The sequence below is a fragment of the Passer domesticus genome, chromosome 14 (assembly GCF_036417665.1).
Source record: "Passer domesticus isolate bPasDom1 chromosome 14, bPasDom1.hap1, whole genome shotgun sequence".
NCBI classification, from domain to species: Eukaryota; Metazoa; Chordata; class Aves; order Passeriformes; family Passeridae; genus Passer; species Passer domesticus.
The window spans coordinates 6,895,469-7,440,582 of record NC_087487.1 but is presented as its reverse complement, the minus strand read 5'-3'; the positions used below and the strand labels follow the sequence as shown (position 1 = coordinate 7,440,582).

The window sequence follows — 545,114 nt, the reverse complement described above, 5'->3', positions numbered from 1 at the left end:
GAAAATGGTCTGTGTTCAAACCGGGCAGTGAAAAGGGGGCTACTTTAACTACAATGAAAGCATGCTTGACCAGAAATTTTCTAAGCTTTGCTGGGTCTTGCAGCATCGGTTTGGAGTGGGAGTGAGCATTGTCTGGTGCACAGTATGGCCACTTGGCAAATAACAGGAAATGTTAAAAACGTGCTGGGGAAGTCTGAGGTAGACCCCATGATCATGAGTCCTTCTTGCAAAGGAAGAGCATTAACCACCCCTCTGCCTAGTGATGGAAACAGGCTTCAGACCTCTGCATGGCACCTTTGGGTGCTAATGAACAGGATTCCTCTGTGTGAATGTGGACAGTCCTGAGGTGCAAGATAGCAAGGCCCAGGCTCCAGCCTGGCTATGGCTCACCAGGGCTGGTCAGAGGAGGATGTGACATTCTGTATCTTGGGTAAGACACAGATCACTTGCACTCCCTAAATAATGATGACCAGATTAAATTCCCAAGGTCTATCCATGTTCTTTGATGATACAGATAGTTTGAAACTTCATTTCTATAGACTGTCTTCTCTGTACAGTACAATAAATCTTTGGCTCAGTGTAATGTCAAATGGGCTCAGGTGCTGAGCTGTTAAAAATGGAATGTGGTGTTCCTAGATACGGCAGTCTTGACTTCAAGTTGGAAGTCAGTAAGGTAGAAAAAGGCAGCAACTACTGCAGCCTAAGAAAACGACACAGAAGAGGACAGTGGATCATGAAAGTGGTGATTCAGACTGTCCTGTACAAGACTGATAAGTAGGAAGGAAGGGCTCTCACTGAAAGAAAGTTAGTACTTGGCTGAATGAAGTTTTAAACCATTCCTTTCCCCATTTTTGGGGTTGTTGAATGTTGATGCTCTGCAGGTAGAAGCTCGGGGAAAAATATTTTTGGTTTGACCCCTATGCAGATGCCTGATCTTGTCAGTTGTCTCTTATACTGACCCAGAGACTCAGAGATTCTGAGCAAATAATGGCCAAGGAGGGAGAAATATATGCAAGTGACATGTAACAACACAATCAACACTTCAGCCTTCCTGGGATTTCTTTCCTCTTGGGATTCAGTAGTGAAGTGGAAAGGCACAAGCATTCAAAATCCAACATTGCCTACCTGCAGATTGGCTGGAGTGCAAGGAAGGGATTGGCTGCAGTTCACAGGGGCCTTGCCACCTGCACAAAATCATCACCCAAATTAGCCTGACACACAAATGCAGTGGTTCCAGGTGTGTGATAGCAGGGAATGGGAGAGCACCAAATCCCCAAACACAGAGCCATATGGCATGGGGACTGTGAATTTTAGCTACATTGGTTCAAGATCCGAATCCCCAGATAAACTATGGATGTCCTTAATCTTACTGATGCCTGAAGGATTTCTGGAAGATTTCCAAGTCATACAGCCTCCTGAGAAATTTGTTTGCATTTTCTCCTGTACGCAAATTGCCAAGGCAGCAATCCAGCAATACTCAAGTGCTTGTGATTATGGCATTGCCCTTTGATTCCCCATCTTGAGAGCAGGCAGCATCCTGAAAGATCAAACCCAGCCTGAGGACATATTAAGCATACTTGTTCTGAGAGAAGTTGCCCCCCCCAGAAATGGGGGAAAGGAGAAGATGCTCCCTGCACACGGTGACTGTAGAGCAGGCAGGTAAACCCACACCACAGTAAAGCCTTCCATTTGGACCTTCTTCTTTCAAGTCTCTTCTTGACAAGGCAGAGGAGTGTCTGTCAAAGATCAAAGCAATCACATCTCCTCAGATGGGTTTATGCCCATCTGGTTTTAACACTTCAGTTCCTCTTAGTCAACACTCCAGCTCTTCCCCTGCTCATCTTCTGTGTGACAGCTCCACCACTTCTGAGCACCATTTCAAGACCCTCTTTTCCACAAAGTCTTTTGCCCCAGGGGCTGCTTCATGGACTCTTCCCAACCTTCATGTCAGCAGTGCCTGCTCTCCAGCCTGGGTGGCTGCTGAAGGCATCAGAGCCTGGCCTGGGAGCGCTGCTATCAGTGCCTCGTCAGGACGCAGCAGGAAACGTCTGGCCTCCGCTCCACCACCATCTGCTGAAACCAGGCCTCCTCTGGCGGGAGTCCAACACAAAGTAAACAGAGTTTCACAGCCAGATTTCCAACAGCAAAATAACTGAGAAATATGGCTCACTGCTTCTGGTTTTTGAATTCAGAACACTGAAGTTCCTAGAAGCAAAAATCCTTTATGGATCTTAAGACTTCTTGGTTGCCAAATGGATCCATTGCAACTAACACTATGGAGAACGTGCAGTGATGTAGCAATTTTAGTTAGTTACACCTAATTAGTTCAATGTATGCATTTGGTAATTTTTAAGATGATTTATTTTTCAAGATCAGTGATGCAGAAAAATAAATTTGTTAAACTGCAGATTTCAGCTTGCAATATTTGTTTGTATGGGTAACAGTAGAGACAAATTCTGAATCTTGCTACTGTACAACATTTTTCATGGTATAGGAGACAGAGAAGGACTCAATGAAGTGTGAAAGATTTTTTAAAAGAACAGATTGCGATGTCTTTTAAAATAGGTCAAGTTTTTGGCCTACTTTCCTTTAAAGTATCCCTTAAAGCAATGGGGTTGGAATATACATGACAGTGCCATTGCTTTTTTGTTTTTAGCCACGTCTGTGTGTGGCCCTAGTTGTAAGGCAGAAATGTTCCAGTGTAAAACTACAATGGCAGACAAAGACCACGTGTCTCCAGGAGCATTTGTGAACAAGTTACACTGAACAATAACATTTCAGCAGTGGCTGAATTTAATCCTTATTTGTAATATTATTCTGAAACATGCGACTGAGAAAAAGCAAACTATTAAATAAGGTGATGGCCAGTGAAGACAAAATCTGCAGACACAAACCTGTCAAACCTAATTTATTAACTCTCCAAATTTCAGAAGGGTTTGCACTGTTGTTTGCTTTCCATCTTTAAATTAATGAAATCAATTGATTAAGTTGATTTAAGTAGAAAGGAGAACTATAATAATGACAGATAGACTGAAGATACACAAGATAGCACTTATAAGAACAAACCAAGGCCACCTATGTTGAATGGAGAAAAAATACAACAGTCAGCTGTCAAAACAAAAATAATCTGTATGTGTACATTTAAATTTTGAAAACGGATGTTCAAGATATTTAAAGAGGGAGGAAATTCTGCATGCAATATTAATTAATAGGGAATAAATACCATCTGTCTTCTTTGTACAGAACAGTCTGGTGCGTATTTTTATGGCTGCATCTTTGCTCTAAGAACATAACAGGTATAATATACATGTATTTATTATGTTACATAGATGTAATTAGTCTGCATAATACACATACCAGTAACTGCAGTTGGCCTTATTGCAGCTATATGGAATGAGGCAGAACATGAGGAGGATTTCCTCTACCACAGAGGCCTGGAAAAAGGCCAGCTACAAATCAAGAGTGGTTGTGTTTGGAGACTACAAGGACAGGACTTGCCACTTTAACTGCTCTCCCCTGAGGCTGAGGTGGTGCTCAGCACATCCCTACTAAGATGCAGGTTCTTCTCTCCATTAAGCTGATCCATAAAGGATAGTGCCCTTCATGCACAGCCTGTACCAGAATGTACCTTGTTGTGGTGAAACTCTGCACTGACCTATTGCACAGCCAGTAATAAACATCATTGGCTTACAGTGTTGTACAGTAATAAACACACTGAAGAGCTTGTCAGTGCACACTTTGGGAAAGAAGTACAGTCTGGAACAACAGGGCCTGTGCACACACTTGGAATACAAATTTTTTGCAGGCTGTATACTTCATTATGAAAACTGTTTGTGATTCCAGTTAAGCTGTGAGCGAAGGCAATGCAAAGCCCTGTCTGGTATTCATCTTATTATAGAGTAGAAAGATAAATAAGCCTTTAACAACAGAGACAGTTTTAAGAATACCTTTCTTTTAATAATTATCATTATTTTGCACTGAGATTTGTAGTTGTAACCACCATCATGAGTGGAACCTTTGTTTTGTACCTGATCCTACTCTACATCCTTTGCTGAGCAATCAGTGTGAGGTGTTACACACATGCCTTTATGTGCACAGTTTGTGACATAAAAAGGCTCAAGAAGGGGAAAGAGGAACTTTCTTTTAGCAGAATATCACAAAATGCAGGAAGAGTCATCTAGAGAGCTCCTAAGGATTCTGACTTGTGAACAACTCTTTTTGCACATATTACTCCCACCACTTCCTGCGAGACAAGAATATTACACACACAGGTCTGGTGTGAGTTTTCAAACTGGCAGTTCCTCCCAATGCTGCTCATAGATCAAAATAACTTTCACTTCATAAGAGACTATAAATTCTTCCAATAATAATTTGAAGAATATTATTTTTGTGTGCTACACTCTAAATGATTGACAAAGATGCTGGGCAGATTTGTGATGCATTTGATATGGAGCAGGAAAATGTTAGTGGCTCTGCAATGATCACACTTCCAATAGCTGGCAAAGAACTTATCTTGAAAAAAATATCACTGAAAAGTTTTCCTCTGCATGAATATGTGACTGCAGAATTACTCATAAGGAGTGGTGGACTAAATCTCATTGATTTATAATCTGAATCAAGGTGGGAACAAGTCATATTATCTATTTGCATGAATTTATAAGCTTCACACAGAGTTTTACTCATCAGCATAGAGCTCAGTGGAGCACAGACATTATATTCTCTTATCATGGTGAAACATAAGAAATGAAAGATGGTTTATTTACCATACTGTACAAAGGTCCAGATCCTTAATGCCTTCATCTGCCTTTACAAGGCACTGTGGTGTCCTGATGTCAGCAGCACATCCAGGTGCAAAACAGAAGCAGTGAGTGGAATGCCTTCTGTGGAACATGCACAACAACTACACTGCGTGCTAAAGTAGGCAACTGCCTCAGCTGTCTGAAGGACAGGACTTTATTCTGTTGGGCTAAAGCAACCTTCTGTGGGGTCAGAGCCAGAACATTGAAAAGAAAATGTTGTTCATAATCCACCTGGCTGAAATCTTATCCTATCTAGGCACTAGCTGTAGCTCAGAGCCAAAATTAGGCTATTGAGAGAGGTAGCAGTGCGATGGGGATGAAGGCAGAGAGCTGGTGAGAGATGCTGGTCCCTGGCAGACACCAGCCTGGGAATGGGGTGGGAGCAGCTCCCGTGTCAGCGAGCACAGCACTGCATGAGGCAGCAGGGCTGCTGATGCTCTCAGTACCCCTGGTCTTAGCTGTGCTCAGCAAGAAACCCAGTATCAAATCAGTTTAGATAAGAGAAGAATGGCATCCTTTATCAAGATACTTTATCAATGCCTTAATTAGCTGAACACTTCTGTATCGGTGCTCTTACAAATCAATACCAAGTAGAGCCAAGAAACAGTTACCACACTATGAGGTTTCTAACATTGCTCCAACAGTTCAAAAGAAAAAAAGAAAAAAAGTATAAATTTTTATACAAGAGAGCACTTTATGTCCTCTGCTGTTTTTAAGTGAATGTAAGAGATGACTCACGTATTTAAATACCTTTTAAATAAATATTATGTGTGAAATTATGGAAATTTACCTAAAAGCTGTCACTTTATGACTTATATGATTTGGGGATAGGAGGAAAGCATGGAGCTTATAATTAATAAAATACTGGACTTTACCATTTGGGATGGTGCTCAGGGTTTTTCAGCATTTTTCACCTGAACAATTTGTAGTGGAGTGGCTCAGTTTACAAACCAGTACACTTTGCAGCTGGATCTTTTCTACCACCATGTAAAAAGTAAAATAAATAAATTGGTAGGTCACCTTCCTAACTCGATTTCCTGACACAAATAATTTTCGTTCCTTCATGAAGCAAGGAACAGATCTCTTTCAGCATTAAGAAGAAAGGAAGTAGGGGCAGCTTCCCTCTGCTCATTTGCTTTAACTTTGAGAATGAATTAATCACGTTTTGTTCATAAAAATTTCCTACTTTGGGGCATTTCTCTGTTTGCTTTTTTTCTTTGTTTTTTCCCTTTCTGTTTTTCAAAAGTCCTCTCCTCAAATGCTAGCAGAACCCAAACTCAAAAATTCTAACTGTAGTTTTAGAATATTGCTATTTACACAATGCTGTAAGGGCCAATTAGCCCAGGAGTAAGGCTTGTCTCAGATACAGGCTGTGTTCTGTCCACACACAGGAGGTAGGGGAAATAATGTTTGGTCCTTTTATTAACTTAGCAGGCACCCAACTTAGAGCTGTGCCTGCTCAGGCATCTAAAAACAGCTAGCACTGACCTCTGGCTTCCTGGCAGGGCTACTCCCATAGCAGTAACTTGATATATTCACTCATGGTCACCATAACACCAGCCAAGCACATGGAAAGAAGAGCATCTTTAGAAAATACTTCAATGGGTTAAAAAAACCAGCAGATCTCAGCTACCAAAGCCATGTCTGGGATTCTTCCCTGTGCAACACAGAGAGGGGGCTCAGTACCTTCTGGCTGTTTGCTGCTCGAAGAGGAAAAGGATGATTGTGCAGATGGCAAGTTTGTGCACAGAAAAGCTGTTTTCAGAATTGCAGCAATTGACTAGTTTGAGTTGCTTTACTCCTCCAGCACCAAGGTAGGGGAGAGGTAGAAAGGTATCAGCTCTGCTACTGGAACACAGTTTGATTACAGAAATGCAATCAAACAGAAATGTTACAGGCCCAGGTTCTGCCCTCACTGTGCTGGGGCAGCTTAGAGCAGGTGAAGCAGTTGCAAAGCCATGCCAGAGGATAAACACTGTCAGGGCACAGTTATAGAGCTTTATTACCAGTAATTTAACTGTCAGAAAGGAAACAATATACTGCATAAATGCCTGGTAGGTGGTTAGAAAAGATTACCTTTTTAACCTTATCCACAGTGTATTTAATCTCAAATTACAGACACAGACATAGAACACACTGGGGTTACTTTTAAACATGCAGACCTGCCTCTCTGTAAGAGTGGGGTTTTTTCTTACTTTTCTTTCATTTTGAGGGATTTCTTGAATAGAAATTTTAACAATCTGAGCACACAGTTATCTGTTGCAAAAAATACTATTCTGCTTTTGAGCAATTTCCTCTCTTTCTGAAAGCATAGACAAATTAATGAAGGATAATCATAGCTTACTCATAACAACAATCTGTCAATATTTACATGGTGCTCTTTCATTTCTTGGTCTTTCTTTGCTGGTCTGATACTTCAGCTAAGCCCAGTACACATCACCAAGCTCTGGATGTAATAACTTTGGAAGATGGTATTTTGAGATGCATTTGCATCTCAAATTTAGAGGAAACCCAAAGGGGGACAGAAAAAGTGTCCTCAGCATGATTAAAAATAATTGCTGAAGGAGAGGTCAGGCTATAATAGGACGGGGAAAAAAATACAAAGGAAAATAAAGCAGGTGGCCAGAAGCCAAGTGGTGAGTCTGGTGAGTCGAGCTGCTATGTGCAGCAATGAGGAGGCCTGTGGGTGCACTGGCAGCTTCCTCAGACACTTACTGTAAAACCTGAAATGGATTTATACTTCTTTTCAAATAAGATGCAGCAAATACATAGTTATGTCAGGTCCACTTTAAACTCTTCTGCTCATCTGGGGTTTTGATATCACTCTTTAGGGCCCAAAGAAATCTTCTGAGAAAGAAAAGAACTGGGCCTTGAAAACTCCCAGCTCCAGCAGCTGGTGCCAGAGGCACCGTCTGGAAGAAGAGCAGTGTAAGAGCTATCAGATGGCTTTTCCATCTCACTGGCATTACAGCTTCATAGTTCTGACTTATTAGGGATCAAACACAGATATTGATAGCTATTTGGGCATACATACAACTTCTCAGAGCAGCTTTTAGTGCGACAGGAGCAGCCCCACTGCTTTAGCAGGGCACTGAAGCGGGGAGGGTGAACTCTCAGGCTCCTTTTCATGGCAGGAACGTGAGCGCTGCTGCTGCTGCTGAAACCCAGCTGCTGTAGGACTGCAAAGAGTAACTCAGAGCAGGCATGGCACCAAAAATACTGCCACACAGACACAGCATATTGCTTTCAGAAGTTTTTTACCCAGAATTATGGTTGCTAGCTATAAAAGCCTTTCTCATAATGCTTTTTCATGTTGGCTTGGTTTGGTATTTTTTCATCATTCTTGCAAACCTGCTGCTTCGGGACTAAGCAAGTAAATTTTATAGTGGAATAGTTTTATCACAACTGATTAAATGAACATTCCCTTTCTTTCTTCACATTGAAGATACCTCTCAAGATTTTTACAGTTACTGGGGCTGGCAGTAATGCAAAGTCACAGAAGGCACTCGGAATACAGCATGACGGGGATGCTTTAAGGGGCAGCATACCTGAACTCCCTGACTGAGCTGGTGTCTGAATCCTCCAGTTTAGGGAACAAAAATATGACACACAGCTCCTAAATCCCATAAATGGTTCCAAATAGTTTGTTTTCCAAATATTTTTAAGTGGCTTGCTTATTTTGAATTTCTGGGACACTTCTGGATGACACAATCTTAGCATCAAATTATTGCCAAGTGTGCACAAGCCTCTTCCCAGAAGATCTGGCCCGGGGGTGAATAATGTACTTGGTGCATTTGCAACACAATTACAAGGCAGAGCACAGAGCATGCATTGCCCTGCTCCCTGTTTGCCTCAATTCAGACACTCTCACTCCAGCTACTCTAGTAGAAGAAGCAGCTTTACAATTTTTCCCACAGTACACTTCCCTCCTAAAAATCTCCCACACAAGCATTCTTACTCCTGCAGCCTCACCAATGCTAGAGTGTGTGGGAGGGCTGGCATTTTTGGTACAAGAACATTTGGACCCTCTTTACAGTGTCTGCTCTGCTCCCTTGAATACATTTGCACTTAATCAGAGCAACATATGACAAAGGGTGGTCTGCTGTGAAAGGTACCCAGTGCACTTGGGTTTAATATCCCCTCATTTCATGTGGATAATGATGCTCTTTCTTCCCCCCAGATTCCCTCTTTTCCTCAAAAGTGCTGAGTGAGAAAGACTGGAAGTTCCGTCTGAGGAAACTGAAAACAATAAAAGCTCTGGTCTACTTAGGAAAAGTGCTGTAAGAGAGCCAGGCTCTGTATTATTATACTGTTGAATATATTGTAATAAAACATGATTAAAATTGAAGCAGTTGAGTTCATTTTCAAAGAGATGATGTGTGGAGATAAACACTCTTCAGATAATTCTTACTAGTATTTTCACATATGTTATCCTGGTTTTCATATAAAAATTGTATGATCTTATGTGGTGTGCATCAAATAGCTGGAATCCATTAAAAGCATGCTCCAGCTGTGCAATCACTGTCCTCACAAAGATACATTTTATATGTGGTTAATGCCAGAAAGAATCTGCAGCTTCAATTATGAGAACAGCAAAATATGTTGTTTATTGCAGAAAAAAAAAAAAGCATTTGCAGCAATTTAAAATATCCAGTCAACACCACATTGCTAAATCTAGATAATAGAAATCCCAGAGAAATTTGAGCTAAATCTGTCTGGATTATAGCCGTGGGATTATCTGAATGCTAAATTACTGTATATGTTTAACTCACAAACATGAGCACAGACAGTACAGGAATATGGATGACTATGCAGATTGCAATAAAACCCATCCCCAAGGGACTATTTCATACACTAGGTAAACAATCCCTCTCAATTTATTAAGCATTCTGGATTGAATTGATGCTGTCATTTACTTTGCTGTTGCTGTGTAGAGGAATATGGTTTAACATGAACAGATTTAGCACTAGAAAAATAACAAAGGTTTTCCCTGTGCATCCTTCACAACATAGAGAGTGCAGGAATATTAATTGGCTGCTGTGTTTGTATAACTGAATTAAAGAAAATACAACTGTTGTTTAGTGTATAATCAGAAAACCAAATTACATGCAATATTGAGAGAAAAGATTAACCCTGATTGTCTTATTAAACCTTCCTTTCCCCTCCCCCCTTGTTTACACACCAGTGTTTCTGGCTTTCTGAGGATAAACAGTGAATGAACCTGGGCTGACCTGACACACAGTGTCTCTCAAACTTTCCCCTTGGATGATTCACACATATGTGAGCTGGGACCAAACAAAGCAAAGAAGAAAAATGCAGGATACTGTACAGGCTGAGCAAATTTGGAAGAGCTGAGACTGTCCAAGTGTGCCATGCCAAGCCCCTGCTCCACTGCAAATGCACAGCTATTGATTACAAACACACATTCCTTCCCTTGCCAGCTTAGCTCGGTTTGACAACTGCAACTGAAATTAGCTTCAGTCCTGCTCATGTGGGAATTATTGTCATTCTTATTAATCTACCCCCCCAAAGTAGTTTTTATTGCTCTCTGGTGCTTTATTTGCTATTTTGTCTGGCCATGCACGCGCAGCTCCATGGCACAGGAAGCAGTCAGGAGGGCTTTCCCAGGGAAGAAAGCTAGACTGTAATTGCTGCTTCCTGTGAACAGCTACCAGCTGAAGCAGATATGGGCACTTTCATTTCCCTCTTTCTCATTCAAATAATATATGTAGCTCTGTTAACAGATTAAATACAATTTTGGATCCTGGGAAACCATCAATGTAATCCTTTGGTCAAAGTACAAACAAGCAAAGAGATCGGTCTTAGCCAGGGAGTTCAGCTGAATCCACATTTTAAGATACATAGTTTTCGGCAGGAAACAAATTCTGAAAAGTCACCAAAACCTCACTTTTTTACTGCGAAAGAGGGATTATTATGAATAAATGCAATGGAAATTGGGCATGCTAGCTGTTACTGTCAGATGGTGCGCATGTGCCAACACATTGCAGCGTCAGCACTCTCTGGTGTTTGAGATAATGAAACGCCCATTCCATTCTTCAGTTTTTCTCCCTCTACCAAAGGAGCAGTTTCTCACTATTTCTGCCACTATTTTTGTGGTCTGCTTTAGTGATGAATGTCTGAACACCAGCTGACCTACAACACAAAAGTTTGGTCGTTACATGAACTGTCTGTGGACTAAAGCTCTCATGAAGCTGAACCAGTGGTGGCAACAATGAGATATTTTAAGAGTAAAAGCTCAAAGTCAGACGCAAATACCACAGCATAAGTGCAAAGCTGAGTTTATGTGCTCAGGTCTACCCTGCATCAATGACTGCAATATGCATTGCAGCATGCATTGCAACTCCAGACCACACAGCACCAGTCCCAAAGTGGGTCTCTGTATCTTAGTCTCTGCCAGAAAAATTATATAGAGTTTGAGAAAGAGATAAGGCAAGTGAAGGAGTGCAAGCAGAAAACAGTTAACATGAACACTTTTAAAAATGGAGCTAAACTCGTTCAAAAAATAAATTCTAAAAGAACTTGGAAAGAGACAGTAAATACCATGTTACCAACTCAAGGAATTTTCCCAACTGAAACATTAGGAACAGATTTAAACCAAAAGGAGAAATATTTTTTCATTTCAAACAGTACAGCATAGCCATAGTTAAAATAATAAAACAGGGTGCCTCATATTACTTGCTGAACTAGGTATGCCTCTCAAATCTCTTACATATCCATTACAAAATTTGTTCTACTGTAGTCCAGACACAATTTAAACTATCCCCTCTGCCAGGAGAAACCAAACTTTAAAGGCAAGCACTAACTCAACTAGCATGACTTTCTGGAAGAATAAATAAATACATTTTTATGAGCACGAGCAGTATTGCAGAAGATGGATCAATTTCCAGTCAAAAAGAGTTGAAACAAATCTGATCAGCAACCTAGTTAGCTCACATGCTTATTACTATATATGAGCTTAACCACTTTTCTGAAACAGAGTTCCAACATTAGAATGAAGCTCCAACAAAACTCAAATCTTTGTTAGATGAGATCTACAAAAATATTACACAAATTGGGAAAAATATGTTTTCAGATTTACACGAATATTGCTTTCTTCAGCATGGCCCCTTCAGGTGGACAACTGCCCTTGTCAGTTGAGTAGCTTTGTAAAACTCCTCTGACACAAACCTGGGTGCTGCTCTGTCAAACACTGAATGCTCAGAAACACAAGTGCCTGGCACTTATCAAAAAGTTGTTCAACACAGCCCAGAAAAGAGAAAACTAATTTTAATTTCCTATTGGACAGCTGACTACATAAGGAAAACCACAATTATACATAGCATGAAATAACATTACGTGCAGCTTCATGGTTAATGTCATCACAGTTGGAAAGTCTGGAAAATAAACCAAAGCTTTAGTGGAGGGGGTTTCTCTGCTACAGGCCAGCACTTGGTCATGGTGCCAGAGGAGCACAGGAAAAGGATGCATGATTGCTGTTCAGGCTGCACTACTTCAAATCAAAAAAGGAAAAATGAACTTTTTACACTGACATTACCTGCTTTGTTCCTCTTTCACAAGCAATGCATTACAAAGATTTTTGCAGTCCCTAATTTTCCACTGTGTGCTGGTGAAGTGATTTCTTCTCTTCATGTGCTTGATTTGAAAGAGTCATCAGGCAAACCTCCACTAACTCTGCTCATTGCTCCTCACAATTTGTGCGCTCAACTCTTAACAGCTCTCTTTGCTATCCCAGCCTGGCTTTTGGAGACCCTTTATTTAGATCACTCACCAAGGCTAAATGAGCTCTGACAACCCTTGCTGGGGATCTGTCTTCCTTTTGCTCAGTTCTAGTGATCTCTAGCATCATCTCCCAAATCAGCCAAAGCTCCTTCTCTGATTTCCTCTGCACACGGGACAGACAGCATTGTACTGTGCCCCAGGCCAGTGCATGGAGCACAACACAGGAGTTACTCAGGCCTACTGCAGAATTGTTAGCAGGAAAACAGAAACCAGGGATGCTGTGAGCAAAGCCCTGAGAGAACTGTCTGAGATACTGTCTCAGCAACTCCTCTGCTAAGTTGGGTTGTTACAAAATATTAAGGTGATTTTATTATATTCAGTATTCCTTAACCTGATTTTAGTTTAAAACTATTCCATTTCTACTTGAACTAATCTTCTAATATTTAAAAAGAAAGATTTATAAACAACTTTATCGACTTTCCATGACCAGCATCACACATAAATTTTAACTAGCTAGTTCTAGGGAAAGTCTCGATGTTTGTTGTCACTGAACTCATTAAAATTCAGGTCAGAGATAATGACTCCTGCAAACAGTGCCTTTACAGTGAGTACAGTAGCTTTTCATGTATCAGCCGTGTGAGGTTTTAGTGCACTTTTGGACTAATTTTGCACTAAGGCTAGCTTCTGCAATACAGCTGTTAGTTCAGCCTGGTTAAGAAATGATAGGCACTTGATCTTCACAGAAGTGAAGTCACTGTTCTGGAGGTATCATTTTATGACAGTCTCAGTCCAGAATTTATTATTTTAAGTTTTAATTCTACTTATGTATCTCTTAAGACTCAATTTACAATGAAAAGAAGTACTACAGAATTATGCTTATAACTAGAGCTGTTTAACATGCATTAAAAAATTATTAAATGCAAGTTAACACTAAATGTTAAAGGTCAATTTTCAGTTTATTGATATGATCAATCATTTTACAATTAATATTTTCACTCTTCAAGTTATCTCTTTACAGTAAGAATTCAACTTTTCTTTGATATTAAACAGTTGCTTTTATCTCTACATCCCACTTGCTGCTTTTTATGCAGTGGCATGATCTTGCAAAATCTGAGCTGCCAACACTGAAGAAGAATGTCCAAATCTAAGTAAACATAATAGCTGTTCTAATGGATCTTTTCCTTTTGATCAGGTTTTACAGAAAAGAACCCACAACCTAGTCTCTGAATTTCAACACTGGAGTGCTTCTTTTACTCAGGAGAGCAAAAGGTGTAAGAACTGAATTCATTCAAAATTCTGCCAGTTTTTGATTCCCTCCTACCTTCTTAACTAAAGGTTCAGAACATTTGAACACAGACATTCACTTAATAATGCTAATAAACAAACTGACAATAAATTTTAAAGGATTGAAGAATCCTTTATCTGTCACTGCATGCTTGTGTATCTGTCCTAAAACACTCAATGAATATACAACACCGAAATTAAGTAGGGATTAATCTCTGCTTGAGAAAGGAAATAGCAAGGTGTGATGGGATGGAAGTAAGGTTGCATTTTATTTGCAAATGCAATTAATATACTTTGTATTATGTACTTGTTTTTGTTAGGGATTTGAACTCCTAAATCCTTTGAGTTGTGGTTGGTTTTTTTCAGTGGTTTTTTGTTTGTTTGTTGTTGGTTTTTGGTTTTGGGTTTTTTTTAACAGAAGACTTTCTCTATTAACTATTACCTCATGAGGCACAAATCCTGGGCAAACCTTAGCTGCAATATGGGAAAAAGATCCCCCACTTTGAGCACACAACAGAAATCTTTAAAGTCAGAAGGGCCTAGCCTGGGAATGGAGCTCAGTGTTCAGTCTGGGGCTATTTTTGCCTTAGATAGTTTTTTCATAGGACAGATGTTTCCCTGTGCCTGAATGTCCCACAATAGTTATGCTGCAATCCCACCTCTGCATTCCATCTCACAAAGCAATTCCATTAGAGGAATCCTTTACTAAGTCTGACTGATGAAATGGTAACTTCACAAGTTTATGAACACATCCTTGAATATGAGGTATGAATACATGTACCTTCCAAAAGACCCAGTCCAATTTGTGTTCACGTATAGAAAACAAAGCCTCTGTGCTGTTCCTGGTGACTGTGCTCACATCAGAGATGTTCCCTAATGCTGTACTTGGATCTTGAATCTGAGGGACTCCTCAGAGTGCTCTGGGGCATCTGCAGCAAGAGCTGACTTCAATAGAAATTATGGGGCTCAGCATGCCTAAAAACTAGGCCTTGTATTTTTAAAAGCTATCAAACATTCTGTTGTTAAAATAACATCTCTTTTTAGTGTGGCAGTACAACAAAAAGAAACCCCCTATGAATTTCTGCTGGCTCTGCAAAAACAACAATTGCTGTCGGCATTTGTTTATGAAAACAGGCAAAAGATAACAAACCAGCGTTCTCCCCCAGCTGACAGGGAGCTACACGTCTTTTCCTCCAGCTAGCGAAAAAGCTCCTACCTCCCCTAAGCCAAAATAACTTTTCAGTGCAGTTTAATACACAAACAAGTCATGTGTGCTCATATTGGAGATCTACACAGGGCCACTGAGCTTGACTTTTAATTTCTTTTCTTACACTGGCACAAGTTTCTCACAGAGGGCAGGCATTATCAGGGAAGCCAAGGGCTGAACTGGCACTACAGACTCAATGAGCATTTCTTTTATCAAGCAACACAGTATACACAAAAACATGTGTTATTCTAGTTTAAGGCAACATTGAATGCTAACATTAGCACATTGAAAATGTTAGAACTTGTTTACACTCGATACGTCATATTAATTTACTTGGCCATAGCCCACTACAGTCACTGAATATTTCAGAATATTTCACTGAATGAAAAATTAATCAAAATATCCAATTTGATAGTAAAGGCCAGATCTGTTGTAGTGCTGTCAACACAGCAAAGTAAATTTGAAAGCCCTCACCTGCATTCACCCTTGATATATGCACTGCAATATACAAAGTGACAAATCCCATGAAAGCAACAGTATAAAACGTTTTTTTCCAAATGAATTTTAGGCTGTGTAGCAGAACATAATCTTCCAAGCAAAGAGGAACTGGATACAAGTGATGACACAGCTATGCAGATAAAATATTCATGATGAGCACAAGAGTATTTGGCTCTTTCAGGCTCTGGGGTTTTGGTTCTAAATACCCAGTTGGATTTCTTACAGACAACAGCAGGGATAGGAACAATAAACACAGCCCAGCAATGAAGGCTGGAATGAACAGGAATGGAGAGATTTGAACTTGCTCCTGTTATAACTGCAGGGCCCTCCATCTAGGTGACAAGATAGTTTCTTTTTCCAAATCTGCCCCATTAATTGAAAGCCTCTCTGTTGAAAATGAGTGAGTTTTTCAAAAGCACCTTGGTAGCTGTCTTTAAGCCAGGTGGGGTTGTTTTCCTTAGACAGAGATCGAACACATAAAGTAACAGCCTTTTGGAAAACCAGTGATCAAATACAGTCGGAAATATTAAGTTTAATTTTATTGCTAGTTTGCAACAAGTAAAATGAAATTTGTGGTGGAGGAGTCACTGATTTGTTTCAACTTATGTAGCCTTTATTTAAAACAGGACAAGAAAATTATCTCATTTGGGGAAAAACTGTGTACTTCCAGAGCAGACCAATGAACATCTAACAAAACTATCTGGCAGGAGGGTCTAAGTAGATTTTGGTCCATAAGTGACCGGAAGAATTCTTTACTTTTTTCTATGTATTTCACACATGACAGTACTTCAGGCAGGAAATGGCATAAGATTTCCATTTGCAGTGAAATGAAAGGTCACTCTGCAGCTTTGGTAACAGGCTTGGAAAAGCCTTTGTGTGTGCTGCAGCAGCTCTCTGAGGGTACCAGAGAGGGTACCAACCTCCATTTGAAAGGTTGCCTCTTACACAGTAGGAGGAATTTCCATCATCAGTGAAAGATATTTCTCCTTTACTTTGACATTGCCATGTTCTCAAATCCTCTGAACCTCTATACTGGAGGACCACATACTTTTTTAAAATTTTCAGTGTGGCAGACCATTGCATTGATAAACTAACTTTGTTTTTTCCAAAAATGCCAACTACCACTACAACAAAAAAATATACAATTGTCATAACAACCTGGTAATATCACAGTGGCCACTTTGAAGAGTGGTCTAAAGAGTATTTGCCAAACCTTTTGATCCCTAGTAATCAGAACAGAAGTGCCCAAAATCCAGAGATTAAAGGATTAGACCTCAAGAAAGACTTGTGGTATTTCAAGAAAATGTGACTGATGCTCACCACTTATTTTTTACAGTGCTGATGAGATTTAGTGTTTAAGGTCCTTTCCTATTCAGACATAAAAGCTGCTGTAATCAGAGTATTACTAGGGAAAACTACTCTGGTTGGGGATTCAATATGTTTAAATTGTTGAGCCAAGGTTATTGTTTGGATTAGGTTAGGAAGGATGACACTGAAATAAGTAAGCCCCAATACTGTAGTGAAGCAGAGAAGAACAAAGAAAAATGCTTATATTTATAAACAGGAATCTGGATAGCACAGGTATGCTGGTTGTAGCTATATAAAAAATAACATAGGCCAGCCTAGAAACTAGGTATTGTAAATGTCTACACAACTACTACAAACAGGAAAAAGATATTTCCATGGCACTGAAATCTATATGAAAACAAAACTGGAGACACTGGAGATGGAAGAGACTTAATAGAACAACCTGCCCACCTCCCAGCTCTGTTGTCCCTCAAAATCTGTGTACCTGGTTCTCACACACCTCTCTGACTTCTGCCACACAAAGCTTGGCACTCGCCACTGACATCCATCAGGGTTATCCTGCCAGGAAACAAAAGACACCAGGGTATAGTGGTGCTAAACCAGCTTAGGATGTCTGTCAGAAAGGGCTAAAGGACTTGCACACACTTCATTTATTCAAGCAGCAGCTTTTTCACAGGATATCCATGGCTATGAATAATACTTGGTCCTCTTCATATTTTAGGAAGCCATTAGAGATGCATGAGAAAACATCAGCATGAAAATACCTTCCAATATACAATCATGCCATTTCAAACACCATTGGATTAATATCACTGATTAGAGGAAAATATCCAACAGCTGTCTGGGGAATTCCCTCAGTGTCTGGATTATTGATTTAATAGCTACATATTGTCTAGATCCTATCATTCCACTAATGTCTGAAAATGCTGTACACGAGTTTGGTTTTGCTTTTTTCCCCTATGATTGCACAATAATAATGTATTTTAGTCTAATTTTTAAGTGAATTCAAGATTAGCTATAATACACTCCACACAACAGAAATATGAAATAGCATTTTTTACCTTTTAAAGTAAAAAACAAGATGAGTATTTAAAGCTAACAAAAATCAACCAAACAAACAACATCCCCCAAAAAACCCAACCAAAACAAAACCACCAACACATCCAGGTTTACAGAAATCTGCTAAATATTAAAATTCATTCCAAAATTTTGCTCTTTCCTCCCTCCCCTCCAGGAAACTGAACTAGAAAAAGGAAGGACAAATTTAAGATAGGGAAACTATTCAAGCGTGAAGTGGCCGTAATGGTTACAGTTGCTTAGGTTACAGTGCTATGCCTTGGATTTAAGTCTGACATGCTCTCTGGCACATTCAGAATAAATAAGTAAACAAACAGCTGCCTGCTAGCCCGGCATTATTTGCCTTCGCGAGTGAGGCTGCAGTGAGCCTGTCTCTGGTTCCCTGGCTGAGCCCGCCCGGGGTTTGTGCGGCGGGCGCTGCCCGTGCATGCCCCGCTCCAGGAGGTGCCGTGAGGAGCCGCTCCCGCTGAGCACAGACCCGGCAGCGCTGCCATGGAGCAGGGATTCCATGGAGCAGCGGTGCCATGGAGCAGGGATTCCATGGAGAAGCAGTGCCATGGAGCAGGGATGCCATGGAGCAGCGGTGCCATGGAGCAGGGATATCATGGGGCAGCGGTGCCATGGGGCAGCGATGCCATGGGGCAGGATGCCATGGAGCTGCGGTGCCATGGAGCAGCGGTGCCATGGAGCAGGGATGCCATGGAGCAGCAATGCCATGGAGCAGCGGTGCCATGGAGCTGCGGTGCCATGGAGCTGCGGTGCCATGGAGCAGCAATGCCGTGGAGCTGCGGTGCCATGGAGCAGGGATGCCATGGAACAGCGGTGCCATGGAGCAGGGATGCCATGGAGCAGGGATGCCATGGAGCAGCAATGCCATGGAGCAGCCCCCACGGCAGCACACACAGCACACAGCCCCACGGCAGCACACACTGCACACAGCCCCACGGCAGCACACACAGCACACAGCCCTGCCAGGCTCCGCTCTGCGGCCCCGTGCCGGCACCCAGGGCTGCTCTGAAGGCAGCGCCATGGCCGGGCCTGAGGGAGCAAACGTGCTTTGGGAAACTGCCCCGCTGCGGCTGCCGGGCCCGCGGCACGGCCATGGAAGCAGTGGCAATGGTCCTGGGCAGACAAACTTCTGACATGACAGCATAAACACTTTTGAGTCATACTGCCTTGGTGAAGCATCCCTCTTTCCCAGGATGGAGGCCCAGCACTCAGCTGCAAGTCCTATGGAAGACCTTTTCTTCCAGAGGTGGAATCAACAGACGTGTAAATGGGAGAGGCCTGTAGTGACAGCAGGTTAATCAACTTTAGCTCTACCACATACCAAAGACAATATACAGCCCTTAACATGACTCTTGGTCTAAAAACTGTAAGCATTTGTGGCATCTATATGTGCTATTTATTTGTTTACAATGGGCCCTACAATAAAAAAATCCGAAACAACCAAAAAGTTTGAGCCAGCATATCAGCTGTTATCTCTCTGGCCTGATACATTTGCAAAACTTTTTATGGAAGAAAAACACTGTGCCAAACCACTACTGTTCCTCTGTTTCTGACAAGTAATGTGATATACAATGAAATCCTGTCCCTGTTAGCATTCTAGGTCTCTACTAAACATCACAGCTTTTATGAAGAGAGAGGAAAATTCTGTATAATGAATCTTTAAGCAAATAAGAAGATATTATGAACAAATATTGCGTCTAAAATCATGAAGATATTAAGCCATGCAGCCTCACTCGCGAAGGCAAATAAAGCATGTAAAAATCTCATGCTTTTATATTTTTCTTGAAGGAGGAAAGAGAGATAACAAAACTTGTGCCTGTAGAGGGAAAAGGGCCACGAGGAAGAAGGCCATGGGTAACAATTAAACAGTGCATGTGTTTTGGTTTAATCAAAAGTAAACACTGCCTATTGATCCTCAGCAGTCTTCTGCAGTAAACTATTCTAACATCCCAGCAGCTACACACACCCTTCTGTCCCAAGCCACTCCTAACAGCTGTATTGATGGAGCTCTTCTGTTCTCTGAGCCATCTCCTCCTTTGTTGGAAGAAAACCAAAGGCAACATAGAGAACAACTTCATTTTGAATTTAACATTTCTGTTGGAGTAATTTAATTTTATGATCTTATAATCCTCAAAAAACAAAAGTTGAAACACTTGAAAAAAATAGAATGATGATGTACTACTCTAATCACAGAGGTCCCAAGTACAGATCGTTATGATCACAAATATCACTCTGGTTAAAACCTCTCTCTAACCTGCTGTACACTTCACCTCAAAATGACAAAAACATTTTCATTTTACAGACACTATGTTTGGGTCAACCCTTAAAAAGGATTAAATGGAAAATGGGAATTTGCTAACAAATATTGTTGGCTAAATCTTATACCATATACCAATGTTATGCTTTCAAATGCCTTTTTTTCCCCCAGATAAATACTGAGATAAATTTTCCTATCTCCTTATGTATCTCGCTATTGGTTGGGGTCTCTAATATAAGCCTATTCTCTACCCAGTTACCAACTATGTATTAGAGAATTAACCACAACTGTTAAGGTCACATCAGGTCAACTTTAAAGTGATAAAACCTTAATGGAGTAAGGGATCAAGAATGTAAGAAAATCTCTTATTCTTTCTAATTTTGTTTTCGACATCTCTGGAGAAATACCTTAAAGTTCACTGAGAAATACTTTTCCAAATATACTGATATTTTCATATATACTTCAAATATAGGTAGCTGAAGTCTAAAACCAATTTATATAATATTTCAAAAATAAATCATATTAAATAAATCATGCTGTGGATCTTTGAAATATTGTGCAAATTTGCAATCCTAGCATGTATGTATGTTATTAATCTCAGGGGATTTTAAACAAAAAGAAATTTGTTGCTGTGTTTGTTAACATATTTAATAATTTATGATATAATAAATTACCCCTCTTTTGTTTATTAAGTCTTAGCAAAAAGCTGGCTAGAAAACCAGTTGCTCTAATCTCTCTAATCTCAACCAGTGATTTTGTTGCCTCAGTATCTAACTAGCAGAGATCTTTTAGCTAATACTTTTGTCATTTTAAGGTGTTATGCTCTAATAGCAGTTTTGTACAAGAACTTTAAAACAAGTAAAAGTATCAATAAGATGATATTTTAGTTCTGCAAAAAGAAATAGTACTTTTGGGGAAAAAAGTTCCTGTTTGGAAAGAGCACATTTCTCCTCTTAGCCTTCATTCCACCAACCTTTGTTTCCTTCTCTAGTTCCCCCGTTTCTCTTCAAATCCCCCAGGATTTCACTAGAGATATTTCTAAAACATTACTTTGGTTATGATGGTGTTAATGTCTCATACAATCTCTAATTTCTTTCTTAACAAAACCAGTCTTTTTCCCATAGAGGTTAGATCTCTGCTATTGACCCTACCCTTTTAGTTTTTCCAAACCAAAAGCACAAATGATGGAGTTAAATTCTGGTTGGGTTTTTTTTGTTTGTTTTTGTTTGTTTGTTTTAATGCCACCATTAACCCCATGCTATTCTCATTAGTAAAAACATAAAAAGTATGGAAATGGATTGACTTCTTGATGGATTTTTTTTTCAAAGTCCCCATAACATTTTTCATAGGCTCACTCTCTTCCCTCTGTGTGCCAATACTTTTGAATCAACATTAGTGCTAAACACTTTCATTTTCTATATTGATATTTCTGGTTTTTGCCTTTCACTAATCACATTTGTCCTGTCTTTCACTTCACCTTATTTATCCCATTACATTGCCTGTCTCAATGCTCAAAACCTTCAAGTATTTCTTCTGCATCACAAGTTCTGCAGAAATCCTTCAGCACAGACCTTCTACTTGCAGCCAGCAAAGCTCTTCTGATTTCCCTTGTGCAAATCTCTTAATTGAAATCACATGCAGCCCACATCGCTCAGTATAGACCCACGTTATTCTTGCTGTGTAGATACCTGGTGCAGGACAGTTGGGCTGTTGTCACATGCAGGGGCACAATCCACTAGGAAGTCGGGAGAGGAGATGGGAGTGAATGAGCAGGTGAGTGGGCAAGTAATCCACAACCTACTCTGTGGTGCTGAGCAACGGGACTCGAGGCAACGGGCAGAAACTGAGGCACAGAAAATTCCCAGTGATCTGAGGAAGAACTTCTTTACTGCACAGTGAGTGAGCACTGGAACCACTGTGAGCACTGGAACCTGCTGTGAGCACTGGAACCCACTGGGAGCACTGGAACCCAGTGTGAGCACTGGAACCCACTGGGAGCACTGGAACCTGCTGTGAGCACTGGAACCCACTGGGAGAACTGGAACCCACTGGGAGCACTGGAACCCACTGGGAGCACTGGAACCGGCTGTGAGCACTGGAACCCACTGGGAGCACTGGAACCCGCTGTGAGCACTGGAACCCACTGTGAGCATTGGAACAGGCTGTGAGCTCTGGAACCCACTGGGAGCACTGGAACAGGCTGTGAGCTCTGGAACCCACTGGGAGCACCGGAACCTACTGGGAGCATTGGAACAGGCTGTGAGCACTGGAACCCACTGGGAGCACTGGAACAGGCTGTGAGCTCTGGAACCCACTGGGAGCACCGGAACCTACTGGGAGCATTGGAACAGGCTGTGAGCACTGGAACCCACTGGGAGCACTGGAACCCGCTGTGAGCACTGGAACCCACTGGGAGCACTGGAACCCACTGGGAGCACTGGAACCCGCTGTGAGCACTGGAACCCACTGGGAGCACTGGAACCCACTGGGAGCACTGGAACCCACTGGGAGCACTGGAACCAGCTGCCCAGAGAGGGCATGGAGTCTCCCTCCCTGGAGATACTCCAGAAGCATCTGGATGCAATCCTGTGCCATGTGCTCAGGGATGACCCTCACTCAGCTGGGAGGGTGGACCAGAAGACCCTGCTGTGTTCCCTTCCAACCTGACCCGTTCTGTGTTTCTCAGACTTTGTGACAGATGAAAGTGGCAACAGGCTCATGGGCGACCGGAAAGAGAAATGCAGCAAAATCAAACTGTGGGCGGGTGAGGGACAAAAATAGTGGAGGGATTCAAACAGGGACTCAAACTGCCGGAGGACACGGCTAAAACCAGGCGACAATCACAGAAATGTGTGTATAGGAAGTACAGAGGGATGGCAGCACCAAAGAGCTGTACAGAGGGTGGCACAGCTGCCGTCATGCCACAAACAGGGGATTAACGCACTGAAATGAGGGGACGCTGGCAGGACAAACTGTAGCAAGGTCAGAAGGGCCGTAATAAATATTTATTGCACTAACAACGGTAATGGCCCCCTCAGCCCTTTCACCTGCCCCTCACCTGCACCCGTGGCACCCCAGCGCCCTGCCGGGTGCCAGCCGCTCCCCGCGCACGGGCCCGTCCCCGCGGCTGTCGCTGGGGCCCTGCCATGGACGGAGGGGAGGAGAAAAGGAAGCAGGGGGGTGGGAGCGAGGGCGGGCGGCCGCCGGTTGCCCGGGCGAAGGCGACGCCACAGCGGCCTCAGCGCGGACAAAATGTCGGCGGTCGGCGCGGCCCGGCGGGGCGGGGATCTGCCCGGGGTAAGGCGGCGGCTCGGGCCGGGCTCGGACTCGGGGCAGTGGGGCCGTGCCGAGCCCGCCCCGCTCACTATCGCATCCTCCCCGCAGGTGCAGAGAGCGGGCGGCAGCCCGCAGGCGCTGAGCGGAGCATGGCTGGCCAAGGAAGAGCAGTACAAGTAAGGAGGCCCTGCCCCTGTCCCCGGTACCCGGGTGCCGCGGCCCCGTCCCCGCAGAGGGCGGATGGCACTGCCCGGGGCCGCGGGACAGCGCCCACGCCCCTGGACACCGCCGCCTTAGGCAGGCTCCAGGCCCGGACGGGAGGTTCTTCTGCACTTCGAACATTGACTTTAGTTCTAAATTATGACTGTATAAAAGCTTAAGCCTGTTAAAAACAGCTTGAAAGCTGTAAAGGTTTTAAATGGATGCCCTGTGTGTTACCTGTTAGTGCCCAGCCCCGGTGAGTGGTGAGGGCGCACAGAGAGCCACGTCTCAAACTCTGGCAGTCGCAGCACCAGGAGCTGTATGAGAACACAGGAACACCTCAGTACTGTAATTGTACATCCTTACAGCAACACGTCCTGAAATACATGATAAGCAATGCAGTCCTACATGAATCCTTCCCCAACCCCTGCCCCTGATATATATGGTACACTGAAAGGAAGGACTGTGTTAAACATGGAAAACCTTCAGGAAATAAAGACATACAATGTGTATTAAGAAATGGCACGTCCAAAACCAAAGACATCCTTCACCTCTCACAGTTATAGTCTAAACTGTGATGTTTAATGGATACGTGTGTTTTATTACTATTCATTTGGCTGAAACACAGGAAATTGTTGAAACACAACTTTTTTAATACCTTGAAGTGTATTTCAGCATTCCTTTGTAGGAATCATTAAAATGTCACTTTGTTGAGGCAAAAATACTGTCACGCTGACATTTATTCCTTTTAAATTTTTCAAAAACTCATTGATAAAAAATTCTTACTCTTTTAGGCGACTGAATGCAGAATTAGAAGCCAAAACAGAAAAACTGGTGCGTCAGGCTGAAGAACTGATGGTGAGTAGCAGACTGTTAGGTAATTTAGTCTGGATTCACATGCACACAGGGTTCAGCTTCAAAAGAAATTTAGACCTTGACTACTAAAAGCATGTTGCTTTCAAATGCAAGGTAAGCTATAATTTATTTCTTTTCGAAGTTGTAAACTTGTATTAAAAGACATTAAAAATTGTTTTTGTGTAATTTCATCAGGTTCATTCACACACCTGCCTACAGCATTTATGCAGATACATACTTAAAACCACATTAAAAACTTGTTTAGTTTTTTAAGAAAAGTATCTGTAGGTGGTTTTATGCCTTAAATACTAAAAATTAGTATTTGAAAACCAGATACTGTTACAGTAACCTCCTAGTGAAATAGGATCTACATTGTTCAAGCTGAAAGAGATACAAAGAATAAGCAACATCAATAGAAAACATGAACTTAGTAAGAAGGAAGCTTTCTCAAAACAGAAAAAGTTGCTGTTTATTATCAATGTTATTGTTTAACCAGATAGAGCCAACACTTCATATGAAAGTTGGACAAATGAATAAAAAGGGAATGGGGCAGGTATGGTTTATACCCAAAACAATTTGGAGAAGGAATATATATTTCTACATATTAGAAATATTTATTATAAGTACAGTCATTCAAATAAACAAGGCTTAAAAAGCAAATTACTAAGTATTCTGGAAAGCTGTACTTGTATGCACTTTTCCTACTGCTGAAACTTCAGTTTTATGGACTGTGAAAACATATTCTTCTCTTGAGCAGTGACAAGCTGAGGCTAAATGCTTGGCATTTGAACAGGAGCAGATGAAACAGCCAAAATAGCATCTAGTCTCTTTCCTTTAGAAAACAGCAACAACAAAACCACTGTTCTTTTCTTCTCTAAACATAGCAGAAAATGAAATATTTTTAGGGTACTTAATATACCACAGGGCACTGCCAGATTGCACAGATATACATTTAACAACAAAACAGCAGTGGCATTTTCATTTTTAGGCATCTCTTCCTGTGTTTCAAAAGTTATTTTCCACAGAAGACTGTAGTTTCCATTCTTTTCCATAGTAGACTGTAGTTACTGTGATTTGTGATTTACGGATAGGTAATTCATCTTTAATGGATTATAGTGTCCCAAAATCAGCTTTTTTTTTTCTTTTTTTTTTTAATGAAGAAAGGCCAACAGAAGATACTATCTCAGCCAGTTTCAGCACAGAGTAAGTCACCTGAAGATGACAGACAGAGGTATGTGCTTTACAACTGCTGTGTGTAACTGGTGGAGAACCTCACACTGATCCTGCATGCCTTGTGTCCTAACCATGCTCCTGTTTTATCTATCTTTGCTGCATACTGCATTGGTGGAGTCTAATTTTTTTCCTATTATTAAAAAAAAAAGTGATCCTAAGCAAGCGTTATTCTTTGTTATTACAAGGAAGGCTTAATTTTGCTGGAATGTTCTATCTAAGATATTAAGAAGTGCTGACCTTTGTAAAAGAGCAAAGTAAGGTCACAGGTTTCTTTGCAATACCAAACCGTAGGCACTTGGCAGTGGATGGTTTTTAACAGTTGAGCTGACAAAGTGAAGGAGTAGGTACTGGTTCACATTTGACTTGGCCTAAATGTTCCTGGGACAGGAAATGCCTGCTGAAAAGAAACACAAAGCCGTAGGACAGGCAAACACTGAGCTGCCACCCTCTGGAATGTGGATACCATTACAGTGCTGGGCCTGCATGCCTTTGGCCTGGATATCACAGCCCGAGTGTCCAAACCCCACAGCTCCTGAGCGGGGACAGGGTGTATTCTATTATTCATGCAAGGGCATTGTTATTTCCTTAGTTGTCCTAGGGTTTGTGTATTGGTAGTGGGGGAAATCGGTGAATTTAAGATAGACTATTACACAGTTTATCAAGGATCTGGTCTGTAAATTCATAAATTTATGATGCCACTAATCTGGATAAGAAGGATACTGGAACAGGCAGCAAAATGCTTCAAATGTTAAGCTGCAGTTGGGAATCTTTTCAAATAGGGTATATGAAGGTATGATAAAGATGATCAAGTAGTTACTTTTGTGTAGAATAAAAGAAAAGACATGGGGCTTTTCTGAAAGTAAAAGGGGTTTTCAGTACACAAAAAGTGTGACAGCAAGGCAGCTTCTATGATAGAAGCCTGACTACCAGCAAAAGTTTGCTACTACAATTAAACTGATTCCTGACCTATTTTAAAACCATAGCTGAGGGAGTGAGGGACTAGAAACTTAATGTGTTATTAGTCAGTATAATCATGCTTTTAAAATAAATTCTGGATGTCACTTTAGTTTTATGTTCTGTTAGATGGATTTTTAACATTAGACAGAATTTTTAAGAACTTCAAACTGGAGTTGGGTTTTAGGGCTGTTTTATGAAGTAACAGGATTGGAAGATTCAGCCTCACAAAGGGAATTATTAGTTTTGATGGTACACATTAGAAATAAATTGAAGTGTTGCAAGAATTAAAAAAAAATAAATCCAAAAAAAAAAAAAAAACCAAAAAGGGCAATTAGCATGTCAGAGTATCAGCTGACCTACCAATTACCAACATAAATTAAAACACCTTAAAACAACCACAGTCTGGTAAACATAGTGTTCTGGTAAACGTTTACATGAGAGAAGACTGGAAATGCCATGCTGTAGTGAAAAAAATCAGAAATGTGTGCTAGGAATTAGGCACACTGATTATCCATGAGTGAACATTGAGGCCATTTAATTAGATTAGTTCAAAGTATTTAATATTTAATTAAAAATTCTTTTCTTTCTAAATTTTGCAAGCAGATAGGCCTTAAATCTCAAGGAAGTACTTGAGATATTTTTGAACTATCTCGTATTGATTCCTTTAAGGAGAATGAACACTAAAGCATCTGGAAGGAAGGGAGGAACTGAAGCAAAGAAGGAGGTGGTATCGAGGGGAAAAAATAACAAGATGAAAGGAATAAACAAATGAGTAAGCAAAGCAGAAAAAAGACAAAAAATATTTAAGTCAACGTATATTTTAAATGAATTTGTTCTGGAGTACGAGCAGCATGTTGTCTGCAGGGAAATGTGAATTACTTAGCAACAAAGCAGCTCCGGTGAGAGGCAGTGCCATGAGCTGTTGTTTACACTTTCTCTCGCCAGCCATGGCCCGGCTGGCGGCGCTGGGCAGGGCCGCGCATGGGCAGCGCTGAGCCCGGGCTGCAGCGCCCGAGCCGGGCTGTGCTCGATCCCGGCTGTAGCTGTGCCCGTGCCCATGCCCGGCTGTGCCCGGCTGTGTCCGTGCCCGTGCCCGTGCCCGTGCCCGTGCCCGTGCCCGTGCCCGACCGTGCCTCCTCTCACGGACCGTGCGGCCGCACCGCCGCAGAGGGGGCTCGCAAAATGGGGTGCCGTGGGTGGGCAGCAGGGAAGAACCATTAGGAGAAATTGAGAGATGCAGTGAGGTTATGTTTTTTGTTTTGCTTTGTTCGTGTTTGATTTTTTCCTTTTTTTTTTTTTTTTTTTTTTTTTTTTTAAGGCGACCCTAAGACAGATACAGTAGGAACAAACTGCTCTATTGAAGGAAGGAATAGAATGGTTTTCTTGAGTAGGGAGCATGTTGCGTTTTGATATTTTTCAGACTAACATCACTGCTATTTCTGTGGCAGCAAATCCTCACCCTCTGCATGCTCCTAGAGCTAGCCAATAGGGAGAAGGCTTGAGGAAACTGGGGTAAATAGACAAAAACTAATCATCCTATTCCTGAAGTCTATTGCCAGCCACACACAGATGATTTCTCCAGGTTGTTTTTTTGTGTTGTTTTTGTTGTTGTTGGGGTTTTTGGGATTAATAAAATACAGGGCTTTGTGCAGATAATTCTTGTTGATGAACGTCTATGAAATTTTTAAAGGCAAGATCTAAATGTTTGCTCAAATCAGCCTGGCAAAAAAATTAAGTGACTTGATGAGCCAGAAATTTAAATTTTATTCAAAATCTTCTATAAACTGGCATTTTAAATGAGTAAAACATTTATAAAGAGTAGTTTAAAAATAGCCTTTCATTGCAATAATATATATTCACGTAACTCATTTTGAAAGCAAAATTATATCTACATATCTGAATAACTATCTGACAAGGAATTTGACCTGAATAGTATGCAGCATGCTAAAACTTTTCTGCTTAATTTCAATAGACTTGAAAAATAATCACTTAACCTGAAATTTAGTTACTAAGAAGCACAGTTTTCAGCCAAACAAGCAGATAAGAAAGCTGCTTTTTTTTTTTATTCATGGTTTTACTCCCCATCTGTAAAATAGATACCATATTTATAATACTTATTTCAGAGAAAATTCTATGAGGCTTAATTTATAAATTGCTCCACCTCATATTCCTCTGACAGTCCCTGTAAGTTGACCTGAGAACAGTCAGTCTGATCCTGCTAGGGCAGGTGGAGGATGCAGAGGACACTGGTTGTATCCTCACTTTGTTGTATGAGTTCTGGGGTTTTATGTGACGTGTTACCCAGTGAGCTGCTGGCAGCCTTTGGTTCTGGATTGTCCTGGGGAAGCTGTAACTCTGCTTCTTGGCTGAGTACTCCCTGCTACAGGGAATCATTGATCTAACAAGCCAGCATCCTGAATTCCAAGAGAGAAGATCAGCATTCTGGTACATGAGTACTGTTGTATTAGATACCACAGACTCACCAGGTGATTTGGTTGCAGGTGAGGTAGACTGGACACACCATGGATGAGACTGAATTTATGCTTGAACTCAGTATATGTTCTCACCTTAGCTATATTGTTTATTGTAGACATATAAAATGTTATTCTCCTCATTCTGACAGGAGGGGTTGTATTTTAGCTGCAAAGTGTTTACATTATTGTAGATCAGTGAATGTTTACTTTTTCTTTTTTTTTAATTGCAGACATCCACTCTGTCCCGAAGTTTCATCTCTTACACACTCGCTTGCAAAGGTACTAAAACTATCCTGGTTAAATATTCTTCTAGCATAATATCAAAAATATAATGGCTCATGGTTTTGAGGCTACGCTGGGGACTTAGATGGGTGCCAAGCCAAAGGGAAGTGATGCCCAGAGCTGTGCTACAGGGACAGTGTTATCAGAGCTCCTCAGTGCCACTGGTGGTCAGGTGGACTTACACAATGTTTAATTTCTGTGTTCTGTTTTCTTCTCTGCATTGAGAGAAATGTTCAGTGTTTTGAACATCAAATTAAGAATTCCATGTGAAAGCTATTGGAACATAATTAGTTTGTTGCTCTCTTCCCTCCCTCACCTGTATAACACTAAAGGCAGTGCTAGTGTCTTCTAATCATAACTGTCTAGATAATAAACAAATAGAGTAACTTAATTTAGAAGATATAATGGAAAAATGAGATTAAGAACAATCTCAATAGTCTCTAACTCCAACTACATTGAAACTTTTATGAGGTGAGCTGAAGCTTCTAAAATACCAACTGCAGTTATTTATCAGAGTACAGCAGAAAACCCTTTACTTTTTTTAGAATATTTGTGTGAAAGTAACAGAAATACTGTTAAATCTTCCTTCAATGGGGGCTTTATAAGATTAAAATAATGCATAAATACCATATTTTTAAAGGTATGATGACAGTCCAGTGATGAATACCCTGATAAAAGCTCAGAGCCTTGCTTGTGCATAGATTTATTATAAGTATGTGTGGAAAAACTCCTATGAGCCAATGACTATTGAGTGTATTACAGTTAAGGTGTAGAGACATAAAAGTTGCAAGTTAAAGATGAGTGAAATAAAATTGAGAAGTCATTTGGAAAGATTGAAAAGTGTACTTTGAAAACTTCCTGTAGTATAGATGTATGAAGAAGGAAAAAAAAAACATGAAAAAACTAGAAAAAAAAGTAGTTCAATAATAATAATACCCCACTAATTTTTGAAAAAACTTTTAGGTAGAAAACAAGAAGAAATTTCCTTCTGTGCCCACAGCTCAGAACAGACCATACTCTGCAAGTAAGGGAAAAAGAACAACTTCAAGGTATATCAAATGTCTCATTTCATTTGTCATGAAATCTTTCAGTTGCTATTTTTCTCTATCAAGTTATTTTGTGGATGTATGCTTTTATATTTATACAAATAAATGTATCAAACTTCCTCAGTCAGCTCCAGCAGGTGGCTATCTCTGTTTACTTGCACCGAAAATTATCAGTGAACATATGTGATTAATATTGCAGCAATGAAACAGTTGCTTTCTGCTTTAGCACTTCTCAAGGCTGACAGTTGAATTCTGTAAACCCCTTCAGTGAAAAGAGGCCCAGTGAGCAAGAATGGAGCACCTGAGGCAACCTGGGCCAGCACCCCTGGGTGCTGCAGCCTGATTTGTGATCAGACTGGTGCTGGGGAGCAGGAGGCCTTCAAGGGCCTCCTCTGTTGTGAACTTGGGCTCACAGGACAAGAGGCTCAGTAATACAACAGATTCCAGGAGCTCCCAGCTGAGAAGCTTCGGCTCTGGAGGCAGCAAATTCAAGGTTGTAAAACCAAGAAATGGAGATCTGGACAAAGAGAGAAGAGTCAAAAAATCCATAAGAGCCTGGGAGCAAATTAAAAGAGCCATGAATCATGACATAATACCAAAATAGGATGAAAATTGTCTGCAAGGTGGCAGGATATGGAACTGACAGGCTGAGGCTGTCTTACAGCCCTGGGGACACCCTTCAGACCTCCCTTCAGGGCAGTTCAGGGGTGGTCATTATGCTGGCACCCCATCATGAGGTTTGGAAGTGGAGTTGTGCTGATACAGAGCCTGTGGGGCAGCCCAAAAGTTGTGGGAGAAAGTTAGGAGCTAGGAGGAGTTTGGAGGCTGGAATGAGGATATGTTGGAATAAGAACTTAAGAGTTTCAGATCCTGTGAGAACTGAGATCACCTTTCTACAGGAGAAAGCTGAGGAGATGTCCTGTGTAGGTGATGTGTTATCTTGCATTTTGGTTTCATGACCATGTTGATGTGCAGCTTCTAGGATCAGTGAAGTTTCCTAGGCTGAATAATGATGCAGAAATTGTCATAAGGTAGGAGTACTGCCAGGGGCAACAGAGTTACCAGAGGCAACAGAAAATGTGGCAGGGAGTGGAAAGAGCAGAAACTACAACAAAGAATAGAGGATCACCCCAGGACAGTAGCCAAAGCCAATAGAGCATTCCTCTCTTTCTTTGCTTTACTCTGATTTAGTTATTTGTTAGATGAGAAGACTATGCCAGAATCTTCTGAGCTGAAAATGGTAGTGGTTTCTCTGCCTTCTACATTATAGTGTGTAAAATCTTGTAATTATTTATGTGGAATATGGTAAAGGTATCTTAAAGAAAGCAAATGAGAAATTGCCATTGATGCATCTTTCCTATGAATGCAGGTAATGAAATTGCATTAAATGCAGGTAAATAATGTACACTCTTAAAAGTAGCAAATACTAAAAATATTTTACAAAAATATGATGTATTATAAATTTAAAATCTAGGGTTTTCATTTTTTTTAGTTCAAAAATAAGAAATGTGGAAGTGCAAAGTGCTGATGGTGTTGCAGTACTGGAAGATTGCATAGGTTTTTCTTTAACAAAAACAATTAGCAAAGTTGAAGAAAGACTAAAGAAAGGAGTCTTACCAGACTGTCAAGATGATGATATTTTTCCAAGGGCTGGAAATGAAATGGGAGCAGGTAAGTTTCCTTCCATGGTTAGTACGTTTATTCTTGCTTCGTGACTGTTAGAAAAACTGGGTTTTCCTGGGGAGAGAAAAAAGTAGTTTCTGTAAAAATTACAGGGAAAATTCTATAGCCCTTAACCTGAAGGAAAAGGGAAAGAAGGTTTTTCCTCTCTACATAGGCCTAGAGGAAGATCAGGTCACATATGACTGATTATGTGGAAAAGTGAATTTTTATCTTCCTTTCCACCTCTGTAGGGAAGTACTTGAATGGTTACATATGTTGAATAAGTGCATAACATTTGATTCATTTCACTGGGGAAACAGAAGTACAGGATGCTAAGCTTGTATTTCCAAAAAGATGAGCTTCAGTCTTTGCACAGGCTCTGCCTTTGGAGGCAAAAGCCTCTCCTCAGACCAGAGCTGTGGATCTCATCAAGTGGCTGAAACAAGGTAATGTTTCAGCTACAGTGCTTGAATTAGAATCCTCCAGATATTTTCCCACTGCAAATGGTGTGTTTATGTCTGTCCTAGAAACAGAACAGGGAAGGGATTGCAGCATTTGCCAGCAAGGCTCAAGGCATGACACACATCTGTCTTTTTGGCTCTGGTGTGATAAAAGTGAGTTTGTGTAGTTCTTTACAATGCTGAAGTGAGCATGAAGTCAGAGATTCACCCCGGTAGCTGGAAGTGCCTGAGCCCTCTCCTTTTAATCTAACAGCTTGATGCCAACGAGCATGCCAACACAGAAATAGCTTGGTTTCTAACCTCATGTAATTCTATGCACATCTTCTGTTACCAAGTCTCCCATAACAGATCCTCAGATAACTTTTTTATAGTTTTCTTCCTGAACCAAAACTTCTACCAAATCAATGCAAGGCAACTCAAGAGGAGTTATTACTGGTGCCTTGTAATCAGGGACCAAGGGCATGTATGGGAGTATTGAGGATTGTTTCTGTAACTTTAATGAGGAAATAAAAATCCTCTGGATATTTTTTGCATTTTGAGTTTTGATATTGACTGTTTCAAACACTCTGAATGCCTCCTTAATGTGGTAAATAAGCTATTGCAGAGCATTCCAGCAGTGTCAGGCTCTCAGGACAGTTAGGGGGTTCACAGGGAAGCAGGCACAGGTATTAAGCAGGCCCTGCTACAGAGAAGGCTCAGTGAGAGTCTCCCTAATGGATTCCTTAGGCCTGTGTGCCTGTGCCCAGCTATTTAGGCCAACATGCTGGTAAGGTTCCATAGTATTGTCCTTTCCTTGAGCTTCTTGCAGCACTCTTCCTGGAATTGGGTTCCCTGTCTTTATTTCACAATCACAGGTTACCACAGTGCTGCCAAGACAGTAGCTTAGACATTATTTTAGTCTGGGACTGTTTTGGAGGGGGTTATAATTAACTCTGCAGTAACCAGCAGATAGAAGCACACAGACATAAAGAAGGCTGAACATGAAGCTCTATTTTTATCTAATATACCCTTACACATAGGAATAAAATACTTGAATATATTGTTGCACTTCATGTTAATCTTCATCTTATCTCAAGAATTCAAGAAATCTGTTCTTTCTTGTAGGGTGTCAGAGTCTCTGTGATGTAATTTTCTTGTTTATAAGGCCCTAAATCATTGGTTATTTTATAACCTAAGCCCATCCTATGAAATTATACTCCCCCTTATCAGCCTCATCAGGTGATTAAAATTGACCAGTTAGGAAGCTAATTGTTTAATTATCTTTACCCCTTGTCAGAATTCAGATTATTTGGATCATGGGCACCTCCCAAGAGTGATTCAGTTCTAGTTGTGTACTTGAATTTTCACAGGTTTTACTGCTAAGTGCTCTTAATGACACACAGCTGAATAAGACAGAAGCTGTCTATGGACTAATAGCTGAGTAAAAGAGGGAACAAGATGGTAAAAAGAACCAGTTTTTACAGGCAGTAGTATAGTCCTAGAGGAATCTGTCACAGATTGATAGCTGGTAAAGAAATTTGTCTATGTAACAATGATTTTAGGGTAGTTAAATCTGATGAAATATTGCAAAAGAATCTCATAGTACTGAGTGAGGTGGTGGAGCACAAGTTTTTATTCTGTGTTAAAGATGCAGAGTAACACTGACAGAAAACACAGCTTTCCAATCCCACCTACTACACAACTCCAGCCACACTTACTACTGAGCTGGCCTTACCTTAATTAGTGATTACTAAATATTCTCCAAAAGCATAAACTTACTGCCTGATCACAGTGGAAAAGGCAATGAATTTTTAGAAATCCTTCAGAAGATAGCAGAAAACAGAATATTGTACTGTTACCATAACGCTGTTATATAATTGATGCTACCCCATCTTGAGAATGGCACAGTTCTGTCCACCCCATCTCAAATCTAGGATGTAGAACTAGCAAAAACACATGTTCAGAGTGTACAGTGCAATGAGGAGTGCAGAAGAGCTGGAATTTGAATCTTCCGTTTGAAAACAAAACAAGTAAAGGCAATTTGAAAGTTCTTTAATAAAAACAGTAATGGTAAAGGGAAAGCTGTCTTTCTTTAATGCAAACACTAGTAAATGCCACATTAAATTGAATTTAAAGTAAGCTACACAAAGTGTTTCTCTTTCACATAAAGCATAATTAAATTAGCCAGCTCATTGCTACAGGGCATGGTAAATGCCAAACTACAATATGTTTCATGAAGAAAATCAAATAACTTAATGGTATAGAAGTACCTGAAAGGGGATTAAATCTGAAGGTTTCATTATGGTCTCCATGTTGCCAGAAGCTAACAAGGGTATAAAAGGAGGAGTAAAAGTCAGCCTGTATCTTATTTTTTCATGATGTTTTCCTAAACTGTACTTATTATTGGCCTCTGCCGAGTTAGAGCTTAAGCTGCAATTGATGAGGGAAGACGGGTGAAATTAAATTCCTGTTACAGCAAATGAACACATGTACCCATTCATTTCTCCACCCTTAGCTCTAGGTCCTTATCCTTCACAATATTATTTTCCTCTTGTAACTACTGGGAATAATGGTTATTCCTGTGTTAGTCAACTTGATCCTCAGACTGTTTCCATGCTTGATGCTTGTGGAAGTCCAGAGGAAGTTCCTTGTGCATGATCTGGGGAATAGGAAGTATGAGAACAGACTGTTCCCACACAGCTTGTTTTGTCATGCCAGTCCATTTCTTAGCTGTCCAAGAGCAAGACAGTATTTCATTTGGAAAAAAACCCCATCTGATTACATGGATTTGATTTTAAACTGTTAGTTGAAGAATGTTAGCAGTGTACTTTTAAAAAGCATAGAGTACTGTGTGGGAGGGATGTTTACCTGTTAGGAGGGGTTTGCAGCCTACTTCAAATTCCTTGTTATGCACAGTTTAAAATGACTTTGGCTGTAACTACAGAAGTTGTAGCTCCAGCTGGATTGCAATGTAGACATACAATATAGTTTTGTTGCCTTCAAACTCAAGAAGTGCTGCCATGTACAGCATGGTATGATGCAAGTTTTCAGTAAGTTTCAGTGTTGAGAATTATGAGTCTTTTACAATTTAAAGATGTCAAGTTCAGTCATTGAAAGGATAAAAATCTATACAAAGCTTTGCCTAAGAATGAGAAACCTGCAAACACTTTTTTAGAAATCTGAGTTTTTATTTGCCTATGTCTCTTCAATAATTATAAACAATGTCATATGGTTTTAAATAGAAGAAGATGAAAGTGAGTTCTTGCATCAGTTTTGGTTCTTGTCTGCATAGAATAATGAGTACTTGTGTATATTAAATGTAACTTTTTATGCTCACAGAAGCTCAAATCAGATTTCTTAAGGCAAAATTACGTGTGATGCAGGAAGACCTGGCAAATATAGTGTTTGAATGCAGGAAAAAGGTAAGGGATTAATTTTTTAATCTAGAAATGGAATAGGTTCCTCTTTAACAAATAATCCCAAACCAGAATTCTCTCAACTTTTCTGTTTCAAGTATTAAGAGTTAATGTTCTATTTTTTAAAAATACCATACAAATTTAGAGTTGGGGTGGTAATTTCTGTATTGGGAGCCTGAGAAAAAGGAGGAGGACACAGCAGTGGTGAAATGCAGATGGTGGAGTACAGAGAGAAGGGGAGTGGTGCCTAGAGTGGGCTGCTAGGCTGAGATGGATGTTTAGAGTAGAATGAGAAATAGACCAGCTTGAGAAATAGAAAATCTTGAGAAATACAGTCAGGTGCTTTCAGTATTGTCAGTGGATCAAAGTGTGGAAAGAGCTTCCATTTTAAGTGGAATATTATAATCAAAACAGAAATCAGGCTTTCTCTGTACACCTGTTGCAGAGGACAGTACTTGGAATTACATATGTGGGCAGATCAGACTGAACTTCAGGCACTGTAAAGCTACACTGATATTTCACTGGTAGATTGTACAAATGAGTTTTATGATCTGCACTGTCTGGCAGTATATTTTAAAGTGATGCTCAAACAGCTCTTGAACTGTAAAAACTTAAGTAGTTCATATCTGTCTGCCAGAGAGATTCACTTCTTATTCATGTATTTGTAATCAAGCAAGGTTTTTGAACTAACTTTCCATTTTACATAACTGCACTATTTTTATTTGTGGTCTCTTAACTTCAGAATGCCTATTCCCCAGGCCCAGAAGTGATGATGACATTAAGAACATATGGCAAAACACCTATATATTTTCTTACAAGCCTTTAATTTAGTGTTAAGGAGCAGGATGATAGTAAACAGGCTTTTTGAGATAAGTACATGAAGAAAATCTTTAGAAGTAATTAGATTTTGATATTTTATATCTGTATTTTTATCAACACAGGCTCTTCTGCATTTCAATACTTCTATGCTGTGGTCAGAAGAAAGTTGGTACATTAGATTTTAAAGTAATTTTCAAATCAAATATAATTTTGTCAGTAGCTATTGAACTTCATCATTCCATGCCAAAATCACGACAGAATTCAGTTACTGTAGCAGATGACAGAAGACAACCTTGTAATTTTTCTAGTCCTGCTCCCTTAGCACTTTGTATGTAAATTTATCATTTTGGGTTCTAGTTTCTCTGGTGTGAAAATAACTATTACATTCAGAAGGTCGCAAAAATTTCATTTTTGGCAAAGCCTTGAGATAGATTCTGGGTTTGGTTCCAATTCACAGTCCAATTGTTATAAGGAAGCAGTAAATCTGTTTAAATTTAAAGAGGTGGGAGTTTCTGAGGTACATGAAGTCATGAGAAGCTTAGGATAAAGCATACAGATTTCCCAGGTGGGAAGCTTGTATTCCAAGGGGCTGAGAGAACAGCAGAGAGAGACTTTTTTCACAGAAATTCCATTTCTGTATATGCCTTGGTTCCTTTTGCTTAAATAAAAGCAGGGCATAATGTGTCTCTGAAACAATCTACATTAGTATTCACTTACAATGTTTGAAAGGTTGTAAAAGAAAAATGCCTTGAATTATAATGCTTAATGTGGGATGTAATTGCCAGTAGGTCATGAATCTAAGACAGGACTCACTTCATGTTAAGAGAATCTTAAATTTGAATACTTGATGTATCCTGGATCATTAGCCTGCTTTTAAGTCACAACCAGATAATCTCCTGAAACATAATGGAGTGGTTTATCACTAATTATATTCTCTTCTTTCCCCCATAATTTTTCCTAATATGTGCATTTAGCTATTCTCACCAAAAAATATATGTATCTATGTCACAAAATATCTATGTACCACTGTTATTCATATAATTCCATAACATTTTGATTATTTTCAAAACCTTTGAGCTGTGAGAAATGTTTTACATACTGCTACAAGACAGTTTCAAGTAAAAGACAGCCGACTATTAAATGAGAAGTGTTACTGCTTTTTAAAGTATTATCTTGGTAAAATGGTGTTTTGTTTTCTTAGTCTTGTTGCAGTTTCTAAATCTACACACATATATTCTTACTGCCTTTTATTTACAAGACGTTATTACAGTATCATCCTCCTGCTATCCTTCCTGCAATAATTTAGTTGGGTTTTTTTGCTAATTACTGCCATACAGGATGATGAAAATCGGAATTTGGGAACTCGGCTTAAAGATACTGAGGAAGAAAACTCAAGACTGCAACGAACAATCAGCCTGCAGCAGTCTCAGATTGAGAAGTACAAAATGTTGTCACAAGAAGCAAACAAAAAAACTGAAGGGTTACAACAAGAGGTCACTGCACTAGAAAAGGTATTGCAGATATTAGTCTTATTTATCTCAAAAAGGCTCTATCACTGATGGAGTGATAGAGCCATGTCCAAAGATCTCATTAGTGCTTCAATGTCTGTTAATTTATAAATAGTATTTTTAAAAGGCCTAATGTTTTTTTAAAGGAATAAATAATATATTTTGCTAACTTCTTCTTCTGCTTTTACAGTCATATATTTCTGTGTTTTGAAATTAAATTCCTATGTAAAAGACACACAAGAGACAAAACCACCTTTTCAGCAACTGCTGTCGAATTTAAAAACTAATCCTGAAAAGTACAAGGAAATTCCATTTTTTGGATTTTAATTATATTTTTTAAAATATTTCTTCTTTAAATTCTATTGTAAGCTGTTAACCGAGTGAACATTTTTTTTAAAGCACCTGCAGCTTATCATGGTATCTTGTGCAGGTAAGGGAAGGGATGTGCTTGTTGTTGCCCATGGAAAAGCAGTGTGGCTGAGCCCAAGTGAGCGTGGCTGCTGTCCCACAGCAGATGGCTGCAGACACAGCTTGCTTTGTTTGGAACTTAATCTTAAGGGCAGCATGTGTTTTTCTTTAATTACTCAGAGCTAGAGAGGTTGACTTCAAAACCATGTAATGCACAGAGTGTTGGGTAGTAATGCAACCAGGAGAATGTTTCAGTTAAAAAATTGGGGAAAACAGAACACAGCTCAGCCCATCAAAGGCTCATACTTCATTAAATCATAGTATGGATTTATGGGGGCATGCTTGTATCTTAATGTTTCATAGTTCTGGCATTTTAAAACTAACATGGTCCATATGTGGTTTTTTGTGCAGATACTTGGAGGTTTTAAATCCCCTTAAACTGATTGTGATTCTGTGAGGAAAAATATTCACTAGTGTTTATGCTACTGGTCTTTGCTTTGGATTTACCATCCTCAGTTGCTTCCTTATAGATGGTGTTTTCTAAAATTCCTCAAGGTTGCCAATCAGTCATGGTCATGAAAAACAGTGGTAATCCTTTAAAATACTAAGACAGCAAAAAAAGGCAAGTATATGTAATGAAAGATTTTCTGCTAATTCTGAAGTTATTTTACATATTTTCTCTGCTATAATAAATTATCTAACTGCAAAAACCATGCGTGTAAAAATAATTTTGCAGTAACTGCTTAAATCTCCAGTGGATTTAGAAGTCTAAAAACTGCTCTATTTTTTTGATATGAAGTATTATTCAACCCTATTTAATTAATGTAGCGTAGATCAATTCTAGACGTGTTTAAAAGCAATTTCCTGTGAGCACAGGCTTGAAATGGTGCTACTGTGCTGCTGAACTCTCATGACTCAGTCTAGAGAAGGTTTTCTGTATAGCTGAGAGCACAAATGAAACTTCTGATTCTGGGGCTTTTTTTTGCTTTTTCTGTTGTTGTAGTGTAGATGATGGTAGACCTAAGATGTGATACATGCTTCCCCAAACTCCTTAGATTATCAAGTGTTTTAAATTCATTAATCCCCCAGGTACTTTTTGTATGTGCCTAGGCAACGACTCTCACCTGTTTTTCACAATTTACATGAAACATGGCAACTATTTCATTATTTTTACATTTTCTTCTTCTGGTGTTCAGTCTCTGTAAACATTACTGCTGCAGCACCCACCTAAGGAAGTAACTGAATTCTGATGCTCCCAGAAATTTCCATCTTTTTCTTTCCAGCATTTCAATTTCTCTCTCTAGTTGATCTCATAAATGCTATCACCTTTCTCATCTGTTTTTCACCACTGGTCTACAAGAATATTCTTTTCTTTGTGTTCTCTCTCACTTACTCAGCAAAGCTTTAATGTTAGATAGTGGTCTGGGAAACACCAAAGTTGTACTCTTATTATTTTTAAGCTGTTGTGCAGGAGGTTACCACTTGCCTTGAAGAAAGGCTTGATGTTAAGTACACCTTCTCTCAAAACTGTTTTTTGGGGAGGTGTTGCAGAGCTTCCTAAAGATAGCAGTGCTGCCTGCACTGCTGCTGGTGAGGGTTACTCGTGGGCCATCACAGCCCCTGCTGATACTCAAGTGCCTCAGCCACGGCAGAACAGTGGGGAAAATCCAGAAACTGAAATGGGATGCAATTTTAAAACACAGTTCTTTATCCTCCCCACTCTTAGAGAAATATTATATGATAAAACTAATCCAGCTTTGACTTAAAGTATTGAAGAAATGGCAGAAACCTTGCCTAGTTACAAAATAAAACATTTATTTCAGGCATTTTTAAGATTAAAAACTTGGAGTCTAATATATTTAACAATGTACCCTCACTAGATGACTTGCAAAAGTCCTTGATAAGGTATTATGTGTGACAGCAGATGTCAAAAATCCCTAAAAGGATTCTTAGAATTCTTTCATTAAATGATCTGATTAGTGATAAGTCATTTGCATTGCATGTAGACTATTTTTTTTGGTCATTAAATGCTTGAAAGACTATTCCAAAGCTTTTCATATTAATGCAGAATAAAATATATAGCACAAAAGATGTAATAGACTTCATTCACTACTCCATCATGATACAAGACAAAGAGGTCAATTAGTATGTATTTCTTGGATAAATGATGTGGAAGTCTTGAGTAACCACTACAGAACAGGTGTAGAATTGAGAAAATAGAACAGTTGCTCAGAAATGAGGCAGCCTGAAGGCCGCCTCATTATCAGCAAGCCCCCTCTCTACCCTGATGAAACTTCCTGTGCCCATTACTAAAAGTTTGATACTTTAAAGAAAAAGTCTATTTCTTTTTCATAAAACACACGATGTGCTCTTTCTGCCAGAGCTGTTTATTTCTTTGTATCTGTATTCCCTGATCTTTAGTCTCATTATTCTGTTCCTCAAGTTGGTTTCTTTCTCTCATTTCCCCACTTACAGCACTATGAAATACTGTCAGCAGAGTCAAGAGACAACTGCTTTGATTGGTGCCATAACACTCGATGAATTATTTTCTGCCAGATGAAATAGTTACTACCCTGAGCCATCTGCAGTAGGCTGCTTTAACTTCTTGGTGGTAATTGCATGTACTAATCTCTGGGACAAAGAGGTGAAAGGAGCAGGTGGGAAAAAGCAGATGGGAACAAGACCCACCATTCCAGAATCTGTCATAGAGTGGACATAGTGATACTTTTTTTTCTTTTTCTGACTGATCATACAAGGTTTTTCAGTCTTATATGATCAGCTTCACAATTTACCCCAAGAGAAGCTAAAAAAAAATAAAGATGAATAAGATCCTTTTTCAAGATTTCAAAGGAAAAGGGGTTGTTTTAACAGTAGAGTTGTCTTTGAGACAGATTCTGTTACAGGCCAAAGAAGTTCACAGACTCTTCAGCTTTCAAGGGTGAGCCTTTTTGTGTGTTGTTGATACAGGATTCATTAGAACACCATAATTCATAATGTTTTTATTGGTTTGTCCTTTGCTTCTTAAATAGGAATTGGAGAGTCTAAAGCGTGCCCAGAAGCAGGCTGCAGCCACGCAGAGTGCAACAGAGGTTCGTTTAAACAGGGCCTTGGAAGAGGTGGAGAAGCACAAAGGGGAGCTGAATAAACTGAAGCAAAGCAACAAGGTACTAGCTTAGGAAAGCAATTTCCAGTCTGTAGTCACTCAGAAAGCCTGGAATGAGACAAAAACCTTGATGGCCTGGAAGCTTCATATCTCTTACAGGCAGCCCCAAAATTTACTTGGAGCAAGTCACAAAAGGCCTCAATAAGTTATCTTAGAGGATACTACTGCAGCCTCTGCAGGAAGAAGAAATGTACAGAATGAAGTTAAAGACTTTCTGATTTTCCTAATTTGTGTGAAAATGAGACATGTTTAGAAAGAGGGAGAAGTACACATGCACACCTAACACATACAAAGGCAAACCATGGCTCTTACTGCCAAGATTTTCTTTTCTTTTTTAAGCTTTAATGTGGGAGTATTTTGATTAATCCCATTTATTTTCAGAAGTGTCATGTGTGGCTACTGTTTGTCATTTTCTTATGTAATACCAGGTTTCATTGGTTAAAGCACCATTTTCACAATAAATATGTTTCTCCCTTTCTTCCCTTGGTAGGATGTAGCTAACCAAGAACTCAAAACGATCGAAGAGTTAAAAACAGAAAACAAGAAACTGCAGAAACAAAAAGGAGAGCTAATTACAGGTTTTAAAAAGCAGTTAAAGTTAATTGATATTTTGAAGAGACAAAAGGTAAGGTGCAGACTATGGGTGTATTTCAGTTAACAACCTCTAGCTAAATGTATCTACTGTCCAGTAAAGTAATCCTGAAAATTGTGAGTTTACATGGAAGGAAATTAAAATGAGAAGCATGTACACTAAGAGATATTTCCCAAATCATTTTCCTCTTACTAGTTCCATCACACTTTTCACTTAAAATACTTGGGATGTGTGCAGTCATTTCCATCATTGCATCTCCTTCTGAGGCTGCATGAGACATGTAGAGCTATGGGCTGGACAGGACCTTAACACCACAGAGTGGGACACTTCCAATTAATTACTCTGCAGAATCTCATGGGACTCGTTTTGGGATGGAGTTGGTGCACTTCTTGCACTCTCAAACCAAAGCTGTAAGACAGCTAAAGCAAGCAATGTATGGTGGCTTGTTGAGCAGAACCCCCTTTAAGAAGGGCCAGCTTTAGAGATAAGAAAATAGAACATTTTATTTACCCTTTGAGTACTCAGTGATCACCAGACATTTAGTAAACACTTTTGAAGCTGTTGAGCCCCAAGAGGAAGAATAGTTCTGTATGAAGTGGCAACTTAAGTGTGTGTATTTTGCACCCTGATCATAAGAACTGGGAATTGCAATATGAAACTACACCTTTGAATCTGGAATACCTCCCCAGCACAGGGCAAAGGAGGACAGGTAAGTGGAATAAGAGGGGCTGCTTATGTATTTCCAGTGCAAGAGAATTTTTCTGGCAGTAACAGGATGCAGAGAAGATCCTGGGGATTCACCTAGCAGCAATAGTGCTAGCTTAGCCTTTGGCTGGCCCTTCTAGCTCTGCAATTTTATTTTGAGAATGAAAACTACACAGTATTCACTCAAAATATGTTCTTCCAGATGAGGTAGCTTGTTGTCCTCTGGACCATGAATTCACTGAAATGGGTGTCACAGAGCAGCATTTCTGTTTGACTGGGAACCAAACCCATGGTCTCAGACAGATGTCACAAACTGCATTAAATACATTTCTAAGCAATTACAAATGCTGTATCAGAACTGCAGATAGGAGAGAAAGCCACTTACCTTTTCATACAAAAAGTGTTACTCACAGAAGGATGCTGTAAGTTGTTCTTTCTGAAGAGACTGGAGCTAACCCTGCCCCTTGCAGCTTCTGGCAGAAGGCACTGAGGAAGGGCAGCTGAAGTTCACATGTGCTCAGTATTCACAATCAGTGGAAGGACTTCAAGTCTGTTTCAAACAGGCCTTTTGTTGAATGAATTAGAAAAACCTGATTTAGGCTATTTGTGTAGTGTTTGTGTGGCAGGTTCAGATGCACAGAGCAGACAGAGCCTGAAGAATGATAGAGGGAAAAAATTCCCCAAAGACATTCAATATTAGGAGTAGGATGAATTTTGCTTTGTAATAGCTTTAATGTTAAATTGAATATTGATCCGCTTGAAAGAACGTGGACCAGTTTTCTTACATGTGTTCTTCAAGAGAAGTCACAAGAGTTGTCAGATTTTCAGGAATTTTTGTGCTTTATTAAAATCCATAAAATATCCCAGTTAGCCAGGATTTTGTATTGGTCATTCATACTATTTCACCTTCTGCTCACTTTTTTTTTTTTTCAGATGCACATTGAAGCTGCCAAGATGCTTTCTTTTACCGAAGAGGAATTCATGAAAGCTCTTGAGTGGGGAAATTATTGATCCCATTAAATAACTTCTGTTTGAAAGATGAGTCAGATGGTACATTATTTTGAGATGTATATGAGTCCTTGTTAATAGTTAATAACTGTATATCCCACTGAATTGATTTTGTTGATTTTGCTTCTGTTTAAATAGTTAAACTTTTGTCAGCCTGATAGCTTGTGTTGTAATGTCCTATGAAACACAAATTTCTACTTCATTGTCAGACCAAACTGCCCACCCATTCTGTAAGGAACAGAGAAGCACAGACTATGCAAGGAGTATTCCAACAAGTGAACTTTGTTATCAGTTTGCTCTCTTCTAGCATTTAAAACTGTACCTTACCTATGGTCATATTCAGTCCAAGGAAGTCAGGATTTAGTCTCAGAAAATTCCTCGTTGCAACAGAAATAAACTAACCAGTGATCCACTTGAGAAGAAAATGTCATGTCCTTTTTAAAACACGTGGTTGGAAAATTGGCCTTGTCTGTTCTCTGTAACAGATCTCCCCTCAAAGCTAGCTGGTCTGGCATCTAATTTAAGCACCAACAGCACTTTTATAGAAATGACCATAACTTGTTTTAGTGATTACATCTGAGCGCCCCTGGCTGGCATAGCCGTACATGAGACTTTTGCCCCTCATCACCCAGACAGACTCCACAGTCCCATGGAGCTGCATTGTACAAAACTGTTCCTTCAGTCAAGGTGAAAAGTATTAAACCTTTCCCTGGCCATCAGCTGCTTCTTTGGGATACAGACGGGAGCAATGACTCCTTATTCACCCATAAAAATTTCATTATTCATCATTGTAATCAGTAACTAGAGAACAGATTCAGAGTAGATGAGCTGAGCCTATTTTATGTACATTAATGAACAGGATCAATACAAGCCTGTGTTGCTTCCATGAACCTCTGCCACACCTCAGCTATTTCAACGAATTCATCCCTCAGAGTAAGTGAGTAAGAACATGGGACAAAAACAGTCAGTTTAGGCACTGAAAGAAAGGTATAAAGAGTAGTTCTGACCTCAGAATGACACCACGTATCTGTTTAGGTCCTACCAGTGAAGTACCTCAGATCTGCCTCGTGGAGATGAGACACACTACATTTGAATGAGGATTGCAGTAGTGTAGTGCCAGTGCCAGCCACATCTTCCCAGAACTAGTGCATTAGGAGAATCCTTCAGTCCAGACTGGAATACACATGCTAGGTGAGGTTTCTGCTGCGTTGCTGAAGAAAACATTTCTAACATTACTACATGACTAACTGAGAATAATTGAGAACTCCAAAAGTTTATTGGTGAAAAATGAAAGTGGAGCACACACTTCTATAAAACTAACTGCTTATCTGTTTAGAACTTGGTTTTAAAATGAAGGCTGTTAATGCTATTAAAAAGGAATTCCTCACTGTTAAAAGCAAATGGAAGTTTTGACTGGGAATCTGATGACACCTAGTGGCAAAGCAGGAGCTGAGCTGGGGGAAGGTTCAGCTCTCTTCTGAAAGTTCATTACCTCTTCTCTGCTGGTAAGCCAGCCTGAAATCTTCTCCAAGCATGTTAATGTCGTTTTCGTCTTTGAGTATTCCCTGCATTAACAGGAAAGAAACATCAGAAGGTAAAACCGAGCAGTGAGATTACTATGGATCTCTGAAATTTTCTATGGAAGAAAATATGGTATCTATAATACTATAGTAACTTTAAGGCAAGCCTCAAAACGGTCACAAAACCTGAACAGGTGAGTTACAAATCGATGCTGCCTTTTTTTCTAACAAAAGACAATATTTAGCTGCATTCTCTTGCTCACAGGAGTGATTAGAGTACAGCATAGGGGCAGATTTAGTAAAATGAAGCAACTGCAGTAAAAAAAGGCCCTGGCTGGTCTGGGGCTCTGACATCCTCTTTACCTGTGTTGGAGTTAACTCATACAAAGAAATAACTTGGGAAACCAAGTAATGCTGGACAACTTAATAAAAAACTGTGTCTTTGAGAAGAGAAGCTTCACACAGAAATCTACATTTCTAATTCTAATTAATTTTACTGCTAAAAATGTATGACCCGCAGAACATACCTAGCAGCATTTAAAAAAGAGGAAAAAAGTTAAAAACTGCATTTATATTGGAAAGTTTCCTGTTTGGTAGCATTTTGCTGCTTAACCATTTTGCATGAAGTAATGTGATGTAGGAACACCCAAATCAAGACACAGTGCTGAAGCAAAGAACAGAAAAGCAGAACATCATACATGGCACACGTGTGAGCCTTGGACACTGAAATTGCCAAGGCTTCCTACAACAGAAAATTCAAACCAGAAAAGTTTATCAAAATGTTCTCAATGTGGGTTATCCTTTAATTAAATCTACATTAGAGAACAACTCACTCCAAGTGTTACAAATTCCTGCACCAATTATCGTATTAATATTTGCACAAAAGTTAAAGTCTGCTCTACTTAAGTTTTTCCAGTATTGCAGAATTTCTTTAACCAGCTGGATAGTTCCCCCTCTTCTGTAAATGCATTTTTACATCCCTAAGGCAGCTCTCAGTTCATTTGTGTACTATTAGGAGATCTTTCCAATCATGAAGCACAATACAAAATAAAGTGTAGAGTCCATAGTTATGGAATATTTGGCAGACAAGCCAGAGAGCTGCAAGAAATTGCTGCCAAAACCCCAAATGAGAAATTTGGTGGAAACAGGTTTTAAGATGTGGTGGAGCCCTTTCTAGCTAAGAGAAGCCCTGCTGTAGAACTCATGTTCCATATTTCAAACACTGGACGTGCAAAGTGCTGTGGAAGCTTTCAGCAAGTTCTGTACAAGGGCATCAGCAGTGCAGAGAGCCCAAAGCCCCCAGCAGAAAGAGCAGTGCTGTAAAGGGGTGCCAGCTCAAAAGCAAAAGGAAGAGGTGAGCACAGGTGAGCTGACACAGGAAGGACATCCACTGACTCTGGGAACTGCCACAGTTCTGCAACTCACCTTGAACTATCCAGGAGAAAAGCAATTTATATGACAGACATTAAAAGTATTTAAAATACAATTCACTTACTCGAGGAAGATAACCCAGCAATTTCCATGCATGCTCTTTCAAGAGTTTCTGTCTCTCCTCTTCAATAATTGCACGGATACGTTCTTGTCTCCTCTTTTCTAACTCTCTTTCTTCAAGTTCACGCTCCTACAATAAACAAGTTTTCCTAAGTTCTGTTTCAGCTCTGTAAGCATTTGTTTCCACCACTCTCCACAACAGCATAAAGAGAAAAAATTTTAGTGGCGTAAATTTTGAACTTCCTAATTCCTGGTCACAGGAAATGCTCTTGAAAAGGAGAGAAAAGTGTATGGAAAACCCCACAAAGCATTGTTTAAATAATATCTGTCTGGCAACTGGAAAACAATCTCAGACAAAAGAGAAAACTGAATGGCAAGTCGTGGGGTGAGTCTGCTATCCAAGTGTTTGGTGTCAGAAGCCCTTTTGAAGGCAGGCAATGTTCAGTCCTGGTGGCTTTTTGGCTCTCAGATGAGTTGTTCTGTTCCAGCCCTACTGCTCTAATCCAGGAAAAGGAGCAATAGGTATGAATTCTCACACTGATGACTGGAAATTGCAATTCACATTGCACAGGTGATTTATACCTATACACAGGTCTCAAAACAGCAGTATGGGATTCCATGTCTTGCTTTCAGCTTACACCTTTTTGTCCTCAGATCTCAATAAAAGAGACTTAACCTCAAAGCAAGGCTAGGCCTTCCTCGCCTCACGCATCATTATCAGTGCAGCTGACCAGCAGTTGTGTTGCTGATCTCATGCCTCCTGAAGAGGTATTTGCAGTACACAGCTACACAGGAGGGCAGGAATGTTGTTGACCCCAACCTCTTGAGCTACAAAAAAAGTTAGTTCTAAAAAATACCTTTTTCTTGTTAGAAACGGAAACAAAGTCCTGATTCCCCCCGCTATTCTCTGCAATTCCTATCACCTTTCCCTACCAACACCAGCATTGTTCCTTAGACTAGCACAAGTATTCCCATATTAAACACAGTGCTCAAGCCAAAGGTGTATGTGAAACTCTTACTTTTTCTGCAATACACTGTTTGCGGCGGTCCTCCAGAATTTTTTCCATGGCCATTTTGTGTTCAAGCTGTTTCATCCTCCGTTTCTGCGCGTTCAGCTGCTCAATGCGATCGTCCTCGGCCAGCTTGGCCAAGATCCGCTGCCGGAGAGCTCTGTCCTCTTCTCTCATAGCTTCTTGTTCTGCTGCCTTCAGAGCAAACTGCTTTTCATATGCTTGCCTTAAGTCTAGGCGCTGCCTTATTCTCTTTTCAATTTCTGCCTAGAAAGGAAATTGAGTAAAATGCAGAATTACTGAAAATACTTTGAAAAATTCTCAGCAGCAGCAGTCAATCTATTCCATTTATCTTGGAATAAATTTACTGTAGCTCTTAACTTCTAGCATAACTAACTGGAGCAAACATTCCATATCTGACAGTGCTCTCCAGTATTAATCAGCTTGGCAAATGTCACAAGATTCTCAAAATTAAGTCCAAAACCAAAAGGATTTTTTTCCCACTGTGATGAAGGGAATCAACAAGACAGTCATCCTGAACAACACTCTAAAAATAGCAGTGTTTGGTATCTCAACAGCATGTTAATTTTGTTTGTCACAGCAAGGTAAGACAGAGTGTGTCCAGGCCTATAGGAAATAGACATGCAGAAAAAGAAGCAGTTAATTAAACTGCTTAGCTTAAATCTAAACTTGAAAGTTACTGCTATTCTCCTTCACAAGATAAATAAATGTATAAATGGGGCCACAAGGGTATTCAAAACCTTTACTTGCCTTCCTGGTCGAAATGAAATACATTAGGAACAGAAAAGGAAACTCAAAGTACAAAATCTTCCCTCCAAAACCTAAGCTAATCTACAAACTGCCTGTCTGATTGAGAACTTTTAGAAAATAGAGTTGAAAATAAATACTTTGTGCTAGAACATAACTGGAAACCCCAATGTCACAAACAACAAACACTGCAGACGTAAAATCAAAAAAAATCCTTCATGTACCTGCCAGCACTTACCATCTCCTTCTTCCTTTCCATCGCTTCTTGTTCTTCCAGATACAGATCTTGGAGGATTTGTTCCTGTTCTTTACGCCTCTGTTCTTCTCTTTCCATGGTCTTGGCAACCTATTACAAGAAGGAAAGGTTTCTAAATGAAAGACAAAAACATACAACAATTTTTTCTACAATTTCAATTATTGATACCATTTCTTGAACTCTCTGTTTTTTCTCCTCAGTGTCTCGAACTTTAGCCATCCAACCATCTTCTCTTTTTTGTTGCATGTTGGCAAACTCCATAATTTTTCTATTTTCTTCTTCCATCTCTTCCTGTTTCCTTTTCCTCCACATAGCTTGTTCTTTTATAAACTCTTCAATATATGTCTGAGTTTCTCTTATTTTATCTAACTTCCGTTGTTTTTCCCTGTAGAAGATGGAAAAAAACTGCTCAAATAATTATTTAACATACTGCAGATTATTTAACCAGATGCTCACCATTACCAACATATTCCTGAGACTAAGATTCAAATGACTGTCCTTAACCATTCAGCTAGAAACTAGATAGCTAAATTGGAAATACTTAGTAATAAAATGCCCCAAGAAGGGAATCTCATGTCTAACACCTTTCTGGAAGGCAGACTGTACACAAAAGTACACACTGCTGCTGCATTTTATACATTCAAAGAGAAAGAAGAAAAGAAAGCCCAACAGCACCACAACCCCTGAACTCTCCCCACCTCCACACACAATACTCAGACCTCAGAAACCTCCTTCCCTGTTCCTAAGACATGCAAACAAAGCAACTGGTGGAAATGTGAAATATGCTGTTGTATCCAACATGATGGGCCCAATGGAAGCCCTCCTGCAAATAAGGTGGATTTCATATTTGGGGAAAAAGGACACAAGAGTGACTGGGACATTCTGAGGTTTCAACAGGAAAATTCATGCAAGTTTCTTGTTACTAAATTGTGACCAAGGAGAACTAAAATGGGCCTTAGTATATAGGGAATAAGTGCATGCAAATTAGCTTTCTGTGCAGAATTATATGAGTTGCCTTGTTTTAAATTAATAAATAATCAAAATTCAAAGTAACTAACATTTGGTCTTCCTCATAGATCTTTTTTACAATTTCATCAATCATGTGTTTCTCTCTTAGAAACTCTTCATAAGCCTCTTGCTTCTTCTTCTCCTGTTCCTCAACCTGTTTGTCCAGTTCTTGATGGTATGTTTTCTTCTCCTGGTGTTTCCTCAGTTCTGCAGACATTTCTTCTTTCAGATACTTGTCATACTCTTCCTTCATCTCCTGGGCTACTTCATCCTCCCATTTCTAGGGGGGGAAAGGCAATGCAAGATTCCTTTTCACTCCCACTACTACAGCTTGTAAGGAAAAAATACACAGTATGGAAAGGAATTATGCAGCATCACCAGAAATGAAAGCCTTCCACCTCAATCTATAAATATAGAGCCTTAACACACTTAATAGCTTAATCCAGTCAGTAGAACCCTTGAAGGGCACCCTCAACATCTGACCAACTGGAGGAGCACTAAAAATACTTAAAGAACAAAGTATTGAGCATTTGAGCTCAGGTGTGGAACTCGCTCACATCAGCACAATGACTGGCATGAGGCTGGGCTACAGAGAACACCCACAACCAGCACATTGCTATACAGCAACTGCCTGCACTGCACCCTGCATAGAGCATTAACACCAGCAGAATCTCTGCCTGATCACCAACATCTTTGTACAGATAAATACAATTTGCAAGTCTTTCTGAAGTTGTTCAGATCACTGCTTGGAAAGAGTAACATTGTTTTCAAGAACCAGACTATGAGGTAAGGATTCACCACTGTAAACACTGTACAAAGGGTATCATAGTTTTGATTTAGGTAAATGCTACAAAACCAGTAAAATAACAACTATAACCAGTCATACAACTAATTCAATCACTACTCCTTCAATTGCAATGGCAAAGTAAACCTTTTTCTTATAGCTAGTTATTACTAGTTAATTAATCCTTCATAACACAAAATATATTTTCAATAACACTGAATGCTTGAGCAATATTTTAGATTAAAAAAGTCTAAGGAAAAATCTTCTACACAATCCATACAAAGAGTTATGTGACTCAGGTGCTGGGATACACTAATTACCATTTTCTCATTGTATATAGCTTTTTTTTCAGCAATCTGTGCAGCTCGTTCTTTATTCATATAAGCAGATTTCAGCTTTCTTTCTAACTCTCGAAGTTCAAGACTGGAGGGGAAAAAAACAAATTATCCTATTACAAGGGGGTAGGTATCTAGGGGAAGAAATTACGTTTCCATCACTATTTAAACGTAGTATTTTTCATTGGGGCAACCCTGATGAAAAATATTGCTCTAGTTAAAGGGCAGAAAAAGAAAAAAAAATCAATTTAAAAACAAGGGTTACCTATATTTCTACATGTGCTATCAACAGTTCTGCATACTTCACTTCTAACTATATAAGCACAGGTACACATGCATACACATGTATGCTCACAGATATGCCAAAGAGTACACATACATATATTCAGAATGAAAATTTTGTGGATCAACGATTTTTATTGACACAATTTGCTAAAAATTAACTTATTATTATACTCTGATCCCAAAGTAACTTTTCCTTCCAGGTCTGAGTCGTCTGCACTCCTGCTACAGCTGTCCCAAATCTGATAACAGGAGCAGCCAGTTTGATACAGCTTGGAAATTTCTGAATTACCTGTTTGCTCTGACTTGTTGCCTGATCTTCTCATCTTTCATTTTCTCCAGGTCCTGCCTCGCCAGCTCAGCCGCCAGCTTTTGCTCTCGCTCCAGCTGCAGCGCTCTCTGCTTTCTGTTCTCTTCCGCCTAATGAGAGCAAACATTTTCCGTACCAACTCTCGCACTGGGAGAAGGCAAAGAGACTGTGCACTCAAGCAAGACTTTCCAAGCCAGTAAATGATTGTTAATGGGGACAGCTTTTGACAGGCAAAGGTAAAGCCAGGCGAACTCTTGTCCTCCCCTTCCCGCTCCCCGAGCGCGGCCGCCCCCGCAGCTCTTACCGCCCGCAGCGCCTCGTCCAGCCGCCGCTCCCGCTCCAGCTCGGCCCGCAGCCGGGCCGCCCGCCTGCCCCACTCCCGCTCCTCGGACGCCTGCGGGCGACAAGGGAGAGGCGGTGCCGCCGGACAGCCGCGGGGACCCGCTCCTCATGCCGCCCCGGGCCCGCTCCCCTCACGGTCCCGCTCTCCATCCGCGCCCAATATCGCTCCCCTCAACAGACCCAGTCTCCCTACAACAATCTCGCTCCCCTCAGGGTCCCAGTCCCCATGCCGCCCCCAGTCTCCCTCCCCTCAGAGTCCCGCTCCCCTCAGGGTCCCACTCCCCGTGCCGCCCCAGTCTCGCTCCCCTCAGGGTCCCACTCCGTATGGCGTCCCAGTCTCGCTCCCCTCACGGTCCCAGTCCGTGTGGCGTCCCAGTCTCTCTCCCCTCAGGGTCCCACTCCCCCTGCCGCCTCCAGTCTCGCTCCCCTCAGAGTCTCTCTCCCCTCACGGTCCCACTCCCCTCAGTGCCCCCCCTTTACCATCCCGCCGGCCGTTGCCGTGGTAACGCGCGTCGCCGCCGGGCTCCAGGACGCGGTTTCACTTCCGGGGAATCGCCCTCGCTGATTGGCCAAGATGGCGACCCGACCGCGACGCGTCGTAGCTGAGTGGGCGGGGCCATGGGAGCGTGACGTCACCTTGAAAGGTGATATTTAATCGTATTTATTGAGTCGTGATTTTAAATGAATGCACTTGCCTCACCTCTAAACACAAACCCCAGGTGGCAGCGTTTAATTAACAATTTATCTCCTTCACAGCTATGACGATGAGTCTGCAGCACGTGTGGGAGATAGAGGCTCAGGGCAGAACACAACAGCCGGAACATGAGCCATGATCACCAAAACAATGATTCTGCTGAGGCTGCTTGGGACCGTGTATGCTTTATTGAGGAAAACGTAGCCCTCGATATCCTTACACAGAGCACAACTGCTCCTTACAGGTTTCCCGGATCGACTCTGCTCCAGGAAGGAAATAACGTTGTGGCACCCAATTCCCAAAACTCTTCCCACCCACTTTCCTCACCTTAATGTTATTTTCCACATAGTTGAGTAAAACTAAAGACATTTAAGCTTATGTAATGCAGTATTTCAATTTCATTAATGTCACCTATTTTACAAAATTAATTAAAATTAATAGAGTTTAAGAGAGTAACACCTCTGAGAATTAGGTAACAAGTGTGGTTGTTTCTACTGACACAGTGCTGGCTATAGAAGTGTCTACATCTTCTTGGGATGAGAACACTTATTGTTTTAAATATTTTAGAAATTTTCCCAAATTGGTGAAATTCTTTCTGAAGCTTTGGTTATTTTCTGTCTTTTTAATGAGAAAAGTGTTTTCCCACAATGTTTGGGGAAGGGAGGAATAAACTACAGGAGACTATGTCTTTAAAAGATACAAGCAGAGAGAGATGAGACAGAAAAAGATCATAAATGCTCCCTAATTCTTCTTTGCAAGTGGTGTTACCACTACACTTCTCTTTTCAACATTGGGCAAGGAAACAAATAAATGTCAACCTCCCTCAGTCCCCCAGTGATTCCAAGGCTTTGACTTAGAAAGAAGGAATCTTCTAACTACTCTGGCACAGCAATGACTTTGAGTGCTCAAGGCTTGGAGGTGGCAGGACTGGGGGGAGAAAGATGCAAAAGATATTTTTGCTGTCCCTTCTCCTCAGTAAACAGCTATGTGCCTCACTGGAAATAAACAGAATTTTCTTTCTTGCCAAACAAATGAACAAAATTAAGCCCCTGCCCTTCACTTCAGCAAACAAGAGCAAATAACCTCAAGATGTAAAGTGTCATCTTTGTTCACATGACATCCTCCTTTTGGAACAGCAGCCCTCTAAAAGGAGAGCACAAGCATACCTTGAGTCAACCTCCAGGAGAGCAAGGCACTCGGACAGAAAAGTGGGAGTAAAAATCCTTGAGCCAAATGTATACCAGAGAACAATGGGCCAGTTCACAAAGTTGTTTTTAAAATTAAGAGGTGGCTTGTATTTGCATGTAAAGTATTTGTTAGCAGTGTATCTTTCACAGAAGAGACAGAACACAGGGCTAATACCCTGAAAGATTCCCAATGGAAAAATATTTTGAGGTTTCCAGTCCTTGGAGCCTTTACTGTTTTTTTCTTTCCCATACATTTCACATTTGCTGAAGTTTGCTTAAAATACAAAGAAGAAAAAAAATGCAACAGAGAATTATTTTGTCCTCATTACCTTATAGCAGTTTGTGCTCGGAATCTCTTACCTTTAATGGCCTGATATTTTCCCCCAACATAAATTAAGCACAGGGATAGCTCAGCAAACTGTGCCTGCAGATTTCCAAAGGAAGGTAAGTAACCTTCCAGCACATGTCACTCCACACAGAGAACAAGGAGGGGAAAATAACCCAGAAACTCCAAAGAAACACCCAACATGCCTTGCCTTGTTCTTCCATTAAATGGAATATGTAAGAGATGGAAAACAATTGTTTCCCTCAACTTAGACACAACTGCTGGTTGCATCTCTTGAGAGCACCCCCAGGAACTGCAGGCTGCTCTCCTAAAGCTTGCGCATCTTAATTTTCTTGTTCCCTCCCTCTACATGCAGCCAGAAGCTCTCCTTTTTCAGTTTGCAACCGCAGCTGCCCTCCAGCCCCCTGGCTCTGACTGCACCTCCCTGTTGCTTCATACCCACCTGCCCCTGGCCAGCATTTCCGTGCCTGGCCCTCCTGGCACGTCCTGTCCTGCTCCTCAAGGTCAGTGGGGTGCTCCTGCTCCACCTGCGAGGGAAGCACCTGGCTGTGCTGCTCCTCCTCCCAGCAGGTCACTTCTCATTTGGGAAGGAATCGAGCCCCGTGCTGAAAACAGACCTTCCCTCTCCTCCTGTCAAACAGCAGAGCTCCTGGATGGCACTGATTAATTTCTCAGTTAAAGACCTAAGAATTTCACACTTGCAGAGCAGAGCTCAGTCCAGGCAGAGCTGCTCTGCTCTTCTAAAGAAGGAGAATAAAAATGCACTGTTTTAGCAACCAGCTAGGTCAGACTTCTTGGAAATCCAGTGTGTTTATATTTAAGTTTTGTTTCCATTATGGAGCTTTTAGAATAACAGATAATGAACTATCTACCTTCCTGTAGTATGGAAAGGAATGAGTCCCAGCTGCATAACTGCTCTCAAACTCTTGTTGCATACAGCATTTCTTTTTGCAGCAGCCTGGTTACAGCTATAGGTCTGTGACCTGATTCTCATTTCTTTTTCTAAGAGCATTAAACCTTCCTAGAGCCTGAAAGGCTTTTAGGTAATCAGCAGCCAACTGTACAAATGTAGAGTTAAACTTTCTCAGGGTTAACACAGCACCTTAATAAATGAGTCAGTTCTTAAACTCAGTTCCAGCACCCACTGATGAACTCCTGACAGCAAAGGGAAGACTGCTGAGAAATGCTAATGGTAAAAACAATGAAATGGAGCATTAAAAGGAAAAAGTAAGTTGCCTTTTTTAGCAGTTTCAGTTCAAGGTGATACAGGAACACATAGCAGGAAAGGTCATTAAATGAAAATGGTGAAGCCATTTTGCAGGTTTACCTCTTTTCTAGGGCATTTTACCAGATGATCATAACATGAGACAGTGACAAATGCATTCCAGCTGACATAAGATATGTGGGTCATGCTGACTTTGCAACATTATAAACCACTATTGGGGATAACACAGCTTCTCTGTGAGGTAATTTACCTTCTTTGGATGAAAAGATAAATGTGAATTAACAGGGAAGAGACTGAAACATCTGAGCTGTGTTATTGATCTACTAAGGACCTAGATAAGTCACAGAGAAACTAATGCTTGCTTTGCTTGAGATTAGTGATGGATGGGACAGCAGATTTAGGAGCTAAGGGGCTATCACTGTCAACAAAGCCTTAGTACTAATTTTTTTTTTTTAATTATCCTGGAGTAGTAGGGAAAATATGCCCCATAGCAGCAGTAGGCAGAAGCAATCTTTTACTCATGACATTGTGGACTCTAAACTAAAATATTACAAGGAACAAAAATACTCAGTGCTTCAAATGTATTCAACTGTTCTCATCTGTTTCTGATGAGACAAATGTGGGTTTAATAAATATTTAGTTGTAGGACTCCATTTTCTGAGGGGAAGCATATAAGTACTTTCTGCTGAGAATGCCAGGCTTTCTGCTTCACCTCTAAGATTTTTTTTTTTGAATACCTGGTCTGGGGACAGCAAATACAGTTCTTCTGCAAAGACTGTTGTAAAGCACTGCTATAATGACACTTCTGTTTTTTGCAGCAAGACCTTTATCCACTTACCTATGATAACCAATGAAATAGACTAGGTATCCTAATTTCAAGCATAAGGACTGAGTCCTTACTTAGGAAACTGAATGGAAATGATTTTTAGAAGAGAATCTAAAGGTTTAGGAGTATGAAAATTCTGTTTGTAAAAGGTTTTTTAAAAAGTATCTATTTACTGAGATTTTGACATGGGACCTCATACAAGTATTTGTCAAAAAGTGCTCTTCAAGATAACAAGCTTCATTTGTAGCTTTTCATTTGAAAGGAAAGATTAGATTTTTTTCTATTCTGGCCTATCCCTGTCTTTTCTGTGAGGGGTGTAGAGGAGGCTTGTGAATAACCAGCCTGCAAGCTTGTCTGCCAAAGTGCCCAACTGGATGGGCAGAGGGAAAACTAAAGCCAGTCATGGCCTCTACCCAGTAACCATCCCCCCAGCTGATTTTGGCTGGAATTAAGCACTGAACATGGTTTCCTTTTCAGTATTTTGTATGCAATGCCATCAGAACATGCACCTCTGGAAGGAAGATTTGTAATTTCCAAACCTGAATGACATATTGAGAAATAAGCTATAAAGTGCTCTTCCCATAGCAGCATCATAAAAAAGCATATAGTGAGCAAAAGGGTGAGATGGCAGATGCTTCCTGGGGACTGCCCACTCCTGGGAAGCACCAAGTCCAGGTGCTGCCATGTGTTCTAACTGGAGTGCAGACTTGAAAGCACCAGGAAATGTACTTAGAAGTAAGCAGAACCCCCTTCAATCCTGCAACATACTACCAAACACACATTCCAAAGAGTTCAGTTCAGCTTTTGTGAATAATTAAAAAGCTGAGGAGCTCCAAAGGGGAGCTTAGCAAAGAGCAGAATACTAAGAAAAAAAATGTCTGCTGCCAACAAGAGAGTATTAAACAAATTAATCTGTAGCCGTAACCTCAAGCCAGCCAATGGAAAGGGCAACTGAAGGGCAATAACAGAAAACAAACATCAGTCCCAGAAAGGCTGAGAGCAAGGTGAAAGTCATTCTGCTGCCTGCATCCATCTCTTACACTGGCATTTCCTCCTGCCCAGCAGCCTTGGCAGAGCGTTGTGATGAGCCCCAGGCTGGTGGAGGTTCTGCTTCCCTGCCCCACACAGGGATGTGTCTGGAGGAGTCCTGGGGCATGTTTAGTCAAATCACTGATGTTTTATTCAAGAGCTTTTAGAGAGGAGAAGAGAACAGAGTGGTTACTGATTTTGCTGCTGCTAAAACAGCAATTTTGCGCTCCAACAAAAATCCCTCAGTGAAGCGGTGAATTGGCTCTGCATTGCTGTGGGCCACACAAAGCCCACAGATTTGTGTCTGTGAAATGTTCCCAGCACAGCATTACCCACAGGCTTTGCTGTGCATCTATCCTTGTGTCTCATTCAAAAAGTGCACCTGTATGCCAAGCTCATTGGTAGTACCAAGATGATCACAGTTGGTACAGAGGCACCAGGTGATTTTGGTGTCAGAGCTCCTGCAGGAAAGCAGGGCCTTTCTCCATGTCTTGACTAAGATGAGGGAGAAAGTTGTCTTGTTTCAATGAAAAAATGTGAGATCATCATATAGAACTGTTAAAAATAAGAAAGACAGGATTATAGAAGGATTTCCACCAGTGAGCAACATTTGTCTCCCCCTTGGTATCTTAAGACAGGTTGCTTTCTTGCAATCTGAAGCAGTGTTACACACATGTACAGTAATGAAGAACTACAGAGTGTGGCTGTGCTTATGCCTTGCACAAGAAGGAACCAAGTTTTGTCTCCAGTTATATCTCTAGAATTTAGAAATCAAACCTAATCTAATTTGCTACAGCTGGACACCACCTGCAGAGTACTGTTTAAGTACTTTGAACATTACATACTTATCTTTTAAATATTGATAATGCCATTTTTCATTTATGTGACATGAAGTCCCACAGGGAATAATTATGCTAATAAACCTTAATGATTCTTGCAAATAAATGATCAAACAAAATTGCTACTGTTGATTTATATTAATGGATGCCTTCAGGAGAAGATTTGTCAGGATGTGCTGCTTCTTGAATCCCAATTCATCTTATTTAGCAGAAGAATGTACATAGTTTGTAAAACAGATTAAGTGTTTAAAATATAATGCGTTCATGCAGTTTCTGCAGTTCATAACACTCAAGAACTATTATCTTGCCTTATGGCAAATCTTCATTAAAGGTTTCTTTCTATACAACCTTTGTCAGTCCTTTTTTCCCCTCCTTTTGTCCCCTATGGCTAACAAAGTCCTCCTTCAGGAGATCTCTAACTTAACCTTTCTGTCACTCACGCAAGAATCAGTGATCACTATGCTGAGCAAACAGATAAACACCACTGTTGAACAACTGTGCTTTTACTGTAATTAGTCCAGAAACACTTGGTGCTTTAATAAGGGCAAACAACCTGAAACTGGGCATACAACCTGAAACTGGGTGACCTATAGAATTTTACAAGATGAGCAGTTTCTACTTTTCCTCTACTGTCAGATATGCTGGAAATTCTCATTCCCAGCCACTCATACTTCTGAAATTTTAACCAAGTTCATTTGGAAAACATTTTACACAGGCTAGTCCCTTAGGTAGTATGGATGTTTGAAAGCAATACCCATGGACTCTTTGCTTTAGCTTATATAAATATTCCGTATCTATTCAGATGATTATTAGAGATACAACTGTAGTTCAAGAACCTCACTGTAGTATTTACAGAGGATTTCTCTACCCTCTCTGTTCTCCATTACCTGTTTAGTATTTTCTTCCCACCCCACAGGTATCTGTAGTACAAAGTTCTTTTTTGGGCACTCCTATTCCTCAATTTTCCCTCTGGTTGTAAAGCATTTTTCAGGGCTTGCCTCACTGCATTTACATGTGAGTACTATTACTCCTCTTCCTTCTCTGTCAGGGGGTTTGGAATGACATCTCTCATCAGGTTTCTCCAGGATCCAAGAGCTCTGTTGAGACTTGATTTCTGCAGACAGAAGAATCAAAAACTATGACTAACCCAGTATCTCTGTTAAATGAGATTTTTCATTGCCCTGCCAATATAGAAACTTTTCTCTTAAACTGCCTCATGTCTTTGCAGGTTGTTTTAATGTGTAGTGGTCAGGTGAATCCCATGGCACATGATTTCTAGTTGCTTGCTATTTATTTGAAATCCAGTCACTTCTTATTCTCACACCATCTGGCCAGACATGTCTGTTTTTATATACTGTAAATATTGTAATTTAAGTTACTTTATCCTTAACAGTTAGTTCATGCATTTTAGTTAAAATGTATTTACAATCAGATGATGAAACATTCACTTACACCTTCTTCATGAATGTAAACTGAGATTCCAAATGGATGTCACTATCAATTTGCCAGGAACACATACACATTCCTTAGTGCTTATACAGTGGATTAATTCTGGTTTAATACTCATTTATTTTTATCCTGTGTCTTCTAAATAATTAATGGAAATAATTCATGTTTATTGACTTTCAAGTTACCACTGCAGCAGGACTCTTCACTGGCAGCTGCATAAAACAAACTTGCTTATATCTAGACTGCAAGATTAACCTTCTAAGTATTTTCCTCTTTTTAAAACTGACTTGAAAGGAACAATTCATTCTTATCTGCTTATTAGGGAATGTGTGATAGTTTCCTGAAGGACTTTACATTTTTATTTAATTTCTTGGGGGGGGGGAGGGGGGGGGCCTTTCTTCTCCTGAATTTCCATATTTTGCTACTCAGAATTTGAGAAACTTGCTGTCTTTGCCTTCCAGGCAGCAAATATCCATCTTGCCTGGCTCAGCAAGCCATGGTAAAGTTACTCTGCACACAGGCTAGGATGGGAAAGGTGTCCAGCCAGGCCAGACCTAAGGTGTTGAAGGGAGTCCCCCTGTGCAAATCCTTCTCTGGACACCTTCAGCTTGAGGACAGAAGCCTGAGTCCCTGTAGCAGTTTGTCCTCAAGTGAAAGCAAGAAAGCAAGTAACAATCAAAATGTGCCTTCAAAGTGGGATGTGAAAGTGTAGACTATAAAGTGAGATATACCTTAAATAAGAGATAATGCTAAATAACCAGTAATTTTGGATATAGAAGATCCACCTTCTATGCCCTCAACTCCATCAGATGAAGAATTTGTTCCTTTTCCCTCCAGAAGCCATGAAAAAAAGAGATGCTTTTCATCCTAAAATGTATGGAAACCCTCCCTAAACAGTAATTTTCTGGCCAGTCCTAGTCAGTGATAAATGAATATTAAGGTTACATTTACAGGCTCTACTAAGCTGTATTTTATTTTATCTACGATATGAACAGTTTAAATTGATCTGAGTAAAAGCTGAAAAAAAATCCTGGACATCTGCTGATAGTTATTTTCTAAATAATATTGCTAAAAATGTATACTTCAGCAATAAAGTAGGCAGGGCTTACAAGAAAATTATATAATAATAATGCTAAACATCAGCCTAGTCATGTCATACTGTAAGGCAAAGTAATAAGCAGATCTGTAATGAACTCAAAATGAAGTATGGCAGAAATGTAACAAACAGACAAGAATAACAATACCAGTATGTAACAAATACCTAATCACACATTTTTGTGTCATGTCTACCTACAAACAAAAGATGTTTACTGTGAATTCTTTTTTATGCTCTGCAGATTTCATTTACACAAAGTTTTGAACCCTTTTCCAGTTGGTAATCTTCTAAGTGTAAGGAGATGTGGTAATTAAGATGCTTAAATGTAAAGCCATGAAATAACATGACGTTCATGACATACACCCAAGCTATTCTGTAGGTCTCTTTCAGGTACCTTTTTAATTGTTGATACCCTGGAAACAGCAACATTTTAAAAATAGGTCAAGTAAGTTTTAACCATAATAAATTAGAGAATTAACATATTTATAGCATTCCACAATGTTGTTCAGGTGGAGGAGCTGTCTCTCATACCTCTCTTCAGTACTGACAGAGAAAAGAAGGGTCTCCCCAGGCCACATTTTGGGGCGTGTTGCCCAGGGAGCCAAAGTGTACAAACAGTGTACAAACACTGGTTTACCAAGGAACAGAAAGGGAAAATGAGCTTTGGCACCTGCCTGCATCAGGCTGTGTCCAGCCCTGCTAGAGGATCCTGGCCTGGGGAGAGCACAAACCAGAACCTGAAACAGCAGAACCACATTCCTGGACACCACCCTCTACACCCTCAGTTCTCACTCCAGTTGTGTGTTGTGACCTGGTCTCAGGCTTCGTAATCAGCTGCTTTTCTCACAGTAACATCAGGCACGTGTCCTTCTTGGACCTGGGAGCAGAGGCTGCACTGAACACAGCTGTCTGAATGTAGTCCTGCCTAGGATTGCCTGAAAATGACCAAAGTGACTGCTGTCCTACCTAGTATATCTTTAAAATGCACTATTAGAAGACACTAAAATGCACACTCTAGGCCTTGGCTAAATTTAAGAGTTTGCTGTACCCTGCTCTTCCTTTCACACAAGTGCCTTGTTTCCCTGGACAAGTTTCTGTATGACTCACCATTTCCATAACCTCAGCCTCACATTCATGAATGCACCAAGGCTATTGAATATTTATCAGATTTTGGACTTTTTTTTCCCCCTGAAAGATTTGCATTTAAATAAACTACAACAAAAGAGAGAGCTGAAAAGAGTCTTCCAGAACTCCCCCACATTACCTCTTTCAACTTTTGTACCATCATTGCAGTCATTGTCTACCAAATCTTCCCAGGCAGACAGAGAATATATTACTGTTGCAAAAAGCAAGATGCAGTTTAGGAACAATAACTGCCAGTGATTACATGAGTTTACAACATGCATATTGTTATGATACTTGTAGGTTTTTATTGCTATTATTAAAAAGTCTACATATTTGCTTAATCCTTCATTGAAACGAATGGTGAATTTGCTGTTTAGAACTTTTTTGTTATTTTATTTGATTTTGTTTTCTGGCAGATGCTCTGCAGGAAAACATGAACTTTTCTTTAATTCATTTAAAATTAACTTCCTCAGCATAATCTTTTTCTATCCTCTCCCTAGGTGATAGCCACTCTTCTCACAAGAGAGCTTTCTGGCAGCATTCCCTCTTCATTTTTGGTGCAAATGCCACCAATGAGGACCTGCCACTCTTTTTGGTGCCAAGAGAACAGAGATGTTTCTGTTGGATTGGCTCCAACAAGGGTGAAAATCAGAGCTTCTGCATGTTCCTTCAAGCAACAAAAAAGAAGCACCACGATCTCGCCTGCCTACTCCTAACACAGGATTTTCCTTTCCCACAGGCATCCCTGCAACACCAAACATCCACAGAGCAGTGAATAAGCTCAAGACCAGAGACATGGAGCCTTGTGCTGCCAATGGAAAAGGCTGCTTAGGACACAGTGCTGTGTGGAAAAGCTTGGAATCCATTTTCACTTCACCTTCACCCAGTAATGCAGAGAAAGAGAAGATGAAAGTGAAGGAGAAAAAAATTATTTAAAAAGTAATTGCACAAAAACAGTTTTGAGAGCTTGAAACTGCCTCTGAGGGTCTGCAAAACAGAGGCAACCTCTGCTAACCTCAGAGCAACAACTGAGCTCATCTTCCCATCCCTACCACTACCCAAACTCCACAAACAGGAGCAACCTGAGCCTCTTTCTCCCCTCCCCATGGCCCACCTGAGGAAACCTGCACCAGGTAAAGGCAGCACCAGAGGATGAACCAGAGGCTTTTGGATGTGTGATGCCATGTCCCAAGTCATGCTTGTAAACATGATTTCAAAGGCAGCTTTTGCTTTTGCAAGGGATTTTTTGCCTTGCTGTTACCATGATGTGTTCAGAGGGTCAAGGACAGAGCAGCAATGACTCCCAATGTCACAGCTGGGGAATAGGATGTAAGAACCAGAAATCCTGTCCCTTTACTGGTCATTTTACCAGTCCTAATGCACCTGCAGCTGCTAAGCTGCAAGAATATTGAATTTGTACAGTTCCTTCATGCTGCCAATTGCAGTAGGTATAGAAAGGTATTACAAAAGCACAGGAAAGGCAGGATCCATTCAGTTCCCAAGGGGGCACAAGGAGAAACTTCAGTAACTTCCAGACTATCACACTGCATTTGTTCAGGTGGCAAATGCTAACATTGGGGGTTTTCACCTTATATATTTACTAGAACTGATCCATACCTTTGTAAACTCAGAGTAATTTCTATCCCAAGGAGGAGCATCTTCCCATTTGAAATCCGCTTTAATGATCACGCCTACCCCATTCCACTGAGACCCTTCAGAGGAAGAGGCTCTAATCTATTTAGCTCCACGAAGGGTTTCTCTCTGACACGTGCTCTCCTAATAGACCATTTATCAGGATGAAGGGTGATCCCCAGAGAGTGCAGACAGCAGGACCAGCCTAGCCTGAGTGACAGTCTGTCCAGCAGAGATTGACTTTAATGAAGCACAGAATAAACAGGAAGATTAAGAGAGTGCAAAAATCAGTGACAAGTTTTGAGTCCACCTGGGCAGCTTACTGTGCAGCACAGATCTGTCACTGAGTTATAAATGTTATGTATCTGTTTGGTTGCTAAGGATCAAACACAGCAATCCCCCTCACATTACAAGAGAAAGCTTTCCCCTTGGCTCTCACCCTTGAGAAAGGGTACCTGCTTTAAACCCAGAAACTCAAGCTGAGGGTGGGCTGGACTCTGGCAGTTGTCTGGTCTGACCCTTTGCACAGAGCTGGGCCAGTTTCCAGTACACTGCTCAGGGATTTTCCAAGTAATTCATTTTCAGTTGACAATCTTTTGTAAATATTCATGATGCAGTTTGTTTCTCAGCGACAGAAATGCAGTGACAGTATGGCTGTATTGCATGGGATCCATCTTAACAAAACTCAGACCATAGCATCTCCCAAAATCTTGTTACTGACAATGGATAGAAGGCAGGTGTGCCTGCCAGTCAGAAACATCTACCTCAGGGTGAGATCATGTCAGCAGCTCTCTGCACTGCCTCTTAATGGAAAAAGATCAAGTCAGCCACAGACATCTTTGGACAATGACTTGCATCCACAAACATCAGGCATGTAGCCCTGAGGTGTAGCCAAGGCTCATTTTTCATTGTGACAACTGTGACTCTTAGGCCAGACATCTCTCCAGAATCTTCAAACCTATTTATTTGTTGGACTTGGATAGAAATTCGTAAATGGAGGCTGAAGCTACAAATGGAAGGAAGTTTTTCACCTAGTGGATAATCCTCAAATATGGACAGAATTCTTACTACTGCACCACCTCATAGCTAGAAAAGCCCTATTACAGTGTATATGTCTACTACCAGCAAGTAAGAATCATGTTAAATCTTGTCTCTGGATGATCTGCTGGATGTAAAGACACCACTTGGGTAAAGCAAAGAAACCAATCATTTTTCAGCAGAAGCTAGTCTTGAAGACGACGCACATTATTGGCAAGATATTTTACCCCCAAAAACCTGGAGTTTAGTCTCTACTTTCTAGAGCAGAATTAAGTCACTATTAACTACTTTCAAATAGTTTTGCTCATGCAAGTCAAACTCTTGATTGATACAAAGCAGAGGTTTCCAAACAGAAAATTAACTTCAATACATACTGTTGCTGCCAAATATCAGGACTACCTATAGTATTTGACATAAAGTGGCTATGTAAAATCAACTTTAAAGATGTAGTTCTAGAATTGACACTATCTAGTTTATTTCACTGTAAAAAGCCTGTTTTGTCTGTGCCAATATTCACCTATGACATCCAGCCCAACTGACAATGGCTGCTCCACTGTATAGACGTCTGTATGTGTTTGGTTTTTTAAAGCACAATACATAAGGTGTGAGCACAAGAAATGAAGCTGGATGTGAAACAAGCAATACAAGAAGTATTTCAGGATTCCCATCTGCCCATGTTGCAATTGTACATGGCCAACAGATGATGGCACCAAAATTCAGTCTGTTAGCAAATGCTGCTTGGGAATTGACAAAGTGCTTTGGCTAATACATCAAAATAAATGTACTGTAGCTAATTTAAACTGCATAAAATAGACACAACTAAGGGAAGGATGGAATGCACCTTTTACAGTAAATTATCACTTTTCCCTGCTCCCTCTTTGTCCACATCTCAAAGATTTCATCTTTCAAAGTATGCATAGTCATGGTCTGACTTCTGAGGGACACTATGGACAGTTATTCATATTAATGGCATCATTACACCTTCAGCCTTTGCTAATCCTGTGTTGTATACAGCAGTAAGAATGCTTTTCAAGAACAGGCTAACTACACAATCAAATGCACAAGCAAGAATGTGAAGCTCAAGAATGTACCTCCAAATGCATCAATAATTCAGCTGATACAAGTCACAAATGCACTACCCCATCACAGATATTTCCTTGAGTTTATTCAATCTTTCTCAATCGCTCTGCTTTAAACACCATCAGTTTTGGCCAGCACTTGAAAAACCATCTGGTGTGTAAATATTCATAAATTAATTTATGAGAAATACAGTCTCCTTTCACTGCTTCTCAGGTAAACATCAGGTGCAGCTTTAAAGAAGCAGCAGCAGTACAGTTTTAAAGCAGCAAGAACTGTGTATGTGCTTTAAGATTTGACAACCTGATTAGCAATAGTATTTCTAATGCTGATTATACCTTAAAGCAGGAAGGAAGCAGGTGTTAAGTAACTAAACACAGTACAACAAACAAACACTTTGGTGTTTAACAATTTAGTGGATTTAGTCTTTCCAGAGGTTTAATGTTGTTGTAGAAGTCTTTTCTCTTTGCCATATGTTTGCAGAGCCATCATTAAAACTGTAATTTTATTATTGGAATGAGCCTCAAAAATACTGTGTCTCAGCATTACCTTCTGGAACCAAAGGTCACACCAGCATTTTGTTCATGGTATTAAGCTCTGATATGCCTCAAGGAAGACAAAGTGGTCCATTAATTCTGGAAGGCCAAAACCCCATCAGCCTGTTAGAAGAATAATTAGTAGGTTGAATTCTACAGTCCATAATAATGCTATTGACCACAAAGTTTTAAAGGATAAAACTCACTGATATTTCACAAGAGGTAAAATTAAAAAAATACACAAAGCTTAATTATGTAATATTAAAGCATTTTTTGACACCTGACACATTCATATGTTCCTATTGCCAAAATGACTGCATTGAAATTTGAAAGCTTTCAACCGCATTTTCTGTGTTTAGAGATCACTGTGAAAGCTATTTCTATAACCTGTCCATTTATCCCTGCTAGCTCATTCATTTACTGATAAGACTGTCATTTGTTGACAGACAGTAATGAAGGTATTAGTAGCTGGTTTATTCTGCTTTGTACATTTTATATACCTTTCCTCATTAAAGAATATTTTGACACATTAGAACAAGACAACATTATTCTTTATGCTTCATGCACAGGTAGCATCTTTTTATTAGTATGTGCCTATGTTAAAAAAGAGCAAAGATTTTTATCATTAGAAACTGCACTCTCTGCTTTTAAGTTATGTCAGTAAAGGGCTTTAGATGAGATCTGGTTATTCAAATATGCAAATATGACTTTTATACCATCAAAAATAATAACAAGATTCAAAACCTACCTTTGTTACTCAAGCAAAGTATGTTGCAGATTTTTTTTTTTGCAACTCTGAAGTTGTCTGTTTTAAAGTAAATCCTCTGTTCTATATGACAGAGGATATGTCTGTCATATAGTATATGATGTTCTATATTGTTTCTCCCTGTATTTTGAGTATTATGCTTTGGTCACTTGCTCAGGAACAGCCTTGTAAATGAAAACACTGGAATGGAAATTAGGAAATACTTTGTTTCTACAAAAGATACTATATATTCTCTGATTAATCTGATGTTCATTGTGGGCTAATTTTAGCCAGTTGCTTATTCTCCATATTTCAGACTTGGATCCATTAAAATCCTTCCTTTCTCCTATCTCCCACTGTCAACTTCCTACACGATTTTTTGTTAACTGGGTAAGAAAAAAGTATACCATGGTATACTCTTTTCTTACCTAGTTAACTCATCTATACTGGGTTGGGCTTCTGCATGCAGCTGTGAAGTGAAAAATGACAATAAGGGGGGTTGGAACTGAAAGGCCAAAGTTGCACAGTTAAAACAGCAGTGTTAATTACCAGTTCTCTAAGTAGCTAAAATAAAGCCAGGGCAGACTAGAAGTGATTTTGTTCAGATGAAGTATTTTACATCTTTTACTTGCATTACTGTTTTTTTACCCACAAGACCATAGATCAGTTACTAAACTATGGAAGTCTATCCCTGTCTTTGTCAACATCCAAGTGCTTAAGTACCACTTCATCACAAAAAGGGAGCCATGACTGATGAGAAAGCAGCCTCTCTCATATCCAGGCTGTAAAATCAATTATTATCATGGAATAGTTTGGGTAGGAAGGAACCTTATGGATCATCCAGCTCCAGCCCCCTGCACTGGGGGGAACACCTTCCATGAGCCCAGGCTGCCCAAAGCCCCAGCCAGCCCCGCCTGCGGCAGTGACAATGCTGCTCGGTTTCACAGCTCAGTCTGGGACTGTTCAGCCACCCCTCCTCAGCCTTCCCACCATCTCACCTGAGCCATCTGGAGCTCACTCACATGCAAACACAAGGCTGGCATCCTGAGCTGCCTGCACTGGAGATGAACCAAGGCAGGCAAGACTGGTTCAATAGGAATCTCAATCAGACATCAGGTGAAAATATTCATTTGCACATCTATTTCCTCATAATTTGCAGAACAAAGGCCCTGGCATTAGTGATCCTTAAAGCAATACAATACTAGCCCAATATCTGGCTAAACCCTCCAGGGAAATACAATTATCAAAATGCAATTCCAAACAAATATAAATCCAAAGAGAGGAACTGGAAGGTCAGGGGAGGAGCCCATGACTGGTAGAAAAACACCAGAAGTATAAATAGCATTCATTTTTCCATTCCTAGAACACAGCTCAGTGATGAGGGGATAGGGAAGATGAAAATCTCAGCAGGAGGTTCAACAAGCTGCACCTTCCTGGCCACATAAGAGAAAATGTCTTTTGTTTTAAATAAATGTACAAGGATTATAGTGCTGTATTTATCTTTGTCCATCTTCTTAATCACATGCAAAATATCATGCTCTGTTCTTCTGGGACAAACATATGTTTGTTCATGTATCTGGGTATTTTAGTAATATATATAGAACTAATCCAGTGGTCTGATGAGAAATGCACATTACATTTAAATGAGCAAAGGGAATAACAAAGAAAACAGATAAATCCCATTACAGGTGTCTGTGAGGAAGAGAATACTGATGTGAAGCTCCAGTTTGAGAATTTTAACAGCTGTCAACATTAAAATACCCCAGTGGGAATTAGAACAGTAAAGCCTTTAACAAATCTTTCAGGTTACTGATGTTTGGCCTGTGCATCCACAGAGGGCTGAAATTAATGGAGCACGGTTTAAACTCAGTGGTTTAGGATAATTTTGTATTCTGGTAAAACTCATCTTTATCATCCAGAATGAATGCCTGTCTTTTACAAAGAGAAATGTAGTAAATGTAGCATTTTCAACCTTCTGAATGCTCAGACCAATACAGGCAATTAGAGGACTAAAAGTATTGTATCACTCTTAAATGCAGCAAGATTTAAATTGTAAGTTACTGGTAGCTTGCTATTCACTTGCTTTGGTTACCCCACTAGAAATGTGAGCTAGGCTCAACAATAGAGCATACAATAATGTTCAATGAACTTAATTTCTGTTCATAATAAAACAAACAAACAAAACAACAAAAAAAAAAGAGAGACCCTCCTTAAGGAGAGATATTTGTGAAGAACTATGCAAAGAACTACATGGCTTTCTGCAATATAAAGCAGTACAATCAATATTCAAACAGAAAATAAACACTACAGGATCCAAACCACAGCAGGATTTGGCTTTCAAGATTCAGAGATGCTTGAATTTTAATGCTTGGTGCTTTACTGAATTCACTTCAGTATTTTAAACTATACACTATTCTCAAAACTTGTGTAAATAATGGACAGTTGAGACTGAGAGTTTCCATCTGCTCTGATAACAAAGAATTTTCTTTCTAGTCACTTGGTAAAAAAGGATTCTGATATTGTGTTCTTCTTCTATTCACTGATATATCCAGGTAATTTTCAATTAGTAATAAATAATTACAGGTTCCAAGAAGACAATGCTTATTAACAGTTTTGCAACCCATTAGAATACTCACTGTAGAACAAAATGAGCCCCTCATATGCTCATTTGTCCTTAAAAGAAAAATTATAGAAATAAAAATAATAAAAAATATTTAAAACGTTGTTGTTAATGTGTTTGTGAGAGAAGGAAAGAGTAGCTTTAGCTTTCTGTGCCAAAGGTGACAAACTACTCCACTAGTGAAGTCAAGTGTGTTAATTGTTATTTTGAAGGTAATAACCACAACTATTGCAAATGAAGGGCCATTTTCAATCACTTGTAATAAAAGGGATGCCTAAAACACATGTCCAGAAACAGGTTAAGAACCATCATACAAATGAAAGGTAATTTGCACACACAAAAAATCTCACATTTGAGTCCAGAAATATCAGTGTTGTAAACTGATATTTAAAATTCAGCATATTTAAAATATAACAGAACTTTTGCAAAGTAAATGTTTTCCCAATTGTCAACCATCTAAGTGAGCAAGGAAAACTGAGTCCAAGAGAGACTCTCTTCCTAGAGTCCACCTTCTGCAGTGAAATCTAAACTATGGTTAAACCCACAACACAATAGTATTTGGCTAAGCCTGCAGATCTCCAGGCATTATTAACCCCTTGCTAGTAAACGTAACCATTAAATTAATTTTTTGCAGACTGAGGAAAGCAGAAAAGAAAATATCAAATTGAAGATCTAAGGTGAATAGAGCACTAGTCTAATTTCTTAAATGAGCTAAACCTATCCAGTAGCTGGAGCACAGGGAGCACATGCTACTCATCCCAGAGCTGTCTGAAGGTTAAGTGAAAACAGGCTACATCCTGCAGCACTAACTCATCAGCTGCCATGGAGAAATTTGCTTAAGTACAGAGTGCTGGGAGTGGTCTGCAGTGTGTACTCTTCAGAATGTTGCTAGAGAAATGAGGGAGTTACAAATGTATTTGAAAGAGAAAGGACCTGACTGTAATTAGGGAAGAAGTGAGCATTAAATGCTTTTAAAATTTAATTTGGATACCAAATTACATCTTATTTCTCTTTCCTTAAACAACAAAAATCTCATGATCTAATATAAGCTTCTTTTAAAACTTATAACAGCAGCTATTACTCTGTGGCTGTATTGTACTATCACCCTGAAAATATCACCCAATAAGGTCTTGCTGTACTTGCCCTACAAATACATGAACCAATCCCTATCCTAAAGAGTTTGTAGTTTGCATGTTATAAAGTCTAATTATAGTGTGAGCATAAACCACAAAACCTCCTACAAGTGGCAAAAATCCGAAAAATCAAGATAATTACAACCCTTGCTCATCCTGATTTTTGAGGCTATTTTTAGAACAGCATAGGCTGATGTGCTCTGAGCTTTTTTATATTTGCATTAAGTCCTCTGTGATTCCTCATCTGAAATGTGTGCATATGCTGAGTCCATGTGAGATGCTACCACTGGCGCTTGTCATAAGAATTAAATCCCTCTCAAGCTTGTTTACAGCTCAGCACTTGTCATACTGCTCCCCTGAGCTTCATGCCTGGTTGGGTTTTTTCTTTCTCTTTGGCTTTGTGAAAGATTTAATTTCTTTTTTGTTTATGTGTGTACTTACACTTGCAGGTGCAGAAAAGAAAAAAATCACTGTACCCAGATGTTCTGAAGCTGCAGTAGCATACATACAGCTGAAATTAAGGAGAAAAACTGTAGCAGATAAAACCAACTTTCTCATACATTCTACAGCATATTTAATAAAATTATCATGTTTCATTGACAAGAAGACTCTCAAATCCATTTTAGGAAGACCAGAATATTTTACAGTTGTTTTCTTTGCCCTTTTGCAAAGAGGTTTTAACATCTAAACATGGTCCAATTACTTCTATTTTCAGTTTCACTAATACCCTCTTGCAATAGTTAGACTCCACCACCACCACAGCAAACCAAGCTGTCTTAGCTCACTACTGAGTTTGCTGAAGCTCACAGTTACACCCAAATTTTCACTCATAATTTAAAAATTATATTATATTGTTAAAAACCCCAACAAACACAAAACAAAAAAAACCAAAACAAACAAAAAAAACCCCTAAACAACCCTCTTGCTTCTTAGTAATAGGAGAAGTCATTGTCTGGATGGCCCACAGGGACTGCAGATGAGATCTCTCATATCATGTCTAGGTAAGCATGTCTCCATTTCACAACTGGCACTGCCTAACCCTGCCATTCCTGTACCCACCACATACTGCACCAGCCCATGAAAGGGTGAAAATACCAGCAAGCTGTGGCTGCACAGCTACTGCAGCCACCCCTGTACACACAGAGCAATGGCTTGTCTGCTTCACCTTCCCAGCAGCTGCAGGCACAGCCCTTCCCAGGCAGTGCTTTGGCTCCACCTCAGCACCTGCATGGAGAACCTTTCACATGCATGTTCCCAGGCAGTCCAGTTTATTCACACAACTATGCGTGGAACAAAAGAAATCTTCTGTGGATTTTTTCTGATCAACTTTTACCTTTTGACTTTTCTAGTCGTGCACAATTTGCAGCACAGAACTTGCTGACAATGGGAATAACAAAAATACAAGCATCTGATGCAGAACCCACTGGAATTTTAAAGGGCACTCTTGTGAAACCTAAAGAGATGAATCTGCATTTTTTTTTAGCTGTTTTCAGCTTCAGTAACCTCCTTTAGAGCTTTACTGGACACTGTGAAAGAGCCTGATCAATGGTTCTGTGACATGACCTCTACAATCACAGCATTCTGCCTGCTGGCACAGTGGGAAAGTCAATTTTTTTACTTTCATACCCAAGTATTTGTTGGGTTTTCTCTGGATTTCCAACAAGCATAAACATTTCCTGCTCTGCATGTTCAGCAGGGTAAATAAAACATAAGAGACCCTAGTGGATAATACAGCTGAGGTCCAGAAAGTGCTTTTCACCTCCCCACAGCCAGATACATTGCAATGATATATATTTCACATGATGGACAGGATCTGTGTTTGGACCAAGTAAACTTCATCATTGATCTTTAACTAATTGATGTACATTAAACTCAAGAATATCAGTTTACAGTCAGGTCAAATCTTTGTGCTGTGAAATGACTGGTAACAGTTTTGTCTGATGCTGCACAGAATCTCATGTTTCCTAATAGAGATGTCTACTCTCATTAACCAAACCCTTATTAAATAAAAGACTAAAAGTAGAAGCATTTTGCTTGTACATGATCTATATTCCACTCACAGTAAAGTTCTCATTTTCTGCTGCTTCTTATTGATCTTTTATTGCAATGAGGCATCTTGGTAATCCAATAACATCTCTGTTTGCTGCTTTCTTTTTTCTCTGGAGATTCTGTCCAGAATTCCTATCATCTTTAGCATGACCTATAAGGAAGAGAATACAGCCATTATGGCAGGGAGTCAGTTCAGAGTGCATATACTTTACCCACTCTAATTAAGGATAAGCAAAAGACTGACCTTCTAAACATTTTTTTTTTCATACTTCCCTCTCCTCATTCCCTCTATGTTTTGCAGGTTAACATACATATAAAAGAGATGTGACCAAGAAATTCCCATAACAGGGCAAGTAGATTGTAAGCTCTCTCAAAAACAAGACTTTTTTGACGTAAAAAATCAACATATTTGTAAAGACTGTGTAAACACATTAAATAAAGAATACGTTAATATAAACCAAAAATTATATGAGAGGACAACAGATAATTTTAGCACTGTCAAAATATGAATAGCAATTAATTGGCAACAATATGTTTAAAGCTTCCAAGATAGCTGAGTAGCTCACCTAGTCAAGAAGTATGCTTGGATTAGTAAAATGCTCTAAATCAAGTATAATGGCAATTTTAGAACAAACTGTTTAGACAACTTTATGCTCAAAACAGCCTAAGGAGTGCTGCTGAACTCTCGTTTTTAACATGATAAAAACAAGATCCTCCTTGTGTTTTATTACTCCATTCAGGTACATCAGGGAAAATAAAATCAAGTTATATTGTCATTATAGATGCACATAACTCCGTGTGTGTGTGCACAAAGGAATGAAGGAACAGTCCAATGCAGCTAAGGCTTCACCTGACTTCCTACACTACCACCATTTATCTATCAAGTTCTGTGTTTCTAAAGTTTTCCTTTAGGGATGAATTATTCCTAATTACTCAAAATACTGGGATTCATTTTGACTGCCTCTAGTCTGTCCCACTTAAATGATATCTAACAAATATACTGGATTTCATTAAATAACCTGGGAAATGATACTATGTGCCTTCAACTTGCTAACCTCAAGAAGCAGTGAAGTCTTTCCAAGATTGGTTGGAAAGACAAATCTTGTCTGAAAACCCAAGAAACTGGTATACAAATTCAATCCTCATTTCAGACAGTAAATACACAGGTAATTAAAATATATACAATTTAAAAACTATTAAGCATTCATGTTCCAATTTTACAGCATTAAAAGAGAGGAAAACAAGGGCTTCAATTTGTTGCTAGACTATCATGACAGATCCATATGAAAAACTCCCAAGAGGTTGTGGAACAGACCCGCAGGTGATCTTCCTTTAATCAAAAGGACTAATTCTTAACTGCACTATTTATGAGCAAACCATAGGTTACATTTTCAAGGCTACCACACTATTAATATGAGACAACTTCCTTCTTAAAGAATCTACTTTATTCACAAAAATTTTGGGAGAAACCAGCTCTTTTGACTTAAATGCCCCAAACTGAGACTTTAGTGAACTAAAGTAGGAAATGCAGTTTATTTACATTGGATTCATAACATAAGCAACCTAGCAATGCTGCTTAAAAATGGAAATTGCTTGCTGAAAAGCTACTGGTTGTGATCATGGACTTGATCTTATTTTGGCCTGAATACAGCCCACACATGTAATTTGAGCAGTCAATTTCCTTAATATGAAGATAAATTTGCCCAAACAAACGCAAATACAGATATAACATCAGAGTTATCTTTCTGGTTGGCAGAAAACACTCAGCCCCTCTGATGTAATGGTTTCACGAGGAAAGAGCCTCTCAACAAACCCAGCACATTTTGATGCCAACAAACACATTAGCTTTATGGCACCTTGAAGGCACAACCACATTCACCTCCCTCAAAGTATTCACAGATAAACACTTTCCACTTTTTTGTTTTCTTTAATCTGGTGCAAAAAGGAAATATCAACTTTCCAAGGTTAATTTGGGTCAATGAAATGACTGGGTACAAAATTTTAATTAGCTGTCTTAGAGCTATAATAGTGATACAAATCTCAAAGAACTCTGCATAGTGCCCATGAACTTGTAAACTAATATGAAATACCAGACAACATGCTTTCCCTTTTAGCACAGAATTAACTGGGAAGATAATCAAAATCCTGCATAAAAACAATGTTCAAAAGAGATAACATGCCATCCTTCATTGAGGGACTGAGAACTGTCCTTCTGAACTACATTAAAACTGGAATAAACATTGTCTTCAAAGCAAAAATCATTCAGTGTAATCATAAAACATACTTACCTTTTTCCTTTATTAAGGGCATATGAAACATATATCAAAATATACAGGATACAACTAGACAAAGTAAGTTCACAAGCTGCAAAAACCAACACTAACGAAAACAAAAAGAGAACAATTAGGAATAAATTTGCCAACCACAAAAAAATCTCTGGTCTGTAACAAAATTCTGCTGTCATAGCCTATGGTCAGAGTCTTTAGTGGAATATTTGTGTATCTGATAATATAATAAAGCCTTTTCTGCATGCCAGCATATAAATAACAATGCTTAATGCCTGCAGAAAAGCTTTAAGATCTTTTATTTAAGATGCTGGAGAACACAAGCATTTCTCAAGATTCTTTAGCCTGACAACATTTAGTTTCTGATTCCTTCCAGAAGTAGTACAACAGAAATGAGATTTAACACGTATTGCCCAAGGTTCTTCTCTCTCTCTGCCCAAGGAAAAGTAGGCAAAGTTTTTTATAAAAGCTTTCTTCTTTAAAATGCATCAGCCAATATGTAGAATTCAGTACGTGCTACAACTCAATTTTTTTTTTTTTTGTATTTACTCAGCCACTCCATTTAGAAAATCTGAACCACAGGTGAACCAAAGCTTCTCTCCCAAGCTGCACAAAGCAAACAGACACTGACTGCATTTGAGGACAATCCAAGTGACTGAATGTTCCCTGATCATCATGATGACTGCAGTTTTCTAGTAAATGTCAATAATGTACACAGCATACATGTGGGACACGACTTCCTTAAAAATTAGCACTATATAAACAAGCTGCAGTGATTATTCAAGCCAATATGATAAAGCTCTTGACACAAGAGAAAGGGTGATTTTACTATGGACACCAAGAATTAAATGACTGGTTTTTGGTAAGGCAATAAATGAAAACTGGAGGTGAAATGTTTTCTCCAGGACTAAGAGAGGTGACACACTGTAAGAACTACTGATGGCTAGATGGAAAAAACAACTTTTAAATGACTCAGAAACAACAAACTGAATCATGTGCAATTATGTTCAATTAACTGAAAATGCATTAATGAAACTGGATCCTCCACAGCAGCTTCTCCCAAAGTACCAATTCAACTTATCTTTTCTTTGGGAAACCTCCCAAACAACATTGTTGAAATTTATCTTTGTACTTGTGCAGTTTCCTGCAGTGTTTATGAGCAAATTTATTACTTCATATAGGAAAAATAGTAATGAGTTTAATTTTCCTCCTTCACAAAAATACCATGCCAGTGTTTTCATATTCATTACCTGCATAAGAAAAGCTGATGTTTTTGCTAGAACAATCAAGTTCTTTCACCTCTTTCAGAAAGACTGGAAGATATTTGACTAGTTTTTACCTAATGTTACTTTTTGCATAAGCATTGTCAACATGGTTTGAAACAAATGACATTTTATGTAATAAGCAGCTGAGATGACATGGATATAATTCTGCCATACAGGCAGGTCTTTGAGTTCTATTTACCACCTTTTCTCAACACTATGTGGCCAAATCCTTCAAAATTCTTATTAAAATGGTAGATGTTTTAAAAGTTTAAATGCATAATAAAAGACACATATGTGGAACTTTCAAGTATCGCAACTGGTTCCAGTTGTGCTTTATCTTTTCTAACACCACACATCAAAGTCCTACTCAAAATATACAATTTGCATAGAAGATCACCAACCAGATGAAAAACACTACAGATTTCCCTGGGTTCCAAAACAGATGCATTCAGAACTCCCTTGGTAACATACACATCCAGTTTTGTAGTTGATTATCTGCTTTAAGCTGCATAAAATAAAGCATCACATTGAGTAACCTTGCATGTGTAAAAGCATGAAGACAGACTGGTTAACCAAAGCACTATTTAATGATTTCACTAAAATTTTTAAAGAACAAAGGAATAATGCAACTTATTCTTCTCTGCTTTTTCATATATTGTGGTATCTGAAGTTCTTCAAGAGGCAGATCTCAAAGAGCTGTGAGTACATAACCTGTTGCACTTCTATTTTTTAAAAGTCTTCTACATGTGCATGGATGACAACAAAGATGCAGTCCAAAATTTAAATTATACATCTCTTTAGAGCTTGAAGGAACTTTTGAGGCTGTTGTGATCTGTCTCATTTAGAGATTCCAATAGTAAGCGGGATGGTCTCTAGATTTTAATACTGTTACACTCACTTAGCAGCTGAGCTCAGTGAACTTAAGAGGACAGAGGAAACTTAACCTGCAGGCTGATGGGCCAGAAAAATATCTGTATAGTCTGGAAAGGTTAGCACATCATATCACAATATGCAGGTACAAAAAAATGTTTATGCATAGGCACTTGCTCATTTAATTCTAAAATTAAACAAACAAACAAACCAACGAAAACCTAACAAAAATTCCCGATGAAACATAGGTCTAAAATTCACAATAAAGAAGTTATTTTTTGGGAACTGTCACTAATTTTTTTTAAAAAATATGAGAAGACTATGCCCAAAGCTTCAAGTTGAGCATAAAATTATACACAAAGACAAATTTTTGTTGCAAATATTTACTCAAAAAGTAATAATTTACAGCAGTACTTTAACAGCTGTTCAAAACATGTAACATTCATTAAAAACGAAACTGTAAGTCAAAAGCACATTCTGAATGTTTCAAATGGAGCAATGAAATCAAAGGAGCAAGCTACTGTTAATCATATGCATTCCTAAATCTAGCTAATTAGAAGACAAAAATAACCCCCAAAACCAAAAAACCAAACCAAAACCAGCAGCCATCTTTCTGTACATAACTTAGACTACAAAAAGTCCTGAAATTGAACTGTACAATTCTACTTTATATGCCCTTGTATCCTATTAAGTTAGCAAGTAGCAGCTGCAAAATGGCAAAATGCATGCCAGGTGGTGTTTCCAGTTTGGAGTTTTCCTTATTTTTGCTTAAAACCATTTTTACATCAAAACATACTTTGGTGTGACTTACAGACCATTCCTACAGGTCTACAGCTAAGAGTAAATAAACCAATGGTAAAAGCCTAAGAGCTACAGTACTTTCAGCATTATGTCCTACTTTATACAGCTATGTTCGGTATTTCTGCACAGCCTGCACAGTGAAAACTCCACAAATATATTTTTTATTGTAATAATTTCACTTTCACTGAAAGTTTATTAAGGTAAGTTTACAGCCTGGCAGGATTACACCTGTACAGAGGTGCACAAATTCATATACTTCTGTTTACGTGCTTTTACAGACAGGAATGTGACACCAAGTTCCAAGGGTTATATTCACCTAAACTATCAGCAGACCAATAACCTTCATTGTAAGTGTGCTCCATATCAGCATCAGAAGCAAATTCCTACTCAATCCCCATCCACACTAAAGAATTTAGAAAAATACTTTCTGGGCGAACAAATCACCTTATCCTGGGCTAGTTAACTATAAAAAAATTAGAATTTATACCTCTTTTCAAGTATCAATCTAATAATATATCACATCCAAAAGACAGGAAGATATATTTTAACATGTTACCTTTTTGAAGCTTAATGAATTCAGTCATACATACACATACATGCTACCTCCATATGCAAACTTCCCTTTGGTGTCTCTTTCTCTTCTCCTCCCTTTTAAAATTTTTAGTCTTTAGCATCCATGAGCACACTCATCAGGAATGGTCCATGGTACTCTTACCATAGTTTAAAATAAACAATAAAATTAACACAGTTTCAGCTTGCTTCATTCTCATCTGTCTTGTTTGCAGTTGTTTCCATTCTGCTGGGATTGCTTTCTCTAGAAGTCTCATCTGTTTGTTCAGCGAGCTGTCCCGCCTTCTTTGATGAAGGTGCGACGTTACCTTTTTGGAGAATTTCAGTAGCTTCATGCTCCAGTACTTCTGATGGAGTTAAAGGCTCCAAATGAATACTGCCTTGCTCACTTATGTCTGAACTAACAGATTCAGGTTCATCCCTCTTTCTCAGGAACTGCTCAAAACTGACATCTTCACCCAGCGTCAGCTTTAAGTCCCTCACGTTCTTGGCTGAAAGCGCAGTTTCATCCCAGGAACGCACTTCAGTCTGCTCATTCAGAACAACGTCAGAGGAACTTTGGCACATTTTCATCTCACTTTCATCATGAGTACATTTTTGTTTCTCATCTACTAACTGTTTCCTGCTAGCTGAATCACAGTATGCTCTCTTCTCATGCAAAGAATTCTTTGAGCTGTTGCCAGGGAGTTCCAAACTACGATCGTTTTCTGTATTTGACAGTGATGAGTCTTCCCTCTTTTCAATGGATGCAACTCTTTTAGTTTGATTTCTATTGTGTTCTTTTGTTTCATCTGAAGAGTCATGCTCTTGTTTGCTGAAAAAAACCAAAACAAGTTACTTTTAGATATGATTTTTATAATTTTATGTCATAAATGAAATAAAGCAATGCTCAGCTATACTCTACAAAGTGACACTCAGAGGGGTATTAAAGATTTCCTCTTTGGGATTTGTCATGAGGCTTCATAGCAAGAAAGGCAGAATTTAACTAAACAGCTACATTTTCCTCAACTATTTACAAACTCAGCTTTGTATTTAGCAGTCAATTAATACTCTAGGTTCTTGCATTTCAGCTCCAGAAAGGAAGGCTCTCTTTGTGTGACACATGGAATTTCCCAAAATAACACCTGTAGCTCCTCTACCTGCACAGCCTCTTTGACACAGATGCAGATAAAATTGCTTTATACTTTTATACCACCAACTGACTCTGCAATGCTCATGAGAATAAAGCTAACAGCTGGAAACCTAAATTTAAAAATCCAAAATTTATTTGAGCAATCACAATCTGGATTCACTGAAAAAGTAAATCTGTGAAGCAGCATTTTCAGTCACCTTTCAGAGTAAAGCTGTGTGTTTATAAAAAGGAAACACAAATAGAAAAGCTCAGAGTCTATCTGAAATCAGGACTTACAACCAGACCAAGGGAGCAGCTGAAGCCACAGCTCTGAATGCAAGACATGAGTCTACAGAGTACAAACACCCCTACCTCAGGACACAGAAGCTGAAAAATTAAAGCAATTTAGTTTTCTTTTTTCTCATTGTACAGAAAAAGTAAGATTTAGGTGCCAAGTGAGGCAGAGGAAAGCTAGGCTCTTATCACTTGGTGTTTCAAAATCCTACTAGCTCAAGCTCTTTTGCTGCATTATTTAGAATATTTTATTATTTTGTATTGGTTATTTCATATTAGGATTTTAAAAACAACTCAGGGAAAAATTCTACAGGAAGAAGAAAAAACCCCAATCCTATTAAACAAGTGACATTTACACATCTGCATACAGAGTAGTTGCAAAGTGTGTGCAAACACTCCCTTCAGACTGTGGAAGAGGATTCTCCAGGTAACAAAACTTGTATTACAGCTGCATTTGCATTAACAGTTCGGTGTGATCCACTCCTTGTTGCTCCCACATAACTAGTTGAGGAATGACCTCCACACCAGAAAGGCCTTTGAAACCATGACTGAAGTATTTTAAGATCTGAAATGCTAAATTAAGTTCATAAAGCTACCTGACAATATAAGCTCAGTTTTCTTTCATTTGTCTACCATAACCCAAACACCCAGCAGAGAGCTGTAGTTTATTTTAGGACAACAGTAAAACATTTCAGCTGACCTCCAACTACTATCTGGAGGGGGGTGCTTCCCGCAAAATACCTTTAGTCCATACATTAGATGAGCTATAAATTATTTAAATTTATTGACTCTGAAAACCACATTAATTAAATAGCTTATCACAACATCACCACAATTGATTTTCTGTGTTTCTGTAAGAAAATGTTATCGCACAGATAGCAAGAAGTATCTCCTACAAACTTGTTAAGTCATCAGTTCTAACAAAATCTAACCTTTCAAAGGTTTCTTACAGAAAAAAAGAAAAAGCAAACAAACCCCTCAAAACTGCTTATGCCTAAATCTTCTTTGTCGATGTTGCATTAAAGGCAAATTTAATCTGCTGAAGTATGGTGCTGCCTCTATTATATTTAGATAATGTTATTAATCATAAATTAAATTATTCACAACCTCAGCGAGTCTTAATGGTTGTCTACAGGGTGCAAAGCACTTGACATAAAAAACAGCCTTACCACTTAAATTTTATGAAAACTATATACTAATATTAGATTGATCAACCACATGTATTCTCCTAAATCCAAAAAGCAGTCTAACCTCAAAACTTTAAAAAAATTTAAGCACATAGTATCAGAAGCACACCATGAATACTTCCTAACATTCATGTTCTAGCAGCTAACCAGCGTCTTAAACTGTAGTATAAACAATCACACATTATTAATTACATCTTAATCTGCAAATAGATGGCAAAAATATCTACAAAAAAGGATTGATTTCAGTAGCACTGTAAAAATACTCTTCTAATTAACAGAGAAATAATCAGGATAAATTAAATGAGAACACATTTTTTGGGTCAGGACTTCAAATACTCTGAAGTATTTAATCACGAGAAGCCACACCAGTGTAAGATGATGCAACACCAAATATTTAGCATTACTGATTTATATGCAAGAACTTAAAACAAGTATGTTGGAAATAGCCATTTGTCATAAAACAGTCACTGCTGTTAGATTCACTGACTTAGACATGAAGAGATCAGGTATTGCACATCTAAGGACAAAATATACTGCTCTTCTTGTCTCAATAATTAAAGTTGTGCCACTAAATTAAATGTGTGTGAATTGGATCCAATATTATTTTAAATCCATTATAAATGTTATTTTACATGATCAAATTTGAGAGATTTTTGTGTTCATGTTTTATATCTTATAAAGCAGATACCAACTGGCTCATTTATCTTGGTTTGGAAATGAGCAGAGTTTGTAATATTTTGTTGCAACCACATCTTTGCTATTTTGGTTTACTTTGGCTTCATGATGTACACTCTCAACCTTCATTTTGCTCAGGTGTAGTTTGAGAAAGCAGTCCCTTCTAATTTGTGATTGGCAGAAGTTGCATGAATAGACAGTAAACCATAGAAAATTATCACCTTGTGATGTTCCCCACACTTCTATGACGCAAGAAATCTTAAATCCCATACATCTCAAACATCAACAAAGGCAATACTTTCTCACATCTCTGAAGTCAGAGTGCTTCTGGATGCAAATAAACCAAAGATTGTGACCACCTCCAGGAAGTACAGCCTGTTGGTCCAATAGCTTGGGCAACTCTGAAACCTTTCTAGAACTCCCCAAAAATTCTTCACTCTACATGAACTTCTAGTTAGGAAGAATGAAAAAATGCCCTTTCATTGCCAATCCTTAAAAAAAAATTGCCCATAAAAAAGGAGCAGCTGAGCACAAAATTTCACCTTGAGATAGCCAACAGAATGGATCAGCCATAAAACCAAAGTGACTCAGAGTAAAAGTGAAGTAAGAACATTAATTTAGACACCTTGAAGCCTACATTCAGGTTTATCTGAAACTTTGATAGATGCAGACACTTAGGACTAATGGAAGAGCTCTGGAGTCAGTAACAAAAGCCAGACTCTAAAAAGCAGTTAAGCACAAATAGGAGTATCCTCATTCCTGAAATTCAGTCTCATTGCTTGTGCTGCTCTCACACAATAAAACTGTACATATTTGCACACATACACAAAGCTCAGACCATGAGCCACTGTCTTCCCAGCCATCTCTCATGTTTTCTTATAATCAAAGGCTCACTGGGTAAGCAGAACGAACTCAGCTGGATTTTTTTGCCAAACATTTCTTTTTTGTCCACACCTAACCAAAAGTAACTTTTTCTGGGATGACTGCAGTTTTAAGAATTTCTAGAAATCAACTTTAAGTGGCTCATGGTATCTTCCAGACACTCAACTGAATCACAGGCAGCATTAAGAAATTTAAATTTATTTACATCCAAAAGAATGGAAAGGTCATTGGATTTGGGATTTTTAGGTGTTGGCTTTTTTTTTTAATTAATCCCATCTTCTTGCAAAAATTCCCTATTTTGACAGATGTAACTTTAAATGCTGCACAGTTACATTTAACAGAAAACCAGGAACAAACATTTACTTTGTTTGTATGACTTTCCAAACAAAGATAAAACATAACTGGCTAGTCAAACAGTGACACTCTACATCCTAAAAATAAAAAAAGATAGGTTAAGCCACATGCAAATGAAATTTCAATTCTCTGACCATAAGCTAAACTGGTTATATCATGCATATTCATGCTCTGCCCTTGCAGGTATGGTCCAATATGTTGTATTATTCATACAAATTGTTGAGATCATAAGAGAGGTTTAATACTAAGTCAGGCAGGTTTGTTTTAATGATTTAGGCGTGCTTTTATGAGTTTTCCACAAGAGTAACTTTTCCAAGATCCTCACACAAATGGAAACAGCATGTCACAAGGCAAATTGAGTCTACATGAACCATTTCCACAAATCTCTTGTATAAGTAAGTACCCTGAGAAGCATTTAAAATGCAAGTTTGAAACTTAAATTTCTGTAGCAAAGCTGCAAAAGAACAGAAGGACAATATTCCAAATAAGCATTTAAAAGACATAGAATTCACATAATTTCAAATCCAAGTTTCTATCTAGTGTCACCTCTGGAAAATTCTTAGAGAATGTTTCTGAAAGCCACAAAAAATTGCAATCACATTGCATTCTTCTTGTTGTCAGAAACCTGAATGAAAGTGAAGTAAGAATTCAACTTCCTCTGAAATGAACAGCATGCTCACAATGAAAACACAAAGCCACTATGCTTTTTTGAATGCTGCTGTGTCAAAACAAAATCAAGTCCTGCAAGAAAAGCCTGTAGTAGGTAAGTGATGCTTGAAGCTGAACAGCAGCATTCAAGATGGAACACAGCTTCTGTCAGAAGGAAAAAAAGTAGCAAAAAGAGTAAAGACTTTAGGGTACTGAGTAAGTGTGCAGATGCTCAGTTACAAAATATGTGGAAGGGACCATGGATGACAGGATCCTTGTCATTATTAGCAATACTAAACAGCTGCAGAAGCTCACTATCACCAGACCTGTGATTGAGTACTAAAAGTCAAGAGGACAAAAAAACTGGTCAAAATGAATTAATCTCAAAGAATTTGATTATTCAGAAAAAGGAAGTGCTGCAAATCAAGAAGCTTGCATTCACCAAAACCAAACTCTTACAATTAGGAAGTTGTATCAGTGAAGGATCCTTAACTGAGGTAAGCTTTATCTATTATGCTGTTTTCAGGCTAAGAAATGAGAGATTTAATCAAAACATATCCACTGTAAACAGGAGACTGGGTTTGGAGGAACATTACAAGTTGACCATGGCAAAAGCAAAGCTCATCAAATATCCTGATGGATAAATTTGCCATAGATAATCTAGAACTGAAGATGAAATCAGAAGCAGTAAAATCAAAAGCAGCCAATGTCCCAGCAGCTTGAGTAGAGCATCCTTGAAGATGAGAGATGATCCCAAAAGAACAAGGTGTGAAATCAACTGGAACTGTAGCTGCTCCACCCTCAGAATCAAGGCTTAATAAATGTATGTACTTCCATTATATGCTTTCCTCCTCTCACAGTATTTTGGAGCAAAAAGCAGCTTAGCTACCAGAGAGCAAAGCAGCTAACAAATTTCTTTGGCCAAGACTCAGTTTATGTAGTTACATGCAACAGAAGACATTGAAAGCATATTTTGCCACTATATACCATAAAGTCACTGGCAGAAAAAAAAAAGTAACTTACTTGAATATTAAATTGATCAGGACTCTTGTATGTTTTAGTGAACACCCAAAAAACGACAAAGCCTTTTAATTTCAGAAGGGATCAAGTTCAGAACAAAACAGGCTTTGATGTCAGCCCATATACATCACCATTTACTCACTACTCTAGCTTGGGATGATACTGACAGACTGGAGCAGGGAAGAAAGGCTGCACATGAGCAGCAAGGGAACACTGCACCATGTAAGTGACACTCCTGGTAAGCCTCTCTTCAACAGAGCACAGCCCCCAAAAAGCTGCCAATCAATGCTGTAAAGCAGAGAACATTATCAAAAAAGGCCTTTGACTACAGTATTTGGAGAAAAGACCAGACGTGCTGTCTAAAAGATGCAAGAAGAGAATACCACAGCTTCAATGCATGAAGAAAAAGGAAAAGGTCTGGTCAGATCCTTGTTTGCTTACATACCAAAATAATCCCAAGCTGGACTGGGTTCAATTTTCTGGTCCACAATGATGTATCAGTGAGCCAAGGCAGTATAGGATACCTGCTCACTTTCAACTGCCCTGCAACAAAAATGTCTTCTGTCAGTTCATTTAAAAATATGTTAATGGTTGTGCAAAGCAGAGAGTTGAGCAATTAGAAGAGTACTCGCATAGTTATTAAATCTTACTTCCTCAGCACAAGGTGGATCACCAAATAAACAAGGAGACTTATGTAAAATAAAAATTTAGAGAACAAATTCTGCTGGAACATCCCCAGCTAGGTTATCTGTATTACTAATGGCAGGATTCTGGTCCAAAGACAGGCTCTGTGTAACAGTACACAGAGTTCATGGAACACATCTGATCATTAGCAATAAAGATGAGTTTTAAAACGCATACAGACAATCCAATATATAATAAAAGACACCCAAAGACACCATGTGAGAGATGCAAGAGAAGATCCAAAAGTGTTCAAGAGCATAACTGAGTCATTGTTTCCAATGATGAAGTGATTCTGAAGAGTCCCATTAAAAAGTCATTGAATTATAGGTCAAAGAATTGGAAGAAACATTCAGAGATCATTGAGAAACTATACAGCAGAAGTTATGAATATTGTCTGCAAGTTCCTCTTTCTCCAAAGCAAAGAGTACCACTAAGAACCAGCCCACAGAAAGATCAACTATTTTTCTGTACTCTGTACAGCAAATTATTAATTAAAATATCTGCTACAGAGGCATACTCTTCAGTTTAACAATGATATATTCTTGTCCAAGTATCAGAGAACTAGCATAGGGAACAGGACAAGATTCACTGAAATTAAGTCTGTGTCTAACAGTTTCAAAAAGCACTATCATTGATTTTCTATCACTTCTTATGGTACCACTAACTAATTTTATGTCAGCATCAGAACTCTCAAAAATAATGGCTATCTGCATCTGTCCTACTCTAACATCTTGCAGAAACAAACCTGCACATAGTCTTGACTTTACTTCAAATCTTTTCAGTGCTCACCCATCTGCTTCTGAGTAATACATCTATGTATCCATACATTCAACATTGCTACATATTTCCATCTGTCCCTGTAATGCACTCAAGACAGCAAGATCCTTTTGCAGTAGTGATGACAGCCTGCCACTGCTGTATTAGTGTATCAGCTGTACATCTTCAGCCACCATTCAACATATCTATAACCTTTCCTTCCATACATTTCAGCAGGCATTTATTCCTAACACCTAATGCCAGATCCAAATACAAAAGCTAACATTTCCACAAGTATCATAGCTCAACGCTTGATTTTGTCATTGTTTGAGTTTCACTGAAAGCTAGACTACTAGAGGACCCCCTCTTACCAGCCACTTTATGGAAACCAAGAAAGAAAATACTAAATAAATATTAAATAATCTATTTGGGAAATCTCCAAAACTCAATGAAGATTGTTTTATGCTTATAGGCCTAAGAAATTATCACTCTGTTGGAAGAGATCTCACCATGCATGAGACTATCTAAACTTCTTTTACAATCCTGCTAAAGGCTAGATGGGTTGTCAGGATTAAACCATTTTGTTTTATCTTGTAATGCATTTCTTTGCAGTCAGACTGACATTTTTCATTCTGTATCTATTCTGAAATGGTATGAAGAAAACACAAGTGTTTGATTTAACTGACACACCTTTAAACCTTGAATTAAGGCATAAACTACACTTAAGGCCTCAGAAGCTGTTCCAGGACAATCAGGGAGAGCTTGGCACCTCTGATTCTTCCAAGGTTTAAAAAACCCCAAACTAACAGAACCTGAAACACAACCTCCACAATACTGCAGGTTTTTCTTCAAATCATTAAAAAACCCTGATTAATACATACTAATTCCTCTGTGAAAGTCAGAATAAAAAATCTAATACAAAGCAATATGCCTTGGTCATATGAAGAACATAATATTTAAAATAATTCCTAAGTATTTTTAAATATTAAGACTGAACTTGTCCTACTTCAGTAAAGGACATTGTTTTTGTATTCATATTCATATTACATAAAGAATATAAACCACTAATTTGATAAACCTAGTGTTAAGCAGAAGGTAACAATCTCACTGTATATAGACAGGTCAGAATTGAGAAGTTCCAACATCACAACAATTATTTATCTTTCTTCAAACTGATTTTGTTTTAGCTGCAATAGGTACTTGTTTTATCTCTTCATTCTTGCAGTTGTGGACATGGTAAGATGAAAAAAAGCACTAGTACAGTAAAGGCCTGTGTTCATCCATACATTTCAAATTCTACAGAATTCAAAAGAAACCCAAGTTCAAAGTGGAAATTTTGGCCATCACCAAACTAATAGAAAGAAAACATTAAGCAGTAAAATAAAACTTACTGAGACACTTGTGCAGCAGTTGCATTATCTGTGGAAACTGAAAATAAAAACATAGGATTTAATTAAGACTATTTTAAAATGTGGAAATACAGAAATACTCACTGTTAAATGCATGTACAGAAATAATGCAACTCAAAATAGGACTGTGATAACACAAGAGACATCCACACGTAAATATTTATATACTGTATAAAGAAGACACCACATGTACTCACCTTTCTCTACAATAACTTGACAAGTATGAGTCTGGTTCTCACTCAAATGTGTGGCCATGTTATCCAAGCCAGAAACATCAGCCAGGAAATCACAGTTAAGACACACTACAGTCACACCTCTAGGAAATAAAAATCAAAAAGGAAGTGTAATTACAACACAGTCATAGAAACACTTTTCTTAACTTACAGCAACTGGACAGACTATAAAAAAAAACAACTTCAGATGATTCACAAAAACATAATCTTACTTTTTCTACTGCAATTAGTATCAGGAAATTCCCATCAATGAGCAGGGCATCTCCATGCTGGATATAGTACAAAGAACATGACTTTAGACAGAAATTTATCTGTACAGCATGAGTTTCTCTGATTGGATGGTTGGTTTTTTTTCTTTCCCTGAACCCCTCCCCATTTTGCATTTTATAAACAATCAAAGAATACTACTAATAAAAAAATTAAAACTGCTCAGAATTAAGTTCATAAATGTGGACAAATAAGTATTTGTCACTGATCAGAACACTGGTATTGGAAAACCTAAGAGTTTCATTTCTCAGCTCTAAACTGTGGAAATGCAAGAGGTTATAATCTCAACCTAAGTTATCAGTGCAACATCAGAAAGTAAAACCATAATGATCTGTAAGTGAAAAAAGCTGAATTACCGTAGCTTTTCTGAATGCTTCTTGAAGATCCAAAACCTTTTACTTGGACGAGCACTGTGAAAACTGAATATATGAAAACGTGACCACTGAGACTGGTTTTCTTGAATACATTATTCTGCATAACCCCTTCACTAGTCGTGGTACTGCAATTTGCTTAGGACAAAACATGAAAATAGAAGCCTAATACTGAACTGCATTATTCTTAAATGTTAATTTGCTTACAGCTTACAAACTTATGAATCTCAGCTTCAGTTTAAAACATTGGCTCCCTTGTAAATCAGCTTGGGAGGTGAAAAGCTAAACTTTACTGGCACAGTCCTGGAAGAACATACTTTTACTTTTTTTACTTTTCCACCAGCAATTCAGCTTTTGAAGAACCATGGCTGTAGCTACAGAGTGCATCCTAAAAGAGCTAAAACTTAGCTGCATTTGTACTTCCTAAAGAGATGGCTTTCAACAAGACATGAAACTTTTAGATAACCTGTAAGTTGTCTCTTATGCAGCTTAAGTATGTGCCAACACTGTTCTCTGCCATGGAACAACGTGCAGGCAGCCAAGTACAGGGGCTGCTCCTCCACAAACACCCTCCCTCCCTCTAAGTCCTCCTCACCATCACTTTTTCCTTACACTCACCAAAGAGGTGATGGTAGGTGCTGCAAAGGATCACAGTAGGAGATGCACTAGTGCATCAAGGGGACAAAGGACAAAAGATTGGCCATGTTATCGCACAGATGAATTTGGCCTGCCATCCAGGCCACTGGCAACAGGAACCATTTACCTTAGATCCCTCTTTCAGTAATTTTTTTAATTGTACAGTTGGAATTAAGCACATTATTTCATTGGTTTTTTAAGCATGCCAACAATAGATTACACACATAAAAGCACACAAACTATTTCAGCCTAGGACTTCTACGAGCATTGAAATTGGTATAGGTCAATACAGAGTGTATCTAAAAACTTGGATCACAGATTCAAGAATCCTAGTGTTTACAAATGCCAAGGAATTTCCTATGTATATGAATTCAGAAAGAAAATCACATTCACTATTTGCCACAATACAAGTGGCTTCTTCAGGCCACAGGAGTAACAAGCAGGTTTTTAAAATTTTGTTTTACTGTCATCTGTATCTAATTATTGTATAGTATAATTCTATGGCTCTGAAAACTATGCATTTGTTTTCTTAACAGGCTTTTTTACAGCTATCACCGCTAATGCCCTATGCTGCCCCAAAACTGCTGACAAAATGAAATGTTATTTCTGTGGATGAGCAGAAGTAGTGTAAGAAAAAGTATCCACTTCAGTTTGCTATTTGAGATATCCTTCAAAACTGAGCACAGACTTCACTAGTGAAGCTGTGGCCTGTATGTGTTCAGCACTTGTAAAATCAGATGAGTCATTCAATCTGAAACCCAGAAAACAGGGAAGTCATTATTTGCCAAGTCAGGCTGAAGTGACTATGGAATATACCACAGAAACTCTGAAACAAAGGTGCAATACTGCCTGAACCATTGGATTTTTAAAGCAAAACAAGCATGTGGAGTCTATGCCTTTGCTAAGAAACAAAAAATCCAACCTTATGCATTTCCCACCAGTCTGAGGACCCAGTTGAAAATTCACCTGACAAACATTTACACCTTACACGAACTTAAGAAGTATTTACTAAGCCAATAAAAACTTTGAAGAGTTCTTACCTCATCATGTGATTCACATAAGCTTTGCTACAGCTGGTGTTGTATCTGCATAAACTACAGTGGACGTATGCATGAAAGTGATTCGCAAAATCTTTTATTTCTGAGAAACACTCAATGCATTTGTGAGTTCCCCCATGATACCTAATAGTAACAAGAAAAATTTATCAGTTAATAGCAACACTTTCAGAAGACATAACTATTAAAAACTTTTTGCTCCAAGTAAGTAGCCAGCTTGTCTATACTAGGGAGAAATGAGGAACTTAAAAATGCATCAGCTAAATACTTAAAGTTACACTATCTCTTGGAAACCAGAGATAATGCAGTGGATGAGAACCTCCATCTTCAGCTGCTGCTGTTGTCTCTGTGGACTTGAGAAGTATTTCCAATAATTATTTCCATCCATCACAATGCACTGAAAAAGCCTTTGGCTTTTCTATCACCCCAATATTACCCACAAACTTTGAAACATCTACAAAGCAAGAATATAATCCTGCTCTTCCCCAGTTTCGCTGTCTGGTTTTGGATCTCTCCCAGAGCTACACACTGAGAAAGTTAGAAACTGGAGGGGTAACATCTTCCATCTCTTGACCAAAAAAAAAAAGTTAACTCATCATAACCAAAGAAACTACACTCCAGTGTAATAAACAGTCCACAAAACACCCATGAAAATTTTAACAAAAGGAAAGCAAACCCCAATAAGTTGTCAAGATAAGGACAACATTCACCCAATAGCTTGCTTTTACTTCCTTGATTTATTTTAATTAGCCCCCCCAAAATGCCCTCCTAGGACAGACAGGATTTTCTCTTTTAACTAACAGGTTCAAATCAATAAAAGAAAAGAAAAAAATTTAAAAAAATTAAAAATAAAAATAAAGGCTCCATGCAGTGAAAATTTCTAAATATGACACAGAGAAGTTCGCAAAACACTTGTTCTTCCATCTTAAAGTAGTCTGCCATCACCACAATCGGTGAATGAAGATTCAGAATTACAACCACAGTAATAGTATGTGGAAAGTTTATGCATCTGCTTTCTTGGCAAACCTGAGGTGCCAGAGCTTCTATATTAAAGCATTAAAGTTACTGAAAGACCATTAAATGATCAGTTATGTTCCAAGTGCACTTAAAGACAATTTTAATGCTAGCATTTTACCTTAGATTATGAAAAGCTACATTTGTAGGTTCTTTTTTTTTCCTGCTGTTCGTCCATGCATTTTGTTTCCTTGATGTAGATTGTTTTGATTTTCCTCTTGATTTACTTGTATTAGATTTGTTATTATTTTTAGTGGTTGTATTTTTAGCTTTAGGTGATAACTGAAATGTGGAACTGCTTGTACTAACAGAAGATGTAGCTGATGATCCTGACTGATGAGATCCCAAAGATGCTCGAATAGTCACCTACAAATGAAATTTTAAAAAATTGTTTAGATAGAAGTTCTCCAAGTTCATACTTCTATTTGTCTCAAAGTTTAAGCCACTTTACAGCATAAATCACAGCATAAGAAACTCAACTTATTAAAGATTACTTTGAAAACTACAAAACACTGGACTAGAGTCAACCTTTAATAGCCAACTGGATGGTTAAAAAGTTCACTTTGGTTGAAATAGTTAGTCATGGCAAAACACGTTTTCTTTCCAGAGCTGCAACTGGCTAGATCCTGCTTTCTTAAACGCAAAAAATGTAGCAAAAGTGTCAGGCCAAATCAGCCCTGCTAAGAAGAATATCAAACACTCACCTTTGTTCCAGGAGGCAAGCCTTCTAATTGCTTGGGTTTCCTAAATGTTCGGTGATGCTGAGTCTTGTGATCCATTTTTTCTTTGCATGTTAAAAACTGCAGTCTGCATTTAGTGCAACGGTATATTCCCTTTTTCTTTTAAAGACAAATGACAATCTATAGTAAGCATGGATGGCATGACAAAACTCTAGCCTAGGTTGTCTCAAGCAATGCTCATGCAGTTCCTAAAACATTAACAAACAACCTCCTAATATTATACAAAGATAAGATACCCTGTAGGAATTAGGTACTTGCAAGTGCAAGGCAGTACAGCTACTAAGAGGAGGAGGAATCAGATTCCCAGTTACAAGACACTTCATTATGTTTTTATTTACTTGAACTAGTGGCAGGTTTGTTAGTAACCTCAAGAAAAGCAGAATCAAATCACTAAAATGTAATGAAGAAACCAAACAGCAAGAAGACTCTTCCAAGGATATTCAGAGATTACTTTAAACAGGAAGCTGCTATCACACAAAAACAAGACAATTCCCTTAAAGATTTCTGAAATTCTTCTAATTCATTCTTACCAACTACTCTTACCCAGTAACAACCATACAAATCAGTCATGTTTGTTTTTTCAGAGGGAGATGCCTTAAATTGTTTAGCATTTTTCTAGCATTAAGGATTGAAAAGATCTGCTTACCTGATGCCTCATGTAATGATGCATATATGGTGCTCCAATTTTAATAACTTTGAGGCAAAATGGGCATAGTAAATGTTTTGTGTTCTCGTGAACCGTTCTAAAATGTGTTTCTACATCTGAAAAAGCTGAGGATCTGTAGCTGCACACCTAAAAGAAGAAGTTGGACTTTTTTGTTACAAGTTTACTGATAGGGAAGACAGGGGAGTGGTGTAATCTAAATACAAAAGTCACTCTGAGATACCTGGCAAACATACGGCATTTCACCTGGCTTATGATTGTCCTTCATATGCTGCAAAAGAACTTGCTCTGTTTCAAATGATAATTCACAGATTTTACAAATCGCTAGAGAAAGTGAAAAACAAGAAAAAAGTAAAAATTTTATAGAGATCATATGTACATAAATTATAATACATATATATAAAAATATATACAAAAATATATACATACATACATGAAATGTATATATCATTAAAGATAAAGAAATCAATTGATTATTCTACTCTTTAGAAGAAATTCCCTGTACAGTTTCAGAAAGCCAGGAAGGCAAGGGCCTTAAACATGAGGTCTTAAAGTAAATGTTTCAATTAAAAATAAATAAACAAAAAATGCAAGGAAAAAACCTAAAGGCTTTTAAAAATACTTTTTTACATATATATTGCTCTCAAAACAAAAAAAAAAAGTGTTCTGTTCCTACATTAAATCTCAAGATTATTGTTATTCAAATACAATAGATTTATTCTGAAATTACAATCCAGGAAATAAAAGTCGGGAATTTTAAAAATTTTTGGCTTAGAAAAAAATTCAACTCACTGGACGACTCGTAAGGCGTGTGTGTGCTCTCGATGTGGCACTGCAGCTGGAACGGCGTGGGGAACTGCCGGTAACAGTGCTGGCAGGTGGTGTGGCTTTCCCAGCTTTCATTGCTCTGCTTCTCAAGCTCCAAGTGATGCTTCATGTGGTTCATAAACCTTTAAATTACAGTGAGCAGGTGCAAAAAACTACATTTGAACATTCCCTATACACATCATATGCAAGATGTATGGGATTCTTTAGAAATTTTACTCTGTAAGGACTTCTCAATTAAAAAGAAAAGTAGTGTTTGCTAAAAAAACCAGGCAACAAACTTAAAGCTGACGAGAAATCTTGACTTCAAGGAACACACATTAATCTAAAACATGTTCTAAGACTAAATCTATTACATTTCTCATGTTTGCATAGACAAAATACTTGCCTTGAAATATAGGGAAATAAAGACAACAAGAACACAGCAACTGTTCACACTTTGTTCCCCACCAGCAATCTCGAAACCCCATTCTGAAACACATGTAACTTTAGCTCTGCTGAAAACTATTACACAGCAAGAATGTATCTGAATTTGGACACACAGCTTTATGTGAAACCATGGCAGGAATTCCAGGAACATTCTTTGTCTAACACATTTAGGCCTGACATTGAATTATGAAGGACGGTTATCAAAAATGCCTCTGTGCAGCCAACATTAAGACTGGCAGAAACTGGTATGGTACTACTTTAAGTTACCAGCTTTTCCTCATTGATCTGCCCACCTGTCTGAAGTAGGAACCTATTCTGGCTGAGAAGTCCAGGCACCCATGGCAGCATCAGCAGATCACTGTTGCTGGTGGAGCAGCACAAGGACAGGTCACTGCAAACCCACTACAGCTCAACTTCCAAAATTCCTGTTCTGAATTGATTTCAGTATAGCCAGAGGAACTATTAAACCTAAGTCACATTCACAAAACTAATGCAGACCTTGGAATTGGATAAAACAAATGAGCAAAGAGAACAGTCTCTTGAGCTCAAGCTTGTACTATCATTCAATTGCTTAAAAAACAGAAACAAGAAAACCAGAAAAAGCCAACTGAGTCTCCCCAGTTTTCTAAGCAGACAAAAAACTGACACTATTACTGCATAATGCCTTAAGAGAAAATTACTGCAATGGTATGTCCAACCACAAATCTTTTAAAGAAAGCAGTGGATTACCATGATGAATCTCTCTTCTGCTCTTCTGAACATAAGTCAAAAAAGTTACTTTAATTAGGATGGTAAGATGTATTTATTTTGTCCACTATACATAAAAGTGCAAAATAGACCATGGAATAAAAATTCTTAAGTTATAGAACTATGGAATAAAGCTACAAAGTTACAGCCAAAATTAATATGGTTAAAGTCAATGCTACAGAAATTAAACAAAAAAAAAAAAAAGGCTCGTACATTTTTAATGGCTTGCTGTGGAACACATAGGCACCATAGCACCAATTGCTTACTACATAATGCTGAGTAGAAAACAGTGCCTATTTAATGATTAATAGCAAATGTCATTGTTTTAATTACAGAAAACTTGTTTTTTTCAATAATATGTGTCTAATGTTAGCATAAACCTGCTCATTTTAACTTGCAGACTGTGCCCTTTGAAACAATAGTCCATTTTTCAATTTTACATTCTGCTATTTCAGCTTCCCTTGAAGAGTGCATGTAAAAAAAAGTTCAGTGACCTTAACTTCCAAAGGAACGATGACACAAACTTGTCTACCTACTAAAACAGCTTACTGGGGTTTTATCAGCATTTGGAAGTAAAATTACTCCAACAAAATAACAGATGTTACATAAGTGAACTACTGACTATTAGTCATTGTGTGTCCCTAAAGGGAATTAACACTCGCATCTACCAATATCGCCATCAATCCAGATGGCAAACTGAAAAATCCTTTGTGTTGCCCTTTCTAACCCCGAAGTCCTACAACTGCTCTTAGTAAAACTCTGTGTTTATGTTAAATACCACTAAAATTTACACTCTAATCTGTAAAAACTTCTAAGTTATGGCCATACATGCAAAGTAAAAATTAATTCAATTTCTGTTTAGTCACGCAATATTATCAGTTTTCAGTACAAAAGGAACTCTGCTCCAGAAACACAAAATTTTAATACATGAGACTACTATGGACTGTGATTAATGAATAATTAAGGAAATGAGTTCAAATACCTTATGTTATTTTTAAGAACTTTGAGACAACTGATGCATTTAAATGTTGTGTGAGTCTTCTGCTCCTGCTGTACCTGCTGGAGGTCACCTTCATCCTTCCCGTAATAAAAGTCATTAACTAACATAATCAGCTTTCCTTTCTCAGATTCAATGGTCTTGCTTGTTGTGCTCAAACACTCTGTTTTGACCATTTCCGAGAAAAAGTTATTTACCATGTCTGGACAGCAATACTGGATGCAAAGAGGGAGAAGAGATGAGACACAGAAACAAAGGTATCAGTCTCACCAAACCACATCAATGACAACAGCACTTTAAAAAATGAAAGCACTAATGAGAGATGCAAAGCTTAATTCTCTGACACACTGAACTAAGTCATATTCAATTTTGAACAGTGTTTAACTAGTGTTTACGTAATAAAACACTATATATTATAAAACTGAAGAAGATTCTCATAGGTTCATGTAAGATAAATTTAATCAAGAAAACAATACCAGTGTTGCCTTATTCTGGCAAAAAAAAATTCTATTTCACTTACATTTAATAAAAGAAAAGAAAAAAGCAGCTTTCATGCAAGTATTTTGCTGACAAGCATAAGTTTAGTGAGAACTTAATGGGAACTTTTGTCCTTTATTTCTTAGGGAAGAATGTATGTTGAAACCTTCAAAAATTCTTTCCAGCATTATTAAAAAATTCAGAATTCTGAGTCATGTAATAGACAATGTTCAAGCTTCTTTATGTTGAAGTATACATAAAGAATGCTAAGCCCAAGAGCCATTTCATGAAACTTATCACTTAAAGAAGTACAGCATACTTCAAAAAGAAGATGCTAGGAAGTTTCCAACAAAATTAGCATGTTTCAGAGGACAATTTTTTCTCCTGCCAAATAATGGTTCTTACCATGCAGGACTACTTTCCGTAAGCCTACTAGTAAGGAGCAATTTCCTGCTGTGGAATTGTAACTCAGTATCCTAAGTAAACACACTTCTTCAAAGGTTCCTTCATTCAGCTGATGTACTCAGTGCAAAAGCTATTCTGTACAAATAATGATTAGAAAAAGTTAAAACCCTTGGGGTTTTTTCCACTACTATATGTATTTCTTAATTACGTTTGAGAACCAAAGAAGACAGCAATTACTGTTTAGGGTATTGTAACCCTGTAAATCAGAACCATCTGTGAGAACAGTAACTCAGATCCTCACAAATTTGTGTTATACAGTAGCTTTTTGTTGTTGTTGTTTTGGATATTCACATTGCAAAGCCATTTCTCTGTCCTTGAAATGAAATACATATGCCTGAGAATTGTGAGGATCTTTGCCAAATGATAAATATTTTCCAGGAAACAATATTTCCAGAAATAGTAGTAAGTAGTTTCACAATCAAATTAAGTGATGCTCAGTTTCTGAGTTTTGTTTATCACAGTGTTTGAGTATGAACTACAAATGAAATTTTTCCCCACAGCTTAAAAATTCTTATCTATTAAGTATAAAGTATTTTTATCTTGCTCTACCAAGTGATACATCAAGATAAAACAGGAAGTTTACATTGTCATCTTTGTGTCAACTACAATCTTAGACAGATGTGGGTCACCTGGCTGCCAATTCTCATAGACACTTACCTTCAGCACATGGAAACATGAGGCAAAAAGTAGCAAGATTAAGAACTCCCCTGCTCCTATCTTGCTCTCCATGACTGCAAGACCTTGAGCATTTGGCTCTGGTTGACAGCAGACAGAAGCCAAACCAGCTTCCTATCAAACCATGACACTCTTCCATAACCAAAGTGAAGCCCACAAAGTTTGTTCTAATGCTTAGAACATTTTTTTATTTTCCCCAATTATTCCCCAAAATATTTTACCTTCATATGATTTTTTAGAGGATCCATAAGATTGAAATGTATATTACACTTTGGACAAGCTCGTGGAAAAGGTCCTCCGTTTTTAATGGTGCTGGATGCAGCATTTGTTCCTGTAAAATTTAAAACACATAAATAAAGACTCAGAATTCACAAGCAGAATACTCAATTTAGTAGCAGTGACAGTATTCTGGTGAAATATGCTGCTTCAAATAAAAACTATTACCATCAACGAAGCTGTAGTAACCATAAGCAAGGCTTTACAAACATCTTTTAACTATTCTTCCTTTTTCCCAAAATAACTTGGAGTTTGCTCTGCTTGACTCAGAGTGATAAACATATGTTACAAAATCTTATCAACAAACAAGGAAAAAACACGTGAGGAGATGAAGGCAGCTTGATAGGAAGAAAGCATTTCTTCTGTGCACTACAAGCCCACCCCATGCTGGATAGGATGGATTTTTGATGTTTTTGTTTCACAAACTTTTCAAACGAACATGTAAAGCCTGTATTCTGCCACAATCTGATCATCATCACAAGAGGGCTCAGGTAAAATCCTATTGGTTTGGAGAGGAATTTCACCATTTGGTTCTCAATGATGAGGCTATTTCTCTCTGGAGATTTGTTGGAATCTTGGCTTATTCAAATGCATTATTTCTGTTAAGCAAAGGTGTCTTTGGAGAACCTAGAGAATAAATCCTCTAAATTAATAATTAGTCCCAGTTATTAAAGGAAATAATGCTACTCTTATCAACATAAGTGATTAATACCTTCTGAGCAAAAGGGATATTAAAGCTTTGCATTAGCTTGAACTTTAATGATAAACTAAGCTTTGAATTTTCTTCAAACTGTCAAAAAATATCAGAGCAAGAGCTACTTTTCCAAATGAAATTCTCTGGCATTCTCAAGTCATTCACAGATTTGGAGGACTACACTAAGCAAGTAGTTTAGAAGTTAAACACATGAAACAACACCTCAACAGTAGAGTCAACTGTTCCCTGCCAGGACTATGAAATTATGTATAAAAACAAAAAAATAATTACAAGGGAATGAATAGGTGTACGACTTAAGAGATGACCATGCAATAGTGTTTTACATTTTTACATTAAAATAGTCCTGCCTAGACCATAAATAAACAGTAATTTTCTTTAAGATAACAGTTTTGCTAAGAACCATTATTAAGCAGAAAGCCTTTCACGGATGGCCATGTAAAAGATGGACCACAAAACAGTGCTGCAAGTCTTCACTATTACAGTTGGTAAAACATTTTGACACATCACAGCTAAGTGCAAACTGAGTTGAAGAAAGCCAGTGCTGCAGCAAAACCTTGTGTTCTGCAGTGCTTCAGTGCTGGATTCTGTGACAGATTAGAAATTGCTATGCTAGCATGGGATGGCTTAGAGACAAACTCAGCAAAATAAGGTTCTCAGCGAGTATGATCTACTTTTTTAACTGAATTTAGCAAGATCCTTCAGTTATCTTCTTTTATTATAGGCTGCAGCACAAGATCTATTTCATTCGAAAGAGGGTGGAGGAATTTTTTTTGCTGAAATGTTCCTGTTACAGCCACATCCTTCTGGTAGCTGGGAAGAGCAAACAACTCTAAACAAGAAATGCAAAAAACCCAAATCTGAAATTACTCCAAACAATCATTTTAACATTATAGGACAAAGCATGTCTTGGAAATGTCTCAAAAGTCAAGAATAAATCCTGGCCTACTGCAATCACTAGAATGCACCTTTTAGCTCAGGACAAAAATGCACCTAGTAGTTAATACTCTGAAACAGCCAGACCAGCTCTCTTCTTGCAGGGAAGGAAAAAATCTTTCCAACAACATTGTTTCTTTGAAATAGACCTTCTCCATTCCCACTACTATTTCAAACTGTATCAGAAACACTGATGGAAAAAAAAAAGGGGCACAACTGCAAAACACACTTTGCAGTAATTACTCAAAGTACAGAATCACAAATTTAGGTTGGATCTTTGGAGGTGGTTTTCTGCAACTTCCCAGTCAAAGCAAGTCTAATCTTATGCTCAGAGCATAAGAGTTCAGTCAACTTCTGAGTATCTCCAAGGTTGGGGATTCCACAATCTAATTTGTTACTGCCTTGCCTGGCATTGCTAAAATGATTTTTTCCTTCATCTAATCAGAATTTGTTCATAAATTCAGCAGTCATAGAATTAAGTCAAGAATTCTTGCAATCTTGATTTTCTGGTTGATTGCGTTTTGAAGTTTCAATCCCCTACTCCCTTCTTTGACCATAGAAAATCTGAGCAAAAAGAATGAGGTCAGGGGCATTTATTTTTATCATCTGTCTTCAAATGACTAATTACTGCTCTACAGAATTCAAACCTACCTACTAAATAATAAAGGTCTAAAATCTGAATGGGGTAATAACCTCAGGTAAATTAATTTGTGAAGGTATATAAATCCTTGCATAGAATACCTATTTTTATTTTACAGCATAAGAACAGTTACTTACTGTTACTTACACTGCCTTAAGAGCATTAAAAACAACTGAAACACTACAGATGTGTTAGGTTTTTCCATGACACAGAGCCAGGACTGCCAGCTAGACCATTCCATCTTCCTACTGTTTGAAGATCCATTTTTTGCCTGTGCAACTGTTGGACAGTTAACTATAGGTGAAGGAGCCAAATTGCTTCTAGCACTGACCTCAATAAGCTTGGCCTGTTTTGGAGCTACACTGTCACCTTCAGAAGTAGCAGGTGGTTTAGATACAAAACCACTGTCATTTAGACCTACAGTACTGTAAATTAAAGAACATCAGTTTTTTCCCATAGTAATTAGAACACATTAATGATGACTGCAATTTAGAGTCCAAACAAAGCAGTTTAAATACTTTGCTAAACTAATACGCCATAGTGAAGTTAAGAAAATATCCAACTCAGACTGAAGGTCCAGGCCAGTGAAGCAGGCAAGGGTAAACACAAGAGATACAGAACCATCTCTGATACCCCAGTAAATCATACTGTGGCCACCTGAATCCATTTGACCTACTTTTCACATTTGACCCACTCCAATCTGAGACAAGGTGAGTTCACAGTAATAAAGTTAAGCTAAGCAGCTGGTTTCTGCAATGCCTGCTATCTGGAACAAGCTCTGCACTTCTGATGGAAAACACCTCTCCTTTTTCTCTGGTTCTGCCTCAGTGCTGTTTTAGTTTCTTATATAACTCTGTAAACTTCAGTTTGCAAGCAAAATGGAAAAAGTGTTGTAACTTCTAATGATTAAGCACAGCACATCTATCTGCTCTCTTCTTCTGAAAGAACATTACATGTCCTTATGGTTTGCAGTATTTCTTCAGAAGAAAATCAGTAAAACCAAACAAACCAAAAAAAAACCCCAACACCCCACAACAAAAAAAAATCCACCAGCAACTTGGAAATTTGGGAGTTTTGGTGGCTGATTAACATGCCCATAAACACTCAGCTCCATCTGGTCAGAAACCCATGTTTCTGTCACTTGAAGATGACCCTTGATGATATGAACTCAACAGAGATCAGTCCTCAAGCAGACCTGAAAGACACAGCTACAAACCAAGAAGTCTGAAGCTCCAGCATGTCTTGTAACCTCTCACAATGACAGAATGCAAATAGTCTTAAGACTATAATAAAATATGTCAAAGGCTTCAGTTCTGAACACAATGGGAAAACATAATTCACTTGATATATAGATACCTAAACATCCAAACATTCTCCATTGTAGTACACCTTTCCTTCCTTTTGGCATAAATAAACATATTAAGGTCAAATATCTCACTCTATGCATTGTTTGCCTAAGGTTCATTCATTCACACATTCACACAATGATCAGGTTATTAATTAGCTACTACTACTTCCTACGGGGTGTAATTTACTTACACTCACTGTGTTCAGTATATGAGCTGCTTACATGGACATAAGTCCTGTTCAGCAAAGGCTTCCACAGAGCTGGCATGACCTTAGCATTCATCTGCATCACTTGAGGCCATCTGAGCATCTAACCATCAACCTACAGCAGGAGCTGCTGCTGCTGTGAATTAAACTATGTGTAGCTCTGCAATGAGGGCTAAGGAAAAGACACACAGTCTGACTGAGTTTACAAGGATCTTCAGTGAAATATTTTATTTGACTGCAGAAAAGCCTATTTGGAAACAAGGACTACTTTCATATGTTAAAAATACTGTTCATAATTCCCATTTTAAAAGCTTAACACATCTGTGATAAAAATTTTGAGGATTCATATTTATAAAGGCGATTAGTCAGTCTATACAACTCTGACTAGTAAATTCTCTTTCAGAAGAACTATAATAATACACAGGCTTGCATTTTAGTTCTGTTGGTCTGTTCATGTAAAAAAAAATTAGGCCCATTTAAAAAACTAATCACACCATCTCAAAGTATTATTTAATATCTTGTTGGTATAAATCAGATTGACACCTCTTATCATAGAAGTGCCTCTCTCGGCTGGAGTGTGGACACAAGAATTCCTTGAATTAACCACATTCCAGGCTCGTTTGTCCAATTCTCTACACAGCAGGTTAGAGAGATTCCAAGTACTCGGGACAGCAGGGAAAAGCAGTAGCCAAATTATTTTTTGGTCACTTTGTGCTATTAGTGAACACTTCTGTAGCTATTACCCAGGAGTTGGCTGTGCTCATACACACAAGTTTCCTGTGCCATGATGGCAAGGAAGGAGCAAAGTCTACTGGCTGCAGCACCACCTTGCTGACAGGTTTCTGAGCCCACAATACCACTGTAAACACCTTAGTGCTGCTCTGTGCATCTGTGCTGGCTGGGCCTGATTTTATACATGATGGAAAAAGACATCAGAAATAGTAACCTAGAGTAAAAGCACCAAACATACTGTGATACCAGAATAGGCACAGGAAAGGAAAATTGCTTCAGGCCTTTTAGTGCAGTGTCCTGCAGCAACACCTCCCTTTAATCTGGAGCTATGGATTTGTGGATGCAGTCCAGTCAACTCCACACAACAGGTCTTTCATGGTCACAGCAATGTCTCGTTCCTCCAAGTGAGTGAACTTTGTGGGACAATGTTCTCACAATATTCTCAGAAAGCAAGCTACATTTTACACACATGCCCAGTGCCATCCAACCTGCATGCAAGAGTTACCAATGCCATTTACCCAAACACCACCATTTATTCAGCAGCCTAAGAATATGCTTGGTTAGTGTCCATCAGCAACCTGCCATTTCCCTGCTTAGACCTCAGAAATAAATATTGATGCTATACTGAGCTAAAAAATGTCTTTCATGATCCACTTGCATAAGTTATATTGTCCTGCAGAGCATCAAAGGCCAGTTCCCAAAAGGATTCTGCTTTTAAATACCATATTCCAGAATGTCCTGTGCCCGGTGTATATGAATTAGGGAAGCATAGCACCAACACAGGCTTTGGCATACATGAACATGAATTTAATCTCATTACTGGCCTCACCAAGGAAGCCAAACCACACCATACACAGACACTTCCTTTCTGCAAACTGAAATTTATGCTAAATTTGCCTTGCATGTCAAAAATGTTAATGTTTCAAGCTGCAATAATAAAACTTTTATTTTAACTTTCAAATCCTATTGTCATCTTACAGAAATAAACATAGACTAAGTATGGCACATTTAAAATGCTTTGAATTGCAAACCTCAGTGCTTTAAAGCATTTTAGGTTTTCTCAATGAGAGACTAATACAAGTGATTTTTAAGTATGCAAGCAAGTCTCCAAAGTTCAAAAAACCAAACCCACATGCAATTAAACTCTAATAACCTGTCCTTTGGACAAGGGCTGGAATACTGAGCCATTTGCAAAAAAACAAACCATTTTCTTATTTGACAAAAACTATTTAACCCAAGATAAGAATGATGCCAACAGAATGGCTGGACACAAACAAGATAATACACTGCTAACCCTTCACTGATATATTTCTGGAGTGAATACCTAAACTAAAAATGCAAAATCATCATGTGAAGCTGAGCAAACTAGCTACCTCTCTGTCCTACGTAACTTCTTTACATGACCAGTCAGGCCATTCACTGTACTGAACCTGTAACCTCAGGGAAGGATCAGAAGTCATTGTCACCCATAACTTATAGACAGAATAATGGCATTCTGGTCAGCTATTACAAAAGTACAATCCTTCAAAAAGGAGGAGGAAAACCCCAAGTTGTAGTCTTCTTAAGACTGAGTACACTGCGTGCTTCAAATCTACTTCATCTGCTGTGACACACACACACAAAAAGGAGCTTTTTGGCTTCATTTTAAATTAAAAACTTACTGCTGAAAAGCTAGTTCAAAAAAAAGGCTTTTGTTGTCAAATTACATACTCTCTCCCTTCCCCTCCTTTTCAGGAATGAACCTTTTGATCCCATCTACTCCAGCTCCTGCACACAGCAGTCAGAAAGCCAAGATCATCATTACAGGGAATCCATCCAGCAGACTCAGTTCTTCAGGTACTGTTCACAGCCCCTCTTTTGCTAACAGTCTTTTCCTATTCCCACAGGCCAAAGAGTGATTAGTGTATTGAAAACAAACCTTTACCTGTCAATAAAGATACCAAGGATCTGGCAATGCTTTTTCCCATATAAATGAACATTATAAGAAGACATCAGTTGATTTTATAGTCAGTCTAATGCACTGAAAAGCAAAGTCTGACAACACAAGACTCCAAAGTTTATTTTATTAAACATTATACAGTGTTATGTAGAGGGGAAGAAAAAAGTAGCTACACTATATTCTAGAAATCCTATTTAAAGTTCTAACCCACAGATCTGCACTAGAGTTAAATGACATTAGCTTGGTTGTTTCTCTTATCAACTACTACAGTTATACCCACCTGTTACATTCACTGCTGGCCCAGTCTGGTACTGTGGAACTCCCGAGTTCTGTCTCACACCAAACAGTATACCAGATGGATCATCTGGTGCATCTGGTGGAGAATCCATAATATAATCCTGAGAAGATATTTTCAAGAGGGAAAAGAAATTTGAGATTTAATTTTTTTTTACTTGCAGGCTTCAAAGGGTTTATTTTAAAAACATAAGATTGCTTTAAAAAATACTCAGCTGAAAATGAAGTTCATTACAATCTCCCCAAAATAATTTCTTTTGACATTTTAATAAGGCTGCAATTCTCATCAGTGCTCGTTAGTTTTTATAGCTATGTATTCAGAATAGTAAAAACAATCATAAGACCTGGGAAAGACCATTTAATGAAACATCACTAATCTGTTTGAACTGCTAATTGTAAAGGCTTTTGCTCCAAAAAGTCTGATGATGTTTCAAATTATACTTGATTATTTTTCAAAAAACCCAAATGCTTTCTTCCTTCAACCTAAACTCGGGCATTTGCCTGTTACTCCTGCATAACATCTTGCTGCATTTCAAAAGATCAAAAACCAGAACTCAAAAGCAGTACAAACTTGTAGTAGAGTAGAAGAACAAGTAGAAGCTTCTCAAAGCAACAGTAAGGTAGAAATGGAAAAGTATTGGCAATTTCAACTCTGAAATAATTCAAGTGGTTACACTTCATCAAGCTGTACTGCGAAACAAAAAACTGACAAAAGTAGGGCTATCTTCCTAAAATAAAAAAATAAACAAATTTTAAAAACCATCCAATACACAGAGACCTTGTCATCAGCAAATCCATGAGACAAAGGCCAAAATACATTTGCTGAAAAAACCCAAAAAAACACCAAGCTCATAAACTGCTTCCCATTCACAACTGTGCTGCTTATTTGAAAACATCCTTGTGCGAGTTATCGCATCTTTGACTACTATGATGTAAACCAAACTTAATGGAAAGAAATCTAAAGAAGCACAAGTACATAAACAGGTAAAATAATCTGGTTTAGGACTCCTAAATACCAGAACAAAAAGGAAGATGCTGGTCCCCATCCTGCCTTTTTATTGTACATCTCCTTAAATGAAGACCCTTCAGGACCTTAATAAAGAGCCACTCATTCTTCTGGTGAGTGACCTAATCCGCTCTAACCAAATTAAACACAGATGTTCAGGAGTAGCTGTGGACGTAGTTACTGAATTTCTGTGCTCTATTTGCTAAAAGTAACAGCCACATGAGCTGCAGTCAGAACAGGGCAGGTGTCACTGGAGTCACAACAGTTTCAGAAGAGCCAGTGAAAGGACAGCAAAGCACCTCAGCCTGCAGGCCACACCTCAAGCACAACTAATGCTCAGGGGAAAAACCTGTGACAGGCTCTGAGTGCAGAGCCCTATGCACACCATTCACATTTGAAATATGATCAACACAACAGCTACATGCAAACACTGCATCTCTTACTAGTCTGTAGTTTCTATGTTTTTATGTCCTGCCAATATTGTAATTTTCAACAAAGTCATAGTTTGGATCTTTTGATGGCATGGATACATGTCCCCAGTATATACTAAACATATCCAGCAAGCAAAAAAAACCCCATAAAAATAGACACACTGATAGTTTCATTGCCTAATTTTCAAAAAGTCCTTTTCTGCTAACAGGTATCATTATTTTAACATCATTTGGCTGTATCATTTTACATACAAATCCTCGAATGTTGTTCAATGCTTTAGAAAACAAAATTGTTTAAAAAACCAAAACAAAACAGCTTTACCACATTGGTGAAACAAAACAAAAACAAAACCAAAACAAAACAAAAAAATCAAACTAACGTGTATAGGTGCTCTCACATGCAGAAAGGAAAAACCCTACATCTTTGTAAGGGCTCAAGTGAAGAGAAGCATTACACACTACTTTTAGTAGTGGTGTCTACTACTACTAAATACTACTACTGTTTGTCACTACTACTAGTGACAATATTGGGTTCATAATCTGCATCCTAGATTTTCAACTGTGGAAGCCTATATGGCAACTGGTAACTAAACCCACCCTAAAAAATTAAAATGTATCATACTGGACCTTTGTTCTCTCAAAATTACCTAGGAACAACCAGAACTTGAGTCACACTGACTGAGAAAAGTGCCTAGTAAGTAAGAGAAAGACAGAATTGGTTGTGGCTTAGTGGAGAGCATTCTGAGCACTGAATCACAGAACATCATCACTGCTAAGAACAAATGTTTCTTTAAGAAAAGGATAGCTCTATGCTATGAGATGCAACAGTAGCTCTGACTGAATTAAAATTGCTGCAAACTGTATGACTGAAATAAAAATCAGCTCTGAACTTCTATCTGGAACTGCACAGCAGTTAGTAGTACACAGCATGTAGTAGAGTAACAACACGAAAACCAGACTGTCTTACTTAGGAAGTCAGCAAATCAAGCTCGTGATTGGAAACGTGAAAAATGTTTTTGTGATCCTTGTCAATTGGCAATGGAATCAGCAAATGCTTCTATCTGCTGTGCTGAGAGTGGATGTGTTCCCTGGGATAACCACAAAGAAGGGTTTTGAAACTTTCTGACTGAATGGCCAAATAAAGCATGGAACAAGAAAATAGAAGTAAAGAGATGAGGTAGCAAAATGACTGATGATTAGAATAAAACAGAGGAAGTTGTGGTAAAGCTAAGGGATATTGCAACAAAATGACTAATGCTTATATATAATAAAAAGGTTGATGCACTTGTACCAGACTAAAATTATTTAGCGGACACTGGTGAAGGGCCTCCCTCCAGACAGCACAAGAAGGACAGGAAGCCAATGACCACCTGGAAAGATGATGAAATTGCTGATCCCAGCTTATTGATATTTGCTGATTTGGACTAACACAAGCACACTGGAAAATGCTTTGTAGGCTTAAAACCAGTATATATACTTTGCCAAATTTGTAAGTGGTGTGTGCCATGAGTGGAGCAGTGACTCCCCGGCCACCCAGCACTTCTTGCTTGCTTTCTTTAAAATAAAAGATATAAAAATTAAATTCAGTTTGGCTATCGAAATTTTCTATCAGAAAGAGGTATTTCAATGATAAAACTGGAATACTAAACATTGACAACAGGCAAATTTATTCAAAAGTAATTATACCTTTTACATTTTAAATTAATAAAGATTTACCTGATTGAGTATTACAGGCTGTGCTGCTGCAGGAGTCTCTGGCCTGGACACAGGTTGAGCCACTACAGGAACTGTAATATTTCTTGATACTGGCTGTGTTGTCACTGGAATGGTTACAGGTCTGCTAACAGGCTGTGCTATTCCAGAACTTGACCCAGGCACTTGCTGTGTCGACAAACATCCAGCAATTGGTCTCTGCAGTGTTTGTGTAGTTCCTGAAACATTCACTGCTACAGCCAATGGCTGAGCTGCCACCGAGCTGCTCGCAGGTCTGGGCACAGCCTGAAACACTGACGGGGCAGGCAGGGCACCGGGGCTGGAGGCAGGCGTCACGTAATGCTGACTCTCAGACTTGAATGTAGTGACTGGACCTGTTGCAAAGGATTCCAAAGTTATCTTTATGTAATTTTACAGTCAAATGTTTCAGAAGTGTTGTGGATTTTTTTTTGTAATTACCATATTAGGACAATAAAGTACCTCTACTGGGTGCACCATTCTGTATCCCCCTTCGTGGTGAGCTGAGGTTGACTCTGTTCAATATATCTGTCAAAAGTTACATTTATCTTAATTGCAAATAAATTAATAGCTTCATTGCTTTTGAAATTTAAAAGCTGCATTTATATACACTTATTATGCCAATTAGGATTTGGCTTATAAATGAAAACATTATTTCTAAAACAAAAACCTGGCAAACCAAGTGTCATTTGTACAAATTATGATATGTTCTTCCACTCCTCTTTGGTTAAGCTAGTTCACTTAACAATCTTAATGTTTATTCTCTTGGAGACAGGTGAACACATATGAAGAATACAAACAACAACAAAAAAAGGACATGGCATTAACATTTCAATTTGCTGATTATAGTGCATTCATTGACATCTCTTTCTCACATATACACAAGGTTTCCCAAATACTAGAACTGCCCTATATTAAAGGAAGCATTTTCTCTAAACCAATAATGATATATTTTGCTTCTGTATTAGCAAAACACAGCACTTACAAACTGGATTTTAGACTTCACGATATCAGTTTTCCAATGTGAAAGGAAAATCAACAGATCAGCAACCAAAGGAGCTGTGTTAGAATTGCATTACAAGAGCACTGAATTTCTTACATATCCTACACAGTAATCTGTGTCCTGAGTTCTAGCTCAGCAGGAGCACATGCAATTTCTTAAATTACATTTACTCCCTAACTAACGCCATTCATATTCCTTGACCTTTTATGTCTTAGTCTGGGATTTCTGACAATTTCAGAAAGTTTCAAAAACATTCATCGAATCAAAATACTCTTCTACTCCCAGATTCTCAGTTCCATTAGTGTCGCTGACAAGTTGCTTGCTCTGACCTGTGAAAATATGCATACGAAATTAGATTGATTCTCCTAATATCTAACCCACAAGGCTTGAAGTAACTTCTCAAACCAGGGTCAAATGACATCAAGTTCTCAAACAGCAGATCTCAGAGTATCTACACATTGTGTTTAATAACCTTAAGGCTATTTCCACCAACAATGGCTCATTAGTATACACTTCACCAGTTGATAAATATATCAAATATCAGTAGAGCTCATAACACCACAGCTTTCAACTGCCACCTGCATTTAAATCACACTAATAAAAAAGCAGCTGCAACCAACATATTCAAACAGGTTTGCATTTTTTAAGGTATGACGAAATTTGGTCCTGTAATAGTAATACTATTTTTACTTCAACATAACAGTTACTACAAACCAGGATTAAATTAGTTTGGTATTTAGCTGAATACATACATTTTGTGAGTGTTAACAAATCTATACCTCATACATAAATTCCAGAGTGAAATTAAACTAAAGCATCATCTATATACAAAAGAAAAACTTTTATACAAGTTATGTCTTACAAAGCACAGTCAAGATATCTGATGTGCACACATTCTAAATTACAAAGGTAGATTTTATTGCTTTTAAAAAGAACATTTCAGAAAGCCAGTTAATTGAAATTATAAACTACATTTACAGGACTCAACTGATTCATCACAGACTTGATGCGCGCTTTCCCCTCTTCCATCAAAGCGTTACTTCCCCTTTTAGGTAAAACAGCCCTGAAGCACAAGCATGCTGACATGCAGAGGAACATTTTAAAACAGTAACAAATTACAGGTTTGTATCATTATGAAACAGGAAGCAAGAACAACAAGCGGTAACTGTAGGAAAAATGAGCAGTTGCAGAAAAAGGTAAAGTGTGAATTACTTTTCATCTCAGCCAAAACAATCCTCCAGTACATCAGAAGGGACACTTGATACCACACAGCTCTCTGACAGCAGGTCAAAGGTGGGGTATTTACTATTTCCTTCAAGTTTTCCACACAGTCTGTACAAAAACTAGTAACTGTACTGTCAGGAAAAGGCTAAGAAAATGCAATGCCTTGTAGAAACTACACCTTTCAGAAAAATTAAGACCTATATGCGAGTTTCTATTTGTCATCCATTTTTCATCTGATCAGGTGCAAACTAAACAGTGATAAGCAAAGCTGGGCTCACCGTGTCTTGCCTATCACCAATAACAAACTGAAGCCTGACTAGTGCCAGGTAGTACTACTTACAAGCCAGAGAAGAACTGAGGTCATTCTTCCATAGCTGTTTTTGATAGTGAAGTAGAAGATTAGAAAGAGAAAAGTTGAGGAAAAGGAAGGAAAAAAGATAAAGTAACAAGTTACAGTAGAAGTGATTTTAATTGTGTCAGGACCGAGTATGGACAGCACCAGAATAAGAAGCAAACATTTTAAGTCTCTATCTTTTACCAAAGTTCTTGAAGTTCACAGAATCATATCAAAATTATAGTTTTCACCTGAATTATTTCTATCCTTTCTCTACAAAAAAACTTGGAGGCTACAACAACTGCAATCAAACTTGCATGTTTATTGTTCCAACACATTAATAGTTGTTGTATGCTATGACCTACTGCCAATGGCCAACAGCAATCCAGAGGTCTCTGGACCTTCCAGGAAACAGGCTATTTTTCAGACATTCCATATGCTTGTAGCTGCAGAAAACTTAGGAATAACTTTTAAATATTCTTCAAATTTTTCAGAGTATCCAGAGTATTTTTTAAATATTCACTCTTAAAAAAAATTTCTGTTGAGAGTACTTAAATAGCAGATTCTGTATTCTTCTCATACTTGAAATCAGTTTTTCACTTTTTTAACCTTGTGTAAGAAGCCTTAAACTTGCTATCCTAGTGAGCAAAAAAGTAATAGATGCAAGATGAAAGTATTGTGAACTAAAATGACTGAACAGCTAATAACAGCTCTGAAATCCATGCAGTAGAGTGTGACAAACAGCCTCATGTAATATTTTGTCTTGAGACCCCTTACTGCAATTATACACCTTCAGAAAACTACTATGGAAATCTTAGCTACAAGCATTAGTAGAGGTAAGGCACAAACTGTGAGGAGTAAACCTCATCAGGCAAATCTTAGGTATGTGACTGCTAGGGAGACCTTAGGTCACAGCTCTTAAATACTGACTACAAGATAGATACACAAAAAAAGTATCATTACTAAAGTTAATTAAAATAACAAAAAAAAAGTTCTGCTTTACTTACCTGCCAAAGCCCAAGTACAGCACAAACATGGAATCCTGACACATCTGTCATCACAATCACCTAACCTCACTCACTTCCTGCACTTAGGAGAAAACTAAGGAACTTGATGAAAAAACTCAATTTCACAAAGGATTGGTCAATTTATCAATAAAAATCTTGTACTTCACAGACAGGCTTTCAGTATTTTCACATTAGTCACTTTCCAGATTGTGCTTTTATTATAGACACTGAAGACAGTTACCTTGATTTTGTCAGAATGATGTTCACCAACATATGAAATGAGGGGTGGAGGAAAAAAAAAAAAGGAGTGTAACAGGAAGACTTCAATTCATGCATATTCTTTTAGGAGGGAGACACTCCCAAATACATAATTAAATTTTAGCTATACTGTAAGCAACTGCATGCATGATTTCAACATTGTATATACTGGCTGTTAAACTCTGTCGCTAATGCTAAAAACTTCAGATGTCCTTATTTTGACCTCAGAGATTTAAGGTTAGAAGTAACCAGAGCTGTGCATAACCTAGGATTTAAGACACAATTTCTTAAGAATTCTGATTTTCAGTAAGACAGAGAACTACAGTTTTAAGGTGTGGAATATCTTAAGTCATACTATTAAGAATTCTATACTTCCAAACTAAGTTGAACTTTCTATACCTTGAAAGATCTGTTTTAAATTATGGAAAAGTGTTGTCTTACATGTAGTGGCTGGCTTTGAGCTGGAGATTTCCCCAACAAAGATTGGCTCATCATCATCGTCCTCATCATCCTCTTCCACTTCTCTCACTCTCTTTTGCCAGGGTTCTAGCTCCTCTTCTTCACATTCCATAAATAATTCTGCCATCTCGAGACTAGACAGTAAAAAAACCCAAAAAACACACATACAAAAACATTCAGTACTTTCATGAAATACTTCACTGTTCAATAAGGAAAACTGCAGTTGTCTTTAATTCCCACAGAATGGTCTCCCTCCCTCCACGTTCTTCACAGACTGAACATGATCTGACACAGGAGATCTTCAAAGACTGATGCACATCACCATTCTGACAATTACTTGGATGCTCATCTTTGCTATTAAAGAGAAAAGACCAAAGATATCCTCCACAGAATTTAAGCTATTTTTGTATAAAACACCAGTAACTGTCAGAGGAAGCCTCTGACACCACAGTGAAAGAAAGGTATCTTTTAAAAAATACTCCTATTCCAGGTAAGTGATTCACAAGAAACATGAAGGGCCTTCTACAAAGCACATAACTGAGTTAGTAAAATACTGATTACAGCTTTATTCTCTTTGCATCTTAAAAAACCCAACACAAACAAAACAAAACCCCACCCAAACCCAAATTTTCTAAGATTTTGCCAGGGCTTCCCATAAGGTCACATTTTCTTTAAACCGCAACAAAACCTACACAAAATTCCCTAAAACCCACAAAACAACATCAACAAAAACAAGCAAACCACCCACAAAAAACACTTCAAACAAAGAACTCCACAACAGCAAAACCCCCATGCCTACCTACAATGCATTGCTTACTGTTTCCATTAGCAATTAAGACATGATAAAAATTTTGCACAGATCTCATTAGATGGAGTCCCTCATGCCTGTAAGAGGTTTTCTTGCATTAAAAAAGTCCTGTATAAAACTAGTTATGAAAAATATGTACTTTTTGGAACTAACCAAATTTACATCAGCATACCTTATCACACCTGATTTTCTTTTTTAAATAAACAGAGTTGGCCAATAAATTTTTCTTCTTTTAACATTCTTTAACATAACCTTGCATGTATTTCTGAACAACAAAACAAGTAAGAAGTTTCGCTATTTCTTTACATGGAGTACCAATAATCTAATAAGACTGCAGAAATAATTAGTCTGTAACAGCTTATCACAGGGGAGCAGACAACCATCCTCTCCTTGTATGGGGCTGCTGGTGTCACCACCTGTTAAGACCTGAGATGAAATAAAGTAGCAAAGTGCCCTAGGGTGACTTTATGGAACTTGTATCCCCAACTGTCTGCTCCGTTTATGCTGGATTTATGCCTTTGGCCAGCGCCAGACCCACTACACAAAACTCAACTCCTCCTTTGCTTCCTCCATCAGCTGAAGTCAGACACGGTGCTAGGAAAGAGAACTGGACACTAAACTAAATTACTGTATGGGGGAAAAGAGGTACACTCCAAAGTGAATTTCCACGTGACAGAGACAACACGGGCCACATGCCAGGTCTTGGAAACAGAATCACACCTAACTGTAACTTTTTCTTCTCTGTACCACATTCTTTAGAACACTGGTTTTGGGGTTTTTTAGTAACATTGAGGCAAAGTTTAAAGGCAAAATAAATTACTATTTCAGAGACTTCTTTTATAGAACAGACAACACAAATGATCAGTGTTAAGATTTTAAGAATTTAGTATTACTTGACCTGAGGGGGAAAAAAGGAATAAATTATAAAATGTGCTCAGAGGATGCAATACAATTTATACTAAAAACACAAAATAGGCACAAGCAATGATATGTTAGCAGAATCCTAACAAGATACCTGTGATAACCTCACCTACATTATAAAACACCCAATTTTTTTCTTAACTGCAGTTAAAAGAAATTTGATAACATAGCTATGGGCTTTTAGAAAGTGACACCAACTGGTGATACCTCTTATGGATATTTCATTTTATGTATCAGGATATACACATTAAGACACTCTTAAAGGTGACTCAAAATGCAGAGCATCTTTTAAAAGACAAGTATCATGATTAATTTCACAACTTAATTTTTATTTCAATGCTATGATTTGAAGCCAAACTTTCACTGACTTCTTTTTTCCTGGGAAGAAAGCTGGCCTAATGAGTTCCTGCCCTGCTCCTGCACTGTGTTCTCAGTTGTGCCAGCCCAACTTTGCACAGAACTATGGTGTGAAGCAGGGCAGGTTAAAAATAACCTGGCCTAGTAACAGCTTTATCGGCACAATTGAGAGGTCAAAAATCTGTAGCCTGAACAATGAAAACTGCAGTAAGGGGTAATTGATCGGATTAGAGGAGATGGGCAGGAACAGCCCCTGCAAGTGGACTCCATTGCCAAAGGAAACATCTACATCCATTTTTAGAGTACAAACAGCTTCCAAATTTTTAGCTTATTTAACTACATTAACACACAAAATGTATTCTAGGAATCCCACTCCAGTGCTCTCAAAGACAAAACCAACTGCGAATCTTTCCCCCACTCTGCTGAAATAGTTCCCAGTGGTCATGCAGACACCAGTGGAAAAAAAGCAAACCTACTGACAACAGACTTTATCTTCCTCATTTTTCAATGTGCATAAGCATATAAATTCATGTTTATACACACATTTCCTTAAAGGTAGTCCATGGAACTGAGAGGTCCAAAACTCCAATGCAATGCCCTATGCATAGACTCAAAGAAAGTGTTGAAACCAGTATTGTAAGGTAAAGCATCAAAATTGTGAACAAGTTCTTTAAAACACTTTAAAAACAGCATTACAGACTATATCAAGATATTGCTTTAAAAAGCAACTGCCCATCTAAAACTAAGCATAGCTACGGAAATTCATTAGGCAGGCACAAATAACCAACAACCTGCAAAAACACAAGTCCCTGGAACACTATTATAATTACTGAAAAGTGATGAACTAAAAACCTGATACAGGACAGATTACAAAATGAGAGCTCATTGCCCTAAACAGCAATACGCCTTTGATGAAATAACTGTGTTAAAATCTCTATTTTAGCCATCTTTATCATGGCAGTAAGGATTAGAAATACTATATTAAAAAACTTTATTAAAAGCCAGCTGTGTTTATAACCTCTTTTTCTTTAAAACTAGGATTTAAAAGGACTTGCATAGAAACAACAAATATTATCTAACTTAAGTAAATGTATCAAAAGTGTAACAGCTGGAGTGAAAACAGCAGAATGATTTGTAGAAGAGCACCATAAGGATGGACACAAATTGGCACTATAGAAAATCACAGTAGATGCAGCCACAGTAAGACTTAAGAGTTATTGAAAATCCAGTTATCACTTCAAATGGGAATGTTGTTCCACTGTTAATCATAAGTGAGCCTTCCAATACTCAAAATTTCCTTGGACTGGCTTAAAATCAAATAACTAAAATGAAATTGGTAGTGAGCAAGAGTGAAGACATTTACATTAACCAGAAATTTTTCAGACTAGCCTTGTCACCTTTTCATAATAGAATCACAGAACATTCTGAGTTGGAAGGGTTCCACAAAGATGACAGTGTCCAACTCTTAGTCCTGCACATGACATTCCTAACAATCCCACCACGTGCCTGTGAGCACTGACAAAACTCTTCTGGAACTGTATGGTATGGTGCTATAACCACTTCCCTGAGGAGCCTCTTAGAGCGCCCAACCACTCTGTGGGTGAAGAATCTCTTTCCAATGTCTAGCCTAAATCTCCCCTCACACATTTAAACCATTCCCCCGGGTCCTGTCCCTGGTCACCTCAGAGTTCAGTGTCCTCCTCCTCCCCTCATGAGGACTGCCATGAGGGCTCTCCTCAGTCTCCTCTTCTCTAGGCTGAACAGACCAGGTGACCTCAGCCACATCTTGTATGGTTAAATTATAATTTTCCCCCCACTTTAGCAGCTGCATTTCAAATGCCCAGAGAAGTTATCTTATTTACAACACACATCACACAATGGACTACATGATGTATTTCTCAGATAACATCCCATACAGGCTTATATCTTTCCACCATATTAGTTGATGATGGGCGTACAAACCACAGCTCCTCCAGGACTGGGGACAAGCGGATTTTAATTGAGGGCTGCATTTGTTTAGTAGCAAAGAAACAATGATCAAGCTGAAAATGCACCTGAAAATTGTAAAAAAACCAAAGCGTAAACCCACTTCCCTCAAACACAAACCTCAGCAGCCAACGCTGCCCTCTGTGCCATGAGAAGGGACAAGCTCCGCCTAGGGAAGGGCAATATCGGCGGTGCCAGCCCGCCAGCAGCTCACGCCGCCGAGCCGCGGCGGTACCAGGCCGCGGGAGCGGCCGAGTGCCGAGGGCGGCCGAGCAGCTGCCGCTCCAGCCCGGCCGCCCCGCGCCGGGTGACCGCCGCCACCCGGCTCGAGCTGGGGGCTCCGGTGCGGGCCAGGCCCGCACGGCAGAACCACGGCCGGCGGGGAGGAGGCCGGGCTGAGCCGCGCCGCCAGCACCGCTCTCGCTGTGAACGCCCGGGGCCCACGGAGGGCCCCACGCGGCCAAGTGCGGGCGGAGCGAGCCCTGCCCGGGCCGCCCTCGAAGGCAGAGCCATCCGGTGCCAGCGGGGCCCGCGGGGGCCCTCACAGCGCGGGGGCCCCGCTCGGGGACGCCAGGCCACGCTCCGACCTAAGATGGCGCCGGTCTCGCCGGCGACAATCCCCCCGCGTCCGTCCCCACCGAGCGCCGCTCCCGCCACCCAGGGAGCGCGGCGGGGCGCGCCGGGGGCACGGAGCGGGCTGACCTTACCGTGCCTCGCGTCCGCAGGGGCCGCGGCGGGACCGCCACTCCCTGCCGCCCGGGCCGGCGGGGGATGGGGCAGCGCCGGCTGAAGCGCCTCGCTCACCTCACCGGGGCGCGGCGCCACCTCAGCGCCGCCGCTGCCGCCGAGGGAACGCGGGCGGGAGGCGGGGGCGGCCGCGGCCCCGCGCGCTGCCTGCCGGGAACCGCGGGTCGGACACATCGCGGTGCCCGCGATCGGGGCGGGGCCGGGCCGGGCCGGGGCGGGGCCTGCGCCATGTGCTGGGCCTCACACCCCGGGACGGCGCCGCCGCCATGTGCCGGCCTCACAGCCTGGTATAACATTGCCGCCATGTGCCGGCCTCACAGCCTGGTATAACATCGCCTGGTAGAACATTGCCGCCATGTGCCACGCCTCACAGCCTGGTATAACATCGCCTGGAATAACGCCACCGCCATGTGCCGCGCCTCACAGCCCGGTATAGTGCCACCGCCACTTGCTGCGCCTCACAGTCCTGCTACCAGGAACTGGTGCTGGTTTTGGGCCTCATGACCCGGTACTCTCCTGCTGCTGTGGGCTAGGCCTCATGCCTAGCAGCCCCAGCCCAGCCTCACACTGCTTGCTCTCTGCTTTGGTGAGGGCACACAGGGCCATTGCCATGCTGTTAGGTAAAGCAGCCAGTGTCAACAGATGCTGGGGACTGAGCAGATCGAGCAGCCCTGCCAAGAAGGACTTGGAAGTTCTGGTGGACACAAGACTTAACATGAGCCATCAGTGCTCACTTAAAGGCCAGAAAGCCAATCGTGGCCTGGGCTGCATCCAAAGCAGCATGGGAGGGAGAGGATTCTGCCCCTCCACTGTGGTGAGGCTCCACCTCCAGTACTGCATCTCTTTCTGGGGTCCCAGCACAGGAAGGACCTGTTGGAGCAAGTCCAGAGAAGGCCACCAAATTGATCAGAGCCTTTTCTCCTGTGAGGAAAGGCTTTAGAGATTTGGGATTGTTCAGCCTGGAAAAGACAAGATTTCATAGTAACCTAATTCCAGCCTTTCAGTAGGTGAAGGGGCAAACTATTTACCATGAGCATGCAGTGACAGGGCAAGGGGGAACGGGTTCAAATTGAAAGAGAGTAGGTTTGGATTGGATATTAAGGAAAAAATTATTTACCGTGAGGGTGGTAAAGCTCTCTAACAGGTTGCCGAGGGAAATTGTGGCTGTCCCATCTCTGGACTTGTTCAAGGCCAGGTTGGATGGGTCTCTGAGCAACTTGGTCTCATTTTACATGTCCCTGCTCACAGCAGGAGGTTTGGAACTAGATGATCTTTAAGATCTCTTCCAACCCAAACCATTCTAAGATTGTATGCTCCACTACCTAGGAACCACTGTAGCTGTCACATTCCCACCGCTTGAGCTGGGACCAAAGCCCCTTTGCAGCTGCACCTCCCACTGACACAGACCAGATTTCCTTACAGGTTTCACATAGCAATGCTTCAGATGTCCCAATCCTTAAAATTATGTCATCATGGTGTAGTAACTAAACAATAAAATAGCAGCTCGAGCAGGGTGCCTCTCAGGAGGGCGCCCTGGGTTTTTATACCCTCACAGTCCAAGGGTATGAAACTGGGGTGGTTGGCTGCTGCCACGTCTGTGCGTGTCCCTCAGCTGGCCGGGCCGCTGGTCCGGAGCCCTTTGTTGTGCCAAGGGTCGGCAGTTTGTGCCTTCTTGCCGGAGCTCTCCTGCGCGCCCAGGGCTGAGCCTGCAGCTGCCCCCGGAGCTGCCAGCACTGCACGGGCTGCTCACAAGCGCGTCCCGGTGGCGGGCGGGCCCCAGGGCCCAGCACGGCTCCCTCAGCGGGACCCCGCTCGCCGAGCCGCGGGGCAGCCGAGCGCCAGCACCGGGAACTGCCCACAGCCCTGTGGGCGAACAGAGCCGGGGACAGCTGTGCCCGCAGTTCACGTCGAGTACAGGCAGCGGAGAATACAGCACGCAGCGTGCTGCTGCAGCCAGTGGAGCAGCACGGATACTAAATGCTGTTCAGACTGAAGGCTCGTTGTGCACCTGTGTTCTCAATTACCCGCTGGGTTAAATATCAGTCAAATATATGATCAACTCTTCTAAAGCTTTATTGAGTAAAACACTGCTATTGCTTTCAGTGGGATGTGGCAGAACTGCTGGACACAGCCTTACCTGGGCAGTGGAGGGACAGTTGCTGGAGAAAAGCCCTGGAGCACAGGACCTGCAAGAGCTGCGGTTTCACTCGCCTCAGAATTTGCATATGAAAATCTCCGAATTGAAAGGTGACATAACGTAATGAAAAGTAATGCAGTTTTCTCATGCCTTTTTGTCTATAGTGCGGTCTTACCCTGGCCAATAACTAAGAATGCTCCTGAGTTTGAATTTGGGGGTTTTTCTCAGGTTTTCTGTCCATTATTCCCTTAATTTAAAAACTCCAAAAAGGCCCGACCATCCAACCAAACAAAAGTTAAAAAAACAAAACACAACACAAAACCAAAGGAAACCCAACCAAAAAAAGATTTTAAAACCCCCCCCAAAAAAACCAAACCCATTAAAAAAACCAAAACAAAACAAAAAAAACCCCAAAAAAAACCAAAAAAAACAAAAAAAAAACCCCAAAACAAAAAAACCAAGCAAACCCCCAAAAAAACCCAAAACCACAAAAAACCAACAACCATAAAAACCCCACCAAAGTATGATCATTTAGTAAAATATGAAAATATTTCTGGAGATTTTTGGAAATAAATAACAGGAAAGTAATCTAAACATGTAATCTATATTGTAATATAGGTGTAAGTAAACATGTAATCTATATCTCAGCTTTTTCAGGCCATACTTCTCACAACTTATTGTACTATCTGCCATAACAACATTCAGAAATACAAAGTTTATTTAGTGTAAATTCCCTCTCAAATATAGGTATTTTTTCAGATGAATGAATGAAGTCTCCCTATCCTTATGAGCTTAAGCACTAAAGTTTTGAGTACTGTGTTTATCCTGGAAAATATTCTGTTCATTTTAACTAGTAACTTTAGCCTTGAGATGCTTACAGAGTAGATTGGAATCTTAGAGAAGTGGAGAAAAAATTCATTAGTAATTAAATAATTTCTGTTTAGTGATTATGTCATTAAATCATTTGGTTATTACAGCTTAGTAGTTAAACAATTACTAAACTGTGCCCTTCTGCCAAAGAAGGATGAAAAAAAAGAAAGAAATATTAATGTTAGGCAGAAAACAGAGCTAAAGAATAGGAACCAGAGTTGAACTTATTTGAAGCAAAGTGACTGGGAAATAGTCCGTTTACTTGAAACACACATTTTCAACTACTAATTTACCTAATGAGAAATCATTGCAGGTGTTTATGTTCCTTCTCAAGCAAGATAAACATAAAGAGAATATGAAGATTGCAAGGTAAAATATTGAAAAGTTGTGAAATAACAAAACCACAATGCACTCTGTACATTTTTGTAATTAAATTTGTGCCTTCCAATGGTGCACAATTGCATACTGTCTGTTCTGCAAAGCCTGGAGTCCTTGGACAAATTGGACAAATACGCTCTGAAGAAAAAGTTAGCAGAAGCTGATAGAACAATTGAATTTCATGCAGTTGGGCAGCATTCATGTACTGTAGACTGTAGCAGTGCAGCTAAGCTTGCAAGTTAACTAGTCTGAATTACTCCATCTGTTATTACAGTCTACTGGCCTGGGACTTAGTTGCTAAATGTCTCAGTTGCTAAAGAGACATTCCTTCACCTAGAAAGGTATTGACAGCAATCTCTCATCAGTTTCTGGGTTTTGCCTTAAAAAGCACAATCTGTGCCAGAGAAATTGATTGATTGCCATATCCTTCAATGGACCAAACTGCTTCTATTGCTTGTTGCGGGTTAAAAAACTGGGGGAAGCACTACTAAATTACTGTGACAAATACACCTAATGATGATTTTTTATTATTATTTTTATTTTAAACTCTCCTAAACTCCATCTTGTGTCTAGTCACTATTTGAACGTGATCTGGGAGTGAGAAGCAATTGTCTAGTCCTGATTTTGTACGTCAGTAAAACACCTGGAGCAGAGTGGGGAGGTCTTGCTCATTAGCACTGAAGTTTGGGTTTGTTTAATATTGTTTGTTATTCTTTGAGGCTCTAGACGCAGACAGCAAGTACCAACCCGTATGACATTGCAACTGGAGCTGCTGCCAAAGCTTCATTAGAATAGATGTGTTCAGATGGGAAGCCTGTAACTATGAATGCACAAACAGATACTAAATGAACATCTGCAACACAAACACTATTCAACACATGTATGCTTTACTCATTTATTCCATAAGGTACACTTGTAAAATTGATTGCATTTGGTCTGCTGTGGTTTGTTCTTACAGGATCATACCTTCAGGAATTTGGCACAAGTATAAACACTGAGGGGTGATCTAATGTGTTTATAAGATTATTTTGTAATGCTTGTTAGGCACATGGAACATGTTTATAGTGTCCTTTTCAAGACAATATGAAAAGTCTCAAGTATGCAACCCTGAAGAAAGCATAAGCTTCCAGTCTTTGGAAGTATGCTTCTGTAAATGAAGAAGAAAATGCCAACCCAAACTATAATCTGCCTTTTTAAACACTTCCAACATATCATTATGCAGAATAATAATAAAAAATTAGCATCTAGGAGAGCCAGTGCCTCATCAGCATGTGTATATTTCTCCTGTCAACATTACCCTAGCTCACCAGATGAAAACACAGTCTAAACTGCTTGAAGTTACAAGAAATGTGTGAGTTGGATGAGCTGTATCAGAGTGGAAATGGCTACAGAGCCATCACTATTAAAAATCCAGTTTTTTCATTTGGAAGCAAAATAATTTTTTTTTTTTCCAAAACAGTTTTTCATGGCAGCTTTGGTTAAAAGAAGTTCAGTAGATTAACATAAATTGACATAATTTAGTTTTTATTTAAGAAATTGATCTTGAAAAAATGATGCTATGTACATCTACTTACTGCATCTGCTCACCCAGTTCTTAGAGCAGAGGCACAGGGCATACACCTTGTCTATTGGATTTTTATCCTTCCTATTCAAAGAAATTAAATCCAAAACATCTACTGCTCTATGTAATCCACATAGTAAAGAATATCCAAGGAAACGGCTCTTTGGTTTAGCCTCTGCATCCACTTCTACTCAATGAAGTAATTCAGCAGTAAAGAACATTGTTCCACTGAGGTGGTTCCAGACTGTCTTATATTGACAGAGTCTTAAAGAGCATGAAAGGTGCCATAACACCAACTGAACAAATGGTCTGGACGTCTTGTTGAAAAATTACACTACTGGGTAATGTTTGCAGTCATATTTACTGCTTTAAAAAAAAAAAAGTGAGTAATATATATTTATTGGAGCAGTTGTCTTATTGACAGCAATTGTCATACTGACAGCAGCTATACTGCAAAAATCCTTCAGCTAGATTGGTTTCCTCTCTCACAAGCCTTGTCAGAGAAAGAAAGGGTGTTGTCTGTTACTTTGCCAAGATACTGTAGTTCATTAAAATATGGTGAACAGATATTCAACAGCATGTGCCCTTGTTAACAGGAAGTGAAAATTTCTTCTATGATGCTTCCTTTTGTTGTGATTTGTAAAAATTAATTAACTCATGCAAAATATTAACCATTGCTTATATAGGATTACATAAGCAAACCACATCCTTTTGAGCAGACAACAGCAGGATAATTCCTTACAGAAAGGAAAGGAAGGGAAGGGAAGGGAAGGGAAGGGAAGGGAAGGGAAGGGAAGGGAAGGGAAGGGAAGGGAAGGGAAGGGAAGGGAAGGGAAGGGAAGGGAAGGGAAGGGAAGGGAAGGGAAGGGAAGGGAAGGGAAGGGAAAAGGGGCAAAAGGAAAAAAGAAAAAAGAAAAAAGAAAAGACAACTCCAAAAAAGCAAGATAAAACTTGTAGAAGTGCAGTGTTCCAATGCAGCTTTTAAACAGATAGTACCAGAAGTGATAATTGATGAGGCTACTTTGAAATCATAAAAATAACTCACATTGTCTCACAATGAGTTGCGATTAGGACAAATTTGAAAATACCTGACAAATACACAGAGAAACACATTACTAAGCTTCTAAGCAGAATTTTCTCATCATCCAAAACCCCCAAGCTTATAATAAGAAATAAAGACAGAAAATCTGTTACATATAATATTCCTTTAGCACAATATTGTTCAAAACCTGCTGAGGTATCAGGAACTCTGGATCAATCACTGTAAGAAGAAAGTGACGCACCTTTAGATTGTTAAATTTCTTTATGTTCTTTAAAAGTAATCATGTGTTTGCTTAGGAGTTTCTGTTAAGAAATTAGAACTGAAGCTAATTTCTTGCCATTATCATCACATCTGTAAAACTTGTCAATGAATTCTGAGAAAGTCTGTGCCAGTAACTGGTTTTTATTTATCAGACTGGCTGCCTAACTGAAAGAAAATATTAGGATAACAAAACAGAAAACAATGGGAGTTGCTGTTTTATCCAGTAGCCAATCAGTTACAGTTAAGGGGACGTGTCTTATATTTCATAAGCTCAACACTTCCCACAGATCTGATCTAACCAGAGTTTCACAGGGTGTTTGGGGTGCTCTTCTCTGATTTATCTGTTTTACTTCAAGAATGTTAAATGTCTATCTGAACTGAGATTAGAAGTCTAGAATGTCCCATCTCCCCAATGTGTGGTTTACATATCAGACTTGAGTCATTCTGACTCAGTGTACACTTAGATGAAACAAAACAAGGAAGTTTATTTCAAAATCCCTTCTGAAAGACTCCTCAAACATGCACGGGTCTTCTCTGCCTAGTGCCTTCTCCCAGATGAGTGCATTAGTGACTGGACTTTTGGATGAAAGGTGGCATCACTTCCAGTTTCCTTTTCTTGCCTATGAATCTAGCCAGTCGTGTCCTGGGGTTTTACATTAGTGCTGCTTTATGAAGTTTAGGAACCAGCAGAAGTATTGCCCTCTTAAATACTTTATTTCATTTGACTACTGTATTGTTGCCTTTCTTTGAACAGCTTTTTTTTACCAGGCTCTACTAAGAACAGTCTCTAGAATACAAACATATTTCAGTTTTAGAAACTTCCTCTGTAGCACATGAATGATAACTTTAAAATAGTAGAATTATATATTTTAAAAAACCTTAGTAAAATAAAGATTGTGCTGTTTTGTTTGGGGTTTTTTTTGTGATCCACTGACTTCTATTTATAAAGCTGTCCAACAGGCCTCATATCTACACAGCTATTTCCTTTTTGCCTCAGTATTCAGCAGCCAACTTGTTTATCTTTACTTCAGGCTCCTTTCTTTGGGCATACAGTGTTTTTAGGAGAAGTTTTTGTATTCTTCAAGAAAACCTACAAAACAAAATTGTAAGCAGCAACTCTGAAACAGAGTTGATATTGTCAAGGCTCTCCATCATCTCCAGATTCTTGAATATTTGGTCCTCAACTAAAATTTAGCCAGTTTGGAATTCTCTTGCCAAAGTACAAAGCAGAATGCATGCATCCTACCTGGGCTTCGTGTGTCTGACAGCCTGGAGTGGTTTGTTCTTCAATCAAAATGCAAAATGCGTCTGAATGTCATGGTGATGCATGCTTCATTGGTGTCAGTATTGACTGGGCTCAGACAAGGCAGTCATTTGTTGGGGAATATCTCAGGTGTTCTAAACAGCTTGATTGAAAGTTACTTGTCATGTAGAAGCATAGAGGAAGAGTCAAAAATTCATGTAAAGAATATAATTTCTTGTTTATTACTGCACATTTGAATAGCAGGATTAGCATGATACTAAATTCAGTAGAATTGTCTAAAGTTTTTTTTAAATGTCATTTCTAAAAGATTAAACTTTCATTTGGCTTCTAAGAGGTATTTGGCCTAGTTTACTAAGGAAAGGAGATTTAACATAGCACACATGCCCTGTTAATAGTTTTTGAGCACATAGGCTGATTTGAGATAAATTTGATAAAATACTAGATACTCCTTTAAAGTAATTAAGAACTTCAAATTTTTGTTGAAGAAAATATCCAGGATGAGACTCAAAATGAAGAGATGCTCATTCTCTCCAGGAGAGGTCTGAGAAATGTTACAAATGTGGCTTCCATCAGTTTATATGCAAGAGTCTAGTTCAATTTGTTGTGATTCACAACACTCACAGACCTGAGGTAAGAAAAGGAAAGCACTGTTATATCCCAGTAACTCCTGAACTGAGGGCATGGATGGCACATGAGTGATCAGTCTGAGCTGGCTCCCAAATGACAGCTGAAGTTCCAATGACACTCTGTGTGTCATTCTGTCACTTCTAACATTTCTTAGCTGTTTTCCACAAACAGAACTATTTTGCTGAATATCTGTGTATTACTTTTCTGAGTCCTACAACTATTCTTAAAATAATAATAGTCTTAAGTTTCAAACTAGAAATGACAGCTCTTTCTTTTTCTGAGAATTTCTGTGCTAACCTCACTTCAAGCTCAGTATCTTTGCTCTGTTTTCTTTATCTCAACACTCCATAGTTCTCCATTTCCCCTCAATATGCCCTATTATTATCCCAGTTTCCAGGGTTGCATAAATGCATAAAATTAGGTAAAATATCCTTTAATTTCTGTCTTCAAATTCTGTGTCTGGCTGGCCAATGTAACTTTTCAGCCCAGCTACAGTACAGTTGTGTGTAGTAGACTGACATAATGGGGTAGTAGCAAGAGAGGCCAACCTGGCAACGGAGCCTGTAGCAATAAAAGATTGTAGAGCTACATCTTAAACAGTAGAGTTCTAGGAGAACAAAGTTTGGCAGATGCTTGTTTGATCTCTGAGTAAGGATCTGCAGAGAGAAACTGGAATTTCATATGGCATTACAATTGATAGCATTGCATAGGCACTGGCTGAGAATTCTTGTGGCTGAGGGCAGCAGAAATGCCATTGTGGTGTTAAAACAGCCATAGATTAACTTTGCATTTTATGAAAAAGCAGCATTAAATCACAACAACGCAATGGCAATAAAATTCATCCTGACAAAAAAGTGCAGGTGAACAGAATCTGCAGAATTCTTTAAGGGATCTTGATCATAACATTCTGCATGCCACAGATTTCAGATGTTTTTTATGTGCCTGCAGCAGACATTTGCAGGGTGATTTCCTTAATTATGCTACTGTATTAGTACAAATCTGTATGTAGTAAAAAATATTTTTTTCTAGACCTTGAATATCTATCAACACACTGAAGCCCTAAACAATTTGCGGTTTGTGGTTAATTTTGTTGTCACAAACAGAAGATGTCAAACTAGCTGTTTTCTCCAGTGTCCCACTTCTAGTATACAGGTTCCTTGGGAAGCATTAACCATGAATCAGTCAACTCCTCTGCTTGTTTAGACAGGTGGAGTACAGATATTAAACTTCTACAATAAACAAGATACCTATGTGAATATGACAGAATTTTAGAAAGCAGTATTTTGGCATGTTTTCTAAACCACTGTAAACACTGTGCATATGCTTTGCTGTAAGCCAGAATTACTCACCAGGTCTGCCAGTCCCCAGAATCAGTGTTTTAAAAGGCCGTGTACAAGTCAGTGAAAAACAGCTCATCACTTTGGTGGTTCAAGAGAGGGTAATATATTTTCAGGAAAGAGAAGTATGAGTTGCCAAGAAGAATATCAAGAAATGGTATATATGAAGCAATGATACTTAGCCTTCTGTTCAGAGCTGTTATTATAGAGAAGACTTATTGGCATTGACAAAAGGTTAATTTTTAAATAAAATAATCTTTCTGGAAGTTAACCAAGTGGAATTCACTTACAGATTTAACATCACACCTTGCTTCTATCAGTATGTGCTGTGTGGACCAAAGCTGCAACTTTCAGACAAAATGCCAATACCCTGACAAAATATATAAAAAATGCACCTGTGAAAAACTGGGCATTAATTATAAACTGTCTCTAGTGGCTTAAACTACAGGAATGCTCTTGTTCAGTGGCAAAGTGCTCGCATGGGAAACCTGTGTTATTATTTTAGGCCAGTTTCTCAGATGAGTTTTCTATTTCAACAGCTAATTGAAAATGATTTGCAGAAGCAGCCACATTCATTCATTCACATTGTTAACCTCCTAATGATCTGTAATAGGGGAAGAGATACTGTTCTCAAGGAATCATATAGTCATCTAATTCTTCTAAGCTACTTTCAATTTGGTATTATTTTGGAGAGGAATAAAATGTACCCACATCATAAACTGATAATTTTAAACATTAACCTCCAGATAGTCTTTTATCCATTAACACAGCTTCCTCACAATCTAGAAATATAATATTGTGCTGATTTGCATAACAGTTATTCAACTTTACTGATTTCTAGTGTAGCTTGTTAAAATAACATGTTTTTAAGTTAGAAAGGCTTCTGCAGTATCTTTGGTCAGATATTTATTGCTTTGGTTCCATTTCTTATGAATTTTAGAGAATACTGAGAAAATTATAACAGACAACATAAATTTTAATTTCCTGTTTGAAGAGGAGTTAAACAACTAAATTAAGCAACTGGAAATTAGGCAGATGCAGAATAGCAATAGTTGTGATGACATCAGTTTTAAGTTATGCTTTTCTTCTGTGATCTATCCCATACAGATAGGACACAGCATCTTCAGAGTTTTTTCATAGCAAAAAACCAACCCAAATTTATTTGATACTCTTTGTGCCTAACTGCTTTTTTCTTTTCATGAGTCATTAAGAAGTCTAACACCCATATGCAACCTAATTCCATTTCCTAATTCCCAATAGTTGGTCAGTGCTAAAACCACCCTGCACCTGATTTCCATGTTTTTATGAAAAGCCAGATCTTAGACTTCATGCTCACCATTTGAAAAATACATTAATTCATTCACCATTTTCAGAGAAACCACCTCTCCAATGCAAATATTATGCTTGATTTCTGATTACTCTTGTTGGACTTTTTAATAAGGTAAAGTGAGAAAGTGGGCATTATGAGAATTTTAAGGAATAGTCTGAATAAGTCTTCTTTTTAACTAATGGAAGTGTTAGATACTATCCTGGCTGTCTCCTGGACACAGCCTCAATGTGAGGCTGAAGTGAGGAGGAAGGACTTCAGTTAATGAGAAAAAAGCTTTTTAAAAAGCCTCTGATTTGCTTTATATTTGCAGTAGTCAGGATCCAGAAGAATGGGAGCTGGCGAGATGGCTGAATAAGTGGACATGTGGGCTCAGGAGACAGCCTGGTCTGTGACAGTGCCTCACAGAAATGAGAAGAGACCCAAGAGAGATGAAAATTAACTTTTGCATCAGCAGACCCAGGTGGGACTGCTGTGACTTACAGTGCAATGAAAGCAGCAGGAACCAGTGACTGACACGGGCCTGATCGTTGTCTGTGGTGGCCCTGAGATCATTTGGCAGCAGAAAAGAAGGTGGGTAATTTATTGCTGTTTTGGCAGAACTCTTGCTTTTACTACATGAGATGAACCATGTATCTCACTGCACTACAGCATCTCAGCAATAATGCCATTTTGTGTTCTGCTTGGCCACTGTATAACAAATTTTAGTTCTTAATGCAGCCTATATCAATGGCTGCTGCAATTTCTCTGTTGTATGAGTAACTCTGTTGGTCTCACCAGGTGTTCTATAAAGGAAATCTGACTTTGTCATGACTTTCCTCTTCCCACAACTGATTTAACATTGGTAGAGCTTGACCTGTAGCACAGCCCAAAGTACTTTGAAAGCTTGTCTCTGTATATCTTCCTACAAGCAGTGAATGTTTTGGTCTGCTGTTCCATATTTATGTCTTGCTTATATCAAAATCTGACACAAATTTGCTACATTTTTGAAGTAAGATTTTAATTTCAACCATTGCAGAGACACTGCCAACCTAGAATTAGTTCTTTTGGAGGGAAAGGCTTACCACAGAAGCCATAAAGCACTTGTCTTACTTTTTGCTATATCCCCTTTAAACAAAAATCTGTTTTTCTGACAACATGGGTTTCTCTTAAAAAAAGCACCAATACCAAGTGAATAATCAGGGCTTTCCACCCCAAAGTTCTTGCACTGACTACAAGATATTATAATAATTTTCATTCTGTGGGTTAACACATGAACCAGAAGTCTCACTACATGATTCTCAGTGTAAAACCATAATGTTTTGTACTATTCCACTTTAAATGACATTGCTCTATAGACCTTTGTGTGAATCTGACCTTTCTCAAAGGATAGTAGAAGAAATTAAAATGTGAACAAGAACCAAAATAACCTGAGGGTCATTGTAATCTGCAAGAAATACATCCCATACAGTAAAATATTAGATTATAAACTTACCATACGTTGCACACATCCAAACATCCAGGGTGCAATCAAACTGATAATTTTGTACCAGTGTATCTTTGAATAATATGTGACTTACTGTATTAAAAGAAGATGGGCAAAGCCTTTTTTCACCAATGCTCATGTATAATAATCTGAAGAACCTGTACGGAGGCCTTGAGAATAACACTTGCAAACCTATGACTGCTTTAGGAATTCAATTCCATCTGTATGCTCTACTAAGGTCTCTTTTCTACAGGTACATCATCTATTTTACAATACTGAAGAGGATAACAATGCAGCATGCAACAAGGGCACATTGGTAATAATCCCATTCCCATTAAATATTTAGAATTCTGTCATATTTCATAATTGGAACGTAGAAGTAACAAATTACAACAACTCCATGCTGATGCAAATGACTAGTTAAGAATTAAAAGCTATTAGAGGAAGCCATTGCTTGAAAACAAAATCCTCAAAGGGCAAAAAAAAATTGTAGTTACAATAATTTCTAAATGCTTTCTCCCCTTGATTTTTTGTTTTCCTGTTGCAGTGTTAGGGCAAGAACATAAATTTCTGGATATCCTGGACATATCTGTAATATCAAAAGAAATAATTTCATCTCTCTCATCTATAAAATTGAAATATTACAGCTTGTATAGGCTCGGGATGTTCTCATGAGAAATGGAAAACCTCAGTTTGCAGTGATGCTCCTTAAGTTTTGCACTGAGTCAGACCCTGACACAAATCATAGCAGCTCTGATGCTGTTCCTATTGAAGCAATGGCTACAAGTCTTTGGCTCTGTAGCTGTTACCACATAATGAGATTGGAACTGCTAATGAAAAATTGGAAAATACAAACAGGGAGAGCTGCAGCCTCAGCAGGTTCCAGCAAAGTATTTGAGCTTCCCTCAGCTCTCAGACAGTTTTTGAAGGTTTAGGCAGAGACCCTGACAAGCAGTGCAGAGCTACAAAGCTACGTACACTGGCAGCACCTGGATGGGAGAAGGGCAGCAGGGCCTCAAACTCACACAGCAATGCCAGAGATTTCTGCTTCCTGTAACCCACCCAGATTTGTGTTTGCTCTGTGCAGTCAGATCAGAGCAAAGCAGATGGGCTGAGGCTGGTTCCCACCAGTACTGAGTAATACTGGTTATAGCTTTGGATGACAAAACATTGTCCATTTTTCTTTTAGGGAAAACATAGGAAGAGAAGCACCCACAATTTCACATTAAGGATGCTTTCTTGTCATCTTCTCATTAAAAGGTAAGTCTTCAGTAATCATGTTTGCACTATTTCCTTACAAAGTAGTTACACCAAAATCTGTCATAGTTCATCTATGCCTTTGTAGGGGTTTATAAATTCAATGAAAGTAAAACATCTCCAAGTATAGTAGTTGGATATTCTAAAAGTTTAGGAATATTCTAGCACTTACATTTTAAATCTTGTTACAGAAAATTCCTATTTCCAAAGGACGGCACAATTTTTATTATCAGATATCCAATGGATTTCACACTGTATTAGCAAGTTGTGGACAATTAACGAGATTCAGGATTTAGCCTTTTTCAGTCTGGAATACCAGTGTTTTAAGATTAGTATTTTGTATCTGAACATGAACAGTAGAACTAAAAACTTAATTTAAAACCTGTTAAGATCCTTTAAATTAAATCACAAATCATACCCAACGTTACGTTGATATGGTGCAACACAGAGAAGTCTGTGGGGAGTGACTCAGTAATATTCATAACACATGGTTTTATCATAAGCTTCCTTAGTCTGCATATGTAGATGGCATGGATTTCCTGGAATTTTGATGTACACATTAAGAGTTTGGTCTAGAGTAACTTTCAGAATGTTTACTTGCTTTGCTTAATATGATGGGAAACATTTTGAATTTAAGATTTTCTGAATAAAGCTCTAAATCTCACACTCTCAAACAAAAATGACAACTGTCTTAGTCACTCATGTCATGTAAAATACCTACTAGATGATGATCCTCAGGAACAACCCAAGACATCCCCTCCTTAGCAATATGTTCAAGTCCCACCAGCCCCTGAGTAGTGTAGGAATTTCAAATATGGACTCTGAGCATTTGTTCTATTGGTTGATCTGGTTATGCCTGTGGATGGCATATATAGTGATGGAAGATTTATAAATGCTTGTATAACATAGGAAAAAGGCTTCTGAGAAACAGGGAATCTCTGGGCCAGCATAGGCAAAGCTCCAATAACATGGCCAAGAAACTGCCAATTAGTTGTGGTTGCTAATCAACTGAATTATATTAGCTGTAGGTGCTAAAACTAGAACCTTTGCTAGAAAAATGTAGATAAAAAACAAGAATGCATCATAGAGCCTTTTTTTAAAGTAGGTATTTCAAAATATCTGCAAGATGTTATATCTTTCTTTATCACCTGCTCAGTGCAAGAAAGAAATGTGTTTCATGCTGGGATTTATAATCTCTGTGGACTGTACCATGGTATCAAAGATTAAGTCAGCTACCATCTGCTTCATTTTATGCAAAATGGATGTGGCCCTTGAACTTCTGGCAGTTTTCTAATTCAATCCTCCACGCAGATTTCTAACACTCCTGCCTTACAGGGTATCCTATTATTCATCTCAGACAGTAAATTTTACCAGTCAAGGTCAACTCTTTGCTGACCACGTAGACAGTGAGAGAGTGGGAGGGCAGAAAGACTTCTACTCTTGTTTTTCATAAAAGCCCTAAAAGAATGCTCTGAAACAGTATGTATATGTACACTTTTCACTATAATTACCCAGACTCATTCTTTACCACAAAATTTCTGCAAGTGGCACAGAAGTACTTGATTACTAGGTTTTACTCTTTTGAACTTTTTTCTTAAATACACAAATTCTGTTAAAATTCAAGATTAAAGACTGAGAAAGATGATAATTCAAGAAGCCTGATGCAAGAAAATATTTTAGGAAATTCAGCCATGCCATTGCAGTAAACATTTTGATTTTGAGGAAAACTTGCAGAATCTGAGATCTTTCTTGAGGTATCATTCAGCTTCAATAACATAAAAGTAAAATTTTTCTGCATTGTCAATACCTTTTAAAAATCTTTGTTCAGTGGTTAGATTTTTTACATTTATCTTCAAGATAGCATTTTATTACATGAGGCTGAACTAATCCTTTGTAGTTACTATTAGAAAGAAACCTAAAATGTTTCTATCTTCAAGGATTCCAGATTTGGTGGAATACTGTGGTTCTCTGCTCAGAATACACTGCAAATTAACACTGTATTTGTTACATTTCATGTGTGAAATTGCTATGACATTTCACTTCTTTTAAAAAAATTCATTCTTGCTTAGTTTTTTGTTTATTAAAAATGAAATAAATTTTTCTATTTTTCCAAAAGTCACATCCAGATCTGCCTGTAAAATATTTCCTTTTTTAATTTTAAGATGTTGAAACAGGAAGTATAGCTCCAAAAAGCAATAATTGTTTTCAAAGTGCATTTGGAAATTTTACTATTTATTATTAGGAAAGATAGAAATCAAGAATACCAATTGCACGAAGGTGAAATTAATTCAACTTTTGAACTGTCAAGGTACACATATCTAGGATTTGATCCTCATAGTCCTAAACAGTTTATCAAATCCAGGGACCCATTCATATTCAGATAAAGGCTGTGATAGCAGGGATTTCTTATCTTCAAAGAAGGAGAAAATTCAGAATCTCAATAGAAAGAAAACCTCCGTGCTGCTGATAAGAACTGTAGCTGTTTCCTTTGAAAACTGACACTAGGAAGGATTCCTGTTCAGAGAAACCTGAGTGATATCTTTAAGTAATAATGTCTGGACTTAGATGTCACACACTGCAAAATGCAAACATTTTGACAAGATACCATGCTAGAAGTTGGAGCTTACAGGAGCTGCAGTGGGTACAGTAGCAGACTGAACTAGAGCAGTAGCATCCTGGAAGTGGCAGTCTAAACAGAGCTCCCATGGTTACCAGCATTTTCCATTTGTTGTCATTTCACTCTCATCAGAGAGACATTTATGTCACAGTGACTACTGATAAAGGAGTCTGTGGCACGCCTGCAATAGTGACTCCAGGTTTCAAGGACTGATGGCTTTTCAGAGACATTCCTAGTTTAGCTCCTGATGATGGATTTTGGCATGATGCCAAGACTTTTAATTTTGCATTGCATTAAATAAAAATCCAACCAAATAAAAAGAGCAAAGTATTAACTATAGTACAGATAAGACCTCTCTTCTCTATGCAATATTTTGGCAGAATGTTTATTTTTCAGAATATTATCTTGACCAACAAGAGAAATTCTAAGGCTCAGGTAGGTCCAGGTGCATATTCACTGTCACATCCCTCAAAAGCTGTTAGTCTATTGTTCCTTTGTTAAATGTTAAGTCAAGAAATCTCTAAATGCCATGGGGCATGGAATGTATATAAACTGTCTTCAGGGCCAGAAGGAGATTATGTTCTTCCTGTGTGTTACCTGGTAGATTCTGGGACAGAAAAGGATGCAACAGAAAGCATTTGGGAACTTTTGAAGGAGGCTATATAATTTTCCTCAAATGTTATTCTCATGCTATCTCATTTACTTCCAAATTGTGCAGTTTTGACCTTCTAAATTTTCCCCAACTTCCTTCCAAGAAATGTTTGAGCCCACAGGACAATTTTGAAGATGTTTGTCTTCAAAACTTACTAAATGAACTTACTTTGAAGGGGAACAAGGCTGGCAAACACAACAGAGAAGTTATTTTTCCTCTATAATGATTTAGCCTTTGATGCATAGACAGATGGTCATGATCTCGTCCTCCTCCACCCATGGATTTTTCTAAAATGACACCCAAGTTTTTCTTGGCAGCAGTTAGAAAGTCTGGCAAACAGCTCACTTCAGCTCCAATTATATTGACCACATTAATGCAGAAGATCAGCAAATGAAATGTTCCATATTCATTTGGAAGAGATGAACTAGAATTTGCAATGAAATAAAATAAACATGAATTAGAAACAAATGCCAGCTACTTACCTCCACCCTTATATTTAAGGATTTCCTGTGGCATGTTTTTTTTACAGAACGAATGCTCCTTAAGGCAGTAGCATTTAATAGAATTAGATTTCTGAGAATGTCTTCATGGACAGAATAAAACCACTTGCTCTGAGTGTTTTAAGGAATATTAGAGAATAACACTTTCCCTCCATTCTCCAGGGACACCAACTCTTCAGATGAATGTTATCTCTAGATTTAATATCAAAGCTTTTCACACTTCTCTGTGCTTGTCACAAACTCTCTGGAGCATGGGAAAAGCAACCAGGAATGTGACTAATTCCCACTTGAAGGCTTCTAGCTGAATATTTTTTTCAAGGCAGTACCTACCATCCAAGACACATTTCTTTAGCAAGGCAAAAATGAGGAAACCATGCTGACAATTCTTTTTACATGCAGTTACAAGTTAACTTCTTGCTGATAATGTATGCTGTAACAACTGCAGGTTACCTCCTTCCTGCTTGTAACTGCTGGTCAGGTTAGTACTTTTCTACCAGTATATGGCCATCCCAGAGAGCTTTACCTGTGGCAGCTAAACAACATGGACAAGGTATATCTTAAGATAGTTATATTGTAATTATTTATTCACCATCTCTTTAGGAGGGACAGTAGGTAGAGCTGTGTAATATCTGGTATAGATAGATAGATAGATAGATAGATAGATAGATAGATAGATAGATAGATAGATAGATGTAAATATATATATATGTAAATATAAAGAAATCCCATTTATAAAAATCCTGATTTTTTAAAACAAAACTTTAAATACTAGCAAGTTACATCAGTGAAGATAGCTTTAAGATACCTGATGATAATTTGTTATTCCACCCAGACCATCTCTGAGTCTGATTCATTGGCATGAATAATATAAAATTAATTGTACTCAAGGTGTTCACAGTCCCATGCTATCGAAAATAAGTTTCTAATTCTTAGATACTAAATTATCAAAACCTTCTGATCATTCTACTTAGCAGGAAATCTCTTGTGCCTGTGTAACTATGTTTATAAGAATACCTGGGCAATTGTATACTAATTCCCAGCATTGTATTTACACACACTAAAGCAAGTTTGTGAATCAAATCTCTTCTTTCGGGTCTGAATATTTTAAGGAAATGTCCAGTATTGAGTCACAGACACCAGGATTTGAAATGCCATCTTAAACCTCAAGCACGTACAGTCCTACTTTTTCATCAGTTCTTATCTTTGCCATAAATCACACCCTTCTCTGCTGTAAATATTCATTACACAGCTGCAGCTCCTCCTTTAAGCTTGCTAGCACAGCTGGAGCTGGAGCGTGCAGACCAGATGGCCAGTCACACCCCTACTTCCTATTGTCTGCAAAACACAAGAACTGTTGCCAATAATCTCTGCTTCTGGGCCCATATCTTGTGTGTTTTAACTAATCATTCTTCCCTCAGTTAAAAACTGGCCTGTATCACACATTCAACACCATCATACTTCCTTAAGGGCTTCTTCTACTATTTTATTAGCATCCTCAACTCATTTTTTTCTTTTTTTTTTTATTAGAAAAGTTTACTTCTAAAACAGAGGCTTTTCCCCCTGGTTTAACCATTTTGTGCAATGGAATTCTATTGTGCATTAACTCCAATATTTGTCTACTTCAGCAAAAGAGCAAAAAAGAAAACAGCTTTTTTTTTTTTGCACCACACTTGACACATCATTTCCATTTCATATTATACATAATGAAATATCTATATATGTTGAGAGCAAATTCACGAGGAGTTAGAGAAAGCACCAGACTTACAGTAGGAAACAGGTCTGGCAGTTCCTCTACAGCAGTTTGTGGAAGTGTGGCCATCAGCTTGAGTCAACTGTCAAGACTCCTCAGGGAGAACAGTGGCAACAGCAGCTTGTAAAATAAATGGATGAAAAAGCTTGCTATACTGGAAATAACAAATGAGATCATCTTTCTGGTGGTATAGGGAAGCTAGGTCTTTGTATATTAACATCTCAGTAACGTTATACTGAAAGGGCTGGCTAAATATATACACAGTTTTTATTAAGGCTTTAACATTCAAAATAGACAATACTTACCAATAGTTCCAATAATATAGAAACAATATTTAAAATTACTAATTATTTGTTTGTTTGTGTGGGTGTTTGGGATTTTGTGCAGTTTTGTTAGGGTTTTTTTTTAATTACTCTCATCTGAAAGGAGTTTGAAAAGCATAAATAAAATTTTTTTAAACCCTAAAAAAACAGCGAAAACCCAACAACAAAAACCCTCAAAAAGCTAATCTGCTCACCTTGGGAAGCATAACATCAAAATCTCTAGTTTTATTCATCAACCTTTTTAAGTGAGCCATTTTGATGGCAAATTTTTTGTTAAACAAGTACACTCCTCCAAGCCAGTACAGCTTTCTCAACAAATGTGAAGTCTCTCTGCAAATATGTTTAACTCCATGTGTGCAAGTTTTATTGCTAATAATCTAGTCACAATTCATGAGTCCAACCTTTCTGCTGTACCTGTTGTTCCATTTTCACAAGTATAAACCCAGTCCCCCACTCATTTTAAAGTATCAATCATTTTCAAGTGCAACTGTTGCTAATCCCCGTGCTCAGCAGTTCTTTCCTTTTGAACTGTTCCATTTGAAGGGAAGCCAAACATTTCTCTATGGGTAGCTTTTGAAAAGGGGGGAAATATTCCAGCACATTTGAATGGCACTTAATGTCTAACAGTTAGGGGGAGAAAACAGAGCCTGAAGAAGCTGAATTTTAAACTGTTTATTCGGAACATAGAAAGACAAAGAATGTTTTCAACCAAAATACTCATGATCTTTCTCATTCTTTAAAATTACCCTTTCATAAACCAGTGATGCCTACAAGCTTGGTGCACTAAACAGCAGATAGTGTTTGTCCTCAGAACATTTGAAAGAGTGAACCCACTTCTAATTCCGAAGAGAATCTACTCAGCAACATCTCTCTGCTGTGAAATTCCTGCAGCTTTCTAGATTTGCTTGAGTTAGCAACACCTGCCAGTTAAAGATGAGAGAGGAGGATGTGCCAGTGGGGAGATGCTGGCAGACAATCCTGCCAGTGCAAGGCAGCTCCCTCTGTCACCTCTGCTGCTCACTGTGGAGCTGAGAGCAAGAGATGCAGTCTCTCATTTAGGGCAAATCCAGGATGGTAACATGTAGTTAGCCCATTTCTTTTAAGACTCCTCCCCAAACACAACCAAGTCGGGATAAACATGTGATTGGTTTGATTTTTGGTCACTCATTTGCACTGTTAGGTTTTAACAGCTCTAACAGCTTCATTCTCTGAGAGGTCATGAGCCCTTGCCTTGTTCAATCAATTACAGTATTCCAGTTTCAAAGTAAAAGGCATCAGTTGTGATCACTGCATTAAGGAAGGTGGTCTACAGAATCACAGAACAGTTGAGGTTATACCTAAATAGTGTCATGAGTTACACTTAAATTCTATAGTCAAATATCCCTGCTCAAGGGACAGCAGCTAGAGCAGGTTGTTTAGGGCCATGTCTCCAAGACTGGGGACTCCATAACCCTCCCAACAACCTATTCCAGCATTCAGTCACCCTCAAGGTGTTTTCTTATTTTTAGATAGAATTTAACGTGTTTCAGTTTATGATTATTGCCTCTTGTCCTGTCATGAGCACCACTGAGGAGAGTCTGGTCGTGCTCTCCTTGTTAAAAAAGGAAAAATATATTCCTAATAATTTTAAAGTGTAATTGTTTAGTAGCACCTGGAAATCAAATCTACCTCCAAAATCATATAAACATGGGTATGAAATGATGTGGTAAGCCTTCAGTCATGATTACAGGAAACATCTTCATGCTCACCATCCTGAGCACTGTTTAGTAGTGTCTATCAACAACTCATGAAGAACAGTGTGAAAGACACTGTGAGCCCTGAGAGGAACCTTCTCATAGCCAGGATAGAGGCATTCCTTAGTGCAGGAACTGCAAGAAATCTTGTTCAATAGGTACATAATTCTTTGCTGTAGCAAGTTACTGCTCAGTGGGGAGGCAAGAGAAACTAGTACAAATTATCTACCAGTTGTAGTTATGTTTAGACTATAACAGATGTCAGCATCCTGGGAAATGCTCTAGTCCTTTCTACTTACCAGTAGGACTGGGGTCACCCTCACCACTGCTCCCAAGGGTGCTGTGGTTTTTTCCCCTGTGAAGACTGGCAGCTGTAGTCGGTGAGCTGTTGCATCCTCATTCTGTCCTCACTGTCAGCCCTGCATCTGCCCTTTCCTTACTGACTGAGGAGCACAAAATTCAGAAACACAGAAAGTCTGTCCCTTTGAGCTAGTTCCCTATACTCAGTGAGATGTGATTTTTAAGCCATAGCTTTATTTTACCGTTATAAAGAGAAGGTATGTGTAGAGAAGACAGGAGAATATTTACATGCAATTTCCATCCCCCAGTTTCATTGTTACCAGAACAGCCTTTAGATATATTTCACTGTTCTATAGGATACCCAGGATCATTCTCCTCCTTTTGTAATGTTTGGTGAGTCACTTATGAACTTTCTGATACATGGTGCCCCACATGCTCATAAGCTTTTGAAGACCCTTCATAAGTGATAAATTGTCTTACAGCTGCCTCCAGAATGTGACAGAATCAATTTCCTTGATTTCTCTTGCTTTTGTGTCTGTGGGTGTCTTTAGGAAGCTCATTAAACTAGAGCTGTATCTAAATCTATAGTAAAGAGACTGTACTCAAATAAATACTTCAGATATCTGTTGAAAACAAGCATTGGTTTAATTAATAATATTTTACAATATGTCTTTTCAAATACCTTGTGTTGGAGTTAACATATGTGTATGTAGATAAATATGTATTTAAATAATTGACAAGTACAGTTACATTCTCATGTATAAGTGGTCTGCCACAAAAATTTTTGTTTGATGATGAAGACTAAACAATTCTAAGAACTAAAATCTATTGTAATCACAACATACTATGAAAAAAGAAGGAAAAAATATGTAAAAATGTGAGAAGATGACAATAGTTATCTCTATATACACAAAATATGGATTATTTTCACATCCTCTCATGCACACATGCCTAAAGCTTTAAACATATTCAAGTTGTGAATTCTGACAGCCTTCCTGCACACAGTGATAGCTGTTGAGTCCAGCAATGGCTGAAAGCAGAGGGAATCCTGTCTGCATCAAAATGGTCACCTGTTAAAAACACTGTGTACTGATACTGAATGTGCTCCAGTGCAAACTTGGTACCTGCAGTCAGAGCCAGTGCAGCTCTAGAGACCACTCATGAAATGCTCTCTGGTGCTGAGACAGCTTGGCCTTGTGCTCCTTGAAGCTTCTCACTGCACAGAAGAATATTCTGTTGTGATTATCATAGGAACTTACATGGTCAGTGGTCGTGTATCAAGTGTAGTGTGCCTTTCTGTACAGATTACTAGAAAGATGCAAAAGCCACTGGAAATAATGTTTCAGAGATAATCATAGACTTGCTGAGTGTGGGTTGAAATGACGAATTCTTCTGGAGCTGGTGCCTCTAGAAGCAATTGACAGACAGGTAACCTTAAATAAAGTGGGCAACAGTGGGAGCCGGTTTGTCAGTTCTTGAAGAGCTAACAGATATCATTAAGAAAATTAAATCCTACAGTACAGGAAATATGTCTCTGAATGCTTAGCTTCAAAATTGGAAAATATTTTTGCTCAGTGCCTCATCTGTTTCATGTCAAACTTCACTGACTTTGTAAAATGTATTCAGCCTTGTGAATTGTTCTGTGATGAAATTTGTATACAATATTTATTCTGTAATACTGATAAAACTTCAGTGAGTGGGATCTCCCGTTCTGCAGAATTAAACTATAACTTTACAGTGATTCTCAATGTAGTTTCTCTAAAGAAACAACTCCTTTTAATCTTCACAGAATACATACATCATGCCCATAGGAATAATGCATAAAAATAAATCACATTGACACATTACATGATATTTTGTAAGACCCTGCAGGGTGGCAGTGGCAGCAGCCACTTTTATTTAGCATGTGTCTATTCCCCCAAAAGCTTTTTGTCCTACTTTTAATTTGGCTTTACATCATGCTAAACAGTCTCTCCAATGTAGAAAAAAACCTCAAAACAAATTATCTGATATTTCCTTGCTAACCTTCCTAAAGGCTGACTGTAGGTCAGAGACGTCAGTCCATCCTCTGTGGTGAAGTTTTGCCTATAGAAGTTTTTCATGTGCAGTTTCTCTGCTGGTCTGAGGTTTTAACAGAAATGTTAAACCAATTAATATGAAGAATCATGGGATCACAAGGTCATAGGGTGATTCACATTGGAAGGGACCTCAGAAGGTCAGTGAATCAAATGGTATGTGGGGATGGCCAGCTATCCGGATAAGCAGAGCTGAGTCAGACCCAAAGGGTGGCACTGAGCCACTCCCAAGCCCAGTATCATGACAGCCATGAGATAAATGTAACAGTTCTGTTATTACCTTGTTCCATTGCAGCTGTAGTCCCTTATGTACCAAAGCATCACTGCTTATCCTTCACTGGTAGTTTGAAAAGCAATGCCACTGGAAACGGTTCTTGTCTCAAGAAATCTTTTCAAGCTTCTTAAGACTGTTTTCTTATTGATCAAAATTAAGTCTCTACCATACGGAAAAAAAAACTGGGGGTGTACCTCTTTTTAGAAAAAAAACCCAAAAACTGTTTAGGTATTATGTATTCTGTAGTGGAGAGGTAGAAAATATGCTCTGAAAATGTGAGATGCAAATAAGTAATAACTCACAGCAAAGAGCTAAGTTTTATTTTATTTCTAAGCTACAATTGCCTAAATAGCTGTAAAATGTATATGAAAAAAAAAAAATCCTGCTTGTTTGGAGTTGCTCAAGGAATGGTCTTATCTCATAGACTAAGGAGTAAAACATTTTTATTTTTAGATATATATACCTCATGCTATTTTATCATTTCAGTTTTATCATTTCAGTTTTATCATTTCAGTTTAACCACCACAAATGCAATATAAACTTACATAGCTGCAGCATAAACCAAAAAGTACCTAACAAACACCACCTCTTCCCAGCAAGCAAATGATACTCTAATAGTTTATCTTTTGTTATTTAAGGACAGTTTAAAGGCTATATTGATATAGAGTTGCAACCTGTTTGACAATGTTTTTGTAATATCAGGTAGAAGGTGGAAACATGGAAACTGTTTCCTATTGAAATAAATACATATTTTAAAATTTGATGAGTGAAATTGGGTGAGTAAAATTCCGCATAGAAAAAGAAAGTTAAATTCATGATCTCTGCATTAAAAGAATTTAGAAAATAATTGCTTTCACAGGTAACAGAAACTTAAATATTATTTAGCTATTGTATGGGTGATAGGAAGTGCAGATCATATGTATAACTTTTAATAACACATTTAAGACAGTAATTTTTAAATGTATTTCTCATAAAGTTTGAAAATATATTTAAATTAAGTGTAGGACAGAATGTCTTTAAATATTTGTGTATTAAATAGCAATAATGAGGGGGTTTTAGATTAACATTATTAGCTTTTCTAAATGAAGGTAGTATATCCCTAGTGGTAAAATGTATAAATTATCTAATATTTTGCTTGATGTACATCCACCCTATAATCCAAAATTAAAATACAGTCTTACAGGTATGTAGAATGTTACCCAGTTCTAGTTTTAAATGTCAAATTACATAAAATCTTTTTTATTATGTGTTTCATTTGAAGATCTTATAGTTTGGTTCTTCTTGGCAAGCCTTTAAGGAGGTTATTATCTACTCTTATGTTACATGTGAGGCAACTGAGATAAAGAAAATTAAACTGACCTATATGAAATTACTTGATTATTGACTGAGTTGAAAGCCCAGAAAGAAAATCATAGCTTCCCTGAGGAGAAACCTAAAACTTTGATATGGTTCAGGAGGGCAAGATTCTGCTGCAAATCTTCTATTTGTGCTGCTAAAATGTTTCCCTTAACATTAAAAATAAGATCAAAGATCATAATATTTAAAATTATGAAGTGGAAGGCAGTATTCAAAATTATTTATACAACAGTAGCCTTTCAGAAACCTTAAACTGAGTCTGACATTGAAAAAAAATTGCAAACTGTACAATAATTCTTGCCTCCCAGAGATAAAAGTATGTTCTGAACTTGAGCTTGGGCTCAGCAACCCCTCAATATTCAGTTCTGAGCAGTACCCTGATAACAATGCAGCTGCTTAGGTCTCTAATAACCATCACTTCAATCACCATCAGCAATGAATGTAAACTTTGGAATTGCCTTGAGCTATATGATCAATTTAAATTTTTTGTGCAGTTTGAAAAAGAAGGGATTAATACAAAACAATGTTAGAAGAAAAATCTCTTGACTTTGAAATAACCATTTTTCTTAGAGAACATAATGAAAAATTTCCACATGTAATATGAATTATTTTGACAGGCTGTGACATTTCTGCTGGAAATAGTTCTGAAGGGACAGTGGATGGGCTATACTTTGGTCCTCCTTTGAAGCCAATTGCTTCATATCCATTGACTTCAATCAGAACAGAATTATGGCAAGTACCTTTTATAACTGCTTTATTCTGGTTTTTGTTTACAGAAGATAAATTTCTGCAATTGCACTAGCAGTTTATCTGTTTGTCTTTCCATTAACTTTTAAAATGTATTTTCCAATTTTTATTCAGTTTAACAGAGAGTACTTGTCTCCAACATAGTAAATCTCTACAAGTTTCATGAACATAAGAATTTGGGTAGAAGACCCCGAGCCCTACTAAGGCAAATGCAGAGGGACACTGACCTTTAACCATTTGGTTGGTCTGCCCAACAACCAAGAGGCAACAGCTTGTATATAGTAGCAAACTAACCATGACATCCTGGGCTAATCCCAGTATGTTCCATACTGGAAAACCTCGACTTTACAACTAAAGATAAGGTGATATAGGGAATGTAAAACAACTGACTAAAAGTTCGTATTTTAACTTGGCACTTACAGCTTTCAATGGCAATATATTGATGCTGTATTTGATGCAGAACAATCACAAGTCTTCACCATCAAGACTTGGATCTCCTTTAATGATTTTCAAAGAGTCTTCCTTATGGTGCATATTTACCCTATTGACAGTATTAAAGAGTTTCACTACTTGATGACTCTTTTGTCACAATTTCTACAAATATGACTACTGAGTAGTTAAAATAATTCAACATGAACCAAAGAAATTAATGAAGGATGAGCTCTCAATAGCCACTAAAACCAATAATCAAATGCAACTTCTTGCTTGAGAAATTATTAATTTTCTTATTGGCAGGAAGGGGAATATGTCAGGTACAGGATTACTCTGCTCGTGCCTGATTCTTACATGCTTCCCTGAGTATTCTGTACTGGGTAATGATTGATCTTTCTCATTAGTCTGGAAATGATGCAATACCAAGAACGGGCACTGGGCCAAACCCTTTTCTGTTTTCCAGAATCCCACTGATTAGTCACTGCATTGAGAACATATGAGAGACTAAACTGAAAAGAGTAACTCTATACTAGGCTGTTATTTTGCAAATAGGTTACTGGGATAGGTGGACCTTTGGTCTGAGCAGCATGGTTTTCTTATGTTCCCTATTCTTAAAAGCTGTTGAATCTTGATTTAAGGTTGTATTTCATTCAGAAGCCTCTTTGCTATAAGCCAGCTCTCCAGGACCTGCAGCTGTGGTAGAATTATGGCTCTGGAGGTGATAACTACTACTGCATAAGCAGAGAGGAACAGAAAGCACAAATAGGCTGTTTAGAAAGTAAACTGCTCTTAAAAAAAAGAAAGTAAAATCTCAAAAATTAATTTTCTTTGAAGTGTTCTTTAGCTCTAGACTTGAGACCTGTATACCTGTATAGAACAACCCTCTACATGGTATAACATTCACATTTTCCATGTTAGTTTCTAGTTTAAGATCAGACTCATAAAATTTCTGGACATAATCTTGAATGGGATGCTGTACTGTTCTGTGGCATCTGGAAACTAGGTAGTTGCAATACGTATCTGAATGTGACAATGTCAAAATCATGTGAATGTATAAGACAGTTAATCTGCATATGATAAAAGAAAGAATAACCATGATAACCAAGTATCTTCAGTAACTGAGACAACTCCCCCAGATTTTCCTATGTTAAGAGCCATATAAGGGCAAATTATGCAGGACAAGATATATTTTATGAAGCTTAATCTTAAATGGTTCATGTAAAAAGAACATTAAATGTAGTTAATCAATATTCTCTGGGCAGAGCACTTGCAGTACTGTCTTTTATTTCTAACAGAAATATGTATGTTAATTACAAGGAAATTATAAATATGACAATGAGACTGCCTACAATTGCATTCCCAAATGAAAATTAATCTGATGTATTCTGCAGATATTATTGGAAACAATAATATTGATTATATATGAGGAGGGAAATACTTTATATTGTCTTCATACCAGGGTCCACCTATGATGTGGCTGCAACAATGTTCAAAATAGAACTTCAACTCTGAACTTTGTTTTTCTTCCTAAAGCCTTAAAAACTCCACATTATCACTGTACTTACTTAAGAAATGAAGCTTCTTTCAGTGTAGTTTGAAGTGTAGTTCTATATGTGCTTGCTGTAAAGAGTTCCTACTATTCTTCCAAGTTCTGATTTTCCTCTGTAAATGTGTTCCTTTCTGTTATCCATTAGTTCCCCAAAGTGCATCATCTGATGGTCCATTAGGTGTGTGAAGGACAGAAACTCTTCCCATCAGTGCCAAGCAGGGAATTAGTTTTGGGTAGGAATCTCATGCATGAGGGACCCATCTGGGACTGGCTGATGAACGGCTGTAGCCAGACTTCAGTTAAATTCTTCCAAGCAATTTGAGAATGTAAAACATTATCTATGGGTTATATGGCTTTTGATTACATTAAAGCAATTATTTCCTGGCTCCTGTGAAACTTTGGAGATGAGGAAATGTTCATAAAGTTCTGTGTAAAACAGATGGATGATTCCACTTCCTGTGGCACACAAAATACCAGAATTTTGTCTGTTGGAAGGGAACTGCCTGAAGTTACCTTTCCCTGGGTTTGCATCCCTGGCTTCTTTGGTCACTAACAAGGATTGACCTTAACTACTCATTTCTTCAGTAGGTGTGCTAAGAGTCTCCTGTTTTCCTTGTTTCCATGACATGCATGAATGTGATCTAATTTTCCTTGGTTGAAATTAGCAAGTGAATTTGTGATTTATTAAAAAAACTCATTCATCCCCATGAACACGGTGTGCAAGTGATTTCTCTAGGAAACAAGGCTAAAAGTGGTGATACTCATGTTTTATCCTTTCTGCAAATTAGCTGTATTCTGACTACCCAGCCAACATCATTCATGGTGAGAACTTCCTAGTGGAAGACACTTTGCCCAATGGCTTTCACCAGTAATGATCATCCTGGAGGTCTTTCAAAACTGTTCACGTTGAACTGTGTGGTGTGATCATCATAAAGAATGTGTAGTGAAAGGCATATAGTTCACATAGTAAACTTCAAACATTGTATAATTTCCTCACTGAAAATAAGTCCCCTTTTTAACCTCAGTTACAGGACTCTGTTGTAATCTGTGTTTTCTGAGTTTATAAATGGCTTCTCTTAAAATGAAGTGCTGCAGCTGCCCAGCCCCTGGACTGCTGTTGCCGGCAGTCTGTCCCTCTGGTGCGGGGCCGTGCTGCATCCCTCAGCCCGGCAGGACTGGCTGGCTGCGACACTCGCTGCTGGCCGCGGTGCCGGTGTCACCTCCTGGGAGCCGTAGGCAGGGCCGTGCTGAGAGCTCCTGAACACAAAGGTTGAGATACGCTGAAAAAACGCAGCTTTCTCCAGGGATATCAATCTGTTTTCAATGTAATGGATGCTTTAATTAAACATCTAAACACGTTTCTATTAAGCTTTAGATCATACTGATTTTTAAAGCCACCTTTAAAGACAATGTAATTTAGATTAATTTTATTAAGCTTGTGTAAATCTCTCGTGACTACTTACTTCTCTGTAAGTAGCAAAGTACTGTAAAAGCAAGTAAACATTATGTTGCTTTTAGCATAAACTTGTTGATTGTTAGAGTTAATTTAAGAAATATTGGCTTAAAACGAGTACCCAAGCCAGAGCCTGTGTGAATTTAATTTCACGTCGTTTATTTATTTAAACTGCTTATTTCTTCACTGGTGGTGTTCAGGTTCGTTTCTTGAGCTAGGGGAAGATGAGGAGTGTTCCCGGCGCTGATGGCCACGAGCAGCGCCGCGCTCGTACGGAGCCCTCGTGCTGGTGCGTAACTCCCGCAGGAAGCGCGGAGCGCCGGGCTTGGAGCGGCAGCAGGGACTGCGGGAATTCAGACTTTCCTCCCGGCCGAGCCGCTCGGAGTTCTGCTGCCCCGCCAGCCCCTCAGTGGCAGCCAAGCCGGCAGGCGCAGGGCGGCGGGACGGGACGGGACGGGACGGGACAGACAGGGCAGAACGCGGCGCTGCTCCGAGCGCGGCTCTCGCAAAGGCCCGCGGCGTGCTACAGTCCCAGCCGGCCTGCCCCGGCATGGGCGGGACGGGATGGGGCCGGGCTCCCCGGCATTTCGTAACCGGCCCCGGGGAGGGCTCAGCCGGCCCTGCCCGCCCCGGGACCTGCGGCGAGGAGCGGCCCCCGACCCTCCCCCGCGGCCGCCGCTCCCCTCCCCCGGCCGCGGAAGGACAAATAGTCCTCGCCGCATTGTTCGGCCCCGCACAACTTCGGGCCGCTCTCGGCCGGTGGGTGCTGGGGCGGCCCCGCGGAGGGGCGGCGGGGCAGCGGCCGGGCGGGCACGGGCACGGGCACTCCGGTCCCCCGCGGCGGCCCCGCGGCAGCGGCACTCGGCGGCGCTGGGGCCGGCTGCGCTCGGGGCTCTGCCGCGGGGCTCTCGCCGCCCGAGGGGCCGCTGGCGGGGCAGCTCCCGCCGGCCCCGGGGCCGCCGCCGCCCCCGGGCTCTGTGGTCGCGGTCACGGCTGGCGAGTGGCCCCGCTGCGTCCGGCCCGGTTCTGCTGCAGGGAGGGGGACCAGGAGGAACCATCTCTGATGGGGCCTTCCCGCCGCGATTTCTCCTTTCAGCCGCCTTTTTTTTTTTTTTTTTTTAACCTCCTTCCCCCGACAACTTTTGTAGGAATTCCTCTTGAGAGGAGGTCCCTTACGGAGAGCTAAAGCTTTTACTCACCCCCTCCTCAACCACGAGCACTTTGTCAGCGGCAGAAAACAAGTGAAGTGTAGCTGTCAGTGCCCCACAGAAATAGGTTTTGACTTAACAATGGTCACTGCATATTTTCTCTCTGGTCACCTCCTAAGTAGTACTCTTTAGCGACAGATTTCACTATTGTAGCCTCCTGCAAATGTTCTAAATCTTTCTGATTGTAGAATATGTTACATAATATATATGTTATATAATTTTAATTACTGCGAGGTAAATATAGCAGGCAGCAAATTCGGTTATCTGTAAGATGGGCTGTACTGATAACAGCAAGCACTGCGTAATCGTGAGGCTTGGGCATAGGAACACAGCTCTGTGCTCTTTCGTAGGATACTTTTCCAGTCTGTTTTGTAAGATGTAAGAACAGAATGCCTCTCCAAGAACTCCATCCAAAAGTTTCATGCATTACAACAAAAATATTTTAATTTTTTATTGGCTCAAATCAGTTTCCAGGTGAAAGAACATATCAGTGAGAAAATGGAATTGCTTTGTCCATCTGAGTGCAGGAAACAATGTTGTTATCTCCTTATTGCTGACTCCAAATGAGCGTTATTCTCTGTACAGGGATGTTTACTAGGAGCAGTAGAAAGAATTCAGTGATTTAGGTAAGGGTGGGAGCTAGTTGTAAGAAACCAAACAAGAACAACAACAAACTGGAGCAGGGAAGAAGGTTTGCTGACTTTTCTTCAGGACTACGGATTTGCTGAGCAATAGCATTTATCATTAATAAATTGTTGGCTGTGGATGCAAGCTGACCACATACATGTTGATTTAAAAGAGCCATTCCAGTGAAAACTCCTTCCTTGGTCAAGTTCTCTGTCAGGGATCACCCTAGGAGTTGGTAGAGTTTGGGTAGTGATGGTGAATTAATTCAGCATCTGTAAATTTGAGATTAAATAAGCCAAAAGGAGACATGCAAGCTTAATGATTCTATTCACACAGGCATGATACATTAAATAGTAATACAGAATACATTTTCTCACATCCCTGAATGCACAACAGCTGTCTGCTGTATCAAATATTTTTCCTTTAAGGAGTGGGTGGAAAGCAATTCATGAAGGCTGTGAAAACTGCATATGAGTGTGATTATTTTCAGGGAGTTGTGCTCAAGTGATTTGGGTTTTATATTCCTCTTAATTTTTTTATTATGTTCTGTATGTAATTCTTCATTTTCATGGTCACGTTGAAGCATGTGGAAGAACGCTGCCATCACCATCTGGCAAGTAGCAATTCCCTGATAGCTCTGGTTGGTCGCTGACCATATTGATGTTGGTAGCTCAGCTGTCAGGGCAGTTACCATAAAGATTTACAGTTGTATTGTGTGTTCTGTCAGCGTCTGGAGTACACCGATGACTTTGTGTGCAGAGGTTTTCCTTCCTATTACTTGCACTACTCCATGACAGACCGAAGATTTCTCTAAGGGAAGGGTATTTATCTACAACACTGATACTTTTCTTGGTAGAAAATTCATTGATGAAAATATTTTTGGGAAAGCATCTACAGGAATACAGTCCTGATTGCTGGAGTCCTAGCTTGTCAAATCACCAGTAAAATTATTAGTGCTTATGATTGCTCCTGTATTTTCCTTTTATCCATCTGAATTGTTGCTCCTTACATAGTGAAGACCTTTTATTTTTAATGAAGTGAAAGAAAAGAGGGTGTAACAGTAACAAAAGGGGGTAGCATTTTAGCCTGCTACATAATGTACAAGAAAGTTACAGTCATGTCACAGAGCAGTTGGAAGTTTTTGATTTTTGTGTGATTTATATACTAACTGCATTTGCACATGTGCAAGAAAAGAACCATATCTAGGAGCTGCAGCAGGAATGAGACTGAAAGTATTTTCTTTCTTGCAAATGGGAAACCATTGTACCTGTTTGAACCAGGTTTCAGATGCTAGTTTCTTCAGATCTTTAAAAATGTTTACAATGTATACTGTCTTGGGTTTAGGTTTTGTTCTTTTTAGTGTTGACAACATTGTTTTTTGTTTTATTTTCTGTGTGTGGCTATGACAGAATAGGGATATGAAATGCATTTTTAAAAAACCCTTTGCAGTAAACAGGAATAATTTATAGGTAGTGGCAGAGCTGAAAGGATTCTAACACCTTGAGCATGGAGTTGGAGATCCTGAGAATAGGTAGAAGTATTGCATAGACACAGAATATCATGCCTTAATGTTTTGAGTGTACATGTTAGTTCTGGGCAGTGTTACATGGTAAGGGGTTAAAAACTGAATACATTAAAGAATTCAAATCTCACAAATGTGGAAGAATATGTTCAGTACCTAGGAAACATGAGATTAATTATCTTTTGAATTTTACTGTAACAGAGGATGTGATAGTTAGTGATCTTCCACAACAGTTTTAGCTGAGCTACCTGCAGAAGTATGTTCTGAAATTTCTAACTTGGGCAGCTCACTACAATTTTGTGTTCCCCAGCAATCTTCTTTAGATCAGACTCACAGTGTATTTTTGGTCAAAGCATACCTTCACTGAGGCCTTGTGTACTTGCTAAATTGTCAGGCATAATTTCTGGAAAGTTCATTTATATTCTGATAATTTTTCTCTAAGTGCCTGGAAGATTTTTTGAGAGGACTGCCAGGGCATAGAGGTGTAACACAGGAGAATAGCTGCTACAATGCGACTTTTGGCAATGAACATGTTTACTCAGCATATGCATGAGAAAGCGGCATGTCATTGTGGAGCAAATAAAACATTTTATGGTGTTTTGTGTAACTTAAAACCCTGTGCCATGGATTATGTGGCTATATCATCTTCCACTCAAAGCTTCTAGCTGCAAATAAAAGCCTGTAGATGTGAACCTTAAAATCTGATGTCAGAGGGCAAATACAAAGTATTTGTATTAAGGAAGAATCTATAATTATCTCTATCTTAACAAAAATAAGTTGTAATTTTAATCTAGTGACACATCAGTACAAATAATTGTTAGCATTATTACTTCCACTTTCTTTACATTTAGCCAGCTTTCTAATCAATGCTTATCAGGGTTGCAGCTGTACTGACTGCTACTGAGTGCCACTACTGGTTAAAAGTAGTGCTTCCAGAGAAACAATATCTTCTCAGTAGGTATATGAGGGATCTTTTAATAAAAATATGTTAAAGAATGTTGCTCATGAAATGTATAATGATCTGTGTCAATGGGCACTTCCCTCTAAAGTGTAGTATTATTTATACTTCAAAGAGAAAAAGTACATACTTATATCCCTCAGGGGCACAGAGAATGGAAGTCATTGTGTTGGTATTTTAATACAAATTGCTTCCTGCATTTCTAAGTGGCAAATATATGAATATTCATAGAATCACGAGGCCAAATGATCATCCAGCACAAGGCATGGAACGGAGAAAAATGGAGGAGCATCTCCAGAATCTCCAGTCTGTCTTTGCCTGGGGGTGGTAAGTTTGTTACCACATTCCCGTTCCTCCGGAAGATGTCACAGTCAGGGCCTGGCTGGGAAGAGCTGATTTGAACGGGAAGGGTGTGTGGCTGGAGAGCCCTCGGTACAGCCTGCTGCTTTCCAGAGCTGGGGGACTGCCAAGCAGCAGCCTGGGAGGGATGCGAGCTCCTCCACACTGCGAGCCCTTCCTCCCTGCGCTTACCGGCTCCCTGGTGCCTTTTAGGTTCTCCGCGATTTTAATGTCCTTTTTCATTCTCTTTGTGTTTCCTAAATACTCTTGCTCCAAAAGAACAATCTGCCCGTAGCTGCACTTAGATTATTGCTTTATAACTCTCACTTTCGGAGAGAATGGTGGCCGGCCCTCGGTAGTGGGGTCAGCAAGGAGCAGGCCCAGGCCCAGGTGGTGGCAAGTAGGTGCCACCTGGGGGCTCTGCAGGCTCGAGAGACGGGCGCGCTCCGGAGCAGCGGCACCGCTGCGGCTCCGCGCGGGCTCCGCTCCGCTCGGCGGCGGGAGAGCCGCGCGCTCGCCTCGGGCCCGTTCCCTGCTGCGTGGGGCGGCTCTGCAGACACGGAATAAACTTCCCAGCAGGACGGGCCGCCAGTGCGGTTTTGTGAGAAGGAGCACAAAAGAGTGGTTTGTCTGTAGCAGTGGCAGGACCCAAACGAGGGCGCAGGTTCTTCGCAAGCTGCTTCCCATTCCTGCAGGGAAGCCGTTGGGCTGGTTCACATTTAGCATCACCTGTTTCAGAGAGCTGCAGAGTTTATTTGAATGTGTGTTCTTGTAGTAACAGCCATGTTCCTGTGCTTTGACACGTTACGGTTTTAGTGGTGTGTATTTAAGAGGAAGCTGCTAATGAATGCTTAAAGATTTATGTAATTTATATGCCATTTTATTTTGAGCAGTAAGACTTTGTATTGATATATTGAAAGTATTAAGACGTATTTTAGGGTATGTGAATTCAGGGTGAGCGCGATAATGTCTTTTGGGGCACGTGCACTGCCGGCAGTGCTGCATGTCGAGGTTTGCTCTCGGTTTGGCTGAGTTGGGGAGCGGTGGGGAGGGGTCTGTTCCCGCGGGGCGCGTGTTTCCCTGAGCGGCCCGAGGGGACCCGCTTCTCCCCATCTGCTGGGGCGTCCCGGCGCTGCGTCCGGGGCGAGGCGGGTGCCGGGGCGGCTCCCGGGGTGCCCGTGGATCCCCGCCCGCCCCGGCCGGGAGCGGCGCGGCGCGGCAAGGGTTAAGGCGGCGGCGCTCGGCGCGGAGGGATACGGAGCCGGAGCCGTGAACGTGGTGCTGAGGCTCTGTAAGCAAAAAAATGTCCGCCTGAGGGAACCCACAAGTTCCTTCCAGCGGGGGGGGAGCGCTCGGCTCGTCGCCTCCCACCCAGCCCGCGGCCCGCGCGCCGCCGCCGGCCCGGCCCTGGTCACCGGAGCGTACACGGGCAACGGGTAAGTGCGGGCGGCCGCGAGAAGTTGGGAGAAAGCGGCGGGGGGAGGGAAGCGGCGGCCGGGCGCTCGCAGGGCAGAGGCGGCGGCGAGGGGACGGGGCCGCGGGCGCGCGGGCGGGAGTGGGGCCGCCCGGGGCGGCGGTGGAGAGACCGCGGGGGAGGCGGAGGCTCCGCAGGGGAACCCGAGGGGCGGCAGCCCGGGGCCGGCCGCGCGGGTGGCGGGGCGGGCGTGCGGGATCTCCGGGCCGCGGACCGCGGGCAAGAACGAGTCCCCGCGGGCGGCGCTCGGCGTCTGCCCGCGCTCATAAAGGACCGGGCGGCTCCGAAACTTGTCGGGGCGCGGGGCGGCGGCGGCTCCCCCGCGGCGCCCGCCGGCACAAGGGAAGGCGCGGGCCCCTCCCGTCCCCGCCGCCGCACGCGCATTCCAGCCCCCCCCGCCCGCCCGCCGGCGGCGCGCGCGCCCGGTCCCGCGTGTGCGCGTGCGGCGCGCGGGGGCGGCTCCCGGCCCGCCGCGGTCCCGAGCGCGGAGCGGCGGCCGCGGCCCCCGGTGGGTGGGTCGGGAGAGAGGGGGAGGGGGAGCCGGCACCGGCGGCGGGCGGTAATGCCGGCGCAGAGATGGCTCTGCTGAGGCTCGTCCGGCCCCGCTCGCCAGCCCCATTGTTGCGGGGACAGTGAGTCACTTAATCTCTCGCTAATTCTCCGGACCTCGCCGGGCCGCGGCTGTTTATTTGCTTTCTCTTGCCTGGGGGGGGACTTAATTCCTGGCGGCCGCCCTTCTGCGGCGTGACCGTGCCTTGCTGGAGGTTGGGGGAGAAGTGGAATGAGGGAGAGGAGGGAGCCCGAGGAAACTTGACGAGAGTTGGGCAGTTCGGGGGAGCTGCGGCTGCCGATCCCTGAGCCCGCCCGGCCCAGCGAGGCTCCCCGCGAGTCCCGGCGCGCAGGGACCAGAGGCCGCTCTGCGCCTGGGCCGGGGTCGCGCCGGGAAGTGCTGCCCGTGCCTCTCTCCCTGTGCCTAGAAAGGTGATCGCAGGAGCGGAGGAAGATGAATTCCCAGCAGCAGAGGATGGCCGCTATAGGAACTGACAAGGAGTTGAGCGACTTGCTGGACTTCAGTGCGGTAGGATATTCTCTGAGGTCTTCTCATGACTTACTCCGTGGTCGTGCGAAGTGAGGAGCAGGGGCAGCAGCGTGCAGGGCTTGGCTGGGTCTGCCTCAGCCAAGTTGGACACCTGAACTTTGATGTAATGTCTAGACTTCCAGATTTAATACTGTAATACCAGCTGGGTCAATTGGTTTAACTGGTTAAAATCAGGCTGACCCAGTGGTGGCATAATCTAATAATTAACATTGGTTAAGCTGGCATGTGGCACTGGTACCTTGGCTCTTGGGTGGGTTTTTTTCCTTATTTAAACAAAAGAAAAATTATTTCCCATGATTAAAAGAAGTTATTAATTGATGGTCTTGGCTAAGAAAATTGTAGGTATTTTCTGTGTGTTGCTTTTACCATACCAAATAGGCTCCTGATTTTAAATATAATGGAAAACTACTGCATCTTAAGTGCTTTGTGCAGTGACTTTATACTTGCAGATCAGTAAGAAATATAATTTGAGTAAAAAAATGTGAGTCATGTAAGTATTTGAAATAGTCACAGTAGTAGTAGGTGTCCTTTTAGTTTGAAGTTGTTTGTGTTCATGTAGAAATGAGGTTTTGGTCCTATTAATAAATTGCAAGTACTTCAGCTTATTGGTTTGGTGTGTCTAAACATGCATCTTGCATTGTTTTCAAGCAGAAATAGAAAAAAATTGTTTCCTGTTAACCTTTTTTTCTGTTTGCATTAATAATTCAGCACAGACTTTCAAAGCCAACTAAAACATGTCTCTTTTTTCTTGTTTTGCAGATGTTTTCCCCACCTGTAAATAGTGGAAAAACCAGACCAACTACACTAGGAAGCAGCCAGTTCAGTGGATCAGGTAGGATGCATCCGAGATACAGTGTTCATCTCATGGCTCTTAATGTTTCAGTGTAGTCTCCATGTTCTCAGAGAATTGTAATCTTTTATTGGTGCATATTCTCGTGAGATATTCAGATCAGTTAGAGATGTGCTGTTTTGATCTTTGTAGTGCGTTTTGTGAACTTTAACCATGGTTTTCCTCTCTGTCTTAGGCTATTAGCCACAGTACAGTGAGGTGTTGAGTGTCTCTAGCCATACTGATGTGAAAATTGTATATTTGTTGTATTAAAAATGAATGACTGTGTTGTTTTTGTTTAAGAAAATCAAGCCTAGATGTTCAGTTGAAGAATTTCCTAGCCCCCCTGTATGAAGGGAGAAAACTTCTGTAAAATGCCAAATAGTTAAATACTCCTGACTCAAGGGCATACTATTTTTAAATGTAGTACTTAAGGAAAATGTGAGTTTAATACCATTTTCTAGCACTGTGTACCTCTCAAAGATTTGACAACTGGAGTTTTTTTGTGTTGAAACTTTATCCATCTGGAAAGCAAGTAACTGTGTATTTACATGTTGCATGTGTTTTGTGACTTCAGTGTATTATTACATTATCACAGGGTCCACCTAATAGCTGGGTCAGAGACCTTTAAGCTAAGACTGTAATAGGAAATAAGTGCAATTTTAAAACAGATGCTTTGTGTCATTCCCTAAAGAGAATACTTACTACAAAAGACAAACCAAAGTAAGTTTTTTGATAAAACTTTTTATGTAGGTTCATCTTGTTTGAATACAGTTAAATGATATTTGCGATCCTATGGATACAACAAAGTGATGTTTGTGTTTTAGTTAATTAAAATAAGTGTTTAGAATGCCAGTAGAGAAGTGAAGTGTAGTGGCTTGAAGTGTTGCAGTGACATCCCCTGTTAGCCTTTAGGTTGTCAGGGCTGTTACTTTGAGAGTCCAAATGACACTGCATTTTAGTAACACTCAAGGATTTTTATTTTTAAAAGCATCCTAAAACTTCTCCATTGAGTAATTTTTCAAACTTTCCAGAGACTATCACATTTAATTTAATGAATGAAACTATGTAGCAAATGTAATTGTTACATACTTGAAAAAGTCTTAGGTTTTCTCCTGAAATAAGTGATTCTCTTCCTCGTTGAAAGTACATCAGGTGTAAGTTAATGGCAATAGTAAGACAGCAAATCTGTCTTACAATGTAGTTAGTATTTAAATTTTTAAAAATAGAAATATTTAAGATAGTTGTTTCCCTGAAGCTTGTCTTAAAAGACATTTAGGCACCTAAAACTTAATTGTGGGCATCTCATCCCACTTTGTCCTTGCTTTTCCTGAATGTGTAGAATGATTTTCTGTTGAATAATAAAGCTTTCATTTTTATGTAAGGTCTTAGAGCACTGCTAAGTAATGTGGCATGTCCTATTTGTAGTTAGTGCTTCCCTTTCTTCCCTTGGATATTTTAGAAAAAGAGAGAATGCCAGAATAGTTATTTCTTTAAGAGAAACTCCTCGGATTTCTTTACCAATATGGTGTATCCTTGTATAAATACCAATCCTCAGTAGAGCACTGCAACTGTCAGACAAGCTACAACCTCAGCTGAGTTCCCCTTGGAATGATAGTAGTATATATTTGTGGATTTTCATTAAAAACATTTCTACTTGTAGAAATTTACTAGATAGTGGATTATATGCCCTAATTCTGGTAATGTTATGAGCTAAGACTTGACCTAGGGTGATTACTCTGCAGGAGTGAGAGGTGACAAATTTCTTTATTAGTTGTTGTTCTGGGACAGTGTTAAGTATTGTAGAAAAACTATGTCAAGATCAGTGATGAAGTACAGGCATTTAATTTCTAAGTACTTTGATTTAATTGTGGTCTTGGTATAATTTCAAATGTTTTGTAACTTCTAGGACAAACAAAACTTAAAGCTTTTTTTTTTTAGCTGACCAGAGATTGCCTTGTAAAGGGAAACGTGGAAAGAGGAGGTACTTATTCCTTTGAGCTATCTAGGACTGAAAGTCACACAGTGTGCAGATTCCTAAAAAGTAGTTCTTTTTTCCTTTGGGCGTTGCTGCCTCTTACAGAGATTTTCAGTGGTTTTGATGGCAATTAGAGAAGTGAAGCTTGCTTTAATATCTTTCCCATTAAGCTCAGTTTTATTTTTGTGATGTTTTTACAAGCATGCTAAAAGAAAGTGCTTTTTTTTCTTAGATGGAGTAAGACTGTTTCATTGTTTTTTATTTTAGAGCCCCCTCTTTCAAATTTAAACTTAAAATAAACATCTGCAAAAACCTCCCCTCCCCCTCCAACCTGTCAGTGATTTGAGATTCAGCCTAATGGCCCCCATAAGTAGGTGAAGATCAATTGTGTGTCTGCATGGCTCTTAAGACTGTATATATCTGGGAAATCTGATTTAGAAGGAAGGAATGCTCATGATGCTTTTTTTCTCACCACCCAATGGTCCCTAGTTTAAAAGGACAAATTAGTTGCTGTTAAAGAATGGATCAGTTTTGGTTGTTTTTCAGGTGTGGCGTTGTGAAGCGTTGGAAATACTGGGGTGCATATTATTAATCCTGATGTAACAAGCTTGATTTGCTATAATTCTGCAAGACTTCTGTTGATTTATATTTTAGAAATATATGTGTAGTTGGATTGCATGAATAAAACAGCTAATACAACTGATCTATAATTTGTCAGAAATTGCTGTCTTGGATTAACAGATGAACATTGTGTTTTGATTAAAAGATAGCTGGGGCAGGCTTGCTTTCTGCAGGTCAATCAGTTATGAATGAAAGCTGCAGATAAAATAAGTGAACTAATCTGATATATTGTAGTATATTATGACAGTAAGTCGTGTAAGCTGCTGATAAAGTCAAATAACTTGGTCAGACTGCTGGTGAAAATAAGCATATTGGAAAAGTAACCTGATATGTGAGCCAGTGAGTTAACCCACAAAACCCCTTGTCATACCTGCTGTACTTAATTCTTGTTTGAAACAGAACTTGTTATTCTTTTCTCCTCCCAAATCAACTTCTGAAGATGAAGCCATTTCTGTCTTAAAAACTGTAGTAGAAGGTGGCAAAGGTCCAAGATTTGATCTATTGGACTTTTTAATCAGGTAGTTTTCTTTTCTTTAGATTTTATATAAATTCCAAATCTTCTGTTGCTGCTGTGGCTGAAGGTAGTGTTTGTGATTTACAGTGACATTTTGTTGTTTTGCCTTTGTCTAAGCTACAACACATATACCAATACAAACCTGGATGGTTACTGATTTTTCCCATCACCCTTTATTTAATACAGTAATTCTATTAACAACCAGTCACAATATGCATGTGCCCACCATAGGCAATGGTAGTGCAATTTGCTTATGTTTTTTAGTAGATTTGATCTCAATCTCAGTTTTTCCTGTAACTGATTTTTTTTTTTTTTAATCTCAGGTGTGGTACCTGAAAATAACTCCCTTTGGTGTTTTTTTTTTGTCTTTGGCAAAGAAGAGTAACTCCGAGGCAGTATTTTTCTGTGGCCTACCATTTTCAATTTAGTACCTTTTTTCCAGCGTACTAATAGCATTATTTATTGTTTTTGCACGTGGCTGTGCACAAGCATCAGTGAGGTATCAGTCAAAGAGATGAAGTAAGATATTGTGGATGTATAGCAGAAAAGAGAGATAAGAGTTCAAAGTAAGAGGTACAGTTTAGGAGCTAAGTTGTCAAAATATGACACCTCTCTTGCCTGTAAGATTCTTCTGAAGTTCATGAAAACGAAGAATGCACAATTGGGAGTGAACAGCTTGGGGCACAAATCTTGTGTCTACCCAGACGTTCCTCATACATGCAAAAACTTCTGAAGGTATCTGTTTAGGTACTGTTTGTATTGGTTTGGCCCCTTTCATACAAATTCAAGAGACTGGCTGCCCTTTCCACGTGAGTTTGTAAGGGGTGCACTGGATTGGGAGAGGCTGCTAATTAGTGACTTGATGCAAAGACCATTTAAGTTGATAGCCTGCCATTAACCTGAGTGTCCTTAAATTAGGGCCATGTGTCTTGAGAATGGACACAATGGGCAATTCTTGAGCAGGTCTCTTAACACCAAACAGTGTTTCCAAAATTAACAAAACCTGACTTTGTCAATCCTGTGAACTCTGTGCTGGTTAGTCTTCTGTTTAGAGATACATTTGACACCATTAGTAAGGGAAACTGAGTTTTGCTGTGTTTGCATGTAGAAAGGATTCTTTGAAAAAGTTAATCCTGTATTTCCAGCAACTTTTTCCTTAGATGAGAGCAGCAGTGGTCACTGTTACAGGCACAGCATCCAACCTCCAATCCCCATATAAATATTACTGGTTTGGGATGCAAGGAAGATCCTTGCTATGTTATTTCTGGATGGCTTCAGAAGATCTGGGATTGCAGTAGTGCCTTCTCCTTTCCTGATGTGGACCTAAGGATGGGGTACCTTCCACCGTCAGCCTCCCCTCAGCTAGTAACTCTGGGTCTTGCCAAATTTTTCTGATCTACTCTGAGTGATGAGGAGTATTCAGATGCTTTGGATGGTGGTCTTAATGGCATGTGGAAGGAGCAGGATTTGAAATTTTGTATTTAGCCAGAAAGCAGATTTGATAGAAATGGAAATGTGAGGACTAAGGGTTTGGGAAAAGAGGAGGAAGAGCAGTATGAAGGGGATTCTTATGTATTTCTATGTCCTTTAATGTCAGCTGAGCTTGCAATCTCCTCCTGTAAAACTTTAGTGTCTGCAGCTTTTGCTAAGTTTTAGCTTTTTTTGGGTTTATTTGTTTATGGTCTCTTTTTGATCTTTAGCAAAGGAATTTCATGTTAAAAGCTTATCATTCATACATGCTTGCCAAAGTTCCCCTTCCCCTCACTTCTTTCCAGCTGTCACACGAAGAGGATTTAACCCCTTAGGTGTTTTGCTGTCAAGTTGCTGTGACAGCTGTTTGTCTCAGGTAATTCTGCTTTATCCATAGCTGAGCCTGCAGATACCATTATATGAGTTTCTGTTAATCTACCCTATACTGTACCATTAACTTGGTAAACTATATTTTCCTGAAATTGCTAAAGGTATAGTGTAATTTTTTCAGGGCTGAGCATTACATGTATTTATGAAGAGAAGGTTGTTTAAGGCAGTAATATAATACCAGACCACTTAGTAGGACTGAAGTTTGTGGAGACTGTTTTTAAAATCAAAGCTGCACATAAACTGAAATAGTTTGCTAGGCTTCTTGAGCTGACCTCTCTTGACCATGGAGATGCAGTTCTGTTTGTTGCTCTATTGTGGAAGGTTTATCTTTTCAGGGAAATGGCATTGAGTATTTTCAGAACCACATAAAATTTATTTAAGTACCCGCAGAGTCAGATGTGATCTATGGGATATAATAAGTCTTCTATCTTAAATTTATTTCAAAATAAATACTAATTTTCATACTTAAAAATGCAGTTTCAATAAATGACCATATGAAATAAAGTATCTTCTCTGAAAACCTTTTTTTGCAGGCAATATCTAGTTCAATGTGTTAGCACTTCTTCAGGAAAATGTAGCAAAACTTGTCTGGTTTTGTACAGTCTTCTGTGAGGAAGTCACTGGATTTGAAATAAAGAAATAAGCAAAGGCAGTATTTTTCTTTTGCATGTGAATTACTTGGAGATTGTTATTGAATATGCATAATTAATTCTAAATATTGTATTCACCTTTATCACTTTTGGCTATTGAACATTATAGGAAAAGGCAGGAAATATTATCATTCTAAGGATAGGAATGTTATTTTTAATATCTGAGTTGGTTTTTTTTTTCCCTACATTAGATTGTAATGGCCACTCCTGCATTTTGTGGGTTTTGTTTACTTTTTGTTTATTTTTAATTAATTTGAAAATTTAGCAGTCCCCAGTTCTATTGTATACCTCAGCCTGGTGATTTGGAGGTACTTTGTGGTACTTGATGGACTTTTAAAATGCTACAATGCATTATTTACTAGTTGTTGCAGGGCAAAGTTGTTTGTTTTTATATTTTTTTGTATTATGAGTCGAAGATGAGATAATGATAATTTTTTTAATGTCTTGAATGAATGCCTTGTTTTTTCATCTGTAAAACAAAACTGTGTTTGTAAACACAACATTCAAAAACATAAAGGACGCACTTCTTTGGTGAAGATGTTAACTGAATACCAAGAGTGACCAGAAAGAGTAGCTTTTGTTATATTTATAATATCTCACTGTTTTCAGAGGATAATCAGGCTAAAAAGTACCCAATCAATCTTCAGGACTTTGTTAGATTCTTGTGTACTAGAGATGTGATTTCTTATTTTTTTTAAGTAAAGGGCTGAAATTGGTTTGAAATACATAAACTTCTTGTAATGCAGAAAAATCTTGCTTGACCACACCAGAGTAATTGTAGCTGGTGTGTTAAAGTAGTATTTGGAATGGAGGGGTGAAAAAGACTTGACTAAAAGTGTTTACTTTGCAGCCCTGACAAATGCTGTCTGTGAATGGTAGTAAAACCTTAACATAAAACTGAGGAAAGTTTATCTTGGACAGACAAGTTGTACATTTCATATTAGGGCTATGGAAGTGCCTTTTAAAGATGGTCCAAAAAATGTACATTTTTATTACAGTAGCAATTTCTTGCTAAGTGGAATATAAGTGTTTTGTTTGTTTTTTACGTAGAGCTGGCAATTCACATTTATTTTTTCCCGGAAGTAACTTTTGTTTATTGCAGTGGATTTCTTGCTCCTGATCTTCTAGAGAGGTTGTCTATATTGTTTTTTGTAAGCATGTGAGGTATTGGGTACACTATTCAAGTTTGCTTTGTTTTGGTAGCAGATTTTGTTGGTTTTCTTTCTGTGCCAATTGTAGTTACAGAGCTGGTGGTGTCTCTGTGTCTTGATCAGGTTGTTAGTTGTGTGGACTTCTAGTAAAAGCTGAACCACTTCTACTTTGCTTTTCACGAGCAAAACTGTAACACACATTTTGTGGTTAGGTTGTCTCTGGAGGAGATCTTTGCTGTTGCTGAAGCAGTGGTAACACAACAAAACTTATGTTAGGCTGAGCTGGAGTTTTATGTTGAAGTGTGCTCTCAGCCATATTTGTGAAAGTTACATTTTAGATGGTGTATTCTTTTTCTCCTTTTTAAATATAAAGATGAGTATGCTGTGCTAATTGTTAGAAAAACATACCTAGGTAATCAAAATCCAAATTTGGCTTTTTCTAGTTGTGTACATTTTGCAGGTGAAATGCAAATGACTATTGGACCATAAATGTGTATGTTCTGTGTGTTAAATTAAATTGAGTTTAAACCGTATTTTACCCTTAATTCAGTATAAACAAAAATCCAAAGGTATTTTTAGTCTTCTGTAGGAGAATGGAATTCACTGTGTATATTTTTATTTTTGTTTACTTGAATGCAAAATACTATTGTCTTGGTTGTTATCCCAAGAGCGATTGTGGCTACCCTATGAAATGATTAAATCAGACAGCTTTGCTTGTAGGACAAACATTTTTCATATTGTGGTGTTGCGACCATTTCCAATGCGACACCTATCCCGTTGCAGTTCTTTATGCAGCAACTTCATGAGTCATAATCCTTGCAAAAGAACACAGCTTAAAATAATCACTGATTGTTTCTTTGCAATTCTATTCACTGCCCACTGCAAATAAATAAGAGCGGAAACTACAATATCATTTAATCCTTCAGTGTTTGCTTTTGACGTGCAAAGTATTCTCTTGTAATAGAGAAGTAATCCATGAGGAGGGTAGCTGCTCTTTCATCTTCCTGAATGCTAAATGAAGCCAAGGCTTTTATGAAGAGATGGTGATTTAATGAAGATGACCGAGTTTTTGAGTAATGAAAAGCTTTTGTGTATTTCTAAAAATGATGTCTGGTGCTTACTACTGTAGAGCTCAAATGGCTGTATTTTGTAGTATGTCTTTGCAAGATTAGTGCTTGTGATGCTTAATGCAAGGGGATTGAATAGAATGGTAATGCAAAATTTTTTCCCTTAGCTGGATTTTATAAAACAAATGCACATTTCTGCCAATTTGTATATAAATGCATGTCATGTCTGGCATGTGTTCTCTACTCTGTGCAATACTTTTATTTTGGTAACCTTGAAAATATCTCTGATATCATATTCCCTTGCCAGAGGACTGTAATAAGCACACCAAAAAAAATTGAGCATAAACTTTGTCAGTGCTACTTATGACAGGAACATCTGATTTAGATACTTGTATTTGTAAGATGTTGAATTTAAAAGCTCCTCAATTAAAAAACTCCCTCCAAAAATACCCAAACAAAACTGAAACAACAACATGAAAAAATACAAACCAAAAAACCCAATACAAAAGCCTAAAAAACCTCACAAAAATGCAAACCCCTATAAATGACAAACTAAACTAAACCCCCCCATATTTCTTCCTCTTTCAGCTGTTTATTTTATTAGTTTATTTGCAATACTTTTTTAACAATCTGCAATATTACGACTTGCAAAGCAAGTCAGATAATGCTCGATACTTCAAAATAAAGAAGAGAGCGGCTCTAAAGAATGCAAGACCATATCTTCTCCAGCATATACACCCAACAGTCTTACCAGGCCTTCAGGATGTAAGTGCTGCACAGTACAACCAGAAGGAATCTTAAAAGGGGCTAAACTATTTTAGGCATTGTCAGAAACATAGAGAATGCAGCCATGTTACAGTTTTCATTGTGTACGGGAAAGATAGAGCTGATCATCTGGGGTGAATGAACTTAGGTGAGCAACAACGGGCATGGTTTTGTCTGTTTATGCAGACGAAGTGTATGTAACTGTTACAATAGGTTTTGAAAACAAACGTAATAAAAGTGCAGAAATAGATAAATAACTTACATTTCCTTCTGGTGTTTTTTAATGGCTTGAATTAGTGGCTGGTCCCGGTGTAGTAGTATACAAATGCTCACAAGTGTAAGAGTGATGTATATGGGGTGTTTAAAACTCGACGTGTTTGGTGATTAAAACTCACGATGTCAAGGGTAGTCTTATGAATACTTTTCTGGGTAGGAGGTGAAGCATTGTAAGAGATTGTTTGGGTTTTTTTGTAGAGCAATGTAGTAAAACCAGAGTTTGTAGCCACTTGTGTCTGTTATACTTATTAAACTCACTTTATTTCAAGATACTTGCTGCGTACTGAATAATAATTTCAATAATTTGCTTATTTGCTATGTGCTGACCTTTCCCTTTTCCTTTATCCTCATCCTGTTAGGGGAACTTTGCACCAGAAAAAGGGTAAATGCCTGAATACAGGAGATGGTGTTTAATGCAGTTTGTATTCTATGCTAATGACAATACACTTTTTGCCCTTTGAATAGTCTAAATTTGTTTAATAAGGTGAATGGTACTTTTTCTCCCAGAGGCACCAGTTTATAAGCAGGGAACTTAAGTGAACTATCATAAACCCCCCTGCTTTGTACCTTGCATTCCTGCAAGTGCTAACTGGCATGTGTGTGACAGTGCCACTTGTGCTGCAGCGAGCGCTCCGGCGGAGTTTGGCCATCTCTCATGAGTGTGTCACAGGTTGTCTCTGAATTGGATCCTGGAGAACATGCTGTTGCCATAGCAATGGAAGTCCTTCTGAAGGCAGGATTCCTGGCAGAGCTTTTGCATCTCCTGAAGTGCTTGGTGCATTGATCTGAAAGTACCTTGTCAGTATTAGCACATGGCTGGAGTAAAAAGAGCGGGAAGCAGAGATTTCCTTGAAATACATTATTTGCTCCTTTGGTTGGTTGACCCCAATGTTCATAAAGCTACAGCTTTTTAAAATCTTACTCTGTGAACTTTTTGTGTATTTAACATACGTAGCTTGAATGCACTAAGAGATTGAATGGTTCTAACAGCTAACCAGTGTTTATTGCCAAAGTAGCACTGTCTGAGTTTCCCACACTACTCCTCCCTTTTTGTACCTGGAAGAAATATTTTTTGAAATTTCCTCTGTTGGTTTGGATAGTGCAAAACAGTTGGGAAATTACACTGCTTCATTCATCATCCTTTTCTCATTCATGTTTTTGTTTTTTATAAGTAAAGTGGTTGTCTTGCTACCATATTATTTATAAATGTGACACTAATGGGGGAAAATCACTTACAGAAGTGTAAAGTTCTGTATTTATTCAGAAAATATATCTTACACAGGATCCCCTTTTCAGCACTCAGCTATATCTTTGTATATAAATACTTCCTCCTCAGACTGTAGTTACCAAATGTTGTTTTCAAATTAAGAAAAGCTATTAATTTCTTGTGTCACCTTAGATAATACAGTTTTTGGGTTTTTTTAATATGTGAGGTTTTCCATCAAGATGAAATGTGGGAAATCAGAGACAATTTTTAGAGGTCTAGGCAGCCATAATATCCATTTCTGCGTGTGCTGTCAGGATGGAGTTCATTAATTTTTTGCTTATTTAAGAAGATAAAAAAAAAAAATTAAGTCTGAAGAATTGAAAAAAAAAATGGATTATTTAAAGTTTGGAGACAATGTGATTAACACCGTACAGCATATTATTTTATGTGGACTGGGACTTCCATGTGTAAGTATTTCTTTTTTACTGAAAGAGCTTCTAGAGGAGATGAGTTCTGAAGTTATCCATTTAGCTTGCTCCATCCTTTACATCTGTTTATGTAACATAGTCTTTAGCTGCATCACTTTCTCTGAAATAGATAAAAGTGAAAATTAAGCAGAAACTTCATTCTTCTTTTTTCTCCTTCCAAGTGAAATTAAGGAAGAATGAAATAAAGAATACTTGAAAAGAACTTTCTGCCACTGCAGCAGATGTTTGCATGTGCCATACTCGAGATCCTTAGACTGGGTCTTGTTTTTCAGTCCCTGCCTGGCCTTGCCCCTTTGTCAGAGCAGGAAAGCAGCGTAGCTCCAGGTTGGCGTGGCCTTGGGAAGCGTTGCTGAGCTGCTGCTCTGAGCAGTTCAGCCAGGACTTGTTACTTACAGTTTCTACATGGGTTTGCCTAAGCTGCATAGACAAGCTGTGGTGTGAGTGGCCTTGGCGTGGGGACCAGATACTGTACCAAGGAGAGGTCAGCACTGATCACAAGGAGAGCATGAACCAAGGGAATCAGACTCTGCAAGGTGTCTGCTCGTTGTTGTTTTCCCCTTTTAAGCAAATTTAATGCTGCCTCAGCAGATGTGTGTCCTAAAGCTCTGCACTATCCTTGGGAACGCACATAGCATTAATGACCCAAGTATCCTCTGACTGTTGTGCCAGTTGGTCTCAAGTCACGTTCGGGAATAAAAGATCTTTCACAGCTCCAACAAATGTTCTATTTGTGTGTCCTTTTAGCCTTTGAGTCAGTACTGATTGAGTAGGCACTGTTTTTGGGATTGTGGCAGTAGGGTCACTGGCATACATTGAGATAAGCTCATTGTATTCTGCTCATATGTAAGTGTGTATAAATACTGGCCTGATTTTGTCAGGCTTAACAAAGATAGCATTTTAAATGAGTTTAGTATGAGAAGTTAGGTATTTATCTTTTTTAATTCTGAATCTGAAATAGTTTTATACTTGTGTGACTAATCCTTGAATAAAAGGCACAAATCATTTAATTTATATAACAAGCTTCCGTATTGAAATATTTATGCTTTTCAATATTCTGTGGTTTTATAATCTATGCTATTGTTGTATTGGATCTGTTAGATTACAGCAGCATGATATACTGAATAATGAACAAAATACATAAATTCTTGAAATGTGATTTTATTTTTGTCTAAATGACTTTTAATTAATATCTAAAAATTCAATAAGAATAGTAGAATCCTAGGAAATGTTATTACTCACCTTCTACTTAGTGCTGTTATTTTTGTAAAATTTTGTAAAAAGTTAAAGCAGGCTTTTAATCTCCATTAAAAGCTTTTGTCAAGGTTTTATCATTGCATAGTGAAGAGAAGATATTCTTGAGTTTTAGAGGATGTAACAAAGAGGCAAAATTTCTGTTCCTGTTTTGCTACATCATTGAGGAACTGGCTTTTTTCCGATTTCCTCAGCTCTAAAATGAGGGCTAGTGTTTACACTGTAGTGCAGACAAGAAATGTTTTTGAACTTACTCAGTTAATGCAAATGGTGGTCTTGGAATGGGTTAATATCAATAACCTCATATGACCTAAGCAGAGTTAAATTAGCTTGCACTGTTTTCAGTGTCAATATTCACTCCCTACTTTTGTATTTAGTTTGATGTCTCTGCTTGTTTAATTCAGTCTTTTACTTATGTTGATCAAATTTTGGTTGGCGTTTTTTTTTTTTTCAATTCAGTTCTTGCTGTGTCTACTATGCAGCTTCTTTAATGTAGACTCTGTTATTTAAAAATGTGGAAATGCAAATTTCAGTCTGGGGCTCATATCAGCATTACAGAAACTGTTTCAGCACACCTTCACAGATTACATGTACGTCTCATTTCTGTAAATTTTATTTGAATCTTTTCCAAATAAGAAAACACAGATACATTTGCCGAAATTTCTTCAAGGAAGAAAATTTCTGGTCTAAAAAGGTTTCCTGATACATAAACAGAAAACAACCCTGTCCATAGCTATCCTTTGCATTTAATGGATTAAATTCACTTTGACAGCTGGATATATGTACCAGTGTCTAGCCTATGGCCATGATCTAATAATCATGGATATGGTAACAAGTCGTCGAAAAAGATTCAGTAATCAAGTGGGTTTTTTGACAAAACCTACTCTGACTGAAACAAGAGATGAGGCTGTGTTAAATGTGGCTGCATTTGCTACCCTGTCTGGATTCTGAGTACTTAAAAAATATCCTTTGTGTTGTTGTAGACAGAACCTATGCTTTAACAGCAATGGAACAGCTGATTGTGCTACAACAGAGTGTGTCTCAAAGTTAGGAAACAAATTTGATTTAACCGAATGATCATGAAGAACTTAGTTTCAAAACAATGATTTCTGCTTCCCCTGAAGTGCTTTTTAACTTGTTTGCTTCTTCTGCCATAAAAATGGTTGTATATCATTAAATGATACATGGAGCCTTTTGTGAAATAGGTGACTTTTATATCATAATTCTGGTATGTGAGGGTAAGTTTAAGAAGTACTGATGAGTAAATACATGTCAAAGGGAAAGACTTCAAGCGCTACAGATATTTTAGAAACAAATACTTCACATATTAACAGTGTACTTTGGTCTCAGTACCATTTGATTAGTGAAACCTATTTTGTAAATAAATACTCTTTAAGAGCAAAACAGTGTCTTGGCTCTCAAACAATTCTTTGAAACTCAAAATTCAACTACCATGTTTTGCCAAAATAGTCTGTTGTGACTCTTGTTTATATTTGATTCTAGCTTTTGGGGGGGGAAAAAAGCTGCTTTACATCCTGTAAACCTCATGAAAATCAACCAGGTTGGGACAAAAGCAAGTGATCCAAATATTGTAGCTTTGTTACCCCTTCTTTTAATCTTAAATGGAATTTCTGATACAGCTAGTCGGAACAATATTTTAGAAAACACTGAAAGGGGAAAGAGTGCACATGAATATAAGGAATTAAAAATTTCTTTAAGAAGGTGAACTAAGTGTTGACCCCAATTTATAGATTTAATTTCAGCAGCTTCTGAATGTGATACTGTGTGGGTTTTGGTGTGGTTTTTTTTTTGTTTGTTTGTTGTAATTAATGTCTGGTTTCCCATCTTTTTGTAATTCAAGAAATTTGAGGTACTTATTTTTAAACTTCACAGCAGCCTTTATGAGAAGTAGGATGTTTACACTGAAGCGAGTATTTATGGAGACACAGAAAGCTGGGGAAATCAGGAAGCACAGGTATTTTTCAGGGAAGCCCATAATATTATCTGGTTGAAACTTAGTGTGGGAAGGTTATTTGCTTTGTGCCTGATGCCCAAGAAACTTTGGAGTTTCTTATCTTTTCAGTTCTTGCTAGTGTGCAAATTATACATTTGATTCCTGCCTGTTATTATTGTAGATAGGATTTTTTTTTTTCTCCAACTTGTTTTTGAAGAATATGTGTCTTTAAGTGGTAGTGGAACAGAATATGAAGTCAGCTTTCATGTTTATTTTGGTATGATTGTGTTATCCAAAAATGGAAAACAAATCTTAAGAGCATCAGCATTTGTAAAGAGGAGTGTCCGCCTTTGAAGCTGGGAATAAAGAACTACTGTGCTCTCAGGTTCTTCATGCAGATGGCCACGTCCACTGCATCTGATTACTTTTGTCCACAAACAGATTTTGTAACTGGTTAAGGTAGTTGAGGATGTCTTTCTTCTGAACTTGATGCGAGTACTTAATTTCTGAATTAATTATTTTAAAAACAAACTTACTTTTAAAATTCAAAGGCAAAAATAAAGAGGTGTAAAAGAATTACTGAGTTTTATAGCAGTTTGGTAGTGGTGCTGCTTCTACTGGTGTTAGTAGCATTGATAAAATGGCTAATCTAATTGCCATGGGGTTAGCAAGGAAAACAGTCAGCTTGCTTTACTTGGGGTAGATTGGAATTTGGATGTTCAGCTGAAGTTTGTTAATTTTTAGATTTTATTTGGTCATTTTCATTATCCAGGGTTTAGTTTCATCCATATGGATAATACAGTTAGCTGTTTCTAGATGTGTGTGATTCCTCCAGGCGTTTGTAGGGGATGAGCCAAAGGAATGCCAGTCCTGAGCACTGTGTTTTGTATTGGTTTCCCGTTAGGCTTTCTGACATCTGTTGATAGAGAAATGCCCAGGGACAATTCAGTAATTTTCTCATTCATTACTGTTGCTGGTGGTGTAACTTTATTTTTTTTTTTTTTTTAAATGGAGATGTCTTGAACAAGGGAAGAAAGTGGGAAGAAAAAAAGAAAGTGTGGGGACATAAATATTAAGAATAATGTCTGTGTTCTGGAGTACAGTTTAATTCACTTTTACTGTAAGGACATTCTTCAAGAATCCCTCAAGATTGTTGTAATCACCTTTGAGTTTTAAATAGTTTTCCTTTTAAAAATCACTTGTCTTAAAGTTTCTTCTCACACACATGTATTTCTGGAAATGTATAACTGAAAATGTGAGTTGGAGGCACAGCAGTGTCTGCAATCACCCCTGAACCAGTAACAGATTTAGTGTTTTGAGACTTTGCATTCCCATGGGACTAGGAATAGGCTTTTGAGTTGTTTTTAGCCTGATTTTTTCCTCTGAAACCTCATGATGGATTAAATTTCAATGCAGACAGATTAAAAAAAAAAGTTTTTTTTTGTCCAGTCCTTTTGGAAATGATCTTTGAAATATACAATATATAGGACAAATTGGTGTGCATCTGGGATGAAACTATTGAGATTTATATTATTATTTCTTCATAGGAAGTTTGTTGAACTTATTCAGATAAAATTTAGGACTACGTGGAAGGACTTAATTTCTCAGCAGTCTGATAACTTCTTTGGAAGTATGGGCCACCATTATGATGAAATAGGAATTTGGTATCTGTACCTTTCTTGTGAAGACTGTGCCTTTGTTGGTTTCCTTTATGCATTTTCTGTTTTCCTTTAAATGAAGCAAAGCTAACAACCAACTTAATGTAAAGCATTACTTACACATGTGAAATTATGTTCTGTAGCAGCAGTAGTAATGAACATGGTGCTAATAATGCCAATAATGCAGGTTAGATTCCCATATGGACCATTCACTTAAGAGTTGGGCTTGATGATCCTTTTGGGTCCCTTCCAACTCAGAATATTCTGTGAGTCTCTGAAAAAGCACTAGAACTATCTGATATTCTATTTCTGTCAGCACTGGAATATCTGGCTATTTTTTGAATTCTTTATTCTTGGTTACTTTTTTCTTTGATCTTAAGGAATCAATGGAATATGTTCAGTTAGTACTTTCTTTGTTAGTTTTCCCAGATTTTAGATAATTTGCATTTCTCCCAGTTCAGTTAAAGATGTAGGTTTCAATTAGTGGACATGTCAGTGATATCTAAGTCTAGCACTTGTATACCTGGTCTACTTGGAGGAGTTCATCTTAGTCCTGTAGAGAGTGCAAGGGAAATGTTGATATTGTAAAGGTCCTGTGAGATGAAGTATTTTATTCCTGATATAATAAAGTTGTGTCACTACCTTTATTATGACACTCTTTTGCTATTGAAATGTAGTTTGTATGCTGGTTTAATAATCCTGTGCTATTGAAGTCACTTGCATGCTGGTAGCTTTTACTCTTCACTTTGTATGTAAATTCACAGTCTCAGACATTTTGGGACTATGGTTGTGAATTCTAGTTATCTCTGTGCTGTAACTTTTCCCTTTCAGGATCTCTGTGAAAGGTGTTAGTGAACAGAAGTTATTGGCATAATGGCTCCAATTGTGCAAATAAATCTTCTGTTGCTGTCCCACAGTGAACAGGCCTTTGCTTAAGTGGCCTGTCTGGTTTTCTTCCTGCCTGTGAGTGATAGGAGTCAAGCTGGCTGGGAGCCATTTGTGCATACAGCCAGCATGCACATGTGGTGGGGTTTGGTTGTGGTTTATGTTCTGCAGTGAAATTCGTTCTGTGCTTACTGCCAGCCTGTGCTGGAGAGCAGAAAGAGGCTGTTAGCATTTGTCTGTTTGGAAGGAAAGAGCTCAACAAGGATGCTAAGGTCTTCTGAGGTGTGCCAAGTAGGGTTCAGAAACTGTTATCTGCCTATCCATAACTGTTGTAACAGCTTGGGGCAATGCCAGCCATTTGGAAGTTGTCTCTGACCTTTTAGTGTTTGTTAAGTAGTTATTCACTCCTTTACAAGATTATTTGTAGGGAAGTAGAAGTCCAAAGCAGGTGTGCTTTCATAGCCTGTAAAATCTCTGCTGGTTTTTGGATGTGAATGTGGCCTGATACTGGAAGTGCCTTGCAGAGGAGAGAGCTGGCTCTGTGCTCCAAGTACATTCTTCTCAATATGCCTCTAACTTAGGACTTCAGGCTGGAGCTCTGTTTTAATATGACTGTTCAAGTATTTCTGTCCTGGATATGACACATTTTGGCCTTTTTGTATTTGGCTTTTCTAATTTGACTTTCTCTTTGGGGATATTGATGATTTGTCTTAGCGCTTTCCTCTTGTTCTCCTTAGTATTAGAGTTTGACAAAGTAGTCCTTGGAAGGGTTGAATGCTCATTTGTTTCACATAAAATTTGGTGTTGCACGTCCTTAAGACATATTTCCTGTAATATGTGTCTGGAGCTGAGAATGGAAAACTTTTGAAGCAAATGTCATGGTAACACAGGGTGCTCTGCAGTGAAGGAAGTGCCTTGGTGAGTGTCGAGAGCTGGCTGAGTGTGCCTACGTCTCTGTGAGCATCAATTCCCTTTCCTATGGCCAGTGCTGACAGTGGAGGTACTGACAGGAGGTCCGTTGCTTCATAATATTAAAAAAACCCAGTAACAACCCCTCCTTTTTTCTTGCACATCTTCTGATTCAGCTGGATATGTCTGGATGTCTGTTATTAATCTGTATTCTTTGGGAGTGGCAAATTAAGAAGTTTGTCCTTTGGTTTTATAGTGTGGCTTGCAACCAAGTTCGTTTTTAAGGAAAAAAGTCCTCTCTCAGAAAGGACTTCTACTTAAAACTCTGCTTTTATTATGAGGACTATTAGAAATGGACATGTGGCTGTAAGCTGTTATCTACTCAAAGGCTTGCATGTATTTTGATTAAAATTAAATTTTTTTTTTTTTTTTTAGAATTGAGTTTTCCTTGTAGCAAACAGAAAAAAATCTTTTAGGTGCTTCAGTTAACAGAAGGGTTTAAAAAAATATATTTTTAGTAAATGATGGCAAGAATGGGTGACTGGCTTGTGTAAGAGTATCCTTATTTTAGTTCTTCCTCCTCAGCACACTCTATGCATTGTGCATGCACAATGAGCTCCTGGTAACTCTTAGAAATAAAATGCAATTTATCTGTGTGTCTGTGGTTTGAGATGTCATGTACAGGAATAAAGAACTTGACTGGTATTGACTTTACTGAGGTTTTGATTGGACAGACAATGAGGTATGAAGTAAAAGGATGTTGACTTCTATGTTTTATACTTCAATATTTTTTCCCCTGGTCCTGGGAATGGCTCATAGTGACATACTAAGGAACGTGGCTTATTGAATGCTGAAGTACCATTGTGCAATTTTTTTAATATAAATTCAGTTACTGAATCTAGTAAGGGTGAAAAGGTAAGTAGATACTGGTAGAACAATTTACATGCTGTTTAACATTGCTGTTGACAAATCTGCTTAGGCAAATTTCTATCATTACTAGTCTAGGACTGTAGGAGTGTTTTCTGAAGGCATACAGATGATAGAAGAATAGCTGTGTCTGTGTGTGCTGGACATGGGATTAAGCATGCTCAAAACTGCAAAGGTGAAGAAACAAAACCAAGTCTGCCTGATGCTGTAGTACTTATTTCTGTGTACTGGTAGAGGGCAGATGTGATTGGAGTGCAGGGGTGATGGGTTTTGATTTCTTGACTATTTTTACTTAATGAATTAATGCTTATAGTTCTTGATACTTATTCAGTCTGACAGCCTGCTTTTCCCACAGAAGATCATAATATCCCTCTTTCTCTGCATTTGAAAAAGAAACTGTTGTGTACTGAGTTAAATGTACTTACATTTTTGCTGATTTCTTTAAGTTTGTTGGAAAACGTGGTCTTTAAATTTTCCAACCATGTGCCATTACACTGTAAATATACTGTTATTTTGAGAAGTGAGATTAGCAGGAAGGAGTAATACACTAGGTAAACTCATTATTATCTGCCTTAAAATTGTTACATGGATCATAGAAACTGGAACAGTACTACCCTAAAACTGGCCACTGTAACATGGCTGCTTTATAATCGGTGTGAAATTTTCAACCACATCAAAAATGCTCCATTCTGTTGGTGTTTCAGATGCTAAGCTTTGTCACAATGCCCTCATTATGAGCTTAGGTTGGTCTTCCGGCTCGTATGGAGTCATCAGGCTTTACATTTCATTTATAGAAAATGCTTATGAGCACCTTTTACTGTACTGTAATCTTATTAAGCCAAGTTGCTGATGTTTTGCATTAGGTTTGTGCTTTGTATATCCCTTCATGCTGAAGGATAGAGTTGATCGTAAATACAGCCTTGACTATTCCCTGTTAGCAAAAAAAAAAGCTTTATAACTACTATGAATGTATACTGGTATTACATTTGCTTGTGTACTAAAAAAAGCAGTAGCTCTGCTTTGTTATTGCAGTTCTTTAGCATTTGGCACTAAATTCTATTTACTTTTGAGTCAAATATTTTGGGAAATGTTTCATTTTCCTCTAAAAATGTTGTTTTAAGTGAAATATCACTGTGTGTTGTTCAGAGGTGCAAACCTAGCAGTTGAGTGATTTCCATTAGAATGCTTCTCACTTAAATCCATGAGACTGCTCTGTAAATCCTTAACAGTTCTTGACATTGCTACCTCAAGGCACAGAGCCAGCATGTGCAGTCCCAAGGGAGCAGACCCAAGCACCAATCCCAGACTGCTCACTCCAGGAGGCATTTTGCTCAAATCCTTAGGGGAACGTTGACCTTCTCCTTCTCAAAAAAGTGGCACCTGCTGGCTAAGCAGGACGGGCTTTGAGGGAATTTGGAAGAGGATGATTTGGTCTTGGTAGGCTGTGAGACAAAACTTGGGTCAGGGCTAAGGAAGTACTTGGCTTGAGGAATGGATGGATAGAAAAAAAAGAGAAATTGAGATTCTTGAGAGAGAAACACTGTTTTTGATCCATGTCTGATGCTCTTTATTCAGATCTTTGCACTCACTCATAATGTGATTTTCCTTGGTGTTCACTGTTTCTCAGTTATTTGGATTGTGCTACAAAATGTGCAAAGTAGTGCCTCAAGTATGTAGTCTTAATTAAAACAAAATAAAACAAAAATTAAAACAAAATGTTTACTTGGTCATTTCAAAATAAATAATTAGGTTCTTATAGACCAGCCTAATGCTGAGGGATCTCAACAATCTTCCAGATTCGTGATTTTTAGTTTGGTAGAATGACAACAGACTGAGGAGAAAGTCTGTTTTCTATTTGCGAGGTCAGTACATAAAATGCTATTCACAGCTTTTTAATCTCATTTTGTAGTTTTATGGTCTGTGTATTTAATGAAAAGTAATATATTTGGTAGGGAGCAATGAGATTTCGTGCTGTTATTTTCAGAAAATGGCTAATACAATGCAAACTAAATGTTTGTCTTTTTTTGTTAGATTTACATAGACTTAATCACAGTAATTGTGCAGTTTTGAGCTGAGAGTTAAATGTAAAGAATTCTGTTTAAGCAGAGGTTTTTTCTGTTCACCTCTTCACTAAATTAAAAAAAAAAATCTTCAGATGCAAGAAAGTGGGCGGTGTTGGGAGAAAAAAAAAATACAATTTGTATGATATCTAAGTCCAAATTGGCATTTTTTTAAAACTAGCTATTGAGTTATTGAGTGTTAAATTCTAGACTGCATTTAGTAGGGTAAATTGCTTATAATTCTGGAAGCACTGATCCTGATAGGAAAGGGTGATAATTAGTTTCTAATATGGACAGAATTGCTGTTATTAGCTGTGCTCCACATGTTTGCTTCCCCTGTGGCATTCCTTGAGGTGCAGCAGATGGATGAACCAGGGGCAGAGGTAATGTGTGCCTTGATCGGCTGCTGCTTTCCCCTGGGGATACTTCTGGAATGCTGATCTCTTCTTTTTCCTTTTTTTCCCCCTCCTCTTTTCTTTTTCAGCAACTTTGCTGGGATGTATCGGAATTAATTTATGGTATTACTCCTTTATAATCCATTAATCCAAGTGTTTAATACCAATATATTAATGTGATAGAAAAGGATGGGCTGTTTGTGTGCTAGTATCTTAAATCTTACCAAGTCAATAGCATGCTTAAATACTTTTCTCCATTCTGTAGGGTTGTGTCATTAATAGTCTGATGTTGCCTGATACTGTTATCTAATCTTTTGGAACATGGTCATATTGAGAAATGGAGCCTGCTATTGAAAAGGATTGTCCTTTGCCTTTAAATCTAGCCAAGTAATATCTGCTTGCATTTTCTTTTTCTGTTCTTGATTAAAATGTAGGCAATAGGTTGTGCGTGGGCTTTTGTATTTGAACTTTTTGAATGTTATTTTATTTATTTTTAAAACCACATCTATTTGAGGTAGGTTGCAGGTTGCCTTACCTTTTTGTCACCCAAACAGTGTAGCCTTGCTTGGGTGAGCACAGAGAGCTTGCCTTGCTGTGCTGCAGGGGAGAGGGAGCCCTGCACGGGAGCTGCAGCTCCTGCAGCTGTCCCAGCTGCAGCTTTGGGGTGCCCGGGGAGCCCCTGGGCGGGGCAGAGGACAGCACACGTGTTGGTTATTGGAAATCCTTCCATGGGTGCTTTGCAAATGTTTTCATTTTGTTTATGTATTTATCTTCTTTTTCCTTGTCCTTTACTTATTTACTCTCCCTCCCAGACTGTTTCACTCCCTGTTGGGACTTTGCTGGAATCCACAGTATTTTCAGAGAAATTAGTGATTTTAAACGAAGTGACTTTGAAGGTGAGGCTCCATGGTTAACTGCAAGTTTCCCACCAGGGACATAAAATTTGCTGAAACTCTCTGGCTCATATTTTTGTGAATTTTTGCTGTGTAATAGCTATAGAAAAAATACCTTCCTCTGCATTTTAAAGATGACCTGTAAATGTCAAAGTTTTTTTTTTTTCCTTTTAATTTTTTTTGCCTTTTGGTTTTGACCTGGAGTCTTGATCTGGAAGCCTAAAGAAAACTTCCATAAATATACATTTTTATACATGTTCCTGTATATATCTATATATATGTATGTATGTATTTGTTTTCTTGGCTGTGGAACCATTTCATTGTTTTTTCTTCTCTGCTTTTGCTACTACGTATTGCAGATGTGGTAGCAAATAAAAAAGGTATGGAATAGAAATCTACTGACAAGGAAGTTGCACCTTCTGTTTGAGGTTTGCAATGTTTCTAGCACAGTGGCTGCTAGTCTTTTTTGTTTGCAGACTTAGAGAGGACATCCTTTATAAGACAGGATTTTAAGTGAGTTTTTAAATAAATGCTAATCCACTTAAGGCTTTCAGAAATGGCTGAGTACTTGAGTGCTTCCTAAAATTAGGTGAAGTTGTAGGGGACAGTATCTGTCACTGCATCCAATGGCTCTGGCAGTGCTAGTGGAAGATCATGCTTGCCAGCTGTGGCAGTGTTTTCTCCAAACTGTGATACATAATTTAGAGTAGTGCATAAGTGGGCATGGAAATGTGTGGATGCTGCTGTCGTTGGTACTACTGATGTATGTAGTCAGCAAAAACGTTTTGCTCTGAGGTAGTTACTCTGTTATTTGATAGGCTCGCTGTGAATCTGGACAGTGTGAGATGTTAATATTCTGGTTATGCACTCAGGTAATTCCTTCACACTCAGGCTGCTTAAATAGGCTGAGAGTGCAGAGCTCCTTGATGCAGGGAGTTCTGCTGCCAGGATTTCTCAAAGGTTGTGTTATTCAAAGACCTTTGTGCTTGCTTTGTCTGCATACTGGATAACATGAGTGTTCTGGATTAGTAGATGGATTCCTTGTTTTTAATGCAAAAAATAGGGAACAGCCAAGACTCTGGCTTGTCATAAAGAGGCTCCTAACCCAGGAGGCCTTGTCAGATCCAGCTATTGACCACTGCTGCCAGGCTCTGCCTCGTCAGTGATTGTCTGGAGATGGATTGTTTGTACAATTCACAGCCACAGCCAAATACTGGAAATGGAAGTGGATTGAGGAGGATGGAAACTGGAGACCCTTGGACAAAAAGCGTTTCCCAAAGGGAAGGATTGGCAGTCAGAAAATAAATAATCATCTGTAGCATGTCCTAAAGACCAAATAAAAGGGTAAGCTAAATAAGAGAATGAGGTTAAAGTTTTTAAAAAACAATAAGTTAGTGCTGCACAGTGAGACACAATTTTGTTTTAATCCTCTCTGTTCATAGTGACCCGTTTCAAGCAGCAGAACCTTCTCCTCCTTCATGGTGATGATGTTTGACTGTTTTTTGGAAACTCCTTTGAATTGCCTTGGTTTTATTGCTGGAGGCTCATTTTATTTATATATATATATATGTGTGTGTGTGTGTATATATACACATTTTAATTTTTTTCCTGTGAAAAAGACTAACTGCTTTTTTTTGTAAGCCTTTCTTGTTTTACTTTTATAACTCCATGTCAGGTTGCTTCTCTCTTCATGCAAGGAACAACCTCACCAGAAATGCCTGGGAAAACACAGAAGAATTACATGTAACCAAAAGAAACAAATCAGAGATTTTCTGTAGCAGGTGTTTTTATGCTACTCTCCTGCTGAAATCGACAGGAAATTTAGATTAAACCTGGTATCTTGCCACACACTCAGAGAAAAAAAAAAAAAGAAATTATCAGAATTCTTATGGTTCTTTTCACCCTCTACCATAATAATAAAAGAGGTATTCTTTTATATCTAAAGGCTTTTCATGATCTAGTAAAATGTATTGAATTGTTACACAGTATTTTAAATTTTTGAACTGTCTGAGCAAGTATTTCTCAGTCTTCCAGAAAGACCCTTTACTATACTATATTCATTTTATGATATGAGCTGAGCAAAACTCTTTGCTCTAGGAAGGAATTTTGCCATTGATATACTATGGAAATCTTTTAATGTGAATTTAAAGTTGCCTGTGCCACCTATATATTAATTTTTCTATTTAATTATCTATAGAATTTCTTGATATTAAATTCATGAAATATTCAGTCACACTGGTGGCTCTATTCTGCTTTAGGAAACTGGTTTTATTCAAGTGTTACTCCTGTGATGTACCAGTTCAGGAATTTTATTTTCATCTTCTTCCACATTTTATTAACCAGAGCAAAATTATTTCCATGCTGTTTGTATAAAGGACAGAGGATACATGCATGTGTGTAGATGCATTGGATTATCATTATTCAACACACATAGTATCAAGTTTCTCCTAAACAGGGAATTTGACAATTTGTTACATTTTTGCTGATACACTTTTAAAATGCTGACCTCTACAGGTGGTTCATTCTTACTCAAGCTGTTGGTGGCTTTGAGTTACTTCAGTTGCTTTGAAAAGAAAACAAAATAAATCCTGCAGAGGTAGTTTTACTTTCCAGTGAGCTGACAACATCAAGGGACAAAGGAGAAGCTGGTAAAAACCTCACTAGAGCAGTTAGCTCTTATTTCCCCTTATCTCTCCTCAATAGCATGTTGTCTTCCACCCCCAATAACATTTTGGTGCTGTAACCATCTTTGCAGTCACTAGCTTCAGACAGTGTTCCATCACTTAGCAGTGTTCATGAAGTTGATTTTGGGACTTTCTAGACCTTTTTTTGGTTGAAATATATGGTATTTGTGGAAAGGATACGTATGATAGAGTTTTAGTTAACCCATGAGGATAAAGTACTTTTGCCTGTGTTTTTAGTAGCTTGCTGTGATTCAGATTCAGTTTGGGGCTCTCAACTGCTGTTAGGAAGATGCTGTGATTGAGCTGATCAGCCCTGCTATGAACTGGCTGTGGTCTGGAAGCTTAACAGCCTTAAGATTGCTGCAGGTACATGGTTCTATTTTTGGATCTGTTTTAAAAATGGCTTTGAGTGGATTTTCTTGTGTGAAAGATGGCATACACATAATCATGACACTGTTGTAATTTTAGTCAGTATTTTTTGTAGGCCTAATGTTAAGACTGCCAGATCTTTCTAAAATACAGATGTTCCCTTTTATAATTTCTATATTTTCTTTAGCAGAAAATTTCTTGTGTTGTAAAAAACTTGGCAAACTTTGTGTTAGAATGAGAGATGTAGGTGTGGAGGAGATGTAATTGACTCTCAAAAGAAAAGTGTTCAGTACAAGACTAGATCAATACAGGCACCACAGCAGATTCTTCTATTACTTCTCTGTAAGTAGCATTATAGATGGCATTACTCTGGATTAAATCAAGCACAGCAAGTATGGAATTTTGATTTCAACTGTACTTCATTTCATACTTAATGGAAAATACGATAAAGTGGCTTAGCTTCATCTGTATTTTTGCACTCTCTTATAAACTGCTAGACTCGGGTTTTACAATGAAAGAGTTAAGAATCCATATTCAATTGAAATTCAGTAGGAATAGGGTGTATTAGATTTTAAGACTTCTTGAAAACCTAATTAGTCCTTGGATGACTTAGGGGCTTCACAGGTCTTAAGAGGTTCCACCATGTGTGAAGTTCTTGTTCACTTTGAACCTTTTTTAATAAAAGCAGGTATTGATTGTTTTTCTGTGCTCTTCTTACTCTGTTATTTCTCCTCTTTTTAGTGTAATATTTCATAGGATTTTTTTCTCTTGTTTGTCCCATAATACACTCAACATTAAAATAATGATTGCTCTGAGTCCTTAAGGAGAATAAAAACTAAAGAGGTCTTAGAGGCTAGAGTGTGTACAATATTCTAGTTTCTTGATAATTGGTTAAGAATATATATCTTACTCAGGGCAAGTTCTGCTCTGATGTTTAAAAATTCAACAGTAAACTTTAAAGTGTAGAAGGAAGTGGCTTCCTTTGTTTTTTTCTTTAAAAAGGCAAGAAATAAAATCCAAACAAATATTTTATTCCTGCAAATTGTTGTCATTTGATGATGCAGTTGGTAACATACACAGTTTTTTTAAAGGCCAAATTGCAGATATACACCTGAGCCATGCACATGTTTATTTCCTTTGTGTGACCTTTTAAATAGTAGCTTTACATGTTAAGTAAATGGAGTAGAAAAAAATTGTTACTGGAGCTCTTGTACTTGAATTTTTACATTTACATTACATTCACATGATTCTTGCCCGGTGCCTTAAAATGGTTTTGTTTAATTCACTCGGCTTTCATGTCACTTGTGGAAATTCAGTCAGGAGCTTGTGTTGGTTTGGCTGCCAGGAAATCCTGTGTGTGTCTGTGGAGTGGGCACAAAAGGACACCAATGGCATCTTGTCCAGCCTTTCAGTTATGGGAGCATGTCACCTTTGTTCGAGTTCAGGTGAAGAGTGTTGAGGTATGAATTCACTTCAGTGTACAGGAATTTCTTAATTTTCTTAAAAGTATGTGGGCCAGCCTTGTCCAAAGGAATAAGTTTTGCATTTTTAGTTCACGTGAACATATGTTGTGGAGCTGTATGTGATGTTTATTCTGAGTTGCCCTATTACATGTGTGAATCTTCAGATCTTCAGAATGCTCTCATGCATCTGAAGATATTTTTCTTCTGAACCTTCTTCAGTAATCTTTCCCTTATAAACTGGGATGTGAAGATATTTAATGCCTTATTACCCTTTCACAAAGTGTGATCTGAAAAATACTTAAATTATATTATATTAAAAAGTAATAATATTCTTTGTGACTGGAATATAAGAAATTCTTTCCCAAATATCAAGTCACAGTTGTCTTTTTCAAAAAAGCAGAAACTCTGTTCTCATTTTTGTTATTTTATGTATTTAATAGAACAGGAAAAGTCTGTCTTGTGTTAAAATTATTTGATAACCCTTATAAATGGTAACATTTTTATTTTTAGTGGTTGAGCGAATCTGGGCACTTATACAAATTTCTTTGTATTGGAGTGTTGCAGTATGAGCAAGTTAAGTACAAAATAAAGCAAAGTCGGAAAGCTGTTGTTAGAAATAAAAGCCACCTATATGGAGAACTGAATACAAGATCTAAGACAAACAAAGTTGCCACCCAAAGAGGCAATATGGTTAAATTGACTTGTTTTGGCAATGCTTAAGATTTTAAAAGGAGTAAGAGAAAATGGGAGATCATAATTTGTAGATGCAGCTTATTTGGCACATAGAACCCAAGGCTCATTTTGGCTAAATTTCAAAATGTGCTTTGAAATTTTAAAATCAAATTATTACTTTTTTCTTTTTCATTACAGAAGAAACAGAGGGAAGAAAAATTGACTTTTGTTGCCATTTACTTTGAAGTAGTTTACTCTTCTAACTTTTGGCTAAAATTCTAGTAAGAGCACAGTGAAGTATGTGTGGGAGTTTTCTGGCAGTGTTGAACTTCCTGGTAACCTGTTTCTACCCTAACATGCAGCAGATTCGATCTTTTAAAGATTTTTAAATGAGATTATTGGTGTTTAATGCAATTGAAATGTGCATTTATTCAGTTATGTTTCTCACATACTGGCATAGTACCTACCAATGGTTCAATAAAGCCAGTAGTCCCAAAGTAGACTGCAAGGTTTTATGCATTATAGTGGTGGCTGGGTTCTTTTCTTTTATTATTTTTTCCCCTGAAAAAATTACAGGGTGTTTTTTTTTCCCCTCTTTTTTTCTTTTTAAATACAGCCAGTCTCAGAGGTAGTAAATGCTTCAGAAGTGATGGGCTGGCTTCCCTGGCCCTTCACACAACCCTGACTTTGGCTTTCTCTGATTCTTGTGCTCTCCTTTTCCTCTCTGCCAGCACTGGTGTTGTTCTGGCCCGGAAGTGAAATACTTCTGTGAGCAAGTCTGGCCAGAAACCAGTGAGGGTTTGTTATTTTTATGGGTCTGTTTTCTACTAGTTTCATTCTGAACAGGTTTACTGCAGGTCCCTAGAACCCTGGTGCTAGTGTGAGGGAAGATGTGAGGCAGGCTGTGGGCAGTGGGGACAGCGAAGTGTTAAGGGAAGCAGGATGGCCTCCTTTGGGTGGCAGCCAGCCCTTAGCTGTTGGGAAGATAGGCTGTGTTTGCATACATAAACCTTGACTCATAAGCTGTTGTTTGGCAGTGGTTCCTGCATCAGAATCCCTTGCTGGAGTTGGGAAGTGCTGCTTGCCTGTGTGAAGGCTCACTCTGCACAGGAGTTTTGTGGGGCTGTGCTTGCAGGCTGCCTGATGCCATGGGGCTGTTGGACCAGCAGTGCTGGGGTCTTGGAGGTTTTAGAATCCTTCCACTTTTTATTCTTGCTCACCTGTAATATTAAAATTAGAGTATTTGTCCTATTTTTAATGTAAAATCATTCACCCCAATGTTCTGGTTAAATAGTCCTAGAAATTGGTTCCTAAAACTAAGGTGTAATTTTTATAGGAATGACATTAGGAGACTGTTTTGTGCTTTTGTAAAAGGAGAGACTGCTGAAACATCCTGGGAGGAGGAATTAAAGAAAAATAATTAATTATTGATTACCACTTGCTTTCTGACTACTTAGGTAAATGTTTTAAAGTCTTTAATACCGTATTGTTATTCTAAGAAGGGTAATTACTAAGTAAGGGTGCTTTTGTCCTCAGAAAGACTGTCTGCCATATTTTATTGGCTTTCAGCATTTTGTGGCTGTAACCTACAGAACTGCTGTGACAGCATACTTGGAGAAACAGTGACAGCAAATTTATTTTGTATTCAAAGTGCAACTTGTCCTCATAAAAAAAACCCAAAAAAAACCAACCAAAGGCACAAGTGCACTTTAACAGCAACAGGTATGTCTGTTCTGGCTGTTAGAGTATGGAGGCAATTTAAAATAGGGTTACTTGACTATAAATTCCAATTCTAACTTTTTTGTCGAAGTTCTGCTTCTGGTGTGTGCATGGTTTCTAAGTGCATTTTATTAAGAGTGTTTTAACTCATGTAACACTTGTTACCAGAAAAGCATTGAAAACTCAGATTTCTATAAAAAGTGTGATATTTAGGATTTAAGCCAAAGAGAAATGTTATGCAGTTGAACCAGACTATGGAGTATTAAATGGAAAGCTAGCAGAAGAAATAAAAGGAAGATCAGTAAAGTCTTCAAACAGGAAAAAAGTCTTTGGTTAAGAAGTAAAGTTGGAGAAATGTCAACATCTTCACTGCAGATGCAGATATTTCTGGATTCACTTCCACCAGAGCCAGAGTCTGTCAGATTTAGTAGTTATTTTCTAGAATAGAAAAGTAAGTGATTTTTTTTTTTAGCTAGTGGGATACTACTTTAAATTATTTTCATGATAGTTGCATATTTCTGCTAAACTAGCAAATTTAAACTATTTTAATTACTCTTTAGCATTTAAAGTCCACAATGACGAGCACAGCATTGGTTATTCTAGAAATTGTTACTTCTGCCCTGCTGATTCTCTAACCGTGTAATTTTGTTGTTCAAAGATAGTCTTTCCAGACTTAAAGCACTAACAATATGGATATGTTAACAGAAGAATGTTAAAATGTGGGTTGTTCCTGCAGGGAGGCAGAAATCAGTAGCTCAGCTGATACCAGTGAACATGGGTGTCACAGGACTTAGTCCTGCCATGAGCCCTTAGTTCAAGGGGAAGCACAGCCTTTCTTTTAAACAAAGGGAAAGAGTGGAAAGAAGAAAAGCAAATGTTTTTGGGGATGGAAGGTGAACCAGGCTCCCTCAGACATTTCAGTTGCTGCAGTGCTGCTGTGCATTAGCACAAGGCCCATTAACATCAGGCCCCAGTCCTCCTTCCACCTCGTTTGTTGATGTAGGAGACTGAACTGTATCATATCAGCTTTCCAGCATTGTGGGCACACCATCATTTACTGCCACTCACACTAAAGGAGCTGTCAACACAAAGCCTGCCTGCCTGCTTCAGGAGGCAGCTAACAGCCCAGGCAGCAAGGAGCTTGATTCAGCAAATATTTGAGCAGATGTAATGATACCTGGCACATTCAAAAACAGATTTCTCTCCTTTGTCAGAGAACATGTTCTTTTCTTAATTTGAGAATGAGATTTAACAATGCCAGTAAAATCTCTGTCTAATAGGCTCTTGGAAGAAATGTCTCAATGTTGAGAAAATAAAGGTTTCTTGGGGTGGGGTTTTTTTAAGGTGTCTCAGGGCCCTGCTAGCAGCACAGGCTGTGCCAGATCTCCGTTTGTTCAGACTGGATTCTGGCTTTGACTTTTGGAAGTAATGGAATTATTGAGAACTGTTGGTTTTGGACCTCTGCAGAAGGAGAACATCTGGCAACAGCCTTACCACATTCCAACTCGCTTATGGAGGGGGAAGCACTTGTTGGTACAAAATACATACTGGAAAAAGTAGTCCTTGACACTGCAGGCTGATGCTAACTTCCATCAGCTCAAATTATCAGTTATGTAAATGCAAGTAGAGATGCTTCTAGAAATGTTTTAATAGTTTGCTGTAATCCTTTTTTTCCCCCGTCTGTGCCTAAAATAATAGAAGAAAACACATTTTGCCCTTGGCAGCTCTTATACTGAGAGAAGAAGGGGCTGCCTTTCCCTTGGACAAACTGGAAGGCACTTCATTGTGCTGCAGGGCAAATAGTGGAGCCCTAATCTTACAAAAGCTACTTTCTTGATTGAAGATGAAGTATGGAGGATTTCTTCTTGATTTTTGGCAAAAGAGGAGAGAAATAAGTGAGCCAGGTTGTAATAAGTCATTATTGACTATATTTCTTCTATTGTTTTTTCCACATCTAACTTAGAGCTGTCCTACCACAGCTCTGGTTTAGGTGAGCAGATGTGCAGTGCTTGCATTTATCCATTAAGCATTCTTCCCTGTTTAAATACTGAGCAGATAAGCTTTGTTTTCAGACTTAGAAGAGGGTGTTTAATGCTGAAATTTTCATGCAATAGACACTTTCCCCCAGCTGTATTGAAAGAACAAGAATTCTCTCATGACAGACTTAAGTTCACACAACCCTGATGTGTAATTTCAGTTTTGCTTAGTAATGAGAGTTAATTCCTGCAGCTGACTTAGATGTGCTTTTTAGAACAAGAAAGTATAAGAAATCATCTCATTGAGGATGTGCCTGTCTAGAGGCAAACTTAAAAACCTTTCAGACTTCTTTGTATTCTACATGTTTTGTTTTATGAAAAATGTAAGATGTTAGTGGATTGCTGTTTTAATGTGAGAGGCTGAGATGCCATGCTGCTCGTAATAGACCTTTGATTTCAGTATAGTAGGGTTGCCAAAAATCAGATACAGAGGTACTGTGTACCTTGGCAAAGTCTAGGTTTTCTTCCACACGCTTCTATGAAGTGGTTTGATCTAGATCTTCTCAAGTTCAAACTCAGGCTTCTGTGATCTTGACAGTCTATCTGTGTCTTTGTTTCCAGTCACATTATTATTGTAAACATGGAGTTACACTGGCATTCTCTTGCCTATACTGTGTAGTATATTTACCTTTATGCTTAAGGCTCAAAATTCTGCCTCACTAAATTCCAAGGTTTTTGTCTGATGCTTGATCTCTCCACTGGTTCACTGTCGTGAACTTGGAAAGTCAAAATATATGCTGTTTCTCAAAAACATTTTCAGTTGGTTTTTTTTCCCCCTCTCTCTGCTTAATGTGTCAGAGTGTGTCTTTTCCCTTGAAAGATTTTAGTGTTAAGGTATTAATGATCTTCTAAATATCATCAAAGTAATTGTAATTTGTCACAATTGGCTTATCTTAATTGTATGTGTATAAAGATACATGGCAATCATCAATACCATGAAAGGACACTGACCTCAGGTTCATCTTGGAATTTGTTTTTCAAGAGGGTCAAAATTTGCTGGACACCTTGTGATACAGTAAATGGTTAAAAATACTATTTCTTAATATTTTTAGACACGTTCTTAGGAAAGCTGTCATGCTTGCCATGTTTTCTTTGCTCAGGAGAGTTAGAACCTCAGTTACGCGCTGCAACTCACATTAATTGTGTTCTGGTGCCTGAATTGGCAGTTTTCTGTACAATTGTCTTGTAATACAGTTGGTAACAGTAGCTGTTGCCTGTGAGGCTGTATTAAAATATTTTTGGCCTGGTGTGTGCAGTCTTGTGACACTGGCCTTGATTTGGTGTGTATATATAAATATATATGTGTATATATGTATTTGAAAGTGTGTGGTTATATAAAGCAGTTGAGTCATAACTGAAGTAACCACAGGAACATTTGCCAGTAGAAAGGATTATTATGGTAGCTGGTACTGTAGGGCTGTGCCTTGCATGTTAGAGCTGTTCAGCCTGATCCTGCATGGCTCAGCACAGAGAGGGGAATGAGCAGCATGATGCAATTTAATAGCAGTTTAACTGTGTGTGTTTGTGTGTGAATAAAAGCTCTGGCTTGTACCCTGCTAAAGGCTTCATCTCTAAGCTGGTGTACTTTATTCACATTTGTAACCAGGGAGGCTTCAAAATATACTGTGTGGGCACACATGTAAATATTATTTATATACAGGATAATTTATGAATATTATAATTTTAATTTTTTAAAATTAACCTTAAATTGGATCAAAGAGTAATATCAAAACTTGTATTAATATAGGGAATTTGGGGTGTGTGTGTGTGTGTGTGTGAAAAATAGCTTTACTGTGTAGTGCTTTGAGACCTCCGTGGAAAAATAGTTTAAAATAGTTTAAATGCTATTTTTTATAGTTTTTGTCATTAGCTTATGCTTGATATGTCTGAATATCTATACACAACTAACAAATGCTTGTTACATACAGTATTACAAATATGCTCTCCTCTTTGAACAGTACCTGATGTACCTTTTCTGGCAAGATTCATGTAGCAATGTGCAGTTTCCTGGTTTAGTGCAGTTTGTGTGGGAAATGCCAGTTCCAGTTTGATTTTGAGTGGGTTGTATTGTATTTAAAGTGTCCGGGTCATGCCAGGTCACTTGGTGTGTCTGGGGACATGATTTAGAGTCTAGGAAGCAGAGAATACGAGGAAAGAGAAGCAGGTAGTTTCTGATATTTCTGTAATGGCAGTGCTCTTACAGGAATTAATAACCCAGTGTTGTTCTTAGGGAATACATAGGTCTTATTGCAAGAAATGAATAGGATTATTTGTGAAATCATATTAAAAGTAGTAATTGCCTTTTTTTAAAATGGCAAATTATATTTAGCTAATGAGTTGAAACAAATCTAGAACATACTTGATAGTTCTACAGGAACTGTATTGCCAGTACTGACTTTTGGTGCTAATAGACACTTGTAAAACAAATTCAAGCTTTTCTTAAATTTTCCTGAACCAGCATGCTTCCCCACCCCTTTTCTTCTGAATTATACAATGTCTTTTGTTGTTTTAGAAAAAGTTCTTCGAGCATACACTCCGAAGTTTTTGTCTTCTGGAGAAAATACTGTTCTTGCAAATAATTTTCCATATGCAAGTATAGGTTTTAAACAGCTTTACATACAGGGAGAATTCAATTTGGTGATATATTAAGTTACAACTAATTTTTAATACCTGCCAATGCCAGTATTGGTCTAAGTTTTGCTTATTGTCCAGGTAAATTGTGTACTTGCTGTACCTTCCTCCCGCTTTAATAATTTTTTTCTTCTGAAGTTTTAATTGTGATTACCTGTTCTGTAAATGGAAATTAACTTTGGTTAGCATATCTTCTGACTATTATTCAAATACTTTCCACAATTACTGGCATAGTGGATATTTATTCTTTGCTATGTCAAATGATCATGCTCTGGGAATCTCCAGGTTAAACAATGTTTCAGAAATGAAAATGAATTTATTTACCACTATTAATAATCACAGTTGATATTTCAAACAGATCTTAAAAACTGATCTTTGCAAAGATTAATATTCAAATGGAAGCCAGTGTTTTATGGGTACTAATTGAGGTAATCATTGTCCTTTCAAGGGGTCTTCAGTCTCTGCAGGGCTTCCTTGGACTTTTTAAATCCCTGCCATTACAGGCTGGTAGTTAAGATCTCAGCTCCCATGGCCATGAACCTGGCTGGGCAGGTGAGGAAAGAGATGAAAACTAGTAGGTAAGCCCAGGAGATATCTCACTTTTACACTCTGCAATGGGTTAAGGGTTCAATCTGTGACACCATGGCTCAATACAGGGAGCAGAGTGAGCAGCATTGTGCAATTCAATAAAATTATCTTGGGAAGTTTCCTGAAGTAATTGTCAAGTTCAGAGGTGGTACCAGATGACAACTCAAGATGGTGTAGCTCTTCCATGCATTTTCTCTGGAGCAAAGGTACACAAAAGGATGCTCTGCTGCTCCCACTGGTGCCTCTAATAAGCAACTCTGTTACTAGGGAGGAACTTTGCCTTTAGATCTGAAGGGACTGGGGGGAACTTGGTACTGTATGCTGGAAGACAATTAGTACATTCTTCAAGAAACGGTCTGCATTGAGATTTGAATTTCCCCCCCCCCCCCATGCTTGCACTTCCCCTTTCTTTTCCTTTATTGTGGAAGGTGGATGGAAAGTTCTTTATTTACGTAGTTTGAAATGAAAGTGATTTGTCTTTTACCTAATTAAAATGTTGCATCTCAGTTTATCCCAATGGCACTTAAGTGCTTAGACTATTGATAGGTTGCCTGCCTTTCATTTCTCTTCTCAATTTGATTAATGTTCTCAGCTTTGGATATTTTAAGCCTACCACGTTGTATCTATTGTCAAAGCTGCTTTTGGTTTTGAGTGTTATTCTGGTTCTCTTGTTGTCTCTGTTTTCTCCCACTCCCTGAGTAATAAATTAGTGGAACTTTGTCTTGTCTTTATTTATTAATTTATCTGACTTGTGAATTTTGAGTTCTTTGTTAGAAAATAAATGGTTTTATTATATTATAGAAAATATTACATCTAGTATAAAAAGAGAAATAGTTTTAATTGAAAACAGCAAGAAGACGTTGAGAACCAGTCTTAATCTATTGAAAGTTAAAATATTTGAGTATAGTATATCTCCATCAAATATTACTATTTTCATCCCCTTATGAGAAAGTCTAGACCTAAAATATAATTTTGGATTATAATTGGAATCATACTTCACAATAGACTTTTGCAATATATAGCTTAATGGTAGATTGATATGTTTGTGTGTCTGACATGCAAAACACAATCAGCACTGTTATGGTTTGTGCTGTAGGTTTTTCGTAATTGATTTCTGATGTTGAATCTTATCTGAAGGAATATCATTACTCTGAAACAAAATTGGATAAAGAAGCTATAAAAGATAGAAACTCATACCTTGAGTACCTAGTATAACAATCTACAATGTGATTTTTTTTTTGTCAAATCATTTATTTGATCAACATCATAGCAGATGGTAACCCTATAAAGTATATTATAGTGTTTACACGAACATTAGAGCCTGTGTCTCTCGAAATAAGTTTTAAATATAGTCTTCTTTGTCTTATGCCAGCAAGAACAACCTTCATTTCAGTTTGATTGTAAGATCCAATTTTTTTTTATTAGATGAATGTTTGGATCTGTTTCTTCAGAATGAACACATATGTTGAAATAATGAGGCAACAGGTTTCTTCAGGTTTTCTTCTAGAATAGCTTGAAATGCTCACATTTCAAGCATCATAAAAGTGATGTTAAGCAGAGCCTTTTATAACCCGATGCACAAAGCCAGAAAGCACCCTCGTGGTTTGGTTGGGTCTCCCCGAGGTGAGTGAGGGCACGCAGCCTTTCCTGCGGGCGGGCCGAGCTCCGGCCTTTGGGCTGTGCTCCACATCCTGGGCTGGCCAAGGTCGGGAGCGTCCCCGCTGGGACACACAGCCAGTGCTGTGGAGGTGCCCTGTGAGCCAGCCCAGCCCCAGACTGCCAGCTGAACCCGCTGGAACAAACATCACACTTAGAGAGTTACTCCCTAATTAAACTGCAGCATATGTGCTATAGAAGTAGTCAGTTTTGGTTGAGAACTATGAAATCATGAGTCATTTCAATTACTTTCCGTCCTCAATGCCTACTGAAAAAGGAAGTGGGGGTAGAACCTTGTTTTACTCCTGTCTGCCTGACTGCATGTGTCTGTGTTTTTGGACCTTTATAACAACACAGTTCAGTTTCCACCTTATTTGCTTTACCTACAGAGGCTGAGATACTGCAGCCTTGGCCTGCACAGTTTTCAGTGCTCTGCTAACTGTCGCAGCTTTCCTGTGCTCTTTAACATCCATGATTAACTAATGATGAATTCATCCATGATGGAATTGGTCACTGCATTGCCTTGTGGAAGGGGTTATACAAAGGTGATGATCCCCCTAGTTCCTCTGTTTTCTTTTGCCTTTTCCAAGGAAATACCCAGAACTCTTTTCATGACACTTTTGCTTTGAGACTTTATTGAATTTATTACCATAGATGACTCCTCTGTTCTTTCTTACCAAGGGTTCCCCACTTCAGGGCTTTACATTTAAAAGTGAATCTGATGGTCCTGGCTCAGTCGAGTTACTTTTGGCTTGTTAAAGTAAGCGTTGTTTGTTTGTTTGTGCCCATCCTGCTAGGAATGGTCTGGGTCTTTCTCATCCAACATTTGGGTGGTTTTCATCTGTCACCCATGGAAAAAAATTAGCATATGAAGCAGAACAGATTCCTTGAGCACCAGGGTAGACACACATTTGATTTCTTGGTTGAGTGTTGCTGGCTACCTGGGGCAGCACTTGTTTGGTGTCTCATTTGATGGAGACCAAGGGCAGCAGAAGTATCATTCCAAATCAAATCCAGATGTCAAGCATGGTATTCTGTGTGCAATACATGATTCTTTTTTCTTGTAGCCTTCACAGAGCATTTAAAATATGAAAGCACCTTCCTTGTGTGAAAATCTTGTGTAAGAGAGAGGTCTACATGTAAGCCTGTTTGGGGCTTATGAGAAGGAAAAAGGCTGCATGAAAAGGAGGAAAAAGACACCTGGCAGGAAGAAGGAAGTTAACTAGAATAGTAAACTGTATTGGGCCTTTTTAGAAAAAAAGAATTCTGGGAAGTAGTCAGAAATTAGTTTTCTTCCCTATCTGAAGCAGTTACATTTTAGTTTAGAGCAGTTTCTTTAAACAATTTATTTGCATGATTCAAATGGTAGAATTAAAATACTAGAATTTTTAGCTGTACATGTGCTGATTAAGCAGAACAATAACATTAAGTTCCTATGTCCCACTGACTCAAATTTTCAAGTGAATAGCATGTTTTACTGATTAGCATCTGAACACTCTATGTATAACTGTTATCTAGTCACATATTTCCTGAAATGGGTTGGTATAACCTACTGTATCTTCAATTTTCCCAAGGACTTTGTCTTGCAGTAGGATATTTTTCTTTTCTCACCCCTCATACATCTCTTTTGAAATGAAGGCAATGGAAGACTTGTTATGATAATGACTGGATTACTGGCACTGTTGTTTCTGGCAGAAAAGAGTCAATTGTGCCAAAAGATTACTTTTGCCTTTGTCAGTGCCAGCCACGACTCTTTACTCAGCTCCTGGACCAGTTACAATGAAACAACAACAATACTGTCAGCTGCAAAATGCAGTAAACTTCCCCAAACTGCTGGCTCAAGATAGTGGTGGTTTTGCATTTTCAAAGAGCCTTCTTCAACCTTGAGGATCTTTCCTGCTGTACACGAAGAGTGTCTGTAGTTTTTATTTGAGTGATTTACTGTACTTTCAGTTTAACGTTCCTTTTTGCAGGCTGTCTTTGTCAAAATGTTATTTTATAGCTTCATAAAGCATATTTCTTAAGGAAATAATGATTAGAACTGTAATGGTCCATAGGTAGTTATTTACAATATTGGTTTACATTCAATTTTGCAGTATGGCCATATGAGAAATATGCATGAAAATTTTATAGTTGCAATATGAAAAAAGGGTCATTCAATATTCAATTTAGGGTTTAGAGATGGTTGTATGGAGTAGCTTGCACTCTACTCTTATTTATAAATTGGGACACTTAGTTCTTATTTATAAATTATGACATAAAACTTCATAAATAGTTTATAGTATATATCACATAAAGAATTTATGCTTTATATCAAAACTCTTTATGAGAAAAGTTTGTGTGACAGGGAAATAATGAGTTGCATTTTGTTGGCCAGAGTGCTTCGAAGCCTGCAGTTCAGGATGGAAATGTTCCACATGTGACAAAAAATGTCTTGTGAAGCAGATAATCAGGAACCTAATTGTTAGGATAGTAGCAGCAGTTAGGATAGCACTATCCTATATGAAGGAATTTGCTATAGGAATTTAGGTGCTTTTGCAGTTAGCTGTTTGGGAATGTGGTTTGACCAATTAAATTTGGATAGAAATTGGACAGTAGGGTATATATTCTGATACACTGTTTAAAGATCTTCTCCTTCCCTTTTCTCTTGTGAGCTACAACCTGGATTTGCATAAAGGGAACTGATTCTAAAAGAACCGTTACAGAGTGTAGAAAATATTACTGTTTTAGTAGTGCAGAGACCATGATTCTCTGTGGGTTTTTTAAGCCATTGAAATATAACCAGTCTGTCTTGCCTTTTTTCCCCATTATGCTAAAATATCTTGCGTGTCACATAAAGGCCAACCAGGGGAAATAATTTTGCACATTTTACAATACTTAAGCAAGACACAAGAGCAAAGAGGAGATAACAAGTATGTGTTTCACAGTATGTGCTGCAATATTTCAGTGCTTGCTTGAGATGCAGATAAATCGGGCTGCTCTAAAAGCCATGATGTTCACATCGTTGTGCTTGTTTTGTTACTCATGCTAATTTCTTACGGATTGGGTTGGGCAGACAGCAGATTGGCAAATTTCTTGGCTTTTTATGCTCCTGTTTTCAGCAGCTGCAGGTGTCCAAATGAACAGGTTCCTCTGTAGCCAGCTTAATTAATAAGGAAGCTTCAGATGAAGTTTTGCTTTTAGAAACACTCCTTTAATGTATGAAAGCAGATGAATTTACTTAGAGTGTATGGAAGCAGATGAATATTTTTTCAGGTAGCATCAGAGACCATTGTTTTTGCTATCATTTCTTACAGGTTTTTATTTTTCTTTTTATTGCTAGGTATGGATGAACGAACAGGTGCCACATCCTGGGGAACAAGCGGTCAGCCAAGTCCTTCATATGAATCTTCAAGGGTAAGATACCCACCTAATAATTCATAATGAAAGTTTAGGGGAATGTACAGCATAAATCAGCAGATGATTTGGCAAAGTTTTTGAAAGGAAACTCCTTTAAATATATAGATTAGCTTCTTTTAGGGACTTGAATGACTTTGGGGAGCTACAGCATCAATTTAGATTTCTAAGACTAAAAAATATATAGGCTTAGAATTCATGAAAGTAAACCATATGTATACTTGAATGATGAGCATGTATTTTATTTAACATATAGTCAGAAATTGGAAATAGAAGTCATGTAACTTAGGAGCAGATTTATTAGCCAAGTGTAGGGAACACTTGCCTCTCTGTTAACATTAACCAGCTAGAGTATGTGCTGTGTCATGATGTTGAAGAGAGGCTTTTCTTTTTAAATACCTTCCTCCTGTTCTTGTTCCAGCCTCATCCATCCCACTTAGTGAGCTGAAGGATCTTGCTAGTATCTGATATCCTAAAATAACATGACCCTTTTCAAACTAAATGCAATGGTCAAACCAAGCTTGCCCCTAGTTACTCACGTTCCCTTTAATCTACTCCATTTTCTTTTTATGAATATTTACTCCCTAAAAGGACAATGAGCTAAGTACCTGACTTAGATATACAGAACATACCTGATGTTCTAATTTCAGTGCCTTTGAGGCAGAGCTGTGCTAGCACTTGCACCTTTGCAGCTTTCTGGTGCTGTGCAATGAAATGAGCAGGCTGCAAGATCAGCTTCAGCTCACTGGGTATTATTATGGACTCTGCCTCACTCTGGAAGACAGCAGTAGAACGTTTCTCATGAAGTCCTGATTTTTTCATTGATCATTAGGAAATAAATTATAATAAATGTGGAAGTACTTTATGTGTGAAAGAAATATTTCTGTGCAACATGGAAATTCCCCTTTCTTTTAAAACTTCCTGCGTAACCTGGGACATGGAGCTGAACCTTCCAATGCCTCCTCTACATTTGAAATGCAATCTTACTATGCAGCTTTATGTAACTCCTATTTTTATAATGTGTTTGGTGTTTTGACTCTTATTTTTTATGTTGCTGATCAATTTTAATCGATTATGTGTTAAGCTGACTTAACTGGAATTTGAGCTTGTGGTTCATTGGCTGTATTAATCACAATTTTTTGTATGGTGGAGGATCAGCCAGCTAATATTTGAATAGTGAGCCTTGTGTGTTAGTTGTGGGGTTTTCTTTTATTTTTTTCTTTTTTTTCTTTTTTTGTGTTGTTGTTGTTTTTTTTTTTTAATGAGGCAATAAAGAATGGTAATCTGGAATGTCATTTCGGTGACAAGAGTTTTCTTTTAAAGAAAACTCAATTCCTTTTCACAAGAAAATTTAATTCCTGTGGTCTCCCCAGAAAAGTGAACACTAGAAATATATATTCTCTGTATATAGAATTGCTAAAGATGAAGACCCACAAATGAATTTGTCCTGTGGCTGGTATCTGAAAAAGCACTGGACTTTGTTTACCAGTTTAAATCAAGCTTGCATGCATAAATTTTGGCTATGATGTATGGTCTTTAGTTTTTGGTTTTCTTTCAACTAATGAGGCAAATTACTGATTCAGGATTTTGAATAACGATAACTTCTGTCTACTCCTACATGTGCTGCTAGACCAGATGTCTCTGAGAAAGAGCAAAAATGAGTGTGTGGGTCTGTATTGTGAGAGTATAGATTGGTTTCTCAGAAGGCAGGGCAAATCATACACAGCCTTTTACATTTCTAGGTTATTTCTTGTGTTAATTAACACAGAGTTTAAGTAAGATGTAATTGTCTTAAATGTTCAACTTTTTAATCCAGTGCTTTCCCCATTATTTCAATACAGAATGTTCTTCTTGTCCTAATTGTTCATATTACTTGTTTGTCTGTTTACAGGAAAATGGCAGTCTTCATGGAAAAAGCTCAGATCTCTCCGCAGACATAGAAAAGTTGAAATCTCAAGAGGTACCACTTATTCTTTTTATATTGTGTGTCATTTTCAACTTTTTTTTAAGTCCATGTGCAGCCTACTACTTGAGTTTTCTGTTAAAGGTCACAATATAGTGTTACAGTTATTAAAAATTTAAAGTGTTGGCTCACTCTTGCCTGGAATTTCCAAAGACATGGAAAGAGAAGCAGTTTTCAAGTGAATAGAATTGGAATTTGGTGATAGTTTAGTGCATACCTGTTGAAAGCTAATTAAAAAAGATGGAATACAGCCTAAAGGATATTTTTCATTCCCAAATCCTGCTGAAGGTTCAGTTCAGTTAAAATGGTCTGACTGTGGCCAGCAATGGTGCATAAGGAAAGAGTGTAAGAATAGAGCAAATATTTTGCCACCTTTACAGTGTACTGTCCTAGCAAAACCCCAGCTCTTTACTTAGATTTCCTGGACAGAGCCAACCTTTTGGACACGATTCCTGTAGCTGTTGGTGGGCTTGCTCTCTGCTGCTTGTGAATTTCTCTTGCTTTGGTTACAGTTTTGGCAACAATTACAAGGATTTTGTGCAGAAACTTAGGGATTTTTTGTCTTATGTGTGCTGCCCAGTGATGCAACTGAATTGCCACCGTGTTCCTGTGTTCCAAATGGTTACTGGTACACTTGATAATTTTCATCTCTTCCCTGCAAACACCTTTATTTTACAGGCCACTTCTATGTTCAGCCAAGCTGAAGAATGTTAATCTATTGGTATCTGCTTTTACAGTAACTGCTCCTAACCTGTGGTTAGTTCTTGGTGCTGTTCCCTGAATCTTTCTGCTCCTTCTGTATGACTTCAGAGTTAGGGTGATTTTGACTGCATGCACTAGTTAAGAGGAGGGTATACCATAAATTTCTGCCTCACATAATGATAGATTCATTCTCTGTTCCTTTCTTGTTGCCACGTCATGCATTTTTTGATTGCCACTGAGCTGCGATGTGGTAATATTCTAAAAACTGTGTAGAAAAGTAATATTTTGTCTTACATTGCACCATAGTTACTACATTGTTATGACATTAAGTTATTTTTGAACTCTGCATTAACTTTTAGTTAGGATTATTTAAAAAAAATTTTGCTATCAGCAAACTTTACTGTATTTGTTTGTCCACTCTTTGATTTATTGAATTATTGAAGAGTGTTTGTGTGGGTATGGTTTTTTTGGGGAATTGGGGAAAACATACTGGTAATTTCTCTTCACTGTGAAAACGAGATGTATGTTCCTGTGCTTGGGGTTGGGTGTTTGTCATGGGTTTTAATCTTTTCATCAATAATTAATTCAGACAAGAACCGTCTCTCATATGTAATAGCAGTTTATTTTATTTTGAGAGTCTCTGGTAATATTTTATTGAAAGCTAAAACATTCTTTCTTCAATAGTGTCTTGAAGTAACATTAAAGGCTAGGAATCCCAGCAGGCTTGAGAAAACCTCATATAGGAGCCTTGTCTTTCCATTACCTAATGCTAAATAGTGTTCTAACAGTGAAAGAACAGCAGGTATTCATGTTTGAATTTGCTGTGATGGTCTTAGGTTTGTGAAAAGGTACAGACTGAGACATTAGTGACTTCTGTGAGCAAAATCTCTTTCTACATACACTAGCTGTTTTGTTAGAAAAAGGAATAATATGAGAAGATACTATTGCAGGGGGTGAAGACAAAAGTAGCTTTTGTTTGTAGGAAAATTTGTTTCTAGGAATAATTCAGGAATGACAGTTAGCAGTCACTGGAATGCTGTGACGTGCTGATGGCCTCCCTTATTCTTGTTGTACTGAAGTCCATGTGCAATACTGTGTACCACGTTTGTCTCATGTGGGGTTTGTTTTTCTTCCTGGTCTCCAATCTTGCTTTTACCTTTCTGTGTGCAGCAGTGGTGGGTTTTCAGTGAATATCTTTGGTTGATGTATGCACGTCTCTTCCTTACCTGAGCGATATAGAACTGCAGGTAGTTTTGCACATGTTCATAATGCCTTGCACTGGAAGAGGAGCTCTTAGAGTGTTTTGCAGAGGATGGTAAAGCTGCTTGTTCATAGTCTTGCTCTCCTGAGCTCTTTGAAGTGTATTCTGAGGTACTTGACTGGAGTACCATGTCTTCTGCACAATAATATATTGTACAATAATGTAGTGCTCTACAGCGCTTGAAAGTTTTGTCTTCCTGTTGTGAGATAGTCCTGAACTTTTTAGCTTTCCTGGGTGTTTGTGAGTTGTAATTTGTAATGTAGCAGCATAATCACTTTTTTGGAGTAATTAAACTTTTTTATTATTATTTTGGTTCTTGTGGTGTGGCTAATGATTGCTGTTTCATGAAGAATAATGCTCTGCGAGATTTTTTTTCGTTGTTTTGGTTTTGTCCTAACATAAAAGAAGCAAATCAGTTTTTGATCTGCTCAGATTGCTGTCTCCAAATTAAGCACATCTGAAATATTTTTCATAAGCCATTTCCTTGATGGATTTCCTTTTTATATATACACACATAATAATTGTAACTGTTAAAAATGTAGCATAAATTAGCTGAGGCATTTTTCTTCCACAACCTGAACTGCGGGTGTTTCAAATAATTTGCAACATGTACATTGCACTAAAAGCTGTGAATGTACATTTTGACCTGATTTAACATGAATCTAGCTTCAGTGCTGAGGATGCAGTTTATCCTCTTGTTCCTTTACATAACTCTATGTATTTAATTGAAGCCAGAGTGGAACTGATCAAGATAGCACTGTTAGATTAGATGGTTTTGCAGCATTAGGCAACAGGTTGTTCCCTCTACTGTAGCTAAAATACTCAGACAGGAGCTGCAATCTGAAATACTTCATGCCCAAACTATACTCCCCTCACCTCAAGCAGTACTTGTAATTTGCCAAGAAGTAAAAAAATAGTAATGAGATAGCAGGTTTTGAAATAGTATTTTATACCTCTTAATCTCAGGTACATAACAAGAAGGGAAGCTGTTAAATAGCAAAACAAGACAAGAGGGACACAGAAACACAGTAAGTGTTATCAAGTCTGTTGTATTTGTGTCCTTTTTGTCCTCTGATTTTTTTAAATTTATTTTTTTGGCGGGGGAGGGACGTTGTTTGGTGGTTCTGCTGCTGGTTATTTGCTTTTCCTGATGTATTTTACAAGGTAGCAGATGATTCACAGTGGAATTAAAGCCCAAATTAAATATTCTATATTCAGTGCTCAGGACACTTGCAAATGCAGCTTACTTTATAATTTGATTCATGAGCAGCATTTTTCCAAGCAAGTTCAGTTTTCTAAATTCTGAATGCTTTAGTCAGGTTTTCAAGTATCTTCTTTAAGCATTTGTTGTTATTCTGTTGGCTATACTTGTATCATTTTATCTTCTGCTTTATAGCTTAGATAAGAGCTAGAAAAATCTGGTTTCCATCATATGAATTTTTCATTTCATCTATATTGGAGAAGTGGATCTTTTGGTTGTGGTTTTTGTTTTGTTTTTTATTGCCACTACCTACCACATTGGAATTAGCATTGGAATCTGTTCACAAATTAGTTTTCCATGTGGCCAGGGAATTGTCCTATTGCATATCATGTTGATTTTGTCTCACAGGAGTTTAGAGAGGTGTAACGGGCTATTGGGTTTAGCTGTTTAAAATCAGATTTGTCACCCAGTAACTTAACTTCTTGGAAATGGATTTAGAGCTGGAGAAAATGATGTTTATTAAAAAATAAATAACATTCAAAATAAATTTGAAAAAAGAAATAAACTGTGTTTTCAATTGTTCTCTGTTCCTGCACACAGTTTTCATATGTTTCAACTTGATATGGGAAAGGAAGCTAATGAATAGTTTTAGAACTCTGTTACAAAGCATGTTACTCAGGGTGTCACTTAGAGGATACTTGTGAAAGCTCTCTTGACTCTTCCCAATAACACATGAAATTTGGGGTAGTGATACCTGCTTTTGCCCCACCATGTTGTAGCAGGTGACCAAATTACACAGAAAGCTGCATTTCTGTCTTTAGGATATTGTAGTTGAATGTTAACACTTGCTGATGGCTACAGAAAGGGAATCATAATTAAAGGTAGAAAGTGGAGCTAGAAAGCTCCTTGTTTCTGGTGTGATTGGATGGTCTCCATCAGCAAACTGCATTCATTCCTCTGGTTAAGGAGTATTGTCCAAGCTTCTTGTGCAGCTAAAGGAGATGGGGTTGGAGTCCTGGCTGTTCTCAGGGGGCTGGGAGGTGGGAGGTGGCAGACATGGGGCCTGCAGAAGGAGAGGTGTTTGTTTCCTGGCACAGCAGACAGGTCTCAGCGTGGTCCCTTAGCTTTTGGATTGTAGTGGGCAAATGAGAGCAACGTGGATGAAACAGTGTAAGGAGTGTGGGGAGGCTCCCATCATCATCCATCTGCTCCACACTTTGTGAGATGATTCTGGTCATTTCTTGGAAACAACATTGTTCCCACTGACAGTTTGCTGCAGGATTGTTCATGATTTAAATGGAGTAATGGCCACGACCTGTGACAATGTGATGTTTCTGGATGTTCTGTTAAAATCAATGAATATAGTGCAAGTGATCCTCAAGGCAAAAAGGAAGAGTACTCTTCTCTGGATTTATTTTTAACTTACCTTACTTTTTGCAACATTCTTCCTGATCTGTGTGTTCAGTAGACCAAGCCAGGTTTTTGGCTCTCTAGCCTTTCCTCTGAGAGCTGTTGACAGATACATCGATTCAATGACTAAAAATACTCTTCTTTTTCTTTTTTTTTTTTTTTTTAAAGGTTGTGTATTTCTGGAATTATTCAGAATCATAGAATCCATAATCTTTTAAATTCACTAGGACATGTTGGTGTGGCTGTTGTACAGAGCCTCTTGTCTAACCTTCAGTCAGTGACTCAGCACAGTGTTCCTGGATGTAGTCAGTCTCTCTGGTCTGTCCGTCTGTCTCTCACCGCCTCTGCATCTTGCTTTCTTTCCTCACTTCCCTCCCTCTTCTTGTATTTTTTCCCTTCTTGTTTGTCTGTAGAACTTTCAGATTAGTTTGGAGTGCCACATAATCCAAAATAAAGTGGATTTTAGCAGTAGCTCCACTCGTTCATTTACACATTAGTCATTTGGATGACTGTTGCCTGATTCATAAGTTCATTGCCAAATTTAGCTTGCAAGGGACCTCAGTATTCCTGAGCTTTAAACAATTAATATTTGTTATTTAAAGTCAGCCAAACTATAAAACTCAAGGAATTGAAAGCAGCATTCATTAAACTTAATCTTTTGGTCTGCAGCCACGTCAAACTGTGAACTCAACCATTCATTTTAGTGGAATTTTAATGTCTTAAGTTTAAAGGCAGTAATTGAGCTATATTGTAAATTGCTAAAATGCAAATACGTGCTTAGTGATCTGGCAGCTTGGTTACGAGCCTTAGATTTTGGTCTGTTCCCAGGGACTTGTGTAGGAGAGGCTTGGGGCTAAGGGAGGAGAAACAAACAAAACCCCTGTTATCTCTAGTCTAGTGGACTTGAGCAAATGAAATGCTGTGGAGTAGTAAATTGTGTGGGGAGGACAACTCAATGAGTCGAGTATGAACTCAATAAATGCATAGGAAAATGGTGTGCCATAGTAGCAGTGTCTTCTCCATTTTTCACATTTTACCCTGAAGTGGAAACAAGTTGTTGTGGTTATTTAAAAACAAAACCAAAAACCCTACAACTTGATTTAGGGTCAGGAGTACAATTTTGCTTATGCATGGACAAATGCTGATGTGACTTCAGAAAATAATTGCTAAGGGACAATAGTTTTTTGTTTTAGAAGGGGAAGTAAATGGGAGAGGATTTATCCCACAGAAAACCTGGAACCAGGGCAGTGAAAAAGGGTAGGTACAGTGAACTGGGAAGGGTCTTTGACTTGTTCGTAGATGACTTCTGTCACTAAATTTAACCAAAATGACAGGACTTTCATGGTCATTAAAAGACATGGAGTTTTAGGAGGTTAATTACCACTGTGTTTGTAAAATGGGGCATAGATTCATTGTGTCAGGCCTTCTCTCATGATTTAGTAGGATAAACATGCCTGGTAAGCAATGTGTTTACTCTGGGTGTATGGGTTGGGGATTTTTCCATTTTGTCTTCTGAGTTTTCTAGAATAATGCAGTATGTAAGATAATTTTCAGGTGTCCTGTGTACAGGTATTAATGATTTTGTAAATAGTGTCAGATTTTTAATTGGTTTGGCTGTGTTAGCATCCCTGTGCTAGGAAAATCCTGATGCAGATAGAGCCTAAATCACTTGGGCACTTGGGGCATCTTACCCAGAAGAGGTAGGAATGAATGTTACAACTGTGGGATTTTTAAATTGGTGCACTTTATTAATTGGAATGATTAGAGTACATCACTCTAATCCAGTGAAATCCTGGAAAAACTAATAAAGTTAGAGCATGCAGTGTTGAGAGTGCCTTCACTACTCAGTTAAATTGCAGTGCTAATTAGCAATTGTCTTTCTGCTGCATTTCATCACAGGTATTATTAGTAGACAATACCTGTTGCTTGTATTTGTAGATGTATCTGGCTTGGTCTTTCTGATCACAAACATTCAGTCAGACAGATCCAGGGAGAGGCCTGTGCAAAGTGAACAGTGACACCATTAGAAAATGTTGTAAGGGAGCAGTTTACTCAAATTGCACTTTCTTTGGGCTATAACAGTACAGAAAGAAGTTTTGTCTTCCTCTGGGAATGTTAAAACTTGCTTTTGTAATAGCTATGTAAGAGTTTGGAACAAGCAAGACAGTTTTGAGTTTACAGCTATGTCATCTAATCATATTCAAAAATCAGTTTGCTGTCTGCAAGCGACAAATGCCCTGTTATCTACAGTCCCTTCAGAACTAAGTGCTTAAAACAGGGAATGCTTTTGTCCAGTAACTCCTGCTTTGTAGACTTTTTGCCAGTTATTTGCTAAACACTCCAAGTGTGCACTCTGATGTTTACTAATCCGTTGGTAGGTTTGCTGAGGAGGCACAGAGGCAGAAATGGGCATGTGTATTCAGCATGGAATGTCTCTTTCCAGCCTTTCTATGTTAAACGTGCCTTGCAGGTAACAGCAGGTGAAAATGCTCCAAAGGGCTTTGGAAGCCCACCTGTGGTCCAAAGAATGACCTCAGCAGCCAGAATATGTACCATCAAATAGCTCTTCCCAAGAGAGGAGAGGAACTTTTGGCATGACTCATTAGTTCCTTTTTCTGCTTGCAGTCTGTATCAATCCAGCTATATTTAAGTGAGCTTCAGTAGGTTAGTCTTCAAATTGTCAGGAACTGAGATTTCCTGCCTTTCTGAGAAAGGAAGAATGAAATTTGGCAGTATGTATTATTGAGTCCTGCTTAAAACATGGATTTGCAAAGGGGCTCTGATAGAATGTCATGTAAATCCCTGCCCGCCATCTTCTGCTGCTTTTGCCATGAGGGATGAGTTCATGTGCCAGCTGATTGTGTCTTCTCTTCATTACTCAGTCACACAAGAGGGGTGTGTCCTAAAAACCACTATCCTTCATTGGTATTCCAGACCTTAAGGTTTTCAACTGTGTTCTCCTTGAGCAATAAGCATATGTTGTCGATTTGCACTATTGTATTCGTTAAATACATTTTTTGAGCTTTCATTGTATGACTAGAAGCTTCCAGTAGCTTTTCAGAAGCTATTCAAAGCTTCTAAAGTTTTATCTATGATTGGTTGCAGCTCTTCTCAGTAGTAGTACTTTCCTGTTTACTCTGTAGGTTAACAATACAGAGGGGAAAGCAAGGAATGGTAAGAGGAGTGCAATTTTATTTCAAGTACAGTTTAAATGTGAAGAATGCTCTGAAAATACTGTGTAATTTAAATCAGTGTCCTTAGAGCTCTTCTGATTTTTCTTCATTTGTTTTTTTGAATTCCAAAAGTTGTTAAATCAAAACTGCACGTGTTTGTGGTTATTTTGTATTCATTTAGAGTGGGTGAGTTATTTGTAGGAATCAGCCCAGGGTTTCTAATCCCAAACAGAGCTCTGTGGCCTGAGTTGATAGTCCATAACTGAATACTGAGTAACTGGTGTCAGGCATGCTGGCCAAGGTAAGACCTCTTTACATTGGTCCACTGTAGGTGAAGGCATAGGTTACAATTCACAAGTGTGAATTCTCTAGTGGCAAATAATGAAATGCCTGATACAATTAATTTTAGGAATTGTGTTAAAGTACAGAAAAAACCAATTCTACTTAAAGGGCTTGTGTGCATTATGCATTAGTGCATTTCCACCCTGTATACCAAATGTTTTGTTTTCAATGGCTTTGGTGTTGTGAAGGATAACCCCGAGTATTTTCCAGGTAGATGAAGTAATTGATTTGTCTGGTAGTGTAGGAGTACAGCTTGGATGCTATGGTAATTGGTTGCAAGTGCATTCTGTGAAACTGAGAGGGTATATGAGAAGAACATGATGTCAAGTATTCTTCACAGGAATTTTGATGATGGAAGGAAGAATATTCATTTTTGTCTGAACCACCACCCAGTTCTCCAGTTCCTCTGTTTTGTGAGGGGATATGCAATATTAACATGGGGAGGACCATTAAGAGTCCTGTGCATTAGGTAGATTGTGTTGCATTATGTGCAGCCATATATGAAATGAGTCTTACACATGTTATATTTTCAGTATTTATCTTAGTTACTCTGTAAATATAGATGTCTTAAAGATTGCACTTTCTGGGCCTCATTTGGACACCGCTTGCTGAATGTCTGAGATATGGATCCTCTTGTATCACTGATAGTGTCCTTTATAGTTTTTTTTCTTTTAAAAATAAAGTATAGCTAAAATCTTAGGGAAAAAAGGTTTTTTTTTAAAAACAACCATGATAAGGAGTAAAAGCAGAGACACAAATACAAAGCTAACTACTTAGGAGCTTTGTTTTTTGTCCTGTATTTGCAAATTTTTGTTTCTTTATTCAGCAGATTTAATTTCTTTCTTGTTTCATTTCAGCATAAAAATAAACCACATGTGGTGACCTTAGCTAGGAGCCACTCCATTTCCTCAGCAGCTGCTGTTCCACGCTGCTTGTCTGACAGACGGGGCTAGGTCATGCTTTCCAGAGGACACCCTTGTGGTCATAACCAAGTTGTAAATGTCACTAAGATTGTTTCTGGATGCCTATCACAAGTGTATCGGCCATTCTGAAGCAGATGAAGTCAGCCAAAGATTCAGTGGGGAGCTGGGTCTCGGGAAGGATTGCTGTGCAGCCCAGCAGCAGCAGGAGTGTGACACGCATCCATAAGCAGCAGCAGTGCTGTGACAGTTCTTTAGCCCTCACTTAGCAGCCCTTTGGTAGAACTGACAGCACGCCTGCAAAGATAGGGAGGCCTGTTTCAGCCCCATTAATGTTGTCTTGAATGTGAGCCTGCGGTCTGGAGAAATGATAAATGTTCAGTGATTGATGATTTTATAGTCCCAAGGCACTTGGGATGGTTTCTGGTAGCTGTGAACAATTTTCCCTCCTCTCTTAATTAGGCCTGAGCTTTAGGTTTCTGAACAAGAAGTGACTAAGTGTGAATTGTAAGATAAGGTTTGCACAATATTTTTCACAACTTTGGCTACAAAGGAAGTAAAATTTTGAGTGGCAGGTCTGTCAGGTTTTGTACAGAATAAGTGATTCTGTGTGCATTTGGTAACTCTGAAGGGCAAATGACATATTCATACCTGTATACGGAAAAGCTGATGGGATTTCAAAATGTCTTGAGAGCGTTACGTAAGTGGGTTAATTAAAGAATATCTACATCCAAGAACTTCTTTGTTTTTGATCTCCTCTGCCTTTGGTGTCAGCTTTCAATAAGCCAGTACTTCCTGACTGTGTAAGGGGCGCTCCAAGCCTGGTAAGCTGGCTGTGCTAATGGTAGAAAAATGCAAAAAAGTATTTCAGTGTGTGCTTGCAAATTGGGTGACAAAGTTGTTAATTTAATCACTATATGGAAGTAAACCTTTTGTCAGTGGGCTATGCTGGTTAGTACTGTGATAGTGTCAAAATGCCTATTAATCTGTAACTTTAATACCAGGCTTCAAGAAGAAGTGGAATTTGTTCTTCTCATCTGCACCAACATTTTTTCTTAACATTAGTGACTCTTCCTGAACTTTTTACTGTCTTTTATTAATGCAAACAGAAAGCTTAGGAAAAAAAATTAGTTGCAAGTTCTTCAGACTAATTTTACTCTCTGTGGTTAGTGACTTTTAGCACTAAGAGGATTCAAATATCAAAATATCTCTGTATTATTCAATTTTTAGACATCTTGTCCATGAGGACACAGCTTATTAAGAAACTATGTGGTTTCTTTTTGATGGGGAGAAAGTAATATATGGACAGAGAGTAATTTCTGTGAGATAGACCTGAAAGCCAACTTTTGTGATTAATGACCAATTGTGACTCTGCACATTTAATTAGGAAAGTGTCATTACACTCAATTAGCAGGGCTGCCAAATAATCTGTTTAATACTCTGGTCTTTTTTTTCTCTAGGGTTTTGCAGACAGTCCTCATTACAGTGATCACTTGAATGACAGTCGATTAGGGCCTCATGAAGGATTGTCCCCGACACCTTTCATGAACTCAAATCTGATGGGTAAGTAGGTAATTCTTTACGAGTATCCCCTCAAAGCCTCTTTGGTCAGAAAGAGACATTTTTCATTCCCTTGTCTAGGCCTGACATGTCAAGCATCTGGAAGTTGCTCTGTTTCTCGTAGCAACACTGACTTTCCTATTCAAATCTTTTTATGTTGGGTGAGTTCCTCAGAAAGGCTATTACTCAGGACTTTTTAGGAGAAGGAAATAGATTTTCTTAAGTTGATCTAGAAATCTGATATATTTTGATTTGATGTAAATTCTAAATTATTTTAAAGGTTATTTTTCCTTATTTTCGTTCGAGAAGACATTTATACCAATTTTTTATTTGTGCGTTTAAAGTTTTTTTTTCCCCCAACGTTCAGTTCTTGAACTACCTACCCATTTACTGTAGGCTTCCCTTCAGGTAATAATTTGAGGGCTTGCTTCTTATTTTTAATTTTCGAATTTCTTTGATATTTGTTGTATTAGAAACGCTGTCACTTCTAAGAAATAGATGGAAACTCCTGCTTCCAGACCTGTTTAACATTTTCTGCTTTTGAAACTGGAAAAAAAGCAAGCAAATGATGTATTATATTGTGGCCTTTAAAACCCTTTTTTCATTGTCTACACTTTGTTACCTGAAACATGCTAATGTGTTGATGGCATTGGTTGAAAAATCTCCTTTTGTGGGTCCAGTTTGGAACATAAAACTGTTGATTTCAAAATATTTAATTTGGCAATACATGGTCTTGGGATCATTTTTGTTTCACATCTTCGATTTCAGGATGACTCTGAATATTTGTTCTGAATTTCTACATTTCACATTGTTTCACTTCTAAATGCCCCATCTTGTAGACATGACCTATTTTGTGATCTCAGTATTGTCCTTTTAAGACACAGCCATGGTAATCTAAGTGGATTACCTAAATCCAAATCCTGGTGGTCTGCAATTTCTTTTGGAAATCTTTCTACTTTGCTCAGTCTTTGTTTACTACTTTAATTTTCTCTGAAACAGAGACAGACAAAGCTCATCTATTGCTGATAACAATTTTTTGTTTAAAGAAAGCATTCTGTTTAAAATTCATGTATGAAGCTGGAAACAGGCAATTTTAAGATGCCCATCTCTGTAGACTTTGCTTAGAGAGAGGACATGCCAGTTGGTCAGTGACACTTCTTCTGGAGACAGCAAAGCTAAAATGTAGCAGTTATTTTGATAAAGCAGATTTCCCCTGAATACTCTTCAAACATGTTGTCTTCTTTCTTTTTTAGCAGAAAGCTAAAAACACAAGTTACTTCAATTGCTTCTCCAGTATTTTGATCAGTAGCATGTGTGGAATGTCTCTAGGCTTTGCAGCTGATACTGATTTTATTTTATAAAAGTATATATAGCAAAGTTTGATTTCTTTTTTACTTCATATTACCAGAGGCAAATTAATTGCTCGTGTTTTTAATTTAAGCCTTTCAATTTCTAAACAATATATGCCTTTAAATATATGAAAAAATAATTGGTGCAACTATATCTTCTTGGCTTTTCATTTTTATTGAACAGATGATTCTATTAGACATAATAGAATTACATCATTAATACAGATTTGAGAAGAAGCCTCCATTTAGATGGTCTTGTAGACAGGATTAACAAATAGCACGATATGTATGTCAGTCACCCAAAGCTGCTGAGAACTGAAATAGTTTTGTAAAGCTGTGTGGCTAAGAGTTCTTAGGATTTTATTTCCTTGGAGCAAAAGTACCTAATTTCCTTCTATATGTAGCCAAGAATTATAGAAAGCTTTCAGTATGTATCTCTAAGATATGTTCACATTAAAATTCTAAAAGTATGCTTTAAAAATATTCTGCTTGTGGCTTTTGGCTTGTCATAACAAAAATTTATGTTCATTTTACTTATGTTACTGTATTGGATACAGCTGTGTATATTACACCTTCACATCATTCATTTTTGCATTGTATTTTAATTGATGGTGAAAGTTTGAAGAGAAGAATGATAAAGGCTACATGAAAACATAGAGTACTACTTTTCTGTGTGGTACTACTATCTGTGTTTATAGTTTCTTTATTATTGAAAAGAAAAGTTATAATTATTCTAAAGTTTTTTAGACTAAAAGATGTTATATGCTTTTCTTAATATTAAATTATGGACATGTTCCCATAAACAGAATGAACACATTTATTTCATTAGCTACTGTAGACATATGATATTTAAGGCATTGGTTCATTATTGTGGGATCTCTGGAGTTTACAAGGAGGTGGAGGGAGTCTAAGAACAGGAACTTGATGAGTTTATGGGAAATATCTCACTAGCTAATAGCAGTGATGGAGCATCTGGGGTTCCACAACCAAGATCTAAGATATACATCCCTTCCCAAAATTTTATCATGACTGAAATACATTTCTGAAATAGTTAAAAACTATTAAAGAAGAAGAAGAAGAGAGAGCGACAACATATTTCACCATTGCTGTCAACACTTAAGAGTACCATTAAAAGAAAGAATTGTGTGTCAAGGGGATGTTGTTGTTTTGTGTATTATGTTCAGCCGTAAGCATATTTGCCTGAAGAGATAGTGGATTATAAAGTGCCTCTGTCTTTCATGATGGAGCTCTCAAACATTTTAATGATCTTGTACATTGCAAAAGAGAGAAATTTTGTCTAACAAGAGTTGATAATGATTCAATAATGAACAATTTACCACAGAAAGATGCATTTCCATATTCATTTAGATATTTTTTGAAGTGTTTTGCAGAGGAAGTAAAGCTATTATGCTGGATTGGTTAGTGTTCTTCACTAATGAATTCCAGAATTATCGTGTTGATTTGGTAGTATAAAAAAAGGAAGGGCCGTTACTTATATTTTGAGTAAAACCACTGAATCCTCTTGGGACCAGCATAGTCTGTTGGTATCCATAGAGATATGTAGAAAATCAGGCAAAGATATATTGGTGGTATTGTAGCTCCATTTAGACTTGATAATCTTTGCTTATTCAACACTTCTCTTTTAATTACATTCTAGAAAACTATTCACAAGGATATGAGAATCTTTCTCTGTAATTATGCTGCCTTTTAGTACTCTGCACTTGCAAGGAGAGGTCAGTTTTTGCTAGGACCCTTCAAGCATGTGGTATTGTATCGTCTGTTGTGCTGTTCCTGGACTTTATTCTCCTGAGCTTTTTTACTACTACTTACTGAGAAGAAAGAAAGCAGATTATTCTTGAATATAGCTTAAAGGGGTTTTTGTTGGTCTGTCTTGAAAATTTGAAGTGGGTGAATTACTTTCTTTTGTGTGCCTGTCTTTCCACAAGAGGTAGAAAGGATAACAGCCAAACTTTTGTGCTCCACGTTCGTCGTCTGTGTACTGCACAGTTCCACAAGGTTGTATGTGACAAAAAGTCATTAAAAATTTAGTCAATAGTGAGTGAAAAACAGTGGTTGATATCAGCTTACCATGTTGAAATCAGTCCCTTGATGTAGGAAGAGAGATTATTCTTCCAAGTGTTCTTTCTAATATATTTCCTTGTTTTCTCATTATTTCTTTAACTTTCTCCTTTAAAGTTTAATTTGGTTACATTTTAGGTGTTTCTGTTTCTGAGCTAGCAGCAGGGTTTGAAGACCAGAAATCATAGATTCTGAATGTATGAAATCAGAGGCTTTTAGATTATCTGCCTTATTTATTCAGTGACTCCAATAGATCAGCTGCAGGTTGCAGTTACTAGTTTAGTTCATGCCATCTGGTGATTTTGTAACGCTCACCTCTGTTAGGTGCTTCTCTTTGCTTCTCTTCCTAACAAGTTTCTGCTGGGTAATGCTGTGGTGCTTTCTTATGGCCAGCATTAAGAGATGGAAGGACTGACCATGCAGAGAACTCAAGACACAGAGTTGGTATTTACAAGGTGGGAGTAGAAACTTGTTACAGTAATTAGAGCTATAAATTATTCAGATTGCTGATAAAAATATAGCTTCTTTTACTGTTTATAATGATGAATGTAAAGGGTAAGTCTGATTTTTCTATGTTTAAAATAAGTAGGGGAAAGAAGCAAAGTTAGTACTGGCAAAGGGAAATAGAGTAATACATTTTGGGGTTTTTGCAGTGAACTTCTTTCCCATTAGCTGTACTTGATGCACTTGGGTGGTTTGTCATCAGGCATCACAAAACAGGGTTTCTGAATAAATGGCATCTACATACACCATGAATTTTACTTTCTCTTACTGTTTAGCAGACTTGTTCCAGTGCAGCAGGCATTAATAGGTGTCTGCTGGGTAGAAACTATTGGGTGAAGGGTGGCAGGAGAAGAGAGGTGCTTCATGGGTGGATGCCAAATTTTAAGAATTTTCAAAGGTAGTTTTCAGGTTACTGTGAAACTCACAGTGGATTTTGTATATTAATAATGTCAACGAGAGATCAATATCTGGATTGGGGTGCCTCCTGGTTTTAGAGCTACTATTCATTTAATTGACTTGATTGCCTGATTGTGCAGGTTTCTTAAAATGCCTGGGCTTCTGCCAGTGCATCTTTCAAATTGAAAGTGCTGCCTTAATTTTTATTGTAAAATTTATTATTTGGCTTGTAATTTAAGCCTTCCAGTTAGCTTGGATAGAGTAGTATTTTTAAAGTTGAACATTGGAGAGACATTTTTTGAAGCAACATGGTAAATAGCTGAAGCCTCTGTAAACCTCCAGTACTGATACAGTTCTTGAACAGCTAATGTAAGTCTTTAAAACCATAATTTGTGAAAGGTTATTCTCAGTGAAAGGAGAGGCTTTTGAACTTTAAAATACAATTAAAAGAAGATGTACATCTGAATTGGTACTCAGTTAAGAATCTAACTAATCTTCAGGAAAATGGCTAGTTCGCTTCCTCAGTAACCCTTCAATAAAAGAATTTTGAAATTGAAGAGAGACATCTTGTTATCAAATGACTTTATAATGGTGAAGGCAATAGTAGCAAACCAGCAAGGATAAATAGTTATTAAAATGGCACACATTAAGAATGATGCCATTATAGTTTTTGCTAGGAATCTTGTCTTAATTACCTTTTAGGAAAGGAGAGGGCAGATGCAGGCAGGGAGTTGGCAGACTCTCTATTTGTCCAAAATAATAGTTAAATTTCCTTGAATTGCTGTCTATAGTCATTAATATTTCAACACATGAAAAAAAAAACCCGGGCATCACAATGGAAATTATCTCCAGAGATATGAGTAATACCAAGATTGATCTGAAATAATTTATATGCAGTTACATTGTTATTAACTTGGAGAATGGTAGGGACAGAGTATTTTATATCCTTTGGAGAATTCATTAGGAAGAAAGAGGAAAATGTTAAAAGAAGAAAATGACAAAACAGTGACATAACAAAGATTATGACAAGTCTTTAGTCCATCTCATTTTACAGGGCAGGAAGTTGGAAGAAAATTGTAAAAGGATACCTGATAAGCTTCACATTCTGCATAGTTATCTGTCAAATATTAGTGAGTTTAGGAAAACTTTCCTTAGTAAAAGACCCATGAGTGTAAGATCATCCACAGTTAGAATAAATACTAGCGGTATTGGTACTGGGTCCACCACAGGGCGTGGACTGTAAACTTCCCATGCTGAAAAAGTTCCTTAACATTTATTTTACATAACTGTATTGTGCAGTTTCACAGTATTATGTTTGTGTATCATTGAATCACTTATTGTTTTGATTACTAAAGCTAAAAATACCAAGATGCTGGCTAACCTCATCCATGATGTAACACATCATGGCTACTTTTCCCAAAGTAAGTGTTGCTGTTGCTTTACACCAGTAATGCTTCTTGTCATCTTGCTTCTGATGGGCTTATTTTCTTTTAATAATTAGCATTTTTCAAATCATTGTATATAATGAATCTGGCAAATGGATGATTTCCATTTAAGCTCCCTCCTAAGATGGTTTCTTTTCCTTTTGGGGTACGTCACTGTTGAATTGATGCTGGTTATAGATTGACTAAAAGCCTGTTGTGACTTCCTTAGTATTTTGGCTTTTATAATGAAATTTCAAACCCAGAGTAATGTTTTAAGTTAAATTTCATTTATTTCTTCCTCTCTTCCAGATAATTATTTGAATAATTTACTTCACATATGAATATATAAAACCGCCATAAGTAAATGGAGGTTCCTTTTTGTTTGTTTGTTTCTGTTTTGAATGCCAGCAGTCCTTTTGTTCTGGACTGTTTGTGCTGTGTCTGGCTGTGTCCCAGCTCTGGCGTGGTGTGTTGTGCAGAGGCAGCTCTCAGACTTGGGCTGACACACTGGTTACTGCCAGCACACAGCCGCTGCTCTCTGGGCTGAAGCTTTCTAGAGTTTCAGTGTTTTCTATCTGTTCATACAGTTTCAGATTTATCTTTTTTTTTTCCCCAGGTATTACATTAAATAAATTCCACTCACACCAAAGAATTGCTCTCATCTGCTCTTAATTTTCCTTTTGTGAAAGCTAATGGGTTTCTGGGAAATTAAATTACACAGTCATTTAGTGAAAGTGCTAAGTGCGGGGCATTTTTACCCTTGGGTTTTTGCTCACAAGAGCGTGTGTTAAGCTTAGTTTTCCCTTCTGTTTACGGTAATATTTCAATCAAATCGCTTTCTTAACATTTCCTTACCTTCGGTAATGCACGGAGGCTTTCTCCAGCCGTGTCCTTGGTGGCGTTTGGCTGTAGCAGGTGTCTGCCTGTGCTCTCTGCCCCTGCAGACTTTGATCCCTCTCCTGGCGAGCAGCTGCGGCAGAGGGGCCCTGGCAGCGCGGCTCAGGTGGGGCTCAGGTGGGGCTGTGCCAGGTACGTGCGTGGGCACAGCTGCCTGCTCTGCTGCCCCGGGCAGCTCCGGGCAGGGGAGCTGAGCAGGGGACAGCAGGTGTGTGGCCTTCCCCCCTCCCCTCGCTGCAGGAGTGCACTGCAGTGTTGAGGCACTTCATCCCAAACCATTCCAGCGTGTTGTGCACCTCTAGATGATTTTTGTGTCTCTGGATCAGTGTAGGAGTCATTAGCAGGCTTAGTCTGTAGTGCTGTGGTTCAAGGAAGAAACCGGAAAGGTTTTCTTTCTGTCAAGTAAGCAAGAGCATAAAGTTGTTCTTGAAAACTCATCAATCTGTACAATTACACGTTGTGCAAGGAAGAGGTGACGATTCCTTTTCACTGAATGCTACCAGTGCCACAGGTACCTTGCAATCCACAGTGTGTCCCACAGAGCTTGCAGCTCTGGTGGTCTGTGGACAGTGGTGGTGCTTGCACAGGAGAAAATAATGGGACCTAGTGCTAATTGTGTTGGAAGAAGACGAAATGTTGCCTCCTTCAAAATGGTCTCACGCTTGAACTCAGATTTTTTTGTCATACGAATTGCTACGAATTTTTGTCATACTTTTGAATTGCCCGTCTGGGAATAAATATGCAAAGTCTGTGGCTTTTACATTTTGAAATATTTTAGTTCTGATAAAATTTGTTCTGCCAAGCTTGGGTTTTAGTTAATGCAGTCTGATACATTTGAGTGTTGATTTATTCACAGTGTACTCTGTCTCTGAAAAGGGGAATAAATAGTAATCTGATGAAATTTTTAAGTCTTGTATTTCCTCTTTGTTATAACATGTCAGTTTAGCTGCTGCAGGGTATGTTTATCTGTTACAAGGCTCATCAGTGCATGAAATGCTGAAAGGGCATATTTCTCTCCTGTGGTTCCTGCCATCCCTGGGCACTTGTAGATGTGTTCCAGTGGATGGGATCAGCTGGGTGAAGCTGTAGGATTTTAAATTTGAGTCTGTCTGAAGGCGCCAAGCTCCCTTCTAGGGAGGAGGGGGTGATTTTTTCCCATTCTGGTGATGTAACTTCCCCATGAGGCAGTTGCTTAGGGATCTACATAATACCTATTATCCTGTTCAAATAGGAGGCTGTAGAAAGCTCACTGGTGATTAAAAGATAATTTTGTAATTTTTCATGGCTTGTCTTTGTTTTGTAATAAAGATGTTTGCTTATCGCCAGGTGCATAAAAATCATTTACTTAATCTCTATTTCATTCCATTAATTTTTTTTTTCATTCTTGCATGCATGTAGCTGTAGCCTGTGAGTTGCTAGCAGTCCAGTTTTTAATAAATACGGCAGTCTGTATCCAGTGATTAAATTCTGAACTGATCAACCAAAGTGTTCTAACTAGGCTGCTCGTGCCAAAACAAGTGGCTTTTGTGATTTGGGGCATTATAGTATTTGCATTAATATGATTTGAAGTTCTAATAGTTTTCTTTAGAGATTGGGTTTTAGTGAGTCAAATGTTTGTTGCTGGTAGAAACCTGACTTTGTTTAGATAACAGACATCTTGGAGGGAAAACAAACCAGATGAAAATAAAAGGTGCAGTTTTATTTTTCAGGTGCTTGGGGCTGTTGGACCTCCAATACTGTGATTTTTATGAGCTGCTTGAGCACTTGCTGCATTTTCCATAGACCTGTAAGATGCTGTAGGTCTGCATTGCTTCAGCTACATAATAGATGAATGGGACAAGTGTCATCAAAAGAAAACAAAATTTTTAAATTGGATTTTGGCAATAATGTCTGGACACTTTGAGTTCAATCTAATATTGCACCAAAGTTTTGTTTTGGAAAAGTGGATGAAAAACTTTGATGTAACAGAAATGTGCAAAGACCAGAGGAACAGCAACACATTCTCTTAAGAGATGGTTATAACTCGCTTTATTTGCAAAGCTTTCTTGGTTGCTGGCTTTTAATGTTTTTCCTGGAGGCTGTCAGCATTGCAGCTTTCACACAGGTGTGCAGCTTCTGTTGCCCTGTAAATCGGGTCAGATGAAAATTCTGCAGTTATTTCCTTGGCATCCCCGTGGAGGGTCACTTGGACAAACAGTGTGTGTGACAGCTTCACCAGGATGGCATTTGGTGGAGGGAGGGTGCTGCTTGGTTGGGTTTTTTTGGAAGGTGCTCACATGGGTCCTCCATCTCAGGATGAAATATGAGGGAGAGTTGATGCATAATTTTATGTGATGATGTGTTGCTTACACAATTAAAGAAACTCACACAATTTGGGTTTGCTGTTACTGATTCTTTTAAAAAAAGCAATAACCATAAATTAAGAGATAAAAAAGGTTCATTGAAGTGAGAATAAGAAAGAAGCACAGTGGTTACTGTTGAGATGAGTTGACTGATTTTACAAGTTTTTTTAAAACTGGCAAAGTCTGGCCGTGAGACTTAAAGGTTCCCTACTAGGGAAACAAAGGCAATAAAATATGTAATGTGTAAATTCAAATTGGAATTGTACAGACCATGGGCAAAACTAGTGCAATGGTCACAATAACTGCAGTAAAATTTGAATTTACTTCCCATTGTAATAAGGACATCTAAAACAATCCTGGCCTTTAGGATACGTGCAATACCAATAAGGCATCTTGCAGTGTCTTCTTCTACAATGGGACATGGAAAGCAGAAGTCTTGAGAGTAATGTGTGACTTGTTAACAGCCTTGTAAGCTTCAAGGCTGATCCCTGGGGTTTGTGTTGAATACCTAAGTGCATGACTGTATCATAAATAACTTGTATCATGTTTAAAAAATGTTCTGCAGTGATAGGAAGGAGTGTACTTGTATGCTCTTTATCAGGATACTGCAGTTTTAAGTATGTTTGCTCCCTGGTAGGAGCAAAGAGAAGTTTGTTGTACTATTTTGATGTGCTAAATAATACTTCTGTTTCTGATGGAATTAACTTTCCAAATACATCATTTATTTATTTCACATTCCTGGTCCATTACAAGCTGTCACCTCAGATTTAATTAATTTATATATTTATTTGAGGCCTTGAGGTACTTCCCAACTTAAACTGATTGATCTGCTAGAATCAAGATTTACAAAAATAAAATAAATATAAAATAAAAATAAAAATAAACTTACAGAACCATATTTCTTCAATTATGCCTTACCTGTCTTAAAAGTTGCATTGCATTATGAAATACTGTAGAGAATTTTCTGATCATATAATTCTAACTCCAAAGGAGTTTTCAGAAGCTCCTATGTGAGCTATCCTGTAGAAAATATTTGTCACACCTTAATATTCTACCTATCAGTCAAAAAATGAAACCTTCTCCCCCATATTTGTAAGTCTGTTTTGCTGTAATTTTAGAGGGGATCTAATTTCCTGGTGGATGTGCTTTATCATTATACAGCTTCAAGTCTGAAAGGTGCTGGGATTGGTACAGATACGCTAGATCAGAATCTGAGCTCTTGCTTATTTTCCAGGATACAGTAATGTCGTAGGCTAAGAAGGAAGTGAGTTTTTTGGGAGCTTTTGGTCAAGCCAATCAGTGCTTGGATTTGAATATTGGCACATGACAACACGACAAGTTTTTACTTTACATTTAGAGAAATATCATCCTTTCACCTGGCATGAATTAGATCTTTTTTCTCAATGACAGGTGGGGTGATTTTTATTTCAGCAGTGCTGTGTTCTGTAGTGAAAGATCAGTTAATATATTTTACCATCACTGAAAAAAATTTTCTTTGCGTCTTCTGGGATTGATATTTTTAAGATTAAGATAAATTTCACTAGCATTAATAGTGTACAAAAAAGATTTTAGATCTAACAAAGCTGAGAAATCCACATGCCTTTGTGTGTGTGTCTGAATCCTGTCCCTTTGCTGGGTGCTTTGCAGGTTGAGCTGTGGGAGCACGGCCTGAAGTCACTTGTTCATGCAATGCTGTTTACCTTGCACCACTAGGTTCTTCTTGCCCAGCATAGTGGGGGCTCGAGGCTTATTTTGTTTTGTTTGATTACAGAGCGGTGGGAGGAGGAGCGATGACTGCCTTGTCTTTCTGAGGCTTGGCTGCATTTTTAAAATTTTTTTGTTCACTGCTTTTATTCATCAGTGACAATTTATAAACAGTGCATGTTTCACAATGATTTCAGCCTTGAGTGCCAAACAACTGTATGATTTTGTTCCTTTGTTTGACAGCTATCTGGCACTCAGCCCTGGGCACAATTATAACAAATAGTTTTGTCCAGTATGCTTGCATGTTCTTTTTTTCAATTACATTTTTGCTATTACATTAGAAACGTATCTTCCTAGAAATGTGGCTCAAAAGGCACATGGTAAAAAAGCCAATCCAAACCCTTTTAAAATCTGATAAAGGAATTGAGTATAAATTTGTTCTATCAGTATTTTCGAGTTAAAGGGAGGAGGGGGCAGCAGGTTAAACAAAGAGAGGCCAGTAGAAAAATACTGCTGGGTTTAGTTGGTTCAGTTGCACAGTTACAAACTATGAAAAAGAATATAGTTTGTTGGCAGGAGGAAAAAGCCCATGTGTTTCTCCAGTTGGTAACCATTTTATCTAGGGTAGTTTGTGTATATATAGACAATAAGCAGTGGGTTTTCAGCTATTTATTTAGAACAAAGTAAAGCTAAGTAGTACTTTTAAAATATGAAATATTTTCTTATTGATTTATCTCGTTTTACCTACATAGAAGAAAATTTAGGGCCCAAATGTCTTGAATTCAAGGTACTGCATTTAGTTGGCTTGGTTGACATTCTCCAGTACGAAGGAGGAGCTCTTCCCTGTTACTGTGCCTCGAGTTCCTGTTTTGTGTGCCTCCCCCTCTCCCCAGCTCTGACACAGCTTGGTCTCATGATAGAGACATAGTGCAAATGCCAGTAAACCAATGTGAAATAAAACACCAAATGGAAGGCAGTGATTCATCAGGAGAAAATGTTATCCAGACCCCAGTAACTTTTTTTTCTTCTTTTAACCTGTGCTCTCAAGCATGGTTATTCCCTCGATAATCAGTTTCAGCACTGTTATTGAACTCAAAGCTGTGTTTTTAAAGTTGGCATTACCCTTCTACTGATCTCTCCTACTTTCTTGATGGTACTTTTATGCTGCTTTCATGTCTGTTAATGCAATGTGATTGTATCATTAGTCCAGTTTATTATCTTCAAAAAACGCCAAAGCCTCAGAGGTAGAAAATTTTTTCATTTACACTAAAATGATTAATAGAATCATCTGTCCTCAAATCTGTAGAGTATAATTTTACTGTAGTCTTACTTTGTGGTTAAACTTGTAGTTTTGTCCCTTGAATGCACCCGTCTGGATCAGTACACTGTTCCACCTGACCACTTTCAGAAGGCATGTTGGGATTTTTCCTGTCTTTACCTGGCTTGTCCGTCTGCCTTGGTCTGTTGACTTGTTTTGCCTCTCTTAAGAAAAGACCATTTTTATGTGGTTTTGTGCAGATGTGTTGCTCTTTGTTAAGATTTTTCTTTTTGTTTCCTTCATCTTAAATATGAAGAAAAGGTAAATTCTAAAACTGCTTATGCTCTGTAACTTGCCCTGTGGCACGCACCTGGCTATAATGCCTGACTGTTCAAGTCCAGACCATATAATTTTTTCACATTCTCTCTGGGTTTTTGTGGTTCTTTCTTTGTGCACATTTTAGTGGCCAGTGCTGTTGGTGGGACACCATGGGAGAGGAGTCTTTCTCCAACATGGGTTTTTTGTTTGTTTGTGAGATGTTTGTATACTCAAAACTGGCATCTTCTAAGGGGTCTTTAAGTGCAGAGTCTGAACAGGGCTGCTGTGTAGTAGTGTAAATTTTCCCCTTCACAGGACAGATTATTGGGCAATAGATTTGGAAGATGAAAACTTCATATTGCAATGAGGTATAGTAATGCATTCACTAATACTCTGTTAGAAATGCTAGAAGTTGTGGTGAATGAACCAGTGAATAATAAAAACCAATATAGGTAAATACATTTTAAAGTGGAAAAATAATAATTCATTGATGGCCAACTTCTAAAGAATATCATAGCAGAACTAAAGCTTAGTTACATTGGAGGAAAGAATATGAGCCAGATGATAAAATTAGACCTGAAATAATTTGAGTGCAAAATTAGTAAAAATTTGCTTATTTCTGTGTTAGGTCAGCAGCATGGCTTGAAGGGGAACAGTTTTCCACTGCAAAAACCAAATTCACTTACACATGATTAGTGCCCAGTATTTTGTTATTTGAAACATGTCCTTTTTACTGCAGCTTCTGAGATGTGTGTGGATGTTTTTCAGAATGCTTGATCCCTTGTAGCGTGTACCAGGCTGCTCAAGGCAAGAATGTTTAGATGTCACAGTTGTCTTGCCACACATGATGAATCACTTTGCCTAAAGATTTTCTGCCCTCAGAGCCTCTGGGGTGGCTCTGTCTCCCTAAGGATGTTCTGTTCAACTGGCCATCTGAGCTAACTGTGCTGTGACCACTTTGAGAAGTACTAAATCCAAACTTTTTCACTTTTTTGTTTCTGTTTGTACATTATAAAATGGGTCGTATGCAGAGAAATAGTTTAGCTTTAAAAAGACAGTATTGCCTTGAACTTGTTTTGCTTGAATTTATTTTTTTAAATTTAACTTGCTCGAAAATCACGTCAAGTGATTGTAACTGCAGGATAGCATCCAAAATGGGTTTTCCTACATTTTTCATTTCTAATTTATTTTTTTTAATATTGCCAAAAATGAATTTCATGGCTTTCCTGATTGTGTCCCTCTTTGGATACGTTCTTTGATTATATTGGCCTGTGAGACAGGATTAGTGGCAGCTGGTAATAAAACCTGAAGTTTCAAGATATTGAACAGATATCTGATTGATTGTTTCCTTTCAGAGGTCCATAAATTTGCTGTGGGGAGCTTGGGGGACCACTTCAAGAAGAACATTTAAAATATATATGTTTTAAATGTTTTTAGGATTTAAAGAGCAATTCATGCTTTTTAAATAATTCAAATTTTGTGGTAGGTAAACTTACATTCATATCTGGTTATTCATTTTTCATATTCAGTGGAATAAAACAATAAGCATTGAATACTTTGTTGTGACAAATCTGCAGAAGTAATATATCAACAATAAGACATAGGAAGTGACAAATTACAGCAAGTAAATTTTATTTTTAGCTTTTAAAAAAATATTATTAATTATTTATATTCTTACCCTTCCTGCCTTTGGTGTCTTTATGATATTATATATTCCTGTGCTCTCTCCTTCCCATGTGATCAGTGGAGTCCCTAAGTCCCTGTGTAGCCTGTTCAAGGTCTGTTGTTGTGAGGAGGAGGACGTGGCCCTTCGCCCACTCTACTCCTTCCCCCTGAGAAAATTCATGAGCAGATCTCAGCAGTGATTTAAAAAAGGGGTGGCAATGTAACTACCAACTATTAGATGCCATATTTCATCTTCTGCAGTTGTACAAAAACCACCTTTTCTAACTTATACCTCCTTTCTCTTTTCTGTCCTGTTGACCCTTTTCAAATAGTTGCTTAAATAAGCATTGATGGGAGAACTGCTCATCTGTTTTCTTTTTCCGGTGACAAATATAAATAAAAAAAAATTCTACAGACTTCCCTTTTCCCCCCAGTGGATACTTATTATTTTTTTTTAATAACTGCCCATCTTGCAGAAGATATTTTCACTACAAAGAACGTTCTTTAAATACAAAATAGCTCTGAGCAGTGTATATGTTCTCTCTATCATAACTTAGAAATCCTTTTTGTTGAAAATGTAGAAGAAACCAACACTTTAAGAACAAGCTCAGTAACTACCGAAAAGTGCCCAAAATATTCTTCATAGCTTGTTCAAAAAAAGGGAAAACAAACCCACCTTCGGCCTCCATGTTATTCCAACACTTCTTTGCAAGGAAATTTTTACCTATAGAAGATAAATTCTTGGTTCTTGTCCTGATTCTTTTTTTCTCATGAAAGATTTTGGTTCTGTTAGCTTCTTTACATTTGCAGCTCTTCAATAGATGCAGTCTGTGTCACATTGAAAAAAAATTGCATTGGAATGAATGTCTTATTTAATACCTGAAAGTATAGCATGATTAGTTAGAAAAATGCTTATTTGGAAGTCAAAGCCAGCTACGCTTGCCCAAGGTTTAATATTCGGGCTTTTTATGATGAATCCAGCTGTGAAGCCTGAATGGAAATCAGACAGCTTGACGCTAACAGCTGATCATAAGGAGTCCAGTTAGGCAAAACACAAAATGAATCATTTCTGTTGACCCTGGATAAAGCTGAGTAACGTCAGTATAGCTGATTAGATAGAAGGGAGCACTTAGGCAGTAAACTTTGGAGCATTCAATGTAGCTGCGTTTGAATGTTCCTGCAGTAGTTAAAGGAAATTCTTAGTAGCACTGAAGATTTTCTTTGGATTTGAATTCTTTTAAGAATTGCTTTCATGGAGGGAAGTAGGTTCTTAATTTGAGCTGTGCTTTCAGTTTTAAGTTTCATTCATTGAATGAATCTTTTAAGGCTTCTTTTAATATTGGGTAAATGCGTGTCTCTTGTTAGGGTAACATTTGCATTGCCTCCCTGCCATTTAGCCATTTTCACTCAAAAAATTGCACAACTCACTCAGTCTCAGCTATCAACTGTCATGAGCTTCAACACACTCTTGCTTATGATTATTGTAAATATTAATTTTGCCTTCTTTTTCATGCTGTGAGTAGTTTTTAAAGAAATCCATTTCAGGATACTGCACTGATGAGGTTGTTTTTGATTTTTTTATAACTGTTTTGTTCATTAAATTCTAGCTCCCTCTTTCCAAACACTGGTGCTTGTCTGAGTTTTAGTGAATGAATTAATCAAATCTACTTTTTGCAAGATAAATTTCCTAATTTATACATTATATACTTTTGAATTACATATAATGTTTCATTGATAACTTTGCTTCTGCATATTTTGGGGGTAAGAATTGTAATATAACTACATCTTCACTGGAGTCTTTTGTTGTAGAAAATGCTTCAGGAGTTATATATTGTCTTCTTTATGGACTAAAATTTGTGTCTCTGTTGTCATGATTCCTTTGCTGATTTAAACAAACTGATTAAAATCTGTTCATGTTCATCCTGGGGTCCTTACAGCCTGTATAACTTGTATAACACTTAGAGCCCTGATTCCTGTGCATGCACTTTTTAAAAACTCTTCTCAGAAGTTCACTGAAATGTGTGTCTGGTGCATTTCATCTTGTCTTTGTGGAAATCCCCTGCTCACAAGCAGCACCACCTTTTGCCATCTTGGAATACTCTTTCTTTTGAAGTGTCTTTGATGAATCTTAATCCTGTTGTGCTCTAGTTTCCATGTGTTGAGCTGAGCCTTTTAAAGGTGTAATTATGGCACAAGGAAGTGCAAGCCAAGCCCCATTGCTTTCCCATCCTGGTCGATGAGAGGCTGATTTTGTCTGAGGACTAAAAGAGGTTTAGTGACTGGTTCATGCTGCCCACCAGAGTTTCCTGTGGTTTTGGCTTCACTCAGGCAGAATTTTAGCACAGGGAAGGGAAGAGAGATGCTCAGATGGACCTGGAAACATGAGCTGTCCCCTTGTTCTCCATCTTATTAAATGCTCCCAGGTAAGGCTAAGCTTTACTGAGGCACTTGGATTTTGGATGACATTCTTTGTCAAACCCCTCCCAGCGCTTTCCATTGGGAATGTCACCAGCTGTTAGTTTTTTGGCTCTTAAGAGATGTCAAGTCTGTAGCATAGCCATCAACTTGCCCTGTGTTGCATATGAAGTGTAGTGAATATTAGTACTTAATTCATTATATGACATTTTCATTTCTTTTCAAGAGCTTTCAAAATAAAAGGAGCTGAATTTAATCTAAAAAATGGATCTTATTAAAGGAGAAATTCTGATTTTAACACTATAGGTTCCCCAAACACTGCAGTAATTAGCATTCTGTAAGTGCCCAGAATAGAACCAGTCATCAGGCCCTTAATTTAATAATTTATTGATTAATGATTTTTGTATTCTAATGAGGGAGAACACTTCCTCTGCTTCTGGCCAACATAATTCTGCAAAAGGATGTGAATATTCCTTTGATAATACTCATGTTTGTTCTTTTAACCCTTTCGTGCTCCTCTGTAACACCAAGTGTGCCACCTTTTTATTGTGTGTGGGTTTTGGATTACAGGACTCAGATTTGGCCCTGTGAATCAGACTCAGACTCTGAATTGTTAACAAAATATAAATGTATTTGTGCATTTCCTTGAGATCTTTGAAATAGAGAAGGGAGGAAGTCAAGGAAAGATTAGAAGGCCTTTAGCACCACAAATCACCAGATTACCTGGATGCTAACTAGAAAAAAGTATCCTTTTTGCTTCTGACATTTCCCCCGCTCCTTGTATGAATGAATTAAATTATGGTGTAGTTCCTTTGTGTAGCCTCCCAGATAAGCTAGGGGGAATTGCCATCGACCTAAAGCAACATGTAGTGCTTCAGAGTGCAACCTAAGAACTGTACTCTTATCATGCCTACATACTTACTTTTTCAAGTTCTCAGGAATTTACGCCTAAAAGCAAAACTGAGTTGGTTCAGTAGATGTTACATTTGCATAATTTTAAACTGTAAAATTTAGAGGTGTCTGCTCTTCATATAATGAGTTTAAGAAATACATAAGTAAAACTAAGCTCTTTGCTTTAGTACCAAATAGGGGAGTCCTACCTACCTGGGCACTTACAGCATTCTAAACATTACATGTTTGTATTAGTAGTTTGCTTAGTCTTTTATATTTCAGTTGCAACTCATTTGACTTTTGGCCCCAAGGCATAATGCAATTCCAAGAGAAGATGTGCTCCTTGTCACATTTGTTTCCTGAGTATCTTTTTAACAGCGTGAATACTTAACAGTATAGTGTGATATGCTCTGGCAAAAATGTCACCATATCCTTATGTCCATAATGTTTATTATACTCCTGAGTCATCAATAACACAAACATAAATTACCATTTGTAGTTGACCTTTTTTGTGAGCAAGTCAAAAGCAGCTAGTGCTCTGATCCAAATCTTGGTGTGTCGGGATCACATCGCATTGTGTACTTTTTATCTGCTTGTTTTTAAAACTAATCTGTGATACTTGGCCTAAAAGAAATAAAATTATTTCTTTCCCTGAGAGCATTGGTAAGTATATCAATAATTTTTAAAATAGTTTTTCTTATTTTGTTGTTGTTACCAGTGTTCCTGTTTGTTTCAGAATTTTGTCTTGCATATCACCAGGTCCAGCAGCACATTCTTCCATTGATTTTTCATCCTGCTTTGTCCTTTATCTCTGCTTGCTTGCTATTGTTCAAGGGTCGCTTGGTGAAAGGTGCGAGCGTCATGCAGAGTTTATTTTGGCAAAATGAATAATGTTGCCATTGATCTGGTCTGAGCCGACTCCTTCCTCGGGCAGAAGTTCTTAGCTTCAGGTTGTTTCCTTCTTGCAGGCTCTGCTCGAATTGCAGCGTGGAGCCGGTGCTTGAGCTCTACCCAGCACTCTATTAATATGCACAACATGACCGGTTTCGGGGGAAGGTTATTAGAATGCTGGTTTGTATCCTCCAGTGAATGAAATGATGTGTGATTATGAAGTCATCAGGCATGGACCAGTAAGGCTCGAGAGAGCCTCCCCCCCAGGTCCTGGGGGTGCCATTGATTGGTGACCATGTGTTTGTGCCCGATAGACTGTGAAATGGTGTGTTGCTACACGGCTGTGTTGCACCTGCGCCCCACCGAGGTGATTGATTGGTTTGGTCATGTGGAATGTTCCCATCTGGTCTGCAGTAATGTGTTTTTTTTTGTTAGGTTTTTTTTTTTCCTTCCTTCCTCTTCTCTCCCATTTCCCCTTCATCCGCAAGCCGCGAGTGCTGGCTGGGGAGTCGGAGCAGGCAGCAAGGCAGCGCTCAGCTTCGCCTTGTGAACAAAGTGGGGCTGCTGCAAGCACGGCTCAGCCCTGCTCAGAGATCAGACAGTCTGAGGGGGATCATGAGCAGCTCTCCTAAAAAATACCAACTGGAGGAGGGATGGGATACAACAAGCGAACCCCGAAACCTACGTGTCACTGCAGATTTCTTACTGATTTTACAAAAGCGCTCTGCTATTGTAATTAGATTACCCAAGTAGCAGTGCATGTGGAAGATCTTATTTAACCTCAGGAAAGTAGTAGTTTATTTATTGAAAACTACTGATGTTGCACTTTAAATGCCAAGAAATTATTTTAGTTCCTTTAAAAAAAATTCTGTGGTTACATTGGGCGGTCTTGTTTGATATTTCTTAATCTCACTCCTTTTTCATAATTGATCTATTCATTCCACTTAATGACTAATTACATATCAGAGCACATCATCAGCAGCATTCATCATTGTAGAATGTAATAATCAATGACATTTCAACAAAGGAAAAAATAAATATGCAAATAAGGACTCATTAACATTTGCATGAGCTGTTTGAATAATCACGTTGCTGACAAGGCTGTAATTAACAGAAATTGATGCTGAGTTCAGTATTTGATAGTGTGTTTTCTCAGCGTTTTATTGTTGTCACTGCGGGGGCTGGAATGAAGTTCTGCTCTACTTGTACCTTGACTTAGGCTTGATGTGATGGGTTGTGCCAGGTAGCAGAGGCTTCTGGGAGTCCTTAATTCATCTGTGACCTACACTTAATGCATAGAAAGATATTTACTTAAATTGCCATATTGCTAATGAAGGATTGTTAAATTCTTGATAATTGTATAACAACTGAAGGCCAACCTTTTTTTCCCAAGTCAGGAAAACTAAAAATTATTCACTTTTTAAAAAAAATATATAATCTTTTGCATGAGTCAGGCACTTTGAAACTATAGAATGTATTTATTTACATTGAAAATAAGGTATTGATGTAGGGCTTTTGGGGTTTTTTGTCTCTTCTTAATCGGAATCACTTTCAGGAGTCTTGAGCTTTATTGTAATTGAAAATCACTTGGTAAGGAAAATGTTGTGTAATTATGAAATGTACAGTCTCTGTCCTTCCCCTCCCTTTTTATTATTGCAACTTTACTGCCTCCTCCCTCTTTTTTTTTCTTTTTTTTTCTTTTTTTTTTTTCCTCCCCCTGAAGCTTCCTCTTTTTGTCATGGATATCAACTGAAATGCACAAAACACAATAAAGCTGTTTATGTCAGTTTTTTTGGATGACTGTAAGTGCTGATTATAACAAGTTTAAGGAATTTCCTTTGTTGAGTGTGTACCCACGCCATATGGCTCAACATGGAACATTAACTTGACAGGGATAATGGATTGTGGTATATGGAGACAATTTTGCCTGCAGCTTCACTATAACTCATTCTGGTTGGGGATCACAAGTTTATAATATAGGATGCAGCAAACATCCAGATGGATTTACTTTACATAAAAGAGTTGCGTTTCTTTTTATTTCCTGCCTGTAATTGGGCGGGGGGGGAAAGACTTTTAAAAAAAGAATTAAAAAGTGGTAAAGAATGGGTCTTATTCAGGGAAGAAAAATCTTAGCATGAATGTAGCTGAAGTGTTTTGGATATACTGAAATGTGCATAGGTGAAGTGTTGTTACTTATTATACATATGTGCACACAATTGTTGAAATAATATCTCAAGTGCTTTCACTTTTCAGAATACTTCAGTATAGCTCCAGTTCTTGAAATACAGAATGTTCCAGGATAGTGTGAAAAAAGCTATTTAAAACATATCTCTGGTTTTCACTTAAAGGCTGTTTTTGTCATAAGCGAAGTGACCACTTAATTAGCATTTCTGGTGCTTTGGTAATGCTCCGATAGTACCCTGTTTTCTCTTAGGAGAATAATAATCCTTCTAAGCTTTTTGTGATACATGCAAAGAAAATACTGCTGAAATAATTCTGCTTCAGTGTTTACCTCATATAACAGAAGTGTCCAAATGTCTTACAAATATAACAAAAGTCAGTGTAAATCTAATGTGTCCTACTGATCTACATGCCCAAGGTAAGTCCTAATTTTGTGAATACTTCTGCATCTAAGAGACTTTAAGCACACATAATCCCATTAAGCATGTATGTAGCTGTTTGAAGGATCAGGGTCATAAATCCATATTTAGGGTTTCAAATAGAGCTACATGACATGGCTTCAGCATTCCTGTGCACTTGTGATTGAGTTATACTTCAAATAAAATTGGGTGCTTTGCTACCTGAAAAGCAGCCATCTTTTAGCTATCAGTTTTGGAGATTATTTTAAAACACTATTTTTTTAGACACTGAATTTTGACTTTCTGTATCCAATATAGCTGCTGTAATTTTTTTTTAACCACTTTCTCATGGATAAGAATTTTTTTTTCAATTATCTCTTGGAAAAGAGATAAGCACCTGAGCAGATGGACAAGACATGGTTCACGGTTGGGCAGGAGAGATGCTGGTACTGATTATAATAGGTGCTGTTTGTCTGTCCAGTCTTCCTCCCCTGTCACTGACTTAATATGTTGATATTACAGTTTAGCATTTTTAGACATTATCCAAAGTTTCAGAAAACAGACAGCTATAAAGAATCTGCATTTGAGAAGGGAGCAATAAAAGGGATCACTAACTATTGACCTATAAAGAACCTATGAAGAATCTGTGGTAGCTTAAGATGTGGGGTTTCTTTCAGGTTTCCATGCTGCAAATTATACTTGAAAAAGCTTCTCTATGTTCATTCATCTTCCCCCTGCATGCCTGGCTCTGTGTGTGATAATCACAAACAGGTGGGATTTTACTATGGACTTAGACATAGCTGCTTGTGTTCTTTCTGTGAAGTCCCTTATTTGCTGCTGCCACTACAGCTACAAAAAGTCTCAGGAAAACACATGGCTTTATCTTTAATATTTTTAATAAAACTGGCACCATATTTGATGTGAAGGAGCAAAACCATCATCAATGTACCAGTCAATTTATTGTCTGCTGTTTGGGAAACACTAGGATAGGGAAATGTGCATGAGTGTTGCAATAAACTAGAAGAATTTAAATCTATAGATAAGAAAATTCTTTCCAGGAACTGTAAGGGGAGTTGACTATTTCTGCCAGATTCTGGACTTCTTGTCTCCTTTTAAGCTTCAGAAGGAAAAAAGAAGGGAAAAAAGAGTCAAACCCTCAGCAAATACTTGATAAAATTGAAATTCTGCAATAGCATTTGTATCCTGTATCAGCATTTACCTACCCACCAAAGACCTTGTGCAGGACTCTATTTGCAGAAGCACATGCGTGTTCCTCCTGGGTTGCAGTGGTGGCTGCCTGCAGTGGTTACACAGGTTGCGCTCCAGTCGCTGGAGTGCTGCGAAGGTGGAAGTGCTGTTGGCAATAGCAATGTTGCACTCTGTGCCTGTGTTTCTTACTCAGGTCCTGGAATAGCTGCAAAAGCAAGCTGCACTTCTTTTCTGGTCTTGTAATGTGTAGTAGCCTGTGGGGAGTGCACTTATGATCCAGTCTTGTTAATGGTTAGTGCAGGGATGTGATAAAAGTCCAGTGAGTTGTCAGTAGAAAGGCCATCAGTAGAAATTTATGAAGAGTAATGCCTGAAAGTGAATTCCACGGGCCTCTGACAGTAAGCTGCCGTAACCCTCTTTGATCCTGAAGGGCCTGCTGAATCTCAAGCTGAAGTCAATGGTTTGGGTATCAAGAGCAATGATTTAATTTTTGTTTGGCTAATGATTTATTGCTAAATATTGCTGCAGCCTTTGGACCACTGCGTTTCTTTACTGAGCTGCCCTTTGAAGGGACCCGCTCGGGACGGGAGTCTCGGCCCACGCCGCTGCAAGGCCGCGCTCCCGCCGGCATTTCCGTGCGCTGCGGGCCCGGGGCCGGGAGGGGGCGCTGCGGGCACGGCAGCGGCCGCGCCGCGGGGAGCGGGAGCGCCACAGCGCCGCCTCCGCCGCCCGGCCCGCACGGCCAGCTCCCCCCCGCGAGGGCACTGCCATCGCCCCGCCCGCGAGGGCACTGCCATCGCCCCGCCCGTGAGGGCACTGCCACCGCCCCGTGAGGGCACTGCCACCGCCCCGTGAGGGCACTGCCACCCCCCGCGAGGGCACTGCCACCGCCCCGCCCGTGAGGGCACTGCCACCTCCTCACCCGGGCGGCACTGCCACCGCCCCGCGAGGGCACTGCCAGCCCACCCCTTCCCCAGGACGGCACCGCCACCCCCAGCCCCGGATGGCATTGTCACAGCCACCCGGCGCTGCTGCTGGCTCCCCTCTGCTCCAAACACAGCGTGCTGCGAGCCATCACTTTGTTTCTGCCCTTAGAGAAGGTGGGCTGCATTTTATAGCAAAACCAGAAATTAATGTCCAGCTTAAAATAGCGCTGCCGTTAAGTTGCTAACGGGTTAGTATTAACTTAGTACTTTTTCAATGTTTCCAGTAGTTTTGATAGAATTTCTGAAGAACTCCATTAAGAGTTGGCTGAGATGCTGCGTTTGCCTTTGTCAGATTTCTCTGTGATCAGCCTGCAGTCCCCTATCAGTTGCCCGAGTGTGTAGTTCGTATGAGAAGTCCCTGCTGAATTGAGAACATTTGAATACTTGGAAGTAGATATGCGCTTAGTTACTTTACGGAATTTGTGCCTAAACCTACTCCTAATAAATGTGGAGTATTGATTAGGTCCTGTTTTCAATGAGACCTTCAGAATGAGACCAACGTTACTAAGTCTCAGTGTTTAACAGTGGTGTGCTGACCAGTGTGAAAAGGGGATTGACCATATACCTAAACTGGATCTCAAACAGATGCAAAGTTAGCTAATATGGGGCAGGATTAAATTACTAGCAAGTGGAAGTGTTGTATGTTGCCCTAAACCAGAAGACTGTCTTTGTTCTACAGAGACATGCACACTTTAGTGCTCCCTTTTGGGGAAGGAAGCAATTCTGAAAGCTCAGTGCCATTCTGTGTCTCTGGACTGCCATGTGACTTTCTCCATTTACCAGTTTTAAAATTGCCCCTGAAATTTACTTTCAACAGCTTTCTTGAAGCAAGTGAGTTGGAATTGTATCAAGGCGCAAAGTTTGAAATTCTTAGGCCAAAAAATTTCTTTTTAACTGTAGGGGCAGATGCTACTGTCACCGAAGCTGTGTTTCTGGTTATGTACTTTGTTCGGTAATTTGGAAGACTTAGCATTAGTATCATTACTTACAGAATGAATAACTTTTCATTTCAAGACAGAACAGCAGCAGGATTTGAAATGTTTGAGTTTGGCAAGAAAAGGCTTGTCTGTAAAACAATGAAATTGCGTTGGGGAAATACAGTGCCTCTGTTCAGCTGTGGCGGGCTGAGGTACACTGCGAGCTGTTGTGAGCTGCAGCTGCATTTACCATCAAACACTGAGCTGCTGCCGATGAATGTTTTGTTTTTAGTGTCATGGAAACTGTGAGCCAAAGAATGGATATTCTATTCATCTGGGAAAATAGCAGTTCACTGCATAAAACATCAGTTGCTTCCAAAGCAGTTCTTAAAATAGACTTTGTGAATATAACCCTAGAAGTAAAAGTGCAGCAATTTAAATGACCTCGGTACTGCTTTGGGTTTTTAAAATTAGAATATATGTGTGAATTAAATAAACACAGTGGTAGTGAAAGTTTCAAGATACAGCTGTGGCATGGAACTCCTACAATGATTTAATGTTTTACTTAACTATGCAATTTTGAATTTAAAGAAATTGAGAAACCCAGATATTTCAATAACAGTCTTAATCCTTTTTTTGACTCTTCTTCCAATGGCTTGCTCAAAGAAGGATAGTTTTTGTCATCATTCAGAATCATTTGCTGTTTTGTACAGCAGAGTGCAAATCATAAACTCATTACAGAGACCGGATATCCAAGAGAGTGATCTCATGGGCAAAGAAGGAAGGAGGTACAGATCAGTGTTGTGTGCGTTTTTAAATGCATGAGCATTTTTGCAGAACCAGTATGTAATGAATAATTAAGGGACTTAATTCAGTTGAATTGGAAAGCTTAAACTTAGTGAAATAAGTTTTGGTGTTGAGGGAAAAATAAATGTAAGAGGTAAAGAGAAACCAATACAGAAAAATAGATATACGAAGTCATTGCAAAAGGAAGCTGAAGAAATTGGAAGTAATATGACCTGATGGAAGTTGGGGGCAGACTTGCCAGTTTCAGGATTTCAGAAGCCAGGATTCTGGAATGGATGTGATACCGGTAAAAAGAAAGAAACCTTTGCATCCAGTGAAAGCAGTGGGATTCTTTCTGTTTGTTGCTCTTTAGCTTAGGGTTGGTTGGTTGGTGTTTGTGGGCTGTTGGGGTTTTCTTTTGTTTTAGTTGGGGGTTTGGAGATCAGGTGCAATATTTTGATGTGGTGTAAGGTGTGCTGAGCAGAGGTGGATGGTCACTGCCCTGCCCATGCTGCCTCACCTGCAGCTGCCCCTCCAGACCCCGGCCTGCACTGCTGCAAGGGGCTGCTCCAGCCAGGTGCAGAACTTTACATTTCTTATGGTTGAATTTTATGAGGTTCCTCTTGGCCCATTCCTCTAGATTGTTTCTGTTCCTCTGAATGGTGGTCTTGCCTTAAAGTATACCAACTGCATCTCCAAATTTGCAGTCTGTGCAAAGTCTTTTAAGGTGAGTTCTGTGTTTTCCTCTAGGCTACTAAAGACATTAAGAAAAAAAAAAGGTTCCATATACACTGTATAGTTGGTAATAACAGAATTATAGATGCACGGAGAGTGATAAAAAAGGTAAATTTAAGTTGAGAAAACTGCATGAGAAGTAAAATAGGTGCTTCAGATGCTGAGACTTAGATGAGTTACTCAGAACAGGATCAAGAAAAGTGTTTTATAAGTGTTTATGACTGTTTGATATCAAGAGCGAATGTGAGGTTGAAAGCTTACAGCAGAGATAACAGCTAGGTATGAAATGGGAAATGTCTTTGAAATTAATCCTTGTGTGTGTATAAAAGGCTTGCACAATAATATCCAAGCTCCACAGTACCTGTTCTGTAGTCCAGGGAGCTGAGGTACAAGCAGGTAAAATAGATGAAAAGATACAAAGCCCATGTGGTTTTACTTTCACTCATTAATACTGTTAAGGCTTGGAAGGAAGATTTTCACTCTGCAATACTTTCAGGGACCATAACCACATAACACCAGGGTGGACATTTGGCCTTTTCTAGTCAACACCTCAGGAGGTTCCCTGTGGGATTTGCCAAGGCCACAATGCCTTTTGCAGAGGTGCTGAGGCAGGCCAACAGGAAAGGTTGGGATAATGGAGGAATGTGGAAAGTTTCTATAGCTCCTGCCCTCCCCCTGAAGGGTAAATGCAGTTCCAGACTGCAGGGCCTGGTCTCAGTCCTGCAGGCATCCTTCTGCACGTGGCTGAATAAGGGCAGTTTGCTTCCCAAAGTGCAATTCAGAGCACTCCACTGACCTGTCTTCATTTGTTTCAGTCTGCCAGCAAGTCCTGAATTTCCAGTAACACATTTGGATTGACAAGCTGAAGCTGATGCTTTAAAAAAAAAAAGAAAGAAAAAGAAAGAAGAAAGACTAAATGTAGGGGCGAGGTTTCAGTTATGTTGGTGTTTCCAGTTGCATTAAAAACATTATCTGATGCCTAACTTTCATTCTCTTAATGCATTATTATTTTAATAGAGTAATAAGGTGATTACTTTAAGCCATTATTTTAAAATGTAGCCTTTTATTGTCAAACAGTTTGTTATCAATGCACATAGCTTGATACAGGTACATTGATAGTGTGCTGTGCCAGCCTACAGTGAAAAAAACCACACCTTTCCCACAAAATCAGATTGAAGAGTATTGCCATGAGCCTACTAATCCTTTATTAATAAATTCCATTTTGGTGATGTAATTATTTACGATTTGCTATCAGGGGAATAAATTGTTTAGGTAATGCTATTTACTTATTTTAAATAGTGTACAAAATGAACTTTCTTCCAGAGATCTTGCACTTTACGAATATTCTAAGGCTTAGTAAAAAGCAGCCTTAATATCTGGGATAACCCCTCAGTTTATATATATTTGAAAAAAAAAAAATCCTTTTGGAGTCAGGATACCTTGACCTGCTGATACAGATGTGCAGAACATTAGTAATTGCTTTTACATTCATCTTGCTGTTGTAATAGAAAGTATTTCATCATTCTTACTCATGTCACCATTTCTATAAAATAATTACCAATATTGCAATGAGCATTCCTTTTATTCTTAACATGCTGAGGAAAAGTGTTTTCCTTATCCGCTTTATGTCATTTAAAGCCTCTGTAAAGCATGTGTAGCCAAGCAGAGAGGTAGGATTTATTGATATATGAAGTTTTAGTCTTTAGTTCATTGAGCAGCTCTCCATGTTCCATGGTGTTTTTAAACCTGAGCCTTATGGTAACCTTGACTATGTCTGGACTTGGGTTATTATTCTTTATGTTTCTTCAGTTGCATTCCCACACCTTTTATGATCTCTTTGTAAATAATCTGTGGCTTAAAATTCCGGTGCTCATCCTGGGGGTGCCTTGGCAGTAAGGCATTAGTGTTTTCATAAATACATGGAGATGTGAGGTGCCCACAGATGAGGGATGGTTTAGAGAGATCTGTGGTTTTGAGTGGTTTTTTTGGTGGGTAGTTAAAAGTTCATTCTCTGTGTAGCTGCAGTTTACATTTCTGCACACAGTGATGTTCTCTCGTGCAGTCATCATTAGTGGTTCAGGGCTTGGGAGGATTGCTTTCAATTTTTGGACATTCCAAAGTCCCATACTGTAAATATTGCTTTTATACTAAAAGAGGAACACCTATTTTAAGCTTCTAGCATTTTAAGTACTTTGCATTAATCTAGACTATGTAATTATTCTTTCTGGGGTTTTTGTTTCATGTTCTTTTGCCTCGATGTGCCTTCATATAATGCATGTGAATAGTCAGGAGTTTCCAGCCCCTAACAGGACATGGTTCCTTTCAGGCACCATCTCCTCAGGATTTCCCCTCTTGTTTTAACAGGTAACTTGGTTATTCTGTGGTACCTGTGGGGATTTTTGCTAGAAGAAGTAATACCCAGAAAACACTTAACATGTCATTTCGTCTTCCAAAATGTGTTTTAGCATCTAATGTGTGTTTGGGGTTTGATTTTCTATATTGTTTTCCTGTGTTGTTTGGTTCTTTGGGTGGTTTGGTGGCGGTTTTTATTTGGCTGGGTTTTTTTTGTTTGGGTTTTTTTTTTTCTGTTGTGGGGAGCTTTTTTTCCTTCAGGCTAGCAGCTGCTGCTAGTCTTGAGCCTACAGCTGGAGAATTCCTGTTCTCTAAACCTCTGTCTCTGCAATTGAGATGGCTGTGAGAGGTGAAGTTAGAAAAGGTTATGCAAGTAATTCAAGTAAGAACTGTCAAAAGTGTTGTACAGCAGAGCATCGTTGTATGCATTTGCAGTTGCCTTGTGGAAGATGGTTAAAAAGGTTTGTTGTGTTTGTTCCTGTGTTTATACATTAAATGGGCAAGGGGGAAATCTTTCTTTGTTGACAAGCTGACTTTTCATATTAAATGAGAATCAATAGATCTTGGATAGTAAGAGAAGCTCTAGATACCTGCAGAACTTATAAATGTATATACACATATGAAGTGATCCAGTCATTTGTAGTAAGTAGTGTCACCAAAATAATCTTTTAATTGGAAACAGGTGTAGCATTTTGTTGTAAAGTGTGGATTCTCTATTCATTTCCAATTAAAAAATCCTCTTGACTTTAGACTTAAGAATGTAATTGATGTTCAAAGTAATTTTTGTCCTTAGATCTGGGACAAATTCCACACCAGGAGAGCAAGGGATGCTTTTCAAGTTAACTATAAGTAGCAGCTTTGCTAGTTACTTAAGAATTTGAGTTAATTCCCTTGGGGATGAGGTGGGAAAGATAACAAAAGAAAAATATTTTAATTGACAAAGTGAAGACTCTTGGATACTGTAGAAAAACATGGGATGGATAGGTGAGTTAAGTAAATGTAGATGGCAAATGCCACCAGTGTGCAATGGGTGTGTGTTCACATGCGAACTCACTTTGGCTATTGTCTTCTGGATATTGGATATCCCTGATCTCCCTCATTTTTAGTGTATTTTTAATCTGTGTCTCACTGGGTGTTCTCTCTGTGTGCAGCACACATAATGGGTTAATAGACTGTTAACATTGTTAATGGTGAGGCTAGCCTGGGGTAGACATAGCAGTGGAGGATTTGAAAGTGCATGAAACAGCTCTTCAGGAATTATTTGGTTGGCAGATACTTGCCCACATATGCTTGGGGGAGGAAGAGAAGAAAGTTCTTTCTTCAGGTTTGTCCTCCCTCTTCCCTCAGTTACTGCTGTACATTCTTCCTGCCAGCGACTTCAGTGCCTTTTAGCCTTGCAAACATTTGATTTGTTATTCAGCTCAGAGTAAACCTGCTAAGTGGAGGGACAGGAATAGTACCGAGGAAGGAGCCCTCATGGATCAGCCTCTGTTGGAATAGAAATGTTCCTGGTTGACATGAGCATATAAATTACAAGTTCATAGGGTCAATCCAAATATAATGTGGAATTTAGTCCACCCTTACCTCCTGTGTATTTGAAGTACACAAGAACATTAATAAATTGTTTTTATAGCACAAGATCTGTGCAGTGATCTGCAAACTGACAAAATACTCCATCTTTTCTTAGATGTACTTACAAATCAATGGGATGGAAGTGTCAAAGGCATGTCTTTGAGAAGCAGGTTCTTTAATACCTCTTCACACACTGACATTATATTTTAAAAAAACATTGTGTTAAAGAAGTTGTGAGAAATCCCTTGACTTCTGTGTTTAACATCTTTATAAATATACTCGGAGATTTATTGCCTGGTTGGTTCAATCAGTAGAATTTTCACAGTGAAAGACATCTGCAAAAGCCGACACAACTGTAAGTATAAAAGCTTCTGATCTTTTTAGTCTTTGGAAAGCAAGCTGAATTTTTTTTCCAGATTATCTTGTGCAAATGTTAACAAAAGCAATAATTCAGTATCCGTTCCTAAATTGCAGAAGTTATAATGGGAAGTTGATTACAGGTAATTCAGCTTCAGTTTTTACACATTTTGGATTATTGGATGTGAAAAGCAGTTCTTGCTCCAAATAAGTAATTGGACTAGATAACAAAAGTATGATGCTGTCTTCTTACAAATGAGAATTTATGGCGTGGAGAATCCTAGGAGATTACTGGCAGACCTGAGATTGGACTGTTAAATCCCATAAATCTCATTTAGAATCATAGTTCTTACTTCTTGATAATCATTAGTTTAGTAGGATCTCAGTCTTTCAAAATTTTGGCCAGAAAAGGAGGAGGGAGCAAATCTGTAGTGTTAAACCCAAGTTTTCCTAAAACATTTACTTCTGCTGTCTGGGAAAATTGGTCTTACGAGATGTCACAGTATGGGGGAAAAACCTCCTACATTTTTTCACTACTTGCAGTCTGTACGTGCCATTTTTATCATGAGCCATATTGATCATTGTATTTATCGTGAGACTGCATTGCTGATCAACACTTGGGCATAGTGTTGTATGTTTGTAGTTTTTCTTCAGTTCTGTTACTTTATTATAATTTTTCCAGTAATAGGATTTTATTGTATTAATTACTTATTAAACTAAAGGTTAAAAATGTGTCCTAAAAGTTTGCAGACGTTCTGTATTGTGTAGATTTGACTGCTTTATTAAAAGGTGTGTGAGAGTGTGGATGAGTTTACAGGACTTGGAGGGATATTGACTGGAGAAGCTGCTTGCAGTCAGAAGACTGAGCTAAGATGGAGCAGTGATGAGATAAAGGCTGGGTTAGGAAAGTGATTACGGCTGGGGACCTGCTAATCACTGACCTCTGTAGGGATCCTGTAGTTTATCACTAATCTCACTTGCACTTGGCATTTTTCTGTGTTGCTGCTTCATTGTTCATAGCTGAGTGAGTAATTTGGCTTGGAATGAACAGGAGGAGGGTGCTGCAAGTCCAGCAGCTGCACTTGTTGGCACTGGCTTGCTAAACATCCTCAGTGCAGCCAGCAGCATGCTTGGCACACATCAGCCAATAATGCTTAAACATTGTCATGAAGAGAATAGGAGGTCATTTGTTTTAAACCATTTCTTCTAATTGTGTTGCTCCAGATCTCTGTTTCATTTCCAGGAGTTCTGGGGCTCAAATATCAAAAGGAAAAATGTATTTTGTTATGTATTCACAATATATACATCTGTGCATTATAGATCTTTAAAATGCTAGAGAGAAGATACTAAAACTGTGACAGCCTCTATTTATGAGTAGGCTATATAGCAGTAGAAAAGGAAGAAATTATTCTTCTGCTGCTGTGGGAAATGCATAGATACGTAGTAAAAATTTTTATGGCTGCATGTGTCAGTCTTGCCTCCAAGAAGGCAACACACAAACTCCTATGAGCAGAGATGGATTTGTGTTTTAAGCAAACATTTTTTTCAATGTACTGAATAATTGCTGAATAAGATTATTTAATGCCAACAAAATTTTAAAAAATAAAGAATCTTATTTTATAAACTTTGTGTACTTTCTACCTCATGGTAATTTGGAAAGCAAAATTCATTAGTAGAAAAATGTCTACTTTGTTGAAGGTTTTTCTTGCATCTTTTGTATTCACCAGTGTACCTTGTGCAGCTTGTTCCTTTTTACGTTAGATCTGCATATGAAAAATTATTTGAATGTATCCATTCTGTCAGTAACAAAGACACATACTTTGCTGGATGTAGAGTGGGAGAAAGCAGTGCAGTAATTGATTTCGAACTGAATAGAAATATTAAACTGAAAACACCACTTCAATAACTGGAAAAGAAAAAGAAATTCTCAAACTTGTCAGCAGTGTTTATAAGCTGATTTTTGGGTAGGCTATCTGTGGGGACCAGTTTAAAGTGTTAGGAACTGTAAAAACGTGCTTCAGTATTCACTTAGAGCAGATTCTCTGTACAAGTAGGGCAGACATACTTCATGTCTGACAAACAGAGCAGCTGCCAGCTGTGGTCACTGTGGCATTCATACTGGATGATAAACATTGCTCATTAAAAGACGTTGTTGCTTTCCATACTGCCAACCAAACAAATTCTTAGCAAGGCACAGAAAGATTTCAGTCTGTAAAGGGTTAATTCTGTGGGAATTGAAATAATTATTTGAGAGTTCTGCCATCTTCTCATAAGCCAAGCATTTTCTAGAAGCAGTGGGAAAAGGCTGTTTTGTACTGGCAGGCATTTATAGCACAATCACTGAAGTAGTCCTCAGCTGAGTGAATGCAGTGCTGTTTTCAGCTCACTATCACTTTGCATCTTGCTGTTTCAGTTCCTTCTGTGTTCAGAGTATTTAGGCTGCACAGCTGTTATACGTATAGATGTATTGTGGAAGACAATTCCTCATGTGGTATTCAAAGGCTGTGTTAAGTTGTGAGCATATCACATTTAGACAAGTGATTGCAAGAGAAAAAAATTATTTACTAAATGCCTATTAGTGTTCAAATTGGTAGAGAATGTGTCAGGGTTTTAAATTTATGCAGTTGGGAAATATTTGTGGTTCAAAGTGCATAGTGGGATTTTCTTGGTTGGGTTTCTGTTAACTCCATAGTCCCTGAACTTTAGGCCTGTTAGGTGGTGACTAGGTCCTTGAAATTTTTCCTTATAAAAACACATGAAACTTTAAAAATACCAAACCAAAACAAAACAAAAAAAAAACCGCAAAGCACCCAAGAATCAATAAAACACATTAATTCCAAGTTATTAAAATAGTCAAATGCCTTGTGAATTGACCTGTGCAAATGTAAAATTTTTGCATATAACCAGCTCAATTGTTTTAAATATCTATTTCTTTATTCCAAGTCTGCTTGGAATGCACAACTCTGGTGTGTACAGCCACTAGGATGTGACCTGAAGAAAAGTTTACCATGATGCTACTTTGTAAGCAAGGCATAGATTTTGCTTTTAAAATGGCAGCATCTAACTTTTTTGTTGTGTGAAAATAAAATCAAATCTGAAGAGGAAAGAAACTTCATCTGGGCATCCACTTTACCTTCCCAGCTGATAGGTCTGCACACTACCTTACTTCCATCTCTACACAAACCTGTGCAAATGAAAGTGTTCAGTAAGGATTTTGTCATTTATAGTGGTTTTTGCTCTCCTTCTTCTAATTAATGTCGGGTGCCACAGTGAGTTTCCTACATCCCCGAAGTGCTGAGCATTGGTGTTTCTGAATTTCCAGCTGCAATGGAAAAGAGACCATTGCTGTCTGTGTAGTGGGCACTGATGAGACAAGACCTGAGAGAGGGCGTAACAGACTCAGCTGCAAATCTTGTGGGGTAAGCCTGCAAGTCATGTCAGGGTCTGCTTTGGCTCTCACTCACTGTATTTTTAGAGTTTGTGTTCTCATAAGCACTGGGACTCCAGTAATTTGGGGTTTTACTGTAACCTCTATGTTTTTATTCTCTTCTGTCAATTTGTAGAGAGTATGAGTAAGTAAGAAAGGTATTTCATAAGCTGAAAACCACCAAAGGGATTCTGCTTTGATATGTTTGGCCATGTGTATGAATTTTATTGGATGCTAGAGACTGCCCATGCACTGATCACAGAGTGATCTGTTTGTGGACCATGGAGGAAGTGTCATCTTCTCAAACCTGACATTACCCACCTTTCAAGTACTTGGCAAGTAGTGCTAAGTAGTAGTGCTATTTTCTGTTTCTATTGATAAGTAAACATCACCTGTGGCATTAGGTTACAAAGGTTTAAATAGTGAGAGTAGCACTGTGCCTGGACTGGAGCAGCCGAAATGTGCTGAGAAGACAATGGGCAGTTTGAAGTCTGTATCCATCACCTTTGCATTGTGTTGGAAATGAAGCTGTCCTGTGATAGGGCCAGGCTGAGAAACCTTGGTGTTTTCTCACTGATCTTCGGAGGCTTCAGTGCCCTCCGTGGTGTGCTCCGATGGTGCCCAGGATCACCCACCTCTGTCCGCCCTTGTGCTGTGCCAGTGTGGAGATGAAGCTGCTGACCTGCTCCAGTCCCACTCGAGGGGCACAGGGTGCAGCTCCATGGTTTGAGAAGGACCCAGGGGCAGGACTTGAGTGTGGGCTCAGTGTATGTTGCTACAGTGTGTGACTGCTAATTTTGGGTGTTCAAAAAATGGGTACCTTTTGTATTATGACACTATTGCAAGTTTGAGTCCTGTCTAAGTGCTTGAAAGGGGAGTGTGTTTGGGAGACTGTGAAAGGCACCCTCACTTGGGTGATCCAGGGTTGTTTTCCAAACCCTTCATTGAAAAGCCAGGGCATTTGAACACAGGTTAAATGTTAATTTGCTCCAGCTGATTTTTGATAAATATTTAGGCCCTGTGGCACTAGAAGGCTTTGACTTTTCCCGGTCACTTCTTGAAACTAAATTTACTATAGATTGGGCTGTTGGAGTAAGCTTTTCTCCTTTAATATGAATCTGCCATACCTTAAAAATTATAACATTTAACTAACACGATTTTATGCATTCTTATCTAACAATTTCTTGCTTGCTACACAAACCATAATTTAAATCATAATTTTTCTAGCCTCTGTAATTGACTCTTGTACAAATATTTGTTTTAAAGCCTGCCTGGAATACTGCATACTTCAGTCAAAGTTGTTTATCATGTGATATGAGATTCTCATTTTCTGGAAAGAAAGTGCTGAGTCTGGTTTAAAATGAACAGCATGATTCATCCTGCTACTTATAATTTTGCATGCTAGGTATTTTATTTGCTTGGTGCTTGATAGATTGTTAGAGGCAAATTGCTTCAGCAGAAAAATGTTAACTTTTTTTCTCCCTTTGTTACAGCAGAGCAGCCATTTTTCAAGCAAACTATTGTTGACCATACCATTGGTAGCTATCATGATGATAATCTTGCAGAGATGTTGTTCCAAGAGATGCAGCCTTCCTCATCCTCCCTGCTTACACAAGATGCACTTTTAAAATTAACAGAAAGCATACTTTAGATTTTCCCCTTATGAAATGATATTTAGGGACTTCTGGTAGTAAGAGAGAAAAATCAGAAAAAGCAAAGTAAGTCCTATTCTTGAAGTGCAATTGCAATAACATGGAGCTATTTATCACTGAAATGGGAATGTGAAAGAGAGGCTACTTTTTCTTCTTATTAGGACAGGATAACACACACATCATTTGCAAAGGGAATGCCTAGTTGGGTGAGATAGCATTCATTTACAAATGGGTAGATCTGGTTAATTAATGCTTGCCTTTGGATAAGGCTCTGAGTGGTGGTACAGGGTTTTTCTGAGCCCTAACTGTGCCGTAATTAGGGCAGGCACATGCCCTTGGTGGTTTTTGTTACACACAAACTTGATGAGTGTCTGATGCTTGGCATTGTTCAGTGGGCTTCTATTCTAGATTTATTTTCAATGTGTAGATTGATGAACTTCTGAGCTCTACTGGAGAAGTTGCACACTGAGTTTTCATATACAAACAAGCCTTTTTTGTGGCATACCTAACAAATACAGCACTAAGTAGATTTTCTGGAGCTGGCAAACCCATTGCTAATGTCTTGTGACCTGAGGCAGCAACATCAGAAGGCAGCAGCTCTGCACCGTGTTCTCTGTGTGCTGCTTACCCACAAAAATTGCATTTGCTGTCTTGCCCAGTTGTATTGCTTGAGTTTTGTGCCTGCTGATCTGTACATTAAACAAAAAGATTTAGGGGTGAGTGTCAAGAGCTGAATGAATCAGTGGTTGAAGGGTGGCATGAGTTTTAGTGTTTTGAACGAAGTTTTTGTTTGCTTTTCATGAGGTTTCATTTTATTGCTCAGTATATTCGTTGTCTAAGATGGATACCAGCTAAGTGTTACTTTCCTGTAGGAAGGAGAAATGTCTAAAATTGTCTCTACCTTTGCTTGTTAACAATGGAAATAAAAATGGACTTTAGCCATTTGTATTTAAACACTGAATAGGAATATTTTATAGTATCTGACTGGTTACAAAAGGAATTTAATTGGGTAAATATGTCATCTATTACTGTACTGTTGTTTGAGCATGTTAAACACATATATAAAAACCTGATTTTATTCATGCAACTTAATGTTTGTAAATTTTTTATGATGCTAATATGTTTTCTGAATTGCATAAAAGGACATAAACTGATGTGGATGTCTAAGGGATTTTAAAAATAATCTAATTTTAAATTTCTTTCTTTTATAGGAAAAACCTCTGACAGAGGTCCATTTCCACTGTATGGTAGAGATACAGGCTTACCTGGCTGTCAAGTAAGTACAGAGTTTCTTCATTTTACAATGATGATTTTCTTCGGGTTATTTCTAATGAGCCAGATTAAGAACACTTTGATCATTGTTTAAAAGTTTGTTTTGAATGCACAGGAAGTTTGACTGTTTAAAAAGTATAATTAGCATGTGATTACTTTGTGTCTGTTGATAAAGATTTAAATAACTAATATGTTTATAATTCTAAGAAATTAATTTATGTTTATTTTCTCAAAGAAAAATAATTTTTTGATTTTACTGTAGGTTGTCTATTTCCTTTGAGCAGATATTTTCAGAAGTGTTTTTTATTCTGGAGGATAACATCTAGCATATGAGTTTGACATCTTGGTTTTCAGTGTTTAACTAGTAGCTTGGGAAGTGTGAATGGGCAGCACCATGTGGCAATGCTTCCCCTGTTAAGAAAGGATCATTCTCACAGCCTTTACTACTTCTCTGCAACGCAGATGTGGCAAACAAAGACCCATTTGTAGCTGTATGGGTGAGCTTTCAGCAACATTCTCCCAAAAAGCAGTATAGCTCTTTACCTGAGAGTTATGGGCTTCACATTATTGCCAGTCCAGACAGTAAAACATTGTATTAGTGTAGTTACTATTGTTGAAATAACTCTGTATGTTCTGTATTTAAATATAATAACTTAATTTTGACATTAGTTTGGAATCAAATTAATATCCACGTTACTCTTTCATTAAGTTAATGCTTTGTATTGGAAAATGGTTTTAGGTGAACTTTGCATAAAATTCCTTTCTGCTTTGCAGTAATGAGTGTAATTTCTGTTGTTCAGTGTCTCAGTGAGGAAAATCATTTTATATCTCTGTATGTTTAGGATTGTTTCTATCTAGTACAGTTTAATAATATTTTTTTACATATAGCTATTTAACCCTGCAGTCCTATACATATTTATTTCTATTAACATCACTTTTTGTTGTGTGTCCCTTTGATAAGCTTCTGACTATTTAATCTCCCTCAGTTTCTTTTTCCTTAAATTTTTTAGTATGTGGGGAAAATGTTACTGTAGGTAAATCTGTATTAGTTATATATTAAGGAAAATAAAAAATGAACATAGAGTTAACTTTCAATTAAATTTTAATTCAGTTTAAATTCATGTGATAAGTTACAGTTTGTACTTTATTTTGGTCTTTGTCAGATAAATCTAAAAGCATTTGAATTCATTTAACTTGGACTGTGCTGGGATTTCTGAATCTTTTTGATTTGTTTGTTTGTTTGAATGCATGGTAGTGCTTGAAATACAGCTCTCATTGCAGCTACAGTGTTTGAAATCTGTCATAGAGAAGGTCCAAAGTGATTGTGAGAGGTCGTTGCAATCTAAATGAAGAATCAGATGCCTTGTCCCTGACAGAGGCTTCAGTTCTCAAAAAAGTTAGAGATGGAAGAGGCTGCATGGGCACCCCGGGTTTTGTTTTCAACTACTGAAGTGTAATTACTTTAAGAAAGTTTCCCTGGTCCCTTATCTAAACATCATTGTAATTAAAGTAGCTAACTCTTGTCTTACAGGCAGTGGACATGGATCTACTCTCTGTAGGGGCTGGAAAAACCATTAGATGATGAAGGTGATAAGGAGTCCTTAGAAAAGATAAGCTATAACTGGAGTTAATTTTGACCTGGGTGTGTGGAGTGCAGGTATATTTTAACACTGGCTATGTGACAGGATCTATCTCAGACTGAAATATTTGTAGAAAAGCTTTTGCTCTGCTCTGCATGTACTTCACTAGGTTCACAACTCTAGGGAATTCCAGTGCTTTAAATGAGGTCAAGTACCTCAGCTAGGGCCTTACCACCATGGTAAAAATGGTAAAAAAGAAATTTCCTCCATCCTTCACACAGTACTGTGAATGTTTTGCTGGCTAGTATTTGCCTATTTTCCTAACAAATATCCAGTTTCTGATATATATTTGAATCGTGGTGATCTAAAATTTCCCAGTACCTTTTTATGGTAATGGGAAATTAGCTTGCTATTCCTCACCCTGTGTTTTGCAGTTTACAGGTTCCATGTACAAAAATGTATTTACTTTTTAAACATATTGCTTCTACCATCTCTAAATTTGTCTGTGCAGTTTTGAATTCCAGGCTTGCACTGCATTTGTAGATCCTTATGGGTTATTTGCTTTGTTAGTTTAGTAAATGTAGTCTTCATTTTTCATCCAAGTCACTAATTAAGAGGTGGAATGATGCCCAAAACAGACGCCTGCAAAGTCTCAGTTAATACATTCACCCACTGTTGATCATAAACTCTTAGCTGTTTTTTATCAGCTCCTCTCTGTATTCAGCACTAGTTTTAGTTGTCCTTGGTTCCTTAGTTCACCTGTGAAATGTGGAAGTGGTAAAAGCCTTATTAAAGCATCTATTTGCAATCTGAGAAGGAAATTAATTTTATATAGGGTATTCCAACTGAACCAGTATCATATCTTCATTGTCTTCTGACATTTGCAGTCTATTTCTTCCAGTATTATAAAAAAAAAAAAAACAAACAAAAGCTTTAGGTTGTTGTGGAATTACATGCCACTACTTTTCTTCCTCTCTGAAACCAACCAACCCCACTCTTTTCTAGTCTCTGCTCTGAACCATGAGTTCTTCAAGGACAGTGGCTAAGGTTTCTGAAATGGTAAAATGGCAATAGCTCATCAGTCTCCTGAGTTTGTCATTGGCATAAGATGAATTGAAAATATCAAACTTCTCCAAATACTCTTGAATCTGTCCTTCTCCTACCTCCTTTCCTTATGTTACTGGTGTAAAAGGTATTAATAACCTAGTACGGAAGTGTGAGGGGTTTTAATTTTTACTTTGAGTTTACAGAAGGCTGCAATGAAAATTCTCAAGATTTTACTGTAAACTGCAATGTTTCAGAGTCTTAGTATCATTCTCACCTTTTACTGAAAATAATCTAAGCAGTGATTTGTAGGGACTGTTTGCTACCTACAGGCTTTATATTTAGGCTGTAGGAGTTGAAGTGTGATTGATTTTCAATGTAGCTTAGGAACCTGAGTGACTTAGGTAATAGAATCTGATTCAGCTGTAACATTTAGTCACAAGAGTGTAAATATGGCTAATTTACAAATATTTTATTAGCAAGAAATGCAGGTTCTCAGGTTTTGTCTTCATCAGGTTTCAAACAAGCCAAAAAGGAACATCCAAAAGTATACAGACTCTTAAGTGGATGGGTAAGATGGCAAATTAAGGCTTATGCAGAGCTGATTTAGATGAATGTCAAAAATTTTTACCTGGAGGAAGAATTGACAGCTTTTAGAAGAAATACTGAAAACTCTATTTAGCTGTCGGAATGAAATGCAATGCTACATGACTTGACACAAAGTCTCTTTTTGTGTATTTGAATTGAAAGGAGGGTGGTGGTTTGTGATTTTTGTGGAGAGCTCCACCATTCTTGTTGGCCATATATTTGCAGTTTTGGGAATGGCAGCTTTTCACAATTTATAAATCAGGTAAAGGTTAAATTTTCAGAAAGCTTCTTGTAATAAAAGGGATTTTCTTCACATTTGTGTGATTTTGTAGTGAAAACAGTAGTTTATGTGAAAGAAACAAGATTAGACTTCAGATATTGAATTCACTACTCCCATTTCCAATATCATCAAAAAGGTCCCCAGCTGTCACTGCACATTGGTTTGACAGGTCTGAGCTCAAACAAAGCCAGGGGTCTGCACTATTTTTAAAGTGAAATTGAGATAAATGTGCAGTACATGTGGAGCTGTTAGACTAATTCTTCTAATTGTTTGTGTGGGTCTTCCCAGAAGGTAACTTTATCCCGAGGAGCCTGAGAGTGCCCTGGGTAATGGGTGGGGGATGCTCCTTCAGCTCACAGTGCCTGTTCTCATTGCCTGGCACAGGCTCTCCCCACTGGCATCACCAGGCTCAGCAGAGTAAATTGTTGGTGACTATCCCCTTTAATGTTCTATTTTCATTCTACCAATCATGCATGAAAAATAGACATGATGGATTTTTTGACATGTGGAGATAACACATTTTCCCTCTCTTCATAATAATTTGAAGTCTGCACTCTATCCTGTGTGTGGGAAAGGAATGGAATCAAGTGCTGAATGTAATGGATGCTGGGCAGGAACTAAAGAGGCATCCAGCACTTGTGGTTTAAAGTGTAGCCTTTTATAAAGAGTCGTATCTTAATTTACTCCAGTTTTGTTACTCATTAATCTCTGTGGTCTACATGATGATGGGACACTTCAGAACTTATAAAACCCATTTTGAAAAAACTACTGCTGGTAAAACTGTAGATTATATGAGTGCTGGAAGGAGCTGTGGATTGAATTTAGTAATTACATTTCACTTAGACTATGTACAATCATATATATATGTATATAATAATTAGTTAAATATACACCATGGTACATTATGTATATACATATTGCATGAAATGTGTAGCACTACACAGACAGCATAGAGATGATCTATATGATACTGTGTACACTACATATATTTTATTTAGTGGCAGATGGATTTCTAACTCATTTTTGCTGCTATTATTATATAGGTTTTGTGTATGTTGGTAATACACAATAAATAAGGCAGCTTTATCTTGGATGAAAAAAATCCAATAGAAAGCTGGTCCATCAATATTTGCAGTAATATTTCTACCCCATTTTCCCTTCAGTAGCCATCAGCTCTGCTGTTGCCATGAAGCTAATGTGAGGTGACTCATTTAGCAGCATATTATTGCATCATTGCAACATGATGTAAGGCACATCAGGCTTTATTAAATTAGCCTGAATTTTGCAGTATCTCAGTAACATTTTATGCACATTAGCACCACACTTAGTGCTCCTTATGGGGATATAGTTCAAGTAAACATGTTAAGACATGATTTCAGACAACTTTTAAGAATTTATCAATTTCTCCTTTCTTCACAGTTTAACATGGAACTTTAAAGGTTTGCATCTTGTTGCCTGCAAATTTAGCTATTTGTTAAAGAATAAAATGGCAGCATTTATTAGCTGTATTTGTTAGCTGTTGCATCCTTAACGGACTAAAAAGTTTGTTTTATTTTTGTGTAAAAAAATTTGTTTCTTAACAAACACTATAAGAACTTTTGAAATAAACCCAAAAAATGCCTTTAGCATCAATTTCTTGGGCAATTTAACAGATGATCACTTCAGCAAAAGAAATGACTGCAAGTATATGTTACTTTGTCTTTGCGTAGTCAGTAATTTGCCTCTTTAAAATTTAAAGAGACTTTAAAGCAGCTTGAGCAGAATTCAAACCTAAAGAGCAATCCTGCACTGTTGGGGCAAGTAGTTATCTCAGAGCTCACTCTCTAATAGCTGAGGTATGTGTAATGGTGCAGCTCCAGAAATTTGAGCTGTCTTGGGATAACATAAAAGCTCATTCGTATTGTGCATAAGCAAAAATGCCAATTTTTGTGTATTACTGGCTGGGTGGTAAGGATCAAGCAAGCAAAAGTTAAAACAAGAGTATAGATACCAGACAATATCACCAATTTAAATGTGTTTTTCATATGTTCCTAAACACATTAATTAATATTAATAAATTATATTTAACAATAAATTAATAAATTCATATTAAAATTTCTTTCGCTAAAAGAAATATTAATTTATATATCAAACAATTCTATAAATTATTGTTATATTGTAATTTTAATTTGTACAGTTATATAAATTATATAACTGTAAGATGTATATTTGGTGTAATGGAGAAAATTGATTTTAATGTTTTTAATAAAGCATCGGGTAATATTAAATAGCTGTAATATTAAGCATACAGACAAAATTGTGAATGTTAGGTGATAAGAATGTGCAAAATGTATGTGGGGAGCAGAAATGAGATTTACTGACAAAAATGGAAAAGTAGAGAAGAATCTGAGAAATGTAATTGGAAATACAAGTTTTGTACAAAAAACTCAGAAGTGACAACAGTGAAAGAAATGAGTGATTGTGAATAGTGGGGTAGAGCAGGATTTTAGTGGCATTTGACAGCTGAGATGTCCCTTAAAATGTGAGAGTTGGACTAGAGAAGGTCGCTGAGCTGGTGTTTGCCAGCTGCTGCCGAAGGCTGGCGATGGAATCCTGCTCAGGCTGCAGGTGTGCTCCCGAGGAGCAGCGTGGCAGCCTGGCACTGCACTTGCTCCTAGGATGCTTTGCCAGGGTTTCTGCCAACCAGTGTCCATTAAACAACCAGCAAGCTCTTCCTGCTCTCTGCTGGTGTGTGTCTGAGGATGCTGTCGATAGATCTTTCTAATGAGGCAGAAAATTACATTGTTTTCTGCACCTTTCTGATGAGTGGGCCCTAGAAAGGCTACCAACAGTGGCACCAGTTGCTTTTCTTCCTTCCTCACGTAGTTTAAAAGCAGTACAGAGAACATGATGTCTCCTTAAATCCAAATAACACTGAGTTATGGAAGTATTAAAAAATGTAAGGCTTGTACATGTGTGGGGATTTTAGTACCAATATAACTTTAAAGCTGAAAAACTGGTTTTATTTTGTAAATTCTCTCTTTTTAATCTCCCCTTCTCTGACACTTTTGATATCAGGTGTCTCCCTGAAGCAGATTTTTACAGCTGAGCTATCAATCTCTAAGAAATGCAGCTGCTGAAGGAAGGCTGACACAATGTTAACTGAAGCAGTGACTCTGGATTCTGCCAGCTGATACCATCCTGAAAGATTGGGATGGGGAGAAGGATATATAGTTTAAGGGCAGATGGAATGCCTGAACTTTAGTTTATTTTGCTTTATTTTACTTCTCAAGTAGAATCAAGCAATATTAACTTTCTTTTCATCATGATTTATTAGAAGTGAATTACTTATTGTGCTATTGGGAAAATATCTCCTGTCACTCAGCAGATAAGGAGTCTGCAGAACCTTTTTAGAAAGTAAAAATGTATGGGGCACAGGCTAGATTTCTTTTTCCAGTGCTGGAGGTGACCACCTGAAGTTAATCAGGGAAGACATTCCCCCTGGAATGAAGTGGGTAGCAGGTGTTAGGAATTTGTTATCGTTGGAGGAGGCATGCTATTTATAAAGGGGGAGCAGCTCTGTAAGGAATAATTTTCAATGCCTTTACCAAGCAAACAGTTTCTTGTCTTTGCCCTTCTCTTTCTCACACTGTTCAGGGTTGGCAAATTGCCTTGCCACCTTTCTTTTGATGTTTATTTTTGATTATATTTAAGGTTATGGATATTCTGTAAACTAATATACATATTATCTTGCATATTGCTACAGAAGGAAGGAAAAATAATGCTACAACACAGAGTGCAGGTAAAACTTCTTTGGTGAATTGCTATTTGTGTCTAGCGTTGCATCAGAGCTGGGTGGTTCTCAGTTACAAATTTATGGTATTAGTGGAGGATGGGAAAAATATTAGCTCAGCTCTGTACTCCCAGCCATGCCTGCTTATCTGAATGAGCTGGATTGCCCTTTGGATTTTCTTGAAGTGTGCATTCCTTTTGTCTGTAATTACTCTGGTGTGTTAAGCCTCCATTTACCTTCCTTTTTGAATTAATAGGTAGAGCAAGTCCCTTCCCAGGCTTCACACATGCACAGATAACTGGTGTCTAGAAGAACAGAGGCCCCGAGTCGGACTGGGGAGGGGGAGTTGAGTGGTGTAGGCAGCCTGGTACTGAGCTCTGCTCCTGGGCAGAGCTGGGCACTCAGGCCGTGCTGGGAGGAAGCACAAGGTTTGTCATTTACATTCCTCCTTCATGGCCCTAAACCATCCAACTTGTTTTGGTTTCAGCTGTGTTCTGGAGTGCTTTTCCAGACACTGGTGCTCCTGCTGGCACAGGTTTTTGAGGAGCAGGGAGAGAAGGATGACATTTATTCAGGAGGGAGGATTGTAGCCTAAGATATCTCTTGGCCATTTCCTAGCACCCTAGTATTGAACTGAGCTCTCCCTTGATCATATGTGAGAACATATGGGTTCTCCTTGTTAAGTCCTAACAATTAACTGGTTGTTTTATTAACATACCCTCATCATGTTAATAATTTTCTGATTTGGTTCTTAGAGCAAGATTTTTCTCTTGGTTGTGTGGGAGAGGAGATGTACAGCTTTCATATTATATACATGATATGATCTAGTAATGGTCTGAAATATTTTAAAATAATTTTGCTGAAGATGCAGAGGATAGTTTGAGAACTAAGGAACAGATGCAAAGATGGTTTGAGTTCTACAATATCCTTTATAATCTAACTTCTGTAAATAAGACTCAGAAATAAAATCCTTTATTATAATATTGACTCCTCATGCTAGTATCTTGTAATCATAAAGGAAAGCAAGGAGGGTGGTACCATAAAAATTAAAAAATAGATGAATAACCACTCAGCAACTTCTCTTGTAAAATTCTAGAATTTTCCAGAAAGCGGCTTTTGTATAATCACAGAAAGGAAGCTGTTCAAATTACTGTTTTCATAATGTAGCAAAAAGATTCAAAGGCAAAGGGAGGGGTGCCTGACCTGTAATCACAATGCTTAGTAATGCCTTCCTAGAATTCAGTCAGCAAGGCAAAAATACCTTGCCTGGGGGGATGAAGGAAGACAAGCTGAGGCAGCATAACCTCCGGGATTGGACACAACATCAGCAGGGTGCTGCTTTAGAAGCATAAAACTGAATTTGTACTCTTGCCAATATGCAGCATCAGTGCAGTGAAGACAATATTGCGAAAGAGAAGAGAGGGACTCTTCAAAATACTTGTGTTAATCAGGGTCTTTAAAGACATCTAGATGCATAAAGGATACAAAATGATTTCTTCCCTTTGCATTTAATCTTTGCTCTCCTCGCTGCTAAAGAACCCCCATATATGTAATTCTGAATAAACTCCTTTCTTCTCTCTCCTCTGCCCCTGTGCTCAGTCCCAGTATATTTACACATGAACAGAATTTGCCACAGTAGCAGCAGCCTCTGCTTAGGTGCACACATGAATAAGCAGCTCGTGGTGATCCGGAAAAGCTTTGGCATAAAAAGAGAATATATTGATAACCTGATCTTCACTGGTGTTACCATTAAGTGGAAAGACAGTAAAGCTAAATGTAATTTTGTTTATGATGTTGCATCACTTCAGTGTTTAGTACCCTAGGTAGCTGGTTTTAAATCCAGTGAGCAAGATTAGCCTGATTACACTGGCAGGATGCAGTTGATGGATGACTGTCATTATCTTCTCAAACCTGCATGATACTTTAGGTATAGGAGATGATAATTAAATTTTCAAGAGACTACACTGAGATTATAAGACCTAAGTATTTTTTTTTAAATGAGGAATATGTTTGCAATTATCAACATGTTGTTAGAGGATCCTCTCCTGAGATGTTTTATTGGCAACCCCTGATTTCCTTTAAATTGATCAAGAAAAAAAAGCTCAAGTTATCATATAACACTTTAGATGTTGTTTTGGTTTTCTAATTCTGATATTTTCCTCCTCCTGATACAGACCAAAAATGTATCTGATCAAATCTATTGGTAATGGCTTGAAGATGTACAGGTTAGCACAATATATTTAATGAAATGTTGTTTGAGACAAAACACTAGAGAGGATCATAATTAATGCCTCATTTTCTGCCAGTTGCTATTGATTACTCATTCAGAGTCCCTTTGTTCTCAAAATGGTAACACTGTATTTCACATTACTATTTGATGATATTCTCAGGATGAGATTCTTTAACAACATGCTGATAATTGCAAACATATCTCTAAAATTTAAATTTAAAATGAATTTACATCATATGTCAGTGTTTTTTCCAAATTCAGCTCCTATTTTGGAGTGCATATTCATTACAGTTTCCAAAGACTGGAGACTTGAGTAAAGTGAAATTCAACCCTTTACATCTTAGTTGTATTTTTGGCTTGAACTGCATAGGTGGAACTCAAGTGAATGGTCTTTTTGCAGCCCTAACCTCTCTACTGGACTAGGATTTCAGAGCCATTGTTAGCTGATGTTTTAGTGGTGTGCTGGGTTTTCCTTTGGAAACACCATAACAAAATTTACAACTTTGCTGGGGGAATTTTGCAAGTTTACCAGAGTTTGACTTTTTTGTTTTGTTATGTTCTTTTAAGCCAGTTTATGCAAATTGTCAGGTTTATCTATAAGGCAAGACATGCAATACTGAGACACGTTATATCCATGCTGTAAGTCATCCAAATAGCTCGCTGAGTAAAAAGGACATGCACATGAAACTTGTGCTCTACCCAGGGCAACATTTCAAGTTTACAGTAAGGCAAGGAATGCACTTGCCATCTGCTCTGTGTAATTCTGAGAAACAGAGAGATGCCAAGTGAGTTTGTCAGTGACTGTGGCGGGATAATGGAGGGATTTGATTGAGATGAATGGTGTTGCATTACATTATTTTGTAAAAGTAAAGTACTCAAGCTTATAATTTTTAACTAAAAATTCAAGTACTTTTTTTTTTGCCTCTAGACAGTTTTCCTTCTTTAAATAGGTACAGCCTGACTGCTAGGATTGAAAGCATAAATTTTGTGAAAAGGAAGCTAATGCAAAAATATAGAAAAAATAAAATCTAGTTGAATCTAGTTGACTGTTGGGGAGGTTTTCAAGATCTAAGTTTGCAGTTGGTGAGTTGCAGCTCTCATTTCACTGCCAAAGCAGACTGCCTTATTATGCCAGCATAATAGGCCTGTCATAATCAGTTGCATATAATGGGCTAATGCTTTTATTCTCAACCATATTATTCTTTTGATAGAAAATAATGAATAATGTAAAGGCACACAGTTGTATTTGGATGAAACTATTGCATAGTTTGGCTATGGCTATGCTGGGAAAATTTGAATTCTTTAAAGTGTTTGCCAGTGTTTGTATTTAAGAAAAGAATGTGAACAAGATTTAGACCAAGAAGCACGAGGCTACCTGCCTATGGCAAATACATTTTTGAATAAGTAATACTGTATATCGGTAGTGGATGGGTGGAGTGTGTTTGTTAAAACTGTTTGTGTGTTTTTCAGAACAGCTTGGCTTTCCTGTTTGCATAGAGCCTAAGCATTAGAGAGCTGCAAGGAATATTATGTAAGGACATCTGTAGACTTTAATTATCCACGGGTTTTTTTTTCCTTTTTAATATCAAAATAAAATCAAAGAAATGTTTATCAACGTATTAGAATTCTGCTGGCTGGTGTCCTAGAAGTTCATTGAAGGCAGAGCAGTGTTTTGACATCAAATTGTACCTGAAGAGTCATAGAGCTGGGCTGGAGAGAAGAAAACTTAGGAATTAGTCAAACTCTTTTTTACTTAAATTATTTGAAAGGATCAATTAAGAAGTCATTTTAAGATAAGTTGACTGAGGAGCTTCTTTTTATCTCAGGCTTATAATTTTGATATAAGCATATATTTGATTGGCTTGTTTGAATGGAAACAAATTTTCCCTGCACGAAAATGCAGCTAGCTGCAGTGCAAAGTTACTTGTTTCCTGTGAGAAAGGTGCATTAATCCACCCCCAGTATGTAGATATGATTCTTTTCCCCACACCTCATCCTTGCAGTACTTGAATAGATACCTCCCCTGCATTTCATTTTTATGAGAATACTCTTTAGGAAAGTAACCCCTTTAAAGCATTTGTTGAGATAGTGGCCCTTGTGAAAGCCTTTCCTATTTGGGTCAGGCCATGCCATTTCCCCCGAGGCTGTCAAAACTGTTCTTGGTTTCTCTGAAAGGGATAAATCTCAAAAGTAAAGCAGTCATCTTCACATCTTTTTCTCTTTTCTCTTCTGAATCAGGCTTGCTGTGTTCTTAGTTGATTGTAATAAAAGCAATTTTTTTTCTTTTTTTAAAAAATTTATTGAAAACTTATTCCTTAGGGAAAACATTGCATTAAATAACTTTTTTATATAGCTTGAAACTGGATATATGCATTGTAAAATCCAAAGAGGCAAATTTTTAGGAGTAATGCCTGTTTATTTACAATGGGAATACTGACAAGGACTTGGACAAGCATTCAGGAGAATAACCAGTCATTGATTATTCTTTGGTAATTGGGTGCCTGCTTGGCAGATGAGGTTCAGCGTGAGGGTGCAGGTTCTCTGTGGAGATGCCCCTAACCACGTGTGTAAGTGATCTGCCTCTGTGCAGGGACCTCGGGCACTGGGGCAGGAGAAGCTTGATGCTGATAATACAAAGCTTTTTGCTATCCTCAGTGGTATTTTTGTATTCCTTTCTTTATCAGATGCCCTTAGGAAAGGATCAGTCCTAATCAATATTTTTTCTCAATTGGTTCAAACAGGCAGAAAAATCAATGAGCTGAACTAATGACATCTATTTTTATTTTCTTTTGGAAGACTGAGGAACAATTATAAAATTCTAAACAGATGTTACATTTGGTTGGGCCAATAGTAGAAGAGGGTTGTGGTTTTGTGTTGCTTTGTTTTTTAAATCCTTTTTTTTATAAATAAAAAAATGCTTACCCAAACACAGTATAGATCAGAAAACTTCTTCAGAGTGTGTTGCACAGCTTGAGATTTACTATAGCTTGAGTATCTACTATAGTGCTTACACACTAACTTTATGTTATTGTAGAAGCCAGGCTGCTTTGAAATTCAGGGTCTGGTGAAAATGTCAAACACTGGAATACTTAGCACAAGAGCAAGAGTGGCAAATGCCATGAAGTAAAGGTTGGAGGTTAAGTCTGGAAAAGACACAGACTCATACCTTTTGGAATTACTTTGTAGAAATGAATTTTAGAGTTTTTACTGGTCAGTTCTTTTAATTCATTTTTTTAAAAAATCTTTCCCCATCTCCTAAAGAGTGGAGGAACCCTCCCACCTTTTTTTTTTTTTTTTTTGGAAGCATCTGTATGGATCCCATTGCATTTCCAAAATCCCTCCAGTGGTCAGGGGAGATGCTGGGGTAGCAGGGAGGGCTGTCTTTAATGTGGCTGGGCCGTGGTTCCTAATTGTGTTTGGCAGCTGCTCTGAGCGAGCAGGGCTGTGCTGCTGACCCCCAGAGGTCCCTGCCAGCCTCGGCGCTTCTGCCGTTCTGGGAGGGGGCCCTCGCCTCAGCCCCTTGAAATGACAACTAGCACAGTGCTTCCTCCCTTCCCCACGGGCTATGGAAAGAAATTTGCCTTCAGTCTTCTTGGTCAAGAAGGTCAAGTGTTGGCCGAAGTGAGAACTGGTTTCATTTCTTCTTCTGGCTGGTGTTGGTTTTGCTTTTCACAAAACGTTTCTTGCGCAGTGTTCACCTCTTAAACTGTAATAAATGCTTAGAATAGGATCTTTGCTAAATTGAGGTTTATACTGAGTAAGCCAGATATTCTGATTTTCATGTTTTCTGCAAAACAATAAAATCTTAACTATTTGACCAAAGTAAAAATTAGAAGACATTGGAACAGCCCACCAGTAGATTTCCCCCTGTATGTATTTGCTATATACTTTTGTCACCCTATCAGAGTATCTCATTTCAGTGTGAGTTTCAGATTAAGAATTCTGTTTCAAAGACTGTTGTAAGAATAACAGTGAAGAAGTGAAGCTGAGAGGAAGCTATTTCTATGCAGTAACATTTTTAATAAATTTTGATCTTCACACTTTTGTATAAAATACTTAACACTTTTGGGCCTTCCTTTAGTTTGTGATGTGGCAATTCTTTCACATCCCACTCTATTCAATTAAAATATAAGATTTTTATGCTCAGATTAGTCATCAAACAAGAAAAGAGAAATTTCAATGATGATACAATGCAAAAAAAGAGCTTATTTTATATATATTCTCTAACTGTCTGAAGTCTTAATTTTCTGCTAATCGCAGTGCACAGTAAGGTAGAAGGCATTTAGTACCTTACTGTGGGCTGTATGAGTGAACCTCACCTTTCACATCTCCTCACACCAGACAGATCCGTTTCGATGATCTACTGTAGTCCAAAAATACATTTATTTATGAATGAGCTATTTGGGCCTCAGAAGGGAAGTGAGGAGAGGCAGGAGCAATGAGTGGCCTGTGCGGCTGTATCCCAAGCAGGCAGCAGCACTGGAGCCGTTCCTGCCATAATCCAGCCCACAGCAGCTTTGGGGAAACCTCTGGAACCTGTGTGGGGACAAGGGCTCCTCCTGGAGAGCAGCTGCATGGGACAAGGAATGTTGGCTTGGGAGCAGCGAGGCTGAAGGAGGAATTAGGTGGGGTTTTGGCATAAAAGTTACTCCAGTTAGCAGTTCCTGTCTTAGCATCACCTGACAGTGAAATGTCAGTGCAGATGAGTCTAAGCAAAACATGCCCGTTGTCCTGCCAGCTGTGTTTACCCCCTTGTCTGGGAAGGCTGCACCATGTACTGCCCATGGCTGAAGAAATCCAATTCCTTCTGAGGCTGCTGCTTCCATGTGGCCTTAAACCACTGGCAAACATTAAGAGCAGTGTGTCTTTAGCTGTGTGCAGTGTGGAGTGGATCCATGAGGAATGCTGTATGCACCAGCCAGGAGTGAAACACGATGAATTTTTACCACCTGGTACTAAGAACATTTTCTGTACAGACAGTTCTATGGGTTTCTCTCCATGGCAGGATTTTCAGACTAAAGCTAAGCATAAGATCACCCGTGGAAAAACTGTGTTGTTCTAAATCACCAACATTCATTTCAGTTTTACAGAGGAAATCCAAATAATCTGAGGTCAAACAATATACAATGCACTTGTTAAGTGTTTAGAATGTTTTTGTTTGTACTGCATGGGAAGGGAAGAAAAAGGGTAGGGGTTCAGCCACCTTGTTAGCTTGAAGTGTTTAAAATGTCAATTTTTCATGTTCTGTTCATTAATCTACTCTGTTATCTCTTGTGTGCATTTGATTTTTTTGGACAATTTTATTCCATGTTTTTATGAATGTAATCTAAGTCTTGATTTCTAAGTATGTGCTAAAACTTAATGTCATGCTATAAACTCTTAGCAGTTTTTATCAATTATGTTTATATTGTGTAATAGAAGAAGTGTTATATTGCAAACTAAACAAAGGATTATGATTTTTGTTTAAAATTTAAATATGAATTAATTATTTCAGATGTTTTCAGCTGAAATGGTTATGGCTTTCTGGAGGCTCACAGCTAAACTTGCTCTGCCTTTCTGCGTTATGCTATAGTACATACTCTGAACATTGATTTTAAAAAGTCTACATTTTTTTGAACTCTAGAACCTTCACTAAATCCCAGTAAATTCCTATAAATGCCCAGAGCAGTAAGTGTGGTTAATAGTTTGTCAGCCTGGCATATTAACAGCTGCATTGTTATAGAGCTTAATTTGACTTTTCTCTGTGTACTTTTGTAGTCTAGTCTGCTTCGGTCTGACATGGGGCTTGGCAGTGCAGGCCAGCTGTCATCCTCTGCAAAGCCTGGAACACCCTACTACCCATTTTCTGGCACAAATCAGCGCCGACGGCCACTTCATGACTCATCAGCTCTTGGTAAGTAATACAGACAGATTTAAACTTTTGTTCATGATGCTTCTCTGCAGACCTTTTTTTTTTTAAACAGTTCATTTAATATACAGGAGATTGCTCTGTGCTGAGCAAATGAAATTACATCAAACTGCTATGTAGGAGAAAAACTGGAATTATTAACATTTTCTTTGAGATGCTAGCTTCGATTCAACACTGGTCAGTCTGGCTTACAAAACAAACAAGAAGCTCTAATAAAACCCTTAATTGCAAAAGCAATAATGACAGATGGATAGGAGCTGATGACCAGCTGAGTGCCCTTAACCCGTGCCATCATTAACTCCTGGAAATGCCTGACCTTGAGGTCATTACCATTATTTAGTAGGGGAAGGACACAAAGGGGAAACAATTATCCTTTTATATGCTAAAAGTAACTTTATTCAGGGCAATATATAGTTCATTGTAATTGGTTCAACATGCCTTTAAAGATCTTAGCAATTGGAGGCTAGTAGTTTATCCTAAAATCAAACTACCTTACAAAATATGCAGGCAGGAACTTGCTTAAAAATTGTTATAATCCTGTGACAGTATTAGTATTTTAATCTGGGGATAGTTGGAGGTGAATGGAATTTTCATACTTGGTCATAGACAGTGGTAATATTTTATAGCTTTCTAATTCTGTTGAATCAGAATCAAGAATGAGCCAGCTCTTCTATAGTATCTGCTATAAGATTATTGTGAATAATTGGGTGTGCAAATTAAAAAAAAATCTTTTTGGTATAAAAAGAGAGACTGTAACCTTATATTCTAGTTTACCATTATATTCTAGTTATATAATCTTATATTGTAGTTACCATATATTTAGGTGTTAGTATTTAGGTCATTAGAATTTCTCTAATTATGTAGTTGAGTCTTTAATGCCCCTCATTCTGTATAGGACTTCTATTCCATAGTAAAAATCTTGTTTGTTGGAACCATGTAACTCCAACCATACTTTGCCCAAAATAAAATTGTCAAATGCAAATTGCTTTATGAAGTAACTTTAATATTAACTACAACTGCAAACATCTTGGGCACTAAAATAGTCCTGAACATGTTTGAAATTGTTTTTTAAATATTTGTTATTAAAATATACTACTTTAGAACATAATCTTATGTATCATAGGATCATTTAGTCTGAAAAAGCCCTCTAAAACCATCGAGTCCAACCTTTACCCCAGCACTTCCCAGTCCACCACTAACCATGTCCCCAGGTGCCACATGTACACATCTTTTAAATCCCTTCAGGGATGGTGTCCCCCACGTCCTGGGCAGTCTGTTCCAGTGCCCAACAGTCCTTTCAGTGAAGAAATTTTTCCTGACATCCAACCTAAATCTCCCTTGGTGCAACTTAAGGCCATTTTCTCTTCTCCTAATGTATGTGTGTATATATGTGTTTTAAAATACCATATTTGTATGATCTTTTTACTTGTTGTCAAACCAACTGCTGTTTAACTTGGGGTTGGCTGTCTTTATGAAGATGGTTGTAAGTATTCCTGTTGCTCAGAATACCAGAACAAACACAGCAGTTCCTCACACCTGTTTCAGAAAAGGAACTCTCTTAGAAAAGTTGAGTGGAATTGTTTACAGCTTGAAAGGTGGTTGAGCTTCAAGAGAAAAGAATTGTGTTTTAAGCTGCTGCTGATGGAGTTTTAGCCCACACTAAATTGGTTTTGGTGAGAAGCTGCTTACAGTAGTAACCTGCTCTGGGTTTGAGGGGGGTGTTGGAGCTGGGCACAGGGTTCTCCAGAGGTGCAGGAAGGTCACTGTGCTGTGCAAAGGAATAGAGCCTGGGAAGTTCCTGGTATTATTAAGTGAAACAAATGGAAGTGAAGTGTGGAGATTTCAGAGTATATTTAGATTTTTCTTTGAAAGAGAAGCTCAGAGGATATAAATGTGTTCAAAATGGTGATATTCCTCTTTCTGTCATGATTGAATTTGAGGCTTGTAGGGATATGGCAGGTAGTGGTTACAAATTCATGGAAATGTTTTTCCAGGAATGTCAGGAGGAGGAAGTAATCTTTTATCTCAAGTCTTTTCCAATAGCTTGAGAAAGTCTGAGTTTTCTTTTTTTTTTTTTAATGGACTTGTTAAGTGCTACAAATCTGCTGCCTGAGAATCTCTAACAAAGTCAAATTACGCCCATTTTATCCCTGAGAAGGAGTTGTCTGACCAGGATTATGAGAAGCTCTTGTTAAATTTCATGTTAAATTGCATTGAAACCAACCAGTGTTCTCTTCCAGGTGACATTCTGAATCCAATGTAAATATGTTTTCCAAAAGTCCTTTTCTTTGTGAGCCCTATGGGAAATGATGAGAGTAAAGATATCCAGCAGATATTTCACCTTATCTCACTTTTATCATATCATCATAAATGTTCTGAATGAAAACAGAAAAATAAGAATTTTGTGGTTTGATTAAAGGCTTTATTGGTTGACTGTTGAACTGGTAATCTTGCCAGATACTCATCTTCAAAAATCAGTTGATTTGTAATTTGCATGCAAAGTTTTCAGATTAATTGTATTAGCATCTGAATTAAATTGGTTCAGATTCTTGGTTTAGGTAGAGGAATTGCTGGGTACTTCTGTTATAATGCAATACCTACTGGAAGAAAGAAGTAGGTGTCATACCTCCAACTTTACAGTTACATGCAAATTTGAGATGTATTGACTTTGTTACTTAAGGAAAGTAATTAGGTCATTAAATTTGCTGTTTATTTACAACCTTGGTTGACTCTAAAAACTATAGAATGTATATCACATTAGTATTCATAGAGTATCAATCATGTCAAATTCCTTTTGGATAGTTCTGTCTTTACTCTGATCTGCAGAAAAGAAAACATTTCTCTTGCTAATAAGTCCCATTCTCCTCCTTGTATATCTCAAAACCATATTTGTTTCTTAGCAAGTGTATAAGGTCATAAGTATACCCTTCAGAGTAACTGTTCTTAGGAATAACTGTTTTCCTTAGGAAAAGAATTTAAAGTAACTATTTAGCAAAGCTGTATTTTAGAGGAGAACATGGTTGTGTTACATTTTTATATTGATGTGAAAGACAAATCTCTTTGCCAGGGAATAAAAAAAAACCAAAACAAACAGAAATTGGAAAATAAGACATTCATCATGGAAGGAAAAAACTGAGCAGTGTAGCTATTTATTCTTTTCCACCTGTAATGTAGATACTTGATGAAATGCTATTTTTCTTGTACAGATCCTCTACAGACAAAGAAAGTAAGAAAGGTGCCCCCTGGTTTGCCTTCTTCTGTAAGTACTACATTTTTTACTTGTAGTGATAAAAAATTGGCTCAAATAGCATTCTTTTTGCCTGCCATACATACAAATTACTTAACTTCAGCACTAGGAGGGCTGTCTGCTGGACATGAGCAGCTAGGCAAGGTAATTGGGAGTGGTTCTGCAGGACTAAATACACATTTGATGTGGAATTTTTAGATTTCATAGCAGTGATTTGTAGCTCGCTCATATGCTCCTACCCACTTGTCCCTGTCATTTGAATTCCTCTCTTGGGAAGAGAGCTGGGCCAGGAGCTGTCAAAGAAGATCTCCTGTACAGGTCTTTTGATGTTTAATTAGTCATTATGTTGCTGAACAGGAGGACAGACAGAGATTAATAGCTGAGAATCTTAGAAATTTACATTTGTAATAATCCCAGTGGAGCTGAAGACATTAAGATTCGGAGGACATGTACAGCTCAGCTTGCCTCAGTAGGACTGAGGTTATTAATATGCATAAATCACCGAGTCAGATGTTCATTGTGAAGTCCTGGTGGATTTTAAAGCCTTCATTAAGCCTTTCCTAACTTCAGCCTAGCATCAGGAAAGCTTTCAAGCAACTAGTTTGTTGATCCCTCTTTGCTTGAAAATTTATCCTTCGAGAATAAAGGGCTTTGATAAAAAAGGTTGGAAGGGTTTTGGTGGAAAAATCATTAATGGCTGTGATAATCTAATGCTATAGGGGTGTTTTGTGGTATTAAATATGCTTTATTCTTAAAAGGAAGAAAATTGTTTATAAATGAATCTGCATTTAAAAATCCACGTGAAGTGAAAAATCCCCAGTGAAGTGAAGGACAGAATTATTTTTTCCCTTGCTCAGAACAAACAGGAGGGGAGGGGGAAGCTCCGCTGCCTTGCGGGATACATCTCTTTGTTGTGTAAATGGATGTTGGGCTTTTATTTGGCAGTACTTAACACATGGGCGCAGGTGCACTTGGATGAGTCATAACTCAAAGCCGGATAGGCTGAATAGAGCGCACTGCACAGGAGCAGAAATACAGCGGGAGCAAAATGGGGCTGAGCTTTTCATTTCGTACTGAGCCTGAACTACGCATGGTGTCTTCTAGTCCTCGCATCTCCCCTGTTCTCTCCTCCCTCTCTTTCCCTTCTTCCTCCCCCGGCTCACGATGACACAGACAGAACCCGGGATCTGAAATGCTATTTTAACAGTACTTCCAGATGGAGCTGAGATAGTGTGGATAGCCTGGGGCAGCTGTGCTCTGAACCTGCAGCCTACCTGGAAGCCAGGATTGCAGCTGCAGGCACTCTTAAAAGCTTTTGCTTGCATAAGCACTTGGGCCCCACTAGAGGCTGAATAGCTGCTTGATAAACAAAATGAACACAATGCCTCAAATCATTATTCCCGAGGCCAGGAATATTCTTCTTTCCCCCCCTCCCTTTTTTTCCCCCCCCTTCAGCAGCAGCTAAAAATAGTTTGGCAATTTACATTTTAACAGTTGCGTGTTATGTAGGGTGGCTTTACAGTCTAGCAGATGATTTCTGCTAGATTAACAAAAATATATTTAAAATGTCAGAGAAGCTGAAACACATAGCTGTGCAATTTTCGTGAAATTTATTACAGTAATTCTAGGCAGTAATAAAGCTTACGCTACATGTTTAATATTTAGTAGCATCAGCCAGGTAAAGAGATCATTTTGGAGAACGAAAGATTTCTCTCATTTGTCTTACCAGGCTTTAATTTTAACAAGCAGTATTTTTCAAATGGTTTTCATTTCATTCTTCTTCTGTACGAGTGGAGACAATGAAATGCTGATAGATTTTATTTGTATTAACACTGTACCAATCTGTGCAATTAAGTGCAGGTTCTGCAAATAATCAATGATTGTGATGCTGCAGGTTTTAAGCACTGTTTCTCTGTATTTCAATGCTTTCACTGCTGAATAGAGCCTTGAAGTAAAATGACACGTCATTAAAAAAATTGAGATACTGCGTATATGGAAGATGATACAAAACTAAATTTCACTGAGCATCATGAGAAATTTTAATTGAGTAGATCATTATGTAAGTGTAGTCTTTATTTTAAATATACCTTCCTAAGAAGTTGGAATGTATTGTGGAAAAAAGTTGCTTTAATGCAGAGAAGTTTAATTATAATATGAAAAGTCAGAGGAAAGATGATACTTAATTTTGTTATACAAATCTGTATTTTTTAATTTTTCAGTTCCTAAAATATTGGTTTCAGCAATGTTTTTGTTAGTATAAGACTGCCATGTCAACGGATACTCAGCAGTAATTTAATTTCCTAGATAACCGTAATTTAATAACGGTCTTGTAAGTAATAATGATTCCAAAAACCCCAAACAACCCTTCCTCTAGTTTGTTTCTTTCTCCCTTGGTTTTATATGGTATTTTCTGAAATTATTTGTTTTGAGGTTTATCTTTTTTAATGTGTTCTTATCGGGGCCTAAAGTAAAAACAGTTACAGAGAAAAGTGCTGGTGAATTGCTTGGCTTCTTTCTGGAATGCAACTCAATCTGAATTTGTCCTCTTACTGTAAAAATTAAATGTTCCAGGCAAATGCATTTTTAAGTTTTTGTGTTGTAACTTGTTATGTGGTGACTCACTGCCCAAAACATTTTGAATGTTGACTTGCAAGCATTTATGTTAAACTACAACTACTAAATTTAAAGCACTCTGAGGAGGATACAAATTAAAAACCGTATTTTTTTAAAAGCCAGGTTTGAGTGAACATGTTGTTGATGTTGTAGGGGGGGAAATATTGTTCAGTGAGTTATATTGTCTTCAGAGATTGAAAACTGTTGTATTTCTGGGAATTCTTCTGATTGTAGGAGTTAACTAAGGCAGACACTAATAACATCATGTGACCTAAAGGCAGCAGCTCCTCGGCCAGGCAGAGCAGAGTGTCAGGGCTTCCAGAGAGCTGCTCCGGCTGCACAGGGAGAAGACAAACAAGTGAGGCTCTCTCAAATGCCCAGGGAGATCATCGCCCAAAAATGGATGGGCTGTGAGCAGAAATCTCCTCTTTACATGTGGAGTCAGGAAATATTTCAAACTAACATTTGTTATTAGTACCATAATCGGTGGCTATCACACGGTCATAATTCTAAGTAAAATAGTGTGAATATCTATCATCATTCTTTTGCTATTTAATTAGTGTCATATCAGCGAAATAACTGGAATACATTGTATCTGTTGATTTTTGTTAGAGAAAATGAGCTGTGACGTACGCACATAAATGTCTGCTTGTTTTCTGTGTGGTTTCTAATAAGTATTTTGAGTATATTAGGCTTTCCATAGTACCTGAGATGATCAGTTAATATTAAACTTGGAATTGCACTTACTAAATAAGAGATTGTCAAATGAGTATTTTCTGATACCAGGGATTCCTTTCTAAATTTAAACTTGTATTTTTCAATACATGTAAGACAACTTGTACTTTCATTATAGGGATTTCTCACATATCACCCTCTGTGATGTGCATAGTCCATGGGTGGTAATTTCTTGCAAGAACTATTTATGGTGTAAAGACACAGCAAACGATGTTTGCATGCATAGAACTACCTCCCATTTAAGGTGCTTTTCTTTCTGTTTTTCTGCCAGTCTTTTAAGACTGAGCTTGTAGAGATGTTTCAAAACATGTTACATAAATATACTAATGGTACAAGAAGAAAAATAATAGATGTTACTCCCTTCTGTGTTCTCTCCTTCCTCTACCCATCCTAAAGGGTAAAAGGAGATTATATGAAATGGTAGAATGGGAAGTATCTTCTGAATGATTATCTGAAACCAAGTTTTTGAGAGTTTAAAGTTTAGACTGTATTAGAAATAATATGTTCACCACACTGAATGGTCTCTGTCAGTATTAGCAATTTCCATGTCTATTGAAGTAGCCTGGTGTAAAGCAACACCACTGGAATACTTTATGAACTGTGTGGCTCTGAGTCAAAACTTCAGAGCATCCTGGGTAGATACTTCGTGTGATGTTGAACTGACTGTGATGTTGTGTTTAACTGACTTACTAGGGAGACATTTTTTGCTAAGATTTTTTTTTCCCACTGTCCACAAACAGTGCCCAAATGTGAAAAGCAGGATTTAGTCTGTTCAGATCTGTTCTGAGCCGCCTTGCACAGTCAAGTGATACATTCAACTGTCACTTGTCTTTAATAGCGAGAGCTCTCAAAGCCAGCAGGAACTCTCCTGACCCTCTCCTCTCTGCACTGCTGTGTTTTGGAAAGCAAGTTAAATAATGAAACTGAGTAAATAAATCTTTATGGATAATGCCACACAGAACTTAGGATTTCTTCCTCAGTACACAGTCTTCCATCTTCTGCTTTATGCTTGTTCTTTGGTCGCTTGATTTATAGAATAAAGTTTTTAGGGACTTGCTAAGTACTGCTTTTTAAACACTGTACCTGAACAAAATGCAAATGTATAAAACATTCAACCTCTAAATTTATGTTACAAACCAAGTAAAAATATTTGAGATTTTATGTTTAATAAGAAAAAGGTCTGTTTTTCTGGTTAGATTATTGTAGGGGTTTTTTTCAACATGGCCTTTATTTGATATCTATCTGAAAACCACAGTAGCCTCAGATTATAGCATCCCACCTGCTCTTTGCTACATGAGAACGTTTAGCTGTCATTAAACAACCAGGCAGCCCATTGCAAAGTCTTGCTATGAGAGTTCAGCTCGAGTTCTCATTGAATTAGGGTGAAGGTACTTGAGCAACCCTCTCTTAAAAGCTTTTTTAAAAAATTGCAATCAGATTATTTTTCCAAACTAACTGTCCTATCATCTGACTGTGGTAAACTAATGTAAGGTTGCTTAATTGAGAGATCTTCTCTGAAGATCTGAAAATCCTGTGTATATATAAATCCATGATGGGTATATAATGATGTCAAATAATTTCTCTGTGTTTGAATTTACTGCAGGTATTTATTTTTGAAGTTTTCATAACATATCAAAATGAGTGTATTGGATGCTCTTAAATTAGAGTGTAGATTTGCATAAAAGAACCTTAAATTTTGTGTATAGTTAGAAAAGATGTTATTAAAAAATACTGAGTTGCAGCTCATGTTATTTAGGGAGAAGTTAGATGGAATTTCTGCAACTCTGCTTTTCCTCAAAGATGAATGTGTCCATTACCACAAATTGGTGTGGTGTTTTATAACAATAGATAAGGATAGAAGCTTCTCTGAAGACTATTTCTTACTATCTTTTGCTCGATAATACTTGTGGCTTTGGTGGGAAGATGTTTATAATGCTCGAAGTGAGCTGGGAAAGTAGTGAGGAATGTTGTGTTGCTGCTCTTCCATGGGGTATTGAGTGGTTTCCCTTCGCTTGCTTGCTCAGCCCCAGAGCGGGGCTGGCTGCTTTGTCAGAAATGGCCAATACAAAACCAAAACAAATGCTTTTTCAAAAGAATGGTACTGAAAGTAAAGCACTGCATCATTTTAAAGTAAAATTTCAGATGTAGATGTGACTTTACACAATAAAGCAAAGAAACTGAATTAAATGACCTCCTATTTTAGTGCCACAGTTGCTTGTGACATCAGGTATTATAAAGTAAGCAAGTTGTTCAGTCTTGGAGATACAGTTGTGGGATTTCATTCCACTTGAACCGATAGCTAGGATTAGTTGTTAGCTCTTCCTTTCTGCAGGGCAGGGGCGGGTTCCCGATTCCGGATGACAGAAGGGCTGTTTGGCTTTTGGGAGCTCTCGGCTTCATTCGCAGAGCAGTTCAGCCGAGCAGCGAGCTGGAGGGCGGCAAGGCGCTCCGTGCCAGGGCGCAGCTAGCGCTCAGCGTTCGGCCTCGCCATGTTCCAGAGCCCCTCAGAGCCAATTTCTGCCGCGGCCTCGCAGGCGTGCGCGGGCCGGGCCGGCCGCAGGTCGGGCCTCTGGAGCCCCCTGCAGGCCGAGGGCGCCGGCGCAGGGCCGGGCACGGCCGGGCCGGGCGGGAGAGAGCCCCGGGCGGGCCGGGCAGGGCACAGCCGGGCCGGGCGGGAGAGAGCCCCGGGCGGGCCGGGCAGGGCACAGCCGGGCCGGGAGAGAGCCCCGGGCCGGGCAGGGCCGGAACAGGGACCCGCAGGCACTCGGACATCGCCCCGGCCCGCTGCTGTTGGTGTGCAGGGATCTGTGCTTCAGGAAGTCTCGTGCGAGTTCCAGTAACAGCCGTGCTGATTTATCTCAAGGTTTAAAACTCTTTGAAGGTCTGCATAGGTTTCTAGGTTGGAGAGGTTTTTAGCACGTTTTGCGGTGATTATCTGGCTTCTGATAGGATAGTTTATTGCCTCAGGATAGTAAACATGTTTGTTTATTTTTAATGCAGATATGGGTGGGTAAGACCTTCCTATAGGGGCTTTCAAACTGTAAGTGCTTTGTATTTCCCGAAAAATAGAACTTTCTGAACTTGAGCAATATCCTGTCAAAGTTAAATTTGAATGGTTTTGAAACAAATTTTAAAATTCCTCTAAGAAATTATTTTGTGGTTTATTCTGAAGAATAGGATATGCAACATTTTTTTCCTCATTCTTCCCATTCCAAGGAAATATTTGTTAAATAATTTAAATATCTCATAAAATTGGATAAATTCAACTTGAATATTGAATAAATTCATTATTATGTAGAGAATTACTGAAACAGAAAAGTCCTAGCTGAAGTTTTCTATTAAAAAAATAGGGTTTTTTTTACTCATATCTGCCACAGCTAACTGGAGTTTTTTGCAAGGGAAAAAAAAGAGCCCAAATCAACAACAAAATCCCCAACAACTACCGCTCAACCTTGTAATACTGCAAGGTGAAAGTAGTGGATAGCAATTAATATCCTTTTAATTAGTATTTACTGTCTATTTGCTATCCCTTCAAACTCTTTCTTTTTCCCTGGTTATAGTAACAGGAATGTTAAATCTGCAGTTAAACACAAACCCTTTGAAAAGGAAAACCACCAAACTACTTTAGCTCTTGTGTAGATTAGCAAATTAATTTGCATAAAACACCAGCCTTTGGATATTGGCAGGAGGGATTGCCTATAAAATTTAGTCTACTGGGTTATTTTAAATTGCCTTCCATACAGCTCATCTGCTCCATCTCTGTTGAGCAGCATGCTTAGTGGCTGGTTAACACAGAAGGCTATCCTTCCAGGATTTTAAAATAAATTAACATTTACTTAGCTGATGAATTACATAGAGGACAGTATAATAAGCATTGTGTTTTCCCCTGAAAACAGCCAGGTTTCTTTCTTACAGCTTGAAATCTTGTCTATCCTGACAGCTACATTATGCAGCAAATCCAATGCATGGCTTAGCAATGGTCCTAACTCTGGCTTGCTATAGTTAATCATCATAAATGTTTGGCTTTAAAATAAATTATATTGGGAATCCAAAGATGTATAGAATTTTTTTCTGAATTTTTGCTGGACAAACAGCTCAAAATTACTATGTATATTTTAGATAGCAACAGGTTGTTCTGTATTGGTTCCAGTCTGTCTCCTGTTCAGGTTCCCATTTTCTTAGAACTGATAAGAACTTTATCACTTGTGAAACTTCTGTTCCTCTGTTGAACGTGGTCGAAATTGATAAGAAGTTCCAGCCTTGGACAGTGTGGGGTGGAAGAGAGAGTTCTAGGACAGTTACCTTTGCCTTATTTCCAAAGCTAGAAGGTTAGCCTAGCCCCTAAGAAAATAATGGAAGCTGGTAAGAGCAGAAGATTTGGTTTCCCCATGGAGAGCAGGCTTGGGCTCTCACCACGTTACTGGTTTTTTCCAACAAGACTGAAGCTAGCTCTCCACAAGGAGATACTTGATACTGGGGTTTGCACATCACAGTTGCTTTTGTTGGTGAAAGAAGAGCTTTAATTTCTAGTAGCACGTAATTGAAAAAGATTGGGTGCTTTTTGTGTTAGAACAGACACATCTAAAATAACAAAACTGATCAAAGGCATTAACCTTTTTAAAGCATTTTAATATTTCAGTTTTGTGGAATATGTTTGACTACAGAATGGCTCATCTGTTGAGACAGTTATGTAACTATCTTTCATATGGTATACCATTCAGTAATCTGTGGAAATTGTGTTTATTTTTTATAAATTCAAGTGATGAATTACATATGCTTTATGGTATATTTGCTTTGTAACTCTGACAAATGGAACAAAAATGTATTTCACATACAAGTTTGTTTTCAGGGAGAGTGTGTGGTTCATTCACAAAATCTTTTAATGTTAAGATCGTCTTTGAAAATATTCTCTTACAGGTAGCATCATTTATTTTTAGGTCAGTATTTCACTCTGCATCAGCTTTCATAATCTCTTTACATACTTTAGGAACAGGCAGTTTATTGTTTTTGACACACACTACAGGGTCATGAGTGGAAACAATTCGGGCTACAAAGTGCATGTCAGTTCAGTGCTCCTCTGCTGACGGCATGTCTGTCTGAAATCAAGTTTAAAAAATTGGCCCTGTCTCCAGCTGACTTGTTTTGTCAGGCTGAGTCATAAGATTAACCCTTGACTTGTCACCAAGGAAAAATGGAGTAAACAACTGTACCCGGTACAGTACCACTTATCCAGCTATGATTCATTTCACTGTAACATGATTCTCTTAAGAAAACAAATTTCAGAGCAGCTGTTGCTTGGCTTAAATGAGGATTAGAAAAATTGCAACCACAAAACAAAAACTTGCTTTGGACTTCGGGAGCTTTTGGAATAGTTACCTGGTAGCAGTTCCTGCAAATACAGAGTTATTGCTAACAACATAGTATTTTTTTCAGCAGTCTTTCAAATTCTTCCATTTTAGGTTCATATTTTATCCTGGTGAAAGTGAATTTACATGGTTTCAAGTTTGATATGCTGATGCAATTATGGCCTGATCCTGTATGGTTAGTCAATGTACCAAAAACAATGTTTCCATACAGTAAATGTAGAGCAGATACAGTGATACCTTTCAAGCATTGGGCACTCAAGATTTTATTCCCAATGATGTAAATGAGTGTAGGACAAATAATTTCCTTTTCAGTAAAATGCAATTGTTATCCTTTTGATTTGTAGGGAAGTAAGCCAGGAGCAAATTCATTTAGTGACTCATTATGGAGGGACCAGTTTGTCTACAAACAGACGTTTGCAGTCGCGTTCCTCAGTTTTATTGATCATATTGTTGCTTTTGTCTTACCCATGTGCTGGTGAACAAGGTTAATGATTTACTTCTACTGATAAATGTTAATAGTGTTAGTAAACATTACTAGTTAATATTACCTATGTATTTTTTGTTACATTGCTCTGTACAAGTATAGGGCAGCTGAACACAGAGCAGCCTCCCACCAATGCTACACAGTCAAGTTAGGTTTCTCTGCTTGATGTTTTTAACATTTTTCCAGTTGCTTATATATAGGTGGATAATGGTTATTATGTGAAGGGGGCTTGATCATGCTCTTCATCTCTAATACAACTATTTTGAAAACTGGGAATGTGTGCACGGAGGTGCAGTAACAATTACAGCTATGTTGGTGATAGTCTTCAAAGAATTGACTGCAGTTACCCTGGAAGTACTTGCAATGTTTCAAAAGTTTGCATGCTAAAATTATTTTTTAAAGGGTTCTCTTGCTACTTCAATTCTGTAAGCTAAAAGTATCTTTTGCAACTTTTTCTAAGTTGTACATTATTCTGAAGTAGTGTTTTTAATCTGGTGCACTATAAGAAGTAGCACATGCAAAGATCTGAAGATCTTTTAGCATGTCTCATCTGTAGAGTCCTGAACATTAGTGAGAAGCTTTAAGGAACAGCATTGTTAGCTGCGAATCAAAGGTTCTTAGGGACTCTCTGGGGACTGAAATGGGTCTTTGTGGTCCCTAGGGAAGAAGGAAGCCGCCAGTCACTCTGCAGGCCTGGCAATTTAACAGTCTGCAGTATAGTGATGTTCTTTTTTGCAGCTGCTGCTGCTACGCCTTTTGTATTGGAGAGGAGTTTGGTTCAGATATCATTAGCTTTGCTGCATAGTTAAACAGTTCTGGATGCGTAGTTTGACTTGCAGTAAAAATGCAAGTGTTCTTCAGCAGATGGAAACTTCAGGATGTATTTGCCAACGTACTCTGAGCACAGTAGTCTAATTGACTGGAAGAGTTCACTGAAAAAACATTTGAAGCTTGAGATGGGAATATTTTTTGTCAGTGTGTATGTATTCTGTATATTTATAGACACTACAGTAGTTATGTCTGAGATAATGGACATTACACAGAGATTTTTATCTGATTGTAGTATTCAGCTGCAGTCAGTTTATCACCCTTGTGGATCTTTTTAGTTCAGAGGGTTTCACTGACACACGAGGTGCTTGGCAGAATGAACCAGACTTCTGCAACTTGCTTTCTCTCCCTGCAAATGGCTGAATTGAACTTTACCCATTTTTTTCCTTATCCTGAAATATTTTCCTGCTTTTGTCAGGAGGAAGGCAGGGAGAATTCACAGCATTGGCAGTAGACACAACTAGAGGTGGAGAAACGTGGTTGTGTGTTAACCTTTTTTTCCCTGGATTGAAGTCAGTGTCTGACTTAGCAGAAGCTCAGTTAATAACCAGCTGTGTTCACTTGTAGAAAATAAAAAAATGTACACCTCATTAAGAGTTAATGTTAGATGATGCCCCTGCTCCGTGAAGAAAGCAAAAAGGCCTACCAGGCATTGATAGTGTGCAAATATTGAGGGATCTCTGTGCTGGAAGTTGCAGTCTGTGTGCTGTATTGAATAATTCACGTTTTTGTGATGCCACAAAGTTTCTGAGGTCCTCTCCCCTTCTCTGCCCTGCCTTGTATGGCACGTAGGTGTGCTTTGTTCATACAAAACTGTATTATACAATATAAGGGGACCCTGGACTTGTGTTTCCAAGAGAATCCTTCCTTATAGTTTGTATACCCCATCTTAAAGATGGGTTTTGGATGATTCCATACCGTGAAAATATTTACATGATTTTTATTTTTTTTAAACCCCAGCACCTTGTGTAGGTGTTGTCTGTGTCCCTGCCCCAGGCTGCCCGGCTCGGAGGGGCCCGGGAGCGCGGGGTGCTCGGGCTCTCCCCGGGGACTCGCTCCCAGCAGCTCCCCGCGCCTTTGGGAAGCGTTTGCCAAAGTTGGAAGCAACTTTAGACAGAGCCAGATGGCCGTGTGGCTGGAGCTGCATCGAGCAGCGTCTGCACGGCCACAAGTGCTCTAATTTAATTAAAACAAAAAACAGACGATTATCTCGGGGCTCAGGACGTGCCCATGTGCGGGTTCCCTGCGGCCCCCGGCGCGTAGGGCTGCGTGTGCCGAGCCCTCAGCGCCCGCGGGCCCGAGCGCGCCTCCTCCCGGGGCCGGGGCCGGGGCGCGGAGCGGGGGCTGGCGCGCCCCCCGCGCCCAACCCCCGCGCCGGCCGGAGATGGTTCAGTCCTGCTTTGCATAAGCCGCCTTTGAGCGCTCCATGTGCGCGGCGGCGGGTGGATGCCGTGGGGAGCGGGAGGCGGCGCGCTGAGCCCGGCCCGCGCCAGCCGCGCCATGTACTGCGCCTACCCCGTGCCCGGCGTGGGCAGCAGCTCCCTCATGTACTACTACAACGGCAAGACGGTGAGGGGCCGCCTTTGTCCGGGGCCGCCGCGCCGGGCTCGCGCAAGTTCGCTGCGGGGCCCCAGCAGCCCGGCTGCGCTGGGGCGGGAGCTCCCCGGGGGCGCACGGCGGCTCGGGCTCTGAGGGAGCGGGCTGGGCCGGGGGGCAGCTTTGTGCGGCGGGGCACGGGCGGCCGCGCAAGACCCGCCGGCCGAAGTTTGTGTTCCTGCGTGCCCGCGCCTTTTCCTTGGGGGTTGCGGGTTCGGCCGGGGCTGTTTTGGGTTTGTTTTTAAGCAGGGCCCTGCCCGAGCGCTGCGGGGCTGCCCTGCCCTGTGCAGCGCTGCGCGGCCCCCGAGCCCCGGGCCGGCCGCCAGCGCTGCCCTGCCCGCCCGGGCGCTCGCCGCGGGAGTTCGGAACCATCAAATGCTCCTGCAAACGCGCCGGGGGGGAATGCGGATCCCGGAGGGGGGGAAAAAAAACCTCTGTGGATTTAACTTAGTGGAAGTTGAACGAGGTATTTCTGTTTCGTGGTAGATACTTCTGTTTTTTTTAAATAAGAACAGCAGTTCTGATTTTTGTGTGTAAAAATTAGCATACGATGGTAAATTAAGAACGGTGTGTTTCTTCCAGTCTGTTTATCTTGTATGTGGTTTTGGCTTTCTTCTGTTATAAAAATAGTATTAAGTAGGAAAAGGGGAGATGCTGATACTGATCTTTTTTTGTGGCTTTTGTTTTGTTTTGTTTTGTTGCTTTATTGCTGGTCCACGTCCCGTGGGCCTGTGTGAGTTTTGCTTTCATTAGTAAACTTCTTTTTGCCAAGATTTTTGCTCAATGGTAATTAAATTATGAATCTTTATATTCATAAAAGACGCTGTGTACGAGCTTCTTGAATAACAGCGAAGACACTGGAGGAGAGGTTGAGGAATCAGTAAAATCGCTCGGTCTCTATTTCATTTCCTTTGGTATAAATGCCAGCTGTCTTTCAAATATGAAATGATTTTTCTTTCATGTCTGCTCCTAGGCTAAAACAATCTGTTTGAAGTTTTATGTGAAGATATATATAAGACTTAAGTGAAATTAACTATACAATACCCCTGAAGCAAAGGGAATATAACTTGCATGGAGTTTTGATTTTATTCTTTCTAGAGCACAGATCACTCTATTACAACATTTCTCTTTGTTCTTGTAGCAGGAAAAAAGGCTTTGATCTTATTAAGTATTTCCAGGCATATAGTGGATGGAAGTGCTGGTACTGTAGGAGGGCATGGCTTGAAAATTGATAGCATGTGCCTGTTATGGGTCAGAGGTGACCTTTATGAGCTTGAAAACTTAGTAAATAGATGACAAATCATATGATCATCCTATATCATGTTGCCCAAGGTTTTATTTAATTTTTTTTAAACATCTTACTAACTTTTACCACTGTTTCTCCGAGGAATACTTCAAGTTTGCCTAAATTACTAATTTAAATATACATAAGGGGGTTATGTGGAGTTGTGGGATTGGTTTTTGTGTTAGTTTTTGAAGCACGCCTTTTGGTGTGTATGCCAAATCTTTGTATGAACCTTTCTACAGTGAGAGAACAGTACATACTGTAATTTTGATGTCTTAGTGCTTTTATTTGTATTGTGTGATAAATTAGCAGTTGCTAGCATGAACCTCATTGTTCAAGTTGATGATTTTTATTTAGATTATTGTACTACATTTTGGGTGCTGGCATTCCTCGGTACCTGCTAATGTATATAAAATCTGATCTATTTACTCACAAAATAAGTGAGAAATCACATGTAGAATATGTGTAAACTTTTTATTAAAATTGTTTTCTTCTTTTCAATTTCTTTAATTTGTAAGCCAAAACAAAGCTTAATATTATGCCTAAAACCAGGCATATGAGCAGCCCAATAGATGATTCGGCGGGGACTGACACATCTATTTAAGCCTGAAATATAAATCTGAGGCTTTTAGTGTTAGAAGAAGTTCAGTTTTTTAATTTTTTTTGTTTTGGGAAGGACCCATCAAAGTAAAAAGTTGTGGTTTAATACAAGAACCTTGCTGAGGAGTGAAATTTTACTGTTATGTGTAATAGGTGCTCTAGGAAAAAATATCTATTTCAAGAATCCCCTTCAAATCAAAAAGCAAAAACACCTTATCTGTTTCATAAAGAAAATTAAGCACTTGCACTGCACTAGACATAGCCTGGGCTTTTTTATTGTTGTTGTTTGGGGTTTTTTTTTTTGTTTTGGTTTTTTTTGCCCTTCACCTGTTGACATATAGAAAATACTCTCAGTTTAAGGAAATCTTAGAACATTTTCATATACAGCTTCAGGAAAAAAAAATTAAAACGATACTTAAAAATTGTTTCTATCAATAAAATTTTATCTTCTCTTTCACTCAAGAGCCATGCTGCAGACCTCAGCCCCCCAGATATTCAAGATACCTAATCTCCATTAAAAATAAAGCTGCAGAAATATTTAGGTAGAGGTAATTGTGCAAATGTAAAATATGCCTTTTTGTGGGTTTATTTTATTATTTTTTTAAACTAATGCACAATTAAGCAAAGTTTGTCATTCACTGTTGCCTTTTCATTTTGATTTTAGGAAGTGCAACAGTACCAAAATTATATTTAATAGAAGTCTGATACAATCTTTGTGTTTAAAAGAAAAATAGACTTGCAGGATTTTCACTGTTTTCAGTTCACCTACAAGTATAGAAATAAGTTGGTTATTTTCTAAATGCAATGTAGAATTATTTTAATATAGATGACAGTGCAGTAATGTGTCAGTTATCACCAAAATTAATAATTTTTGGAAAAAATTATTTTATTTTATATCACCTATTACTACTATTTCATATGAGAATAGATTTGTGAGTATAGTTACTTATTATTTTATTTTGTGCATTTTATGGGTTGATTTAATATACCAGTCTATGTACAAGTATATTTTATTATTAAATAAATATTTATTTTTCTCATCATAGGCTGAGATTGAGCCCTTCTCCAAGGTGGAGAGCCTGCATCTTTTACAGTAGATTTCTACAATGCCTATTTAAAAAGGACAAAAAAAGTCAGGAGATATAGGTATTTTGCATATATGCAGTGTGCTGGGATTTGCTTTTTGGTGAACTAGCTTATACTGGGATTTTTTTTGAGAAAATATTCTTTTCCTTGACAATTTTGAGAGTGTAAGAAGCCTTTTGTAAACACGTTGCTGATGAGCACATGTGTACAGATGAGCAGATACAGAGTGTGGGGAGAGCTGGGGGTGTTTGGGGTTTTTAGGGCCGCAGTTGCCGCTCTCGCGGCCGGCGCTGAGCGTTAGGGCAGAGCGCGCGTTCACAGTCCTGCGTGATGCTCAGAGGAGCGACAGCGTGCCTTGCTGTGCCTGTCATGCAGTAAATAATGCACCAAGGCTTCCAACGTCCATGGAAAATGGTTTCGGTTTGTAAATTTTGGAGCAACCAGGTGCTAAGATTCAATTTCGCTTTTATTAGTATTGGGCCAGCTAGTACACAGGGAGGAAGGTACAATTAAAGCTGTTCTGTACCATATGCTGCCCACAGCAACTTACACAAGGTCAAAGCTAACATTTGTGAGTCAGGACAAATATAAGATCATCTGGAAAATCTCTAGGGGCAGGCGGCTGTGGACATTGAATAAAGAGAGGTAGTAAACACTGGTCAGCTGGATTTTTATTTCTTTCTGTTTCTCGCTCTTTTCTTTCCCCTCCCCATCCCACTGAAAAACGATGAGTTACGATTCATCAGCCCAGGAGAGTTTTCCCTGCTCCACTCCATTGGGCTGAGCTGCCAATCTGCTGAGCAGCGGTCCCCTGCCAGAAGGGTGTCTTGTCTGCAACAAGCTTTATGAATGCTTTCAAGTGAAGGTTATGTCCATTTCCTTGGGCACATGACAGCAGCCAGGATGGGCTCAGGTGCTGCATGGGCAGATCTGTATTTCTCAGAAGCACCAAGGAGGAGCACGCCCCGTTTGCTCCCTGCCTTGGCTCCCATTAGCACGTGCACAGCAAGGTCTGCCTGGAGAAATACAATAGTCTGTGCTGGAGGTGCAGAACCAGAGAGAGGAGAGGGGCAAACAGAGAAGATGGGCTGTACCCACTGCTGCGTGTTTCTGGGGGCACTGCTGCTGCTGGGGATTCCTCCCCCAGCTCGAGCGGCCTGCTGAAATCCGGGGAACAGGTTAAGAAACAGGCAGAGTAGTTTCAACTGTTCTGGTTTTTGTTTCCTGAAAATCTGAATTCAATCAGGAATTTTTGAAGACATAGTTGCATGTGTCCCTTAGTGACAGCATGATTTGAAGAGTGTGGTGAAGAGATTTTGCTTAGGAAATAAAATATAAAAAGAATCTTAAAGCACTATATAAACACATATTTCTTCCTAATGTTGTTTTTGCTGTCTTACCTTCTTTTTCTTCCCCTCTCTAGTTCACACTACAATAAAAATAAAAACTAGTACTACTAGTAAATAAAAAAACAAAGCAGGCCAAAAGGTTTCTCTATACTGCATTTGAGATTTTTGCTAAGTTCTTCTCTCGCTTTTTAACATGACTTTAAAATTGTCATTCCCTAGGGAACAAGCTAGGAAGTGCTTGTGCTGTGTATCATTACAGTGGGATTCTGCATTTCAAAAATACCCAAATAGGCATGTATAGCATGCCTAAACTGCATAAACATTTATTTAAGACGGAATTCAGTTTAGCTACTCTAAGAAGTTTGAATTTTATATCATCCTTAAAAAATATGGTTTGATTTGCAGACAGGACTGTTCTCTTAAAGGAGTCTTTTATTTTCGTTTTGGATGGCGAGAAAGGTTTTTTAAAAACATGGACCTTTACACCTGGTATTGGAAACAAAAGTATCTTTGAAGATGTGGTGATACTGATTTAGTACACTAGGGCTCTTCATTTTATCATCTTGCTTAGATATCAGTCAGACAAGGATTTAGACTGGATCTTGGGTTTGGTTGCGTTTTTGTGTTTTTGAAGCTTCTGTCTTGCTGTAAAGAGGAGTATGGAAAACTGTAGTTAATATTCTACATTCCTGAAGTTTTAGTGCATGATTTTGTCAGAAATACAATAAACATGAAAACAAGTTTCCTTTTCCTAGAACTGCCTTTCAGCAAAATTAGCTTTTGCTGCAAAACCTGCAGATAATACTCTGTAAAGTTCTGCCACATGTACAAATCATTCATCAGTGCGCACTTGCATGACTGATGCTGATGGAATGCAGATAGGCTACTTAGCAGAGTTTACAAGCTACAGAATAGGTTATTCATCTTTACTGGTTTCAAAAAATTCTGTCTCAAGCAGCTTGACAAATATTTTCCTGAACTTCCAAGAATTGCTAATAACTATGCTTAAATGAGTAACATAATTCATAATTTCATAAACACTGTGTGTGATGGAAGCCTTGGTCTTGAGATAGCATGAGCTCATCGGAAGTAAGTTTGGTTGCTTCACTGCTGGTTTTTTAATCTGCTTTTAACATTAATATTAAACATCGATAAATATTTAAGAATTTGAAACAGGAAAATTGCCTGAGAGGATGGATGCCAAGTGTTATATTTATTAAATGCACTTATAGAACAAAACTTGGAAGTTTTATGTAGCATAAAATTTGGTGAATCCAGATCTTCAAATTACTGTTGAAGTTACTGGCACTTGTATTAGTAAATAGAAGCAACAGTGAGTAATGTTTTAGATATATTAGGTCAATATAAGTTTCATGGTAGTGTTCATTACCTGTGGTAATCACCAAGGCAGATTTCAGAACTGGGATGGTGCTTTTGTTTTGGTTAAACAAATCAAACACATTTTTAAAAAAACCCAAATCAAAAATCTGATGTCGTACACCTAATATCTCTTCAGCTCTGAATCAGACCCCACCACTACCCCAGATAAAAGAAATCTGAGTTGTCATCCTTCTTTTCCTGCTGGAGAGACATAAACCAATTCAGGGTGCAGGAGAGACTGATGTGGGTCTCTGACTTGTCGTCCTCTGCAACTCGTTTGTCCTGCTTGCCTCAGCGGAGGCTATCAACCCTTCAGGAGCACTGCAGTGTTAGGGTTGATGTATATATTAGCACAGCTCCAGAAAAGTCGAGTCCAAGACTTGATAAGTCATGTAAAAAAACTGGTTTTGGCTTGCGTTTATCGGAAGGGAATTTCCCATTCATAATGGGAGAGTGTTTTGCTTGTCAGCATGGAGGCACGTTCGGTGCCTTTGGGCACAGTGCTTTTGAGGGGATTAAAGATGGGCTCCTCTTCTACCTGCTGGAGACAGCCCTCTTCAAGGAGACTGCAAACAGGCTGACCTTTTAACAGTATTCCTTCCTTGTCTTAGTGGGAATGTCAGCCAGGAAAAACTGGTTTGATGCCTCCTGGATGTCAGTGTTATCAGTTTAATAGCTAAAAGAGGCCGTCTTGAGCAGCCACGTCATATTTTTAACTGCCTTACTCAGCTGTTGCAGAAGAGAAAGCCCTTTAAGTAGGACACCAAGTCCTACTGGGGAGCTGCTGCCCAGCCATGCCAGCAGCCACAGGGGTACAGTTGGCTGGGTGGGGGTCCCACTGCTTGTGTGCCTTTCAGAGTGAACAGGCTGCTTTCCTGATGCATTGCTTCCCCGCTTAAAAATAAAATCTCATCCTTTTTGTCAACTTTCTTGTTGAAAACCTTTGTATTTTACATCTCATAGACTTTGGGTTAATTTTAGTAAAATTTCTCCTTTGCTTTTAAATTTTGTTTGTAGTAACGCAGCACAAAAATTATGATTAGGTCATTAACCAGAAAAAACCCGGCGCTCATCTGCAGGTGATCAGATGACATCAGAGGCCTGGTTTTAATTTGTGGGTAGTTCTGATTGTAACTAAAAGAGACTCGCTCCTTTTGTGGAATTGGCTGGCTATTTCCCCACATCTGGAGTTAATGAAGTCTTTGAGACCACATCAGTTGTGTTTCGCCGCAAGAACCCTTTGATCTGAAAAATCTAGACTGGCACAAGTGCAGCTTCATAACATTGCAGCTATGTTTTTGCAAGCTATAGTTAAGATACCAAAACAAGCAGAAACTATATGAAGTTATGTGTCTGTGCTAAGACTTTCATGTAGCTGTTTGGAAGGGCCTCTTTTACGTTTATATAATTCATAACATTTTTATTATGTTAATGGCTTGTACATACATATTTGTAAATTATACATTTGTTGGAGTTCTTAATTCCCCTTTTGAGATAGCATTTAATCAGTTTTTATAAATCACCCAATTATGTAAAACGTTAAAATTTCAGTCTGAAGCTTATATTTACAAATCTCATAGATAACGTTGCAGTTTAAAAGAAGTAGAATTCGTCACTGTAGGTGACTTCGCATTAATCAGTGTACATCTCCATGGCAGTGCTAAATGTCATAAAGCTTTGTTTCCACTGCTGTCCTGTGACAGTGATAGATTATCCATCAGCTATAGCATATGCTGTGTTATTCTGCACAACAGAGAACTTGTAAATTAAGCCCAGTTTTACCTAATATGTTTGCAGTCTTATGAGTGCGAGTATTTACAATTTGACAGAGTGACATTTCTGTTAAAATATGTCCCAGGCATGGAATATACATGCATTCATCATATAGAGTAAATACATATGTACTGCGAACATTGCTCAGGATGTATTGTCATTCTGTCACTCAGGTCTGCTAAGCATCTCTATTTTACGTCTATTTCATAAACTGAAAAATTTCGAGTAAAATATTGAGCAGCTTTCTGAAAAGCTTCCTTTCAGAAAAAAAAATTCATTTGTTTTCAATAAAAACCAAAGGTAAACAAGCACGTAACTTAAAGTTGTGAGTTTTGCACTTGACTCCTCCTAACCAGGTGTCTGTTTACCTGCTGCCCTTTCCATTACAGGGCTCATCCCGACAGCTGTGCCCTGTGCCCGTGCCCTGTGCCCTTGTCCCGGTTCCACCATTGTGGAATTCCGAGATTTTGCTGCGATGGTGCTGCTGTGGAGCGAGGCCGAGAGCGCAGTGCCCGGGTGCGGGTGATGTCAGAGGCGCTGGCTCGGGCACATCCCGGCCATTTGTTCCCACAACAGCAGGGCTGCAAAAGCCTTGGGCAGCGGGAGGAGGGGGATTGGGATGCAAATGGAGCGGGACTTGCCCACTTCACTATCCTCAATGTCCCTATGAGAACAGTCAGCCTCTGGGAGGACAATGGTTCTTTTTTAGGGGAACTTAGGCTTTTTTGTTGGTTGGCTTGGTTTTCCTGGCCCTTCTCTTGCTTGGTAAACAACATCTCAGAAAGAGCAGGGAGAGTTGTGAATGCCGTAGAAACATATGTGTGTCTGTACGTGCATAGGAGGGGATCAAAATAATCACTTTTGAATGTTAGGGCACAGTGCTCTTTTTAACTTGCATTATATAAGCTTTAAAGTTGTGAAATTATTCATCATATAGGTTTCTATTAAATCATCTGTATTTGACAAATAAGATAAACAGTTAAAAATACCACATTTTTTACTTCATAGCAAAAAGATGCTCCGGTTTTGATGTTAGATTTTTTAATTTTTTTGCTGTTCTATATGTTGGTTTGCTTTTTATTTAATTTATCTTCTAACACACACACTAATCATTGCAATATTCAACATAGAACAACTAATTATGGGTAAAATCCTCGACTCTGTGAATACTGGGCCTTGTTCATTTTACTGAACTTATTCCTGAATACACTTTATATTTCTTCTTAGAGTTGCTGCAGTGAAGGACTTTGAGCCATTATGTTTATTTGGCATCTTATGTTTTTAACTTGAAAAGAATATTTGTTGCTCGCAAGTTGAGAACGGGCATTCCACTGGTGTGTTAACACTAAGAAAACAATAGTATTGCTTTTCTTTAATGCTAGGCCAGTGTGAAAATTACAAGCTTGCTGTTGCAGTTTTAAGATTATTCCTGAGGACATGCATGCGTGTATTTCTGATGGCTCTCCAAAGGCGTGCGAGTTTCTGAATGGATGATAAAACGGCTGCATTAAAACCTTCCCATTTGTCACTAGATGTTCTTTTCTTTCTGATTGTTGGGATGCCAGCTAATTAAATATTCAAATAGGCATACAGTTGTTTTAAAATAAAATTTGTTTGGGGCCCAGTTGTTTTATCTTGCTTTTTTATCTTGAGCAACAAGTCTGTGCGAGTCATGTACTTAGAAAGCGAAATCAGCATTCAGGCTTTTATCAGGCCACCTGGCTGAGTTGGCACACCAGAAAGTGTGTTGTTAGGATCATTCTACTGTAGTTCCTCTGTACTGTGGCAACTTGCTAAAAAGCAAATAAAACAAGGGCAACAAATGCTGCGGCTTGCTACACTGTTCTTTTTTTATTTGTGCTTTCTCTCTCTCTATCTGTATGCTGTTGTGGTTTTTTTTATGCACGACACCCAGTTATTGCTAACCTGCTTTTATTGCCCTCCAATATGTAGGTGTATGCACCATCCCCAAGTTCTGATGATTTCAACAGAGAATCTCCAAGTTACCCATCTCCTAAGCCACCGAGCAGTATGTTTGCTAGCACTTTCTTTATGCAAGGTGGGTAAAATGTCACTTGTCCTTCAGGCAGAAATCTGCAGTCACTGTTTTACTGGGTGAACGGAGAAGTGTAAAGAGAGCATATTGTGCTAGAGCCTATGGTTAAGTTTTATATACTTTTGAAACAGTTAGATGAAGGGAACTGTCTGTTGATGTAAAGTTTTTCTCATGACATTAACTGCTGACTGAAATTTAAAGGGATTACACACCAGGCCAGATGGACAGAATTCCCATCCTTTGATTTGTAGAGGCTTCAGAGCAGCACACTGGAGTGATAGAGAAAAATGAGGTGGGGGCTTATTGACTCTTCTGGAATTTGACTGTACAATATCAGCTAACAGTCTTATGTTCTCAAATGCTTGTATATCTAGCATGCCAGAAAAAAGGGAGTTGCACTGAACGAAACAAGAGCAGAATCCATTTCCTCAGCCTCACGTCACACAATTAGCTTGTGCTGCAGTCTGGTGAGGGTTTGGAGCACACTGAGAGCTCAGTGTCTCAGTACGGGAATTCACAGAGCACTTCAGTTTGTGCTGCAGAGGGGAAACTGCACTGACACACAGGCTAAGGCTTATGTAATGTAGTCATTTCAGCTACTTAAATCTGCTATTTTGAAATGTTTTTATATTTTTGTGGTGCTACGGTATCTTAGACTATAAATTGCTTGTTTTAGGTAAATAGATGTTTTGCAGTGTATGTTTATAATGAGTTCTGTTTGGCCAAACTTCTTATCCCTCCACCTCCTTTTTTATTATTTCTTTCAGTCTGGACTTTTTATCAACACTCTTGATTTAAATCTGGCCTTACTGAAGGTCTGTGTAATTAGCAGAAGTGCGTGGTATTTTCTCAGCTGTGGTTGGATTGTATTTCAGCTATAAAGCCTGTGTTGTTTCTTTGGTTTTTTAAAAATAAATATAGCAACAGTGTGGTGGTATGAAAATAGAAGATGCAGTATAAACTGGTCACCATTTCCCCACTGATATTAGTCTCAGTAACTGAATTCTGTATTTGTTTAAAATAATCTTGTAAAGGAACAGAGAAATTAGTATTCTTCATTAAATGCATTTTTCTTGTTTTCTTTTCTACTGAAAAAATACTACAAAAAAAGATGGGACCCACAATTCTTCTGACCTCTGGAGTTCATCCAATGGCATGAGCCAGCCTGGCTATGGTGGGATGCTTGGAGGCTCCTCTTCCCACATGTCCCAGTCCGGCAGTTACGGCAGCCTGCACACACACGACCGTTTGGTAAGCCTCAGCACACATTCATCTGTTTGGAGTTGTGTATGGAGATCTGACTTAGGAGAATTAACTTCTCGTTTGCTGCTCGTGTATGTCATTTAAAAACCCAGTTAGAAATCACAAACTTTGTGTATTATTAGATTTATGTCGTTTTAGTTATGTCTGTTGTATAAATAAAAATCTGTGGCTGTGTAGTGGTCTGTTCAGAGGTTGGATGAGTCCCTTTCTTCTGTAATAAAGAGCTAGGTGTTACATGTTTGGTATTTTAAAATATCAACATTTATTTAAGGACTACTTAATGTCTTACGTCTGCTTCTCTTCTCTCCAGAGCTATCCCCCGCATTCAGTCTCACCTACAGATATAAATGCCAGTCTTCCTCCAATGTCCAGCTTCCATCGTGGCAGTACCAGCAGTTCACCTTATGTAGCTGCCTCACACACTCCACCTGTCAATGGATCAGATAATATCCTGGGTAAAAAGTTCTTCCTGATTTTTTTTTTCATTTTACAAGAAAATGAAATTTAGAGCTGCATGACGCACAAAATTAGCAAGATTTAATTTATAGCATGCTTGTAGATCAGGAAAAATTCACCACTGTGATATTTCTGTCCTCAATATGGCTGAGATAAGGCAAATTGTTTTTCAGTCAGCTTAAGACTTCTCCATTTATTTGCTTTCACAGTCAAGCCTGTGCTCAGGGACTGGATGTGTGTGACTTAAAGGCCACTGTCCCTCCGTAGTTCAGTACATGTGTGTGTCTGTGTAGGCAGTTCTGGCACTGCAGTTTTCAGAGCTGCTGTGTCACCAAAGCACTGCTCTGGAGAAAGGCAGGAAGGCTGATAAAGTGCATCGTAAATTCCTCTCTTAACAGTTTCAGAGATTACAGAGTAGCCAGTATGGTGGCTGGTTTAGTCTCCTCTGTGCTCACCTAGGAAGCAAGAACTGCAGGATGGTCATCTGTTCCTTGCACATATTTGCTCGACTTGAGATACAACTGTAGAAGTTAAATGCCTGTAGATGCTCCTTGTTGGTTTGATAGGATTTGCACTTAGCTTCATTTTAAGGAAGTGGAATTTAAAAGTTAGGGTAACTATGTTAGCTTTGATCTGGGAACATGTTTTACACCAAGATCTTTAAACAGAACCCGCTTAGTGAATCTGCATGGGAAATTCAGACTGGAAAATCCAAGTTTGTCACAAATTTGGAAAGAGTGAACACTGCATTATTTAGATTTCTGATGTGAATGACTTACATTCACATTCAATACATATTTTGGCTTTAGAAGTTGATAATTGGAGAAAGAAGATTTGCTTTTGAAGGGTCTGTCTTCTACAGCAAAGCAGATATTTCTGAGGATTCAGTTCCTCTCTGTGTTTCCAATTGGCAGGGCTTCAGACTTCCTCTTGGCTTAATGGTGTGTGGAGCAAAAGGGCACGCAAAGCTGCTGACATGCAACTGAGAGCAGGGGTGACAGAAAGCTCCGTGCTTCAGAGCTTTTCAGGGACTTTTTCAACTAAAGATGAGAGTACAACACAGAGAATTAGAGCAAGGGGAGCGAGGAGACACACAAGGAGCTATCCTGTGAATTTGGTTTTAAGAATTAATTAAATGTGCAGCACTTCAGTGATAGCAGTTTAGAAATAAGCTGCAATAATGTAATTTCCTGATTATGATTTTCTTTTTCATATTTCATTAAAATTAGACTATGATCCTAGAAAATAATTTGTCTTTTTCTAGCTGCTTTCACTTGTTGGCCCTTAAGTTATCATGGTGATACTATGTTTGACTTTTAAGAGGAGAACATCTAAATGTAAATCTAATTGTTTTAATTAAATTTTTAAGTCTAATGATAACTGGTTCTATTGACACTGACTTCCTCAGAAAATCCATTTAAAAAGTGGTTGCTCAACTCTATGTGATGAATAAAATAATAAAAGTAAATAAAATTTCAGCTTTAAAAATAAGTGTTGGGTTTACTTTCCACATTACAGGAAACAGAGGAAATGGTGCTGGAAGCTCACAGACAGGTGATGCACTTGGAAAGGCATTGGCATCTGTAAGTAGCAGTTAGAATATTCAGGTCTGAAACACATATTTTAATCCCTTATTTATATGTCATTCATTTGATAATATCAAATCAGGAATTTCCAGATATGAAGTCAAAACAATGTACAATTTCTTATACTAGAAAGATGTCCTTTTTAAATGCAAGTGAAAATGCTTTTATTTGAAGAAGACTCATTCTGAATTCCTTTTTCTTCAGGTGATCAAAAGATTTAAGGCAGATCTGGTTTTAAAAAGCTGGTTAGACAAAGTGAAAGATAATCACAAAAAGTTAATTTTAATTTTTTTTCTGTAAGATTTTAAGTAAAGTCAAATATTTTTAACATGAGTCTTAGAGCAGATCCTGCCTCTAGGTTTAAAATGTTTTCTCAGTGGTCTTACAAAACTGAGAGGTTTTGAGTGCTGTATTGTATAGCTATAATCAATGGAACAGCCTTTAGAATGTTGTATATGCATAAATTTAAACTTTAAACTCCTGTTGGAATAATGTAAAACATGGCAAATATCTTCGATCTACTGTAAGTTCTGTTTCCATATGCATGCATACAGTAATTACTTTTTCATTAGTACAATCAGATGTACTTTTTATAAAAGTGTAATTGATACACAGCAGCAGAAATTTCAGAATTGGGAATGGTGGCTGGGGAAACTCTTTGTATTTCTTGTATGGAGCAAACTTTGCAGCCCTAAATGACCATCCCTGTGTTGGGTTCTGCATCCCTCACCTCATACCAGTGAATGCAAATGTGTATGTTCATGCAGATCCTGTTACCCTTGCATCCCTCAAAGGGTCATATGTTAAAAGATTACCAGATCTGATAATGTCTGTAATGTCCATATTGGGAAGGAGAACTCTGACCTACTGGCTTTGAGGAGAAAAATGGCCCTGTTGCTTTCGGGGATTCAGCAAGTAGATAACAATTTGGGAGTCCAGAGGGCAGTTAACGCTCTCTTTTGGTCTGTTTGAGACCTGTCAGAAAAGAAGGGGGATGGCTTTGCCTCCTGGAAATGGCAGTGCTCACATACTCCAGGCTGTTCACTGCTCTGCAGATGTATTTGGGTGTCTGCAGTTCTGCAGCCGGAACAAGATTTCGTTGTTAAGTCTGACACGCTGGCCAGTTAGACCTGCGGGACTTCGTGACATTTTCCACTGCTCTCCTTTTCTAAATGATTTTCTCATCCTTTCAGGTATTTTTGTCCAAGTCACTAGCTGAGAAAGCCAGGCTGATGTTTTGAGGAAAAACTAAATATATTGCGAGTGGAAGTCAGGGCAGAAATGTTTAATCTAACTGGTGGGTGGGCTCTGGTTGTCATAGAAACTTGTTTCTGTCATCCCGTGTTGTTGCTTGGCAGGAGCAGCCAGGTCATTCCATAAATCATTTCTGTCATAGCTGATGGTGATGCATTCCATCTGCTCTATCAGTGCATGCCATAGTCTGCACACTTCAAATCCCTCGCCTCATCCATCTGCTTCCCCCGCACCCCGCACCACGCGCACCCAGCACACTCCCCGCGCTCCTCAGCGCGAGCGAGCGCTGCGCCTGGGCGAGAGGGAGCTGGGCTCTCCTGCAGGTGAAGCTGACACACATGAATTTTGACAGCTAGGAAATCAAGAGTATTTTTCCGTTTGAACAAAGTTTTATTCAAATACTGCGATTGTCGTGCCTTTTTTTCCCCCCCTAAGATGCCACTGTATTCCTTTCTGTTTTGGCTTTAAATGCTGCTGCTGCAACTGTTGAGAGGAATTTCTAGTTCTAAAATTCTGTTGATGTACATCTCACAATAGGCCTTTCATGTGTGAAACATCAGAGGATACGACATTTGTTCTTCAGTTTAGGTATTAAAGACCATACAGAATAGTATGTGATTAAACATGTAAGGCCAGATAATACATTTGCAAAGGTTCTTTTATTTTAGGTTTAAGCCTGGATAATTGTGGTCTTAATCTCAGGGTAGGCAAGAAAGAGAATTGTACATGAAAGTATTTACACAAAGTTCCCAAAGCCCTGTGGATTATGCATTAGTTTGGATAATGAACTAGTATAGATAGAAAGAAAAGAAAATCTGGGTATTCGTGCCATTTCTAATGTGTTTCCCTGAACATTTGCCAAACAATAACCCTTTAAGATTGTGCCCATGGAGGGTTATATGGCAGGAGAAACATCTGGTTTATTTCATTGCCTAATGCCAAATCAAAACACTTGGTCTTTAATTTAGAGGAGATCAAACAGGAGGACTGTTTAACTTTGTTGATTATATCAGACCTCTTTGTGATAACTTATGTTTTGATTCCTACCTCAGCACTAGGGTAAAGGCCTTTGTACCGTCTCGGTAGTTAAATAGCCACTGGTCCCTCCACAAAAGAAAAGAAAATGTAGGGAAGTTGACTTCTAAAAGTAATTCATGAATTAAGTTTCTTTGTTGCTTTAGACTCAATAACATTAACATAACAAAGCCTAACTGAAATGTACACTGTAGTGTTTAAAAAATTGGACTAACAGCTCCGAGGTTTGGCTCTGCAGGCTCTCAATTGTGCAGCTTTTGTCTAAGAGCCTTTTCATTAGACCCTGGCATATTGGCACCCCACTGATTGGAATGGACCATGACTGATAGGAGGAGGAGTCTCATTTGTTGCAGTAAAATGAGTCATGTTACCGTTTAAGCCTGGCAGAAGGTGTCAGGGTTGTTCATCATTGGTCATTTAACAGCACAGCAGCCAGGGACTGCATGCAGAATGAATCCTGACCTCGTATTTTAGTTGGGGCTTTGCTGTATTGTAGATTTTCCCTGTTATAAAATACTGCAAAATAAAATCGGCAGGTATGCCTGTGGAAAATGAGCAGTTTCAAAGAAAACTTTGTGGCCTTTATTTTAATTTTCTGTATCTTATCTGTCTGAAACTCTCTGCAGTTCTTTTACTGACACCCAGGATTTATTTTTATGCTGATGTACAATGCATGAATTTCCTCCGGTAGTATGAGGTAGTTTGTTCTAAATATATTTCCTTTCTAGCATGTATGAAAAGGAGGAAGCTTTTCCATTAGGGAACTGATGGTCTTTTCTAATGGAAAAGTACAATATACCAGGAAGGAGCATGTGGTCTATCAGGTCCTGGTTTTGTCAGTTCAGAAAATACAATATGGAACTTAATGAAGTTATTGTCAGCTAAATGCTGAAATGTCATATTGTCTGTGTGAAGAGACATCAACCACACTGCCAGTGAAGATTTTTTTAACTGCCATCTGATGACTAACAAATCCTGGTCTCTGCTCAAGTAAAACAGGTTTGAACCGTTGACCTATAAAAATATGTTCTGAAGTCCATAGTCAGCCTCTAAATCTATTCATTTCCCTTCATAAAATGAATTTTCCTGGTGTCTTGAGATTTTAATTTTTAATTAAAGCTTTAAGCATTATGTCTTCTTTTTCTACCAGTAGTTTTTAATTTCATTATTAGCAAGAAAAGAATTGTTATAAGTTGAAGTTGAGTATCTCAGGAGGCCAGTTGATACTAAAATAAGAGAGAAGCATGTTATGTGCTGCAATACAGTGCAAGAGGAACAAAATTTCAAGTGTTTTCTGTTCGGTAGGTACTAATAATAAAAGAGCCTGAATGCTTTCTTGGTATTTTGTTAAGGATTAATTTTTAGCAGATAACATGTGTTGACTGCTAAAAATCTCTCTCTAAAGTTTGGAAAGTCATTATTCATTGGCATTTTCCTGAAGTTTTGTTTGATATAATTAGCTGTGTACTGTGAACTCTTATGTGAATCGTTCCCCTGCAGAGACAAAAAGGCTGTAATTTCTGCTGGTCTTAAATGAGCAGGAAGGTCAGTTATACTTGTGTCACTATGAAATACAGACTGTGCTTATTTGGACAGCTGCTTGAAAATGAAAGTTCTTGAGTATAATAAAGCAGAGCTGTGATTGAAGGATCAAATTGCATTTTTTATCAATCCAGAATCAAGAGTGACAATTAAAACATGAAAAAGAATCCTAATAGCTTTTTTTCCTGTATTATACCATATATTGATATATAATCTCTTTGTCTGTCATCAGATTTATTCTCCTGATCATACCAGCAGTAGTTTTCCATCGAATCCATCAACACCAGTTGGGTCACCATCGCCCCTTACAGGTACAGACTGGCCATTTGTCAATACCTTGTTTGTGGTTTCGAAAATGTCCTGTTGGGAATCATAATGAAATCAGCATTAACTTCCTTGCATAACTGCTTGTGCATTTTGGTTATTTTTCCATTGTACAAAAGAAGATTTATAAATCCGGGTTATTAGACATTTTGTTAGGGGCATTCACTTGAGTCCTGGCAACTTGCTTTGAAAATTACCTAATTAAAATAATGTTTGGAAGCATTAACTAACCATACATTTAAGGCCTATAAAGATATCCGTACAGATTTTCACTGTTTGAGAGGAAGAAGAGTGTGATTTGATTTGGGTTTTTTTTAAAGCTATGTTAAAGCTCTGCGGCAGCTTTCAGTGACAAACACAGCAGATGTGTGTTCCCTCTAATGAAAATATAGTAGGCTATGAGACTATCCAACTTGTACACAAGATAGCTTTTCATTCATATATTTCATGAATGTTTGCATTCTATGGGAGAAGAATTTCTGGCATTTTTTAAAATAAATGCTGTGTGTTGCAGCCACCTCTGTCACCTGTGCTTTGTGTGTTTGTAGTATGAATGTGGGAAGAAGCATTCCAGTGTGGAGATGAACTGTGGGCAGCTGCCTACAGCTATTAGTGGTAGTGCAGCTTTCACAGACACTGTGGCCTCAGCTGTCTAGTAAAAGTTGAACAGCTGTTCTCCATATAGAGAGGACTGTGAAAGCTCCATTGACTTAAATTTGTTGTTTAACAAAGAACTAGAATTACAAGTAAGATGATGTAACTTTAACCCTGTTCTTTCCTATAGTGCAATTTGTTAAATTATTTAACATTTATACAACAGTCTGTTTCCCTGTTCTCTGTTGTTTAATATATCCCTGCAGGCTTCTGGCCATTGGTCACTTTTTTGTAAATGTTGTGCTTCTTATAAAACAATAAAATTACCTTTAGGTGAAAAGGGTACAGAATGAGCTTAGCTGAATGCTTTTGTCATCTAGAAGAATAAATTAGTAAAGGTATTGCCTGCAAAATGCAGTCATAATCATATGGCTGTGAATATGCATATCTCTGTATGCAGTGTCACTCAAAGCCTCCATCATTCATGCTTCACTCCTGTTTAATGGACACTGCTCTGCTTTTCTGTGGATGTAATGGATTAATGAATATCTGACATGGCTTACCTGAGCAGCTGCTTTGGGCATTTCTTTTCTATTACTGAATAATCCATGTTGAATTGAGTAATGATGGGATTAATGGGATTTTTGATTTAGTGATTACAGTTGACAAAAATGTTTTGTGTATTCTGTTGTACTGAAAAGGCAGATCAGACCAGAAAATCATTTTTATTTTCTTTTTAACATCAAAGCAAGTATTGAAAATGTTTTGTGGCTGGAAGAAAGAAGTTCTGACATTTCGAAGTATTTAAAATTTTAAAGATCCCAAAGAGGTTTTTTTCAAGAGTTGCCTAATGAGATGCTGCACCTCGTGTTGTAAGCATGAAAACACTAGCTGATTTCCTGAGTTTAAAATACAAATTTGAGGTCACTAAAATTTGTGTTTTTCTTTTGCTGTTGTTGTCTTTGCCTGTTGCAACCTGTATGAGATGTACAAAATTGGCACTTTATGTTCCTTATTCTGGATTCTGTTGGTTAAGACAGTAGTAGACATAAGCAAATAATAGTGAAATCCTTTTCAGGCTCAAACTTAGCATCTGCTTCACATTTATACCCTCCCACCCCCTTTAATTTCAGTGATACAGAATTTATCAAGCCTTTGGTAAATTGCTCCAGTAGTTAATTACCTTCATTTATGAATCTGGACTTTTATCTTTATTCCCAGATGAGTCACTAAGAACACGGTGAAGCACAATGTGAAGTAATTACTACTGCATTTATTACTATTTATACTCCTGGTAGCCATTTTCTGTCTTGACCCAAAAAGTTATTGCAGATAAAACAAATGTTTTATGTGTACTGAAATAATATATTTTGGAGCATTTTAGCCTTCCTTGTCAATTTCCCCTTTTGCAGTTGGGTTTTTGTTTAGTTAGCATTCATGGTGTTACAGATTGCTTAAGTCATAATTTGCCCGTGCTTTAATTGTGAATTACGGTGGGAGTACTCTGTTTACCAGGGAAGCACTGACAGATACCAACGTCATGAGACCTTGGGGTTCATAAGCTCATGACTGACTCTTTGGCTCCTATGCTGCTGAATGAGGATTAATGACGTTTTTTAATTCAGTTAAGTAAAAGCTTGGAGAACAACTTGATGAAAACCCCCAAGTATTATGAGACAATAGTGCGTGTCTCGCCTGCCCTGCCCTCATTTAATTTCTAATTTTACATAAACATGCCCAGAGCTGAGCATCTTGCATAGTTTTAATGATTGTGTACACGCATGTGAAGTTTATATAGGGATCTGAATGGTGGGAGCCTCGGTATTTTAAGAATCCTTCTGCAGGATCAGAGGCATTCAGGAGGTTTGGTGGGTTCTGAGGATGCAAAGCCAGCCCTCTGCAGCTCTGAGTGTGTTTGAAAGGGGAGCCAGAGGATTAGTGTTGGGGAGACTGGGGGTAAGAACAATACTGCAGTGATTGCTGTCGGTGACCCCTGTAAATCCTAACACTTGCCTGGCTTATTTGTTTTTTAATGCTGCTGTGTTGATGCTGCCCTAAAAGCTGCAGTTGTTAATTGCAGGGCTTGTGGTGCCAGGATGCTTTTTAACATAATTGGTGGATTTCATGCACAAACTTCTAGGAGGGGGAGTGGAATGAGGCAAGCAGGAAATCGGTGCCATCTGGCAACCTGCAGCCTTGGAGGCAGAGTGCCACCGCTCGGGAAGAGCCCCGGCGGCGCGAGGTGTCACTGAAAGCTGCAGGCCACACTTGGGTTGGGCATTGCACAGGAGGAGTTGGATGTTCCCTCCCTTCCTTTCTTTTTGTCTCCTTCGTGAGATGCCCCACTCACAGTTTTGTTCTGGGCTTACACTGCAGAAATAGGACCCTCTTCAGTTAAAGCCCCCAGACGTGTTGGAAGAGGTGCACAGGCTCTCAGTCTGTGTGCTGCTCACCTGGCCACCTTCCTGCTTAATCCTGAGCTGCTGCTGTGCTGCAGGGAGTGGTATCTGAGTTCTGATAGCAGGAGTGCTCCTGACCACAGTCCTGTCTCTAAAAATGGATCTCTGAGCCGGGAAAAATTTGAACATTATGCCGAACCACAATGCTCCATAGTTTTTTTATTAATGGTTGTGCAAAAATAAATGGGACTCTGAGCATTATTCCCAAGTTCAGGAATAACAGCAATGCAGACGGAGACTACAGGTCCAGACCCAGAGTAGCTGTTGTGTGAAGTGAAAATCGGTAATTATAAACTTACTCACTGAATTCTTTGTATTTTAAAAGAGAATTCCAACACAATTATGGCAGCTCTGGACTTTCATGAAATAGGAGATTTTTATTATTTTTTAATTAGAAAGGAAATATTTGGGTATTTTAATAATTTTAATAGCTATGCAAGCTGTACTCTTTTTGTTAAATAAAACCTTGTCTTTAAAAGGTAACTACTTGCAGCTCTCTGAACAAAGGAACTGTAATGTTATTAAACCTTTTCCCAGTTTTCCAGACGCACAGCTCTGGCTGTTATTGAAAGAACAAGCCCACAGGCTCTTCCTTTAATGAGCTGCGTTGGATTGTATATCCATAATTTATTAATGTAATTGCTTTATTATTACATTTGTATGGCTGAAAGGAAGCTGTCTCTAATGGCCATAGAATTTCATGTAGTATCTTTATAAAAGATGCATTATTAGTTGGTGAGAAAAATGCATGTTGTACTACTTCAGGCTTTGTGTTAAAAGTACTGCTTTATTAGTTATTGCATTTCACGTCTAATTATTTTTAAAATTTACATGATAATTAGGTATATTTATGTCAAATTAGAATGGCTTTGTTTTTGAATTTGAAGTGTATAGGTAATATGAATTTAATTGTCAATTTGTTGCACAATTGATGATTTCTTGTGCTGTGATTTACCTTAAGTATATCTGAAATACCAAATGGGAATGACTTAGATGTATTTTTACTCTTCTAAATTTGGAATGCATTGTAATCTAAAATGGTATGGTACATAACTAGACTAGATAAAGCTTTTAGATCCAGTTTTAAGGTTTTGTGTTTAGTAGAGGGGTGTCATAAAAATGGTTCTCCAGTTATTCTTAACTTGGTGCCTATTTGATGACTTTAAATATTTTTGTTGTGTATTTTAACAATATAAAAAATGCACCTTCATATACTGAACAGAATCTGAAGAAGAATTGAGCAGATCTTTTATGGTGACACAGGCAGAAGCAGGTATTTCAAATATGGTGTGTGTGTACTTAGTCCACTTTTTAATGTTGAAGTACTTAGACGATGTCACCGCTTTTGTCACTGACAGTGATCTAACCCTACAGATGCCAGGATATGAAAATTATCCCTCAATAAGGCAGAATGAAGGAATTTGTCCTCCTTTGTATACCCATATGTTAGCTTACCTTTATGCAGAATATGCTGGGTTTAATTATGTTGAGAAATACAGTCTCTGCTTCCCACTTCTGCTGTGTAAATCTGTGCACTAACCTAGACAATTTTGACAGGTGCCAGTCAGTGGTCGAGGAGTGGAGGACAAGCCCCCTCATCTCCCAGCTATGAAAACTCTCTACACTCCTTGGTAAGAATTGTTGAAAGCAACATAGTACTTTTTGCTTAGGAGTTGAAGGCTTGGTTTTGTATAAATCCTGCATATCATTAAAGGAAACAGTAGGATAGCATTACAAATGAATTCTTTGCTAACAAATGGCCTGTTCAGTTGAACAATATAAGACGTGCAGGGTGTGTCTTTCACCATCTGTTCCTTGGGCATCAGGCTTCTGTGCTGAGGACAGCTGGTGCTAAAGCGCTGTTATGAGATTCTGGTACCTTTTCACAAATCCATAGCTAATTCTTATCTAAAGTTCAGTCTGGAGAAAGATAAAGACTTCATGCCTCCGCATTTACTTGTCCTTCCCCCTCTCTCCCTCAAATGGCTGTCTCTAGGGCTTGTTTGCATTACACTGTTATTAAAGTATTAATACATTTTATTTGTAATTATTATTTGTTGTTGGGAATGTTCATTTATTAATTAAACATTTTACAGAAAAACACACAGGCAGTAATCTACAGCATTGTAAATTCTCTTCTTTTGAGGATTCAGCAGAGGATTTCAGTTACTGACTTCCTTCTTACATTTCCGATACAATATTGGGAAGGAAACAGGGAAAATTTGAGGGAAGGTTTTGATTACTTGCTTAATATTTCTAGTTTCCACAGATGTAATTTCTATTTTTTCTGTCTAACAAGAATAAATTATAAGTTAAATCAGATTTCTTTTCTTCAATATTTTTGCAATTAAATATAATTGTTATGTACATCTTAGAATCCTAACATAACTGCAGTATTAAATATTAGCCTTTTCTTATCTTAATATAATCAGATCTCTGTTGCATTAACTTGACTAACAATTTATTGCTGACATGCACATCAGCTGTTTCCTCACCTCTTTTTTGAATTAATCTTAACCTGTGCTTTGCTTCCTGTTCTGTCTTGACTTTGCCAGAAAAATCGAGTTGAACAGCAACTTCACGAGCATTTGCAAGATGCAATGTCCTTCTTAAAGGATGTCTGTGAGGTACTATTTCACTTTAGATGGTGCCTTTTTGTGTTTCAATTAACGCTTCCTTCGGATTCCCCATTAAAAACTTAAATTAGTGTAGTGTATGACCCATCTTTTGACTCCAACATCCTGCTATTTCAGTTTCTAGAGCTGCAATGTCAGAATTGGTTTTTCTTTGGTTTTTTATTATTCCTTTTAATAAAAGAAAGTAATTAAAAGAAAGTAATTTTAAGACAGACTTCAACAGTAACACAAATAACTCACTTTTACTTCTGAAATACCTAATCTGTTTGAAGGTCCATTTTATAAAATGGTAACTTGAAATTTTGTCCAGTTGGTTTTTTTTTTTTTTTTGTAATGCAGAGTCTCAAAAAACCACTGCCTCTCTTAATTGTTTCCAGCATGGTGAGGCTGATTTTATGATCATTCTTTCTTGTCCTGCATTAGCTTATTTTGTAGCAATTCCTTTTTTTTCTTTTCATGCAGTACAATAGCAGCTGAGTAACATTAACCTTATAATAAGCTTCACTTTCAAAGCTGCCACCTATTTGTGGAATGAATGCTATCTTGAACAAAATCTCCAGATAATATTTTCTTTCTCCTGTTTGTTTGTAGTGCTGGTAGGTGCTCTCAAAGTCTTTTGATACTATTTTGATACAACATTTCATCTTCTGTCTTTACTACCTCGGAGATAGGCTGTTGTGGTGAGAGAGCCTGGGGATTTGTTCAGTGATGGGTGTTCCTGTCCCTCTTGCATCCCGCAGCAGTCCCGGATGGAGGATCGCTTGGACAGGCTCGACGACGCCATCCACGTGCTGCGGAACCACGCCGTGGGGCCCTCCACCAGCCTGTCAGCTGCCCATGGAGACATCCATAGCTTGTTGGGACCATCCCACAACGGGCCAATTGGAAGCCTGAACTCCAACTATGGAGCATCCAGCCTTGTGACAGCCAGCAGACAAGCATCCATGGTAATGATGTTATAAAACACGAGTGTGTTTGTGCAGAGCAGCTACAGCTAATGCGTTGAAACTATTGTAGAGCCTACTGAGGCAGAGCTGGGCTGTAAGACTAATATTTATCAGGAAGAAACCACTTGAGATTCTTGTGGAGGAAAAGATGGCAGACAGCTTGCACCTGCTATGGGTTTCCAATTAGAATGTTGGAGTGGGGGTGGGCAGAAATGAGGGGGAGGAAAAAGATGGGAAAACTTAGACTTTGGCCTGGTCAGTGGCCCATAAAATCCTGCTGTGACCATATGCAGAAAGCTGAAACTTTCTGCTGAGAGCATTTCAGCTTATACATGCATTTTTTCCAGATGTGTAATAATTGGCAGAACCATTTTCTCCTTGAAATGGTGAATAGGGAGATTGAATGGGAAAAGCAGTCGAGAAGGACTGAATTTCAAGTGTTCTGGTCTGGAAAAGCTGTTTATTGTAAATTGGAACTAGTCTTCAATAGCAGATGCTGGCAGAGGACTGGGAGGAAGCTGTTGGAATGTGGAACCATAGTGTGCGCAGGCTCAAAATTTAAACTTTTTTTCTAAACGAAAAGGAGTTTGAGCACAGCTGTAGTGTAAGTAACAATGAAAAGGAAACTACTTTCAGATTAATCCCCAAGAAGGGTGAAATAATTCAATCCATCTCTTAGTTTCTTTAAAAATGTGAACTGTTCTGAAAAAATGTAGTTGAGCTTTTTATAGATCAGAAATATGCTAAAAGCATTACACAGTAAACAAATCTATTTGTAGCATTGCTCACTTCCCTTTTTCTTCCTTTTCATTCCCCCCTTCTCAAAAATGCTTAAAGGAAAAAGAGCTTTTAAAAACATGCTTGTTTTAGTGGTGCCATGTGTTTGCATGTTTACAGCGTAATTTTAAAGACCAGTTACATGCTGTGAAATTTTCTGTTATAAAACAGATTCACAGCTGGGTACTGTGTGATCAAGGCAAAATTTCACCTATCATCAAAATAATTAGGTACCCCAATTGCTGAAGGGTTTGTATTCTATAAAACAGAATTAGTTCCAGGCTCTCCCATTCGCACGTCACACATCCATTTATATTAATTTCAGGACCACTGCAGTAAACATCAAAAAGAACTGGTTGCTTTCTATAAGCTGCGTGTGTTTGGGGGCTTTGGGGAGGGGGTACTTTCCAAATGCACATCCAACTTCAGCTTTCTATACAAGTTCACAGTTACTTTTAGTAATGAAAGAAGTGGTGCATAACTACTTTCGAATTTTTTCGTAGTACCTACAGAGATTTAATATTTAAAGAATGTTGTTAAAGTTCTACCATGTTGTAGGGTAGACTCAAATTTAGTCCTACAAATGAAAACTTTTTTCCCTCTGCTCATGATGTGGTGTAAAGCAAGTAACTGAAACTGCAGTGACAATTTTTTTTCTGTGACTTGAGGAACCTTCTGATATTGCTAAGCCAGACACAGCAGTGCCAAAATTTACCTAAAAATCTCAGTTTCACTTTTAAATAAGCTATAATAAATATTTTATCAACTCAGTTTTTATTAAAATAGGGGCCAGTGGAAAACGACTCTCCAAAATGGAGAGAAGTTCCTTGATCTTCTCTAGTTTAATGTACTTGTGTAATTTAAATGTAATACAGATCTAATTTATCATCTAATTATTTGACTGACAGAAGCTTGTCTGTTAGAAATAAACTTAAATTAAGAAAACAACAAAAAAAAAATTGCCTGTACATTTCATCCTCACTTGGTGAAGCAAGCTTGCAGATCAGTTTTGGCTTGTAAAGTGAGTCAGCTAAAGAATGTCTTGGATTAACCTTAATTTTGTTACATCAGAATAATTGGCTCCAACAGAAGGCATCCAGTTGTGGTCTTGCCCAGTCCCCAAAGAGCGCCCTTTGACATCATTGGCAATTGCAGGAGCTCAGAGTGCCTCATGGAGCCCTGGGATAGGTGCAGAGCAGGGGCTGGCACATCTGGCTGTGCTGCACACTCAGTGCTTCATTAGTGATGACTGCACTGCAGTAGTGCCCCCCAAGCATCAGGGGTGATTCTTCTTCAATAACCAGTTCATTTCAAGCTCTTATTTACTATTAGGTTGGCATTCTTTTTAAATAGTAAGTAGGAGAGCAGAGGATTTGACACGCGACCTAGACTGTAAGATCCAGCCTTCATTCTGGATTTAAATACTGCTTTACTTGAGATGACATCCAGTAAATTTTAAGAAAATAATGAGTATTGGGCTAACATAGTGAGAAATGTCAACATTGATAACGGTGATTACCTATTTTTGAAGTTTTGTTTGACATAGGGTCAAGAAATGTTCATTGGAATTCAGCACTAAATGAAACTTCCTTGTTGAAGGAGGGTGGGATCTTTGCACAAAACATTTTTGCTCTTTAAAAAAAAGTAGGAAAAAAAATAAATTTAATTTCCCTTGAAGATGATGATCTTGGCAGAAGGAGCTAGGAAATGAGTAATTTAACTCCTTTTTATGTAATTAGTGTAACCAGGCATGGTTTTATTTTAACATTTGCTTAATTTTTGAGCCAGATTTATTTTACAACTCTAGTTGACTTCATTTCCTGCTTGCTCTGAATGGTCTTGTTTTCTTTTTAGCTGGGCTGGCCATTAGACTTATTCAAATAGATTTTTAATATCTCAAACTCATCAAATATTTGCTAACTGGCCTTTGAAGTTGATTTGTATTTTATTTCATGTATTATTGAAAAGTTAAGAAGTAATACTTTTTGTTCTTATTCAAGCTGCTTTTTATTTGTCATTGTAATACAATGGAAAAAGAACAGCCTGAACTGATTAAAAATAAATAAATAAAGGCCTGGAAACTCAGTTAAGGATGAAACTCAATCTTTAAGTCAGAGGTTTTTTTCAGGTATAACAGGAATCTAAGAAAATTGGTGATCTCCCTCTTTGTGCCCTGTGCCTGCTCCAGCAGAAGCATGAAAGGCCAGTTCAGCAGCTTTGCCAACACCAACCTCTGCTCTTGCTCAAACCCTTCCAGAGTTGCTATTTCCCTGCAGAGATTATGCTCCCAGTGAACAACTCTGAGCTGTCTGAAGTGTAAAATTCTTGATTACAAAGCTCTTTTCTTTGCCTTAATTACGCACACCTTGGCTGAAATGGTTTTAATGACCATAGCCAAACTGACCAGCTAGTAGGGCTTGAAAACTTCAAAGACTCAGACCAACAGTGGTATTTTTGTTTTCCAGTTCTCAAAAGCTTTCCGTGCTAAGTGCTCAAAATGAATAGCCAAACTAAAGTGTGAGATGCAGAACCAGTATTAACAGGACAGAGATGTCCTTTCCCCACGTGTCACTCTCGGTTCTCCTGCATGCACTTGTGTGTCGTCACTGCCCATGATTTGTCTAGTTTTTGTTTAGTTGCCTAAAATACTTAACTGGTTTTCTGGTTTCAGATCCCAAATGTTACCACTTAAATCAACCGAAATATGTTCTGCCCTCAGGTTTGGAGTTTTTTTTAATTTGCAAGTGTCAGTGAGGCTGCAGATAGTCCTGTGTACAATTCCTGAAATGCATAAAAATGAATACATTGACCTGGTAAATTATAACAACGCACAGTCTTGTAACAGGACTATTGTTTTTCTCAACCTGGGGTTACTGAGGGGTAAGATTTTTGTGATTGCACTGGATGCCAGACCTCTGTTGGGCTGGCCCTGTGTGGAGGAGCAGGCAAAGGGCAGTGATGGGATCGCGTTGGTACCGAGCGGGTGTCACTGCTCACAGCAGATCAGGAGTGCTGTGTGTGCTCTGGGCACTGCTCACAGCACATCCCCAGCGCGGGTTTGCTCTGGTCACCGCTCACAGCACATCCCGAGCTCGGTGTGTGCTCTGGGCACTGCTCACAGCACATCCCCAGCGCAGGTTTGCTCTGGGCACTGCTCACAGCAGATCCCGAGCGCGGTGTTTGCTCTGGTCACCGCTCACAGCAGATCGCGAGCTCGGTGTGTGCTCTGGTCACTGCTCACAGCACATCCCGAGCTCGGGTTTGCTCTGGTCACTGCTCACAGCACATCCCGAGCGCGGTGCCTGCGCTGGTCGCTCCTCACCGCTGTGTTCTCTCTCCCCACACTGTGTGTGTGCTCTGCCTGCCTGCGGTGTGGCAGAGCCCGGCCTTCCGTTTGTCTCCCATTTTGTGTGCCTGGGAATCTGTGAGCTTTGCCTGGAAGGAGAGGCCGTGGAAACAAGGCTGGATTAGCGCGGCAGAGGGTGAATTAGCTGGAGTTAGTTTCTCTCGGGCTGAGCTGCCGCGAGCCCCGCGCCGCCGGGGCAGCTGTATGGAAATGGGAGCGCCCGGCAGCCGCCGCAGCGCCGGGGCACCGCCGGCGGCTCGCTGCCCCCGGAGCTGGCCCTTGGCGCTAGGAAAGCGCCTGACTGCGAATCGCTCACAAATAATAGCGATAAAACACGTCGAGAGCTCGTTTGTTCCGAGCGCCGCCGAGCTAATGGCCCCGGACGCTTTTCAGAAGACTTAAAGGAAGCCCGAGGTTGTGCTCCATTGAAATGCAGATGGGCAGAGCCCTTTCTCTATGCAGTGCGAGCCCAGGGAAAGGAAAGCAAACCAAATTTTCCAACTTAGTGTTTAAGATACTTGAATCTTGGGTAGCTTGAAGTAGCCACCGCACAATTGTAAGTGTAGCAAACAGAGCTTTTGGCCTCCACATGGGATGCGGTGACTTTCAGCAAGTCATGTTGTTTGGGGTTTTTTGTTTGCCAGATCGGATTTTCTGGTATATCATAGATCACAGATAAAAATCACTGTTATGGTCAGTTTGGTAACATTTTAGCTCTTAAGATTCTCTGTAAATCCTGTTAATCTAAATTGTATGCTTTTAATTTGTACATTTTGCTTTCAAAGGTTTGGAACATGGACTTGAATTCAGGTTTTATTTCTCATCTGTTCTCTGCCTTTATCAGAACTGATTTGCTAATCTCTTGCCTTCAGATTAGCTCTAGATTTGAAAGTTGCCAGGGTTCTGACAGCTGCTGTGTTTGTACACAGCTTTAAGAAATTTTTGCCTTTTTTAAGAAGTAGATTTTGGAACAAACCTGGCCCTGAAACAATTAATGGTCTGTAGCTTGAATAAAAGCACCCTCAAGTGTTAGGACTAAGCATGACCAGAAGAAAATAAAACACACAACCTGCAAGGCATAATTAGGAAAAGACTCAGGTTTGAGAAGCTGAGAGGGAGACTGAGCTTCGTGTTGCAGTTGTAAAGAGTGTTGTCTCTTAAGATGAAAGACCCAGGCCCAGCCCCTTCCTCCCAGCGAGTTCATGACTTGCAGGAGCTCGCAGGGCCGACTATCCAGAGTAGAACTTCTCACAAACAAAGCCTATTACATGCAGAGGAAGATAAAATATACTTGAAATAGCAACAGATATTCCACGGTATAGAAGAGGAGATTTTCTGCAGAACAATGGATACAAATAGCAGCCCGGAATGACCTGATATTAGTTGTGGGTTGTTGGGGAGGGGGGGTTCCCCCTTTCTTTTTTTGTTCCTGTGCATTAGCTTACAGGAACAAGTGTATATTAAACAAAGGATAAACTTGCATAAGGGTATTTATCTCTCTCTGGGTAAAACCCATACTAAGACATGAAAGGTAAAAGCTGCATTAATTACTCAAGAGGGATTCAAAGCTCAGCAGTTTACTAGGATTGAAGGATTTATTGAAAAACAGTGGTTCTCATGTGTAACTCCAGGCAATAAACCTATTTAATTAAAGGCTTAATCTTCTAGTTGACATGTTTGCTACTGTTCCAATAAAAAGCTTCATCTGTAGCCAGTTTTTGTAACTATACAAATAATAGTAGAATCCCTCATCTTTGTTCATTTTTAACTGTTTAATTGTATTATGTTGGTTATGTTATAAATGTTTAAGAACTTTTGTGCCTTTAGAAATCAGAAGCTTTAAATGGAAATTATTGAAATACAGGCAGTGTACCTTTACCCCTTTTTTCTCTACCAAATATTTTTTAATAGAAGTTGATGACAGTATTCTGTATTGAGGAGCAGTTTTTTAACAAGTTGCCTCTTCAGGTTAGGTATGCACACTCAAAGCTGTCTCACATAAGTATCATTAATTCAAGTTTATGCAAAATTAGAATTTTTCAAGACTCTTCATCTCAATGCTTGCTGCTCAGAAATTAAATCATGATGTATTATGAAGGAGTAGATGAAAAAATAGGTGGTAAGAATAGTTAGATACCTGACTTATTTTATTCCACATAGGGTTGGTCACTGCTTGAGACACGGCCCCGTCCAGTAAGGTCTAATCAAGTGTTTCAGTGTAACAGCATCTGTCAACTAAATCTTTCCTTTATTCAACAAGAGTTTAAACTTGGGTCTCAAATCCAGCAAATACTTTCAGTGTTTTAAACTTTTCTTTTTGGACTATTTCTTTGAATCACATCTTTAATGGAAATCTTTGCTTTGTCTTGCTTTAGGTTGGGACTCACCGGGAAGAAGGTGTCAGCCTCAACAGCAACCATTCAGTTCTTCCCAGCACAGTTTCTGCTCAGAGCACAGAACTAAATCATAAAACACAAGACAGCTACAGAGGTAACTTCCCAGGCTTAAATGCTGGACAGGGTCTGCAGTGGTTCAGAGCCAGTGAGGCTGTAGATCTTGGTAAAATGTTATCAGTGCAAGGGATAGGGGCATAGATAATGTTGAAAAATAAAAATTAATAACAAGTCTGATATAGCACCATTGTTAGGGACTCCTGCAACAATTTTGAGGGCATCCCTCAATTATCCCAGTATAATTTCAAGACAAGGCTGCCTTAGAGCCAGCCCCTCCAGCTCAAGGGGCCATGATGCACTTGCAGAGCTGCATCCATTTCCCAGTTTCCCATTTGCCAGGAGAGCTGTGGAGTGGGCTGAGACCAGAGTTCAGAACTGCCAAGGGAAGGAGGTCATTCCACACTCCTGTTTACAGTTCCTTCCATTTTTAGCTGAAGAAGTAAACTGCAGAAAAGAGAAGTCAGCTCCTTTATTGGCATGCTAGCACCATTTAGGGGGTGTTGCACATTCAGCCTAAACCAAGCCTTGATGTCAGTGCAGCTTTGCCCTTAAATTTTCAGCCCAGACATCAGATGCAAATTTCCTTCTTCACTCAATGTCCTTTTGTCTTAAACAGTGTTTTCCTTAGACTGAGCTGTTACCAATCAAGCTGTTCTGTGAGCTGTGATTGCTTTATAACCCATGACACATGTCCAAGTACAGCAGTGTCACCAGGATTTCTTGTTTCTGTTAGTCCTTCCTGTTGTCCCGGCTCTGGCCCCTTACTGCCATTCTCTGCTGAGGTCCTGGGCAGTGTTTCAGTGCTGTGACACTCACTCTGCTCTCTGGTTGCTTGCAGCACTGTCGGGTGGCTTACAGAGCCAGTCTGTGGCTATAGGTCCAACAGAAATCAAGTCTGAGCATAAGGAGAAGGATGAAAATATCCATGAACCTCCCTCATCAGACGACATGAAATCAGATGATGAGTCCTCCCAGAAGGATATCAAGGTCTCCTCCAGAGGCAGAACAAGGTGTGTTGCTGACATAATGTGGAGAATCTGTGCTTTGATAATGCTCAGTAGCACGTTGGCCTTACATTTGATAAAGTTATTGCAAGGCTTTTGTGTTACTGCACTGCATACACCAACAGGCAGCTGAAAGGGAGAAAAAGTTTATACTATCTGCTTATATTGAAATACAAAGTAGAGGATTAGCTGGGAAAATCATCTGTCACATCTACTACACAAGTAGTGTCACCACTCACACTAGTGCCATGCCTGATGTCTGCCTGTACATGCAAGCAGCAGAAGGTTGAGGGCCCTGCCCAGCACAGAGGATGGGACAATGTCAGAAATGACTGATACTTTGTACCTGGGCCTGGGCTGCCTGTCCAGATGTGAGTCTGTGGCAGTGGAGAGCTCCAGCTCCTCAGCTAACACTGGCTAAATACCCTCCTGAAACACTTTGTCCTTCCTGAGCCACAGACACAAAACTGGGTAAATGCTTCAGGATCTGCCTGATAGGCCTGATACAACCATTGAAATTTGAGGTAACAGTAAACAATCAGAATTTTGCAACCACAGGTAGCATAATCTGTACTAAGACATGCTCAATGGCATTTAGTGTGTTAGTTTTAGTAGAACAGAGGTTTTGCATGGTTTTAGACTAAATTGGATGAACCTATATTAAAAAAGGTGCAACTTGATATCATTTGAGGCAGTTCAAGAATTCGGAACATAGCTGTTTAGCTCTACACTGAATAGAAGAAAAATAGTTCTAGAATTTGCCAGTGTGGTCTTTAACAAAAGTAAAACTTTTAAATAAGCGCATGAAATTGAAAATTCCTTGAATGTGTTTTTATATAAGCTGATGCATTAGAAAATAGCAAAAACTTTGTTGGAAGTTATTTACTCTTCATCCATTTGGAGTCAGCACCAGGATCACTTGTTTGAAATACCGGTGTTATTTCAATACCCTGTTACGTTTCCTTTCTCGCAGCAGTACTAACGAAGATGAGGATTTAAACCCAGAGCAGAAAATAGAAAGAGAGAAGGAGAGGAGAATGGCCAACAACGCCCGGGAGCGTTTGCGCGTGCGCGACATCAACGAGGCGTTCAAGGAGCTGGGCCGCATGTGCCAGCTGCACCTGAAGAGCGAGAAGCCGCAGACGAAGCTGCTGATCCTCCACCAGGCCGTGGCAGTGATCCTCAGCCTGGAGCAGCAAGTGAGAGGTCAGTGGTCTCGGGGCTGGGGCACGCCTGGGGCAGCTTTGTCCTTGGAGCAGTGTCTTGAGACCTGCTCAGCCAGGTGCACGAGCCACTGAAAGTGTGTTTGCATCTGTAGTGATGCTGAAGCTCTTTAGAAAAAACAAAGAATCACTTTTTTTTTTTAAGGGGAACAAAGTATAAGGTTTATAATTTGACTTTTCTTTTTCCTGTTCAATTAGTCATCATTTAAGTTTTCAAGGTAAATTCTGTAATTAAACTATTGATACATCTTGCTTTAAATTGTAACAAGCACTTGTTTAGTACTAGAAAATATTTAGCAACAATTAGAGATCTGTTTTAGGATGAACTCCACATAATTGAAATATTAAAATGCAATGAATTTATTTGTGTTTTCATAAGATTTTGTATTAAACATGTACTGGGGAGGGAGGAAGCTTGTACTCTAATTGAATCAGAGCTGGGTTTGCATGAATCTTCTTTCTTTGATTCCTTCAAATTTTTCCAAGAAAGAAACAATAGGCTTGCTGGTAGGTGCAGAAGGAAAACTACTTTTTGCCATTCATTCTCATAAGGAGAGATGGTTCTAGGAATTAACATTTGGTTCTTCAACTCTTCTGTTCTTGTGAGCTGGTGAAGCCACAGTTGACTTTAAATCTCCATGTTTATTTTTGCCAAAGATGAGTTGAAGTTCTGGGGCACCTTGCCCTAACTTTTGGTCTGCCCTGAGTCAGACTGGATGGTGGCTGGGAGTCCCTTCCAACAGAAATTGTCTCGTTCTGTGGAGGTGGCACTTCCCAAATGAGTGTCCTCGTGCTTTGCTGTTTGGGACTCATGGGCAGCCATCTTCCTCAGCGTGTCACTGATGGAAGTGTGTCAAGTGAAAAGTCTGAGATGTGCATATGTCAGTGGTTGTATTTGCTCAGTGCACTACATCTTTGAATCACTGATGTCAACAAGTGATAACAATGTTTTATTTTTGCATAACTCATTTTTACTTCCTTTTTCTCATTTGTTGCTTGCATTTTACACAGAAGATCCAAGCAAAAGTTAGAAGTTTATTGAAAGGGGCTAAATAACTAACTTAACACAAACTTATGTACTTCATGCAGTAAGGATGAGATGCTGTGTTTTCAGACACTTTTACTGATCCAGTTGTAAGTAAGGAAACACACAGTCTCCAGCCAGAGCTCTTCCAAGGCACAGAGCAACTGTTCTGCAGAGCAGCTGGGGCCTTTGTAAAACCCAGTTTAGCATCTCTGAGAGGTCTCAGGCACTGTTTTGGTCTGAAAATGGTTGTCGTGGTGTAGAAGATAAGGTTGAGCATTACGAAGTCAGAGGGACGTTAATCAGGCATGGCTTTTGTGTTTAAAAAGCATCAAGTCTATCTCCCTGCTTTCACAGATTCTGTAATTCACAGGAAGCTCCATGTTAACAAATTCATTCTGCCTTGGTCAGAGGACTTCCAGCCCTGGTGTCTGTGGTAGAAAACTGTAGTGCTCAGAGCTCAACTGGCCCCTCTGCACAGGCAGTGTGAATGGAGCAGTTCCTTCCTCCCGTCCCCTGTGCTCCGCGTGGAGGGGCCCTGGCTCCCGTTTGCCTTCCCTCCCCTCTGCACCTGTTCCTCCATGAGTGACCGGAGCTGTGTGACACCCACAGGAGCTTGCACAGTGCTTTGTGTAATTGCATCAACAATTTCCTCTCTCTGCTGGTAAAGACGCTTCTCATTTTGTGATTGGTGCTATTCAAAATGAGCCATTTCAGATTTAAGCTCCCAGTGTAGGCCAGGGGTTTTTATCTCCATTTCCTAAATCACTGTAAATTAACTTCCTTTCAAAGTTTCCACGCAATTAAATATTTAAAACTTCAAGGCAAGCCACATTTAGACAAAGAGAACTGTGATTAAGGAAAGTTAGCAGTTTTGGGTTTTTTCCGGTAGGCTCTTTAGGAGTGCTCATCCTTAAGGAAATGCAGTAGGAGGCTGCTGATAATGACTTTGGTGACAGCAGAACTATCAAGTCCATCCAAAATAGTCTCTGTCAGATGAGCTAAAATGCACAGGGGTCACTAAACTGCAGTTACTAGAGGGGTGCCTGTGCAGTGCAAGAAAAGGGCTTGTGCTGTCTGTTCAGTTTTGGCAGACTTCTTGCAGTTATAATTGTATCTGCCATCTCCAACTGCAAAACAGAATGTACTGACAGCTAGAAAATACCTTAAAATGTTGATTAAATTCCACAGTGGAATATATTACATGGTTTTTGTGTGTCTTTTGGACCCCTGTGATTGACATCTTCTGTATTTGATTCATGAAAAGCCATTTTGAAGAACAGAAACAGTTGACTTTTAGAAACTGTCATTATTTGGAAATGAGATCCAAATCTGCATCTATTGAAGCTAAGTGGGGAAGTGGAAACACACTGATGAAAATACCTTGATAGCTGGTCCACAGCTGGTTATTATAAAGTATTGGCTTTAATGTGAGAGGAAATAGGGTTGGGAAAAAAAATAATGCTCCTGCCGTATGTGACTGTCATCACAGTCTTCTGATTGAACCAAGATGGGCACAAGGTGATTTCACAGATTGAGGCTGATGAGAACTATCCATTGAGGGTGTGCTGCCTCCCCTGCCCTAACAGCTGGCTAATACTGGGAAGGAAGAAGCAGCAACATTATTAAAACTGGTGTGATGTCAGCAAGGTTGGTAAGAATTCAGCCTACCAACAAAATGGATACATTCAATTTTATTGTATTGTAAATTATAGACAGTTCTCATTTAGCACTTAAGTGTTTTATGCTGATAAAGAAGGTGCTTTTTAAAAGTTTCTGAAGGTGTATGTAGGCTGCTGAAAAGGTTTGGGCTTGGCTTTTTGTCTCTTTGGTTGTTTTTAAATAGCAGTTTAGGAGCTGTCTGGCAGGACTTTCAGTGGTGATTGTCTGCAGCTTTGGACACCTGTGGGTGAGCAGGGAACACAGCAGCTGAAGAGGGAAGCTGCAGAGCTATTTTTACTCCAGGGTTCTTGTATCGATATTGCCCGTGGTGTCGGTGTATGGGATATTGAGAACTCTGATTCTTCTGTTGCAGAACGAAACCTAAACCCTAAAGCAGCCTGCCTTAAGAGAAGGGAAGAAGAAAAAGTTTCTGCCGTATCGGCAGAGCCACCAACAGCACACCCAGGAAGCCACCCTGGCCTGAGTGAAACTACCAACCCTATGGGTCATATGTGAACACCAGCCAGGTACGTCACGGTGCCTCCTGTGCTTTCTGCTGGCCCAGTGGGGGACACCTGGATGTGGAGGGCTGAGTTCTGAGCTGCCAGCAGCACCGAACTTCTCTGTGCTTTCACGTCTCTCAGCAGAAGCAGAAGGCTGCAGATTTGTTTGGGTTTATAATAAAACCCCAAGAAATTGTCGTCAGTGTCTATTTTCTTGCCTTGTTGCCAATGGCTACGTCTCTTGGCTCAGGTGGCCTTCTTGGCATGACATCAGAGGAAGAGTGAACAGCTTGCTAGATAAGCCAAGCTTATTAGAGATGAATTATACATCTTTAAATGGTCCAGATATCACATTAGTTGATTTAAAAATCCACGTATTGTTTCCCAGTGCTGATACAGTCTCAGGGACTCCTCACCCCAGAGAGATTTGCCCTCTGGCTCAAGGCCAGTCATTCTAACTCCTCTCATTTGCCCAACAGAGACTGGTAGCTGTCTTAAGTCACAGCCTGTATTCGTGAAGGTAGTTCAAATTTAAAAGTAATGTTTGCAGCTTTGCAAGGTAGCCCAGTATGTAACATCTCATTGAAACACACTCGTGGGGAGCCCTCCAGGAATATCAGTCTTTTGGGTTTATTCGTGTTGTTGGTTGGTATTCTGCATAGTTGGGAAACCTTGATTTGAAAAGGAAAAAAATTTAGTATTCTGGTAGACCTGTTCCAAAAAGAATAAAAAACTGGGTTCAGTGTCCTTGTTTTAATCCAGAACTTTACTGAATTTTATGTTTTGGGAGGTTTCTTGTTGTGTCTATTCTAATTCTTAAAGCTTTGAATTCCTCTAATTTGTTTTATTTCCTACAAGAGCAATTGGCTACATTGGAATTGTCAGATAATTTTAAATTTACAGCCAACTTAGTCTGTTCTTGCCATATAAATATAAAGAACCACTTTCAAAAGTTTGGTGTCTTTGCTTTTTTTAATAGCAGTAACTTTGTGGGTTGACTGAAGTGCAGCATTGACAGAAAGGGCTGTACAGCAACATGGACATTTACCTTCAGGAGGGAGTGAGCTTGGCACTGCTTGATTTGGAGAGCAAGGTCAGGCACCAACTGAAGGTCTGAGATGTGCAGATGATTCTTTCTGCCTTACCCAGAGGGGCCCAGCAGAAGGTTCTTTGTAGTAATCTCTTCCATATATCATGTGTAAGACAGACATCTCTGGAATGGCGGATTGCAGGGGCTCTCAATGTGATCTTCTTTTGCACCTAAATGACTGAAAATGCCACCAAATCCAGTTCAGATTAGGGCTCTAGTGTTGATACTAAGCTTTTTAATTATTCTTTTCCTAATAACCTCTTTCTTCTCCTAAATTTCCTTCTAGAATTCCAGAATTATTGGTAGGATACACAGAAGGTGACCTTTCTTCACAAGGACACAGACAACTAACATTATATGAAGACACAAACCTGACAGGAGAAAACACTTGAAGCAAGAAAACCCAAATGCAATCTTATGATCAAAGCTACTGGTCAACACCTGCATCAGGAGTGAAGATACAAGATCTTCAGACAGAATTTCAGCCCATGAGATACTCTGAACATATCATTCTGTTGCAAGCAGTGTGTCGCTTCTGCACAATCAGAGACTGTTGTGATCTCTCCACTCATTGTGGAAGTTGCCTTGTGCCTAAACTGAATTGACAAATGCATTGTAACTACAAATTTTATTTATTGTTATGGAACTGTAAAGGTCTACATATAAAGGGAAAAGTTAACATGTTAAAAGCTGATAAAATTTCAGCTGAATGCCAGCATTTACTAGAGCTGTTCACATTCAGAGAACAAAGCAGTGACAACCGTCGACCCGTAGCATTCCCAGCATACCTATTAGTGTCTTAAAAAAGGAAGGGAAAAGTCTTTTGTTGTCCTTTCCTCTCCTTTTGCCATATGACTAGTGTTTTCCATGCAATAGGAAACTATTCCTTGGTATAGCTTTTTTTATGTTATTTTTGATCTCTGGTAACCTGAACAGTTATGGTCACAGTTCCCCTTCCATACTGAGCTCTGTGCCTCAAGCCACTCAGAGGCCTCATGAAGGCTGCAGGCTGGAGCAATACTGTGACCATAACATTTCTTGGATTTAAAAAGTGATTTTTATTTTCCCTCAGACTTTCTTCAAACATTTTTTTTTTCTAATTATAAACAAAACCTTTTTAGGCTTCTAGGCTTCATAGTAAAGCTTGTAACGTGAAGTGTAAATTGGGTGGGGAGAATCTACTTTGTTAGAGTTGCTTTGTTTTCCGAGCAGTAAGTACTACATATAGTACATGTAAAGTGTTAGCTGTATGTAAGCACAAAATGCATTAAAATACAAAGGAGATTTTTTTCAGGCTGTAACTTTGGTGAATAGTAAAATCCTAAATTCACCGTGGCAGGTAGTGTGATGATATAACCACCAGCAGGGTGGGCTTATTATGTAATGGAATCTTAAGAGCAATGGTCACCAGTTTTTCCTTCCTGTACACGTTAACTATCATGTCATGTTGTATGGCTTGTCAGTGGAGAAGAAATAGTGTGAATCAAATGCAAATACCCCCGTCCCAAGCCATATTAGCATTAAACCTTTAAATGTTTCTCCACCAGAATAGTGTCCATAAGTATTCCTTTGTCACAGATGTGTTGAAATGGTTAAAATCCCTTTGAACTTCCATGGAAACTGTCTTCCACTGCAATGACCATGGGAGGAAATTTCCTAAGCCAAGGTTGTCTGAGCTATTGTTTATATAGTGCATCTTTCATCACTGGCAATTGGTTCACACACAAAACAGGAACAAAACTATAATTTTTACGAAGTCATTTAATTTGAAAGAACAAAAGATGGATTGATAAAATAAACTAATGAATTTAAGCTCATGTTCTGGATGGTTCCTAACAAAACAGTTTGTGGAATTAGTGGACTCATTTCTATTACTTTAATTTGCATATATCATCAAATAACACCTGATTATATCTGTGGCCTTGTTCTTCATTTCAGTGTTTATCAGCTAAACGGAATTTGTTGCTTATGACGTGTGAAAGTGATCACGTGCCACTGCCTGGCCTTTTTCCTTCTAAGCTTGTTGTCTTTTTGGCTATATTAGACTTTGCAGTATGCCCAGAAGCTTTCCTTCATAAAATAGAAAGAAAAAAACATTTGGCTTATTTTTCACTGTAGCTAGTCTTTTATACAATAATCTTGTAAGAAAATTTCTTGAATTCTAAATATTACTCTTTCTAGATTTTTGAAATCAAAAAAAGTTTTCAGTAAAAAGTTTCTTACTTTATTTTACTATATTAGGTAGTAAAAATGTAGGGTTATTTACCATAACCTGTTCATTAATATCAGAAATTTACAATAGCATTGTAAGACCATAGTAGGGTTCTAGCATACCGTGTAGTACCTATGGAGTATTGTAAGAGCTAATTGTCCGAGATGAATTGCTTCTCATCTTGTTCTCCAGTTTCCATTGTTGGTTTATTGCAGATTTGTACCCTGTGTCAAATTTCAAGGTATTGCTGATAAACCTTTCCAACCAGCAGCAAGAAGTTCAAAAAATTTCTGTCAATGTAACAGAAAACACTATGTATATAACATTTATGTAGCAATAAATGTGCCATCTTTTTTTAACATGGTAAATCAGTGAGTTTTTTAAATTTCTCTCTCCTCATAGGCAATGTGCTGCTTGAAAAACAGAGGCAGAACTGTTCTGCCTTTATCAGAACAAAGCCTGACACTTTCTCAAGGAGCAGAGCATGCTGCAGGCACAAGTGCTGTTGCTCCTGTGAAGCCAGGCCAGAAGTGCCCAGTGCCTGAGGAGCAGCAGTGCCCGAGCTGCATTTGCTGCTGCAGAGCAGGAAGGGCATTGCACAGGCAGACAGCAAACCTGGGGCTGCTGGTCCCACAGGCACAGCCTCGTGTACAGCTCCCTCCTGTGACAGGCTGCCTGGATCTGAGCCCTTGGTGCAGGGAACTTCAGTGCCAAGCTCCTTCTGAACTGACTGATGCATCCGTGTAGGTTTTGTGGCACTTCAGGGGGGACAGTGCTTAGTCCAAGCCCAGGAAAGATGCAGCTCCTCTGTCTGTGTGCAGTGCTGGTGTTTGAGTGTGGGGTGTCAGCACAGCTGCTGTGCTGGGCACCGCTTCTGACCCCGAGAGTGTCCTTGGTGACCTCGGAGCCCGGGGTGCAGCCAGGCATGAGCTGGTTACAGACAAAGCTGTGGCCAAACGGGGCTCAGCCCCAGCCGTGCCCGCTGCCTCTCGGAATGGCTTTAGCAGCAGCAGTGGGAGGGATGCCCAGAGCCTTCCCCAGCACACATTCCCAATTTGAACTTCAGTAACAATTCTAAATCCAGCCTTTGAACATCCATCACTGCTCCCCTTCCCTTTTCTGAATCAGACTTTCAGACTTACAAGTTTGTCACTTCTTTCAGAGAGCATAAAAATGGCCATTGCCCATCTTTTTCTTTCTTTTACCACACTGTCCTGTTTGCATGTACTTTCTGATCACAAGTCTTTCATCTTTTTTTTTCCATGTTTCTTTTCCATTTGATTTTTGTGTGTGTGTAAGAGATGCATGTTGGGATACCTTTGTTAAATACAGTTCTTCTAGAAATGAGCATTTGGAATATTGCAGAAAAGCTCTCCTGTAAATCTGAAGCATTGGGAGGTCTTAAAATGGACTTTACCTTTCTTCCCTTCAGCTACTGAGTAGTTGCTGCAAAAAAGATTCTGGATTCTTCATTAATTAAAATTTTCCCAAGAATTAAACATTTTTCCCCAACATCTGGAAACCATGGCAGACCAAAAGTAAAACGGAACCATGTGTAGAAGACAACCAAGACAGTGGGTGGTAAACTTTGCTGTTTGTTTGTAACACCAATACCTTCTGCATCCCCCTCGCCTGTGGATACTGAAATGTCCTGTGAAAGGAAGAAACTTTAAAGCCTGGCAGCGTGTCAGGAGCGGGGCTCCAGCAGGCCCTGCAGGGATGCAGGAGCAGGCTGGCACCTTCCTGCCCCTGCACACAGGCTGTGCCTCCCTGCTCCCAGGGCTGCAGGGAGGGCCCAGCTCCTGCCCTCCTGCTGCTCCCCTGCCCAGTGCAAGGGGGTGAAACTCTCCCAGGCTGGGGGAGAACGGTGCTGAGAGGAGGCTGCTGCAATCCTTCCTCCTCTTCCCCTCAGTCTGTGCTGCCACAGAGCAGATAAGTCAGGTGCCATTTGGGGGTTGTTTTGTTACTGTTTAACCTTCATTTGTTTTACTGAAGTTAATCCCTCTGTCAACCCGGGTGCCTTGGCAAAACAGGGGGAGTTTATTTCTTGGTGAAGATACAAATACACAGCTCAACTCCTACCACAGACACGGCGTGTGCACGTTCAGTGCTTCAGCTGCTCACTGCAGTCAGCTCAGGGTGTTTGTGTCTGTCAGAAACTGTCCAGACCAGGCTCTGAAAATGCAAATTTTCTGGGCTGTAAACAGAACCCCTTTCAATTCTCTCCTAATCCTGACTTTTAAAATATTTTGATGCAATTAATAATATCTGTTAAATAGAACCTGATTAAAAAAAAAAAAACAAACAAAATTATACCGGCTGAGATAAAAATATTTCTCAAAATAGTGACTAACGTATCCTGGAGGGCAGAAAGGAAAAAGAAATACTTGTGATGGTCCAATACAATTTAAAAAATATTTATGACCTTGAATGTGTGTGTATCAATTATAAAAATAAATTCTCCAAACTTAAAGTTATGAACTCATCTGTAGAATGAAATATCGGAGGAGCTATGGCTCCATATTTTACCTCCCAGCACCAATAAAGGAGCAGAGATGATCAGAATCATTAGTTTATCACAGAAGTGGAGTTAATCACCAGCCCTCGTTGTGTGTTTGCTGGGAAGACAACACACAGCCAATTGTTTGCTGCACAGCCAGATCAGGTGCTCCAGACTGCTCCCACATGGCTTTCTCTGCCCGCTGAAATAGCTGCTTTCCAGTCAGGTGAGTTCTTTAGGACATTTGTGGGCTTAACATTTCCTCATGAGCTTTATTTGCTCAGCCTAGAACCTGGATGTGCCACAATGAGAATCCACTTCTCGAGATGCTGAATGGCCACTCTGTGGAAGAGGAATCTCCTGGGTGTAAATATGAAATGACAAGGTAGGGGAATGTTTTGGATGATGTTTTGAATGTTCAGTTCACACCTGCAAAAGCCAAATAATCAGTATTTCCTTTTCAAGTGACAAAGTCTTGCAGATGCACCTCCCATTCTGTTTGTAGAATACATAGCAGGAGAGAGCTCCCATCTGAACTCATCTTCTGTGTGCCACAAAGACACAAAATGCTAATGCATCTGATTATGAATAGAACAGTTAAAGTTCATTAATCCCTAACACTACCTGACTAATTAAGATAAATGCACACAATATTGGTTTTAAAGTCGATGGACTCTGCTTCCAGTTTACCCGTTTAAATGGGTAACATTTAATTAAATGTACATTTAATTTGTTTATGTGTCTAATTAATAGCTGAAAATGTAATTAAATATAAAGCTTTTAAAATGTTTATTCATTCCCTAGCACACTAGAATAGTAAATGTGAGCATCATAAAATGCAAGTACAGCAGAGGGTGAGAACACTGAAAATTTAAAGGAAAAAAAAGTAACAGCCTCCAGAATCTGAAGGTAGTAACCCAATATAAATTAGTGCCTGTCATTATCTGTAGCCAGCTGTTCATCATTATCCTGTTACATAGAAGGAGAACAAATGTGTCAATAAAGCACTCATTAAAAAGTGTTTTGGATATAAATGCAGATTCTGCATTTACAGGAGCATCAGGGAAAAGAGTGTGAATGACACCAAAATTGACACGTCAGGCTTTGCCGTCTGTTTTTCTGGTGTGGCTGTTCTTCCTGTCTGGGATAACTGATGAAAATTAACTGCACACAGGTTCATTCCCCTGTCTCTGTACCCCTCGACTCTCCAGCTGGAAGGCTCTGTAAGCTGAGCTGGTTGTGTGTCCTTCCACAGGCCTTCCTGAACCTCCTTCCCTGCCCCACCCCATCCCTGTTTCTGTTGCATGGGATGCAGTCTCCAGACTGTAAAGGAACAGAAGTTTAAAGCTTCTGTTCCTCCCAGGCCCAGGGCTGGGGCTGCCTCCTTCAGCTCCAGCAGCAGCTGCCTGTGGACAGGGGGAAGAGCTGGAGCTGCTCTCCAGGCCCAGAGAGCTGGGCTGGCTCAGCCTGGAGAGGAGAAGGCTCTGGGGAGACCCCACAGCCCCTTCCAGGGCCCAAAGGGGCCACAGGAGAGCTGCAGAGGGATTTTTGCAAGGACATGAGACAAAGGGTAATGGGTTTAAACTGACAGAGGGCAGGTTATGTTACATAGGAGGAAGAATTCTTCCCTGTGAGGCTGGCTGAGCACTGGCACAGGCTGCCCAGGGAAGCTGTGGCTGCCCCATCCCTGGAAGTGCTCAAGGCCAGCCTGGATGAGACTGAGCCACCTGGTCTAGTGGAAGGTGTCCTTGTCCATAACAGGGGGCTTGGAAGTCAGTCCCTTCCAACCCAAACCATTCCATGATTCTATGATTGACAATAATCTGTTCATTGGGAAAAACTTCATAATCTATCCCACATTTGCTTTTAATTTATTTCATATTATTTAGTAATATTTTAAGCTCCATATGGAATAAGGAGGAAATCTGAAGGAATTTTCATCTGAGAGCTGAACTGCTACATTATAACCATACAACTTTTCTGCACATTTGCTAGAGTAATTTTTTCCTCCCTAGCCTATTAAAATTCGCTCTGCCCAAGGGCCTTGATCTCACAAACACATATGCACAGTTTATGCACAGGATAGCCCTTCTCATTTCAGTGGGCACACTTCTGTACCTCATACTGGGTTTGTATTATTTCTTCACAGGTCATGAGTCTGATGCTTGCAGATCTTTCTGGGTTTTCTACAGCACCCAAGGTAGGAATCTGTGCAGCAAAAGCTTCAATGCTTCTTTTCTGTTAGAGGCCTGAAGACAAAACCATCAATATAGCTTCTTTCTCTACTTCCCTGCAAGTGAGGCAAACCCAGTATTTCAGAGCAGGAGGCTGGGTGTGGAACATAGGTACATATTTTATCTGTGCCTTTATAAAGAGATTTGGAGACATCTATTTTGCAATAATTGAGAAGAAACTGGGTGGGTGGTGTAGAAGAGGGGAACTGTGAAGACCAAATGTTTAGCTGTATTCAACTGTAAACAGAGTGATAGTAAACAGTTCCTCTGAGGAGAGTAATTAATAGGCACATGTGAAGAGATGGAAAAGAAGATGTATCCTTCTTCAGCAGACATCAAAGGCAGGCTGGACAGTGAGGAATTGTGCATAGCCCGAGGAGGCCACACAGCTGTATGTACATTCAGCTAGGAAATGTAATGCAGTGTCATGAGCTAGGGAAAAGAGGAGAGAGGGGTAAGACAGGCAGAGAAAAAGGAGCCCTGCAGTAACAAAGGAGGGAGCAACACGCTCTGTGGGCATGGGAGCAGGAGTGGAGAAGAACAGAGGTCTAAGCAGGTCAGCTCTTTCTGCAGAGGGGTCAAGTTGCAGAGAAGTTTTGCAGGATTAGAAAGAGTGATAAGACAGCACAGTAGGTAGTCTCAAAATAAGATAAGGAAACAGAGGAGGAGCCATTGAAATGAATGGTTCTTCGTTGTGATTCTCCTGCCTCTTGCTACATCTGAAAGCAGAACCCTGTGGCAGTTGGCCAGTTTGACAGGGAAGGCGATAAAAATAAATTACATCCTCTGTTTCCAATACAGACTGAGATGTTTCCAAAAGAATGGGGGAAGGGAACTTATCTGCAGGGAGAAAAGGTACTCACAAGATCCAAAACTCTTTGTCTGTTCTCTATAAAGTGGTGTCATGACTGACTCTGTAACGTACGCGCTTGGCTCCAAAATGGGATTGTGGAACATTCCACCTCCGGGACCAGCTGCTTTCACGAATGTTTCACTGGGAGACAAATATTAGTTCAAAATGAAGGAAATGCTCTTTTCTGTCTCAAAGAGCACACATGAAGCTGGGAAGAACAAATCAGAGAAACTGAGGCCAAGAAGTTTGAAATTCCCAGTGTCCTGGGTGGTCTTTGTTGTTTAATTCTGCTTGTGTCATCAGTGGAGAATGTTTCTCTTCAAAACCTGACTAACACTTGGACAAGATAGATTTTCCCAATGAATTTGATTCACAGTTGAGCAGAATACATGCATGTCAGCAGTGTGGTTTTGGCCTACTTTTTCAAATCAGGTTTTGTGCCCCAAACAGAGTCTAAGGAAACAGGTTGTCTTCAAATGTCTTGGCACAAGCAGACAGGCATTTTTGCTGTAAAAGCAGCTTTAGCAAGGACAAATAATCTCTCTTGGACACAGCACTTACAGGAGTGCTTTTGTACAAAACAAAACCAAAAAACAATGAGAAGGCTGGACCCCGTAGAATCGAAGATGAAATGTTTGTAGGACCTGTTGTGATAGGACAAGGGAATGGTTTTAAACTAAAAGAGGGTACATTCAGACCAGATATAAGCAAGAATTTTTTTACAATGATGGTGGTGAAACACTGGAACAGGTTGCCCAGAGAGATGATAGATGCTCCATCCCTGGAAATCTTCAAGGTCAGGTAGGATGGGGTACTGAGCAGCCTTATCTAGCTGAAGATGTCTCTGCTCACAGCCAGGAGGGTTGGACTAGATGGCCTTTAAAGGGCTTGCCCAATCCCAACTATTCTGTGATCCTAAGAAACCCTGTCCTCTTGCATGTACTTTGCTTTTGGGCTGTTCTCTGTGCAAAGGGAGGACTGCCCTGCCCTCTCTGATGTGTCAGGTGACACATGGAGGGGAAATGTGTCTTCCAGGGACAGTAACTGTGGGTCACACAAGGCAGGGAATACTTTGCACTCCATCTGTGCTTAGGCCCAGGCAATTGCCCTGTTAGTAATCTACCATCACGCTCCCATTAAGAAAGCAGTCCAAGTTCTTTGTTTAACCACTTATTGTGGAACAAGCCATCAGCTCCCCATGAACTGGAAATTAAAAGTAGATCTCTCCTTAAAGATCCAGAACAAATATATTATTCATCTTACCTGGAGATTTGTCCCATACCACTAGTGATTTTCCCAGAGAAAGATGCTGCATACAGCTAATGGCATTTTTTGAGAGTTAGACATTCCAAAGATGTCTACTCAAGGGAAGAAATTTCATGTTCCAGCAACTTAGAAACATTGGCTGCAGTTACTGCTAAGAATGGAATTGCAATTAGTCTTCTACAATCTTTATAGGCATGCCTGAAAAACAGAGATGTCAATATTGCAAATCTGAGAGGTCAGTGAGGCAGTGTCCTTTGCTGATAGACAACAGACCATTCCTCAAAACTCCCCTTTGCTGGGCTGGTGGAGATAACATTTAGTGTGAGACAGAGCAGCTTTAGTTTTAGGGCAGGGGTGCTGCCTCTGTGGTTCTTTGGAATCCTCTTTGCTGGAAAACAACGTTGTATTATCCTCCAGAGATCAGCCAGGGCTGGTCTCCCATCTGTTCATGGATCTGCACCTGTTTTTCATTTCACCAACAGTGGCCACATGGCCCAAGATTGTGGGGGAATACAGAGAAGAAAATGAATGTGTGGCTCAGGCACTGGGGTTGTATTCAGAAGTTCTGAGTTTAAATCCTGACTGTGTAACATAACCTTGGAAAGTATTTTCATTTTTGTCTACCTTACCCTGATCTGTAACGGACACAAAGAAGTGAATATTATTTTGAAGCCTTCTCCTTAACCTTTTTTTAACAAGAAATTGGAGAAAAATTTCTTTTTCTTCTTTGCTTCTTTCTCTCCCATCACAGAAGTCTTCACAGAAGTAGGTCTCTATAAAACATGTCACTTATGATTAGGAATACCAAACACAACTCCATCCATTTCCTTTGCACTCTGAAAAGCCGAGGGGAAGTTCCTTAAAGAAATTGCTCAGTTTCTGCCTGTGTGAATGGCAATGCTGCATGGAGATTGCTCAGCAGCAGAGAACTAGTGTATAGGTATTTTGAGTTTCTCTTACAACTGGTGCATGGGAATCAGAGTAGCCACTGTTTGCTGATCTGGGACTGAATCACATTCTAGCTGCAGCCCGTGTCAGAGACATACAGAGGCAGATGTGTATCTACTCCCTGCCCCTCTCATGTCTTGCACTGGCCATGCCATAGATGTGACTACGTTCTGCTACATGTTTAGAAAAAAGAGGCAAAGTTGTTGCCCCTGCTCTGCCCACTCATTTTATTTATTGCTTCATCAGCCACGTTCTGTGTGTTTATGCTCCAGTACAACAGTTTGGCTGCAGCCTCTGTTGACAGTCTGGAGATTGCTTGGGGCTAAATAAAGAGGGTAACTACTGTCAGGTTCCATGTAAGTGCACACTGGGCATGGCAATACCAGGCTAACTGGGGACATGCTGACCTTGCCAAATCCTATCAGTTTCTGCAAGGGTCCCTTAAAATTCTGTGTCTCAGATCATTGCAACTCACTCTTTGTGAATTCTCAACTTGGGCACTGCTCGCCAAGAAAATCCTCTCACATTTCTTCTGTCCTAACTGGGGACTGAGTTGATTACAACTGTTCTCCGAGCTGTTTCTCACCTTGAGCCTCACTCAACCTCTATTGAAATCTGCTGGGGTTTGTCATTGACTTCAACAGAATTAGGCTTAGGCCTTTATCAGAAAGTTTGCTGCTTGCTGCAAGTCTGATTTCCATGTGATACATCTGTAAGCTTTTAGTTATCATGCTGTCTTTGAAATGGAAAATTGACAAACTGTTATCTCTGGGAGCTTGTTGGGTTCAGACTGGTTCCGTCAGATCACAAGTAAATTGGCACCAAGCAAGGATGCTATTGAGTTCTTTATGTTTGATCCTCAAATGAAAAGCTACCTGCCTCATTGGTGTGCACTTGAGACTATCAAGTGCACTTGAGACTACCTGGTTTTGTCTGAATTTTGCAACAATGGAAAGGGAAGGTGTTTTGCAGGACCTGTGGATTAGGAGTTTTGCATCAGCTTCAGAAAACCTCTGGAGGACAGGGACATAATGTTATGCTGAACACTACAAATTTGCAGGTGCTGTGGCCAGAAGAGATAATTAGAAGAGACAATTATGATCATTCATCTCGACTTCCTGCAAACTACAAATGCCTCATAGTTTTTATAAGGGGCCATACTTCTCAATTTAACTAGTCCTAAGAATTCTAGCTGATTTAATTTCCTCCAGTCATGGAAAGTTTGTTGCAATCTAAGGTTTCTTTTCCTCAGTTTTTAAAATTTGTTCCTCATCTCTCATCTAAACCTGTTAACTTTCATTTCATGTCTCTGGATGTTGTTCTGCTTTCACCTGTGCCTACTGTGGGACTCCAGCTCTGTAATACCCCATGTACACCCTGATGCAATGCAGTCAATCAACTGTTTGCTTTTTCTTCTCAACTATCTTCAGAGTCAGGTGTATATTTCAGGTCTCCATTTGCTCCTAACTCTAGTATATATGTTTCCAGAATTCAGATTATACCAATTTATCCAGCCTCTGGTGATCCAAATCACTATATTATTTTAAAATATTATCATTGAAACTCTGTGGTTCACACTCTCTCAGTAGTTTTGTAAGGCCTACTTATAAAATCAGTTCTTTCACATTCAGGTGTTCAATTTACATTGGACTCAATGGAAACATCCTTTTTGGAATTTTTTTTTTTTTGAATGGCAAGACCAAACCTTAAACTAGCAGGCAGTGCCAATACAGTGCTAACAATTAAGATGTTAATATTGAAAGAGCCAACTTCTGAGATTTTTCCTCTGTTTCATGACTCAGCTTTCTTTTATGGCCTACCTTTAAGTTATTTCAATTATATCAGTTTTTTTCATAAAATGCTATAAATGCATTTGCTGAAAGGTAAACTGGTTTGGACCCAGTGCTCTCAAGCATGGAGTAACTGAAGTGGAAAGGGACTTTTGGAGTTCATCCTGAATAAAACCCCATTGAGAGCAAAGTGAACTCTAAAGTTAGATCCAAGTGTACTCATAAGTAGAATTGCAACTACAGGAAAAGGCTGAATTCACTGCATAAAATTAACCATTCATAAAGGATGGGACTTACAAATATTATGACAGATTATTGCAACATGGATTCTGCTATTGTATTTTGCTAGGCACCTTCTCACTGTGCATCCTTAACATAAATTATGGAGGAAAACTCTACTAATGACTCTAGAGTCAACATAATCTCTCATGGAAGTGTACAAATTACTTTGAAGTCTTCTGTCTCATCAGTGGCCCAAGAACTAATGCTTACTTTAACCCTATAATGTGCAACAAGTTGACTTAAATTTTTTTCACTGTCTATATGCATTTGTATTTTAATTCTACCTTGTAAAAAAAATAGTCTTCCCACTTATCGAATGATCTTAGTAAAAATAGATATTTGACAGAAATCTGCAAAGTTGTTTTTTTTTCTTTTTCAAATATAAAATACTGTTGTAACATTTGCTCTTCTGGTCTTATTCTTCATTTACTGAAGTTTTTCGACATCTGTTCCTGTCTCTTTTCATCAAATATTTATCTGCAACAGCTGAAAGAGCCTCATTTGTTTTAATTAAGAATAAGACCACCAAGCTGGGATCACTTCCTTGGCTCTTCCATGGCTTGCACAGACAGACAGTAGATCTTGTGAGGTTTCCTGAGGGTGGCCCAGTGACAGGCTTCCCCCCCCTCCCTATATCCTTTTTTTTGCTCCATGTTTATTTTGGGATGGAGAAATGTAATCAGAGCCACATTCCGACCACAGAAACTTTTTACAGTTACATGCATGAGAAAGGAGGATGATCTTGTTGTGTTTCATTTGCTGTTTCATTGGAAGAAACTATTTTCTGATTTGTGACTTCTGGGATGGAATTATCATTGCCACAGAAACAGAAATAGCAGTGAGGCCTCTGGTTCAGCATGTCAGTACTGACAGAGGCAGCAAGTGCTTAAGGAAAAATTGTAGAAATTCAGCTGAAGAATATGCTACTGACTGAAAACATTTCTTGTGCTTTTTCTCACTAGCTAATATCTATTTCATCTCTTTTATTTTCCCCCCTCTTGACTTAAGAGGAAATAGCAACGAAGCAACATAAAATAAGTCCTTTGTACAAAGTCAGTATTCTAAGGCAGTGGTACAGGCTCGTGCCTATTGCTACTAGAACTGTTCTTAAGAGTGTTTGGGATATGCTATTTCCAGTTTTATGTACTCTAGAGAAATACTTCTGGAGTGCATAGACTGCTCATGACTTCTAGAGACGGTGAGATGTCTCCTGGCCTTGGGATCCCAATTAAGTTGCATATACAACTGACCTTTCTCAGCCATCTTAATTATCTTAGTCCTTGCTAAGGAGACAGATTTTTAAATTAAGCTTTTACTTTTTTAAGATGAAGGAAACTAATAAGAAAATCTTGGTTTTTTCATACCCCATTTTCACTTCAAGCTTCATCTTACAAGAAAAATAACAAGCCATTCCTGGGAATCAGCAAATTAAGGCTGTAATATCCTCACCTGGCAAAAATTACCTTAAAAAAGATCCTACTTCAGTGTCCCTTGGCAGTACATTACAGCAGGGTCATTAATGCTTACACAGATATTTCTTGCAGTTGTTAGATACAAAACACTGATTACCTTCAAAATGAGAAGATCTCCTTTCTTTGTAGATTTAATCAGTTTAGAGCTTTACAATCTGGAAGCTGGAATTTTCTCAATTCTGCAAAAACCCTCAGACTCAAAGCCTGACAGTAACTTGTGCACCTCTCAGTTTATTTTGCAGGCAAAATAGAAAGAAAGGTAAGTTGATGTGATCTTACATATCAAAAATTAGCTCATTATAGCTAATTTTTTTTCTTGTAATACACATATGCAAGAGGCATCTATATAGCACATTTCATTACACTTATATAAAAGTTGTTGACTTACCAAGAGGTCAAAGAAGATTTTATCTCAGCATCTTTTCCAGTTCACAGTATTATCTCCTATTCCACAGGACATGGAAACGTGGCTGCATAAGGTTCTCATGTAGATTGGTTCTGCATTTCAGACATATGGGTAAAACTGACACAGAATTTTAAAGGCAAGGTTTTCAGAAGTATATTAAGAGCTTAAAATTAAATAAGAAGTTGTTCCCTATGTTGTCCTATACTAATACTTATTATTTAAGTAACTTTTACAATGACTCACTATATTATATTTACAGTACTATACTGTAGCTTTCTAAGATCTTGATATTGGCATAAAGGAAAAGAATCAATTATTTAACTTGGAATCAGAATTTAATCCTTTCCTTGCAAGATACTGAGACAGGAGACAGCACCATTACTTAATCAATTGCACAACAGAAGGGCATGCAGGAACCTAGATTTTCTTTCCAGCACTGCCACTGGATTGAGGGTGACCTTCATCAAATACTCTTTCTACTCTGTAAAATCTAACTGTAACTTCTCCTTCTGCAGACATGTGAAATGAGAAAGTACTGTTAAGTACCCTAGATTTGATGCCGATTCCTTACAACAGTAAGTGAAATAAGAGTTAAACTAATTTAAGGGAGACTTTATTAACTAGAAAGATTATGGGCTTGTCAAAGAGATATTAATTAAAGTCTGGGGACTGCTTGCCAGTGTCATTCTAAATTAATCGCTAATAGGTTAGTCTTAAAAGTGGAGTGCAGCTGCAAGAACATCAGGCTCAAAGGAAATTCGATTTTGTTTATCATTCATTTTTACTTTGTTTAGCAAAGGATTTCTAAATACCAAAGAAACCTGAAACTGTTTCTGGCAAGGATATTTTTGATTACAAAAGTATTTCTGTAATACAAATGGCAGGATTCACATATGTACTATAGAACTTTCTACACTTTTCTTTCTTTTTGTAAATTTCTGATAATATAAAAACCTTTAGGACTGTAAAGTAACTGTAAGAGAGAAGTAGTTCTAGTGACCTCCAGATCATGTGTAGTTGGTATCATGCTCTTTGGGGAAAATATTACCCATGAGAGCAATTCAGAAGAGGCCAGGGATGTCAAGGCCTCCAGTTTATAGTTAATGTGTACAGTTAATAGGGAGGGCATGGGGTGGGAAGTGGTTCATGCCCACTTCTGTCCCTATTTACAGGCTGTGTGTTGTAGCTCTCTGTGTAGGAGTTCTGCTGCTTTGTCTCACAGAAACAGGTGCCTCAGGAGGACAGGTAGCTCAAGGCTGTATTCTGATCTGAATTCTTTGAAGGGCAGTACAGCTACACTGGGGGAAAATGTGGGAAAATAGAACCTGAAGAGTGCAATCCCTGCCAGCAGGCTGAGGCCACGCTGGCAAAAGGCCTGTCCCACACAGAGTTCCCTTCCTTGCCTGTGATTGAGACTCCCCTGCTGCTGATCTTGGACAAGGCTGAGCCAGGCTCCCCTTCCAGTCTGGGCATGCAGCACAGGGCTTCTGCAGGTTCTTGCTTTTCCATTCAATGCTAGTGAGCTGCCACCCATGATATAGAAAAAATGTACCCCACTGAATATCTGTTGAGCCATTTATTTTGTTATTTTATGCTATCTCATAATATAAGCATTTTCATCAGTCCCTGGGTTAAACAAAACCAGAGATCATTATTTTAAAGGAAGTTGGAGAGCTCTGTGCTACCTCATACAGAAATTTTTGGAAGAGTGGGAATTCAGTGAAAGCACTTATCTTTTGTAGAGCTCTGTTACCAAAGAAGGAAGTGACAAACTATTATCTTTTTTACTCCTACAGTTTCAATTTGAAAACATAAAAGCCATGACTACATATAATTCTGCTTATTCAGGTATGTTATATCCTGACAAGACTGTCAGACTCAAAAAGCACAGTCGGGGCTTTGTGGAAATCAGTGACAAAAATTACAACTGATCACAAAATATGCCAAAATTGTGCCAAAGTGTTATGGGTTTGACCCCAGAAAATATGAATATGATTTACACCTTCCCATATTGATCCTTCTGTTCAGACAGTCCTGATCTTCATCATACTGGGACACTTCAGTGCCTTGGCTTTTATTTTGGATGTTGTGATTTTAGCAGTGTAAACATGAAGTGATATGGGTATATGGTACTTTGAAGGTATATGGAACTTTGAAATACTGTTTAATGGCTTGAGAATACAGCTAACACAGCTGCCTCCATATTGCTTGTGAACACAAGTCCTCTTCTGTTTGCTTGACAAAATTACCTGCCAAAGTACTACTATTAACTTTCAAAACTCTTTAATATCCTAGTTAAAAGTCAGCTTCCTAATACTTACAAAACCATCTCAGGAAAGAGGGACATAGTACTGTTACATTAATTGTCCCATTTGAAACATCCAGACTCTAAACCTATGGCTTCAAAACCCCCAGCAGAATTTACCAGACAGGCCTGTTCAATACTGACATGACCAATTTCATAGCATTTTTCTTAAGGGGCATTTGAACCATGCCCTGAAGTTTCCCTTCCTGTCTGGTCATCTATTTATCCCTGAGCCACTACTTTTCTACTTGTACACACATATACTTGTAGTTTTCATAGCTGGTATGTGCAGAATGTGACATGTGCAACCAAGGAGGGGGAGCACCAGCAGCTGGAGAAATCTTGATGACAGAAACTTGAAGGAGTGTAGTACAAAGTGTTCACTGGAAACGAGATAAACTGGCATGATGGAATAACTTTCTTTGCACCATGTTTGAAGACTCCACACTTGATATTGCTCTGAGAAGAAAGGAAGAGCACCTCTAGTGCACCATGGTGTGACTCTTGTTTGCTGCTTACTGATCACAATGTAATTAAGCAATATGCACACACTGCAAGGTGGATGCCATGCAGTGTCTGGTTGGCATCAGGATTCCTTTAGATCCTATGGACAAGGAAGTGGCATGATTCACAGACTGAGCTCAGAGCAGCTCTAGCACCCTGGCTACATGGAAGCTGGCAATTGTCATGGAGAAAAGTTACCAACTTCCTTAATATTAAATGCATGTTTAAAAAGAAGGGTCAGAGAAAACACAGGTAATATGTCCATATTGTTCTACAAGGAAAGTATTTTGAACAATTGCTAAAAGAAGCTATAAAAACTGTGAGATTTATAGATACATCATAACTCAGATTCATGCTAAGTCTTACTTTACTGGATGCTCCAATTCAAGATTTCCAGGCATTCCATCTAATCTTCTAATCCAATAATCCTAAAATCCAGCAATTAAAGAATGTTTTGACAAAGCAACCTGAGGCTCAATCCTCTAATTATGGCACACAGTTTAGGCTCACTGACTTAGGTTTACTCATGTAAAATATGCATTCATTGTGTCTGGATTCACTGGAATCACGGACACTTCTGCAGAACTTAGCCTATTAACAGCTTCCTCCAAACTGAGACTAAATCAAGAAAAAGGAAATTCTGTTTCCTTGTTGAGAGTTAATGCAATTATGCTTCTAACACAAAGTCATAACCAAGACCCAACAATCTTTCAAAAAACCCCAGAATTTAATAAGCAGCATTTAGAAATCCCTCTTATTCTGCCATGTGTATTGGATTTCTCCTTAGTATCTGCAATTTTTCTGGTGTTTCCTATCAGAAGGTGCAGGTGATTCAGTGAGACTGTAGGTGCACAGTTTGTGGTAATTGGGAATGGGGCTGCAGCTCATCTCTAATGGTCAGGTGAGCACTGACCAGGGGCACTGACCAACCCCAAAGGGAGCAGGGGGCACACAGGTGCAGGGCATCAACATGAGGGGGATAAAAGGCTGGGCTGAAGAACAAGAAGGGCAATGCTTGCAGCCTTCTGAAGTGATGTGATGGTGCTGTGTATGGGCAGGGTCCTGAAGCCTTCTGGTGTGGTGAGGTGCTACTGTGTGTGGGTGAGTGCTTAAAGCCTGCTGAAACTGTATGGGGATGCTCTGTGTTGTGGCCATCTCGACTGTGACCCATGCTGTGACAAGAGACACTAAATGTACTAAAGTCATGGAGAAACTTCAGCAATGCAGGGAATTCATATAATGTGTTGTTTAAAATAATGGAGTGTATGGGGTTTTCTCCAGAAGCTGGAAGAGAAATTAAATGATTCACTAAATCTGTTGTAGCAGAAACACAGAATCATAGAGTCATTTAACTTGGAAAAGACCTTTGAGATCATTGGGTCCAACCAAGCTGTCTTTTCAGAATTCTAAACTGAACTCAGGTTAAATATGAAGTCTGCACTATCAGTCTGATAAAGCCTGTGTCTCCAGTAAAGTACTGGTTTGCTAGCAAAACAAATTACAATATTTTCTTTGTGAGTTCTGTTGACCTTCAACCTGGTAAGAGGATAAAATGTTAAAAAAGCACAGAAATAGACAAGAGTGGTTTATACAAGTGGAACCTTTGTAATATCTGTATCTGTGTGAAGGGAAGGCTAGGATTGTTTATTGTTTGTTTTGGGGATTTAGGAGGGTAATGAACAAAGCAATTAGAAGAGACAAAGATATGCAGCTTTTTCCTTCTCCCAATGATCTCCAGAACTGAATCCACTGGCTGCCTGGAGTTCATTCTTATAATCCCTCCCTTAACCCTTTCACTTAGTGAGCCCTCAATTTTCCTCAGTTTGCTTGTGTCTGTGCCCAGATTTTTGTTTCATTTTTATACTGGGCAAGAGTCTTTCTCTGTAGTGTTTGGTTCCTTCTACATGCATTAGTCTATTCTCAGACCACATCCAGCTTTTCCAGTGTGGGCAGCATTATTACCAAAAATACAGAGTACAGTGACATTAGTCAACAGATCACATTGAATCATTCTTATTTTCTGAATGATCTCCCATAACTTTCTGGATTTATAATTTTTCTATTGATTTGGTACATGGTTTTCACAATCCTTAAGCCAGAAACTAAAAGGTTAAGTGGTTTCTCATCATATGTATACATGGTACAGGCTGAGATGAAAGCCATGGCTCAGCAAAGTCTTGCTGAACATGGTTATTAGCATCAAACACTCATTCTAAAGAGGTGTTGCTATGCACCTGCTATTTTAATTCGTATTAGGTTTATTAAAATTAAAACAAAGTGTCAGACTAGAAACAGAGCATTGCTATGATCTGTTAGAAGACACAAAATATAGACAGATGATGGAGTCTGATATGGCTACTGAGTGATGTCTTCATTTAGACTATTCTTTCTGTGTAAAATTTTTAGGTAACATCCTCAGCAGAGATAACTTCAGTGGTACTGAAGCCACACTGTTTTTATCAGCAAGATTTGGATCCCTTTTATCTTGCATGAAACATTAATTACTAGCTTTTATGCGGTTGTCTTGCCCACTGTGGTTCTCTAAAGAAGAGGTGTGAAGGAAATAGTATTTGTAAGCAAAAAGTGAAAAGTATTTCCCTCTTGCAAGGCACCCACCCTCAAAGCACTCTTCACAACAGGATACTGAGCTGGATGGGCTTTTGGGCTGACCCAGCCCTTAACTTCTAATTCCCTCCTGTCTCCTGGAACAAAGCCTGTTGTTACTCATTTGCTTCCAGTCCTGGTCAGACAGCACCAGGGAAGCAAAAAACTGCTGCAGTGACTGCTAAACAGTCTGCTGGGCTCAAACCCTTTGTGTGAAGCACCGAAATGGATCCTGTCTGCCAGAATTCTCACTACCAAGTGAGAAGCTGGTAGACATTGGTATGCTTTGGATCTCTCTGCCAACAGGAGAATCATGCATTTTTTAATTATAGAGTGGGGTACAGTTTGCCAACTGCACACTTAAAATACTGATCAGGAGTTATTCCAAGAAGTACAGACTGCCTTTTGGAATTGTATCTTGCAATGCTGCTGATATCCTGCTTCGTGTCCTAGAATATGAGATAAGATTATGTATTACCTCAGCTAGGAAAGATGAAAAAGAAAACATTGCTTGTCAATAGACATGGATGAAACTGTTTCTCAGAAATCAGGTGGCCTGCAACTCTGCTATAGCAACTCTAAGTCTTCAAGATTGCATTAATTTTCATAATTTGAACAGCACATGAATATAGAACTTTAAAGACTTAAGAGGAGTAAAGAAGATATTTAGAAAGTACAGAAGTATCAACAAAGCTGGGTGATCCCAGAAAGGCTTAATTGCAATGAGAAAAGGAATAAAATATAAATGTCAAAGTATACATACAGAATACTCTGGTAGTATCTGTAACTACTTAGTGAAAAAACTGAATAGATCAGACCTTCTTTCCAAGTCTAGAGATTTTTTAGTACACAGATGGCCTAGAATTCAGTGGAAACAAAAGCATCACATCATAAGTCAGTTGTTTAACATATTCCGTGTTTATATAAACTATGAGTAGACACAGCATTACTGTAATACCATGGTTGAGCAATCAGGCACTCAGGGGTCAGAAAACGCAGCACAGGTCAAACCACAATCATAATTCTCCTCTTTTCTTGCTTATGCATGAAAATATGAGTCTGGATGTTCCACTGACTTATATCAGAGGGCCTGAGTGAACCAATAGGGTTGAACAGCCCTGACCAGCCTCACCTGGGACCTCTACCCACACCCCTGCTCTGGGGCTTCCTTTAAGCTCAGCCGTGGATGTCCAGCCTCTGCCTGAGCTACATCTTAGGTGTGCCTGTGCTTGGCCATCGGCCCTGCTGATCAGATCATGAGCTGAGCTGATTTCCCAGCTTCCTTTTACATGTATAGTCCTGCCTGATGACTCCTGGGCACCCTCCCTGTAGGCTGCCTGCCTTGATGCTGCACCTGCTTTGCCACTGCAACCTTTCCTGGTTCTTGGACTTTGCTTAACCTCTGCTGCCTTCCCTAGTCTCTTGCTGTGGTGTTGTGGGAGGGAGCTCTGGTTGATAAGGCCTCTACCATGCTGGCTGCAATATCATGTTTGGCTTCTTTGGTGGGAGCCAGCCCCTGGATCACTTTATCTTGCCATTTCTATTTCTTAATAATTTTTTTACAAAGTCCTACTTCTCCAGTAAGACTTGAAGACTGAGTCTGAATTCAGATGTAGCAGCTACAGACTACTGGTTAAAAGATGAAATTCAGTTAGTAAAATCTTGCAACTACTGCAATAGTATGGTAACATAATACTAATGAATTGTATATTTAAACAAATTTAGGTGCAATTTTCTCAAATCCTTGAAGACTACTTGAGTGACATTTTGTAAGAGATTTTACAAAACCATTTTTATTGGCTTACTAAAATTTGTCTCTCTTTTTGAATGTTTTCAAAAACTTCTAGATTTCAGTTATGAAAACTGGGATTTCCTTTAACAAAAAAAAATTAATTATTTGGAGGTTGTTTGTGAAGTTGTGTCAAAAATACAGGAGTGTTCCACCTCTGCTATTAGTACCAGCAGTTCCACAGAAAATATTGAGAGAAGGCTGGAGCTGTCTCAAACTGGTGAAGTGTTGCACATTTCTGGACTTCACTGGTTTTAAAGAGAAGAGGTGAAAACTTCTGGCATCTTAGAATTTGGTGGCTCCTGTTGATTTCAGGGGAAACAACATCTTGCCCACTGGCTGAAATAGTGAGACTATTCTGTGGAATGAAACATTTCCAGAGACAAAATAAAATAAATAATAAGAAGAAAAAAAGTTAGGAGATGGCTCTTGGAAAGATTTACAATGCACAAGAGAAACCTAACTGACAAAAGAGATACTGCTCAAAGGCATTCTCATGGACAAAATATGTGCTTGCTTTTCCAAGCCAAGGAAACTTCAAGTACTTAAGGGTGGGGGTGTGTGCATGTGTGGAGATCTTAACCTGTTGCACGTTAGCAAAGTATGGTGAGAAAACAACAATCAGTGGCTTTGGAACTGCAAAAACTAAGGCCAGTGTCTAAGCAGTCTCTAGTCTGTTAAAGTTCATTTGCCAGTTTCAAGATGAAATTGCAAGGACTTTTTCAGAGTTGGAGAAATTTGAAGTCAGAAGAGACTGGGGGGGAGAGGAGGGGGAGCATTAGATGGGGGAAAACAGTCTTTTGAAGTTTTGTATGCAAGGCAAGATCTGGATTTGTGCCTTTAAAGCAAACCTTCCTGATGTTACGAATTCAAAAAAAAACTCATTGTGGCCAAAAGCCACATGGCATGCACTTATCTTTGAGAGGAAGGGGGAGGGAGAACAGTTCACAAGCAGGAAATGGCTTCCAGGTGTCTCCCTACTCCAGTGCACAACTTGATCACTACAAACCAGCGGTGCCAGGTTTAGTAGTCCCAGCTGTCTTGCTTCTTCTCAGGGATTTGGACTAATCATGCATTATCACAGCCTTTCTGCTGGTGACACAGCATAAGCCTGGCTCTGGAGCTATGCTTGAACAGCTTACAGGCTGTGGGTGATTGAAAAAGTTGCAGGTAGTCCTTCTCAATCAAGTATGAGCATGTGGAAATAAGCAGGGTACGTATACCTCAGTCTGCGTAGGCACTCAGGCCCATGTGTGCAGAAATTCAAACCACATCTGTTCCTGGAACTGGACAACAAAATCAGTTACTCTGCTGCTTGCTGTGTTGTGGGAGGAAGTAACTGAATGTGGCACTCTCCATCACTGAGCTCTGTACAGCTGGCAAAGAGGGAGGAAAAGATACATTCAATTTCTTTTACCTCCATGTTGGTTTCATTTTTTTTCCCTCCCTTCTTTCAACAGCAGAAACACTTCTTTGTTGGGAATTATTTTTTCATTGTACAAAAGTGGTAGGAGGAGCTTTACAAAGCCTCATCCCACCTTGTTAGTTTAGAATATAGCCAAAAATTAATTAGCTTATGTCTAACGGAAAGGAAAGCTAGTTTTAAGGAGCATTGTTTAACATTCTTTTGGCCTTTTCCTCAGGCAGAAGTTTGAAATTGTAGCATTAAGCTGTAAGCATGTAGCATTAAGCATGTAGCATTTAATACTGTAAGCAGAGTGCTGCTATCTATTCTAACCTATTATTTACATCAGTAGGAGATCATGGTGAGCGGAGCAGTGTCCTTTTATTTGGCAATGCAGAGTTTTTCCCAGCTGGGTAACTCTACTGTTTTCTGGTTAACCAGAATATATTTAATATTCAACAGGGAATGTGACTTCTTGAGGAGGAAAAAGGAATAATAAAGAAAACTAACAGTAATTTTATTTTGATTGAGTATATTGTGTCACAAAATAGTGATAATTTACTTGGCTATAGAAGCAATGAATGTTTGCATTCTCAGTTCTGGTGAAAGCTTCTCCATTGCTCCCCCAAGAGATACTGTTTTGTCTGTGCTCTCTGGAGGACCACTTTGAACAAAACTCTTGAAGTTTGCATTCAAATATAAAAATTTTTGTGACTATTTCCCTTTTAAAGATGAGTGAAAATATAGCAAGCAGTTCCTTGGTGTGGAAAAGACTGTACATAATGGCAATTTTCTCAAGGTACAAGAGCAGTTTCCCCAAGCCAACGGAAGAACTGATTAGTGAAAAGCTTAATGAAGTAAACATTTTTAGCCAAAAGCAGTCTGAAGGGCAGGAATTAGCACAGTATTTTTATGGCAGTGCAAAAGGTGAGATGGATGGCATGAAGCAGCCACCCTCACACTCTGCCTCAGCAGTGCACTGGCAGCTGTTACAAGCCTGCACTGTAGTTCATGAACAACCTGAAATGTGACAGGTTGCATTATACCGGGCACATAAGCAGCCAAGCCTCCACCTTCCCTCCTTCTCTGTCTTTGTTTTCTGGCAGTAACAAACACCCTGATGATAAATGCTCCTGTGTCATGGTGTGCTGGGTCTATCAGCACTCAATATTCAGTTGATGATTTCATGAAGCCCTGAGATATTTCCACAGAGGTGTAGGGTCATGCTTTTGTTTTTCTTGTCCCACTATTTAATACTGTAAGTTTTAAACTCTATTTCTCAGTGTGTGAGAAACCCTAAAAAGCTTTAAGCTGTAGTCCACAAATTCTATTGTCAAAACAGGAAAACTCTGCATATCCAAGTTTTATTACCTATTTTTTTGTCTAACTGCCTAGTTTCTTCCCAGATTAGTCTGTTTCAAAATGAAGCAGACTACTCCTGCACCAGATGTCCAGATGCTCCTCGGGAGAACAGAGTTGTTTTTCAATTGGCTCACTGTCTTTTAATGAGGCAGGGGACTTGTGACCTCAGTGCATTGTGGCTGATAAATGGTAGGATGTACCCACACATACTCACAGAAAACCTGCAAACACAAATGAGTTGTTGGTAATCTCTAGACTTTCCTAGGGAAAGGCAATCTTGTGGGCAAACACTTAAGCAGAAAGCCAATGCTTAATATGTGATTTTAAACTGCCAGTGCATAAGCCTGTCAACATTTATTTCCAGGTTCTCTGATCCTTTTTATTAGTTTCCTGTCTTGTTTTCATCTTAACCAAGTCACAGAAAGGAATGGTTTTCTTTTGTTAACAAATATTCAATGTTTTTCTTCAAATATGCTTGCATTTCTCCAGGATTTGAAGAGGTTAAAAATGTTGTTTGTGCTGCTTGAAAGTAAAGCATGCTCTTAAACAAAAAGTTATGTAACTTTTACAAAATAATATCACATGTTAGACCATTATGCTAAAATGTGATCAGATAAGTAAGCTTTGCCTTCATTAAGGGCTTTAATCTTGACTATACTCAGGGCAGCTTCTAAACAACAGCTTTGGAGTTTTCCTCCAAAAGATCTTTCATGCTCTAGTCTGGAATTTTTTAAGTAACTAACACAACGTTTTTAGAAAACAAAAGCAACACTTTTCCCCCTTTGTTTTTAAAAGTAACAGGGTGATGACAGAAAAACTTCCCTTTGGCTACAAGCTGGGTGTTATAAGTACCCAAAAGCTAAATCCTAGTTTGGGTTGAAAAATTATTTTATTTTAATTTCTTTCTCCAAGACCTCTTTTCTGAGATGCATTTGAGCCTTAGATCTCTGCTTGCATTGCCACAAAACTGATGAAAGTCTGAGATCTCAATCAAAGGCTTAACAAAACAATAATCCTCTATTGCCCTAATTCTTCTCGGAAGCATCTCTCTGACAAGAACAGTCCCTAAGCTTTTACATCTTTTTTTTTCTGCTTAAAATTACTTTCCTAATTAGAAGGAATTGTTTCCTTCCCAAGCCTTTGTGCCTGAAGAACACTGTATTTATGGAAAAGATCTCTCAGACTCTTTAGTTCCCTGCCCTCAAATACTAGGATAGTGATTGCACTCTATATTCTCCAAAAATTCCAACTTTTTATAAATAAGCAAAATAATTCAGTAACATTCTTCATACTCTACCTGATTTCATTTGAAGCAAAAATCAGAAATAGCAGGAGCAATCATGAATCACAGACTTCATGTACAGTGTAAACACTAACTTTCAAGTACAACTTTACAATTTAAAATTAATTTTCTTTCCCAGATATATTTACTTTTTACACTTCCATATTAACCCTGAGTTTTCACACATCATACTAAACAGGAATTTGAATCAGAATGTGTGAACACAGTATAGGTAGAAAGTAACTAAGATCATGAGGTTATGTAAAGCAATGAGTATCAGTACCAATGTTTCCACTGCTGTCGTATTGAATAAGAAGACAACATACAATAAAAAGGATCAGATATTAAAATAAGATTTTACAAACATTGCTGTCCCTCATCTAGGTAGCTAAATACAACAGGATATTAATCTGATGAGACTAAAAATATTACTAAATAGTTAAATGAATTACAATATCATCTTATGTTCACTAGGTCAAGTAACTTTACTTTTCAGAAAAAGACTTTATTATTTGGGAATAGAAAGTGCTGTAGGTCTACAGTTTGTGGTAACTGGGAGTGGGGCTGTGGCTGAGCCTCCTCCCCAGTGGGCACAGCTGTGAGCAGCAGGTGAGCAGCACTGAGCCATGGAGTGCCCAGGGGCACTGACCAACCACCACAGGGAGCACAGGGCACACAGGTGCAATGCATGAGTTGCAATGCACATCATGTCTGATGTGACACGATGTTACTGTGTATGGGTGAATGCTTAAAGCCTGCTCCTGCTGAAATGGCATGGGGATACTCTGTGTATCGTGGCCATCTCGACTGTGCCGTGTGCTGTGGTGTATGCTGCAACAAATGCTGCATACTTTGGGTATACATAATTTTTTAATTAAAAAAAATGTTCTAGAAGATATTTTTTTATTCTGAAGGTACTCTCCTTAATTAATGCTAAAATTGCCTCTGAAAATCCTTGAACACATGGATTTACACCCTAGAATTTAAAATTCTGTTTCTATAGAAAATGCTACTTATGCTCTTCTTTTGACATCTCAGAGGAGGAATATGGAAGAGGTTGCTTTTGTTTGCATTGTTCCTGCTCACAGCTCCATGAGGGAGTTATATTTCTGAGTAAAGTCTGAGATGTGTCATTAATGAGTAACACGCACATCTATGCTGTAACGAGATATTCTAAATGAAGGGTCACCCTATAGCTTGCATAGTTTCACAGGTATGCAGCTGGACTATAAGAGAAAGTAGAGGAAGGACTTGTCTTTCTCATAGTCTGAGTCTGCTCTGGGCCAAAACCTGGCAGACTGCAAAAAGAAACTTGTGCATCTGGACAAGCCATATCAGAACAGAGAAGGCTGAACTGACTCAAAAACATTCAAAATCTGTGAAACAGATCTGATCTTTTGAAGAGCCAGTGCAGAGCAGCAGAAGTGACAGAGTAGAGGGGCCATGCTGAAAACTGACTGCATCATCAGCACTCATGGCAATGGGAGAACTCTCTGGATTGACAACAAATAAGCCGATCAGGCAAAATACACTCAGCTGCTCCACAGGTCCACATGCAGACTTGGAGGAAGCTGAACTGCACAGCAGAGCCAGCTGGCTGTTCCCGAGGGTGGGCCCACTGCCAGGCAGCTGTGACAGGGAGAGCCAGACTCAGTAGCCACCCCCTGATGACCTGGGCTACCCTGGGATTCACTGATACTCTTTATTAGGAAGGGAGAAGTTGATGACACTTTGTGAAAATAGCCATAGATTTTGTTAGTTATTATTTAAAGATACCTATACAGCCCATGTCCTACAGTCTGCTGTTTGCATTACAAAATAATGAAGAGCAGAAGAACATCTCAGTAAGAGTACAAGAAAAGGTTTAATTCATTTTTTTCCCAGACGGAAGTTAGAAATGAAACTCTAAGCAAGAGCTCTGAGACATGGCTATCTTGTCAAAAAGAACTGTAGATATTGAAACTGAACCTCTTTGCTACCAATTTAGAAATTTAGCTTTTGAGCCTCTTCTATGATTTTTAAAAAAAAATTTTCTAGTGTGATTCATTGTTTATTTTCTAAACATTCAGTGCCTCTGTTAATCCCCTAGTTTCACATATGTAAAAGTGTCTTCCTGGATGTGGCTGGGCAAGGACACATTTCAAAGAGAGTGTAACACTGATCACAGAAGGAGGCTGCAAAAGCCACTGCATAAGCACAGGTCAGCACATTTGTAAAATAAGGTATTTACCTGCCTTCAAGAATTAGGGGATCCCTTCAGTGAGGTACTAGAAGATGTACAAGTGCAAACACTGCCAGCTGCCCCTGCTAATGCAACAAAAGGAAACAAATATTTTCCCTGCACCTCAGAAAAGAAACAGCAATGACACCCCCTACCACTCTTGTGTTTTGCTATAGAGTATTAAAAACAGGAAAACACAATATATGTATTAGGATGCCACCCCTTCTTACCTTCATGGATTTCAGAGAGGAAATGATCAGTGTTTCCATATATTGTTTTTTCACTCCAGAAAAAAGAACGAAAATAATTTTCTGTACCCAGTTTCTGCACCTGGGGCCTAAATGAAGGGAAGTAGGTAAATAGTTCCAAGTAATTAATGTAATGACTCAGAGGGGCCACAGAAGGAAAGAGGAGTTTCTCCAGTTTAAATGTTTGCATTCATGCTTTGCCTAAAGCAAAACAAACTATCTGTCTTCTGGTTTGTATTTTTCCAATGAAAACTTCCATTTGTCTTATTGTCACTCCAGCATGTGCATCATTTACAGCTTTCACTGCTTGAAACATGCAAATATTCTACATTGCAAGATTTTTTTTTCCCTGAGCTTTTAAGATTTTCTAGAATTGTAGAATGTGCTGTAAGAAGTGAACCAGTAAAGGCAGACTCAATGTAGGATATGTTGGGTAATTTCTGTAAGTGGCTGCAGCTTAGAGGTACTGTGATGTTTGCTGTGTAGTGAAGTCTCCAACCCCAAATGAAATGCATTGGTCTTTTCACACTTCAGGAAAAAAGAATCCACTACAGGAATGACTAAGGTTGATAAGTTACATCCTGACTGGCCATTATAAAGAAAAGATGATGGGTATTGAGTTCCATCTGTTTCTGATGTTCTGGTCCTTTAATGTGAGCTGCAGAGGTGTGAAAATCTACAAAATACATTCTTGCACTCTCTCCTACAGTTAGAATTTTAAGTCAACCTGTTCTTACAAAATGGGAGGAAAAGTATAATCTGTTTTATCTAATAGCTCAGTGAAGAGATTAGTTATCAGAGAGGTCTGTGTTTAGGTCTTGACTCTGAGAGTATAAGATTTGCATTTCTACCTTTCCATTTAAGAGCCTCAGTATAAGGGATGTTTAGGGGAAACCCTTGTAGTTTCTCCTAGGGAAGTGAGAACACTGCTCACCAGAAATACCATGAATGGAAAGAGAACTAAGCATGGCTATTTGTCTTAATAGTTTGTGTACTTAAGGTTGGATGAAGCCTAGGTTTTGTTTGGTCAAATCTGTACTAAATCCTGAGGAGGAAAGCTCTATGAGACAAAATCCTTGTCTCTGGCCAATCATTGTGTTCATGACTTGCAACAGAAATATTTTCCACAACCAGACCTCAGGCAGACCTCTTCTGTTGAAGAGACTTGCCTGATGAGTGGCAACAGTTAATTTTTGCCAGCTCTCACAAAGAATTTTATTTGACTATGGCAAGCCTGCAGTCACTGTGCTAGGTAACATCAAGTCCCCTTTGTATGATCCAGGGACATGCTCTAACCTGCAAGTTGCTAGTGATGAATTTGATGAGGAAGCTGGAACAGCACAAGTTCATCTCATTGGAAGCCAGCAAACAGCTATTAAGCTAGGTCCATGCTGACAAGGTTTCCTAATGTAGTGGTCTTGGCAAAGTCTCCCTAGAATAGATGCTGCTGAATTTGGCCAAAAAATGCTCAGAGGGCTTCCCCAGGTAAAACTGACTTCTGTGCACTAAACTGGGCCTACAGCAGAGCTGCTGTAAGAGTGAAGAGCCTTTGTGACACTGAACCCCAAGTGAGTGATCACTGGTGAAATCTTAGCAAACAGACTGAGTTCACACCTAACAGTACCATCTCATGGTAAGTACATAAATCCAGTGTAAGAAGCAGAGTAGCTGTTGCTAGGAAAAGTTTGAATTGGGAAAACTCTGCTTCTGTAGTACCTGTTTCGTGTCCTGCCAGTCTAATGACCTGTGAGGGCAAAGGGCAGTCCTGCTGCTGCAGTGCAGCTCCAGCAGAGGGTTTTTGACAGCCCAGTCAGTCAGGGATCACACCTCCCACATCCCCCACTCAGGGCAGGGCTGCCACAAAGTCTGCAGCCTCATCTTGGTCTCACTAAAGGTGGTCTCACCTAGGGAGTATTAATCCTCCTTACACTGATTTAAAACGGGCTGTTCTGATTATTAAAACAAAATTCTTATATTTTTGAGGTTTATAGACTCCACTTTCACTGGAAAGAAGCAACATTTCTTAAGCACACAGAATTAACTCAATTGTTTCTTGGCTGTTCTGAGTGGAACAAAAAATTTTGTATTTAAAAAAAATATTGTATTGTTGAGGGAAAAGTATAGCAGTATACATTTTGATTTAGTCTATTGTACCTAGGATTTTTTTCACTTGCTAATTAAAAAAGTATAAGAAAACAGCTTGGGAGTATGGTGAGGCAATCAATAAAGCTACAGACAAATGAAAGTTAAATAAAGTTAAATCCTTCCCAAGAATTTCAGATAGCACAATGTGGAAGCATCATCTTCGTGTAACTAAGGAATTTTAAAAATATTTAAATGGCTTATTTGGAACAATAAGTTCTTATTCAACTTGCAGTGGCCTTGCAACTAAAAATACACTATATTTAGTATTTCTTTCAACTTGTTTTAGAGCACATCAATAGTTTTCTCAGAAGATACTATCACTGTTTGGCAGAAACATTCTTGCAAAAATAAACTAAGTCCAGAAAAAGTTTCCAGGGATGTTTTGGGATGCAAATGTGGATAGTGACTCTGCCCACATCAAAAATAAAACACACTAGCTCTACAATGTTCTTTGCTAAATATAAACATCCTAACATTGATAAGCTTTACAGAAAAAGAAACTGATTGCCATATATTATTACCATCTCCAGTATTTTAAGAGCACCCTCTACAGTCACAAAACACTAACCAGGAAGAGTTCTTCCTAAAGAAAATAGTATTAGCTGAGAACTGGAGTAGCAGTTTAGTTCATTAGCATAGTGCCAGATCTATATAAACATATCTCCCCTGGTAAAAAAAGAGCAGACTTTGCACAAATGCCAAAGATAGAATCTATTGCATCACCAAAGCCTCCATCTTTGAGAATGTAAAATACCTTATATATTCTGTGCTGACTCATAATTGGGCTGTAAGCTTCCTCTCTTAAAACAATGGATGGCTGTGGGATCTGAAATGGAAACACATAAAATACACTGTTATTTTCAAAGGAGAACAAGGAACAAACCATGGTAAAGGCCAGGATGAACTAGTTCCCCTGAGTTTATTTAATTTGTTTGTTCAACTCTTTTAAAAGAGTTGTGAAAAATTGAGCACTTAGTTCATAAGTAGAACTTAAAAATTAAAAAAAAATTAATTGTCCATGAAATGCTTATTATACACATGTACATTCTAGTGTTGAAAACTCCAATCCTCCAAACCTGCCTTTAAGTTTTCTTTCTGTGTTTTTCCTAGATTATAGATACAGTTATTTTCTTAAGTATTCAGTGCATCAGTAGCTACATTACTGCAGTGAATCAGGAGTGATGTTTTTCTTTCAACGAGAAGGTGTAGTATCTCTAAGTTGACTCTTAAACTTATTGGACATCACTAAAATGTTTACATCTCTTTGAAAATATTGCTTCACGAAACTGCTTAAATGGTCAGATTTAAACTGGTTTAAATGGTACTGCCTCACCCAATTAAGAAAAGTAACTGGAAATAAAAACAAATGTAAAGATATTAAAGATAATACTTTTTTCCTGGTCTTTATTTTCAAGCTACTCGGGAACGTGTCGAAGGCCCGAAGTGTTACAATTACCGAGCCCACCAGGTGGTGCCATTGCCCCACGGCACGAAAGGACCGCGGCCGCTGCCCAAAGCCAGCCGGAGAAAGGGCTCGGACCAGGATTGCTTCAGGCTTCCACAAACGGTTCCTTACCTTTCTCCAAAAGCAGGAAAAAACTCACCCCAAACCGTAATTGCTGAGACATCCATTAAGGCGCCTATAAGAAAAAAAAAAAATAGTTAATTTTCACTTGGGATAGTGATGCTTGGATTTAGACCCAGGTAATTTAACATTTCACCTCTATTGAAATAAATAAGAGCTACATGCATAAAGAGCACAGAAGCCATTTCATTTAACACATTACTATTTCTGTGATAAATGAATCAATGTTTACATCTGCAGTGACTGAAACAATACACCCTTAAAGCTTTCTTCAAATAAATACAGTGACAATGCCAACAAATCACTATGTATTTGTGGAAATAGAGGCTCAGACTCTTAAAAAATTAATTTGTTCCTGCAGCCTGGGCTTGGCCAAGGAGAGCTGCACAGACCACAGCCAAGCAGGTAATGACTACGATGGTTTCTGGAAGTTTTTTTGGTAGTACTTAGGCTTTTTGCAGGCTCTTTCTGGAAAGAAAAAAAACTTTTTCATTGCTAGGATTACTGAAATAAGACTAGTGGGAGCAAGACTGTGTCGCTAAGGTGTAGGAAGAAACATGGATTTAGCCAAAAGTTATCCAAGGAGAAGAATGGGAAATCAGAGATCCTCATTGTGCAAAATGCTGAACAGTGTCCAAAATCTTCAACTTAAATTCATGTTAGTTGACTACGTATTTTTTCTTGAATGAATATTGAAACTGTCATATTATTTATGATCAGACTTTCTGTTGTGTGTATTTTTCCCTCAACAGCTTTTAAAGTCAATGGTATCTTCATCTCACTCTTGATTTCTATGTACATAAGTAAGGTTAATAATTGTATAGTCTTATATTCAACATGAAGAGTATTTGTAAACCTGAGCTAAGATGAAATTAAATTCTACAGAAGATAAGTTACAATTTAAATCTTCATCTCCTAAGTTTTTCATTACCATGCATTAGCTAATATAAAGTGTTTTCCAGTGTTTAAGTGATCTGAAAATATAAATCTCTTGTTTTACAATATAATTTGTAATTTTCTACATTTTATTTAATAAGTCTTATTCTCCTGCAATGTAAATATGTTCTTGAATATATGGCTAGGATTATTCAGGCTATTTTAGAGCCCATGGAATGCTAGGGTTAGAGATAGAGAGAACCCTGTGCTCTGGGTTCTGTCAGCAGTACCCTGTGTTTGACAGCTGCATGTGGGAGAAGACAGAAATGGGAGAAATGTAAAAGATGGGCTACCCCCAAACAGGAAAGGAGGAGAGGGGGGAAGAAGGGAGGCAGAGCCAGAGAAGAGGGCGAGAGAGAAGGTCCCCTGTGAAAAGGGAGGAGGGGTGGGGAATATAAGAAAGGTAGAAAATGAAAGGTCTCCTTTTTGGGTTACTTGTATTTGAGGAAAAACCAGAGATCATACATTAAAAAGCATCTGACATGAGTGTATCATTACATTTCTTCAAATGCCTCATTTCTTTCTCTGAAAGTAAAGACTTGAATTTTTAAGATTGTGTTTCTTGAAATAAGAAATAGATAAAAATGTCTACTTAGTAGCTTACTGAATATAGTAGTAAGAAGGATAACTGCTATTTCTTAGGCAACAGACACCTAATCTTTGATAATAAAGAAAATTTCCAACACGTATTGTAAAAGATAAGTCAAAAACATACTTCAATGGAATTATATACCAGATTTCCCCCCCCCCCCCCCCACCCCTACTTTCTACTGTGTTTATTGGATTAGACCCTTTCCTGAAAGATAACGGGGGACTATAATGAAGTGCCAATACTCAGTTAAGTGTGTAGGGAAGAGCAGAGAGACAGAGTTGCATCCTGCTAGGAGCCAAGCACAGCACTGATACACCAGGCTTCCAACACAGACACTCACTGCACAAATGCAGGAGAGCTGCTCAGCTCCTGAGGTGTGCTGGAGCAGCCAGCAGCTGGAATTCATCTACAGCACAGGCTGCTGGGGCAGTACTGTTTGTTTTTGCTTGAGCTGCAAACTCCATTTTGTATTGTGTTTCACAAGTGCCTGAGAATACACTGCCTGAACAGAGAGACATCAATCATAGTGTCGAACCAGTTTTGTAAACAAGGACCAAAACCTTTACTTAAAGGCAAGGAAAAGAAAAATAACTGGCTGAGGGGTGGGAAAGGAAATGGCAGCCTGCACAGGGATGATATTCTGTATGTGACCTAAGTCTGTCCTCAGTGCAATTTTAGCTTATTGCTGGGTTTGTATACATTCCTTCAAAAAATTCTTACCTCACTGGATAACCTTGTACTTTTGCAGTATTACAGCTGGACTATGGCTCTTACTGAACAGTTCATGCTTGCAGCATTACTACAACTAAGTACCTGCAAAACTCACGTTCAAAGTATGCCAAAGATCTGCAAGAAACTGTTCGACATAATGTTTGACCTAAACTACAGCTTTTATTAAATATTAAAGGCTCAAAGGTTCAAAATAAACTTCCCTCAAAGGCTCAAGAAGGGTAGGATAGAGCTTTGAGGAAATGTAGGATAGAACTCATGAAAATCCAGTCAAAACTTTGGTTTGGGAGGCTCACAGCCAATACAAGTAATTTAGCAATTGTGTTTGTCCCACCTTTTTCTTTTTTTTCATCCCCCCCCATCTTTGATACAGAAAAATAAAGTTAAATGAAAGAAAGAAATAAAAGAAAGAAAAATGCCTTGGCATATTTTTCTGAAACTCAGTGACAAAGGTTTTCTGAGCAGTTTAATGCTGAGCATGGCAGATAGCAGCTGAATTGTCTCCTAAGCTGTTACCTGAGAGGTATATAATGAAAAAAATTAATTATAGACTATATATATAGTACGACTAGTAGTCATCACAGACTGGTTGTTTTAGCAAGAAATTATTATTGTTTTCTTCTTTTTCTGGTTTGCATCTAAGTTCAATGAAAATGTCTTCTTGTACAACATCATTGATTGTCTTCATTAACCTTTAACAATAATGTGAAAATTACAGGTGTATACACCTCTTTAATTAAGCATTTTGTTTTCTATTAAGTGCAATTCCTTCACATCTTACCAAACAACAGTATGAGGCTTAACAAACTGTCAGCATGTTTCTTAACACTCTAATTGTAATAAAATACAGCCATTATAAATGTCTGTATAATATCTGTGACTTCAACTGAAATGTTGCCACACAACTCATGTAACTGAGGGAAAAAAATTAATTACTTTGTTTTCTGTTCATTGTTTCCCAGTTTTTCAGGTAGGGTGAGGGTATAAGCTTCGTGTGCTTTCTCAAAAACTGCAGGGAAAGCAACTAAGCAAACTTTATGCATCTTTTACTTAAACAGTTCCAAAATTACGGGGTTATATGGAAAAAATGCATATGACAAACAAAAGTTAAATGGCAAAGTATATAAAAATCAGGTGGCAGCACAAGTTTGGGTTGTTCTGTCTCATTAACATATTTTTTGTTAATATTAAGGGCAGAAAATTCCATACATCTATGACTTTCTTCTCAATAACCATTTTGAGGGAGAATTAACTTAGTGTGTTATCTAGACATGTAACAGAAGTCTTTAGAGACCCTGTGCCACTGAATACTTCCATCCTCTCAGCAAACACTGTCAGTTGTCTGCAAACACCTCACTAGCTGCCTCCTTAGAACTGTTTATAATTTGTGCAATTCCTACAGTTTACAGCTCCTTCTACTGATTAACCATCAATATAGTATTTCATCACGAGTAGCTGCTGCCAGACACTACTGTCTCATTGTTTTGATTTTGACTGTTTCTTCCAGGACCCAACAGATCCTTATGGAATACTGATTTGTAATACCACTGAAATACATATTTTTAAAAAGATTCTTAGAATGCATTTCATTTTCTGGGGTAGATTTGTGAGAACTTTACCTTTTTTTCCCTAACAGAACCCAAACCTGGATACAGTGTCCCAGCAGTGTTAATACTGATGTTATGTTTGGACCACTGCCTTTTCCAGTTGGACCTCTTCTGTTTATACATTCTAATTAACTCAGGGCTATTCTCTACAGAAAATCCATACAATTATATAAAATTCCACATCTGTATACACAGTAGTCTTTGCTAATTTGGCTTGTTTTCACACACACAGAACAGGTCTCAGAGCAGCTCTGACAAATTTGAGCAGTAACTTCCAGCACTGCTGGATTTGAAAAGAGGATGTGCTCCTATCCATGCTCCTCCTGTTGAACAACTTTGACATGGCTTTCATGACTCATATACTAAATTTTTCCTTCTCTTGTTCACTGCCCAGCATTTTTTCTGTTGTAGGCAAGGATATATCACATTTTGTTGTGTTTTTTTTCTCCTTGTAGATTCACTAGAACCGATCTTCTGACTATGCTCCTTGGTTAAGGTTGTTCAAACCTTGAGAACAACTTTATAAGCATGGAAAGGAACTATCTGATGCCATTTCTTGTGACACGGTTGCAGACACTGTTTTTTGGGTTTTTTTTGGTCAACACCTGTGAGCCCTCACCTACCTTTCCTTCACTGAGGGATGAGGGAAAGAGACATGCTGCGGTACGATACCACTTCAGCACTCTATGTGTAGAATATTCTGGAATCACCTTGTGGTATTTCCAGTCTAGCTGAAGTCAGCGTGGAAATCACCCAAAGTGCCCGAGGCACCAAGGTGTGCCCGAGGTGCTTGTGCCGCCGCTCCGGGAGCAGCACTGCTCCGAGCCCCGCTCCGCGCTGCCCTCACGGACAGAGGCGCGCCCGCCCTGCCCCGGCCCTGCGCTGCCTCAGCCCTTCCCGCCGGGCGGGCGGCTCGCCAGCCGCCTCCACACGGCGAGGGAAAACAACCCCGACTGTCAGGCGGCCTCCAGCCGACAGTACCCGGGCCCGGGGCTGGGTTTCTTCTTCAGAGGGCTGTTGTGGCCACCCCGTTCCGTCCCGGCGCGGTTCGCCGCAGCCCTAGCTCAGCAGGAGCGGGGCGCCCTCCCCTCAGCTCGCGGCTGTAGGCGGCCGTCGGGGGGGCCCGAGCGCGCCGCGCGCTCCCTCACGGAGACCAAAGGCCGCGGGCGGGCGGGGAAGCGACGGGAAGCCCCGGGCTCACCTGCGGGACGCCCCCCGCCTGGCTCCTCCCCGGCCCGGCCGCGGCGCCCCCACCCCCGCTGGAGGGGGCGGGCAGTGCGCGCTCGGCTGCGGCTGGCGGGGCGGCGGAGAGAGCGGCGCGGAGTTGGCGGGGATCCCCCTGCGACACACAGGCGGCTCGGGACGGGTGAGGAGAACGGCGGCGGGCGGTCTGGGAACTGAGGGGGGCACCGCGTCTCCCGCTTTTCCCTGCCCGCGATGGCCGGGACCGGGCGGGCACAGGACTGTGGCGCGACCGGACCGGAGCGCGGCGGGCACGGGAGCCGTTGCCGTGCGGTGCCGCAGGCGCTGCTGCCCACGGCTGTGGCAGTGGCTCCCGGCGCCGAGGCGCTCTCAGCTCCGTTAAACACACGCCTTTCCAAAGGCCGAGGGCGCCGGGCCCTCGCGGGCGTGAGGCGAGAGCACGGCGGCTCTCCCCGCACGGCCGGCGGGTGACGCGCGGGGAGCTGGCGGAGCGCCGGCCGTGCCGGGGCAGCCCTTCCCCCGGGCGCTCCTCGGGGCAGCGCCGGCCAGCGGAGCGGGGCCGCCCCGGGGCCGAGCCGAGAGGGAGCTGCCGGGAGAACACACTGTTCCCGGAGTGCTTCGTTTGCTCTGCGGCTGTCGGGAGCCAGGCTCTTTCCCCGGTGCCGCAGCTGGAGGTGCTGCCGGCCTTGGCGCCCAGGTGGGCGGGCGCGGCCCGCAGCCCCCGCGGGGCGCCCAGACCGCCTGCTCGCTGCATTCCTCCGGGGATTCCTGGCATTCCTGGGCAGAGGGCACTCTTCACTTCTTTATCTCCCTTTTATTCCGCGAATTAACGTAGTTTTTGCGAAAGGGTGTGTCCGCCTGGTGTGTGCTCTCTTTCATGGGAAAAGTTTAGAATGGCAGCTCTGCCATTTGTTCTTCTTCCAATTAACTTTGCATCTGATATAATTTATATCCTTCCAATTTGATGACAACTTTATGGGGAGATCAGTGCTGCGATAAAACTTCTGTGGTGAGTTTGCATAAGATTAGCAGCTGACAGAACGATTGTTGCGGATTTTATCTTTCCCTTTTTTTTAGCATGCAGATATTTTTAAAAAACTATTGCAGTGAAGTTGAATGATTATCGGAATAGAAATAGTGGGAACCCGTTGTTGAAAGCTGTTCTGTTTTTCTGAACATCTATGCTGTGTTTATCTTGTGCAGACTCCTAGAAGTGAGTGAATTAGAAATCCCATAGTGTGTCCTGACTTCTGGTGCTCCCATGGGAACTTGATAGATTCAGTGTCTGACACCTATGCTGACAACTGTCACATGTGTTGTAGTTATAAATCTCTTTATAGAGCTTGTTTTAACAGACCTTTAAAACTTATATAAAATATAATTTAAATGGCAAAACCAAGCTCCTGTTTACTTTTTAAAGGTGCTTTGTAAGAACTTGTTTGACTAGCAATTATATTTAGAAGTGTCATAGTCATTGAATTGTCTTGGGTTTTTTTCTGATGTTAGACCCAGAAGAAATCTGCTTATGCTCACACTGTGTTCTGAGCCAGATGTGGTTACTGATGATTAATGTAAAAGTGTAACAAGTTCTATAAGTTTTTGTTTGGTTGTTTTTTTTATAATTAGTTTGAACTTGGGTCTTTTCTTTTGGAAAAAGATAATAAATTGAAATGAAAGCTTTCATACAGTATTGAAGCCTATGATTAAGAGTGTAGTAAGCATTATGTTTTAGAAGTTTTTCATGTTATGGAAAGCAATTAAACTGTTTTTTATTTTATGTTATTAATTTTGCAACACAGCTACATTTTTAAAATAGAAAGCTCTGTAAAATAGGAAAGCAATGCTTCTAGTTTTTGTTAAAATTCTCTTAGGATATTTAAGATAATCTTTCACTTAAGAGAAGATGGTTGTTTTTACCATAGTTGGTTGTTTAATATTAATGCTTTTTAAAAAATAATCTGAGATAAAAAATGCAGTGCTTCAGATGAAGTATCTTATAAAGGACTGATATTTTTACATGTGTGTTTACAACTTAGAGGTGTTTCTGAAATATGTTAATCATAGGAAAAGTATTCCTAGTTGGTTACATACACCTTGAACTGCAACTGACATGAAGTGTTTCTGAATGCCACCTAAATGCAAATGCACACTACAAAGGTAACTAATGTTGTGACAGTACTAAAAAGGCCTTATATTGCTAACCCCCTTGATTACTGAGTTTGTGTTGATATTTCCAAGAGCCTGTCTGCTCCATGAGTGTATCACACAACTGTTTGGGTTTTTTGTTTTGTTCTCATTATCTGATTTAGTTACATTTTGCTGTTAAATCTAATGAATCTAGTCTGCTTGAATTCCCTCCAAGCAAGCCAGCTTATTTTAATTTCTTTTAATTGCGTTATTAGATCTCACTGTCATTACTAAAATGTCTGAGAAGGCACTTAGGTTCCCCTGGCAGGGTTTTTATGGGAGATGTGGAATTGAATTTTCTGCAGAAATAGTCTACAGGATGTCCTGTATAAGGAATTTTACCTCAGTAAAAGATGACAAAGTTGCAGAAGATAATTGGTGACAGTTCCTTCTTCTGGTGTACATTGTGTAATAGGAAGTTGATCTTTCTGGGAGTATTGGTGAAACTGGTTTGTCTGGGTTCTGTAGTGTCATCTGAAATGTGCAGGTGAAACGACATGACCTCAAATGTGAGTTTTTAAATGTTTTGTCATGGAGTGATGCAAGATGAGCATATGTGCTATGTTTATTAATAAACTGCTGAGTTTATTCAGCCTGGATCATAGTGGACAGATTTTTATTTAAAAATAGCTATTGAAGTATTTTGAGGCCCAATAATTCTGCAGATGCAAAAATGTAAACAAAAGCAGACCATCACAGTTTCATTCTATAGTCTGCTGCTTTACCATTTCTGCTTTTTGAAGTCATAGTGATGATGATGTCGTTATTATTAGAGCCTTTTTACTGTGGAGGCCACCTGAAATCTGTATGTTCATACCAAGCACACAAGCCTGATTATGCAAAACAACATTCAGCCTATGGCAGCATCTACCTGTGTTCATAGAAGGGAACTGCAAAGTATCTGCTGAGGATCGCTGGTACTAATGGATTTCTGAGAAGTAGCAATGAACACTGAAATAATGGGGCTTTTTTTTCACTTCTGCACTCTGTCGCAACTCTGAATGGCATCAGAAATGTTGCAGCAACCTATTGCCCATGTGTTCAGATGAAGCAGGCTTAAGAAATTTGTGTTTCTTCTATCTGTCCCCCTTTTTATTCTTTAGAGGTAGGAGGAGGTTATCTTCTACCTGATCAGTTCAGTGATACCATTCAGAGGCAGGCTTTGCAAGGAATTACATCCTTACAGTATTGAGATTAACAAATGTTTTGAATGGCCAGGATGAGATGAAGGTGTTAGAAATTCTCTGATTTTCTTGCTAGGTCTCAACAAACTGCACAGAGGAAGGTAGTACAGACTTGACCCATCCTGAACTTAGGTTTGGTAATTATGTTTTTAATGTATCTTGAATGATGTGTTAGATGTGCAAAACACAATAAATAGGTTATTTTTTTTGCTATTTCTCTTTTTTAATTGGCAGAAGAATGGAGAATCCACTCACTCACTGACCAGTAAATGTATGAGGAAAGGTGTTTCACGTGCCCATGGAGTGTTTATTCCAGGCATGTTTATCTGGAAACATGGACACATTTCAGAAACTGCTTTGACCTTGGCTCTGAATGGTGTTAAATCAAAATGGTAATATTTTTCAGTGTAGCCAAGTATGAAGATTTAATTTTAAACCCCCAAAATTGACATGTTAAGAATGCATGTGCTAAAGATTTAGTGGAGTGGTAGTCATGGAGTCACCACTGTTTGGGATTAGAGCTCACTGTATTTTTTTGATCTTGTACCATCTCTGCCAACATAGCTGGCAGCCTCCATGGAGGCGTTTGTCCAAATGTAGGCTTAGAACCTTTCATTTTAGGTGAAATAAAGTGGATAGCAAGATTCATAACCAGACATTTTAGGTACATAGTTTCATTTTTTGAAGAATGCCTCCGAATTTTTAGCCAAATGAAATATTTTAATTTCTATTGGTTCATCATTTTGTATTTATGAGTTTCATTAACCAGGCTGACAGTATGAGATCTGAAATTAATATTCTGTAATAAATTTCCACTTTTTTCTTGATTTTGGTAAAAAAAAGGGGAGCAATGAGGAATAAATGTGATTGGAGAAATGTCTCAGAAAGCACTTAGACTGCAGAAAGCCACCAGGGAGCTTGGCAAGACTGAAGGTGCTGCAGTGATTACACGGTGGCCCCTTTCTGTGAGGGTCCCCAGGCATGCAGGGAGCCATGGCCACTCAGATGTGACTCTCAGCACTCTGAGCATGAGCATACTTTGACTCCAGGCGTTTGCAGCAGTTCATGATACTTTAGTTGCATGTGCATTGCACACACCATTCAAAAGTAGCTGCAATGTGGACATGGAAGCTAAATCAGTGGGAAAAGGAGATGTGTTGTCTGGGCTGCCCATGCTTACCTCCTCATGCCGACATGTGTTTGTGTGTTTCTGTGAGTGTATATATAAACTCTCATACACACTTGCAGAAGCCTGGTAAGTAATTACCAGCCTTTAGGAAAGTTTTAACCCGATTCTGAATTCTGTTGAAAGATACCTCTAAGAACTGTTGGAGTTTATTAGAATGGGAGGTGTATTTTATGTACACAAAGATGTGCAAAAGGGGGTAGTTATTTACAGTCTGCTTCAACATGAGCATAATGCAGAAGTAGGGTAAAATGTAAGCTTTTCTATAGAGATGGGGGAGTGTTTTCAGTGAGTAAATCAAGCTCAGTATATTTTGTTGGCCTTGTTGAAAATGGTTGGGATTTGCCTTCATACATTTATTTGCACACGATTAGCTGTTACATGCAGGGGGAAAATGTTCAGCAGTAGCAGCCTTTATTTACAAGAACAATTGACATGTAATGTTACATTGTAATTCCACAAACACTTCAAGCTTCGTCAAGAAGCAGCCCTACCTCTCTCATTTCCCTGGTAATTATGCTGTTCCAGTGTGAAGGTGAGAAGTGTGGCAGCTGGTTAAACCTGTGCTTGCAGGGCCCACACCAGGTCACTTTGGCTGCCCAGGCTTTGTGAGCCCTTCTAAGTGCTTCAGTCCTGCTCCATGGAAGCTCCTTTCCTCTGTGGAGTTTTTGAACCTCTCTCTTCTATGCTCAGCTCGTGTCTCTCAGACAGTGAGATGATATCATCTTGTCTGGTGGGGCCTGGGCTCAGGGCCTGCAGTTCTGACTGCATATTTAAATTTGAAAACGCATGGCTGAGCTAGTTGAAAGAAACTAGATGGGTGTGAAGCCAAGTGTTTAAGGAATACAATGTAATTAAGACAAAGTTTAACAGTACAAAAATGGAAGGCATAACTAGCTTGAATACACATGAAGCTGTGGCCTTATGTTGGCTTTGTAAATATGACTCCTACAGCCTATTTGACATGTAGATTTTGTACTTAAAATACTTGCATCTCCATAGAGATTAACCCTGCTCTGTGTGCCTTTGTGTAGGTGAGACATGGGTCTTTGCAAGCAGCTGTACTCATAGCTCATTATTAATTTTGTTCAGGAATAAGTTACATGTATATAATCAAGGTCATGCAAGTTGCATCTGTTGGGTTGCTGTAAAAGTAGGTCCTGTACACAAGATTATAGTTTTTGCATGGGAATAATGAGAAGAACGTCCCCTGAAATGTAACATTTGAAGTGAAGGAAAAATTTTGGAGTGTAGGAACCTTTTACTATTTAATTATGTTAGATAAATTTATAAATAAACATGTTCCTGAAGCACTTGTAAAAGTGCTTAACAAAGGTTGCCCTAGCTCTGTCCATTCCTTTGAGAAGGGCTTTCTAAGAGACTCTTAACAAACTTGAGGTTTTTTGGTCAAGCCTCTAAAAGGATACTCTCTTCTATTTAGACAATAATGATATCATTGGGATGTACTAAGATAATTTCCTTTGGAACAAAATACAGTTTCTAACACTGACAATTGGAGGAAAATGTAATGAAACAACACAGAATCTCTTGTGGAGTAAATGTATTCATGTCAGATGTTTGGATGCAGACCAGCTATTGTATTTGAAATCACAAACCACTTTTAGAATCTGTGAGTAGCCTCATGTCTCTCGGCCACCTTTTCTGTCAATACATAAAGATACTGACATCAAGAATTTGATAAAGTAGAAGAGTATATATAATAACACTTCATCTTAGTGACTTAATGACTTTTTTTCCTTGTTTTTAACCTTTTTTGCAAGTTTTTAAGAAAAGTGAGGGAAAATTGAGTATTGTGCATATATAGTCAACTCTGAAATAAATGTTTATAAGGTTTTGTTGTTTGCTTGCTTTTTGTATTTGAAGTTTGTAAATATTAATTATAGTGCAGTACTGTCAGCTACAAGATAACCCCAGTAACTGGATCCTGTTAGTGGCAAACCCCAACTTGTTCAGGAGCTTTATCTGAGCCTGTATGGGAGATGAAAGAGTAGCGTGGCACAAATACACTCAGGCAGGTGTTTGTACCACAGGAACCATGAATAAACGAGTGCAGCTCCCCATCTCCCTCCTGTGACTTGAGACTGTCACAGTCTGCAGTGGGACTGCTCACTACAGATCACATGAATTTGTGTTTCAGTTGACTTCTGTTTTAGTATACTTTGAATGCGTTTGATTCTGATTCCTTTTTGTTTATGATTTGGGAAAATCTGGAAACATTATTTCAGTAAAGAAAAAGAGAGCTCTTAAATACTGATACAAAGTATATAATGCTGTGGTAATAGTTTATAATATTACAAGAGAAATTTGGAGGTTTTTTAGCATTTACATCATAAACAAAATTAAGACTTTACTTTGCACTCAGTAAATGAAGTTAGCAGGTCATGTGTTGTTTCCTGTGGGGATAAATCCTGTAAAATTCTGACTACATGAATTCATACATAGCAGATAAAGAAAATTGGATATATGTATTATGTCCTTGTTTTCAATAAAACTCTGAAAAATTTTGAGACCTGAGTATCTGCCAAAATATGTTGTTGTTGACTTACAGCCATTGAAGCAGATTTTCATTTGGAAAACAAAAAAAAACCAACCAACCAACAAATAGGCCAACAAAACCTGTTAGTTGTCACACAGCTCAAGCATTTGGCTGATCTGTCACATACTTTCATAGGACTAACAAGATGTTTTACATTTCAAACACTGAGACTTCCTCACACACAACATTTTTCAGCCAGAGGGAGTATGAACCCAGCTGTAACCAAGTGAACAGTATCTTTTGCTGTAACTGCTTTTAATTGTTCCTTCTACTGGCAGTCCTTATTAAATACAGCCTCTTCCTCTCCTTGAGAAGGTGGCTACTGATACTCTGTTTTGTTGGCTGTCTGAATAAGGTTGTTCAATACTTAGGTGGAACTGAAACTGAAATTCTCCTTTCTAAGGCAGCAAGCCCAAAGATCATCCACTTTGCTGTACTGCATTTTGGGAGAAATTAATAAAATAATATCTGTAATGCATACTAACTGAAGCATGGCTGTTGGCTTTCCCTAACAGCTATGGAAGAAAAGTATTTTTTTGAATTTTCATCCTGCAGGCAGTTCTAACTTGTCATGTCTAAACTGCCATCTGAAATCAGAAAAGAGCGAGGTTTTTTTTTCACAGAATAAAAATGAAAGCAATTAATTGAGAAATGTTGAAATACTTCCTATAAAAAGGTATTTCTCTGAGTCAGTGTTCCTGGCTGGACTTCATGTTTCATTATGCACCCAAAGCTGACTCCCATACTTAATCACAGCTTGGTTAAAGAGAAAGAAACCAACTCCTGTCGTGTTCATGGCAGGCACAGACCTCCATGGCTGCTGGTGTGGGGCTGGAATTGCTGCTCTCAGGGAGGCCTGGCAGCGTGGCTGGGTGTCCTCCAGCAGTCACTTTCTCCAGGGCACTGTGCACAGCCTGGGCTGGCAGTGGCTGTGATCTCCCTGCAGCAGCAGTGCAGGGATGGATGCATGGCCCTGGGACCACGGTGGGATGCAGCAGCTCAACCCTGCTCCTCCTCCCTGCACTGCAGCAGTCACTGATGCAGGGGCATGGGGGGACTGGAGCTAAGGGGGTGCAGGGCATGTGCTAAGTGCATTTAGACTGGTTTTGGAAGAGTATTATTTGCTAGCTTTTTATGAAATATGTAAGACAAATTCTGCCTACAGTGATAGGTCAGCCCTGCCTTGGATGCTGAAGAGATGCCTTGATTTGGTCTTGTGTCTGTGTGATACCAAGCATAAGTCCTTCAGTCTAACACTGGTATATGGAGTTTTGAAGAATACATGCTGTGTGGCTTAGGTTCACAGAAACTCTTGATGGTTTTCAAGTATAGAATTTGTCACCATATCTTTCCTTCCAACAAGGGTGAAGAAGAGATGGGACATGAAGCTTTTGGGCTGGTTTAAAAGGGAATGAATATTTGAAAACTCAGTGGTTTTTTATTTCATTTATAAAAATTTTAGGTAGGTCTTTGATGCTGACATCAGAAACAACAATAGCAATAATAAAATAAATCTGAGTAGGTTTTTTTTTCCTCACTGATACCTGCAGATATAGAATGATATGATATATTGTTAGAAAATCCTTTTTTATAAACTTTTTGAAAGTTTTGAATTTTGACCACTAGACAGGGAGTGGCTGTGTACAGACAGTCCTGGGGAAAACCAAAATGTGACAGTTTCATTGTATACTGTAACTATAATAATTTTCTTTCTAATAACTGGGAGGAGTAACTGCCATATGTGCTATAAATATAATTTTCCATACACAAAGAAACCTCAAGTAGGAAAAAAAATCTAAAATGGCAATAAGGAATCTGTTGGAAAAATGGCAGGTTTTTTTCAGATGTCTTTCTATTGCTGGATATTGTCAGTTTGCTCTTAAATGACTTTCACTGTCTTTTTTTACTGCCCCGTACATAGAATTTTAAAATTGCACTTTTCTGCCTTCTGCTCTCTGGAAGCAGTAGATCAAATAAATTTATCCTCCTGCAGAGCTATCTTCCACATGGACTAAAAGGGACAGCAGCCCAGGCCCATTTTTCTTTGGCAGAAACAAATTGTCAGTAGGATTGACAATGATGAAGTTTCCCCTCATACTTGCAAGGCATGTTTGTGAGAATGTTTTCCATCAAGTGTGAAAACATTACAGTTTTGGTCTTTCCATGAATTATCCTGTCTGCTTCCTTTTCTTTACCCTCCCAGTATGTAAGTTTTCCTTCCTCTTCTCTCGTAAAGTTATTTCCTGTCCTTTTTCCATAACACTGTCATTTATCATTGACCTAACACCCACTTTGTGTGATGTTGCTGATACTTTCTGAATAGTCAGCTGCACAGAGAATCCATTATTTAGCTTGGAGAGCAAGCTCAGTGTTATGTAAGGCTGGAGAACAAATTTTATAGTTCCTTCCTGACATTTTGCTATGCATGTGAAATATCTGAAGTAAACATTCATAAATTGTTACATCCCGCTTTTTCAAAAAAGACACTGATTAAATAATGTGGGCCATGAGGATTTTTTTTTCTTATGGTAATACAAATTTGGAAATAATTTACATGGAACCAAGTATGATTTGTAATTTAGCCTGAAATAGTTTAAAATTTTCAGAATTCTCAAAGTTCTCTCATCCAAAGTGGAGATAATGGGATAGGCCCACATCTTCCTTTAAAGAAAAATCCTCAGGTAATCCAGTTTTAGGAGACTCAGGATTGTGATATTGGATGTGGGGGAGTTCCTGGTTTTCTGGCATTAAGGGAGCCAGGGAGGAGTCCTAGTGCCATAAAAAAGTCAGATCTCTTTTATTCCTCCATATTCCCTCCCTAGATGTGTGCAAAAGGAGCATACATGTGGTGTGAGGCTGTACCTTTGAAGGATGTGTGGCTCCTTCAGGAGGCCAGGGGACGTATGCATTGGTGGGACAGTGTGTCCCCCATGCTGGTCACCATCTCTGCCTGGACTGTCTGTCCGTCCAGAGCAGGTGCTTGGCTCACAGGCTGGAGCACAAGGTGAGATGTGCTTTGTAGTGAGGGCGTGTGGGCAGGATACAGGAGAGCAAGCTTCTCATGCAGTTTGGCATTTAACAGGATTGGGAAAGCAATTTTTCTGAATAAATCTGCCTTGTCGATTTGGCTAAAGAACTGAAACGGGTGGTGGAGACAATTCCATGCCTTTGTGATGCTGTAATGTTAAGAAGGGAAGAGACATGTCTGGCACAGGAGTATGTTTCTCAAAGGCTCTCTTTTCTGCCCATGTTTTCAGGGAGAGCAGGCAGGGTTCCACATGACAGAGGTTTTCTTTATTGTGAGCAGGTCTCACATAGCTCCTGTTAGCTAGCTATAAAGTAGCTGTGAAAGGAAATGTTTTTAAGGAATTAGAAAAAAAGGTTTTGACCTGTTAAACCTTCAGTGTTCATCTCCTGTGGTTCTTTGTAGAGTATCATATCACCACTGAACAACAAAGTGCCACAGAAGAACATGCAGAGTATTGGATTTTCAGGTATGAAAACCTCTGCTGACAAGTTCTCTTTATAAGCAAAAAAAGTTATAGTTTCTGTTTTTGGCAAAATAAGTTGTTCAGAAAAATTGAACCATTTCTGAGTAATGATAAAATGTGGGACTTCCATACCCACTGAAGTCAGTATTTAGAATGAGTGTTTAAACAGCTTTATGAAGTCTTACTTTAGGAAGAAGTTTCAAAACTGAAAGGCTTGAGCAGCTTTGAGTTCCAGTTTTGTTTATTTGTTCACAGAAGTTTTTAAAGGTTGCTATCCCTGATGATGAAGTTAAAACATAAATTCAGTTTGAACTTTTCTGCTCACCTCAAGCAGTCCAAGGCCGTGTTGCTGACCAAATAGGTGATCCCATCATTCTGTGGTACCTTACTTGCTGACCTGATAGCAAGATCCTGGTGATTGTGTGTCCTCGACTATATTATCTCTTTTAGCAAGTAGGATATTTTCAAAAGAAAATAATTCACTGAACTAGTCTTTTCTTACATCCTGATTAATTTGTATGTGGTGTTGTAATGATGCTTCAAGATAGGAGATAGCAACTGGTTTCGTAATAGAATGACAGTCTTTCACCTATTTAAAACTTCAATAGAGTCATTGCTTCTGTTTTCTGAAAATTGTATTTTTAAACTCTGAGATAGCAAATAAAATTATTAGCAAGACAGTATTGTTTGAAATTTAAAGAATTACTTTGGTACAAAACCCGGAATTAGGATTTATGTCACTCTCTATGTAAAAAAAAAAGCTTTATTTTTTTAACTACAAGTATGTAACAAAGAGCCACACAAACAGGGAAGTTGCCTTCCCAGCTGCCATTTAACTATCTAAGCTCTTTTCATGAGCTGAAGAGTAAACAGACTGTTTTGTCATGCATTTGAGGGCTTCAGCAGCCTCCCAGAAGATTAAAACCGGGCAGTTGTAGCTGTCAGGGCCCCCCGCTGTCAGCCCCTGCCCTGGATCAGATGTCAGGATTTCAGTCGCTCACAGCATGGAGCGCAAGCTGATTTCATTTACCCGAGGATGCCAACCTGCAGGTTTTCATGGCTGAGGTGTCTACTGAGCCAGCAGAGTTTTCGGATGTTCTCATTTTGGACATGGTGACATCTGTCAGAGGAGTGGGGCAGCCAGATGGGAGAGGAGCAGCTTCAGTGCTCTTATCCTGCTCTGTTGCTGTAACCCTGCCAGAGCCGAGATGTGACTGTACAATGCGTGTGCAGGAGAATGACTGGAACTGTAATTAATCAATTAACATAGTTTCAGGATTTCCTCAGAAAGGCTGTGTGTGATGAAAGCCAGTAATGCTTTTTCTTTAATTTAAAAATGCTTACAAAATTGCAAAACCACTTTATTGTGTATTGTAAAACAACTATTTGATATTATGTAGTTCATGTGAGTATTGCCCAATGCAGTTCAACATCCTGTAAAATAGAAATTCTATGTAAAACCTTCAAATATTTGAATAGCAGGGTGATCTGTCTTGTTTTCTTGTTGAAGTAATGGGAATTTATAAAAGTAATCCTTTTTTCTCAGTTCCAGAAAGATAAAACATGTTATTTAAAAAATTGTTTGTTCAGCTCTTTTATTTCTACAAGGTTTTATCCTTTTGTACAGTAAAATTAAGAGTTTTGTTGGTACAATGCATGTGAAGAAGACAAGTACACTTACTTCTTTATGGTTTTAGAGACAAATTAAACATTAATTTAAGGTAGATTATTAACCTAAATATTGTTTCCCCTATATAGTAGGGGAGTTGGTGTTCTGTGGTTATTTTTGAGGGGATGAGGAATGTTTGGGGTTTTTTGTGGTTATTTAATATTTTTAGCAACTTTGCAACAAGTTTGAAAGAACTTCTTTTGCAGTCACCCCCAAACAGACATATTGTAATGTATTGCTTATCTGTTCCTTAAGCTGATTGATATAAATCCTTTTTAATTTTTGGCTTTTAGGTTTATTTTTATTGACTCCTTTTTATATTTTTTTTAGTTGTTGCCATTGTTGAAAAATTCAGATAAACTTTACTCTTTTTTATAGGTCTGCTAATACAGCTTGAAGGTGTAGTGTAAAGTTCCATATACTCCTTGGTTTGTTTTAGTTTTAGGCATTTCTGATCTGGCTGGGATGTTAAGAGCTTTTTGTAAAGATGTTCACATACTCATCCACTACAGATGAGAGCTACCAACTGTGTGTAAATCAGGGGTTTCCACAAATGCTCACATGTGAATGTGCCATGGGAGTCGTCAATGTATAACCCTGCTGCTGAGGAGGAGCTGCAGTTGGTTTTTAGAGAGGAAGAGGTTTTTGAGGGAAACTTTCCTGCTAGGAGGAGGAATTGGGTAGAAATTAGTGTACTATGAATATTGAGCCAAACTTTTTCATTTGCTGTCAGGAAAAAATGAGAACTCTGCTCTCTTGACTAGAGTGTCTGAGGGAGGTGGTTCATGCTGAGATAGACAGGAGAGTGAAACTGGCTGCAGAGGGTTGTTTTTCCATGAGACATCCTGTTGTTTGGTTTCCTCTTGCTGATTACCATCGCTCAGTGATCTTGGGTTTGTCAGGCCGCAGTGATGACTCAACTCCCCAGCTCAGTTCAAAAGTTTATTCCCTCCAGGTTTTGTATCGGGCTCACAGCCTTGTGTTCCATTCTTTTATAGACACACTCGTACTGTCACTGCACTGCCTCTGCCTTTAGACAGTTGGCTCATAATCCACAACAGACTAAAGTAAATCTGCCTGCAAACCCAGCTGTTAGAGAAAGAAAGAATGGCATTTAACATTAAAAACACAGGTAGGGTTTAATTTATTGCTTCCTAGGTTGAAACAATTTTGGCACATATAGGCTGGAGTTAGCATTCCTGTTGGAACTGAAAAAGGCACTGTCAGCCTTGGAAATGCTAGCAGTGTTTTTCCATTTTTGTTGCTCAGCAAATTATCTTGTTTTAAAATAGCAACTGGAGTTTTTTGGAACAAGCTTGCATTTGGGAGATTGTTAAATTAATCTGTAGGAAAGTTTATTCTTAGGGATGACAATGAGATAATAAATGAAAAAGTTTATTTTCAGATGTCATTAGAAACAAATGTTGAAACCCATAACGTAAAAACCACAACTCAAAGGAATGAGGATGTTGATCTTCCTTGCAGTGCTTTAGTTACCTGAAACTCATAAAACCTTAAACTGCCTGGTTGTGTTTTGCTCTCATGGGCTTATGTTTAAATGTTAATATGGCTGGTACTAAATGCTAGCTTTAAAATGGTCACTGGTTTGTGAAGAGTACAGTCTTCAGTAAATATAGTGGAAATACCCAGAAGTCATGCTTTGACTCAAAAAATAGTACCAGAGTTGCTTATATATATAATTTGATTCCAAAGCAATGAGCACAAACTCTGTGAAGGTAACATTCATAAAATGACATTACATTGATCAGAATGTGTCAGTCTGACATTGTCTTTGTATCACAATGTATTCACTTTGGGCTTGGTCGAGCTTGGATATTGATTTCCCTGCGTTATTGCCATTAGTCTTCATCGTCGCATTGAATGGTAGAATAAAGTAATTAATGAAATAATCTATGAGAATTTTCTCATTCTCTAATTTTTCTCCTGTTCAGATATAATCCACTGATAGACATGGAGCCATATTTTGCTGGTTTTAAGCACATGCGGCAGGACTATGAAGTCACTCTTGAACTTGCAAGTGAAGAGACTCAAAAAACTAAAAATGTGCAAAATTCTAGGACGGGGTCTTACGGTGTCAGCATTAGAGTCCAAGGAATTGATGGACATCCTTACATAGTACTGAACAATACAGAAGGATGTTTGCCAGAAAATCCTCCTGCTCCTGGAAAAGAGCAGCAGGTCGTTCCTCACACTGTAAACAAGGCAGCCATGGACTCCAATACTGCTTTTAAGTTGGAGGACAAAATCAGTGAACATACAAAATCTGCTGGAACACAGCACGTGCAACCCTCTGTGCCTAAAAAACTGCAGATAACCAATGTCAATGAAAAGGAAAGTGGAATGCCAGATTTTAAAGATGAAACTATGAAATCCTCAAATTTGTTGAATTTTCAAAGACATCCTGAACTTTTGCAGCCTTATGATCCTGAAAAAAATAACTTGAACTTGGATGATTACCAGTCTTCTGTATGCAGTAAGTCTAAGTCTTTTGCAGATGAAAAAACTGAAGCACAGCCTTGGATTTCCTCATCTAAGGTAGTGTCCCTACAGAAAACAAATACGTACTTTGCAGAGTCAACCAAAGCAAATTCAAAGAAAATACATCTGAACAGGTCAGTAGAAGATCTAAATAAGCAGCTGCAGGAGTGTCCCAGTAGCATGATTGGCCCCGGTGACGCGTGTGCTTCAGAGTCGTTTTCACCTGCAGGAGAATCCCCCTGTGTTAGTCCCACTGCTTATCCCGAGACAAAGAAACCCAGGCCAGATGTTCTTCCCTTCCGCAGGCAAGATTCCACTGGGCCAGTACTGAATGACTCCCGAAGATCCTCCTCCTCATCAGCTACTCCCACTTCTGCCAATTCCTTGTACAGATTTTTACTGGATGACCAGGAGTACGCCATCTACGCGGACAATGTTAACCGCCATGAAAACAGGAGATACATTCCATTCTTGCCAGGAACTGGTCGTGATATTGACACTGGTTCACTTCCAGGGGTAGATCAGCTAATTGAAAAGTTTGATAAGAAAGTTGATGCTCACAGAAGAGGCAGGTCAGGAAAAAGGAACAGAATCCATCCAGATGATCGTAAAAGATCAAGAAGTGTTGATAGTGCATTGTCATTAGGACTTGATGTAAATTCAGGTTATTTAGGTGAATTCAGTAAAAGCTTGGGTAAGTCAACTGAACACTTGCTGAGACCATCTAAAGTTTGCCTTCACAAGCAGTTATCCAGAGATGAAAAGTCACCTTCCAAAGAGACAAAGATTCCTGCTCGAAGTATTGGAAAACTGCAAATGCCCAATAAAGACACTCAGAGCAGCAGTTTCAGCACTTTGCAACACCATAAACAGAATGGAACAGATAGAGAGAGCTTGATGGGTAGATCAGCTACACTCCCAGGACAGAGTAAGAGAGAGGAAGTTAAAACAGTAACTTCTACTTTGTTGTTGCCAAACCGAATTACAATTACACCTGAATCAGGAGCCAAGAAGATTTCTGTAAAAACATGTTCATCTGTCCCTAATATACAGGTAATTTTGAATTCATTATTTAAGCTTTCCTTTGCACTCTAGCGTATGAAAGGTGCCATACTGTTAATTGTGAATTTTTCTGGTCTTCATTAGAACAAACTCCCATCATACAACACTTCCAAATGGGATTGTTCTGGAGAAATGTAAATATAATTTTTATTGTTGTTTTAAGTATAGAAAACGTGATTGTAAAGCAACTGATTTTTGTATGGGTAGAGGAAGATGATGAGGCCAAACAGATATAAAGATGCTTAAGCATAGATGCACAAAAGTAGAATGTGAAAAGATATGTATGCAAAATCAAGTTGTTTTCTTTTTTCTTTTGGTGTGAAATATGGTTACTTATTGCACTAAGGCAAAACTGCAGTGGATCTTTCATAACTTCAGGTCCATAGCACATAAAAGTTTTCACTAATAGGGTAGAATGGGGAACTCCAATTATACTGTTTGTATTTACAACTCTCACAGGATTTTTATCTTTATCTTCTAGGCAACTCCTGATCTCCTAAAGGGCCAGCAAGATCTTGCACAGCAAACAAATGAAGAGACTGCTAAGCAGATTCTTTATAATTACCTTAAGGAAGGGTCAGTAAACATATGTAACTTTTGGATAAGAGACTGCATTTTCTCAATATTTGTCTGCTATTACATTTGAAATGTCAAACAGTAAAGTGAAAGCTATAATTAAATGAAGCATCTCTTTCACAATTCTGTATCTCAGCTGTGTCCTCTAAGGCATTATCTGATCTCAAAAGATCTCAGAATTCAAATTGTACCTCATGGAACTTTAAGCCTTTGGCTTTTTTAAACAACAATAATGAAGTGTTATTTCCTAAGGCTTGACAGAAACCCTCTGTGCTTTTAATACTTTGTGCACCTGTAACTCTGGGTATTTTCTACTGATAACTTACTGAAATGTAAAGGAAGATTAAATTAATTAAAAATACATGATGCATTTAAATTTCTTTTCATTCCTGATATAGCAGGTTCTGGGACCTGTTCAGGTGTTATTTTATGGTGCAGTAGTCTGGACTTCTAAAACCTAGAACTAACTACTTATTTCAGTATGTCTGAGTAATAGACATGCTGAATATCTGTCTTTCCACAGTCCCAATTTTACAGAAGAAATTTGCACTTCAAGAGTTCAGTGGTCTTTTTTGTTTGGTTGGCTTTTTAGAAAACATTTGGAATATGAAATGTAACTCCTATCTTTGAAGATTTTTAGCAAGTCACAGTTAAGATAATTTCTGATTTGTTTGTATTATTTTGGGGGTTTTTGTGGAGATTTTTATTAGTTTGGACAGTCTGAATTTGGTCTGATGTTAACAAAATAGTAACTTTGATCATATCATTGCTTATTTGTACTGTCTGTTTTAGAAGTCCTGATAATGATGATGCAACAAAGAGGAAAGTGAACTTGGTTTTTGAGAAAATTCAGACTTTAAAGTCGAGAGCTGCTGGAAAGACACAGGTGAAGAATTTTTAATTTGCTTTGGCTTGTTTCAAAGTGGTGCAGTATTCAGACAGGGCCTTAAGAATCTGAATCCCCTTACTGGCTTTTACTAGGCTATTCATGTAGTCCCTCAGGAATATAGCTTAATTTTGATGGCATGAGAAGGATGAAATGCTTATTGTCTGTTATTTTATTCTGGGGTATAACTAGTGAAAATGATTTTTTTTTTCTTCATATTCTTAATCTAGATGTGCTTTTTCAGAAGATTTTAAAGCACAGTTAACCTTTTAAAGAAATCTCTTAGTATTTGAGAAGGAGCTTGGAGCAATGAAGAAAAATATTAGACACATTCATATATAATTTCTTGGGTAAAGATAAAATTTATTTGCAGAGATAAATTTTAATCTTTTGATTGCAGTGAGACAGACATAGCATGAGAGACTCCTGTAGCTTTTGTTATTAATGACAGCATTATTTATTTGCAAAATAAATCCTCAGAAATTACATAAAAATCCATTTGAAAACTTGTTTTAACGTATGAGCATGCTTTCTTTTGAATGAATTATTTTTCATAATTAGAGATATCTCAGTGAAATTGGCCCAAAGTTCACATGATTTGAGTCATATGTTGCCTAATTTGAATTTTTCTTTACATTTGTATGTTTTCTGTTTTATTGTCAACATGCCTTGAGCAATTTCCAAGAAGTTTTATGAAAACCAAATCATGGTTCCTTTGAAAATCTTACCTTGTCCTGACCCATATGAAAAATCCCTGGTGAGCTCAAGCAGTTGATGCCACGCTTTGTTAGTCTTGCTTGTAGCTTTGCTTTAGATTTAAAAAAAAGAAACTATTCTCAAAGAACATCTTGGCTTTGTGGGAATAAATGTCTCTATTTAATTGTAGGTTTCGGATTCTTCGGCTGAAGTGAAAGCATTGGTGGAACAAAAAGCAGAACTTGAAAGGAAAGTGGAAGAGTTAGAGAAAAAACTGGATCTGGAAGTTAGGGTACAGCACTTTATTCTTATAAAGCTTCTGATTATTTCAAATACACTGTTTAAAATAAGTGACAACTGATCCTCCAGCTAATTACCTTTTGCTTCATATTCTTCTTAATCCAGATATATCTGTGCTTTTTCAGAAGACTTTTTATTTAAGGGGTGGTTGGTCATAGCATTATTATCCTTTGTAACAAATCTGTTCTTAGTATTTGAGTATTTGAGTATTTGAGAGGGAGTTTGGAGCAGTGAATAAAAGTGTTAAGCACATGCACAATGCACTTCTTAGGTATCTGCTGAGGTAAATGTTAATCCGTTGATTGCAGTGAGACAGACATAGAGTGAGAGACAAACTGTATTAATCATGTAGCTGCTGTCTATTATTTTGCCTAACTTTTGGTGTACAAAATTCAGAATCAGCAAAATTCCAGAGAAGAGAGAGATGCTACACGAGCGAGTCTGAAAGATCTTCAGTTGCAGCTTGATCAAAGTATATGTGAAAAGGAAGCCTTAAAAAAGCAGCTGGAAGAAAACGAGAAGGAACTCAGGCAAAACCTGGAGGAGTGAGTTAATTCTAGCAAAGTTATCATTGAAATTTTACCTTTCCATAAACTTTTTAGATTAAAAGTACATGTGTCTCCAGAATATGTTGATGGAACTAGACAAGTGACATTTGTTACTGTAGGAAATGTTTCTACCATTTAAGAGTCATGTCTTTAGACTATCTGGAAGGAAGAGAAAGATTACTGAATTTATAATCTTCCTCTTAGTGTAAATTGCATTTAATATTTTACAGTCAAAATATATAGTTCAGGTCTTTGAAATGTAGAAACAGTTCAATGACTAGAGTACCTGTTCTGAAATAAAATGCAACTCCCCACTTAAAGACCTAGTTAGAAGGTTTCTCATTCTTACCCTTCTGACATTTAATTTTTCTGCCTCATTTTAGCCCATTCTCTTGTGGGCAACATGGGAATCTGTGTCTTTTTAGTACTTGAATGAACAAACTAGTATTTCTACAAGTTAAAAAACTCCTGTCTGATTTTTACTGATGAGGCTCTTTCAAGTGAAGATGGAACAGGAAAAACACCAGACTGAGATCAGAGATCTTCAAGACCAGCTCTCTGAGATGCATGATGAACTGGATAATGCAAAACACACTGATGAAGGGGAGAAAGAGATTCTGATTGAGGTAAGTTGAGAAGTATCAGAAGGGGGATCAGAAAAATTGCATGAAAAGTGGAGACTAAGATACAGAAATACATGCCTTTGCTTTTCCTCTGCTATTAAACCAAAACAATGTACCATTATTAGGGGTCCTAAGACAGCATGATAGCAACCTTAACCCTAAAAGGAATACAGAGTGTAAGTACCATTGTTTTATGGAGCAGGAGAACAGGTATCTTAATGGTTGACAGACAGGTGAGTTATCCACTCTGATCAGTCAGTTTTAGCAATTAGGAGTTGGGGTCAGAGCAGGGAAGATCAGTTTAAAAAAGATGTATGTATTATCAAAGCCAGATGAGATTCAGCTAAAAAAAATTAAAAGAACTCAACAAAGTAGTCTCTAAATTGTTTACTTTCTGTTGGTGGGACCAGGGACAGAAGGGATGAGACTGGAGAGGAGCAAAAGAGTTACTGTCACCTTGGGATGAAAGAGGAATTGGCTGGTTATACTAATATACTGATGATGAAATAGAGAACACAGCTTATTAAATTTGTTGATAAGGATGTGTAAGAGTATCAGTGCAGAAATGTTAAAGATGTTTGCATGCAAGATCTGCTGAGTAGAATAACTACCTTGTTTTGTATGGGTGAGATTTGATTACTCTTAAATTACTGTCTTAAATCTCAGGCTGTAATTGAAAGCTGAAGAAAAGTAGGGAAATATCACAAATGATGATGATAGTACTGAAAAACATTACCTTTGAAGAAGGACTTCAATCTGAATGGAGAAGTGAGGGAAGAGTCAAAAACACATCTTACAGAATGTTGCTGTAAAGGTGATAGTGATCAATTTTTCTGTATTGTGTGGAGATAGAGTAAGAAATGACAGACTTAGCTCCAGAGATTTAAAGAAAGTGTTAGAAAAAGTTTCTCTTAATACTGTTAATTAAACAGAGGAAGATGATGGCTGGGATGATGATAGGATCCCTTCCATTGTAGGCTTTTCATGGCAGAGTAGGTGATGTGTGTCAGGAGTGGTTTAGATGTCCTCATCCTCCTTCAGTGCAGGGGAAGCCTGCATTCTTTTTGAATGTACAGTTATTCACAGTTGGAGAAATACCAAATTAGAGAATTCTTGAAGCAGTACATTTTTCATTGTTTCTGTTATTCTCTGTTTCTATATGCATCTTTAGTCTTCAGATTCACTGACTCTCCAGTTTCTTCCCACAGATTTGTAGAGGGGAAATAACTTCTAGGGTTACCCTGGTGGGAGGAGGAAGGGGATAAAGACATGGACTTGGTTGGGAAGCACTTGTTTTGTCTTCAGCACTTGAAGAAGCAACTTTATTTATTCTTTCCAGTGGAAAAGAAAGCAAAGAATTATCACTGAGTTTGTTTCTCTTGCAGCTGGGGGAAAATGCTTTATCTTTGTTCTTATCTTCCTCCTTGCTAGTGAAAGCACAATGTAGGAGTGACTCCTGCATTATTTACAGATGGCATAACATACACCATTAAAATATTTTGATAGTTTTGCAGCATCAGATATGTTGACCTATTATGTAAAACATCAGCTATATGTTATACTTCTAATAATATTAGGGTTGAGCAAATTTTCAGCTTACTATAAAAGCTGTAAAAAATATGTCAGTCGTATGAAACCAACTTGTCCTTGGGGAGCTTAATTGCTTTCTTTCTGTGAGACATAAACAGAACATCCACAGGGGCTATTTGACACATAGTGTTTAATTTTGGGCTTTAGGAGCTGATGCAAATGAAGCAGAATCTGCAAGAAGTATTGATAGCAAAAGATCAACAAGAAGAGATTTTGAGAAAGAGAGAGAGAGAGCTCACAGCTTTGAAAGGAGCACTTAAAGAAGAGGTATCCAGCCATGATGCAGAGATGGACAAACTTAAAGAGCAACATGAAAAAGAATTGCTGGATCTGCGACAGAGCCTGGAGAGAGCAACAGAGGTACATTAGTGCTAACAATTACCTCTGTAGGGGAAGATTCTTCCTCTCTCAGATGCTGTATACCAGATGCTTTCAGATTCTCTTATTTTCTTAGCAAAATAGGCAAACATTTAGGCCAGGAGATTCTCGGTTGCTGAGATTTGTTTTATTTCATACACATCTCATGTTTTGATTGTTTGTCACAGCTGAAGCTGTGGTCCTTTCTTCAAGCACTTACTGCATTTGCTTAACTGCAAACTTTGAGGGAGAACAGGTGGGAGTATAGTGCAGAGAACCATTCGCTTGTCCTGGGTTAAAGAGAGTCACCAAAACTTGAGGATGCCCTTGAAGAGCACCAGTGTGCTTTGCCTGTCATACTGTTAAAATATTTTCTAGTTCTCTGCAGTTCTTTGCAGGCCACTGTTCCTACATTCAGCTTCTTGTGTCATATCCTGTTCCCTGGTTGCATTGTTCCACCTTGCCCATTCAAATTCTCAATATCAGTGCAGTGTTTTGTGTTTAATTTTGTGTCCTTTTCATTTATTGAACTTACGCTTGTATATTGAATGGTCAAAGGATTGTGAGCACAAGAAAACAGCAGGGATTTGGATGTTTTGAATCAGACAGGAAGAAAACAGAACTGAAGGAATTGCCTCTTCAGCATCTGCAGGAAGTCTTCGTGAGAGGGAGAATAGGAACTGGTTTCAGTTGTGTGTATTTATTATTGTTTTCCAAAATATGTCCTTTGTTTTTCTTTATAGAGGAATTTTCTTTATAGAGACAGCAGGTAGAAACATATTGCAAGATTTTTTTGGTATGAGGACAATTCTCTTAAAGTTTTGAGCATTCTTTTTACAGTGACAGCTTTTTTCTATATTCCCTCATTTTATTTCTCAAATGTTTGAGAAAATTTCTGCAGGCAAACCATGCTTGCCCAGTATGTCAGAACTGCCAAGTTTTATGCTTAGAAATATCTGTGCTAATTTATGTCTGTTACCTACACTGGTCTTAGGTGGGTTGTAGTTATCCTGCTGGTTGTGACCTAAAACATAACACAGAAAATTAAGGGAAAGTTAAGCTTGAAGCTGGAAAGAAGTTTCCAAAGCTTTATATGCTCTATGAGCATGTGGAAGATGCTGGATAGGTAATGTATTATTGAATTCTGACAAAAGATTATCCTTTTAAAGGTTTGTTTTAAATGTGCAATTTTCTTCAGAGGTTAGAAAATTTTATAAATGCTAGTTTGTTTATGCAGCCTAGGACTTGTACTAGAGGTTATTCAGCTTTGCTTAAATGTGTTGTTTCTCTTTGTTTTACATCATCATGAAGATATTTGACTTGTCTGAGCTGCATGAACTGAATTAGTTTTCTTCTTTGAGAAAAAAGTAGAACATTAAATTATCATTTTTATTACACAGTAATCGTAGTGACAGCTCAACCTCAATGAACCATCTTTTCAAAGTTAGTGCATGGTAATTTACTGTATTTCAATTATGGAGCTGTAATTACGACTGACAAGAAATGAAAGAGTAGTCTGTTTGGCATAACAATAACACAGTCTGGGAAATGGCTCTGTGACTGGGTTGCTGTGGCTTAGAGATATTTATAAATAGCATTTATTTACTTGCATGACATAGTCTATCTAATGGTAAATTTAATAACACGTACAAAAGTGAAATTTATTTGTTTAATGTTGGTCTAAGTACCAGTTCTCGTCCCATTTGAGTTGAAATTTTTGTTTTTACTTGGAGTAAAACTTTTAACATGTTTAATTGGGAGGTGGTGTTTCCTTTTGGTTTCGGGGTTTTTAAAAAATTTTGCTGGTATTTGTACTCAATGATTTCTTGAAGCACAGCATTATCTTTATGCCTGCTGGCTAAGATTTGTCGTTCAGTTTGATATGTCGTTTATCAGGAGAGTATAACCATTCTCTGCAGAAAGTTTCCTGGCTGATCTGCTGTGGTCTTATATATATTGCTAATTGGTTAATAATTAATCTGAAATACCCAGGAGACATAAACAGTTGAAGCTACTTGGCCTGGTAATTAAAAAAAAAAATATATTACTGCCAGCTGGAAAAATTCATACCTGATGGCAGGACACAAGAAACCTACATCTAAGATTAGTGGGAAGGGCCATTGTGTTGTATTTTATGAGCAAAACTGGAGTCTAAATGCTGTAATAGTGGTTTGTCATACAAAAATGTGGCTATGGATGTGTGATACATCATGTTGTGTCAGGACCTCTATGTACAAGAGTTTGTACTCATGTTGCTTCTAAATCATCCAGATTGGTACAGTCAGTAAAGGTGTTTTGTGATATACAGGCTGTTAAGGAAGTTTTAGCATGGAGAAAGGAAGTAGTTTTTATGCCAGTGTTAAATCAACAGAATTTTCATCTGCTGGAGGTGTCAGATAGGCTGGCAAGTCATGTGCAGTGCATTTAGTCTGTGTGAATGCCACATAGATCTGTTTGCACATAATGTTAGAAACATACTCAAGGCTATCTGATGGAAGAACAGAGCAGGGTTGTTTGTCATCATGATTCTGTTCTCATGCTCACTAACATGCTGCTAGTTTGGGGTTTTTTTGTTGGGTTTTTATTGTTGTCGTTGTCTGTTTTCTGTTCTTTTTTAATAGAGAATTTGAAATAAAGTCACAAATATTAAGTTATTCTTTTTCTTTGCTACACTTTACCTTGTTAACTTATTTTGTGTTATGTCTTTTGCTTGTGGTGGTATTGAGATGGCTGTGACTGAAGAGTTTTGTTCTTCCATAACATACCTCAGAGGGATAGTAATTGCCTTTAATTTAATAATAAATTTAAAAATTAATGTCTTTCTGATTAAGAATATATTTCTCCATAACTGCAAGTGCTAGAACAGAGATTAATATGAATTCTACTCCAGTTTTAATGTAATAGAAAAACTTCTATTATTTAATCTGACTCTAAAAAACAACAGTCCAGGATTGTAGTATTTTAACCATGAGTGCTCTGTTACTGTAGATGAAGTGCCACTGTTTCAGTGAAATTTGGAAATAGCTTTTGGAATGTAATGCTGCGGGTAAAAGGTTGTAGCACATTACAGCTAATACTGTTCTAATTCCACTGAAATTGTATCAGCTCAGGAGGGCAGTTCCAAACTTCAAATTTTGTTGCACAGCACTTTAAATTTACATCTGTATTTAGAGAAGCTGGCTGAACAAATGATGTTGTTCAGAAAAAGCTGCAATCATCACGCTAGGAAGAGGCTTATCTAAGCCTGACCTTGACTGATTTATTTGGCATGTCATATGTCTGACCTTGTTCTCAGAATGATAATACAGACACTCAGAGTTTAGAGCTGATTAATTTATCAAGGCATTTAGGAATGCAATGAAGCTGATCGCGTTACCATTAACACATGTGTGTGTTACATATGATTATGTTATAATTAAAGAGAAGAAGGAATTTTACCCGAGCAAATGTAGGAACAGCAATAGACAGTGGTTGCCTTCTGCACATGTTATGAACTAAAATGGTCCTCCTTTAAAATAAGAAAAAAAAGTATAAATCTCTGGTATTATACGTGAGAAGAAGCTCTGGTTTTGTTTTTTTCCCCATCTTGTTAATTTAGGTGAATCTAGCACAAACTGTAAAGACCCTTGAAATGAAAAGTAACTATTGAATTATTTTCTACTTAACCTTATAATATGATGTGTCTTCCTCAAAGCTAATAAAAATCTCCCATGTAGAGCAGAAACTTAAAAACTGGCTTAGCATTCCAAATGATACTGAGATATACTCTGTATGCCTTTTTTGTAGAAATGGCTTGGAATTAGTTGAAATATAAAATGAAACATAACTAAATCTAATATATTCTGAGAACCTGTTTTGGAATAATACTATACAGTGAACAGTGGTTACCCAAGTTACTCTGGGAAAAGTGAAGATGTAAATGTGGAACATTGCAAAACCACTTCGGTACTTTAAGTGATTTAATGTATGTAACTGTAAAATTATATATATATATCTGAAAAAAACCCAGTGCCTTGTTTCACACTGAAGTGAAATCTCAGGGCTATAAGGAATCATGCTAAAAACCCATGGGCTTGATAGCAGTAAAAGAAACAAATTATATAATAAGAATTACTTGGGCATGGAAACATCATATGTGCTCTTATCCATACATCCATAACTCATCTGAATCTGCATCCTGAATGCTGTGTCTGAGGCTGGTATGTTCACCTCAAGCAAGATACACAACAATTGAAAAAGATTTAGAGAAGGTAATCTAGGATTTGAAATGCCACGGTGGGTATTTTCTTTTCTGCCTGCCTGAGGCAGCTTTTGTCATGTTGAAATAACACTTTTTTGTTTCAGCTCTAGAAGCTGGTTAGTAACGGGTCTAAACTATGTACAGAGTCAAATGGTGGAATGAGTGGACCAAGTCAATGTTTCATCTTTCATGACCTAACCCTTCTCCCTCTTTCATTTTCTGCCCTTTTTTACCAGCTTTCTAAAAGCCTGGTGAGATTCTGATTGATTTTCAGTGTGGTACAAACACAGATAGAGTGGGGGAAAGAGAAGGAGGGTACACAGACAGAAGTATGATGGTGGAAGGAAAGCTGGAGACATTCCTTAAATAGGTATTGTTATTGGAAACACCTATTTTAGAACTGTATATGGAAAGTTTGGAAGACAGATTTAATTTGTTTTGCCCAACGTGTCTGTTCTGTGTGTGGAAAGGAAGTTGGTAATAGCATCATGCATGCTTTCAGGACCCATTTAATGAAGTACCAGACAAATTATAGAATATTAGTGTTGTCAACAAGAATATAAAATGCGCCTCTAAAGCACTCTGAATACGTAAGTTGGTGACTGTGTCTTTAAGTTCCACCTCCTCCAGTCCTTCATTTCTGTGCAGTTTACTCCTCCATTTATTTGGTGGATACCTGTGTAGGCTTGGGTGCAGACAGTACCATGAAACTAAACTACAGCTAGTGGGTTTTATGCTGTATGTAGAGTCAAGAAAGCTTCTCAGCAAAATTGTCCTCCAAAGTTCTGTTTGAGTTGGATTGGACCACATCTATAGGATAATAAAAAAATAATCCTGTTTATCTGAAATAGTCATTTAACTATTGTGGACCTTCCTCTGCTAGGACTATTTCAGTAAGTCTGGGTTGGGAAGGGGGGGTTGTTTGTGTGATTTTTCATTTTATTTGTTTCTGGAGCTTTGAGAGCTTGTACAGCCAGTTACTTCTTTAATGCCGTCAGGAGAATCTGTAATCCTTGTTAGCAGAAGCCAGTTCATGTATTCAGGTGATTTTTCTCGTGACAGTGTGTGTTTATTTGTGTATGTATGGGAAGTATTTGACTCTGCCAAACAGGAGGGAGCAATGTGAACAGAGAGTTAGTTAATATTTTACTCCAGTCTATCCGACAACTTCTGACCTTCAAAAGACTGTTAGTATAAGCCAATCTGAGTATGTCATGATACATAGCCAGGGGGATAACATGACATTGATGCAGGTACTGGTTGAGAGGTTAATACTTTCCTGGCCCTGGATTTTATAACTTATATAAATGTTAGGTCATGCCTGTATCGGAAAATTTTGTTTAATATGCTCTGTGTTAAAGAGGGTTGCATTCTCACTCTTCAAATGTAGGTATTTAAATCTTTCATTACACCTCATAAATGAAAACCTAAATGGTTTTGGAAGTAATATTAAAGACATGGTACCATTTCAAGCAGTGAAAATGACCTTTTAAGAAAACAAACCTTTTCTCTAAGCTGTCACCAGTGAATTTTTAACGAGTTATAGAGTGGCTCTAGCTGGAATGAAATGAGAGACCAGTCTGACTTGCTTGTTAATTTGTGCACTTGCTTACTGAATAATCTCTCAAAGTACATCAGAGAATTTAAGCTGGTTGCAGTGTACCTTGCAAAGAGAGGGGAAAAAAAATCACTGACCCTTTTAATAGGTAACTAATAATAGTTAACTTTCAAAGGCATAGCCATGTGTTAAAGTTGGCTAGGCCTCAGTTTGAGATGATGGGAAGAATTAATATAATCAGTGTCAGGTAGAAAAACAGTAAGTGCAGCTATTTAGTCTTTTTTTTTTTTTCAAGTTTTGTTGGTTTTGTTCTTACCTTTTTTTGGAGAGTAGGTAGGATGGATTGGGTGGGTTGGTAGCCTAACACTCAATTTGTAAGGAATTTTGGTACTCCTTTGTAGAGATACAAGATTTAATTATCCATGCTATCCTAGGGTTACTCTATTACTCATCCCAAGGCTTCCAGCTGCTTTAACAAATAGTGTCTGGGGTTAGAAGAATTGCCTAAAGGTGAACAGTGGGTAAAAATGCTGGAACTACAAGCAGAGGTACAAGCAGAAATAAAGACCTGTTATTTGCATTCATGAACTTTGAAAACTAGATGACTGTAGCTGAATAATACTGATTTCAGAAGCTCCCTTTACAGAAGTGCTAATAATGATTACAGTTAAAGAGTTGTCCCTATATGGAATACTCACTATTTGTGTTTTTCTTCCTTGGTGTCAGTCTTTGGGTGTAGAATGGTTTGGGGATTTTTTCTTTCTTTGGAAATCAACTGCATGTTACCTATGGAAATCAGTGTCTAGTTTTATTTAAAATATTTTGTTTGTATACAAAAAGAAGAGGAAAAGACAATAGAAAGACATTTGAAATCTCCATCACTGCTACCCCCTCTGGATCATCTGAGGGAGCTGGGTAGATATGAATCCCTGAAGCCGCATGAAACTTCTTACGTGTAGTTCAAGAAGTTAAGCTAGTCCAGCATCAACCTAAAAAGATGAGTCCATGAGTCTTCAGAGCTGGTTTCAACAGCCAGTATCTTGATACCTGAAGTGTTCTACACCAGGAATCGAATGAAGTGAGCAGCAACACCATTTCCCTTTTTCAGAAGATTTTGCAAGATTGTCCTGTCATTTATTTAGATTGCACAATTATGAATACAAAAAAAAAAAATTGAAAATCTGTTACTTTCATTTAAAAGCTCCAGTTTGTGCCCCAGCTCATTTTGAATGGAGATTTATTCCTCAAATATGGCTGTTAAAGAACAAACAGTTAGTTGGTTGAAACAGTTTTCACAGAATAACAGAATCAATTAGGTTGGAAAAGGCCTCTGACATGGAGTCCACCCTATGGCTGAACACCACAATGTCAGCAGGACCGTGGCACCAAGTGACACATCCAGTCTTTGCTTAACCACCTACAGGGACAGTGGCTCCACCACCTCCCTGGGCAGCCCCTTCCAGTGTCTAATCATGATGGCTGAGAAGAAATTATTTCTGAAGTCAAACCTAAACCTGCCCTGGTGCAGCTTGAGGCCACGTCCTGCCGTCCTGTCGCTGTTCCCTGGGAGAAGGGACCGACCCCCACCCGGCTGCACCCTCCTGGCCGGGAGTTGGAGTGATAAGGTCACTCCTGAGCCTTCTTCTCTGCAGGCTGAGCCCCCAGCTCCTGAGCCATTCCTCATCAGACTCATAGTCCAGATCCTTCCCCAGCTCTGGGCCCTTCTTTGGACCTGCTCCAGCCCCTCAGTGTCCTTCCTGGACTGGGCAACCCAGACATGCAGTTCCTGATACTCGGTTGAACTGGATTCTGAAAAGAAATGTAAAGGCTTTTAGAAAAATTTGCTGACTGGCTGATCAACATTGGATTTAGCCAGAATGTAATGATTCTAATACATGGCAATGAGATACTTCCACACGCTTTAAGTCTTCCTTTATTTTGTGAAAGGACTCTGAGGATACCATAGTGTGTAGTCACTGCCAAAGGGGAGTTTCACCAGCTGAAGTCAGCCAAAACTATTTTTTAATGATCAGTTACACAACTTCTCTCATGTCTTTGCCAATGCTGAGGGTGTGGTAAAAAAAAAAAAAAAAGAAGGTGTGGAGCCACAGAATATTTTCTGCATTCCTATCCAAAAGTAATTTTTTTTGTATTCAGGTTTAAACGAAATGTTTCATTTACATCTCCAGGACCTTGATGGGTGTTTTGTCCAGTGTCTTTGGGTTTACAGAATAATCAGTGGTGGGAAAGATTTTGATGCCTTTTATACTATCTGTTCACTCCTTGCAACACAGTTCAGAGTAGAATGCTGTATAAATATATTTACTTGCTAAGGTTTCTGCAACATAGGAGTTGGAACAATATTTATTGCTTTATTTTAACTTGTAAGTTAAAATGACTAAATTTAATATGTTTAAAAATACTTCTGGATACATATATAAGTATATACAAGGACACAAACCCAAGCTTTATTAGATTAATTTATTGTTAGGCAAAACACTGAAAGGAGCAGGATGAAAGGTGAGGGAAATGTGTTTTACTGCTGATGTTCCCTTCTGTGTTCCATAGGCCTAGAGCTGAAAACCAAATGCCACATGCATATAAATTCCAGCAGCTGGGACTGTGTGGCTCAGATAAGCAGACCCATGCTAGGTAAAACTTTATAGATCAGGTGTACGTGCCAAATCAAACAGTACACACACATATATATGTATGTAAATATATGTGTGCTCACTTTCTTTTCATCTGCTGGGACTTAAGTGGAGCTTGCACGTACTGTTAAAAATCTTCTGGAGAAAGAATTATTGACATTTTTTCACAGACTTTTAATTCCTTTTCTCAACATTCCGTTTCCCTGCCATCTTCTATGTAATGTTATTCCCTGTATTAAATACAGGAAAGTAAGAGGTAGTGATATTGGTGTTGAGAGGATCCTTTAATTTTGCATGTCTGAACTAAAGTACCTAGGTTAACATTGTTAGTATGAACTCCTTGATGTATTCAGGTACAATTTTTGCTGATTTTAATTGCAACTGTGCAATTCTATGCAACTCAAATCTATGGAAACCAAACCCCAGTGTCCCAAACACCAGGGAAGTTAAGGAGCATGTAGTTATTGATCCTCTGGAAAGATTTGGCTGAGTGACTTGCCTCAGGAGGTCTTTGGCAGAGAAAACAAGAGACTCCAGATTCTCTAGGGCTGGTTTTGGGTACCTTAGCTGTGAAACTGTCCTTTCTCTTTATTGCCTCACTGATTTCTGCTGTAAACTTTTAACATCTCAAGCTAATTGACTAATCCTTTAAGCTTTAGTATTGAAATGTATGAGAACTATTAAAAAGTCAGTGGTTATTGAACACCATGGATTATATTCTGCCATGTATGATCTATTTTTGTGGTCAGAAATTGATTTTTTTTAGTGCATCTTTCTTTAGGATTTGATAACTTGTTTTATTTGGTTTAAGTCCACTGCTGGACTAATAAGTAAAGTTACTGCATGTGTACTGTGGCACAATGACAACATCAAAATGCAGAAGCTTATCTTCAGTCAGTCACAGAGGACTTTGTATTGTGGGAACCTCTGTACAACTGTGTTTTCTTTCTTGTAGACAAGCTTCTTTTTCTTTATTCTCAGCTTTTTACGGAAATTTGCAACCCATTTCCAGCTCCTTTTCCCTAATCTCTGTAGCTTAATGTTGCTGATAAGGTTTACATAGTCTTAATCAGGAGTTTAAACATAATCAAATTTGAGAAAGTATAATAAAATAAGGTGATATGAGTGTGGTTAAGAAGTCTTTGAATGATGTGGTTATTAAGAGAAAAGTATTGTTCCTTCAGAGATTGAGGAGATGAATATCTGAATGTAAAACAGTACAAATGTAGGGACTAGAAGGCACTGAATGCCCTGCAAGACAGAGCAAGGACAGGCAGATTGAACGGAAAGACAAAACAAATGCAAGTAAATAAGCATAATAAGCAAAACGCTATAGGGTATTTACTTACATAAATATAATTCTGTAATACAATACAGTAAATAGTAACAATAAGAAGTTGGTTTACTAAAACATGCTGCCACAACTAGTAAGCGGGACTAAAAAGAAATAAACATTTTCTGTATCATAGGGAAGAATCTGCAAAATTGAGATTCACATATGTTAATTTTAAGATCCAAAAGAGCCCACTTCAATTTTTAATAAAATTGGGGCCCCCCCCTCCCGTTTTTTGAGGGGCTTGATATTTTGCAGAGGTGTTTTTTTTGTTGTTTTTTTGGTTTTTTTTTTCTTCTTTGTATGGCAAATATGTCTGAATATACAGTATTTCATTCCAGGTTTTGTTGACAAGAATCTTGTTTAACCAGTTTTGTCTGTTTTGTGCTCTGTATGTTTATGTGCATAATCTCCTTTAAACTTTCTGAAGAGACTGATCCACAGTTCTTTGAACTGAAGTTCTTATATTAACAATGTCGGTTAATGTTTTATATTCAACTTAAATCATTACTTTATGACCTTCACCTAGTTCTGTTACCATGGGTTAAATTATATAAACTTAGTTAAAATAATTGCCAAAACTTTTCCAACATCCCCAAATAAATAAATAAATGTAAAGGATTTATGAATGGGCACCAACAGGAGTCATTAATTGATGTCGTGTCATTAAGCCTTGAGGACCATTAGTTAACTCACACTATTTATATGCAGCAAAGTCACATGTGGACTGAGGGAGATGGATCCACAGCACAATCTCTCCCTGTCTGGCTTTTTCCTCGTTTGTACTTACTACCCCTTCAGTGTTCATTTTTCCTTCTTCTTTAGTCTTCATCACTCTAACTCACTAGCTGAATGCTTTTGCAAACAGCCTTCAACTCCTTGTTTTGAATGTCAGCCAGTCCCTGAATTTTCAGCGGAAACATGCATCCCTGCTCATGCAGGCAGAGCCCAGAGATTACCCCTGGCTGTTGGTAAATACTGTAGGACAGTATAACTGTCCTTGGTGTTGCCACATTCAGTTTTAGCCTATGAAGCACAGCAATATCCAGACTTTATCACCATACCTAGTAATTTCATTGTCATTTCAATGCAGTGATTTTCATATCTTTTACTTCTATGTTTTGTTAGGGAAATCCTTTACAGAGTATAGTGAGCCATCCCTAATGGCAGTGTTGAGTTGTACCTGTGGTCTGTACATGGTGATGTGCCTGCTGGCTGTGTGGGACTGCAGGAGCACACTGCCTGTGTGCAGGGGCTCACTGGCAAAGGACACACAATCCCCTTGTGCGTCAGCAGTGGCCCTGTATGGTTTGACAGCTGCTGGCCTGAACCTTATGTAAGTGTTCAATATATGGACAGGGATCTCTGTCCACCAGGTTCTCTCCTAATGGTGTTGCTACAAGGTCTGTCAGAACTGCATTTCAGTGCTTGGATGCTTTGTGTATGCTCTGCAGTGATCCCTGGGCTTTTTGCTGTCATGTTCACGTGTCTTCCCCAGAGCAGGCCTGGAGGGGAGGTAGAAGGTGATGTGGGGTGTCAGAGGGGGCTAACAATGGAGAATACAAGGAAAGACCTGTGGAGACTTTTGATACCTTAACTTTCTGTGGTAATATGCTATAGGATATGGCATATATTGCCAAAAGCTTATAATCCAGAAACTTCATTTGTGCCAGTGAAGAAGCTCTGCATGCAGTTCTTAGTGCTCTAGGGAAAAATGAGTATAAACTTTTTACTGTATAAATCCACTGTGTAATTCAACTCTTGGAGAAATGATGCTATGTGTGCTTTTTCTTATACAAGAAACATCTAAACTGTATTTGTATAGCTTGACTTTGTTTAAACTTCGCTATCAAATTGAAGATACTTTTGGATTGTTTTGTCTAGTATCCTCCTGAACAACATCCTTGGGGTGATCTTTCATGATTTATGTGTGTAGTACAGTTGTGTAAAGTAAGCTGATAAGATAGATACTCCTGTGTTTCTTTCCAGTCTTGTCTGAAACAACTTGAAAAGATGTTGAAACAAGGTGAACAGTGAAACCACTTTGTAAAAAAAAAATTCCTTGTATTCTCCCCAGTTTATAAGTAAGAAAAGTGTTCACTCTCCAACTACAATACAGTGCAGCTCTCCATATATACCAAGAGAGTTTTCTACCATCTTTTAAAAGTATGTGTGTGTGACAGAAAGGAATTTTGTCCTTAACATGTTAGAGAATTTGCTTTGGCAGGTGTAACCTTTGTAATGATGCCAAGGTCATTAGAGACTTATGAAGATCTGCTGGCTAAGTGCTGGTCACTCAATCAGCTGGAACTTCAGCAAGGTTTTATTTATATATCCAGTTTATTTCCAAAATTTTAAATTAGGTTAATAAAGACAATACTTGCAACTTGCTCTTTACGCTTCTCTACATTTTACATGTATTTATCTAACTTATATTGAAAAAGGAGAGCAAATAATAGTTCAGTTTAATGGTAGTGTCTGTATCCTGAGATACATACTACAATAAGCAGACTGGAGCAGATCTCTAGATACGATGGCATCACTGTAATCTGAATTTAATTTTGAACCTCTTAAGTTAATGTATATAGACAGGTATTACTTCTGTGGTTTTTTATGTATATGGATATCTGGGGGGGGTTGTTGGGTTGTTTGCTTTTGTGCATGTGTGGATCCACTTTTAGGTAAATACTGCTTCCTGTGTTGGGAAAGTGGAGCAAACCATGGTTGATGTAGTGGAATCTCCAGGTCTGAGTGGGTCTACTGCAGTCCTCTCTTACTGTGCAGCCCCATGTAGGCAGTTGGATGAAAAAGAACAGACAAATCAACATTCCTTTCCCTGAACTCCCCAGCATGCCTCAGCTGCTTTCACTCAGCTCCAGAAAGGAGAAATTAGACTAAAAGGAGCCACTGGTGGAGTACTTGCTAATTAGTAAAACTTTGCTGCTTGCAGAAAGAAAAAAATTAAAGGAATATATAAATACTATTGAAATTCTAGTACATGAAAACTTAAAGCATTGACAGAGATTTATTTCAGAGCTTTTAACTAGTCGTGTATTAGAAGAACAAGTATTTTCAGGATTTTCAAAAGACCAGAACTTGTCAGCCTGCTTATGCTGCCAGTTTTTGTATAATAAGTTCATTGACCCTGTAGACAGTCTGAGTGTTTTCTGAGTTACTGCTTTATCTAATTTGCATGATTTTAAAGCTGCTGCTTGCTAGAAAACAGTCTAGTGAGGGCACTCTTTGTAAACACCCTTTTATATAACTTTGCTTATTCCTTTTGGGTAAGGAGAGGGGAAGATCAGGAACGACAATCAAAAATAGTGTAAATGAAAAGTGATTTACATGCTTTCATACAATATTTCACAAAATAGTTTCTGAGTAGTTTGCTAGGATTTCTTTCGTTTTCACCCAGATAAACACAATTTCACATGCAAAAAATGTTGTGCTTCAGTAATGAATGTGTAATTACTTATTGTTACCAGATAGTGTAGAGGCCAACAGTATAAATGGATTTGAGAAGGATTAGAGAAATTAATGGATGATACATTCATGGAAGAAAACCAGTGAGAGCTGGGAGTGTACAATGATGAATGGCTCGCCTCATAGTTGTTCTTCCTCTTTTTGCCTGTAAGCATCAGCCATAGCCATGAGAGAGAATCCTGGTCTAGACTGATTCCTGTGTTTGTTCTGATGTTCTTGCTGTTGTTTGAGGTCTTGGTTTAGAAGACAGTGGGGCTTCACTTGGGAACCAGATCTTTGTACAGAGTATTGTTTTGTATCAGCCCCTGAATGCCCAGAAACAAGAATCATCCATTATGTCCTGGCTTCTTTTATGTTCTTTGGAGGGGACTCTGAATGAGAAGTCAGTGAAGAGCAAAGATGAAATCCTTCCTGCTCTTTACAGAATTAAATGTTTATGAGTCCATACTTGGCCTGTGTTACAAGAGTATAGATAGTATAACAATATGGACAGATACTTCCACTCATGGTTTCCACAGTAAATGGCAGGGTGTTTTAGAGGGTAAATGGTAAGGTGATGATTAGCTCTGAAAAGTAACATGCTGCAGCCAGCTGCACTGCAAAAAAAAGTCAAAAATCCAGTGCCTCAAGTTGTGATGCATTGTTCATTATTGTAATTTGTTTTTGTGCTATGTATTGATTTGAGTTTCTGAAAAAAAAAAAGTGTATGTTTTTGAATACAAGTTGAACTCAGTATTCAATACAAGTTGAACCACCACTGTTTATTTAGTGTAAAAATCTCGTTATGTTATCTGTCATTTACTCTGCAGCCCCACCAGTAGCTGTGTGGATGTAGTGTGTTGCATGTTAGTGCTTGGAATCATCAGTGGGGTGAGGCTGCCGAAATTTTGTGTTGCTGTGGAACACGCTTTTCATAAATATGTTCTTCTTTAAAAGGCCATACGGCTTTTTCTATCTGTTAATTTTTTTTTTTTTTTTTTTACTTGGAATTACCTAACAATGGAATTTGGTAATGAAATATTTTAGGGCAAAAAAGAGGAAGATGTTAAGGTGAAAATATGAGATAACAAGCATGAGACTGTTCAGGTGTCATGTATTTATCTGTTCCTATGCCCAAGGAGAAAAAATGCTAAATATTAAAGTCTCTGTTGATAATTTAATGTTATATCCTAGCTGTATTTGCTTATGGATCTCCTGTTGGAAAACAGCATAAATTCTTTTTTTTTTAAACATGCCATAATTTGTTTTCACTAGAGTGCTGCTGTCCTTGCAAGTGAAAAAAATGCTGCACAAGAGGAGCGAAACAGTGTAGAAAATCAAGTCAAAGAGTTGATTGAGGAAAATAAACAATTGAAGAGAACACTTACTGAGCTAGAGAGGAAAATTGAGGAGCTGCACAAACAAATTGATAATATGAAAGGAGAAGAAAATTCAGTGAAGGAAAAATTAAAGACATATGAGGTAAGTTAAGCAAACAAGCCCCTTGAGTAGTCTTCCTCTTTGCAATGTGTTCATTGTACAATAAAAAATGACCAAGGGGAGGATGGACAATGCCACAGGAAAGGGTAAGGAAACCGGGTTGTCAAGGAGCAGATGCAGTTTGCTGACATGTGTAGGAAAGATTTTCCCATCAAAAACCAGAGTAAAACCAAGTCACACCTTGGGACTGGGGAAATCAGTAACAGGCCAGAGTGAAAAGACTTCACAGCCTTTACTTGTCAGATTAAAGGCCTGGCCACTGTTTCTGAATGTTTCAAATTGCATCATTGCAGGAAGAGAAGCAACAATTAGAAGAAGCTTTGAAACATGCTGAGAAGGAGGGAAAAGAATTGTTAGTGTTAAAAGCTGCTTTGGAAAGCCAGCTGGAAGATATGCAGGTAAGGACAAGAAGAATTTGGATAATTTAAATTTTAAATTTTCTGTTAACCTGAGTCACTACTGCTTTCGTACAGTTACATCTCATTATTTTTGAAGTACACTCCATTGTAAAGTTTAGACCTCACTTCAGTGTTCAAATGTGGAATGAAACCATCGCATCATCAAATTAAAATAGTTTCCTTAATGAAGTTTTTTTTTTCCCTATTTCCATGGATCTAGCAAAATTTCGGGGATATGAATTGCCAAATTAGTAAACTGCCTAAGGTTTCACAAATCTATTATTTTCAATGATCTCATTCAATTCAACTCATGAAGGTATTTACATGTAAAAAAAAAAAAAAGCTGTACTTGAATATAAACAAAAATATTGTTAATGGACAAATATCAGGACATTGCTTCTCTATTTTTATGAGCCTTATTTGCAAATGTTGTATGGAACTGGAATATTTAATCACAAAACCAGAGACATTTAACATGTATCACTAGGATTTGCAGACTCTTAAATTCTGAATGAAGTCCTCTTTCCACTTAGCTCCTCAGTCCACCTGGTGTCCAGGAAAGGTTATGCTTTCTCTCAGATCAGGCCAGAAATTAAACGTGTGAGGAATGCATCTACTTCAAAGCAGTGGAAAGAGGTGTTGGCAGTGTTGTGTATGAGTCAAGATTGGGTGATGCAGATGACATGAAAGTTCAGATCTATTTATAAATGAGGGGAATGTGTATAAGTGTTGAAACTGTTCTTATTTGCCTCATATTTTGTGTCTACAAAAGCTACAAACCTAATTTTTCTTCTGTGATTCACTTTTACATGAACCAAAGGGTTGATTTCAACATTATCAGTTTAGAATTCTCTTCGTTTTGCTTGTAGAAGCTAAAGTTTCAATTCAAGTCAGTCTCAAAGGTGAGGTACATGTAAATTGCTAGTGCCACATTTTAAACTGAATGAATGTTTTCCCCTGTTATCTTCAACATAAAATTTGCATCTCTGTTTTGAAAACCTGAAAATTAAACTTGTCTCTAAGTGAATAAAAAGCCAAGGAAATACTGTGTTAACCAGCATGTTCTCATGATTCAGTTAATTATGGTAAAAAGAAAAAATAACAACAGCAAGAAAATACTTCTATGTCTTTAAAATTTAATGTGCTTCAAGAATATAAGGTTTGAACAATATGGGTGAGTTTTGTTTCCACAAAATTATGTTTTTAAGCTGTTGTTTCTTGTAACTTCATGAATAAGTGTTTCCTCTGAGACTTTTGGTCAGGCTTGGTTTTTGGTTGTCTTAATTTTTTTTTTATTTTAAACCTGTTTACCTGCTCTCCCTCACTGTTTCTCTTTGTTTGCTTGTCTGTATCACTGATAGTCTGCACAATCACTGCAGGGGTGTATTGCCCATCACTGGCTTACATTTAGCACACTCCCCTAAGAACTCCCTTCTGTCACAGTCTGACTTGACCTTGCTGTGTAACATGGATCAATGCACCATACACATCTCCTGCATCTTGATTAGCTTTGGGTCAAGATACTTGAAAAGTGTGTTATTTTTTTTCTGTTTATGCATCCTTCAGGGCATCATGCCAAATAAGCTGCCTCCAAGCAGGGTCTCCAAATGAAAGAATGCTAGGGAAGGTGACAGGAGAGTCTGTCTTGACATTTTATTCACAACTTATGTCTAAATTCTGGCACAGTAAATTGAGTCCTCTTTCTGATCTACACTCTTGTCCACCGGATATGAGCACTAACAGAGCTCAGGATGTAATCAGTGGGCCTTTTGTTTAGAACAATTCAGCCTTTCTGTCTTTAGAGTTGTTCTAATGAATAATGTTGTGCAGTAGGTTGATTTGGCCTTGTGTTACCATTGGCAATTTAGACGACAAACTCTGGCACTGTAATAATGTGTATCCCAGTGGAAATGTAATTCCTGACTGGCCCATCTTGCTTTTTTACATAACACAAATTACTTGTAATGGTGGTCTAGTATAAGAAAGACAATGACAATACCAATAGAACTGTAACAGTTACTGGAAACAGCCATGTCTATTTCTCCTCCATTCTGGATTTCTAGTCAGAAAAGTTAAAGCTGGTATGCACTTAATTGTAATAGACAGTTTGCATTAGTGCTTTCATCTAAAATCATCCTCTATGTTTAAATTTTGTTCATGAATGCACAAGTGAGGAGTATTTTTGTAGCATTTTGTGTTGTGTTCTTTCCACTGTTACAGGGTAGCCACCTCTGTGTAGGGCAGTGTTTCAGGAAATTAAATACATCTCAATATTTTTGTACCATTGAGACGGGAAATGACCTAATTATTATGCCCTTTAACCATAGCATATACGGTACTGTGATATCTTAAAACCTAATAATTATACCAATATTATGGATGGCAGCATCAAGTAATCTGTGCTTTTTAAATGAAACAATCAGAACATGGGATCCTTTCAATGGGTGGAAAAACAGGAAGTTTCTTTTCATTGTGGTAGATAATGGTAGGCATCTAGAATTAGCAATGCAGAGCATTTTAAGTTGAAATACATTCTTAATTTTCAGTTATCAGCTGAGATGAATTACTGATTTTGTAAAGAGAACATTCAACTAGTATTGTTTGGAAAAAAATAGAGAAATATCAGAATAATCTTTTAGATCAGTGTGAAAACAAATTACTCCTTTTCATTTCCCCCATTTTGTTCTCTTTTCATATAATAACACTTTAACTTCTTCACAAAGTAATTAATTGCCACTAAAGATTGGCTTTAAATTGGCAACTGACAGGCTGTTTGCCTGACTTGCAGTTACACTGTGACAGGCCATCCAATTCCACTGAAAAGTGCTCAAGGATTTTTGTACATGGAGGGCATTCAAATTAGAGATTATACTTAAATTGACCATTGAAGCTGTCCTGTAGGACATCTAGATTTCAAATACTGAAATTCAGTATAGTGTACTGAGCGGGCAGACACTGAGGAAACTGCAGCATTTGGATGGCTGGTAGCAACATTCCCATTGTATTGTGGTTTTAATACTTGAGTTAAGAAAAGAGGTATAAATGGACATGCAGTTATTTGTAGCATGACATAGCAGTGTTTGTCCTATACTAGCTAGCAAACTGTAAAACCTGAAATTTGTCTTAATTTTACAGCAGCTGCTGGTATTACTGTAATAAGTAACATACCCTTAAGGCATTAGAAGAGATGGGCTACACTTCATTACATGTACTTTTTAATCTCCTGCAGGAGAAGATCCGTTGCATTTCCCAGGAACGACAGCAGTTAAGTCAGCAATTAAAAGATGAAACTCAGCAGAAGGAACAGTTAAAGCAGATAAAGAATGAAATGGAGAATGAACGATTGCAACTGAGTGAGACTGTTGAGAAGTTACAGGAGGAGGTATGAGTTCATGCCCAAGAGGCTGCAGGGATCTGAATATTTAACAGATAGAAGTAAATGAACTGACAAATTATAAAGAATTATGTATTTTTAAACATGTAAAAGAAAGTAAAGTGAAAACTTCAGCATTAATTTCTTAGTATTAGTTTCTTTAAACTAGAGGCTCTTTTTAAAAGTTTTCAGGGTCGGAACAATGATTGGAACAGCAATATTACAAAATGGCATTGTAAACCAGTTCTGTACAAACCAGATCCCAGATCTGAGTTCAGTTCTCATGTACAGTACAGTAATATTTCAGAGTTTTACACCTGATTCTCAAAATTTCTGCATCAGATTTATCTGCCATTTGTGTGTAAAGTGTACAGCTAAAATTGACATACTGAAGTGTGACTGTGCAGTTCATTGTGTCACTCAGCTGGAAGAACTGCTGACAGTCCAAAAAAGGAGAATAGTCTTGCCACACATGCTATTAGAAATTAACTTTACTGTTTTGTGTTTTCCCACTTCCGCATAGAAATTAATTCATTTGGGAATGTTTGATAAATTTTCTGTTTGAAAATACTGCGCTGAATACTGAAGCTGGAGGAAAAAAACCTTTTGTTGTATTAAGCACAACAAAACCTTTTGTATATGTACTTTTTGCCCAGATGTCTGAAATGGTGGAGATCTCAAGAACATCAACTCTGGAACTTCAGAGCCAGCTTGATGAATACAAGGAGAAAAATCGCAGGGAATTTGTAGATCTGCAGAGGCAATTAAAGGAGAAAAACATTGAGGTAGAAAAATCACGCTTGATGAACATAAGAATGCAAGATGAGGTAATTACTCATAAGTTCAGTGAGAAATTCTCAACTTTGACCTAGAATTCAATGCAGGTAGTTTTCAAGATAATGAATGTTTGCTGTCATGCTTTTGTGTACTCTCATGTACATCATGAGAGGCTGATCTCAGCATTTTTTTGATTTTGGTTTTCCATGGTGGTGATCAGCATGTTATTTCTGCTGGGGAAATGGGGGTTCCTGTTTAGGACAGATAAATGCAGTTTGTCAAATGAATGCACCTTAAGTGAAATGACAAGGATTCCATTGATGATCTGCTGCTCTTTAACGCCTGCTACCGAAGGAACTGAGAATTCAGAAATCTTTTTGATTAGGGAAAGAAGTCACCAGTTACTTAGGAAAAACAAACAACCATACAAACATACATTCTCCTCTTCTTTCATATGAGCCATGTTGGAGCTTTAAATCACAGTGGGTTCTGTGCAACCAAGAATTAACCAGTCTTGAGTGTCTGCCTCATAGTATATAAATTTTTCCATAAAGACAATCCAGTCTTTTAAAAATCTGCATATACCTGTTCTCCAGTTGGAAAAATTCTGAGAATACATTGGTCACAGATGTTTTCTCTGTATGGAATATTTTTGTAGTAGGATTTTTCTAGTTTAGAACTCTTATATTGCCCTCTCCCCTTAGAAAACTCGTTTTAAATTAAATTTAAAAGAACAACAATAGAAGAAAGAGTAGTTTCTATATATTGTTGTGTCTTCCTTCTATATTTATTCCATTCAGGGATGGAGAGCCTCTGTATAGGAATGAAGACTCATGATGAAAAATGAAAGATAAAACAGTGATTTTGAGAACATAGCTCTTGAGTTGAATGAAATTGTATGTAGATACCTGCACTAATATATACATCAAATATGTAAATGTATATTTACACAGTGTAAGCACACTGTGTTTGCAGTTATCTCATTATAGGTCATAATCCAAGTTTATTTTCTTGGTGCCATCTGGTGGATAAAACAAAAATTACTGTGAAAAGCCAGTAACTCAGTGGAATTCCTGTCATGCTTCCAGATCTGTGTGTTTGCAGTGAGTCCCCTTTGCTGCCATCCCTTGTTTATAGCATGTACAGTCTTAGTGAATTCCCTTGATCTTATTGCTTCAGATGCGTCTGATGGAAGAAAACCTGAAGGACCACCAGAGAGCCCAGGATGAGGCAATAACAAAAACTCAGTTACTGGAACAGACTGTGAAAAGCTTGGAGTATGAACTGGAAGCCAAAAACCACTTAAAAGATGATCGGGCAAGACAAATCAAACTAATGGAGGTAAAAGACATTCTTAAGGGTTTGTTTCTTTTCTGAAGAGATGAACATAATTTTGTTTCACTTGGATTCTGCTTGGAAGGAATCAACGTAGCTTCATGTTTTTGAAAATCCTTGTAGTACTACTGCAGGAATTAATGTGGTATATTTTAAAGGTAATTTGTTAGCATATCTATTGTAACATGATATGTTCTAAATTAGAATTTTCTCTCATACTTTTAATTAACTTATTTTTAATTAATTTTATCTAGCGCTTATGATGCAGATTTGCATGATTTTCATTTCTAGGCCCATCATTCAACTTCAAAAGTATTTAGAAGTGTAAGTTTAGTTTAGCCTTTGATACCAGTTTATTTCAGGAGTGAACTTGTGCCTCTAACATGTTACAGGGCTTCATAACTGTTCAGTTCAACTAGGCTGTCACTTGTCTTTCATAACCAAACATCTCTATGTCATTGTACTCAGATAAAAAGAAATTAGTCCTCAAACTGTATAATGTAATGCAGACACTCAAAAACGTCTCTGGAAACATTACAGAATTTATCTTATATTCTTGAAATTTTTGAGAGTGATTAAAAAAAAGGAAACAAAACATTTATTTTACTTCTGTCAAACAAATTCACTCTAGAGGCTTATCTACCTGCCATCTCTTTGGCTGTGTGTTTTAAGAGGCATTTCAGTTTCCAAGCTTAGTTTTTCAGACACTTTGGGTCCTTGAAGTTTACAGAAGAATGCCCTGATAGCAATCTGAAGAGGATGGAAAGTACTATACTGAGGTTGCTTTTCTTTGTTCCACTTAGGACAAGTTGTCTCACCTGGAACTTGAGCTTGATGAAGAAAAGAATAATTCGGATTTGTTGTCTGAGAGGATCAGCAGGTGCAGAGAACAGGTACTTGTTCAAGTTTTGCAGCTTTTGCTTAATGATTCTCTAAAAAACTTTTATTAGGAGCACAATCAATATTGATCTACTAAATAATAATTAGCAGTATGATTTATACGCTATACTTGAGCAGAGCAGGTAAATCCAAAAAAACCCAAGGTTCACAAACATGATGAAATATGCTTCCTCCACATCATCACAGACCATTTTTTCCTGTTATTCTAACTGGAAAACAGACACAGGATGTGTATAAAGACTGAAGACTAGTAAGCTTATTGTGAAGAGTCTCTTATATTGAAAGATCACTATTTTAATCATACTGAAATGTAATTCAGCATAATAGAATCTTAATTTCAAATAAGGAAGAGGAGGAGCTTTAGGAAATTGTGGAATTATTTAGTGAAATCAGCTGAACCAATAATGGTAGCCAGTTTCAACAGAGAGGAAGCTTTATTGTCATTACAAGTGTAAAAACTGAATAACATATATGAAAGACAACTGGAAAGTATTTTCCACATAAAAACATCAGTCTTTTGTTCCAGAAATGCAATATAAGTTGATAGCCCAGAAAGAGGGGAAGAAGGATTTATTAATGAGGTTGTATCTCATGGGGCAGAAAATGTAAAGATAAAGTAAAACTTGCCAAGTTAAGTGAGACCTATCATAGTAACTCAAACAAGTAACAAAAGGGTTTTTGGCTGTATAAGTAGAGGGAAGAAGTTGTGGAGACTGTAGGATGAGGCCTCTGTCAAGATAAAAAGTAATCCAGATATGCCCTGTCAAATAAAAGGAAATTTTACCCCTGTCTTCAGTAAAGCTTGTGAATGTGCAGGTGGGGAGAATGAGAGTGAATATATTGGAAATGAGACCATCGAGTTGGAAATTACCAAGTTTTAGGAGAATTAGGAGTTCATTGGTTTGAAGACAGAGGCCTTAATAATGTTATTCAAGAATTTTGAAAGAACTGACGTAAGAAATTATAGGTCCTATAACAAAGATTTGTAATAAACTAGTAGAGTATGGGGCCCAATTACTGCAGAAGTAGCCAGACATCCATGGCTGAGTAGTCAGGATCATGCAAATGTTGTAATAGTTTCTCGAAAAAAATACAGTGATGTGGCTGTCTTGGAATATCATGGTCTAGGTAGTGTTCTTTGCTTTATTTTTGCTTTCTGAAAGATTTGAAACTGATGCATAACTCCTTACAGCATATCTGCTGCTGTAACTCTACATAAAGTACTACAGCTCACAGTAAATTCCTAGAAGCTCAGAGGACAATTAGCATTGAGTTACCCACAATAATCTGTTCTGTTCTCATTTCTCTTTCTCCAGAAAAAAAAAAAAAAAAAAATTCTGACATTCCTTTGGATAGCTGTAGCTTTAGAGGGAGAACAGAAAGTAAAATCTTAGTTTCTGTGTCTTTTCAATGAAATTTTGTGTTCCACTGAGACAGCTGGAGAGTTTAAAGTGAGGTAGAGCTCAGCTTTCTCTCACACATCCTTCAAGCACCAAGGCAGCATTACTTCTTTGTTTGAACTCAGGCTACTGAGATTCTGTTTGATTGTAATAAAGACTTTCTGCTATTGTTCTGTTGATACTGTTCAGACTCAGAGTCAGTGGGTGAAATAGAATGCAAAGGGTCATGCTGTTGTTAAATCAGGAAGCCTTTAATACTGGAATCTGTGCCTGTGTTGTAAACCTGGGATAAATGCACTTCAGTCATAGCTGCCATGGAAGTTAATTTGCTAACTGAATGGAAACCTAAAATACAGTTTGGTAACTAAAATGTTACATAATGGGTAAAAGACATGTTTATTTTGAGGTCTGGAATTTCTCATTTCACACATGAGTTATAAAGGTTGCTTTGTTTTGATTTTATGCCAGAATGACTAAGTAGTCAAATTACTAAAGAGTATTTCAGGGTCTGCTAAGCATTTATAATGACATGAGAAATTATAATGGATTTATTTTGGTAATATCTGTATTCCTCTACATTTTAAAAACTATTATTATAAATATGTTATTTTAACATACTGATAATGAACTATAATACTGAAAATTCCAGTAAAAACAAATTTAAACAACTGGTTCTATTTTACATAAAGCTGAATGTTTGAATAAACATTGGCTAGAATAATAGTTCACATTTCACTTGCCATGAAATGTTATTCTTTTTTAATTTAAACACACTTTTGAATCTGAATGGCTGCATGATACACTGTTCTCATCTCCTTTTGCCTTGTTCTAAGTACCACAGCAGAATGGAAACATAAAAAAATGTTGGGGAAAAGTGGGTCAAATCCTATTAGTTTTTAAATAATAATGTATTAGTAACTCTAGAAAGACCAAAATGCTCAAACCACATTAACACAGACACAAATGGAAAGCTGGAGCACTCAGCTGCTCTTTGAGTCTAAAGAGTCCCCTGGGCAGGGACAGGCATGGGGAACAGGGACAACCAAAATGATAGTTTAGTAAGTGATTTTTTTCCTGTGAACAAGTAAAATGAAGTATCTCTTGCCGTATTGACTTCACAAATATAATTGAAAAATCCTGACAATACCCTCATCAATTCCTGTGTTCTGTGACAGTGCAAGCAAGAGTCTAGTGACTTCAGAGTTGTTTCCAGTAAGTGTGAAAAATGGACTTATTAGTTTTCATGACAATTTTAGAATAAATAGATAAGGATGAAATTACACTGAACTGCATAATCTGCTTTCTTTTGGTGAAGTGTTCCCTGTGGAGAGCTGCATACCTGCTCTTTACCTGGCACTGGCTGTGGGTAGCAAAGAAATGAAAATCTGGATATGAAGGTTGTTTTTCAATTCTGAAGCATCAAAGGGATTTTTTCAGCTTTAACTCTCTTCTTGATTAATCATTGGGTTTTTTGGTCACATACTTGGAAATTGTCTAAGGCATGTATTATAAATATATATATGTACAGACACACACAGTATTTAGCAATTAACAGGAAACATAGGCTGTAAACCTGTGAGATGATGAACAATACTGATGGCATCTCAATTATTATTAGAAATCAATTTGCTTTCACTGTTATGAACTCAACAGCTGCTTTTAATCCTAAAGCTGGCACAGAATGATAAAGCTTTGTAAAATCTGATACAATTGCTTTTCTCAATTCTTTGTTGTTAGCATTCTTTAAATCCAGCTGTGATAAGTGTTGCCTTAAGCTGCAGAAATAGTTTATTCTTTTAACACAGCTATAATATATTAGACATAGGAAGGGTAGAACATGGATCATGAAGTCCCATGTGGTACATACACAGGGTATGGCCATGAAACTGGTTCATCTTACTGCTGTGAAATAAGTGGAACTTCAAGCATATTTTGGCAGACAACTGTTTTTCTCCTTTGTGCATGTTAATTATGTGTTTACTGTTGAAAAACACAAGAAGATAAAACAGTTTAGGTCTCCTCCAGCAAGAATTCTATCTGCTGCCCTTTTCTTTTAACAAGCTCTTGTAGATATTTGCACGTAGCTTACTGATCCTAATCAGATATAGATCTTTTTCTCTCTCCCACTACCTTTCTGTGAGGTTGCTTTTACCAAGAGGTGTCCAACAACAGTAGCAGTCATCTTGGAAATATAATAATTGTCCTCTAAATAATTCCGTAGTTTAAAACTTGGGAAAGCTGCACAAATTTGTTACAGCCTCTGAGCACAGTAAGAGCACAGTGGAACCTCAGAGTGGGTCCATTAAGCAAGTTCCTACATAAAACAAAACCCCTTTCTTCAGTTAACAGTTACATTTTTAATTAGTCATTCATTTTACCACAAATTTAGCTGTATTTTTTCTTATGTCTGTCTTGCTAAAGCAATTACAGCAGAATAAATTCTACGTAATCCCTCACATTATAACTTTTTTCATATATTTCATTAATAAATACAGCTATTGTACGCATGTGATTCTAATTTGTGCCTATAAAGTAATACTTTACTATATAATATTTTATTATATCACGTATAAAACGTTGTTATTAGGCTCCCATGTGACAGTGAGAGCTTTTAAGAAATTACCCAGCTGTTGGGAACACAGCCACGTGCTGCCATTGGTATTCCAGGAGCTGTTATGACCTTCATTTTCAGGAATGCCTTCTGCTCTTCTGTCCCCATCCTGTGGCATAACATATGCAATTGCATGCATTGCTGCCATTATTTGTATTCATATATCAATTTACAAGCTCCAGAAAAAGTGCAAATTACTTCCTTTAACCATTATTAACTAAAAATGTATATTTTAATGTTATGATGTGGTTAAAAAATAAGACCTAGGGCAAATTTTCATCTATTATACTTGTTTAACCTTCACATTCTTAACATTGCCTTTGGATTTTTTTATGCAAGAATTCCCAATGACTTTTGAAAGTCCTTTACTGAGATAAATTTGTAACTGAGAGCTGCTTAAGTGGAATGATTTGTTCATGCAAGTTCATATGTAACTGATGCAAAGCAGGGAAGAGTGCTGTGGCCACTGAAATCTTTATCAGTCTTTTTTTTGCTGGGACAGGAACTGGTACAGATATTCACTGTGTTCCCAGATGATTTCTATCATAAAAAGCCTGTGCAGTGTAAACCACAAATGCTGTGGTAACATTCTCTGTGCCTGTAAAAGCATTTTTAGAGATTTGCAGGGAGTCTCAGAAAGGTTAGAAGCAAGATAAGTATTTCAATAGCCCTACAAATTTGTTCTTCAGCGCCAAAGTTTCAGTAGCAGCTGTTAGGTAGTTTGGAGTTTTTCTTTGAGCTCTGTATTTTTTCCAATCAAGTCCAATAATGAAGTAAAGCAAACTAATTTTGCATTCTTATCTTGCGTCTGTATTGATTAGGTAGCTTTTTAACATCTTTAACATGGAGAGTATATATTCCTTGTGGTTTTTGAATATGAAGCAGAAATGTTAACAGGAACTGTAAAAAAAGTTACCTTTCAACAAAACAAGAAAACCCACCCCCTCTCCAAATCCGGAGGTTGGTGCCCCTCCAGTACAACAGACATAAAATTAACTGAAGGAGGGGAGCAATGTTTGTATCCATCATCCAGCAGAGTCTGTTGAAAAAGAGCTTTTACTACTCCTATACATACAGAAAACTGCAAGTCTCTGTGGAGTGTTTCACTGAGTTCTGGGCACTTGTCTGCAGGTACCAGATTGTGTTTAATAAAGAGAAACTTTACTAAGACTAATCAGCAGCTTAAAAGCTTAAGCTGCTGACTAAAAGTTTAAGTTTTTACAGTTTTAGAGGTTCAGACTTAAGTATGAAGAAAACATTTGGAAAAGGTGTTTGAAGATGGATGTGATGTTCCAGAACTCAGTGTTCTGCCACATGATGTGTCTTTTATAGAACAGCTCAGAGTTGAGTTCCTTGCTACAGAATGTACATGGTAAACATCAACACTATCCAATGTGGGTGTGAAATGCCTAGAATGAGTGCTGGGAATAACTTGGACTTCTTGAAGCAGAAAGTTTTGTCTAAGATTGTATCTGTAAAGCTCATCTGAAATCATGTATATGTCTTGAGTTATGAGAAAGAGCACATTGCTTATTGCATAGGTATGTGTAGTTTATATATATACAAAACACAGTATAATATAGATAAATATTATTTAAGTCTCTCATTAACATTTCTGTCTAACAGATTGAACAAATGAGGACAGAGCTACTTCAGGAAAGAGCTATAAAGCAAGACTTGGAGTGTGACAAAATTTCCTTGGAAAGACAGGTAATTATGTCTGGTTGTAAATGACCACTTCCAGAGGAGCTGTTCTGCCACAGCTTAACAGTCCTTCAGGAACACTGTTGAAGATATCATTTAAAGTAATTGTGGTTTTAATTGGGTGTTTTCTTATGTAGTAATAAACAATTCTGCAGTTCAGTGGTCATTGAAAGCAAGGTTACTTATCATAGCCCTTAAGTGAGATCCAGAGGAAAGATATCACAACTGGTCATAGTATTATTTAAAAATTCAAGAACATAAAACAGATTGTAATGGGCATTTAGAGAACCTGTTAGTACAACACACCTAATTAGGTGCCTTCAATTGTGACATTGCTCTCATTCTTAATTGTTTGAGAAAAAAGAATGCCATCTACTGGTATATATTATGTACATTCTTATACTTTAGTTCTGATCTTCCTGTCATAGTCCTTTTTTCTGTGTTTGAGACCTGAGAGCATGCTTTGAATTTCTGTAACAAAGAGCTTTATTTTTCTGTTCATCATGTAACTCTTTATTTGTTGGGGTATTTTTTTTCTGTCAATTCTTTGACTAGGTCTCCATTGAAAACCTATATAACCTAGCCTCCGGAAAATATAAGTGTAAATCTTAACAAAAAGTCTCCTTTTACAAATCTTTTTCAAGCTATTTTTGTACTAGGAATAGCATTGGAGAATTAAGAAAGGCAGGGGGACACCCCAGTAATAGCTTTGCTAAATAAAGTGGTATTGGATGTAAGTAATTTGTCTGCTTGTTCTAGCCATACACCAGTGATTTACAGGGCAAGAACACAGAATTTTACAAAAGAATTCAGTGTAACATAAGACAGATCTGACAGAGTATTTGAAAAAAAATTGGCACATTAAAAAGTACTGCTGGAAGGGGCTTGCAACTACCTGAGATTTAAGTGTCAATTTAATCCTAAAACTTGAACTGAAGCTGAACAGTAAATTCTTTTCAATAAGCCAAAGTAGTAGAAAATTTGTTTGTAGTAAACTGTAAAATCTCAATGACTTTCCAAGTTCACTAAATACCATACTGATCACTGTACATACTGATATATGTTTTTCTGGAGACATGAATTTGGTGTTAAGGTGATATTTGTCTATCTGAGTGTGTTTTAACCAAGTGTGTTCCAACCACAGAACAAGGACCTGAAGAGCCGAATCCTTCACCTGGAGGGTTCTTACCGATCCAGTAAGGAGGGACTTGTTGCTCAGATGGAGGCAAGGATCACAGAGCTGGAAGAACGACTTGCAAATGAAGAGAGGTAAAACCAGTCATCTTAAGATCAAAACATGCACATATATGCTTGTTATTAAGGCCTCTTGCTAATATTAAATCTCTCTTAAAATTAACCTGAGCTTTTTTTCCACCAAATTAAAATGGTTACTGTTTCATAAAAGTATTGCAAATTTTCTTTTTTACTGCAAACACAGTAGAAGTTTATCTTAAAATTTACAACTGGGCACAGTGCTAACATGGTTCCATAGCTCCTTATTTTATAGAAGTCTAATATCAGGAACGGGCTTAGAAATATTAACTGTACTGTAACATCCACTTTCACGTTTGCTTTTTGTTTAATCTTGGAGTAGTATACTTTTGTTGCTAAATGTTGCTGTGGTGTCAGAAGAAATTCTCCGTAGTCATTTCTGCTTATGAGCAAATTTCTCAATACGTTGCATGGAATCAGTAAATCCAAGCAGGGAGCCTAATTATTTATTTAATTCGTATAAGAGTGTTGAAGAATTAAATTATCAGGATTGGGAGCATTTCAGTTGCTTTTTACAAACCTGTCTTATCCTGGGTTTGGTTTTTCACTAGGGATAGAATCAATTTCCAACTAAGTAACCGCAGACTCGAGAGAAAAGTGAAGGAGTTAATGTTGCAAGTAGATGATGAACATCTGTCATTGACTGATCAGAAGGACCAGGTAGGGGAAAAACTAATATGCAAATATCTGATATTAATCCTACTAGCCTAACCCATCATGTATAAAATATACAAGACAAATGGGGTAGATGCTGATTACTCTGTTGTTTATGAACTTCCATTTAGTGATATTTGCAGCTGCCATTGCATCATGTGCTTTTGTCTAGTACTAAATTGTTATTAATTTTGAAAATTATGCAAAGAAAGCAGTTACAGAAAGCAATGCTAATTTAAGAAGTAAAGCAAATAACAGACAGTAATTGATCCTATAAATACACCAACAGGTAATATATTGTTTTGACATCATAAAATTTTGTATTAAAAAAAGCTGTTTACTGTCAAATATAGGCTGTAAGTCTAAGTACACACTGATGTTCCAATAGCAATGTGCTCTACCATTACCATGGTCTTGGTTGAGTAAAACATGGTTTGTTTCAGCACCTGAGCCAACAGTTAATATTCTGGCTGGAGAATGAACAGTGTGTTTCAAATTACAGACATGCATTTCAGGAATGATCTTAAACAATCCTCTGGGTTTTTGAAATTTATTTTATAGTATCTGTTAAAGTCGCTTAACTTAGACACACTTTTAACTCTACTCTGTTGTTATTGATAACCAGCTCTTGCTATCACATAATAGTGTTTTACTCTACCAAAGCTCTCTTTGCTTGCTGCTGGTTTTTCAGTATCTAGTTTTTTCAGTAAAAACCAGTATCACATTATTTTTCTTAAAGTCTAATGCTGACTTTCAAATATTTCTGAAGCAGAGGATTACAGTGTCACTACACAGGCAAAGTTTTGTCTTTATTCTCCTTCTCATAGATGCTGGAAGAATAAAATTCCTTTGTTAAAATAGTCCTCTAATCAGGTGACATGTAAATATTGCAGTTGAGTTTGCGTTTGAAAGCAATGAAACGTCAAGTTGAAGAAGCTGAAGAAGAAATAGACAGACTGGAAAATGCTAAAAAGAAACTCCAGAGAGAACTTGAAGAGCAACTAGACATAAATGAACAATTGCAAGGACAGCTTAACACTGCAAAAAAAGAATTAAGGTAGGATGAGTTGTCAGACGTTCCAATTCTGTATCACACCACTTCTCACACATCTGACCACTTGCTCCTGTAGTCCATAAACTGAGAGCTTCCTCTGCAAGTTTATCATCAGCACACACAGTTTGACAGAGACCTGTGAAACTCTGTAGGTGTCCCAGCTTTCTAAGATCTCCCTACTGAATAAAGTCATTGAGGCAGGGAATATAAAATGGAAAAAAGTGGTGGGACTTGACACTGTTACCATTTGTAGCAGTAAAAATTTCCCTAATGGCTGAGAGGTACAGTCATCCTGTGTTAGTTTTCCTTGGCCATCTGTGAACATCCCAGTGTGCAAAGTTTACAGTTTCCTCTCTCTGCCACTTTAGTTAGAGGTGCTTAAAAATGTGATTGCTTGATCTTGTGCATGTTTCCTTCATGTAAGATGTAGTCTGTGATAACCCCTGCTGCAGCACTTTGACATCCTTCAAAAATATAAATCCTGCCTGTCAATGTTTAAAGCTTTCTCTCAGTGTTCTGTGTGTAGATGTGCTGTTTGAATAGCAAATATTTGTATTTTTGTTTTAGTAGACTGAAGAAGTCACCAAGCAAAGTGCTGGCTGATTCTGATGATGATGACGACGATGACGATGATTTCAGCACGGATGGTGATAGTCTCTGTGAAGTACCTTCAGGAAATAATTTCTCAAAAGATGATGACACAAAAATCTAAATAAGTATGGATGCAATTCCTTGAAAGTACTGGAAGAATAACATAAATTATCAAGAAACTGGATATTCTAGAAGCCAAATGACATAAAGGGATTTAAGAGTTGGAAATACAATGTTTCCATCTATATTGTGCCATTTTCTTGTTTAGATCTCCACTGTTTAATATAGAAAACAGGATTGCGTTATAAAACACCTATAAAACTATATATATATCTATAAACTGCTACTGGAAATGTGAGAATAACATTTCACATTGGAAATGGGATTTTGCTAAAATTCTGTTCAAGTAAAAAGCCATTTGATATTAATTAAAAATTAGTTTTTAGTTGTTAAAAGCTTTTCCCTAAAATTAAGGAAACTATAGAAGATAATTTAATAATTGTAAGTAAGGGGAAATTGTGTATAAAATGTAAATATTTTAAATTTTATCTTTTTATTGACTACTTTAGTACTATTTTGTAAAGTTTCAAATATTATATAAATCAGTTTGATATGTAATATCTTTAAGTTTATATTGAATGCTTTGGGTTTTCACTAAGAGGAAAACAAATGAAAATGAATACATTTCATGCATTACAGAGCAGATTCATAGTTCCTGGGCAAGGAAGTACATTTAAATACCAGTGTAAGTTTTATTGTATGTGTTCTGTATATTAGAGGTCAAATGTTAATCCTGCCTGTTGACTTTAAAAGGACCATCACATCTGCATGATGAGAGAGACTTGGCTTCAACTTCCGTGTAAACTTAATTTGGGAAGCTTTCTGTTCTTAGTAGGGAAGGGTGAGAATGATGTCAGTCATTACTTGGTATCTTTCATTTCCTGAAAGGAATGCAGTTCTGCCAGAGGCAGAATGTTATAGGCCTGCTGATTTGAGGACATTGGGACAGTCTTATATTGCAAGTTTCTAAAGAGTCCCACTTGTTCCAGTAAAATTACTTGTGGTCTTTGACTTTAAGTACATGCCGTTTATTGATACGAAAATTTTATGCTGCTGGCAAGAAATTGCACCAAGGAAACGGAAAGCATGTTATCTGATTTTTCTTTCTAAGTTCTTCTTGACCATCTACTAGTGATATATTGCAGTGCATGGTCATATCTGCAGATACATATTGGTATTTCAGTTTACAGAAGTATCTGTATTTTGGGTTATCCATCTATTCAACAAACTTTTTGGGAAATGTAAAAGAAAGAGCATTGAAGATTTTATTTTTAAAACATTTTCTATTTCGTTGCTAAAATTATTTTTTGCCATTTGTATTACACCAGACTGGTTTTGCTCCTTTGCAAATCTAGAATTCTAAGGAAAGGGCATTACTACAAAACTTTGTTAATAAACCATAGTTAGGTCCTGTCTATTTATCAGTATTTGTTCTCAGTTACAGGTTAATGAGCACTTGTTCATTGATTTGATGAAGTAATCATGGAATTGTAAAAAATATTTTGAACTGAAGTTGCTGGGAACTTCCATTATTCCCACAAAGGAATCTGCTGCAGAGGACAAATTTAACAGCTCTGACAGTGAGGCTGGCAGATGTGGTTAAGGCAAAAGTCCCGACAATGGCAGTATCCATTTTCATACAGTTGCATGAAATGAAACTCCTGCCTGCGAGGTCAGAAATATATTCCTGCATAGCAGATCACAAACTCTTTGCCATGTAATTCCCTTCAACTTGCTTTTGATCATTTGAGTTATACAGGAAATAACAGGAATGCCAAAGTTGTCTCTGAATCTTGTATCTTTACCAGTAGCATGCACATGGAACATCTTGCAGTATTGGCATTGCTATTTTGACATCACAGGAACAGCCTTTCATCCAAGAAGACCTGTGCTACACTGTACTGACAATCATCATAGAAACTGCTGTGATTTATTTGTTGTTTCATTTGCATGTTTATGTAGACTTAACTTCAAGCAACTGATTCCAATCCCCAGTACTCTATCCTGTAATGTTCATAGATTACTTATTTCAAACCACTGGAAAAAAATCACTTAATATTTCATCTACCTCCAGTTACACTAAACTGTAAAAGAAAAATTCACTTAAAATAAACAGTCAGTGCTCTCAGTTCTATTTTGTGCATATACCTTGATATGATAATTGAATATTGTAGAAGACATGTTTAAAACATACCAAGAAAATAATTATCTAGGAAATATTGATGCTGTAAACAAATTTCTGCATGTTTTTTCTCATTGGCTATCTACTTTCTTTGTAACTTGTAAAGCAGGTGGCAGGTGTAACATCTAGAAGACTCCTCATTTGAACTTAGAAGGAGGAAGACAATATTGTTGCAGACTCCTACTGGCAGCAGTTCTTCTTAGTAACCTCCTCTTTTTCAGAAAAAGAACTTGTCTTTAGTTTCTTCGCTTAGACTTGCCAGTGGTATTTCCTCTTTAGAGTTCTCAAATCATATGACTGAAAGTCTTAAGACACTGAAAAGGATATTCCAATTCATTCACCAAGCAGTTGGTAGCTCTGTTTCTCGATACTTGTTAACTGTAATGATGGTAAAATCATCTTCATTAGCACAAACAAAATTTATAGTAGTTTAAGGTCATCTTATTTGTTCACTCCACCTCCTCTTTGCTTTCTTCAAAGCTCATGTTCAGTCAAAGTTTAGTTTAGAAACATTTTCCTGGTTTTTTTCATGTAATCTATTTTAAAATGAATTTCAGAAGAAGCTCTTGACTCATAAAAGGAAGCAATAGGGCAGTATATGTAAAGAAATATGGTTAAAAGACATATAGTATAGTGCCTAGAAGTTGGTATAAACATCAGAGTTGCTAGTGTATTACAGAGACATGGCTTGAATTCTGAGCTGTACAGACCTTCAGTTTTCTTCCACAGTACTACAATAGCTCTTAATTGTAGTAGAAACGGACCTGAGCCAAATAATTTTTTTCTATAAGCCTAAACTGATGACTTTTATTGTGGATGCTTGTCTTTCAGTATAAGTAATCTATAGTGAACAGTGAACTTTTTGTCCTTTGTGGGATTAATGGCCTTGGTTTTCTGAGTCTGTTATGGTAGATAGGAGAAGACAAATTACTTCTACAAGAGGTTTTTTTTTCTGTTTTAAATCACCAACATTTGGCAAGTGCTCCAAGATCTTTACATGGCAGCTTCTATACAGTGCAAAATATGTGAATGTTAAACAAGTGAAGAAAATCCTCCTGTCCTCCATAGACTCTTCACTCACTCACTAATGAAATTAAAGATACTCATCACAATAATGCATTTTAATGCTCTTGAGTTTGGAAGGCATCCCTTTTCATAAAAGCATTAAGATCTTTCAGACATCATATCTCTTGTAAGTGCCTGAAGAAATAAAAAGGAAAAGTTGTCATCTTCTTGCTGTCCCCTGTACCTGTTTCCCTGCACTGCACTTTATTTAAGGAAACTCCTGTACTATGCAAATACTTTAATTCATCACTGTGCTTTTTACTGCTCAATCACCAGGCACGTTTTCCCCCCACAGCTCTTGGTGATGAGACTGTAACTTGTTGATTAATCTGTGTATTCCTCTGATTTATCCTCTTTCTTCTCAACTTAATTCCTCCCTTTTCTTGATTAAATAATCTGTTCTGATTTATAAATAATTTTCTAAACTGTTCCAGAAGCCATGTGTTTTCCTAATTTTTTACAGACCAGCTGTGTGCTTTGCTGAGTGAGCTACATAGTGCAATAGCTTCAGCTTTTAAGCCTTTTCTGGATCACACAGCATATTTTAGTAATTAAATGTTGATTCTTTTCGCTTACTGGAGCTTCCTATCCTGTGAGTAGAGCTACACATTTCAGCTGCTTAATTTCTACCAACTGCACTTCTGAAGTCACATTGCAAAATAGTCAAAGACTTTGCTGAAAGAGCAACATTCTTTAGAAATTGCCAGGGTTTCTTACACATTTAATTTCTTTTTTTGTATAAGGTTCTGACTAGGTCACATGTTTAACCTCCTGACCCTACCACATTATATTGAGGAAAATTTCATTGGCATCTCAAAATTTACTCAGGAGCACTGGGCTGTTGAGAAAAAGTATAGAATTAATAGAAAGATATTTTTGTATTACAGGTTTTTCTTTTAACATGTAAGAAAGGAAAGACTTAAGAGGAAGGGGAGTGAAGTTCAGCAGACAAGGCCAAGTGCAGCAGTCAGTTTGCCTCACCTACCTCAGTAGCAGCTTGACAGCCCTTTAATGGTTGGTACCAATGTGAAGTCAGCAGGGACTGTTTTATGTAAGCTGGAACATTTGATCTTTTTTCCATTTCTAATAGCAATTTACTGCTTTATTTAGATCCTGAAGCTTCATGCCATTAGCAGAAGAACAGGCAATAAAAAAAAATTACTTAAGTTCAGAGCACAGGTGGAGGATGAGAGTTTAAGCTCTCCAAGTTGTCAGTAGGAAAACTAGGAACACTTCTATGTGAGTGCAGAGGAGGAACTCACTACAGGTAACTCATTACAGGTAACCTGAGTTTTACTTTGCCTTCTGTGTACTTCTACTTTCAGCAGAACAGGCTTTCTGAACAGTGCTTCATGTGTTAGGTTACAAAGCTATTTTCACTGGTTTCAAGTATTCCTTTCATCTTGGTTGTATGCAGGCTGGCTAGGATGGACCTACCAAAAGGCATAATGGGGAGTAAGGAAAAAATACAGACAGCAGGAAAGATTCAAGATCCAGTTCTGATTAATTTGATTTTGACCTTCCCTTCACTTTTAAGGATCCTGGCACACATGTGAGATGGAAGTAACTGCAGTAACCAGCAGGTTCTGTGGAGTGTCTTTTCTGCAGAACAACAGCCTTAAGTATAAATTTCCTTGCTTTATGGGGAGTTTCAAATCTGGTTTTCTTCGAACAAGAAAATGGTTTATTGTGAAACAGGTAGAATGGCTATGAAAAGTGAAAAGGAAAAAATAATAAAGTGAGTAAAATAAAACTATGTAAAAGCAGTAAAATCAGCCAGCCAAAGAAAGGAAGCTTCCTGAATTAGGCTATGTGTACTTTAAACACAGCCCACTGTGTCTTGCTATTTCAGTATGTATTGTGTATGGTGTCCAGCTATTTTAGAGATAAGATCAAATTCGTAATTTAGATCACAATGTGCCTCCCAAATGTGAACTTCTTAAGCATTACTGAGTCACAATGGAAAACTGTGGTCTGGGTGGATATAACAAGCCAACTCAAAATGATAATGAATGTGGACATTCAGTTTTCTAAATGAAGCAGATTGCAATTAGAGACCCTGCTGGGCCAGCTGCTTGCAACACAGCAGCCCTATAAAGGTGCAGGTAAGTGTGTCAGGACTAGCAGGCTGTGCTGTACTTTCTAACACAGTACCGGGCTGATGGCATCTCTTACCCTTCCCAGTTGTGGTTCTTCATCAGTGATAAGTGCAGACTCTGTTGGAAGACCCAGTGCATGGCTTAGATGCATCAGGCCAGAGAGAAGAGGTCTGACCACCAGATGTGTGGGAAACAGAGTTAATGAGTTAATATTACCTTCTTCACAGCAATGACAGGTTCCCAGGTGCTGACAGAAAGGTGTGGCTGTTTAATAGGTGGCTGTTGGGATATTCTGTGGTTTTTTGGCAAGTTTAGAGTTTTGGGGTATTTTGGTCAGAGGATGGGAAAGAAAGAAAAACTCAAAAAACACCCCTGTCCTGATTGTACTCTCCAGGTGTTTGCTGGTTCTTCTCTTCCTTGTGGGTGAAATCTGTACTGTATACGTGGGATTTTGTTTTACTTCACTCTGCTGACCATGTGTCCACGAGCGAGAGGCAGGCACTATCTGCCGCCTGCTGTGGTGACATTGCCAGGGTGGTCGCACAGGAAATGTCAGGACACACTGCAGCCATGAAACACCTGTCTTTCAACTTTATTTGAGCAAAATAAGGAGCTTTTTTCACTTGTGCAGTATCTGCTTGCCTTGCCTCTTGGTGAGTGTTTGTATTCACCTGGTGGCTCTTACTGTAAAGCCTCACAATACTTTTCCAGGGAATGCAGGTGCTTACTGCTCAAAGCCGGATTACCCAAGCCTCAGGAGGCTGTGTCTAAACTGCAGCACCCATCCATGTCAATGTGCCATTAAATGACATTAGCAGCTGCAGCTGAAGGGCAGTGCAGGGAGGAAATTGGATACCAGGAAGCTCAGTTGGGGATGCAGTCGGCTCAGCTCTGTTCTGTGGGGTGTCAGCACCAGTGCACAGGGTAATTCCTGCATTGAATAGGTCTCCACTCTGAGTGATGAAACAGTCCTGCACTTCCTATGTCTGCAGAGCCTAGAGCACTAGATATCAGGTAATTGAGCTTTGATTCCACAAACTTTTTTTAAGTCTTGTCATTTTAGCTTTACTTTTCAAGTATATAAAAATACCAACCAGGCACAGAGGAGCTGTGCCTCTTACCACAGTTGTGAGTGTGCCCAGCTGCCAGCTGTGAGCCTGGGAGGATGCTCTGAGGATGAGCTGAGTGGAGGTAAGAGCCAGATACAAGAAACGCATGTTAACTTTGATTGGCACTTTATCTTGTCAGTGCAATTTTTCTTACCACCTTTACCATTTTTACAAATTAGAAGTAATGTAGAGGGAAAATGGGACATTAACACCCAGTTAACTTTGCTGCTCCTCTGAAGCTATTCTGTGCTTAGCAGAGCTTGGCTCTTGAGGAAAAAAAAAACCAAACAAACTGTTTTTTGACGGAAGACGTTTAGAAATGTTAAACCTGGGCCCGGCAGTGGAGTGTGGGCTGAGCTCCAGCAGGGTCGGAGAAGCGGCGCGGCCCGCAGGGGGCAGCAGAGCGGGGCCGCGCCGGGTGCGGGGCAGCCCCGGGGCCTCCTCCATGGAAATCAATACGAGACACAGCCGCCAGGTTTCCCTTCAGGAGATAGTCTGTTCAGAAAGTGACATGCTGCTCCACAAAAATCCTTTTCAGTGTAGAACCACAGTCAAAGTAGCATTCAAGGTTTTAAGGTGCATGACGTGACTGATGTGAGAAGGAGGATGGTGCTTTTCTATAAAAACGTTGGTGCTGTAAGTACTCAGATACTATTGCATATCTCTGTAAGAAGACAGAAAATTGAGTGGTTCTGAGTCTGAAGAAATAAATTTATGAAGGACAGAAAAAGCTCAGTATATCTTCTTGACTGTGCAGTGACAGTGTAACAAAGTGACAACCTCCAGAATAGAGCAGGAATAATAAAAATTGGTACTTTTAATATACAGCATGATTAGGCACACTGGTATTGATGGTGATAATTTATCAAAATCCGGAAGTTCACAGCTGGTAAGAACACCCATTATTCATGAAAATGTGACGGCTGGAGTTATGCCAGACAAAGATCAATCTAGCCATACCATCTGCACATGTGCTTGTGTGCCTTTCCTGCACTGCAGACATCCAGCCTAGAGATGAGGAAGTTTATGTCAGGTTCCCATCAGGGTCAAAACTTCTGCCAAATATGTTTTTCTAGATGCTTCCTTTGTTGTCAGAAAATCACCTTTAAACTGAAATTATTCCAAATGATGATGAAATCCTGCTTATGGTTACAGCAGATTTATGCAGAAAAGGCACCCTATTAAACAGGAAGATTTGTTTGTATGGGTAGGATGCATAAAGTGTTCTAGTAATACTCAACTTCCTTTGCAATTTACGCCCACGCTGGGCACCGTCCTTTGCATAAGCCAAGGAGAGGAAAACAATATTGAGAAATCTACAGAAATGTTCAGCAGGAATACAATTATGAGGGGCACTTTAACATTTTTTATCCAATGGTAAATTCTTTAGGATCTTTTTGACTGTGCTCTCTTCTCTTGTTAATCCATTAAAATACTAAATATGTGTAGTAACAGAGGAAAACCCCAAAATTCATAAAGATTCTGTAAATCCAGTCATATAGAAGTGGAACATGTACCAAAATGTCTCAATAAGACCTTGCTAACCTCTCTTCTGTCAGAGTATTTTGGTGTACTTTTCATTCTAATCCTTTAGCAAAAGTACACTGTCGTAGGACAGTGGATTAAGACTTTGAAAATGTTTGTTAGTCCTCCAAATTGTTTACTAAAAACAAGCTAGGAAATTAACAACCATCAGGTGTTTTCAATGTATCCAGTGCATGCTATTAATAGGTTATAACCTCTGTTCTACAGAAGTGCAAATTACTGGAAATTTGGCTGTGGACTGTGGTGGGAGGAGGATTGGATCTTGTGTTACTATATTAATAATTTGGTAAATATTTCTCTAAAAGGTAGGATTATAGAAATTTCCAGGGCAGACTGATGGTCTAACATCCTGTTTTCAACAGTTCCAATTCCCAGGGCCCCATAGGAAGGCAGATCCCCTCCTTTCCTTCCCCACATGTCAGTTGTGTCAGAGACTACTGTCAGTCTCTCTCAGGTAAATCTGGCTGATAACTCCAGCTGATTTCATGGCAACCACCTCACCATTCTGCCTGACCTAAACCTGAGCCTGTAAACCCACCCACAACCATGTGTGTATCAGCCTCTTCCTTCAGGGCTTCTTTACTCTGTCACCTGTGGCAGCAATGGATCTCCAGGTTAATTATAAAAGGCAGTAAGATATTTCCTTTGTGCTACTTTAATTCTATTAACCCACATTAATATTGAGAGCATCTCCGTTTACTTCTCTGTTATTATCAGGCAGATGCTACTAAAAAATGAGAGCACAAGTAGGGCAATTTTCTTGTCATGATTTTCGGTGACTTTCTGTTCTTGTTCTGTACCAGGGAGAATTGGTGTTTCAGACAGGTCTGTTCTAAGCACTCGTTGCTGTCCATACCCCTCTTGTATCTGTTTTCTGTGCTTGCATCCAAACTCTCATGCATGTGACTGTGTATGTGTGAATTTTAAAAAGCTTTGTGAGTTCCTCTTAGAGAAACCTAATGGCCAAAGAAAACCCTTTGCAGAAGCTGCATTTTGAAAATAAACACAGCAGCCCTATACTGTTTGCTTTCCATGCAAAGCTGCAACGGAGAAGAATTTAAACACATCTCTTGATATGCCTTTTCTGTTTACCCCTGCAAGGTGACAGAACTCCGCCCCAGCAAGAAATATAGGAAAATGTGCTCTATTAGGCCAACTAATAGAATTCCATGTGTTAGTCAGTCCAGCCACTCAGGTAGATTTTCAGTCCTTCACTAACTCCTCTCAAAGATTTCCTGAGGTGGGAATGGTGCTCTATTATCCTGTAATAAACTTCTCAAAGAAGTAACTTGGGTAGGCCAGAACTGCAGCAAAATGCCTAAGGATGGGGAAGTTATGAGAAAAAGAATAGCAGCCAATTGTCCAGAGAAATGCAATTTTCAAGTTAATGCTAATGACAGAAGTTTTTATCTCTTTCTGGGCTGCAGCATCCTGAAGGATGACACACGGGAATTCTGGGGAGTGGCCATCCAGGTTCACAGATACGGTGTGTGACCAAATATATAAGTGGTGAGGTGTGTAAATCCATTTCCTTCCTAGGACCAACGTTAGAGGGGAAGTCCCCTAAGTAATATTTAGTCATGCTGGCTCAGCTATTATTAAGTACCTTAACTATTTAGTCCTTCCTACATTTCCTCCTAATAACTTTAGTCCAGTTAGACCCAACATTATCTTCTGTATTGATTATGACTTTACTTTTTTCTATTATTATGATGACTTACACACAAAGGAAATGAGACAGTTCTTGGTGAAAATTTCATCATACTGTAGGATTAGAAAATTTCATCATACTGTAGATACAGAGATGTCTGCTAGAATACTTTTAGAGCTGGAGGGACCCAAGTTTCCTGATGAAGGTCCCCTGATTTCACGAGTCAGTATGACCTGATATTTTATGGTTAAAATACCTCCCCTTCCTCCTCTTCCACCTTATTTTCTTTTTATATGACTTCTAATAAACTTCTTTTAGTATGTAGAAAGTAAATAAATAATAGAACAAACAAAAAATCTTTCACTTACACTAAACAACTTTTATGGACAGCTCCCTGTCCCAGCTGTCTGTGTGAACAGGCAATGGGCTGTGAGAGTCCATTAAGGACTGCTAAATTCCCATGTACATCATTCTGATATGAGAGAACATGGAGGTCTTAAACCAGATCTGAAACAAGGGAGAAGCCAAACAGCTGAGAACTTCTGTAGCATCTGTACAGATGTTCTAGACAAATGCCTGGTTTCCATCATCCTCTGCCCCGAAGCAGGGCTGAAGTCAAGCACTTGCTATTCTGGTCTTCTATCACAAGATAGAGCTGAAGCAGAATATTGGTTTTGCCCTTCTTACTCTTCTATGTTCCCTTTCCTGTGGAGAAACAAAATGAAATCTCTCATCTTCCCCTTTTAAACTAAAAGAAGTCAGTTGTGACTTCTTTTACACATATAGTGATTTCCTGAAATATGTACATTCCTCACACTTATGGAAGAACTTGCACTCCACAATTTATTTCTGCCTCTAAAATTTTCTTATTTCCTGCCACAGTGACAGTGCTGGAATCAGAAGAGATCTATCATTGGCTATTATCTCTAGGGAGTGGAACATGATTTTAAATGCTTGGCAATATAACAGTGGGTGTGCCTATTTTCTACTCTCCTACCTACCTTAACAGGTTCCACTGCGTGACCTGGCCAGGCCACACCCCTGTGTGAACAATGCTGCTGCTCCTCTGCTGCATTATTTTGATATGACATCTATGCTGAACTGTCCTGCTTGCATGACTGACTAAACCAAACCTACTGCTGGAGAATGAGTGACAGGCTTCCAGCATTTCATGTGCATCTCGAGCCACATCGCCGTGGGCTGTGACCCACTTGTGAACTGATTGGGAGACCTACATGGAAAAGGAGATGCTGAAGATGAATCAGGGGGTGGTACTTTTTCTGCTGAATCAGAACTGCATTGATGCCCTGTATGCTTCAACAACATCTGAAGTGATGTTATCTAGATCCCTAAGAATTTGTGACTGAAAAATTAGAGTGCTGTATTCAGCTACAGACACATGATAAATTAAACTGTCCTATATTTGTCTCAATAGATTTCATATTTCTCAGTTCATTTTAAATTCCAGTCTTTTTTTAACTTAATAAATCAAAAGTTGTTACTATAGAAGTGTACAATTATGATTTATTCACATGCTTAATGAAAAGTCCTCCTAAACAGGAGTAAAAAATACTTTTTTATTGAAAAACCTGCCCTTCTAGGGCTTTCCAGCTTTCTTTGAAATCTTAGTAGTGGTAATTTTTGTTCCTCTATAAACTGATTTTTACAGTCTGGCTCTACAAATCACAACTACCAGATGTAATTTTCATTTTTCCCAGTACATGCTCGGGGTACAAACTGTGTGAAATGCACTGACATGGATGCATGAAGGTGCACAGCAGAATCCTGGTACTGTTGTCATTACCTGGTTGGCTTCAGTGGACTTGCTCTGTGGTCATGCCCAGATACAGCTTTTCCTGACTAACCCATTCCCTTTTGTCCCTTCTGTCTTTTCCAGGGGAAATTACTGTCCATGTGGTATTGCATTACTTATTGACCTATCTAGCATTTTTTTACCTTGTTGCTACATAGTTAAAAAGTATTTTGAGAACTGAACAGGAAGAGGGACTTTAAGTAGAATGTAAAACAGAAGATATTAAAAGAAACATTTTCTACGATTGCAGTCTGTGACTCTACATTATCAGTAAAGATGGAAGCATGGTACTATTGCAGGTAACTCCAGGAATTTAATTTTTATTCAATTCAACCATAAATGAAATAATTACATAAAATACATACTGTGGGCTTTGCTCAAATAAAATGTGTATTCTGCATTTCAAACTCCTGATGTAGGAATTCCTAATTATAGATTTATGTCTGTGAGATCAGCAAGAAAGGCTCTGAATTTTTGCAGTAATCTTGTACTAGCCTTATACCAAGCATGAAAGCAAACATTTATATCAATAGGTCTGAGAAGTGATTTGATGCCTGTAGCTAAACCAAGCTGAACATTCAGGTAGCTGTACATTTGTTACATCAAAAGGGTAACAGTAGCAGCAAATGCAGCAAAGATGTATTTGCCAGTGAAAGACAAAATAACTACTCAAGAGAAAAATTGCACAATATTATATATTGGTTTGTATATTGCATATAAGAGCACCTATGGCAACTGACTTTGAGGGCTCAGTTTCTGATATGTGTCAGGCTGTTTTATGACCATTATCAGGCTAAAATTTTCACATAAGCTGTAATACCCAAAAAAGAGAGCCTGAAGTTACGTGGTGCTGAGCTAAATGTGGTTATAGAATGCAACAGTGAGAGCTGGCAGAAAAAAAGAAACAGCTTCCAGGAAACATCATTGATCAAGCCTCCAGTTCTTACTAAGTCTGGTTCTGAACTGTTTTACATGCATCTGTCCATTTGATAATCTCTGCTATAATGGCTTTCATGCCTTAGGGATGATGAAGGCAGAATAGATCTTAATCCCCCTGGAAAGTGAAGGCTATTAGAAGTTAATTATAACCTCATTTTTGTAGCAATACGAATGGGACTTTATAACCTTAATGACCACAGGTGTGAGTTCTTGTACAATTTGTGACTGCAATTATTCCCAAATCTCATAGGATTAATATTCCACTTGATAATGTGTTACAGGAACTTTTCTTTTTCCCCTGGACTGTGTCAGCAGTTAGCCTGAAGATGGACAAGAGATTTTGATTAAAAAAAAAATTATCCTTTTAGCATGTCTACATTTAGGCAATTTGTTATGGTAAAACCAGGCTACCCACTCCTGCTGTTTCAGGAGGGCAGACCTTCCTCCTCCGTGTACTGCATGGTCTGTGTCCATGATCAAGGGCTCTTCATAGAAAGGCCTGTTCATTCTGTGCCACCCCACTTCATTTTTCCTACAGCAGAATGGTCTTTGTGCCTCCTGGGAAAAAATATTTCAGTAATGCTGGTGATGGGAAACAGGATAGTTACAAAAAAACACAGAAGGTGCCTACACTTTAAATTTCTTGCTGTTTCTATGTAATTATATTAGCTTTTTCACAATAACTATTGCTTCAGATATTTATACTGTAGAGTAATAATGTAATTAACCTACTGTGCCTTTGGACCATTGTAGTCAGAAAGCACTGGCAGGTTTTGAACTGAAAGCTCAGCATCCTGGTTGGATTTTGTTCTGCCACCATATTGTATATTGTCTATTAGCAGTCTGTATGGTTATGTATACTATCTGGGCACTCTGTCCAGCTGTAAAAATCAGCAGAATAGGGTTATTCTAGTCAAACTAATTCCCAAGTAATGATTTACTTTCTATTCCTCCATCTTGTTTCTGTAAACTAGTGCCACATCCCAAGCAGAGCATGAAGTGCTCACAGCAGTGTACAATGACTCTTGCAGGAAAAAAGAGCTGTAAACTGTGGCAAATCTGCTTGAGATTATCAGCACCAAGGAGGTAAGGTCATGGGGCCTGGCAAACAGGGACAAGCTGAAACCAAGCAGAGACTTCTCCCTGAGGTATCAGGGAGTAAAAGAGAGAGATGTGGAGAAAGAGGGAGTGACTGTGTTAAACCTCCAAAGGGGGTGAGAGAGACTGGCAAATGTGGAATAATGAGCTGCAGCCATGCATATGTGCAGGGTGTGCCCAAGGCAAGCAACAGCTGGGCATGGGAACACCTTTGCAGAGCAGAGGAGACCTGTTGCTTGCTAGAAGCCTGTCACCTCCAGTACTGTTGGTGGGGAGTCAATCCTGCCCAGAAGAACAAGGGAGTGTCAGAGGTCCTTTGACTGGGACAAAGCAAACCCACATCACAGGGACCTTCTGAGTTGTAGGCCTGTCTTCATGTTTCATAGCCCTAGTAGCTTGTTTTCCATGAGCTTACCCAGCTACTTTTTAGGAGCATTTAAACTCTTCATGATCAGTGATTCTTCTGACATAATTTCACACAGAAATGTGGTGCCTGGTTTTCTTCAAATTCACTGTTCTCAAGGGTAGAAAATAATTAATTCCCTGTTCACTTCTGCATACCAGTCATGATGTTCTGTGCCTCTGTCACCCATTCCCTGCCACTGTCTTTTGTCCAAGCCAAAGATCACAAATTTCCTTCTCCTTTCTAAATCAAAAAATAATTCTGAAGTCCTTTTTTTCAGCTCTGCTGTGTATGTCTCATATTGCTTCAGCAGCTTCTCTTGAGCTTTCTTTCTGCCACCTGGGGAGTACCAGATGTTCACTCCATACAAGTGGTTGGCAGAGTCTGGGGATGAAGAAAAAGTTGTTCCAAATGTTGCTTTCATGCAGAGAGGGGTCACACAGGCTACGCAAGGGGTGAAGAGACTGCAAATGGTTGCATGGTCAAGTAGCAAGGCAGCAAACAAATTACTCTCATTACTACACTTGTGCATCTTGTTGGCAGGGGAAGGGAAGGTGATTCTGAGAGAATCCAAAATAGGGAGACTACACACCATGCATGTAGGTTATTTTTTCTTGGAAGATATTAATTTGAGGATTAAATAGAAAATGCTCCTTTTCAAACCTATATTGGTAAATCAAATAGTCTTTCTGCTATTTTCCAAGAAATGAGGAGAGCTGCAACTAAAATAGATATAACTGAGAATATAATATTTTTATTGTCTGTCTATTATTCATGGACAAGTTTTTCCTCACTTGCATTTATTTTTAAATTTTCCATCAAAATGATCAATATTCTCAAAGTTGATGCAGACCTTGCAAATTTTCCCAGAGATCTGATTATTGTGCCTTACTCTCTTATGTCAATGAGTATTGTGCCATGCTCTTATCATATAGGAAGGGAGGTCCTTTTCCCTTGTGTAGTACAAGTTCTTCTGTGCCTGTTCTTAGAAAAGCAGTTGTGTTTGCGCCTTGCAGCGGCTGGGCAGCCCCACATACACACCTTGCTCCAGAGGGAAATGCAGTCCAAAAGATACAACTTGTAACTAACCAGAGCAATCTCACAGGTGTGTGAACTCCTGCTCAGCTGAAACCACAGAGGTCACCAGCTGTCTGCATACCAGAATTTAAACACCCTCACCAGAATGACCAGCACACGTGCTAAGGGATAACCCTATGGGTAGACAACATAATTGTGAAGGAACATGTTCCTCCTGATGATGACACACCTATTACCCACCTGCAAACCCACAAAAGCAGCATTACAAGCAGGACTTAAGACAGAGGTGATTCATAGGGAAATGCAATTGTTTGTAGGAACAAGACACCTTGCCACAAAAAGAAACGTGTAACACTCAATCTTGCCTTGAGAGAAATCCAAATACAAGTGGATGTTCTGATTCATTTGCCTTGGGCTATATTACCTTCCCCAGGAGAAGAGAGAATAGTAATTGGGAAAACAACAAAAAAGATGCTGCATATTAAATGCAGACCTTTCATTCATTCCTCTGCACTGGGCAATGATTTCTTCCTCTCTTGCTCAGATCCTTGTCATGTCCATAGCTCAATGTCCTGCCTTGGGGACAGAGAGCTGAGAGGCAGAAGGAACAGAAGCATTGTACACAGAGAGGGTGAGGCACCCATAGTTCAGTGCAGTTTCCATTTTTCCAAGGCAGATTTCCTCTCTTCAGCTCTCTGGTCATTAACAACAGGTAAGGACATTGTGTAGCCATAACTCTGTTTTCTCGTGGTCTTAATTTAATTACATGGAGACAGAAGAAAAATTATTTTTAAAATGCTGTTTAAGTTATTTGTTCTGTCATTTCTTTCAAACAAAAGCATCTCCTTTGCTTATAACTCCCTTGATTAGTGAGGAATGTAGTGCTTGTGACAGATGCCCAAGGCTGTAGATTGAAGATTTTGTGCCTGGGCCGTGTAGGTTGGTGTAGGGTTGTGGCATTCCCTCAGCCCAGATGCGGAAGAACTGAGCATCTGAAATGCTGAAGTCCACACCTGCAATCTGGCTCGGGGCCAGCCGGCTCGGGCAGACCATACTCAGCCCGATGGACCTTTGGCACTGAGGCCGATGCTGTCATCCATGCACTGAGCTGCACCGGCTTTGTGCCTGTGAGCCCCGAGGCTGGCTGGGAGCTGCGTGCTTTCTGACGAGCCTGGTACCCACTCCTGGGGCACGGACAGCAACTGACAGACCTGGGTGCTCACGAATTGCTGTGGGAAGAAGGGGAGGACAGTGTTCAGCTTCCACGTAACACTCTTTTACAGTGCTCAGAGGTGGGTGCCGGAGAACAGGACTGAGTGGCTGCCAGTGGCCCCTGCGAGCCCTAACCCCGTTTGGCAGTGCCGGGAGGTGGCTGTGTGACAGACGGACCTTTCTGGGTGTCCCCTCGAAGCTGCTCTCCCCAGGCTGCACCCCGACACCCAATGTTCCCGTGAGCAGAGAGAATGCCTCCCTGCGCTGGCGCCTCAGCGTCCCACAGCGCCTTTGCCCAGTGTCACGCCACGGGGTGAAATCGGGCACGTCGGTGGCCCGAGAGCCGGCGCGGGGCCGCGAGTTCCGCGGGGCGGAGGGGGAAGCGGAGCCCGCGCGGCCCCGGCCCGCCCCCGCCCGGCCCCCGCGGCCGCCCGCGGCCAAGTGCGCGGGGGCGGAGCGGCGGCGCCGGCCCCAGGAGCCGCAGAGAGAGCCGGCCCGGCGGCCCGCGGGGATGCTGCGCTACAGCTCGGGGCTCACGGTGACCACCACAACCCCCCGGAGACCGCCCGGCGACGGCGGCCGCTCCCGGCGGAAGGTGCGCGGGGCAGCGCGGGGGGCGGCGGGGAGGTCCCGCGGGCGGGGTCGCGGGCGAAGCGGAGGTTCCACATGCCCCTCGTTAGTTACCTGAGATGCGCCTTTCTCTTTTAATTCCCCCCCCCCCCCTTTTCCTTATTTTCGGTGTTTTCAGGTGAAGCTTGGGGTGTGCGAGAGCATCTTTTTGTGCGCTTTTTGTAGGTGTGGGAAATGAAGAGTTTTTGGGGAGTTCTGCAAGGCTTTTGTAGTTCTAGACCCTGGCCTGTTCTGTAAACCTGCGAGGAAGGTGTACTTGTGTTGTAGACTTCCCTCGCATCATTGAGATGTGCCTGGATATTTACAATGCGAGCCCGCCTGTCCTATCCTGAGAAAGCTCGCTGCAATGATTTAGATGGCAATAGTAATTTAACTGTTTAATCAGTTCCTCACATGCAGATATGTAATTAGCTAATTAAAAAAAAATAAATGCACTAAATAATAACTTTCTCTTAAATCTGTTGGGCTTCTAAAAAGTTGTTAAAACTCAGGCAGATATGATAGGAATGTCTCTACAGCCACTCGGCTTTAAATAGCCCTTTTCTTGCTTCTGCAACTACACTGCTATCATTGTGAATGTTAATTCCACATAAGAAAAAAGAAATATAAAAAAAAAGTTATTATCTTATTGTTACCAAAAATACATCCATGAGGCCATAATGTTTCTTGAATTATGCAGTTACTGTTTTGATGCTTCAAAAATATGAGTTAATAATCTAAAAAATGAAGAATGTTGTGTAGTTCTGGTTTTCCATGATAGCAAGAAAGTCAGAGTGGTCTTCCTGACAAAAAGATCCCTGGTCTTCATAAAAAATGAAATTGCTCATGCATAAGAAAAATTATGGTGACTTGAAAATCATAGTTATGTTCCCTGTACATCTTCTGTTTTCCAATTGAATTTCTCTGTTCTATATTTCTTAAATAAGTTACAGTAAGGGAACTTCTGTTCAGGTGATAAACTTCTTATTTTAATCCTCTTGATAGATTTCTTGGGAATGATGAACTGCATTTGATACATTCTTTTAAGAAAACTGGTAGGAATTTAATTTGTGACTGCAACCCACTGGGAAGCCGTTGTCCCTTTTTTTAGTGAAGTGTGGCTCCCTTACCATGAGTTGTTAGAAAAGGAGAGAGAGACAATTAGAATAACTGCTGAATAAAAGGAAGATGTGTGTCACATTCCTGTGTGCCTGTGGTCACAGGAAAGTGCCCTTTAATTGTGTGTGGAATCTCACGAGAGAGATTTCATAAACGGAGCAGGCTAATCAACAGATAAATGACCAAAGAAAGTACTTTCTTCCTTGCTTTTTAGGACTGAAATTAAACATGCACTGTTTGTCTGCTTTCACCTTCAAAGGTCTAGAGCCAACACTTGACCTTAGTCAAAGGGAAGGATTTTTAGCTATTGAGCTGATAAGGTGTAGATAGTTATTCTACAAACATGTTGTCCCCATTTCTTTTGTCAGTATCAACAGTGTTAAATTCTGGTGATGTATAACTCTAGGGCTGGTTTGAAGCTAGATCAATATTGAACCACATCTTTTTTTCTGTGGGGGTCCTTTAAAATGTTTAGAGACTGGTTACTAGTAGAATAGCCTGTATTTTTCTGTTGCTGTACTGGTAACTTTGATTATTCTATAACAGTATTGCTCACTAATTTGACAATTAATTTTAATGAAAAAAAATCTGTAATTATTTCAGCCCATAGTTAATTCTGAATAATGCTTTCTGGGTGCTTTATTTTTTTGGAAAGGGGGAAGAAGAAGCTGAAGAACATTACTTAAATCTGTCATCTGTATTTGTTTTAAGTTGCACCCTAGTGATTTGAGTAGGATGGTAAACATGCATGTGGATTGTGGACCTGGGCCATGGATTCTCAACATTTTAAACTAAACTAGATTGTTGGGTTTTTTTGTCTTAACTGCCATATTACAATAGCTCTCCTCTATGCTGTCCCACTAGCCTCTTAGAAATCTGGTAAAAAAGATGTTTTCACCTGTTACTTTTCATTGCAATCAGGAAACTTCTGCGGTCTGGTGTTGTTTTGGGGTGAACCTGTCTAGTCCTTGTTTTCCTGTCTGTGTCTGTTTCACAAATGATGTCAGATGAGCTTTGGAAATGCCACTCATGGGTTGTTGGTGTCAAAAAGCCAGGAATGAGCATAAAATGTTGGCACAATTAAGATTATTTATAATGTTGGCTTGCCAAAGCTGCAGATGCTGCAAATTAAACAAAAGTCAGACAGTCTTGTAGGATTGTTAGAAAGATACCTCGTTCTTCTTCTGTCCAGTATTTCTTTTTAAAACTTATGTTCACAAAGTTACAACATTAATGACATGAAGGTAAGGTGGGAGTCATGACTGTGCCTGTTTTCTCTCACTTGTTCTTAGTGTCAGTAAGCAGATGAAAGAAATTGAATTGCAGCTCTTTCCCTGTTGGAGTAGTTCTCATTCTCCTCCCCATTTTCTTCCTGCATTACCCAGTTTGTTTCTGGAAATTACTTTTTCATCCTCAGTTGCATGTTATCCTGCCACTGTTTGGCACTGAGTTGAGGCTCTTCCTGTTAGGATTTCATTTCCATTTTAAGGCATCCCTACAGCAGTGTTTGCTGTGGGAGGAGGGCTTGCTGTGATTTCCATGTGAGCCTGCTCATTGATTTGGTCAGTAAAGTCACCGACAAATGGCACAGTGTGTTGTTCCTTCAGGAAGCCCTGCAGAGCAGGAACAGTGCATGTACAGTGTTCAGAACTGCTTCTGGGGGCTGGAGGAAAAAGCAGTGCCTCTTGTTTTTCCTTTCCAATCTCCGTAGTGTTTCTGAATTTTAGCAGGTGGGTCTGTAGTGCTGTCCTTAGGTAGAATGCATCCTCGGATGCCTAGGAGGAGCTGGACTGCATGGCTACTTTGTACATTTGCTGCTGTTTCCCCAGGGATGCTGAGGAAGTCCCATTGTTGTAAACAATGGCAGAGTACAGCCGGTGTAAGTTTGTTCTAGCAAGGAACTGGGTGGTACTGTGCCACTGCTGTACAAGCCTTGCTGGGCACAATTTCAAGGCTGGAGTCCTTATGATTGCCAGTTGGGGTGGGGTAAGTGATTTGGGGGTGACAGATAAGGCAAGGTGAAAAGGGCAAGAAAAAACAGCTTAAATGATGACAACTTTTTGTTGTACAGTGGTTTTAGTCTCAACAAATGACTGTTGTTAATTTATATTTCCTGTGTAGCTGTGATGACTTGTCTGCTATCTGTACTGGACTTGTGTGATTTCCTTCATAGTAGTCCTGTGACACCTGTGATGTGAAAGGCAGTTGTGTCCACTCACTGGTGTGCAGGTACAGGGATAATTACTTATTTACAATCACTGCACTGTGAAACGCTGTTGGCTATAATTAGCCTCATACTGATTAATAGGCAAGTTATTTGCTTCAGAGATTCATACACAACCTCATTCTCCTAACTCTGAGTTGCCAGTCATTATCTATTTCTAGTTATTTCAGGCATTCTTAATGTTTTATCCTAGCAATATGTTCATTCCTTTTTGTCCAGTTTTCCTTTGTTCAAAATCACTGCAAGAAAAAGGTGGCCTCATCTATCCCTTCCTGCACAGCACACACTCACTTCTATTTCCTATTTATGGCTCTGGGCTTTGTTTGCCTCCATGGAGGAATGCCAGCCTACATTTCCCTTCTTGTTGTAAACAGGAATGTTTTAAGAGGAAAGAGCCTTAATAAGCTAATGGGAAGAAAGGGCACGAGGAAATAGATGAGGAAAGGTGAAGTTAATTACCTTATGAATCAATGAGTTCTAAAGATGAGGAACTTATTATTATTATTATCTTGATAACTAATCTGTAAGTAGGAAATACCACCAGCTTCTGTAGTATATGAAGACAGTCTGGTGTTCCTAGAACAAACATAGCAGCCAATCAGTATCAAAAGCCAATGCACCAAGTTTCATAATTTTAAAATGCATTTCATTGTTTCAGTATTCTTTAGCAAATATGAAAGCATAAACTGCTTTTAAGTTTTGGGGGCTTTATGTCACTTTGAGGCTTCTTGTTCTAGATTTTCTAGCATATGGATGAATGATAAATTAACAGGGGGGAGGCCACTGCACAAAACATTGCTTTCACAGATATGCCTACAGAAAAGGTTAATTTTCACCTTGATCTCCTTATAGACTTTTCCCCCTTCTTGTTCTTTATAATGCAGACACATCTTAGATATTTTATAAGAACTTTGTCTCAGGACACTGTTTCTTACTGGTCTTGCAGACCTAAAAGACCAAACTGAGAGGAAGATGGAAGGCAGTACCTAATATTTCTAAAATACAGTTGACAACATACCACTAGTCTAAATGCTATTGATTTTTCCTCTCAACAGATTTAAAGAAATGCCAGAAAAAAAAATTGTGAAGTTGCAGATAGTTCTTCCAATTGTTTTTGCTCGGGAAGAAGAAAATGTTAAAGCCTGTTTGAAAAGTTGAAAAAGGTATTTTGTCTGGCAACGGAAAATAGGGATATGATGTTGTGATTCTGAATAGTTGTGATGCTGAATAGTGGTCTCTGAGGAAGCTGTATTGTAAAGAGGCTTGAAAATGCAGTCAAGGCAGCTTAAATTATTTGAAAGACATTTGGAAGCAATGAATTGTAAAATGGTAACATTTGGGGTGTATGGGAAGGGCTTTGCTGCAGTGCTCTGAATGCAGTGAGCAGAGCTTTATTGCCATTTTCAAGGCAAAAGGAGGTGCTGTAATGACCAAGATGTGAGCTGTTAGCTGGGACAAATGCAGTGGGAAGGTGGGTGTGAAAGAGGGACACACATTCAGCATGACTCCGGGAGCAACTGGAGAGATCCACATCAATGAGATGCTGGGCTGTAGAAGGACAGTGATGTTGGCCCACAGTAATCCTGAAAGAGATGCTTAAGAGGTTTTGAGGAAGAGTTTTAAGAGCTCTCTTTGTTACCAGCAGACAGCTGGGATTTTCCAGGAAGGTATAGTGCAGCTTTGAATTAGGACAGCCAAATTTCTCATTTCATCATTTGCTATGTTCTGCTTAGGACTTAGACTTGTTTTCCACAAAAATGTCTCATGGATAGGACAAGGACCAAAGGTTTTAACCAAGTTTCTTGTATGAAATGTATTGTTTGGAAAACACCATTAAACCAAAGATGTCTCAGCCCAAAGCAAGGCAAACTGCAGCTGGGTACAGAACAGTACCATGCCTGCTGGCAAGAGAAAGGCTGTTCTAAAATCAGATAGGAAACAACACTTTTTTTCTGAAGGAAAACTTTTCTGAAGTGTTTTGAAGCTTTACAAACCATTTGTAGTATCAGATTTCAATAATGCTCCTTTTCCACATTTAGTGGAGTTGTAGTACTGAGGTTTCCTTGGATCAAATGCTTGGCTATATGCTGAGCAGAAAAGAAGCATTTACTCCAAAATACACTCTGTGTTTCTAAACAATCCCCTTTGAAGAATAAAAGTATGCCAAATCGGCAAAAAAAATTTGAGAAAGTAGAAAATTATTGTTCTGTTGTCTCAGCTCTCAGTGTCATTTTTGAGTACCTAAGAACAATTTGTTGATTGAAAGGGATTTTTGCTATTTCAGGTAAGTAATTATGGGAATGCCCTTGAATTATTTTTTGCCAGCTAAAAGCCCCTTTAACCTTAAAAAAAAATTTTGTCAGCTGTGTGGTAGAAAACATGAAATAGTAAGTTCAAAGTTGAATCTCAGTACAGTTTGTTCTGTACAGCAAATTGTTAAAATCATTTTTGTAACACCTAAATCTTGTTCTTCTTTCAGATGAATGTGTGTAGGCTACGTTTAACAGTGCCACCTGATGAAGTGTCACAGCCTGAACAGGGACCAAAGGAAACTGAGAGAAAAAAAAGTGTGAGTTTTAAAAATCAAAGTTAAATTCTCTATAAATAAGACGTAAACATTGTTCTCCATAGATGTTGATACTTGTTGTTTTGGCAGCCCAAAGCTAATTTAAGAACATGTGGAAGATTATCAAGTTGGGTGTGAGCTTTGAGCCTAAGCCTTGGAGTCAGGGATGGCAAAACTGCATGCAAAATAGAACAGTGGTAGAGGAATAACAGAGATTACAGGTGATTTGTGGCTGAGGTACCTTTACAACTTGATTATTTCATATTTATGTATCAAAGAGCGGGAAACTGCTACTAGGAACACAGTCCTGTATTCAATAGGATCTTGATTGGGATCCTCTTGATCCTAAAAAAGCATTTCATATTTCATGTAGGCTCAGATTTAATGTGCAAGATTTGAGCATTAATGTAGTTGGTGTGCTGGGGACCCTTGATGTTTGTGTGTGCCAGCTAATTTCAGTAAAGGGTGATGTACAACTAAGAAATTAAAGAATTCAAGATGGTTCTGAAGTGAAAGGGATTTTGAAGGTCATGTGCATAGAAGGGTTCAGAAGGCCATTTGTTTTGCAGAAGTGAGTAGTGTGCACACAGGAAAAAATTTACAATCTGCTTTGGTGCGGAACTTGTTCTATAAGAACTGTTCACTGCAAGAGATGATGTTTAATTAGTCTTAAGGATGAAGACTAAAAAGGGAAGCTGGACGGGCTGCACAACTTCATCACATTTATACGTTGATAAACCAAAATTAAACAAGTTGATGAAGTTTGCCAGACTCAATGTCTGACAATAGAAAGAAAAACAACAATGGAGTTTACTAGAAATAATTTCTTAGAGATGCTTAAAGGCAAAAATTACTGCTAAAGGCATTCTAATCAATAAAAATAAATGCAAAATAAAATTCTCAAGATAAGGATTCCTTATCAGTTGTTTCTTGTCCTGGAATCTTTTATACGCTCAGGTTTTCATACACTGGTCTAGCAGAGTAATTGGTTCTTCAGGATCTAGAAACATTACTTACAGAATAGTTTAAATAGACCTTAATGCAAACTAAATTTGGGCCACCATAAAATAGTAATAATTCATTTTGTACAGAGGTGTTTAGTTGTAGCACTTAGAGTAGCTTCTCTGTCAGCCTCTTGTCAGCTTGTATCTGATTGCAGCAACCCTCAGACTGGCCTAAGTTTATGGGTCCATTGCTCTAAGAGGAATCCAAGTTTGCTTTTGAGGAGGATAGATATTTACTCATGCCTTACTCACTTTATGGTTCTGAGTAATGTGATAATGAGAAAGAATTGTTAAGGATTAGGGCTGGACAATTTGTAGTGACTTTCTTATGTGACCAGTGTTTTTCTCTGTGGGAGAGATTTAATTTGTATTTAATGAGCTTTTATTTCCCCCCATAATACAAGTAAAGGCAAGTGGTCTTTATATCAGAGAATGTTAAGGAGAGGATATGGAGGTAATAAATGCATTATTTCATTCTATGTGCAAAACAGTGATGTTTAAGAGATGGGTCCTTATAAGCTGAGACCAGGAAAAACCATATGCAATTTAAGTATTGTAAGTTCTGAGTAGTTTCTAAAGTTCAGTACTTCTAGACAATTGAAAGACTTAAAAGTCAGGCTTCAGAGCTAGATGGGATCTACTCAGCCAGTTGCATACCAATTAAAACACAGAGGAATTGTGCCAACTACTTGTATTTTATCATTTCTGTGTGACAAAGAAAAATACCTCACAGATAGTACAGCCATGGTGTATGGAAGCAGCTGTAAAAAAATCACTGCTCATGAACTGGGTTTTCCTCATGTCTCTAAAGCCAGACAGCAGTGTATTACCTGTAGATTTTTATTGTTTGCCTAATCGATTGCTTTATGTATTTGAAGTAATTTACAGTGCACCCATGTCTCATGATTAGTCATGTTGTGATTCTTTTACTGCACAGTTTAATTAAAAAACCTCCTAAAAACAGTCATCAGGTATCTGCTGATCACCTATGTTCAGCTGACTTCATGTTAATGAAATCACTTAAAGCACTTTGAGAACAAGTTTTACAAATGTTAGATAATCCTTACACAGTCCTGTGCCCCTTTTTGGAAATAGGGATAATAGAAATTACGGAACTGCTCTGTTTTCTACCTTGCACTTTCCAATTTAAGGTCAAAAAATCCAGCTTCAGCAAGAATCAAATTTAACATCAGATCCTTTGTTGGAATCTAGAGTTCTGTGCTGACTTTAATTGCTGACTCCTAAGAAAATGGGAACACAAGAAATGCTTTTGCTATTTACAATACAAAATGAGTATGACTTACAGAAATGAGCTGTAGGGGTAATCTGTGGGATTGCACAGTTTTTACTGGAGTGCTCAGCCAAGTCAGGAGGTCAGAGCCTAGCTGCAGGTGCTTTCCTGTTTGGGCAGGACAAGTCTCTGCCTCTGCTGCTGAGGGAGGAGAGAAAAGACCTTGAAGTGTTGGAGGGAATGCCAGAAAACTATAAATACACCATGGCGTGACATGTGGTGTAATCTCCCCTTTCAAATCTTTCATTAGAAGGAGGTGATTTTGAGCTGCCCTAATGTGACATGGTGATGGCTCACTGTGTTTGTTACTTTTCTGCATCTCTCAGGCTCAGTACCATTAAGAAGTGTTTCAGTTGCAGAGTCAGGTAATGAACTACACAGCAGCTCTTGCTAGTGCTGATCCTGCCAATAACTTGTTTTGCTGCTTGATGTCAGACCAGAAGTGATTCTTTATCAGTTATGTTGATAGCTCTTGCCTTAGCCGTTTTCATTGGAGTCCAAACTTGGCAGGAAATTTATTCAATCTGTATCAGTGCAGTTAATTTCTAGATTAACTTTTTTACTGTTATGCATTCATTGAATAAAAATGAACTAGTGTAAGAGATTAAAAATGAAATTATGGATCTGGGTGGTTTTGTTGCAAGAAAATTGCTGCAGGCAATACTGTACTAGGGTGGCCTCTCCCTGCCTTTTGTGAAAGGCTGGCAGATGGTGCAGAGTTAGACACTGATCTCAGAAACTGAAGGGGGAGTGAGTTTGTGTCAGGTTGGTTTTTTATACTCATATTTAGGATATGAGACCCTGAAAGAAGCATATGAGAACTTAACTCACAGGTAGAGGCTGGTCGGTTGGGTTGTTTGAATCGTTGGTACTGTAGGTAGAGAGGATCACAAACCATTCTGATTCTGTTCCATTATTTCTGTCCATGACAGACAATGGGTGACAGTAGTGTGAGGCTGTTTACTTCACCATGAAGTACAAAGGAATGTTGTGCTTGGCAGATTGTATGCAAAATCTGCATATCCTGAAGCCTCTCTTGTCTTGCATAATAAAGGGCTTCCAGACAATTGTATTGTCCCTGTTTGGGATTGGGCTTGTTTTTATCCATGGGTCTCTTTCTTCACTGTCATGGTTAAATTTGGAAGTGTCATTGGAAGCTGCAGCTAAGCTTTTGAGGGCAGAATGTGAAGATATGTATAGACAGAGACTTTTTTTTTTCATTTGGATATGTGGAGAAGAGAATGAAAATGAGATGATAACACTCTGGAAATCTGTGTCACTTTGCTGTCTGTGGCTTTCAGCCAAGATTGAGCAGTGTTTAGTCTTAAACTCAGGTTGGTACTTGGGCTGCATATATCCTCAAACACTTTAAATTTATTGGTTTTTAAACATCACAACTAAGAAGTGAAATAGTTTTTACTTCCTAAGCAAGAATACAGAAGCATAGCAAACATTTTTTTCCCAGAAAAGAAAAAAAAAAAAAAAAAAAAAAAAAAAAAAAAAAAAAAAAAAAAAAAAAGTGGGCTGTAAAGAAGCCAGTAAAGAAGCCAGAAGGGGAATTTGCTTCTGTACATCATGGTGAGAATCAAGCAGAAACTTTTGTCAGGCCTGGTTCAAGAATATGAGTGCAGTGAGTGTGGGGCTGTGGTGCACATGGAATCTAGGACAGTGCTATTTTCTCTGCTGCTGCCAGCCCACTCCTGTCAGCAGAGCAGAACTTGTACCTGAAAAAATGTGGTTCATCTGCTACAGGTGATGGTACTGTTTCTCATCCTCTCCAGCACTGGTCGCTTGATTTTTGACTCGGACTAATTAAGCAACACCTCTCTTAAAACCAGCACTACATAAAAAAGACAGAAAGAATTCCACAGACTTCCTGAGGTTGCTGCTGTATTTGTTGTATCTTAGCTTCCCAAGGTGTAACCACTGGCATTCTGTGTACAGATTTCAGGGGTTAGATATCACTTTGTATAATGTCTGACACTTCTCTTTTGAGATGGACACCCAAATTCAACACTCAAGGAGCTTCAGAGTTGGAACGTGTTCAGTGATGCTTCTTGCATTCTTCGTGAATTTAAGAACACTCATGTCTGTTGTGGCATGTTTTCCCAATTGTAATACTAATTGAGTGTAAAACATTCCTAAATGTAACATGATTTTTATGGGTAGAGGAATATGAAAAGACATAAAAACAGAGCTACCTTTTGTAAGAGCACAGTAACTTTTCTTGGTGAGCTCAACGTTACAAATGTGATGTTTTACTGAATAGAAAATATGTAACCTCAGTAACAGCATGAATATTCTTGTTCCTTGTGTAACTAGTGAACAGGTAAAAGATAACTGGATGTTGTAGAAATGCCTGGAATGTGGGTGTTAAGGGAAAGATAAAGCCTTGCTTGACTGATATAATTCTTGTTCAAGGTTTTTTGATGGTGTAGGTAAACAGAAGATCATGAGTCAGGGAAATTTTAAAGGCCACAGGGATACTTAACACAGACTTGTGTTAAGCATTACATTAGATGTCCTTTTTTCTCAAAAAAGATATGTCTTCTGTGCTTTTGCTTTCAATTTTGGGGCAGGAAGAAGTATAATATATGAGCTTATCTGACTCTCATTTATAAAACTGGTAGATTAGGAAGCAGATCATCCCTCAGTGTTATTTACATAATGCAAATTAAAACATAGGCCATAGAAAAATCAGCAAAAAACTTAAATTTAGGGTTTAATTTTGTCAAGTCTTCACCTCTTTCATGTTACTTGTAGTGCCTCCTTGGGCAGAGACATAAACAGGATGCATGGTAATTATCAAGACTTTTGCAACCTTGGGGTGTAGGCCTCTGTTTTAAATATTTATTAGTGAGGTAAAGACAGTCTGTGTTTCTTTGGTGCCCTCTGTGTGATCACACCACTGCAGCGCAGACAGGACGTGTTCCTGCAGGCTGATCCAGGCCATGCCAGCACCCACACCGTGTGTCCTTGCTGTCACCTTGGGCTCTCGTAGAACTGACTATAGATGCAACGAAATATTCACAAGCTGGTGAAGCTAACTCTGCCTTTTCAGATCATTAGCTCACGTTAGAAGGGATTTTGCTGATGTATTGACCTTAAACAGCAATGGTTGATTAATCTAATTAACCCTTCCATCTTAAAGCACTATTCTGGTTAGCTTTACAGTATTTACTTGCTCCTAAGTTCTTGCATGTATTTACTTACACTGTTATGTTCACTGAGATGCCTCACTGCAGATAAGAGTGGAGATCATTGAGGACCTGCTTGGAAAAATATTTGAGTTCTGAGGGGGGACACAGAGGAAAATAATGGGAAGTATTTAAGATACTGTTATGTAGTTCTTGAGCATGTGGAAAATCCAGAATTTGTGACAGAGGAAGCATGGGAGAGAGGATGTATTAGAGCAAGAACAGAGAACAAGGCAGAAATGGAAAAAAACAGTGAAGGGAGAATAAATAATTGACAAAGGTGGACAAAGTAGCTTGAGAGGAAGCAGACTGGTAGAAGTATACTCAGTGCATGCTTACTGCTGCAGTTCTGTGGAGATATTTGAGAACTGAGCTACTCAGCAAGGCCTTGTTTGGAGGCAAAGCTGTATTGAAAAAGTAGTCAACAAACAAAGCAATAATCTCAACCTGCATTCAGAGGAATTTTCTGATTGTAACCTTTCTCCTAAGAGGACACTGCATCAGGTGAGCCCCTTTTTGGCTATTTATACAGAACCCTGAAACTGCTGGTCACTGAGAAGAAATTCAGAGTTACTAAACAGAAAAGGGTGAGTAGAAGATAAGCATGGCTGGAATAGAACAGCAATGAAAAAGGTTAAGGAAACATGAGAACAGTTCCTTGTGTAGCTGTTGGCTCACACATCTTTAAAACAAGCAAGAGCTGAAATTTTAACAGGCACTTGTCTGGGGATCGGGATACAAAGGAAGAATAAGGAGAGGGTAAAAAAATATCCTGTATTTTAAGTAGCACATAGAACTGGAACAGTCAACAGATGATGGAGAGTCCTTTAATCTTCTGAAAGAGAAGTAACAAAGGCATCTTAGGAGGCTTGTGCACATACAGATAACAGGCAAGTTTAGCATTGTTGCAAGAGACATGTAACCAGTCTGCCTTTGTGAGCACCTAATCCTGCATGTACTGTCCATTATAATGTAAATGTAAGTGTCTGTTCATCTCTGAAATACATATGTAAGTGCCATGGGTGATTCTCCAGCTGCAAACCCATTGGTCTGAATTTGTTGGTCTTTCTTGGGGGGTGAGGGGGGGGCTGGGAGAGGGGGCATCCTTCAAAGCATTCCTTAGGAATGTGTTCATAATATTCTAAAAATAAGGAACTTGGTCAGAATTTTTATGCCAGAGCTCTGCAAAGAGCACTTAGACAATTCTGCTAATGTTTCAGAGGCACAAAGGACCTTGGTATTGCTGGTATTCAGCTGTTCACCTCATTAAAAATGAGTGATCATGGGCAAAGGGTATGGATTTATGAATTCAGTGTCTGGTGCCTTGGTAACCTCTAAACAATCAAAGTGATTATTCATTCTGTTATCAGGAAGATGGAAACTTGTGTGTAATCCCTTTTTCCAGATGCAGGGGAGGAGCTGCAATGAACTATGAAAGAAACTGTACAACCCTGGAAGCAAACAAACACAAAACAATTTTGAGTCATGTCCCCATCTTGTTTCTGTATTTCTCTATTTCTAAGTATGAGGTGTGGAGCTTTGTTTGTGCACATCCAAACAGCAAAACAAAACCCCCAATAATACATAGTTATGAAACATCTCATTTTGAGGATATGAAGTTTTGCGTATAATGTTTTCAAAGTGCAAAATTACAACATGTATAGGTAGGGCTGGTTGCTCAATGTTTTCTTCATTAAGAAGTTTTAAAACTTTCTTCTCAAATGAAGGCTTACAGCTTTGTTATTCTATGCCTGAAATGTTCTTTATTGGGTGTCTGTCTGTGATTGTTCCCCTCCCAGCCCTGCACACACACACCCAGAGCTTCAGCAACGTGCTTAAACTATTAATGATGTGATAAAAAAGAGTGTGTAGGATTTACAGTGTTGAGGAAAATCAGTCAGTGCCATGTGGGAAGGACACAATATAAAGCAAATATCTGTCTCTGTCAATTTTTCTTAATACAAGTAAGTTTTCCTGTTAATTTCCCCCATACCTAAAGAAGTATTTATTCTTATATTGCCAGCATAGTTGTGTTGATTTTGCTCCTAAAAACTGAGAGTGCTGCTGCTCTAGGCTGCAGATGGTGTCTTCTCTTCACTGTCATGGTAAGGATGGAAGATCTCCAGGATGCAGCTGCAGATGGATATAAGATGCTGAGCTTTGTCTCTTAAAGCCTCTGTTTGGTGTCAAAGAGAGTATTTAGACAATGCTTAGAATAAAAAAACCAAACCAAAACATATTCTAAAGTCAATGTAGTAAATATTCTCAAATGGACCTGTACCTGGTATATCCAGCCTAAGAAAGTAGGTTCAGTAAAACAATCCATGCCTGATTTTTCTTTGGAACTGACCTTTCAAACAGAATGTGCAAAGCTTATCAGTAACAGCTGTTTCCAAATTCTGCTTTATCTTCAAGAGAAACAGATCTTTTCTCTTTTAAGGAACAGTCTAAATGTTTTAACTTCAGTTTCTTAGAACTTTCTATGTTTTTTGAGTAAACTTGTGAATTTTTGTTTCCTGCAGCAGGGAGTTTGGGGAATGAGGGATAATTCTGTGGTTGCAAGAGTTTAGAGGGAACTAGAGACCTGACAGTGTTCTGCAAGAATGCAGAAAAGTAACAGCTGGTGGTGAATAAAAATAAGCCAGTTTAACCTTTTCTTACATGCCTCTACCTCTCCTTGTACAAATCAGCCTGTTGTCTCGAGTTGTGCCTAGATGACTTCTATTGAAGGTAGTGGTAATTAGGCAACTCTGTATTCTTTATCAATTATAAGTTGGTCGTTGTCTTTCCGAAAACATGAAGGTTGACAGGTTGACTCCAAAATGTTTAGGAGTTAGTGTTCATATGTTCTGTTGTGCTTTCACTGTAATTGGTGTCTCTCCTGGCCCTTAGTTACTGTGGTTTTATTTGCTGGGTTTTTTTTAATTCTGATTAAGTAATAAGTACTGGTTTTTAATTTTTTTTTTAAATTTTTAGGAGCTCTACCATGTTCCAAATGGGATGTCTCCAGGGAAGCTCTCTCATGGGATGGTGTATGGTGTTGTGCACCGAACTGACAACAACCATAAGAGAGAAATGGTGGTTTATGGCTGGTCAGCTGATCAGCTGAAAGAGGAGATGAATTACATTAAAGAAGTGAGTTACACTTTCACCTCAAAATTTGTTAAATACCCTTTCCATATATCCATGTGTTTCCATATACGTAGAGCTGTGAGAGTATAATGGGATGACTGATGTCTAGCCCGACATCTCAGTTTGAACTGGGAACCTACTCTGAAGCTAGAGGCTGGCCTTGGTAGTATTTAAGTCGGGAAAAAATCATGCCCTATACCTGTGCTTGCTGATGGAAGAAGCTATGTAAGGAGACACCTGAAAAGATAGTCTCTCTCTTCCTCTGCTTCCCCCAACCCCAAAATCCTTAGCTTTGAAAAGGCTTCTAAATTAGGTGACATAGTAAAGTCACTTGGGTATATTTTGGGGCGGCCTTAAAATAGTCAGCCTAATAAGGATGTCTTTGTACTACTTTCTCTGTGCCTGTTCATTTATCATTTTCAGGCAGAAGATTGCCTGAAAAACACAAAATGCATTTTTGATCCTGCTTGAATTTTTTCTGTTCTTGGAACTCAACATCTCTTTGCCCATCAGTCTTTGTCCCTCAGGCTGGCAGTAACACCCTAATTACGTCAGGGCAAATAATCTGACCTCTTTCCATCCACCTTCACCACCCAGGAGGCTGTTGGTCAGCGTTTATTGTGTTACTCTGGTTCAAGTGCAAACTGAGTTGATAGAGAAGGGAGGAACCCTGAGTCAAGCAGCAGTGTAAAGCACTGTAATCATGTAATCATGTGTACTCCTTGCCTGCCTGCTCTGTGGCTATCAGCACTTGCTTCTCTCCCTCAGTACTCCCAGTTTGCCGGCTCCAGGTGTTCCCCACTCTCAGCTGAGGTTAGGGACTGGCAGGGGCTGGCAGTGCTGTGGTGCTGCTGAGGCACACTGCCTGCCTTGGCTGCTGTTCTCCTGCCTAGGTAGTTTCTCTGCCCTGCTGGGGCAGTGTCAAGGGGCAGGTGAATTGGCACACAGCAGGGCCAGCTCCCCAAACTGCACTGTCTGTGGTACCTGGGATTGCTTGGGCTGGGACCATCTCCCTGCCCTTGTCTGTCCCTTATGGAGGGACACATCAGACCAGGTGAACTGCATGTCTTGCTTGTACATTCAGGGTACTGATGGTTTCAGGAAAAAGTGGGAAAGACAGGGGAGGAGACATGCTGGCATTTGGTCTTCTGGAAGCCGTGTTCAGCTCTGCTACTTTGTAATCTTTGTTCTGCTAGAGTAGTGGCGTCTTTAAAAGCAGAATCTTAAACAAGAGTCCTCAGCTTGTGCCATGTATGTGCTGACTCAAATAGACCAAAAATGATGGGCCATGTCAGAGCTGCTGACAGCTTCCTCTGCCTGTCAAATTCCATCTTGCAGGAGGGTGTGTGCCTGTGCCTGTGCGTGGGGAGGCACTGGGCGAGCGGTGCTTTCCTGAGGTGCCGGGCAGGAGTCAGCTCCCTGCTCTTCCTCATCCCAAAGGGAGCCACGGGTGGGAGCACTCCTTGCATAGGTCTGGTGGCCAGTGCCCCCTTTCTGGGAGTGAGGGGATTCTATGCAGAGCTGCTAAAAACATCCCCTGCTGAAGTTTTGCCCTCACCCCACTGTGCAGACACGGTAAACTCACTGACCTCAATGATCTGCAGTCAGCCTGTGCTTGGTAGAGGTGAGGAAGGGAAAAAAAGAGGTTGAATTATGTAGGCTGTGGGCAAACATGACTGCAGTGGCATGTAAAGCCAAACTGGAAGCAAATTTGGGGGTTTTTGAGTGTGTTTTTTCCTAGAAAGGCAAAGAATAATTTGCATCCATAGTTCTTGAAATCAAATTGAGTTCTCCATTCTTCAGATTTGAAATTGCATTGGTAAATGTAAGCTAGTTTGTTGTTTAGTTAGATACAAGTTTAAAAGACTGAAATTAAAAGTGTTTATCTGCAAAGGATACCCAGGGGAAACCAATCACTTTTAAAAGTATGGAGGTACATGAAGTCCACGCCTTTTTTCAGAAATAAAACAATATATGATCAAATTATTTTAATTCATTTAGTAATCAGGTTAGAATTAATTACATATATTTAATTGACATTAATTTATCTAAATTATTAATTTATAAATGTTTAGACATGTACACAGAGGTTTGAAATTTCTCATAGTGACAGTTATTTCTGTCATCCCTATGTAGACAAGTCTTGAGACTTAAGTTTTTGTCTTTTCCTTGAGAATAAATTGCTGTTGTGCAGTGATAGATTAACAATGGAAATTACAGAAAGTAACAATGAAGAACATAGAGAAAAAAATAATGTCCTACTATATGAACAGTATAATCCAAAATTTTGATAAAGGCATTTGATTTTTCTGACACCAGGTGAGAGCAACTCTGGAAAAAGTAAGAAAGAAAATGTATGGTGAATATGATGAAATGAAACGAAAAATACAGCAGCTTACAAATGAACTGAAAGTAAGTACCCATTCATTTGCAGGGAAAGCATATGGGAATAACTGTCCCAGTGTTATCTAGAAACTTCTCTTCTGCTTTAGCAGAACAGAATCTCCCAAACCACTCCAATTGCTGTTTTATGTGAAATCTGTAGTTTCCTTTTGTTATTTATTTTTCCATCCAGGAAGGTGCAGCAGGACAGAGATGCTTTTGCATATGAAATTACTAACTGGCTGGAAATTCTTGGAAATGAAATAGTGATTTTGATACCATTGCTAGTGTGTATTGGTAATTAATGGAGATGGATGTAACAGCTTGCAGGTGAATCAAATAAATAACATTGATAATTAGGAGAAACTGATAACTTGGAGTTATTTCAACACTTTGCTCTGTTTTACTGACTCTGTTGTTTAAACACTAAGTAAAAGAAGTAGCAATATTAATTAGTATTAAAGTGCTAAAAATTATTTACCTTTTGGTTTTTAATGGAACATTTCAATGGTCATTCAATGACCTTTCTTCTGACATGCTGCTTTAGCAATAAAAGCTGTTGCACTCTGTAAATAGCTTTCATATTAAATTGCTGAGTTGTTTGATCTAAAAAATCCCCCTGAAAACTTGCTTTGAATTTATGTTCAGCATTGATTTTCACAGCCCTTGTTCAGAGGAAGCTTTGGCAATCAAAAGTATTCTGACTTCAAGGGACTGGGACCTTGACTTGTGCCCTTCTGCCTTCCTCATTTGGAGGCTGTCAGTTCCCTGCATGCTGTATTAGATACAAAAATCAGAACTTGCTGTAAACTGTTACTTACATTCTGTGCAACTGGTCTCAAAAAATAGAAAAAAATCACCCTGACTTGAGAGGAAGAGAGAGAAAAAACTCAATTTCTGCAAACTGTGTTAAATAGTCATAATCCCAACAAGACTCACTCTCCCCCCAGCATGAATGTGCTAAATGCTGATTCAGGTGCAGCTTTGTTGTCTTTGTTGCTGATCTTTACTGAATAGCAGTGATGATATCCTGCACTTCCAGAACTTCTGTCAGACCAGTAGAAATCCTGCATGAGTCAGAAATTCTTCTTTAATTAAGGGTTTCTGACCAGCTCTGACAGAATATCTAGTTCTCCAGCAAATTAGCAGTTCATGAAGCTTCCTTCTGACATAAATGGCACATTAGGAGACATCCTTCCTTATTTCAGTACTCTCGACTGCCTGAAAGGAAGCACAAGTGTTGTTCTTCCTAATAATGTGAGCTTTTTGTTTGGTTAGTTATTTAGGAGCTGATTTTGGTTTTACATGACTGTTGTCTTTTGTGCTATTTCCAAATCCTGCTTAAAATCCTTTCTATACTCTTTGCTTCAGCTTTCAATCACTGTGCTTTTATCTTTCCAATTTCCAGGACAACTTTTTGTTCATAAAGTTTGTTTGAAATTTGCTCTTCCAGTATTCTGCCCTGGTCTTCTTCTCACAAGTTCTTACCTTGTAACTTTCTTAATCCATCCAAAGCATTTCTGCTGTCGTTTGTTTTACATGAGCACACATTTATGGAAGGTTAACAGTGACTACTTGGCCTCTACTCCCTATGCTGACCTAATCTGTGTATGGCTTGGTTACTACACCCTTGTCCCCTGTATCAGTCTCTGGTGTTCTTCTCTTTTTGTCAAGAAGCAAATCTGGTCCCTCTAAGAATGTGAGCTGTTTGGCTTTCATTAGTAATACTCTTTCCCTCTTTATTACTGGATCATTCACAATTATTTACACTGTTTGAGTTTTGGTCTCCTCTTGAATGATGTCATTTTGTGTCTTTCCCCTCCCCCCCTTCAGTTTTTAAGCATGTGTGTGTGTACATATCAGAAAATGACTAATTTTCACACAACAAAGCCCTCTGGCTTCCCCTTCCTGCTTTGTACTGTTTCTTCCTTACGTCTTGATGTTGCTTCTCTATGTACCTGATTAGTCAGTTCCTTCTTAATTAAGGCCTTTCTACAATTCACAGTTCTTGATTTCCTTATTTCTTGCATTCTTCTGCTTTTCACTCTGAATTTTTGCAATCTGCCCACTTTATGTATATAATCTGTCTGAATAGACAGCTGCCAATTGTCCTCTTGTCCTTTCAAAAAAAAACCAGCTTCTACAGTGATTGCAGACTAACAATAAACTTAGATACTCATGCCTTATTTCTGTTAGATGATTTAGATTTTAAGTTTTGTTTGTTTGTTTGTAAGATTATACTTTGAGGCCTGTATATTTTAAGCATCCTAGTAAAGTGAAAACAACCTTGGCATCTTTTTCTTGTGTAGCTCTCTTGGCAAGAATAGGTAAACTTGGTCATTATTCTATGTAATTATTTTTTTTTTCCCCTGCTCAGGTGACAAATGCTCATCAGGAATCCTTAGAGAATCATGTGCGAGTGCAGGCTGCAGCCTTAGATAGCTTTAGTGAAATGAACAGCTCCTTGACATCAGCATCAATAGACTTGCAGGTACATCTTCCTAGCTGCTTCCCAGCTCACAGCTGCCTTTTCTAACATGGATTTCAAAGCATGCAGAAAACATGGATGACAGATACAGATTCTAACACTAAGCAACACCATAAAGTGCTGTCTTGGATATCTAAAGCACCTAGTTTAGGAAACAAAAATGTTCCAGAAGTTCTTGTGTTTATAAAAATTACAAATAATGTACAATAAAGAGATACTGATATGCAGCAGACTAATACCACAATTCGTGTCTCTGTGAAGGATCTAAGGTGAAAATGGGATTTGGTCTGTATAGTGCAAAATGGTGCATCTCCTGACTTAGTTCTGCCTTCAGTTGGTAACAGAAAAGAAGTGGCATGTTTGGGTGCCAGACACTTGTGAGATTTTTACATACCTGTGAAATGCAGGGGGAGGGAGGAGATGGGAATGAATTTTAATTTTTAAAGACTTCTAAATTCCCATGTATCTGAGCTGAACAACTTAATGTCCCTGCTTTCTTGTATCTAACAAGAATATTATGTTCTTGTACATTACTTTCATGTTTTCAGTCCACTGCATTTTGTATGCATGGCATGGCCTCAGAGAGAAGGGAAAATTATTCATGCTGAAATGTATCCATGTTCCTTTTTTTTTTTTTTTTAATAGTGTTCCAGGACTCGATTTCACTGAGTATACTTCTCACAGAAACACCTTCTAGCAACAACAAAAGCCATAATTTTAAATGTTAAAACTTACAAAACTCTTCATGCTGAAGTAATATGTCAGAAAGCTCTTTAAATGTGCTGTCTGTTTCATAATATCTTGCCTATATTAATTCATCAAATTATTTCTGATTTTTAATATGTGCTTTGCCTCTTTCTTCTAGAAAACTCTAGTGGATGTTACATTGGAGAACACAGACATAAGGGAGCAAATAAGGAATTTAAAACATACACACGAGCAATCTATGGAAAAGCTGAGAGAGAAGCAAAAGCAACTGGAAACGGCACAAATTGAAAATCAGTTACTGAAGTTAAAGGTGAGGTGTACAAACTCCCCAAAAATACTGCACAGTAAGGGCATTAGGTGGATGTTAAATTAATTCCTTGGCCTTACCTGTAAAGGGTTCTTCATTCTTCATGCCCTTGCCATGCCCTCGAGCTCCCTTATTCCTGTGAATCAATACTGGTTTAATAACAAAGAATCTCAGCTGGCGACAGGCAGCCTTTCCATAACATGGGATGTAACATAAGAGTGAGAGATGTTGGCAGGTGAAAACTCAAACCATTAAATGGTTATTAGTGTCCTTTCCTATTAAGTAAAGGAATATTACAACTCTGCACATTGCTACCTGAATTTCTTGGTGTTGAGTTTCTTTGGTATTGCACCATTTTTAATAGGTAGTCTGTTAAGTCTTATGAGCATGTGGTCAACAGGTAACAGCAAGCATCTTCAAAAGAGAATTAAGCTATTTCTTTCAGAGAAATGCAAGGCAATAAAACACAAACTGCATGGTTTAATATGACAGAAAGCTTGACCGTGTTCTCCCCTCATCACCCAAATATATTCCTTTAATCTCAAAAAAACCCCAAGCTTACAAAAAAACCCAAATAAGACAAACAATACCCTCTCCTCCCCGAAAGCCTTTGATAAAATTGCTAAAAGTAGACCAATTGGGATATGGTACTACATCAGAATTAATCAAATTTTGAAAACTAAGTTTCTATTTTTGATAAAGTTTCTGAAATTAAGGTGACTGCAGCTATATTCATGTTTAATCTTGAGAAAGTGAGAAGGTGTTTCTTCTCTGTGAGAGAAGGTGCTTCTTTCTGGCTGTTTTGCTAGTGACTAGCACTCATGCTTAATGATGAATGGTTAAACAAGAAAACATAAGTGTATTTTATGTTCTGCTTTCCTCTCACAGTGAAGCTCTACAGGCTATAAAAGTAGCTGTATTTTACACCTGTTGTTGTCAGCAGGAAATAAAAAGAGGGGAAAACCAAGTAACAGAGGCAAAGATGATGCAATTAAGATTTTAAAACAGAAATTTGGGCTTCACTATAATATTAAGGACAGGCCCAAGCAAGTCAGGGAAAGGTATGTCTGCTTCTAAGACCAAGGAACTGCAGCTGAAGTCTCAGTTCAAATGAATGCATAAGGATTTGTCTATCTTCAAGCATGTCAAGCTCTGCAGAATACAGGCGCTGCATTTACACAGCAAAAGTGTAAATTTTGCCATCACGGTTTCAGTTTTACTACCAAGTTAGTGAAAAATATACCTCATTACTGTCTTTGACAGTCAAATATAAAATTATGTCTCAAAAGGTGCCAAGAGTTCCTGAAATTCATTCTAGCAGTGAATGTAAGGGGATGGTGTGGGATCTGGGAGGTTGGTGTTGAAAAGCAGTAACAACTGTGTACATGATTACATTCTGGGTGGAGAACACACCTGTGGGGCTTATTAAGGTTTGGTTTATTCATAAATCTGTAATAACGTAGAGTGGAGATGTTGCTTAAGTGTATTATTACAGATGCCCTGATGCATCCACTTTTTTTATGCTTGTTTTTACTCATTGTCCTCATTGCACAAGGTGTAAGGGAAGGAGTGATGGAGATAAAAGGCAGAGATCCTGTTCCAGTGCAGTGTATCTTAAGGAATCTGGGGTTTAATGATTGGCTTTCTCTAAATGATACGATTCTTTCAGGCTTCCTGAAATGTGGAAGGTTCATTTAACTCCACGCCCTCTCATAACCTGTGCCCCAGGGTTGGCCTAGGCGACATGACATAGGGGACAGTTGCAGTACAAGTGGAGTCCTCCTTCAAAGAATGAAACACACTGTTGTTTTTCTACAGCTTGTTTCTGCCTTGCAAGATGAACCCAAGGGTTTATTAAACCTTTTGGTCCATGAAATATTAAAAAAATCCAACCTAAAACCTTAATCATCAGAACTCTGTGTTTTGTAGCTGTGTTGATTGTGGTGATCAGCAGGGAGCACTTTATTTCTCCTCTTCCTGTCACTTTTGTAGCACCCACAGCATTTCACTACAACCTTGGCTGATTCACAGCATCTCTAGGAAGAGAACTAAGTTCTGTACTAACTGTTTTACTTCACTTTTATTGTGGTTTACATAGTAGATGGACCTAAGCTGTGAATAACCTATCTGGTGTTTAATTACTGAGGGTGTGTTTCAGTCAGTGTTTTCAGCCAACAGCAGGAAATCCTGTCTCTGAATTACCGTTCTGCCTTCTTCCCCATAGCTCTAGTAAAGTTTCTGGTTCTGTTGTTAAAAATTAACCCTTCCACACACCTGAGAATTCTAATTTTGGGTTTTATTGCAGGGAGAGTACTGCAGTAAAGTATTGCTTTGGGTGTTCATGGTCATTCAGAAAGAGGAGTTGAGTCTAGTCCACCTCTAGTCCGTGCTTCAGTAGAGTGGGGGGAGACAATATCACTTCAATGGGGAAACAAACCAAGTGACTTGGAGGCTGTTGTGGAATGGTTCAGCAAAGGGGCATGGCCTGATCTTGGATCAGCAATGACTAAATGAGCTAATTTCAGACAACATGGAACTTGATGGAACAGTAACTTCTGCAGATTCAGATTATGTGAATACTGGCAGAATGCAGTCTTGATGGTCTTGATGCAAATGGAAATCTACTTTTGCAAAGCCAGATTTATAACAAGGGGGGGAGCTTAACTTCAAACTCTTGTTTTCTCATCATGTGAACTCTCTTTCTCCTGCTGCCAGCAATACTGTACTTACTGATGGGGCAACCCTCCTCTCTCACAGGTGGAGTCATCGCAGGAAGCCAATGCTGAAGTCATGAGAGAGATGACCAGAAAGCTGTATAGTCAGTATGAGGAAAAAATGCGAGAAGAGGAACAGAAACACAAGGCTGAGAAAGAAATGCTCCTGGTATGTACAGCCAGTCTGTAAGAGCAGTGCTTACCTTGGATGCCATTTCTCAGTTGCTTCATACTCTGGAGCTGATGCAAGTTCCTTCACTCCTGTCTCTGTGATTAGTTGTGCCATAGTTACTAAGCTTCCCTAACATTTGGGGTTGTAGGACTAAGAAAAATATGTGTTCAAACATAGTAATATCAGTGATAATCTAGATTTCAAAATCTGAAATAGGATAAGTAGGCTTTTTTAACTTCTGATTCTCTAAAAAAGGAAAACATAATGTCCAATTTTAACAAATGACAGTTTAAGAAGGAGAAAGGAGAACTTCACTGGATGCTACTGGAGCAAGAACTCTCCTGACCCCCAATTTCCCTCCACCCCCAAGTTAAACCTTTCTATGAGCAGTATGTTGTTGCATTTTTTGAAATTATAGAATCAGATAATGATGGAGATTGAAGATAGATGCTCCTTTTTATTCATATTGCTTTACATATAAGAAAAGTACAAAGCTGAACATGGCCAACTATGGTGTTTAGAAAGCTTTCTTTTGCAGCAGCATATTTTTCTCATGCTGTTACTTAACAGCATCCTCGGGGGGATGGAAGGGAAATTAGCTGTCTAAGAAATGGATAAAAATTTCTTTTGGATTGTCATAATGATGCTTTACTAATACTTGTGTATCTCAAAGTACCCGCAGTCTTTGCTGTATATAATTCACTCTCAGGGTCATAACTCTTCCAGATTTCTGAGCAGGTGTAGTGAAAAGCTTTGAGCTCTTTAGAGCTATTAGCCTGGCCCTAGAGCCAAAAAGAAGAAATATTCCTCATTAATGCGTTAGATGCTAATGTGACTGTAAAAATTCTTGTTTGCAGGAGGAAACAAATCGGCTTCTGAAGGCTATTGAGGAGGCAAATAAGAAGATGCAGGTTACAGAAACAAGCATACAGGAGAAAGACCAGAGAATTGGTGAGCTGGACCGGCTGATTGAACGCATGGAAGAGGTAGGAGAGCTGACTGCTGCCTTGACAGGAAATGCACCAGGTGCATGGAGGAAGTTTCAGTTGTTGTTCTGCTGCTCAGCTCCCTGCTCAGTGACATACCATTGCTGTTTGCATCTTAGTTACTGTATTTATATCAGTAAATACACCTGGACTGCCAGAGAGACCCTGTGATGAGGTGGTTGTTCTCTCTTCCTGATGGTCCTTACAGGGCAGCTTTTATTTAGGAAATGAAACATTATTTTAAAGAGGGAATTTAAAAACTATTCAGTGTCTCTTCAGTGTGCAAGGTGTTTTAAGCCTAATCAAGTAACAATCATAAATGACCCAGAGTCTCTTCTAAATGTTGCTATGGTAGGTCCATAAAGCACAGAGCTTTGTCTGGGGATGGATAAGAAGCTGATGGAGACCCTACAGGTTCAGGATTAAAGAGAGGGCAGGGACAGGTGACATCAGACTGGGGGCTGCCCAGCCAGGAAGACTGAAAGGATGAGGCCCTTTACAGGCAATGAGAGCAGCCTCTTGTTCACAAACCCTGGTCCTCATGGGGATTTTCAATCACCCTGACATCATTTGGAGGGACAACAGAGCAGAGCATAAGCAATCCATGTTTCTGGAATGTGTTGATGATAACTTTAGTCTGCATTTGATAGAGGAGCCAGTGAGGAGAGGTGCTGTTCTGGACCTTGTTCTCACCAACAAGGAGGAGCTGCTGGGGAATGTGAAGCTCAAGGGCAGCCTTGGCTGCAGTGACTACGAAATGGTTTTGGATGTACATTGGCATTTCTCATTTCATTCAATAGCAGGCATCTCATTTTTAAAGATTTGTGCCTCACTGTCTCAAATAGAGGAGCAGACAGTGTTTTAGTCAGTGGAGGGAGTACAATCTTCTGCTCTTTCAAATGAAGTGGTTTTTTCCACCAATTTCACTTTATTGTAGTACATATTTAATATCATATCTACTGAGAAACACATTTTTACAAGCCAGTCTTGTTGGCTTGACTCGTTAGTCTAATGTACATTGAGTGCCTTTTGTCTAATGCTTGCAAATCCATTAGTGGAATTAATGATTATGCTGAGAAATTACTCAACCTAATAATATGCCCCTCTAGTGGCTCCATTAAGTTAATCTGGGCTTCAGCCTACAACTTTTAAGTATTATGCAGTGAATGTAGGATTGCAGTATAGTTCACATTAGTTCTTTAATCTGCTCTTATCTGGCTCATACTCACCCAGTGAGACTGAATGGCTCTTAAATTCCCATCAAGGTGGATAACACACTGACACTTCTCAGTTAACTTGTTTGACTCAGACCCTAAATCCTCACAGATCTTCACAAGCACTGTGCTGGTGGGCACTTAAAAATAAACAGGAATACTCTGGGGGAAGAAAATGCAGCAGTACCTTTTATGTAAGCCTTGGATTTGGGAGTTTTTTTGGAGTGATAATGTGGACAGTTTGATTTTATGTAGTTAAAGATTTTGATGACTCATCTTTTTATTGAAAAAAATCCAGTTTCAAGTACAGCCGTACATCTTCATATAGGAAATTGAAAACTGAACTTGTTTCCATGCATAGCTGGGAAATTGATTTTATTATTATGTATTCTGTCCTTCTTGGCTATAGGAAATGCATGAATTTTGTTTAATCAGTTTCTATTTTAATTTCACAAATGATGTTTTGAATTGCAATGAAATATGCTTTGTGAAGCCTTCACATTTTGATACATGGAGAACTGAAGGATAACTTTTCTTGTTTAGGAACGTCACCAGCTGCAAAAACAACTTGAATTAAATGAACTACAAATATCTGGAGCAAAATCTGAAAACAACTCTGACAGTGAAAGGTGAGATATGACTTGCCTGTGGAACTTCTACTATTGCTAGGAAACTTGAGAGGTTTCTTTGCTTTTGTAGACATCTGAATTTTGCCTTTTCTAACTTTAAAACTGCAGTCTGGTAGGGATTGTCCATCTGAATGTAGGTTTATTGACATGTAAAATATTAAGACAATTATTTTTTGCAAGAATGACCACCTTCATGCATCTTTTCTGAAAAGTTGTTTGCAAATGTGTGGAGTCCGTTGTAGGTGGAACAAGCTGTGACATATCTGTGGCTTGCATTTTTCTTAAACCTGCATTCCCAAATTCAGAAGAGTATGATCGTGACTATGAACACTTTCACTAGCTAAACTCAAAGTATATGACACTGCTTCTGTGGGTAAAGATGAATTATAACCAGAGACTGAATAACAGTACTTGATTACTACTTATGGCTCTGTGGCACCCAGATATTAAGTTTTAAGGTTTTGGGCTTCCTGCTGTTCTTTGGGAAGCATAAACATGAAAGGAGGTCCCTGCTGTGAGAGCTTCTTAGTGCCTTGTATTGATCTGTGACCAGCTTCTCTGGTTTCAGAGCAAGAATGGCTTTTCACAGCAGCCTGTTAAAATAATAACTTCAAGGGAACAGATGTCGCTCGCATACAACATAGAATATGGAGATGAAAGATAATTGCTGTTTTCCTTTACCTCTGAATAACACAGACACTTCTTGCTTCAGTGAATCCTTTCCAGTGTGAAAAGTTATGCTGCAGTAAAAGGGTAAAGGCAGTGTTCAGGCAGGAATTTGTGCAATGCAAGCGAGCTCACAGTTGCAATCTATTCCACACAAGTGATGAATCTGTGTTCAGATGATGCTGGTTTATTCTTAAGTTGTCTTTACCCGTCTGTACCTTATCAGACACTCAAGCTTCACCTTAGGAAGGATGTCTGTTCCATTTCTTCATTGCTATCAATGCTTCAGATCCTGAATCTTCCAATGAGATACAAAATATGTGCTACAATTGCAGTTAAAATATAAATTAAAGTTTTATGAGATGTTAATACATACAACTGAAAAACCTGCAGCAATGCTTTGAAATTTTTGAGTCCTTGTCAAAGTGCTGCAGTTACATTTCTGCAGAGTACTTCACTGTTAATAGAGACTCTTTTGGGGGGAAACAGCATACAATTCAGTCATTCACTGGAATCACGTCTTACAGTTTGCCATCTGCTGCTTTGTCTTAGAGTGGTTTTTTCTATTTGCAGCTTTAACAGTTTTTTTTCTGCTGTGCACAGACCAAGATGAAAAAAGCCTTTTTGTTTTTGATTCCCCTCCTCCCATTCTCAAATTCTGTCCAGTCCTGAACCTAGGAGTACAGCAGTTTATTTTCTAAGCAAGAAATTGCATTCTTTGACAAATTTTAAGAATTGGACATTCAGATAAAAATGGAGACTCCCATGGCCAAAGAGACAAAAACTTATGGAAAAGCTTCACTCCAGTTTCCTTGCATATTCTACAGCTACTTTTCTGACAAGCTGCCAAACCAACTTGAGGCAGGAGTTCTGCTGGAGTTCACTTTCTGTATTAAAAAGATTTGAAGAAATGCAAAATCTACCTGAAGAGTTGTATGCACAAATGTAAACCATTCATAGCATTCCTGCTGACTGCTGAGGAGTTAATACTATTCCAGTTAGCATTCTGCTGCTGTTGGCAGCTCTGCCAAATTCTTGACTCAAGGCTCCCCTGCAGTAAGACAGCTTTGAAAGCAGACCTGCTTCCTGGCTTTTGTTTAGCATACATTTTCAAAATATTTGCAGGTAGCGTTAAGTCAGGCTAAATGTGTCTCTCTGAAGCTAAAGATCTAGTGTCTAAAAGCCTTTCACTAAAGGAAAACACATCTTGAGATACGTTTTGTCACATTGTTTAATTGTGAGCACTTCAGGCTCTGAGTAACCATGTCAGTATGCAAGACAAAGGTGAGATAACTTGGGTGGAGGCTGCCACTTGGACTAAGATCACATTAAAATGTACTTTGGACAATTTGACATCTGTCAGTGCAATTTTACTTGCCTGTCCTGATTTATGGTGGATTGTGGGGGTTGTTCTTGTTCTGCTTCTACTGCATAGCTCCCCACTTATAGGCTTGATCTTTGCCTGTTTTTCCAGGTCACAGCATTTGGAGGAGGTAGCAGCCAGCTTGAGAGAGCGGATCAAGCATCTAGATGACATGGTCCACTGCCAGCAGAAGAAAGTCAAGCATATGGTTGAGGAGGTAAGATGTAGTAAAACAACTCAGAGTCTTTGGGGAGCACTGATTCTTTTAGTACATAACCCAAACAGAACTGTGTTCTTTGTGTAGTTGCCTTATGCCACCTTTGTTACAGTGGAAGTTGAGTTAAGCATCTGGAGGCAGTGAAGCAGAAAGAGTAGATGAAAGCAGTTTAGTGCAGAGGCTGTGGGTTATATACTGTGATCTTTAGGCTGGCACTAGTTCTGTAGCCCTTCATGGGTGTTCAGAAAATACAACACAGCTTCCAGCTCAATTTGAACTGCTCAGAAGGTACCTCTGATATGATGCAGTCTAGTCACTAACAGTCTCCTTCCTGTACAGAATTGGAAGGCAAAAGCTGACCTTTATTGCTTTGTTCTTCTGATTTTGGGAGATTTTGCTTAGGTTTTTTTGTTTGTTTAGTATGATTCCTCACAGAAATAGGTGAGCAAGCACAGGTTTTCGCTGCTCATCTCTTCTTACCCTGGTCTGGGGACATTGTCTTAGCTGCTGCCATTTCCTGTAAAATTTTAAGTGGAAATTTCTGGATAGATGCTTTAGGTTACACACTGTAATTGCAAACATTTCTGTTGGTCCAAGTGGGAAGAATAACGTGGGAAACAGATAAATTTAAATTGGAGCTTTACAAAGCTGACAGCTCTATTAGACGAGCCTCCTACTGCACAGAGGATGGGTGTTCATGAGATACCTTTGATTTGTATCTAGACATCATACACTCTAAGATATCAAATGTTTAGAAACCACTCAAATCTAAGGCATTCCTTCTGCCTTCACAATGTGCTATTCCAGGATTTCTGATTAGGCACAGAGATGTTCCATTTTTATATGTTTGTATTTATAAGTATTTATGTATGCTTTGTTTTATAAGATTCTGATGCAGCCCTTCTGTATGATCAGATGTGTGATGCTAGTGTCTTTTACACAGAGGGATTAAAGTTCTTCTGTTGTATCAGACATATCAAGTCTTGAGGTTTTGGTTTTAGTTTAGTTCACCATTATCACTGGTTTTAAACATTCTGCCTGGTCTAAAACAGAACTTAGAGTCTTCATGCCATGATATTTTAATAAAGAAAATTTCTCCAGTCCAATAATCCAATCCATCTAATTAATGGATTATGGGAACAATTATTTCATCTGCTTTGTATCTCTGTATGCCAGAGTTTTTTCTGAAGGATTTTAGATACGTGTGGCACCCTGAATGAATCTAGTAATACATGAGGATGGTGGCCTAAATTTGCCCGTTATTACTAAATATATTTTAAACTTCTGGTTGTAACTTGACCTCTAGTGGGCTGCATTGGTATAACAAGTCCTTTCAGTTCTGTTTTGTTTTGGAATAAAACCACATATAAAGCTTGAGCCAATGATTATGATTTCATTAATATTAGATTAAACGGGTGAGTTTAGCTTGCTAATTACTTGTAATGTATCTCTGCTGGTGCCTTCATATACACAGAAAGCCCTCCTAGACCATCTGGTTATCCTATTTAACGAGTGTTAGGTGACCAAGTCACTATTAATTGTCAAACATGTCTGCTTCTAACTGCTGTCTGCCTGCTTTTCAGATTCAGTTAAACCTCTATCAATCTTGACTGCCACCTAGCCACAGGGTAGATATTTGTGCTCTTTCCTTTAGTCCCTGTGTGTTTTAATTTTTATTTTAATTCAGCTTCCTTCTGCTTTAACACCTGTGTAGCAACATCTATATTTTCACTAGTGAGCTAGCTAAAGACTCCTGTGCCAGAGGTTTGATCAGGTCAGGTGGTACCAAATACATCAGGAATTTAATGTCTGGGGCTTTGTTTCTTAATTTTGTGCTATTTGTTGCTTGTGTTTGTACTGTGTTTGAGAAAATATCCATAATAGAGTTGGCATGTCCTGTTTTAAACTAGACTCTTAATTAAAGGCCTAAAAATAGCAGTTTTAATAATGTAGAGAAGAGTAGCTGTTCACCATGGGGCAAGAGAACAAACATTGCAGATATGTATGTCCTCAACTATCCAAGCATGTGGTGCTTTTCATGATTTTGTGCTTTTCTCTACATAATATTCAATAAGTTTTTTTGGCTCATTTTAAGCAAACACTTGCTAACTATGCCATAGAAGCTGAAAAGTTGGCAACAAAAATATTGAAAAGGAATGCTATCTGAAGAGTCTGTTCTGAAGTTAGATTAAAAACTAGTGAGCAGCAGCACTAAAAATATCTGCTAGAGCAAATAGGGAAGATTGCACTACTATTTAAGTCCCGGAAGACGTGTTCATCAGGGTATATTTAAACACACATCCTCCCTACACTAAATTTAACTGATTGCAGAATGTAATGGCAAGGAATGTCAAGAAAAGTGTAATGAAAATCTGCTCTGTTACTCATTATTGCAGTATTTTCATGGCTGGTATCTGTAAAGTAACATGCCATCTTAGGGTTCATGAGGGTATTATAATGATATTGATAACTTGCATTTAAATAATTGTGAAAGAATAACCAAATAATTCAAAAGCTAGAAATCTTGCTTTCTGAAACACTTAGCTTCTCTGTGACAGTCAATAGAGTGAGAACAAGCTAACCTGGGAAACTCAGGAGAGAAGTGGAAAGAAAGTAAGAAGTTAAAATTGTCAGCAGTGCTTATGTTTGAAGCTGAACCAGGGCTACTGTATCAGGTGCTGGGTGAGAAAGCCTAAACTTGCTTGACTACAGGAGGAGCTTTGTTTACTATGAATCTTCATATATTGGACACAGATCTGAAGTATAAATAAGGGCTTTACTCTTCCAGTGTAAATCACAACGAGTTGATGCAGTTACCATCTCCAATTCAGAGAAATTGGAGAAATCAACATCACTTCAAAGGGATGCTGAACAAACAAGATATACTGCTTCAAACTCATATGGAGAACTGTCAAATTTGGACAAGCACTGAGATGGATCTCCTGGCTGAAAAAAATCACAAATTTCCCCATTCCTGGGAAAAATGACGGATCATTTGCAAACCACAGATGCAGGGTATTCTGTAAAAAAACAGCAAGCAGCCAGGAGGAGGTGAAAGAGAAGCTTTAGAATGGAGATTGGTGATGCAGCAGGCAACTCTTAACACCTCTAGCGTTGTTTTGATGGCATTTAAAAATGTGTTAGCAGGTGGTGGTCAGTCCTAACTTAGGCATGAAAGGGGATGCTGCCAGAGAAGCATCAGATGTAGGAGGCCATGGAGGTAAAGAATATTAACACCTTCCCTTCATAGATCTCATCATGGTGGTAGTGAATGCAATGATTATGTGATCTAGGGAATTGAGCCCAGGCAGAGGAGGACACTCACAATTCAGTGTGCTTATACTCCTTCACAAAAAAAAAATTGTTTCTATTTTTTTCCTCTGAAAAGAAATCCTTCCATCTCAGGCATTAATAGAAGCTTTTTCAACTTGATCTAGTCAAACCAGTCATAAATTAAATAGAAGCATAGAAAATCACTTTCAGAAGAAAAATAAATGGGAGAAATAAAATGGAAATTTTCTGGAGATGGTGACCTTCAACACCTCTGTGTGTTAGCTCTCATGCACACACATTTTTCATCCTCATAGCGATTCTTTTCTGTGAGAGCAAAAATTGCTGCTCATTAGTGCACCAGCTGAGCAGAAAGTTATCCTGCATAGTCTTAAAGCCTCATGTTCTCATTAGAGGGAGATTGCAGATGATTTATGGCTGACAGATTTATCCCTGTGTTGAACTTGTTTGTTAAACAAATCTATTTGTTCACAGCTTAGTGTAGTATGTTTTAAATGCAGTGCTGGCAGTTAAAAGTGCAGGACTTGCATTTGGCAGGTGTTTAGAAACCCAGCCCTTTTCTCATACTATTTGTACATCATAGACTTTCAAAAAATAAATGAGGAGAGACAGATGGCCCGAGTGGGTCACCCAAGGCTCAGCTTTTTTAGCCCTTGCCTTTGTAGCTGTCTTAAAGTATGGCTGGGTAGAGCTAAGGCAATCCAGGAAAAAAGACAGTTTGATGAGAGGAAGAATTTGCAGGGAGACTCACAGGTGGAAGGCAGAGGCACACAAACTTCAGGCCCTTCCACTGAGGAGTTTCCCCTGCAGAGGTGGGCTGGGCAGGCAGATGCAGGCACAGAGGCACCACGGGAGGGCACGGGAAGTGCTACCACACCGTTCCCTTCAGGGCTGAAATTGCTCTTGCTCTGTGAGAGGGGTAAAAGCTTCTCTTCTGAGTATCTATCTGATGGGTCAACCAGTTCATGCTGTCTGTGCCACTGTTGGAAATGACACTTACATGTAAGATAAATGAAATACAAAACATAGATTTTAAATTAGCAGTATAATTATTTTGTGGCTTGATCTCAGTTTCAAACCTGGAGAGATTTAAGAGAGCTTTAGTTTTGAGATTTATACAACGCACTTTGAAATGGATTCCAATTTCATTGCACAGTAAGCTTCTTTTATATGTAATGTTGTTTCATTTTTGAGAAGTAGGAGAGGGAAGGAAATTAGCATTTACATTTTGTAAGGAAGGCAAGTGGGTTGATGCAGATATAGGAGGCTGTTCTGAAGGGCTCTGAAGAAAAAAGGATATTTTATTTCATGCCAAGAAATTATCTACAGAACTTAGATTTCACATGAAATTCCCCTAACTACTGAATTGAACTGTCTCTAGGTCATGGCCCATGAGCTGTTCTCCAGCTTTAGTCTCAGATTCCTTGGATAATAAATGGTGACCAGACACCAGGGAGAAGCTGTCTCCTGTTCTCTCGGGGAAGATACTTGCATGAAAGGACAAAGTGCTAATGAACAAATGATATCCCAAATACAGAAGATATTTTGTATTGCACAAATGGGGTATAAAAAGAAGAAATTTTTAAAAAAAGACTTAAACATCTGAAAACATCTGTATCAAGACACTCCAACTTCAGATACATAGCAAAATTTCCCTCTTTTAATATGGAAGAACAGTTTCAAGGTCATGTAAAAGAAGCCACACAGAATGACAGAGGAGGAGAAGATGGAAATACCAACAACAGATGCCAAACTTTTATTAACCAAAATCTGCATTGCATAGTACCTACCATAAAGATGAAACAACAACAGAAATGCAGACCAAGAAATGTAGAAAGAGAAACCCACCTTGGGAGCTTGGAGGAAGAAGATAAAGGACAGAACATGAATAACTTCCCACACCCTCCTCCCCACCTCCCTAGTACAAGTGTTTGGCATTCCTCAGTGGACTTGAGCAAGCAGTACATTGCTTATCTGTTGGCAGAAGTAGAATCACTGCTGGTGTTTGGTGAGAGGGTTTATATGTGCACAACATCAGCACTTTCAGCTGGGAATTGCCAGGCCAAGTCATAAATTAGAAACTTGCCCATTACTAAGGTAATGCTTAACGAGGTGGGTTGATGTGCACACAATGAGCCAATGTCTGTAACTCATTAGGACATGTCAGCCCCTGCTTTAGCAATACATGCACATCAACCACTGGATAATGTGTTCATAGAGCTCATTCATTTAGGAAGGTCTCTGTGTTGGTGCATTAACCTAAATCAGTCAGTTGTTATTCTTCTGTAAATGCAATGTGAGGTTTAAAATACAAAAAGTGTTAAGTTTACGTGGATAAGTTTTTCACAGGATTTAAGGAGGATTAAAAGGCAGAGGTGTTCACTCCTTTTCACTGCATTATGCCCCCTGAAAAAGTTTCAACTCTTGTCTAGCCTCTCATAAATACCAGTTAAGGTCCAGTGAAATACAGGACCGAGAAAAATCTTGTTCTCCTTGTACAGCAATTACCTTTGTGAGCTCAGGTTGATGTTGCAATGTCTTGTCTGTCTTGTTTTGTGCATGCTGTGTAGCATCTGTTTGTCCTGTGCAGTCATATTTCTGACTCATTTGTTCACGTCTCTGTATTGGTGTTACAGATGCCCAGTCCATTAATGGTAGATGAATAAGGAAAATATAGGTATACTTGAATAATATGATACTTATATTAAAACTATGTTCTGGTAAATATTTTAAACTAATGGATAATACTGTTAAGTGGTAAATGGTGACTGAGTTTACCTAATAGCTGGATCTGTTCCAATCCAGGAGATCACTGTATAGTTTAATGCCTCCAAATCTGTGTCTGAGTTACATAGAATAAAATAGTTTCCTGTTTCAGGCTTTCTTTATTAAGGCTCTACATTTAAATACAATTTTAGTTTTCTCTCAAGATGCTTTTTCCTTCTGCTTTAATAGCTTTGCAATACTATTGACTTTTCATTCTAATACCATTAGTCACATATCTCGCATTTCTTTACAGACTCTTCCTTTTAGGCCTTGCAGTTCTCCAGTTCTTCTCTTAACTGTTTTTCTTAGGTATTCTGTCCATGAGATCAGTTTAATGCTGTTGACTCTTTCATCTCACTTTCCATCTTAGGGAAGTAAAGTTTAGTATTTACACAGCCCATTCAAGTACAGTGACAACTGTTTGGTATTTGGAGAATCTATAAAGTGCAAAAGTGAGAAAGAAAGAGATCTTCATTAATGGGATGGACAAGAATTGAATTTTCTAGGACAGGCAGCAAGATAAAGTGACAGTCTGAAGACTGAGGCAGTTTGAGAAATGACCTCAAGTTTTCTGAAGGAGGCAAAAGCATAGAGGTGGTGACAGCAGTAGGGCAGAAATAAGGATGTGAGATCTTAAAAAGAAGTCAGTGACCATATTAATCCTGAGTCAATGGATAAATTCAGGATGATTCACATTCCATGTTGGCCCTTAGGTGCTGATTCAGATCATTAGAAATTGAAGTGGGTGTGTGAAATGCAAGCTGCACACCCAGCACCACTGGCAGAGAACTTCACGGATCGTGCCAGGATGGGGAGAGATCCGGTGCCCTTTCTCTGCCTGGCAGGGAAGTGCCAGGGATTGAGGTGGCGTGGCTGAGGGGCTGAGAGCACGTCATGCCCCTCAGGTGCTGGCACACCAGATAAATTACAAACTGGAGCTTGGGCCTTGTAGCTTTTCTCTTCCTACTTTTGGAATAGTCAGATGTCTCCCAGCTGGAGAAGGGAAAGCAGGAATGATGGATGCGGTGGGTTGGGAGAGGTGAGAGAGAATACAGTGGTAGGAAGAAGGGTGACTGTGTGGCCCAGGGTTGCTAAAATCACATTATTTCTGTTAGCAGAACTGGTTTGAAAGGAATGAATGGGTCATTAATGTAACTATTTCTGAGTAGGTTGCCAGTTTTGTTTGAGTGCTTACTGTAGACAGGAAGGTTATAGAAATACAGATAGAGATGTGGAGTCATAACAATGAAAGTCAGGTCAAGAATTAAGTGCTAGGGAAAGTCTGTCTGGACATTTCTGGAGAAGGTTGGCAGAGAGAGCCTGAAGGATGTACCTAACAGTGCTTGTAGAAAATTATGAAGAAATCTGAGAGGGTAGTTGTGCAAAAGCCAGGTTTGGGAGCAAGTTGCTGAATTCAGGGAGCAGAAACTCTTGAAGTCTGCAGACACAGCAAGGATGAGGTAGATTATAGACCATGAGCATTGACCAAAGAAAAAATAGGAACATCTTGATGATAATTTTATCTTGAACTCAGTCCAGAAATTACTTGTATACAAGAGTCAGTCCATGGAATTTGAGAGTCTTTGGCTTGCACTGATTTGTTTCTGACCATTCTGACTAGACTGTTCTGGCCACCACTCAGGCCTGGAGCTGAGTATTGTGTTTGACCCATCTTGCGTCTCCTCTTCTCCTCCTTACCTTGTGTTCAACCCAAAGTCAAAATCTATTGCTCTGACTCCTGCTAGATGTTCTCTTGCTTTATGCAGCTTCTAGAAACAAAGAAATCTCAAGATGTGGATTTGTGGGTTTTAGGGTTTTTAAAATTTAATATAATAATATATTTATATATTAATATGATCTCTTAGAGTTATTCCTGTTTTTCCTGGTTCCCTGTGACATACCCTCTCGAGGTTTTTTGTTCCTGGTGTTAATGGCAAATGATGATATGTACTCAAGTCCTTATCCAGTAAATAAACTTATTTTTATAGTAAATTACTGTGCTGGGATGTGTCATCTGTGTCAGGACACTTGTTTCAGCCCTTGGCCTGCAGTAGCTGCTGAGGCAGCTGTTTGACCACGTGTCTGGGGGTGCAGAATTCCTGCTCCAATCTGAGCCTGCTTTCCTTCTGCAGTGCAGGGTGCTCTGCTGTGTCTGGGAGCAGGACTGCAGGACATTTTTCCTGGTGCTGAAACAGCCTCTCATTTTAGCACCTGAAATGCAGCCTCACTGCTGCCTTTATTTCTCCTGAAATGTATTTGGGATGTGTGGCTGTGTTGGAGTTCCTGATGTTTAAAGAGCCACTAACAGGTTTTATATAGGTTAGACAATCCACAGCCTGGTCATTCTGTAAACCTGCATGGTCTAACCACACCATTCTGCTGACTGCTGGACTGAGACAGAGCTTGTGATGATATTCTGCATGTTCACTGCAGAAAAGAAGGTAGATTTTTAAAATCTGGTGTAATTCTGGGGCAAAGGCATGGTTTTAAAGGGTTCTGACTGGTACTATGTAAATGTGTTACAGAGAGCCTGGAGGTACTGGTGTGTATGCTTCAGTCTGCTGCTCCCTAGAGCATCCTCACCAAAATACAAAACGTCTCTTTGGAGTTCAGTTCTGTGTTTGGGAAGGGGAGGAAGCTGTTTCTCAAAGTCTTCCTTTTTGTATTCTCTGTTAGATTTTAAGGTGTCCATGCTCATCTTTGCCTTCAAACTACTCTAATTAAAATAACTCAAAAACATCTGTAAGGAGCTGTAGCCAATGGGAAAAATAAGCAGAACTTTAATTTTAACTTACACAAAATCTATTCGTATATGATACTGGTGTACATAATAGTTACTGTCAGTTTATTTAATGTCTTAGGATCTTTCTATCATAGAATGAATATAAGTTAAGGAAACACAAGAGTTGTCTTGCTTTTGGATGACAGATAGTCTGATCACTTATTTGGAAACAGAAATATTTTGTGTTTGATGTAAAAACCAGCCTAGGCAGCTGATGGAGTTGATTATTTTCAATAACAAGCAAGAATGGCTGTGTGGCAGTGTGATCACACAGCTGTGCTTGGCTTTGGGCTTCTTTGTGTGGCACTGATTATTGGTGTAAGAAATATTTCCTTATATGTATAGTAAGAGAATAGTAATAGAAAAGATCCACTTGAAAGTCCTAAGGGAACAGTTTGTCTTTTCTAAAGTGGAGTTTATTGGCAGGACTGAAGCTATTGAAGCACGGAAGACGTTAATTCAGTCATACTATTAAACAAAGTTGTGATTAAATATGGAGATCAAGGTATGTTCTAAGATGCTCTGAAAATGCTACAAGCTTTGTGTTTCTGCAGTTGAAAACTGAAATGATAATAGCTTTAGATTACATGGGTAGTTTTTACATGGACTTTCAAAGAGGAAAAAAAGGAAAGATCTGATTTTGAGAAAGATGGATGATGATAGCAGTCCTGTATTCTGTAACTGTTCAGCTGAAAACACTGTATGGTGTTTATGTTTTAGCCTTTCCAAGTAACAACTGATCATTGTGTCAGTGACATGTGATACCTGAAAGTCATGGAGACTAAATTAAAGTTCAGTTGGTGTTACAGATTTTCATTTTTCAGTTCAATATGTGTATTTGTTTTGCTTCTTTTTTCCCCACAGTTCTGTATGTTTTTGTTTAAATATTTTATAATTTCTAGCAGTAAATTTTTGGGAGAGTATTGTTTTCATTATTGTGCCTTGGGTATTTATCTTTCTCCTTTAGCAGGATGGGAATATTTATATTAATCATTGTTTCCAGATATGCTGAAAAACTTTACACTGGTGAAGGGGATGTTAGTGTTTGTTCACAGCTTTGATTTTAATATACAGAGTTAAAAAGTGACTGGTGAGAATGCATGGAGAATTTGACCAAAGTATTCAGAAATGGTCATTCTTGCAATGACTGCCAGATAAAAATGAATGTGTTCTGAGTGTTCCTTGATTTCAATTTAGGTGTTCTGCAAAATGAATTCACTTTAGTAAAGTCCACTAAATTTGGTAGCTAATCCAGGGATTAAAGCAGTTTGTGAATACTTACAGGTATTCTGAACAATAATATTAAATACCTTTACTTCCTGTGATACCTACATCGTTTTCTGGCATGTCCCACCCCCATCAGACTAAATGTCTTTGTTTTTCTTCATAGATTGAAATGCTAAGGAAGAAAGTAAAAGAAAAGGAATTATTTATAATACAGCTTTTAGACAAAATCTCTTTCTTAGAATGTGAGGTAAGGCATTACATTTTAAGTTTAAATTATTGTGATTATTTTATGAAACCAAATTAAATTTGAACCAATGTCATCCCATCTGGATGTATAATTACTAAATGTATTTGCTGTTCTTCAAATGGAAATTAAACATATGACACCATTCATACAATCAGGAGTGTGTGTAATAAAGTCTCAATATTCAGGCTAAGTTTCTTAACTTACAATTTTCTAATGGTTTTATAATGAATTAGACCAGAAGTTTCTGAATAAAACTGTTGGTTTAATTTACATTCTTTCCAGAATTAAGGATTCCTTTATTTTATCGATACATACTTTTACACTGTTTCTTGTTGGGAGAGGGCAATGTGCAATTTTATTTCCTTGTTTAATTACCATAAATAAAATACACTTGTGATGAAAATTACTGTTTCCCAGAATAAAGAACTACAAGACAAACTGGACTACTTAATGGAAAACCAACAAAAGACCAATATAGAGACCAGAGATACTGGTGTAGAATGTGATCTTCCATACAGGTATTTATTTTCTCTGCTTGTTTGTAAGAAAATTCCTCATAATGTCCCTTTTCAGTGCTGTATTAGTGACCCATTTTGCCACTGAACTGTTTGAGTGGGCTGTGGAGTTTAAAAGAGCACTTCACTTCTAGATGCAGTTTCCATCAGTGATTTATGTTTTTTTCTTAAAGATACAAACATACTGCAAACTCGTGGGGCGTGGTTATTGCCAGTAATGCAGTTTGAGTCGAGAAGTCAGAGAGGGGACTGTGAGGTGTGGCAGGTTCTGGTGCAGAGTGGGGCTGGCAGCTCTGCCCAGGCTGCTCAGCGCTGCCTTCGGGCACACTTCAGCTCCGTGCCTGGAGGTGTGACACTGGGAGAGCGGGGACACCAACAGGGGAGGGCAGCAGCACCTCTGGAGATCTCCTGCCCGGGGTGGAGGATGGCCAGGTAAACAGGGCTGTGACATCAACAGAACACTGATGCTGCTCCGGGGTGCCAGGGCTCCCCAGCCTGGCTTTGGGAAGCCCAGGAGTGGTGCCAGGTGGCTTTGGGAAGCCCAGGTGTGGTGCCAGGGGCTTTGGGAAGCCCAGGTGTGGTGCCAGTGGCTTTGGAAAGCCCAGGAGTGGTGCCAGGGCTCTGCAGCCTGGCTTTGGGAAGCCCAGGTGTGGTGCCAGGTGGCTTTGGGAAGCCCAGGTGTGGTGCCAGTGGCTTTGGGAAGCTTGGTGTAGTGCCTCCCCTTCTCCCCTGCTTTCCCTGCCCTGAGCCTGCAGCAGGGCACCTGGGAGCAGGGCTCTGCACTTGCACTTCAGTGTTCCCCACAAGGCCCCACAGGGAAGGGCAAAACAGGAAACAAACCAGTAAAATAAGGAGGACTGCTTCACATTACTTTTATTACCAATAAGTAAATGTGTTCATTGTAACCACTCTTCAATTGAATTGTTTAGTTTGAAGGAAAGTAAATTAGCATATGAAATCAGCAAGCAAACTAAAATTTCCTTCATAATTTAAAAATACACTCATTTTGGAGTTCAGCCTAGAGCATATTTTAATGGTATGTGTTTTGGAACCTTAAATATACTGTTTTTTCACTCAGGTTGTCAATAGAAACCTATCTGTGTTGCCCTCTCTTGGGCCCCTCTATATGTAAGCACAGCCCCTACTTATCTGATATTTTTCCTCTTTTTGAAATTTATCTCTATGAAGGAATGCACCTCTGTGCAGTTTAGATTTCATAGAATTACTCTTAATGATGAATTGTGTTCTTAAATGCAATACCGCTATCTTTTTTTGTTGCAGGACTCTTAATCTTAATAACTTTATTGCTGGGCATTCCACTGTGGGCACCAGCAAATGCTGGCCTGTAAACATATCAGTATCTGCCACGGCTTTTATCCAATACTCTTTGTGGCATTATAGAAAAGAAATATGGAACACACCAAATGCACAGATAATTTAATTTTAGCCTGTCAATATCAACACAAGGGTGCAAGTTCATTGCCGTGGCATTACAGGCCCAGCTGTGTGATACTCTGACCTTAGCACTGAGAGCTTTCTCTTGTCTCTGAACAGCACAAGCTCTGAGAACAGAGCTCCTGAGAGCCCGAGGCCGGCGAGGACGTACACGCCGTTCAAGAGAGTGCTGGAGTTCAGCACGAGGAGCAGTCCCTCCTGAGAGCTCCGCTCACCCGCCTTCCTAAACACGAGCAGAACTTGGCGCCTTTGCAGCTTGGGTAGATAAGTTTTTATCAGTTTAGAGGAGAGCAGCAGCATGGAGTCTTGCTAAATTTATCCTGAAAGCAGCTCTTTGGTGACTTTATACCTGAAGTTACTACCGATGTTAACTGTGAGGGAGTAGGGAAGCAGCAGGCTGAGGGAAGCAGCAGTCAGGCAGTATTGCTTCTTTAGAAGCTGTCTAGTGCAATGTGTCATTTCAAATGCCTGTAAGGACTTGTATAGCTGTACAGTTGGGTTTTTTTTCTTCAATTGTGTTGTAATTCTGTTTGAGTAATGAAGCTCTAATATATTCTGTTGTCAGTACTACTGGAGCAGTACCTGAAGCTGTGCTGGCAGAGGGAATTTGTGTGGAAGCTCTGAATCTGCCCAGACTGAGGGTGGCTCACCCCTGTCCCTGAGACCTGGGGCACTTGAGGGCTCCCTTCACCTGGAGCAGCTCTTTTGTACCCAGCACTCTTTGTCTGGGAGGGAGAGATGAACTGGGCTGTTTAAAACAGTTCCCTCAACACATGGCTGATGAATATTGTGTTTGCTGCTCAAAACAGTAAGGGATAGAGCAGATTATAATGGAATTTGCTTTGTTGGACTGAGGCACTGGTTTGCACTTCCTCAGTCATGGGACAGAGTGACCATGGGTGACACATTCAGTAGCAATTGTGTAGGAAAATCCCTGACACTTTATTTATTTACTTTTCCATTCAAGGAAGGAGTTTTCATTAAACAAAAGTTTGCCTACTGCAACCTGCAGCAGTCCTTGCAATTCCAACAGCAACAGCAATCCTGAATCAGGATTTGAGGTTTTGAGTACTATTTCTTTTTTATCCAAACCACTTAAAATCTTGTCTTTGGCTTCAAAGTAGCAGCAGGAGTGACTGTATCTAGTTCTGAACTAATTTAAATATATATATAGGGTATTATCTACATCTTGTTTTGATCTTCCACTCTTAGTGAATTTAAAATGAAGTAGGAATATAATATTTTAATTCTGTTAACATGAATGAAGGACCTTTTTTTTTTCTTCTAATTGCAGTACCTGCAACAGAAAACAAACAACTTAGGTTCTGTATGATCAATATTGTTCTTGCATGCAGTGTCAATCCCAGGAGGTGCTCACCTTGCCACAGAGCTTCAGAAAGGGATTGCTTTTATCTGCAGCCTAATGCAATTCAGTCCTGTCTATTCCAATCAATTACACTTACTAAAGTTGTATTTAAAATAATAATGTTGACCTCCTATTGAATGCACAAGATGAGTAATAACTCTGATTTTAGGGATAAGCTTTATACCTGTGAAATCTTATCTCCATCTACTGGCTGATAACAGCAAATATTTGGACAGTATCTGTTTTTGAAGAGAAAGACGCTAAAACTAATCCCAACAGGTATATTAATGTCCATTAGGGATGCAACTTTAGGTCTTACAGAATGTTTTTTAGCATTTCTGTGCCCAAACAGTCCCTCTGTAATTCAGGACTTGAATTCTGAATCATGGCTTGTGAAAATTACTTTCAAACTTAAGATGAATGGATGAAGGTGGTAGTTTTAGATAAAGGAAATGCATGTTGTTGTAACAGACATTAACTGACGAGTTTAAAGAAGTGAAAATCCTTTACCCCTCTGATTTTGGCCAGAAGTCAGAAAACAACCTGATGACTGTGAGGTGCTCAGTGAATGGTAGTAGAGGGCAGGGTAAGTATCAAAATGCTGTTTTGACACAGACTCAAAGGAAGTTCATTCTTCTTTTAATATACTCCTGAGGCTCTCCTGAAAATGCTGCAAGCTATTTTTAACTCTGAGACTTGCAACATTATGATAATCTGCTCAAGACTTTACAAGGAATGCAGCAAGGCCTTAAGATTTTACTGTGAAGGTGTTCTGTGTAAATTTTGTCTTGACTGTTTGATGAAATACAGTATTTTTTCCTAAACCAAAAAAGGAGTGAATTCAAAGCTGTATTTTAAGACCATTTTGACATACAGTGAGCTGGATGACTATCAAGTGATTGGACTACTGATCTAAATTTGGTAACTGTGAAGAACAGGAGAGGAACTGTGTTTATATCATGTTACATGAAAATGTAGAGCTTTCCACTCAAATGAGCAGTAATGTACGTTAGCATAATAATAACAAACCTGACTGAAAAGACTGTAACACTTCTGTATAAATTTTCTCAATTTGAGACTGAGTTAATTAGTACTATCACGTTAGAAACTAGTAAAATTTCTGTAAACAGCAATAAAAGCCATATAGGAAGGTCCCAGCAAGTACACTAAATGCAAGTCAATTGTATGACTACATTTGTACCATGATAAGTATTCTTTTGTGATTTATTCCAGATACTCTGGAAAGTATTTTGGGATACACTTTTCATATATGCTGTACAAATAATGTATGACATTGTATGCTTTTAATACATCCGGTATGTAGGACATGAAAAGGATAAATTGCAATAAACACTGTATTTAAACTTGTTGTTCTGTTGCGTCAACATGAAACATGAACATGAGTCTTTTAGAAATAAACCTACGTTAAAATGTAGCAGACTCTTACTGTTCACAACCTTGTTTGTTCCAAACGTGTGGGAATGGAAAGCGGCTCCAGCGGAGCCTCCGTGTTCTCCTCGGTGTTTCCTTTGGCTCTTGAGAACAGGAAGGCACTCCCTGGCTAAAGACTCTCAAAGCCAAGTCACAAAAGTAGATGAACTCTTTCATGAAATAAAAAAACTATTGACTTGCACAGGATAAACAAGAACTGGGCAGCAGAGCTCTTGGAAAAAAGCCCAACAGCTTCAGATCATCCGGATAACACCTGAATCCATCTGGGATGATGCTCTCCAGGCTTCAGCAGGATGAGACCAGGATGGTTGTGGCCATCTTTATTTACAGTTTATATTCACCTCCTGATAATGGAGATTTATTTTTAAGACTTTAAAAATAAAGCAATCTACGTGTCAACTAAAGAAGAGGTTGTGCAAACACGATAATCACAGTGTCACAGGTTTGCAATGCTCACAGGAAGAATGGCAAGTTTTTAACTCAAATAATGCTTTCCTATTTATGTGTATTCAGCTCAGATTGCCAAGCAGCCCTGATAAAATCTTGTTGAAATGGGCAGTGCTTGTGCTGAACCTACAGCGTGGGATTCTGGGAGCAGGATACAGATGCTTTTCAGGGAGCTTGAAATATTTTACATCTAAAAACTTCTGCATATGGACAGATGAGAAGTAAGTTCTCTGTGCATGAAGTCTGTAATTCTGCACAGGAAATCCCTGCTCCACAGAATGGAGATGTACATGCTGAGAGTTTCATTCCACTTACATTTTACTTCATCCTTGTTTGGCCCCTGGGGCTACATGCATGTGTAAAAGAAGAAAAGTGCATGAGAGACCTGAGTTAAGGCCCTTCCAGCCCTGCCTCAAGCACAACATAGAAGGAGCACAAGACAAGAAGGACACAGGAGCCATTTACAACTCAAGGTATGTGAATGTTTTCAAAAGAAAAAGGGACTTGGTGATTTAAAGGGAAAATACAAAGTGAACATCTGTGAGGTTACAATATTCTGTAAAGGCATGTGGTATGTAGGCAATGCAGTGATCTGATGGTTGCTTCCCAGTATGTTTATAGGTAGAAAGACATATAGATTTGCTTTTAAAATGTTTGGGGCTTTTTTTTTGAGAAATAAGGTTAAAAGGAAGAGTGGGGTTTTTTTTAAGGAAAATAAAATTTTACAAAGGAATTTTAAGGGAATTTTTATTTTAAGGAAAATAAAATTATTACAAAGGTGCATCATGCGGATAAGAAATGAGTTTTTTTTCCCTAAAAGAAATAAAATTTATTCAATTAAATTCCAAATACTCATACAATTTTTTCTTGTTATTTTGGGGGTGATTTACATTCTATGTGTAGCTTGTTTCTTCTTCCCCTCCTCCTCAATATTCCTGAGCAGAGAAACTGTAAAGGCAGTTCCCATCTACCCCCCAAAAAATCCCTACAATCTAAAGTTTCTTTTGCTCCTTTTCCAAATGAAAAGTAGCATTTTATAAAGTTGAAGAAAGCAGAAAACAACTACTTTTCTTGTAGAAATAATACTAAATTACTAAATCTATATTTCCTTCTTCAAGCTTGTACCAAAGTTGATGCTGTCTCAGTTGCATAGTATCTAGATACTGCCCACCTGTTCACAACCAAGAACGTTTTTGTTCCAGCACCTTCCAAATTTCAGCTACTTGTTCATCATTCTGGAACTGTGGGTTACCTGTAAACAGAAAATGTTATTCCAAAATTTAACACTCCCAAACTGTAAAGATGAACAATATTCCTTCCCAGTGAACTTGGACAAATACAGACTTAGTGAACAAAGTGAGGTACAGAATGATCAGGTATGATTCCCAGAAGCCATGTTATTAACACTTTATTATCTTCATTTTTACTCTACTTTTTTCTATGTTTATGCAGTTTAGCACATAAACTGAACCCACTGTAAATTGCTTTTCTGTACATGTCATAAAGCAGCTGAACATTTTGTGAGAGCAGTGGTCTAATGCGATTGTTCCTTCTAGATTCTCAGTTCCCTGCAGCCAGGAGCGGTTTCCGTGCCCTGTCCCCCACTCTCTCCTACTGCAGGATGAAGTGTTCCCCACTCTCTCCTAGTGCAGATTCAGGTGTTCCCCACTCTCTCCTACTGCAGGATCAAGTGTTCCTTCTGCAAGAGGCAGAAATGGGACACGAATGCGTGACTTAAACCTGCGTAAGAGAGGCAGCAATTCAAGGAACTTGTGTCCTGTAACTGCGGGGCATCTCCCGCTGAGAAAAACTCAGGGATTTCCCTGAATCTTAGGCAAAACTCCCCCAGGGGATTTCCCACGGATGATCCAGGTAGTGCGTAACAGACAAAAGATGTCGAAAAATTTAGATAGGATACCAGATTGGTCTCTGGGGAGGGGGAAAGTCAGAGTCTGCTGCAGTGCTGACCCCAAACATCGCTAAAAGGTGTCTAATTGTTCTCCAACTCAGAGCCACAGGCTTTCAGCGCTGCCCCGCGCGTGTCACAGGGCACACGGCGCAGCTTTCCCAGCTCCTGGCGCAGTTCTGGCAGGACGAAGGCGGGCACACGGCGCAGCTTTCCCAGCTCCTGGCGCAGTTCTGGCAGGACGAAGGCGGGCACACGGCGCGGCTTTCCCAGCTCCGGGCGCAGTTCTGGCAGGACGAAGGCGGGCACACGGCGCGGCTTTCCCAGCTCCGGGCGCAGTTCTGGCAGGACGAAGGCGGGCACACGGCGCAGTTTCCCCAGCTCCTGGCGCAGTTCTGGCAGGACGAAGGCGGGTCCCCAGCGCTCCCTCAGCGCTCCCTTCGCGCGCCGGGCAGGGCGGGCCCTGCCGCCGCGCCGTCACTTCCGGCAAGATGGCGGCCCGCGGGGCTGTGCCATGGCGGCGGCTCCGGGGCTGCGCGGGCGGGCGCTGCCCGAGCTCCGCGAGATGCTGAGGCGGCAGGAGCGGCTGCTGGCCGACCGGTGAGGGCAGCCGGAGCGCCGAGCAGCGCGCCGGGCTTCCCGCCACTTCGCCCGTCCGCTTGCAGGCGGCAGAGGGCGAAGCGCCCGCTGCCGTTCAGCGCCGGCGGGGCCGGGAGGGCGCGGGCAGCCCCGCTGGGGCGGCTGGGGCCGCGGGCAGCGCTCGGGCTGTACGTGTCCGTGTGGCTCGGGGATGGGCTCCTGTCCTGCGAGGAGAGGCTGAGAACGGGCGTTGTTCAGCCTGGAAAGGGAAGCTTTGCGGTCACCCAGCTGCGGCCTTGCGGAGCCTGAGGGGAGCTTGCAGGAGCGACAGGCGATGTGCGGGAGCATGGCGTGGTGGAGGGAGGGAACGGGTTCGCATGGAAGAGAGTAGGTTTGGATTAGACACAGGAGGAAGAAGTGATCCCTGGTGGGGCAGGAGCTGCGGCTGCCCCGTCCCCGCGGCTGTTCAGGGCTGCAGCGGGAAGTGTCCCTGCCCCGGCACGGCGTGGAACGAGGTGATTTCTAAGGTCCCGTCCCACCCAAACCACGTCGTGGCTCGTGTGTTCCACTGACAACACGTAGGTAGTGCTGTGCTGCGAGTGCTTTGCATCTTGCCTCGTTTCAGAAGTTTAGTTTGTAAATAAGCTGATGTTGCAGTGTGAAACCTGCCCCATTAGCTATTCTAATAAAACTTCTGTACCTCAGGTTGAAATAGGATTGTTTATAATAATGTTTGCTTGTTTGTTTGTTTGTTTTAGGAAGTTCATTGCTAGGCTTCCAGATAAGGGTAAGAAGATCTCTGATTTTGCTGAAAAGCTCAAGCTTGCCATTTTGCAAGAGGAAGAAGTAGCCAGGACAGCTGAGCTGTTATCTGCTGTCAGGTTGGAGTTTCAGGCAAAACAGGAGGAGATTAATACAAGCAAACAGGGAGTTGTCCTGACTGAGGACGCAGTGGACAGTGCAGATTCCTCAGTCATTAATGAAAACTCTAACATTAAGGACATTTCTGACACTTCTGCTGAAAGGCAGGAGGCAGAATGTGTTGAAGAAGATGCCACTAATACAGCTTTAGAAAATCAAAGGACTCAGAGGAAAAATAATAAAGTAAAGACTGTTATTTGTGAAGATGTCTCCAAGTCAGCCATAAGCAATCACCTGAACAATGATCAGCAAGTGTCCCACAGCAATGCTGAAGATGGGACAGAAAGTACAGCTGCTCTGGACAGTAGTAAAGAAGCCTTGGTTGATGCCTTTCAAAGAGTTACAATTGCAGATAGAGAAAACAGTGAAAAAATACTGCAAAAAGAGCAGGATGTGGCAAAACACAAGGGCAATGTATTTGGAAGGCAGCATCCCAAGACTCCACATTATATTGAGGTTCTAGAGGCCAGAGCCAAGAATCCAGTCATGAAAAAACCCAAATTTAAAACAAACGCGTGAGTACAGATCTTTTGTATGTGCATAAAATTGAAAATAGTACAGAACAAGCATGATGGCTTTATTTTCTAGTGGTAATTAAAGAGATTTGAAGTCTCATGACAGACAAGGTTCATGTGTTGGCTCTGTAGCTTTAAATGCCACAATCTCAGTACTGAGCAGTGGCTTCTTTCTGCCCATCTGAAACAACTGTCATGAATCTTCACAGAATTTCAGAGCTTAAGGTGCAAAACTACTAAACAATTGGTAAAACTTTGGGATCAGTTCTAGAACATGTAGAACTTTAATAGCTGGAAGTGTTTTGATTTTTCTGCACTTTTAGGAAAATTACAGTCTACATTGTCTGTTCTGGTAGCAGTGACAGTTTGTACATTTTGTGACTGCCACAGCATTGCTACTTCAGTCTGCTAATAAATCAGCAAACCAGTTTGGTTCATTGCCAGCAGTAACTTTTCTATCTCTGCAGAGAAACAGTTCTGTTTTCTCTGAGTGCTGCTTACTTTTTATTTGTCTGTGTTTTCATAGCACTTCAGATTTAATTTCAACTCTTAAAAGTAAGTTTTGAAACTGGAGTTGTTCAGCCTTGTGATGCAAATTTGGATCACAACACAGGTGTTTTGTGTTTTCCAGACTGTCAGGAGAGCAGAGTGGATCATCTCATGGTTCCTCATCCAGTCGCTCTCCCGGGGGATTTGGCTCTCCAGTTCCTCCAGAAGAGAGAAGACTCAGAGATAAGAAACACTTGGATGACATCACAGCAGCTCGACTGCCACCACTTCACCACTCCCCTGCCAAGCTGTTATCCATAGAGGAATCCATAGCAATTCAGATACAGCAAAAAGAAGCTTATGAGGTATGAATTTACAATTGGCCCTGAAAATTACATAACCAGGATCACTCCCAAGACAGAAAAGATAAAGGGATCTTTTCATAAAGGTGAATTGAGATGGGCAGACTTTGAGGAAAGGCACTTTGTCTTATATTTGATTCTTTTCATGATATAATTAAAGAATGTATTAATGCTGTCTGAAAGTGTTGATCCTCCATGAAACAAAATCTTTGTGTGTTAATGTGCTGACTTGATTGCACTCACTTCACCTCTGACTAGAAATTTAAATGTACACCTTCCCTGTTAGTGATGACAGAGCTTTTGTCCCTTGCATAAATGAAGGCCTAGCAGTATTTGTTCTTCTTAAAATATGCAAGTATCTGCATTTGCCTTTATTTATGCTGTGTCTGAAGAATCCAGGTTCTGAGGTTCTAAATTCTGTTATAATGGATTTTGACTTTCCAGGCAGTGTCAGGCTAATGTCTAAATTAGGTACTATTGTAGAAGTGTTCTTTTAAAAGTGACATTACTATACCACAGGTGGGGGCTGCCACTTGGAGAGTTTCAACTGTTATTAAAAAAAGTCAAACATGAATAGCATAGTTATGTATAAGTGTGAAAAGAAACCTGAAATTTCTTTGCTAGTTGCTAAAACTTTTAATTAAGCCCACTTTGGAATTATTATTATTATTATTATTATTATTATTATTATTATTATTATGTCAAGTTTATATTTTAGTACATTAGTTTATTCATGAGAATGACAAATGAACAATTTCTAACCTGTGTCCTTTTTTTTCTGACATAGGAAATGCAAGCCAAGCTTGCAGCACAGAAGCTTGCAGAGAGACTGAATATAAAAATGCTCAGGTTTGAACCAGAGGGGGAGGCCTCAATGCAGTACAGAGAAGTGAGAGATGAAGATTATTTTTCAGCAGAAGACTGAATGCAGGAAAGAGTGTCTGTGGATGAGCTGTGTAACTGATCTTTATGCAGTACTTCTTAAAACCCAAACCTGAATATTGAAAATGCTTCATCTAGTCAGTTTTTTCTTAAAATTTTCACATGACAGCTCCAGGAAGGGTTCAGTGTAGACATCATGAACACACATGTCACAATTATTTATCAGTCTTCTTTGAGGACTGTTTTTTGAGCACTTGGGGCAGTTAATTCTTGTGGAATGCCCCACAGTTCTCAGATTTAGCAGAGTAAGCTCTCTGATACAGTTTTGCAGGCTAGGATGGGTCAGCTATAAGATCAAGTTTCCTCTGTGCAGAAATGTGATTGCAAAGGACTTTGGCACAAAACATGTCCATAAAGAAAGTTGAGGTGCCTGTAAACTGCTGACATGGATGAAAGCTCTTGTCTTCTATAAATGTGAGCTACTTCTTTTACCTATTTAATATTACCTTTCATGGTATGGTGAAAATACCTGCCCAGAGAGTTACAATAAGTATCTGATCTTTAGGCTGGAACCACATGAGAACTTGTTTCTCTGCCTGCACCTTAAAATAACACTTGCTGCCCTTAAGTTGTAAATAGCTAAGAATTTAAAGTTATTATGTAACTCAGATTCTGTTAGGGCTTTAAGGGACTCTGCTGTTTGGTTTTTGGTTATTATGGCAAAGCACATCAAGAGATCAAGTTCATCTGAAGACTTTACTATTCTTATTAAAGATTTTTATGTTTTTCTGTATTTTTGTACACTGCTTTTATACTTTGGATGTACTATTTTTTCATAGTCTAATACTGTAAATTAAGAGATCCACTCTGGTTTTCTTGGAGGAAGTATTGTGTGTATTTTTAAGTTTTGGCTGTTACTTGAAGATAAAAAACAACCTTCCTTACATCACCATGAATATGAAAATATGAATTTTGAAAGATAAGGAACACACCTGACAAGTATTTCACAATGGTATTTTCACTGTGGACTAGGATTTTCTGAGCCTAGTTGAGTTCACTTCTTAAAAACAAACCTCAGAGATTCCTTGTACAGGCTGGCAATGCCTGTTTTCCAAGATGCTGCCACAGCTGTGTGTGCAGGGCTGTCCCTGGATGTTCTGCAGGAGTGATGTCTTTGGAAACCAAGGCTGCTCCAGCTGCAAGTCATTTAAAAAGCTGCACGGGATGAAAATGTGGGAGGAAGGTCTCAGCCACTGCTTGAGTGCAGGCAGCACTTCCCTGCAGGCAGCAACTCTCTCCCAAGTGCTCCAGGCCCTCCTGGGCAGTCCCTGTGGCACAGTCCATACCCTGGCACTGCAGTTGGACAGGTGGAACTGCTGCTAAGCTGCTTGTGATATTTTTTGACTAGGTCATCTCTTGCTCTTTCCTGAACCCTTTCCTCTTGCAGCCTTCTGGTTCTCATTGTTCATTGGCTTCTCATCAGCTGCTCTTCCCTTTTTCTCATTAGGCTTACCTGCTGTCACTAAACCCAATCCATATCCTGCCTCCCTGCACCACCCATTCCCTTTCCAATGACATGCTCTGTGTGTGACTCCTGCCATGTGTCATGCAGCCTCCTGCCACTGCTATCTTGCCTTGCTTTCTGGAACTCCATCTGAATACCAGCTGTGCTCCTCCTATGTGCCTCAGTCCCTTGAGTACCTCACAGAGACCTCAATATCTTTGCAGTTTTGCCATGACTGCTCTCCTGAGACTTTCCTTATTTCCTGATTTGGTTTCAGACTCCGCAGATGTTTGTCATTTCCAGGCCTTCTCACCTTTCTACCTTCTTTTCATACTTGGGTTTTTTCCTTCCTCTTGTCTATGCTCCTTCATCCTCCCAGCTTCTCACCATCACTTGCCTTTGTCAGCACAATTCTTTGGCTTGTTTTCAGCCATTCACATTCATCCCTCAGCATCCCTGTTGACCCAGTGGATCTCAGTTGTATCTATTTCTGTTCAGCACGTGGCTCTGACTCACAGGCCAGAGGAGTGATCTCTTGTGGGTGCAGCTCATCTCTCAGATCAGTGCTTTCCATGCTGCCACCTGCTTGTCCAGCTGCATCTTGTCATCAGCCCTCCCATTATTGCAGTCTGTAGTGCTCAAGGACAAGCAGTCTCAGAATTGTATTTGCTTTCCCTTTGCTGTTTCATGAAACCTAAATTACCACTTCCATGCCGTTTGCATCTCTTCCCCGGTTGGCATCCTTGCCCTTCTCCTGTAGTGGCTGTGCTGTCACACCTCTGTGAGATGCTGTGTGTTTTTTCTCTGGTGGCTTTTCTGTGCTGAAGGAATTCACACAAAGCTATGCAGTTAGGGACTTTTTTCTAGAGTACTGAAATTTGCCTCTACCTAGGCTTCTGCTGAGCACACATTTCTGCTAACTAAACCAACTCTTTTACTTTTTTTTTTTTTTTTTGTGCTATTAACACCTACTTTTGCTCTCTAAACTTTGTAAATCAGAGGCGCTTTTCTTGACCTTTATTTTGACAGCATTCAACATACTGGGCTTTTGCCAAATGACCCCTGCATGGGCAAACTCCACCCTTCAGGGGAGGCAGGGTGGGGTGGGGTGGCAATCACTGTGGTAACAGGTGAAGTTCATTATGTGTTCGTTAAATAATCAGCAGCTTGTTCAGTGCAGTGTTGGGGAGCTCTTGTGTGAATGCCAAACCAAGCTAAAGGTAGGAATTTTAAGTTATTATTTTAATGTTTGGAAAACCTAGAAGCTTTCTTGGGGGTTGTTGCTTCTGAGCAGAGGTATGCACTTTGAATTAAGATGCTGTGAATGATAAGGAAGTAAAATCACTTTAAAGAGTCCTATGTGGAGGACGTGCAATCTTGAAGTCTGTGAAAGGTTGCAGCACAAGAGGATTATGAAAGGATTTGCTGGATAATGAAAGGATGAATCATTAAATGGTTTAGTCACATTGAAAAAAAAATCTGATTGAGTATGGTTTTGCTGTTGTGTATTTCATTGTTTCCCAGTCATGTCAAAATGTATATTGAGAGCTGAGGAGCTTGTTCTCTGTTTTGAGAATGGACTGCTATATTGGAATGGGCTGTTAACACAGTAAAAATAAAGAATGGATAATATATTTTCGAAGTTGTTCATGTGAATAATGTTTGTTTTGACCATGTAAAATTTAGAAGAGAAATGGAACTCTTGTGCTTCAGTGCTTTACAAGGAAAAGGAAACTAGGAAACTATTGCTATGTAGGAAAAGAAAACTAGGGATCCAAAGGGATGAGGAAAGACCTGAGAGACCTAAAGCTGGCCAGTCTTGCAGGTCTGAGAGGTGGCACAGAGACACAGCTTAAATGTGGCCTGTGGTCACAGAGCTGCAGCATGTGAGGCAGGGATCTGTGCAGCCTTGGTTTCTGCATTGCTGGGGTACCTGATTCCCAAACTGCTCAGAAGAAAAGCCCTGTAATAGATTTTCTGTGCAGCACCTTTAACCTTTCCTGAGGGGAGAGAACCTGTAATCTGGCTTGCCTGCTATGGTGATATCATCTAGAGGATTTAGCCACCTAAAAATTTATGCTAGTATGGTATTTAGAAATGGTGTTTATGAAGAAATAATAATGAAGAAAAACCTAAATATTCCTGGACTTTTAATTATTTTTGGCAGACTGAGAATGACTGAGGGTAGAAAGGACACAGTTATTTTTCCTGTTCTTTAGAGTTCTGTTGATAGCGTTCTGGCTTGTGGACTACTTCTAAGGGCCACATGACCAAAAAAAGTCAGTGACAGTGAGCTGTGAGCTCCTGTGTGGAGGAAAGAGGGCTGGTAAATTGAGAGAACTTGGAGACTGTGGCTCAGTGCTGTGGAGTTTCGGAACCTGCCGCAGGGACACAGTATCAGGAGTCAGGGGGAGCAATACCCAGACACTGCTGCCTGATGAATCAAGAGGCGAGTGGGAAGCCACAGCATGAGCTGCTCACGGTCCCTGAGCAGCAGTTTGGGGCTTTCTGTGTGGATCTCCAGGCACACCACAAGCTGGCAGCCTCCAGCAGCCTCCCGGCGGCCGGCCCTGAGCCCTGTGGAGCTGCGTGGAGCCCTGTGGAGCCGCGTGGAGCAGCGCGCTCCCTGCTGTGGCTGTGCCCGTGGCTGCTGCTCTGCCCCCCTGCAGCTCCCCTGCAGCTCCCCTGCAGCTCCCCTGCAGCTCCCCTGCAGAGCCAGCTCGGCACCAGGAGCCTGCAGCCTCAGCCGTGAGCCACGCTGGGCTTTGCCAGTGAAAATTATCTGTAGTAGGACGCAGTTCTGGCATGGTTTGGGTGGAGTGTGGCTCATCCTCTGCCTTTTGCAAGTTAGTGCCTGCAAGGTGTGTACTTGGGCATGGGGAATTGCAGCTGGCCTTTTATTACAAATGAAAATGAATGGCTTTGAGAACGAGCTTTTATTTTTTTTATTTTATTGTGTTGGAACAAGCTGTGTCCTATCCTGTGGACTCTACTGTAGGAAAAGGCAGCCTTTCTCAGCTTTCCCAGCCCTGCTTCTTTTTCAGAGTGGGATAAGAAAGAAGCATAATTTCTCCAAAGTATTTTGGGTGTAGGTGTTGCATGTTGTGGCCTTGTTCCAGGGAGCTGCTAAGTGACCTGTATTTTCCCTTAGTTTGTGGGGGAGGTTTTTATTGTTGTTTTGTGTTGTTTTTGTTTTTTTTTTTTTTTTTTTTGCAAATTCACTGCTTCTAGGTGGTATGTGTGGAGATCACCGTTGAGATTTCCTGGTCTCCTAATGTTTGGGTTTAGGTTGTGAACTCCCACGTTCTGGAAGGGAGAGGGAAGTAGAAAAGACAGCTGTGTGAATACATGTGTTTTGATGTGTTTTGTTGTGGTATTCTTTGTTTTTTTAGCCAGCTAATGATTGTGTTTTGTTCTCATTCTCTGCAGTGCTGCGTCACTGCTGCCACTGTGGTGGGCAAACGTTAGCTGACTGCAGCCCAGACATTTTCCAACCACACTGACTTTTCAGGGGTTATGGATGCACAACTGCATTTGACATACTGTAATTATTATTATTATTATGTATGCAAAATTTTAGAGACATTTAGTAAACTCTTGTTTAAAGCAGCTGTTCTGATCACTTGGCTGTTAAGTTTTCACTAAATTGCCCATTCATTTAGTGAAGCATGAAGCTTCACTGTAATACTGAGCTGAAGTCAAAGCTTGATTCCTCCAGGAACATTTATGTGCAAGTGCTCTGTTGAACTAGGATACTTGCTCTGTGTTTTGTTTAATCTCTGTGTGCAAGGCAATTTGTGAATAAGAGTTGTGAGCCAGTTACTGGATGTGAGGAGACACAAATGAACCCAGTGAAATGTGTGTGGGAAGCAAATTGGTTTTCAACTTGCTAGAATGATTGAACTAAGCATTTCACTTCTAATCACCTAATATGAGTGAATGTGTCCTGCAGCAGTAAGCTTAAGAGCAGTTTCTTGACAGGAAAATTTGTAGGAATTTGTATTGACACCCTCATTGCTTTTCTTTCAGGTTTATATTGGAGACCATAATTGTGTTGTGCATGAATTGGCAGATCTCCACTGAAATCTTGAGGGATATAAGTGGAGCCATAATGCTTAATGAACATATTCCTATTTCCTCCCTCTCTCCACACAGCTGGTATTAATGTACTTGCTTATTAGATCAAGACAGTGATATAATGTGGCAAGTGGTTGCAGTCCAAGGTTTGCTGACTCTCTGAAGCTGAGTACTTGATAAGAAATATTCTTTACACACTTCTAAATAGAAATTTCAGTTGTAAAATTTTTGTACTTTTTTTTTCCTGAAAAAATGTTTTCTCAATTGTTACTTGATGAGAGTAACATAGACGTTAAATTTACTCAGAGAGTAGTCAGACAGTGGTGGGAGTACTGCAGCTCTGGCTTAACAGCACAAGATCTCCTGCACCCATTTCTGAATTGAAGCTGTCATCTGCCCTGCCTGACCTGTGCTGCCCTGGGCCCAAACACTGTGACAAACCTTGTACTGCAGAATCACAACTGAGTCTGGAGGTGCAATGACACCATCCCTAGGGGATCTTGGTGAGGGAGGCTCTGCAAGGCTGAATGCTCAGCTCTTAGGGCTCTGCCTGGTAGGTGGACACACCTTCCCAAACTGACACTGTAAGGAGAGTAGATTACACATTCAATGAGATTTACATTCCCAAGTCATTTAAGCAGTTTTCCATTGAAGATGCCAGGTGTCTGTCAATGAGAACTAAAATTCCTCACCAAGAGAGGAACCTGGTATTAGTACCTGGTACTAACTTGGAAATATGAAATGGCATTGGCACTCTTTCCTTCAGCCATCTTATAGCTCTACTGCCACTTATATTAAATTAACCTTGATTTTATTGTTTTCTTACAAATCTTTAAAAATTATTCTTCCAGAATTTGCCTAAAATGAAATGAACATCCTGATTTTGGGTAACAGATTATATATATATATATAAACATAAGCTGGGTTATCTGGCCATTATGTGTATTTGAATGTATGAAACCTTCAGGGACTGTGTGATAAGCTCTTTCTGTTTAAGTCACTGTTACGAGTGGTCTGTGTTGTCTCCTGGTTACTATAAAAGTCTTGATATAATTCTGGTTTCCAGAGTTACAGATCCATCAACTCCGTTTGTAATTATGTGTGAAATTATTTTGTCATTGGCTTTCTCCCTGCTTCTTCCTTATGGGGGGGAAAAAAAACCAAACCCAAGCCACACAGATTCATAAAACCTTTCTTATATGTAATAATATTGTCTTTACTGACCCAGGTTATTTCATATTGATTAGAAGTTCCTAAGCCTTGGTTTCATGTGTCTTCCTCAGAACTGCTTTAAGTTGGCATTGTACTGATTATAGGACTGCTTGAATGATAGCTGATGATAAATATTATCCGTGCACAGACATTGGGCATCATCATGTGTCATGTCTGCAGACCAGTTTTTTTTGCCTGCACGGCAGATTTTTGTGGCTGTGAGCCAGGAATTTTAATGAAAGAAAACATCAAAGATGCAGAAGAAATGAGAATATTAGTCAAGGAAGATACACAGTGATGCTCTCTGATAACCCCTGGTAATTGACATTAGAACTATGTGGGAGCAACTTAAATAAACATCTGGACACTGAGTTTAGACATTTCCAGTGACAAAACCCAGACAGATCTTCTGGACTTGCAATAATAAATATTTCAGCGCAGTCCACATGAATCAACTTAGAATTCTGTTTTCAATTATTCTAGTTTTATAAATATATCATAGTTAATTATTCAGGGATACAGTTTCTTTTGAAGATTAAGGAATTTGATGGTTGCTTCATTCACATAAAGTTCCATTTTTTATTTGTACCAAACTTACTTCTGTTTGTACAAAAACAATAATGCAAGCTTGCCAGAAGCCATTAAAGTAGAATGCAACTGAACTTTTCCTGGGGTGGAAGGGCCTTTTCTGAAATTCCTGGCAGTGCACTTTACTTCATTCCAGCTATAGTAACCACTTAAATTGTGCTGAAAAGAAAATTATAAAAAATAATTTTTAAAAGTTAATCTCAATATTTAGAAGACACTTGCTTTATTTTTTTACTTTTGGTAATGTGGTAGTGCTAAGAATGTGGTATCCCTTACAAACAGTGAAGAGATGTTTATATCTACCAAAGTATTTAAAAAATATAATAATGAAGCTACTAGACTGAATGGAATACTGGTTGCAGTCCAGGTCTGATCCACAGTATTACAACTGTGAGGAGTCAATGGCTAGCAAAAACATGCTCAGTTTTTGTATTATATCTGTATTCTTTAGAGAAGCCTCTACTAATTGCAAAAACCATTTATTTCAGGAGGAATGAATCATGTCTCTGAGGTCGAAGAGTTATTTCCACATTATATTAAAATTACTATATTCATGCTTTAAAATAATAATTATTATTATTTTGAGATTATATGTACCTTTGTTGCTGGGACAAAATGAGGAATTCTTCTGAAATGTCCTCAGTATTTAGTAATCGTCAGTTTCCACTTTCAGTTTAATTTATGCTTCCCCACAGCCCAGCCTGTCAACACCAGCACGTTTCTGCAGTTCCCTGCCCTGGCTGTCACCAGCAGGAGCACAAGTGTGAGCTGGCTGCCAACGTTATTGAGCCACTGGCTGAGTTGTGCTATACCACTGGATTAACAAAGTTTTGGGGGACTACTGTGTTAGTCTGACCTACAGGTCATCATCCCTTTCAGAGGCAGGAGAGGCAGACACGAGTTGAGTACAATTCAGAAAGTCTCTCTTGTGCTGGCTGACAAAGTTGCTCCTGCACCAGGCTGGGCTCGCGTGGCAGTTCAGGTTAGAAGGGACCTCAGGAGAGCTCCTGGCTGGGATCCTGGCAAAGCAGTCAGTTCTGAGGCCAGGTGACATTGCTCACAGCCTTAATCCAGACTGCTCTTGGAAACCTCCAAGGAAAGAGACCATACAGCCTCAGGATAACCTGTTCCCAAGTATGACTGTCCTTCTGTGAGGCCAGGGACAAAGCCTCTCCTGTCTCAGCCTATGCCTGGCTCTGTCTTTTGCTGATGTCCTTCTAGGTACTGGAGGATGCTGCTGAATCCCCTTGAGGTCTCTCTTCTCCAAGCTGAACAGGTACAGTGCTGGCTCAAGCAGCTGCTCTTTACCAAGGCCCTCAAAGCCTTTTCAGCAGGGCTGCTCCACAGCTTGTCATTTCTGGGCAAATCCTAGGCAAGCATGTCAGGAAGTTGTAGGCTGACAAGTGTATTGTGTTTGGTTCTGTCACAGCTCTCTCAGATTAATAAAGAATGTTTTCTGCTTTCATATTTTAAAAACAAAAAAGTAACCTAAACTCACATCAGGATAGCCATGCTATCCAAAACTTCACTGTTAATTAAAACAAGGCAATTTGTGCTTTGTAACCCTTTCTACATACTATAAAAGTGATGGATAAGGAAGCACAGTGAAAGCTATAAATCAGCCTTGAGTTTGATAATCTAATAAGAGCATCTCTTTGGCAGTTTCACCTCTTGCTCATTGATCTATAGCTTACTAATTAATTTTCCTTAGTTTTATCCTTGTATTTATTAGGATACCTAATTCTTTATTGCTAAAACTATGCACCGGAAATTTGTAGTGTTATAGTTCAGACAGTGCAATTTATTCATTGTTATAGGAAAACAGAGGAGGAAGACAAATTATTTAGAAGTTTATTACTTAGAGAGGTGCACTTGAGCAAAGACAGAGAATAAAGCAGAATGGATTTTCAAGGGAAGATGTAGGTTGTGAATGTTAAGCAGCTCTTGTAACAGGGGAATTATGTGTTGAATGATTCCCCCTGGGAAAGTCAGTTCCCATCTGCAGGTGCTCCCAGAGCACTGACTGCAGGGAGCAGCTCTGCACTGCAGAGGTAAATGGATAATGGGATGTGGGGATGGTGCTTTGTGTGTGCTGCCCATGCCATGACTGCAGCATTCCCCTCTGTCACAGAGCAGCCACTCTTTCCAGCTGTATTTGTGGTTAAAACCTGAGGGTGTGGTTTGGACACCTTAATTTTAATGGAATTTAAGAGAAATTGCTCATCAGATCCTGAATCTGACATACATTGATAGTTCTGATTTCCTCCTGCACTTTTCTGATCTTGCTGAAAGGATGGGGCAGTATGGGTAAATGCTTTGCTTATCAGCTCTGCCCCATTCCAACATTACTTTTTCCCAAGGAGGAAAAATGCTGATAAAAAACCAGTAATAAAATTAGTTTCAAATTATTTGTAGCAGATGAAAATTCTTTTTATGCATTTTTTTGTGCTTTGTCTAAAGGCAAAAGAGCTCAAGCTCTGTCTTGACCCTTCATTTGACTCAAACTACCACACAGTAGAGAGGAAATTAAGTTTATAGGTTTGTACTTAATGGTTGTTGAGACACTTAACATATGTACATTTAAAATGTTAACTCATATCTCTATTTCAGTGTTTTTATTTCCTAAATGATTATTAAGTTTTGTAGAGATGCAAAGATAACAAACTTCTCTGTAGTACATATATTGCAAGCTGGCTTTTGTGCTCATGTGCCACATACTTATATGCAGATAAATTTGAAAAATGAAAAGAAAGCAAGATGTAGAAAAAATGTTAAGTAAATATTTCATTAGATGGTAAAGCTCTCACTTTCTTTATAAATAGCATTTTGTTGAAAACAAACAAACAATCAAAAAACCTCAACAAAACCCCAGAGCTGAAACCAAAGCAGCAAAGAGCATATATTGTTACTAGGTTATCAGAATCCTCCTGCAGAAAAGAGTACAGGTCAGGTATATTAGACAGATGTTAAGAAGAGCTCTGTTCTCTCTCTTGCAAGCAGTTCTCATGGTTATCAATTGTGTTTGGCTTTTAGAATAAAGGTAATTGGCAAAGTACCAGGTCATATTTCATCCATTATGCCTGTCTTATGAAGTATCACACACTTCTTCCTAGAATAGGTACTCCCCCACCTCTCCAGAGATCAGACTCTGCTTTTACTTGTGGAATGGCTCTGTGGGAGGGTCACCCGAACTGCACTCTTCCTATCTTTTAAAAACAGGGAGATGAGAGATAAAGTTTCATAGGTCTGGAGAGAGCAGCAGTTTGTATTTCAGTCGGTGTCACATCTGTCTGACTCGTGTATGTGGCCCATAACTCTCTGCCACGTCTTTGGAGGGAAGTGCTCCAGAGGACTTGGTGTGCTCTTTTTTGTGCTTTAGTATGTTAGAAGGGATAGCTCCAAAATATTTGGAGGCTCTAGGAATCGGTGATGTAAAGATTAGGATGAAAACCCAGCACACCTTTTCCAGATGTGTAAGGAAGGACAGTATGACACTCATTCTTAAACCTAGCCTATCCTTATGTTCCCTGCTAAATTGATGTCTAAGTAAATAACTTTACTGGTGGAGTAGAGGAGACATGAGAGTCAAGTTACACTTTATCACAGAACTTGATATGAAATCCATACTTTGTTCCCTGGACAGTGCAGTGAGATGGATATCTGTAGTAATGTAAGGGGATGTTTGTAGGAGTGCTGTATGTCACAGGGCTGCCCTGGATCAAATAGCATTTAAATACATTGTACGTGGGCTTTGATCAAGGACCACGGGGCCACGGCTAGCCCATGGAGCATCCACATACAGCCTGCCACTGCAGCAGGAAATGTTTTCCCAGGTTATGGTTTTACTGTTATTAAAGCTGGAGATGTACATACAGGATCACCCAACAGTACTAGTTAAACCAGGATGCTGTGTGGACACAGAACTTGTTCCTGTTCTCTGTGTAGCTGGAGCAGTCCCAGGGTGATGGCTATGCTGCCTTTGGGATTCTTTGCCAGCTGTGTAAGGACAGTACTGGATCTGGCACACAGCTTGCCAGGGGAAGAGTTTTTTTCAGAATAGCTGGACCAACTGAGACTCATGTGATCAGTCTGATCAGTGTTGCTATTGTTTCACATGTTTTGTTTGTGGTTGGACTAGGTGCTTAAACCCAGGTGATGTCTGATTGAGGAAAGTCAATTTGTGTGTCTGCCTGAAGAATCGATGTCCCCTCTGTGATCACCCTGTTCCCCACTGCAGAGCTGTGCCATACAAGGCATTTAGTGGCTTTTGTTTTTGTGCCAATGTTTCAAGGCTGCCACAGTAATTTTAAAATCTAAGGTAGAGAGAAACCAATTTTTTTTTTCCTCCCCACAAAAACAGCCTTGTTTGGGGCCTGTTTTATGGTTTGAAAATGGTAACTAGTGTTTTGTGTAATTAATGCACTCCTGGTGGAATGCCATGAGGAACCCTGTGGCTCCAGGCAGCACCCCAGAACCCTGCCTGGCTTGACAGGGCGATGGAAGCAATGGAATCTCATTAGCACCAAGCTCTGCCTGGGTTAATGAAGCCCTGCTAATGAACAATGTTGTGCTAGGTAGAGTAACCTCATGTCAGTAGACGAACAAACCATGATCAAGTTTGGATATTAAGAGGGTTTGAAAATATCTTCTGATAGTTTTATTGATAATACAGGTACATGCAACCTTGCCTGATCCTATTTCTGTTCCTAGTGCTTGAGGAATATAGCTGGCCTGTTTGTAGCTTCTGACTAATGGCAACTCTAACACAATTTTCTGTGGATTTATGATGTTCAGCCAAGCTGATATAATCATGTAATAAATATCTATTTTTTCCCCGATACTTTAATTAAATATCAGAGCTCCTTACAGAGCTTCAGAAGAGGGGGAACACACGCAGTGGGAGCTGCGCCTTGCGAGTCGCTCCCAGCCCGGTCTGTTCTGTGGGGAGCATTCCCGCTCGGGCTGTGTTTGTGAGGGCGACAGTGACAGCGACAGCGCCAGCGGCCCCGGGCGGGAGGGGACGGCGCGGCCTGCCCCGGGCTGCCAGGAGCTCGGGGAGAGCTGAGGGAAAAACTTAAAATGGGCCACAGCCCGGAGGAATTGTACTCTCCCTGGCTGACAGCCTGGGCTGGAGCGCAGCCAGCGAGGGCGGAATGGGGCCCTGGGGCTCTGCAGATATGAACAAAATAAATAACCCCGCGCAGCGCCCCTTGCGCGCCGCGCGGAGCCGGCAGCGCCCTCCTCCGCGCGGCCTCCTGAGGGCACCGGGCAGCCGCGTCTGCTTTCTATTATTAAAAGAGGGAAATGAAAAAAAAAACCCACAAAAAACAACACCCCGCAATGTAAACATTCTTACAATTGCTGCGGAAACTGGATATAACCAGGTTATTCAAAGGGGAAAAAAATTAAGCCATCTGTACATGCCAAGTTTGCCTTCACATCTGTTAATTGTAAGGGGGCGATTTTAAAAAAGAAATCGTGTTTTAGAGCCTGGTTCGGCAAAGGCTGTGAATGTGTGCTCTGGAAAAGAAGGTTAAATGTGCCCGTGTGCCATGAAGACCTTTCCATGGCTTTCCATGCCGGTGGCCATGGAAAGACACCGTGTTTCCCCGGGCTGCGCCTCGGGGGCTCCGCGGGCCGGGGCTCCGCGGGCCGGGGCTCCGCGGGCCGGCGCTGAGGGCGGCCTGGGCCGGCAAAGCGTCAGTGCTGTATTGTCAGCGCTGTGTTGCTATTACCCTGTCAGCAATGCACAGTAAGAAGAAATGAGCCCTGTTTAAAAAAAAATTTAAGGACAGAAAATGTCAGTGTTGTTGCTACTATTACATTTTAGGAATGTATTTTCTTACTCTAACATTATTACGTTACTCTTACATCATCCACAACATGACATTTCTGAGTTCAGTAGAGTAATTTTAACATCAAATAGCAAATCTTTTACCTCACAAAATCTTCAGTTGAGTTAGCTTGGAGACATGTTTAAACTTAAAATAAAGACAAGTCAGTTTTGGCTCTGCGCGCTCACGTGAGTGCCTATCTCTGGTGGCCTGTCTTAGAGAGCCATGATGCACTTCTTACTGAAATTCTGATTTCAGTAGGAAAATCTAAAACATCAGAATCATTGGTTCAAACTACTGAGCTCTGGTTTCTTGGCTGTTACTTGAAAATGTCATCCCATTAGAAACACAATGTGTCACTGCCCATTTTTTTATCGTGAACTTCAAAATACTCAGTAGGGTTTGGGGGCTGGTGTTTGTTTTTCTTTAACACCATCACCTGAAACAATCATACATGAACATCTTGGCTTCAGCTGTATAAGGTGAGTTTCTATGCCTGAAATCTGGAACATCAGCCCTAAAGGTAAAATATTTTCTTAAGTCTGTCAGTTACAAAGAATCCAATGCTTTCTCTGTTTACAAATAGATAAATAAATAAATCAGTCAATTCCCATGATTTTCTGTTTGGAAATTTGCTAGATTTTTACTGTTTAGAATTGTTAATATTGAAAATACAGCAGAGGAAGAAAGCATTTTCCGTGCCTGATCAAATGAACTCTTAACATAATTTGGTTTTCTAAGTGGCCTTTTAATTTTAAAGAACAAGCTATTCTTATATAAAGATTCCTTTCATTAAGTTGTTTAGATGTTTTTCTGAAAGGAATTTTTTGGTAAACTTTATTTCTCAGTAGAATAATAATTAAAATATAAATAAATTAATATTCAATAACTGGAAGTTACAACACACACAACAAAATGGTTTAAATAACCTCTTGTAAAAAGCAGTCTTTACTGCATTATTGAACTGTTAAAGCTCAAGCTTTAAGATACAAGTGTTATCAAATTATGACACAATCCTCCTTTCTAACATCTTTAAAGGTACATATTGTAGAAGTTTACATGCATAAATAAGTTTGCATACATATATGACACTTGGAAGCATTTGAACAAGATGCATTAATTTAATCTTTCAGTGAGGTTTTGTACATGTTGCCTTGCAGAGTACTTGGGGGAGCATGAGTATTTGCAAAGATATCTGTGACATCTGTTCTTACTATTCTAACATCTTTCTTCCGTGTATGTTTGATAGACAACATATTTTTGGCAGTCTTTGTTATTAGAATTGCCAAAATGTTGATATTGAGTGCCTTGGTTTTCGATGAGTGCAAGCCAGAATGAGCCTTTTCAGGGATTCATCTTTGGAACCAAGTTTTTTCTAGAAAGTCATGTGTTTCAACATTCTTTTTAGGTAATCAGAAATAGATTTATAATAGAATAAGGAAATTATTTCTGTTCAGGAACAGTTGTTCATATATGTCTGCTCCTTCATCTTCATTTCTGATCTGTGTATTTTTAAACATGACAGTTTGTTAGAACTCCATCCAAGTACCAGGCCATGGGATTTTGCTTTACTAGATCCTTAACCCTCCTAAATGCCCGTTGTAAACGCATTGATATGAGTGTATAAATGGCATTTCATTAAGGGATTTTCTGAGACTCAGATGTAACAGTGTTGAGCCCTGTGCTGTGCAGTTTTTAGAGTTCTGAGTAGAGAGTGAAAGGCACAGCCATGAGTTAAGTGCCAGGGCTTCTTATAAAATATGTGAGAAGTCCCCTCTGAAAGATCCATGTAAAGTCCAGGTAACACCAGAAAGCAAAAGGAGGAACAGTAAGGAAGTACCTCTGGGTACTCTGGGTTAGCAGTCTGAAAGGAAATAAGGTTCCTGGGCATTTCTTTTCAGAAGCTAAGTGACTGTCATTTCTCTGAAATCACACCATCCAATGATTAGGTGTCTGTAGAATTCAGCTGGGATTAAATCCTTTTATTGCAGAGCCTGTGCCTTTCAAGTCTGTTTGTTTGAATGTCTTGGAAAGGTTCATTAGCCAGGGGCCCACGAACTGTCCTGTACTGGTACAGGCTGATATCCTCAGGGAAAGCTGTTACCCAGTCTAGCAAACCTCAGGGAGAGGGAGAACATGGGTTCAAACAGATCTGACATCTTGAAGAGAAAGATCAGGTTCCAGTTGCTCTTCAAAGCAGTACTTTGGTGGAGAAGCAGTATAACCCACCTTTTCCTACCCCAGGAAGACAGACAAGGCTGCAGCTGCTTTTTCTGGGAGGCCAGTGTGAGCAGTAGGAATGCGTTCTGGATCAGACACCAGTGATGACTGCATGAGTCCTGCTGGTAAGTGCTGAACTGCACAGTCCTCCCATGTGGCATGTCAGCAGGTATGTAGAAGCCAAGCTTTAGGTATGAAGACAAATTCAAGGTGATAACTGAGGCATAGATCCTTCAGTGAGAGAGCATCAGGAGGGGGTTTCCAACCCTGTGCTGCAATTTTTAACCTATGTGTGATTTTCAGAGCAGAACCTAAGTGGGAGCTGAGTGTAAGTCAGCTTTATTGATTGGACCTACTCACCTAAAAAAGTTGGAATTTAGTCCTGTGTGACCAAAAATTGGTGATGGGGATATTTTATACAACAGATACATGAGCCAGAGGTCTCATGTTTATATCTGTTTCAGAATCTGCAGAAAACAACTGTGAAATGTCTTGCAGACTCTGAGATCCTGGCCCTGTCAAGGTCACAGGGGCATTTCATAACAACTTAGATCAAATCTTGTAATGTGATATTTAATTTTGACTGTGAAGGCTTCTCTTGTAGAAATAAAATTATTTATGCTGCTTTATAGTGTTGCCCTATGTTACAAATATTTATTTGCCAAATTAGTGTTTATTTATAATCCTGTAAGGTCAGTGTAACATCAGTGATGAGAAAATTGCCCCAGAAGTGGAGAAACACATGCCCTCAATCATTATCACCCTGACTCACTCCAACTTTACTAGAATTTTATGTTGTTTCTTCCCCCACAACCCCCAAACTGAGGTAGACATACCTTTCCTGTTGTAGAAGGAAATCCCTAGACATGAGACCTGTAGTAGTGGTTATTGCTCTGTAGCTCTATGAATGGCTGTGAATTCTTTGTTCAGCATGGAGAAAGAATACACTTTATAGTGCACAAGACACCAGCAAAGTTTTTTCTTGAATTGCCTGAATAGTGTCACTGCCATATGTCACTGTGACAACAGACACACACATCAGAATGTCTTTCTGACTTGGTTCTTTGAGTACAGTTCTCATACTGGTGATATTTTTATTCCTGCCATAGTTTATCTAAATTATTCATTTCCTATAGGAAAAAAAATGAATAAGAGTAATGAGTAATATTTTCAATATTATACTTTTGGAGCACAATTTCTTCGATAAGGAGTTTACAATGTGGATTTTGGCTTCAGCTGCCCCAGTCTGAGTCAGTATGAACTGGAAGTGCATGCTGATACATCAGGTGCTGTGTGTCAGTCTGAGCCTTCAGACTGGCAACCAGAACAACGAGTCTGCAGCATCTGTATGAGGGGTACAGCCCTCTCCTGAAGGCCCCTTTTATTTCCTCCCTGGCGTTTCCTTTAGTGTATCTGTTGATTCACTGATCTTAAATGAAGCAAGTCAGTATTGATGCAAGATAATTAACAAATATGCAAGCAGGCATGAAATGCGTCTGAAAACTAGAAGAGCAAACAACAAATAAGGGCCAAGGGAGACTCGTCCCTTTGCAGAAATGTGCAATTCGGCTTTCTCTCAGTAGATGTCAGCAGCACTACAAATTTGCCCAGCTCACCGCTTTGGGAGCCCTTCTGTTTACAATTTTTATTAGTTCACAATTTCAGATCCAAAGGATTCAAAGAAATATCCCATCTAAACCAGTAGAAACTATTGCCCTCTGAAATGGGTTTAGAGACTTCTGTTTAGCATCTTAGAATAATATTGTATTCTCAGTAATGCATTTTTTTCATAGAGAACTTAGAAGGGGCTTATTGCTACATTTTTAGAATTTTCTGAACATTTACCTCACATTTGCCCTCCAGGAAAATGTGGAGAAATATAAGATGTCTAATATTTTGCTTCTTTCTGTGAAGTAAATCAAAACCGTGGGAATGTTTTCATATAATTTGATTTACTCCTGTCTCCTACAATACATCTTCAACTCTGTTCAATTTACTCTCTGCCTGCTATAAGAAAAGGGTACAATCATATTCTTACTGAAAGCAATGGCAAGTGTTCTTTTGGATCTGCTGGGAGTTGTCAGCCCCAGAGGAATTCACAACCACAGGGGAAGGATGTGGAAGTTTCTTGTGTGCAGAATTTTGTGTGTGTATGGCAGGGAGAGAAAAGGGTTGTTTATTTCAGTGTGTAAGGAACATTCATTTTGCTGCATGTTATAAAATAAACAGAAATATTTCAAAATCGCCATGCACATGAAATGGGGACAAGAAGATAAACAATCCAGTGTTTATTTGGTTAGAAATGAAGAAATTTCATTATCTTCTCTTTCTCACAGGAGGGGTCTTTTCCTTCATCTGATCTCCAGCAGGAATCTTTAAGTTTTTTTGTGGTATACTGGGGACTTGTCAAGTGTGGCAGAGTTGTACTTTTGGAAGTTAAGATCATACTCTGAGACAGGATCAGCCCAGAAAGCAGCATTGGCCACTTTCCCACATGTCTGTCACCATCTCCTTTGGAAGAGCACCAAAATGAGCAGCAGTAAGAATTAGAGGCCAATTCAGCCACAGGCAGTGCTGGGGACATTTTGTGTGGCATTTGCTTGGCTCCAGGAAATAGGCTGTGACTGTTTTATCTTGACTGCAGGGTGTGCCTACACATGCTGTAGCCAGCTAGAACTGGCCAGCTCCAGAGCCAAACTTCTCTAACCAGGGATGCTTATTTCCACACATGCCTGCAGCCCACCCCTCTTCCCCAAATTTGGAGAGGAATCAGGTGGAGTGATTTTAACTTAGTGAAGGGAGATAAAGAGCTGTGCTCCCCAGCCTATGTTATTGCCAACAGCACTTGCAATTATCACACTCTTAGCAGCTTTGTAATTTGTTTTCCATGCCATCTTCAGACCCTTTTCACTTCCTGTGTCATGTGCAACTTTACTGTGTGTTGCCTTCCATCTGTAGGTTGGGGGCCACTATGTCATACAATTCCCTTTATATTTATTCCCCACTCTCTGTCCTTTCCCATGATCTGTTCCTTTTGGTGTTCTTTAGTGACCTCTCCCACCTCACAGTCCTCTGTTCCTGGCCTTATCAAGTGGACTTTGATAATTTTTTGCTTGTCAGTTTGATATTCTATATCAAACCTTTTCTTAATTGCACTTTTTTCATGACCCTGCTGGAGTGGGCTGGGAGATGCTCTGTGGCAGGCCAGCACTGCCAAAGGAATAATTGCTAGTTCTAGGGATGGATCCAAAACACAGGGGAGCCAGTGGAGTTTGGGCCCCCCACATGGGCCCATTGATGTCTGGATCTCAGCCTGGGTAGATGAAGCAGACAAGGAGAAGCAGTTTGCCAAACTGAGCATGGGGTGCATGGCTCCAGGGTGATGAGGCAGCAGCAATGCACAGCAAATTTTCCCCCAAGGCATCTGTTAGCAGCAATTTGGGAACTAAACCAAATGACCCCAGTGCAATGCTGTTCTGCTCTCTCCATTGTTCTGGGGTTCTTTCTTACTTGCATAGCCAGCAGGAGGAAGCTGGTGGCTTTGGCTCTCTCTGATTCCTTTGGCTCTCCTTGCTGAATGGATCTGTTTCTGCCTCCGTTGTTCAGCTGTTGAGCAAGTCTGTTTCTTAGGTTTTGGCTTGCTGTGCGGGGCTTGAAGTAGGGAATGCTGAATCTGCTGCTGCTCCTTTGCAGAACATTAGAGGGACAGTCTTTGCCACTTCACTTCAGACTGAAACTGGAAGAAAACAGAAAAATTGTGTCTAGTGTCTGCATGAAGGTTTTACAAAATTGTATTCCTAGCCCTTGCTGGGGTTACTGTGTTGTTAATTATGTTGTGAATTTGCATCCCAGAGTATCAGAGCGTCATGAGCAAAACACACACCTGTGCAAAGTTAGGCAAGAGTTGTCTCTGTGTTACAGGGATTGAAATCAAGGTGCAAAAATAATATGAGTTAGCTCAGAGTTTACACAAAGGCTCAAGCAATTTGGCAGCAGAGTGACAGGAAATCTCCCCATCTTCAGGGCTGTGCATAATGACAGAGCCAGAAGTACTAAATAAAGCATAGTGCCGAACGCTGGGTTAGTTTTCATTGTCTTCATGTAGGTCTCCTAGGAAACTTCTAAGAAATGAACTTTAGCAAAAAGATTGGGCACACAGCAATACTTCTGGGTATTTTGGGGTTGTAAATAATTGGTGTTTAAGTCACTGAGTAAAAAATGAATGTTCCTAACTTCATACATACTGCAGTATGAAAGAATAAATCCTGACTTAGTTTAACATCATGCTTGTGACAACTTTTTCAAGTCATGTTTGCTGCACTGATGGACTGGTTTAGATGAAGAGGGGGGTGGTGGCAGGGCTGAGTTTTTATTTAAGTACGACTTGACTGGAAGAGCTAGCATAACTTTTTATTAATGCTAACAATGCTGATCAAAGCAAGGTTTAACTATTACACAGTTGCATACCTAATATGAAAAAGAAGACCTTTCTGCATATGCACAATTTCCTGACACTGATTTTGTGGCCTTATGTGCATCAACAATAATGGACCAATCCAGCCAAAATTTGCTTCCACAGCTGCTGGTCTTAGGAAGTTCCCTGGGCCTCCTGTGCTCTGCAGCTGTGGAGGCTATTCCCTGCTCTGAATAAAAGAATCTCCCCTCTCCTGTGACTGCAAATGCTGAATGAGACATCCTGTAACACCCTGTTCGGAGGGGCAGAGCTGACAGCCAAAAGCCATCCCTTGGCATTTTAGTCCTTGTAGATAATGACAGATTGTGCATAACCATGAGCAGGGAACCCCTTAGTCCTAAAACAGGGAAAGAGATTTGGGGAGATAAAAGTTCATTGCCCAAAGATCTTGGGGCTGCTTCAGCTCCAGAGAGAGTAGGGAGGAGAGATTTTATGTAGCAGTTTAAAGAAAAAGTCATCTGGCATATTAGAGTATTGCAACATCTTAGGTGGGTGTAATGGGCCCATTTCTGCACATACCATAAGAGTAAAGCCCGAGAACTGCTACGTGGAATGTTTCTTACAGAGCCATGCAAAGCTCGCTGCTTTCATTCTGCTGTAAAACTGTCGGTTGCAATTTTCACATGAATTCCTTAATTTGCACCTTTGAAAACTTACAGTTTTGCAAGCGAAACCCAATGGTTTCAAGTGTGTTTCAATTTGAGCTTTTAACTTTCTTGTTTGAACCTGAAACTCAGAGTGAAATTTAGGAGTTGCAAAAGCACGCATAGAATACAGACAAATTGCAGGAAAAATTCACAAGAACCTGAGCAAACCAAACTTGCAAAATTTCCCATAGCTCAGGCTCTCTTTGTTTATGAAAGTTATCTTAGTCTTCTCTTTGTCACGTGGCTGTGGAGGCTTTGAAGGTGGAGAGATTGTGATGGTGGGAGCTGTCAGGAGCAGCACTGTCAAAGAATTGTAGGGTCTTTCCATGGTCAACTACTGTCCCCATGGGGACAACAATTCATCCAAATCCAAGTTTGTCTTCAGGTTCCACCCATGTATTAGGCAAGAATAGTTTAAGCTCTGTGGATAATGTGTAACTGAAGCTAAAGTGACAAGGTTTGAAGCCTGTTTTGAAGCAGGGAAGTTTTAGTAACTGATCTGCAACAAAGGGGCATTTAAAAAGAGCTAGATGGTAGAAAACCAGAATAATGATGAAGGTTTTCTAATTTCCATTCCTGCAGCACTTTTGGTTGGAAAACAGAAAGTAACCATGCTTTGTTATTGCATGAAATAAATAAAACAAACCCAGAATGCTGTGGTAGTTTCTTGATCTCTAAAGCATACAAAGCTGAAACCACCACATGCAAAAACCATCACAAGAAGAGCAAGTGCAAGCTGGGATATTGGTGATACTTGCTCTCTGCAATGCTCACAGTTCTCAGCACTGAGAACTCAGCTGACCTCTGGGGAATGGATAGGAAGTCCTGGCTCTGCTTGAGTCAATGGGAATTTTGCTGTGGACTTCAGAGAACTTCACAGAGTAGTCCTTGTTGTGCAATGCATTGTTCCTGACTCTTAAAACCTTGCAAAATCTCATAGTTGGGCAAATAGGCATTTTTTAGTGCTCTGTATCTTCTGCCTAGCAAGCATGGGAAATTAAAGGCAAGCCATATCCACTAAATCTGGCTGTGCTCCTGGTAGTGACATGCTACCTTACCCATGGAAATGAAATACAGAATGTACAAGTACTATGGCTGGCAGTGGTCTTGTGCTGCTCATTCCTTTTATTTGTATGTTCTGTCTTTTATTTGTGTGTTCTTTTGCCTGTGCTGTCACCTGAACTACTTTCAGGGCACACAGGGTTTGGCAGTACATGAAGGGAGGACTTCTGGCTTGTTTGGTCATTAGACATTATGGTCCACATCCTCACTCCCATGTGGGCCTCAAGTGGTGGTTGTGATCATTGATATTCAGTTATATTAAGCAGATAATTTAAAGTCTGTTAAGTAAACTGGTATCTCTGATTGTAACATTTGTAACAGGGAAATGCTGTGTTCAGCAAGCAAATAAGGATTAATTTTTGGGCCCTGTTCCTGGCTATCCTTAGATGTGTATTATCATCCCTACAGAAGATACAAGCATTTTTCTCTCTTAATAATATCTTTTTGTCAGCTTTGATTGTGTAGGCTGCCAATATTGTTACAAAAGTTTTTATTCTGTTCACTCCGTTTGTTGAGTTCTTCCTGCTAAGTCAGCCAAAAATTTATTTTCACTGTGCATGGAAGGTCTGGCTGTTGTCAGTAGGCTATGTATGGGGGAAGGTAAAATTTAATTTATTGACCACTTAAAAGCACTTATGTGCTTTCATAACTGAAATGGCTGGGGTTCCTTGTGCCTCCTTCCCTTGTGTCTCTACCTCTGCAAGGCCCAGCTACAAGGATGAGACCTAGAGTCCTTTGGAGGACTTAAAAATAGGAGAGGAACATACTGTATCTATTTCACTTAAGGAAGTCTACCTAAGTAAATGTGCAGATGAAATGGCAAAAAGCTGGCAATAAAATGGCATGAATCCTGAGGTACATATTTCTTGTACAGCATGTTGGTAGGGACCCTAAAACAGGTCCTTATGTTCTTTTATAGCCAAAGCTGAAGATAAGTGGGGACTTAGGACTAAATCCACAGCATTAGTACCTTCCAGTAATCTGTTCTTGTGGTGGAAAAAACCTTGCTGAGGAAAAAACAACTTTTAGTTTAACAAGAGTTGGAAAATCACTTCAGCAAAACACAGCATTCTTAAGGTGATGTGCCAGGGTGAATTGACCTTATAAGGCCCATGTAAGGAAGTATAATGGGATTATTTCCTAATATTTTGAACTTTATTTTTTTTTTCTGTAGAAGTTCCAAAAAGTTTCTATATTTGTAGAAGAAGCAGCTGGGATCTTGGATGTAGGTCACTTTGCTACACCAGTTAATAGATACCCAAATTGAGGTGATCGATACCCAAACAAAATCAAATGTGAGATTTATTTCTGTGGTGCCTCATCTGGAAAAACTCTCTGATGATTGTATTGTGTTCATAAGCATGACACAAAATCAGCAGTGTTGCTAGTGGTGTAGGATTTAGAACATTAATTTAAGACAGAAAAGTAAGCAGGAAGAGAATTGATTGCCAGGGGTGTAGGATTTGCTCTGCCAGTGTTGCAACCAGCCTGTGAGTGCTCTGTCTGAAGCCTGCAAAGTGGGCACATAATATAGCTCCCCACAGACTATGGGTTAAATGCCTGCTGCGGTTGGTGCTTTTTTTTTCTCCCCAAGTATAGCTGAATAAGGAAAATTATATTTAAGCTTGTTTTAGTTGGGAATGTGACACATCAGAAAATCACCAGATTATTTTCCCAGCCTTGCTTTCTGTAGAAGCCCAAATAACTTTAGTTGCCTCATAAATCCACAGTGATTACAATGTATTTATTTATTATTATCTATGCAGACACAAAATGATCTCAGCAAGGAAGAAGCCAAAACAATTCCTTGATTTTGGGAGAAAAATAATTCAGCCCCCATGTCTCTTCCACCCACAGGCTCCTTCTGAGGGCTGTGACTTTGTCTTATGCTTCAGCAGGAAACATGTTTTTGGCTGAGATTGAACTCTCTGGAGTGTGTGGATCTTACAGGTATATTGTCAAGTGGCGTTTGTATTGAACATGGGGTGCTTCAATTGAGTGTTCCCTGTCAGATGGGAACATGTGTGATTTTCAATATATGACTGGTTAGTTATGTTTTGTTATTACACAATTTCAAATAATATAAAAGTTAAAGGGATGAAATACTTTTTGAGCTGTATAAGGGGAATGTGGGACCATGGTCACTTCAGCAGAGAGCAGAATAAATTGTTGAGAGGTGTGATAAAATAGGATTGTACAGCCTGGGAATTCTGTGTGTGGATGAATGGGATACGGAAATATGTTTCATTAATTTCCAGGGGATATTAACCATGTATTGATAAAGAGGCCTGAGTTCTGTTCAATGTCATGGATGACATAATTGAGATCATTAAATGCTGTATTAGGTATTCCACCCAATCATGTTTTGCAGTGAAAATCTCAGTGTCAGAGCAGAAACTCATCTAATGAAGTACCAACAGTGGCCTCGTCTTATAAGGTTGGGCATAGACCCTCTCAGATTCTGGAAGTTGGCAGCTTAAGAGTATTTTTTGCTGAGTTATTGTGGCATATTGCTTTCACAAACTGATCAAATCCATTTCACAAGACATTCTCGCTTTTGAGTTCCACATTCTTTGTTTATTTGTTTCATTTTCCATGGTACTCCTACTTTATTCTTTTATTCCAAAAGAGAATGACTAGTCATTCCTTGATAATTATATGTCCTTCCAAGTTATCTCATTTCAATTAAAATGTTATTTTTTTCCACTGCATAGAAGTTTTTCACATCTGTCCTCTCTTTCTAGAAAGATTTCAATCAAACAAATTATCTGGAGTTTGAAAGTACCAAACAATCTCTGTGCAATACACTCTGTGCTCCACTCCATTGGCAGAAAAGCTGTGACTGGATATTATGAGCTTTCAGGGTTTAAGAACAAGTGTTCTAGACAAAATATAATTATAGATTGAGATTAAAAAAAGTGACATGTGAGATGTGCTTGCCAAAGTTAGATCACAGCCTAGTAAAGTGATATTTAAAATAATAATGTATCTAGAAAAAGAATTTCTGTTCTAGATATTTTGCAGCAAAACATTTGGTCAGGATCAACAGGGGAGTCCCAGCTTTAGGCTGCAGGAGATGGGGATTTGTACAGACACTGTGGGTAAGGAAGTGCCTCTGAGGGGAGAGTGGGTGCTCTTGAGAGGGGATTTACTGGGCAGGCAGGTGACAAAGCTCTGTGGTGATCAGTCAGGGTGCTGGATATAATTTATACTTTTATTAGTGACTTTGGCATAAAAAGATGATGTTGAGGAAATTTATTGATGGTATCCAGTTGGTATCTATTGCTAATGCAATTACTTACAGGAAGAAATGAATGACCTCAGAGTTTGGGCTAATAGGAACAGGCTGAAAGTTAATGGAATGTGGTGCAAGATCATGAACTTGGGGATCACTGACAAACACTGACATGAACTGGAGCTATGGTTTGGAAACAGTTGAAGAAGGGACGTAGCTAAGTATGAGGGGTTCACTGGATAGCTGGTAGCCAGCAATATGTTTCAGGCACAAAGGGCATTTGAGATTGAGATCTTCCAGCTGATATCAGCAAGTATTTTTGCCTGACAAGGCGTGATGAAGCTGTATCTGAGTACCATGTAACTCCAATTTTCCTTGTTGAAAAAAAGGGGAAATCAAGATTCAGCAAGTCCACAGAAGAGTTACTGGTATCATGGGAATGATAAGCTTTTTTGTAAGAAGAAACTAAATTGGCAATGGTTTATTTAGCCTAGCAAAATGAAATTTGAGCTGTGATTTATATCCATGGGAGAAAATATCAGAAAAGCAATGCTATTTAAAATACAACAATTAAAGACAAACAAATTGATATGAGCTGTTCTTGAGGAAATATGAGCTGCAGTTTGGGTTTCTAACTAACAGAAGAGCCAGATTCTGGAGCAAACAGTGACATGGAATAAGAACTGTCAGGTGTTACTATGGAGCAATGTCTGTTCCTTAGAAGAGTAGTTCACTTTCCCGTGGCTAAGGGTGATGGCATGATCCAAAAGCCTTATGGAGAATCTTCATAATTTTTTGCATGATGTTAAGTTATTCTTCTTTAATTAGTGCTCAAATGGCAGTTTTGTAAGGAGTGTGTAGAAATTGCATCAGATTTTATTTTTGATTGTGATTAAATTGGTGATGCTTTGACATATTTTCACTGTAGTAGGTTGAATCTTCATGCTGTGGGGAAAACTACCGTTTCTGGAAGGCCATAAAATTTACCAATCCTTGTAGTTTTGCAAGTGAAACCATTAAAGCTGTATTAAAAGTCATCTGTCATTGTCCTGCTGAAAGACTGGCAAATCACTGTGCAGAACTAATTAATAGTAAAAGTGGCATACTGATTCCACTTAAGCATTTAGATGGACCAGAGGTTTTTACTTTCCAATAAAGAAAATATTTCATATTCCCAATTCAACTTGTGTTTATAACTTGCTTAAAAATACCTTTGTTAAAGGCCTTCTCTGCTTCCATCTGTGAGTACACAAGGACAGAAGATATCATGAAACCTGAATAATTTTCTGTGCGTGAAAAAACCTCTCAACTTATTCACAGGCAAAATCTTCTTGATAAACTTGTCAAGATATTCATGGTCTAATCAGAATGACATGGTATTCAAAGAAGAATCTTTCATAAGTATTTCCCATTCATAACAATAGAATGCAGCAGTGTATGAAAATAAATATGCTGCATGGAAATTCACGTAGATGTCAATCAGTGTTTTATGTTCTCTGATTAAGTTGTACCTTTGAAATCTTCTAAAAGCTTCTGTAATACTTCTATTTCAGAAGAAAAACAATTGTACCCCTGGCAGGATTAAGCCCATGACAGTTCTCTCCTTACCTCTTTGTTTTCTCTTGATGTGTGTGTCACCATAGGTTTATATATGTAAGGTTCTCAAAGCCCAGAAATGCCAAAACTTCTCCTCTTTTAGCCAGATGTTTCATTCTAGAAACATCTTTTTCAATGAAAGTTAAGTAGGTTCAAACTTTGAAAAGTAGATTGCCATAAAATAGATATCTGAGTAGTTGCAACTGAAATTTAAGTTCTGACTGAAACGAAAGATTACACTAAAGGGGCTTTTAAATGATTATTTGTGTGCTAATTGGATAAAATTCTTTTTAATGCACTAACATTTGTGCAGCTGTGTTTGTAATATATCTTGAAAAGTTCAAGATGCAGTGCTTTAGATGCTGTGCTCCTTGTAGTTTAGGAGAACCTTTCTTGAAAGAAGGGATTTTGTTCAGGGAACTTGCTAGGCTCATTACTCACCAACATTGAGATGGTTTTCTCAATGTTTATGACTGAAAAAAAAAATAAAAAAATCATAGAACCCTCAATCTCAAAGTTTGCATCTTGCTTTGACACAGTAATGTTTTCCCACATGAAGCACTTACAGCTTCTGCATCTGGGAAAATTCTTGTATTGTGAAAAACTCTCTGTACGTGTACCAGTGCACTGTAGTCCAGATAAATGAGTAACACTGTTGATCAGATCTTCCAATGAAATGCATAAACACTGGGATTTTTTAAATTTGTGTGCTTCTATTGTATATGTAATGCAGGTTAACACATTCTGACATTTTCACACATCACTCCTCTACCATCTTAATCTGACTGCATGTTTCACCAAATAATCTGACCTTTGTGCATCTGTCTTGATGTTTTTGGTATACAGGTCATATAACGTTTCCTCAGTGAATAGTTACATCACATGACTGTTTCTTAAGGTCATCTAAGTCAGGAGAAATGCTCTCATAGGAGCTCTGTGGCTCCAGCCCTTGCCACAGGAGACACCCTAGAGTGAGTGCACAGGAGCCAAGACATTTGCTGTGGTGTGTTCTCCTTGCACTCCCCCACACCTGCAGTTCTTATATTTGGATATTGGTGTGCAGCCCACCAGTAATTGTTGGATATTATCCACTTACAGACCTGTTGTCCATGAATTTGTATAATCCCTTTCTGAACCTACACTCTGACCTTACCATCTCCTGTGGTGGCAAGGTCAGGAGTTGTGTTGCCCACTAAGTACTTTATCTGGTTTGTATTATGTGTTCATTTAGTGCCTCCTAATGGCCTGAAAATAGCAGGGATTCTGTGAATAAAATTTCTACATTCATTTTTCACAGTTCTTCCATAATTTTGGGAATCCTGATTGTATTCCCCCTTGATCTTCTGCCCAGATTGATAAATCCTAGACTTTTTGGTCTCTGCTTGTAAGTCAACTGCTGCAAACTATTAGCTGCTCTCTCTTTACATCCTCTATTTCTATTTATTTGTCAAGGTGCCAAGACCAGACCCGCATAATTTTTCATGTTGAGTTAAATGATATTGCTGATTTCCCTAAAGCTGTATTTCATCCTCTTTTGGGCTTAATAACATCATTTCTTTGGTGCTTAAAGGTAATGGTAAAATCACTGAATTTCAGTTCTCTAGGAAAATGGACAGTGCAGTAGAAGGATTAAAAGTAAGTAGCATAGGTGCTGACAAAATAAAACCAGAGAGCTAAGTATATACTTGCTTAGGCTTCTCAGAATGAATCAAGTTTGAGTGGATATGGAACTAAATTATCTGAACATGACAAAATAGGTGAGTGGAATCTATACATGTGAAAATAGAGGGAGAGTTTGCTAAAACTGGTTATAACTTTAAAACTTATTTTTAAATTAACACAAGTTGATTGTATCTTAATAGGAAAGCTGCAGCCATCTCTATGAAACATGATTATTTGTCATGGCTTGATAAAGCAATTGCAGGCTAGCTCACAAAATTACTTTTCTAGTGCAGTAATCCTTTGGCATGAAAAGGTGATAACGAATGTAGCAATTTTGAACGTGACCTCATCATTACCTGTGGCTTCTGTGTTGGTGGTTTAGAACAGAGCAGGCCATGGCTATGTTAGGGCTGATGCATCCTACTGGTTTCACCCATGTGGAGTAGTCAGCCCTTTCTGCTACTGACTTCCTGTGCAACTTAAAAAAATGAAAACAATCCCAGCTCCTTCTCGTGACTGATACTGAAGGTTGCAATTACAAATTTCCTGGTTGAAAATTTCCTTCTGAGCTAAGAAGCTGACTCTGCTCTTAACTCCAATAAAACTATTTTAATCCAAAAGCTCTAAATCTGATCCATAGCATTCGGAATTACCTGACTAAGCTCAAAAGGCAGCCTTACTGAGTCATTACTTTTTGGGGTGGCTTGGGGTTTTTTCTCCCCCATCTTGTTTTTGGTCTTGTCAAATATTGTTGCTAAACTGGTCATTCTTTTCTAGGTTTCAGCTTCTCTCTTCCCCTCTCTTTCTCATCTGGCCCAAACTCCCAATGCCTAGAGATTAAACAGTTCATATTTTTCCACTTTTACTCAGTTTCTCATATTTACTTTCTTCTTTCCCTAGCCTTTTCTCTGGACGTGGGTGTTTCTCTCTTGTTTTGGAATGGTCTTACAAAACAATATAAGGAAACAAAGATTTATCTTCAGTTTGGCAACTGCTGGTGTTCTTCTCATGCTTAAGAACAGTTGGGTGAAAAATTAGGTACAAATCAAAGGGAACCCACTGGGTGAAAAATTAGGTACAAATCAAAGGGAGCCCACAATCTGTAATGTGTGCTGAATTAACTGCCTTTGTCACTCCTCAGGCTCTGCCATAAGAGGAACTTCATGATGCAGCTACAGGTAGAGAAGTGAAGGCCAAGTGAAGTCAGGCAGTTAGTGGTGTGCAGAAGCAGTTACCATGGAGTGACAGGCATATGACAGGTCATGTCACTACAGGTGACATGGCAGTCTGTGAGGGTTGCAGGTTTCCATTTGACTGATCCTGTAATCCACCTCTGGTTGCCAAACTGATTGCAGCAATGTAGAGAGTGCCCTCCCTGGGCAGTGCCATCCCTGCTGAGGGATGTGCCCATGGCTGCCACAGGGTCATATCCTGGAAGGAAGGAAGCAGAGGCACTGTGGCTGTGTAGTGGGGAATGCAAGATGTTCCAGTGGAAGGGAGAAGCAAACTTAGCTGTGATTTTTGGTTTTGCTTAAGGAAAAAGTTATCTTGGGCATAGATAGGAGGTAATAGAGGCAGAATGGAAAAGGCTGCCTATAGTTGTGACTTGTTTCCTTTCATTATTTTTAAGATGGAGCAGTGTTTGGTCTGTAGCTGTGCCTTGCATGATGAACCTATGCGGGCAGCTTCTCTGCCCTGTCTCCCTCAGGTTTCAGGTGTCATCTCTGCTGACATGTGCTTCATTCCTTCCTTCTCCCATGACTTGTTTGTCTTCAAAGCCATGGGTAAACTGATTATATTTCTCTATCCAAGCCTAAAAATGGAAACAAATAATAGTCTGCCTCTATAGAGAAAAATTCAAGTGAAATAAATAAATAAATAGATAACAAATAGGGAACAAAAATGTAGGTTTTCCTTTCTTCATATTTTCCTATTCATTCTTTAGTGTGTAGGAGCAACTCATTTCTCATTTCCACCACTAATAAATGCTGATATTACTTTGAAGTCAAGACCATATATCCCGTGGTTCCCCAGGGCATTTCCCAGGAGTACAAAGGAAGAGCTCTGAGATTGTGACGAGGCTGTGTCCCAGGGGAGGTGCTGGGCAGAGGTAGGACTCTTCAGTCTTGCCTCTTTGTTCTGCAATAAATGTAAGATAATGCCCTTAACTAAGCTGATAAAATTGAGGTGAACTGAGCTAAAACTTAAAAAAAACCCCTGCTTTTCACCTTTTTTTTTCTTTTCACCTCTCTTACACCATAACAATGCATGTGTTTCATTCTAAGCTATTGTTAGTCTTTACTGCACCCCTGTCTTACAGGGTGAGGCTGGAGGGACAGCTGATATTTCTGATTCCATGTTCTATGTACTGAAATGTAGAATATAGGGCTGCCCATATATCTACTGGTTGAAAACCTTGAAGCTGTGATGGTAGGCAAGTGCATACAGACATATTTCTGCAATGCTTTGTTCTGGGGTAAGAGTAGTGCTAGAATTCCAGCAGTGCAGCAGCTGGAATTAAGTTCTCTCTGATGTACTCATGTGGGCTGTGTGATCTGGTACAGAGTTATAATCTGCATAAGGACATAGATTATTAATGGTAATATACTTATCTGGTTCTCTTTCTGTTGCTGCCAAAACACTATTTATATCAGTAACTCTCACTCACAACTTATATGAGGAAATGTTTCCTTTTCTTAGTTGTAAACTTACCTAAATGAAACTGGACTCTAAACGTGTGTATATAACTCTTGACCTTGCATTCTGAAAAGTGAAGCAGGTCCTTTTTTTTCTTCAAAAGATCTTCACTTGATTAAGAAGTTTTCATTGCCTAAGTTCTGCTAGTCACATCACATATAGCAAAAATAAACACACCAGCTGATGAATGAAGGACAAGTTACAAGGCTGTGGGGCAAGGGTGTCACCTACGTCTGTGCAGGAAAATTAAGATTTATTCTTGCATTGTTTTTGTGTGTAGTATGTTTCTTGCAGCCAAGCTGAACTTCTGCATTTAAACACAGAAGTTGTGTATATGCATAATTTTAAGCACAAGAATAATCCCATTATTTACATAATTTGTAAGATTTGTAAGAGTTAATTTGTAAGACTTTGCTGAGTCAAAGCTTTAACAGCATACAGTTTTAAAACCCTGCAACACTTCAGACAATGATCCAGGCACAGGATCTTTGCACTGGCTTCCTAATCTCTCAGGAGCAGCATTTGAAAATATTATTTTACTTAAAAGATTTGAAAATTAATTAAATTAAAAGTAGCTGTGAATTGTTTTCAACAGATGTCTAACATTTCAAATTAGGGTAAGCATCACTATTGTCCCTTGACACCTGAGAAGAGGGAAACATGTAGAAGTGCTTGCAACAGTATTAGAACTAAGGAAATTTAGGAAAGTCTTGTTAGTTCACAGCCATAACCAGAGGTCCAGACTGCTTTGAAATTCTGGCTAAATATACTTTCATATTTTTAATAATTCTCACTCCTCAATCAAATTAGATACAAGAATTAGATGCTCCGAAATATATGTCTTGAAGCTTATAGATATCTTGCCTTGAGTTTGTGGTGGCTAAATGTGAGCCTTCAGTTCCCAGAAGTCATCTGTTACTGTGCTTTCCTTGTGTCAGGTGTGTTCTATTTCTATGGACCCGTAAAGGAGAAATAGTTACACTATTTAACAATTTGATTAGTGGGAGGTTAAGCTAGGAGGGTGTAATTTATTTAGTACTGCCTCTTTTCAGTCAGTCATTTATTTTTTTTGGTGATTATCTGGAAGCATTACTGTTTCTTCATTTATCACAAGTTTAAAAATTTAGAGGGAAATAACAGACTAGCAGTGAAACTAAAAATGTAATTTTCTTAACAACATGGCTAATTTAACAAAAACAGTTTATTATTGGAAAAAAAATATACAAATGTTTGTTGGACCTACATGTATTTGAATCATTCAGTTCAAAGGATTTGAAAGCCAGCCTTGTATTCTTGTATTGAGACACAGTCATGACAGGAAGTGATTGCACTTCATTTAGGTATTTCTTCAAGTTACCCAAAGGCATAGTATTTGCAACCCCTATTTAAATACCTGATTAAATTAATTTAATTGTAAGGAAGCTATTTCGTGTTGTTATTGCACTGTATGTCTTCGCATTTGACAAGTACCAGCATTTAACCTTTTAATTGAAGATACTTTGGGGACTCTGCCAGCAATGCAGGCTGCAAACACTAACCTCCATCCCTGCCTCATGTAACACAATAGGTGCAAAGTCAGAGGTCCCTGACGGGCACCTGGGGCTCTGTGGGTTCTGTGTTCTGTGCCCTTCCAGAATTAACTTCTTTCTGTTCCAAAGGCTGTTATACAGTTTAAGGATTGTTGCAGGTTATACAGTTTAAGGATTGATTGATACTTCTGTGAGTATCTGCATATTTTTCTATGCAGATACTCACAGAAGATAAACAGATATTCCCCCTTACAAGAGTGCTTTTTAGTGGGTATTCTTTAAGGTAGGAGCAGTGCTTCAAGGGGATGAAAAGTGTATTATTCTATGACAGGTGGATTTTTATACAGGGCTGTCACAAGAAGTGGGCCAGGGAAGAGAAGTATTCCTTTACACCTTCCAAAATAATTGCAGTTGGAAGCTACAAGAAGGCATGGAATTAGTGAAAATATCCAGCAGTACTGGCCCTGCACAGCTCAGCTCATGGAGCCGCAGTGGTTCCTAGGAGAGGATGAGTGCAGCTCCAGGCCATGCCACAAGGACTGTAAGTTCTTATTTCAAGGCTTCTCACTCACTGTGACTGTTTTGTGAGCTCTTTCAAACACAGGTCAATTTATGAGACCACAGGCAGGAGTGCTGAAAAGCCTTTGTGTGAGAATATGAGCCATGGTTTGGTCCAACCAGAATGCTTCCAAACTGATCCCATAAAAATTCACTTGAAGGAGTGTGCAGTCTCCCTTTTCCAAAAGGGAGACTCAAGAGAAATGGGGACTTGTTCTACAATGTTCTGTGGCCTGGTAGTGGAGCTGCAGCTTTAGGTGACTTGAGTTGGTAACTTGTCTTTTCCTGGCCAGGTTTCACAGTCCCATAGATGTTGGGTTGTTATATAGAAAGGTTGGAATTTTAGTTTCTAAATACAGTCAAATCCAGCATAGTATTTAAATGGAAATATAAAACTTCTTTAAAAAATCTTGTCAAGTAAGGAATAATTTGGTCTGTTAATAAACTGAGCATGTGTAAGTACCCTGAGGAGGGGAAGTAATAAGTGTTGTTTTGTAAAAGTAGGGGTTAAATTGTGATTATAGGAATAAGAGGGAATACACAAAACTTGGTTCAGTGACTATGTACTATAGAAATACACATGACAAACGAAAGGAACATAAAGCCTCTGGAAGTAACCAGTAGTTGTTTAGTTACAGTTATTGTAGTTACTGTTACTTGCAGAGGCCTGTTTAGTGCATGCCATATGCTGCTAAGTTTTCTGAAAGGATCTACTTATCATTTTTTCATGCAAGTAACTTTTGTTGATGGTACATCCCCAGTCAGGTCGCTCATGTGAGGAAGCAGAATGAAGCCACAAGTTAGGGCCATTCAGCTTCTCTTTTCAAATCTTTGTGTGTTGGTCTCGTGGCCACAATGAAAATGCAGTGCTACCCACCACCCTAGCTTTACTGCAAATTTTGGTTTTGTGAAAGGTCAGCACATGAATGTGTCTTGTAACATTACACATTGCCTTTACTCAAAAATTCACATGCACAGAAAAACTGACAAAACAGTTTATTTTGGAAAACGAGTAAATCCAAATGATGGATACCATGTGTCAAAATAATCCTTAGTGCACGTGCTTGCATTTTCACATGGACATTTTTGAAAATTATACTGTGGAGGATCAGTTATATTATACTATATTATATTATTGTACTAGAGAATCAGTTTGCCAGGGAGCAGGTTTAAGCCACTTTTCAGTACTGACTGCAAGATGTGGTGTCTTTTAGTAAACATAGAGGCCAAAGCACTTTCGTCTTTACTTTAGCCCTTTGCTATTGGTTTCCAGAGATACCAGACAAGATCTAATGCACCAGTTAGGGCAGTTAGATAAAGAAGGATTAAGACTGAAATTTCAGAACTAAAGATGTGAGAATACCTGAATCATCTTTAGGATTCATTTCATATCCCTAGAACACTTTAAAAACTTGGTCCTTAGTTGAAGCTGGTTGAGTTTTACAGCTAGTGGAGAGAGATGAGCATCTTCAGAAGGAATTTGTTTGATGTTCATCCATTCCAAAAGGGAAGAGGTGATGAAGGATGTTATATATAGCACTGCTTAAAGAAGGGAATAGTCTTTTATCTGCTTACTTTAAAACCTCAGGTAAATCTCATGTGAAGCAATTAGCTTTTACTTGTGGTCAAATGTGAATGGAGGATGATTTTGGGGATGTTGAGAATGTGCTGCTGTGTTTGATTAAATTCCACTGATGCTTTAAGGACAGGCTTGCATTTATACCTTTTTTCCCCCCAATAGCCCAAATGCAAAAGTGCATGTAAGCTCTTTGCTGAACCTGTCCAGGGTGGATACATAGCAAATCTTCAACTGGAAGTTACTGCAGAGTTCTTGAGTTCAGGACATTGAAGTAACCAGTAAGGTCCTGTCCTGGGAATATGGAGGACATAGACTTGTTTTGCTTACTTTCTTAAGTGCTTTGGATATAGTTAGTGGAACATTTCTGCAGATACATTTTCAAGTACTTTGAAGTAGTAGCAGTTTGCTTCACCTGCATAATATTCTGTGTGTGAGAATATGTGTGGAAGAGAGGTTAAGATCTCTTTGGTAAAAAGGCCTCAGTCTGCTTTTATTTTGTTTCTGATTAGTATTTGCTCAGTGAGCTGGTAATGGAAAGTTCACTTCTGAAGTTCACTTCATGTTTGTGTCATACTGACAACCAACATCTCCTCTGTGGAAACTTAAAGTTGCTCAAACATTTAAAAAGTTGGTGGAGTTGCATTTTCAGTCCTCTTCCTAAAGTTGAAATGGACTTACTGCTGTCAGTCTACACTGTTGCCATGAGAACAAGATATTGCCTGCCATTTTCTCTCTTATATGTGTTGTAGAAAAGATGCTGGGACTGTAAAATAAATTACTATTTTGTAACTTAGCTTTAAGCAAAAGGAATATTTCAATGGTGACAGTTCTGGAAATGCTTTAACTTTTAAATGCTGACACCAAATAATAAGTAAAACCTTGTGATTAATGTTTCCAGAAGGGACTATTAACATTATCCTACATCTGTTCGTGATATAATCTCTAAATGAAAAACACTCACTATGTGGGAGAAAAAAAAGAAACCAACCCAAAAAAACCAACACAACAAAAACCTAAAGAAGTATATGTTTATGCAGCATTTCAGTGCAGACTTAACTCTAATGTGTGGACATACTTGTAGGACTTAACCAACTAATTTTTCATCTGATCATTATTTAGTCAAAACTCTATGGTACTCTTGAGGTTGCTTAAATTTCATTGACAACATGTCATTTCATGTGCTGAAAAATATGGTCATTTTAAATTATTCTACATGAAAACTTTTTTATTACTTACAGTAAAATTAGCAATCATACTTGATGAAAATACATAATAATAGATGAGGAATAAAGTTCTGTGAAGCACAGTTCCAGAATTAGCTCTTGCTGGTTTAAATAATTGAGATTGTGTAGAAAGGTTGTTTTTTATGACTAGGATGACTTCGCAGTAGTCCATCTATCTTTTAGAAAACATTTAAAAGTACTGAAGCAGAATTTGTAAAATATACATCAGTAACTCATTCAGAAATAATTACCTGTATTGATTGGGCATAATTTGCCCATTTAAAACAAATCCTAAACTATGTCACCAAGATAGTTGTATTAATTTCAATCTGTATGCCTCAATCTCAAATTTATTTACTTAACGAATCGAAGTTTATCAAATTAATGTGCTCTAAGAAAATGTATGCTGAAAAGTTACCCTTTTTATGCTGAGTGGTGGTACTGTTAGTATTAAATGACAGGTTGTGCCTTGCCAAATATTTTCTAAAATGTATAAATTGGCATTTCTGGTGGCTTTTTCTAGACACCTGTTGAGTAGTCATTTTGATCTCTGTTGAGTGCTAGTTGCCATGAACAACTATCTCTCAGTTTTCCAGTTTCCTTCTTTAGCTGGCATGAGAAATCAGTGATAACCTAACATTTACAGGCAGTATCTACACAGGGCACTTTATGATGCCTTTTTTAATTGATGCCCTTTCCTGCTATTATTCTTGAGTTCCAGCAAGCAGCTCTGTTGGGTTTGGGCATTGAAGTGAGGTGCAAAGTGGGGGCCGTGGAATGCAGGGTGCACCTTGCTCAGTGCCTTGTGCAGGTTTAACACCTCATGTGGTAGAGCTGCACACTGACACAGGTGGTGTGAATGACATTCGTGAAAGAAATGAATGTATCTTCCAAATGAACACTGGCAAGGGAGCAGCAGGTTGACTACGAATCTCTAAAGCCTGATTCAAATATTTGAAGTGAATACCTTTTTACTCTGCTTTGGTGACGATGCTTCAGGCTATTCTCTGCTAGGGACAAAGAAAGTTTCCTTTAAAATAAATTGAGTTGAAGGCTGTTCCATAATTTATCTCGGAACACCACTGTTCTAATCTCTATAGATAGAGCAAGATGTATTCCAAGTTATTTTTAACAAACAAAATCCAAACAACTCTGGACACAAGGCTGTCCAAGATACTTAACCTGCCTGAAATGATTTTCATGACATTGACAGTATTTTAATTATACAATCTAAACTTCTAATCAGTAAATAATATGTTTAACCAACTGCTTTTAAGACATGCAAGATTTTAGAATTGGTATCTCTTTATACATATAAACACACAACTTGCATATATATATATATATATAGTATGTATGCAGTTCAATTAGAACTGATCAGATTACTTGTCTTTCAAGGCAGGTATATGTAATACACTTAATCTATGTCAAAAAGAAAAGTTAAAACACCTTTGGGATTTACTCATAATTTTCACATCATTTCTATCCTCGGTTATTGGATTAGAACAAAATGAGGATATTGCCATTCAGGGAAATACATTTCTTTATATATATGTTTGAAACTGTATAGAAAAAAGCTTCAGGTTATTTCACAAAGTAGCCCTTCACATACGTCACTTGAGCTTTGTGGGAGTGAATGAGCTTATATTGGATGTGATCACTGGGGATCATGTTCAAGGTATTTGGTTGGTCATCATCCCTGGACCTGTTTTCCATCTCTTCTGACCCCTCCATTTGCCATTCTTTGCCATTAAGCTGTAGCTCTGGAACTTTGCACTGTTTCTTTACTTCATTCACCTGTTCTGTTTAGAAAAAACATAAAGATCTCAGACAAGTTAATACAGACTTTTCTATATTTTTCTATAATGATGAAAATGAGCCAGAGTAAGAAAGAATTTTAGCAAAATAAATCTTTATGACTGCCTCTACCGGCACAAAGGTGTAATCTGTCATTTTGTGTTCAGCCCTTTAATATATTTGTTTCTACACATTTCTTTGTATTGCAGGCTGGTCTAATGTGTCAGATTGTAATGTTTCATATTTTACAGCTCCATTTCCTTGTATGGGATTGTATCACACCTTTCCTCCTAGCACAAGTGATTGGGCATAACTGACTCCTTTCCGTTGTCTAATTATCCTGTTTCAACATCTTTTTTCTGTGAGCTCTGATAACGTGTATGACATTTACCTTACAAAAGTGGCCTTTTTCATTGCTCTTGGTATTGTCATGTTAAACCTGTTTCTAAAACCAGTTTGTCACCTAAGTACAGACAAAACATCATTCAACACGTGCAACGCAAACAACTGCCAAACTTCAGACTTGAGTGTTTGTGTCAGCCTTGCTAGCCAGCAGTGCTGAAACAGCTGTGTGTGCTTGGCTTCTTTAGACCCATGATTGCTGAATGAACTTGGAAAGAGTGAAGGGAAAGGGAGAATCCAGTGAGTATATGCAGCAAGTTTTTTGGCTTGGTGGTTATGAAAGTGATTCTATCAGTGTTCTCTCAATCTGCTAAGGGCCTCATAAGTTCATTACCAACAGAATTTATTTTAACATCCTTCATGGAAAAGGGAACATCCCTGATGCATAACGGAAATTGTGATTATCATGTTTTTCTACAAAATATTTCTACAGCCAAGGTGGAAAGAATGTTGTTGAGGTATTTTTAGACTTAATGCTACATATATTTCTTAAACTTCAGAGGGACTTAAAACATAATGGTTGCTGATGAAATTCAGATTTTCCTTTTCCCCCCAATCAGCTTAAGCAAAACTATTTTGATATATTTAAAAACCAGTCATTCATAGCTCTTTCTGCCAATCTGGAGACAATGAAGATTTTAAAGCCATAAAGAGGGGATATTTAAATAGAGAGTATCTAGAACAGCATTAATAAAAGCCAGATAGAGAAAACAGAACATCTTTCAAGCAAGCTCTGAGCAAATATCCTGAAGCTGAAAAAGTCTGCCTTCCAGTCTTGATAGGGTCTTGTTCTCTCATGTCTTATGCTTAAACCCTCTGCATGGATTCCCTGAATACTGATACAGGTGTAGGTTTTCACTGGTATAAATGGGAACAGAATTTGGCTTTTCACTCCAGTCTAAATTGGTGGAAACCCTGAATTGTGCTGTTATTAGGGTTTAGGAGAATTGCTTGAGGTTGACTTAAAAGTAATAAAAGCAAGTAGAGTTTGATCCAAAGTTTGGTAACTGGTTTGTACTTGTGTGGTGTAGATGAAAGGCCAATAAGGGTTAAGAAGATAGAAGTCCCAAATTCTTTTTCATTTTACCTCAGATAAATCTGAGTCCAGGCCTCCAGAGGTGAAAGGCTAGCACATTAACTAGGACCTTAAATGTGTGCTTCAGCACACAAACCTGCAGTATCTTTTGAAATCTATGCAGGTTTCTCCTGCCTGCTGTGCGTAATTTCAGAATACGCTGTCACCATTAAAGAAAAAAAACAAGTTTGCTCTTTCATCTGTGCACCCCACGGCACCGATTGGGGGAATCAGTCCCCAGGCTCCCCTAAAATTTGTGATCTTTGGCTTCTGCTGTAAATTGATTCCGTGCTGTGCCTCCTGACATGTGAACTGGGTAAAATCCATTCTGAAGTCTTTTAAAAGCTGGCATTAACCCTGTGGCATCCTCTTAAGTGCTGATGTTTTCTCATTATATTATTTACTGGGAAGAACTTGCCTTTAAAACTCTAGCAGCATTTCAAACTAACTTGTTAAAATCTCAGTATTAAATGCTATAGTGTGCTTTGAATTTCTCCTGAGACCCAATGTTGGGAAAGTGAGTTCAATTAGTCATGAGTGAGATGAGTGCCTCACTACTGTGCAAATTGCTTTGGGACCATTTGGCCCATGTCTACTCATGATCCTCCCCCGCCATAAATGCAGATGTGTAAAGTAGTCAATATTTTGTTTAAGCTTATCTTGGACTGATTATCTGAAACCCTCAAACTTTTTTTTTTTTTCTTCATTGCCATCTAATAAAAGACCATCAAATATTTCAGATTTTTCCTTCTGTTCTTTTATAGGGAAAGTAATAATGTCTTTCATACACATATGTGTCTCTTTTTACATCTATGCTGTATGACTTGGTTCACTGCCCATTGAAAAGAAGTGGCCTTTGGGATTAAAATATTGTAGTGTTTTACTCAAGAGTTTGGGACAGGAAGTCAAAGTGAATAAGTATTTGAAAACTTCAGGGATTTTTAAGTAGCCAGAACTTAATTCCAAGGAGAACACAGCTTTGGACAAAATAGCAAAAACAATGCAAATTCTTTAATGATGGAAATGAGCTGCAACCCCATTGTTAGATCTTAAAACAACAGTATTGGTGGTGGAGTACCCATGCACTATAAACTCATAATAAAAGGGATTTATTTGAACTGATGGTCTTGAATGCTGGCAGATGGTGCTTGCTTTTGTGCAAAGAACTAATGGTGAAAATGGCCTCTCTGCTCTTGGAGCACTCACTCACTTTGGTTCTTTAAATGAAGACCTGAACTTCCCTTCAAGAAAGCCATGCTCAGACCAACTGGACCCTCACCAGAGGAAGATTTTGAGAACTTGCCTAAGTTACATGTTTTCTTCTCTCATCTCCATGCTGATGTTTATGTGGATGTCTGGCATACAGTTTAGTTGGTAGCAACTGATAAAGCAACATAATGTTTGTTGTTGTATACTAAAAGGGAGGTGAAACTATATTTCACTTTTCCTTTGAGTAAAAGGCTGGTAATACAGGACTTGTCAAGAGCCTTTCCTGTGTTTGATAGCTTTATCACAGCCCCAGCTCGAAAGGTTAAATGTTTTGGATTACACAGAATGTACATTATATGGAGGGCTTACTATAAATCAACAAGGCAGGTATGTTAAACACAGAAAAATATCTACAGCTGTTCTCTTACTCATCCTGCTTGTTATTTAATGCCGTCTCTACCCAAAGGAATATTTTTAGTTGTACTGTCAACAGTTTCAAAACAAAGAAGCAACTACAACTGGCAAATGAGGAACCCAGCTGGTGCTGTGTTTAGGCTCCCAATGAATATACTCTAATCCTGACACCTGCAAGCTATTTAATCAGGATTTACAATTGAACATGAAGGATGAGAGGTCCAGAGGGCTGTGTTCTTGGTGTTTTGATTGCAAATGATGGAGAAAAACTTTGTTATCGGATGTTGTAGTTATTTGAAGTTTGGTGCCCTCTAACCCATGGGGGACCAAGAATCATTTATCACTTCACAGCAAAAGCCAAAAAAAAAAGCCACTATGGCTTACACACCAGCATTCTGCTTTAGCTTTTCCTGTATTCCAGTGTAAACATGCCTTGGGTTTACGAACAATGAAAAACAATTTCCAGCAGGCACATGGAAAGGAGGTTGTAAAGGAAAGTATGCATTATCCAATCCATGTCAAACTGAAAAGATCACTTTATTTTCCATAGCACCCATAATGTACATAATGATGAAATGTATCATAAAAATTAGCAGAAAGTATGTGAAGGAAATTTAATAAAACAAGTTCTGGTTTTATTTTTTTTTTAAAGAACCTTTTCTACAGTGGGAGTTTGAATCTCAGACTGGCATTGTCAAGGGTGAATGGCTGCCTTCTTGAAGGTCTTCATTAGTCCTCCTAAAACCCTTTCTTTCCCTGAAAATGACATAACATAAAGAAATTTAAAATTTCACTACACCATCTTGTAACAAGCTCAGATATGCCATTATGTGGCTGTGCCTGTGTATTTTACTTATTTACTGAAGGTTTCTAAGTACTTGTAGCTGAGTTCATGACAAACATAATTCTGGCAGTAGCATTAGCGTGTGTACATGGGGTGTGTATGTGGGGGGCAGTTTGCTTTTCTCTTTCTTGTGTTGTACTGTCAACAGCATAGTTCTGAACAAGCAGGGTGTGGTGTAATTGACACCCTACAAAAAGTGGTTAATCAGCTGTCTGAAGCTGTTAGGTAACAATGCTGTTGCCTTTGGGTCTGATCAGATGATGTAATGCCTCTAAGTTATTTTTTGTTGATTGAGGCTATTGTGTAACTAAATATCCCGCAGAGAGTTTGTATGGTTACAGTCACAGAATAAGTCAGAATTTATTTCTAAGTTGCATATGCTGTTTTATTTTGTTCTTAATTTAAAAGGGAGGAAAAAAGTATTTGTTACTTTTCAAGGGAAATAACTAATGAGGACAGCAGAAAAAAAAAAAAGAAAAGATGGGGGGGCCTCAAAGCAGTCATGATGGATTCTTTAATCAGCTGGAAGCAGACTGGAGCAGAGAGTGTTCCTCCAGAGCATCTTTTATTCTGGACTGCTACAGGTAATGCTGGCCAGGATGATCCAATAAAGGTTCCTGTGCTGTATGAGCCCTCTCCAGCAGACCTCTCCTGCACTGCCCAGCAGGTAGTATTTTGGGCTTTAAAGTTTTACCTCACAGTATTGACTATTCAGAGGAACGTAATCCAGGGTCTCTTTAAACTCCTAGTTATAACTGCAGAAACAAATACTTTGGCAGAATGACAGCACTGCCCCTTTCTAGACCAGAAGCTGTCATCCCCTGGCATGTGGATGGATGATATCACTTGTATGGTACCAATGGTACAGTATCTTCAGTACTTGAAGTGTTGCACTGAAAACTGCTCCCTGAACTCTTCCTCAGCTTTATTTATGTGTTTAGGCTTTGCAGTTTCTTTATTCCCACATTTCTATTTCCCACAAGAGGATGTTTTATTTACAGTTAGTCTTCCTTTTCTCTCAACATATTCCCTCTAGTCCAGAAATCAGATGTTGGTGGCATCAACCACATATTTATTGTGGTGAACCCTCTGATTGCAAGAAGTGCATCTTTCCTGAGGACCTACCAGCTTTGTGGACTTGCATGAGGTTCTTCTCTTAAGGAATTCCCAGCTGTTGCCAGACTCATGCCAGCTCAGTTCTCTCTGGAGAATCTCCATTACAATCCCTCTGGTGCCCTTTGGTACCTACTACAACTGGACCTTGTCTGTCATATCCACTCTCTTCATTATGTACATTGCATGCAGCTATTTTCTGCTGTTTCCACTATTTAATTTCTACCCCCAACTCTGTCAGATAAATACAGTACTGTCAAGCAACTTCTGCAAATAACTTTTTCATGGGGAGCTATGCATGCCATTGTTTCTATGGATAAAGGAAACAATGCTCAGTCCTGTCTAGGGAACCATAATGTGAAGATACAATAAAGTCACACATTGTCTTTGGGTTGCAGCTTTGCAGGGTGAGCAGGTTACTGCCCAGGGGCTCTCTTCTGTTTCTTTCCCACTCTCTAGAGATCTGCCATAATAATTTTGTCCTCTGTAGGCTGTCTGAGAAAACAATTATGCATATATTGTTAAAGAGTTTAATCTAACCTAGTAATTTAATTGGACTAGATTAGGAAGCAAGTAGTGGTGTGGTGATCTTGGGAAAGCTGTGAGGCAGCTGGTACCAGTAACCTCTTCATTTGAATCAGCTGCAGCCAGAACAAGACTGCTGACTTCTGTATCTCTTGGCACTGGAGTAATAGCACTCATGTTGACTTTTTGCAACCTTGAACTCTCATCCTGTTCATCATGTCTGTGAGATCAGATACAAAATGTCTTTCAAGGCCGTTTGAGTAAAGAATAGTGTTCTTATTCCTAAACCTGCATTTCTACAGTTGCTTTACCTTTCTGGGAGCAGCAAGCAATGTTACTGCCTACAGTTCTGCTTCCTTAGGGGGCTACATGAGGAATTCATGCTAAGAAGTTGCCACACAAGTCAGTGAAGATATGTGGAAAAAAATGAATGGAGAAGTGAGAAAAGAGTGGTCAATCACATAGAAAACATGGGAAATACCAGAACTGCAGCACCTCAGACAGACAAGGAACCTAAATGACACACACCTTACCAAGAAGTTAAAACTTAATCTTGTTTCAAATATTGGCTTTTGGCACTGCTTTTTGGTAAAATAGAAAATTTCTTGAGCCATTTTTTCTGTAACTAGAGGGGTGTTTATTTCCACTAGCACTCTGAGGAAGAATATCGGTGTGGCAGTCAGATACTGCATCAATAGGTTCACCTTCATGCTTGAAATCTTGTCTGTGCTTCCCAGCTGTGTCATTCCATCTGATAAAGGGTATCACTTCATTCCAGGAGTGTTGCCTTTTTCACCACAGTTAACAGAAACATTTGAAATAATATCTGCTTTGATGGGGTTGTAAGATATTTCTTGCTGGCTGCAATATTCCAGCAGATAGTACCTCAGAACAGCACTTTGGGAGTAATTTGTGTTAGTTCTTGGACAAACATATCAGAGAAACTGTGCCTGCTTACAAAGGCAGGTATTTATAAATTATCTTGTTTCCCAGGGGTCTGCTCTTAGGCTGCTGGAAGGCTTGATACAGTGGTCATTACCTCTGGGCTCACGTTTGGAGATGCAAGGATGTTATGCTGTTGCTTTCTCAAGTAGTCTTTTCTAGTAAGGAGGGGAAGTCTTTGCTGTTTGACTTAGTTAATGTGCTACAGTAGCACATAAAATGAGAATATCTATTAAAGGCTCAGCAAAACACAGGGTTTATCAGTCGTATTCTCCATTGTAATAACTTAGCTCTTTGATATGTAGATAGACCTTTGCTTTTTGAATAACACTTTGGAAAATATAAATCATGGTGGTGAAACGTGTTTCACACCACATCCCACCTAAAGTCATAACATCTGTTTTAATGTGGTGTTTCAGATTTAGTATTATGGACCGACACATCAGTTTGTATTTTTAGTTGCTCATATGTATTGACAAGTAAACTGACAATTCATTCTGTTTAACTGAGGGTTGTTAGTTTCTGCCTGTTTCAGCATATGAAAATGAACTTGGCTTTCTCTTTTGAACTCTGTCCTTAGAAGTTCAGGGTGGGGAAGTACAGTGTTTATTCAAGAAAGCTGTGAATCTATGTATCTCAGCCAGATTATCACTTTGCAACATTGACAGGTAGTTAACAAAACAAATGGCTTAGCAAGGCATGAGCTGGCTTCTGCAGTTTCTTCTTCACAACCAGACCTGTCTAATGATAGAATCTGTTAGTGTTGTGAAAGAGGTGCCTTTATCCTTCAGATTTTTTTTTCAAACATGAAATATGGATGGTGCTTGAGGTATCAAGTGTTCAGTTGGGTGACTAATAAGAGTTGAGGTCTTTTACTCACAAGTATTCCCAAGTTCACAAGCTGACAAGTGTCTCTCTGGACAGAATCTGTTCTGTTTTGTATATATCTGAGGAATAATTTGAAAGATAAGGGCCAAATTACTGATGAAAAAAAATAAACCTAAGGAAGCTGTTTTCTTGTGGCACATAAAAAATTATAATGCAGAATTACTCCTAGATAGAAAACCTTATGACAGATCAAGTAGTGCTGCTGGGACAACTCAAATGCTTGAAGTATTATGAGAAGCACATTTGTTAAGGGATTGTAATGTTTAAGTATTACTGCATGCACTATTTCTTTTGGCAATGACATAGCAATGCTCATGATCATAAGTTGTATAGAGCCACAGTTGCCATTATCTACTTCATAATTCCAACAGGAAGTGAGATATCAGTGTAAGTTACTTTGGGAATAAGAATTTCTCAAGCAATATTAAGATTGCATATGGGTACTACATAGTTTCATGTTTCAGAAATTGTGAATTGCATAAGCTGTTGCTTTCACAAAGCACCACAGTCATCCTCTAATTGCATGCTAATGAAATAAAATAAAGCCAAGCAGAACTTCAATTTGTACTAGTTAGGTACAAGGTTATGATTCAGTCATAGGTAACAACTGACAAAGAGATACATTCATCACATGGGATAAGTATTTGCATAGCCAATGTAAAGTACAAATGTTTTGGCTAGAGAGTTTCCATTCTCAGATAACTAGATATTTAAAGTAGAACTGTTAGGACAGGTGTGTGCATATATACCTCTCTTGCTCTCTTTTTAGTGAATTCAATGTAGATATTTCCTCTGCATTAGAACAATACCAGCAGGAAAAAGCATTTTCTACATTTTCTCCTCTCTGCTTTTCTCTTCCAAAGTGAGAAGAGAAAGGAAAGAGGAGTAAAAACCCCAAATCTCAGAATAATTTTTAATACAAATTTTAAATTAGTTATTAAAAAGAAATTAACTCTTTTCTTTGACACCAGAATAATTTTGAAAATTTAAAAATCCATTTGAATTGTTTTCTATGTTTTTTTCAATCCATTTTTAACTGGTCTTATATATATCCTTTAAAACCTTTTCAAGCTCCATGGGACTAGAATGAATGTCAAGTTATTTTATGTTCTTTTACCATTCCACATCAGATGGGATAACTCACAATGAGGCTTCCTAGAAATTACTGTGGGTTTGTGTGCTTCACATCTTGAGTGATTATTTCACAGTATCTTGCGGGTTCCTGCTTTTCAGAAAATGTATAATGCACATTTCCTAAGAATCTGATTAGGTTTTGTGATTTTGGTTGAAAACTTGACCTGAAGATAGGTTTTGATCAAAATGTGAACTACTCCTACTGGAATTTTTATTGATGTTCCTTCTCAGTATATTTGAAATGCCTGAAGTTAACCCATATGTTCCACTTACAAGCTACATAAATTACAAAGGAAAACAACATTTTGATTTGAAGGCCTTTTTCCTTTAATAATATTTTTGATTAAAGGTTATTGTGGTTTAGCAGATGGCTGGCAGATCCAAAGACAACACGGTTTCCACAAGTACTGATAGCTGTAAAACCTGCTTATAGCACAAATATTCTGATACAGCCTCATTAATAGAACTGAGATATTTTTGGTAACGGGATGATCTGGATTGGATCACACAGAGAATGCAAAACATAAACAAAAAATTCATAAAATGCACTTAGTATATATGGATAGAATTCATGCAGGTGCAACTATACAGGCAAAATTGAAATAGAGGGTAGGTAAACACTGCTGTTTTGCCTGTAGCAGGTTGGATTGCAGATGCCAGCTGCAGTTTTCATGGGTTTCTTTTTTTTTGATTAAAATTGTAATGATAATAGATTTCTTCTGCTACATCATGGAGTTAGTATTTTGATGGACAAATGAGGGAGAATCACTAGTAGATTGCATTTCTACACTGCAAAAATACTTATGAATATGAAATGGCAAAGAGAAAAAATTGTACATGAGTATTTTCCAGTGGTTAACATAGATAAAATGGATATGAGGAAACAAGAAAAAGACCAAGTACATTTGGTTTTAACTTTTACTAATCTGTGGGTGGATGACATTTTCTTTGTTTGTTCTTGTATTGCTTGAGTACATTTAGGACTGTCAACACGGAGTCAATTTTTTAAAGATTTTGATTATGACACCTGATGTAAAAAGCTGAAGAATGTGAGCTAGTTTCCAAAATGGCTGGGCCTATACCTTTTAAGTAATTGTATATAATTACTTAAAGTAACTTCCCAATACAATTTCTCCTGTTTAGATATGATGCCTTGCGACTTAGTAGTCTCCGATTACTGGGATTCAATAAATTTCTTTACATTTGGGGGATTTTTTAAAACATTTTTAAAGGATTATTTATTACCTGAGCTATTAGGACATGGGAAAAAAACCCAGGGTAAATAAGCTATTTGGCAATCATCTCAATAGCATGGGAATTTAAACAAATGTTACATATGCTTGCAAGCAAATGGTCAGTGTCTGAACCATGTGTTTCGCTAGTGAACTTCTGGGTCTCTGCTGATGCTCTTTCATGTGCCTGCTGAGGACATGACTATGCCAGCATTTCTTCTAAAGATGTTAACTTAAAAGCAATATGTTGAAGAGAAGTTGTCAACGCTGCAATTAAAAGTACTCCTCATTAGTCATTTAAAAAGTAACTTATTTCATGAGAAGAAATGAAAGTGTTAGGCTGTGTCGATCAGCATCCCGTACTTCATAGCATCATTCCCACAGAACTTGAGTTTCACCAAAAGTGCTGCTCAGCTGCACTGTGACTTTAAAGAGAATTCTTTGTGCTTCTGGTTTTGCATCCTGTTCATGTTGATGAAATGAGCACCAACTTTGAATTGGGGCAGGCAACTAAGATTGGCTTTGTTGTGTTGCTTCTTATAATGCAATTAGAATGTGCAGTGCCATGTCTCAGTGTGTCAGAGAAGGGCTGGAGAGCTGGATTCTGAAACTCTTTGCTCCCAGCTGTGAGCAATAGGAGCTGTAGTGCCAACAGGAGAGCTTTTACAATGCAGTGATCAGCAGCAGTTCCTGTAATTCATTCTTTGGTATATCTTCCTCTGTCAATGCAATCTTCCCCCAAGAAGATACAATCTATCATAGCCAATAGCATGTACTGAAGCGCTATGAAAATTCCAGCCCAGTCTGAGAAAGCTTGTGCAATGCTTTGGGCCCCCAGCTATCACCAAGCTGCTGGCTGTCTTCTCATGGTTTCCCTGCTGGTGTGCCACACTGGTTTGATGTGAGCTCCTCCTGGCAAGTTTCTGCAGCCTGCAGTCTTGTAAGGCAGACATGGCACGGCTGGGACAGGATGGAGAGGAATCCAGAGTGATCTTGAAGTCCAGCAGTGGCTGTGTGAATACCTGCATGCTCTGTGACCTCATACATAGCTAATAAATGACTCTGCAAAACTCTTTCAATGGTTTATGTGAATAACAGGGTAGAGAGTCTTTCCACAGATAAAAATAATTTTATCAGGTTTTATGTTAAAAATGCTTGAGAAATACTGTAAGTGCTTGATGCCAAAGAACAGTTACCAGAGCTGTAACTGTGGTAAGGACTGGAAAGCAGGACATGTCTATCACCAAAATGAGAAATGAAACTAGAAAATGCTATTCATGACTGATATTTTAAATAATTCTGAATCCTGAATTTCCCTTTTTTTTTTCTGAAGAGCCTTTAGAATAGGGTAGGAGTAAAATTTATGCATTACTCCCAAAAGGGCTCTTGAAATCCTACACACATACCAAAGAAAGACAAGTCAAACCTCATTTCTCCTTGTAGGTTTTATATGTTTTTTGGTGGGTAGGCTAGGTGGAATATTAGTAGTATCAAGTTCACAAGATAGCTGAAGAACAGTGAAGGAACACAGAAAGATTTCCTACTGTGTTGTATAGAGCTTCTCCAACAAGATTCTTTTCTTCTGATGTTTATCCCTCGTCAAGTAAGTAGCATACCTGGAGGGCAGTGCTGGGATGACGTGCTTGGGGTGCTGGCTGCTCCAAACACAGCTGTTGCTGTTTGCTGACAACTTGGCCCCACACCTCCATTCAGCATGGAGTCTGGAGGTGATGAGCAACTGCTGAGATCCCTGCTGAGGAACAGAAGAAAGAAGCATCTTCTCCTTCACAGCTTTTATCTAAAAACAAGTTAATCAATATGCTAAACACTGATAGCAAAATACACTCACTTAGACTGATGTTCTGAGGAGGTCTGGAAAGGCACCATTTGTCCACAGCAAAGCTTTGTCATCTGCGGAAGGGATGGAAGGAACAAGAAACTGAAAATATTTTTGTCTTTGCTTGAGGGGTAGGAGATAGAAAATAGTGATGACTGCAGAAAAGAACATCCCCACTGACACTTTCAAATATCTCTACCACAGTTCAGTAAAATAAGCAGACAAGAATGGCTAGAGAAATTGTTCTTCATGTTTGCATTGAAACGATTATAGGAATTATCCTGGTTTGGAACTCAGTAGAATGAATCCAATAGTTCTACTATTTTTTTTTTCATAATACTCTGAGTGGCTTAATACACTTAGAAGTTTGTGCAGTAGCTCTCATTTGGGATAAAAGTGTTACTCTAAACTTTGCAGGGACCGTGTTTGCCACAAGTTACAGTGTTGTGCCTAAAAGGAGAAAGTGATAGAACAGTCAGAGCTGCTATTTTGCCAGCATGGATAATCTCCATTATTAGAGACCAATTATGTCTTTCTCTGTCATATTTGGTTATATTCATAAGAATAAATTAATATACATTTTTACCCTAATCTCTGTAACTAATAATAGTTTTCAAGGTTGTCCACTTAGGCTGCTCATGTAATACTTTTTGAGGTATGATTGATCCTTATTTTACTCTCACTTTTCATTCCTGATAACTAGTCAATTTCTTTTAATTCTTATTGAGCATTGATTTCATATGAACAATTGAAAAATTGTGACTGAGAGGCAAAACCTGTTATGGATGCTATTGATTAAGATGTGTAATTAAGGTTGGGTTTAATTTTTATTTTCTGTATTTCTGCACTTGCCTGCACTGAATTCCTCCTGGCTTTTTTTCTTCATTCAGTGTCATGTCACAAATAGTTTTTACAGCTTTTCATGGTTATTTTTCATTTTGTTTAGGTGGAATTCTGCACATTTTTTTCCCTTCTCTGTATCATTTGGGAACAGGTTGAATGCTGCTGGTCACAGCTATCTGGGACCAACTTCTGCTGCAACTTGTCATACAAAATGACCATTTAATATGTACTTTTTGCTTTCTCCCTTTTAAAAGAAAGGGTCCTTTGTCCACTTAGGCTCACATGTAATACTTTTTGAGGTATGGTTGATTATGGCAGCCAAGAGTCCTGAGGAGGATTTTCTAGTGCCTTGTGAAAAGTTCTTGGTTTGATTTCTATTTACAAGAGTCAGCTTGTTCTCCCTTCTATCATTTTTATCTGTCCATAGCATTCTGTTGCCTCTTAGTGTCAAATCCCTTGCTCAGTATAAAGAAAACCTTGCTAATTTCTAGCTATTCAGATTTATCTCCTTCCTCTTTAAAGCTGACCAACAATACAACTTTAATCCTTGGTGAGATGTCTCTCCATCATGTGCCCTCTTCTGAAGAGAATCTATGCAAGGGTGATTTCCAGGATAGATAAACAAGGGCAGAATGGAAAGATTCAAATGTGATGCAGTTTGTCTGATGCTATTGGAAGTTGGTCTCTGGGGTTTCCTTTTCCTGTGGGACACAGTGTGTTCAGTTGAGTTCCACATATTTAAAGCCAACCTAAATGCATTAGTGGTGGTAATAGCTCTTGAGGAGACTCTACTCTTAATTTACTACTATGTTCATTGGTTTGAGACTGCTTATTTGTACTTGAGTTACATCTATGCCCATTTGTATTATATATATTTGAATCATCAAATGAGGGTGTTTGCATGTGAGTTATTAGAGAAAGAGAAGTGACTGTCAGAACTTCATACCTGGGACAAGAAACTGCCGTTGCTTTTCTTCTGCTCCTGAGGTAACCCTTGTGATTATGAATTGGGTAGAAAATTACTTAATTTGCAAGACAAAGCTCTCCAACCATCCTTTTTCATGTGGCAGCTTTACAGGGCTACTTTTCACATAGAAACTTCAATTGTGACCTGGTGTGTTTTTTAAGGTAGGAAGCTGATTTAAGTTATTTGTCTTGCTGGCTCTGCATTTCCCTGCTGCCTCCCCCTGCCACAAGCTGCCTCCTCAGTCAGTCCTGCATGCATTTGTTATGGGCATGTTAAACAAAAGTTGAAGGTACTGTCTCATGTAGGTGCTCATCATTATTCCTCAGGAGAAAGAGGTTTTTTCTGCAGCTTAGTGAGACTGGTTCCTTTTATAGCAAAGCTTCTACACAGCAGAGGCACTGTAGAGATTATGAGATCTGAGAAAAAAAATACTTTGCATGGGTTCCTGTTCTGCAAATCAGTTTCAGGCTTAATTGAGAGATTTTTAGCATAGGCCCAGCATTGCACTACCATGGATTTGGAAACCATGGACATGAACCAGGTTTCATTTTAATATTGAAGGCTTTGGTCTGCTGCTGCTTCTGTGCGTTCCATTACGATCCTCTAAGCAATTAAAAATTACAAACCCAAGTCTCTTTAAACCTGAAATATTTTTAAACCCTTCTGCTGAAAAAAAGCAGAATCCTTATTAGGAATTTCAGTCATTAGGATATAAAATGGAAGTCAGTGGATGCCAAAATACCCCCTTCATGTAATGATGCATCAGTGCTTTTGTGGGTTCATGTTCCATCTGTAGGCTATTGGATTGCCCAAAAAAATAATTTGCTTTGCACTTGACTGCAGCAGTGTGACAGGAGTCTCTGTTTTCATTTGCACATTTGTGTTTCAAGTAAAGATGCAATATGAAGCAGTCAGGGTTTGCAGTATGTTTATGTCATAGTGTCAACACAGAAGAGGAATGTCCCTCCCCAGCTTCTCTATCACAAAAGCTCTGCATATGGTTTGCTTGCTGCATATTTTAAAATCTGGGGAGTTCCCATCTCTGAGGTGCCCAGCTCACCCTCCATTTTCAACTCCCTGAGACACCCACCATGTTACCATTTTCCTGACCAGGCATTCTCACACTCTCAGATCTGGACCAGGGAAAGTCACCAACCGATCCTGGCCCAGCAGCAGCTGCTCAGGAGTAACAGTGGAATAAAAGAACACACGGTGTAAAAGCACACAGCACTGACTGCTGCACAGAAGAGGAAGGCTTGAAGAAAGGGAAGTCTTTAACCAGTAGTATCAGGGAGAATTATTAAATGGTTGAGTAGTCTCCCTAGCCAGCTGATGAAGAATCTGTTTGATCTGTCTGGATTGCCCAAACAATTGGAAAGTTTGCTGCTGGAGGCAAACGTGCAATGGCATGCTGATAGATGCCATGACCAAATAGATCTTTCTCTTTTATTTTGCTTGACCACCAGCTTTTAAAAGGAATGTTGTCTGTAAATGTTTGAATAGAAATTGGGCTTTTCCTCATCATCACAAACTTCCAGGTCTTTGTTTGATACCTTCCTTTATTGAACAAATTATTGCATACTGAAAATAGTTGAGAACTCACTGAAGATCTTAAAGTATATTATTTGGCTGGGCACCTTAAAGAAGTTCTGTGATAAAATTACTATAGAACGCTTATCAGAGGCTAGAGGAATGCAGCTGAGTGCGTTTAGTTTGCCCTATTACTATGGATATGCCATCTGTATGACACAGAACCACTTTAGTGGTGAATACTTGCTCTTAGCAAGAAAAGAGTACAGAGAAACCCTGATTATGAGACCACCACAATCTAATCTGTCTCCTTTCCCTAAGTTTGTGGTTAAAATCTGTTGGCATATGGCCCAAAATATATTGCCTCTCTTACAGCAGAGCAAAAGTATGCAGAAGTATTTCCTCTAACAATCAAAGCTTCAGTGCAAAAGTAGTGACCCAAATTAACTGTTTGGAAGAAAAAGGTTAAAGGTGTTTTAAAAAAGCATTCCTGACCAAACTGAAATAAATCAGCAAACTTCACCCACACATCCTCCAAACCTGCAATCAGCAATAATTTCATAGAAATAAAACAAATGGATTGCCACATTCCTGCATGTCTATTACACTTCTGTCTTCATTGCAGAAATTACTCAGAAATGAAAAGTTGGAAGGAAACTTGGCTGTTGGTAGTAGTTTTATCACTTGTATTACAGCAAACGTACTCTCTACAGAAATTTCTGGGATGCACTGTTTCTGATTCTACTAAGCATTCTGAAATTCTTCATGTAAAAACTCTAAAGCATTTTCTGTACATAGCAGTAACGAATGAGTTGTTTGGATAAGTGCATTACAGCTTCAGTTATGCCTAAAAATTTTGGCCTCCATTCTAGAAAGGAGCTTGTTGAATAGAAGCACCTTAACATGCACATAAACTATTATTTAAGGTTAAGGTGCTCTCTGGAATTGAGGTTTATCTTTAAAATAGATTTCTATGTGGCCTATTTTGATGAAAAGATCAGTGTTTAGCTACAAAACAAGCAAAAAACTAAAAAAAAAGAACCACCACCATATTTAGTTCTTAGTTTTGTAAGATATTGGATGAGTAGTAAATAGAGTAAAATTTTAATTATAGCAGAATTAGATATGCCAACTCTCACTTCTACTTACTTCAAGTTTATAGGAAAAGGATGAAGTCAGCAACTTCTAATTAAAATGAAAAAAAGAATACAGTATTTTTCTTCACAATTATTAGCTAGAAAGGGAAAAGGACTATTTGAGACCTGTCCAAAAGTAGGGTTGTGAAGTAGTAGTCAGTTGAACTAGGCTAGGGATTGTGTTTTAGTAAAAGATGTATGTGAAATGGGAGACTATTTGTGTAGTGTTTTCTGTGAGATTTTGTTGTACTTTACCTTATTTTGCAAGGGGGGATATCTGGCTCTGAGGAAACTGCGTTGGAAGATCTCTAGCCTGTAGCAATGACTTGTCAGTTTTGACAGCGGACAGTTGGTAGCTGTGGAGCATGTGGTAAACACCAGGGAGAAATTAGAAGCTGAGACTGCAAACAGGAGAGGTGACATTTATTAGGAAGAATGCAAGTTGTGTACAATCAGTTCTGTCATAATAAAGGATTATTGTGTAGGAAATGTTGTAGGAAATACTGAAATAAAGAAATAGAGCTTGGAAGGTATTGTTGAAGAGTGTGTTGTGCTCTGAGAACGGGAGAACATGGGAAAGAGCCTTCTCCCATGCAGGACTCTGCAATACACGTTTTTTCCCCCCCTAACATTGTGATATGAAATGAGAAGTGCTTTAAAGTAAACTATTGAATGGAGTGCAGCAATGTTTTTATTGTCTAAACAAATAAAAACATTAATTTGGGAGGGACATGGTGACATATCTTCTGTCTCATGAAAAGCAGGAACTTCATTATACTGGTTCAAAACACAAGACAGTGGCAATGTAAATACACTAGAAATGCAACATTTCAGCTTAACACCTTGGAGGCAGTTTGACACTTCATCTTCTTTGTGTTCTATGCCACTGCTACTTTCCTGTGAGTAACTTCTCTGAGCAGCCAGTTGTTAACATTGTCTTTTGGCTTCTAGTGCAGAAATAATGGCTGAGGCTGACCCACAGGGTAACTCAGTGATTCGTGATAGAAGCAGAACTAAAGGGAAGTGTTACTTGGTGCTGATTATGCAATATTTGTGTTGTGCCCAGCCAGGTGCTGTGTTCTGTGAGGCCCTGGACTGGTGGTGCTCAGCAAAGTGAAGCCCCATTGTGTCTCTGCTGCCTCTGCATAAGAGGTCATGGCTCCATATTCTGGCAGGCGAGCATGGGGAGATGGTAGACGTGGGAAGAGATTCCCTTTTCCTCACTTCTGCTGATCCTGTGCATCCCACTTTTATATTTTTCTTTTTTTTTTTTTTTTGGAAAGCTTGGGGTGAGAGAGGGTGCTGCTCACATGAGTACAGTTGATAGCAGAGAGTGATAATCTGCAAGTCATGCCCTACAAAGAGTATGAGAAGGGATGATGAGCAGGCCAACATCTTGGGGACACTACCAGGAAAAGGCCCCAAGGGAAGGTTCAGTGTCTTAGTGAGGCAAGATTGGCTGGGACAAGCATGTCTGACAGAACAGAAATCCTGCTCTGTCTTTCATGCCCACTAACATTTCTCTACATTGGTTATTAGCATTGATATTCATGTTAACACCATGATCCTTCCTCGTATGAATATCACAGCTGCATCAAATAGTACAAGCATCAAATAGCATAAGAGTCTATAAAAAACATTCACTTCCTTAAATTGAAACCCCATGTATATTGCAGTAAAGAAAGAATTTGATTATTAATGATTTTACTTCTTCAGTATCTGGGTTCTCCTGAGAGAAACTTAATTCTCAATTATATTTCAATTTGATATAAATAATTTGTGAGAAAAAGTTATTATTTCAAAAGTTGCTATAAGGAGTCCTCAGAATGGATGCTAATTCTTTTTGGTCAAACATATACCATATCCCTGGTATAAATTGCTTAAACACATACTGACAAGTGTTGCTTAGTGTGTCAGCCATACTGAGAATATTGAGCAATGTGGTAATGTGGTGCTATTTGACACTGTGACCTTTACTCAGCAATAAATGCACATGGCACAATGGGTATCAGCTTTTACATGCCACAGTTAAGACTATTTAAATTGTTTCCCTAGGTTCTTCTATGTATAAAAACTTAACAGTAAATTAAATGTGGTTTCCCTCTCATTCCCTCATCTCCCAGCCACATATAATGCAGAACACAGAGTTTTAAAACTCCAGCTGTTTATATTCTGAAAAATGCACATCAGTCAGAAGACAGCAGGGATTTGGCATTTCCCTTTTATTAATATACCTTTTATAGGGAGGAACAGCAGCTGTAACTGAAAAAAGCCCATGTGAAATATAAATGATAAGGAGAGGGATAGGTGGCAACACTAAAGAGACAGAGGTGGAACAATTGGAGGAAGCACATGCATCCAAACAGCATCCCTTTAGGTATTCTCCAGTTTCACCAGGCTTTTTCTTAGTCTTCCCTATATTTCCCCAAGATTTCATCTGTATTGTTGGCATGAAGCTGACTAAGCATTAAAAACCATCCCTTTTCCCCCCAAAATAAAAACAAATTCACAACAGGTGCAGTGACACAAAGGCACCATTCTTGATAGAAGTACCTTATGCTTTGGCTGTAAAATGTAAACATAACCAAAATAATTCTGGAATGCAATTGTGCAATGGGATGATACTCAAGCTCCTAAAATTCCTGCAAGACTCATCTCCTTTAGATAATTTTTATCTATCTGGATAAAAAAGCCAGAGTCAGTGTGAATGTGTTCTGGTTTTAGTGCTTATTTTGGACAGGCAATGTCAATGCAGCAGCAAGGATGAAAAATGTTGTAATTAATTAATTAATGTTGTAATTATATTGCATTGCAACAGAGGTCACAGCTAGCCATGATGGAAACAAAACACCATTGAAAGGCTCCTTCATATGTATGGTGTGACTATAACATGTAAAATAAGTCTGACTTCCAGCATTTTTGAACCAAACTGTCTCCTGTTTTGCATTGTAACAATTGTTCCAAGTCAAACCAAGCCCATGTTGGAACTATTTATGTCTTTATTAAGCTATTGACAACTTCTATCCCAAGATTTTCACATAATTCTGCCTTCTTTGCCTACCTTATAGGTGAGAACATGAAACCATGGCCAGAGTTATTAGCTGCAGGCTTTTACACAGAGAGGACCTAGGTACTCATGCTACTGGAAACTGATTTTCTGGGCTAGAGTTTTGGTGACTTTTCACGTATTGTAATCAGCTGTAGTTAATAGAATCATTTGAGATTCAGCCATCCTTGATTTTTATGATGCATCAGTGGTGTTTAGGCTCTTGCAAAGCAGTGCATTGCTGTTGCTGGTTCACTCCTGTCACAAATCTGCTTGCTATTACACAGATGTAAGTCACATCTCGAGTCTCCATTTTCTTTAGTGGCTTTATCATACCCACACTATATCAGCTAAACTTACTTATGAATATACATGCAGAATGTGTCCTTTCTCAGGGACTTATTCTTTTGGTAGAGTGAATTTCTTGATGCTTAGAACAGGTAAGTGTAATTTCCTCTTCTCCCTTCTATCATAATAGTTTTGCACAGTTCTACCCATGCACAGATCTCAAATCAGAGAAATTTTTACCTTTTCCTAGTTGTTTCTTCCTTCTTAGATTGTCTCACTTTTCTGAGTCTCCAAACTTTTTTAATCTGACCTTTCTCTTAACTCAAAAGTAGGAGAGTAGAAAACACCTAAGCCTTTTCAGCTGTCTGTTTTGTCCCATAATGAGATTTAAACTTCCCTTCCAAACTTACACATTGGCATAGACCTTCCTCTTGTGAGTTGACTTCTGCTCCTCATAGGGAAAAGTTGAAATCAGAGGAATAGTTAATTACCAATATCTTTAGACTGTGATATTTATTCTTCTCAGTAAGTTGAGGTATTATAGACATACATAAGAACTTCAATTTCATTAAATGTGCTGTGTGCTCATGGTAGAGGTGAGTGCAGTAAAATGTTGATCTTTCATAATTCAAAATGTAACAAAGTTTTTTCCTTGTCTCTTGGATAAGATGTAATGTCAGGATATATCCTCTTTACAGAATTACTTTATCCAAAATGCTGAGGGAGTTATTTCTATTTAAGTTTATAATCAGCCTATTTTGTGCAACAGAGTGTTTCAAATACACACAGTATTCATCATTAGACCTTCTGTGTGGTGTTGCTGTGCAGTTACTGCACAGTACCACTACAGTACCACACCACCACTACTACACAATAACTGTACTTCTGCCCCAGATGGTTTCCTTCATCTCTGAATGGGATGAATCTTAATGTATGGCCCAAGTCTGGGAGTCTTAAAGCAGCTAACTTTTGACCAGTGATTGCTATTCCTGTTGGCTAATTTAAAGCTAACTTAGATATGGCCACAGTGCACTGCAGCCACTGCAAGATGTCTTGCAGCCATCAAGGTATCAGGTCCTATCAATGTCAAAACAATTACTGCATTCAGGAAGGACACTTGCTATCCTGTGGTTCTTGTTTGGAGGTTGCTTAAGGAGGTATTGTGCTGTCTCACTGTTAATGTTTTCAGCATACCATCATAAAGCTTCTGGCTCATACAGGCAATTATTATCAGAATTTGGCTATGTTGTATTTTTATCTCTTTGATCCAGACATATCATAGCCATGTTATTTTCCTTATATAGCAGCATTCTTACACTGTGTATGCCTGCTGCTATCAGGATAACCACCTTGTATAAGATAAAGAATGACTGTTACTAAATAAAGAAGGTAGAAGAAATGGGACCAACAATAGAGCTGGTATAGAAATTGTTGCCATAGCAATCTCTTCAGATGAGTTAGAGAATGTTTAATTGCCCAGCCCATCATGGTATGGTTTATAACTTGATTACTCAACTCACAGAGGGGAAGTAGTCATGGGGCATGCCTTAGAAATCTTATTCTCATCTGGGCTCCAAATGTGAACTGCCAGATTCAGCTTGATATGATTAGGAATAGCAGAGATGGTTTTGTCTAGACTGCAAACTCCCTGGGATAGGAACCAGGCTCTTTATTATCTGTCTATAAACCACCTATTTTGGGTGGTGTCGCTGAGCATGGAGCATAAATAATGGCAACTAACCTGTGCATTGGTGACTGAGCAGTTGCAGTTTATTGAGAGTGTTTTGCAGGCCAAGGACACTGTGCTGGTGTACTGTCCTAATTTACTGTGTGGTGGCTTCTTCCCTCTGTTTCTGTCACCCATAGATCCACTCAGTGCTGCTGCTTTCCTATCCTTCAGGTGATCCAGGCCATCCATCCACCTCAGATTTCATTCTCACAGTCTGTTGCAGCTTAGCCTTTCTGTATCCAGAGGATTCTGTCTCTGGTATCTAGATCTTAATAGCAGAACCTGTTGAATATACTCCAGTGCTGCCTTCTACACTTGGCAAGCACACCATAACAAAACCTCCACAATAATGTCTCATTCCATCCCTTCTACACCCTCTCATGCATTTTCCCTTGGTTAGATGTCTCCAGAGAGCATGGCCATTGCAATCCTATCCAGGTGACATTATGTTCTCAGTTTCCCAAGTGCATTTTGTCTCTTCATAGCCAGTGGACTGTCTTTCAATGTACATACTTTTGGGGCACAGATTATCCTTGTTTAGATGGGTACAGATTGGTTTGACACCTAGCACAGAGAGGGCCTAAATGGTGCATGTATTTTGGGAGCAGGTGTTATATAATGACAGAGAAGTGCAAATAGCATTCAGCCTTTATGTAAAATTTCAGAAAGTCTGTTCTACATGACAGTGAAGACTTGTTAGATTTATTTAGATGCAGTCTGAAAAGTTAATTGGAATGAGGCTGGTTGGCCCTGCTTCCTGACAAAGTTGAATCAGTCTTCCCATATCTACCACAATAGAACAGTAAAGAAGAATTCTCAAGCGCCAGGTGAATAATATGTAACCAAAACATGGTAATAGTGATTATTTATGTGGTGGTATGAGGCAGAAACAATCTCTGCAACTGATGCACATTATGCACATCCCACAAAGTGTGAAGTACTACACCCTCCAGGGTTTCTTTAGCTGAACATGCTCCATTGCTGGCCACTTCAGATTTTTGTTGTTTCAGTTTTTAAAAAAAATCCCTATTTGCTCTGCTTGTGAGATTTTCTAAAATCTCAACAAAAAAGGTGCACCACCAAAATGGAACTATTTTTTACATTTTTATTTCACTTTTTACCTTGTATTTCTATCTTTTGGACTCTTCTTTTGTTACGTCAGTGAGTGCAAAATTCACTGTAGCACTGGGAGCAAGTCCCACCTGTGCTAAGAGCACATCTGCTCCATACCAGTTTACTGCTTTCACCACCTGCATTCATGTTACAGAAGAACATCTGGATACCATTACAATTATAGAAGGTGCAGGTTTTATTCTTGGTGCAGGATTGGACTCTGATTTCACAACCTTCTTCGAATAGTGAAGCTCATGTAAATACATCCTGTCCCATTTATAATCAACATACAATTAACATCAATAAAACGTAATGGAGCTTTATACTAACTATATCTTCATCATCATCAAACATAATTGAGGTAGTATTAATGATGCTAAAGAGTAAAGGCTGTGAATTCAGCCCTCATCATCTGGGAGAGAATTGTGCTCCTTACATCCTTTCCTCTTTTCAAGTAGCAAATTGGTTGTAGATTTCTTTATCTCACAGAAGGAGAAGAGATGGAAAGCATAAGGCTAACTGGTTCTTGCTGACTTGAGATCTGTCACACAGGAGCAGACACTATTTATAATCCTTCAGAATTGTTTATAGAATGTATTCCTACTCTTCCCACCCAGCGAACTGTAGGAAAATGCCACTGTCCTTGGTTTGAATATGAGAGTGAGTGTTTGCATGTGCAGGTATAAATCCATTCCACAGCCGTGGCCAGATAAGGAAACAGACCTCAAGATGAATAAGTGAAAGGGGACAGAGAATGGAGAAGAGAAAATGCAAAGGTGATTTAACAAATTCCAACTGGGAAAGAATATGAAGCTGTACCTGATGCATGTGCTTCCTGCATCTTTATGGCAGTATTTTAGAAATGTGAGAGACTGTTACTTTGCTGGAATAGACAAGGAAGCATAAATGTAACCACAATGTGTAATCCTTGAGGCATTTTAGGTCGTTTACAAATGTGTTCACACCATTTTATCAGTCAGGCATTGCTAAACAGGTGTGACCATTTCCTGCTGACACATTTTCTCTGTTTCCTCCTTGTATGAGGAAACTCAGACTTTTTACTTCTGGCTACAGTTATTTTAACACGTAGAGGAGACACAAGCAGTTTGTGCACTTGCTGAGTAATGGATTACTAAACCCAGCATATTATGTGTAGGCAGAAGCTAGGTTTTATATTACTTCTTGAAAGACTGTATTTCCAAAATAGTTTATCACAGCAGATGATCAATTCAGCAATATTCTCTCTGTGATGTTGTATCACTGCAGAGAGAGAACATTTTTTGAAATAGCATTTTCTGGATATAAGGATCAAACCTTGAGCTTTCAGAGATGTTTGTACTCAGCTGGAGAAATACATTTTAGCTTGGCACGGATCTTCTTTTTATCATCCATAGTTTTCAACTAAGGATTTTGTTGTATGGAAGATAATGGCAGTACATATATTCTGCTTTCAAATATGTTCACCCCTCTGAACTGTTTCAGCTGTCCTCCTCCTTGCAAGGTTTCATGTACATTATCCAGACAGCTGTCTTCCTTCTACTCTGTATGTAATGGCAATGCTTCTTGCTAAGGTATGTATAGACTAGGCCTCTGCCTTTTCCACTATTTTCTTGGATATCTTAACTTTAGTTATTGCAAAACATTGTTTGTGTTGTATTGTATGGAATGAGGAGAGGAAATTCTCTATTTGAAAGACTTTATTTTTCAATTACATCAATAAGGTCTACATCATTTATATATAATAAAATATGCTATCCTTGCCTATGAACTGTCTTATTGTTTTCATCCTTATCAGGTTCAACTGTAAATCTGTTCAAAACTTTCACTAAGTATCTTTTGGCTAATTTCTTCACCTAAATATGTTGCAAAAGTAGGGCAACTTCCTTAACATGACTCCATATCATCTACCTCCCTTCTCTGCTCAGATCTTTTGATTACTTCCCCTGCCTTGAAATTTGGCCTTCTGCTGAACACTATATTATTCCTCCTCACCACATCAATCATACCTCTAAAGCACCAAACATGTATGTCAGGCTTTGGATTTGCTTTAGCCATAATCCTCTTTGTGGCTGGTTTTGTCTCTCCACCTTTCCTAAAGCAGTTCCTTTCTTTATGGCATTCAACGCTTTCCCCCCTCCAGGTTCCTGCTTATACAGAGCAGTGCTGTCTGCATTCTTTCATATGCAAGAGACCATAACCAAACCATCCAAGTCCTCAAACGACTCAAATGGTTCCCCACTCAACTCACAGGCTGCTTCAAAAAAAAGCATTGCTTGATTTTAAAATTTCTTGGGCTCATCTTTGTCTCCTTTCATCTCTTCAACTAATAGAGGCTCGTTACCTGCTCTTACACTTTCCATATTTGCCTTTTCCTTACTTCAGTTCCCTGGATCATGTATTTCCGCCCATTAAAAAAAAGTCTTTCAGTACTGATGCAAATAAAGTGATATTTATTTGCACCATTTTTTCCCCCATCCTTGCCTCAGAGTTTCTCTAGTGGTTTTACATTTCTGAAGCCTCGGTATTTTTACAGTAACACCTATTGTTGTGAAGCACCATCTGGGATACAACTCTAATGAAAAAGGAGATACAAAATAACTTGGGTTTGGAGATATGCTGGTGAGAAACATTTGCTTAACCATATGGAAATCGCATTTCTTTAGCATGTAGACCTAAAGCTGAAGCAGTAGGGATGTCAAGGCAACTCCCAAGAAAATTCTTAAGAACTCACACAATATCTCTTACAGAGTCTGTCACTTTCCTTTTTTAATGAAGAAGTTCATTATCAAGTTAATGAGAAATGACACTTTAAACATGCTCTTTTGTAGCTTTACTATGTTCCCATGTAAGGCCTTAGTAAACTGTCTCACTTTGAGAAGTGTTTTGTTAGTGTTGTTGTTTTTGATAAGTCCACTTTATAAATCCAGGGAAATCATACTTAAATAATTGCTATTCCTTGTGAATTAGATGGATTATATAAATGGTGTGCATAATTGTTTCTGTGTTGGATCAAGATTTGTGAAATCCTCATCAGAGAAAGTCTGAATGAATTAAAAAGAAAAATGCAACTCTTTATTAGGTAGGTTGTAGGAAGGGAGTCAGTTTGCTTTGGTAGATTTTTGTGGTAGGAAGGGATGTGAGTTTTGTTTGTAAATAGAATTTAACTTCATGTGCTGGAGGTAGAATTATGCAATTAAACTTTTAAAAAAGGCTTCTGGCACAAAGATATTGCAGCACTGTAAAAAAGAGAAAGGACATTTCACACCCAGAAGTTATCCATATGGCCACTGACCACATGCTTGGTAGAGATGTGAACAATATGTCATTGGTATTTACAATTCCAGGTAGTTTTCTTGTATGCCATAAAAAGTAAATACTTAAGCAACAGTCTTTGCTGTGTAGATCTTTAATGGGTGTGGGAAATTCTCTTTATTTAGCAAGGAATGCCCATCATTTGCTGTCTTGGGAGATGTGTTGGCAACAGATGGGATCTCAAGAGCATTGTTTCGCTGTTATTCTGATTGTTAAAATGCAGTTCATTTCATTCCTTTCTATTTTTTTTTTCTTCCTTTCCTGCAGGGGTGAGAGGGACTGTGAAAAATAGAGGGGGAAAGTAAAGAAAGCAAGAGAGTAAAAGAGAAAAGAAAATGAAATTTGAAAGAAACAATGGAATGAGAATCCCAAGAGAAGTGTTGAAAAGCATGGGTGAATTGAGAACACTAAGTCTGGGTGGAGAATCCTGGCAGATATTTAGCACAGACACAGTACAGTAATGGCAAAAAGGAAAAATAAGAAAACCTTAATTGCTCTGAGTTCCATGGTGCTTTCTCCCCCATTTTCTTCTCCTTTGACCAATGTGCTAGGGTACAGTAGACATGGGATAGTGCAAATCATACTCTGGGACCATGTATATGGAACTACATGGCACTGCCAGAAAATGGCAGCTGACTTGGTCTTCCTTGCAAGTGCACAGATACAGCACCATGTGCAGCTTAGCAGAAGACATTTTGGGTTAAAAAAATTTTATTTCATTCTTCTTTGGGAATTTTATTTAGGCATGTCCTGGGAGGATGCTTGGAGATTCTATTGTTGTTCAGAATATGGCATGCTGCCCACATCTGTGTGAGGTTTTTCAGCAGAACCTTAACACTTCCAAACAGATGTTTCAAAAAAAAGCCCCAACTTTTCTGAAATACAATATGCACAGGTCTGACTGTATTTTTGTTACAAAAGTCAAACAGATTGACATGTTGAACAAGGAAAATAATGTTTTGAAGCTAACACAAGAGGTAATCAAGAGCATTAGTTTAAAATGTCAACCTCTTTTTCTTGTTTTTGCCCACAAACCTTGTAGCGAGAGCACTTACCCTCTCTTCTCCACAGGAAAAATCAAGCATAATTTTGCATCAGATAGCATGAAAAGAGATAGTACCTGAGGTACTGTGAAGGTGGCCTCAGTATTTAAAAACTGTGTCAGTTGCACAGAAAGTTACGTCTGTGATTTCTCAATATGGGAAGTGATTTGAGAATACTCCCAAATGCATCCTGTCCTTCACAGTTGAATTGATTTTCTGTTTTTTAAACTCCAGATTACCATTCAAGACATGCTGATAGCTTCCCTTTTTTGCCCTGCCAGACCCATTGTCTAACATGAATGTCTGACAACTGGGGTATTTGAATGTGAACATTACCAGAAGTCTGGTGTTGTTTCCCTGTCCAGAGAAGTGACTTCTGTTCCAGGTGACCAATTACAATGAAAAATGTGAAAAACCTGAGCAAACATCCAGTCTGTCTTCTTGCCCCAAGAAGTGATGCAGTCTACATCAGTCATTCCAAATAAGTGTTCAGCTATTCTTACAGGGGTCCAGTGATGAAGTCACCACAGCTCTTCTGGTGCTCTAATCCAGCATAACATTTTTAACATTAAAAATGCTTTCCCTAATCTTTAACCTGAACTTTCACTGACACATTTTAAATTTATGGAGGTCAGACTCTTCCAGTCTTTTGTGTGTAGCCTTTTACATGTTCAGAGGTTGTTAGTGTTCCAAACCTGCTCACCCCCATCACTTTCTACAGTATTTTCATGAGGTTGCATACCTCCAGCTCATTGAATCTTTGAGCAAACATGCTGTCAGAATCCCTGGTCAGCCTCATTATTTTAACTTCATCATCTTCAACTTGCAACTGTACTCTGTCTTCCTGCTTGTGCTTCTGTTTCTGTCCTCTTGTGTTTACATTTTGTTGCAACAGTGTGACAGGGCTGACTACTATTCACTTTGTGAGCCACAAGAAACCATAGATAATTTTCTGTAAGTTTTTACTTGTCTGTTGTGGCCACATCTGCTTAACTATGTCATATTTTGAACACCATATGAGCTAGCAGTTCCAATTCGGTGTTTTCAACATTTTTTCAGAAGCTTAGAAAGTAATAATATTTTTACAGTCAGATATATTTTGATTAATATCTGAGTCCTTTTCTGACTTTTTCCCTCTATCTTTTGTGTCCTGAGACCACCAGTGCTCAATGATCACAAATGAAGTTAAATTATTTGGAACAGAATCTCCTTATTAAGTACATTGAATTTGATCATTGTCTTTAAGGGATGTTATGCTGACATGCCTGAGGATTACTGAGAATAAAGGACCTCCTCTCAGTGGCTTTAAATAGGCCACAGTGTTTAATCTACTCAGTGTTGTTCTAATTTTTTTCTCATCTGTTTGCTACTGAGTATTCTTGGTTTTGGATCTTTGTACACTGGACCCAAACAGTTTTGAAATAAGTCCTCAGGAGTGTGCTGTTCTGAGAGAGGTGCACTTGATAGAAGTACCTCCCCTCACTTGTTTCTGTCAGGATTTCAGAAAACTCTTCTCATTCCCCATGTCAGAGTTTGTAATTTATAGTTTCATTTCTGGTTGGCCATCTTAAACCATTCAACAGCTTTTGATAAACATGCTACTTTGGTTTACAATTTGGAGACAGGAGTCAAATCACTGCTGCAGTAACTGCCAGTCATTGCTAACCAGTTAATAGGATTTCAGGGGAAATCATGAGGACGAGGACTAATGTGTTCTCTGCCGTTGTCACAGATCTTCTGCTTGGAACTTGTGTGGTGCTTGGAAGATGCTGTGACTGGCACTGGCCAGCTCAGGTCACTGATCAGCTCAGGGGTTCTTCTCTCTGATCTTGAGAGGGAGAAGTGATTTTAGTAGGGATAGGTTCCCTACAGACATTACTTGCTTGCCATATTACTCAGAAGAGAATTTTTCTTTGATAGTAGTGGCCCATGCTGAAAGTGTTTCCAACACTTGTGAGCTTAGTGCACAGGCATCTCTCAGGCATGGTACCACTGTGTCCTGTTGACCCACTGTGAACATACTTTATAGTTCATTATTGTATGAGTGTCTTGTAACACTAACAGACACTCTGCATCTGTCCTGAAGTCTTGGGAGTAGCTGCTGTTACAGGACTAGTCCTGGGTTTATTCTATATTTTTTTAAACTCTGAAGTTCTGAAAAACATGGATGGTGGTGAGTGATAGGTGGTACTTCTTTCAAGAGTCCCATCCTGGTGTGTCTGCAATTGACATTTGGGGACATCTCTGCACTGTCTTAGATCTACTAGCAAATGTAAGGTTGTAGCAAAATGTTTCTGAAGATTTTGAAACCCTGGTTTTGAGCACTGTGCTGTGTCGCTCCTGTTTGTCACATGTGCTGTGGAGATGTGGTTTCCCTTTACCAGCTACTAGCTTTAATATTTGGATTTCAGCTGGAGCTGAAATGCAGAGGGGAATGTTTTAGCAAACTCTTTGTGGTAGTATTTGGAGAGTGTGAACTTGAAGCAGAGATGACCACAGGGTTCAAGGAGCTCTTAATTCCTGCTACTGGTTGAGGTCACCTGTTCTGTAACAGCATGACAATTCTGGCAGCTCTTGAAGCTGTGAGAGTGTAACTAAAGCCAGCACTGAAACAGAAAGGAAGTGACAAGGACAAGACAAAGATACTTTATATTAGCTGAATATATCCTCATCTCATCACCATGCACATGAGCTGTAAATGATAGTGAGTACCATGAATGTTCATCATGGTGAGACATTATAGTGGGCATGGGATGGACCAAGTGAGCAAATAGAAAACACAAACTACCTTTTATTTCCACATACAGAGGAGGCTTCCATCACTAAGGATGGAAGAGCCTGTGGAATTCTTATATTTCTAAACAATAATCATAATAGTACACATAATATTCCCAGTTTCTTCCTATTCAGCTCCTTGCAAGTCTAAAAGATAGGATAGGGCTCTCAGACTGACCTGCTGTGACTCAGTTTGAGTCATTTCACTTCTCATTATCTCTGTTTTTCCTCATATTGCTCATCTTACCCATTAAGCTTTAGTTTTTTAAAACAGGAACTTTCTCTTCCTGTGCATATTTATCTTGTGTCTAACTCAACAGCCTTGATCTTGGTTGAGGCCTCTTGGTGATACCAGAATACAAATAACAATAGCAGGCGCAGCAGAACAATAACAAGGCAGGTTGGTTAACCTTTGATGTCCCTTTCCTGAGACATCTCTAGGTATTAGAATACAGTTGCTTTTTCATTTATTTATTTTTCTCTCTGTGGTGACTTTGAGTTGGCATGTTGTCATATTCCAGTGACAAGTGACCACACTCCATGCACTTGCTGGCTTTTTCAATCAGTTATCATTTTTTATTCCATGTAATTGCCTTTTGTTTGCAGTTGTTATTTTAAAGGTGACCCCTGACCCTGCTCAGGGAAAGAAATAATGAGTCGATTGCTGTCTGAGACTTTCTTAGTATTACTACTCAGAGCAAGTGAATATTAGCAAGGGCTGGTACTGCTGCTCATCTGCACCTGCATGAAAGAAAAACTTGAAGGGTAGGGTGTGGTGGTGGTGGGTGTATTTTCTTTTCCTGCACTTCCCCCCCACCCTTCTCCAGCTGGTCCCTCATCTTGCTTCTCTCTTGTATTTCAGTTTCTCCCGTACTCATTTCTGTCGTGTGGAATTTGAGGTTTCTCAATACATTCCCTGCCCCCAGCCTGCGCGCTCCCCACGGGCCCGGCTTCCTCTCGCACATTCCACACTGGAGCGTACCACTCCGGAGGCAAAGTGGGCTCAGGGAAGAGTCCATCTGAAGCCTCTCTGTCCCAGGCCCACTCCGTCATCATCCTCATTATCTTCACCATGCTGAGAGCACTTTCACCAGTGAAAATGCAAAGATAACGGTTCTCATGGCACTGAGAATTACAAATTCCTGAAATATTTCCAACATCAACCAGCAGAAAAGCAGGGTGATAGAAAACAAATGGTGACAGGAAGGCATCGGGGAAATAGGAAAGAGAAATTTAGGGCTGTATAGGCTGAGGCAAAAAAAAAAAAAAAAGAGAGAAAGAGACAATAAAGCCAAGAGACAGGGGGAAAAAAAGCAGAAAGAGATGAAAAGCTGAGAAAATGTGAGGGCAAATCAAAGAATGAACAAATGAACCAGGCAGGCTGTAAAATGAAAGAGAATGAAATTAAGTGCATGGAACAAATATTCGGATAGTGATCAAGGATAGAGAGCAGATGCTGAATATGAGTGAGAGCCAAAACACAACAGGGATTAAAAAAATCTGTCAGAAGATTGGGTAAATTCTTGTTAAGTTTGTATTTGGTTTGATTTGAGTAACCCATCCCTCATTTTAATTTCAGCTTGTCTGCTAGGAATCTGGTACATCCACAGCAGATTATTTTCAAGGGCTGTTGCTGGTGTTTTGCTTTGTACTGTTTTTTTAACCAGTATTAATTGGGCCTGTCATCTGGGTAGGTCCAGGATGTAAGTGTTGTGACCTTTGTGGGAGAAGGTTTCTTCTATCACTTAATGTGTTTATGTTTGAAATACACGCTCAAACACACGGTCATCCAAACCTGCCTGCATCCCAGAGCACTCCATTTCTGGGAAGTCTGGTGTTGCTGAGTGTCGTCCTGGCACTCCCTATATCCACCCTGGAGAGGGGAAGCCCACAGGAAGAAGGATCAGTGTGCTGATGTGTGACTTCTGCATTAGGAACCATTGTCATGTAGCAGTTCAGAGCAGAACAAGAAGCTGCAAAAAGAATCAGGCAGAAAGGAACTCATCCAAATACAAACAGTTCTCCCTTATAAAATATTGAAGACAGGTAGCATATAAAACTTCATTTATGAGCTGCTCCCAGTTACAAACCATCTCTAGAGTGGCAGCAGCACCTTCACCAAACTGCTTTTAATAGAAGATGTCTTCCTTTGGTACTGTACTTTTCCATACAAGCTTGAGGGGAAAGTAATTTAGTTTAATAGCAGCCACCCTCATTTTGAAGCAGGCCTTGATTTAAAGCCGGAAGTAATTAAATGTAATGAAGCCCTAGGCTTCGGCACCAGGATCAGAGCTGTGCTATTCACAGCCATACATACACGTCCTTGTTGCTAATGTGTCACTACTCTGGTTTTTTCAATCACTGTGGCCTGGGTTTTTAATTCCTGCTCGGCAGGCCCTGGTACAGTATCTGTGGAGGTTAAGAGCTTTAGAGTAATGCTCTGAGAACAAAAGGAAGGCTTATCTCAGGTCTGAGGAGATTTCTTCTTTTCTTTATGAGATTTCTGCTTATTATCGAAATATGGCTTTTTGTGCTCAATTTCTTTTATTGCTTTATGTGGCAGTGGTTTGTCAATTCCTAATTCTAAACAAAAGCCTTTGAGGCAATTATTCCCACATTTCCCCTTTGACAGTGAAATTTAAAGTAAAGCTTGCCTTTTAAAGACACTTGCATACTGCTGTTTTTTCGCCTTCCCGTCCTCAGTAATTTAATCAGATTTCTCTGGATGTTCCCTGGGTGTTCTTTAGGTGTCCCTTGCTCAGCTTGGTATCTCTATGGCTCCTTCTGTTTGGCTTGTTAGCACTTTGGGACAGGGAGTTTGGAAGCTTCCTGAAGTCATTGGGAATTGTGCCATTGGCTTGAACAGGGACAGACTTTTTAACCTTGTGTTAACTCAGTGGTAACAGAAACCAAACTGACCTCTCAGTGTCTCTTTCAAGTTACCAAGATCCAAATATCAGATGTAATGTGTGACAGAATCCCAAAAAGAGGGTCATCAAAACAATCAAATCATACAGGAATGCTGTGGGATCCACCCGCCAGTGTAAATAACTCTGTGACCTCAGTTTCATTATTCTTCCTTTCTGATGTCAATAACTTCCCACCATAAAAGTGTACCATGAAATGGAAGATATTTGAGAAGTCTGCCTACCAGCATGGCTCTCATATTCAGAAGTTAAAGAAAAATATATTTTTCAGTAATATGCATGCATGCATTAGTCTGCATTAATATGCAGACAGATTGCATACTGGCTTTTAAAACTGTTATTTTTAATATGTTATAATGGTCTATTAAAAGCTGGATCATACAAAGGTTTTTAATACAGAGACTCAGGACAGCAACCTCAGCTATCTCTCTCTTCTTTCAGCCAAAAGATTGTGAATAGTCAATCCTGAAAAAGGATTTTTTTTTCCATATTGTAATCATTAATAAGGCTGAAATATAACAGTCCCACAAACTCTAATCTCATTGCTCCTCTAAATGTACTGTGTTGATTAGTTTGCCCTTTCCAGACTATCCTCTAAAAAACCCTAAGATTTTCATCATGTGATTACTAGAAATGTATGGTCCCAATATTTTTAACAAGAAACTTTACTAAAATTACTGAACTAGGTTGTGGAACTGACTTAACAATGTGTTATACTACTGGGGTGAGCAGCATTTTGTGAGTGGCCAGTTTGTTATTTTGGTGTCCAAACTGGGTATTCTACAGTTAGAGGTGAAGGATGCAAATAGATCAGAGGTAGTAGCAGCAACTTCTGGCAAAGCAGCACTTCCCATTTCCTGTTGATTTGCAGGTGGGCTGGCTGATGGTGGTATGGCCATTCCTTGTGTGGTTGAACTCAGTGGAAGGTGGAAGCTGCTCCTTTCCAAGGATGCCTCTTTTCATCTTTTGTAACCCTCAGCTCTCAGCCACACACTAAGCCTCCTACAAGGTATTCATCTTTGTGCTGACTTTTCTTGGCTGTGAGTGCCATGGATTACTGATCCTGTTTTTTCTTCAAGTAATTACTTTTGCATGCTAATGGGTGAACAGTGTTGCACATTCTAGTGTCCTGTTTGAAAACAGTGAATTTTCTGAGCACTATTAATATGGGTTGACATTCATTTAGACTGTTTGTTATGCCACAGGTTGTTTTAGCAGCCTCCTTGCTACCATCCTAGGTTTCTTTCTCTTATTCTTTTACCTAGACATCCAGCCTCTTTACTTGCTATGCTAGAGCAAAGCTGATCAAACGGCACTTACCTGTTTAGATGGTGGAGGATAGCCAGGATCAGGGATTTTACAGTGACCAGGTTGTAGAGTCAGTTGCAGGTCAAAAAAGCTGTAATCATTGCACTATGGGCTACACTTAAATGGGCTTTCCTCATTTACTTAGTGCACTTAGTCCCTGCTTGAGATTACAGTTCTCATATAATGTAGGATTGAAAAATAACTCTGCAAGGCATACATTGCTCATATTCTCATATTTATAATTTTTGCCCCACTCTCTCCCCTCCCCTTCTTTTTCTAGCACAGGCTACACTTACACTTTAGCGTGTAAGCTTTCTGTAGAAAATACATTAAAGTGTACACAGTTACTAAGGCATTCATCAAGTAAGAACATTCCTGATTTCTTGGTTTGGAATGATCCTTGAAAGACCTTGTTTATTTCCCAGCAGACTTGTATATCTTTTGCATGTATGCAGAACAATTACATTTCAAGGAAAGTGCTGTATTATAGCCTTATTACTTAACAGATCTGATTATTTCTTCCACCTTACGCAGAGCTGCCTTTCCAATTCAGTAGATCTTGAAAGATCATTCGGAGGAATAACATCAAAGCATACCTTGCATAGCAGTGGAGACCCTTGTCTTTGAGGCATACTTTGCATCTCCCAAGAAGTGTCAGCTCTGCCCTCCACAAGAACACAGGTAATTTCTTATCTGTAAACAACATGTCACCCCACAGGCCCTTTCTGCCCTCAAGAAATACAGGAAGGCCCAGGCCACAGCAGTGGTCCCTGGGCAGGTCTGACTGCTGGAGCCCTGTTCTCAGCAAGGCACAGCGGGCAGCTCCATGTTCACTACCCACCTGGCAGTGTCTGTGGCCTGGAAACCCCTCTATCTTTCTGATTTCACAGTAGGCCAGTGACTGTGAACAGTGTGAATGGGAAAATACAGCAACAAGTAACAGTCGCTCATCTCCAGGGTTTAGGAACCTGCCTGAGATATCAGGGAAAACTCTGGTCTCTGGTCCACCTCAGCAGCCCTCAGATGGGCAGCAGCCCAGCCCCAGCCTGAAGTGCAGCCTGCACACCAGAGGCATATGCCTTCACAGCTTTTAAGTTTGGGGGTAGTGTTGAGCTTTTAACACAGTGTGCAAGCTTTCACTGCTTTTATTAATTACTTCTTCTCAAGTTTCCACATTTTATTTTGTTATGTTAAAATTCCTGTAAGACAGTATGTTTTTTAAGCCCTTGTGGATCTTTACATATTTAAACCCCTGTGGATTATATACAATACAGTGGTACAGCATTTATCAAGGTACAGGTCTGGTAGTATATTTCTGAAATTTGCCATGAGATCCATGTGTATTCATGAAGTATATGGATAAGCATAACACAGCATATTTAGTCATATCTTGTCTCACCTGATTAAAAACCCCAGTTTTAAATAAAAAATGGTGTTTATTCAAAAGTGATGCAATTTTCATGAAACTGCTTTACGCTTTTAATGAGATTAAGATGCAATATGCGCTAAGATTCACAGCAATATTTGTGATATTATGAACTAGTTGTTATACTCATGACATTATTAGCTGCAATTTATTAAACAAAGCACTAACAAACTGCAGTCACAATTTAGTCAGATGAAATTAACCTTACCATATATAAAACCACTTCTTAAAAATGCACGTAGTGTCATATTTCACAGTTACCATGACCAGCTCTCTTTACTCCTCCAAACTGGAAGGCAGACGTGCAATCCAAACTAAGTAAGGGAAGATAAAACCTGTTCTCAAAGTAGCAACACAAAACACCTAAAAATACTGTTCCATATGAGCATATTTTCTCAGTTTGGAAAAAAATCATCTTCCTCTCTCCTCATAACACATGCAGAGGTCTCTGCTCCTGTCGCTTGCTGCACAGCTTTCCACCGGCTGCTATAAACCGGGGGAGGTAGTTTTGGCTGCTTTATCTCAAAAAAGCAATGGATTTTGTTGAAGTCTTTCCCACAGGGGCGCCGTTCAGCTGCTTGGGCAGAGCTGCTGTGCAGGCCATGACAGGAGGGCAGGGCTACACCAGAGGTTTGTGCTGCCACACCAGGCGAGGGCACAGGGATGGTGAGGGCTGTGGTGTGACTGGTGGTGAGGGTGTGAGTGGTGAGCCCACAGTGCCAGCCCACTGTGTACCCCTAGGGATGAGGGGTGGTGCTGGGCAATGTCCCAGCGTTGGGGCTGGGGACATCTCCCAGCCAGCTTGGCTTTGCAGCGCTTCTCTTCAAGTGCTGTGTCCAGAGGTGGCCCAGGTGAACCTGTCCTGTGTCCTGCCTGTGCTGGAGCAGCATCCCTGCCTGGAATGCCATGGGGTGTGGGACCCACTCATGAGTTCTGACAGTGCTGCAGGGACAGGAGCTGTGGGTGGGGAGGGACATAGAGAGGGGTCAGCACAGCCTTTGCAGTCTGGCCCAAACCAGACTGTTTCACCCAAAGTGAAACAAGCACTTTGTAGCTGTCCGGGCCCCTAGGTTGGCCTGGAGCACATGTGGCCTCGGGGATGGCTGCTGTGACAGAGATTCTGCCAGGCTGGGTGCAGGTGGCTGATATTTGTCTGGCAGCACGAGAGTGGCAGCCCCCGAAAGCTGGGAGGGGTGTGTGGGTTGGCTACAGAGAAGGAGCTTAAACTGAAATCTGCTTTTAGGTCAGTTTGTCTTCTTCCAAAATAAGTGTGTGGGCTACAACCAGAGTGGTTTTATAGCAGGTGAGAACAGCATGTGTTTGATACCACGTTTCAGAGTACAAGAAAAGTGGGATGTGTATAGAGTAACTGGACAGCAGGACAGGAGGGTCGTGTTTGCTTCAGCTGGGGAATTCTTGATTTGGAAGTGCCATGGCTGCATCAGCATCCCAGGGTGGGTGGGCTGAGCAGGTGCCTGACTCCTGAGTGCTCACAGGGGCTCTAGGAGGCACACGGTGACAGCAGTGGTGATTGTTCCAGCATGTTCAAAAGACCTGGTAGAACGTGTGTCCTCTGACTGCCTACATTTTCTATAGCAGGAAAAATCATCTTATACCTGGGGCTGCTTTGGCTTTTTAAAAGAATGTACTGAGTGGTTAAATGCCTTAATGGTAACTATGTGCAACCTGACAGCTGATATTTTCATGAAGATACAAAGCTGTTAGACCTATTAAAAAGTCTAATAATCTAATCCCCTAAATAAGTTATATTAAAATAATGTAAGTGCATAATGCAAACGTTGTAGTTGTTTTCCCCCTTTACAGCAATCTTACAGCTGTTGCTTTGCTGGGATTAATTTGTCTCTAAGGGGTTTCAACACTATCCTCCCCAGTGCATTATGAGAGCCTGTAATGTCATGTAATCGGTGCCATATTATTTTTGTCAAAATCTCTGGGAGTGATGTAAGAGGAAAAAGGAAACTAGCTAACTCCCAACCATTTGACCAAAGGTTAAATTAGTCTTGGCCTTCTCCCAGCCGGACCTGAAGCTTCTCAGTCAAACATTTGTTCTGCCCTGCTCAGAAAAATGTGATGTCTTTTCTCGTCTTTTCTCCCTCCCATGTTTGTTTTGTTTTGCTTTGTTTTTCTTTACCGATGTCACATGTTATCTTTAGTGTTACGCACATATTTGTTGAGGAACACATCACTGGGACAACAGATGTTACCTACTGGAAGGTCAGACCTTTGGTTCATGAGTCTTTTAGATGCTATGGAATGTTATGGGCATGAAGGCTACATTTTAAGTAGGTCATATTACCCTGTGCAAGAAAACTTTTATTTATTGTGTGCAGTAGATGCACAATTTCAGTCCAATCCAGTCCAAGCTGGCCCAAGCATGGCCCTTTGTAAGACTCCAGAAGATGTTTATCTGCTTGAAGGAAGCTAGAAAATCTCACAGCAGCAGTATTTGGTAGGTGGTATGAGAGTCTCCCTGCAGACTCCCCATGCACAGTTTGGTGGTATGAGAGCCTCTCTGTTCCCCCCGTGCACATTCTGAGAACCTCCTGGCTGTCTGGAGTAACAAACAGCTGTTTGTGTGTTTTCATGTCCTTTCCCACGTGCAGTGATAGGTTCTGGTTTTTTTGCTTCTTAGATAGATGTGTACACATTTAAGACAAAAGATGGTAAGTTTTTTGAGGTTCTTTAGCTTGTTAGTTAAGAATATTCATTGAATTGCAAAGGGCTGATATTGAAGTGTTCTGTTCTATGTTATGAGCTAGTAATGTCTGAAAAGATGGAAAAAATATTGGTCTGGTCTTTAAGCAGTCTGGTGGCTTATCACCTTTCTTTGGTGTTGAGAAAGGGTTGGGCTGCCACAAGAAGAGATTTCTAACCAGAGTCAGCTGAATTGAGACTGTCATGAGAAGAAAAAATTGTCTGGTGCACTGAACTACAAAAAACATTCTGAATGGGAATGAAGCAGAGGAATGAGCAGGTCAGCTGGTGTACTTGGGTATTAAGCCTTGGTGAGAGTTCAGAGATGTTCAACATTTTATGAAAGTCCAAGTATTTCTTAATGCATCTGAATTTATGTCTTCTTTTATATGTTTTTCTGCTTATGTCTAGTTATATATTTGAAAAACTGCCAGAAGTCCAAATGCCAGTAGGGGCCAATTTGGAGATACATATTTTGGCTGCTTAATTTATATTCATCAGAATAACAAATGTAGATTTTAATTGATCCAACAATAGTCATTGAAGAAGCATGATTAAAAACCAAAAATTGCTATAGGACTAATCTCATAAACTCCTTTGTTACACTAAATAATATATTTTCATGTTATCTATTTCCATAGTGCTTTAAACAGCAAACAGTATGAAGATGCAGTCTATTTAGATTGTATTGTTTTTGTTTTAGTTAAAACATTTTCTGAATGATAGATTTGTATGAAAGTCACTTGGAATTTGTGCCAGGTTTAGATGTTTCCATCTAATTTGAGCTTCAGAATAAAGTTAGAGGAATCTTTTAATAGTCCTGGGTCCTTTCAGGTTATTTAGGAGGATCTTTCAATCCTTGCAAGTGAAGATGCAATTAATTAGTGTTATGTATTGCTGTTTGCTAGTTCATGTACACTGTATATGAGCAAGGATAGTTCAAAGGTTAATTTTCTTTTCCCTTAGCTCTGCTGAGTGGACTGTGGCCACCCCATGGGAAGTAAGGGTTCAAAAGTGACCTTGCAAGTTATTCTCCTTGGGAAGAAACAAGTTGAGAGTCTGGTTGAGGAGTGCTCTCCACCCTTAGGAAGAACACAGCTTGCATTGCATCACTTGTTTGCACTGGCTAGAGCATATTATTGTAGTTGTGAAGGCAGCTGAATTGTTTGTAGTACTTGGTACCTTCTAGGAGGGTATTACACTGCAATTGCACTGTAAAAAGAAAATACCAGGAGCTTAGAGCAAGGAGCTACTGTGACTATATGCTGTTTGTTCAGTATTAGACAGCAGAAAAGAGTATCAAGACTTGTAATAAAAGAGTAGATGAAAATCATGTACAGAACTGCATAAATAACACTGTGTAAATGCTTAGGTGCATAAGGAACCAAAATAATGAAGTGGCAAGGGTTTAACAAAAAACATATCAACATGAATTATCTGATCAGTTTAGCAAACCATTAACATTTAGGATGGTGATTGTCAAGAACTTAGAATGAACTTGTACTAGTTTCCGTTTATGTGTTTTTTCTCTGTATATGTTTTTCTAAAAGTATAGGGGTTTTTTACTTAAAAGCATGCACTTTTTTACATTCTCAAGGCATTAATATACGTGTGTTACAGTGGAGTTGTTTATTGGCACCTTGGTGCGGATTTAGCAACAGTTAGTAAGAGGCTCTAATCAGGATTCCCTGAGGGTGACCCAGCACATTGCTTACGTAGTGATGCAGCTTTGCCATCGGTCATCAATAGCTGTGGGTTTAAAACATACAGCATTGAATATGATTTGAATTAATCAGGGTAAGATTAAAATGAGATTCCCAAATTAGGAACCTGGACAAGATGAATCTTGCTGTAAATTTATGTCTGTGCTGGAGATGCTGCCACCTGCTCTGTGTGCCTGATCTCCCACTGCTGTCTTAAAGGATCCAGTCAACAGGGTCACCTCAGGGTAGAGCTCTCCCTGAAAGCCACTGCCTGTGCTGGCTGGACCTCAGTTAGGAATCTCAGGTAGGGTTCCATCTCTAGACTCAGCTTTTCAAAGATTTTTAGTCAGGCTGCAATTAATTGGTGTTTAAGCACAACCAGCCCTGACTAATCCCTGATTGCTTCCTTGAGTTAATGCCTCACAGATAACCAAATACCTGTATATCCTAGGTTTTTATAGGTGCTGAACACAGTCAGTTCCCAGTGAACTCATCAGGGATGAACAGTGCTTAGGTCCTCTGCAAACTCATCTGTTGTGGGGAGCAATTGTAGGAATGGGGAGAGAAAGGGAATGCAGGGGATTGAATTCTGTGCATCCAAAGAAAAAACCTGCAGCCTGGACATGTGTGTGTGTAAAAACAAACAAACAAACAAATCACAGGTGTATCCAAGATGGAGTTTGCCACTTGGCTGTGGAGAAACAGGAATCAACACACCAGAGCTGCAGGAGACTGATACAAGTGCTGAAAAGCTTATTTGTCTATGGTCAAGCCATGGTGAAAGCTGATGGTACTATTTATTAGCTGAGAGATCCTGCTCTGAGTCTAAATATATAGAAGTGAGTGGCTGGTGTGGCTATGTGTCACAAGGAAAATCAGACCCCACTACATAAGGCCTTGAAAGATCATTAGTTCCAAAGAATTTCCAAAGACTTTCCTCAGCTCAGTTTGTCAGAAGTGTAAATTCTACTTTTACAGATCTTTAGACAAACTGAATTCCTCTGCAAGAGTCTCATAGTCTCTGTGTATGTGTTTGCATGTATTAATCTTTCCTTAGCAATAATAGAAGTAACAAGCCAGTACCAAGCAGCTCACTGTTCTAGGAGCCAGGAGACCCATGCCTAGTCCTGGCCTTTGCAGCAGATTGTCCTCTGTAATCCTGAGATGAGTTACTCAATTTTTTTCTCAATCACCTTCTTGTCTGTAAAATTATAATAATTATTATTTTCTTAATAGATTTTCATTTTACTTTTAAAACTTTCAAGGCCTGTGCCAATCTAGGATGTTTGTAGAGGACAGTGAGGCTGTGCTTTTGATCGAGTGCATACAAATAATCAAGTGATTAATTAACAACTTTTCCTTTTTTTGTGCTGTGAAGTAGGATTGACAAAGATGTTGCAAAAGAAAGCAAATATTGTTGTCCCTGCAGGCCATTGCAGCTGAAATAACTTGATTTTATTAGAACAGTTTCAAAATGGATGCTTACCTTGTAATTCTAACTCCCACAGTTCTTGTAACTTTGGTTTGTAGATCATCCAAAGCCTATTCGTGTTGTAAATGTATTCCATAGGAAGTGATGATATCTACAGTCTCATGAAGAGAGGAGAAGTTTCTTTCCAGGTCTGAACTTCTTGAAAATGCCTGATATAAAGAATCAGCTGAAGCAAATGCATGGGTTTGGATTTTATATGGATTCTGGAATTCTGAATATTGTATGAGGTTTATGTAACTAGATGTTTTATATGCAGAGGAACCTTTTTATTTAAATTTCTAAATTTAAATTTTTATTTACATTTTTATTTAAATTCCTAGAATAATATCACTTAAAGAACAGTTGGAGAGGAGGAGCTGTGCAGGAGATGTGATCAAGTGCATGACTGGGAGTGGGGCATGAGGCTGTACGAGGTGTGCTAAGGACTGTGGGAAAAGAGGAAGTGAAAACCCATCTAAGCCTCCCACTCCCCATTCCCATCTGTAAATTTTGTCCTGGTTTATCAATTTTTCTCTCTGCTCAGCAGCATCTACACTTGCTCAGATTCTCCAACCTCAGATGCCTGTGGTTGCAATGGTTTGCAACTCAAGTTAAAGTAATCATGCATGTCTTCCAGATCTTTCATAACATTCAAAGCAGGGCAAGATTTAAAAACCTAGAATGTTTACTTTTATTTTAAAGGTTATAAAACATGTTTAAACAATGAGTTCTGAACATACACTATGTTACTACTGCTTAGTTGCCTAGTAAAAGTAGATTGCAAAGTTATTTGCTGATAACTATATTATTAATTATTTGCTTGATAACTATAATTGAGGAAAAGGTGTGTTAGAATGGAGAGGATGGTTAAGATAGGCTTCTGCAGATGTGACTGATGACTTAGCAAACACTGGCTGCTGTGCCCAAGCCACAAAACTCAGAGATGTTTGCTGCCTTGGTTCTGCAGTCTGAATCACCCAGGAACACAGTCTAGTGAGAAGCTACTGCCTGGCCTTCCCAAGTGTTTAACTGCACACCTGGAAACACCAGCAGAGACTACAGGCACATTCAGGGCTTTGCCTCAGCCCAAACCTTTAGAGAGGCTCCATTTACTCCAAGAGGAATTAAGAAGGGAGAAACAAGTCCAACAGGAAGAATAATAAGGAAGAAAAGTTGCTTGTCCTGAAACTTTGTGTGAAACAAAGACAAATTGGAAGAAGCCCACCAGTTTGATGTCCTTTCTCAGGCAGAATCTGCTGGTGGCTGAACTCAATTCTCTGTGCAACATGGTTCTTGCTGCTGAACACAACTTCCACACTAATGCATGAAATTTACCTTTGTTCTTCTGTGCTTTGTCAGCAAAACAGCTGAGAACAGCATTTCCAGTGGCTTTGGTTTGGTGACTGCATTACTACCCCAAAGAGACAAATAGTAAAACTGAGGAAAGCATGGGATTTTTTTCCACTCAGTTTTTAATTCTAAGATTGTTCATTCTATCAGTAAAATTCTAAAAGCATAAAGAAATCTCTTGGCCAGCCCATAATCCTAGAGCATTTAGAAACTTTCAACAAATACCCTCACCCAGAGAGATTCTGCAGTCTGTAGTATGAATTTTTCCTGAAAAGGAATGGGGCCCCACTCTTTTCATGTTGGAAACTGCATGCTAGAAGGTTAGCTGGTAATTAGTCTTCCCAGAGAGGACATTGTAAAAACAAATCATCAAGTCATTTGTTGCTGTTCTACCTAAGAACACAGTTAAAAGAGCCTCTTTGCCAAAACCCTGAGAAAGAGCTGGGGATGGTCTATGTGTTTTTACAGTAGAAAGCAACGAGCAGTCCTGTCTTTCAGCAGACCATTGCACCAGCCATTTGATAATACACATTCAGTTCACTACAGGGAAGAAAACAGGCTTGGAATTTTTGTAGGAAAGAACTATAAGGTGATTCTGAAAACTGAGAAACAGTTTCTCCAGTGATTTTTGTCTTAGTTGTTTTCATGTCTCTATAATGGACTATGAAATTAACTTCAAACATTTGTCTCAGAGACTTGACTATGAAGTTGCTGCAGATGCAGGAGATATGTGTATCTTTCTGTGTCTTTTGGAAAGGCATTGGGCAGCTGGAGCCTACTATCATTTTCCCAGTAGAGTGATCTGAAATAGTTCATCAGAAAGGTTCATAATAGGGAATCTAATGGGACTTGTGGAGTGTCAGATGTTCCCTAAGGAGACTCCTGTAAGAATCTATTTTACCAGTGGTATTTCCAGGGCATTTTCCCCCAGAAACATGTTTGTCCTGGGGAGGCAAATGCTGCAAGGGGAATTCTGCTGGAGAGGCTGGGCTGCAGCAAAGACAGAGTAGGAGTTGCTCTGGGTTTTGCTGCAGTCTCCTTATGGGAGTAGGTGGTCCTGTGTGTATTGGTCTGTTCAGAGACCTGGCCAGTTTAGCAGTTCCCAGGAGCAGTGTAGCAATGGCTTCCTGTGGCTTCAGGTGTGCAGTGTGCCCTGTGGAGAAACATAGGAGAAATTTTCAAGACAGGATCTTGCTCCATTTAGTTTCATGCCAGGATAGAAGGGGCGTGGTGCTCTCAGCAGCCTCCTCCCTCACGCCAAATGTGGCACCCCTGTGGTAAGGCAGCCCTGGGGCAATGCAGCATCCTGGTGTGGGAGCTTTCCTGGTCCTGCTCAGGAGCTCCAGGCTACCCAGGAACAACAGACTGGTAACTGTCAATGCCCATTTCTTTGGCAACAATATGTTTTTCTCCTTGATTTCACAGCCAGGTTGTATTCAAAATAGAATATGTATGCATGTGATGCTGAAGGAATAAGGCTGATGAGTATTTGATGACCTTTCTCCTTGGAATACTTGATTTGAATAGTCTGTCTGCTTAGTTCCCATCGCTGTACAGACTGGGCCTGGGCATCTCACCAGCCAGCTCTGAGCAAGAGTCACAACATTCTCTGGTGAATGAACAAGCTGTGAGTTCTAACCCAGTGTGTCAGATGCCACTAGGCATCCCCTAGTGGGGAGTGCTTTAGCCAAAATCCCTTATCTGCAGTTTGTTGGTGGGAGCAAAGAGCACCTTTTGATTCAGCATCCTTCCCAGAAATCTGAGTGTTTGTGATGTTCAAAATCAAAAACTAAAAGAAGGCCTCGCTTGGCAGGCACTGACTGTGCTTTGAGATTAGATGTCAAGTGCCAAAGACTGTGGGAGAGGTTTTTGACAAACAGAAAGCAGAAAACAGCAGAAACCTCTCAGGAGATCCTGCTCTGTGT

At 39.0% G+C, this 545,114-nt stretch overlaps 6 protein-coding genes and 7 long non-coding RNA genes across 51 annotated transcripts; 8 read left to right on the top strand and 5 right to left on the bottom strand.

Moving 5' to 3' along the window:
* Nucleotides 1-19,069: 19,069 nt before the first annotated feature.
* Nucleotides 19,070-19,821, top strand: LOC135280880 (uncharacterized). 2 transcript variants are annotated; one of them, XR_010347688.1, is made up of 2 exons: nt 19,070-19,215; nt 19,711-19,821. It is a non-coding gene; the product is annotated as an uncharacterized LOC135280880 (long non-coding RNA). The 2 variants fall into 2 exon arrangements; XR_010347689.1 differs by having other exon boundaries at nt 19,070-19,288.
* Nucleotides 19,822-21,919: 2,098 nt separating this feature from the next.
* TEX9 (testis expressed 9) lies at nt 21,920-44,253 on the top strand. 5 transcript variants are annotated; one of them, XM_064389254.1, is made up of 12 exons: nt 21,920-21,952; nt 23,564-23,631; nt 24,451-24,514; nt 25,672-25,742; nt 29,406-29,454; nt 30,421-30,506; nt 31,996-32,174; nt 35,945-36,027; nt 38,178-38,351; nt 41,786-41,920; nt 42,410-42,544; nt 44,150-44,253. In XM_064389254.1, exons 1-12 carry the CDS (start codon nt 21,935-21,937, stop codon nt 44,225-44,227), a joined length of 1,140 nt encoding a protein of 379 aa, XP_064245324.1. In that variant the 5' UTR covers nt 21,920-21,934; the 3' UTR covers nt 44,228-44,253. The 5 variants fall into 5 exon arrangements, with proteins under 5 accessions (XP_064245324.1, XP_064245322.1, XP_064245326.1 ...); XM_064389252.1 differs by lacking the exon at nt 21,920-21,952 and adding an exon at nt 22,699-22,943; XM_064389256.1 differs by lacking the exon at nt 21,920-21,952 and adding an exon at nt 23,004-23,161.
* MNS1 (meiosis specific nuclear structural 1) lies at nt 35,790-52,846 on the bottom strand. Of its 5 annotated transcripts, none has more exons than XR_010347664.1 (13): nt 52,811-52,846; nt 52,293-52,382; nt 51,971-52,098; nt 51,382-51,484; nt 50,328-50,557; nt 49,438-49,654; nt 49,252-49,359; nt 48,255-48,512; nt 47,240-47,365; nt 45,717-45,789; nt 45,278-45,435; nt 43,602-43,868; nt 35,790-37,736 (listed from the first exon to the last, which is right to left on the bottom strand). XR_010347664.1 is itself a non-coding variant. In XM_064389243.1 (11 exons), the coding sequence occupies exons 1-11, from the start codon at nt 52,811-52,813 to the stop codon at nt 45,308-45,310; spliced, it is 1,464 nt and encodes a 487-aa protein (XP_064245313.1). In that variant the 5' UTR covers nt 52,814-52,846; the 3' UTR covers nt 44,986-45,307. The 5 variants fall into 5 exon arrangements, 2 of the variants coding, with proteins under 2 accessions (XP_064245313.1, XP_064245314.1); XR_010347663.1 differs by having other exon boundaries at nt 43,602-43,781; XM_064389243.1 differs by lacking the exons at nt 35,790-37,736; nt 43,602-43,868 and having other exon boundaries at nt 44,986-45,435.
* On the top strand, nt 52,084-56,475 carry LOC135280872 (uncharacterized). The gene is made up of 3 exons (XR_010347677.1): nt 52,084-52,224; nt 52,860-52,974; nt 53,087-56,475. It is a non-coding gene; the product is annotated as an uncharacterized LOC135280872 (long non-coding RNA).
* A 2,137-nt stretch (nt 56,476-58,612) lies between these two features.
* On the bottom strand, nt 58,613-67,293 carry LOC135280882 (uncharacterized). Its single transcript, XR_010347691.1, has 3 exons — nt 67,178-67,293; nt 66,443-66,552; nt 58,613-59,590 (listed from the first exon to the last, which is right to left on the bottom strand). It is a non-coding gene; the product is annotated as an uncharacterized LOC135280882 (long non-coding RNA).
* A 9,801-nt stretch (nt 67,294-77,094) lies between these two features.
* On the bottom strand, nt 77,095-116,926 carry ZNF280D (zinc finger protein 280D). Of its 7 annotated transcripts, XR_010347662.1 has the most exons (18): nt 116,795-116,926; nt 111,901-112,052; nt 108,096-108,161; nt 107,619-107,989; nt 104,452-104,569; nt 97,604-97,713; nt 95,751-95,980; nt 93,560-93,717; nt 92,991-93,091; nt 92,750-92,896; nt 92,068-92,202; nt 91,485-91,729; nt 90,335-90,475; nt 88,644-88,706; nt 87,985-88,103; nt 87,770-87,806; nt 85,384-85,481; nt 79,443-79,581 (listed from the first exon to the last, which is right to left on the bottom strand). XR_010347662.1 is itself a non-coding variant. In XM_064389208.1 (17 exons), exons 2-17 carry the CDS (start codon nt 112,043-112,045, stop codon nt 78,948-78,950), a joined length of 2,820 nt encoding a protein of 939 aa, XP_064245278.1. In that variant the 5' UTR covers nt 112,046-112,052; nt 116,795-116,924; the 3' UTR covers nt 77,095-78,947. The 7 variants fall into 7 exon arrangements, 6 of the variants coding, with proteins under 6 accessions (XP_064245278.1, XP_064245280.1, XP_064245281.1 ...); XM_064389208.1 differs by lacking the exon at nt 85,384-85,481 and having other exon boundaries at nt 77,095-79,581; nt 116,795-116,924; XM_064389210.1 differs by lacking the exon at nt 85,384-85,481 and having other exon boundaries at nt 77,095-79,581; nt 116,698-116,903.
* A 54-nt stretch (nt 116,927-116,980) lies between these two features.
* On the top strand, nt 116,981-122,406 carry LOC135280878 (uncharacterized). Its single transcript, XR_010347686.1, has 3 exons — nt 116,981-117,551; nt 118,841-118,984; nt 120,058-122,406. It is a non-coding gene; the product is annotated as an uncharacterized LOC135280878 (long non-coding RNA).
* Nucleotides 122,407-151,779: 29,373 nt separating this feature from the next.
* Nucleotides 151,780-310,861, top strand: TCF12 (transcription factor 12). Of its 13 annotated transcripts, none has more exons than XM_064389220.1 (22): nt 151,916-152,114; nt 153,130-153,230; nt 154,011-154,083; nt 192,730-192,803; nt 194,695-194,763; nt 205,236-205,338; nt 241,252-241,316; nt 256,564-256,699; nt 259,921-259,973; nt 281,010-281,115; nt 282,224-282,363; nt 282,686-282,830; nt 284,350-284,414; nt 288,481-288,559; nt 293,183-293,256; nt 294,181-294,252; nt 295,002-295,208; nt 301,707-301,821; nt 302,623-302,794; nt 303,765-303,994; nt 307,071-307,224; nt 308,577-310,861. In XM_064389220.1, the coding sequence occupies exons 2-21, from the start codon at nt 153,156-153,158 to the stop codon at nt 307,211-307,213; spliced, it is 2,196 nt and encodes a 731-aa protein (XP_064245290.1). In that variant the 5' UTR covers nt 151,916-152,114; nt 153,130-153,155; the 3' UTR covers nt 307,214-307,224; nt 308,577-310,861. The 13 variants fall into 13 exon arrangements, with proteins under 13 accessions (XP_064245295.1, XP_064245290.1, XP_064245291.1 ...); XM_064389221.1 differs by having other exon boundaries at nt 151,917-152,114; nt 295,005-295,208; nt 303,762-303,994; XM_064389217.1 differs by having other exon boundaries at nt 151,925-152,114; nt 303,762-303,994.
* On the bottom strand, nt 302,656-344,377 carry LOC135280873 (uncharacterized). 2 transcript variants are annotated; one of them, XR_010347679.1, is made up of 6 exons: nt 344,191-344,321; nt 339,575-339,758; nt 338,873-338,944; nt 322,236-322,345; nt 308,249-313,362; nt 302,656-307,871 (listed from the first exon to the last, which is right to left on the bottom strand). It is a non-coding gene; the product is annotated as an uncharacterized LOC135280873 (long non-coding RNA). The 2 variants fall into 2 exon arrangements; XR_010347678.1 differs by lacking the exon at nt 302,656-307,871 and having other exon boundaries at nt 308,154-308,468; nt 344,191-344,377.
* On the top strand, nt 326,080-340,608 carry LOC135280870 (uncharacterized). Its single transcript, XR_010347675.1, has 2 exons — nt 326,080-326,163; nt 339,534-340,608. It is a non-coding gene; the product is annotated as an uncharacterized LOC135280870 (long non-coding RNA).
* A 417-nt stretch (nt 344,378-344,794) lies between the features above and the next one.
* Nucleotides 344,795-401,315, top strand: CGNL1 (cingulin like 1). 6 transcript variants are annotated; one of them, XM_064389186.1, is made up of 20 exons: nt 344,795-344,933; nt 358,997-360,596; nt 361,087-361,181; nt 361,974-362,067; nt 362,954-363,055; nt 363,460-363,608; nt 364,102-364,237; nt 365,972-366,184; nt 380,701-380,907; nt 381,219-381,323; nt 384,553-384,705; nt 385,353-385,523; nt 386,653-386,814; nt 387,612-387,701; nt 393,346-393,429; nt 394,568-394,692; nt 395,247-395,355; nt 396,243-396,406; nt 396,971-397,119; nt 401,189-401,315. In XM_064389186.1, the coding sequence occupies exons 2-19, from the start codon at nt 359,016-359,018 to the stop codon at nt 397,113-397,115; spliced, it is 3,885 nt and encodes a 1,294-aa protein (XP_064245256.1). In that variant the 5' UTR covers nt 344,795-344,933; nt 358,997-359,015; the 3' UTR covers nt 397,116-397,119; nt 401,189-401,315. The 6 variants fall into 6 exon arrangements, 5 of the variants coding, with proteins under 5 accessions (XP_064245256.1, XP_064245257.1, XP_064245252.1 ...); XM_064389184.1 differs by lacking the exon at nt 401,189-401,315 and adding an exon at nt 355,315-355,378 and having other exon boundaries at nt 344,883-344,933; nt 396,971-399,186; XM_064389185.1 differs by lacking the exons at nt 344,795-344,933; nt 401,189-401,315 and adding exons at nt 355,342-355,378; nt 358,043-358,176 and having other exon boundaries at nt 396,971-399,186.
* Nucleotides 401,189-466,536, top strand: MYZAP (myocardial zonula adherens protein). 6 transcript variants are annotated; one of them, XM_064389250.1, is made up of 15 exons: nt 413,594-413,803; nt 419,640-419,729; nt 428,195-428,353; nt 430,670-430,762; nt 433,110-433,223; nt 434,086-434,238; nt 436,993-437,118; nt 437,979-438,107; nt 439,865-439,950; nt 442,091-442,196; nt 452,426-452,509; nt 452,927-453,027; nt 460,988-461,665; nt 462,297-462,519; nt 463,304-466,536. In XM_064389250.1, the coding sequence occupies exons 1-15, from the start codon at nt 413,720-413,722 to the stop codon at nt 463,439-463,441; spliced, it is 2,364 nt and encodes a 787-aa protein (XP_064245320.1). In that variant the 5' UTR covers nt 413,594-413,719; the 3' UTR covers nt 463,442-466,536. The 6 variants fall into 6 exon arrangements, with proteins under 6 accessions (XP_064245317.1, XP_064245315.1, XP_064245316.1 ...); XM_064389247.1 differs by lacking the exons at nt 413,594-413,803; nt 460,988-461,665; nt 462,297-462,519; nt 463,304-466,536 and adding exons at nt 401,189-401,315; nt 401,412-401,568; nt 454,579-457,209; XM_064389246.1 differs by lacking the exons at nt 413,594-413,803; nt 460,988-461,665; nt 462,297-462,519; nt 463,304-466,536 and adding exons at nt 412,692-412,708; nt 418,216-418,323; nt 454,579-457,209.
* LOC135280876 (uncharacterized) lies at nt 458,475-460,144 on the bottom strand. The gene is made up of 2 exons (XR_010347683.1): nt 459,663-460,144; nt 458,475-458,996 (listed from the first exon to the last, which is right to left on the bottom strand). It is a non-coding gene; the product is annotated as an uncharacterized LOC135280876 (long non-coding RNA).
* Nucleotides 466,537-545,114: the final 78,578 nt, after the last annotated feature.

Excerpts from the sequence above, each read along its gene's own strand:
- TEX9 (XM_064389252.1), top strand. The coding sequence starts at position 22,878 with ATGAAAGTGGCAACAGGCTCATGGGCGACCGGAAAGAGAAATGCAGCA. Across the intron at positions 36,028-38,177 it reads TGTTTGAATGCAGGAAAAAG|GATGATGAAAATCGGAATTT; the intron begins GTAAGGGATTAA and ends ACTGCCATACAG. Across the intron at positions 38,352-41,785 it reads AGGTCACTGCACTAGAAAAG|GAATTGGAGAGTCTAAAGCG; the intron begins GTATTGCAGATA and ends CTTCTTAAATAG.
- MNS1 (XM_064389243.1), bottom strand. Across the intron at positions 51,485-51,970 it reads CAACAAGTCAGAGCAAACAG|TCTTGAACTTCGAGAGTTAG; the intron begins GTAATTCAGAAA and ends TTTCCCCTCCAG. Across the intron at positions 45,436-45,716 it reads GGCTTACCAGCAGAGAAGAG|CAACGCAGCAGAAACCTCAC; the intron begins GTAATGAACTTT and ends TGTTTTCTTCAG.
- ZNF280D (XM_064389208.1), bottom strand. The coding sequence starts at position 112,045 with ATGGCAGAATTATTTATGGAATGTGAAGAAGAGGAGCTAGAACCCTGG. Across the intron at positions 93,092-93,559 it reads CACGCCTTACGAGTCGTCCA|CGATTTGTAAAATCTGTGAA; the intron begins GTGAGTTGAATT and ends CACTTTCTCTAG. Across the intron at positions 92,203-92,749 it reads ATCATTACATGAGGCATCAG|AAAAAGGGAATATACCGTTG; the intron begins GTAAGCAGATCT and ends TGTCTTTAAAAG.
- TCF12 (XM_064389217.1), top strand. The coding sequence starts at position 153,156 with ATGAATTCCCAGCAGCAGAGGATGGCCGCTATAGGAACTGACAAGGAG. Across the intron at positions 154,084-192,729 it reads CAGCCAGTTCAGTGGATCAG|GTATGGATGAACGAACAGGT; the intron begins GTAGGATGCATC and ends TTTTATTGCTAG. Across the intron at positions 284,415-288,480 it reads TTGGAAAGGCATTGGCATCT|ATTTATTCTCCTGATCATAC; the intron begins GTAAGTAGCAGT and ends GTCTGTCATCAG.
- CGNL1 (XM_064389186.1), top strand. The coding sequence starts at position 359,016 with ATGGAGCCATATTTTGCTGGTTTTAAGCACATGCGGCAGGACTATGAA. Across the intron at positions 363,609-364,101 it reads CTCAGGCAAAACCTGGAGGA|GCTCTTTCAAGTGAAGATGG; the intron begins GTGAGTTAATTC and ends TTTACTGATGAG. Across the intron at positions 387,702-393,345 it reads TCAGCAGGTGCAGAGAACAG|ATTGAACAAATGAGGACAGA; the intron begins GTACTTGTTCAA and ends TCTGTCTAACAG.
- MYZAP (XM_064389250.1), top strand. The coding sequence starts at position 413,720 with ATGCTGCGCTACAGCTCGGGGCTCACGGTGACCACCACAACCCCCCGG. Across the intron at positions 413,804-419,639 it reads GCGGCCGCTCCCGGCGGAAG|ATGAATGTGTGTAGGCTACG; the intron begins GTGCGCGGGGCA and ends TTCTTCTTTCAG. Across the intron at positions 433,224-434,085 it reads CAGCATCAATAGACTTGCAG|AAAACTCTAGTGGATGTTAC; the intron begins GTACATCTTCCT and ends TCTTTCTTCTAG.